Raw genomic sequence first — 503,708 nt, forward strand, 5'->3', positions numbered from 1 at the left:
CATGGAAGCATGTTTGAAGTCATAATTCATCACAGACCTTGTGAATTTATTCAACAATCCACGCAGTAAACCATTTACTCAAAGGGAGTGTTGGTTACTGAAGTACAATGGTGCAATTCCACATTGAGTATCAGCCAGGCAAGCTCAAGCCAATGCATAAACCTTTCACAACATCTTTTGCCAGCAGACAGGCTAATCAGTCATCAGGAAAATGTTACTGAACAAAAACTTAACAATGTAAATCTAAATCTGGTGCCAATGTTATTAAAGCTGGCAGTTACCAAAGCAGCAACAAAACATAGTCACACCTATGGATAATGGCTATGGAACCACAAAGTGAAAAAGGGTGTTCAAGCCATCATCTACTTGTAAAATCTCTTATAGGTTGCAAGATCTTCACAAAAGTTGGAGTGAGCTCACCATTACAACCAGATCTGCATCTGTGTTATGCACAAACTGCATTTGTATTCCACATTGATTGAGGACATGCATAGCACATAAAGGTCACTGCAGAATTGTTAAGACCAAACAACTCTTTAGGGAAAGGTATAGTTCCAGGAATTAATCTACAGTAGAACACAAGATTCAATCAATGTCAGGCAACTATGATGTCAAATTTTCATGGTGTCTGAACTACCTTCAGAAGAGGAGATATCTAATCAAATTTGAAAGATGTGTTAAAGTAATACGCTAGTGATAGTAGTGGAATACAGCTTTGCTGATATTAACTGGAGTAGTCATAGTGTGAGAGGCTTAGAGGGAGCAGAATTCCTAAAATGCATTCAGGAAAGCTTTGCAAGCCAATAGAATGCCCTACAAGAAAGGGGATAGTCCAGGACTTAATTTTATATAATGAGGGCATTTTGCAGACAGCGATTGTAACTTAGTTAGGTTCAAGATTGTTATGGGAAAGGACAACGATGGATCTGAAATCTATGTCAGAGCAGTGGGACACATTCATAAAGGAAATAGGGAAAATAATACAGGGTCAACATGTCCAGTAAAGACAAAAAGTTGGACCATGTATCCCATGAACATTGGATATCAGGGTATATGTAGAATTGGATAAAGACAAGAAGGGAGGCTTATGGCAGATACTGAGGGCTCAAAACAGCAGATGCCCTCGAGACGTACATAATGGGCAAGGGGAAATCTGAAAAAAGAAATTAGCAGAGCCATAGTGGGCATGAAAGAATAATGGTAGTAAAATAAAGTCTAAGTTATCTTACATCAAGGGGAAAGGAATAAATTGGGAAAGAATAGGATCCATTAAGTGGTAATATGTGTCTGAAGCCAGAGGATGTAGATGGAATTCTAAATGAATGTTTTGTGCCAGAGTTCACTCGTGATGGATGTCGGATTAGGAATCAGGAATGAGTATGATATACTTAAAGACATTAGCATAGGCAGGGAGGAGGTTCTGAGTGGTCTGACAGGTTTGAACTTTGATATATCTCCAGGGTCAGATGAAAAATATCCTAGACTGTTGAGTGAGGCAAAGAAATAACAGTGGTGCTAGCAATAATTTTCAATTCCTTTCTGGCCACAGCAGGACTGGAGATCAGACAATGTGGTACCATTAATTAACAAGGGAGAAGGGATAAACTGGGAAACTACTAATCTGCTTGGATTTCAGCAAGGCTTTTGAGAAGGTCCCACATAGAAGACTAATAGTGAAGGTAAGACCCCATTGGAAATTTAGCTAATTAGATCCAGAATTGACTGAGTAGAAGGAAGCCGATAGTGACGGTTGGGAGCATTTTTGCGACTGGGGTTCAGTCCAGTGGGGTTCTGCAGAGATCAGTATTGAGGCCCTTGCTGTTTGTGGTATATTTAGGTTTGAATGTGGAAAGGCTGATCAGTAAATTTGCAGAAGGCAAGAAAATTGGTGTGGTGATAAATTGTGAACAGGATAGCCTTAGAGTACAGAAGGATACAAATGGGCTGGTCAGATGGCTGATTAGTGGCAAATGGAATTTAATCAGCATAGTGTGATGTGTTTGGGCAGGACAAGAAAGGAAAAGGAATATATGATAAATGTCAAGCACCTTGGGAAGCACTGAGGATCATAGGGACCTTGGTGCACATGTCCACTAGTCCCTTAAGGCAATTGTTACAAAGTTGAAACAGTGTATGGTCATTTTAAGATAGAAAGTGTTTTTCTGAATTTAAGGTACAACAATAGAACAGCCAGTATACAGAACAGCTAAAAAAAAGGCTGTTCTAAAGCATATACATGTAACAATTAGCTGTGAAATGGGTACCTGAGTTTTGGTTACTGTTTTGACAACAATTCAAATTTAACCAATTAATTTAAATTATGCCTCGGATACCAAAGCCCAGCTGAGTTTGAATTTATTGTATGAACAACATCGAGGGTACACTGTAGTGAATATTAAAAAATGAGGGTATTTTGAAAGTTGGTCAGAACAAAGAATTGTCAGAAGGCACTATTTATCAAAAGGTACCTTTTCCAATAAAAGCAGTAAAAAAAAGATGACCCAGGGAGAATACAGCAAAATCAGAAGGACAGATTGAAGGAATTGATTCTGAAGACAAGAAGGAAGACAACATAAGAAACTGTATGGACTTTGAAAGATAAAGTTCATGTAATGTTTAATAATTGTGTTATTGGAGCAGCATTTTAATTGAGTTGGGGGTCAGATGGTGACTAGTTAAGAAAATGGGGCTTGGATTTATTAATAGTTTTTGTTTAAATGTTCACTGTTAGAATTAGGAAAATAAATATTTTTTTTTCTTTAGACAGTGGAAACCAGGGGTTTTCTTTCACTCACTCATAGTTTTCGCAGATTGTGAGGCAAGGTGAGCTTTTCCGGCTGTTTTAGTTTTAATAAGCAGAAGGTTCAACTTTCACATTGTAACAGATTGGGGGCTCGTCATTCAGGACTTGGACAGATCAGGTCTAAGATCTGGATGGATTTGAACAAATTTGAACAGATTTGCGGTTTGAAAGGTCCAAGCAGATTTAAACTCACTTGGTGATTCGTGTCCTAGATCTTTAAATAAAATTTAGGTGAGAAAAATCTGCTTAATTTCAGCCATTTCTAATTAAAAGTTGGATTAAAAGTTTTCTGGGGGTGGAAGAAGTGACTTTGGGAGTTTCACGAAAGGGAAGCAAGGAAAAAGCTGCTGCAATTGGTAGGCAAGCTGGAGCTGGAGTTGCCTATGTCTCCAAAAAAATGATGAGGTTATCACCAAAATAGCTCAACATTTAAATGTGCTGGAAAGGCCATTAGAATCTTTGGAAATACCTAAAGTTCAATTGCAGATGAAGCAGTTTGAGTTAAAGGAGAAAGAAAGGGATAGAAGATTCTCAGGGGAGCAAAGAGAAAGAGAGAGAGAAGAAAGAGAATGAGAGAGTGTCTGAACTTCAGAGGTTGCGAATTAGTCAAGAAGGTCAAGTTATTGGGATGGAGATGAAGGTAGAAGGTAGGGATGTATACAAATATGTAAAACACTGCCACATTTCGATAAGAAAAATGTTGAAGCCTTTTTTTATTTCATTTGAAAAGATTGGCTAGGCAGATGGAGAGAGAATTTATAGGTGATGCTATTTCAGACTAAGCTGGTAGCCAAGGCTAGTGAGTTATTTGCAGCACTATCAGATGAGGGGTAAAGAGATTATACGGGTTATTTTGAGTGTCTATGAATTGGTACCAGAAACATATAGATGGTGGTTCAGAAGCATAAGGAAGGAACCAGATCAGACTTATGTTGAGTTCAAAAGAATTAGTTGGCCTTAAAAATAGACAAGACATATAAGGCTCTGAGAGAGATTATTCTGCTGGAGGAGTTAAAAAACATATTTCCAGATATGTTAAGGACTTACATGGATGAACAGAAAGTTCAAGAAGTGAGAAGAGCTGCAAAGATGGCAGATGAATATGCATTGTTGCATACGGTCAAATTTAGTTTCCGAAGGGGATTTCCTCCTGTGAGGGATAAAAATTGGGAGAGGGGGAAATCCATTACTACAAAAAGAAAAGAAGACCACCCTGGAAATAGTTTACTACAGGTAGAAAAATAATCCCAAGAGGGTGAAAAGGAGGTAAAAGGCCTCAGGTGTTTGCACTGCGGTAAGGTGGGACACATAAAGTACCAATGCAGGTCTTTGAAGAAAGGCACTGTGGGAAAAGATGTGGTAAAAGAGACTAAACCAATGGAATTAGTGGGAGTAGTAAAGGAAACCCCAAGAAAAGTCAAGGAGTTGCAAAAGAGTGCACAGTGTAACCAAAGCCTGGGTATGGAGTTAGTGCCTGAACTCCAAAAAGACTTCACCTCTGTGGGTAAAGTTTACTCAGGGAGAAAAGGGGGAGAAGGAAAAGAAATTACAATTTTAGAGTTGTGGGATCTGGTCAGTCTCTAATACTAAGAGGTGAAAGTATTTGCACTCTTTTTGACATGTTACCCGAGAGGGTGATAATTTGTGGAATACATGGACAGAAATTCAACTTTTCCCCTGTGTAAGATCAGGTTGGAGAGTCAAATGAAGACTGAGAAAGTAACAGTGGGAGTGATTGACAAAGTTTCAGTTCCAGAAATAGAGTTTGTCCTTGGAAATGACCTAACAGGATCCAAGGTGGGAATGACATCTCTTGTGGTGGAAAAGCTGAAGGAAAACCAGATTTTTCCAGATTTTGTAATTAGAAGATCCCACTATCTTAAGTTACAACAAGAAGGAAAAATTAAAGAGAAAGATGAAGAAGTTGAGGTTCAGTTCGCTGACACCCTTTTGATGTAGTGGTACAGAAAAATCCTGAACAGATAGAGGGTCAGGCAGGGATGCTTAGGCCAGAAAGGCTAATGGACTTACAACAGAAAGATGAGACAATAAAAGATCTATATCATGATTCATACTCAGAAAAGGAATCAGAATGCATTCTTGAGGGTTATTATTTTAAGGATGGAATCCTAAAATGAAATGGAGATCATGGCAGATTCATGCAGAGGATAAATGGGCAGAAGTGCACCAGATTGTGTTGTTAGTAGGATAAAGACAGGAAGTATTGCAGGTAGCACATGAATTACCTGTAGGAGTAATCTAGCTGTAAGAAAGACACAGGCTTAGGTACGTAAGTCCTTCTATCGGCCTGGACTTGCATAAGAATGTGGTTGAATTTTGTCATACCTGTAAAATGTGCCAGAAGATGCGGATTTTGACGCGCCTCAAAATAAGTTAAATAACAAGGAAGTCCTTGAAGAATGGGATGGGTTAGTGAGTTATCTGTCTTAGGAGCAATGAACTGAGTTGAAAGGCTTGTTGCAGCAGTATGAGGACATATGTAGGAATAAAATGGGGAGGACTAATACTGTTGTGTATGAGGTGGAAATAGGGAATGCAGTTCTGATAAAACAACACCCCTACATGTTTAATCCTCTCAAAGCCGTACAGGTGCAGAAGGAAGTGGATGCAATGCTTAACAAAGACATCATCGAACTGAGTCAGAGTGAGTGGAGTTCGCTGATCGTGTTAGTTCCCAAACCTGACAGGACTCAATGATTTTGTGTGGACTAGTGGAAGTTTAATGCCGTAACTAAATTGGACTCCTATCCAGCACCAAGATTGAAGGACTGTGTTGAGAAGTTGGACAAGCCACTTATATCACAAAGTTGGACTTACTGCATGGTTATTTGCAGGTAGATTTATCAGAAAAAGTGAAAGAGGTTTCTGCGTTTGTAACCCCAAATGGGCTATATCAATTCAAAGTTGAATTTGAAAAGAAGGACGCACCAGCCACATTCCAAAGACTCATGAACAGAGTTGTGGCAGGACTTAATAATTGTACCATCTATGTTGATGATGTAGTGATCTTTAGCTATTCATGGAAAAATCAAATGGTCCAGTTGGCAAACCTCTTTGAATGATTAAGAGAAGTACAATAGGTAACAAACGTAAAGAAAACAGAATGCATGAAGGCAGAGGTGACCTTTTTGGGACATAACGTCAGACATGGAAGGATGGCTCCTAGGAATGTGAAGACGAAGCCATTGAGGAATTTCAATGACCATTCTCGAAGAAAGAGATGTTTTGATTTTTGGGACTGAGCGAATTCTACTGGAAATTTGTACCCAACTTCAGCAGCACAGTGGCATCACTGATGGATTTACTAAAGAAGAACACAAAGTTTCAGTAGACAGAACAATGCCAGGAGGCATTTGGGAACTTAAAAGCCATGTTAACCACCGCACCAGTTTTAGCTAACCCTTTAAGTTGCGATTGATGCTAGTGATATAAGAGTTGGAGCTGCATTGATGCAGGAAGATGATGATGAAATTGAATGGCTAATTGGTCACTTTTCAAAGAAACTCCATATACACCAGAGAAAATACTTCACCATTGAAAAAGAGCAATTGAGTTTGGAACTGGTCTTACAACATTTTAATGTTTACGGAATGAATAATGTTTCGGAGATGATCGTGTACATGGATCACAACCTTCTCACATTTTTGGAAAGAGTTAAAGACAAAAATATGAGACAATTTCGATGGATTCTTTGAAGTCAAATAATCCCTACAGTGTGGAAACAGGTCATTGGGCCCAACAAGTCCACACCGACCCTCTGAAGAGTAACCCATGAAAACCAATCCACTCCCCTATTACTCTACATTTGCCCCTGACTAATGCATCTAATCTACACATCCCTGAACACAATGAGCAACTTAGCATGGCCAATTCACCTAACCTGTACATCTTTGGATTGTGGGAAGAAACCGGAGTACCTGGAGGAAACCCACGCAGATATGGGGAGAATGTGCAAACTCCACACAGACAGTGGAGCCCGAGGCTATTACAGACTTTTAATTTATGAACTGTACATGCTTCGGGTCTAAAAATATTATTGCAGATGCGTTATCGCCGTTTTAAAAGAAAAGGTGTAGATAAGATTGGACTGTATTGATTCCAATGATATATATGTATGCAGAATTAAAATAAGAGGTATAACTTAGATTAATGACATATACATTTCATAATAATGGTATTACGATGTAGAGAGAAAAATGAAAAAAATGTAGCCATCTTTTCATTATGATGGTTCATTTGTTTTTCTTAAGGTGTTACAAAGTCAAAAAAGAGTGTATGGTCACTTTAAGATAGTAAGTGTTTTTCTGAGTTTAGGGTACAGCAACAGCTGACAGTATACAGAACAGCTAAGAAAAGGGCTGTTCCAAGATAGATACAGGTAATAATTGACAGTTCAATGTATTCCTGAGTTTTGGTTACTGTTTTGACAACAATTCAAATTAACCAATTAATTTAAATTATGCCAAGGATACCAGAGCCCAGTTGAGGTTGAATTTATTATATTGACAACATCAAACCAATCGGAAGGTATGATGTTGGGAATATAAAAAAGAGGGCATTTTGAAAATTGGTCAGAGCAAACTGCCATCCGAAGAAATAAACATCATGCTCGCAAAGAATTCTGAGAAGGCACTATTTATCAAAAGGTACCTTTTCCAATAAAAGCAGTAAAAAAATAAGAAGACAACCCAGGAAGAATATAGCAAATCGGAAGGACAGAATGAAGAAATTGATATGGAAGACCAAACGGAAGACAACATAAGAAACTGTATGGACTTTGAAAGATTAAGTTAATGTTATGTTTAATAATTGTGTTATTGGAGTAGTATTTTAATACAGTTGGAGGTCAGATAGTGACTTGTGAACAAAACGGGGCTTGGATTTATTAATAGTTTTTTGTTTAGTGTTCACTGTTAGAGTTAGGAAAATAAATTGTTTTTTCTTTAAACAATGGAAATCAGGGGTTTTCTTTCACTCACTCACACTTTTAAGAGATTACAAGATATGGTGAGTTTTTCTGGGCATTTTAGTTTTAATTAGCAGAAGGATTCGATCTTCACATCATAACACAACAGAATAGGTAGCGAAAGTGGTTAAGACTGCAAATGGTATATTTACCTTTATTATTTGAGGCATAGAGTTTAGAAGCCGAGAGACTATACTGGAACAGTATAAAAAGTTGGTTCAGCCACAACTAGAGTACAAATGGTGGTGGGAATCTGAAACTTGCTGCCTGTAAAGGTAGAAACAGAAATCCTTATACCAATTAAGGGATATTTTAATGTGAACTTAAAGTGAACAAGGCAAACCAGGCATGGTCAGGTGTTCACAGGTCCAAAACTGGCCATGACATCACAGCCAGACAAATTGAGCCTGACAGAAAATTGACCAAACTAACTTAAACAGCATAACTATAGGCTATAGGGAACAGTGAAAACCAAGGACAAAGAAATCACAAAGTTTAAAATTACGTTTACAACGTTTGAATTTTATGTATTGGAGAAGTATCAATCAGACTTTCTGGCAACTTGCCTTTCAGCCAGTGCCTGTACTTTACACCTCCCACATGGCAACAGTGAAAGGTGTTGGCACAACCTCATTGAACACTTTGAACCCAGCTCTTGACCCCATTGGCCAAAGGACACAGAATGTTCTGAACATTCTGGGGTGAGGGGCAAGTAAAAGCATAAAGCTGGAAGTCACCCACTCAGCGAAGATTCAAGCAAAACTTGTGGCAGAAGACCTTGTAGCAATTCAAGAAGACCTGGGAGAAGATCTGCCCTGACCTGCAAGACCCACCTTCATGGGAGAGAGCCAACCCTATGTCAGAGAGGAAGGAGATTCCAGCTGCCCAGCTTAATCACATGGATCATTGTGGGTAATATTCTTTCTCAGATGGATAGAACTGTATAAAGAGGAAATTTTTTTTGATTAGATTAGATTCCCTACAGTGTGGAAACAGGCCCTTTAGCCCAACAAGTCCCACATGGACCCTCCGAAGAGTAATCCACTCAGATCCGTTTTCCTCTGACTAATGCACCTAACACTATGGGCAAATTAGCATGGCTAATTCACCTAACCTGCACATCTTTGGACTGTGGGAGGAAATCAGAGCACCTGGAGGAAACCCATGCAAACACGGGGAGAATGTGCAAACTCCACACAGCCAGTTGCCTGATGCTGGAATTGAACCCCATTCCCTGGCATGGTGAGGAAGCAGTGCTAACCACTGAGCCACCATGCCACCCATTGAGCCATCATACCACCCATAATATTGTGTGAATTTGAGAAATGCTCACATGGGGTTTTTAATATTTTGTTAATAAAATGAATTGAACCACAACCTGTATTCTGTGTCTCTTTCTCACTGACAAGAACCCTTGGGTAAAGTGTTTTTAACACATAAACCAGTTGAAGTGCCCAAAGCACAGACAACAAAGGCTATGGGACAAGACTGGAAAATGGGATTAGAATATGTAGGTGGTTGCTTTTGACCGGCACAGGCCAAGGGGATGTTTTCAGTGCTATAGACCTCTATGACTCTCGGATTGTGGACAGAAGTTAACATTGATTTCACAGTTGCACACCGGTGAGCTTCGGGTTTTCACTGATGAGTACTGCAAATTCCCAGTCACTGGAATCAAAAACTCTCAGCCCAAAGTTCCACCAGATTTTCATTTTGTTTGGAGTCTCACAAACATTATGATAGGACAAAGGACCTTCATTCAATGGAGATGAGTTCAGTAAATCTTCAAATTACCTGACAATATATAAAAGAAACATATATATGTATAATATATATACTAGCAGAGGGATACCAGAAGAAAATAAGAATATCCACGGTTGAATTTTATGGTTTTCTTTGGCAGAGTGTGAATCAAGTCACATTGTATGGAGCAATTCTCCCCATGAGGCTGAGCAAATATCTTACTAAACTTGGTGTATTAATTGGACTGGCTGAAGACTGGCAAACTTCAAGGGAGGCTGAAATCTAGGTGAAGATTGTTTTGAATGCTTCAGTCTTGTCTTTTGCACTCATGTGCTGCACTCCCCCATCATTGAGGATAGAAATATTTATGGAGCATCTTCCTCCTTACTTATTTAATTGTCTACCAAGATTCAGAAATGCATGTAGCAGAACTGCAGAGTTCAGATCTGAACTGTTGGTTGTGGGCTCACTGAGCTCTGCTTATTCCATGCTGCTTCTGCTGTTTGTCATCCAAGCAGTTCTATGCTGTAGTTTCACCAGGTTGCCACTTTATGTTTAAGTAGAACTGATGCCATTCCTGGCATGCCCTCCTGCACTCTTCACTGATCCCTTGGATTGGTGATAATGGTAGACTGGGATTATGTTGGACCATGAGGTTGCAGGCTGTGATTGAGGAACCTCGATTATATGAAAGATGTAGGCGGGGTGTATTATGTTCAGTTAATCAAATTCCGGATAATCGAATGCCAGATAACATAGTTTAGCCAAGCATCGGGATCTTGCGATCTTGCCAGATAACCGGATATTCGGATAATTGAATGCCAGATAATCGAGGTGCCTCTGTACTATTATGCTATGGATGTCCGACAGAACCTCCTTGATACTCAATTTGGAGTTGTTCAATTTGTTTCAAAATCTATTCCATTTAGCCTGATGCCAATGCCACCCAAAATGATTGAGGGTACTCTCAATGTGAAGATGGAATTCATTTCCACTGGCAGTCACTCAATGTTTGGATACTTCTAATTTCTCTTTAAAAATAAACTGCTTCTGTCTTTGTCTTCCTGTGTCACAGGACACATTTTTGTTCGGCAACAGACCATTTTTCTCTCTCTTCCACCTTAATTTTCTCGAGCATTGAGCTATTCACCTTGAGGCTCTTTAAATGCTGCATATAAATGAGTGTACTGTGGTTATACCTATGGTGAGTTACTGCAGTATATTTATTGAGACATTTTGTTAATACTTCATATCGTAGTGAATTAATTTCTGCAATTATCCTCGCGATGCCATGCCATAACTTCAGTTGAAAAACAACAATGCTACCCGTGGATATTCATTCCATAATACTGCAATTATGTCTCAGAATAAAGGTTCCACAAGTCTAATCATAAGGACTTTAGGTAGCCAGAATTATCTGGCTATCTGAAATTTGTAGCAGTTCAAAATGTTTACCAGTAGTATTCTAAAAGAAAAATCCATCTGTTTATATATCATTAACAAGAACAATCCAAATAAATCACATCAGTTTAGTGCATCTAACAAAAGTCTAAAAGGTCTTTTAGAGATTTGGGGCTCAATGTATTGAGTCAAGGCCTTGAGTTAAAGAAGGTCCCTCCAAGAATATTCATGATATATTGCTGCCTGGTATGGGAGGCCATTTAAGTATCTCAATACTAGACAAGAGAATAAGTTACTAAAAGGTGAAAAGTTGAAGTCCTGTTGACTATGAAGAAATTTAACATCACAACGTGTCTTTGTGAGTTTCCTGAGGGTGCTCCGGTTTCCTCCCACAATCCAAAGATTTGCAGGTTGGGTGAATTGGCCATGCTAAATTGCTCAGTGTTCAGGGATGTGCAGGTCAGGTAGTTTAGTCAGGGGTAAATTTAGAGCAATAGGGAATGGGTATGGGTCTGAGTGGGTTACTCTTCGGACGGTTGTTGTGGACTTCCACACTGTAGGGATTCAATTCTAGTCTACGAATGTCTCCAAATGCATTCCTCAGTTATTTAGTATTATGGACTCTGCTGATGGAAATGATGGACAAGTTGTGAAATTTGGCTTGATAGACCACAAGTTTTACTTTTGCAATTTGTTTACTATGGCAGTCAATTCACATGAAGTTGTCAATGTACTTTCAACTAAAAAACATCTAAGTTTATTTCACACAGATGAAAAAGCACTAACTATATTACAACATGACAACAACAACAAGTCTTATTACAAATATCAGAAATAGAAAATTTAACCTTTTGTCCCTGTAATATCAAACATCAGTGGAGGGTCACCCTATTTCCATTTTAGAGTTCCTTGGTCCGTGGGCAAGGCTGTATTTGCTTGCTTTCTGGGTAAGTGTCCACATTTACTTGATGCTATCTTCTTGAGTTAACGTTTTAGTTGGGAATCTTAAACAAATTGCTGCCACAACTCATTTACACCTAATATGCTTTCCTTAAATAAGTGCATTCAAAAGCCTTGTAGGATGTCTTCCTTCCTTCTATATCCAGAGCTTTTTTCTCACTAACCTCTAAGCCACTCAGGATTTAACTATGCTGCTGACATCACAAGCTTATTTTGTCTCTGAATGTCTCTGAAAGAAATGTGCACAGTCACTATATTTTGGATGGTTATGATTTTTCTTTAAAAATAACATATCTTGTTTACCTGTGTCATAGGACACGCGTTTATTAGGCAACAGCTTATTTTTTCTTTCTCTTCTACCCTTATTTTCTGAAGCACTGATCTATTCACCCCAAGGCTCTTTAAAAGCCTCTTTTAACTGCTTGTAAACACAATTTCCAGACAATGTGGCATATGTCAGAACTAATCTAAAACTGAACTAAAATTGTGTCCTTCCCTTCTTAGCCTACATAGCATAGAAATATAAATCAAACTTAAAGTCATACATGTTTTTGTCTATATGCGATCAGAGTTTCCAAATAATATGAATGATATATATCATGAACACTCATTACATGAGGTAGGGCTTTGTAAAGGTAAAAAGACAGATGACAAATGTTTAAGATGCAAGAGATCCCAAACTGATCAGTACATTGCAATTGCTTCTCCTCCCTGAGAATGCCTCAATTGCCATAAGGTTCTATCCCAAATTGTCTGCTGCTTTGGACCAGGCCAGACCCCCTCAAAACATTTCAAGAAGGCAGCCTGGACCCTAACTTTTCTAGTTGTTTGAAGCAGGTGTAGAGTGGATATTCCAGGAGTGATGCAGCTGGCCCAACCACTCAGTTCCAAACAAAACAGAATTTATTTATACACAAACAAAAGCAAACTGAATTTAGAATAATGTAATTTATCTGAAAACCCAATCGACTCTATCATAAGTTAATGATGCTGTTTCAAACACCTATAATGTCTCCATAAACAACCCTTTGACCATAAAAGGTAAAGTCAAACACAGGGTCTTACAAGAGAGATGTCAGAGAGAGAGAGGATCAGCACAGAAATATTTCTGTGGGTCCAACAGCTTCTCAAAACCTGACTGCTGGCTAAAACCAAACCAAACCCTGAACTGGGAGAACTGGCCACTCCTTTTTCATTGTACAAGGGACGTAAAAGCATTCTCAAGTCAGACAAATCAGAACCTCTGACTTTACAACCCCTCTGAAAAAATCCAGGGACAACATAACCTGGATTAAAGGAACAGCATTGTCACATCCCTTTCTCTTGATTGTGGCTTGCCACTTATATTCTCCTCAAATATGAAAACAGTTTCCATTCCAATACTAACAATGCCCAACTCCACCCGTTTTCCTCCACCATCTCTGCTCCATTAGACATCTGATAATAATTTTGGCTCAAGCTTTGAAACTCTTATCAACGAATTTGATCATTTGACTTTGGCTGGAGTTGTCTACTAAACCTTTCAAAACAATTGCTTGGATTTTTGCTGTCATCTTCACTCAGGTCCCAACTGTTAAACAAATGTTAGCCATTTCTCTGTTCTCCACATAAGGACATAGCTGATATTTTCTGTTTTGCTCGTACTTTATAGAAAGATACTGAATGCCATTAGACAAAAGCTTGTATTGCAATAATTCATCAGTCCGGAATAAGAAAAGGATTGTGCTTTCCTCTCAGTGGCATATGTTTTCTGCCATACTGACAATCTGACTGCCTAGCAATCTGTTTCATCAGTCTGCCAGTAAAAAATATATAATTTGTGACTTTAAGCAGACATACTCTAAGACTGGGACACCATGAGCTTATTTCACTGAAGATGTTTGCATGCCATTGTATGGGGTGTGATAGATTTTCTTTTAAATATTCTGAAGCTGTGTGGAAATACATTCAAGTAGAGAAATTGTGCTCCTGAATTAATTGTGTGATTAATGACCCAAGAGCTAGCTCACAACAACAGTTGTGATCAGTCTGAAGAGTTGACATTCCACACGGTTCATTTGTCAAAATAATATTCACAGGAAACAGGATTAAACCTTTGATTTTCTCAGCCAAACCAAATTAGCAGACAATTAATCTGTTGTCAGTCCAAACAACCCCAATGACATAAATCTGTTTGCCTTTCCACTCTGATCGTTAATGAGCCCCTGTTCTTTACCCCTGCTCTTTCAGTTTGTGACAGTACTGCTTTGTAGAATTGAATGAGTTGCATGAAGTTTTTGACTAGTCTGACCATAATTAACACATTTCAGGTCTCCCACAGCCCCTTGAAGCTGATTATTCGACAACTTACTACTGGATTAGTGGTGCTGGAAGAGCACAGCAGCTCAGGCAGCATCCAACGAGCAGCGAAATCGACGTTTTGGGCAAAAGCCCTTCATCAGGAATAAAGGCAGTGAGCCTGAAGCGTGGAGAGATAAGCTAGAGGAGGGTGGGGGTGGGGAGAGAGTAGCATAGAGTACAATGGGTAAGTGGGGGAGGAGATGAAGGTGATAGGTCAAGGAGGAGAGGGTGGAGTGGATAGGTGGAAAAGAAGATAGGCAGGTCGGACAAGTCCGGACAAGTCAAGGAGACAGTTACTGAGCTGGAAGTTTGAAACTAGGATGAGGTGGGGGAAGGGGAAATGAGGAAGCTGTTGAAGTCCACATTGATGCCCTGGGGTTGAAGTGTTCCGAGGCGGAAGATGAGGCGTTATTCCTCCAGGCTGTCTGGTGGTGAGGGAGCGGCGGTGAAGGAGGCCCAGGACCTCCATGTCCTCGGCAGAGTGGGAGGAGGAGTTGAAATGTTGAGCCACGGGGCAGTTTGGTTGATTGGTGCGGGTGTCTCAGAGATGTTCCATAAAGCGCTCTGCTAGGAGGCGCCCAGTCTCCCCAATGTAGAGGAGACCACATCGGGAGCAACGGATACAATAAATGATATTAGTGGATGTGCAGGTGAAACTTTGATGGATGTGGAAGGCTCCTTTAGGGCCTTGGATAGAGGTGAGGGAGGAGGTGTGGGCACAGGTTTTACAGTTCCTGCGGTGGCAGGGGAAAGTGCCAGAATGGGAGGGTGGGTCGTAGAGAGGTGTGGACCTGACCAGGTAGTCACAGAGGGAACGGTCTTTGCGGAAGGCGGAAAGGGGTGGGGAGGGAAATATATCCCTGGTGGTGGGGTCATTTTGGAGGTGGCGGAAATGTCGGTGGATGATTTGGTTGATGTGAAGGTTTGTAGGGTGGAAGGTTAGCACCAGGGGCGTTCTGTCCTTGTTACGGTTGGAGGGGTGGGGTCTGAGGGCGGAGGTGCGGGATGTGGACGAGATGCGTTGGAGGGCATCTTTAACCACGTGGAAAGGGAAATTGCGGTCTCTAAAGAAGGAAGCCATCTGGTGTGTTCTATGGTGGAACTGGTCCTCCTGGGAGCAGATACGGCGGAGGCGGAGAAATTGGGAATACGGGATGGCATTTTTGCAAGAGATAGGGTGGGAAGAGGTGTATTCCAGGTAGCTATGGGAGTCGGTGGGTTTGTAAAAAATGTCAGTGTCAAGTCGGTTGTCACTAATGGAGATGGAGAGGTCCAGGAAGGGGAGGGAGGTGTCAGAGATGGTCCAGGTAAATTTAAGGCACCACTCCCCACCTCTTCCTCCACTACATTGATGACTGCATTGGCGCCACCTCGTGCTCCCGCGAGGAGGTTGAGCAATTCATCAACTTCATCAACACATTCCACCCTGACCTTAAATTTACCTGGACCATCTCCCTTACCACCAGACAGCCTGGAGGAAGAACGCCTCATCTTCCGCCTCGGAACACTTCAAACCCAGGGCATCAATGTGGACTTCAACAGCTTCCTCATTTCCCCTTCCCCCACCTCATCCTAGTTTCAAACTTCCAGCTCAGTAACTGTCTCCTTGACTTGTCCGGACTTGTCCAACCTGCCTATTTTCTTTTCCACCTATCCACTCCACCCTCTCCTCCTTGACCTATCACCTTCATCTCCTCCCCCACTTACCCATTGTACTCTATGCTACTCTCTCCCCACCCCCACCCTCCTCTAGCTTATCTCTCCACGCTTCAGGCTCACTGCCTTTATTCCTGATGAAGGGCTTTTGCCCGAAACGTCGATTTCGCTGCTCGTTAGATGCTGCCTGAACTGCTGTGCTCTTCCAGCACCACTAATCCAGTATTTGGTTTTCAACATCTGCAGTCATTGTTTTTACCTTATTCGACAACTTAGTTCAGTTGTTTCGGAACATATAGATTTCCTCATGTGTTCTAAGAACAATCATGATGGATCTTAAAAATTATTATTTATTTACGCAGGGGATGAGGGCATCACTGGTTAGGCCAGCATTTATTGCCTATCCCTTCAACACATTGCTGTTGGTCTGGAGTCCCAGTTAGGCCAGACCAGGTAAGCAGATGGCAACTGCGTTCCCTAAAGGACATTAATAAATGAGATGGACTTTTCTAACAATTGACAATGGATTCATGGTTATCATTAAATTCTTAATTTCTGATTTTAATAGAATTCAAACTCAATTATGGCCCCCCAGAACAATAGCTGGGAATCTGGATTAATAGTCCAGCATCAATACCATTAAACAATCTCCTCCCAGGTTTGGAAAATTTGTTACTACAGGGTGAAAACATAAAAGATTTAAAGATAAATTCTATCTTGATGTTCTAATTAATTATATGTGCAGATTTAATGTCAGAAACTTATAACTTCAGGAGAGCTTTGGGAAATATTTGGAGGGAAATTAAAGTAAGTACAGAGTGGTATGGTATAATGCGTGTTTCATCAATGAGAATTGGCTATAACACAACTGATGAATTGTGGACAGTGTTTGGATAGCACAAACTTCCTACTGAATGAATATAACGGTTTTCTATTAGTGATCTTCTTCAGTGTATTTTCTATAGCGGTTTCCCAGAGTGCAATTTTCTCCAGCACAGGGTTGCATAGGAATGTAACTGCCCGTTCTAGCAAAATGACCTGTACAGTTTCTTACTTTTCTTCTGAGGTCCATACAAATGAAGAAATCCTCAAAATTTCTTTGTCGCATAACATTTTTCAGTAAGCATTAAAGATTTGGCGCTGTCAAGGTTACATGATACAAATCAAATACAGTTCAAAGTTCACAAAATAATTCAGAACTCAGATAGGGGAATGAATGTTTAGTTGTAAAGCAACTAGTAAAATGTCTTCATGAATTTAGAACTTTATGAGTAAACTTCATGAATTTAGAAGCATAACTGTAACAATCTATAATAAGACTTATAATATGCATAATATAATCAAAGCAAGTTGAAAATTGAATGGAAAATCAAAAATCGATACAAGTATGTTCAGTGTGTGAAGGGGAGGAGCCTATGGATTCTGATGATGTCTGTTTGAAAACTGGAATCAATACTCATGCATTGATACATTTTACTGGAATAGATGGCCTGATGCTGATAATATATAAACTGGTCCTAGGATATTAAGCAACCTAACGGTATTTTGGAAGCTTATGTTGGAAGACATCATGGAATTTTCTACTCATCAAATGGTATGGTTTAGGGCAGGAAATGTGGAAAAATATGCAAAAATGAAAACATCAGAACATTGTTGCCAAGAAAAAAATTATGATTTCTCCCACAGTCAGTCAGGAGGTTTGGCAATAACGGTAGGGGGCATATCATAGAATTCCCCTCCACAGCGTAGAAGCAGGCCGTTCGGTCCATTGGATCCATACTGACTCTCCGAAGAGAATTCCACCCAGACCCAACCCCTCTGCATTTCTCATGGCTAATCCACCTAGCCTGCACATCCCTGGATATTATGGGCAATTTGTCATGGCCGATCCACCTGACCTGCATATCTTTTAGACTGTGGAAGGAAACCGGAGCACCTGGAGGAAACCCCCGCAGAGACGGAGAGTAAGTGCAAACTCCACACAGACAGTCGTCTGAGGGTGGAATTGAACACAGGTCCCTAACTCTCTGAGGCAGGGTCACTGAGGTAACAGTTACAATGAAAGGGGCAATTCAAGAGAAAAGAGTGAGATCTCTGAATTCACAACACGAAGAACAGGAAGCTGTGGGATGAAGGTTTTTCACAAGTTCCAATTAACAGATGTTCAGCTTATCATACAAATTGGGTCAGCAAGTGTAGGGTTCGAGGGGAAGGTACATATTAGTACCAGTAAATCATAAAAAAAGGACAGGCAGAGACAGGTAAATGACACAATGGTACTAATGAGCTGATGTGTGTTTATTTCAATGCAAGGAGTATTATAAGTAAGGCAGATGAGCTTAGAACCTGGATCAGAACAAGGGACTATGATGTTGTGGCCATTACAAAGACTCAGTTGAGAAAGGAACAGGACTGCCTGCTCAATGTTCCAGGGTTTCATTGTTTTAGACGAGATAGAAAGGAATATAAAAGAGCTGGAGGAATTGCATTGCTAATCAGGGAGAATGTTACATCTGCACTTAGAGAGGACATACTGGAGGGCTCATCAGTGAGGCAATATGGATAGAGCACAAAAATAAGATATGTGTAATCTCTCAGATAGGATTATAACATAGCGCACCCAAGAGCCACTGAGACATTGATGAACAAATATATAGACAGATTATGGAAAAATGCAATAAAAACAGAGTTGCCATAGTGGGTGAATTAACTTCCCTAGTAGTGACTGGAACTCCTTTAGAACAAGAGGGTTAGATGGGGCAGAGTTTGTTAAGTGCATCCAAGAGGGTTTCTTGAAACAGTATGTGCAGAGTCCAACTAGAGGAGGGGCCATACTAGACCTTGTACTGGCTAATGAGCTTGACCAGGTGAACAGCTTTTCAGTGGAAGAGCATTTTGGAAACAGTGATCGCAACTCCTTAAGTTTTTAGACAGCTAGGAATAAGAATAATTCAGGACATTGTGGCAAGGTACTAGATTGGGGAAGGGCAAATTACATCAGTATTAGGCAGGAGCTGGGGAGTGTTAATTGGGAGGAGCTGTTATCAGGCAATTCCACATTTGACATGTGGAAATGGTTTAAAGGCCTGCTGATGTGTGTTTGGAACCGGCATGTTCCAGTCAGGAGAAAGGACAAGAATGGCAAGGTAGGGGATCTTTGGATAATGAGGGAGGTTGTGAATTTAGTCAGAAGGAAAAAAGACAGAAAAAAAAAGGAAGCTAAAATTGGACAGGGCCATGAGGAATATTAAGAAAGCAGGAAAGAACTCAAGCAGGGAATTAGGAGAGCGAGAAGGAGCCAAGAAGGGTACATAGGATTAAACAGAATCCCAAGGCATTCTATAGATACATTAATATCAAGAGGATAACTAGGGAGAAGGTAGGACCACTCAAGGATAAAGCAAGGAACTTGTGCTTGGAGGCAGTGGATGTGAGTGAAATCTTAAATGAGGACTTTGCATCACTATTCACCCAAGAGAAGGACATGGAGGATAGTGAGAGTTATGTGGTGCATGCTAATATGCTAGGGCATTTTGCAATCAAGAAAGAAGTGGTGTTGAGTCTTTTGAAGAGCATTATGGTGGATAAGTCCCCCGGGCTGATGGTATCTACCCCAGGATATTGAAAGAGGCAAAACAGGAGATTGCTGGAGCCTTGACCAAGATCTTTATATCTTCATTAGCCACTGGAGAGGTCCCAGAGGACTGGTGAGTAGCTAATGTTGTTCCTGAGTTCAAAAAAGGAAATACGGATAATCCAGGAAACTGGCAAGTCTCACATCAATGATTGGGAAGCTATTGGAGAAAACTCTTAAAAATAGGATTTATGTTTATCTGGGAAAGCATGGCCTAATTAGGGACAGTCAGCATGGCTTTGTGCAGGGCAGGTCATGTCTTACTAAATTGATTGAATGTTTCAAGGTGTGACAAAGGTGATTGATGAGGATAGAATAGTGAATGTTGTCTACATGGATTTTAGTAAGGCTTTCGACAATGTCCCTCATGGTAGGCTCATCTAAAAGATTCATGGCCTCCACTGTGACTTGGCCACGTGGATTCAGAATTGTCTTGTCCATAGAAGGCAGAGGGTAGTGGTGGAAGGATATTTTTCAGGCTGTAGGTCTGTGAATAATAGTGTTCTGCAGGGATCTATACTGGGTACTCTGCAGTTTATTTAAAAGGCATCTGGATGGGTATACAAATAGGAGGGGTTTGGAGAGATTGGGGCCAAATGCTGGCCCATGCTAGATCTATCTAGAAAAGGTTAGCACTGCTGCCTCACAATGCCATAAATGACTTGAATGAAAATGTAGATGGCTGGGTTGGTAAGTTTGCAGACAATACAAAGAACAGTGGATCGTGGACAGCATAGAAGGTTGTCAAATGATACAGTGGGATATAGATCAATTGTAGTTATGGGCTAAGAAATGCCCGATGGAGTTTACTCCAGGTAAGTGTGAGGTGCTGCACTTTGGGAGATCAAATATCAAGTAAAAGTAAACAGCTAAAGGCAGGATCCTGAATGGCACTGATGTACAGAGAGATGTTGGGATTCAAGTCCACAGCTCCATGTAAATGGCCATGCAAGTAGGTAGGGTGGTAAAGAAGGCATATGGCATGCTTGCCTTTATTGGACATGGAATTGAGCACAAGAGTCAGGATGTCATGTTGCAGCTTTAAAAGACTTTGGTTAGGCGACATTTAGAGTATTGTGTTCAATTCTGGTTGCCATATTGCAGGAAGAATGTGGAGGTTTTGGGTGAGGCTGCAGAAGAGGGTATAAGCTATAAGGAGAGGTCAGACAACTTGTTTTCTCAGGACAGGTGGAGGCTGAATGGAGATTTGATTGAAGTCGATAAAATTATGAGATGCATAGATAGGGCTGATGGTAAGAATCTTTTTCCAGGAGTTGAAATGTCTAACATTAGGGGGCATGCATTTAAAACGAGAAGAGCTAAGTTCAAAGGAGATGCGAAGGGCATATATTTCACACAGAGAGTGGTAGGAGTCAGGGGTGATGGAGGAGGCAGATACAAAAGGGACGTTCAAGAGACTTTTAGATAAGCACGTGAATATGTAAGGAACGGAATGATTTGGACCAAGGACAGGCAGAAGGTATTAGTTTAATTTGGCATCATGTTGGGCTCAAAATTGTGGGCTGAAGGGCCCATTCCTGTGCTGTACAGTTCTGTGCTCTAATAATGTGGGATATTAATTCCATTGCAGATTATGCCACGTATGTTTACTGCATGTCCTAATAACTAATGGATTGCTTTAAAAAGCACATCCCTCTGGCAGTTTACAACCGTCAGAATACCAGTTTGCACTCTACCAGTTTGTGCTTGCATAAACTCCGAACATAATGTCCAACACTAAATGTGAGTCCATTGTTCTGTCCCAATGAATGCAAGACAAAAAGCTTAAACCGCACGTTTGTTTTTCAGCAATAGTAGGTAGACTCTAAACACAGTAATTTCTAGAATAATTAAAACAGTTATGCCTCAATGCCAAGAGAGCTTGGAGTGCAGTTTCACAGTTCCGTGAACGTGGAGTCACATGTAGATAGGATAGTGGAGAAGGCGTTTGGTATCCTTGCCTTTATTGGTCAGTGCATTGAGTACAGGAGTTGGGAGGTCATGTTGCAGGTGTACAGGACATTGGTTAGGCCATTTTTGGAATACTGTGTGCAGTTCTGGTCTCCCTGCTATAGGAATGATGCTGTGAAACTTGAAAGGGTTCAGAAAAGATTTATAAGGATGTTGCCATTGTTGGAGAGTTTGAGCTATAGGGAGAGGCTGAATATGCTGGGGCTATTTTCCCTAGAGTGTCAGAGGCTCAGGTGTGCCCTTATAGAGGTTTATAAAAATCATGAGAAGCTTTGAGAGGGTAAATAGACAAGGTCTTTTTCATGGGATATGGCAAGTCCAAAACTAGAGGGCATAGGTTTAAGATGAGAGGGGAAAGATTTAAAAGGGACTTAAGGGATAACATTTTCACGCAAAGGGTGGTGCGTGTGTGGAATGAGCTGCCAGAGGAAGTGGTGGAGACTGGTACAATTGCAACATTTAAAAGGCATCTGGATGGGTATACAAATAGGAGGGGTTTGGAGAGATTTGGGCCAAATGCTGGCCCATGCTAGATTTATCTAGAAAAGGTTAGCACTGCTGCCTCACAATGCCAGGGACCTGGGTTCAATTCCCACCTCGGGCAACTGCCTGTGTGGAGTTTGCACGTGTCTGCATGGGTTTCCTCCAGGTGCTCCGGTTTCCTCCCACAGTCCAAAGATGTGCGGGTCAGGTGAATTGGCTATGCTAAATTGCCCGTAGTGTTAGGTGCAGGGGTACATGTAGGGGAATGGGTCTGGGTGGGTTGCATCGGAGGGTCACTGTAGGGAATCCAATCTAATCTAATCTAATGTTCTATATATGTTCTATAATCTGGTTGGCATTGATGAGTTGGACTGAAGGGCCTATTTCTGTGCTGTATAACTCTATGACTCTATCTAAAGGCCATTTCTAATGATGGTTGACATGTAAACAGTAACTCAATCTATCTCCTTCATGACCATCTGCACATTTCCAGAATTATCTGCGTATAGTTCCAAATTTCATGTGGTAAATTTTACAGCTCATGGGACATACCAAAAGTAAAATCAGCTGGAAATGTACTTATTCCATTATATGGGACAATGAAGTGTGATTGGGATAGACTATGTAAAAGTGGGACTTCCACCCTTGGGAGATGCCAGCCAAACGGATTGGTTGGTACCTCCATTATCCCAAGCTGAGTAGTGGGTGCTGCTGGGGGTGAAGAAAGAAACATGAATAGAATCATAAATGATATAGAAACATTAGTAGATTTAGATTAGATTAGATTAGATTACTTAGATTACTTACAGTGTGGAAACAGGCCCTTCGGCCCAACAAGTCCACACCGCCCCGCCGAAGCACAACCCACCCATATCCCTACATCTACCCCTTGCAAGGAACCTAGTGCCCAGTGAGGTAAGAGAAGGTTTGGCCATTCAGTTTCAGTTGGGTGGCATAGAAGATAGGTGGCCCCTTGGGGTGGGGGTGGGGGGGTGGTCTGGTAATGCCTGTTGTGCAGGTCACACACCACAAACTCCCCACTTCTCACCCTGAATGTAGTGCCTTCCTCACTTCCCACTTTTGCTCAGGTAGCCCATAAAGTTTCACTGCATACATCAACCACAGCGTGCCATTTGCAGTATATTATCCTGGTCAATATGCTTGTTAGCAAGCCATCAGTTGTGGCTCAGTTGGGGATACTCTCACTCCGTGTCACAAAGCTCCAGGTTCTAAGGCCCACTCCATAGCCTGAGCAAAAAAAAGTCAAAACTTAAACTCCAGCACAATACAAGGGGACTGCTGTACAGTCAGAATACCATATTTCAGACGAAACATTAAATTGAGATCCCTGCTAGCGGATGTTAGAAGTCTACAGCACAATTTCAAGGAAAAGCAGGGGAGTAAACCGATTTCGCCAGGATAGATATTCCAGAGAAGTATTAGCAAAAGATGCTGAATTAAAACCAAATATGAAAACTTCATATTTAGAATAGAACAGTACAAAGAAAATATTAACACAATGTTGACTCTCTCAACTCTATTATAAGTATTTTTAATCAATCTGTTCAGGCATGTTATCATGCACTTCACAAACAGGACAGACCTGAAACCAGGTTTTTAGCCCAGAAGCCCAGGGTGGCACGGTGGCACAGTGGTTAGCACTGCTACCTCACAGCGCCAGGGACCTGGGTTCAATTCCCGCTTCAGGCGACTGACTGTGTGGAGTTTGCATGTTCTCCCCGTGTCTGTGTGGGTTTCCTCCGGGTGCTCCGGTTTCCTCCCACAGTCCAAAGATGTGCAGGTTAGGTGAATTGGCCATGCTAAATTGCCCGTAGTGTTAGGTAAGGGGTAGATGTAGGGGTATGGGTGGGTTGCGCTTCGGTGGGGTGGTGTGGACTTGTTGGGCCAAAGGGCCTGTTTCCACACTGTAAGTAATCTAATCTAATTTAAAAAGAAAAGTAGGGGTACTACTATTGTGCCACTAGAGCCTTTTATCTATATACTTTATTAGTATGCTATTTATACTGTGTATTATTTGCCGATTAATGGGGTAGCAATTGCTCAACTTATTGATACTCAAAACATGGGAAGGTGAACCATGAAACTACCTCCATAAGTATACGCTTGTATGTACTGCATATTTAATTATAAATATGGCTACTGTACACTTGGCATGTTTCTGTAGAAATGATCAGGATATAATTTGAGCTTATTGAAATGCACAAATCAGCTGTTGTATTTTCCAACTCTACAATATAGCTCTTCTTCAAGTGTACTTTGTTGGCTGTAAACCATTTTCAAATGTTCTAAGCTCATGAAAGGTGCTATAAAAAACCCACTCTTTTTCTTCCATTTACTATTAAAGAAAAAGCACATATAACCGATGTCAGACACTGGTGAATCTTTACTTTTGATTGGCCAGATCAGCTCAGTAGTTAGCCTCTCAGCACCAGGGACCCATGTTCGGTTCCACCCTCGAGCAACTGTCAGTGTGGAGTTTGGACATTCTCCCTGTGTGGGTTTCCTCTTGTAGTCCAAAGATGTGCAAGTTAGGTAGATTGGCTATGCTAACTTGCCCACAGTATCCAGAAGTGTGTAGGCCAAGTAGATTAGCCATGGGAAAAGCAAGTTTGCAGGATAGGGTGGGTCTGGGAGAGCTGCTCTTTGAAGGATTAGTGTGGACTCAAGGGGCCAATTGGTCCGCTTCCACACTGTAGGATTCTATGATTCTAGATGTGTAAAAATCCAAAACTATAGAAATTTACGAAGTTTCTACTTGCCGCTTGAAGACTGACTGTACTCACCTAACATCTTAGAACTTTTGTGTCTACTGACAACAGCCAAAGATCAGGTACTCAAAGCCAGTGTAACCATACTGCTGAAATTTAACATCAGCTTTGCCATCACAAAATGGTGGTTAAACTGTGCACCAGCATGCTCTCCATTAACCACAGCATTGTAGCTCCAAGCATGTTTCAAATTCTAGCAATTAACTGCTGCATGTATTTATAGGTTAAATTATAACTAATTTCTTTGCACGGTGGCACGGTGGCACAGTGGCACAGTGGTTAGCACTGCTGCCTCACAGCGCCAGAGACCTGGGTTCAATTCCTGCCTCAGGCGACTGACTGTGTGGAGTTTGCACATTCTCCCCGTGTCTGCGTGGGTTTCCTCCGGGTGCTCCGGTTTCCTCCCACAGTCCAAAGATGCACAGGTTAGGTGAATTGGCCATGCTAAATTGCCCGTAGTGTTAGGTAAGGGGTAGATGTAGGGGTATGGGTGGGTTGCGCTTCGGCGGGGCGGTGTGGACTTGTTGGGCCGAAGGGCCTGTTTCCACACTGTAAGTAATCTAATCTAACCTCACTTTTTATTGCATATTTTTTATTGGGTTTTATTTACATTTTTAAAATTAAATTGGCTATCCCCCAATAAAAAAGGAACAAACTTTCATGACAACACTTTCAAAATTGCAGATTGTAATCCTATTTGTGGTCACGAGATTTCCTCTTCTGAGATTGAGCTCCAGGTGGATTCTGGTCCCGCCCATGCTGTTTGTCTCTCACTTTTGTGATTTCTTCTTCTGAGATCATTCACAATTATTGCCCAGAGGGCCACACTGTATGTTGGCTTGGGCTCAGGATGGCATTTGGCCTGTTAAGACTGCTGAACCTTCCTATTGCCTAGCACTGCTTTGCTAACCTACAAAATGGCCAACATATGTGTGCGATTACAGCCTCATTGAAGTGAGTGTATGGGGGTAGGAGCAGATTTCTGTGTGTGTGTGTGTGTGTGTGTGTGTATACACGTGCACGCACATGCCAATTACAGTGTTGAGGGGTTATGAAGTGGAACTGGAATCTTCAGGAGAAAACTAAAACTTTACTCAGCTTGTCTCGGACGAACATCAATAATGTGGTGTAACACCAAGAAATGGGCTGCAGTGGTTCAAGGCGGCATATCACTACAACCATCTCCAGGACAAATTAAGATGGGCAATAAAGCTGATCCTGCCAGAAAAGTCCACATTGCTGAACGAATAATAAAATCAAAGACTAATGTAAATGAAAACATTACTAGTATCTACTGCTTCCTAGCCAATGTCCATGAGCTGAAGTGTCTCAGATGAAGTAATGGACTGGTGAGTACATACAATAACATTTTTATAAATTACTTCAAAAACACTTTCACGTTTATAATGTTGATCTACAAAACTTAATGGTTATATACTTAAGATTATTATTTTGCTTTCTTGGTGTTTTGTTATTGTGTGCTTGGAGTCACATTCGAAGTAGTTTGGCATGCACCTTTCTGAAAGAAAGATTTTGAGAGTGCGTGCAGGCTGAGGTTCAAGCATGGAATGGTCAGTTTGGATCTGAAATCTGAAAGTCCCACAACAATCATGTATTGAAGCAGAACTTCAAAGCTTTTAGTTTATTAGCATTTTGGGCACAAAAATAGAAATAATATTGACAGGAGTATGCAAATTCACTACCACAATACAATTCTTTAATTCATAGTCTGAAAATCAAAATTACATCATTTCATTATTCATGACAAGCTAACAATTCACTGTACAGAGTGTCAACATTGTATGGTAATGTTGACAATAAATTTGAATACAGTGACAGCCAGCTTTTACGTTTTACATAATCCACAGCAAGGTGCAACTTATATTCTTTTAGCAGCAGATGGATACATTTCAAGACAGATCAATTCTACTTAACAATAACAATATAATTATCAATATTTGAATGTTATAGCTAAAGCAGCATATTTCTCATCAAACGATCCTGGAACACTGTCTGACACAACTAAAACAAAAGTTGGGGAATTAAATAGACATCATTTGAAGTTTGAACAGACAAGGCTATTTTCAACTTCTCCACAAATTAAGTGACCTCAAAAGATCATTGGTACATATCTTGAGAACAATCTGTGCATACAGACAAACACGATCAAGGTAAGTAGTGAAAAATAAAATTGCATACAAAATCAGCCATGCAACTGCATCCAGAGAAAATAAAAACAGTGGAGGATTCTATCCTGACTTGTACAAATGCACTTGAAGTCAATACTAAATAATAGAGTTGAATTTTCCAGTGTTACCAGCAGTATATTTATTATTAATTTAGCCAATATGCCTGAGTGAGCTAGCTCTTACTCAGAGCAGACTATTTTAACCCTGACTTTTTTTAATTGGTTATAGAATATCAGACTTATTTTCCAGCCTCTTTGGTGATTTATAACTTAAAGAAAGAAGTCTCTCTTTGGGATGTCAGAATCAGAGAGTTGCTCCTCTTGTGTACTTGGGTCAAAGTATTGGGTGTCAAAGTCAGCTGTTTCATTTAGATCAATTTCTTGCTCATCACTACTCTCAGCACTGTAATCAATCTCTTCAAGGCAACGTGGCTCATCTTCATCAAGAACTTGAGTGGTAGGACTGCAGATAGAAAACATGTTTAAAATAAAAGGTTCAATAAAGTTTAGTAGAAAGGCACTACCTTGCACCAAAACAAATTATCGTATTTGCAGGATTTAGATGTAGTCATTGATATTTTAATATTAAAAAGCAAATATTTAAGATCTGACTAACCTCCTGATAATTTTTACAAACAATAGATTCTAATCATCAACGCATAAATGCACATATACACACAAAAGTCCAAAATACACAGTAAAATGTCAAAAGAGGGCTGGAATTTTAAAGAAATAAGAACTGAAATTGCTGAAAAAAACAGCAGGTCTGGCAGCATCTGTGGAGAGAAATCAGAGTTAATGTTTCAGGTCCAGTGACCCTTTTTCAGAACATGGTCCAGACCTCAAAACATTCATTCTAACTTTTCTCCACAGCTACTGCCAGATGTGCTGAGTTTTTCCAGCAATTTCTGTTTTTGTATCCAATTTTCAGCAACCACATTTCTTTCTGCCTTTACCTGGAATTTTAAAGGCTGTGGAGGACACGAAGATGTAAATACCTGCAATTTTCCACTGCTGCCTGGTGTGTTAATTTCCTGGCATTTTTAACTAGTGGAATTGATTGAGGGCTTTATATGGTGAAGAAAGTGACAGCTAGCCACTGCTTGCAAGTTATCTAAAAGGCAGAAGCTGGCCGAAAATAGGTGGTTTTCTGGCAGCTACTGAGGGCCTTGTACTCCATCTGACAAACTGACATCCCCGAAAGCCACAACTGTTTCTTTTTTCTCATAGGATGTAGGTGTCGCTGGCAAGGCCTGCATTTGTTATCTATTCCTAACTGAACTTGAACGGACTGGCTCACTAGGCCACTTCAGAGGACATTTAAGAATCAACCACATTGCTATGAGCTTGCAGTCACATGTAGGCCAGTCCAGGTAAGGATGGCAAATTTAAAGGTCATTAAATGAGCCAGATGGAGTTGTCAAAAAATAAATGTTAAATGTCATTCTTACTTTTACTGTGACTACCTTTATAATCTAGATTCATCATCATTTGTGAAATAAGTCCTTCTAAATGATTACAACCTGGTAATTGTGGCTTCTTTGTAAGTTTTCTTTAAAAGTCTTTGAAGTGTACCCTCTTTTGCACGTAATGTCCACAATTTTGGGTTCTGACACTGCAGAAGCTAATCTCAGTGCTGGCACGTTTCCTGTTGGCTCACTGGGCCCAGGAGCCCATTCTGTCACCCTTCACTGGATTGTGTCCAATAAGACCCCACTCAATTAGTTGCCTTTCAAAAATTTGTGCCATGGTACCATAATTAGCATTTCCATATTTCCAAACTCAAACATAGCCATAGGGCTTTGGACTGAAAACTTAGCTCAATCTCTGAACCAATTACTGAGTCACAAACGATCCTTTGTTCTTGAGTAAGTGATGCTTATTATAGGGGGAATTCTGTAAACATGGGACTCCAGGTTGTCGTTCCATGGTGTCAAATGTTTTATCTTTCATTTCTATCCATTTATTTGCAGCATCAAATACTTTATAACATTTCTTTGGACATTTCAGATTCCAAGGTATTCAGATCTCTTTCTATAATGGTGCAAATTGAAACAAATAGACCAGATTCTTCAGGTTTCCTTATTGGACAAAAAATATTGTAGAAGATCAGAACATTTTGGTCAATAGGAAATTGAAGGCAACAACACCCTAAAATGTTCAGAAAAGTGTACTGTGTGCTATTTTCTGTACAGTTACAATGTTCCAAAATAAAAATGCTGATCATTATTTTTAAAAGGCTGAAACCTGAGCCTTGGTAAAAGCATGTACTGGAACTGGGAAATAAGACTTGTTTTACCCTGCAGAATAAGATATCATATACATGATGGGACAATTTGTTAAGTATATTGAGAGATGAGCATAGTTAGGGCATAATTCAATCCTTTTTTTTAAAAGTGCAGTGTTCACATGACATTTCATAACGATTCAGGAGATAAATAATTGATAGTGGAATAGGATTTTGGCTGTATAACTGATTTCAACAACAGTGCTACAAAAAAATCCATATGCCCAAAGAAAGAAATAACCATCTGGGCAGTCATGGTGATGAAAGCCTGTGTTTTTTGAGCATGTGCAAGTGGTGAGAATTGCAGCTCATACTGGAAAACTATGATATGCACAGTCCATGCGACTCTCGGTTCATTAATTGCATGAGCATTATTTTGATGTTAGCAGTACATTTCTCAATGATAACAACCATTGCAATCTGGAAACTCTGGGGCTAAAGTCTAACCAATGGAAATGTTTAGAGACTGTGAATAAGAATTGTGAGCATCACTGTTTCCACATAAAAGAAATGAAATAATTTCTGTTTAATAGCTGTGGCATTTTTTTAAAAAGAGAAAAGAATTTATTCACTGGAGTATTCAAAAGTCATAATAATAGATAGGAAGTGTGAATCACTTGAAAACTTTTTAAACACACATTTAGCTTGAAACCTATTCACAAATGGTAACAGATCCTCTATTTCAAATGAGATAAAAAGTGTTTCTGCCATCTCTAGCGATGTTGGGAAACAAATGGGGAACTGATCAGCCTAGCTGTTTGGATGTTTATATACAAATGCTTGAGCAGCAGGAATTATCCCAAATATGAAAGCGTGGGATTCTACAGCATCAGGAGACAAAGCCATTATAAGGTCCCTTCAGTTTGATGTGGATCTGTAACATAAACCCATACCATATTAGAATTGGACAGTTCAGTGATTAATGCTGCAATACAAATTGGTGGCATGTGGAAATATCAATCCCAGGTGTAGGAGTTGGGATGTGGTGTTGGGTGGGGAGGCTGGTGCACATTGTGGTGAAGGTCTGGAACAGATAGAAGGCAATTCACTGCAAGTAAGGAAGAGAGTTATTACTCTGCACAGTAAAGCACAGCAATACTGATGAAAACCTAAAAGTGAGCTACTTTTGTGGTAAAGCACGAAAAAAAGAACATTATAGAGAGATGAGGGGACAGACAGAAGGATTCAGGAGAAAATTAAAACCTTCTCACGCTTTATGATTAGATGTTTAATTATTTAAAATGAAGGTCAAAAACTTGTTATCTGCTTCTTACTGGTGATAAAAGCAGCTTCTTTTGTAACATATAAAAGATAAATATCACACAGAAGCTGTACAGAAAATAGTCAGTTTCTCATTATTTAGTCAAAGAATCAAATTAGGGCAAAGGTAACTTTCTTTATGGTTCCAGCCACAGAAACTCAAATGTAATTTTGTTCAAATAACATCTGATTTTCTCAGCCTACTGTTAGACAGGGTGATATTCAGTGCAAATACATATCTCCAAATACAATCTTGGCACTAATGTCAAGGATATTCACAACAAAGACTGCAGCTTCAAATTTTAGCTTCCACTATCTCATACTGACAAAACTCAATTTTCTTTTATGCGTCTCCAAGGCACCAAGGTAATTCAGGAGCCTGTAATGATTCAGAGGCTTTCTAATTGGTTCCTCCAGTAAAGTGCTAAAACACTTCTTCAAAGGGACTTAAAGTGATTATCAACCATTAGTGAAAACGTAGAGGTTTGAAAGACAAGGCTCCTGTCAAGTCGCCCAGAGGTCCTTGGGATAGTTACAAAAATAAAAACAAGCGAGAATCCCACCCCTAGTTTCATAAGTCTCTCCAGGGAACAGCTGAAGATATTGCTTGACAGTACTAAGTGCTTTTTAATATTTCATTAGGCAAGTACAGTAGTTCAAAATTCAGCACAAGTCTGCATTAAGGCCTACATCTTCTCAGATTTTCAGTATAATCAAATGAAACCAGATTCTTATTAATTTGCTACTTTTCTAGGACAGCAATATGGAGAGCTCTGCCTCTCTCATGAAAAGCTGAAGACTTTTATTTTAAAATGCAGTTCTGGATCTTGCTTCAGTGAGAGAGAATCAGAGTCAAAGATGTAACATTCTTTTTGGATATTTACCTTAAGATACCTTTTGTCCATTCTTAACTGCTTTGAAAGATTGTGAAAAAAAATGTGATATCAGTTGGTTACACAGAACATAAGTGGCTGCTGGTCACTGAAGTTCTGAACTTTGACCTGCTAACTACATGGGCACAGGTGCACCTCTTAATGGAGATACATGTTTAAAGTGGGAGTCAGATTTCATTACATTGAATGGAGTCCCAAGGTTGCTGAAAAAAAACTCAAAAAAGTTGAAATGAAACTGAGGTTGTGTGAATTGCCCAACCACAAATGGTTCTTCACTCCATCTGTAATCTTTCCAGATTCATTACTCCTTGAAGGTTGCCAATGGAATTGAAATTTAATTTTCACTCTTAAATGACAATGCGTTTTAAATTACAAACATTTTGAAATTATATTTCTGCATAATTTTTTAAAGTGTCACATTAAATTTCAAATCTTAAGATTTTTACATATACCATATTCACATGAGAAGAAACATGTTGTTTCTGCCTTGTGGAAGCACACAATTGAACTAATAATAGACTTTTATAATATGTATCTGCCTTTTTTTGTAAAAATGCTGTGACCTTTGATACTTGGACACAAACAACCCACATGCAGTTAATTACTTGTGATTAACCAATTTTTTCTCATGCCTTATTATTTAATGAATGCGTTACTAGAAAAAAAGCAACAAACCAAAACAAACCTGAGCAAATATAAAACGACAGATCAAATTGTTTTAATGCACATTCTTAGGCAGAATACTTGGTAACAATGCTTTGATTTCTTTCCTGAAATTGCACAGCTCCATTGCTGCCAAGTATACAAGTGACCAGCATATTATTCTAATACAATGGTTGCTCCATGAAAAAATAAGTAATTAAAAAAAAGAACATAGGGAACTTATTCAAAGCATGGTGTACTTATCAAACAGCAGGGGAAACTACAATTCAACCACACAAAATAAATATCGAAGTCTGTTTCCCCCACATCATATAGAGCTGGGGAAAGGAAAAATAGGCAATTGCCTCAACTGATTCTCTTATTACTGGAGAATAAAGCTGTTGTGCTTTTAAGTCTTTTTAGGAAGCAGTCTGCAACTAAATTAATTTTTAAAAACTTTTATTTATGTTAAAGGCAGCTCAAAGTTGAATCACAGAAACTGAGTGAAAATGTAGCTCTCCAGCTGTTCATCATTTCTGACTTGGACAGAACTTCTTTTGTTAAAATTCATGACTTTATACTTAATTGAATTGTATACATGTTGTATTTTGGCACAATAATATTGAGAGAACATGCCTGCATAAGAAAGAAACTTTCTTAAATAGACTTGGCAAGGCAGCAGTCAACAAAGTAGCAGGATTGTAATAATTAGAAGGCATCGGGTGGAATTCTGCCAGTCCCTGAATGATTTAGGCAATGGTGAATCAGTTGGGAAAATATGATCGATTTGACAAATGTTAAATCTTGATGTTGAGAAACAAACACCCAAATTTCCACCCAAGATTTGAAAGGCATGAAGGAAGTCTCATTAGTGAGCAATAAAAAGGCTATTTTTGGATGCATTAAACATCTAATTTTTCCCAATTCTCATCTCATTGACATGCAGTTTGCTATACTCGTACACGGTAGAAAAAAACTAGGAAGGCGGCAAGACTCAATGTGAGAGTCTGAGTGTTTACCTGGAAGCTCCAGCCTGCCGCATACACCACTGGGTCTCCAACTTGGCTAGTATTCCCCAGCATCTCAGACACATTTCTAACTCACTTAGAATCGAGTTCTCCATTTCAATGCTGCACTTTGGAGCATACTGATACCTTTCATTGCAATGTTGCTGCCAGGCCATTTTGCACATAAGGACAGGCATCCATCCATGAATTGAAGCAGGTTGCACTTCAAAGATCTTAATACTCACTCATTTTGCAACTATTTGGATGCTGACAGTATCTTTATTATTCCTTGCCTTGCCTTTTTTTCCTTTGTCCCTCATTCAGAATTTAAAGGCTTGGAGTAAATCTGTCTGGTCTTGCTGTTAGTGCAGACACAAAGCTAGATAGCTTGATCTGGCTGTGAGCAATGGTTAGTCAAGGAGAAGGACAGGTTACTGAATGGCACCAACAATGTCACACCCACAGCATGTTCCTGTATGTTATGCAGCAAACACACAGTTTGAACTTCAACAAATTAGCGCATTTCAAAGTCTAAAAGGTGTAGTTATTAGTCATGTCAGTCTGTATGGTTAATAGAATTAAACAGATACCCATCATGGATTAAAGACATTTATTATCACATAATTCTGTATGGGATCTCATGCATTCACCCCAGGACACCTACAATGTCAAATCTAAATCTTGGGCACAGGCACTCTTCACTATATCATTCAACATTAGACATGAATCCTTCTAATGGCTGTAATGTCATTTTGAGCTGTACAGATTTTCCTTAGATACAAATGCTGCAATCACCTCCCAAGGTTTCATGGCCTGTAGGAGTTGTGAGCTTCACACTTTGGACCATAAGCAAATCACACATTTATCCAGTATGTTTCTTGGATAGGATGTGGGTTGAGAGTGTGGGAAGAGGTTATTATCATCACTACATATACATTCTCAAACTGGATGTGTGCCAAAGGACTTCAGTAGCATACATCTGAATCAGATCAACAATATGCGCAAGGTGCACGCAGCAGCATTTCATTGGCCTCTTGTTCGAGGCCTGCTTGTTCCAATGTTTATATGACAATTTTTAAAAGTTATCTATGTGCGCTGTGACTGCTGAATGATACATTACTGCTTTGAGGAGCTGCTTTGTTTCTCATATAGCCCATACAGATATATTGGAACCATCCCCAATGGGTCCAGGCACAGAAGCTGTGATTATCTCACTGGCTCCCTGCATTATGCATCCAGAGGAATGGATGAGAAACACATGGACTAGCCATCTCCAATGCAGAGTTTCTAGCCACAGGCACCCTCATAATGAGGTGAGGATGTGGGAGAGCTGCAATTCCTCATCTCCCATGGAATGCCATGCAGGTGAGAGAGGTCGCAGAGGCACTATACTTGGTCCAAGAGTTGGTGGTCAGAATACAATGTTGTGATGTTCCAAAATGCAACACAACACCTTTTTCTGCTGGGGCCAAGTGCCAAAAGATGTCTCTTCTATGTCAGATTTCTACGCAGTTCGCTTCAATACCATACGGTTAGAGGATTTTTTGCACTAGACAATTGGAAGATACGACATGGTTACATAATGGATGATGAGGATCTGCGAGAACCATAGCATTCTATTAAATAAGAAATTGAGAATGTTCTTCAGAAGGAACAGCACCTTCATTATCCTACACTGCAGCAACAGCCAAAGCAACACAGGCATGTTAACGTCATTCAGCCAAATTGAGTTGCTTTAAATAATTTTTCAGCGACTGTAAATGTTTTTACACAGTGGAAGCCAGCAGCCTCTGTGTAAACCCATTTGCAAGCATGGTTTACCACTTTGATCTTTTTATGTTTTTCTTGTTGATCAATAAAAATAGGCTTACAACCTGATGAAAGTCTTCAAAGTAGTATGAGTGGTTTCATACTGCTTTGGGCCATATAGGAAGGATAATGATTGTGCACAGAGTGTCTGAACAAGAGTATAGCCTCTGTATCTTTTTTTTTGTGATTGTCACCAAAGTAACAGTGGCTGACAAAGCTGATTATGAAAAGTGAAAATATATTTCCAAATATGATATTGCATTTACAATGAAGTTTCTCAAATGCCACCTACGTTTCCTCAGATGATTTCATTTTTCCTTTATTTCTCAACGCCCAGGTGCATCTTGGGTTCACAGGGAAGTTGGAGGGACCGTGTCCTATAGTCCAACCTTTTGGCCTGAAGAGTTTTTGGGTGGGTGGCCCTGAGGGTGTTTGTGGCTAGATGGCCCAGACATATTAACAGTGTTCCATCTTGAAGGTTCACACTACTTGGTTTGAACTCCCACGGGTTTGGGGTTTACAGGTAGGGTGAGGGTTGAGATGATTGCTTCCAGAGTGTCCTTGGATGAAGCTGCTAGAGACCTGCATGTGGTTTATCTTTCAGCTGGGTACCTACTAGCACTGTACTATCTCCTTTTGAAAAAGGGGCAGAGTGAGGTCAAGATCCTTTGTTCTCCCTATCCTCTTGTCATTAATGCTGAGCACCAATGAGTGTGTTGGACCCTAATCTCTATGGCAGCAGCCAACCTGGCTAGGCATCATGATACAGACAGCATTGGGGTATTCCTCCAATCTTTGAATCAGTTTGCCTATTGCTTCTGAAAATCCTGCCTGCTATCTCTGTTTCTGCTTGACAATCGAATTAAGTTATTAATGACTGATACCTCTTTTGTGTATGGTTGAGTAGGTGCTTGGACACTGGCAATCCTCAGAGTACCAGGGTGCCAGCTGAAGAGATATGCCAGTGGTGTGCTCACCAGAATGTGCTCCCCACTCTAATTTACCTAAAATACCAATTCAAGTGTCATCATCTGAGCAGGAGCACAGTGCCGGAGACAGAATTGCTGGCTCTTCCTTTCAGGAATCTGTGACTTCTTTCTCAGACATGTAGGAGGAGATGATATCTTAAGGGGCTGATCTCTTCATGGCAAACACTGCTGGTGCCTGTAGAGGACAAGTGAGAGAATGAGTTGTGAAAAATGGGTAGAAGCTCAAGCCTGTTAAGAACATGTTCACATTGGCGATAATTGGAGAGCAGCACAGTAATGAGCAATTAATCTTATTGAATTGCCAGGACATGGAGGTCTTAACATCACAACACGGTTCTCATACAGGTCGACGAAACAAATGTCATTCATTCCCATCACCCGTGTCGGCTTTCTCTACCCTGTTGCAGGCAATGTTTTTTCCTGGAATGAGACAAAGGGAGGAATTGAGTGAAATTAAAGAGGCTGGCACAGTTGTTAGTGCTGCTGCAGGGAGGGGCAACAGAGACGGCACGCAGAGTTTGCAGTTAGGGTGGATGAGAATGATTGACAGAGATGTTGTATGCAATACTGTGAGTAGCAGACAAAAAACCTTAGTGGGAGATGGTGCAGTAGAAGAGAGTGAGGTTGCAAAGAGAAGATGGTGGCACTTACCATTGTGGAATGCAGGTCATTAGCCTTCTTTCTGCATTGTTGAGCATTCTTCCCGACTTGGACACCACACTGACCTTGTTGGCAAATTTGTATCAGTTGGCTGTGGTGTCCTGAGGAAAGACAGCCCTCCTCTCCAGCACCACATCCACCAGGACTTCCAGGTCACGTTTAGCTAATCATGGTGCTCATGTGCTTCTGTTGGCTATCCCCAGGATAATTCTTTCCACAGTGCAACTGTGAATGGCTCTTGTGGTGATTGACCTAGTGCTTAGTTGGGATTTAAATATGGCGGCTATGATACAATTCCCAGAAGGTCCTGACAGTAATCAGTACTTCTGCTGGTGAGTTCAAAATAGAGAAAGAACAGCATCATGGAGATGTGGTGGATACTTAATCAGGTAAGCAGTTGAGAATCAAAAGTGATAATTTGCTTGAGAAACTCTCCATGAAATTCCCCAAAATTGACATATAGTTAATTTTTGGTAAAATTGAGCCCATGATAATACATGGCTTCAAGATAGAACCATCAAATCTTAACTATTAACTAGAACAGTGTAATGACATTTAAAAGTATTTACGTCTGGAGACAGTATTCTTTCATGAAAAAGGGTATTCCTACAACATTGCTTGTCATAAAATGGAATTAACATTTAATGTCCAATTAATATCAGCACTTAAATGTGTTTTAAAAGAATTTGCAGAGCTCTTTCATCTACGAGAAAGGAAACTTAAAATATTTATCTACTACACAATTAGAAATTGTGCATTACATTTGTCACAGATTTACTAGTTCCACTTGCTATTATGCAGGTTCTAATTTGCATTTATTCCAGATTATTGTTTAAAGTATGCTGTCGGAGGTTATTTACAAAGAATTAGCTTTGAAATTGAACCAAAAAAAAAAGCTGGCTCCACCAGCTGTAAAAGTAGAAATGTAATGTGAACTTGTTCTTGGATGCTACCACAGAACAGGCCCTCACAGCTCGGCAGCAAGCTGTTTTTCATCTACGGTGAACCTAATAGAAGGAAAACACTAAAGGTGGACTGTAAAACTGGTGCTGCTCCTGCCCAAGATCAATTTCATTTTCCACCAATCTAAAAGAATTGATGAACATATATTCTGCCTGTAGGACTTAGGCTAGGTTTAGCTCATGAAAGACGATGTGCTCTTAATAGAACCTCATGACTTACTGCCCATTCATAATGATGAATAGAAAAATCAGGCGGGTCCCTTAGAGAATCTGTAAGTCCACCTCTTATGTTCCTCCATGTACTGTGGCCAAACAATTAACACATACAGTAGAGGTAGAAGAACTGAATTAGAAGTCCAGAGGATCTGGAGACATGAGTTCTAAACCCATTACAACAGCTGAGGAGAAATCAAAATAAAATTTATAAGTCGTGAACTTAAAAAAATTGTCAGTCTTAGATGTCATGAAATTATCCAATTGTTATAAAAACCCATTTAATTCACTAATATCTTTCAGGAAGAAATCTGTCATGGTAACTTACACATGACTCCAGCCTCACAGAACTGTGGTCAACTGCCCTCTGCAGTGGTTCAGCAAGTCACATACTTGTACCAAGTTACCACTGTGAGTGTACCAAAAGCACATGTTTTTGGAAGTGGTTCAGGAAGGCTGCTCACAATTCCATCTTGTCAAAAACAATTCCAGATGGAACAAAATACATCCTTTTTTTAGCTACACACAAATTCCAAGAATGAATATAACTAGTGTATTTAGACAAACATTTGTACAATATGTTATGTTAACACAGCTGGCTGTAACATACTTGAATGAGGATGTTCCAAATTCAAGTCCAGGTCTGTGCAGGCTTAGGTGACCTCTGAGTGGTGTGGGAAACTGACCTAACAATTGGTCTAACCGTATCTGTGCCAGACGGTTGGAAAAAACTAGCTTCAACTCGCATTTCTAATATTCTTTTTCAAAGATAGAATTGGAATCAGTTGTAACCCTACCAAGATTTAATATTCTACTGGTACTCACTGGCTTTTGTTGCGCACTGGTAATGTCTCTACCTCTGAGCCAGGAAGCTGGGGTTCAAGTCCCACCTATTCCAGCAGTGCTATAACATCTCTAAACAAGTTGATTAGAAATACTTACTCACTGCCTGAGGTCACACAAGAACAATGACCATTTGGGCAAGCTATTAGATAGGTACTAACATCTCTTGCAGCCATACTTTAGATCTGATAAGTTGTTAAAAATTGGAAGAAATAAGTACACTTCTTAAATTTCACCAAGAAAGAATAATAACTGGTGCAAATTAATTAATGACTATTTTGAAAGAATCTGCACTAGAATTTTGAATGAGTAGAATTTCAGCTTTCCGCCACGACAGAAGACAGGCATTAGTCTATAGACTTCCTAATTTTCAATGAAATCAATGATAAGGAAAGTGGATGATTTCTTTAATGGGCAGTGTATTTGTATCATCCATTGGGAAGTCTTCTAGGTATTCTGGAGAATATTTTTTTTATCTTTATTGCTATCTTATTATCTTTATATAAGGGTGTTTACTTTTACAATTACTGTTGCAACAGTTCTTGAACTGTAATATATCCTTCCTAGGGAGGTAATGGGAACTAATTGGATGAGTTGGCCCTGCCAAGATACTCACTCCTTTGTACCATGTCACTAATTAATTTCTGGGTGACAAAGTTCATAGGTAACCTTCTCAACACAACACTAATTAAGGTCCTCAAGTTGTCAATTAATGGCCACTTGAGGATCCCAGCTCAACACCTCCTGAAGATGAGGTTTTGATGCATGAATCAACCTGGCAGTTCTTGCAATATGGTCCAAACATAGCGTACTGCTGTACTCTTCACAACTGGAGCAGGCAAACAGGGATGTGATGGATACTCAAGAGTGGCAGCAGTCTTTACAGAACATCACCTTCAGCATGATATAGCTTAAGCAGCATTAACTGACACCTGTTCCCCATAGATGGGAGTTGGGTAATGTCATCATTTATTGACTGCAAATTTGTTGTTGCTTGAAAGGCAAGCAGCCTCCATGTTTTCCCAGTAGCTTTTGCTTCTTCTTTTCTTCACTTTCCCCGTTGTTCAATAGAGGTTTTCTAAATAGCATCTACATTGAACAATGGAAAGATGTTGTGCGCTGCTGGGTATTTGGGAAAAAAAGGTTCAGACAGAGTTCTAACATGGTGTGGCACTATGGATGGATAGCTTCATTAGCTTCTTTTTTGCATGCAGTTACTATGACAGTCAATCAGATGAGTAATGGTTTAAAGTAGCAATATGTTTCCGAATGTGAGATTCTAGTTGCAATAAGTGTCACCACACCCTCGGAAGCTTTTCAGTTTTGATTTCCTCCCATTAAGTGTACATGAAGGGATTTAATGGCAGTAATTGCTGGATTTTAATTATGGTGGCAGCATTAGGAATGCCAAAAGGTCATTGCAATAGTGAGTAGGTGAATATAGGTTAGCTCAAATGCAGTGCCCTGGGAGCAGCAGAGAATTGCATGAGATAATTCATGAGAGTTCACAGACAGAAATCCTCCAAGAAACTAAGACTTTGCCAATTTTTGAAAAAAATTTAGTCCTCTCAGAGAACTAGAAACAGGAAATAAATTACCTTCAGAACTTATGTCAAAAAAGCAAATTGAAGATTAGGATATGTATATAAGCTGAAGGTAGAAGTTAAATTATTCTTAAAAGATTGTTTTCAAAACAAATTGTAACAGTTAGTTTAACAGAGTATGAAATAATTTATCAGAACTCCAGAAGTATAATGACTTTCAGGGTCAATTTGGTCATTCAAATGTTATTAATGACATCTCTGTAAAAAGCCCAGTTACACCTGATGGAAGACAGTGTAACATTTAATGACATTTCAACAGGAATATAGGAAGGGCAAACATGAAGTCCTTCATCAATTGAGTCATTGCTGGCTCTGGAGATGTTGTGGGGAATTGGGGGATTGGGGCAATGATGTGGTGTAGGTTTTGGGAACAGTACAGCCTTTGGTGTATGTTGCAGGAATTTCTGGGATCTGATAGTAGCCTTACTATCCACTGATCTTTTTTTATTTACAAAAAAATGACCCCTGGGCAAAGATCTGTAGAGTGTTAAAATGGCCTTTATTAATTAGCTATAGCTATTGACACCAGAGACTCTAAAAATGATACACTGGTGACTCAAGAAAAAGGATTACAGAGGCAGTTATACTCTTGGATTCAGACACAAGAAATTAACATATACCACCAATTAAGAGGCATATAGTTAGCTAAATCAAATCACTACTATAGATTAGGTTTACATCATACATAGATTTTGAGTACAATTATCTTGTCACTACACAGGTATGCCTAGCTGACTGTAATATACAGTTAATGTAAAGGCACTTAGGTAGACTGAGTGTCAGACTAAATTCGATTTGTTACTCAGAATTTGTGTGTTACTCTGCACGTGCCCGACATCCTGAATAGCTGAGAGACACTAAAGAGCTGGGTGCTGTCCTAGGAATGGGCAAACCTGGATGTTATTAGCTGTCCATTGAAAAGAAACTCTGAAAAGCTATGAGAATGTTATGATTTCAGGACGAGACGATTTGTAGAAATGCACCTTGCTGATGATAATTGTACCTGTGAAACAGACAGGAAACGATTGTTAGATGGAATATCTGTGTGTATCAGGGGCAGCATACCCTGGAACTTGTAGCTACATGATGCCATACACGCTGAAGGAGAATGCTTGTGCTTGTGTTAGATTTATCTTTGTTGTATCAACTATTCAAAACTATGTGTAACATTTTGTTTGAAACATTGTTTGTCAGTTATTTCATGGCCATTTTTCATTGCTTCTGTTCCATGTTAAAGTAAAAGCTACAAGAAACTGAATTTAGTTAATAATTTCTTCATTTTGAGAGGGGTTGTTCATTGAGTAAATATCATCATTTTGACTTGATGGTTCCTTGATTACATATCAGATTCTGGGAATTAACCCAAAGACTGAACATGAGTACAATTAAGCTATCAGTCCATGGATTAGTTTATTTAATTGTAATAAATTAATTGGAATTCTCTGACAATTAAGCAAATAAGTGTCCATGTTTGCTTTTGCTATATTGCATTGGGAAAAAGATGAGTACATTGAGGTTGCAGGAGACAATCTGTTGTTGACACTTGAAATGGTTGAGAAAAGACTATTTTCAGAGCATGCAGGGACTATTCTAAGATCAGATGTTAAGCTACAGCAGAATATTATTCAATCCCAACTCTGCAAATATCACTTTTCACATCAGTGCAAAAAACAGCACTTATTCAGGAACAACCTGCTCACTGACACTCAATTGGGTCCTACCAAGGCCACTCAGATCTCATTATAGCCTTGGTCCAAACATGACAAAGGAGCTGAACTCCAAAAGTGAAGTGGAAGTGACTCCATTAACATCAAAGCTGCATTTGACTAAGTGTAGCATCAGGGAGCCGGAACAAAACTGAAGTCAATGGGAATCAAGAGGAAAACTCTTTGCTAGTCATATAGAAAGGAAGATTGTTGCATTTGCTAGGCATAACTCATCGCAGTCCTAGGACATCTCTGTATGAGCTTCTGATAATAGTGCCCTGAGCCCAACCGTATGCAACTTCTTTATCAACGACCCTCCCACCATCAGAAGGTCAGAATAAGGCTACGTATAATTGCACAATATCCAGCACTACTGGTAACTCCTTTGATAATGAAGAATTCCATGCCCATGTGCAGCAAAACTTGAACAATATTTAGGCTTAGCTAACTGTGCCAGGCAATGAACATACTGAACGAGAGAATCTAACCATTGCCTCATGACATTGAGCAAAGTTACCAGAGCTGAATTCCTCACTACCAACATCCTGTGGGCTAACCATTAATCAAAAGCTGAATTGGACAATTATATAAATATTGCAGTTGCAGAGCAGGTCAGAGGTAAGGAATTCCGCAGGCTGAAACTTATCTCCTGCTTCCCAAAAGCCTGTCCACTATCTACAAAGCACAAGTCAAGGGATTGATGGAATAATTTCCACATTCTTGGATGAGTGTAGCACAACAATATTCAAAGTTGAATCATATCCTGCACAAAGCAGTCTATTTGATCAACATTTTGTCCACCACCTGCAAGATTCACTGTTTCCACCATCAATGCACAGTCACAGCAGTTTGTAACATTTACAAAATGCACCTACAGCAACTCATCAAGACTTCTACAACACCTTCCAGACCCATAACTTTTACCATTTAAAAGAACAAGGTCAGAAGATGCATGGGAACACCACCACTTGAAAAATCCCCTCTAAGTCACCAAACATTCCAATTTCAAACTATATTGCTATCTCTTTATTACTGTTTGGTGAAAATCCTTAAACTCCCTCCTTAGTAGCACTGTGGGTGTACCTGCACTATATGGACTGCCGTGGTTCAAGAATTAGATGAGCAATAAATGCTGACCTACCTTGTGATATTCACATGTTGGGAACAAAAAAAATAAGAATTGGCTATGCACCTGAGAGGCTGCGGAAGAAACGACTGGTTCTGTTAGTGAGAAAGTATAACTGGCCAATATTGAAGAAGAAATACTACTAAGACTGACTGACATAGAAAGTCATCATTGGTAAGAGTTGAAAGGAGAAGGAAAGAGATAAAGAGAGAGAGAGAGAAACGGAAAAACTTGAAATGAAGCATGAGTTATAATTACACAAGCTTGAATTCATGGGGATAATGAGGCTGACTCAGGAGAACGTTCCTCTTATTTAGGGAGAAACTTTCAATTAGTACCTAATTTTGTGAGGACTAAGTGAAGACGTATGTTGCATTCTTCGAGAAAATGGCCGAAAGAATAGTGGAATATATTCCTATAAAGCGTGTTGGTAGGGAAAGCTTTGTAAGTATATAGGTTGATAAAGATGGAGCAGAACTTCAATAACCTTAGAGAGTTGATGTCAATGGAGGAATTCAAATTTAATGTCTCTTTGTAGCTGGTGCCTCACTTGAAAGACAAGTTTGTAAAATAAAGAAGCCTTGCTAATGGCAGATAATTAAGAGTTAACTCACAAAATGATCAGACTCCATTCTGGAACACTCACAAAGTGGAATGAAAAGGATATTGATTATAAGAAAAGGTCAGGGCCTGCTAAGACAGAAAGAAAAGATTAAAAAAAACTGAAACTCTTCTTGGATTAATAGAAGCAAAGGTTGCGAGCACAGCTTTTGTTCAAGAAGGACAACCAGCCACTTTTGTCACAAAAAAGGGAGAGTAGAGGCTGAATATTGAAAGTTAAATAAACAAACCTGTTGCACATGCCCGGTTCAAGGTATTTCCCAAAGTGGCGAGGGTCCTCACCAGTGAACTGAATGACATGTAAGGAGATCCTACATCATTTAGTGAGAGAATGAATCAGGTAATAGAAAGCTATAGAGATTTTTCATTCAAGAGTAAAGTTTCCCTATATCCATTTGCTGAGACAGGCAAATTAATTATTATCAGGATTACCAATTGCTGACGCTGGCAAGTGACATTAAACTATATCCAAAACATTTGTAGAAGGTTACTGATTTGGAATACTGATGCCAATTCATGAACTGTCCCTTTCTATAAAGTTGATTTAAAACGTGGTCTAGTAACTGGCACTGTTATGGTGGTTTTCTCCCTACTTTACCACTCAAAGGTGTTGATTTCTAGTCATGAAACAACACAACTTAGAGATAGATTATTGCTGTCTTCAGCACTTGCAAGAAAGCTCCCTGAGGCTGCTGAAACTGAAATTGTACAGGAAAAGTCAAGTAATTTAAAATAGTTAAAGAACGCCAGTTAACGTTAAAGTGACCAAACAAAAATCAGTTACTCACCCTCCTAACTTAAAAATTACATTGAAGCATTAGAGTTAAAAGGAAAATTAATGTCAGTTGGAGACAATGTAAAGTCACACGAATTAAAAAATATTTAGGGGCGGCACGGTGGCACAGTAGTTAGCACAGCTGCGTCACAGCGCTAGAGATCCAGGTTCAATTCCCGCCTCAGGCAACTGTCTGTGTGTAGTTTGCACATTCTCCTCGTGTCTGCGTGGGTTTCCTCCCACAGTCCAAAATCGCACAGGTTAGGTGAATTGGCCATGCTAAATTGCCCGTAGTGTCAGGTGAAAGGGTAACTGTAGGGGGTTGCCCTTTGGAGGGTTGGTGTGGACTTGTTGGGCCGAAGGCCCTGTTTCCACACTAAGTAATCCAATCTAATCTAAAAATGCATTAAAAGTAAACAAGGTGAGAAAGAGCAGCTAGCAACTATACACACAACTAATGATGAGAAAGGGGGGAAAACTTGCTTTGAAGGAGAGTGAAAAAGCTGAATCCAGTGTGCAAGTTGGGCCTTCAAAAGGAAGAGTCAAATACTTATAGAAAGGACTTGGACAAGGCTCAAATGCAATCGGAGAAAACCAAGAAGAAATCATGAAAATTTGTGAACCGAATGAAAAAAGATTATTAAGCTTGCTTGGCAGAAAATCAACATAACATGGATGAAAGTTTTCAAAGTAGCTAAAAATAGATTTTAATCAATCGAAGAATAATTGAGCAACAGGGGACAGTGTTAAACATGAAGTTCCTGAAAAAAGAAAGAAAGATTAAATCATGGAGAAGAATGTCAACTTATAATTAATCTTAAATTTAAGCAACATGGGTGGATACAATTCAGATTCTGGTTAGTTGAAAGACATTTTCCAAACGTGGACAGTAAAAAAATGGAAATTAGGATTTAAAACTTGAACAGAAAGATTCAAAGAGCAATGCTGACAGTTTAATGGCTAACTTTAATGAATAATGAAGAACAATAGTGAATCCTGTGACTAAGAATCACTATAGCAGGGAATTTCACCCTGGATTCCAATTTGTAGCCTCCAGTAGCTGACTTTTAAACATCCTCCAAAATGGTAGAACAAGCCACTTAGTACAAAATGAGATAAAAGGAATGAAACTTGATGGTAGCACCCAGCTTAACTAAGGCATGGAGAACAACAGTGGCATGCACAGCCATGATGACCTTGCAAAGTTCAACTTAACAGCTAGTGATTTATGCCAAAATTGGGAGAGCTGGCCCACAGAATAGTCAAGCAATAGTCTGACATTATTTGTAGTCATGATTCCATGAAAATGGCAAAGTCCCAAAAATCACCACCATCCCATCAACAGGCACAGCACAGGTGGTGACGCAAAGCTGAGTTGCGAGGACAATCCTCAACACTGACTCTGGACTCCAGGAAGTCTCATGGCATCAGGTCAAACATGGGCAAGGAAATTTCCTGCTGATTACTACTTATCACAATCTACCTCCCTCAGCTGATGAATCAGTTCTCCAACACGTTGAACACGACATGTAGGTCACACTGATGGTGACAATAGTACAGAATATACTTTGGGCAGGGAACTTGAATGCCCATCACACCAGTCCTATGGGACATAGTTGCTAAACTGGGTTGCAGTAAATGCTGAGGGAACTATCAAGAGTGAAAAACCAATTTGGCTCTGTCCTCATCAATCTACCTGTAGGAAATATATCTGTAGATGACAGTATTGGTGGGAGTGACCATCATACAGACTTTGCAGAGACTTCTTATTGTGGATACTTTCCGTTGTGCTGTGTGTTTCTATTACTGAACTGGATTAAACAGATTTCAAACAAATACAGAATCTCAAGAACAGGCATCCGAGAATCGCAATTGGCCAACACATGTAGTTGAGTTGTATTTAAGCACAATATGTAACCTCACGATGTGTAATACCCATCACTTTAGGCGGAAGTGAGGACTGCAGATGCTGGAGATTAGAGTAGAGAGTGTGGTGCTGGATAGCGGTGAGGAAGAATCCGAGGAGCAGGAGAATCGACGTGAAAAGCCCTTCATCAGGAATGTGGCTTGTAGGTTGGGGGGCTGAGAGATAAATGGGAGGGGGGTGGGGTTGGGGGATAGGTAGATGAAGGTGATAGGTCAGAGAGGAGGGTTGAGCGGATAGATGGGAAAGGTGATGGACAGGTCAAGAGGGCGGTGCCAAGGTGGAAGTCTGGGACTGGGATAATGTCGGGGGAGGGGAAATGAGGAAACTGGTGAAATCCACATAGGACCTTGCAACCACACAGGATCAAAGGCAGAATTTGAGGCATTCTTCCTCCAGGCAAAGGGTGGTTAGGGTTTGGCGATGGAAGAGGCCCAGGACCTGCATGTCTTGGCTGAGTGGGAGTTGAAGTTTTCAGCCATGGGGCTGTCAGGTTGGTTGGTGTGAGCTTCCCAGAGATGTTTTCTGAAACAATCCGCAAGTTGGCGTCCTGTCTCCCTGATGTAGAGGACAGAACATCAAGTGCAACAGATACAGTAGATGACATTGGTGGAGATACAGGTAAATTTCTGTCAGATGTGGAAGGATCCTTTGGGGCCTTGGATAGCGGTGAGGGAGGAGGTGCGGGTGTAGGTTTGGCACTTCCTGCGGTGACAGGGGAAGTTGCTGGGAGTGGGGTGTGGGCTGGTGGGCGGTGTGGATCTGACCATGGAACCAACCCTGGGAAGTTCTAAACTTTACAGTCTAGGCTAATCCAGTTGTGAATGGTGATGAACAGTTAAAAATTCACTGGGAAGGTGGTTCAACAAATATCCACAGAGTCTGAGGAGCTTAGCACAGCTTGCAGACAGTAAGATTGAAGCATTTACAAGCAATTTCAGATAAAATGCCAAGTGGATGATCCATCTTCACTTTCTTTTGAGGTCCTCAGCATGACAGAGCCAGGATTCAGCCAATCTGATTTACTACGTGATATCAAGAAATGGCTGAAGGTAAATGTATACTGTACAACATTCAAGCAAAAGTAGTGAAATTCGGTGCTGCAGAAGTAGCTGTGTCCCGAGACAAGCTTTTTCAGTACCATTACAACACTGGCATCTACTAGGCAATATGGAAAATTTCCAGGTACCTACTGTTCACATAAAGCAGGAGAAATTTAACCTGGCCAATTTCTACACATTTCAGTCTACTCTGAGCGATCAAAGTGATGGAAGATATTGTTGACAGTGTTATCATGACATTTACTTCTGCCAAGGCCACTCATCTCCTAACCTCATTATAGCCTTGGTTCAAACATGAACAAAAGAGCTGAACTCTTCAGGAAATATTATCTTCACTGTCCTTAGGCAGCATTTGACTAAATATTGCATCAGGAAGACATGGCAAAACTGGAATTTATGGAAATTAGGGGAAAGTTGTCAATGACTGGAGTCATACAAAGGAAGAAGGTTGCGATTGTTGAATATCAGTCATCTCATCCCCAGGACATCACTAGAGAAGTGCCTCAGAGTAGTGTCCTAAATTTGGCCATCTCCAGGTGCTTCAATTGCATCCCCTCTATGTTTACACATTGTTCAGTATCATTCATGACTCCTGGATACTGAAGCAGTCTGTATTTGGTTAGCAAGATCTGGACAACATTACAGCTTGGGTTGACCAGTAGCAGGTAACATTCATGTCAACTAAATGATAGGTAACGCTTATCACCAAAATGAGATGCCTTAACATTCAATGGCATCATATTACTGAATTCCCCCATTAGGAACAGCCTAGGGATTAGCATTGACCAGGGGTTGAATCAGATCAACCATATCATGGCAGCAGGAGCAGGTTAGTGGTTCACTATTCAGTGGTGAATTCACTTCCTGACTCCTCAAAACCTGCTACCATCAACAAATCTGAAGTGTGGTGGAATACTCACCAATTGCTTGAATGAGTTCAGCTTCAACAACAACCATTCAGAACAACAACAAACTGCAGCAGTTTAAAAAAGCAGTAAACCATCACCATAGGCAATTAGGAATGGGCAATAAATGCTCATCTAATCAGCAATGCCCACTCCCTTTGAATGAATTAAACAAAACCTAGATGCCAGCAACGTTGTTCTTGACAAAGTTAACCAGACCAAATAAATTGTAAAAATTCAGATCCGATCACAAATCTTAATACACGGTCGTTATTGGAAAAAGTCCATGACAGATTTTCTTAAAAAAGGTAGCATGAAAAGTACAAAACCAAGAACCAAGTCTGGGGGGGATTTGCTGCACCAACTTACACTTCTGCCTATAACAACAGAATTGCGGATGCCCCAGCAAAGTAAAAACTGAAAGTGATGGTAAAAAATGTAGAATTACATATTTCAGGCAAGTTGGTGTGGAGTGCAGCTCTTCCATCACTGGCTCCCTTTCAACATTGAGGGCATCCCCTCACAAGGTATGTCTTTTGCAGATACTCTCACACCCCCAGATTTTTCCACCAATGGCCTCTCCATACCAGAGCCTCAGCTCTCTTCCCCATCCAGAGATCCTCGACACTTACTGAAATCCTAAGACTTAGACACTAAGGATTGCTCGAAATACCAGTCTTCCCACTGCAACCTTGGCTAAATAGCAAATGTGCAAAAAACCTCAGACGACCATTATGTAAAGCCAGAGAAAATCAAATAGAACTTTGAGTGGCTTTTATTGATCAATCTTCAAAGAAATATTTTCGAAGCATGATTTGAGCTGTAAGATGAACATAGATATCTGTCCATCACTGCTGACCCAATTCCAATCTATTGACCAGCTAGCCATAATTCACAACTTCCAAACTGTCAGGTAGCACTGTTATTTGCTTTTGTCTAATGCTAATTACACAGAAAAATGAGAGAAAATACAGATTTTTAATTTTTTCCAGTACTGAAATCATCCACTTGAGAATGCCTAAATATAAAAACTAAAAACAAAATCAAATACAATCATTATATAATTCTGAAGTAATAATAGACAGTGTTGAAGGAGGGAATGGACAATGACTGTACCCAGTATCCTTCTCTACTCTTTTACACCGGCTACTCAAAAAAAATGCAACTTGAGCAAACTGTCTGAAATTTAAACTTGTTTTCATGTCTATTTCAACAGTTTACCAATCAAGTTCAGATTGCCACAGATAAAAAAATGCTCCCAATACATTCTCTAAAACTCAAAAAGTGTTGCAGCTGTCCAGCCAGAAAAAAGAACCTTCTACTGAGTATTTACTAGGTACATAGGAACAGGAGTAGACTATTCAGCTCCTCGTACCTGTTCCACTATTCAGAAGTCACAGTTATCTGTGGCCTAACTATATATATGAGCCTTTGGCTTTCCTGAACAAAATTTTATCTATCTCAGATTTCAAACTAACAACTGATCTAATATCTACTGTTATTTGAGGATGAGAGTTTGAAACCTCTACCATCCTATGTGAGTAGAAATGCTTCCTAATACCTCTCCTAATGGTTTGCCCTAATTTCTAGACTGTGACTCATAGTTCTAGAATCACCAACCAGTTTATCTTTATTTACTCTTCATTTCCTGTTAATATCTTGAAGGCTTCGATCAGATCACTCCTTAACCTTTGAAAATTGAGCGAAAAATGCCTAATTTGTATAATCTCTCCTCATATCCTCTTAACTCCTAAAGTCCAGCTATCATTCTTGGAAATTCACTCCAAGGCCAGATTAGATTTCTGAAATTTAATGTACAAAAACAAATACAGTAACTTTCAGCACAACTGATTTAAAAAAAAAGGACTCTGAACAATTCCAGTCTCATCAAGAATTCAAAACCTATAAAATTAATCAAAACACTGTGAATACCTGGCTTAGCTTTAATAGCAGCAAAGATAACTTAAATTCTAGCATTAGGATGAAGAATTCCATGGAATTCTTTTTGGGATCCAGGATATTAGATGGTAAGATTTGATATGAGAGATTATTTTCAAATTAACTGACTAAACATCTTCCCTATATTCGTTTTTTAAAGTTTGACAGGAGACTGGTCACTTCAATTGTATTCTATATTTCCAACAGTATTCAATTATATTCTGTACCTCCCTCACTATTGCTACCTGCTGAAGTTCCGTTACAATCCTAACCTTCATACTTTTACACTGAATGCCTCTGTTCATAATCTTAACAATCCCATATGATGTTTTAAAAACCTTTACAATCTGCCCTCCCATCTGTCCACTAGGACTCTCTCTTCCTGGACTCCCTTTAAATTTGTATCATTCATATTGCCTCACTCACATGAAATTAATAATTTTACCTACATTATACTTTAACTGCCATTTGCCCATCCATTCCACAAGCCTTTGTTCTCTTGAAGTCTGTCAATTTCCTTCTCTTTACTATGCTCCCAAATTTTGCACAATTTGTATGCTTTGAATACAATGACTTCCAGTGTGGTCCACACTATTACCTCAACTCTATTTCAGGGGACTTGCTTAGCAGACTGAAGAGCTGGCAAGACCCTCATTTGGGAAAGAACTGCCACATTAAGTGCTGATCTGAAAAGTAACTGGGCAACAGTGAGCTTTCACCAAGTTCAAAGACATCTGTGGGCAAAAGTCACACTCTTGCACGTCCACTGAGAGCAGGAAGAGAATCAGAGGCAGTAGTTTTGTATGATAGCTACTGCCAGTAACTCAAGGCACAAGATTATCAATTAACCCTAGTGAGTGATGGCAAGAGTGAGTGGTGGTTGTGTGCAGAAGCAGAATTGGGAGGGGTTTGACAAATAGAAGCTAATTAGAGGTACTGTGCTTCAGCCTATGGTGCTGCAACAGACTCTAGCAAGGAATTTCTGGTGCTCAGAAGTAGTAAATCGCCCTCAGTAAAAGGTCAGTGGGCAGTAAGAAGAAAACAAAGTCCCGAAGTTCTGAACAAAGTCATGTGCAACTAACGACTGAAATCCAAAAGCAGTATGAAGAGCTCAGGCATGCTCAGGATCTAATGTTTTCACCACAGATATTGTTGGTTGGTTGACTGGGAAGAAATCCTGTAAAACCAAGTCATTAAGATTATCATGATTGAAGGGAGAAAGCATTTGTTGAAGAGCACTTTTTTGGTGTTAACCATATCTGAGGACCTCGAATAGAGTAAAACTACTAGTGACAATGATTCAAGGACCAAATCCAGTGAGATATTGTGTGCGTCACAAACAAGATGAAAGATTTTTGAGACTACATATGGTGTCAAATGCTGGGAGTGATCCTGAGAATTATGAGAGAATTATTTTTGTTGTATCAAACCTCAAAACTGACCTTATTTCTATTGAAGCAGTAGTCCCGCAAGCCTGCTCCACAATTCCATATGATCATGACTGATTTCATCTCAATCTCAAGCCTACTCTCCTGTAAATCTCTCTATCTCCCCCTAAAATGTCCTCCATATCCTGGCATTCACCACATTCTGGGGCAGTGAACTCCACAGATTCATGGCTCATTGAGAGATGTTATTACTCCTCATCTCGCTCTTAAATTTGCAAATCCTTATCCTAAACCTGCGAACTCTCATTCTCACACAAAAGGAAACATCCTCTCTACACCTTCTTTACCATAATCGCCTTTAGCAACTCATATACTTCAATGAGATCTCCTCTCATTCTTCTTAACTCCGGAGAGTACTGGCCTAAACTATTCAATCTCTCTTCATAAGATAAAACGCTCACCTTGGGAATCAATCTAGTGAACTTCCTCTGAACTACCTCCAATACAACTACATCCCTCCTCAAGTAAGGTGACAACAACTGTATGCATTACTCCATTTCAGTAATGCCTTGTATAGTTGCAGCAACATTTCCCTACTTTTAAACTCTATTTGTTTAGCAACAAATTCCAATATTCTATTTGCCTCCTTTATCACCTAGTCTTCTGTGGTTCATATATGATGACACCAAAAGTTCCCTTCACTGAAACATTCTAAAGTTTGTCTCCATTTCTATTCTGCGGACCAAAATGATAATTTGATGGTTATCCATGTTAAATCTATAAGCCAAATTTTGGCACTAACCAAATTGCAAATTTCTTATTTCTTTATTATAATTTATAATTTATCTTCCCACCTATTTTAGTGTCATCTGCAAATTTGACTTTGCCACCTTCTATCTTTGCAACCAAGTCATTAACAAAGGTTATAAACAGAATTGGGGCTGAGGCCAAACTCCGTGGCATCCCACGAGTGACATCTTGCTGAACAGAAAAAGATCCTTTTATCCTAAATCTCTACTGTTAGTTAGCCAAGCGATCTATCTACGCTAATAAATTATCCCAAACCCCATGTGAAGTGGCCTTATATATTTAGCTTTAGTGCAGCATCTTGTTAAATGCTTTCTGGAAGCCCAGATATACTACAAATGCAGGATTCACATTATTCACCTTGCTTGGTATATCTTCGAAGAACACTAGCAAATTAGTCAAACACAATTTACTCTTCATTAAACCAAGATGATGCTGATGGATTGTGTTTTGACTTTCCAAGTTATTAGTGTATCTGCCATTTGTGCTCCTCACCATTAACTCCCCAGATTCATCCTCCAAGGGACCAACATTCACTTTAGCTGTTCTCTTCCCTTTTATATGCTTATGGAAGCATTTGAAATTGATTTTTGTATTTTGTGCTCAGTTTCTTTCATAACTAACCTTTCCTGTTTTTATAACTTTTTAGTAACCTTTTATTGGTTTCTAGAAGCTTTCCAAATTTCCAGCCTGTCAATGACCTTTATATTATGGTATGATTTTCTTTTTGTCTTTATGTTAACTTTAACTTCCTTGCTTAGCCATGGATGCTTCCCCTCCCTGCCCCTTGCAATCTTTCTTCCTTTCCAGAGTGTATTTTAATTGGGAGCAATTGAATACACCCTTAAACATCTATCACTGCTCATCAACTGTCCTATCTTTTAGTTTTTCCACCAGTCCACTTCAGGCAAATCTTTGCTCGTACCTATGTAATTATCTTTGTTTGTTTAACTCCAGAAAATGAGTGTGGGACTCCAGTTTCTTGTCCTCAAATGAAATTTGAAATTCAAACATGCTATGATCACTCTTCCCTAAAGGATCCTTTAATGTGAGATCATAGTATGTAAATGCCATTTATCTATTAAGACATGCTTATTTTGACATTGGTTTTCAGTTTGAATATTACAGTAAAAGTTTTGAAAAATAAAATTTTGCATATTAGTTCCTTATGTCCAGGTTGTTTCACAATTCCTTTCCTTTCAGGCTGTTAGCCTCTATGGGGAATCACATCACCATTAAAAGTAATAGAAGCAAACATAATTGTTACATATTAAGATCAAGAAATTATAATAAGAGACTCAAGAATTTTAATTCTGATGTTCAGCTATTATTGTTTATTTCTTTAAGCAAGCAAATCTATATATTTCTACTGTTTGGAAATAAAAAACTATTCACAAGATAATTGTGGCTGCTTCTGAATCGGAATCTCAGCTTCCATATTTGAGAGCGCACAGGACGTGGCTGCCCATGGCAGTGAACGACAATGGGAGAATATTTAAGAACTGGTTTGTGGATAAAGGAAATGCTTCTGACTCTCAGCCAGCTAAGATGATATGGTTTCTTCAGCTAATTTTGACCACCTCCCCATCTACAGAGTAACATGGCTGACAGACTATTAGACAGCTCAAGAGGAGGGGAATTTTGTTTTTCGTTTGTTATATTTCAAATTGCAGAATACGGATTTGACTCCCTTTGGAGAATTTAAAACTGAAACCAGTGGAGGCACTCACAGTCACTTTGTCAGTTAGGGGTTAGAGGAGTCTTTCTAATGGAGCTGAATGAAAACGTTTCTTCTCCAGGGTGGGCGAATGGATCAATGGCAGGTCTGAAGATATTTGTGGGGAATGTGGAGCATCCATGGTAGTTAACAAAACATATACCAAAACATACACCTTTAGTCAAACACTCTATGGCTCTTCACAAAAGAAGAGAGCAACTGTGGAGGCGTGAGTGGTAGGAGACAGGGCAAGAATTAGAGGCAAAGAATGTGGGTATGAGGGTAGGAAGAGACATAGGAAAGCGGATGGGTGCTAGAATGGAGAGTTTCCAAATTACAAGAATAGCAATTAAAGCCTTTCTTACTGACAGAGCGGAAATGTGGATAAGACATTAGAAAAATCAGAATTTGAAATCTGGATAATAGATGGGGAAGAGATACAATTGTGCAATGTTGCATAGGAATTTATAGGAAAGGACAGCACTTCTCAACCAATAAACTAGTAATGTTGAGTTGTTTGGAATATAAAAGCACCGTTGTGCTACTGAGACTTTATAAAGCTCTGGTTAGGCCCCATTTGGAGTACTGTGTCCAGTTTTGGTCCCCACACCTCAGGAAGGACATACTGGCACTGGAGCGTGTCCAGCGGAGATTCACACGGATGATCCCTGGAATGGTAGGTCTAACATACGAGGAACGGCTGAGGATCCTGGGATTGTATTCATTGGAGTTTAGAAGATTAAGGGGAGATCTATTAGAAATTTTCAAGATAATACATGGCTTGGAAAGGGTGGACACTAGGACCCATGGACACAGCCTTAGAATTAGAGGGGGTAAATTCAGAACAGAAATGTGGAAACATTTCTTCAGCCAGAGAGTGGTGGGCCTGTGGAATTCATTGCTGCAGAGTGCAGTGGAAGCTGGGACGCTAAATGTCTTCAAGGCACAGATTGATAAACTCTTGATGTCACAAGGAATTAAGGGCTACGGGGAAAATGTGGGTAAGTGGAGTTGAAATGCCCATCAGCCATGATTGAATGGTGGAGTGGACTCGATGGGTTGAATAGCTTTACTTCTACTCCTGTGTCTTATGGTCTTATGCTTTAAGGTTGATGAGAACAGGATTGAAAGATAATATGGAATACGATTATATAGGCATTACAGTTCTAGATTAAATTAATTTACTCTAAAGAGGAAATTAAGTGTAGTGAAGTGTGGTGATAAGAAATGACTAGTAAGGTTTTTGTGATGGACTAGACTTAGGGTTTTGACACTCAGCTCATGATTAAAATCTCAATAATGTACAGGGACACAGCAATCATGTATTTGATTGTTATAATTTGAAGTCAATAATTATAATTAATTAAAGTTTCGAGAATCAGTTAACATTCATTTGCCTGGTTTTCATTTATATTGTACTCTAAAACTGTACAGAACCAATTCAGGACTAAACCAAAGACTCGTTAATGGCAAAGGAAGTTCTCAGGTCATTTTCTGTACAAGTAACTCTTGCTGCTTGTTTTTGTAATTTGGAATCCATCTAATTAAAAAAATTGCATCATTTTGTAATAAAGTCAAGTTACTATTTCTTTACTAACTATAGATTCACAATCCAGTGATGAAAGGTATTAAACTGACAATTTGTTTCACAGAATAAATATTAAAGCAGGGAGTCAATGGCTAGGGTTGGCAAGTTGGAAGCAGTTAAAGCTAACTGTTTTTGCACCGAAGATAGATTCTTTCACGTCAAGGCTGTGTTTTTGCAGTTGGAATAGAAAATCATATGTTGTACCCTCTAGTGTTTCAGGGGAAAAAAAAAGCTACGCCTTGGGAAAGTTTTATTACAGTAGAAAATTCCAAACACAACAAGCTAAGATTTTATTGAAATTATTGGACATTTTGAATTCCTGTTTCAAACTTATCAATTTTAGACTTTTCATCTGGAAATTTGGAAGACATATAGAAGTGAGCTCAAGCAATATGACTGAGTGAATTTTAATGCTTTTGGGAATACAATCTGAAAATAAATAAAACAACTCCAAAATATATGATCGATCAACGTTATTGCATGATTAATCTTGGAGATATTTTTCAAAACAGAAGAAAGTTGAAAATTCAAGCGATAAAGGCAAAATACTGCACATTCTGGAAATCTGAAACAAATTCTGAAGAACAGTCATTCCCGGATATTCCCTCTTTAGAGATGCTGTCAGTCCCACTGGGATTCTTCAACGTTCTCCATATTTGTTTGAAAATTCATGGTTTTGGCATAAAAAATTAGCTAGACACTTCAGAAAAAGCAAAATGCTGCATTGTTGGAAGTACTTCATCAAACCTTCTGCTCCAGCTATTGAGATGGACATTAAAAGCTCCATAATATTATTTGAAATGTACAGCTTTGTCACCGTGCCCCTGTCTGTCACTTCTCCCTCAACTGGAACCAGAGAACAGACATAATGATTTCATTGCTATTGGTTCGATATTGCCAATTACAGCTGCTGTTCTGGATTACATTATAAGTCACTCCACCTAATAATACACAACATTAAAAAAAATTGCTGGAGAAACTTAGTTGGTCTGGCAGAATCTGTGAAGAGAAAGCAGAGTTAATGTTTCAGGTCTATTGACCTTTCTTCAGAACACTTCTTTGGGTCACTGGAACCAAATAGATAACTCTGATTACTCTTCACAGCTGCTGCCAAACCTGCTGAATTTCTCCAGCAATTTATATTTTTGTTACAGATTTCCAGCATTCACAGTTCTTTGTTTTAACTTAACATTCTATTTAAAGTGTGTACTCATTCAGATTAAAATGTTTAGCTATTTAAAATATTCTGCTCATGCACATAAAATAAATGTTTCTTCATAAATATCTTGATACAATTTATATACACGTGTTTCTGATATCGTTCAATAGCAAAGCAATAAATGCCTAGACAAAGCTAAAAGAAACTTGGTAATTTACATAATTTCTGGTGAAACTTTAGCAGTGGACAAAAGAAAGGCTTAAAATCTAAATCCATTTTATATTCAAAATAAAAAAAAATCACTTCCTTCTCCAAAATGTTAGTACATCATTGTTAATCCTATTGTTGAAACAGAGAGAAATGCTTTTTGATTCAGTCTGCTACGTCTAGAAATGCCACATTTAAAAATGAGTTGCGACCTTAAAAGGGACCAAGGCCATTGCACTGATGCTCATCTTAGGCCATTGCACTGATGCTCATCTTAACCAATCTCTCTGGTCAATACTTCAATGCTGAAGCACTGATTGACATTTCTTTAAATAAGATCACTGGTTACCATTTAAGGTGATGAAGCACTTTGCCAAGCTCAATAAATATTGATTATATTGTTCTTAACAGTTTTGAAATATCTGAATTGCAAATGATCACTTTATCAAGTTGGCTGAATGGTGTTTGACCACTGCTGCACAAACTGCAACATGAAAGCCCCTTAGTGCTATATCAATGGCAATCCCAACTCAATCTAATTGCGGATTAATTAATATTGTTGTGTCATCTATTTTAGATTAAGCTCCAGAGAGAGAGATACAGACCAAGGAAATTACACAACACAGAAGTAATATCTTCAAATATCAAGCAATAATTCCAACATTATAATGTTCTATGACATGATGTAATTTTCCTTAAAATAGTTCTAAGAATTGTGTGTCCACTCGGTAGGTTGCTTATCCTATCATGAAGTTAACTACTTTATGTTCTTAGAAAGTCAAGGTTTAGACTACCTGTTTTATGCTTTTTGTTAAGTGCTTGTCGAAATCAAAAATCTACCATAACTTGCTTTATTTAACTAAACCACACTGTCCCAATAACTGCAGTAAAATAGTATTTGTTCTCCTGATCTCTGCTTTACTCTTGATGAAGAGGACTTCAGAAAAACTCCCAATACGATTGGAGTCCATTTATTCATAGGGGTCAGGAAATACTGCTATTAGGAACATTGAAAAATTTGGCTAACTGACCACGTTACTTTTAAAGTTGTAATGCATTAAAAAACTAAAGCAGAACAAAATAACTAGAATTTTACAGAACCCCATTGGCAAGTTGCTAGCAGGAGTGCCCATAAAACTCTATGTCTGTCTTTCACAGTATGTACTAACTTAGAACTTATTTTGCATTGGCCTTGCCTCAAGTGAGATCCTAATTAACAGGGAATAATAGCAACTGGACAAACTTTTTAAGCCAGAAGGAGGTGGTTAAGGGTGGGGTGGTGGTAATGACAATGATGCAGATGATGAGGTGGCCTCATATATAAGATGGGGTGGTAGACAGATCCTTTTCCAATCAGGACCTACCTCCAAGTCTTGGCCGTTCCCTCCCAAGTATCTGGGTACATGCAATGTTGTTGCCAATCCCATCACCTCCTTCTCCTTCCAGGGCTTTCACTCCTGGCCCGATCAAAGTTCCTTGAGATGTACATGAATCCTGGCACTTTGTTTTTGGAGCATGATGCAGTTTCAACAGGGACTACCAGTCCCAATACTGCTGCTGGAATGACAAACTGCCCTCTATGGCGAAATGTCACTTCAGATGATTTGGAAAGCCTACCTTCCCTCATCAACACTCTACAGAACATTAAAAGGCTGCAAGGCCATTTTAGTAGTGGGAGTGCATTCACCCCAGACTTTATTGGCGCTAGGGCCAAAATTTCCAACAAGTGAAAAATGCTGCCCATTGGCTGTGCTGACAAAGGTCATGCTGTAAGTTATGTTGAGATAAGCAGTTTTCTTCTATAAATGGTACAAGTTAAAATTGACTTCTTTGAACAAGATATTTAGTCAACCTTTTATGTTGAAAGTTAATACTGAATTCCTGCCATCTATAGCTGATTCCCTCTAAGTCTTATTGGAAGTGCTGAATCTGACATCTTATACAAAACCCACAATACAGATGGAAAGCTTACATGAAGGAGAAACATCACCAAATTGAGTTGTTTTATTTGATTTATGGTTCTTTGAATTGCAGATGTTTCTATGGTAACATCAATACACATACCAAAATTCTTGACAGGCATGTAAACTAAAACCAGACAAGCTGGCCAGTAATTGAGTGGGTAGAGACATAAAGAGAGAGATTGTTGATTGACCCGCATACCGTTTTTTTCCCACTGTCAGCTATAAAGTGTTGTTAAATGCAGTACCATTGCAAATTAACAGACTATTCTGAAGCAGAAGATCCCCTTGACAGATACATTTTTTCATGCTATTATGAAAACTGCAGGCTAACCATTAATTCATAGTTGAATAACATAGGGACACAGGGACAGGAGTAGGCCATTTAACCCCTTTAGCCTGTTCCACCATTCACTAAGATCATTTCTGATCTGTGGCCTAACTCCATACACTTGTTTTTGGCCCATATCCCTCAAGAACTTTATTTAACAAAACAAAAGCGCTCTCAAATTTAAAATTAACAATTGATTTAACAAATCTGAATAAAATCTATAATAGATTATATTAGTATCAATTTTATCTCAAAAAACCTACTTCATGACATTATTTGCAATGCCCATATATGAATGAACTAGTATAAACAATTCATTGAGAGGGCATGAATAAATGCAGTGTGGAGTTTTGCATCCTCATTAAATTATTATAGCAATATGATGGAGGAAGGTTAAGTGGAGTTGAAATTTTACAATAGCCAAAGTCTGAACAGTTAAATGTACTGTATCTATACTAGAACGATTATTTTATCTCCCAATTATTTGCATTCAGTCACAAAATGTTACCTTGAAGACCTTTTTAATTATAGTAAATGTGGAAAACAAACATTACATAAAAATCCCAGAAATGTAGAAATGTAACAAAACTCCCAAAAGAAAAACATGATTTCTTTAATTTAGCAAACATACAGCTCCAACTTGAACAACTAAACATTAAAATAAAATGTTAATTTAGCTCTATGATGGTATCTGACAAATATTTCAGCATGTGTTAATGAACATCTAAGATATAAACACAGAACTTTACATTGATGGAAATGATTTTGCTCAATAATTTACAGGAGCTATGATAATAAGTTAAACACTAAATTAATTAATTAGTAACAGATGTAGAAGTGAAAGCTTTTCAAGATACTCGAACAAATGTTTCATAATTCACTGGTGACAATAGCATGTCAAAAGAAAGAATAGTATGGAAACAAATGTTGCATGTGAGAGATTCTTAGATTCTATTTCTTTTTGTAATTTTTTCAAAGTCAAACGGGAAGCAAACACGATGCGACAAAGAGTTTCCTTGAAAATGGACATAATTCTATACTACTTCATCCAGCATCAAATGTTCAACTAGATTTTTATTTTTCTTAGCAGTGCCATTTTCAATGAGATTCAGTGCAGGTGGTCTACCATGGCCTATTCCAACTTTTCTCACAATCACCTACACTTCATTTCACTATTTATGCACCGGCCTTTAACATCAAGCCCATGCAATCATCTGGTGGAAGAGGCGGAAGTGATCTCTGTTGCTGAGGCAATGTAGTGATCACATCACTGACAACATATTTAAGTCACAGCTCTGCACACTTCAGACACTGCAAACCAGCAACTGTCCATAATACTGTAGTATTCGAACATCAAGAACTTAGGGATTCTGGTAGATGGACTGGTGGAGAGGAGGGCCATCCTCTACCCTGCAGACTGGCAAAGGACTCCATTCATGAAGATCAGATAGTGGTATGTGTCAGTGCTGTTTCTCAGACAAAAACAATCAACAGTACAGGTACTAGGTAAATGGTGGGTAAGTGCCACCATCTTCGGTCAGCTACTCCACACTCACTCTAACTCTGTTGCTGTGCAGTAAGATCACCAGGGCTGTTGGTCTACAACATTTACTAACCCTTGCAGTATCTCCATTCGATGGTGCTCACCCGTCTCATCATCTAAAACCATGAATGCTTTCTGCCTTTTGTGCTTCTAAATCACTTACAGGAGTCTCACTCAATCCCTCCTTTTGTTTCATTGCAGGAGAAACTTTCACATATCCGGGCCTACATGGCACAGATGTACAAGGACGTGCTGCTGACATTCAGCACCTACCCTCGCTGAAAAAAATCATGGACACTTCAACTCATCCTCATCAACCTTCCTGCCACAGATACATTTTCCATGACAGAATCAGTGGGAGTGACCAATGCACTGTCCTTGTGGAGATCAAGTTCCGTCTTCACACTGAAGATGTACTCCATTGGGTTGTATGCCACTAACACCATGCTAAATGGTATTGACTTCAAACAGTGTCGAGAGTTTGGTGCTGGAAAAGCACAGCTGGTCAGGCAGCATCAGGAATCCATGAAGGGCTTATGCCTGAAACGTCAACTGTCCTGCTCCTTGGATGTAGCCTGACCTGCTTGTGCTTTTCTAGATCAAACTCTCGACTCTGATCTCCAGCATCTGCAGTCCTCACTTTCTCCTAGTTGATTTCAAACAGTCTAGCAACTCAAGACTAGGTATCTCTGAGGCATTGTGGGTCATCAGTTGTAGCAGAACAGTATTCTGTAAGCTCATAGCCTGCTCTATCCCCCACTTGACCCTCCTCCTCCCACCCCCACATTCTACCACTACCATCACAGAAAAGTATCAAACCTGGTACAACAAAGAGTGCAGGAGGGCATGCCAGGAACAGCAACAGGCATGTCTAAAAATGAGCTGTTAACCTTGTGAAACCATAATACAACTATTTGCAGGGGCCTTTGCAAGAAAAAATTACAGGAATATCATGTGGATGATCTATCTCAGCCTCCTCTCAAGGTACACACCATCACAGATGCCAGTCTTCAGCCAATTTGATTCATTCATGTGTTATCAAAACCTGACTGAAGACACTAAATATTATGGATCCAGACAACATTCCAAAAATAACAATGAAGATGTATGCTCCAGAATGTGCCACACCTCTAATCAAACTGTTCCAATACAGTTACAACACTGACATCTATCCTACAAATGTAGAAAATTGCCCACATATATCCTGTACTGAAAATGTGTTGCTGGAAAAGCGTAGCAGGTCAGGCAGCATCCAAAGAACAGGAGAATCGACATTTTGGGCATAAGCCCTTCTTCAGGAATCCTGAAGAAGGGCTTATGCCTGAAGCATCGATTCTCCTGTTCCTTGGATGCTGCCTGACCTGCTGCGCTTTTCCAGCAACACATTTTCAGCTCTGATCTCCAGCATCTGCAGTCCTCACTTTCTCCACTTTATCCTGTATACAAACACCAGGACAAATTCAACCCACCCAATTACCTCTCCATCAGTCTACTTTTGATCATCAGTAAAGTGATGGAAGGTGTCATTCATAGTACTATCAAGCACCTGCTCAGCAGTAATCTGCTCACTGATGCCCAGCTTGGGTTCTGCCATAACCAGTCAGTACAGCCTCAGTACTGACCTCAGTACAGCCTTGGTTCAGACATAAGCAAAAGAGCCGAATTCCACAGATTAGATGAGAGTTACTGCCCTTGACATCAAGGAGCCTCAGCAAAAGTGGAGTTAATAGGAATTGGGGAAGACTCTTCGCTGGTTTGGAGTCGTACCTGGCATAGAAAATGGTTGTGCTTGTTGGAATCTGTAATCTCGGCTCCAGGACATCTCTGCAGGAGTTCCTCATGGTAGTGTCCTGGGCCTAACCCATCTTCAGCTGCTTCATCAATGACCCTCCCTTCATCAAAAAGGTCAGAAGTGGGGATGTTCACTGATTATTACACAATGTTTAACACCTTGCACAATGTTCAACACCATTCACAACTCCTTAAATACTGAATATGTCCATGTACAAATGCAGCAAGACCTGGATCTAATCATCACCCAAATGACATTCAATGGCATTACAATCATTGAACCACGACCAACCCCAGCCCCACTACTCCCTTCCCACTCCCTTTTGTGAACACCATAGGGTTACAACTGATCAGAGACTGAACTGGGCTAGTTGTACAAATACTGTGATTACAAGAGCAGGCCACAGGCTTTGAAACCCGCAGAGAGTAATCCCCAAAGCATCTACAAAGTTCATGTCAGGAGTATGATGGAATACTCCCCACTTACGTGGATGACTGCAGCTTCAATACACTCAAGAAGCTTGATACAATCCAGGACTAAACAGCTTGCCTTTTTTGGCACCACATCACAAATACCCACTCCCTCCACCCAGTGATGTTCAGTAGTTAGTGTGCACTACTTACAAGATGCACAACAAAAATTCACCAAGTTTCCATAGACAGCACCCTCTAAACCCATGCATTTTTCCAACTTTTGCATCATTGCTCACTCTACTCAAGGATTGGGAATATTCATTTTAGTCATTTTTAAATTAGTAATAAGAAAGTGAGCTAATGCCCACAGTTGGGAGTTTGCAGGTATAAGGATTCAAAAGAATTGCAAACGAGCTAGAATCTATTTGCATGGCAAAACAGTTATGCTACTTTGCAATTTGCAGGTCAACCATATGCAATCTGGTTTAAAACATTAATCCAATCTTGCAAATTCATTAATTAAAACCTATCAAGTCTTAATCAGTTTTCAATCATTCACATCATTGCCAACAATTGGAACACTGGCACCATTTCTTCCAATACACTTGAAACCTTACGGATGTTTCTCATCTTTCTAAAGAGGGCTGGTTAGTTATTTTCTGCTCACAGAAAACAACAACCAGCACTATATGGCCATTTCTGAAAATGATTTTGGCAAGTTTTTATTTACAGGATTTTATCATTTCCATAACTTCAGTAGAGAAAAGAAAATCCTTTTAGAGTCATAGAGATATACAGCATGGAAACAGACCCTTCGGTCCAACCTGTCCCTGCCGACCAGATATCCCAACCCAATCTAGCCCCACCTGCCAGCACCAGGCCCTTTTTTAGTCAGCTCTTTTCTCATTATATTTGGTTTTGTTGTTTTGCCATTCATCTCGTTTCCTGTTTAATTAACTGAGAGTTTGATGTGCTGTCTGAGAGTATAGGAGAGCAATACATTAAAAATCTAATGCAAAAAGAGCATTTTTCTATTAGAACAATGAATTAGATGTAACTGAGAAATAATTGCATTATTTTGTACTGCTAATGACTTGAACCTAACTTTAAATAACATAAATCAGTTGCAAGTCAACTGGCCCCTAAATTTAATTCCCCTCGGTGAGATAGTTCGTCTACTTCATTGCATGGCAGAGTACAAGAAAAAATTTACGAAACATCAAGATTTAATGTACTATCACTTTGGGATAAACATTTGAATTTGGTCAAGAACACAAAATCAAAATCAAAGCTCTTTAGGGATGATAATGTCAGAATACATTGGGTGAAAGTATGGCTAGTTTAACCATTTTAGAACTATTATGCAGAATCTCAGAAACATCCTACTTCTCCTTATTAAGGACTGGTAGCTTATACTTATAGAAACCCAAGTTTGTCCTGGTATAGCTAACAATTTCAGCGAGAGGCTCAAATTAGCTCACTAATTTAATTATAGATATTAATTATTCAATTAGTTAATGCTTGCGATGTTTTGAATTTATAAATGACCGCAGTAATAGGATGAGGACTCATAATTTGCCTTTTCTTGAAAAATAAGATCAGTTAATACTGGAAATAACCAGTGGGTCACACAGTATCTGTGGAGAGAGAAACAGAGCAGAATTATTTTTTCAGGTAGTTGGGATGTATGGTTGTGGCTGTACAGGACGTTGGTGAGGCTACTTTTGGGTGCTGAGTACAATTCTGGTTGCCCTGCTACAAGAAAGATATTATTAAATTGGAGAGGGTTCAGAAAAGATTTACAAGGATGTTGCCAGGATGGGAGGGTTTGAGTTATAAGGAGAGGCTGGATTGGCTAGGACTTTTTTGCCTGGAGCATAGGAGGCTGAGGAGTGACCTTATAGAGGTCTATAACACCAAGCACGACATAGATAAGGTGGATAGCAAAGGTCTTTTCCCTAGGGTAGAGGTGTCGAAATCTAGAGGATATAATTTTAAGGTGAGAGGTGAAGAATTAGAAGGTTCCTAAAGGGAAACCTTTTTGACAGAAAGGGTGATTTGTGCATGGAATTAACTGACAGAGTAAGTAGTAGAGGTGAGTACAACTACAATATTTAAAATACATTTGAACAGGCACATGGAAAAGAAAGATTGTTAGGAATATGGGCCAAACTCAAGCAAATAGGACTAGTTTAGTTTGGGAAACCTGATTGGCTTGGACAAATTGGAGGGAAGGGTATGTTTCCATGCTGAATGACTCATGACTCTAACTACAAAGTTTACTATATACATATGAAAAGTGAGGGGACACTGGAAACTTTAACTGTAATTCATTTGTAATAAGCGTTTCTTAAATCAAATGCAATTATTTCTGTCTGCAGAGTAAAATGAATATTGTCTGAAGTCTGGTGGATCACCACTTGAGAGTGTCACCCAGTTTCAGACAATTCTAGATTGTATGAATTCCAGTACATTTCCTTCATACAAACATCCGATGGCAAGCTTGTCTCTTATAGTGTTCACAGCCATGATAGCTGAGATTTAAATCTCTTGACTTTGCTAATACACTTATATTCTTTCAATTCTTCACTCACAAGAAGTAAACAATTCAAAAGGCTACCTCAATTAACCCAGTTATTACTAGGTTCACTGACTTTCTTTAACCCTATAAAATCAATCTCAAAATCCTTATTTTTAAACATCTCCAAGGTTTTGTCTCATACTCACTTAACCTGCCCATATCCTCTTTGTTTTACTCCTGGCTACATTTTCAGCCTCTACTGCTCCTCTCTCTCAAAATTTCTCCACTTATTCTGATTACAAAAATATTATAGACATGTTTTCAACCTTGTTTCAGCAATTCCTATTCCCATTTTTCCTTTTTTTTCTAATTCTGCTGGCTGTCTATTTAATTTTCCAACATATAAAACACTTGGTATATCTTTGCAATATAATGGATATGATCTACATGGAAGTTTTACTTTTCTTTAAAATACAACATAACAAATTAAAAATCTGGTTTTCCCACACAGGAAGCACATTGATCATCATGATGAACTTCATCTTCCACTTAACCTGCTGTGGTAAAGTTCTGAATCAATATATTCCAATCCCCAAAGGTAATCAAGCCAAGAGAAAGTGTGTACTTATTCTCACATCTCTATTACTAGCCAGCTGTTCACTAGAGCCAACATCTCTCCACTTCATTGCAGCAGTATAGAAACTAGCATATCTAGTGAAGTATTTAATTTTAGACATTGTCTTTTTATACACTTTAATTCACAGTATTCACACAGATTCTGATGCAGTGCTTCATTGCATATGTTCTTTTTAACCATCAAGAAAGCATTTGTCGTGTGTTTAATACAAAAATGCACCAGGAGACAAGGGTTTACTTTTGGGCTGGATTTTCCCACTTTCAACTAGAGTGTTTCATCAAGTCAGATTTAAGGCATCTGGTCTGCTGTGGCTTGAAGCACCTTTTCTCATTCAACTGTCGCTCTTCACTTCAATAATACATCCAAGCTCTCCGGTACCCTTCTCATAGAATCATATTGCAGGAGAAAAGGAAGTACTTTCCACTGCTGTAACTATCTGGCATCCATGCAAATTACACTATATTTAAAGCACAAGTACACACCACTTCGACATTAAAGCCAGTTGCTGATCTTCCTTCCGTGATGCTTGACCATTGTCACTGAGGACAAAGCAGAGAAAGTGAAGTCAGCACAAACACTGAATGCTGGAGAAACTCAGCAGGTCTGGCAACATCTGTGGACAGAGAAGAATAATATTGAGTTAACATCGAGTCTGGTATGACTCTTCGTCAGAGAAAACAACTCACAGATGGTGGGTAGGGGAGGATGGTGTCTATGAAGTATGCAGGGACATTGAGAAGATGAAGTTTGGTGAAGGCCAGGACAAGCAATCGATGAGCCTCCAGGTACCCATTTTGACTTTCGTGTCAGGAACTGGCATTAGTTTATTGGGGAAGGAGGGGAGAACTTAACAGGTACAGTTATGAGCGAGTTGGGCTAAAAGTGAAATGCAAAAGGATGGAATAAGTTAATTCCCTCTGACTGGTGAGATTCTGAGGTTTCCATTTTGGAAAAAATAGAACATTTTTTCCTTGTTGTTGAGATTCCAATTGTTTCATTCTCTGTCTATTTGTTGATGCAGTACCAGGGAGCGGAAAATTCCATCCTTAATTCCTGATCTTAACTGAACTTGTGTCGTCTGTTCCATATTCAATCTAGTCTTTTTCCATCTAAATTATCTCCAAAATGACACAACTTCTTAGAAGTATACCTAAAATATTAAAGTTGAACTTAACAATTTTAATTTAATTTCAGCTGGACCTTTATTTCCTCCATGTCCTTATTCAAATTAGATTCTAACTAACTCCTGAGTTTACCGGTAAACTTAAAAATCCTGTCAGATTTAGTTAACACAAGGAATGATAGGCAGGAGTAATTCCATCTAAGCCAGTACATTGTACCACAAGGTGCCAGAACATACAGTACATTTCCAGGTATTGGTCCCATTAAAAAATGTATGATCCTACTATTGCCGGGAAGGAGAGGCAAACTGAACAGAACGGGAAAATTAGTACACTGGTCCAATTGGAGCTGCTCCTATGCAAGCATCTCAACAAGTATAGTTTATCAAATTACCCAATGCCGTCGAACAACTCAGTGTTTTAATTGTGAGCCCAATAAAACATGAAGAATTCAAATTTAGATTACTACTTGCGCTGATCCTGCCTTGACATATGAAGATTCGGTCAGGGGAATATTAATTGTTCATAGGGTGCATTCTAAGAACTATTAACTGTGAAAACGTAATTTTAAATGGTATAAATTTCAACAGTTATTTACTGACAACCTCTATTTTCTAGACATATTGTCAAATTTTCTTCATCTTCATTGTATTTTTAGTTTTCTTTCAAATAATTTTACACCTGTTCACTAGTATTTAGAGATAAGTTTATAAGTTAGCTCGCTGAGCTTGAAGGTTTGTTTTCTGACGTTTCGTTACCATATTAGATAACATCATCAGTGAGAGTCTCTGGTGAAGCGCTGGTGGTATGTCCTGTTTCTCTATTTATAGGTCTTGGTTTCTTAAGATGGGTGATGTCCTTTCCGGTTTTTTTTTCAAGGGAAGGTAGATGGGATCTAAGTCGATGTGTTTATTGATGAAGTTCTGGTTAGAATGCCATGCCTCTAAGATTTCTCGTGCATGTCTTTGTTTTGCCTGTCCGAGAATGTGTGTGTTGTCCCAGTTAAAGTGGTGTCCTTCTTTGTCTGTACGTATGGAAACTAGTGAGAGTGGGTTTTGTCTTTTGGTGGTCAGTTGGTGTTCATGTATCCTGGCGCCAAGTTTCCTGCTAGTTTGTCCGAATATGGTGATGAAATGTCTGAAAACAAACCTTCAATCGCAGCAAGCTAACTTACCATCAACCTGAGCCACAAATCTTCTCAAAAATCACTAGTATTTAGAGATTTCTGTGAAAGGACCTCTAAACCTCCATTCTGCCGAAGTTTCGAGCAATCTTGTTAATCATGTAGAAGATACCCTGATCAGTTTTAAGTCCAAAATAGATGACCTAATTCCATATGACAGCTTTCACTTAATCAATCAATAGTTCTTTGCAACTTTCTGCTGATTTTTACACTACGTCTGAATTTAGTGTTGTCTGCAAACATAGATATATGGCTGTTAATCCTTCATCTACATTTTGATAAATGTAGTGAAAAGTTGAGTTCCAGACAGTATAAATTCCTACCAATTGCAGGACATAAATTATTCCTGTTCTGTGTCTGCCTCCTAATGTATTCTCCATCCATGTCAATAGGTTGCCTTTTTTTCTATATCTTGCAATTTTTATGTTTGAATGCATTTAGGAGAGAAAAGTATTTGATAACTACTGACTTATGAGTGCATAATTGTTTTTTAAGTAGAGACCTTCTATTTTAGTTATCTTAGCTCTGCTATGTGGCCAGTTGCCTGTGCATTCATGTTACATTGAGGGACAAATACCAATACATTACTGAATTAGAAATTTTAAGTAGCCTAGGACAAATCGAGTACAATATTTTCTTTTTAACACAATGAGGTACAGCTATGATGTGTGTCTGGACAGTAGGAATACGGATCGACTTTCTACACTTGAAGAGATGGTAAAATTGAACAAAACTTCATTTAAAAGCCTTCATCCCAAAAAGGCAGTATGAAATACTGTGCCTAAAATAGGGTACAGTGCATTTAATTTTACATACATTCAAATAGAAAACTACAAACTATATCTCAAAGATTTACTCTTATTAACGTGTCCTAGATAAAGGACAATTTAGGTTGAAGATTAAGTTATTGCACTTGTTTTATTAAAGGAAAGTGACTTTGCACATTATATGTGCTAACACAATCATAGAATGTTTCAACTTGGTCGGCTAATTGGCCCATTGTGTACACGCCAACTTTATGTAACCCTCTCTCTTGTAGCACTGCAAATTTATTTTCTTTGGATAAGTGTCCATTACTCGTGTTGAAATTTTCTGATGAAGTTGCTAAATGTTAAAAAAAAATTCTCATTCACTATGAACATTTAACAATACAATTCGGTTATCTTAAGAAGTCTGTATCTACCTTGCCCAGAATCTGTAAAAACATACTTCTAAATGATTAGAGTTAGAACAGCCTCTTCTAAACATAATTCCCATTATAATGTAATCATTTCAAGGGCAACAAGGGACAGGCAATAAATGCTGGCCAGCCAGTGACATCCACAACCCACAAAAAAAGAATAAATAACAAAAAATATAATCTCCAATCTTATTGATTTATTTAACTTTGGTGTGGGAGGGATGAAAGGAAGAGGAAGGAAAAGTCAGCTAGGGCATATCCCCTTGTCCCCTACTGTACAAATATCAAAAAAGATTTTGCAATCATCAAAGTGAATATATTCCTTTTCTTCATCTGAAGGGGCAACAAATGAGACAGGTGAGACATAGTGGCAATATCAGGGAGCTAATAATCATAAGGTCAAGGACAGCACTCTGAGGATGAGTTCAAAGCCCACCATGGTAGCTTGTAAAATGTGAATTAAATTAATAAATATGGATTAAAAAAATAAGTCTAATGGAGACCATAAAATCATTGTTGATTGTCATAAAGCCATTTTATAGTCCTTTAGAGAAGGAAATCTGTTTTCCTTACCTGATTTGACTTATAAGTGACTCCAGTCACACAAATGTGGCTGACTCTTAACTATCCACTGAAGTGGTTTAGTAAGTCATTATGTATGGAACTACTACCGAATCCATATAAAGAAAACATCACTATTCCTCGGTATGGGCTGTTTCAATGACAGGGCAGACCCACTGGAAGTAGAGGTTACAGGTGGCATATGGTTGTTCGGGAGCTGCCCTCAGAATGCTCAAAATTGACTTTGGACCCCACGAAGTCTTACGATATCAAGTCAAATGTGGACAAGAAATTCTCTTGCTAATTACCACCTACCAGCCCTCCTTGGCTACTGAATCAATACTCCATATTAAATAACGCTTGGAATTAGCTCTGAAGGTGGGCACAGAATGTACTCTAGGTGGGGGATTTCAAAGCCCGATACCAAGCGTGGTTCGGTAGCACCATTACTGACCAAGTCCTATAGGATATAGCTGCTCAGAGAGTCGTAGGGCTTTATTGTTTGGAGATTGGGCTGAAGGATCTCTTTCAAGGCTGTAAAACTGTGTGACCAAAAGTTGAGGGAACTAACAAAAAGGAAAAACCTACTTGATCTCCTCACAATCTTCCTGTTACAAATGGATCGGTCTATGACATTATCAATGGGAATGTCACTACACAGTGTTCGTGAAGCCAAAGTCTCATCTTCGTGCGGAGGATACCCACTATTGTATTGTGTAGCTCTCTCACTATAGTAAATGGTTAGATTTCAAACATGTCTGGCAACACATAACTAGGCATTCAGGAGACTCAATGGGTTATCATCAGCAGCAAGAATTGTACTCAACAATAAACCGTAAATACATAGTCCAGCATATCCCCACCCTACTAATACCATCAAACCAGGGGATCACCATGTTTCGATAAAGCATTCAGGAGGCATGCTAGGAATAGCACCAGCATACTTAAATATGAGGTATCAACCTGGTGAAGCTACAACACAGGGCTACTTGCATGCCAGCTGAAACAGCATGCAGAGCTAATTGATCCCACAATCAATACATCAAATCTAAGGTCTGCACATTCAGTGTTGAGAGTTAAACAGCATAAATACTAAGCTCCATAAATATCCTCATCCTCAATGATGGAGGCAACATCATCAGTACAAAACACATAGCTGGAGCTTTTGTATCCATTTTTAACTAGAATTATCAATTAACTAAATGGCACACCTTGTCGTTTCTTACCATGAACCAGAAACTGAAATGGACCAGCTCTATCAATGCTGTTACGACAAGCACAGATCCGAGGTGAGAAATCTTGTTGTGGGTAATTCATTTCCTGTCTTTCAATACCATCTACACTTGTCAGGATAGATGCAGCTTCAACAACATTCAAGAAGCTTGACACTAAGAGCAAAAAACAGCCCACCTGGTGGGCACCCATTCACCATCTTCAATATTAACTCCTTCTATCACTGACAGACAGCAGCTGCTGTGCACTTTCTACAATATGCACCTGAGCTACTCAACAAGCTCCTTCTACAGAACATTCCAAACACATAACATCTACCACCGAGTATGCCAGGGACAGCTGATGCATAGGAACAGCAATGTCAACAAGTTCCTCTCCAAGTCAAATAACATCCTGATTTGGAACTATTTTGATGCAACTTCATTGAGTCAAAATCCTGAAACTCCATTCCTAACAGCACTTTGGATGTACCTACAATCCAAAGGACTGGAGCAGTTCTCAAAGGCAGCTCAACCCCACATCCTTAAGGGCAATTAGAAACAGACAAAATAGCCAGTGGCCATCATATCTCAGGTTTGGATAAAGACAAAGATGATACTCTGAAGCAAAAAAAATACACTGTTCTCTACTTTGATGGGTAGCACAAGGGTCAGGTTGAAAATCTGCTCATACTGAAAGGAATGAAAGGTTGTCTGATTCATTTGTTCAATCCCACATAATTGAAAAACAGCAAAAATACAACAAGTAGAATTGGGCTGATTCTTTCCTTATTAAGGAGAGTTTGGAACTCTTCAGCGCTATGCAGCGAATCAGTTCAATAACAATGCATCATTGGAGTTGCTGCTTGGACTTTATAGCTGTACATATTTAGAAAGAGGCATGTAACAACCTTTATCTTAAATTTTCCCAGTTGTCTATCATCAGCTAAAGAGTAACATAGGGAAAAAGCTTACGATATATACACGCCTTAGCAAAGTGCCTGGACCAGCAGGTGTCTAAGTTATTCTGTACAGAACAAAATAAATCAAATTAATTTAATGCAAATAAAGCACATTCTCAAGTCAAAAAATGAATACCAATCATTGTACAGAAATGGGAGTTGGCAATGAATTAGTACATTAAAAATTACATAATTCTCCACAAATTTCCCAGTGATAATGAAATATATTTAACTATACCACTAAAATAACAGCTGTCAATGGACAGGATTAAAGAAACTGACTGTGCAATTGAGGGAGGCTTCATGTGGAGAAATAGATGAGAAAGAAAATCTTTTAAAAATATACTGTTCAATTGGCTTCCAAATTCTTAAAAAGGACAGAATCTAATGATCAATAATATAAATAGGAAGTGCGGAAGAAACACAGTAGGTCTTGCAGCATCTGTGGATAGAGAAACAAAATTATCTTTTGAGTCTTCCTTGGAACTCAAGGGGCTGAAACTAACTAACCCTTCACTCATATTCTAATTCAAAATGGTGACCAATTTATTTGTATAAAACAGTTGAAAAAGAAAATGGAATGACAGTGTTCAGAGTTCTTCTCTCTGTTGGACCTCTTCTGACAGTTCAGTAGCTAAATACACCATGCAGTGATTAGACTTGGATTTGATCCTTCATCTGGGTCGAAATTGTGGAGTTGCTAAATTGGCCTCAAAGTCTATACAGCAGAAACAAATAAATTCACAAAATGCTCTCACTTTATCTAAATGCCAATGTTTGAGTGAATTATTATTTGGATCTTAGGCAAAAGCAAATGACATCTCAGCTGTCAAGTTATCCTATGTTTAATAGCGTATCATTTTTTTAAAAAATGGAACGTGGCTGTCACTTGCTGGCCAGCATCTATTGCCTGTTCTTAGTAGAGAAGATTGTGATGAGCTGCCTGCTTGAACCATTGCAGTTCAAATGCTGTAGGTTGATCCACAATGCCCTTTAGGGAGGAAATTCCACGACTTTGACCCAGTGACACAGAAAAAAAAGTGATATATTTCCAACTCAGGATGGTGAGTATCTTGGTGAGGAACTTGCAGATGGTAGTGTTCCCATGTATATGCTGTTGCCCTTGTCCTTCTCGAGGGAAGTAGTCATGGGTTAGGAAGGCATGAGCTAAGAATCTTTGGTGAATACCTGCAGTGCATCTTGTATATAGCACACACTGCCGCTGGTACACATTGGTGATGGAGAGAGTGAATATTTCTGGATGTGGTGCCAATCAAGAAGGCTCAAATTGTCCTGGATAATGTCAAGCTTCTTGAGTGGTATTGGAGCAGCACCCATCCAGGAAAGTGAGAAGTATTCCATCACACTCTTGCCACTTGTGGCTTGCTGATGATGGACACGCTTTCGGGAGTCAGGAGGTGAGTTACTCGCCATAGTAGTCCTGGCCTGTGACCTGTGCTTATTGCCACTGTGTTTATGCTGTGAGTGCAGTTGAGCTTCTCGTCAATGGTAACCCCCAGGATGGTTGATAGAGGGGAAATCAGTGATGGTAACACTACTGAATGTCAAGGGGCAATGGTTTGATAATCTCTTATTGGAGAAGGTCATTGCCTGGTATTCCTACAGAGTGATTGTTACTTGCTACTTGTCAGCCCAAACCTTGATGTACTTGAACATGGACTGCTTCAGTAACTGAGGAGTTGTGAATGGTGTTGAACATCATGCAATTATTGGCGAACATCCCCACTTCTAAGCTCATGATGGAGGAAAAGTCATTGATGAAGCAGTTAACGATGGTTAGTTATAGACACTACCCTGAAGACACATGCAGCGAAGCTGAAGCTCAGGTGACTGACATTGAACAACCATAATCCATCTTATGTGCCAACTATGACTCCAGCCGGCAGAGAGTTTGCCCCTTGATATCCACTGATTTCAGGTTGCTGGGCTCCTTGATGCCAGATTTGGTCAAATGTGGCCTTTATGCCAAGGATTGTCACTCTCACTTCACCTCTGAAATTCAGACCTTTTGTCCATGTTTGAACCAAGGCTTTAATGAGGTCAGGAACTGAGTGGCCCTGGCAGAACCCAAATGGAGTATCATCTTGTCTTGGAATTAAAGCAAGCCAATTAGAGCAATGGACTCAAAATACCCCAGTGCCGGTTACGCCAAATGTCACTGAATTTTTAAATTCTAACTTGTTTTTTATATACATTTCATGCTCAGATCTTGTGGTAATTAAATTGCCTCTGAGTATGAAGCTCAAAGATTCAAGTCTCTTATGGACCAGGCCAGACTCCCTCAAAACATTTCAAGAAGGTAGGCCAGACTGTAACTTTTTAGTTGTTTTGAGCAAGCGTAGAGTGGATACTCCAAGAGCAATGCAGCTGGGCAAACCCCTCAGTTTTAAATAAAACAGAATTTATTTACAGAGTACCAAAGGAAACACGAAGAAAAGCGAACAGAATACAGAATAACTTAACTATCTTTAACTTTATCACAACTTAGTGATGCTGTTCCAAATATTTGCAACATCCCCAGAAATACCCCTTGGTTTAAAAGGTAAAATCAAACACAGGGTCTTACGAGAGAGAGAGAGAGAGAGAGAGAGAGATGGCAGAGAGATTCAGTATGGAACACCTTCTTCCGTGTAGCTGTTTCGTTTACTAGCAACCTCAAAAAACTGACTCCTTGCTCTGAACAGCCAGATTGCTAAAACCCAAACCAGAGTAATGCTGAGCTGGAAGAGCTGGCCACTCCCCTTTCACTGTATAAATGCTTGTTTAAAAACTTAAAAGCTTCTTCAAGTAGATAAATCCAGACATTTCAGAATCTATGAAATTACAAGCCCTGTGATCAAAAACCAAGGACAACCTAACCTTGTTGAAGGAGCAGCATCATCACACATCCTACTCCAGGACTTAATGGCCAAGGAAGACGAATTCATAATGGGGACAGGCAACTGGTAAATCTTGCCAACATATGTTTATGGCAGGCAGTAACAGAGTAAATATTTTTGTCAGCCATGTAATGGAAAGAAATCAAATGTGCTAACATGACTATCCATAACCTAGGCTATAATTTGAATATAGAAGACTGTGACAACACTGTAACTTGGGCCCCTCTTTTGGAGATGTGGTGGATATTGTTTGGCTCAGTTGGACATATAGCCTGTGTTAATCACACTGGTGTCACAAACCAGGTTCAATCCCTGTTCCATCTGGGATTTATTCAAGACCAGTCCCCTTGCCCTCCCCAGAGTAGACATCTTGGTACAGTGCTTTGGCCCTGCCTTCAAACAGAGAATTCAAAAAGAATACATATTATAGGAAATAAGTTTAGCTGCTATCAGCAAAGATTCACAGAGCCATTAGGAATCCCTGTAAAGAAATGTGGCTGTATTGAAGGGTTATTGAGCAAAGGAGTTGTTTTCCTATAGATAATAGCTTCAAGAATTTGAAAGGATTATTTTTTGTAAAAGCATGAAAACAATTTGCAATGCCTAACCACAGAACTCTAAGTACAGATTCGTGCTTTCCTACAAGAGTTAACAAGATCCCTGATAAGGAACACACCTGATAACACCATATTGTTTTCTGCATTGTCAGGCAAGATAGAGTATAGGACCAGATAAAATGAGTTTAAACTGATAATACTAGACAACTCGTAGCTGGAATTGTTATATCCTGGAACCATGTTATATTCTGAAAATGTAAAACCTTGATGAATGAAAAGTTGACTACAACAAGTCCAGAATTTCCTAGAATCAATGAGGCTCATAGCATACATTGTAATTATAATTATATAAATATGCTTAAAATCAGAATTTCTACTTAAAATAATGGTTGAAACAAAAATAGAACATACTATTGCTATAGATATTAGTTATGTAGCCCAAACTATGTTATAAATATTGTGCACACATTGGATTTTCAGATTTCCTGAACTTACTGAGACAGTTAGGGTCATAGAGATATACAGCATGGAAATAGATCCTTTGGTCCAACTTGTCCATTACAACCAGATATCCTAAATTAATCTAGTCCCATTTGCCAGCATTTGGCCCATATTCCTCTAAACCCTTCCTATTACCACACCCACCCATATACCCTTTAAATGCTGTAATTGTACCAGCCTCCACCACTTCCTCTGGCAGCTCATTCCATACACGCACTACCCTTTGTGTGAAAAAGTTGTCCTTAGGACTCTTTTGAATCTTTTCCCTTTCACCCAAAATCTGTGCCCTCTAATTCTGGATTTCCCCCACTTCAGGAAAAAGACCTTGTCAATTTACCCTATCCAGGTCTCTCATGATTTTATAAACCTCTATAAGATCACCGCTCAGCCTCTGAAACTCCAGGAAAAACAGACCCAGCCTATTCAGCCTCTCCCTATACCTCAAACCCTCCAACCCCAGAAACATCCTCGTAAATCTTTATCTCACAAGATGAAGACTTGATTGCTGATGCTCAGTAAAGCCAATTTTCTACCTAACTGGGATAGACATCTTGTTAAATAAGTATTCATCCTCTGGAAATTAATTAAATGCTACCTTATTAACTGATGGTTATCCTACCTAAAATATTTTACTGTAATAATAATTAAAATTTTAAACTAATTCTCCATTAAAAACAAGATATGATTTTCTCTTTTTCATAGAATTTATTTAACATTGTGATTACTACTTCCACCTGACCTGAATTGTATGCCTCATTCTTTAAAATTTATATTGCTTCATGTAGAACATAGAATATTACAGTGCAGTACAGATCCTTCGGCCCTCAATGTTGCGCCGACATGTGGAACCAATTTGAAGCCCATCTAACCTACACTATTCCATTCTTGTCCACATGCCTATCCAATGACCATTTAAATGCCCTTAAAGTTGGTGAGCCTATCACTGTTGCAGGCAGTGTATCCCACGCCCCTACTACTCTGAGTAAAGGAACTACCTCTGACACCTGTCCTATATCTATCACCCCTCAATTTAAAGCTGTGCCCCCTCATGCTAGCCATTGTCATCTGAGGAAAACGTTCTCACTGTTGAACCTATTTAGCCCTCTGATTATCTTAGGTGTCTCAAATAAGTCTCCTCTCAAACTTCTTCTCTCTAACCAAAACAGTCTCAAGCCGCTCAGACCTTCCCTCCATACTAGGCAACATCCTAGTAAATCTCCTCTGAACCTTTTCCAGATATTCCATATCCTTCCTATAATGCGGTGACTAGAACTGTATGCAATACTCCCAAATATGGCTGCACCAGAGTTTTGTACAGCTGCAGCATGATCTCATGGTTCCGAAACTCAATTCCTCTACCAATATTTGTCTTCTCTGCAGGTGACTTGAAAGCCCACCATGTACTCCATGGTGAAGAGTACATTATTAAGGGAGTTGGCCCGACCGTAGTATCCTGGATAATATAATGCTTTATACATATTAAAAAGACAGTCAACAGGATGCTAATATATTAGATGGCTCCTGTCCTTTGGCCAGAGATTGATACACCCACTACATCTATTTAGTGTCTTTAGGATCAATTTCTCAATCTAAAGTTGAGCGGAATCATGACAGTTACTTCTAATCTGGGATTGACTCAAACAGGGGTGAAGATCATAATCTACTATGCATATACTTATATGTACTTGTCTAGTATGCAACGTAGACATAATATTATGCAATAATAAAGTAATTATGGAAAGAATCAGTACACTCTGGCACGAGGTAATGACATTGAACAGAAGAAAGTGATCTGAAAAGTCACTTGTAACTTAAATCCAAACTGACCTTAATTATCAGAATGTTTAAAAAAAACTTAATTCTATTTAGAAACATAAGAGAGCACAATGTGAGAGTAAGTAGCATACTTGCAATTATGTCCAATGGCAATCAGACTATTGTGAAAGCAGTCCATTCCCAAAGTAAAAAAATGACAAAATTGAAAATTAGGATTCTAATATACGAACCAAACAAATTATTTAAAGGGAATAATTAACAATAAGCCAAATTCAAATAAGATTGTTTAAACTGAAAATATTCAGACAGGATTTCAGGTAAATGATTAAATTGCATCATTAAATTTTCTAATTCAAAAAGACTGAAAATATTTTCTGGACTTCTAGCTTAGCCACTGGTTTAGAAGAATCTCAGGATCACAATTTTATTTTTAAAATATTCTTAAAAAATGTACCAATTTTAGATTTATTCAAATATACTCAGCCTTCCAGAAAATTAAGTGAGATCCTACCTGGTGACATTGCATCTGGTGTCAATCAAATCATTATCCACATCCAGGAGGCCAGGGGGAAATCTACATTCCACAGATGACAGCCTCTTCAAGCGTAAAAGGCCAAGGCAGAATTTAGCTCCCATCTCTTCTAGCTCTCTTGTCCCCATCTGTTGGCCCTTTCAAACAAAATACATGGAATGAATACACGGAGCTTATAGTTTTTATGAAGGTATACTACAGCTAGTGTGAGACTTGGCATTCACTTACTTAATATTTTATTGATATCTTTTGACCTTTCTTGCATTTCTATGTCACATTCACAGATTCTTGCACACTTCAGAAATTCTACGCACCCCTCCCCTGAAGCTGTGTGGGTAGGGCTTGTAATAGTGGGTGGTTTGCTACTGCTTTCCTCCTATCCCACTCCCAACCTGTCTCCTTTATTACATTAGGTGTGTAAGACATTAAGCAGCATGCTCCCTCCCACTTCAGGCATGTGAAAGTCCTTACATAGCCAATTAATGGCCTCAGCCACCATAACACATTTAGTAATTTGCAACCCTTCCCCGTAAAATCCATTCCTATGTGATTAAACGTAATCAGGTTAGATATTCTTCTTCTAACTTTGGCTGGGAATAATTAGTACACTATAACTTCCTAACAGGCTTAATTTTAAAAAGTGTGACCATGTAGATGTGCATTACTGGGTAAAATTTTGAAAAGAAGAAAAAAATCCAGGTGCATCCTAGACTCTAAAAACAGCTCTCATCAAAAGACATACACTGCAGAAGACTCTGGTGCATGGAACGTAAGATTAAAGAAAGCAGCTGCCTTTGAGTATTGGTGACTAGTAAAATTAATTATAATGAGCAAAGTAGTGATTTCATTTCTGAGGTCTTTTAGCGAAATGAGATAACTTTAATACTTATATTGCCATGCCATGACTGTGATGGCATCAGCATTCCAAACAGAAGTCAGCGAGCTCCACTACTCTATATTGGAACAAAACTGGTAAGCGTGCAGTATTGTGTTGCCTGGCAACATATACAGATAAGGGAATAGGAGATGGTTGTATTTGATTCTGAAGCTTTTTTTTATGCAAGGCAATGTACCCTGGAACATTTCTTCATGGGCAACACCCAATAAAGGGTCAATAATAATAACCCAAAGTACTAACTTAGCTTTGGCAATACCAAAGCCTGTATCTTTTTTTTAAGAACCTAGGATGCAAGTTGTCATGTCCAAGATTCATGCCAGTTTTTTTGTCTCATTGATTGTTATAGGTTTCTCCCTTCCATTTATCTTTTAATGCTCTATTATTCTTTGGATGCTTTTACTGCCTTCTACCATGAAGACAATATAAAATACTTGTTCAAACTGCCATTTTCTTGTTTCCCAGTATTAATTCTTAAGCCTCATCCTTTAACATTCTAATAGGAGCTCTTATTGCCTATTTTTATGTACCTTACTAGTTTATTCTTATGTTCTAAATTTCATATTTTTTAAAGGAATTAGTCATCGAGATGTACAACACGGAAACAGACCTTTGGTCCAAATCAACCAGATATCCTAAACTAATCTAGCTCCATTTGCCAGCACTTGGCCCATATCCCGATAAACCATTCCTATTCATATACCTATCCAGATGCCTTTTAAATGTTGTATTTGTACCAACCTCCACCACATCCTCTGGCAGCTCAATCCTTACAAGCAACAACCTCTGTGTGAAAAAGTTGCTCTGTAGGTCCCTTTTATATCTTTCCCCTCTCACCCTAAACCTATGCCCTCTAATTCTGGACTCCCCGACACCAGGGAAAAAAACTTGTCTATTTACCCTAGCCATGTCCCTCATGATTTTATAAACTTCTATGAAGTCACCCCTCAGTCAGTTAGCTATGGATGGTTCTAACTTCCTGTAAAGGCTTTGTTTCTCAAGATAATATATCTTTATTGAATTATTATGAAATATATCTTAATAGATACTCTACACCCTCTTTTCAGATCATATTTCTCACTCTTCAATTGAATGTAAAATTTTATCATATTATGATCACTCTTGCATGGAGAATCCTTTACTATGAGATCTAATTAGTTTGGTTTTAATGCATATTGCCAGGTCTAAATAGCCTGTTATTTCAGTGATTTCAGAATGTATTGTTCTAAGAAGCTGTTTGAACACATATGAACTTGTCCTCAATGCTATTGTTCCCAATTTGATTTATCTAATCTACTGAAGATTAACATCATTCACAGAAACACAGAAAACTAAGAGCATAAGTCTGCCATTTGGCCCTTTGAGCCTTTTCTGACATTCAAGATGATCCTAGTTGATTATACATTTTCTTCCCACTTTCTTCCTATTTTGATGCCTTTTGTCAACTCAAGTACAGAAGGTAATGTCACTGTAAGGCTATCTCAGCTAATAAACAAGTTAGCGATGAGGGAAACATTGCCCTGAAAATCAAAAAGCAGGCCCCAAAAATCAAAAAGCAACCTTTGAGAAAATCTCAAGATGAGCTCTGAAAATTATTTTGTGTTGAAGGTGGCATTTATTGGCCATGTCTAATTGTCCTTGAGAAGATGGTGACAAGCCACTTTGTTTAACGGGTTGCAGTCTTTGAGTAAAGGTAGACTGACAGTGCTGCTAGGAAAGAAGTTCTTTGAGTTTGACAAAGTGACAGTGAAGGAATCATGATATATTTTCAAGTCAGGATGGTGTGTAGCTTGCAGAGGTAATTAGAGTGTTCCATATATCTGCTGCATTTGCCTTTCTAAGTTGTACAGGTTGCAGATTTAGAAGATGCTGTCAAGGTAGCTTTGGTGAGTTGCAGCAGTGCATCTCCTCAGTGTACTGTCACGGGCAGCTCAGTGGCTTAGTGTTTAGCACTGCTGCCTCACAGCAGCAGAGACCCAGATACGATTCTACCCTTAGGCAGCTGTCTATGTGGAGTTTGCACATTCCTCCCGTGTCTGCCGGGTATTCTGGTTTCGTTCCACAGCCTAAAGATGTGCAAGGTCGGCAGATTGGCCATGCTAAATTGCCTGTAGTGTTCAGGGTTGTGTGGGCTGGCGATAGGAGATATGGAGGGTATGAGTCTGGATGGGATACAGTTCAGTGTGGATCTGTTGGGCTGGGCGATCTATAAGGTTTCTATGATGATATGATCTTGTATATCAAGAAGACTGGCGCAAATGTGTGTCTGTAGTGGAGGGAATGATTGTGGAAGATGTAATTGGGGAAACAATCAAGTGAGCTGCTTTGCTCTGGAAGATGTCACACTTCTTGAACGATTGCAGCTGCACTTAAAAAATGAAGAGTTGAGTCTAATAGATAGTAGACAGGCTTTGGGGAATCAGGACGTGGTTACTTGCTTTTGTAATCGCTATTTAGATAGCTGGTAACTCCCAGGATATTGATGGTGGAGACTTCAGTGATGGTAATATCATAGTTAAATTCTCTCTTGTTGGGATGATCATTCCCTGGCAACTGTATGGCTGAATACTGTCCAGATTTTGCTGAGTATGGACTTGGATTGCTTTTGTATCTGAGGAGTCATGAATGTTGCTGAATATTGTTCAATCTTTGGATAACAACCACACTTCTGACCTTCAAGGGAAGGAAGTGCATTGAAGATGGTTGCGACAGTACACTGAGGAATACTTATACCATTGTACTCAGATTGGGATGATGGAATTCCAACAACCAGAATCAGCTATCTCTGTACTAATATGATTCCAAACAGCAAAGAGCTTGCACCCTATTCCTTTTGACTTCAGAGCTGCTAGGGCTCCTTGATGTCATACTCATTTAAATATCATCCTGATCCATCTTAATCTTCCATGCCAAGAATATTTCTCACTGGTCTTATCCTTTTACGAACAGGGCTTCCCCACCACAGCTTAGTTTCATAGTTTTCTTTCAAAATGTCAAGTATCCCTGAATATTCAGTTCCCACGCCCAGTCACCTCCTCAGCACATTTTTACAATGACTCAGAGATCTTTCTATTTGCCCCCTCAGTTCAAATTGCTCCAAATGCTACATGTATTCAGATACTTCAAAGTTTAAAAGAACCAAAAAGTCAATGCAGCACAACTACTTTTCAATTTGTTTCACCCTATAAATCATAAAAAAAGTCAGTCCACCTAAATTATTCTATTTACTGACCATTGTTATCACTGGATAGTTGGTGAGGTAAAATTTTGATCATTTTAATGATAACTATAGAATACACAAATAAGGTTACAGCAAGTTGGAAAGTAAAAGTAAAATCAAAAGCAAAACAAATTACAAATATTTCAGCATAAAATACAGATCTTCCTAAGCTCAGGTAAGAAACCATATTTCACATGTAATCCAATATTAGGAAGAACAGCATCACTACTTGTTTGAAAATATCTCAGGATAATTTAAACACAAGTAGACCATAATATTTAAGTGTGATCTATTTCCAAATTAATTCAAAAAAGCTTCCTTGAGAGTGGGAAAGCTCCCCAAAAAATTCTAGGTTTCCAGTAACACCTTCATGTGATGGTATGTATTGTCTTATCTGACTTTGAATTTCCTGAATGACAATCAAGCTTGCAGGATCATTTTGAACTCTGCCACATGCACAGGAATCTGAAGGTTTGCAGAAAATTAATATGGAGTTAAAACTGGACTGCTACTTTGCTGGGCAGTAAACAAGTAGCATTCAAATTAATCCTACTTTTATGGAGTACGGATGAGTTTTTCTTTTACCTTGTATTTGCCTTGATCACATCCGCAGTATGTGCTTTCCATTGTGTAGCTCCTCGTAACACCAATCTCACGCCACACAACAACCCGTGCTGTGGATTCCTTGGACTTCTCCACCACAAAACTACAGCTGCTCATGCAGAATGCTGGAGCAATTTGATTCAGTACCTTGGGCAGAGTCTAAATAGTCAAAACGACAGGAAAAATATATGTCATAAAGTTGAGTTCCACAAAACAAAATAACATTTGGACTTCATCTGCCTTCTACCATCCTTTATAGAAAAATAAACTCTATAATAAGTAGTTAAAACTGTGTATTTAAGTAGAATAAGCATGTTGAATTTCTGATAGACAAGCAGGTTACACCAATATTGTCATTGCAAGATTCTGACCAGAGCAATGTCCTTCCGCACAGAGATGGAAAACTAAAGGTGGAACTGTTGCATATCAAACTCATCCTTTACTGCTGAATAGGGATGGTTGCTCCAACTGCTAGGAGCAGGGCTCTTCTTGTTGCCTTAGCTGGAAAATGGCTACAGGGAAACTCCAGAGGAAGAAAAGGAAAGTCAAATGTTTGATCAAAAGTGTTTGTTAAAGATATTGAAAAGAAATTTGTGAAAAGAAAATTTGCAAAAATGCTGGGGTTGAAGTATGTCCAAGTCCATAATACTTTGCTTGCTTTCACATGATCTATCGTCAACAACTTTCAAGTGGAAAACACAGAAACAAGTAAAAACCAAACATTCAAATTCCAACACAATAGTAATATCCGAGAACCTTTATATAGTTATAATTCTTCACTGTAAACAGTTAGTTCTCAATAATGGCTTACCAGTTCATTAAAAACTCGCAACGCAAGTATGTTTGGTTGCATGTTTTTAAAGGAGAAAGTGAGGACTGCAGATGCTGGAGATCAGAGTTGAAAATGTGTTGCTGGAAAAGCGCAGCAGGTCAGGCAGCATCCAAGGAGCAGGAGAATCGACGTTTTGATGGATGCTGCCTGACCTGCTGCGCTTTTCCCGCAACACATTTTCAGCTCTACATGTTTTTAAAGTCAAAGTATCTTAATTAAAATATAAACATTCATGAATTTCACATAGTGGAAGTTTGGTGAAAGCAGCTTTCTTTAGTATTTTTAATTGGTTTTTCTTACTATACTCAATTCTGGTGTGTTTGATAGGATTCCATTGTGTACATACTTGGTGCTATGAAAATCTATAACCAAGAAGCACTTACTGCAAACAGGAGAGGATATTGCAGATGACTAGGTTCTGAGTGGTCTACTAGTACCAGAATTTAGTCCTCCCCATTTCACTTTCTGTGGCAGCAATTGAGGCCAAAAAAATTGAATGATTTCAAGAAGCAGTTAGATATAGTTCTTAGGGCTAAGGTGATGAAAGAGTATTGAGAAAATACGGGAATGTGGGACTGAGTTGATGATCAGCCATGATCTTAATGAATGGTTGAATGGCCTTCTCGTGCTCCTAATTTCTATGTTTCTATACTTACTAGTAATTCAGGACATAAGCAAAAAGGTTCTTGATTAAATCATGGGAGAAACATGGCGACTTGACCTACTTAATCATGGGGGAGGTCCTACTTTAGTCTCCTAGAGTTAGCAAACCACCTCTGATTTAGTTGCAGGGTGGAAGGAGCGAACACTGGATTCCCAGACTTTGCTGGCAGAATGTCAATGAGAATAATTCATGGAACAATTGACACCAATTATTTCAAACTCCACTGCAATGTAGTGATGGCTTAGGAGTCAAATGAACACTGCACAGCTTTCCCAAATATTCAGAACATTTCTCAGCAAATGCGATAGTGGTTATGCAGGGAGGGTCCTCACTATCAGACATAGGAACGGAAGGGCACTCTAAGCCATTCCTTCACTGCTCTTGCGCTATAATATCAGGCCACCACCATTCCAAACACCCCACCCTCCAATCCCATATTCATCTTTGGTCTGAGATCTTATGATGATCCTGGACGTTTGTGGTGTGCATTGCCACTCACTGACACTGTTCCTGGCTCCAAAGCATGAGGATCTTAACTGCAAGGACAGCCTAACTGTTGCTGCCCAGCAGCTAAAGGAGCATGATTCCTTTGTTGGGCTTTCCAACATAATTGATGGGGATCCCCCCATAACGTTTCTGATCAATTCACGAGGCCCCAAACAATTTGCCAGAATCGCAACCTTCATGTGAGGGCAAGAGTCCATGATCCAGGAGGAAGGCCTTCAGCAGACAGAAAATCAATATTAGCATTATCTGCTACCAAAATATAGACATTTTGACAGCCAACTGTGAAGTGTCTTAAAAATATGGAAGTTATTCAAACACAATTAATTCAAGTATTACCATATTACAGTGCTAAGCCCCCTGGTGACTCCCTAGAACCATAACTGTGTCCATAATTAAGTCAACAGAGTAGCTGCCATTGCAACATATTTTCTGTCCCAAAATGTGTAAAAATTGACAACTGGTTGAGTGCAGAAGTTGAATACAAAACCAATACAATATGTGTGCTGAATTTGGATAATTATAAAAAGGAACACACCAAAAGGAGATATTATACCTTAACAGTAATAGTATAAATAAGTGGTCATTTTTAGGCAGTACAACAAACTTACATTTTAAATTTTTTTAAAAAGTAATACTACCAATAATTCTAATTACCTGTCACTGAAAAATTTATACAGTCACATTTAGGTTGGATGGAGTGCATACTCACCCGATAGCCAAGGTCTTCCTGCAGATCACAAGAGGAAGCGCTAACATCCGTTTGCCACACTGTCTCCTTTATACTGCACCCGTACATGAACACATTTTTCTTTCGTGAGTGACCATGATAATCACAGAAGACCTATTTAAAAAGGTGATAACTGAACATTAAAAATCTTCGACTGCAGGCACCACCTCCTTATAACCTGACCTGTATTCACACTTTGACTATCAGCATTTTTCATTATAAACTAATAGGCTCACATGTAAATTGGTCACGTTATAGCTACACAATTTAATCTATTGGTAGCCAAAGTTTTCAAATACACTTTGTATGCAATTCTTATCATTTGAAAATCTTTTCTATTGAAAGGTACGTTTGTTTCATGTTTTTGGCTTCTATTTATTTTGCTATTTAGGTGCTAAGTCAATCATTTCATTATCCCCTCAAGGTCCCTACAGTACCTATCTCTCACGGTTACTGTAAACCCTTCCAAGGCAATCTTGCCACTTTGTATTGCCTGAACAATTGATTAGTGTCAGCAGCGCCAGTGGCTTCTAAGACTGTAACAGTACAAAAGTCTCCCCAGCTACTGGTTCAAAAGCACGATAATCTGGATTTCCCCTTATTCAGCATAGACAAGAGGGTAACATATTAGCTTGGAGAGAGGATGGACTGGCTGATGGAAAACAGACATCATTCATAAATATGTCTTTGTCTCCACAGGAGTCTGTGATGGAGCTTTAACATTTTACAATTTATATAAATTACTAAGAAAATGGGAACAAAGGCATGGTAGCTAAATTTACAGATGATACAAGTATAGTTAGGAAAGTATGCTGTGAAAACAACAAGGAAATGGCAGAAGGTATAGACAGGTTGAGTTAAGTGGGCAAAATATTGGCAGATAGACGATAATATGGGAAAATGTGAAAATGTTTATTTTGGCAGTAAACATAAAAACTGTATTACTTAAATGTAGAAAGACTGCAGAATTTTGAGATTCACAGGGATTTGGACGTTCTGGTGCAAGAATTACAAAATGTTACCGTGCAGCTACAGTGAATAATCAAGGCTGCTAATGAATGTTACCTTTATTATGACAGGAGTTGTATGTAAAAGTAAGGATGCTATGCTTCAGTTATTCAGGGTATTTGTGAGACCACATTGTGAATATTGTGTGCAATTTTGTTCTCCTTGTTTAAAGATAGATGTAAGTATATTGAAGGCAGTTGAGGAGGCTGATATCTGAAATGACTGGATTGTTTCAGGAGGAAAGATTAAACAGGCTGGGCTTGTTTCCACTAGAGTTTAGGAGAGTGAGGGATGACTTGATTAAATTGCATAAGGTCCTGATAAGTTGGATGTAGAAAGGATGTTTCTTGTTGTAAGTCAGTCCAAAACTAAGGGCCACAATTTTAAAATGAAGGATTGTTCTTTCAAAATTGGAGTTTTTTTTCTCTCAGAGGGTTGTGAGACTTTAGGACTCTATATCCTTTTGCCATTTCCTTGCCGTTTTCACAACATACTTTCCTACCTATAATTGTATCATTGGTAAATTTAGCTACCATGCCTTTGTTCCTGTGAGTTAGAAGGCAATGGAGGTGGGGTCATGAATATTTTGAAGACTGTTGCATAGAAACTTGTCAGATAGGGGAATGGTTATTGGAGTATATACAGAGATGTGAAATCAGAAACACAAATTGATCATTCATGACCTTACCAAGTGTGAACAGGGTTGAGGGGTCAATCAATCTACTTCTATTCCTATTTTTCATTTTCTTTTTTTTAAACTTAGAGCCCATTTTCTGACATGATTCTCCATCCATTCTTGACGTTGGTTTCTTTCCCACCAAACCGAGACTTCTTTTGTACCAGCAGTATAGTATGCCAGTCTGGGATCCTCATGACCCATTCAATCACACCGCCAAATAGCCTGTTCACATTTTGAAGTATGTTATATATATTAAAGGAGATGTTGTGGCATGTTCATACTGAACCCCAGGATGATGTTCTGGGGTCATGAGTTCAAATTCCAACATGGTAGATGGTGACATTTGAATTCAATAAAATCTGAAATTAAAAGCTAGAGTAATGGCAATCATGCAACTGCCGCTGATTATCATGAAAACCCATCTAGTTCTTTTGGGGGAAGGAGATCTATCATCCTTACCTGGTCAGCCTACACGGTAATCAATGTGGGTCACTCTTAAGTGCCTTCAAGAAAATTAGGGATGATCAATAAATGAAAAACAAAAACCCATCAAGTCAATTTAAATTTAACCATTTTTATATCAATAACTTTACAAAACATACACTCTTAAAAAGACCAAGCACTACTTCTGAGGCCAAACCTCAAAGTCAGAAGTAGAATGTTCGCTGGTGATGACACAATTCTTACAACAATTTGTAACACCTCATGAGACTGTCTGAGCCAGAACAATGTTCAGACTTGGCGGGAGAAGTGGAAAGTGATATCTGCCCCACACGCTGTCGTACAATGACCATCTCCAACAAAAGATAAACTAACACTCTCTCATTAGAATTCAACAATATTACCATTGCTAAATCCACAACCATCAACGTTCTCAGGATTAATGTTGACTAAAAACTTAACTAGGCCAGAAGTAAAAGTTATGGCTATGACAGGAGATCAGAGACTGGGAGTTGTGTGGTGAATAACACAATCTCAAACTCCCAAAGCCTGTCCTCCACTTACAAGGCATATATCAGAAGCAGTATGGAATATTCTCCATTTGCTTTCGAAGAAAAGCAGCCAGTTTGAAAGACATTCCATTCACCATTTGATTACCCACTCTTTTTAATACTAGCATAAAGTGGCAGTAGTGTACATGAAATGAACTGCATAAACTTGTAAGACTCGGTCAAAGGCACATTCCGAACCCTCAACTCTCACCACAGAGAAGGACAAGTGCAGCAAAACTATGTCAGATCACCACCTCAGCTTTCCTTCAGACCAGACCATCCTGACCTGAAGTTGTACCAGCATCCTTCAATAATGCTAGATCACAAATCTGGAAATCTCCCACATCGCACCTTTGGTATATCTACAATACGTAGACTGCAGCAGTTGATGATGTCTCAGCACCACCATCTCAAGGGTAATTAGGAAAAGGCAGCAAATACTGGCCCAGCAGCAATGTTCACATGCTATGAACAATTTTTTTAAAAAGGTGTTAATACAAATAAAATGTTTTCTTCTTTTCACAACAATTATCACTATTAATTGAAAGGTTTGAATGTGTGTACTTCTTGTTGCAAATGATTTTGTTAAAAAAAACCTTCTGATGAGCATAAGCCCAATAAAAGATGATTTATTTCCTAGTTAATATCACTCATGCTTTATAAAGTGGTTATTTTACTTATGAGACACAATAGCCCCCTAACATCAATGAAGCATCATTAAGTATACAAATTACATTTACCACATTGCTTTCCTTCCTTTCTCACCCCACTCTCTCTACTTCCCTTACACCATAACCTACCACTTCCATTTCCTACATGTCTCTTTCTCTTCCTCAATCTCTCATCTGGCTTTCCAACTCTCCAAATACCTGATGTAAGCACAGGTGCCTAACATACATTTTTCTGTAGCTTTTCCAGATTCTGATTTATTAGATATAAAGGTAAAATGAAAGAGATGCTGAATAATTGTTGTCTGTCAATCAAGGAATGAAGTAGCTATTCGCCTTCTAATGGGAGGAAAAATGTGTTGCACCATGTGTTGCATGTTGGGTGATTAATGGCAGGAGTGAGAGTGCAGCAACCAGAGACAGGGAGTAATATGATGAAACATCTAGGAATGCATCCAGAGTTGGTAATTACCTTTTTTTTAGTTTTATCTCTCCTCATCGATCTTCATGAGAACTGACTACAAAGTGAAAAACTGTTTCCATGAGCAGCCTGATCATTAATTAAAATTACTGGCAATAAATAGAGGGAAAGTCAGATTTTTTTAAACCCAGCAGGCCTCTATGATTCAGAACACACTGTCTGAAAGAAAGGTAAAAACAAATTTAATGGCAAGCTTCAAAAAGCAATTCGATAAATATTTACGATGATATGTGGGCCATTGAGAAAGAGGGGAGATTTGAGACATTGGATTCCTCTTCCAAAGAACCAACAGAGGCAGTTTCAGTGCTGTAAAATTCTGAACCAGTTGAGAGCTTTTCTAAATATCTGACTTTCGCACTCTTTCATTCTATTCCCATAGAAGTAAATAAAGGCCAACATTCATTTAGCCTTTGTAATTATATAATGCACCTATTCATGATGTTTTTATGTTCTGTGCTGACAATGAAACCTACTTGCTATATATTTAGAGAGTGGGGAAAACAATTAATTGATTTTTATCTTTGGTGCCGTTTGGAAAGCGTTGGGAGTGTGGAACAATATGGTTTATCACTGATAATGCTCAGACTAGGTAGCACAGTGAACCAAAGCATAAAATTCCACGAATCTGCCCAAAAGCTTTTTAATTATATCAGTATGAGATTTTCTAAATCATACGTTAAACATGGCTCCTTAAACTGAAATGACTAAAGTTTTGTCTGATAGTTTACGATCATATTTACATTCTGAAATTGATGCATGTGTAATTACTTCCAACTATCAATTAACTTCAACATACATTGCTGTATTGCAGTGTCATTGTGATGCTTGGAATATTTTGTGCATAGTTTAATTAAAGTACATAGAATCTACTAATCCAAATTTCTGATTTAGACAATGAATGGTCTGGTTATTGTTTTTCAACCAGAGTATTAATTCTTAACCACTTAGTCCAAAACTGAAGAAAGGTAATATTGGTAATTCTTATGACTCACAGGAACCTGCAAACCTCATTTCATGTCACATGGGGTCCTGAACATTCAAAAATATTATTCAATCATTTTTATTCCACAAGGCCATAAGACATAGGAGCAGAAATTAGGCCATTCAGCCCATCGAGTCTGGTTTGCCATTCAATCATGGCTGATAAGTTTCTCAACCCCATTTTCTTGCTTTCTCCCCGTAACTCTTGATACCCTTGACAATCAAGAACCTAACAATCTCAGTCTTAAATATACTCAATGGCCTGACCTCTACAGCTTTCTGTGACAATGAATTCCATAGATTCACCACTCTGTAGCTAATCTCCATTCTAAATGGTGTTCCATTTACTCCAAGGCCATGCCCTCGGGTCCTAGTCGCTCCTACCAATGGAAACATCTTCCCAACATCCACTCTGTCCAGGCGATTTGGCATTCTGTAAGTTTCAATTAGATCCTCACTCATCCTTCTAAACTCTAAGTATAGAGCAGAGTCCTCAAATGTTTTCATATGTTAAGTTTCTCATTCCTGAGACCACTCTAATGAAACATCTCTGAACATGCTCCCGGGCCATTACATCCTTCCTGAGATCTGGGGCCAAAAACTGTGCACAATATTCCAAATGTAGTCTGGACCAGAGCCTTATAGCATCTCAGATATACATCCCTGCTTTTACATTTAAGTCCTCTCAAAATAAATGCCAACATGCATTTGCTTTCCTAACTACTGACTCAATCTGCAAGTTTACTGTGAGAGAATTCTGGACTAGAACTCCCAAGTCTCTCTGCACTTCAGACTTCTGAATGTTCTCCCCATTTAGAAAATAGTCCATGCCTCTATTCTTCCTGCCAAAGTGCATGACCTCACACTTTAACACGTTGTACTCCATCTGCCATTTCTTTGCCCACTCTCCTAACTTGTCCAAATCCTTTTGCATCTTCCCCACCTCCTCAATGCTACCTGCCCCTCTACCTGTCTTTGTATCATCTGTGAACTTAGCCAGAATGCCATCAGTTCATTCATCTAGATTGCTAATCTATTAAGTGAAAAGTGGTGATCCCAACTCTGAGCCTCACAGAACACCATTTGTCACTGGTTGCCATTCTGAGAAGGATCCTTGTATCCCCACTGTTTGCTTTCTACCAGACAGCGAAGCTTCTATCCATGATAGCATCTTGCCTCTCACACCATGAGTCCTTATCTCACTCAGTAGCCTCCTATGCAGAACCTTGTCAAAGGCCTTCTTGACAGCCAGATAGATTGGAATCCAGTTCTGAAGCATTTCTGTGGCTGACTGTTCTGGTGTGTTTAGCTAAGGGCATATTTATATGAAAAGACAGATCAACTAGAGTAGCTTTTCATAGAGCAAAATAGTTTCCTTCACAGTATCTGGTTTAAGTTCTGTGAAGCCCACGTTGCTAATTAAACAGAAAAAGACAATAAAAACATTTTGATTGGACCAAAGAGAAATGCATTTCATTTATGATTACATTTCTTATGAGCATATGCAACTTGTTTTTTCAAGTTTCCCTTTGCTAGATATTAGATCCATTGGCTCTCCTTGCTCTAACTTGCTCATTACTTCCTCAAAGAATTCTACCACATTTATCAGGAATGACCTCCCCTTGATGAAACCATGCTGACTTTGTCCTATTTTACTATATACTTGCAAGTATCCAGAAATCTCATCCCTCACAATGGCTTCCTATATCTTACCTTCCCTGACTCTAGCGATTCCTGAAAGATCACCACTAACATCTCCACTACCTCTTCAATTATCTCCCTTAGAATTCTGGGGTGTAGTCCATCTGGTCCAGGCGATTAATCCACCTTCAAGTCATCCAGTTTTTCTAGCACCTTCTCTTTGGTGAATGGCCAGCATACTCCGCTCTGTCCTCAGACTTTCTTTAATGTTTGGAGTAGCTCTGCTCCCACCCCCCCACCAACCCCCGTCTCTTGAATTTTTGGAATATTCATGGGACGTCATCGAACAACAAATTAATCTACTTGATTTTTCCACTGCAATTCCAAAATTACATCGGTTATGGGTAAGTTATGAAAAGCTCTTGTACTAGAATCAAACAGCTCCTCAAACAGGGTTAGCAAGCTCAAAACAAAGGCAGATTTTTTTAGCAGAGTTTTGAAAATAAAAGCTTCATGTTTTAACTACTTTGTGCTTATTCATTAAAATAGATGATTGACTGCTCTACCAAAACACCAAAGAACTCTGGATGCTGGAAATCAGAAACAAAACAGAAATTGTAGGACAAACACAGCACATCTGACAGCATTTCAGGAGAGAAAGTAGAGTTAATGTTTTGAAAAGCTTTTCAAGTTTCCCTGCTAGGTATTGCTGACTGCAAGATTACAGAAAGCACTGGCTGCCAGCTATGTCAATTCCACCCTACCATCTACCTAAAGAGTAAAAACAGTGACGAGGTAATTTGACCAGGTAGAAAGACAATTAATATGAAAATGAGGTAAAAACAATGACTGCAGATGCTGGAAAGCAAATACTGGATTAGTGGTGCTGGAAGAGCACAGCAGTTCAGGCAGCATCCAACGAGCAGCGAAATCAACGTTTCGGGCAAAAGCCTCCTGATGAAGGGCTTTTGCCCAAAACGTCAATTTCGCTGCTCGTTGGATGCTGCCTGAACTGCTGTGCTCTTCCAGTACCACTAATCCAGTAATTAATATGAAAAGGCTGTTATCAGTACTTATAAAAAGAAAAATTAAAAATCTAACATTAAAAAGGATCATGAACAAGCATTTCATCACTATAAGGTAAATAACTCATTCCCGTACAAACACAGATGTGCTTAAGATGTCCATTTTTAAAGCCTCAAAATCGAATTATCAATAAAGGTTACTCATTTCTGTCAGTGCCTTTTTCAGATGATCAACATTAAAATATAAAAATGTTTAGAGGGATGATAATGTCTTATCTCAACAGCATAGAGACTTCTTCAATTAAATGGTCAACATGGATTTTACATTTAGTTAGCAAAGATGTCACATTCTGGCACAGATACAAAATCATAAAATGCTCAGTACCTCCGAGGTGTAGCCTGGATTTCATTTTGATCTGCAGAATTCGCTCAACAGACAATTAAACTCTCAGTCATCCTATATGATATTGTTTGCACTGGACACTGGAACCTGAGCAGGATAAGCCTCTAAATTTATCACCTCTGTGGTTGCATATTTTACTTATTAAAACAAACATGTTTCATGGAAGAATGTGGAAAATGTGTCCATTTTGATTCAATATTCTTACAAGTGTGTTCATTTTCTGTTATCATATTTTCTGTGCAAAATTGCATTACATTGTTTGACAACTTGACACCAATTCTCACCTAAAGTAGTCAGTGAGAACAGATGCAGTTGGTCAATCACACAACTTATACCCCTTACAATTTTACAATTAATTGACTTTAATGTAGCCAAACATTGGATGGGATGTAAATGTAGCAACCATTCTTATTTTGATACATCAGATAAATATCAAGGCTCTAGTTAACCCCTTGTGATAATTTATTATACCTGTAATAACAAATATTTTACTTCAAAAAAGTGACACTAACATGTATAAAAACCAAACTGGAAACAGGGAGTAAGGCAAGACAGCATTTGTGACAAATGTGACAAGTTCACGGTTTGGTACTGACTTTCAACAGTACCATCTTATACTGATAAAGAACAAGGTCTAAAATGCCAACTTGTCACTTTCCTCAATGAACACTACTGAATTTGCTGCCTATAGCATTTTCTGTTTATATTATTATAACATAAGGAAACCTCCTACTGATTACCACATACGATCCTTCCTCAGCTGATGAATCAGTACTCCTCTATTTGAGCAACAGTTGGAGGGAGCACTGAAGGTGGCAAGGGTGAAAAACGTACACCGGGTGGGGGATTTCAATGACTACACCAAGAGTGGCTCAGCAGCAACATTACTAATCGAGCTGGTCAAGTCCTAAAGGACATCGTTGTTAGACTGGGTCTGTGGCAGGTGATGAGGGAACCACCAAAAAGGAAAAACATTCTTACCTCATCTGCAGATGCATCTGTCCATGACAGTAAGAGTCACAGTCCTTATGAAGATGGAGTCCTGCCTTCACATTGAGAATATGCTTTGTCGTGTTGTGTGGCACTATCCCTGTGCTAAATGGAACAGATTTTGAACTGATCTAGCAACTAATTACTGGACATCTATGAGGCACTGTGGGCTATCAACAGCAGAACTGTATTTCAGCACCATCCTCAACCTCATGGCCCGGCATATACTCCACTCTGCCACTGCCATCACGCCAAGGGGTCAACCTGGGTTCAATGGAGAGTGCAGGAGGGCATGACAGAAGCAGCACAGGCATATCTAAAAATGAGGTGTGAACCTGATGAAGCTACCAAGCAGGACTACCTGCATGCCAAACAGCATAAGTAAGTGATAGAGATAGCGATCCCACAGCCAACAGATCAGATCTAAGCTGTGTAGTCCTACCACATCCAGTCATGAATAATAGTGGACAATTAAACAACTCAATGGAGGTGTAGAAGTCTGTACAAATAGCCTCATCCTCAATGATGGAACCACCCAACGCATCAGTGAGAATAGTTATGGCTGAAGCATATGCCAGTCAGAAATGCCAAGTGGCCATCCATTTCGGACTCCTTCAGTGGTCTCCACATATAACATTCTTCAGCTAACTTGATTCACTCCACATGATGTCAAGAAAAGGTCGGAGGAACTGGATACTGCAAATGCTATGGGCTCTGCAACATTCTGGCAATAATATTGAAGACTTGGGTTTCAGAACTTATTGCTCCCCTAGCCAAGTACTTTCAATGCAGTTACAACACTAGCATCTACCTAAATGTGGAAAATTGCTCAGGTGTGTCCTGCACATAAAGCAAGACAAATCCAACATGACTAATTACTACCCCATTGGTCTACTTTCGATCATCAGTAAAGCGATGGATATTGTCATCGACAGTGCAATCAAACAGCGCCTGCTCAGCAATAACCTGCTCAGTTTGGGTTCTGCCAGGGCCGTTCAGCTCCTGACTTCATTACAGTCTTGGTTGAAACATGGACAGAAGAACTGAATGCGACAGTCCTTGGCATCAAATCTGCATTTGACCAATTGTGGAATCAAGGAGCCCTAGCAAGACTGGAATCAATGGGTAATTGTGAGGAAAAATGCTCCATTGGTCAGTGTCATACCTGGCATAGAGGAAGACGATTGTACTGTTGGAGGTCAGTTAGCTCAGTCCAAGACATCATTAGGGTAGTTTCCTATGCCTAACCATCTTCAGCTGCTTCATCTATGACTTTCTATCAAAGGTCAGAGGTGGGGATGCTTGCGAATGCTTGCACAATGTTCAGCACCTTTCATGCCTCCTCAAGATATCGAAGCAATCCAAACTCAAATACAACAAGATCTGAACAATATCTAGGCTTGGGCAGATAAATAGACAGAGAGGAGGCTGGAAGAACATAGCAAGCCAGACAGCATCAGAAGGTGGAGAAATCGACGTTTTGGATGTAAACCTTTTTCAGGACCAAGTAGCAAGGCTAACAAGTGGCAAGTAAAATTCACACCACACAACTGCAATGACCATCTCCAATAAGAGACAATTTAACCACTGCCCCTTGACATTCAATGATGTTGCCACATAAACACAAAGGCTACAAGAACACATCAGCAGCTAGGTATACTGTGGTGAGTAATTCACCTCCTGATTCCCCAAAGCCTGTCCATCATTTGCAAGGCACAAGTTAGGAGTTTGATGGAAAACTCCCCACTTGCCTGGATGGATGCAGTTCCAACAACACTCAAGAAGCTTGGACACCATCCAGGTCAGAGCAACATGCTTAATAGGCACCACATCCACAAACATCCACTTTCTCCACTACTGGCATTAGTTTGATTAGCAGCAATGTGTACTATCTACAAGGTGTACTGCAGACAAAAACCAAAGATCTTTACACAGCACCTTGCGAACTCATGACCACTAACATCTAGAAGAACAAGGAAAACAGATACATGGGAACACCATCACCTGTAAGTACTCCTTCAAGCCACTCATCATCCTGACTGGGAAATATATTGCTGTTCTTTCACTGCAGCTGGGTCAAAATTCTGGAATTCCCTCCTCAGGAGTATTGTGGGTCAACCTATAGCACATTGATTGCAGCAGTTCAAGATGGCAGCTCACCACCGCTTTCTAAAGGGTCACAAGATACAGGCAATAAATGTTGGCCAATGATACCCAAGTTAAACAAGTGAATTTTATTTTTAAAAAGGCACTTTTTGCTACTTTGGAGCAGAGAATAGCACCTTCATTCGCTTCGTGACACTACCCAGTTGCCTAGCCTTCAAACCCAGAACTCTAACTACCTTTTCCTCTCTTGCCCTCCACTTAATTCAATTTTTTAAACAATATAATTGTTTTTGGTCTATCTTGTCCTTGGCATTTCTTCCTCACCTTCACAGATGTCCTGCCTACTACCTAATTTATTTTGGCCACAAAGAAGATTGCCCACTGATCTTAATAGAACATGGTTAATCAAGAAGATAAAGTCATGGAAACAAGACTAGGAATGCTGCAGATGCTGAAAAGCAAAAACGGCCCAGGATTCAAGTAGGCATTCCAGTTGGGCAACTCTGACCTATATAGTAAATTCAGGTATGACCTTCACAAAGTCATGCCAAGAAGCAATACAAAACTAAGTTTGAGACCCCGACTAACCAGACGGATATTTGCCGTTTGTGACAAGGCTGATGTAACATAATAGGCTACAAGACGAAGTCAAGCAGAATCGCAGACAATAGTACATCCCTAGCCAATGAGTTCAATGCAATCTACACTGGCTTTGAAGAGAAGGGCAATGTGACAATGTCACCTGTTGCAATAGCCTCAGATGCACCAGTACCCTCAGACACAGATGTCAGATTAGTCTTCTTAACGGTAAACTCATGTAAACCAACCAGCCTGGATGGAATCCCCAGCACTCAGATCCTGCACGGACCAGTTGGTGGGAATGTTCGCAGACATCTTCAACCACTTTTTACTATGATTTGAAGCCTCCAACTTCTTCAAGAATACCCCCAGTATCAAAGAAAAATCATGCAGCATGCCTCAATAACTCTCTTTGATATCCATAATTATGAAGCGCTTTGAGATTCTGGTCATGGCTCAGATTAACCTCAGACTCCTACACTGCCTAAGCTTCCTTGCAATTCACCTGCTGATGCAACAGATTCATGGCAGACACCATCTCCCGAGCCCTACATTCATCCCTGGAACGTCTGGACAACAAGGAAACCTATATCAGCCTCCTACCTATTGACTACAACTCCACCTTCAACACCATAATTCCAAACAAACTCATCTCCAAACTTTGGGACCTTGGTCTCTGCTCCCCCTCTGTGACTGACCAATTTCCTGAACAACAGATAGCAGTCAGTAAGGATAGGTAACAACATCTCCTCCATGATAATCCTCAATATTGGTACTCCACAAGGTTGCACACTCAGCCATACAGGTTATATATTCACAACTATGTGGCCAAATTCTGCCCCAATTCCATTTACAAATTTGCTGATGATACCACCATTGTTGGTCAGATGTCAACAACAACAACAACAAGACAGAGTACAGGTAAAAGATTGAGTGCTGAGCAGCATGGTATAAGACAACAATCTCTCCATCAATGTCAGTAAAACTAAGGAGCTGGTCATCGACTTCAGAGAGCAGAGTGAATGGGATCTTATGGGATCAATGGTGCTGAGGTGGAAATGGTCAAAACGTCAAAGTCCTGGGAGCGACGATCACCAATAATCTGTGCTCATTTACCCACATTGACACTAAAGTCAAGAAAGCACAACAATGCCTGTACTTCCTCAGGACGCTAAGTAAAGTCAGCATGTCCAGAAAGACTCCTATAAATTTTTGTAGATGTACCACAGAAAGCATCCCACCTGGATGCATCACAGCAACGTATGGCAAATACTCTTCCCAAGACCAAAAGAAACTACAGAGAGTTGTGAACACAGCCCAGTCCATCACACAAACCAGTCTCCCATCCGTTGACTCCGTCTATACTTCCCACTGCATCAGGAAAGCAACCAACATAATCAAAGACCCCTCCCACTTTGTTATACTCTCTTCCACTCTCTTCTTTCAGGCAGAAGTCAGAAGTTTGAATTCATGTACACACAAGTTCAAGAATAGCTTGTTCCCTGCTGTTATCAGACTATTGAATGGACCTCTAAAATGTAAATGTTGATCACTTCACGTTCTCGGCAGCTGTAATACTGTATCCTGCACTCTGTTCTGTTACCCTGATGCACTTGTATAGTATGATCTGCATGTAAAGCAGGTAAGACAACACTTTTTACTTGATACACATGACAGTAATAAGTCAAATCAAACTATCTTTGAGCAGAAACTGAACTGGACAGACATACACAATGATTACCAAAACAGGTCAGATGCTGGGAATCCTATAGCAAGTAGCTTGCTATAGGATTGCCTGGAAGAATGCAGCTCCAATAATACTCAAGAAGCTCAACACCATCCTGGAAAATATAGCCCACTTGGTTTGCACCCCAACCACCATCAAAAGTAGAAACATGTTGCTGAGTTGGGTGATCAGCCACAGTTATAATGAATGGCAGAACATGCTTAACAGACCAACTCCTGCTCTTACTTTCTATGTTCTCCATGTTTACCATTCATCCCCGGTGCCACTAAGATACAGTGGTAAGATTGTGTATCAGGGCAGGAGCGTGGCCAGTGGTTAGCACTGCTGCCTCACAGCGCCAATGACCTGGGTTCGATTCCACCCTCTGGTGACTGTCTGTGTGGAATTTGCACATTTTCCCTGTTGTCTGCCTAGATTCCCTCCGGGTGGTCTGCTTTCCTCCCACAGTTCAAAGGTGTGCAGGTTAGGTCGAATGGCCATGCTAAATTGCCCACAGTGTCCAGGGATGTGCAGGTTAGATGGATTAAGCATGGGAAATACAGGGTTACAGGGATGGAGTGGGGGGTTTTTGGGTCTGGGTGGGATGCTCTTCAGAGAGTTGATATGGACTTGACTGGCCAAATTGCCTGCTTCCACACTGTAGGGATTCTATGATCTACAAGGTGCACAGCAGAATCTCAACAAGGCTTAACATATAATCATAGAAAGTAGCCCATTTGGTCCTTTGAGCTTGCTCCGTCATTGAATGTGATCATGTTTGATCATTCAACTTGGTATCCTGCTTCCACCTTTTGCCCTGTATCCTTTGATCCCTTTGGCCCCAAGAATTACACCTAACTTCTTCGATGGACCTTTCTAACCCTGTAATCATTACTATGGAGAAGGGCAAATCAGTGGATGCATGGGAACACCATCACATGCGCAAGGTCCTTTCTATGCCACTCATCATTGTGACTTTGAACTATATTACCATTCCTTCAGTGTCACTGGGTAAAAATGTAGAACTTCCTCATTAACAACAGACTATACCTCCACCAGATGAACTGCTGCAGTCAGTCAAAGGTGTTGGCTTCTCTTCATTTTCTCAAAAACAATCAGGAATAGTTGTTGGCCTTGCCAGCAATAAATGTTATGACAGAATGTTTTTTTTAAAAAAGGAAATGAGATCAGAAAGAATAACAGACTCAGATACAGTGGGATTGGCACTTCAGATAGAGACAAATTTGAGTAATATACAAAAAATGTACATCTGCTGGTAAGATATTAAATTCAAACAGTCAGCACACATCATTTATCGTGTTCCAGATATCACTTTGTTACAGATACAAATTACCCTTAAAAACAAAACTTGAAAGGGTTCAGAAAAGATTTACAGGATGTTACCAGGGTTGGAGGATTTGAGCTATAGGGAGACGCTGAATAGGGTGGGGCTGTTTTCCCTGGAGTGTTGGCAGTTGATGGGTGACATTACAGAGGTTTATAAAATCATGGGGGGCATGGATAGGATAAATAGACAAAGTCTTTTCCCTGGAGTTGGGGGAGTCCAGAACTGGAGGGCACAGGCTTAGGGTGAGAAGGGAAAGATATAAAAGAGACCGGAGGAGCAACTTTTTCACGCAGAGGATGATGTGTGCATGGAATGAGCTGCCAAAGGAAGTGGTGGAGGCTGGTACAATTACAGCATTTAAAAGGCATCTGGATGAGTATATGAATAGGAAGGATTTAGAGGGATATGGGCCAAGTGCTGGCAATGGGACTAGATTAGGTTAGGATATCTGGTTGGCATGGACGAGTTGGATCTGTTTCCGTACTGTACTTCTCTTTGACTCTAATGTGCATTCAAGATACAGCCTTTAACTGAGAAGCATAAACAAATGCAATCCAACATTAATTAAACAAATTGAATTTTATACTTTCTGACATAACCTTATAACTCCAACCTACATTCTCTCTAAACTGCATGATTGCATGTGTGAACAACCACTTTGATGTGCCATACATGGCAAATAACGTCAGCACACAGACTGCAAGTGGAAAGAAAACTAGAGGGAACACTGACTGCAAACCCAACTTAGGCTATTAGTGGCAAAATACTCTTATGTTTGAAAAAGTACATAATTCAACTTCACTTAACACTGCACAATTCCTGATGAATGGCTTATGCCTGAAACGTTGATTTTCCTGCTCCTCAGATGCTGCCTGACCTGCTGTGCTTTTCCAGCATCACACTCGACTCTGATCTCCAGCATCTGCAGTCCTCACTTTCTGCACCGCACAATATCTGTTTATCCATCCGTCCATTGTGTTGTACTTTGATGAAAGCCTGGTCCTATCTCAAGTATCTCAGATGTAAACCTTAAGTCACTGATTATAGGGGACCTTTAGGCAGGCTCCCTCAACTTTCCTCATGGTTTTCATCTTCAATTTTTGGTGAGATGGAACCAAGACAAAAAAAAAATTCCAATGAGCCTCTACTGAAGGGAGGGCTGTAACTGCATTAATTAAATACAAATACTCCTGCTGGAGTATTTAGAATAAGTGTTCCATTCTCCATCTGGTGTGACTAAGTTTACCAATGAATTAGTGACCACTCTGTCTAAATAGGAGAAACCATCAGATATCTAAACAGTGTTTGGAGACCCCCATCTAGTCTTCACTTGTTTGGGCTGTCTGGAGTGAGGTTTGTAGGTTTTGACTTCTAAGTAAGAAGTGAGAATTTATAGTACTAACATTTACTCTTAAATCTACTTTTTAAATCGATAGAATCTCCCTGTACATGATCAAGTTTACACATGAGATTCCATGAATGTACCAAAGCATCTAATTAAGCATTTTACAATGGCATTTCCCCATTAAAGTCTGTCAATGTTGATGACCAAAAGTAATCATTAAAATGCTTTTGGGGGAAAAGGAATCTGCCATGATAGCAGAGTGCCTAATATTTCTATTGTACAAATCTTTCTCTTTCAATCTTTATACTTGTCCTTAAGTGTTGCTCAGATTGATGTTGAATTCTGGCCTTCACAATCTGTGGGTCTCAGTTCAGTGATAGCTGTCTCCAGGCCAGGTTACACATGAAGATTCATAAACTAAACTGGCCAGATGTGGAAAAAAAAACTATTATCAGTAATATCCACAATTCAGATAAGCGCCAGTCGAGCCAGTGAATAAAGTTGGACAAGAGAGAAAATAATAAGAGGATAATTCTGCAGCTTGACAAATAAGCAGGTTCATGTGACATTACAGATGCTTAAGAGCATACAGTTATCCAGTTCTGGCTCTGCCCATTGAAATGAGAATAGAATATATTTGTTCAAAGATGATTTTTCATCATATGCTACAGAACCAAAAATATTTTTTGTCAGGAACTGAGTTACTTTGATGATTATTGGAAATTAAACTGCATTGACTTATGCAGCTTCAGGTTGCTTGTAACTTCAGCACACCATTGTGTTCCCTAGCCAACATATCTGTCTCATGTTTGCTGCAGTGCTCCAGCAAGGCTTGGAGCAAGCTGAAAAAAAAACAGCATCTCATTGCTCGTTTGGGTACCAGCAGCCTTCAGGATGCAATATCGACTTCAATGGTTTTACAGTCTAAACATTTTCCTTTAAGTCCTTTATCCACTCACCTCATGTCTGACCCTGTCATGACATGAGCTGCTTTCAGTGTAGCCAATCCATTTTCACCTATTTACAGTTCCCATTATCAGCTTTTCATTCTTTCTGGCTTATCTTTATACATCGCTTTGACTGCGTGTCTTTCTTTCCCGCTCTCTCTCTGCATTCCATCCCCACCTATTTGCTTACTCCTTCCCCCACAAATCCTGTCATTAGGATGTAAACTACCTGCTCCCAGCTACTCATAGTTCAAAAAAAATGTCACTGGACTTGAAATGTCAACTCTGCTTTCTCTATGCAGATACCACCCAGATCTGCTGAGTTTCTCCAGCAATTCCGCTTTTTGTCTCAACTTATTCAATATTGGACTTTTGAATCTGATTGTATGGTTGGATTAATTCACCTCTTCATGCAATGAATTGGAGGGAGAGTGTCAGGGAAAGACAGGGTGATACAAAGTGGATGTAGAATGGATGGAAAAGTATATTAGCTGAAAACAAAACAAAGGGTTCAGTCAACTATTATAATTAACAGCTGCTAAAAATTTTATTTTCACAGGAGTAATGCTGTAGATTAAAATTTAAAAACTCAAGAATAGCTTCATAGTATTACAATTAATATGATTACCTCTTTATAACTGAAATCACCAATATAGAGAATCAAAAAAGAAAATAAAGTTGTCAGTAGGAAAAAGATGGTTTCAAACTAATTAGTTGCCATGTAACAATATATTTTAGAATGACATAGATGTAACTTAAGTTTTCAGTACTCATTATGTTGAAAGTTTGACTAGTTATCTTCTGGGAGGAATGAATGTTCTTGCAGCTTTCAAGATTGAATTTTTCTCTACAAAGTATCTACAAAAACTAATGCTTAAAGGCTCTTAATGCCAATTACAAAATAGACAGAAAGCCACATTCTTAATTTACATATTTTGGTGACACTCAAGCACTAGGATTGCTCCACAATCATGCTAAAATCACTTTCCATTTAATTAAGCATGTACAAAGGAAATTTGGGGAAAATATTATGAATACCAGATGATAAAAATCATCATGAGTGAACTTTCAGCTTTTAATCCACAAAACATTGCATGGAACTCTTTCTCAAAAAAAAAACAAATAGGAAAATGTCCTTTGGAATGACCAAAATCAAAATCTGACCTGTGGGTTGTGTGTGGATATTTTTGGCAGTAGTTTCAACCTAATGTTAACAACCAGCATCTTAAATCTGTTTTGCCATCCACTGAAGTTTGAAGATTAATTGATTTGCAATAAGTAAAACTAATGGTTACCCTTAAATTCTCTTGATAAAATATTCCCCAGAAAGAATCCAATCCCATTTAACAATAATAAATTAAATTTATACGATATTTCTAAGACAAGAAAGAGTCTCAAGCCACTTCATAGGAACATTACAAAATAAAGTATGTCATAGAGCCACAAAAGGTGATATTACCATCAGATGACCATAAGCTTGGTCAAAGAACTAGGTTTTCAGAAACATCTTGAATTAGTGAAGTGAGGTAGAAAAGTAGCAATGTGTAGGGAAGAAATTCCAAAGATTGGGACCTCAGCAAATGAAGACACTGGGCATCAGTGGTGGAGCCATTATTATTGGAAACGCAGGAGATGCCAAAATTAGCTATTGGCACCTGTACAAGCACCTCCAACATATAATGCCCTGAATATGCCACGTTAAAAGTGGATCTATAAAGAAAGGTTAAAGAATTAGGTTTTAAGGAGGATCTTAGAAGTAGAATGCAAACATTTATGGAGGAAATTTCAGAACATAGTGTCTAGGTAACTGAAATCACATCCGGCAGTGGCAGAGTATTAAAGGAGGACTTTATTTCTGCACAGTTATTTTATTACCTTTCCATAAAAATATGGGTGTTCTCTCTTACAACTGCACACACACACTGTATTTCTGGTGCCCAAGTGAGCTAATGACCACCGGTTCAGAAAAAGGAAATGTTTTTCAATGCATTAACAGTAATTAACTATACTTTGTAAACCTTACTCTTGAATCACTTGAACTCAACTCAGAGCTTCTGTACAAAGAAATACATTACAGAATGCAAGCAGTCACCTCAGATTTCAATTAATTGAGCCATGAAACTAGGCTCCAAAACAAAAATGAGCCCTCTGCACTTTGCCTGTCCAAGTTTTCAGTTCTTCGATTCTTACAAAAAAGATTATAATTGCATTTTTTTGCATCTCTGACAACAATTGACATCATTTAAAAAAAAAAATTAGTGATATGATCTCAGCTGCTGCCAATACTTGATATGTCAGATTTCAGAGTGAAACCTGGCTTGACAGACCAGAAGTTTTATTTTGTAGTTGGTTACTGCGGCAGTTATTCACTGAACATCTTCACAGAAGAGGGTCAACATTAATTACACACGAAAGAGAAAAAAAACAAAAAGCTATATAAAAGACAATTTGAAAAGATCTTATCATAAACAGCAAAAATAAAAAGTTGACTCCTTTTCCAGTAAGATCAGTCAGTGAAATATCACTCCAATCTTTAATTTCTTACTCAATTGATGACATCACTAACATTTTCTTTGGGCCATTTTTACAATACTCACCAGATATGATTCTCTCCATCTCCTGCAGAGACACAGGCTAAGTTACTGACGTTTCTCACCAAACTTTTCCAGTTACTTTAACTACGCTTAGGTTGCCAGATAGTAGGACTACTACTCGTGTGCATCTTCTATTTTGAGCTGAAACTGCTTCTGTCATCTTGTCCCTCTTCTTTTGTGTCATAAAAGCTCCATTTAGTAAACACTAGCAATTATCTCACCAGGTAGCTTCAGTCATACATTCATAGAGATGTACAGCACGGAACCAGACTCTTCAGTCCAGCTCATCCATGCCGATCAGATACCCTAAATTAATCTAGTCCCATTTGCCAGCACTTGGCCAATCTCCCTCCTCATTCATGTATCCATCCAGGTGCCTTTTAAATATTGTAATTGTACCAGCCTCTACCACTTCCTCTAGCAACTCATTCCATATAGCACCACCCTCTGAGTGAAAAGGTTGCCCCTTACATCACTTTTAAATCTCACCCTAAACTTATGCCCTTTAGTTCTGGACTCCCCCATCCCAAGGAAAATACCATACCTATTTAGCATATCCATGCCCTTCATGATTTTATAAACCTCTGTACGGTCACCCTTCAGCCTCCGATGCTCCAGGAAAAATAGCCTCAGCCTATTCAGCCACTCCGTTTTGCTCAAACCCTCTAACCCTGGCAACATCCTTGTAAATATTTTCTGAATCCTTTCAAGTTTCACAACATCCTTCCTGTAGGAGAGAGACCAGATTTGCCCATGATATTCCAAAAGTGACCTCACTAACATTCTGTACAGTCACAACATGACCTCCCAATTTCCATACTCAATGCTCTGACCAATAAAGGAAAGCATACCACTTACTTGTTTGATAATTTAGTATAAGTCACATGACTTTTTGGAAATATTGTTGACTTACTGCTAAAATAAATCAGGAAGATGGTATATCTGGCCCTTAAAAAATAGCAGTCTCCTTCACAGAACTGAAAATCAAAATTACAGTTACTTCTACATTAGAACTCAAGCTCTCAAATAAGACATCAGAAACCTTTATCACCACAACTACAGAATATCAGATATACCATCTTCCTGATGTTAAATACTGATTTAGTTAAGCAACTGTGAACAAACAAGTTTCTTTATCTGCCTGTATGGAGTCAGACAAATAATCTTTCCTGGAAATCAATAAGCTATTCAAGATTGAACAAATCATTTACAAACTTAATTCCAGATCCTATAAATGCAATTATGTATCTCACCAATATTCCTTCAACCCACTGTGAACATTGCCGTGGAAGTCTATATTGATGGAGCATATAAACATTCTTGGAAAGAACCTCAGTTCGGACAAGCAAGCTAAGGACTGCATTAAAGTTAAAGATATGAGCAATGTTTACAATATTTAATACTGTATGAAGAAGGTCACTCAGGTTCTCTATCAGTCACAGTAATCAGTCGGAGAAGGAAGAATAAGAGAGGAGGTAGCCTAGCCAGTCCCCTTCTATGCAGATTTCTGTGAATAACTCATTTGAATGCAATATCACCAACCATAATCCCAACTGCACATTTTTCAGCCTGTCCTGATAGCATCAGCTTGGTTACAAAGCTAAAATTAAAGTGACAATAAAAGAAACATTCCAAACTCAATTTGAGATAATCCCCCATGCTATACTGCATACAGAAATAACTAGATCATCCTTACTATCCGACTGCTTAGCATAGTGCTTCAACAGAGTGTCACCCCAGTGGTTGTAGCACAACTGATGAAATGCAAGTGACTTTTGGTCAAGAAGACTGCAATAGCATGAACAAACCATCTCAAAGAGCTCTGAACCTATAAAAGTGGCTATAGATTGCACCATTCTGCTTAGGCTGATTAATTTGACAGGCAACAGTCAGGGAACTGGGGGACAGACAGAGGTGGCATGATGGATGTTGTTTTTCTGAGAGATGAAAGAGTATTGAATTTATAGCTGCCAAATTCATTGATGATGTGATATAAAGTTAGGTAACAAAAGCAAATGATAAAGAAGATATAAAGGGTTTGCAAAGGGATGTGGATTGCTTAAGTGAAGGGCAAAGGTTACATCACTGGAGAACAATATGGGAAAATTAGAGTCTGTCCATTTTAGTTGGAAGACTCTAACATAGCTTTGACTCTAAAGCAGCTCTAATATAAAGTACCTCTCACCTTAAAGTGTTTCTGACTCTAAGGCAGCCCTCACCCTAACAATGGTCTAACTCTTATATAGCTATGATGTGGAGGGTGTAGGTGTTGGACTGGGGTGAACAAAGTCAGTAGTTGCATGACACCAGGCTATAGACCAACAGGTTTTTTGAAATCATAAGCTTTCTGAATGCTGCTCCTTCACAAGGTAAAGTCTTCAGCCTTCACTTGATGAAGGAGCAGTGTTCCAAGAGAGTGTGGTCTTCAATAAACCCGTTGGACTACAACCTGGTGTCTTATACAGCTGGCTGCTGTTTAAACATCTGCAAGCCCCAGGATGATCATCAAGTGATACATGTTTCCTAAAATCAGAGCAGAACGTGCCATTGCTGTGTGGACCAGCAGCACACCTGTATCCATGAGGCTGCCACCAGAGAATTGGGTTCAGCTGACTGCCATCAACCCATGTCAGATTCACAAGAACATGAGAAACAGAAGGAGGAATAGGCTGTCGAGCCCCTCAGGCTTGTTATGCCATTCAGTAAGATCATGGCTGAGCTTTTCATGGACTCAGCTCAATTTATCATCTTGCTCACCATAACCCTTAATTCCTTTATTGTTCAAAAGTCTCTCTCTTTGCCTAAAAAACATTCAACAAGGAATTTCTTACAATTTGTGGGCCCACTGCTGGATATAGTGACACTAATTGTAAATACAGCAGCCTCTCGGTGAGTTCTGAGAGTTAACATTGATGAAGGTAAAAAGAATATGCAAGCATTTAAAAAGACAATATTACTAAAAAATATTTTGTCCCAGTGGATGAGTATTTTGCTGATTATATGGTAAAGTTGAACTGAGACAGAATCTAACTCTGTTCATAACTGGAATTAAAGAGCAGTTGTATTTCTACAGGAATTCTTTGTTTATTCCTGAAAACTGCAACATTAAAAGAAACGACTTTAAGTGAAGCATAGTTTCCATAGGAATTAACGTGAAAGCTAAAGTTTAAGTTCCTGCACACATGCTTTGCTCTGAAGAAACAATGAAAAGATTGAAACACAATACCATAAGTGTGCAATAGTGTGGGTTCATAACTGAAGTAACTTACAAAGTAAATCAATAAATATAAAATAAACAATGTATGGATGCTTACTTCAAGGCCTTACAGCAAAAAGCAACTTTAAAATATCAAGTTACAGTCATTGTCGTACAGCATAGAAACAGGCTCTTCAAGTTGAAATGATGTACACTCATAAAAGCTTATATTCATTAAGTAACAAAATATATTTTAAAAGTATGATAAATACAATAAAATGTAATTGCCATAAAATATTAAAATTACATTCGTCTGATGATTGTTTAACCGACCAGGCTCCATCTAGTGGCAAGCACTAGTCGGTACAGGCAGAACCACCTGTACTAAACATCATCTGTCACTGGATGGAGCCAGGATTTCATTCCAAGTTAATTCAGTTCAGGAGCCAGCAGAGAAAGGCATACTGAAGACAACATTAAGAACTTTAAGCAGACATTAGGTAAGAAAGACTGGTGGCAGGAGCAGCATCCAGAGGAAGACTAGGAGACAGAGTTCAGGGAGTGGAAGCATTGAATTTGAATTTATTTATTGAATTTATTGTCACGTGTACCGAGGCACAGTGAAAAGCTTTGTCTAAATTGAAACTCTAAACTTGAAACAAAAACATTGTCTGTGTTTTATTAACAACAATGAAGTGAAGCATTAAGAAAATCAATTTTATGGAGGTGCTGTACTTACAAGAGGACTACGTTGTATACTGGCCAAGTACTGCAGCAAGCCCTTGGTGTGGTAAATTGTAGGATGGAGTTCAGGATTTGGGGTTAACCACTGCCGATTAAGATCTTCGCCACTTAAGGAGCAGCGGTGACTACAAAACAGAATATATAGAAAAATTAATTAGTAAGACTTTCAAGCTAATTCTTTTTTTAAACCTAATATTTCAAATAGAAACAAAATGAAACACCTATTCAGGTTTATATGTTCCATTCCTTGTTCATGACTGAATGTCTCCTTAGATGTGAGATTTTTCTGTTTCTTTTCATTAGGATTACTTACAGTGTGGAAATAGGCCCTTCGGCCCAATAAGTCCACACCGACCCTCCGAACAGCAACCCACCCAGACCCATTCCCCTACATTTACTCCTTCATCTAACACAATGGGCAATTTAGCATGGCCAATTCACCTAACCTGCACATCTTTAGATTGTGGGAGGAAACTGGAGCACCCGGAGGAAACCCATGAAGACACGGGAAAAATGTGCAAACTTCTCACAGACAGTTGCCCGAGGTGGGATTTGAACCCAGGTCTCTGGCGCTGTGAGGCAGCAGTGCTAATCATTGTGCCACCGTGCCACCCGAAACCAGTCTTCCCATTCAATGACACATCTCTGAGACCCCACATTCATTGTCACTTCGATGCCTTTATTGCTAATTCTATCAAAGTTTGAGAGCCACGCCCTCTTGTGTCACAGTGGTAGTGTGCCCACTGCTGAGATGACAGGCCTAGGTTCACGCCTGCTCCAGAGGTGTGTAATAACATCGCTAGGGACCTGGGTTTGATTCTGGTCTTGGGTGAGTATGTGCAGAATTTGCACATTCTCCCCAGTATCTGCGAGGTTTCTGCCAGGAGCCCTGGTTTTCTCCCACAGTCCAATGATGTGCAGGTTAGGTTGACTGGCTATGCTAAATTGCCCATACTGTGCAGGCTAGGTTGATTCGCCATGGGAAGTGCAAGGTTATGGGATAGGGTGAGGGCTTGAGTTTGAGTGAGATGCTGTTGGAGGGGGTGGGCATGTGAAAGCCCGATGGGCTAAAAGGTCTTTTTCTGCACTATAGACATTCTATGAAAAAGTATCTATTGTACAGAATTACGAGGGCAACATGACCTCTTGGCAACAATGAGAGTTTTGGTCAGTTAAGGTCAGACAGGGAATTTCACAGATTTTACTGTCTTCAAGTTGGCCTGCATTTTCATTTGTGTATTTTTTGCCTCTGCCATAAGATAAAATGGTTTTGGGTGTGGTATATGTATTGCAATTGAAAATGTATTGCCTATTCATCAATGTTCACTGATATACATGTATACTTGTACAATTTTGGGTGTATAAAATGACAGGAGGCCAGAATAGTAGTACTCAGGGTGCTTTAACAATTAGCAAAGATAACGTATACTGACAACTTGTTTCAGTCATGTCAATGAAGCATATTTATCCACTGACTGAAAATTGTTAATTCAAATATGAGCATACATGATGAGGTTCAGTCGTGAAGGTTTGAATCAATAGCAGCAATTGTAGCACAGATGCTCTCTTTTCGATGTTTCTTTATTCTAGAAGATCTTGCTCAATCATTTATGATTAGTAACTGAAAAGTAACTGTCAACTGTGATGCATTTCTGTATAAACATAATATAGAACAGTTTAATGTACACAGACTTGCCTCACCTTCCATTAATTACTCCGTCTGGGTTCAGCATGGGGACAATTTTGAAAATATAAGAATCCCGCAAATTTTGAGCTGCCAAGCTGTTGCTCATTAAAAACTCCAGAGTTCCCTTCATCACCCAACTGGAATTACTTTCTCCAGGATGGACACGAGAGGTTAAGAAAATGTACGGTCGATTTCCTGTAGAAATTATTTTTATAGGAGTTATTTTATATATAAAATTGCAGCTTCACATAGTGATAATCGTATAAGGATAGTAATGTCAAGATAAGTGTAAGAAGGGCTGTTGCAATTAGCCACAGCATTCCTAAATTATTTAGTGAAATTTAACCTAAGTCTCAGCCCTAACTGCCAGCCTGTGGTCTCCAGTAGAATCACAAAATTATACAACACAGAAAAAAGGCCTTTTGTTCCATATTTAATATACTGGACCTGGTTTTGGCAACTGAGCCTGGCCAGGTGAATTAAGTTTCAGTGGGGGGTGCATTTCGGGAGCAGTGACCATAACACCGTGAATTTTAAGATACTCATGAATAGGGATAACACCAGTCCTCGAATGAAGATGTTAAACTGGGGGAAGGTGATCTACAACAACATTAGGCAGGAACTGGAGAATTTTGATTGGAGGCAGCTGTTTGAGGGTAAATCTAGATCAGATATGTGGGAGTACTTCATTATGAAGTTGACAAGAGTTCAGGTGCAGTACTTTCTTGAATGGCTGCAGTTCATGACATGTAGGTACATCCACAGCTACTAATTACCTTAGTCTTTGCCTGATTATTACACTCATTGCAAAAGGAAATCAGATCTTCTTACCACACACAGCCCTGACATTTTCTACACACATCAATTAAACATCTCCTCAGATGTCTTCTGTACCAAAGAAAACAACCTATTCTGTAGGATACGTATGGAAAATTATGTGAACCTTGGATGACAAGAGATGTTATGATCTTGGCCAAAAGAAAAAAGAAGCACGTGTTAGGTTTCAGAGGATGGGAACTGATGAAGCCCTTGAAAGATATAAGTAGGAAAGAACTTAAACAAGGAATTAGAAGGGCTAAAAGGGATCATGAAAAATCATTAGTAAATAAAATTAAGGAGAATCCCAAGGCTTTTTATACATATATAAAAATACAGATTTAAAAAAAAAATTCATTCATGGGATGCTGGTTAGGCCAACATTTCTGTTGCACTGGAAAAGATGGTGGTGAGCTGCAGTCTTGAACGTCTGTAGACCATAGGGTATAGGGAGAACCACAGTGCTATTTGGAAGAGAGTGAGCAGATCTTGAAGCAGTGACAGCAAAGGAATTATTATTTTCCAAGTCAGGATGACGTGTGACTCGGAGGGGATGGGCAGATGGTGGTGATCCCATGCATCTGCTGTCCTTCTCCTTCCAGATGGTAGATGTTGCAGGTTTGGATGGTGCTGTCAAAGCAGCTTTGGTTAGTTAATGCAGTGCATCTTGTAGATAACATACACTGCTATCACTGTGCATTAGTCATGAAGGGAATGAATGCTGAAGTGGTGGATGGGGTGGTAATTAAATGGTTGTTTTGTCCTGAATAGTGTCAAGGTTTTTGAATGTTGTTGAAGCCATACCCATCCAGGCACTTGTGATTTCTGCCTTGTAGATGATGAATAGGAATTAGGGAGACCAGAAGTGAGTTACATGCCACAGAAGTCCTAGCCTCTGGCCTGCTGCTCTATTGACAGTATTTACATGGCTGGTCAAATGCATAAACATAACATAACCCCATTACACATAAACCCAGGATTTTGATCATGGGGGGTAAGCAATGATAATGCAATTGACTATCAAGGGGAAATCACTAAGCTCTCTCTTTTTGTCCATGTCTTGGTGCATAATGATACAGATTACTTCAGCATCTGAGATATCGCAAATCATACGAAGTACTTTTTAAATGTGATTAAGTTTTCTAGCTCTATCACCCTTTCAGCTGTTAAATTCCAAACATCCCAACACACCTTTGAAAAAAAACACAAAGAATTAATCTTCACCTAATTGTTTTTATTCTTTCTTGGGATGTTCACATTGCTAGCTTGCCCCACATTTGTTATGCATCCCTGATTGTTTGAGAAGGTAGAGGTGAGGTACTTTCTTGAACAGCTACAGTCCATGACATGTAGGTACATCCACAGTGCTACCAATTACCTTAGTCTATACCTGATTATTAAACTCTTTGCAAAGGGAAATCAATCCTTCCTGCCACACATAGCTTTGACATTTTCTGTACACATCAACTAAACTTCTCCTCAGATGTCCTCTAGTCCAAAGAAAACAACCTATTCTCTACTAATTGCCTCACAGCTAGGATTGAAATTCAAGAAGGGTTAGGGAAGGACAAACTTAACATAACTGCTATTGTTTGGGTGCTCAAAGTTCCCAGGTCTGAATGATTTGCATCCTTGGATCTTAAAATAAAGTGCATGCATTAAATACATTGGTTATAATTTTCAAAGAATCATTAAATTCTGGAAGAATTCCAGTAGATTGGAAAAGAAGAATTGTATCATCTTTATTCAAGCAAGGAAGGAGACAGAAAGCAGGAAATTGTTGGACAGATATCCTAACAACTGTCATTTGAAAGGTGTTAGAATCTATTAAGGAAATTGTAACAGGATACTTAGAAGATTACAGCATGAGCATACAGAGTCATTGTGACTTTGTGAAAGGAAAATAATATCTATTAGAGGATTTTGGCAAAGTAATATTACATTGCATAGAGTGCACACTAGGTGATGACATGTACTTGGATTTCCAAAAGGCATTTGATACAGGTATCACATTGAAAAGTGCTACAAAGGATAAGAGCACAGTGTGTACAGGCTGACATATTTTCATGATCAGAGATTGGTTAGCCAGCAGGAAGCAGAGAGTCAAGATAAATATGTCTTTTCAAATTTGCAAGCTAGAGTACTATAGGGATCAATCAATGCTGGGGCCTCAATGATTCACAATTCATATCAATGATATGGATGACGGTACCAAACACATGGATAATTATAATAGGCAATGGCAAGAAGATATGTCGTACAGTAAGTCATCAAGAGGAGGCAGAGTTTGTAAAGGGACATGGAGAGGTTAAGTAGGTGTACAAAAATTTGGCAGAGTATAACCTGGGTAAATGTAAACTTCTCTACATTGGGGAGACAGGCCACCTACTTGCGGAACGTTTCAGAGAACACCTCTGGGACACCCGCACCAACCAACCCAACCGCCCTGTGGCTCAACACTTCAACTCCCCCTCCCACTCCATCAAGGACATGCAGGTCCTTGGACTCCTCCATCGCCAGACCATGGCAACACGACGCCTGGAGGAAGAGCGCTTCTGCCTAGGAACCCTCCAACCACAAGGGATGAATACAGATTTCTCCAGCTTCCTCATTTCCCCTCACCCCACCTTATCTCAGTCCCAACCCTCGGACTCAGCACCGCCTTCTTGACCTGCAATCTTCTTCCCGACCTCTCCACCCCCACCTCCACTCCGGCCTATCACCCTCACCTTAACCTCCTTCCACCTATCGCATTCCCAATGCCCCTCCCTCAAGTCCCTCCTCCCTATCTTTTACCTTAGCATGTTTGGAACACCCTCCTCATTCCTGAAGAAGGACTTATGCCCGAAACGTCGATTCTCCTTCTCCTTTGATGCTGCCTGACCTGCTGTGCTTTTCCAGCAACACATTTTTCAGCTCTGATCTCCAGCATCTGCAGTCCTCACTTTCTCCTAAATGTAAACTTCTCCATTTTGACAGAAAGAATAGAAAAGCAGTATACCATTTAAATTAAGTCAGACTCCAGGTGCTACAGCTAGCCCTGGGGGTCCTGGTATATGAATCATAAAGTTGACATGCAGGAACTGATTCAGGCAACAAATGGTGTTGTAAAAGGGATGTAATATAAAAGTAGGAAAGTTTTGCTATAGTTTTACAAACATTGGTAGACCATATCTATGTGCAGATTTGTAAAAAAATATATAACTGCACTGGAGTATGTAGTACAGTGGTTGCTTTGCGCCAGGAGATCTGGATTGAAGTCCCACCTGTTGCAGAAGTGTGTAATAACATCTACAATCAGGCTGATTGGAGAAAATAAAGATGGTTCTAGGGATAAAGAACCTATCATACGATGCAAGATTGAACAGGTGAGATCTATGATTTTGTGGTGGGAAAGTCATTTAGTTGTGTGTGACAGCATTTCATGATATATAAAAAAAAGAACAGTGAAAGGTAGGGTGGCAGTGGTAGTGTTTCCACCTTGAGTCAGGAGGCCTATGTTTGAATCCTCTCAATCCTCCAGCCATTTTTATCTCTCAAAGGATCATTAAAATGTGGAATTCTCTTTCTCACAACGTTGTGGAGACGGGGCCTTTAAATTTATTCAAGGCTGAGCTAGATGGATTTCTAATAAACAAGGGAATCAAAGGTCATGGAGTACAGACAGGAAACTAGAGCTGAGCTAGCAACCATGTCAGCCATTGTTTTACAGAACAAGCTCCAATCACTAAATTGAATATAGGAAAAGGAATATGCTATGTTCCTATGTTCTCCAGTTCTGCAATATGCTTGCCAATATGCTCATAACCCTGTCTAGTACAATCAATCCTTCCTGGAATGAGGGTGTTCAGAAGTGTGCACACTATTGTAGCTGAGGCATAACCAAAGTTTTATATAGTTCAAGTGTAAGATTCTGTTCTTATGTTATATCTGAACTCAAAGGGAAGCTTTGGACGCGCCTTCTTAACTTGCTTCTCTTCCTGCATTTCTGTTTTCAGCTATCTGTGGAAAATGTACTCCGAGATTCTTTTGGTCATCTATACTTCTCAGTAGCCTACAATTTACTTACATTCGTTTGCCGCATTTGTTCTGTTCTAATGCATTGCCTTGCATTTTTCAGAATGAAATCCATTCACCACTTTTATGGTGACTTCACAAGTCACAAGGATATCTTCTTATAGTAAAGATCTTTTCCTCATAAACACATATACAACTTGCATATCATCAGAAAACTCAATAATGCCTACCCTCAGGACCCCATGAGAAATAGCTCTGCAGTCAGTAAACATCTATCAACCAGTTGTTTCCTGTCACTAAGCCAATTTTGGATCAAATCTGGCATTATCCTTTTGGAGCCCATGGGTTTTTAACTTTCTGACAAGTCCAGTTATGTTGGACCACATCAGACACCTTACTAACTACATCACCAATGACGCCTCCTTCAAACCTCGTTAGAAAATTCAATTAAATTAGTCAGATATGATGTTCTCTTAATAAATCCATTCTGACATCCTTAATTAACTAATGTTTTCTAAATGACAATTAATAGGCTAGCCTGGCAGATCTGTAATTATAGTGCTCACTCTGTATCTTTGCTAAACAACATCACATAACAGTCCATATGATATTCTTTTTTCATTTCTCTTCATGTTCTGGGTGCATTTCACCCAGACATAGAAAGTTATCTACTTTTAAAAATGACTAACCACTTCATATTTGCCCAATGTTCATTCATCCCCTCCAATATTTTGTACTCCTTTTAAATTAAGACATCAGTATTGTTCCCACTCATTTGTGAAGATAGAAACAATACATTTGTTAAGTACAACACCCACATCTGCTTCCACAGAAATTATTGTTTTAGTCTCTAATTGTTTCTACACTTTCCTTAGTAATCTTCTTGTTCTTTTTGCACTTGGGTTTCCCTTTATTTTACTTGCAAATGCCAAAGTAGTTACTATAAATTTTCTAATGGACATTTGAGCTTTCTCAAGCATTTGTCATTAAAACAGGAACATTTACTGTTTATTTCATATTTTGGTAAATTTTGTTACAAGTTTAAGGTCATGAGTCATTCATAAATGGAAATAATGCATAAACCATTAAATTCGATCACAGGAAGACACAATAACACTCTGTAAAGGCTTTTTACATAACCTCCATTTAGTTAATTTGCTATGTTGGATAAGATTGTAAAGGTAAATACTTGCTACTTTTTTTTCACATTTACTAGCTTTTCTTCCACCATTTAATCAAGCTTGTAGAATAAGCAGAAAACAAAATTCAAAGATTATATATTCAGAAATTGCCCCACATCTCCTCTACATGTACGTTCAATACTAAATAGATATCAATCTTGCATGGATACAAAATTGGTTTCATATTCATAAACAACGATATATAGACAGACAAAGTAAGGGCATGGGTCTTGTTCTCATCCTTCTAGGCAGAACAGTATGGCAGTTGGAGAAGAGACAAAAATGTGCAACAAGGCAACAAAGGTAACCTGGGAGATTAAAATTAGAAACTATTAACTTTGGATGTAGGTTTGCTCGCTGAGCTGGCAGGTTCGTTTTCAGACGTTTTATCACCATAAGTAACATAATCAGTCAGCCTCCGGATGAAGCATTGGTGGTATGGCCCACTTCCTATTTAAGCGTATGGGTTTCCTTGGGTCGGTTACATCATTTTCTGTGGTGAGATAATTTCCTTTTTTTTCTCAGGGGGTGGTAAATCGGATCCAAGTCAATGTGTTTGTTGTTCCAACCAGAACTCTATTAACAAACACATTGACTTGGATCCGATTTACCACCCCCTGAGAAAAAGAACTGGAAATGACATCACCACAGGAAATGATGTCACCAACCCAAGGAAACCTAAACCCATAAATAGAAAGCGGGCCATACCTACAGGTATATCTTCCAGAGGCCATTGATGATGTTACCTAGTATGGTGACAAAACGTCTGAAAATGAACCTTCCAGCTCAGTGAGCAAACCTACAACCAGAACCTCAACCTGAGCTCCAAATGTTCTCAAAACTTGCTCATTATTAAGCTTCTGTACTTGGTTTAAATTCAAAACCAATAAATCACATTAAGGCTGATAACTAAATGTTCATTTTGTTGGAAAAGCATGACTCAGTGTGGAAGCAAGTTCTAAGCTTCTATTCCTAACCTATGCCAAGTTTGATCATTTCTTGAGGGGCCATAGGGCTATTCAAATTGGCCTTAACTGCTCTAAATTGAAGAAAATAAACACTGGCCTGGAACTGGTGGTTGTAATGACTTCAAAATTATCATCATTACAATGTAAAACTGACAAGTGACATCCACACAATTTATTAAAAGTAGAAGTATGGAACTTGCTATAATAGGAATTATATAAGTCTGCAGATGGAATAATTAGACATCACAACTATGTCATCAACTTCAACTATTTAGAAATTATGTTTACTGGAAACACCAATGTCAATCATGAACTTAGTTCAATCAAAAGTAACTTAAATTTTACCAAGTCATAGTTATTGTTAAGCAACCTCTTAGACCCTGAAAAGCAAATTTTTCATCAGTTACGTTAAAAAGTTTAGTTTCAATAGCTTTTTTGTTCTAAACTTTATATTTCTGTCTTAATTCTATTTGTATGTCAACATTTTTATTTCACTTTGTGTACGATAATTTAAATGTGATTTATATTTCCTGCTTTTTGTTTTCTTTGCCATCTATGAGAATTCTTCCATCCAACGGATTAGAACATGCACAAGTCAGGCTGAAAATTGATGACAGCCACAGATTCCCCCATTCAAACTGCCAAATTATATAAATAAAGACAAACAGAAAACCTATATCTGTAACTTGCTAAGCCATTTACAAGGTCAGTGGTGATCTGTATCTTCATCACTGACTGCAAAACTGAGGCCAATCGACAGACTTCCCATAAACGAATACTATGCAGCGATCAATCCTAAAACATGTGGGCACAAAGTGACAATATTCTTTTATGAACAATGAACAAACAGCATGACACCAACTACTGTCTACTCAACACAATACATATCACTTGGCTGAGGTGCTTAAAAGTGCTTTGGAGTTGTATTTTATATTTATTTGGAAGACCAAGAGGAAATACAAGGTTTACACTACTGAAAAATACAGACACGTGCAAAAGAATAGTGGACATACTTGTCCATATATTGTTTTTCAGACAATTATTAAAGAGTAATTAGAGGTTAGACTCTCAATGTATTCATGGTACCAGTAAATGAACTACAATGTTAAACTCAGATGAAAACATCAAGGTACTTACTAAACTGGTACAGACTTTCCCAGGACTTGGACTCTGGCACAGAAGTAATGGTCAGGACAGGGCAAGGGTTGCCTCCTAAAGTTTCACAGATCGAATCTTGCCGAAAATAAATCAGCTGAGGATCATGCAGTGACTCCAGTTTTTGGATGTGCATCTTTATAAAAAGAAGGGAATAAAATATTTATAGTCCTGTTACTCCTGGGATTTATATTTACATCCTGAATTTTACTTTCATATTGTTGTCTTTATGTTCATCAAGATTGGAAATTGACATCTGTGAATAGGTTTGAAGAATATAATTTGACCATTCTTTAACAAAAAGACTGAACAATTTTAGAAGGAGCCACAAGTATGGTAATACATGTCTTGGTTGCTTTGATCTAGAACACTAATCTATGCCTTATGTTGAGACACCAACTTTAAAACTATTACTTATTAAAAAGAGAGATGAACTTGCATTTATATTGTGCCTTTCATATCTGCAGCTCATTTCCAAGTGTTTTATAGCCAAGTAGTACTTTTAAAGCATATCCATGGATGTAAAGCAGAAAAAGATAAATATGCACACTATAAAAAGCCCATTTCAGTTCATGTACCAGATTGTACAGCAAATTTCTGCAAGTTCAACTTCAATAGTATACCCTATGTTTAAATATTGCATTTCTTATCCTTTATCCAAGAATTCTTTACTTCTATCTAACAATCTATCGATAACTCTTATTGTCCGATACTATGTACATGCAGGCTGCCTCACAAAGGAGAATTTTGCACACACTAATATGAGCCTATTACTAACATGCTGAAGCATGGAGTACAAAGATTGGGATTTGTGCTTCCGCATCACAAAATATTCCTGATTAACAATGCCTACATATGATGTAAACCTGAGTACTTGGAGACCTTCAGTCCCACAAAGGGCATCAGTCAATCTCCTGGATTTGAAATTTACAAACCCTATAAGAAAGGTTCAACATAGTGGCAGCAATTGGTTCAGTTCTCTACAAATTGAGGAAAAATGTTGTAAATTTGCTACATATTTTCTGTGTCTACTGTCTTCAAAGAGGTTTGCTTGTGTCTCACAGTCTGTTGGGCTTATATCCTTCAGTGGAAACTGCTCAAGTTGGAAAACTTTTAGACAGAGGGACACAATCAGTACGGATCATGATCCAGTAATCAGCTACTAGATCAGCATATCTATCAAGGGTTATGTTTTTTTAAAATTACAATTAGAGACAAAGAAGTAAAGAACAAAACTTCAAATAATTAAAATCAAAACATTTGTGAATATCATTTAATTCTGATAAACGTCCAACTGATTTATCCAAAAAATACACACTTGGATGAAATCATATCAGAAATGAAATAATATTGAAAGTTGAATTAAACAACTGCACTTTAAACAAGCATATTTATTTAGACAATAATATAATTGTTTGTGTAAGATTATTAGCTAAATGAAGCTTAAAGGAAGTAAAAGCTTTTTTCGAGTGAATTATTCATTTTGATTATCAAGATTTAAAAACAGATTTAAATAATGACACTTGCAATAAAACAGGAATTATAATTTGCATTATTTATAGAATTTGGCTATAAATATGATGTTTCAAGGCAAAAGAAATATGCAGTACTGTATGTCTTGTCACTCACTAGGTTATTTTATTCCATCTCCATTCAATGTAAGTTAAAAATCAAATTAGGACTTGAGTAGTCAATTATTTGAGAAAACTCAAAAGGCATTGAACGTTTTTTTAAAAAAAAAGCTGAGGTTCTCAATTATATAAGATCTTTCAGCAAAATGCAATTCAAAACACAAGTTCTATAACGAAGCCATCAGCTTAACATATATTCAATATGAAAATCTATCCGCACCTAAAGCAACTTGTGGTATTTCTAAGAGATTTCAGGATGCACCTTCTTAACTAGACATGAATGTAAATAAAGAGTTCTGAGTTAAAGCAACCACATGCTCCATAATAGGCAATTAATTGCTATGTTACACATTTCAACTGATTAAAAATTATAATTCTGTAATAATACCTGCAAGGTAGAGTATGTATATGGATAGTGGTAAGCAAAATAGCACACATCATCTTTATGGGCAAAGTTCATTGTAAATGTCAGCGTGTAATAAGATTTTCCTTTTTGACCCCCAGCTGCTATTGAACTTCTGGAAAAATGATTCCTACAAAGAAAGGCATAAATGTATTAAAATCGTTTTTAAACCACATAGTTGGCCATTTAAGTTGCTCTTTTCGAAGCACCAATGGTACAAAGATCACTGAACATTACTACTAATGAAACTATATGTCATTATTATTTAACATGGTATGATAACCAATGTATGGTGAAAAGAATCATACAGTCATGTCAAATGGAAAGCAGACTTCCTATGCTGGAAATTTAATACAAAAATGGAAACTACTGGGTGTTTTCAGTAGGTCAGGCAACACCTGTGAAGGGAGAAACAGTTAACAATTCATCTCATTAAAAGTAATTGACCTGAAAAGTTAACAAGATTAAGAGGAGACCAATGTTAATACTATATGAGAGAAAAGTGCTGATTGGTTGGGAAGTAGATTCTGATTGGTTGAGGCATTGCCGTAGAGAATGTGCCGATTCATGGTGACTGAAAATTACGTTCCAAGCTTTGTTTATAGTCTTAAATAGCCAGGTTGACTGAGTTAGCAATGCATTATGCTCAGAAAAGAATCAGAGAATGGCTGTAATGTATTTTGAATAATGCATACAAATAACAGAAAGTGAGAACTGCAGATGCTGGAGATCAGAGTCAAGAGTGTGGTCCTGGAAAAGCACAGCAGGTCAGGCAACATCTGAGGAGCAGGAAAATTGACGTTTCGGGCATAAGCCCTTCAACAGAAATCCTGCCGTACTTTTCCAGCACCACACTCTCGACAATGCATACAAAATGTTCTTTTTGTGCACAAAGAACATGAAAATATGTGATAACATACTTAGCTTCCTGTACATGCATGTGTACAAAAATAGAAAATACTGGGTGTTGGGTCCAACTGATAATCTTAAATTGATTGTCAACATAATTATTTGCATTTTCTGGATTATTTCGAAAATGTCCTCCAAACATGGAATCACATAGTGCTGGACAACGTGTGAGTTTTGCAAGCACACGCCTTGCTTGTTTGGAACAGCTATCATTTTTGAACCTGAAAGGTGTACATTCTATTTCAATTATGTAATGTGATTAATCACATAACATAAAGTGTGACATATCTCTCAGCGCTGAGCAACAGGTTAAGCTAACTGTTCTACTCTGTTATGGTACAATACAACAAAAGTGTGTTTGTCACTAACAAGATGCTGCTGTCAAGCCAAAAAGACATTCTACCTACCACACCAAATGAATAGTGCAGGAGAGTCTGATAGTGGTTATATAGGTAATATGTCTGAAAAAAACTGGTAAATCATTTCAGCTGTTCCCAACAAGCAAGTTACTGATGGTATCCAGCTAGCCCATGCTCACAATACACGCTTCTGGACAGTACTGTCAAAGGAGCTTTGATGCATGGCTACATTGCATTTTACAGATGGTACACACTGGTGCCACCTCACATCAGTGAGTGTTTGTGAAAGTGTGCAAGTGAATGTTTAAGTGGTGGATAAGGTACTATGCAAAAACGTTAGGTTGCCCTAAATGATTGTCCTAAACTAATTCAGAGTTGTTGGAGCTGCAATGAAACAGGCAAGTGGAGAATATTCCAACTCACTCCTGACCTGTGCCTTGTAGACAATGGACAGGCTTAGCAGTGTTAAGAGGTAAGTTACTTGCCACAAACTTCCTAGGCTCTGATCCACTCTGTCTACAGTATATGGCTAGTCCATTTTAGTTTCTGGTCAATGAATCCCCAGAGATATTGGTAGTGGGAGATGGTCAGTGATGTTCATGTCATTAATGGTTATCCAGATCTTGCTGCAAATGGGCACAGACTTCTTCAGTATCCTCTCCATGGGTCTGTGCATGTCAAATGGCATGCCAACACTGTTCACCAGCATTGATTTCCAGATTTGGAGGTTTTGTCATGCACAGACCTCGGAAGTGTGTGCAGAAGAAAATAAATCTGAAGGAACACAACTTGGACTATTAAGATTGATCTCCAACAACCACAGCTATCCTTCTTTGTGCTAGAAATCACACAACACCTGATGTTGTGTGAGTTTTAGCTTTGTACACCCCAGTCCAACACCGGCATCTCCAAATCTTTGTGCTAGGTTTGCTTCCAACAAGCGTAGAACATTGCACTGACCCCACCAACTCAATTTCTGCATCGCATCCTTGCTGTCACATTCAAACACTGCCTTGATGTCAAAGACAGTCATTCTCACCTCACATCTGGAGTTCAGTTTTTTTGCCCACGTTTAGATCAAGCTGTAATGTGATCAGAAACTAAGTAGTCCTGGCAGAACCCAACTGACTATCAAGGAGCAGGTTATTGCTGAGCAAATGCCACTTGATAGTATGTTGACAATCCCTTCTATCATTTTGCTGATGAAAGGTTAGAGCTATTTTTGCTTCAACTTCCTAGATCTAGTTGGTTAGAGTTAATAAACATGCAGAGGTACTGTTTCACAACTGTACTTTATTATTGATCATAAGCTAGTGGAAAAGACAGGAATAACTGTAAAATGAGAGATGGAAAATCGACAGATTATCTATAATATGGGGCTTTGATTATTCTAATATGCTAACACTGTCCTAATCCATAAAGGACAGAAAGGGTCAAATTCTTTGAAGGGATCATAAGAGTTTAAGAAACTGATCAGCAAGCCATACAGGACTCTGGGCTTTATAAATAAAGGCAGAAAAGAACAAAACAAGGAGGTTATGATGAACTGTTAGGAAACACTTATCTGGCCTCAATTGGAATACAGTGTCAAATTTCCTTTCCAAGGGAAAGGATAATTGCCTTTGCAGGAATTTATATTTCACTAAAAAGATACTTGTACTGTTGAGAACTTGCCCGAACGTAATGTCTCATTTTAGGGGATACTTGATATGCTAATGGAGCAACTTCACAAAACAGAAAATTGCAGGTGAACTGTATAACAATAATAAATGTTCTTTGCAGTCATTTTATGAAGTTGTTTGTAAAAACAAAACAAACAGCTCATAGCAGAACACCATAACTTTGACTAAAGATAAATCAAATAGAAAGACCGGTAATTTCAGATGAATGGTTGAAAATTTGGAAATGCTAACTTGTTTCCTGTTGCTTGATCTGGAATGTTTCTAATACTTTCTGATTGTTTTATTTTTAGATTCTCCTAAATGTCAGAATTAAAGTTATCTTCATTGTTGTAATTTTACCAACCAGAATATAAGCACTTACCATAAAGAATAAGTAATAGCTGTGTAAATTAACAGTCATTGTCAGCAATCAATGAAACAACAGAGGGCAGTTAACACCTACCCGCAAGTGTTTGTGCAATTTACCAAAATCAAAGAAGAGTAAAAAGCAAAAAGAGTAACCTGATGAGGGCTGTCTTGTGGTGCAGTGGCAGTGTCCTTATCCCTGAACCAATGGTTCAAGTTTCACCTGCTCCAAGGGTGTAAAATAACAGCTCTGAACAGGTTGATTAGAAAAATAGTCTAAATTTAAAAGAAAACTGTTTAGGACCCATTTGTTGCACAGTAGTAGAGTCCCAATCTCTGGACCAGGAGACCTAGGTTAAGGTCCCACCTGCTCCAGAGGTATGTCATAACACCTTTAAACAGGTTGATTAGAAAAATACGTTGAATTTTTAAGAAGGTGAGCTTTTGAATTAGCGCAGAATGTGGACCACGCCTAAACAGCTAGCAAGATCAAAACTGGATTTTTTTTGAAAGATGCTTGAATATGCATCAGTCACATGCCAAGTCACATCAAGGAGGTATCAATACATTTCATTTGATAACCATATAAACTTGACACTACTACTGGAATTTGAGTGCAACAACTAAGCACAATGGTCATTAATGCTATCAGGAAAGACAGTAATCACAGCAAATTGTGAATATCAGTTTTTAGAAAAAGATCCTGGCAGAAGAACAAGTTCATCTAAATGGCTTTTCTCCAGGGCAGAACTGGGTGTCACGAGGGGTCATAATTTTAAGGTGATTGGGGAAAGGTATAGGAGAGATGTCAGAGGTAGGTTCTTTACGCAGAGAGTGGTGTGTGCGTGGAATGCACTGCCAGCGGTTGTAGTAAAGTCAGAGACATTAGGGACATTTAAGCGACTGTTGGACAAGCACATGGATGGCAGTAAATTGAGGGGGCTGTAGGTTAGATTAACATAAATGCTCGATTAGATAACATAAATGCTCAGTACAACATTGTGGGCCAAACGGCCTGTATTGTGCTGTACTGTTCTATGTTCCATTTAATCCTGCAATGCCTTTGCTGAATTGATTATTCTGCAATACATAACTTAATTCTCGTGCCTCCAGTATCATTTAACATGTACCAAAATATGTTTGCCTGCAAAGAAAAGGTCCAGCTGTTTGCAATTTTGTTTGAAAATTCACATACTCTTACATGAGGATAAAACTTCACTCTCCTTCTAGAAGGAAAACAAGATACAAGATTTAATGTGCTCTCAGAGGGGCTTTGGTGCACTCCCACCAGTGCACAATCTGGTACAGGACTTATCAATCAGACCAGCAGACTAACCAGTCAACAGCCTGTGATGATTACAGAAACCTGGTTCAAGTAAGGGCAAAACTGGATGATAAATATTCCTGGATTCAAGATATTCAGAAAAGATAGGAAAGGAAGGAGGGGTGGCATAAGCTGGAAGAACAGCACCTCATTTTCCACTTGGGAACTCCATAGCTTCAGTGGACTCAATATCAAGCTCAACAATTTTGAGGGCTTGAAGCACCTTCTCCCATGTCCTCACTCCAACTCCCACATAACAGGCCTTGTTATCACATGATCTGCTGTTATACACTACCCACTGTCTCCATTAGTAGTGATTCATACTCCTAGCCTAATCGTTACCCACTCCTTTGTCTGTCCAACTGTTTTTCCTCTCCCTTTCGGTTCTATTGCCACCTATAGTTTACTCCTTTCCCACTCCCACCCCAATCTCCTGCATAAAAAAATACACCCTTCCCCAGCTACTAATTCTGAAGTAGTGTCACCGGATCAAAAACAAAAACTGATTTCTCTCCACAGATGTTGCTGACATTTTCCAGCAATTTCTGTTTTTGTTTCAGGATAGAATTAATAGTTACATGGGAAGAGAGGGATTGATTAGGAAGACAGAGCACAGATTTCTAAAAGGGAAATAATGTTCAACTAATAATTTATACAGCACAAGAACAGCGTGTTAATTGGTTGGACTATGATTGGTATGAAGACACAACCGGGACTATTAACTGTCTCAGTTAATTTAACATCAAATGTGTTGACTTTGACTGATCCAATGAAGATGGGCAGGGATTGGGTATCTTCTTAGCTCTTTTCTCACTGGAAGAAGTGTAATCTGTGGACATGTTTGTTTTATCTACAAAGAACAGGATGTGTGCATAAATATAATATTCAGCATATGCGGAATTGGTTTAGGCAATTTTCTTAGTGGAGTCAGGACTAATTGGAAACGGTTTTCCTATTGCAGATTTGAACTTAATCAATTAACTAAGACTTAACAGATTCTACTACAGCCCCATGCACCCTCTTCTCATGCTGTACTCTTTTGTTGTTTAACTACTTTCTTGCATTTCAGTTATGATGAATACAATTCAAAATATTTTAATCTATATCTATCTTGTGAATGTTAACAGAGGCCACAATTTCTGACAAAAATTAGGAAAATCTGAGATTGTAAAACTATCAAACCTCCCAACAGCCAACAGTAAGTGTATCAATAATTATATAACAAAGCAATTGTCTCTAACAGTAGAATGAATGCTGGGAAAATTATTGCAAGAAGCAAGTGAAGCTGAAGTATGGCAAATTACAATTCTCTTAACAATCAACAATTTCAATGTTGTGGCAATATAAAAACTCAAACTACATTTAATTACTTTTTATGCACAGTGCAGTAAGAAAAGTAGAAAATTACATGAAAAATCAGATTGTTATTCTACAAAAGTACAGCACATACTTGTAATAACAGATATCTGTGCCAGCTCGAATCCACTGCGGTCTTCCTAGCATGGCTTCTTGGACAGAATACATTATGGGATGCATACCTTCAAAAAGAAAATAAAGTTTTAAAATTTTCTTGTTCATGTAAAAAGATTAATAAAATAAATATTATTAATAAACTGCTTATTCATCAGGTACGTTTCACAACTGCAACAGTGCAGAATTTATCCTCTATTCTTTATTCATTCATCATGTTATTAAGACCTTTATTTTACTGACAAAAAAATTCAAGGAAAGAAAATTGCAGTGTACTAACAAATAATACATTTAAAGTTTTTAAAAATGCTAGTGCATTTCTATCACACACAGCATACGTGACTGATTTGCCACTGTGATAATGAAAGTGGCTGTAGACAACTGCCATGGGTAGGAGTTGGGAGCCGGGGTGAGGGGGCAAGAAGGATTTAAGATTGAATCTGCACGGTAAATCCTGCAGTCAATGACAATTAATATCAAACTATTGGCTGATTTACACTATTACATATTGTGACATTGCAATAGAGCAGGACAGGACTAAGTATTATACAGGATGGTAGTATCGGCAGACTTAAATCTGCACACTTTCTAGTATCAGTGAGACTAGGTTGATTTGGTCATGATGACCACTCATAGAATGTCTGAATTCTGTCGACCTAAAGAGGCATGCTAAATAAAAGGGCCAGAATTCTGTTCCTTAAAGACTTTGGCATGTATTTTATGGATGCATGCGTGCACCTCAAGTGGGCAAAGTTGGTTAAAGGATTCTGGGTAATCCAAGATGGAGGACAAGAAACATTGTGGCTGCAAGAGCTGCTCTTTTTTTGAGGTATTTGAGATGTTGGAGGTGACTTCCTCAAATTCCAGGAATAGCAATTACTGTTTTACATGCTATTGCATTGTTTTGAAACTTTGGGGAGAAAAGATCAAAACAACAGCACTTTTAAAAGGAGGAGGACAGACAAAAGGCAGCAACTACATGGTCAGTGAGGGGGGAAGAGAGAGAGAGAGAATGAAACCTACACTGCTAACTGACACACAGTTGTATCTGCACAGTTACTGACTTTGCTGTCTGCTGCTCTGGACATCAGAGTGCATCTAGGAAAAATTAACAAACAAGCAAAATTCACAGCAGAGCTTGGAGGCACCTGTGTGGGACAGCTCACAGCATAGGAACAGATAAGTGCATAGTTCCTAAGTGCAGCCTTGCTGCAAGTCTACAGTAGTGAGTAGAGTGGGTTCTTTCTTGATTACATGTTTTATTGAGATCTGTCTCATGAGTATATTTTTAAAATATAAACCATAAGTACTAAATTATCTGCAGGAAGTGTCTTTGGTTGGGAATCCTTTCAGATTGCATGAATCAGTTGGAGCGCCAGTTAGAGGCAATGAGGAATTTACAACAGCTATGGGGTGTGATGGATGGCAGTTATAGGAAAGGAGAAAAGCCGCAGATACAGTCAGGTAGATAGGTTAACTCCAGGAAAAGGTAGGAAGGGTAAGCAGGTAGTGTAGGAGTTTTCTGTGGCTATAGCCATTTCAAATGACTATACTGTTTTGGAAAATGTAGGGGGTGATGGACTCTCAGGGGTATACAGTACAAAGAGGCAAGTTTCTGCTATCGAGACTGACTCTATGTAATGAGGGGTACGTTGGGTTCCAAGCGATTGACTGTTATAGGGAACTCTCTAGTCAGAGGCACAGACAGACATTTCTGTGGCCAGCAGTGAACAATCAGGATGATATGTTACCTCCATGGTGCCAGGATCAAGGATATCTCAGAGAGGGTACAGAATGTTCTCAAAGGAGAGCTGGACCAGCAGGAGGTCATAGTACACATAGGAACTAATGACACAGGAAGGGAAAAGGATGAGATTCTGAAGGCAGGAATTTAAAAAGGAGTCCCTTGAGTGTAGTAATATCTGAATTACTCCTAGTAGTGTGGGTAGGGATAGGAGGATACAGCAGATGAATGCATGGCTGAGGAGCTGGTGCAGGGGAGGAGGGTTCACATTTTTGGATCATTGGAATTTCTTCTGGGATAGAAGTGACTTGTACAAGATGGACGGATTTCACCTGAATTGGAGGGGGACTAATATACTGCCAGTGAGATTTGCTCGAGCTGCTCAGGAGGATTTAAGCTAGTAAAGTTGGTGAGGGGAGACCCAGGGAAATAGTGAGGAAAGAGATCAATCTGAGATTGGTACATTGGGAAAAGAAGCGAGTCAAACAGTCAGGGCAGGCAGGAACAAAGCAGAGGCCAAGGTAGGACTGATAAATAACAGGGAAGGCAGATGAACTCAGGGCATGGTTAGGAACATGGGACTGGGATATAGCAATTACAGAAACATGGCTCAGCGATGGACAGGACTGGCAGTTTAATGTTCCAGGATACAAATGCTATAGGAAGGATAGAAAGGGAGCAAGTAAGGAGGGGGAGTGGCATTTTTGATAAGGGATAGCATTATCCCTGTACCCAGGAAGGATACTCCTGGGGATACATCCAGGCAAGTTATTTGGGTGAAACTGAGAAATAAGAAAGGGATGATCACCTTACTGAAATTGTATTATAGACCCCCCAATAGTTAGCAGGAAATTGAAAAAAATTTGGAAGGGGATTTCAGTTATTCTAAGAATAATAGGGTGGTTATGGCAGGGGATTTTAACCTTCCAAAAATAGACTGGGACTGCTATAGTGTTAAAGGTTTAGATGGAGAGGAATTTGTTAAATGTGTACAAGAAAATTTTCTGATTCAGGATGTGGATGTACCTACTAGAGAAGGTGCAAAACTTGACCTACTCTTGGGAAATAAGACAGGGCAAGTGACTGAGGTGTCAGTGAGGAAAATCTTGGCCAACGACCATAATTGTGATGGAAAAGGATAGACCAGATATAAAAATTGAAGTTCTAAAGTGGAGGAAGGCTAATTTGATGGTTTTAGGCAAGAACTTTCAAAAGCTGATGGGGGTAAATGTTCACAGGTAAAGGGATGGCTGGAAAATGGGAAGCCTTCAAAAATGAGATAATGAGAGTCCAGAGGCAGTATATTCCTGTTAGAGTAAAAGGAAAGGCTGGTAGGTGTAGGAAAGCTGGATGACTTGAGAAATTGAAGTTTTTGATTAGATTAGATTAGATTAATCTAATCTAATCTAATCCTAATCTAATCAAATTGAAGTTTTGGTTAAGAAAAAGGAAGCATATGTGAGGTATAGACAGCAGAGATTGAATGCATCCTTAGACGAGTATAAAAGTGGTAGGAGTACACTTAAGGGGGAATTCAGGACGGCGAAAAGGGGACATGAGCTAGCTTTGGTAAATAAGATTAAGGAGAATCCAAAGGAATTTTATAAATCCATTAAGGACAAAAAGGTAACTAGGAAGAGAAGAGGCCCCCTCAAAGATCAGCAAGGCAGCCTATGTGTGGAGACTCAGGAGATGAGGAAGATACTAATTGAGTATTTTGCATCAGTGTTTACTGTGGAGAAGGACATGGGAGGTATAGAATGTGGGGAAATAGATAGTGACGTCTTGAAAAATGTCCATATTACAGAGGAGATGCTGGATGTCTTAAAACGCACAGAAGTGGATAAATCCCCAGGACCTGATCAGGAGTACCTAGAATTCTGTGGGAAGCTAGGGAACTGATTGCTGGGCACTTTGCTGAGATATTCGTATCATCGATAGTCACAGGGGAGGTGCTGGAACCTGGAGGTTGGCTAACGTCGTGCCACTATTTGGGAAAGGTGGTAAGGAGAAGTCAGGGATCTATAGACCAGTGAGCTGGACATTGGTGGTAGGCAAGTTGTTGGAGGGAATTCTGAGGGACAGGATTAACATGTATTTGGAAAGGCAAGGACTGATTAGGGATAGTCAACATGGCTTTGTGCATGGGAAATCATGTCTTACCAACATGATTGAGCTTTTTGAAGATGTAACGAAGAGGATTGATGAGGGCAGAGTGGGATATGTGATGTGTATGGACTTCAGTAAGGTGTTCGACAAGGTACCTCAAGGGAGACTGATTAGCAAAGTTAGATATCATAGAATACAGGGAGAACTATCCATTTGGATACAGAACTGGCTTGAAGGTAGAAGACAGAGGGTAGTGATGGAGGGTTGTTTTCAGACTGGAGGCTTGTGACCAGTGGTGTGCCACAAGGATTGGTGTTGGGTCCACTGCATTTATATAAATTATTTGGATGTGAACATAGGAGGTATAGTTAGTAAGTTTGCAGATGAGAATAAAATTGGAGGTGTCAGTGGACAATGATGAAGGTTACCTCAGAGTACAATGGGATCTTGATCAGATGGGTCAATGGGCTGAGGAGTGGCAGATGGGGTTTAATTTAAATAAATGTAAAGTGCTGCATTTTGGAAAAGCAAATCTTAGCAGGACTTGTACACTTAATGGTAAGGTCCTCGGGAGTGTTGCTGAACAAAGAGACCTTGGAGTGCAGGTTCAAAGTGCCTTGGAAGTAGAATCACAGGGAGATAGGATAGTGAAGGAGATATTTGGTATGCTTTCCTTTATTACAGGACATTGGTTAGGCCACTGTTGGAATATTGCATGCAATTCTGGTCTCCTTCCTATCGGAAAGATGTTGTGAAACTTGAAAGTATACAGAAAAGATTTACAAGGATGTTGCCAGGGTTGGAGGATTTGAGCTACAGGGAGAGGCTGGACATGCTGGGGCTGTTTTCCCTGTAGTGTTGAAGACTGAGGGGTGACCTTATAGAAGTTTACAAAATTATGACAGAAATGGATAGGGTAAATAGGCAAAGTCTTTTCCCTGGGTCGGGGAGTCCAGAACTAGAGGGCATAGGTTTAGGGTGAGAGGGGAAAGATATAAAAGGGATCTAAGGGGCAATGTTTTCACACAGAGGGAGGTATGTGTATGGAATGAGCTGCCAGAGGAAGTGGTGGAGGCTGGTACAATTACAGCATTGAAAAGGCATCTGGATGGGTATATGAATAGGAAGGATTTGGAGGGTTATGAGTCAAGTGCTGGCAAATGGGACTAAATTAGATTAGGATATCTGGTCGGCACGGACGAGTTCGACCGAAGGATCTGTTTCCGTTCTGTACATCTCTATGGCTCTGACGAACTTCCACCCCTTAGTTGGAGGAAATTCCATCCTTGAGATCTTCCAGCCAACCTGTTTGTCTAATAACTTCATCAGTCTTGGCAGTACCAGCGTTCAATAAGGGAGTTGGCACAATGGAGGGCATGAAAGTGGAAACTATTGGAAGTGACTACTCTCTGCTAAAAACACACTGAGTGGAGCTGCACAAAATCCTACTCTCAGTCAATGCTGGTGAATAAAGTTATGTTATGAAGCTCCAGTTGTAGAGTGTAGCCCTGTGTGGTATATGTGGATTGGAAAGTGGGGAATCCCATCTCATGATAGCTGATTTCTGTCATATTCTTCAAATGATTTCAGAATGCTGTGAAAAGAAAACTGGACTTTCTTTCTCTTAGTAAACCTCACGGGCTTCCAGTATTTTGGTGTCTTTCAGATTCACAACACAGTATTAGCTCCATTATTTAAACAGGATTTGAAACTTAAAAGAACTGGAAAAGCCAATTGATCATATTCTCCCAAATTCTGATTCAAAGCGATTACTTATAAGGCCTTCGTTAAGAAATAAAATTATTCAGAGTCAAGTTACAAATAGCTTTAATACAAAGTCATACCACTTGTATAGCATTTGGCACTACCAACTATTTAAAGGCAAATAAATCCTAAGCACGATGATCTGACCAATGAATATAGCCTTCTATCAACCATGATAAATTGTTTCAGATCCCCTGGCACAGATATTTCTGGGTAGCAGTTACTAACAGTACATCTAGGTAATTTAAAATGGCAAATTGTGATCTGAATTTTCAAATTCACTTCAATTTTAAGAAATTATAGATACTACTTCAGATCTTTACATAACATTTAAAACTAATTAGTGAAAGCAAGAGAATGGAATTTGTACTGCCTGTCTCAACACTAGAAGGAATATTACTTCAGTCACCCTGCATATGTTCAACAAATCACGATAAATCAAATTGTGAGCTTCAGCTCTTGGACAAGCACAATTTTAGTTTTCTATCAGTAATTCACAGCATTATTTTAACTATAGTTAGTTTAACAAGAACTGATTACTTAAAATAATCATTTCCAATATAACAATACCACAAAAAGACAGCATACAATTAGAGTCTGTTAGCCTACAAGGCCTTCAAATAACCTGCTCTGTCATGCATGCTGCCCTAGCTTCCAATTCAACTGTGACCTGATGCTCTCTGGAGGCAACATCCTTTCAGCAGTACAGTATATTCAATGAGGTAGTTCATCATAACTTATCACTATAGTTTCCAGCACTATTCCCATTTACGTTTAGTAATGAAAACTTCACATTTAAGCCAGAGGAAAAGAAATGTGTTAACTAAGACTTTCATCTTTGGTGGAGAAAGCTGATATTTTAAGGAAGTAAAGCAAATGTCAGGACTCTTCCTCATGCTGCTTTGGTAGACAAACTGCAGTGCAGAGGCACAGAAAAATGCTGCTGCTCCTGCCACACCACCTTCCACAACCCCCCCCCACTCCCTCCCAAACCATGGTAAGGCATTATAAACTATTTTAACTTGTGTTTTGTTTATTATGGTGTTATCTTTTTAGCACATACAATACAAGCTACAAAGAATCACACGGACAATCATCCAAAAGTTGAATATCTCAATAATACCATTTCAGACATTTAGGAAGAATGCTGATGAATCAGGTTGAGCTTCAGCAAATTATCTGACCAGAGATTAGATGAAGAAATCACCAATATAAAGCTACATTATAATATTCTCATTCATGAGAATAAATAGCTGTCCATTCAAAGGTTGTTTTACCCCTTCCCCGTAGTTCAAGTTGGACTGATGTACCACTATGAAATGGGACATCTCATGTCACAGCAGTGGTTTTAAATAACATGTTGAAATATATATTAGTGGATTGACATATCTGCCTCGATGGCCTTTAGGGATTTGCTTTAAATTGAATAGTGTAAAATTTGAAAATGATTCACCTACTGGTAATCCAACTGTAAAATATTATTTATTTGTTGAATGAATGATTAATAGCAATACGGATAAAATAAATACTTTCAAATAACTAGGTCAGGTTTGTCTCATTTTAAGTTTTATTTTAACAAGGGAATAATTTAATCTTCTCAACAAACTTGCTACATGAGGAAATCTTATACCTGAATTCCATGTACAGTTACAGTTTTGGTACTTATGCAAAGTTTAGTTCAATTCACTTATGTCAAAGTTGTAAATACAAAACAAAATATCTACAGATGCCAGAAATTTGAAATAATAGGAAACATAGCAAGTCTGGCAGTCTCTGTGGAGAGAACAGATGAGTTAATATTCCAAATGTAACTCTTGTCATAAATAAAAGAAAGTTGCAGCATATTAAAGAAAGCAAAAAAGGAAAGATGGCGAGATATGACAAAGACACATAAAGGTAGTAGGATGGTGAGTAAAACACAGAAATGAGAAATCAAAATAGGTAAATCAATTACAGCACAGTCACAGACTGGACAACACTGCCTTCGTTTGCAATTTGGAAGATCAATTTAATTAGATGCCGTCTTCTGTTCTTTCTAAATAGCCTTGCAATTTTTTCCATTTCAAGTATGCATCTAATTTCCTTTCAAACTATTATCAAATGTATTGTTGTGACATTCTTCAGCACTGCATAATAAATCATCAGATGTCACTGCATGCAGTATTTATTTTACTTGATGTCATTTTTGGTTATTTTGCCAATTATCTTCAATCTGTGTCATTTGCTTACTTACAATTTTGCCACTGGAAACAGTTACTCCCTTCTTAACCTGTCAAAATTTTAATGATTTTAACACTTTAGCCAAATCTCTCCTGGTTTCTGCTCCAGGAAATATAATCCTACTGCACAAGATATAAGACGCCTAAGATGTTGGTATCGCTCCATTAAAATCTTCTCTGTAGCTTCGCCAATGCTTTGACATCGTTCTTAAAGTGCATGATGCAGAGTTAGACAGATTAAACTAGCCAGGACCTAAACAGTGTTTTATAACTTCCTCACTTTTCACAAAGTATAGGATCTCAAATGTCTTCCGAACAACTTTCTCAACTTGTCCTACCATGTTCAAAGACTTATCTGCATTTACACCAAGTATCTCTGTTCTTGTACCTCCTTTAAAATTGGATCTCTTAGCCGACATTAATTTTCATAGGAAGAAAATCAATCAGGTCACTAAATTACAATTATGTCATACACATACTGATTTCATCACTCTATGTCTTTTGTATGTCTACTTCTATCCACCTCATTGTTTCCTTCATTTCTGAGTTTCATGTCATCTGGAATCTTTGTAAAGGCGACTTGGATTCACAAACACAGATTAATAAAAAAAAACTAAAACGCTCAGCTATCGCAATACGGAATCCAATTTAAAATGCAAACATTTTGTTCGTGACCTGAGTTCCAAGCAGCCACTGTTCATTTACTACCAAGGACATCAGTTTTGCTAATAAATGTATTAAGTGCTCCTTTATCAAACACCTTTGCAGAGTTGGCACACACACATCAAGCAGACTACTCTCATGCATTCTTTTACATCACCAAATAACTGACTTCAGTTCAACAAACACAGTTTAATCTTTAAATAATCCATGCCAGCTTTCATTTACTGGGTCTGTTTTTTTCTCAATTGGTTAGCACTGTTGCTGCACAGTGCTAGGGACTCAGGTTTGATTCCATCCTTGGACGTCTGTCTGTGCGGAGTTTGCACATTCTCCCAAGGTCTCCTCCAGGCCCTCTGATGTGCAAATTAGGTGCACTGGTTATTTCTAAATTGTCCATTGTGTCCAGGGATGTGTAGGTTGGTGGATTATATAAAGGGAAATACAGGGTTACTGGTAAAGGGAGCTGGCTTTGAGTGGGATGCTCTTCGGAGGGTTGGTGTGGACTGAATGGCCTTCCACACTGTAGGGATTCTATGACTGGCTTATAGTTGCCACATTTATCCTTTTTTTTGCAATCTTCCACTCCTCTTGCATGAAGGAAATGTGGTAGATTGTAGTCTAATTTATTACCACTCCTATTTCCCTCAGGTATTTTTGATATATTCCACTGGGATATCACTGGATGATCGCTTTCTACTTTGACCGCTGTTGACCTTTTCTTTACTTTTTAAAAAAATCTTATTCCATATCCCACATCCTCTTCCCTTTATTGGTAGCATACTCTTCTTTAGTGAATACAAATGTGAAGTATTCATCAAATTCCAGCCATGTTCTCTGGAACAACAAGATCATCTCTTCTACGGTCTTAGTTCTATGCCATCTATTACCTATTTACTAGTTATACATTAATAAGGGATCATGTGCTATCTTTTATATGATTCACCGATCTCTTCTCAAATGCTTTCTTTTTCTCATTTCCTTTTTCAGCTCTTATCTGTACTTTCTGTATTCAATTTAGGACTCTACTGTATTAAAACCCTGATATTTATCACAAACCTCCTTTTTTTTCTGTTTCATTTAATTCTATATCTTCAGTAATCCAGAGAAACCTAACTTTTGATGGCTTTCCTTTACCGCGTGGGAATGTGTATGCTTGTACACAGACCAATTCTTCTGAAAGCCTCCCAATGGTCATTCACTGTTTAACTTGTAAATCTTTGCAATCCACTTAGGCCAAATCCCTTTTCAACTTACAACATTAGCTCTCTTCCAACTCAACATACTTACTTTTGACTTTCTTTTGTCCTTCTTTGTAATTACTTGAAATCTAAAGTATATAAATGATTTTAGCTTCATAAGACAATACAATAGGAATCAAAATAGGAGAAATTAAAGATATTTACAATACACAAGGAATTGTCAATAGCTGTGAGGTAGAGTGAGGTAGGGCAGGGCAAAATGAAACCATGTAAAACCAGCAATGCAGAGTATGTTCAAGCAGAACGGGAACCAGGAAGATGAAAAAGGCATGGGTCAAAAAATAAAAGAATCAGAGTGCAGACAGCAGTGATCCAGAGTGTTGACTCCATCTCTCTTTTATGTAAAAAACTGAGAAAACTATTAAAAACTAACATTGTCTTCTGTCATAGACTGCCAGAATCTGTTCCCTTTTTCTTCTATGTCTGCCACATAAGTATATAGAGCACATGCAGATGTGTTCTGCTCTTTTTAATTTTTTTTTCATTTGTAACTTGCTCAAGAACTGACAATGGGTTACACCTCAAATGTTAACTTATCTGTTCTCTCCACAGATGCTGACTAACCTGCTGAGTATTTCCAGAAATTTATTGTACTTTGACTATTCCTCACATCAGACACATAGGACATTTTTGTCTCATTGTCGAAGGGGCATCATAAGATCTTTCTAGAAAAATCAGTAATCAAAATCTTAATATTTTTGTAGTAGTGAATAATTGAATTACTTATATACCATTACATTTGCTAGGAAAATGAGTAATCTTAAGTGTGATCTGCTATTGATACATTTTGCAGAAGCCAATGAAAGAAAGCTACTTAGAAATTAAATCAACTTGTGATTCAGGTTCATATTGCACCCTTAAGTATCCCTTCAAGTGTATATAACTGAATAGCATGTTCTAGCTGTTTAAAAATAAAACTATGTAATTATCTTAATTGACCTTAACCAGAAACACACCCATGTATTTTAGAGAACTTGTTGATGTTTAATGTTCAGCATATGAGATTGATTGAGTACGTCTTGAAAGTAGAACCCTCACCAAAGCCATTGCAAGAAGACTGTAATAAGCAAAAATGTTACTGAGGTTCTATAAATGTACTTATAAAAAGATTATTGCATTTTAAGCAGGAGAGGATCTTTGAATCAGAATAACTTCTCCACCACACTCTAAACTCATCCATTAAATCTGCTTGGAGTGTAGCTGACCAAATTATCAGTCTTAGACTTGTGAAAGAATAAAAAAATTCATATAATCTATTCCTGAGTGATTTGGCTACAAATCTAGACAAAGGCATTTGCTGAGAATAATTTTGGGAAATGAATGTCAGGATTTCTGTTATGGTTATCCAACTGTGTGGAGTCCCAAGCACAACTGAGGGCCTTGGGGTGCTGCTAAGTATTAGTATTTGACTCCTCAGTACATCATCAAAAGCTTGGAGGTTCATTCATTACTATTTCCAGGGAAATGCTGGAGGTGATTGGAATCACAGGTACAGCAGGTTCAGGTATCAACTGACGTTTAAATGGCAGCAGTGTGTCATAACATCTTGAGCAATTTGATTAGGAAACATCTATAAAAAGTCACAATCACTGTAACTACAGAAGCTAACATTCAACAGATTTTCTACACCTTCATATTTGGGTTGAAAGACCTACCTAAATTTCCAAATGTTTTCTTCCGAAACGCTGTTATATTATTTATATATATATATATATATATAAAAAAAAGCAATTTCTCTTTCATGCTAGATTTTTCCACACTCTGTTCATTAGAAATGTGTATTTATGAATCACACAGATCATTTGTGTTACTTATACATTCTGCATCTTTGCTGTAAGCTGTCAGTGACAGCGTGCCTTCAACTATCTGCTTGTAAAATTATTAAATTCTTCCAGTGAAAAACATCTTTTCCTACTAAAAAATGTCTAATGACTGAATGTCAGCCTAGCAATTATGCTTTCCAAGTATTTACTTTAGACCTATGCTGAATATCTTCTACTATCTGAGTGATAATATTTGGAACAATTAATCAAGCGGTTTGAAATTCACATCTTCCAAGGTATAGTCAAGCAAGTCCAGATTATGTCATAGTTGTGTGGTATAGATGAAACGTAAGCATAGTGATTCCAAAATGGTGGATCACAACTCTCAGTTAGGTTGCCAGCTGAAATTTTGAGGGTGTGAGATCTGAGTCAGCCCTGGTTGACATGAAACTCCAACTGAGTGCTAATACTTGTATGGCCCCTTTAATCTCAGTATTTTTTTTAAAAGGTTAGCGTGACATAACTGGCCAAACCTTGAGACTTGAATCCTGACCTTACAAATCAAATATTACGGGTGGTTGCTTTTAACTCAAAAACTCTGTCGGTTAAACAGCTCCCTACTCCTCTGCTCTCATGGCTTTTGCAGCCACCTTACCTACATACCCACTAACCACATCTCATCTACATCACTGTCACAGGTCTTCACCCACAACCACATTGTCATAGCTCTCTCGCCCTGTTCCTTACTGTCACCACTACAATGTCACAAGTGTCCCACTATCGGAGACGTCTTATCTAACCTCCTCCCAAATTATTCCCATAGGTATGGGCATTAAGTCCATTCTCAAGCACCAAAATGGGGTCAGAGCAGTAAAAACACTTAAGTACAGTGTTCGTAACACTGAACATGCACGTCTAACCTTACGTAAAGTCCTTAATCTTTTCACAATTACTTAATCTAGTATCACCTCTGTGCGTGTGTAAGCTGTATTCATGGTCATTGCACAGTAAAATGCAGTGTCTCCAAGGCACATTTGGTGAAATCAAAAAGGTCTAGAAAAACAAGTAAAACTATTTTCCTTAAATTGACATTGTCGACAACTTGTTTCATGATGCATTGACAGAAATTGACCTAGCAGCTAGCTAGGTCCATCCCGAACTGCAGCCTTCTTGAAATGCTCAGTACAACTGAGTGGTTTGCTAATCCATTTCAGAGGGTAGTTAAGGGTCAACAACATTGTTGTTAAGCTGGAATCACATGTAAGCCAGACCAGGGAAGGATGGCAGTATCCTTCTCTAAAGGACATCAGTGAATGAGATGGATTTACATGGAACATAGAAAAATACAGCGCAGTACAGGCCCTTTGGCCCTCGATGTTCCGCCGATCCAAGCCCACCTAACCTACACTAGCCCACTATCCTCCATATGTCTACCAATGCCTGTTTAAATGCCCATAAAGAGGGAGAGTCCACCACTGCTACTGGCAGGGCATTCCATGAACTCACGACTCGCTGAGTAAAGAATCTACCCCTAACATCTGTCCAATACCTATCACCCCTTAATTTAAAGCTATGCCCCCTCGTAATAGCTGACTCCATACGTGGAAAAAGGTTCTCATGGTCAATCCTATCTAAACCCTTAATCATCTTGTACACCTCTATCAAGTCACCCCTAAACCTTCTTTTCTCCAATGAAAACAGCCCCAAGTGCCTCAGCCTTTCCTCATACGATCTTCCTCCCATACCAGGCAACATCCTGGTAAACCTCCTCTGCACCCGTTCCAGTGCCTACACATCCTTCCTATAGTATGGCGACCAAAACTGCACACAATACTCCAGATGTGGCCGCACCAGAGTCTTATACAACTGCAACATGACCTCAGGACTCCGGAACTCAATTCCTCTACCAATAAAAGCCAGTACGCCATATGCCCTCTTCACAGCACTATTTAACTGGGTGGCAACTTTCAGAGATCTGTGTACATGGACACCAAGATCCCTCTGCTCATCCACACTACCAAGTATCTGACCATTAGCCCAGTACCCCATCTTCTTGTTACTCTTACCAAAGTGAATCACTTCACACTTACCTACATTGAACTCCATTTGCCACCTTTCTGCCCAGCTCTGCAGCTTATCTATATCCCGCTGTAACCTGCCCCATCCTTCCTCACTGTCAACAACTCCACCGACTTTCGTATCATCCGCAAACTTGCTCACCCAACGTCCTAGCCCCTCCTCCAGGTCATTTATAAAAATGACAAACAGCAATGGTCCCAAAACAGATCCTTGCTGAACACCGCTAGTAACTGCACTCCAAGATGAACCTTTACCATCAACTACTACCCTCTGTCTTCTTCCAGCCAGCCAATTCCTAATCCAAACCTCCAACTCGCCCTCAATGCCATACCTCTGTATTTTTTGCAGTAGCCTACCATGGGGAACCTTATCAAATGCCTTACTAAAATCCATATAAACCACATCTACCGTTTTACCCTCATCCACCTCCTTGGTCACCTTCTCAAAGAATTCAATAAGGTTTGTGAGGCATGACCTGCCCTTCACAAAACCATGCTGACTATCCTTGATCACATTATTCCTATCCAGATGTTCATAAATCCTATCCCTTGCAATTCTCTCTAAGACTTTGCCCACAACAGAAGTGAGACTCACCGGCCTATAGTTACTAGGGTTATCCCTATTCCCCTTCTTGAACAAGGGAACCACATTTGCTATCCTCCAGTCTTCTGGCACTATTCCTGTAGACAACGAGGACATAAAAATCAAGGCCAATGGCTCTGCAATCTCCTCCCTTGCTTCCCAGAGAATCCTAGGATAAATGCCATCAGGCCCAGGGGACTTATCTATTTTCACCCTTTCCAGAATTTCCAGCACCTCTTCCCTACATACCTCAAAGCCATCCATTCTAATTAATTGTGACTCAATATTCACATCGGCAACAATGTCCTGTTCCTGAGTGAATACCGACGAAAAGTATTCATTCAGTGTCTCCCCAATCTCTTCAGCCTCTGCACACAACTTCCCACTACTATCCTTGACTGGACCTATTCCTACCCTAGTCATTCTTTTATTCCTGACATACCTATAGAAAGCCTTTGGGTTTTCCCATATCCTACCAACTAAGGACTTTTCATGTCCCCTCCTTGCTGCTCTTAGCTCTCTCTTCAGATCCTTCCTGGCTACCTTATAACTCTCAATCGCCCCAAGTGAACTTTCACGCCTCATCTTTACATAGGCCGCCCTCTTCCCTTTAACAAGGGATTCCAATTCCTTATTAAACCATGGCTCCCTCACACGACCCTTTCCTCCCTGCCTGACAGGTACATACTTATCAAGGACACTCAATAGTTGCTCCTTGAACAAGCTCCACATATCGAGTGCACCCTTCTCTTGAAGCCTACTTTTCCAAGCCACGCATCCTAAGTCATGCCTCACCGCATCATAATTTCCCTGCCACCAGCTATAACTCTTGCCCTGCAATGCACACTTATCCCTCTCCAACACTAGAGTAAAAGTCACCGAATTGTGGTCACCTTCCCCAAAGTGCTCACCTACCTCCAATTCTAACACCTGGCCTGGTTCGTTACCCAGAACCAAATCCAGTATGGCCTCTCCTCTTGTTGGCCTATCTACATATTGTGTCAGGAAACCCTCCTGCACACATTGGACAAACACCGACCCATCTAATGAATTCGAGCTATAGCTTTCCCAGTCAATATCTGGAAAGTTAAAGACCCCCATAACAACCACCCTATTACTTTCACTCTTCTCCTGAATCATCCTCGCAATCCTTTCTTCTACGTCTCTAGGACTATTAGGAGGCCTGTAGAAAACTCCTAACAGGGTGACCTCACCTTTCCTATTCCTAACCTCAGCCCAAACTACCTCAGATGGCGAGTCTTCATCCATTGTCCTTTCCACTGCTGTAATACTATCTTTGACAAGCAATGCCACACCTCCCCCTCTTTTACCCTACTAAAACATTTAAACCCTGGAACCTGCAACAGCCAATCCTGTCCCTGTTCTACCCATGTCTCCGTAATAGCCACAACATCGAAATCCCAGGTACCAACCCACACTGCAAGTTCACCTACCTTATTTCGTATACTTCTTGCATTGAAGTATACACACTTCAAGCCACTTTCCTGTTTACAGGCACCCTCCTTTGAGACTGATGCCATGTTCCTAACCTCCCTACATTCCAGGTCCTGCACCCTAAAGCTACAGTCTAGGTTCCCATGCCCCTGCAGAGTTAGTATAAACCCCCCCAAAGAGCACTATCAAACCTCCCCCCAAGGATACTGGTGCCCCTCAGGTTCAGGTGTAGACCATCCTGTTTATAGAGGTCCCACAATTGACAGTAAGATTTGATGGTTACTATTGGGCTATCTTTTAAATTCCAAATATGTTAATTGAATTCAAATTGAACCATTTGCCATGGTGGGATTCATGCCCGTGCCTTGAGAACATAAGCCAGTGTCTTTGGATTACGAGTCAGCTAACAATGCCACTAACACTTGCACCTCCCCATAAATTGAAAGATTTAATGCAACCACTTCAACATTTAAATCATTTTTTTGGATTTCAATACATATTTCACCAACTGCTCTTGTTGCCAGTAAAGCTCCTGTTATTAACTCCTGTTTGAATTTTCCAAACTTAATTTTTGTCAAATGAATGAGAAACTGTACTCTATGTAACAATTAATATACAGTTAATCTCATCAAAATTATGTGATCTTAAGAATTATGGATTGGAAAAAATAAGTTTATAATGTGGCTGATATTGAAAATCTAACAAGAATTCTTATAATTATCACATAATAATATTAGGGTTATCGCTGGTCATAATATAAATTTCTAATATTTGCGATCATACAAATGCTACTACTGGGCATTGGAACAAAAGGATATTGTTCAAATATGACATGTCTGCATTTTGCTGAATAATTGAGGAGACTGAAATAGTGATAAGAATAAGATAGTGAAATGTTAAAAAAAAAGCTTACCATAGTTAAATTGACTATTGGACTTTTCACAGTTGATAATGTTGAATCGATAAGGAACAGCATTTCGCATTCCACTCACTTCAAAGTAAAACCATTGGTGGTGGTGATTGCTGTTTATGTCAGAATTAAGGATGAGGTCATATTCAAACCTAGAAAAAGTAATTGGGATTTAGAAAATCACAGATTACGGATGACAATGTTTGTCTATGTAGCACTCCTGATATTACAAAAAGATACCAAGGAGTAATTTACACGACATGGAGCCAAATAAAGAGATATTTCGACAGATGACCAAGAGTTAAGTGAAGGAGATAGTTTTAGTTTGGAGAGGGAAAGTTGGATAACCAGGCAGAGTGTTTAGGGAGGGAAGTCTAAAGCCTGACAGGACTGTGAAAGCATAAATTTATTAGGGAAGATCATGCCTGACTAACTGGATTGAATTTATTGATCAGCTAACACGAAGAACTGATGAGATTAGCAGTTTTTAAGAGGTTTGTAAGGATTTTAGCAAGGTCATTGACATGGTCCCACATGAGAGACCAGTCAAGAAAGTAAAGGTCCATGGGATCCAAGGGTAAATGGTAAATTGGATCAAAAACATTTCTGTAGGAAGAAGCAAAGAGGTTGAGGGATATTCTTGTGATTAGAAGGTTGCTTCCAGTGAGGATAAGGAGGATCATGTTGCAGGTCCTTTTTTTTTGTTGTGGTATATATTGTTATGAAGATGTACAGGTAGTGTACTTCAAAGGAGTTGAAAAGTTAGCAAGGACAAAGCAGACTGTCCAGAACAAGGTAACAATGTAACCCTTGGTTGAAACAGCTGGCAGCAGCTGTGTTGCTATGGAACAAAAACAAATTCAAATTTGGCCAATAAGGTTGAATTATGCCCCAAGATATCAGAACCCAATCATATTGGAATTGAGTATTCTGACAATATTAAAACTAATGAAATGATCTGATGTTTTGGGGTATAAAACTGGACATTTTGAACAGCTAGAGAGAGAGCTGCCTAAAGACCAACTAATGTAGACTGCTAGCTCAAGAGCTCTCTGAGAGGTACCTGTTTGTGGAAACAGTTTGCACAGCAGAACTTCGAACCCAACCTGGAGAGAATCTGCAGAGGAATATCTACAAAGGAGACTTGACAAAGCTAACCCATTTTGAAACGTGATTTTTCTATTGTAAATGTTAATTGGGATTTTGTATTGGACTAGTAGGCGGCACGGTGGCACAGTGGTTAGTACTGCTGCCTCACAGTGCCAGAGACCCGGGATCAATTCCTGCCTCAGGCGACTGTCTGTGTGGAGTTTGCACATTCCCGACACCCCCCACCCCCGCCTGCGTGGGTTTCCTCCGGGTGTTCTGGTTTCCTCCCACAGTCCAAAAATGTGCAGGTTAGGTGAATTGGCCATGATAAATTGCCCGTAGTGTTCGGTGCAAGGGTAAATATCGGGGAATGGGTCTGGGTGGGTGCGCCTCAGCGGGTCGGTGTGGACTTGTTGGGCCGAAAGGCCTGTTTCCACACTAAGTAATCTAATCTAGTATTGTAGAGTGGGAGGTAAAACATAAGTTAAGAGGAAGGAGTTGTAAATAGTTGTTGGGCTTAATATTCTCTGTTGGACTTAAAGAATAAAAGTTGTTAATTTTTACTTCAAATAGTCACCTCTGGGATAGTTCTTTGCCTCTTGAATTTTAACAGATACAGCATGGGGTGAATCTTTTCTATGTTACCAGTTTAAATTAGCAGAAGGGTTTACCCCATGCCATAACAGTTTGGGGGCTTTTGTTCACGATTTGAACATGTTTAGATAGATCCAGTCTGAGATTTGGACTTGTTTGATTCGATTTGGCGTATGAGAAAACCCAGTAGATTTTAATAGGTTAGTGTGCTAGATCTTTAAATAAAATGTAGGTGAGACAATTTGTTTAATTTCGGTGACTTGTGGTTAGTTACATTACAAGCGAGACAAATGGCCCTTAAAATTGCAAAAGAGGTTCTGGGGTTTGAAGATGATTCTCAAATTTGCCAAGAAAGTTTAGAAGGAAAGAGAAAGGCCATACTTTTAGAATTAGCAAAGAAGTTATATTTGGGTTTTACCATGGACAGAAGTAAAGCTGAAATCGTAAGGGAATTACTTGAACACTTAGATGCGTCAGAGAAATAGATAAGTGCTTGTTAACCATAATGAATATGGCTACCAGATTTCCAGAGGCAATTCCATTATTGAGAATTAAAGACAAAAAGGGTAGTAGAGGAGTTAGTAGTTTTCTTCACATTGTATGGGCTACCCAGAGAGATTCAGTCGGACAAGGGTCAAATTTTACTGCTAGGCTCTTTAAGGAGGTTATGGATAGCTTAGGTATACAGCACTTTAAATCCAGTGTATATCATCCTGAATCCCAGGGAGCTTTAGAAAGGTGGCATCAGAGCTTGGAGATCATGTTGAGAGCATACTGTCAGGATTATCCAAATGATTGGGATAAAGGTATCCCACTTGTATTTTTTGCCATCAGAGGTGCCCCAAACAAATCTACTCAGGTCACTCCCTTCGAGTTAATATTTGGGCATGAAGTAAGAGGCCATTTGAAATTAATTATAAAACAATTGACAGGACCAAAGTCAGATTAGATTATGTATCGGAGGTGAGGGAGAGACTAAATCAAGTCAGTGAGTTAGCAAAATAGCACCTAAAGACGGTACAGCATAGAATGAAGTGGGTTACAGATAAAAGCTCTGAGACTCCGATGTTTACCCGAGGGGATGACATGTTAATATTGTTACCAGTGATAGGAGATCCTTTCAAAGCCAGGTTTAGTGGTCTCTATCAAATTAAGAAAAAATTGAGACAAGTGAACTATCTAGTAATGATGCCAGATAGACAAAAACGGTATTGGGTACATTAAATCCAGATAGTGTGGATTTTGATGTGCCTCAAAATATGTTAAAAAATAAAGAAGTCCTTGCGGAGTAGGACAGGTTAATAACTGAGGAGCAGGAGAATCGACCTTTCGGGCAAGAGTCCTTCATCAGGAAGAGCTCTCCTTTTCCTTGGATGCTGCCTAAACTGATGTGCTTTTCCAGCACCACACTCTAGACTCTAATCTCCAGCATCTGCAGTCCTCACTCACTTGCAGGTCAGTAAACTATCTGTCTCAGGTGCATAGAACACAGTTGAAAGATTCGTCACTGCAGTATAACGACACATGTAAGAATCAGATGGGGAAGACTAATGCTATTGTACATGAAGTCGATGTAGGGAATACTGCTCCAATAAAACAACACCCCTATCAGGTAGGTAAAAACAATGACTGCAGATGCTGGAAACCAGATTCTGGATTAGTGGTGCTGGAAGAGCACAGCAGTTCAGGCAGCATCCAAGTAGCTTCGAAATCGACGTTTCGGGCAAAAGCCCTTCATCAGGAATAAAGGCAGTGAGCCTGAAGCGTGTCCTTTCAAAGCCAGACAAGTCCAGAAGGAGGTAGAGGCCACACTCAATGAGGATATCATCGAACCAAGCCAGAGCGAGAGGAGTTCATCAATCGTCTTATTTCCCCAAAGCGGACGTGACTCAATTATTCTGCATGGATTATTGTGGATTCTACGTTACAAAATCAGGCTCATATCCAATTCAGAGATTGGAGGACTGTATCATCAAAGTCAAGATAAGCCAGTTACATCACTAAAGTTGGACTTACTGCATGGTTACTGGCAGGAACCTTTATCAGAGACAGTGAAAGAAATTTCTGCGTTTGTAACCCCAAATGGGCTATATCAGTTTAAAGTGATGCCCTTTGGAATGAAGAACGCACCTGCCATATTCCAAAGACTCATGAACAGAGGTGTGGCTGGGTTAACAAACTGTGCAGTCTATTTGGATGATGTAGTGATCTTTAGTGAGTCCTGGAAAGATCACATAGAACAGTTGGCAGTGCTCTTTGAATGACTACAAGAAGCAAAACTGGAAATAAACTTAAACAAAACTGAATTCGCAAAAGCAGAGGTGACGTTCTTGGGACATCATATCAGTCATGGAAGATTGGCCCCAGGGAACGCAAAGGCGAAGGTCATTGAGGAATTTCAATGACCAACCTCAAAGAAAGAGTTGCTTCGATTCTTGGGACTAAGCAGGTTCTATCAGGAGTTTATTCCAAACTTCAGCAGTGTAGTGGTGCCGTCAACTGATTTGCTGAAGAAGAACACAAAGTTTTGGTGGACAGAACTGTGCCAGGAGGCATTCGACCATTTGAAAGCAATAGTAACCACTGTACCAGTTTTAGCTACACCAAACTTTTCAAAGCCTTTTACAGTTGCCATCGATGCTAGTGACATTAGAGTCGGAGCTATACTGCGACAGGAGGATGATGATGAGATTGAACTGCCAGTTGGTTACTTTTCGAAAAAAACTCAACATCCACCAGAGGAAATACTCCACAATCGAAAAAGAACTATTGAGTTTGGTACTGGCCTTACAGAATTTTAACGTGTATGTCACAAACAATGTGTCAGAGACGGTTGTGTACACGGATCACAATTCTCTTATATTCTTGGAATGCTTTAAAGACAAGAAAATGCAACTACTTCATTGGAGTCTTAAACTACAGACTTCTAATTTACATATCGTACATGCCGCAGATGCGGTATCGCGGATTTAACTGATAAAGTATAGATAAGTATAACATTGAATGGGGATATTAATCTTATGTGGGAACAAGTTAATATGAACTTAGATTAAAGTCGTATATACATGTCAGGATATTGTGGTTAAGGAAGAGAGAAAAAAATGAAGCCATCTTTTCGTTATGATGGTTCTTTTTTTTAAGGGGGAGGTGTTATGAAGGTGTAGAGGTACTGTACCTTAAAGAGGCTTGAAAAGCTAGCAAGGACAAAACAAAGAGTCCGGAACAAGGTAACAATGTAACACTTGGTCGAAACTGCTCGCAGCAGCTATGTTACTATGGAACAAAAACAAATTCAAATTCGGCCAGTTTGAATTATGCCCCAAGATACCAGAATTGAATTAAATTTGAATTTAGTATGTTGACAATATTAAAACTAATGAAATGATCCAATGTTTTGGAGTATAAAACTGGACATTTTGAACAGCTAGAGAGAGAACTGCTAGAAGACCAACAAATGTAGGCTGCTACTCAAGAGCTCTCGAAGAGGTACCTGTCTGTGGAAGAAGTTTGCACAGCAGAACATCGAACCCGACCTGGAGAGAACCTACAGAGGAAAATCTACAAAGGAGACTCAACAAAGCAGACCGGTTTTGAAATGTGATACTTTTTTTGTAAATCTTAATTAGGATTTTGTATCGGACTAGTATTGTAGAGTGGGGTGTTAAAAAATAGGTTTAAGAGAAAGGAATTGTAAATAGTTGTTGGTTTTACTTTTCTTTAAGTCCAACAGAGAATAAAGTTGTTAATTTTTACTTCAAATAGTGACCTCTGGAATAGTTCTTTGCCTCTCGAATTTTAACATTACAGCACAGGATGAATCTTTTCTGTGTTGCTGGCTTAAATTAGCAGAGGGATTTACCCTGTGTTGTAATGATATATACGTAAATGATTATGACTTTAATTTAGGAAGTATGATTAATAATTATGCAGATAATATAAAGATCGGTTATGTGATTAGAAAACTGGAGACTTCACTAAGGAACAGAGACACAAATATCAGGCCAAAAATGAAGTAACTAGAAGAAACAAAAGGTGACAACAAGGCCAGATTCTGCAGAAAGCAAATGCTGTATGAAAACTGCTGGCATTTTAAATACCTCCCCACTCAGAAGTGGGGTTTCACATTTCTTAATATTGCGACTACAGTCATGGCAGACACCAGTATCAATCTCATGGTAACCTAATAATTTAGGAGCAATGATTTAACAGAAGGCTCATCTTACTATGTGGGCACAAGAAGTAAAGTAATAATTTTGGCCAATAACATCCTAAGAACAAATTTTTGAATAGTTGCTGATGAGAAATGCTGTTAGAGAATTGTACGACCATAAAATATCAATTTAAAATTTCAAAGGAAAGTTTTGTGAACCTGATGTGCTTATCATGCACACAATAAATACATGGTCTTTGAAAAAAGATACTGGTGAAAATCCTACTTGGGCTGACAACAGAAGAAACACTCATTGTAAAGCAGCCCAGGCAATGTGTTTTTCTGGAGCAGAGTTATCTATCCTTTCTGCATTTGGCAGGGGGAGGTGGCACACGTGAATTTTGCTCCCAATTCAGGAGCCATTGAGCAAATTTCAGAAAGAGAAGATTTTCGACAATGGTAAACATACATTTCAGTAAAAGAAAATTCCAAAGCAATAAGTTAGATAGTAAGTACTTATAAAAAAACCTGTTACACTATTAAAATTATATCAATTAATTGTTTAAATGTTAACAAGCTTATTTACTATATAAAATGTGTTAAGTTTACTAAATAACAGTTAGCAAATGAAAAAAAAACAATGCATTTGCCTTTAAGAATAAACAGGGGTTTCTTGATTTTCAAGGCAGCAACAAACTTATCCGGTGACTGATCACTTCATCCAATTCACAACTATTGGAATTAATTCCTGCTAAGCTTGTTGCATCTGACGTGACACTGCTGTATCATGCTGAAGATGATGTTCCATCTATTCAATGTTCTCAATTTTCTTCTCAAAAGGCAACTGCCACTCTTAGCTTTTCAGCATCCACCACATCCTCTTTTTGCATCATGCAGAGTATAGCATGGAAGGATAAGCAGCACAATGTACCCTGTACGGATCCAAGCATTGGAACCTGATCTTCAGATGGCTTGCTTTATGATGGTCCTTGTGGAATAAATGTATCTACATTTGATGTCATATAGAGGATTGTATAACAGAGTCATTGGCCATGTTACAGAGTACAGCTCTGGTCTATTAGCAGTTCATCCTTGTTAGGCATCTGGCACTTGACATGAAGCAGGAGTCTGAGACTTCTGGGATATAGACAGCTTCCAGTATAATTGATACAGATCTCCATGATATGGTACTGATGATCACAGATGTAATAGACCAGACCATACTCGATCAAAATATTTTAAGAAAGTAGCCTATACACGAACGTTTTCTTACTTTAAAGTTGGATGTGAAGTGCTGTGTTCCAGATGTGATACAAATGGTCAAACTATTTAATGTTAAGTAAAACACAATTTATTTAAATACCATAGTTAAAATACAAACAAAAGAAAGAGGAATTTAGAATAACTTAACTATTATAAAACCTAACCGAATAATGGATACTGTACCTCCTGCTAATTAACTGTTCCGATATAGTAGCATCCCATAAACCTACCCCTTGGCAAAGAGGTAAATTCAGACACTGATTTTTTCCATGCAGTTCTCCAATCCAGGAGGAAACAATATAGAGATATTTCAGAGAATGTAGCAGCTAAAAATCATTCATTAAAGTTCCAATTCTTCTGGGATCCCAAACAGCTTCTGACTACTAAAGCTAACAAAACAAAAACTGGAAGCCTGGTCTGGGAGAACTGCCTACTCCCCTTCCATTGTTATACCTGCTTTTAAAAACAAATCTAAAGGTTTCCTAGGTTATTTACTTAAGCTGTTTTCAGTCGCCACTTCGTCATCTCTGCCTTTTTAACCTCGCCTCAAAAAAACCCAGAACAAAATAACCTTTTTAAAGTGACAGCATTATCACACAGGTGACTTGTAGATTTGCAGAATGGAAGCATTTTCTTTTGATAAAGTCAGACATGCTATGGTGTGGTTCTCTCAATGTGTGTGAACAGTCTATGGTATAGTCATTTTTTTGTGGCAAAGCCTGCTGCCTGGGCAACAGTACTGACCAGGTAACCATGTCATAGGGAAAATGAGATGTAACGGTGTGATCTGACATAAACTGCAATGATAACAAGCCTTGATACATTTGTGGTTGAGGATTGAGGGATCCCACACAAGTCCCAATGACCGTTGGAAATAGCCAGTTGCATAAACATTTAGTGCAACTCTCGCCTGGATGACCATTGAGACAGAATGGCCACCCATCCTTTAGGGTTGCAAGTCATGCTCCAGCAGATGACAGTTCTGTGATGATATTCCGGGACATCCTCCTCTGTACAAACACTGCCTCTCATTCATCTGGAGGAAATGGCATTAGAGACAATAGACTCGAGGTCTCTTGTACCTCTTCACATCCTGTGAGGACCATCTGCAGCAACTTCTTTATGTGGAAACTGTTTGTTTGATATATGCCAGAGGTTATTACTCATCCTGGATTTGCTGGCACATTTGCAGCTCCTCAATTTCTCTGTGCCTTCACTGCATCATAGCACCACGACAATAAGCCCTGATGTGGTGAATCCATTAGATTCACTGAACCTGCATGAGGAGTTTCAAGAACAGAACAGGTTCTTAATGTAAACAATCAGCATTCACATCATACACAAATGACAGTTTAGCATAGTTCATAGCAAAGTGGGACAAAGAAGGGCCATGGAATCCATTTACATTAACCTTTGACATCGTGAACCTTATTCTGATGTTTGCAGCTCAAGCCATGCCATGCAAATACAAAGGTGCTAGCAAGTGTGGTACAATGATTCAAACTTTTCCCTTCATCTCTTCAGTAGCAAACTACAACCAATTTTCATTACCTCTATTTCCAATCCAATCCAAATCCTGGACCATAAGCTTCCAAACTTTGTTAACATTCACTGGCATAGTGTGCTGTAAATAGAGTCCTTCTAAAAACGTATATACACCCCAATTTACTTGACTTTCAGACTAAGGTCAATTGAAAGCACGTCTAGTTTCTGTACTAAACAAGGATTATTACTGATTACAACTAATTAGACCATACTCCAAGTAAAGAGATATAAGCTATTGGCACATAACACTATTAACTAAAAGTCTAATCCCCCTATAAACTTCCCTTGCACAGAGACAGATAATTGGGGAAAACAGATTGTTGGAAGAGGTACAAAAAGTGGAAGATCAGTTCAGTGCTCTTTCGTTGCTGGTTCTGAAGTTGAGAGGATCCTTCTTTGGCTGGTTGGAACTGTTGTTGTTCCGATGTTATTCTCTGGCTGCTTTTACTGGTGTGTAAGAAATACACATTATAGAGTCATAGAGATGTACAGTATGGAAACAGACCCTTCGGTCCAACCCGTCCATGCCGACCAGATAACCCAACCCAATCTAGTCCCACCTGCCAGCACCCGGCCCATATCCCTCCAAACCCTTCCTATTCATTTACCCATCCAAATGCCTCTTACATGTTGCAATTGTACCAGCCTCCACCACATCCTCTGGCAGCTCATTCCATACACCTACCACCCTCTGTGTGAAAAAGTTGCCCCTTAGGTCTCTTTCATATCTTTCCCCTCTCAACCTAAACCTATGCCCTCTAGTTCTGGACTCCCTGACCCCACGGAAAAGACTTTGTCTATTTATCCTATCCATGCCCCTCATAATTTTGTAAACCTCTATAAGGTCACCCCCCCAGCCTCCGACGCTCCAGGGAAAACAGCCCCAGCCTGTTCAGCCTCTCCAATCATGGCAACATCTTTGTAAATCTTTTCTGAACCCTTTCAAGTTTCACAACATCTTTCCGATAGGAAGGAGACCAGAATTGCACGCAATATTCCAACAGTGGCCTAACCAATGTCCTGTACAGCTGCAACATGACCTCCCAACTCCTGTACTCAATGCTCTGACCAATAAAGGAGAGCATATCAAATGCCTTCTTCACTATCCTATCTACCTGCGACTCCACTTTCAAAGAGCTATGAACCTGCACTCCAAGGTCTCTTTGTTCAGCAACACTCCCTAGGACCTTACCATTTAGTGTATAAGTCCTGCTAAGATTTGCTTTCCCAAAATGCAGCACCTCGCATTTATCTGAATTAAACTCCATCTTCCACTTCTCAGCCCATTGGCCCAGATCCTGTTGTAATCTGAGGAACCCTCTTCGCTGTCCACTACACCTCCAATTTTGGTGTCATCTGCAAACTTACTAACTGTACTTCTTATGCTTGCATCCAAATCATTTATGTAAATGACAAAATGTAGAGTGCCCAGCACCAATCCTTGTGGCATTACACTGGTCACAGGCCTCCAGTCTGAAAAACAACCCTCACCACCACCCTCTGTCTTCTACCTTTGAGCCAGTTCTGTATCCAAATGGCTAATTCTCCCTGTGTTCCATGAGATCTAACCTTGCTAATCAGTCTCCCATGAGGAACCTTGTGAACGCCTTACTGAAGTCCATATAGATCACATCTACTGCTCTGCCCTCATCAATGTTCTTTGTTACTTCTTTGACTATCCTGAATCAGTCCTTGCCTTTCCAAATACATGTACATCCTGTCCCTCAGAATTCCCTCCAACAACTTGCCCACCACCGAGGTCAGGCTCATCGGTCTATAGTTCCCTGGCTTGTCTTTACCGCCCTTCTTAAACAGTGGCATCACGTTTGCCAACCTCCAGTCTTCCCGCACCTCACCTGTGACTATCGATGATACAAATATTTCAGCAAGAGGCCCAGCAATCACTCCTCTAGCTGCCCACAGAGTTCTCGGATACACCTGATCAGGTCCTGGGGATTTATCCACTTTTAACCATTTCAAGACATCCAGCACTTCCTCCTCTGTAATCTGGATATTTTGCAACATGTCACCATCTATTTCCCTACAGTCTATATCTTCCATACTGGTTCACTTGGAAAATGTCTCTGGATTTATCAATTCAAAAGTCATAGCCTACAGTAACAGGAAAGTTACTAGTTTTCCTTAGGTTTCAATGGAGTTTTTGCAAAGAGTTGACAGCTTCTGGGCTGGAAGACAGGCACAGCTCTTTCTCTCTAACCTGTTTCAAGCTCCAAGCTGTTGAGACACCCAAGAACCAATGACACAGCTGTTTGCAAGCAAATGATCTTTGTCATCAATAACTGTCACTAGTTCACAGACCAATCAACTTCTTGTTGCCAACAGGAATGACTTCAGTACATACTCTTGGCTCCAGGTCATCTGCGATTTGAATGTCAAGCACTGCTTGTTCAAACAGTTGGCTACAATGCCTGCTTTGGGTATCAGGTTACTTGCTTTAACAGCTGCAGCCAGTAAAATTCTCTCTCATTTCAGTCCACAGTTTATAAACCCACCAAAATAAAACCACATGGTCCTTCCACCACCATCATCTTCCTTGCTGCCAATTGCCAGTCACTGTTTTCCACCACATAACTATTATCATAGTCACATATGTCATGTTGTTGCTAATGCCATTTAGAGTTATAGGCCCACAGTTCAATGGTCCTGGAGGGACTCTGCACAATTTAAAGATGGTGAGCAGATCTGGATGTTCAAATCCAAAATGCATTTCTGACTAATCCTATTTTCGCACCAAGGAGAAAGGGGGCAGTTTATGATCGTCACAGAAGGGAAACCTGAATGCAGCATGGGCCTCTTGAACTTGGAGCTGAGTTCTAACAGACCACATTTTTGGTGTCGCAAAAGCCGGTGTGAGAGACACAAATATTTAGAGTAGAGGTAAATGCTCTTGAAGAATGGATAGAGTCTGCAGATATGAAGTGACTTAAATCACCAATCTTTTAAAAATTAAGAGAAAGAATATATTGTTGCGCACAAAGTACAATAAATTATTCAAACTTCAGGAAATTTCAGCTTAGTCAAATGATAATTTTTGTAAAGACATGCTGTCAATCTTACTTTCTGATCTGAATGGCTTTTCGAAGATTTCCAGATTCAAATTGTGAATTGAATCTTAATGTTTCTCCATCTTCTGGTACTGGATAGCTAAGTGAGATAAGGATATAAAAATGCATTGAATAAACGTATGAGACAACATTATACATGAACATTAGACAGTGGAACTAAAGTTGACTACAGACAGCAAACTCACCTTAGAAAATCAAGATCATATACAATTTTGTCAATAATGTCATTTGCATGGATCAGTCTCTCAATATCTTGGAATATTTTTGCTCTGTGATAGAAAAAATGTTAATTGAACACATAGTAAATTGCAGTGAAGAACGATGAAACAGATATTATTTTACAAAGTTGCACAGTGCTGACATTAAACTAGCTATTCCATAAACCTAACAAGAGTAAAGCAAGTAAAATTTTATAAAACGTATCTGCCAAATCTTTTGAAAAAAATTCACAAATCAAATTTAGCGGTATTATATGGAGTGTAAATATAGCTCTATATTTTAGTAGACTAGAACCCTTTCCTATACTTAATAACTAAACTAGTTGATAATGGCTACCAAAATAGGCTAAATTTATATAACAAAGGCAGTGTAATACAATTTCATGCTATGAACATTATATATAGTTTTTTTAAAGCTCATGCAATGTTGTAACATAGTATATTTATTCTAATTATTTTCTGATTTAAATGTTAAGATGGTTTCGTACATTATGAATTATCTTTTAAGGTATTCATAGGGTATTGAAATTTTTTTTTACACTTTCCATGTTAAAATACATATCAGATAAATACACAAAAATTCAGTAACATATAATCATACATGTGGTTAATGAAAATATGAATCTGCTTTCCTTACGCTCTCTCATTTTTATCATCAAAAAGTTTACAAAACTCAGGCTTGGCATACCAAAGCACAATGTTACCATTCATTATTTTTTGCAAATTTTTCAATTCTGGTGTTGCCTCTATCTTCCATTGAAATTTCTCTTTTTTTTGTCATGCAATATCACCATCCTACTCACCTTTGTACACCGTAGGGTCTTTCTATAAGATATTCCTTGAATGGAGGTGGAATGTGTCCAAAATAATCAGGATATGCTACTTCATTGTATTCAGGTACAGATTTAGTCTTTTTAACAACTTCAACATAAAGGTCAGAGTCATGAAGTGGTTGCAAAACACCAGGCTCCGGTAATTCAGAAATTCCTGGCTCTTCAGAGCTTATAGAGGACTCATCCTCTGCATCAGTGTCAATACCAGAACAGCACAACTGACCCAGCTGAGAACCAACCTGCTGCCAAGACGGAGGCTGGCCAAATGGTGAAGTAAATAATGACTTTCCACAACCAGAGAGCTGTTGACAAGTTTTGCTACAGGTATCCCCCAGTGTCAAAAGGCTGGGCTTACTCTCAATTCCATTCATGTGCCTCGAGTTCCAACACTTAACATCATTAGAAGCATTTTTACAATGCAAGGACATACCATCCAAGCCCTTAGCAATTTCACTGTTCAAACATTGTGTAGTAGTATGGCCATTTTGTTTATAATACTGCGAGTTTACACTATTTTTACTCTGCTCTTTGTTTTGCAGATCTAAAAGTATCGGTAGCTTATGGTCCTGTGCAACTCTGCGATAAACATTAGGTAGAATCTGCTGGCTTTCCGGTGTATTACTTTCCTTAACAGAAACTTTAATCACTTTGCTTGTTGATAGTGTCTCTTCTCCTGCTGTAGGCACAATAATGGGTCCTGGCTGCTGAATATCAGCCCTTGATACACTGGCATGGTTTTTTCCAGAAAGGTTATATGCCTAGAATAAAGGAAGCAGAAATAAACTAAAAATAAATATTGTGGTTATGGCTTGGACAAGTTTATCAATATAAAATTCCAGACCATGCTAGAATAATGTTTGAGGCAATGCGTTCTTCAAACTATTGTAGTTCACTATTTCATTTTATATATAAATGATCAAAATGTTAAAAGCTGCGAACCCAGATTTATCAATAACAATGTTTAGAGTTATTAGAGTAGCCAGCTCTAGAAAAGTACTTTGAAAAGTATTTTGTTCATTTCAGAGTTCAACCTGGATAAATAATTATATTATGGAAAATCTTTCAATTGGTTTTTTACACTGTTGCAAATTTACTCATTCTCCCTCATGTCTTGAAGACAACAAGTCTTTGCTGGAGTATAGTTCCACTGGTGCTACAGGCATTGCTGCCATGGATAGGGAAAGGTTTGTTGGAATGAGGAGTGGGCTTGGATGTCACAGAATTTCTGAGTTACGATCGAGCCTTCCACTATCACCTGATGAAGGAGCGTCGCTCCGAAAGCTAGTGTGTTTCCAATTAAACCTGTTGGACTATAACCTGGCGTTGTGTGATTTTTAAAATTTTATAGGTTTTTATGAGAACAATCCCTCATTCTTTTAAACTCTAGTGGATACAATACCAACCCCTCCAATCTCAGGAGCAGTCTTGTGACATTCTTAAAATAGGATGGTGGTTTCAAAATGTGCTCCTAAGAAGGGAAGGATACATATTGAATGAGGTTACGCTAGAGTGAGGAGATAGTGTTAGTCCCAGTGCACAGATGCTTGGATAAAACCATGAAGAGATTATTTAAAGAAGAGTACATTTAAGCTCAAGAATAGGATAGCTCCAGGCAGGCAGTATCTGCATTTCTAGTCTAAAAATTCAACTTACAAGTAGCTTAAACTTAATAAGGCATTAGATACAGGGACTCTGGTGTGACAGTATTGAAGAAATGTTATTTTTGGAGGTATTGTACCAGCAATATGTTGTGGGTAGTGCACAAAAGCTGTTGTTTTCTTTAAATTTATAAAGGAGTGTTTTGAGTTTAATGGGATAATATTTTAATATATGTTTAAAAACCTATCAATTTGTAATATAAGTAAATAGGTTGATTTAGTTTATTTTAATTTCTTTTGTTGATAAACTTCCATTAATCAGTTAAAGCAAAATTTGCAGCATGTGTGCTAATGTTTCAGTGACTGATCACTTAATTAAAACCAAAATATATCAAAATATGATTGATCAAACCAGGTTCCTAACTGGGATCAGACATTGCTGGTAATAACATCAGCTGAAGTCATAGCAATACTTTTAAACAAGATATTTTTGTTCTTCCAGATCTTTGAGATAGTGAAGTAGAAAAAGAAATAACAGATTTAAAAGCAAAAGAAGGATAAACAAAGAGGTACTCCCTCTGGCATGGACCTTAAGTAAGTATTAGTAAAGTCAAACACTTGGCTTCACATCTGTAATGATTCCATTAAAACAAGTTAGTAAGTAGACCATGTCGAAACCTGAATCTCTTCATGTTATATTCAGCAGCCTTCTGAAATGCCCCAAAATTTTGTTGGCCACAAACAATTTAAAATAAGAGATTTGGTCTTATTATCTGAGAAAATATTCCCTGGCTATGGAGGGAATGCAACTAAGATTTACCAAACTGATTCCTGGGAATGGCATTTCTGATGAAAGGGTAAATGCAGAAATTATATTACTGATGACCGGGGAGTGCAGACCTGGAGTGACTAAGGATACAGGATAAGCCATTTAGGACTGAGGTGAGGAGAAATTTCTTTATCTGCAGAGTGGTGAACCTTCTGTAGCAGAGAGCCTCTGCAATAGAAAGTAGTATGAGGCCAAAGCATTGAATGTTTTCACGAAGGACTTAGGTATACAGAGAGTATGGGGAGAAAGCAGAAATAGGGTACTGAGTTGGATGATCATATATGATCACATTGAATTATTGAGCAGACTCAAAGGCTGAATGGCCTACTCTTATTTGGTTTGTTGCTGTACTCAATAACTACAGGTCCCAATTTGTGCTTTTTATGTATCCACGTTGGAAAGATCATGCACCAGGACAGGCCAGGGCAGGGCAAAAAAGACAAAGGGAATACACAATCAATGGTAGGACTCTGAGAAGCACAGAGTATCATAGGGTCCTTGGTACGCTTTACGTTGGCCTCTTAAGGTATCAGAGCAGGTGGATAAAGTGGTTAAGGAGGCAAATGGTATACTTGCCTTTATTAGTCGAGGCACAGAGTTTAAGAGCAGGAACTGTACAAAACGTTGGTTAGGCCACCACTACATTATTGCGTGCAGTTCTGGATTTCATATTATCAAAGGGCTGTGACAGCACTAGAGAGGATATAGAAGAGATTTACCAGGATGTTGCCTTTGCTGGAGAGTTTCAATTATGGAGAGAGATTGGACAGACTGCAGTTGTTTTCCTTAAAAGCGACAATTGAAAGGAGACACCATTGAAATGTATTAAATTATGAGGTGTATAGATAGGGTCGACAAGAAGAAACATTGGAGGGATCAATGCTTAGGTAGCATAAATTTAAGCTAAGGGGCAGAAAGTTTAGAGGAGATGCAAGGAAAAATGTTTTAATTCAGAGGACGGTGGGAATCTCATAATTACTGCCTGTAAGTATTTTGATGTGTGTGTGGAATGCCAAGGTGTATAAGGTTATGGCCAACAGGGATTAGAATAGTTCAGTGGGTGTTTGTAAATAGGCAGATGCAAGGGACCAAAAAGCTTTTTTGTGCTGTAGAACTCTATGACTCTACAGTATTATTTTACTGCATTCAGTCAGTTCTGCTATAATGCCCATTCCGTCAACACAAAGTGGCTATAATGCAATTGAAGAATTTAGACCATTATTTGTAGAATGCAAACTTTCCTTAGATGTATTGGTTATAATGTGATTCTAGTCCTATTGGTTTAAATAGTGCTGCTATTTCACGATTTTTTATAACACGGATTGCACAGGAATGGAACTATCGTTTCAAATCAGAACAGACCGTATATAACTTTTGAGTTATTTTCGTTGAATTAGTTCATCTCAAATCTCTCTGCATGGTTGTTATAGCCAGACTTGCTCAGATTTAAAGCAATTATTATTTCATATTTATCTGATCATCGTTTCTAATTTTGGTTTCAGAATTAAAGTCTTGTGTCCATGTTTAGACGAAAGCTACAACAAATTGAAACTGATGACTAGAGAGTGATATAGTAGCTGACTCCTTCCATCATCTTTGGATGAGTGGGTGCAAGCTCATAAGACAGTACTATCCAGATTTGATTCGCTATCTTTTGCGGACAAGATGAGCAATTTTCTACATTATCCAGTAGATGCTAATATTCCAGTGCAACACAGCAGGTAGCCAGGAATTGGCTAGTTTTGGAGCACAGAGCTTTACCACACATCTGGGATGGCATCAGGGTCTGTGATCCTAGTTATGTTCAAGGATTTAGAGATAGGGGGGACCAGCAAGTCAATTGTTGTCAATTTTTAGCTGTTTCTTTTCTCTATTGAGGTCTTTTCACTGCCACTCCTAAGCTACAAATCTCATTCATGAGACAGACACAATGAAAATGTGCCATATTCACCAAACGGTAGATGGCAGACCTGGTAGCAAAAATAGTCAGTTTCCATTATATTGCTAGCAACAAATAGAGAATTATGCATCAGGAGCCAGCAATACAATTGGTCACTGATATTAATATGAAGTTACTTTTTATATGCCTGACTCAGGCACTCAAAAACTCTTGAAATGTGTCTCTCTCAATAGCTGAAAAAGCAAACCGGGCATTGTTTGTTAGAAACAACTCAAGAAACCTGTCAAAATGGATTATTTTGACTTTAGTTTTCAGATATGTTTGGCAGCTTTACCCTCAGTTTATGCCATCTATGTGAAACCAATGTTTCAAGATGTGCAAGGATGGTATAGATCTCACACAGTGTACAATAAAAGAATTCAAAATGCTGCATAGCAGCTCGAGTTGAAAAATGTGGCGCTCAAAAAGCACAGCAGGCAGCATCAGAGGAGCAGTAGAATTGATGTTTTGGGCATAAGCCCTTCATCAGGAATGTTTGGGGGGACAGAGGGGGCTGAGAGATAAATAGGAGAGTAGGGGTGGCTTGGAAGGCGATAGGTGAATGCAGATGGGGGGGGGGGGGGGGGTGACTGTGATAGGTCGGCGGGGAAGTTAGAGTAGGTAGGTGGGAAGATAAACAGGTAGGACAGGTCAAGGGAGCAGTGCTGAGTTGAGGGACTGGATCTGGAATGAGGTGGGGGGAGGGGAGATTTGGAAACCAGTGAAGTCGATGTTGAAGCTGTGTAGTCGAACGGTCCCAAAGCGGAAGATGAGGTATTCTTCCTCCATTTGTCAGGTGTCTTAGATTTGGCGTTGGAGGCGGCACAGGACTTGCCTGTCCTTGGGGGGAGTGGGAGAGGGAGTTGATGTGGTCAGCCACAGGGGAATGGGGTTTTGAGTGTGTGCGTCCCAGAGATGTTCCTAAAATGCTCGGCGAATTGGCACCCTATCTCCCTGATGTACAGGAGACCACATCGAGAGCAACGGATGCAGTATGAGGTGGCTAGATATGCAGAAAAATCTCTGCTGGATGTGAAAAGACCCTATGGGGCCTTGGCTGGATGTGAGGAGGGGAGGTGTGGCATAGGTTTTACACCACATTTAGTGGCAAGAGAAGGTGCTGGGTGTGGATGATGGGTTGGTGGGGGGTGTGGACCTAATGAGGAAGTCACTGAGGGAATGGTCTCTGCCAGGTATATCAATATGCATGCCTTCTCAAACATTCTACAGTATTGGAATCATCCCTGTTGACTTTTCATATCTCTCTTTTAGTGTAAAACATAGCACAGCACTATTTTACTAAACAGATTTTACAGATACAGAACTTGGTTTTGACAACACCAAGGAGAAAGCAAACAAATGCCAAACGATGCAATGCTACACAATTCTGAAGTGCCTCATATGTAAGTGTACAAAGCAGAATGGATTTTTTATTCTTACCTGAAAGTCTTCTGTAAGCTCTGGGAAAAACTGGTTGTATACTTCCAGTTCTTCTATTGGTCGCCCCAATTCATGAACAGGCTTCAACTTGTTAATATCAGTTTCAATATCATCATTCTGCATGAGGGAAAACTTTATTTTAAAATGTTTTATTGTTTATTATCAGAGCTCCAACATGACTGGAAAATGTTTTGTCATCAGAATGAAACAGTTAATTTTATGCTGATTGTCATATTCTTCCCATACATGTAAATACACATTCTATTTATTAAGTTTGGAAAATTTTACTGAACATATTACATTTTTTACAAACATATTCTGAAAAGTAAAACAAAATGTTTCATAACTTACACACAGCAAGTTTTCAAACTTTATAAATAGCACTCAAAGCCTGTGATCAGGATCAACAGAAAAAAAAAAATCAAATTCCAGATGAATGCAAGCCATGAATTCACTTTGGAACTTTCCAAACTGCCCCTCAGAAAGTTAATTAACAAAAATTTTCTACTATCTTCTAAATAAAGAAAAGGTTGTCTTGAATAGTATAGATAATAAATTGGGATATATTGAGATTTTCTTTTTAATAATAAAAAAATTCTGCTTTTACATAATTATCTAGTGAAGCAACAACTTGGATCGGTGGTGAGTGCTGTTGCCTCACAGTGCCAGGGACCCGGGTTTGATTCCACTCTTGGGCAACTGTCTGTGTGGAGTTTATCTCCTTGTTTGCACGGGTTTCCTTTGACTGCTCTGGTTTCCACCTACAGTCCAAAAATGGACAGGTTAGGTGGATTGGCCATGCTAAATTGCCCAGTGTCCAGGGATATGCAGGCTAGGTGGATTAGCCATGGGAAATGTGGAGTTACAGGGATGGTATGGGTCTAGGTGGGATGCTCTTCAGAGAGTCGTGGTGGATTTTAATGGACTTAATGGCCTGCTTCCATGCTGTGAGAGTCTATTATTCTGTGAACCTAGAAACCCTACTTCAGTCTGGACTTAGCCACACAAGAAATGAAAAGGGATATGAGTGTCCTGTATGCATTGTGGAATATTCAGTGGCCAGGATTGAGAAATTTAAACTAAATATTCTCATAATAGACTTCTGTTAATCAAAGTGCCAGATCAAATTGTTCTGGTGTCCAAGGAATTAATAATTCTGAAAAATGTATACTGCGCTAATAAAGTTTTCAATGGAATCAAGAAGTGAAAATCAGAATCAGGCCTAGATGTTTCAAGGATTAACAGTGACGGTTCAGATAATCAAGAGAGAGTGAGGACTGCAGATGCTGGAGATCAGAATCGAAAAGTGTGGTGCTGGAAAATGCACAGCAGGTCAGGCAGCATCCAAGGAGCAGGAGAATCAATATTTTGAGCATAAGCCCTTCATCAGTTCCAATAATCAGCAGACTAAGATAGAAGAAAGGTAGAAAATGTATTTACATAAACAAAGTTACAGGAAATGCGTCAGAGCCAGGAAACTATTTCATGCTTTGGTCTATGAAAAATGCATACCATAGTTCAGGGAGATACATCTATGACTTCAGATGAAGTCATTAGGTCAAGTGAACAGGACAGGATATTCACTGTTAACGTGGCAGCAAGAAGCTTATGAAAGTAGTCACCGATTAGTGTCCCAAAGAGAATGGAGATAGTGACTAGCCTAATAGGAAGGTTAGTGGGAATATCCCGAAAGTAGGAATATATGAGCAGGTTAGGGAAACAGAGAATGCAAAGTCACATTAATGGCTATACTTTACAGGGTGAAACTCACAGAAAATCTGGGATTGGTATAAACAAACAAGTCAGTTGATTTATACAAGAAGATCAAAGCCAGATTTTTTTCTGGGACAAGGACAACTGACACAAGGATACCTTTTGGCTATCTAAATATAGCAAGGATCAAGAGACTGTCATCAATCACAGAAATAGTTGCTCGACATCACTTAATCCTAATGAGAGATCAGCGTAGGACAAGGAGACTGGATTATGCATTATAATAGATAATAGAAGATATTAGGACTGTGCCAAAAATACATCATCGTAAAATTCACAATATTCAGACAACAGGACTGGTCAATCAAAATGGGGGTGAAAAAGGATTGGATTTAAAGAGCAAAAGGAAACCTGGTTTTCAGGATATTAGCAGGGAAAGGCAGGGTAGATAAACCATAGTCACCACCGCAGGAGTTACCTGTAAGATGGTTCCAGCTGCAGATTCTACAAAATGTAAAGTTTGAAAAAAAAAGAAACCAAAATATCGCATCACACGGCAAGTCATAAATTGATTGGGTGATGAACATTGCTGATGCTTTGACTGAGGTCAAATAACAATCAGTTTATTAATATTTAATACTTTAAACATTGTTAACAAGTGGGGAGTTGTTCAGTTTCATACATCTATATGTAAGATTTATAAAGTATAAGTAGGGTTATTCACAAGGTTTATTATCATGGACAAAACTTTGTGAGCACTGATAAAGTTTGTTACTTGTAGTGAGATTGATTAGCTGCAACAAAGTTATTAGTTAATAATTTTTTTAAAATTGCAGTGAAGCTCCTTGCTCAAATATGCGTATCCTGTGCAATGTATAAACAGTAGGGTGCTTTCCATGTCCTAGATAAGCAATTGTGTAAGAAATGTCATCAGCTGCAGCAGTTTGAGATCCAGGTTTTAGACCTGGCTCCCATTTGGAGTACTATGAGCAGATGTGGGCACCACACTCTAGGAATGACATTTTAGCCCTGGAGGGAATTCCACGCAGGTTTTCAAGATGAAACTTAGACTTAAGAGGTTAAGTTATGGGAAAAGATTAGACAAATTAGCCCTTTATTCTCAAGAATTTAGAGGGTTAAAAAGTTATCTAATCAAGGTTTTTATGATATTAATAGGGAAAGACAGGGTAGGTAAACTATTTCCACTGGTTGAAGACTCTAGTACCAGGGGCATGGCCCAAGAATTAGGACCAGGTAATTCAGGAGGGACGTAAGAAAGCATTTCTATATGCAAAGAGTCATATAGGTTTCTGACTCTGTTCCTCAAACAGCCATTGATGCTAAATCAATTGTTAAGTTTAAATCTGAGATAGAATGAATTTTATTGAGCAAGGGTATTAATGGAAATGGACCCAAGGCAGGCATTGGAGTTGGCAACAGATCAGCCACGACCTTACTGAATGGTAAAGCAGGTTCTAGAGGCTGAATGGCCTACTTCAGTTCCTATGAACCTACATAGTCATCTCATAGTCCAAAGGTACACAGGGAGGCAAGGAATGGGTGATCACCAGACAGTTTAAAGGACACAGGAAGGTAGTGTAGAAAATACTCTGAGTTAATCTCACTTTCTAACAGAAAAGGAGATAAAGACTGATTAAGGTCATGGCTCATTTGGGCAGTGTCACCAGAGTCAACTTCATGATGCCAAAGGTGGCCTAGCAATACAGTGAGGTACAAAGACTGATAGAACAACAGTTATTGGAGATTTCTTAGTTAGGGGAGCAGATAGATGTTTTTGCAGTCATTGATGTGAACCAAGGATGGTAACTTACTTTTCTGGTGCAAAAGTCAAAAAGGTCACCAAGTGGCAGCAGAGAATTCTGGAGAGGGAAGCGGAACAGCCAGAAATCATGGTCCATACAGTTAGCAAGGGCAGAGGTAGAAAAAAGGATTACATCGTCTGAGTAGTATTTGAGTAGTTAGAAAATTGATTAAAAAGCAGGAAGTTAAAAAGTCGTAATTTTCAGATTACTGCCAGGGAAATGGTAGCTAGGTAATACAAAGTCCCTCATGGTAGGCTGGTCTAGAAGATTAAGTCACATGGAATCCATGGTGAGTTGGCAAGTTGGGTATAAAATTGACTTGGTCAGAAAAGACAGAGGGTAGTTGTGGAGAGGTGTTTTTCTGTGACCAAATGGTATTGCACAAGCATCAATGCTAGGATGTCTGCAGTTTGCAATATATATAAATGATGTGGATGAAAATGTTCATGGTTTGATTAGTTAGTTTATAAACAACATGGAGGTTGGTGGAGTTGTGGTTAGCAAGGAAGGTCATAATAGGATACTGCATGATATAGATCAGTTGGAAAGTTTGGGCAGGGAAATGGCAGATAGTGTTTCATCTGGACAAATGTGAGGTGATACATTTTGGGAGGTCAAATGCATGAGGAAAGTATACAATAAATAGCAGGACCTTTAGGAGCATTGATATATGGAGAGATCTTGGGGTCCAAGCACTTGGCATACTTGCCTTTAACAGTTGGGGCACTGAATATAAAGTTGACAAATCATGTTTAAGGTCACTTTTGTTGGGCACATTTGCAGTATTATGTGCAGTTCTGGTTACCATACTATAGGAAGGATGTGGAGGCTTTGGAGACGGTGCAAGGCAGGTTTACCTAGATATTGTCTGGATTGGAGTATATTAACTATTAGGACAGGTTAAACAACTTGAGATTGTTTTCACTACAGCATCAGGGGCTGAGGGACGACCTGACAGAAGTATATAAATTTATGAGAAGCATGGATAGGATGGATAATTAAGAGTCTGTTTTCCAGGGTGGAAGTGTGAAATGCTAAGGACAAAAGTTTAAAGGAAATGTGCAAGGGTATATTTTTTTCCACAGAAAGTGGTAAGTACCTGGAACATGCTGCCAGGTGAGGTGTAGAAGCATATATGTTAGTAAAGTTTAACAGGCATTTAGACAGACACATGGAAAGGCAGGGAATAGATGAATTCGGACCATGTGTAGGCAGATAGAGTCATTAGAGATGTACAGCACAGAAACAGACCCTTGATCCAACTCATCCATGCCGACCAGATATCCCAAATTAATCTCATCCCATTTGCCTGCATTTGGCCCATATCCCTCTAAACCCTTCCAGATATTGTAATTGTACCAGCCTCCACCATGTCCTCAGGCAGCTCATTCCATATACATGACCTCTGCATGAAAATATTGCCCCTTAGGTCCTTCTTAAATTTTTCCCCTCTTACTCTAAACCTATGCCCTTTAGTTCTGGACTCCTCCACCCCAGGGAAAAGACCTTGTCTATTCACCCTATCCATGCCCTTCATGATTTTATAAACCTCTATAAGGTCACCCCTCAGCCTCCGACTCACCACAGAAAACAGCCCCAGCCTATTCAGCCTCTCCCTATAGCTGAAACTCTTCAAACCTGAGCAACATCCTTGTACATCTTTTCTGAACATCACAACAGTAGCTAACCATTGGTTATGAAGAACCTTGGGATGTTCTGAGGTTGCGAAAGAGGTGACAAAAATGCACGTTTTTTTTTGACCCCGCATTAAATAGCCAGAGATACATGAAGCTGAAAAAAGTCTCTCTCCAACTTATACCACGTCTGAGGTCTGCACACTCTCTCAAGTCCAGAATGATTACTGAAGATTACTCATAAAACCTCTCACTAGTTCATAGGAAAGGCAACACTTCCATTTGTATAGCAGCTGCAGAAGTCCTGACTCAAAGCACAGCATGTTCCCACTGGCAACAACGAGATGAATGAGCAACTCTCTCTTTTGGTGATTAGATTAGATTATTTACAGTGTGGAAACAGGTCCTTCGGCGCAACTCACCCAGACCCATTCCCTACATTTCACCCCTTCACCTACCGCTACAGGCAATTTAGCATAGCCAATTCACCTAACCTGCATAATTTTGGACTGTGGGAGGAAACCGGAGCACCCGGAGGAAACCCACGCAGACACGGGGAGAATGTGCAAACTCCACACAGTCAGTCGCCTGAGGGGGGAATTGAACCTGGATCTCTGGTGCTGTGAGGCAACAGTGCTAACCACTGTGCCACCGTGCCGCCCGTTGGTGATGTTGGTTGAAGGATCAATACTGGTTCCGAGACACTGTTGGAAGATCAGCGCTGAGGGAGCGAGTGCTGTCAGAGGGTCAGCGCTGAGGGAGCGCTGCACTGTTGGCTGGATTAGTGCTGATGGAGAGCTGCACTGTTGAGGGTCAATGCTGAGGGAGCAGGCACTGTCTGAGAGACGTTAGTAGAGGATGCCACATTGTCGGAAGGTCAGCATCGTGGGAGTGCTACCCTGTTGGTGAGTTGGCACTGAGGGAACACTACCCCTTTTCAGCATCAGTTATGAAGGACGGCTGCACTGTTGGAGTAGCCTTCTTAATGGATGAGGCATGAAATAAAAGATTCACTTGCCCTCTCAGGTGAACATTCAAGATTCCATGGCACTATTTGGAAGCAGAGCTGGGAATGGGAGCTCATCCAATGTCCTTGGGATTAGTTTAGAATGGCATCATGGTCAGCACAGACATGGTGGGCCAAAAGATGGTGAAATTTGAGTGCAATTTTTCTTTTATAAAGGTAGCCTAATGGTGACATGTAACCACTGTTGATTGCCATAAAAACCCATTGGTTCACTAATGATCTGGCTTATGTGTTACTTCAGTCCATATACAAAGTGGTTGACTGTACACTGCCTTCAGAGACTTTTTCTTCACAAATGAGGGGAATAAGGCAGGCATCATAGCTGAAGAGGACGAACACGAAATATTCGATTTGATCAAGATATGGAAACAGGAAGTGTTGAGGGAATTACCATCTTTTAAAATGAATAATCAGCACGCTTGGATGAAATGTTCCTCAGACTGTTGAAAGACATTTGGAAAGAAATAGTAAGTGCTCTGATCATCATTCTCCTACCCTTACTGGTTGCTGATATAGTGCTGGAGGGTGGGAGGACTGCCAAAATTATTGCTTGCTTCATAAACTGAGCAGGAGATAGAACAATTTCAGGCCATTCAGTGTAAATCTTAGTGGTAGAGAAATTATTGGAATCAATTCTGAGAGAGAATAAACAGTCACTTTGAAAGGAAGGGACTCATCAAGGACAGTCACCATGGATCTTGTTCGGTGAAGATTGAGTCTGACTAATATGACATTTTTGAGGTGGAGAAAGTACGGACTGCAGTTGCTGGAGAGTCAGAGTTGAGAAGTGTGGCACTGGAAAAACACAGCCAGTCAAGCAGCATCCAATGAGCAGGACAGTTGGAGTTTCGACATAAGTCCTTCATTGTGAAGGACTTATGCCCGAAACTTCGACTCTCCTGCTCGTTGGATGCTGTCTGACCTGTTGTGCTTTTCCAGCGCCACACTTTTTGATTTTTGAGGTGGACGCAAGAAGACTGATGAGGGAGTCCGGGTGATGTGGTCTACAAGAACTTTAGCAACGACGAGATTCCACGTGCATGTAGTAAGCTGGATACAAAAAGAAAATCAGCTCTGTGACAGGAAACAAAAGGTAATGGCTGACAGGTTTTTTTGCAACTGGATGGCAGTTTACTGTGGAGTTCGATGGGTTTCATCCAAGGTCCCCTGCTTTTTCCAATAAGAAAGAACGACTTGGATTCAAGTGTCAGAGGTTTGATTGTGAATTTTGCAGCCAATGCAAAAAAAAATTGGTCTCGTGGTTGATAAAGTGGACAATGTACATCAATAAATTAGTAAGGTGGGTAGAGAAGTTGTAAATATTAGGGCATGCATTATGGGAGAACAAAGCAAAGAAAATACAATAAATACAAGGATACAGAAATGCGTCCAGGAAGTAAGATACCTCAGCAGGAAAATCTCCCTGAAGTTAGTTGGACTGGTTGATAAGGTGTTTAAGAAGTCATATGGAATGCTACCCTTTAATAGGCAGGGCAGAGAATGTAAGATCAAAAAGGTTATACTGGAACTATATACCACAACTGCGTGTAGTTGTGGTCATCTCATTGCAAAAATAATATAATTGCACTGGAAGGTACAGATGTTGCAAATGCAAAGCAGAGTCACCACTTGCATCGGCTAAGGTCCCATCTTCTGTACCTCACCCCTCAGCCTAATAACTCTCACATTAAACCACCTGTGGTGTCTCTCTAATGAAAGCCCCATGGTCCTCTGGGACTACAACAAGTCTTCCTTACAGATGTTTACAAAGATGTTGCTAAATGTGGAAATTATACCTTTGAACAAATACTGGATAGGTTTGGGTTATTTCCAATGTCTTCATCCAGAATTTAGGAGGTAACTGAAACTCACTGTTTGAAAAGGTAGCAGAGGAAGAAGCCCTCATTTCATACAAAAATTAAATGGATAAGCACTTGATGTCTTGTAAACTCCAGAGATACAGACCGAGTGCTGGAAAATGGATTAGACTGGGTGGTTCATGTTTAGCAGACACTGATATGAAGGGCAGAATAGCCTCCTTCACTGTCATAAATGTATCTACATTGTCTAAATATCCCAAGTTAAGCCATTTGCCAGAATGTGGGGAGATGACATGGAAGTGACAATATGTGAAGTCAGGATAGACATGATCAGTCACATTGCTTTCTTTTATGCTGTAATGATTATTCAAAGAGGCAATAGTCACATTAAATTTACTTTCTAAATAGTGATGAAACTTGACAGACTAGGTGCTAATGACAAAATTGCAGGAATCAAAAACATTGTTGATCCAAATGATGGAAATGAACATGGTATAAATCGTAAGATGTATGACATTGAGCAAACCTGGAGGAATTGTCTTTTTGGGAGAAATAATCACAAAAGTTTGGGAATCATTATACAGTGTATAGGAAAGCTATGACATTTTTCAAATATTTTTGACTCTTCATTGGCTCACTAATTATCTTTTTCAATAATTATTTTATTTCCTGTAGTGTACATTTCTGATGAAAGTTGCATATCCAATAGATTACAACTTCCAATTTATTTCACCACTTTTTTTTCCCATCAAATCTGATACATCTTGAAGGTAGTTTTCTTTTTACTTGGTATTGATCTAAAATTCATGTAATTTGGAAACAAAATGAGTCTGGCACCTTCTTGTTTTCATCTTTTTCTTCATCTTCATTTTCATTGTCTGTTTCTATTTCAGTGTCATCGGTGTCATCACTTTCATCTACAACATCATCAACTAAAACAAAAGAAGTTTAAAAATGTCTGCAAAATCTAAACAACAATGCAGAGGTTTGTTAAGTAAAATTCAATCAAGCACATCGGTTACTTAGAATGTGTAATAATCAAAAAGAGCTAAAGTAGTGACTAATAGTTAGTACACTGCAATTAGCATATCATTAGATAGTTCACTGCAATTAGCCTATCATTTTTTATAAATGTAGGGCTTTTTCCTCATAATTGTGACAAATGTGTAACCAATAGATTAGAATGGCTGTTTGTCCAATGCATAGTCTAACTAACCTTAGCATATTACTTCTGCTCCATGCCATCCTCTAGTTCTATTTTTCATCAAGGAACTTGATCCTTTTAGTTGTCAATATAACTAAAAGTTTTGTGGTCATTCTCAAATTTACCATTTTAAATCACAAAAAACTTTTAAAACTACATTTCACAACACTATGCACAAAAATTACATTTGTTGTTACTCAATAGGTTTGTTTTCTGTATTACCTTATTATTACTTTGCTATATATTTGTCAACTGTTAAATGTTAAATGATTATAAATTAAAATAATTGCTATATTTATTACTATTTGCCAATCAAACAGGTTTGGAGCTTTCATTACTTTTGCAAGGAATCCACACACATTTCCAAGAAGTTCAACTAGGAAAAGGATATTCAATTTTATCAACAATACTGTATAAACAAACTATGCTAAATTATCCCAGTCCCTGTGAATCCCAATTTTTTTTTCTAATCAAGATGGAGTTACTCTAACATACAGAATTGACAGTAAAAATGAATGTCATTAAAATTTATTTTTGAGGATTTCAATCTTCGTTCCAAAAGTGTTAGGAAAGAGCTGCATTTTGAAAGGAGAGCAATTTATTAATAACTAAAGGTACATTACTTTTTGATTATTAATATACTTGAGAACAAGATCCCGAAGATGTACTCAGTTTGGCTTACAAATGACACAGTTGACCCGAAGCACTCTCTAAAGTGGCCTGGAAAACTGTAAAATAAATACTACAAACGCAAAGCTCACAACTTTCTGACATTAGTATAATGACAAGTGCTTCACTGATTGACACTGTTAAAAGTCGTGTTAAGTCTTTCTTCTCAGCAAAGACAGGATAGTCAACTAAATGTGATTTTGCCAACATTATACACATTCCAAGAATAACATCACAAATAGGCATTTGGTAGTACTGAATTTGAGTATTGCTTAAATAAATGCACATTTAGTCAAAGCATCAAGGCAATTTGCAAGAAGTATTGAAGTAAATAGAAAAAAAATTATACTGCTTGAGTGAGTGAGGGTTGATTAGTTGGTAAGTGGATGCTCTTTAATAGAGGTGTTGCCATGGAGAATGCACCAATCAGATGGTAACTGACTATTAACTGCCAAGCTTTGTTTAAATTTTAAACTAGGCAGATGTCATTGATTTCTAAGGGCATTGCCTTGATCAATGAACCAGAAAACTGCTGCCATCTAGTTTGTTGAATTATAACAGGCACCATGTTTTTCCTATCTGCAAAGATCAGGGGCCTGTGCATGAATATTTGTAGCCTCCAGTAAGTGCAAGTGCACCACACCCATGAGCCTGACGAACAAACTAATTTGGTTGTCAGAGTAATTGCTTGTACACAGGATTGTTCAATAAGCATTTTCTAATATTGTACGTCATGTTTTAAGTTTTGCAAACACAGCCTGCCTGGTTGCAAGCTGTACCTTGATAACAGCAAGATGAAAAGCTTTAATAAAATGTGTATTTTCTCAGACAAAGTGTACCCTATCAGTCGCATCCCATGTTTGTCTCCTGAGGAGGTCATTACAGTTTCTCACTGTGGTATGTCGGAACTGGCAATTGATCAGTTGAGCATTGTACTCTGTTCTCATGACGGCATCCACAGCAAGAAACCGAGAGGGGGCCCTTCATTGTCCAGTACTTCCCGGAAGTGGAGAAACTTGGCCATGTTCTTCGCAGCCTGCAACACATTATCGGTGAGGATGACCACCTCACCAAGACCTTCCCTACCCCCCACTTCTTGCCTTTAAACAACCACCAAATCTTAAACAGACCATTGTTCACAGAAAACCACACAGCCTTCAGCACAACATCAACCACAACACCGTACAACTCTGCAAGACATGTCAGAGTGTCAATATGGATACCACCATTACATGTGGGGACACCACCCACCATGTATGTGGCAGGTACTCATGTGATTCAGCCAATGTTGCCTATCTCAAATACTGCAGGCAAGGAGGTCCCAAAGCATGGTACATTGGTGAGATCAAGCAGACACTACCACAACAGATGAATGGACACCGTACAACAATTGCCAGATGAGGATATTCCCTCCCGGTCAGGAAAGACTTATGCAGTCAGGGACATTCAGCCTCAGATCTTTGGGTAACTGTCCTCCAAGGCATTCTTTGGGATATGCAACAACACAGAATAGCTGAGCAGAGGCTGATAGTCAAGTTTGGTACCCATGAGGACGGCCTCAACTGGGACCTCGGGTTCATGTCACATTATAGGTGACCCCACTACACTATCTTTTATAAATACACACACACGTGATAAATTTGTATTTGCAGATACATTCTATTTTTGCTCAAAAAGCACCCGATCTGCAGGCAGTCAATGTAGAGGGTCAATCCATATAACACTTTGTAAATTCCTATTTTGGAAATAGAACCAGTTTGACTCAAGATTGGGATACAGACAGACTCTAACCTCATACCTTTAATACATTGTCTGAGCTGAGATGTCACCATTTTTTATATAAGTTATCTCGAGAATGTGACTTAAAAAGAGAGTTCTGGGATTTACATATTAATGAACCAAAACCTGCAACCCATTCTAAAAGATGAAAGACTTAACAGAAATCTGGGTTTGTTCAATACATCATATTAATTACATGACACTGTGATCTTTTGCTATAAATTCTGCGTCTTATGATCCTGCTCCATAGCTACCTGATGTAGGAGCAGCGGTCTGAAAGCTGGTACTTTCAAATAAACTCGGAGGACTATAACCTAGCGTTGTGAGATTTTTAACTCTTTTCTCAGAAAGACACAGTAATTAGCACTGTGCAGCTTTCTGGAACTACTGCATCAATAGTAAATAAATAAAGTGTCAAAACATAAAATATGCATATGTAAAAACAAAATTTACAAAAGCATTCATTCCTTAAGTTAATTTTCCACAAATCGATTACTTGTGTAAATAAAACCACAAAACACAAGTACTGTCCATGATAAGTACTCTTACCATAAAAACAAAATACTATGGATGCTTCAAATCTGAACTGAAAACAGAAGCTACAAGAAAAACCTAGCTGGTCAGACAGCATCTGTGAAGAAAGAAAGCATTAACATTCGCACCTGAATTATTAACTACTTCCTTCCCCACAGATGCAGCCTTATTAATGAATACTTTTTGCATTTTCTATTCATTAATAAGGCTGAAAATTTTAAAATTTGTTTTCAGATCTCTTGGATTGATTGGGAATTTGAATTCATGACAAATGTTACAAGTTAAAAATGGGGATAAAGAAAGGAAAGGCATTACATAATAGCAGTTCGGGGACACATATGGTTAGGTCCTCCAAATAACTAGTTATCAATCTCACAATGCTGATAAAGGAAGGGCGGAGCAGAAAAACAAAAGGGCAGAAAATCCTGTGGTGCTTGTAATACAGCGATAGAAAAGGATTGGGAGATGGATAGAACAAGTATCGGTATAATTTGATCTCTTGGTTAAGGAAGATATGATCTGAGAAAGGAAAACAAGTATGAAACATTATAAATACAAAACATTTGATTGAGTTCTGGAGAATCCTAGCCTTCACTTCGTGTTTTGGAAACTCCTAGAACTGAGTGAACTGCCCAAGTATCTGATCATTTTTTTCCAAATGCTGATCTGATAATAGATTCTTGACCCTCATAAATTTCTGGTATTAATCAGGCATGTTATTCCCTCAATTCAACTGTCATAATTATCTTAACAAAAATACATTAATTTAGGCATAGTTAATTCTGCCTAAACTGTTCTTGATGCAATTACCTAATGTGATGGCTTTTTGTTCCTATACATCTTTGAAAGAGCTGTCTTCTTGCTCTACATCTTTCTTTTGGACCAGTGGATGAGGTGGTGGGAAAAGTAACTGATAGTCATCAAACATTTTAGCAAAGAACCATCTGGTTGACTCAATCATAGAGTCATAGAGAGAATACCATGTTATTTACACTGTCAGAAATCATATGATGCACATCAACGTTGAAAACTATATATATCAAACTGAGTTGTGTCCCATCAGGAACACTGTAGACAGTTCTTGACACTTTCACAAGACCTTGGAGAGGATGCTGAGAAGATGACCAAAGATTTCAGTTGCATGGACAGTCTAAACAAAATGGAGGAGTTCTTCTTCTAGCAGAGAAAGTGCAAGGGAGATTTGATGGAAATGTAAAATATTATGAATAAATAAGGCAAAGCTATGTCCAACCACAGAATGATCAATTACCAATCACAAAGACTTAAGGTAATTGGCAAAAAGAAGCAGAGGCAAATGTGAAGAGAAACAAAATGTTGTCATTTAGAATGCTTGATTGGAAAGAATAATGAAAATGAGATTCAATAATAACCTCCAAAAACAAACTGGATAAATACTTGGAGAAAATGTTATGAGGCTCTGGGAAAAGAGCAGGGCATGGAACTAAATGGATAGTTGTTTTTCAAACAGCTAACAGAGGAGGGAGGAACCATACAGTCTCCTTTAAAGCTGTAAATTCTATCAGAAATCCAAACAATGTGGGAGAATGAGGATTTAATGCAAATTAGTATTAGTGAGGAGATTGTATTGAAGAAATTAATGAGACTAAAAGCTAGGTTCCCAGAAAGAGGTAGCTATGCAGATTGTGGGTGAACTGGTAATCATCCTCCAAAGTTTAATGGAGCCAGTTGATTGGATGATAGCAAATATCGACTATTTAGGGAGAATCACAAGAGCATTTGAATATGGTAGTAGTAAAGTCTTGATTCAATTGCACATATCCTTGGTTAGACTTCACCTTGGGTATTATATGCACTTTTGATCTCTTTACCTTATGAGGGATTTAATTGACATGGACAAAAGGCATCAAAGTTTCACCAGCATGTTATGGGGACGATAGGACTGTCCTTTGGAGAGAGATTGGGTAAACCGAGGCTGTATTATCTGGAACTTTTAAGAGTGAGACGGGATTTTACTAAAACCTATGTTATACTTTAAAGAGATAGACAGGTAGGTGACACATTTTTTTCTTGGTTAGGGTAATTGAAAAGAGTAATTCCAAATATTATGATTGTACAAGGTAATGGTTTTGGAAGCATTGATATTGAAGTTGTGATAAATTCTGCCCAATTTGATAATATTTCTCAGTCTTGGGTGGAGAATCATGCATGAGAGCTCAATGGGTCAGAAGTGACAGGCACTTGCTAATCTAAAATAGGCATGATTAACTAATCAATGCAACTTAAAACGATTGCTATCATGCAATAACTATCTGGGAATTTGTGTTGCAGATGTTTCGTCCCCTGTCTCGGTGACACCCTCAGTGCTTGGGAGCCTCCTGTGAAATGCTTCTGTGATATTTCTTCCGGCATTTATAGTGATTTGTACCTGCTGCTTCCGGTTGTCAGTTCCAGCTGTCCGCTGCAGTAGCCAGTATATTGGGTCCAGGTCGATGTGCTTATTGATTGAATCTGTGAATGAGTGCCATGCCTCTTGGAATTCCCTGGCTGTTCTCTGTTTGGCTTGTCCTAGAATAGTAGTGTTGTCCCAGTCGAACTCATGTTGCTTGTCATCGGAGTGTGTGGCTACTAAGGACAGCTGGTCATGCCGTTTCGTGGCTAGTTGGTATTCATGGATGCGGACCGTTAGCTATCTTCCTGTTTGTCCTATGTAGTGTTTTGTGCAGTCCTTGCATGGGATTTTGTACACTACATTGGTTTTGCTCATGCTGGGTATCGGGTCCTTCGTCCTGGTGAGTTGTTGTCGGAGAGTGGCTGTTGGTTTGTGTGCTGTTATGAGTCCTAGTGGTCACAGTAGTCTGGCTGTCAGTTCGGAAATGCTCCTGATGTATGGTAGTGTGGCTAGTCATTTGGGTTGTGGCATGTCCTCATTCCATTGTCTTTCCCTTAGGCATCTGTTGATGAAATTGCGGGGGTATCCGTTTTTGGCGAATATATTGTTCTTCTTCCTCTTTTTGCAGTTCTGGTGTACTGCAGTGTGTTGTGGCCCTTTTGAACAGTGTCTTGATGCAACTTCTTTTGTGTGTGTGTTGGGGTGGTTGCTTTCGTAGTTTAGGACTTGGTCTGTGTGTGGCTTTCCTGAATACCTTTGTGGGAGACACTACATAGGATAAACAGGAAGACAGCTAATGGTCTGCATCCATGAACACCAACTAGCCACGAAACGACACGACCAGCTATCCTTAGTAGCCACACACACAGACGACAAGCAACATGAATTTGACTGGGTCAACACTACTATTATAGGACAAGCCAAACAGAGGAACAGCCAGGGAATTCCTAGAGGCATGGCACTCATCCACAGATTCTATCAACAAACATCGACCTGGACCCAATATACCAACCACTGCAGTGGACAGCTGGAACTGACAACCGGAAGCAGCAGGTACAAATCACTATAAATGCCGGAGGAAACATCACAGAAGCGCTTCACAGGAGGCTCCCAAGCACTGAGGATGTCACCTAGACAAGGGACGAAACGTCTGCAACACAAATTCCCAATTCGGTGAACAGAACCACAACAACTCGCACCCGAGCTACAAATCTTCTCCCAAACTTTGAGTAAACGATCTGTTGTATCATAAAATAAGTGCCTCTTCTTGCTATGACTCACCATCTATCCTCTGTCTCGAATAATTGAACAGGCCCTTAGAAACAGCACAGAGGATTAGAATCATAGAATCCCTACAGTACGGAGCAGGCCATTCAGATCATCGAATCCACACTAACCCTCTGAACAGCATCCTACCTAATCCCACCCTCACTACCTGATCCCTGTAAACCTCCATTACCCAAAGCTAATTCACCGAGCCTTCACATACCTGGATAGTATGGGCAATTTAGTATTAGATTGAAGCAACTGAGATTGGAGACAGAGGTATACTTTGACGACCCATATTATTTAATTCCAAATATGGGATGCATTTCTGTGGAATCAGCGTAACACAGATGCCTATAGGTATGCAGAAGAATACATATTTACAACAAAATTGTTTGTCTGAGTCCGAGATTAAGTTTGCTCTAGAAGTACAAAAATATGGTAATTTCAGAAACAATTCTCTTAACCTGTTCATATCTTGGTGAATATTGGTAGTTTTGACCAAAACCAATGACGAAGTACACCAGTAACTTGGATAACTATTATTTGTCGTATTATTTGTCCAGATTGAGCCAAATGTTCATTTGTGGAAGGAATACAACTTTGACCAATTTATAGGTTTGTCTCCACCTTATTTTCAATATGCATCATGCATTCAAATTCACTTATTTAATATACTAGCTGCTCACTTTCCTTTTTGTTTTGGAAAAGACTGTTAAAAGTTCTCAAAAACTTACCTTCAGGAGGTAAATTATACAGCTGAGCTACAGGGCCACTTGTTGGGATTACTGGTAACTGGAAGTGGTATACACTTTTGATAGTTGGAATGGGAAGCCGATTTTTAGGGAAGCATTTTCTCATGATGAGACTAGAGATATTGACCAGAGGATCCAGGGTTCTCACCGAAAGGCAATCCTGAAAACGAAAAAAGTGAAGATGATAATTGCAGTCTACAGATTCTATATCACAGTTCTCTTTAAAGAATTGCAATATTTGAAATTTATATATGCATGGAAAACTCAGCAAAGATTTTTTCAATATTCTTGCTAAACAGGCGAGCAAAAACATTATTCAAAAAGATTAAACTTAGACAATGTTGTGGAAACACTTCTATTATTGGTATTGTTTGAGGAATCGTGTTTGCAGAATTATCGTTTGAGGAATCATGTCTGATGGATTGTGAAAATCATCTGAGGTAGTGAGGAGATATCTGGACATTCATTTTGTTGCAAGGAAGCAACTGAAATTGGGACACTTGCTTCTTAAAAAAAAGAACATTTTTAAAAAAGTCATATGTCTTGAGTTCAATTGAGGTATAGTCTTAAAAAAAAGAGACAAGACTTCCAGCTTAGGCTTCCCTAGCATTCTGAAGTACCTACATGAGGTTATTGTTTGAGACCTTTAAAGCCAAAGTAGTTGCTCTCCCACAAAGCCCTCTATAAGATTTCATTTTAACATCCTAAACGAATCTGAAGAGATTCCAGAGGATCAACAGCACATGCCAGTAACCAATTTACTCAAAGGTGTTTGCTCCCCCAAAGTTAATCTCTGGAGAGAACATTTCCAACTTTTTGTGTGTGCGCATGAACACGTGCATGTGCTGGTATTACTTCAATGGTAAATACTTAAATCTTTTAAACAAAAGATGAACATATATATTGATATGAACATCCATACATTTGAACATAAAAATGTGGAGCAGAAGTAGGTCACTCAAGCCATTCACCACTGAATACAATCATGGATCATCTGGATAATTCCACAATCCATATTCCAGAGAGCCCTTGATTTTTTTTGCCTAAGAGGAAAAAAAATCTTCTCTTATCATAGAATCATAGAGATCTACTGCACAGAAAAAAGTTGCCTGTGCCAGTCAAAATCAAATACCTAAATATTCAAATTCCATTTTCCCGCGCTTGACCCCATGCCTTGTGTGCCTTGACATTGAAAGTGCACATCTAAATACTGCTTAAATGTTCGAATGGTTTCTACCTGTATCATCCTGAAAGGCAGCGAGTTCCAGATTCCCACCACCCTCTGCGTGAAGATGATTTTTCTCACATCTCCTCTAAATCTGCATGTTATCTTAAATCTATGCTCCCTGATCACTGATCAAGGAGAAAAAAACTTCTGTCTACTTATCTATGTCCCTTAATCATGAACCCTCTCAATCCCCTCTGCTTTAAGGAAAACAACCTCAGTCTGTCCAATCGCTCTTCATAACTAAAACTCTCCAGCTCAGGCAACATCCTAGTAAATCTCCTCCATACTCTTTCCAATGTTATTATGTTTTTCTCTTAATGTGGATTCCAGAACTGCACACAATACTCCAGTTGTGACCTAACAACATTTTATACCATCCAGCATCTCCCTGCTCTATACCTTAGCAAATAAAGGCAAGTATCCAATATGCCCTCTTTACCACTTTATCCATCTGTCCTGGTTTCTTAAGGTAACGGTGTATATGCACACTTTGGTCTCTCTCGCCTTGTTAGTGCTGCTCACGTGCACCAGTTTACATTTATTCTGGATTGAGCTCAATCTCTCATTCATCAGCCCATCTGACCAGTCCATCGATATCCTCCTGTAATCTAAGGCTATCTTCCTCACTACTTACCATCCACCAATTTTTGTATCAACCATCTGCCTGAAATTCAAGTCTAAATCATTTATGTAAATCATGAATGCCAAGTGCCCCAACAATGACCCCTGTGGCACTCTGCAGGACACACTTTCAGTCAGAAATCGCCATGCTCTCCTTCCTGCCATTCAACGAACCGTGGACCCAATTTCCAAGTTTCCATAGATCTTTGCTAAGACTATTCCATGCCAGTCATCATAAAAAAAATCTCACTGACATCAAAACATTGTCCTCATCGACACACCTGGTCACCTCTACAAAAACTTCAATCAAGTTAGTTGGACGTGACCTTCCCGTGAGAAATCCCATGCCGACTGTTGTTGATTAATCTCTGCCTCTCCGTGCAGATTTATTCTGTCTATCACAACTACTTCCAACAGTTTCCCAACCACTGAGCTTAGACTGACTGGCCTGTAGTTTCCTGGTTTATTCCTTGTCCTCTTCTTGAAAAATGGTACCACATTTGCTGTCCTCCAGTTCTCTGCCAACTCTGTGGCCAGAGAGGAAAATTATTGCCAGCACCCCTATTATTTCGTCCTTCCCTCACTCAACAGTTGGGATACATTTCATCTAGCCCTGGAAATTTATCTATGTTTAGGTCTGCCAGACTACTGAAAAAGCTCTCTTTGACAATGTATATCAAAGATCTTCTCCCTGATTTCTTTACCCACATCACTCCTTTCACTAGTAAATACTGACATAAAGTATTAACGTAGAACATTATGTACGTCCTAAGTCTCCATGCACAACTTACCATTCTTTTCCATAATTCTCTTACCTTTTATCCATAATGTACTTGGAATATAACTGAGGTTTGTTTTCATGTCACTACTTGCAAAATGCTCCTCTACTGATATAAGCGCTATTTGCTAGGCTTAATTAGCTAAAATAACAGTCCAAGACCACTGGCCTGTGACACACTGACTTAAAAAGCTCTCTTGGATGCATTTTAAGAATTCTGCTCTCTCTAAACCTTTCACACTATGACTATCCCAATTAATGTTGGGAAAAGATAAAATTCACTATTACAATCTTATTACTCTTTGAGAATTGTTTATGTATCTGCTCTTCTATTTTTTTCTTTGGTTTTAGAGAAAAAACCCCAGCAGATACTGGAATCCAGCATAGACAGGCAGGAGGCTGGCGGAACACAGTAAGCCAGACAGCGTCAGGAGGTGCAGAAGCTGACATCTCAGGTGTAACCCTTCTTCAGAACTGGGGGTGGGTGTGGGAGGAGCTGCAGATAAAAGGAGAGACGGGAACAGGGTGTTGAAGTGGGGATAGGTGAAAACAGGTCGAGAGTATGACCTGCTGGAAAAGCGCAGCAGGTCAGGCAGCATCCAAGGAACAGGAGAATCCACGTTTCGGGCATAAGCCCTTCTTCAGGAATGCTTATGCCTGAAACGTCGATCCTCCTGTTGCTTGGATGCTGCCTGACCTGCTGCGCTTTTCCAGCAACACATTTTCAGCTCTGATCTCCAGCATCTGCAGTCCTCACTTTCTCGTCGAGGGTATGACCTGGTTGGTCAATGCGAGGAATGAATCCAGTTCGTGGCAGGCAGCAGTGGAAGGGAGGTTATTTGAAATTGAAGAACTCAGTGTCGAGTCCTCTAGGCTGTCCAGGTGGAAGAGAAGGTGTTGCACCTCCAATAGGAACTGTAGTTTGTCTTGGCATCAGAGGCGGCCAAGGATGATAATGTCGGAAAGGGAGTGGTTGGGGAAATTGAAATGGGCGGTGATTGGGAGGTCCGGTCAGTCCCTGCATACCTGGCTGTGATGCTCAGTGAACTGTTCCTTAAGTTTACGTTCAGTCTCCCCAATGTAGGGAACACTACATCAAAAGCACCTGATGCAGAAAACTAGGTCAGAAGAGAGGCAGGTGAACCTTTGTCTTACCTGAAAGGACTGTCTGTGGCCCTGGATGGAGGTGAAGGGGGTGGTGTACTGACAGGTTTTGCCTCTTTTCTGGTTGCAAGGGAAGGTACTTGGGGGTTTGGTGGTGGGGGCGGCGTAAACCAAGGACTGTCGTAAGGAACAGTCCTTGCCGAAGGCAGCGAAGGATGGGGAGAGGAAGATGTTCTTGGTGGTGGGGTCTATTTGGAGTTGGCGGAAGTGTTTGAGGATGATGCGTTGGATGCAGGATGGTGGGGTGGTAGGTGAGGACAAGGGGGACTCTGTCTTTATTGCGTGGGGGGTCAATTAGAGTGGTGGAACGGGGTATGACAGTGGTGCGGTGGAGGGCTGTCTGGATGACAGAGGAAGGAAAAGCACGTTGTTCAAAATAGGTGGACATCTGGTCCCCACACTCAACAACTTTTCCTTTAACTCCTCCCATTTCTTCCAAATCAAGGCGGTGGCCACGGGCACTCGGATGGGCCCCAGCCATGCTTGTCTCTTTGTTGGCTATATCAAACAGTCCCTCTTCTGCACCTACACAAGCACTACCCCAACTCTTCCACCATTACATCGTTGACTGCATCAGTTCAGTGTCCTTCACCGAGGCTGAACTGGAGCAGTTCATCAAAGTCACCCACAACTTCCACCCTGCCCTCAAATTCACTTGGTCCATCTCCCTCCCTTTCTAAACCTCACCATTTCCATCTCCAGAGACAGTCTCCAGACCCACGTCTACTATAAACCCACAGACTCCGATAACTACCTGCACTACACCTCCTACCACCCAGTTTCCTGCAAGAACTCCATTCAATTCTCTCAATTCCTCTACCTCTGTCGCAACTGCTTGGACGAAGAGACATTCCACTCGCGAGCATCCCAGATATCCACCTATTTTGAACAATGTACCTTTCCTCCCTCCATCATCCAGACAGCCCTCTGCCGGACCACCTCCATTCCCGTTCCGCTCTAAACCCCCACCAATGCAATAAAGAAGGAATCCCCCTTGTCCTCAAATGCCACCCCACCAGTCTCCGCTTGAATGCACCATCCTTAAACACTTCCGCCAACTCCAAATAGACCCCACCACCAAGAACATCTTCCCCTCCCATCCCTCTCTGCCTTTCGCAAGGACTGTTCTCTCTGACAGTCTTTGGTTCATGCCACGCTCACCACCAACTCCCAGGTACCTTCCCTGCAACCAGAAAAGGTGCAAAACCTGCCAGTACACCACCCCCTCACCTCCATCCAGGGCTCCAAACAGTCCTTCCAGGTGAGACAAAGGTTCACCTGCCTCTCTTCCAACCTAGTTTACTGCGTCAGGTGCTCCAGATGTGGTCTTCTCTACGTTGGGAAGACAGAATGTAAACTCAGGGAACGCTTCACCGAGCATCACAGCAGGGTCTGCAGGGGCTGACCGGACCCCCAGACCAGACTCATTACTCCCATTGACTAACCAGTTCGTACCTTCTACCCGTTTTCACCTATCCTCACTTCATCACCCTGTCCCTGCCTCCCCCTTTATCTACAGCTCCCACCACACCCACCCCCAGTCCTGAAGAAGGGTTACACACGAAATATTGACTTCTGCACCTCCTGACGCTGCCTGGCTTGTTCTTCCAGCCTCCTGCCTATTTACTTCTATTTTTCATTGACCATTGGGGGAATCCAAAGTATACTCCCAGCAATGTGATTGCTCTTTTTGGTTTTAGTTTTTAAGTTTTATCTTTATGAATTAATTTGATGAACTTCATACATCCTGTAAAATTTGTAAAAATATACTAGTTATAAATTCGGACTATTAAACTGTTAGATTAGGTCTTGCAACTCAGGACCACAACTGAAATTGACCTAGGTCTTACAATTACAATTTAAGTGAATCCCAAAATCTTGGGATTATGTCCACATAATTATTTAAAAGTTAAAAACCAATTAAGATATTTACTTGAGAGGAATTATATAAGACTTTCATCCCTTCAGCATCCACGAAAGCTTTCCTGCCCAACTTGATACTTGTGATATTCTTGATGCAGGTTAAAATCCCTTTGCGGATAAGCACATGCCGATGCCTTGAGTCATGTCTATGCCAATCAATATAAATTGTGAGAAGAACAGGAAGGTATCCCCTATCCACTGCTCTCCTGGCATTGGTTTCTATAATAAAAGATACATACACATTTTAAAATAAATAATAGGTATACTTCATGATTTACCACTATTACAGATTAAAGGGGAAGAAAAGGTGTGAGAACCAAAAGTCAAAAAACTTTGCAAACTTTTTGGGAGAAGAAAGAGCTATACATATTATTTTTATTCCAGTTTTTTTTGTCATGGTTTGGTGCAAGTGAAATTTACCAGGATGTTGCCAGGTATGGAAGGTTTGAGTTATAAATAAAGGCTGGATAGGCTGAGACATTTTTCACTGGAGTGTAGGAGGTTGAGACGTTTATAAAATCAAGAGGGCTATAGATAGGGTTAATGGTAGGTATCTTTTGCCTCGGATGAGGGATTTCAAGACTAGGGAGCATATTTTTAAGGTGAGAAAAAAGAGATTTTAAAAAAACAGGAGGGATTTTTTTTTGAAACAGTGTGTGAAATGAACTTACTGAGGAAGTTGTGGATGCAGGCACAGTTACAATGTTTAAAATATACTTAGATAAGTACATAAATAGGAAAGTTTTAGAGCGATATGGGCCAGGAGCAGACAGGTGGAACTAGCTTAGTTTGGGATTATATTCAGCATGGACTGGTTGGACTAAAAAGTTAGTTGCCATGCTTTATAATTCTATGACCATTTCATAGGACATTTAAGGATCATTGCTGAGAGTCTGGAATCACATGCAGCTAAGAGCATGTAAGCACTGTAAGTTTCTTTTCTAAACAATATGAATTTAATGCAATACGATAGTTTTGTGGCAACCAGCAGAGAGATTTTAACCCTCACATTCAATTATATTTAAATATTTTCTCCTCCTAGTGGGAATTTGACATCTCTGGATTGGACCAGTGCTCCAGACTATTGGGGTAATAAAATTATTAGAATGTTTTAAGTCATATTTTTGAGGAGCTAAATTGAATTTTTGTATAGTAGCTTTTTGAACTGATATTAAGTGCATTCACTAAACTCCAACAACCAAAAAGCCTTTCATCTATGTCATGCTTTTCACAAATATAGTGTGACGATATTATGGCTTTAAGAGGTTTATGATGCCCTATGTTTTTCATGGAGAAAGGTTGAGACAAAGATGTCGAGCATCCTCCTCCAAAGCCAATGAAGTAAACGGTTTGTGAGGCCTTGAGGCTTTTTTTTTTAAACAAGTTGGAACAATAGAAGCAGCCTGAATGGGTAGGGTCAGGCTCCTACAGAACCAGGATTATTGTTAGTTTTCGACTTCATTGGCAGTTGGTGGTGTCTTGTAGCTGGATAAGGGAGCTCTTATCCCTTCTTGTGCTAGAATTGCATGTGAGACAATCTATTTTACTGAATTTGCCTTTACCAACGGCATGGTTATGGGATGATACTACATTGGAACACTTAATTAGTATTAGGTAATACATATATAATTTTAAGTATTTCAATAGAGTTATAGTTAAGTCAATTCTTTTATTTTACTTTTGTCTGTATTTTAATTATAGCTTATAAATAAAGCATGTTTTGTTTCAAGCCGGGTTGTTTGACCAATCGAGTTGCATCAAGAACACAACATCTTACACTTACCTTTAAAATAAGAAAATGTTAGACTCCAAACTATCTTAATATATTTTGAGGGGGCTTGAATATATTTCGAGGGGACTTGACCTAGTCCATACAATAGGGTATTCCGGACTGCTTTACAATTAATAAATTACTTTTAAAATATACTAAATGTCACAATAGAAAATGCTGCAGCTAGGTTCTCACAAATGACAGCATGATAATCTGTTTTAGTGATATCAGTTGAGGATTAAATATTGGTCAGGAAACCATGCTCTTCTTCAAAAAAGTGCATGAGATAATTTACATTCACTTGATGAAGAAATTCACTGAAATAAATCTGGAATAAAAAGCTTGTCACTGCGCTAGTGACCTCAAAACTATCGGATTGACTTAAATATTAAACTTTTTCATGAATGTCCTTCAGTGTGTTAAAGGCATAATGGTTATAAAAGTGAGTGGAGATGGTTTAGGTTCTATACCACTTAAGTCTCAATCTAAGCTACATCAACTGAAAATGGCAATGATGTGAAGAATTAAAATATGTGAATAAAATCAAAAAGTGGGATCAGGTTTAATTATGAAGCTCACTCACGAGATGAATTTTCACATAGGCATTTAGACCAAACAGCATTTAACACGGTAGATTTATGCCCCTGCATAAGAAGGGAAGGGAAAAAAAGGAAGCAATCTCAAAAACAAATTTTAAAGAGGAAAGAGAATTTCTTTCCTTAATGATCAACACTAGTGGATCGATAGATAGATAAAAACACTTACTGCTCTTCAGCAATGCTGCCAGTGTGTCCAATGAGACTCTATAACACAAAAAAAATTTGATGCATTTCATTAACCCTTGCGACAGAAAACAAATATAAGTTTCCTTCTCGGATTATAAATTTAACTGATAGAGAGGCAACAGATAAAATTTTGTTTTTAATCCACTTGTGGGACATGGGTATTTTTGGCTGTGCCTGCATTTACTGCCTGTCACAGTTACACACAAAAGGATGGTGATCAGCTGCTTTATTGAACCACTGCAATCTACATTACAGAATAAGGAGTTTTTTTTAACAACTTTAAAACCTGATAAAGAGTGTAACATTGAATGAAGGCTACAGTATATGAGGTAGAGGTCCTGCAGCCTTCGTGATTCTGCCCAGATGAAGTCCAGGGCAGGAACATTCACGAACAGTACTAGTTGAGCCCTGTAAGCAGTCAATCAAGCCAAAATGAACAGCTTCATCTCAATACCACTGATATTCTTCCAAGTGACTTGTAGGGCAGTCACTATATGGTAAGCCTAAAAGCAAATCCTATTGAACTGGCTTGCAGGCTTCTGGGAGGATCCCAAATTCAATGGCAATCAGCACTTGATTGGAGGATCAGATATCAAGGTGAGAAAAGAAAGATACCTTAAAACTATTATAAGCAAGGGAAAAAGACAAAGAGACAGAAAGGAAAAGAGCAAGAAACAGAAGGCTAGCTTAAAAAGCTGGGGAAAAAAGGATGCCTTTGATCCTGACGAATAAACAGAGGAGGCAAGATCTGAATTCATTCCAAGACCCAACAAGGAGCTGTTAAATTTGTGCAAGCCCTTCCAAAGTTTCATTGAAGGATCAAAGACAGTTTTAAAATTTCTTTTAAAAAGATAGCTAAACAGATGGAATGGCCAGAAGAAAATTGCACATTACTCACGCAAAGCAGACTGACGAGCAAGAAATGAGGTTTATGCTAGGCTTTTTGAGCAAGGGTCTATAGATAATGAGGTAGCAGAAAAAGGTTTTCTGCTTGAATAAATCCAGACCCCAACACTTAAGGTAGAAATTTAAAAACCTTTGGAAAAAGTCTAAACAGAGTTATATTGAATTTGAGCATGTAAAGCAAAGTATGTTTGACTGCTGGATGAGGGGATTAAAGATACTACATTTGAGATCCTTAGGGAAATAATCCTCTTGACAGAATTTAAAAATCCACTACTTCCAATCATGAGAACCGGGGTTACAAAAACAAGGCAGACAACTGATGATTACCAGTTTCAAACTCTTTTTTTCCAATCATCTTCACGTAAGCCAAGAAGAATAGAAGTAAGGCAAATGAGAGGGAGGAAAATAGCCAAGGACAAGGACAGACCGTTTGGAATGCCCTGGGATCTCAAGCTCAGATCAAGAAGAAAAGGTGCCGAGAGTGGTCAACATGTCAGAGAGCCTAAATGTTTACATTGCCCACTTCTGTGGGCTTCGGGGTAAAGCAACAGGATTAATCATGGTGAGGGAGGTAGACAAGTTATCCAACAACTGCAGGGAAATCTTGCCAAAAAGAAAAATAACTCTTTATCTCGTAAATGAGGCATGTAAATCAACAACTCACTTTGGGATACAAGAGCCACAGAAAGTCTTTTGCCGTGCAAAATGTGTGATGATTCCACCAGTGAGCATGGAAGGCCAGGGTTTTAGTTAACGGTAGAGTGTAAACCTACTCTTTCTGTTTGGGTGTATCTGGAGTTTGGTCTATTATCTAGTTTTGTAACTGTAGAGGTTACCCATGGTTTACTTATGGATGGAATTGACTTACTTCTGATGATTGATTTGGCCACAGTAAAGGTAGTACCTTTTACAATAGTGATGGAATGTCTAAATGAAGTCAAGGAGACAGACTATTTGCTGATAACGTTCCAGGAAATTTCCCTTCCTGTGCAGTGATCCATGTAATGGTTCAACAAGTTCCATTGGTGGAGGTCAATCTGGCATCACAGACAGCTATCCAGACATTTTCTGGGCGATCTGGATAACCTGAAGGAAATGTTCAGTCAGGCTTCTCAGATCAGGACTTAATAAGCCACTCCAGAGTTAAGTAAAATAGTACAATGGGCTCAAAGCAAGGGTGAAGCAGGACAAATTCAAGCATGTTATGTCATTAGAAACAGGATTCAAGTCATAGAGCTGTACAGCATGAAAACAGATCTTTCAGTTCAACTCATCCATGCTGACAAGGTATCTTAAATAAATCTAGTCCCATTTACTAGCATTTGGCCCATATCCCTCTAAACCCTTCCTACACATATACCCATCCAAATGCCTTTTAAATGTTACCAGCCTCCTCCACTCCCTCTAGCAGCTCATTCCATACATATCCCACCCTTTGCGTGAAGAAGTTGTCCCTTAGGTATCTTTTAAACCTTTTGCCTCTCACCTTAAATATTTGCCTTCTAATTTTGGACTCTGCTACCCTGGGGAAAAGACCCTGTCTATTTACCCTATCTATGCACCTCATGATTTTATAAACTTCTATAAGGTCACCACTAAAGATTCAACGTTCCAGAGAAAATAGCCCCAGCCTATTCAGCCTTTTGCTGTGAAAGTGGAGAGCTCCACATGGACCTGCTGACAAACAGTGGACAGTAGCTCACTAAATAGTGGTGTTATGCAAATATTGTCAGGAGATGCTCAGGATAGCCTGTGAATTTCCTACGGCAAGGCCTGTAGGATCTGATGACTCAAGCATATTACTAGCCAAGACTTCACAAAGGCATAGTGCAGTTGCATAAAATTAGCCAGATTGGGAAAAATCACAGCCTGCAATCCAATTGCCACCTCTAATTCCCAAACCAGTTTTTATGGAGCCATTTAATAGGGTGCTGGCAGACCGCCTTCGACCAAAAATAAAAACGGGACAACTGTATATCATTACCATTTGAGGTATAGTTACTTGGTTCCCCAGAGGCCATATTCTTGAGAAAAATTTCTGCCAAGATACAGGTAGAGAAGTTAACCCAGTTTTTCTCTGGATCTGGATAAATGATGTAGATCCAATCGGATAAGGTTCCAACATTATGTCAACAATGTTTTAAGAAGTTATGAAGGGTCTGGGTGTAAAATAATTAAAGTCATTTGTACAATATTGAAGGACAGAAGGGGTTTAGAACAATCCTATCAAATCTTGAAAATGAGGATCAGAATATACTGTCACATACATGCCCATGACTGGGAGAAAGACTGGAATTTATTTTGTTTGCTATCTGGTTTCACCAAACGAGCACACTGGTTTTAGTCCTTTTGAATTAATTTATGGACATGAGATGAGAAGTCATCTGAAGCTAATAAAAAGAAAGTTTTTAAGAACAGAGAAACAAGTATTTTGCATAGATTATATAGCCATGTTCTGGGACTGACTCAAGAACTTTTCCCAAGTTCCACAACCATGAGGAAATGGGCTAACAACGATACCAATACCCAAACATTTCAACCAAGGAATAATATGCTAGTACTGTAGGCTTTACAATGTTAACCACTAAAAACTCAAAACAGTGGTCTATTAAGGGAAATCAAAACAACTGACAACGTTAATTAAAAATAAAGAAATGCGGATACTGAAGATTTAAAACAAAACCAGTATTCTGAAGATGGGTCACTGGACTTGAAATGTTAACTCCACAGATACTGCTAGACCTGCTGAGTTTTTCCAGCAATTTCTGTTTTTGACAAAGTAAATTATTTGACTGATGCCCCAGAATGCCAGAAAGAGAATCCGCTATGTTACCTCCAATATGATGAATTAACATCGTGTCAGAAGAATGAGCCACAGATGGGTAGTAAGGACAGTGCCGGATAAAAAGAGAAAGTAGGATAAAGCAGGAGGAGGTCCGGACAACTCCAAAACAGTGCCACTTATCATTTTATTACCTAACATGGAGGGAGGTAAGACACCATGATTTTATATTCAGAGGCAAGGCAATGAGGAGACCCATTAAGGCTAATTGTAGAATTTAAGACAGTTTGTAAAGACAAACCAGATAGGCAACCTTGGCAATACTTCTTGTGGATGTGTGAGAATCCTCTACTATGGAATATGCTCAACATGTTCGAGAGACACAGGCTCAAGTGAAAGCAAAAATCCAACACATACTGGAATAATGCCTAATTCAACCCACTCAAGGCAGCTGGATTCCTCAGTACTGTTAATGCCTTACTGTCGGAATGAAAGATTTGGTTGAACAAAAAAGTTAATATAGCAACAAAGCCAAGTTCCAACGCAATTCCTCATTTAGAAGATTGTACTTACAGCATTGGCAGAGCCAGACTTCTAACCAAAGTAGACTTATTTTCAAAAGATACTGGCTGGTTCCTTAAACATCTGGGAATGACCTTTATCAAACCAAACAATCTTTTCTGATGCCAAATAATATCGCTTGGGTTAAAAAAAATCCGCTTTCTAAAGATTAATGAAGTAACAGCATGTATTCCCAAGTTGAGTTTCCTCTGATAATGTGCTGTTATACAGTGGCATGTGGATGAATCACTTGGAACAATTAAAAGCTCTGTTTAGAAAATTACAGTTAGCTGTTTCAGTAACAAACCTTACCAAAAATGAGTCTGCAGAAACACATGTAATTTCTCTAGACATATAGTAGGGCAAGGACAAGTGCTATCATGAAGAGCAAAGGTACAATCATTTGAGGAGTTTCCTGCCCAAGACTAAAAGGGAAGTTATAAGGTTTCTTGGGATATGCTGGCATAGTACAAATGGCACTGGACTGGTAATCCTCAACCCAGGCTAATGTTCCAGGAAAATGGATTTCAATCCCACAAGGGCAGATGGTAAAATTTGATTTCAAGAAGAAAAACTGGAAATAAAAACTTAAAAACAGGTGACTACTTCACAATGTTCATCATGGAGAGTAGCTGAATGGCACTTGGTGAAGGAACCAACTAGAAAGCCACATACATCTGACTGAGACAATTTCAAGTCATACACTATCTTGATTTGGAACTATACTGCCGTTATTTCACTGTCATTGGGTCAAAATCCTGCAACTTCCTTTCTAACAGTGCTACATCAAGATGTCCCTACATACTCAGGACTGCAGCGATTCAAGATGGTAACACACTACCACCTTCACCAGGGCAATTATCCAATAATGCTGGTCCAGCCAGTGAATCCCATGAATGGAGGAAAAGAAATAAAACCATTCCATTGATCAATTTACCAGAAAAGAAAATCAGAGTGGTCCAGGGTGGAGAAAATAATCTTTTTAAAGCTTGAAAAAAATTTGATGTACATGCCCGCAATAGTTACAAGGACAAGTGTATATTGGTCATAACACCTAAGTCTTTATGAAAAAAAAACTAAAAATCAGACTGCTAATCTATTTCAATGGAATTTACTACTTGTACTGTCATTTAAAATGTTTCCATTTTGCAGGGGAAGCATATTTAAATGCTGCTGTTTTGTCTATATTTTGATTTCTATACTTCAATCTGTTCATTAACCAGCTTTGCAACTTGGCTGAATAAATCTTCTTTTCTAAAAATCAATAAGCTTGCTGTTTATTAAAGATACCGAGTTAATTAATCTTCTTATTGTGAATGCAATATAGAGAAAGTATACATCTGGCCAGGTCAGTAACTGGGCAAATCATTTAAATAAATGCTGTGACCAGTGCAGCAGTAGGAGTAGAGAGAAACAGTGCAATCCTCGAACCTCAGTTACAGAGTCAGAGATATACAGCATAGCAACAGACCCTTCGGTCCAACTTGCCATGCCAATCAGATATTCTAAATACATCTAGTCACATTTTCCAGCATTTGGTCTATATCCCTCTCAACCCTTCTTAATAACTTAAAAGGCATCTGGAAGGGTAAATGTTGCAATTCTACCACCCTCTGCAACTTCCTCTGGCAGTTCATTCCATATACGCACGACTCTCTGCGTGAAAAAGATGTCCCTTGGATCCCTTTTAAATCTTTACCCTCTCACCTCAAATCTATGATCTTTAGTTTTGGACTCCCCCACCCCGTGGAAAAGACCTTGTCTATTTACCCCATCCATGCCCCTCATGGTTTTATTCTATTATTGTTAAAAAGAGTGGTACATGAATTCAGCAGAGCACTGATTAATGCATCAGCTTAATTTCACACTTTTGAGGTGCAATGTTCTGCAGAAAACATCAGATTGCAGAATGAACCTAAATTATACCATTTATGACACCCATTTCAGCACATCAGTAAACCATTAACACACTTCCAGTTGTCAAATAGCCAATGAACATGCAGGCAAAATATCTTTCTGCCAAACAAGTTCTGTAATAGTTGCATCAAATATCTAATGTCACAGAATAATGAAAGCTGCATTTTTAAAATAGTTGCATCGGAGTATGGGCTGCATGTGCAAATGGATTTAGGCAGTCCTTCTTGAACAGTAACTTAATTCTATGTGTGTCAGAGAGCAGGGAACCCCTGGACTGTTTAAGGAAAAAATTGCCTATGCTTTGGTATCTTCATATCTAATTTATTGTAACAACATTTTACTTTCTGAAACTGGTCACTAATTTTGACGAATATATTTACTTGGATCCTAAATCTCTTTGCTTTTCTCTATTGCTGGATTCTTGCAATTTTAAAAAGGTACTGATACATCTTTTTTTGGGCCTAAATTCAAAAATTAATACTTTTTCAATGCATCTCCAGCATGACAGAGAAAATCTTCATCTAAAATCAACAAAAGAGTGCTTTTAAAGTCTATTAAAGAAAACAAAACAAATATGGCACATTAAACATTACTTCTTGATTTATTCATGCTTTCCATCGATTCTTATACTACTTACTTTATAAGACTTGTGTTCTTCCTGTTAAAAGGACCAATAATCTTGAACATAAGTTCCACAACACCATTTTTACCCAAGGACACAGCATTGACAGCTAAAAAAAATGTGGAAAATTAAATTGAACATAGTATAGCCATTAAAACCAAAGTAAATTCTAGCGAATTTAAAAAATCAAATAAGTATGATTAACTTACAGGGCATTTTAATGGATTTTAGAATAAATTTCAATACCTTCTAACCAATTTTGATTGTACTATATTGAAGCTAAGATGCTTTTACATTTATGACTGCATTTAATCTGAGCCATGTCTGAATACAAATCGCAATGGGCAAATATTGTGATAGCCCATTACCTTATCCAATCCAATGAAATATACCAATTTTCAACATTTTTAACAGATACTTATCCCCCTTTCCTTGATATGTCGATATCATTTTCGATAGATATAGGTAATTTGTGGCATTCAGTCAGTCCATGAAAAGTTCAGAGACATGAATGTTGTTTGAATATGCAGCTACAACAATACTTTTCATACGTTACTTACAGTTACTGGAATAAACCCGCAGCAGTTGCAGACAAGGTAAAATCAGCTTGGAGTTTTGGAGGTTTTGTTTCACTAAACTTAGAGTTATGCCCAAAGCTCCATTAATCCTGGCTTTGACTCCAAACTTTTTGTCTATTCAAAGAAACAAAGAGAAACAATAGTGTACCAAGGATTTAAGTAAATTTCACACCTCCTTTTAAAGATTAACAGAAAATAGGATTTCGAACTGATCTTTTAACTAAATACCAAGTAGTGCTGTGACATACTAATCATTCCAATGCATGAGGCTTTCTTTGAATTAAGGTTTCAGATGTCAGAGGACAATATCATTTATTAGACTTTATAACCTGATACTTATAACAGGTAAGAATTACATGGAATAAAGTCCCTTACGTGATTACATAGAAGTTTCACCAGTCTATGCTGGCACTTAAGCATCACTCAATCCTCAGCCATTTTTCATCTAATTCTATCTGCAAAACTCTCTACTCACAACTCCCAATCTATCTAGTTTGTCTTAAATTATCAATATTATTTGTCCCAGCAACTCTCTGATAATGAGTTTTATATTCACACTGTTATCTGGGTAAAAAGTTCTTCTAAATTGTGCATCTGATTTCCTGTTGTATTACAGAAAGCTTCCAGTTTGCCCATGCTGTTCCTTTATTAGAAGAAAACATGTTTAAAAACCCAGGTTCTAATCATATTTGGAACTTCCAGTCCTCTCAGTCCTGGGTCTTGGATCACCATGGAAACAGAAATACAGGCATAGAAAAAAAATTGTGCTAATGCTAAAGCAGGTTCCAGCCCCTATGCTGGACTATACTTGCTGCACCTGTTTCTGGAGTACTAATCAGGAGACTTGGGACATGTAAAAGGATCAGGTGAAAAACATGTGAGAATGAAGGAGCCATGCCTTTTACCAAAAGGGCAACTATGAGTAACAACAGTTGCTATTTGTAAACTGATGTATAAAAACTGTAATGTATCATGTTTCATCAAAGCTAAGTAAATTCATAACCATCACTAGTGGCCTTTGAAACATTACAGATACATTCATCAGGATTTGAAATTTCTTACAAACAGTACTCTGTATAACCAAGGTTCAACATACGTTTAACATAACTTCCTAAATTTTAATTTATGAAGGGATTAAACTAAACACTCATGTTTAATTCCCTTGTAGTCTATCTGGCTATATTTATTGATTTGTGACAAAAACAGAAATTACTGGAAAGGCTCAGCAAGTCTGCCAGCATCTGTGGAGAGAAATCAATTAACGTTTCCTCCCTCAGAACTGACAAAATTGTAGTTGTGAAGGATAACACATGGATCCAGCAAATCAAAGCATGGCACTTTGCAAATTTGAATTCATTTTTTAAAACCTGGAAATAAAATATGTTGTTAGGGAAAGTACACGTCAAACTACTGCATTGTCATCAAAAACCTATTTGGTTGACTAACGCTCTTCAGGAAAGGTAATTGGCTATTATCATCTGGTCTGGCCTTGGTCAGCCATGCCTCATAATACTCACATCTCTGAGTTAGAAGATTTTACATCCAAGTCCCATTCTAGACACTGCAGTACAAAAGATCTAGACTAACAGTCCTTTGGGTTAATTATTCAATCAGATCCCTTGTACTTTTTGAGGGTGGTCAAAGAGAATTTTGCTTTGATCTAAAATTTTTCTCCTCCCTTTTATTACTGTCCCAGGAAAATAGGTAGCTACACTTGAATGTGCAGGGGTAGAATGTGCGGACAGCAGGAAGTTCAGGGTTTATAGTGAATGGAGGCCACACCTTGCCAGGACAGGAAAGGTTTGATTGACAAAATTTATATTTTCTTATCCATTCTTGTATGATTTTATGTATGTTCTTTTCTAAAGGAATTTATTTCCCTTATGTATACAGGTATCAGATTATTTGTGACAGTGCATACTGAAAAAAAGATTGAATTATGGAAGCTTCATATAGTAGTGTACCTGCCAACCATCTTCAATAAGACAGAACAGAACCATATTAAGAAAGAGAACGGCACTGCAAAACAAAATGACTAAGCTAACAAATAGCAGAGAAACCAACACGACAGACACCTGGGTTAGAAACATTTCCCACAGAAAGCTTACAGACACAGAAAAAGCTGTACTATCCAAAAGGACTCAACTACAACCACAGGGACGCAAAAACAACAGACTTCCTAGCTGCACTGGAATGTACGCTCAGAACTAATGGACTAATCGAAGAGACACAGCAAACAGTCAGACAAACTATTGTACCCTTTCTAACAAAGACAAACAAACAACCTCAACACCAAAGAGAGAGAAACCCTAAAAACAGTCGAAAATGACAAGAACAAAATCATAGTACCAGCAGACAAGGGCAGGATGATAGTTATCATGGACAAACCAAATACATTCAGAAAGCAGGGAAACTACTTGCAGATACTGACACCTACCTACAGAGGGAGTGTGACCTCACACCACAGCTAACCAACAAAATGAACAATACACTACGGAACATTCAAAAAAATAGACTAATAACCAGGATTGACCAATAAAAGGATGAAACCAGAAAGTAACAACACCCCAAGATTTTATGGATTACCCAAAGTACACAAACCAGACATTCCACTCAGACCCTTTGTGGCACACCCAGAAATGCCATTGCAAAATAACTTCAATAAAAACTAAAAACATTTTATTAGGGGATCCAAACACTCCATACAATTATCACAAGAATTCCTAGACAACATCAAGAACATTATCATATACAAGGATGAAGCAATGGTCTTATTTGATGCAATGGCAGTGTTCACTTCAACTGACAAAACTCTAGCCAACCTTCTGGACAAGCAGAACAGACAGCACGACGGGGAACCTATCAACAAGGACTGCATACTCAAACTACTAGACCTGTGCATGACGACACACTTCACATTCAACAACTAAATATATGAATAGATCAATGGAACACCAATGGGCTCACCCATCTCTGGGCTCATAGCAGCAGCAGTAATGCAAAGATTGGAACAAACAGCCCTACCACAAATCCAGCCCAAATTCAGATATGTCAATAACACTTTTGTTATCATTAAGAGAACAGAAATTGAGAACACATATCTGATAATCAACACCGTTCTCAAAGGGATTAGATTTATGAGAGAGAAGGAAACCAACAATGAACTCCCATTCCTGGATGTGATGGTACAAAGAACACAAAACTGAGTGTGCCACGAAAGTGTACAAAAAAACCACACACACCGACCAGGTCCTGAATTACAACAGCAACTACCCAAACACACACAAGAGCAACTGCATTAGGACCCTGCTAAAAAGGGCTACAACACACTGCAGCACTCCCAACCTACAAAGGGAAGGAGATGACCTCTACAGAGTATTCGCCAAGAACGTATATCTCCGCAACTTCATCCACAGATGCTAACAGACAAACAATGCAACTTGGACATGCCATGACCTAACTCACTAGCCACACTACCTTACATAAAAATATCTCGGGACTGACAGCCAGAGTTCTCCGACCACTCGGGTTCATGACAACCAATGAACCGACAGCCACACTCAGACAACAACTCACCAGGAGAAAAAATCTTATACCATTATGTGCAAGACTAACATAATTTACAGGATTCCATGCAAAGACTGCACAAAACACTATATAGGGCAAACAGGCAGATAATTAGCAGTCCGCATCCACAAACGCCAACTAGCCACTAAATGTCACGACCCGGCTGTCCCTAGTAGCCATACACACAGATGACGAGTGCCACAGAACGATTATATGACAAGCTAAATACAGGACAGCCAGAAAGTTTCTAGAAGCATGGCACTCAGCCACACACTCCATCATCAGCACATTGACCTAGACCAAATATACCGGTCAGTACAACAAACAACTGGAACCGGCAACCAGAAGCAGCAGAAACGGAACGAAATAAATTCCAGAAGACACAGCACAGCAGCACTTCACAGGAGGCTCCAAAGCACTGAAGATGTTACCTAGACGGGGGACGAAATATCAGCAATTTAACTTCCAGCTTGGCGAACATACCCACAACCACAACAACTAGTACCCGTGCTACAAATCTTTACACAAACCTTGACCATCTTCAGTATAAACATAGCAAAAGTCATTGGATATCAGGAAGCAGTAAGAATCCCAACTAATCTTTCTTTACTAATCAAGATATGATAAGGACAAATATAAATCCAATCAACCAAGATATAGAACATAGTAAGGATTGAACATAAGGCCTTCTAGTTCTTTTTTGTTCAACTACTAATCACTTTCAAAAGCCAAGTCATATAAGGCCTGGCAATACATGTTAATTCAATTATGTCTTATTTGTTAATCTCCTTTAATCCTGCGATTTGCACACATAATTTATGGTATCAATAAGCAGACCATATCATCCACTGACATCATGTGTAAAGATGACATAATTGAAAGTGATTCAAATTGCAAAATCAATATTAAATTTTCTACGACATCATATTTCACCGAATTATTAAAATGTGCTATAGACACGCTGACCTGAATATAAGAACTTCAACATACTATTTGTATTTTAATGATTGTTTGCAAATTCTTTGAAAAATATGTTGAATAATTAGAACTGAAATGCATGATTAAAATTTTATCAGCTTCATGAAACAGGGAATACATTTTGTGATGGCCCATTAGAATTTCTATGATAAAACATTTTATGTGAGGTGGAGTCATTTTAAAAACAAGCGTTTGATTTCTGGGAACAGAAACGCTATGCTCCAGTCAACAATCATGGAACCCGAATGCCTGGGAGATGACCATTAGAGGGAAAAAAAAACATTAAAAAGTCAACCATAGGGTGAAAGCAAAGTATTAATGGATGCTGGAAATCTGAAATAAAAAGGAAAGTGCTGGAGTAACTCAGCAGATCTGGCAGATCTCAAGAGAGAAAGTTTATATTTCAAGTCCAATGTGACTCTTCTTTAGTCCTGAAGAAGGTTCTTTCTTGTTAACTGACGAACTCTATTATCAGTGAATTAAATTTCTGTCAAAGGAGCTAAGGAGAGAGAAAGAGTTTCAGAGACAAAATTCCACAGTTAAAAATTATCAGAATCAGGAGAGTTCCAATGAGCGGTTGCTACACTTACAATACCAGAGACACCTATGTTGAACTGAAATAAAAACAGAAAGTGCTTGAGAAACTCTGAAGAAGTCACATTGTACTCAAAATATTTTTCTCTCCTCAGATGCTCCTGGACCAGACGAACCTTTCCAGCAAGTTATGTTTCACTTTAGATTTCCAGTATCTGCAGTACTTAGCTTTTATGTTGAACAAAGAGTTGGCAACCTTAGGGCATGTGGAGAAGTGAAGGGATAACCTTGCAGGGCATAAACAGGTGACACAAGAAATCTTAGCCTGCATATAAATCACTGACACAGTACCGAAGCCAAGAGTTTTGATTTATATCTGCTAAATTTTGATAAGTGTTAAACATGGTCCTTCCATCAAAGGGATTCAATGAGGGTTCTGATTGGGGATAGGAATGATCAGCTAAAATCTATCTTGTCTTTGCGGGTGGCCCCAGCCACTCTCTCCTCCCACATCCCAACATTGCTTACTCCTGGCCTAGACAGCTTTGAGATAATTTAACTCTTGCAACTGTTCTTCCTCCAGAAGCCATGGCCTCTTTTTTTTGGCACTGCTGAGCACAAGAACTGCTAGCCTCTGATTGATCGGCAGCACTCAGTGAGCAAAAGCTCTACCCTCAGTGTCTTGATTCCAAAGGAAGGCCTACCAGTGGCTTCACCATCGCCTCGCTGGTTTGTCATTCAGGCCTTTCCTTAAAGAGGCAAACAGATCCCCTCTCAGTCCTCCAGCTGGCAGTTCCAGCCATTATGTCAGATTTTATTAATATCAGGTTTCCACAAGTGTCTAGTATTTAGACAAAGATTTTACAATTTGGAGAGACTGTACTCAGTAGTCACAATCATTTGTGCTAAAGTATCTTCCTTGCAATCTTCCTTTCTGCTAGCTTGCCATTTCAGAGTGATTAAGAGTCAATTTAACTGCATGTCAGCTTGGCAGTATAATTAGAACTCAGTTAGCCCAACTCTCAGGAATGAAAAATTAAACTTGTAATGTTTGGAAGGAGTAGTGCTGCAAATGTGATGCTTCTCATTAAACTAAAGCCTGCCAGTTCAGCCTAGCATTATTCAAAAAGCAGAAGAGCTGCCTTTATGCCCTGGCCTCTGAAATGGATAAACTGGTCATTTGCTTATTGCTGTTTGTGCAATCATGCTTTGAGCAAATTAGCTACTCCATTTGCTTACATATGAACAATGATTACTCATCAATACAACCAATTCATTCAACACTAAATCATGCTGAAAATGTGCAAAGTGCTAGATAAATACAATTACTTCCATTTCATGTAGCATTTTTTAAGATTTGTGTTGCTTTCGCACTGAGTAGAGTTGATAGATTCTTTTCTTGAAAAGACCTAGTAAATAAGTTGGCTTTTCCTGACAGTCAGGCAGCTTTCATGGTCATTCGTTCTGGTGCAAGCTCACAAAGAGGTTTATTTGGTACATAATATTTGTATACAATTTAACAACTTGCTATGGTGTGAATTTCATCCATGACTTCCAAGTTACCACCATTCCTGTACCAAGAACACAGGGGTAAATTTTTATCTTAACCATTTGTTGTCCAGCTGCTGAGCCTGATAACATTCTGTTAAAATCAATTGAATAAAATTGTTCAAATTTTACAACAGTTTATGGCTTCACTAGATTATTAGCTATTGGATGAAGACAAGATTTTATCCTGCAGCTACCAAACCAAATTGAAGAGAAGCCATGAAGGTTTGGCAATGGTGTCAAATTAAATACAGCTACATGGCACAGTATGAACCAAATGGAACTAAAACCATGGGCAACCGTGGTTTGGAAAATATTTTCTGATGCTAAGGCATAGAGTCAGAGATATACAGCATGGAAATGAATGGCTGAGGGTCCTGGCATTGTATTCATTAGAGTTTAGAAGGTTGAGAGGAGATCTAATAGAAACTTAGAAGATAATGCATGGCTTAGAAAGGGTGGACACTGGGGAGTTGTTTCCTTTAGGCAGGGAGACGAGGACCCGTGGGCACAGCCTTAGAATTAGAGGGGGTCAATTTAGAATACAAATGAGGAGAAGTTTCTTCAGCCAGAGAGGGGTGGGCCTGTAGAATTCATTGCCATGGAGCACAGTGGAGGCCAGGACATTAAATGTCTTCAAGGTAGAGATTGATAAATTCTTGATCTCGCAAGAAATTAAGGGCTACAAGGAGAGTGCAGGTAAGTGGAGTTGAAATACCCATCAGCCATGATTGAAGGGCAGAGTGGACTCAGTGGGCTGAATCACCTCACTTCCACTCCAATGTCTTATGGAAATGGACCTTTTGATCCAACTTGTCCATGCCAATCAGAAATCCTAAATAAATCTAGCCACATTTGCAAGCATTTGGTCCATATCCCTTTAAATCCTTCCTATTCATAACTCATCCATATGCCTTGTAAATGTTGCAATTGTACCAGCCTACACCACTCCCTCTGGCAGCTCATTCCATACACGCACAACCAACTACGTGAAGAAGTTGCCCCTTAGGTCCCTTTTAAATGTTTCCCCTCTCACCTTAAACCTATGCTCTTTAGTTTTGGACTCCCCCACCCCGGGGAAAGGACCTTGTCTATTAACCCCATCCATGCCCCTCATGGTTTTATTCTATTATTGTTAAACAGAGTGGTACATGAATTCAGCAGAGCTGATTAATGCATCAGCTTAATTTTACACTTCTGAGGTGCAATGTTCTGCAGAAAACATGACTTGGAACCAGTTCCCAGGTTTCAAATTATATCAGATTGCAGAATGAACCTAAATAATACCATCCATTTCAGCACATCAGTGAACCATTAACACACTTTCAGTTGTCTAATAACCAATGAACATGCAGCCAAAATATTATTCTGTCAAGCAAGTTCTGTAATAGTAGCATCAAATATCTAATGTCACAGTGAAATGAAAGGTGCGATTTTAAAATAGTGGCATATGGGTATTGATTGCATTTGTAAATGGATTTAGGCAGTCCTTCGAGAACAATAACCTCATCCAGTATGTGTCAGAGAGCAGGGATCCCCTGGAGTGTTCATGGAAAATTGTCTATGCTTGGGTATTTTCACATTTAATTTAACGTAAAAAGAAAAGATCACCTTTTGGTCCAATCTTCGCAAGAATAGAATGCAACTGTATCATAACTTCTTCATTTGGAGGAGAATCTTTACTGGCACTAAACAGCAACTGAAGTAGAATCTGGCTTCCTCCTTTGGAAACCAAAACACCACACCTGCGTCCTCCTCCTAGAAGAAAAATCAGACTTTGTTTTCATTTTGTATAATTCAACATATTTGCAAATATACCACTGTGGCAATGTCTTTTTGTGCACCAAGTGAAACTGGTTCTTGAATCATTGGTCTAGGTGGTTTGAAAATTCCTTTTCACAGAATGAAAATTGCCAATAATATTGCACAGAAATCACAAGAGGCATAATATATCATTACAATATTTAAAATATGGAGTATTCTAGAAATAAGCATCTTGGAGGTTTAATTCTAATTTTTGTCACCAATAAGTTAAATGTTCATCAACAATATTTAGTTCAATTATCCAATTATCTAGCACTCCAGAACATTTACAATTTACAAATAGTAAACAGAATTTACATTTTGTGAAAGAAAACAGTGATCTAAATGAAATAAATTTTCTTAGAATAACGCTCAAATGAACAGTGTACTATAATGGAGCTTGAAACTGGAGATCAGCTCAAATCTGCCAAAAACATGGCAATGTTGTGTAAAGCAGTCATATCTGTATAGTAGGGTCTTGGTAAACATGCAAAAATTGGGGCTTGTTATGAACTTGGATATCCAACTAACTAGAATAAGAAGTTACCTTGAGGCACTTATGCAACAGATATAAATAACTACAGCTTACACCTCATGGGCTTCTTCTCTGTAAAGTAGGAACATTGGGCTGAATCTTACGTTTTCCTGGCTAAGTCCAGATGTGTCAAGCCTTTTGAAGGGATTTCCGCAGTGTGGCCAAGCAAGACTATTTTGTTCTCACTTGTCTCACCAAATTCACCTCATTAATTTCCTATCTTGCCCCTATGTGTCTATCATAGCTAATTCTGGCCTCCTTTTGCCATGCACCACTCCCATAACAACTTGTCACTCAGAAAATATCCAAAACATTGGCATCCCCTGCATCCATGCCAACTTTGAAAGGCCATCGTGCACCCGGACAAGCATTGACAATTCAGCATTGCCCTTCACTGGCAACATCAAAACACAGCAACCACAGCATATATCCAGCATGTTAACACTGTCTCGCATATACAACCCCATTCTTTCAATCCAGTTGCTGTTTAACCATTACACCACACATTTTCCATGTCCTAGTTACATTCCTCCGAACACTAAGTCAGCAATACCAGTTCCCCAAAACTCACTGGAGACCTGCATCTTCCCATTGTCCAGCAGGGGAACATCACTCACAAGGAAACAATCTGATAATTCCAAACATTAGCTTTTATGGATAGACATGAAAAGCAAACACAAACAAACCTAGCTTCAGTACCCACAACAATGCAAACCAGATTTCAGCATCATGGCCAATTTTAGACTATTTTAGAGTCCATGATAGTCTGCTATCCACACCTGCAGCTGATTTCCTCAGTCCTCTTAACAATTTGTCAAGTTTACCAATATCAGATACTAAATAAATAGTTTGCATCTACCTGAACCAAGGAGGAAAATGCTGCTCAAGTCTTTGTAAAACAGGTGATGGTTCACCACATCTATAATTATCTTCCCTGCCTCCTAAACCCCGGCATTCCACCTTAATAATGGCCACACTGGTGTTCACCACCCCTAACACCAAGCCCTGCAGCCCACCATGTCCTCCACTGCACCCATTCACATGGAAATTCCCCACATCACTGTTCCTATTCCCACCTATTCAAATGCACTCCCCAGCCTTGATACTTACCCTCTTTTGGCAGTGATCCCCCACCAATGCAACAGGTCCCACCCTGAACAATCGACAGATGGCTGCAAGGATTCATTTACCTCCCAGACCTCTGATTAGCTTTGATGAACCACCCTTGTGACTGATCTACTTTAAGCGAAGCCAGCCATTCTAATGCCTCCTTTTCATTTTTTAACCCATTCAGTATCTGAACTAAACAAAATTTGAAACTGTTCTGAAGGGTCAATAAAACCCAATATTTTAACCCTGATTTCTCTCAACAATGCTGCCAGACACGCTGAGCTTCTCCAGCAATTTCAGTTTTTATTTGTTTCAAATTGCCAGCATAAACAGTCCTTTGTTTTATTTCAGTAATGTGAATTCTCTCTTCTTTCACCACGACTTGATCAGCATCTTCTTCCTAACTTATTTTTTCTAATTTTTTTAAACTACTTTTTTCCTCTGTTGTAACCAAGAATTGTACACAGATACTTGTCCCTAAGTTGGCGCCATAAGAGGCAGCCATTGTAAAAGCTCTTCATTCTTCCATGGAGTACATGTGACAATAAAGGGTATTCTGTTCTATTCCTAGAGCCAAAGCATTTATTTTATATCTGATGTGGGTCAACTTGACAAATTGATGAAAGAACTCAGGCAATCCTGTTACAGCCATTTATTTCATATGTACAGAGTAGAAGCCTTAACACGGCATAGTGTAAAGCTCACTCTGATAGGTTACAAAGCAGGGTAAAAACAAATTACTGCAGATGCTGGTCAGGTCCACGCCCCCCCTACAACCCACCCTCCCATCCTGGCACCTTCCCCCACCACTGCAGGAATTGCAAAACCTGCGCTCACATCTCCTCCCTCACCTCCATCCAAGACCCTAAAGGAGCCTTCCACATCCAAAGTTTTACTTGCACATCCACTAATATCGTTTATCGTATCCATTGCTCCCGATGCAGTCTCCTCTATATTGGGGAGACTGGACGCCTCCTAGCAGAGCGCTTTAGGGAACATCTCCGGGACACCCGCACCAATCAACCACACCGCCCTGTGGCCCAACATTTCAACTCCCCCTCCCACTCTGCCGAGGATATGGAGGTCCTGGGCCTCCTTCACCGCCGGTCCCTCACCACCAGACGCCTGGAGGAAGAACGCCTCATCTTTCGCCACGGAACACTTCAACCCCAGGGCATCAATGTGGACTTTAACAGTTTCCTCATTTCCCCTTCTCCCACCTCACCCCAGTTCCAAACTTCCAGCTCAGCACTGTCCCCATGACTTGTCCTAACTGCCTATCTTCTTTTCCACCTATCCACTCCACCCTCCCTCCCCCTGACCTATCACTTTCATCCCCTCCCCCACTCACCTATTGTACTCTATGCTACTTTCTCCCTACCCCCACCCTCCTCTCATTTATCTCTCCACCCTTCAGGCTCTCTGCCTGTATTCCTGATGAAGGGCTTTTGCCTGAAACGTCGATTTAACTGCTCCTCAGATGCTGCCTGAACTGCTGTACTTTTCCAGCACCACTCTAATCTAGGTTACAAAACATCTTCAGGCTTTAATAGAACAAACAACTGTGGATGCTGGAAATTTGAAACAAAAACAGAAATTGCTGGGGAACTCAGCAGGTCTGACAGCATCTGTGGAGAAAATGAAGAGTCTGTTTTCTCTCCACAGATGCTGCCAGACCTGCTGAGTTTCTCCAGCAATTTGTCTTTGTTACCTTCAAGTTTTAAGCAGATTACAGCATGCATGTTATAATGCCCACAGTTTAATGTCCATGTTCTCACCTTATCTTTGTTTTACATAGAGATTCATGGGTATTGTCTGTACTCTGACCGAAAGCTTCTGATGGTGTGACTTCTACACAACTAACCCTACAGTGTGAATGTTACTTGTTTCTCTGTACATTTGTACTTCCCATTTACTTTTACAATACAACTGAAAACGTAACCATTAACTAACTGAAACTAAATCAACCCCTTCAGCAGCCTAGCTATATCCTCCGCTCTATGTGCAAATCTTAGTCATAACAACCTACAATATTGGAGACATTATATTGGCATGGATAGAGGACTGGCTAAGGGCTAGAAATCAGCAAGTGGCAATCAGTTGTACTTTTTCAGGTTGGTAACCTGTGACCACAGGGATCTGTACTGGGACTGCAATTGTTTACAATATCTATCAGTAATGTGAAGGAAACAAATGTACTCCAGCTAAATTTGCAGACAAAAAAAAAATGGAAAGGTATGTTGCAAGACAGCACAAACAGTTTACAGAGATATTGAAAAGGTAAGTAAATACACAAAAAGTTGGTTAATGGTGTTAATAGCATGGAAGAATATGAAGCTGTTCATTCTGTAAGGGAAAACAGAAGAGCAGAATATTATTTAAATAGAAAAACTGCAGAAAGCTACAACACAAAGGCATTTGGGGCACTTGTACAAAAACACAAAGTTAGCACACAAGTGGAGCAGGTAATCAGGATGAATGATAGAAAGTTGGCTCTTATTTCAAGGTGGTTGGAACATGAGAGTAGGGAAATCTTTCTGTAACTGTACAAAGTGCTGCTGAGACAATATCTGGAGTACGATGAGCAATTTTGATCCTCTTATTTTAGGAACAATATTATCTCATTGGAGGCAGTTCGGAGACCGTTCACTAGGACGATCCTTGGTATGGAGGGATTGCCTTATGAGCGAAACAGATTGACAATTAACTCATTGGAATTTAGAAGAATGAGAGACTGCTCATTGAATCATATAGGATTCTTAAGGAGTTCAACACTAATAAACTTGAGACATGAATAAATAAACATTCACCAGCTACTTAGCAGTTAGCTGCTCCCTTTGTGCTGGCATCAGTTTAATTTATAGGCAGTTAACATAAATGTTTTTATCCATCTAAACACTTTTGATTTTAATTTATTGCTACTATCATGTTAATGTTATCCACTAGGGCTGATTAAATGAACAATAATAATAATGACATGATAAATTATCAAATTAGCTTTAGATTTTTATACGAATTAATTGATCAAATCAGTTATAAAATAAATTAGAAGCTTACAACTAGACTCATCAACACGACTTCTTACACTGTACCTTCAGTATGCAAATTCTTTCTTATCCTGTTCAGAATCACCATTCCATCACGGTGCTTCTCCTCCCTTTTGTGCTGTTACTTTCTCAGGGCTCACAGTTCAAGTCAAAGTGGTGCAATCATAGGGATTCTTTGACTGTTTAAATCCAGATCATATTTTGCTTGGATTGACAAGGTTTACTGTCTGGATGTGAAGTATGCATTGGTGATGACACAGTGGTAATGTTATCAGTAACCGAGAGGGTCAGGCTCATGTCCTTGGGACAGGGGCTCAGGGTGGAATTTGATCTCCGGTAGTGTGGCCGAGCAGTTGAGGGCGCTGGAGTAAGGTTCAGTCTCTTTGGAGGTATGGGCTGAAATCACACTGCTACCAAATTGCTCTGATGAACAAGTAGCAACACTGATTTTGAGGGTCCTTGTGGTATAGTAGTAGTGTCCCTATCCCCATACCAGGAGGCTCAGGATAAAAGTCCAACCTGCTCCAGAGGTGTGTAACAGCATCTCTGAACAGGGTGAACTATATATAAAGCTTAAATATCTTCTTTAGTTACTGCTCTATTTTACTGAAAATGTGTTGCTGGAAAAGCGCAGCAGGTCAGGCAGCATCCAAAGAACAGGAGAATTGACGTTTCGGGCATAAGCCCTTCTTCAGGAAAGCCCTTCTTCCTGAAGAAGGGCTGATGCCCGAAACGTCGATTCTCCTGCTCCTTGGATGCTGCCTGACCTGCTGCGCTTTTCCAGCAACACATTTTCAGCTCTGATCTCCAGCATCTGCAGTCCTCACTTTCTCCCTGCTCTCTATTTTACTGGTCACTTGGGTACCTAAGGAGCATCACTTTGGTTACCAGCATTATGGTACAACCTAGATCACATTGTTGTACCTTTGTTGGCTTGTACTGAAAAGGACAATCTGGGACATGACCCTCTGGAGGATCATTGCATGCTACTAACACTTAAGGCTTTGAAGGAACCTGAAAAATAAACATAGAAACCCAGACAAGCCTATTTAAATAATCATGTTTAAATCATTAGCACTAATCCACCCTAACCTGTAGACTGAAAATGTTTAATGAAAAATGCCTCTTGCCAATGAAAGAATTGAGAAGTCAAGTTGTGACCTTCTCAAGAACAACTGACATAACAGCATAAGTACTTAGCTCGATCATAAACTAGGAAGACGATACCCCTTGTGCCATTGCTACAAGCAAAATTATGACGACATTTGGTTTCCAAAGAACCGACCAAATCAAGTTATACTCCTGAAGCACTTTTCACTACATCAGATTCATTTCCACATAAATTAGAGAGTGTAATAGTTGAACATTTCTGACCTAACAATAATCTTTGAGTTTTAGAAGAATAAATCTATAGAAAATTGTCAATTTTATCAAACAATGAAGAGTGTGATTAAATTAGGTGGACCAAGAACAGAACTAAAACCGGCATTACTTCATTTAGTTACTCCAATGTATAAAGGCAATATAACTGGTACCATATTAAAAACATTTCACTTATGCTGAAATGCTAATTGTCAATCAAAAAAATACAAAGCTTTTAAATATTCTTTGATATGCCACTATCAATTTTGATATATCAATCCAATTCAATGTGTTGATTATCCTACAACTCCAAGTAAAAAGGATTGATACTTCAGTAATCTTTCAATATACTTATATGTATGTTTTGTACATTCTACACCCTCTGTTTTTGTTAGTCTGTGATGTCGATTCTGAGATGTAAGCATGGTAAAAACTGTAGACAGTCATTTGTGCAATGCAAGCATCATCTAGTTAGCACTGCTGCATCATAGCACCAGGGACCCGGGTTCAATTCCTGCCTCGGGTGGCTCTGTGGGGAGTTTGCACATTCTCCCAGTGTCTGTGCGTTTTTCCACCTGGTGCTCTGGTTTCCTCCCACAATCCAAAGATGTGCAGTTCAGGTGAGTTGGCCATGCTAAATTGCCCATAGTGTTCAGGGATGTGTAGGTTACTTGCATTAGTCAGGGGTAAATGTAGAGTAATAGAGTAGGGGAATGGGTCTGGGTCTGGGTGGGTTACTCTTTTAGAGGGTTGGTGTGGACTTGTTGGGCCAAATGGTCTGTTTCCACATTGTAGGGATTCTGTGATTCTATGATGAAGCAATAGCCATTAAAGCAAAGAACTCACAACAATCAAAAAGCTCTTTCCAACCTTTTTTCAAACCATTTTACTACCAAATGCAACAAAAAACTACACAACCAATTTAAATATCTATATCTTATGCACAAGCTTTAATTATTCAAGTTCTTCAAACACATCAAAAATACAATTAACTACATTTGTTTGGCTGGCAGACATTGTACTTAACAATGTTGCTTAAAGTAATCATTAATGGAAAGATCCAGTGGTATCTTCCTCTGCAATTATTACAGTAATAGGAAAGAAGTACAGTTCACAAATGTTTGAAGATTTATTCTAGCAATTATTTTTAAATTTTCCTCCCTACCCTCCAAACTTTCAAAATCTTAACTAAAACATTAAATCAGGGGCAGGAGAAACTGCATCTAAATAAAAAAAAATTCTCTTCAAACTTACCCACTGAAACCAGTTCATTAATTATGTTGAGGATATTCAGCGTAGTCTGTAGATCATGAGTGTTCTGAAAGAAGACAGATTTTTTTTCTTCACCAGCAGTCAAAGGAACCTTACTGTGCATGAGTGTTTTCAGTCTTTTAAACGAATTAGTGTAAAAATGCTACAAAAGCCCAACACACCACAGTCATGACATCATTTTATTTTGCTGCAGTGTCCCCTCAGGAAAGCACCAATTTCACATATAAAAGAGGAACTTAAATTTTTATGTTATGATTTACCTTTACAATGCAGAGAACTGCTCAGAATCACCCACATGACAGCTTCTGTGATTGTAGTCATGATTTGGAGATGCCAGTGTTGGACTGGGGTGTACAAAGTTAATCACCTGATGAAGGAGCGTCGCTCCGAAAGCTAGTGTGCTTCCAATTAAACCTGTTGGACTATAACCTGGTGTTGTGTGATTTTTAAATCTGTGATTGTAGTTAACTTTCAAAAACTGAAGATCTACTTGGTTGCACCAATGTTAACTGATTATGTTTATTAATTTACTCCTTTGTGCAGCAAACAAAGATATTTAAACAAAAGTAATTTCAAAGGCATTGAGAACGTAAATAAGTAAATTGACAATAGCTAGGATAAGTGCACCATAGTAAATGATGTAGTGGTCGTTTTTCTACCTTTGGGCCAGGAGCCTGGGTTCAAGACCCACCTGCTTTAGAGGGGAGGCATAACATGTCTGAACATATTGATTAATAATGTTTAAACTTTGTAATTGTGATACAATTTACCCTGCAACAACCATACTTTGCATTTTAAAAAAATTGAAAGGCATTGATATTAACAGATTCTGAGCAGATCTGAATGACAGCAAATAATCAAAAAAAATTATGTTCCCTCTAAATTTAAAATACTGAAATATTAAGTGCAAAGTAAGTCTCTGAAGTGCCATAAAACTCTGAGGCTAGTTTTCCAAGATGAACTCCGAGTCCATTGCTGAGATCCACTGCCATCAGCTTCAATTCCAGCTAAAGATCATGTGCATTGAGAGTCTGGATTCATATTTCAGTTAGATTTTTAGCATTCTTTACTTTCACAACAAAATTTCTAAGATAGAATAACAACCAATTCTAAATGATTCAAAGTGCACCTAAGGTTGTATAAGCTTCTTACATATCACAATTTAGATGAATTTACAACTATTCATTTCTCAGAGGAAAAATTACAGGATGATTGAGAAAGAGCAGGAGAGTAGGATTAATTAAATGGCTCAACTAAAGAGGCAGTACAGTTATACCTCACCTAGATAGCATGCTGGAAATCAAGTTCCAGTATGCCCAGAGTCAAGACAAAAAATCACCAATTTACTTGTTTTAGACCCAGGTTTTCTTCAGGCACAAACTGCATTTTGTCACTGCAGAGAAATGACCAGTACCTTCCTTTTCAGAGGTCCAAAGCCTTCTGACCAAACAGTCACACCCACAAGTTGTTCATCTACTTTGGGAGCTAATCACATAGTTGCTGGCCAGCAAAAGGCTGTTGTCACTGAAAATTGGACTCCATTCCACAGACCAATTAGCCACCCTTGACAAATCTTTGTACACACCTCTGACTCTTGCCTTCCCTGCTGCTTGATTAAACAGCAGTGTAAATGGCACTTACAATGAGTGTTGGTAACTTATTTTTAAAAAAGTATAATCATCTTTTCAGCAATCTTTGATTTCTAAAACCGTTTTCTTTTTTGCCATTTCAGTTCACAATCACAAACCAGAAAAGTAAAAAAGAAGTTTTTTTTTTAGCAGACACAATGGGCCAAGAGGTTTCTTTTTGCACTGTATCATTCTATGATTATAGCTTCATTGGGTTTATATTTGATGTGTATCTCAAAACTCACGACAGTTTGGAATCTAAAATATCAATAAGCCTTTTAGTTTATTAGTGTGATGAGGTGCATTCTAAAACAGCCATATTATTATACTTATTTTGGGTATTTCAGGAGTTAGACAATTGTGGCTAGAAACCCCGTTCAACAATCCCAATTTATTTGTCTAGTCTAGGTTGACATGTCACTACAGTGGGAACTCCATATTGCCAAAGTGCGCATTGTTTCAATGAGGCAGTGACAAACACCTTCACTATCTGTTTCATTGTTTCGTTAACATTAAGGATCCTCTTGGCAACATCTGAAGAACTTCCTGATGAAGGGCTTATGCCCGAAACATCGATTCTCCTGCTCCTCGGATGCTGCCTGACATACTGTGCATTTCCAGCACCACACTCTCAACTCTGATCTCCAGCATCTGCAGTCCTCATTTTCTCCAACATCTGAAGAAGAGTATGTTCTCCCAGTCACAATGTTTCCTTCAGAAGACACCAAATCCACAGAAAAGAAAATTGTCTACCATATCAAGTTACAAATAGTGTGGATACCCATGCAAGTCATGTAAAGGAGTGACACTATATGATAGGGCTGAGCAAAGCACAAAGCCACATACACAAATAATAACTTATACTGCACCTTTGTCATAACGAAATGTCACAAGACACTTCATAGGAGCATCATAAAACAAAATATTACTTTAAGTCACAAAAGAAATATTGGGTCAAATGACCCACTCCTGACATAGGACTCAAAAAGACAAATGAGTACTCAATGAATGGCAGACTTGATGGGCCAAAGGACCTCTTCTGAACTGTATGTTTCTATGACCAAAAGCTTGGTAAGAGATCTAGATTTTAAGAGTGCCATAGTGAAGGAATGAGAGATACAGGGCTGAAGAGATATACAGAGGGAATTCCAGATCTTGGGGCAAAAGGAACCGAAGGTACGGCCACCAACGGTGGTCGTGTCATGAAGAGACGAAATTAGAGGAGCACAAATGGGCGGTGGAAATCACAAAGAGTACGATATAGGAAAATGTAGTTGTGGATATATTTGAATACAAGGATGAGAATTTTAAACTCAAGACTTCACTTGACCTGGAACCAATATAGATCATAAGCACAGGGTGCTAGCAGAATGGAAGTCGTAATAAGTTAAGGTATGATAAGCAAAGTACTGGATGACCTCAAGCTAATGGAGGGTAGAATGTGGGAGACTAGCTGACAGTGGTGGGATGGATGAGGACTGGATGAGGTGGCAGATAACAAAAACATGTGTGATGGTTTCAGCAGATGAGGTATGTTATAAATGATATCAAGTGATATTACTGAGATGGGATGAAAGAAGTCATACAGTCAAAAGCTGTACGGCACAGAAACAGACCCTTCAGTCCAACTTGTCCATGCTGACCAGATATCCTAATCTAATCTAGTTCCATTTGCCAGCATGTGGCCCACACCCTCTAAATCTTTCTTCTTGTGCATATACCATCCAAGTGTCTTTTAAATGCCATAATTGCACCAGCCTCCACCACTTTCTCTTGCAGCTCATTCCATAAACGCACCACCCTGTGTGAAAAAGTTTCCCCTTAGGTCCCTTTTATGTCTTTCCCCTCTTATCCTAAACCTATGCACTCTCATTCTGGACTCCCCTGGCCCAGGGAAAAGACATTGTCTATTTACTCTATCCATGCCCCTCATGATTTTATAAACTTCTATAAGGTCACTTCTCAGCCTCCGACACTCCAGGGAAAACTGCCCAAGCCTATTCAGCTTCTCCCTATAGCTCAAATCCTCTCACCCTGGCAACATCCTTGTAAATCTTTTCTGAACCTTTTCAAGTTTACAACATCCTTCCGATAGGAAGAACACCAGAATTACATGCAATATTTCAAAAGTGGCCTAACCTATGTCCTGTACAGCTGCAACATGATGTCAACACTCAAAATTCTGACCAGTAAGTCCTCAAGATGGCACTGCAAAGCAGTACAATAAAGAAAGTTTTCAACGTTTTAAAATGCCTGTGGAATAAAAATGACTTTTAAGATTTTGTAACAGTTGTAAAATCAACTTTCTTGAAGAAGAAATATTGGTCAATGTCAACTGGCAACCTTTCACCTGGAAGCATTACCAACAGGAAGAAGTTGAGGAAAAGATGTGATTTGGTCTAAAACAGAAAAGACGTTACTATTGTAAAGTAGTTAGGCTGACTCAAGGGAACAGTTGGCCAGTAAAGAAATGCATACACACAAAAAATACCATGAAACAGAAAGGCAGCGACACTAAATTGTCTTGCTGAAAATGGTCACCATGAAAGTTTGAGGTGAAAAATCTTGTCTAATAGAACTCCTGATCTACCCTGTCTGCATAAAGAACAGCACATTGTCTGCAGGGAGTGTTGCAGGTGCCTGTTGCTCTGAAAAGGTGCATCTTTGGTGTATCCACCATTTAAAGTGAATTTTACATTTTATTCAAAGAACAATTTTTCTGTTAATCATTTGAGGTTCGTTTAATAAATGATGGGATTTTGGTATATCATTTCCCTACAGTGATCATAACACCACAAATAGGATGTCAGTAGCTCATCTCAGATTCAAATATAACTCCAGTGTTGTGGACAGACTTGTTTAACCTCAGATAGCTGCAGGCTAAGGAATACAGTCACTAGTCATGAAACAATATGGAGAGTTGTCAAAAAAAAATTAATTTAGTTTTTCAATAATTAATTGGAAGAAATTTCTGCTGAACTAGAAATTTGCAGAAGTGTTGCAGAAGTCATCTGATAATTTGGCAACAGTGGACAAATCAAGAAGTAAAATTGGACGGCTTCATTGCACATTTGAAATCCACTGCCACATCTTCAGGTGATGCTGCTGAAGGTGTAGATTTGAGGTGAGAAATAGGAAGGAACCAGCATTTAATTCTTGGGGGACCAAAGTAGTGGGGGACCAGCTGGAACAAAAGGTCACTGAAAGTGACACTCTGGATATAATTTGATAAATAACAATGGACTTGAATAATAGCAGTCCAGCATAATTATATGACAGTGGAAAGAAGTTACAGAAGAATGGGGCAGTTAACAGTAGCAAAGCTTGCAGATTGGTTGAGAAGGATGGAGAGGAAAGGTTTACCATTGTCAAAGTCACATTAGGTATTCATTTGAAAGTTTGGAAAGAGCGGTTTTGGTAGTGGTAGGAACAGAAACTCCAAACATAGAGTTCAGCTATCTGAGATTAAACCAGTCTGTTCACAACATGCAGTTACATTCAGGAAAGATAGTAAGGGACTTAGGAAAAGAAAGAAATAGGATAGCAGCAGGCCATTTAACCTTTTGAACCTGCTACACCCTAATAAAATCATAGCTAGTCTGAATGTGGCCTTAGCTCCCTCCTGACACCCATAATTCTCAACTCCCATGTCAATCAAAAATATAACTCAGCCTTAAATATATTCAATGACTGTTCACTGGGGCAGATAATTCTGAACACTAACAACCCTCTAGAAGAAGTTGCCTCAGAAAAATCTGTCTTAAATAGGAGATCCCCTTTTATCAAACTATGCCCCTTTATTTCTAGATTGCCCTCAACATCTTTCCTGTCAAGCCTACTTGGAATATTCCGTTACAGTAATATCACCTCTCAATCGTTTAAAATCCAATGAGTATAGGCACATATGGCTCAACATTTCCTTACGAGACAACTCCTTCATGCTATGTATCAGCCTGATGAATCTTTTCTGAAACATGCAAGTACGTTACATAAGAAAGACACCAAAACTGTTCAGAGGATCAATTCGTAGTCTCACTAATGTCCAATGAAGGCAGAGATAGAATTTCCTACTTTTACACTCATAAAAGGCTCACATTCAACTTGTATTCCTACATGGGCTAATCTTTTGTGATTTAAGTACAAGAACATCCAGGTGCCTCCATCCGGCAGTATTTTGCAAGATCTCTCCACTTTAATACTTTTTTATTCCTCTTGCCAAATTGTATATTTTTCCCCACATTACCTTCCACCTGCCAAGTATTTGCCCGCTCACTCATATCCTCCTATTAATTTGTTTTCTTATCTATCTTTGCATCATCAGCATATTTTGTTAGAATGGTCTGTCCTTTCGAGGTCATTAATATAGATTTGAGGCCCTAATCTGATCCCTGACCATTCTACAAGTTTATTAAATTGTTGAGTGATTTCCAAATTCTAAAGACTTTTTGAAGATTACAAACAATGCATCCTCTAAATGCAGCATTTCTTTTAAAACTGTAAGGAATCAGATCAAAGGGTCTTAAATCCCATTTCTTTTTCCTTTGGAGATCAAAAAGTTCTTCCCTCCTTCTTACATTTCAATGTTCTAGTATTCTTCTGATGATTTTCATGAACGCTCTAGTTCAATCAATGTTCAATGTCACCACAAAGTTTTAGTTTTCATGGGATGTGGGCTGAGATGCTATCGCTATTGCCATGATTACTTTAGCAACTATCTTCCCCAATTCTGTGTGTTTCTAGCCATAGGTCCTGTGGTATGGAACCTTTGGCCCTGAGGCAGTTTGGCTTACTACAGAATGCTAGGAGATAGTGAAGACCGGAGATGCTGGAGAAGTCAGAGCCGATAAAGTGTGGTGCTAGAAAAAGCACAGCAAGTCAGGCAGCATCTGTGAAGCAACAGAATCGACATTGCAGGCATAACCCTTCATCAGTCCTGCTAAATGTCTGATGAAGGGTTATGCAGGAATCGTTGATTCTCTTGCTTCACAGATGCGGCCTGACCTGCTGTGCTTTTTCCAGCGCCACACTTTATCAACTCTTGCTACAGAATTCTACCCACTTGGACCATTTTTTAAAACAGATATTGTTTGAGAGCATCTTCTAAATATTGACACTGAGGTGCCTTACCCAATTTAATTACTTTTTGGGGTAGGGAGGTATGTAAGGGCTCAACAGATGCCAATGCCTTTGGAGTCCTCACGCAAGAGGTAAAAGCCTGTGCGCCTCTAGGCTGACTTCTTCAGAGGTCCATTATATCCCACTATCCCTTTCCAACTTGTGCTTTGCTGTTCAATTTCCAGAACACCTAGTTTATCGTCCAAAATTGTTTGGTCCTGATGTCTCATTCAGTCACTTAAATCCTGTCTTTGGCATTGAGCACCTGCTCTCTTAACAACTGACTCAGGCTGAACATTCAGGACACCAAGCTAAGTTAGTGTTTCGCGTTCAGAGGACCCAGTAGTCACTCTTATCCAAGAACACCAAGAGATACCAAAGGTCGTTTGAGCCCTTTAGAACCCATCAGACATTTCCACCAATAGGTTATAAATGAACTAACCCAGGTATCCCAAAACACCCAGAACAGTCAAATCACAGATGGATAAATGGATAGTTAGAAATTTGTAATTTGTATTTGTGAAAATACAGTAAAATGTGGAAAAGTCACCACAAAAAACAGCGCCATATAATTACATAAACAATATGTTAAGAAAATGAGATTTTTTTAAAACAAGTATCATTTTTTGCTCATTTCACAGCCTTCTGGTTTCACAAACTGGCCACTGCCAAAGTTCGGGGTCTGCCCAACTACTGAGGATGGGGGCTGCCACAATTGCAATTGAAGACTTCTCCAAATTCCAAGGGACTGGGTCCTATCCATCTGCCAAGGATTGGAGAGCTGTCCAACTGTAGACCGGGGGCCTATTGAAACAGTCCAAGGAAACTGCCTCACCTCAGCAGCAGAAAGAAGAAAAGACAAAGTTGATTTAAAAAGGTGAATGTAAGAAATATTAACAATTAATTTAAAAAAGCAAGGATGTGGCTGGTCAGCTGAAAGGGAGTGCGCAGCCAGGAGCCCGAACACTACCTAATCTGCTGTCTCCACCATCTTGCTATCAAAACAAAATACAAGTTGTTACCAATGCAACCTGTTATAACTTTATTAAGGAACAAGTTACATACTAATTTTGATCTTTAATACTAATGCTAAGACTTTAATACTAACAATGGTATTCCTAATCCTGCCCAAATCTCTTAGTCATTACAAAACTTCCCAGAGTCTCGTGCAACTTTAGTCTGGTTCACAAAGTCATTGCTCTCTTTCTCTTTCACTCTGGCGATCCATCAGTCTTTGCCTTTGCTACATCAGTCGTTGCTTCTTCATTGCCAGAAAGTAAAAGAGATTGATCTGCAGGTAAGCCCTGTTTTAATACATATTTTGATGGTTTTCTGGCCAATCAGGGAGATTGGTGTAGTTTTTGAAACATTGACAACTGTTTGGATGGCTCACTAATGTTTGTTTCTTTGTGCAGCAGAGATTGGGTGCCTTTCTGTTGGGCTTCTGGTTGAAAATTGCATTTCTCCTTTGATGGATTGAACTGTTGATGAGATGTGACCTTTTATACAATGCTAACCTCATTTGTACCTAGCTGCTGTGTTTGTATTGTGTCTAGTTTAATCGCTTTTCATTTTGCCGAGCATTACTTGGTTAATGTATCCCATTTCCAGCATCCCTTGCTGTTTAGCCAAGTTAACAATCTACTTGGGGTTTAGCAGCCATATGATTTCTACAGTTCCACACAATGGTCTTCTCTAATAATGGAGACTCTAACCATTGCTCCTTGACATTTAAAGGCATTATGTGAATCCCCTAACAACATCATTCTGGGGATTACCATTGGTGTGTGAGGAATTTAACCCAACTGAGGTCGACCATAACACAAGGTGTGACTCTTAGTAAGGATCTGGGAAAAGGAAGTCAAGGAACAGGACAGATAAAGAAAACAGTCCGCACAAGTATGGTTTAGCTGACCTCCAGCCTGGATGGATGGGGTTGGGGTGGGGGGCTAAATAGGAGACAAAGGAACAATGTCTTTCAGATGAGTACCAATCTTCACTGGCCCATGTACCAATCTTCTGCTTGACTACACAGGACCTCTACCTACCTATCCAAGGGTATTCAAATATGTTCTGGTTATCACTGATACCTTTACCAAATGGATTGAAGTGCTCTCCACATGCACAAGCATGGCAAAGATCATGGCTAAGATCTTAGTGCAACAGGTTTTCATAAGGTGGGGCCTTCACCGTGATGCTGAGTCTGAACAGGGCATCCACTTCACCGGACAAGTCATGCAAAAACTTATGATGCTCTTCAGCATCAACCAAATGTTTCACATCTCTACCATCGCAAATCCAGAGGTATCATTGAGCTCATTAATTGAACCCTTAAAGGCCTACTTAGAAAAACTGAGTAAAGGAGCAGTACCACATGGGATACTGTACTACCCCTTGGCCTCATGACTGCAAGGAACTCTGTTTCAAGGTCCACAGTGTTTACTACAGCTCCTGATCACAAGGTAACACAAGAGGCATCAAGCCTCTACTAGGTTTGGATCTATCAGAACACAAAATAGACACATACACCCATGAATTTACTACCCCCACAGTGCTGGAAAACATAAAAGCTGCATGAATAGTCGCAGCAACAAAAATTGGGACAAAACATAAACAGAGTCAGGCTTATTTCAACAGCAAAGACCCCCCAAGGTAGGGCAACAGGTTATGCTCCAAGTCTGTCAGCCTGACTCCTTCCGAGCCCCCAGGCTTTCAGAACCCCACACTATCATGGATAAAGTTAACTCCTAGGGATATAAACTTTTGTAGCACCACATAAACCAAATGAAGCCCTATATTCCTCAAAATAACTCCCACTTTCACACCCTATGTGGGAAGTGGAGTCTGATACAAGCTGAGAGTTGGACAGCACCAGTAACCCCAAGGCCGCAACTGTGGATCCATCCTTGTACACCACTATTGATAAAGAGTCCAATGCCAATTTCTTTTTGATCTACACATTGGTCTCCTCTTCTAGAGGCAACACAGGCACAAAATACAAAACAGATTAAAAGAATACATCAAAGGAAGACAACTACCCTACCCCAACACTAGTGACTATCTCCGATGAAAATGCAGACTGACTGGGCCCTGGCACAATGGACCCACCCACAACCCCAACTCAACTGTTACTATTCACTGAACCCCAACATCATCTGCCATCTATGTTGATAAGAGGAGGCTGTGACAGGAATGAATGACAATTTGACAATTGAGTAATGTTACTTAAAATATGAGTCAGGTGTTGAACAGTAATACTGACAGCAACTACTCTTGATCTCTTTTAGGAAGCATGATGGAGAAAACACTCCAAGGCAAGAATGAGGTCTACTCGAAGCCTTTTATTTCTGCATGATTAAGTATTGTTGCTTTACATAACATTGTTGCATAGGCTAATAGGAAACCAAGGTATCTAGGATACCTATGGGACAATCCCACCTGATGCTGTGGTGTATATGGATAAGATCCTTTGGGTTCACCCTGTGTAATTGGGTAATTTTGGATCTGATAATCAACTTATAGTGTTCAGAAAACCCAATGGAATTTCCACACTTTGTTACATGAGTGTAGGGATCACAGATGATTGGTGGAAACTTTTGAAAACAGGTGCATGGAAGTGGAATGCCTAGCACACAGCCCGGCCAAAGGATTTGAGTTCGGCCAAAGATGCCGTAGGAGGCGCCACCCAGGAGCATTTCTAAAATATTAAATTAAAAACAGACCCAAGGCCAGCAGTAAAGGTCTTTCCCCAATCTGGCTCACAAGCCTCCCAGGTCCACATAACGGACTGGTGATTAAACACACAGACAAAATTTTGTTCGACAATATCCACCGCAACTTCATGCCAATAACAATAGATATACCACAGCCCCAGGATCCAGCACAGAAATGGTGTGCCCTTCCCCATTTTCCCCATTGAAGACTATACTCATACTTAACTTGCATGACAATGGGATGAGGGACATGAGAATATGAGGGCAAACCTCACCTCGTAACTAATGAGAAAAGTAGGGAACTCCTTAATGATCTAGCTCCAGCACACGGGGCAGGAGTGTCAAAGTTATGATCTTTGATTTAGCCAATATAGACAAAAGACTCAGGATCTTGATCCAATTATTCAAACAAACCTTGGAGGAATTAAACAAGAACATAGAGGAAACAACAGGATAATTGACAAGAACTGGGCTAGCCACTACCTAGTGATCATATTCAAAGGTCATGCAGGTGACAAAATCTGACTTGTTTAGCGTCTATGGAAACTGGCTGATTGAACAACTGAGGGAAGACCTCACACAAGCTAGCCAGTGAAAGTCCCATTCTGGATCAGTGATAAACAGCTGGAACATCTGGTCCAAGGAAAAAGGTATGTCAACATTGCTGCCAACTAAGGCAGTTAACCAAGGAGTGGTTCAAAGACAGCTGCAATGGCACTCTCAGCGAGATCAGAGGCTTGGTGCTAGGAATCCCAATCATTCCGAGTAATACAGTGGAGTTGAGAACTTGTGGAGTCAAAAATATGAGCATTATAAAGAAAGAAATGCGGATGGGATATCATGGTACTCTTTCATATTCTATAAAAACAAGGGGCACACTGATAGGGACAATAAAAATGAACACAAACAAATGGACTATACCATCCTATGTCTATACTGTGTATGTTGTAATGAACAGGCTATGTATGGTTTAAAACAAGTATTGATTTGAACTACACTTTGGAGGCTATAGGAGTGTGAGGACAGACATCAAGAGTGTCTCATATGGGGTAGGGAAGGGGGTAAATACTGTGTCACCACTTCAATCAAGAAATACCAAAGTGGGGGTTCAACCTGTTATATCATTGATACACTTTTAGTACTAAATCTCACATTCCCACACAGATAGGCCTAACAGAACCAACATCTACTAAAGGCAAGTGATATTCATAAATGCTAGTGACAAATTAAGTTAATCTCTTGGTAAATATGTTGAAAATATGACACAAATATAAAGCTTCTCCCAGAGAAGTTGGACCAAGTCCAAATGCAGTAAATGAGGGCCAAAACCACAATACAAAACACAAAAGAGTTAAAAGATCTGATAGATGAGATTAAACCCACAACTGGTACAATAATGTTAGGAACGGAGCCTCAAATACACACATTCATCCGTGGACTTTTCTCCTTTCACATTTAGCTGTAGTCTTAATTGCACTTACTTTGGCATACCTCACTGGGCAGTTAAAATTGCCAACTGGAAAAGAGATATCCTAACAGATGGATATGCTCACTATCAGAAATGCATACACACACCTGCATGGGTGTGTATGATAGAAGGATCTCCCAGAATTATTATTATTACAACCCTCACTTCTATTGCTCTTGTTCCTGGATTTTGTATGTTGTAACACAATGTCTACGATTTTGAGGCTCTCAAATTCTTTAAGGGTTGTCACAATGAATTGTTTATTCCTCTCTCAGGCTGTGTATGTAATCAAATCACTTATCAAACGTACAGTGATAGGCTTGTTCAATATATACAATAGCTTTCATAGAACATAGAACAGTACAGCACAGAACAGACCCTTCAGCCCATGATGTTGTGCCGACCATTGATCCTCATATAAGGCAAACCTAATGTACGAACCCTCAAATTTCTATGACCATATGCATGTCCAGCAGTTTCTTAAATATTCCCAATGACCTTGCTTCCACACCTGCTGCTGGCAATGCATTCCATGCTCCCACAACTCTCTGCGTAAAGAACCCGCCTCTGACATCCCCTCTATACTTGCCACCAAACAGCTTAAAACTATGACCCCTCATTTTAACAATGTCTGCCCTGGGAAAAAGTCTCTGGCTATCAACTCTACCCATGCCTCTCATTATTATCTTGTACACCTCAATTAGATCCCCTCTCTTCCTTCTTTTTTCCAATGAGAAAAGTCCGAGCTCAGTCAACCTCTCTCCGTAAGATAAGCCCTCCATTCCAGGCAGCTTCCTGGTAAACCTCCTCTGAACCCTCTCCAAAGCATCCACATTTTTCCTATAATAGGGTGACCAAAACTGGACGCAGTATTCCAAGTGCGGTCTAACGAAAGTTTTGTAGAGCTGCAACAAGATCTCACAACTCTTAAACTCAATCCCCCTGTTAATGAAAGCCAAAACACCATATGCTTTCTTAACAACCCTGTCTACTTGGGTGGCAATTTTAAGGGATCTATGCACCTGCACACCAAGATCCTGCTGTTCCTCCACACTGCCAAGAATCCTGTCTTTAATCCTATACTCAAATTTCAAGTTCGACCTTCCAAAATGCATCACTTTGCATTTATCCAGGTTGAACTCCATCTGCCACCTCTCAGCCCATCTCTGCATTCTGTCAATGTCACGCTGCAGCCTACAACAGTCCTCTATACCGTCAATGACACATCCACCTTTGTGTCATCTGCAAACTTGCTGACCCATCCTTCAATCTCCTTATCCAAGTCATTAATAAAAATTACAAAGAGTAGAGGCCCCAAGAACAGAGCCCTGTAGAACACCATTCACCACTGACTTCCAGGCAGAATACTTTCCTTCCACTACAACTCGCTGTCTTCTGTCGACCCGCCAATTCTGTATCCAGACAGCTAAATTTCCCTGTATCCCATTCCTCCTGGCCTTCTGAACAAGCCTACCATGGGGAACCTTATCAAATTCATAATGACACATTGCCTCCCCTCCCTAATAAGAACTAAAATTAATCTTTTGAAGTTAGGTTTAAACTATATCTGCATGAGGTTTTCTGTTCAGAAAGGTTGAAGAATGTAGCAGCCTCATTGCTGCTAAAACACAAGTAGATTGCCAACTTGGCCAATCAGCAAGGGATACTGGGTATGGGACACATTGACAAAGTAAAGCTCTGCAAATTGTAAACCCATAAGTTAAACAGTACAAACACAGCAGCCAGGTGCTAATGGCATCAGCATAGTGTAAAAGGATACATCTCATCAACTGTTGAACCAAAAGGTGATTGCATATTTTCAATCATAAACAAGACAGAAAGGTACCCAGCCTCTGCTACACAAAGAAACAAACATTAGCAAGCCATCTGAACAATGGACAATGTTTCACACCATTAAGCCAAGCTCTGTGATTAGCCAGAACTAAAGCAAGTTCCAGAAAACCATCCAAATTAACAACATAAAAAACAGGGCTTTCCTGCAGATCAATCTCTTGGACTTTCTGGTGACGAAGAAGCAGAGACCATGTGGCAAAGGCAAAGGCCAACTGAATCTCTGGAGTGAAAGAGAAAAGTGACACTGTGAACCCAACTAAAGTTACAAGAGACTCTGGGAAGTATTGCAACAACTAAGGGGATTGGACAGGATTAATAATAGTATTGCTAGGATTAGAGTCTTACTATTACTTTTTTCTTAATAAAGGTGCAATTGCTTGAATTGGTACCAGCTTGTACTTATAGAGATTTCACCATTCTGGTGTTATGGGACACCTGGGTAAATTCATTTATAGTCTGGCACACTGACCTCTACACCACTGAAGCCAAATGCCAACTCAAGGACTCCTCTTCCTACCGCCCCCTCGACCATAACTCCACCCCCATCACCAAACCATCATCGCCCAGACCATACAGAACCTCATCACCTCAGGAGATCTCCCACCCACAGCTTCCAACCTCAGTCTGGGAACCCCATACTGCCTGGTTCTACCTCCTTCCTAAGATCCACAAGCCTGACCACCCTGGCCGGCCCATTGTCTCAGCATGCTCCTGCCCCACTGAACTCATCTCTACCTACCTCGACACTGCCCTATCCCCCCTAGTCCAGGAACTCCCCGCATATGTTCGAGACACCACCCACGCCCTCCACCTCCTCCAAGACTTCCGTTTCCCTGGCCCCCGAAGCCTCATCTTCACCATGGATATCCAATCCCTCTACACCTCCATCCGCCATGACCAGGGCCTCCAAGCCCTCCGTTTTTTCCTCTCCAGACGTTCCGAACAGTACCCTTCCACCGACACTCTCATTCATTTGGCCGAACTGGTCCTCACTCTTAACAATTTCTCCTTTGAATCCTCCCACTTCCTCCAGACCAAAGGGGTAGCCATGGGCACACGTATGGGCCCCAGCTATGCCTGTCTTTTTGTTGGCTACGTAGAACAGTCGAACTTCTGTAATTACACCGGCACCACTCCCCACCTCTTCCTCCGCTACAGTGATGACGGCATTGGCGCCACCTCATGTTCCCGCGAGGAGGTTGAGCAATTCATCAACTTCACCAACACATTCCACCCTGACCTTAAATTTACCTGGACTATCTCTGACACCTCGCTCCCCTTCCTGGACCTCCTCATCTCCATTAATGACGACCGACTTGACACTGACATTTTTTTACAAACCCACCGACTCCCACAGCTATCTGGATTACACCTCTTCCCACTCTACCTCTTGCAAAAATGCCATCCCGTATTCCCAATTACTCCGCCTCCACCGTATCTGTTCCCAGGAGGACCAGTTCCACCCCAGAACACACCAGATGGCCTCCTTCTTTAGAGACCACAATTTTCCTGCCCACATGGTTAAAGATGCCCTCCAACGCATCTCGTCCACATCCCGCACCTCCGCCCTCAGACCCACCCCTCCATTCATAACAAGGCCAGAACGCTCCTGATGCTCACCTTCCACCCTACCAACCTTCACATAAACCAAATCATCCGCTGACATTTCCGCCACCTCCAAAAAGACCCCACCACCAGGAATACATTTCCCTCCCCACCCCTTTCCGTCTTCTGCAAAGACCATTCCCTCTGTGACTACCTGGTAAGGTCCACGCCACCCTACAACCCACCCTCCAATCCTGGCGCCTTCCCCTGCCACCGCAGGAACTGCAAAACCTGCACCCACACCTCCTTCCTCACCTCCATCCAAGGCCCGAAAGGAGCCTTTCACATCCATCAAAGTTTTACCTGCACATCCACTAATATCATTTATTGTATCCGTTGCCCCCGATGCGGTCTCCTCTACATTGGGGAGACTGGACACCTCCTAGCAGAGCGCTTTAGGGAACATCTCCGGGACACCTGCACCAATCAACCACACCACCCTGTGGCCCAACATTTCAACTCACCCTCCCACTCTGCCGAGGACATGGAGATCCTGGGCCTCCTTCACCGCCGCTCTCTCGCCACCAGATGCCTAGGGGAAGAATGCCTCATCTTCCTCCTCAGAACACTTCAACCCCAGGGCATCAATGTGGACTTCAACAGTTTCCTCATTTCCGCTTCCCCCACCCTAGTTCCAAATGTCCAGCTCAGCACTGTCCCCATGACTTGTCCTACCTGCCTATCTTCTTTTCCACCTATCCACTCCACCCTCCCCCCGCCCTATCACCTTCATCCCCTCCCCCACTCACCCATTGTACTCTATGCTACTTTCTCCCCACCCCCACCCTCCTCTAACATATCTCTCCACGCTTCAGGCTCACTGCCTTTATTCCTGATGAAACTTCCTTTATTCCTTTTGCCCGAAACTTCGATTTTACTGCTCCTCAGATGCTGCCTGAACTGCTGTGCTCTTCCAACACCACTAATCCAGAATCTGGTTTCCAGCATCTGCAGTCATTATTTTTACCTAAATTCATTTATAACCTATTGGTCAAAATATCTGACAGCTCTCAAAGGGCTCGGACAACAATGTGAATATTATTTGCCACTTCTCAGTCCAAATCTGTATATTATCCGGGTCTGAGAGACATTGGACCAACTTACTTCCATATTTGAAGTATTTCCATGAGTAATTCCTAGTCTTGCTCTTTAGAAGAGCACAGTTTATAATGCCTATTCATCTTTTTTCATCTTTGATTAGATTAGATTACTTACAGTGTAGAAACAGGCCCTTCGGCCCAACTAGTCCACACCAACCCTCTGAAGAAAAACCCACCCAGACCCATTCCCCTACATTTACTTCTTCACCTAACACTACAGGCAATTTAGCATGGCCAATTCACCTCACCTGCTCATCTTTGGACTCTGGGAGGAAACCGGAGCACCTGGAGGAAACCCACGCAGACACGGGGAGAATGTGCAAACTCCATACAGTTGCTCGAGGTGGGAATTGAACCCAGGTCTCTGGCGCTGTGAGGCAACAGTGCTCACCACTGTGCCACTGTGCTGCCCACGGTTAACGTCTTTTTATACATTTCATACTAATTATCCCATATACTCCATCATCCCCCTCGAATTTTTTTTAAAAGCAAACAACAATGCGATTTAAGATGAAGAAGACTCCTTTGGAGGAGAAAGAGGACAGGAGACAGGAGTTTGCATGGATGACTGGGTCAAGGATTTCTTCCCCCCCCCCCCCCACAGATGAGTAACAACAGCATATGTAAAGAAGAAGGGGACAATACCTAAAGATAGAGAATCACTTAAAATATTGGCTTACATGGAAGCCCAGATGGATGATCAGTAGTCTAGTCGGAATATTATCAAGAAAACAGGAGGTGGATCTAATGGACAAAATGAGTTCATCACAGAATCCCTTTAGTGTGCAGGCAGGCTATTCAGTCCATAGAGTCCAAACTGATCCTCTGAAGAGTATCCCACTCAGACCCGACCACCACCGCCCCCCCCACCCCACTTTAAAACCAAACCCCAATAATCTTTCAGTTCCATGGCTTATTCACCTAGACACAATGGGCAATTTAGCAAGGCCAATCTACCTAAACTGCACATTTGTGTGATTGTGAGGGGAAACTAGAGCACCTGGAGGAAATCCATGGCGATAATGTACAAATTCTACACAGACAGTCACCTGAGGGTGAAATCAAACCCAGGTTCTTAGCTCTTTGGAACAGCAATGCTAACCACTGAGGCACCATGCCATTCAGTAAGAGGACAAGGAGAAACAAGAGAGTGTTGGGCTAAGTTAAGGAGGAGCAGAGAATATGTATCATTAGGTTTCTCGTGATCAAAAGACAAAATATATACAGTGAGAGCAGGATGTAAAATGCTAGAGAGAAAGGTTTTCAATGTATATACTGGGTCGGGGCGACCCAGTAAAGATCAGCAAGGCTTAGAATGTTAAGTATAATTGGACCCAGAAGGAGGAGCGAATGCAAGTGACTGAACTTTGAGAAAGCTAGAATTTACAAGTGAGTGACAGAAGGCCATCAAAGAAAGCAGTATATTAAATAAGTCTGGAGATGATAATGGAATGTATAAAGGTCCTTCAAAAGGGTTCAAGGAAAGACTGGAGACAGGCATTGTTGAATGTGAAGCTCACTTCAATGGAGACTGAATCTCAAGGTTGCACAGCTCTGTTCAATTTGAGTGAATAGTCATCAGGTGAATGAAAAATGATAAGAATCAATGGAAAGACTCAAAAACAACGATTTCAATTTCCCCAATGTTCAGCTGCCAGAAGACTTTACTCACCCGGAATTCAGTGTCAAACAAAGAGTCTAACTGTACCAACAGAGTTATGGGACTGAGAAATGGCAAAAATGTAGACATACAACTGTGTATGGAAGCTGACCCCATACACTGGAGATGATGTCATATAAGGCACCACAGAGACAATGGGCGCCAAAGATAAAGCCTTTAACAATGATACAGATGAGAGAAGCCATTTCGGGAGATTCACTGGTTACAAGATACAGGGGTCAAACAATGACAAAGTAGTGCTATGGGACTTGATTACACACTGAGGCAAGCTTCCAGCATTCTATCATAATTGTTGGGGCAAGTCCACCCCTGTTTGGCCAGCTTACCTTAATTACTCTCAGGTGAAACTTTTGGCCTCATCCAATAGGGTATTCCATTTTAACCAGCTATCATTTCTTCAGCTTGGCAGATCCACCAGCAGAAGAGGCCACTGCCAAATCAGGAAGAACAAATCTGGATGCTCCTGACACATGCTAAGTTTAAAATCTTGCTGGGATGAGGTTGGAAACAATTGCCCATTTAAGAGCCTCAAACTGGACTGCTGCAGGGAGGTACACCAAAATACACAGTGTCCCAGGCCGTTGGGACTGAAAACCTGGGACACTGACCTGCACATCATTGGAGTGTGGGAGGAAACTGGAGCACTCGGAGGAAACTCACGCATACATGGGGAGAACGTGCAAACTCCACACAGACAATCGCCCGAGGCTGGAATTGAACCTGGGACCCTGGTGCTGAGAGACAGCAGTGCTAACCACTGAGCCACCGTGCCATATAATTACAAATCCAAAGGTCAAATAAGTTTCTGCATTCTTTGCGATATAAGTTAAAAATATTAAATATAATTAAGCTTTGGTAACTTTGTTGCAAAGATTTTTTTTCTGAAGCAGCCCCACACACCACCCTGAATCTAATAAGCCAGAAAGCTTTTCAGAGGCAAAGTGTAAATGTTGGGAACCAAATCTGTCCCAGTTCAGAATATGAAAGGCTAAAATTTCCATGCTGCTCTCCTTTTATCATGCCATACTTTCAGAAGAAATCCCAAAGAACTGTTTTGTATGACCAGGGTTACCTTTGTTCTTACACTAAAGCTATAACAAGACATTCCGGCTGAGATCCAATTTTACATTTTTTTTAAGAATCAGATTTTAATCTTTCCTGTAGCAGTGAGCTGTGGTTTAAGTGCACAGTTGCAACATCACGCATAGATTGTTTATTCATTCACAGAATAAAAGTTTTGCTGGCAAAGCCAGCAGTTCTTTATTCCTTCATAGGATTCGGGGGGGCATAGAATCACAGAGTCACAGAGATATACAGCATGGAAACAGACCCTTCTGTCCAACTCATCCATGCTGTCCAGATATCCCAGCCCAATCTACTCCCACTTGGCAGCACCTGGCCCATATCCCTCTAAACCCTTCCTATTCATATACCCAGCCAGATGCCTTTTAAATGTTGTAATTGTACCAGACTCCACCACTTTCTCTGGCAGCCCATTCCACACATGCACCACCCCCTGCGTGAAAAGGTTGCCCCTTAGGTCTCTTTTATATCTTTCCCCTCTCACTCTAAACTTATGCCCTCTAGTTCTGGACTCCCCCACCCCAGGAAAAGACTTTGTCTATTTACCCTTTGATTTTATAAACCTCTATAAAGTCATCCCTCAGTTTCCAATGCTCCAGGGAAAACAGCCCCAGTCTATTCAACCTCTTCCTATAGCTCAAATCCTCCAACCCTTACAACATCCCTGTAAATCTTTTCTTAACCTTTTTATGTTCCACAACATCCTTCCGATAGAAAGGAGAACAGAATTGCACCCAATATTCCAAAAGTGGTCTAATCAATGTCCTGTACAGCTGCAGCATGACTCCCAACTCCTATACTCAATGGTCTGACCAATAAAGTCTCAGAGATGTACAGCAGAGAAACAGACCCTTTGGTCCAGCTCATCCATGCCAACCAGATATCGTATATAAATCCAGTCCCATTTACCAGCATTTGGCCCAGATCCCTCTAAACCCTTCTTATTTATATACCCATCCAGATGCCTTTTAAATGTTGCAATCGTACCAGCTCCACCACTTCCTCTGGCAGCTCATTCCATACACTCACTACCCTCTGCGTGAAAAAGCTGCCCATTAGGTCCCTTTTAAATCTTTCCTCTCTGATCATAAACCTATGTCCTCTAGTTTTGGACTCCATTACCCTGGGGAAAAGACCTTGCCTATATACCCTATCCATATCCCTCATGATTTTGTAAACCTCTATGAGGTCATCCCTTAAGCCTCTGGTGCTCCAGCCTAGTCCCCCCTTTCCCTATAGCTCAAGTCCTCCAACCCTGGCAACATTAGGGGCGGCACAGTGGTTAACACTGCTGCCTCACAGCGCCAGAGAGCCGGGTTCAATTCCCATCTCAGTCAACTGCTGTGTGGAGTTGCACATTCTTCACATGTCTGCGTGGGTTTCCTCCGGTTGCTCTGGTTTCCTCCCACAGTCCAAAAATGTGCAGGTTAGGTGAATTGGCCATACTAAATTGCCCGTAGTGTTAGGTGAAGGGGTAAATGTAGGGGAATGAGTCTGGGTGGGTTGTTCTTTGGAGGGCTGGCGTGGACTTGTTGGGCCGAAGGGCCTGTTTTCACACTAAGTAATCTAATCTAATCTAATTAAATCACTGGAAAGACCAGTATTTGTTGTCTAGTCCCAAATGCCCTTAAACAGAGTAGCTTGCTGAGCTATTGCAGAAGGCAGATCAGAATTAACCACATTGCTATGGGTCCAGAGTCACATGTAGGTCAGATCAGTTAAGGATGGCAGATTTCCTTCCCTAATAGACATTAGAGAACCAGTTTTATTTTCCACAACAACTGATGATAACTTAATAGTTACCTGTGTTGAAGTAAGCTATTAATTTCAGATTTTTTTCATTGAAGTTACATTTCACCAGCTGACATTGTGGTATTGAACCCATACTGCTACAGTATTAGCATCGGCCTCTGGATTACTTGTCCAGTGACATTACAACTAGAACAACATCTCCACTTATATTCCAGCCATAATTGCCTTCGAAATGATTGTGTTCTTAAATTGTTGCAATCCATTTTATGTAGGTATGTTTACAATGCTATTAGACAGAAAGTTTCAGCAATTTGACTCAATGACAATGAAGAAAGATCCATTTAATTTCAAGTCGAAATGGGTCTGTGACTTAGGAAGAGATCTTTCAGGTGAAATGTGAAGGTGCTCCATCTATACAGAGTATTTCTGGCCTCCCCGCAAAGGCGGACACATATTTTGCTAATTTAGTCGGCCAACCTGAGACGGAGGGGACTCATTTGGGCGATTGGTCACCATCCCTATTGAATGGCATGGTAGCTCAGTCATTAGCACTGCTGCCTCACAGCGCCAGGGACCCGGTTCGATTCCAGCCACAGGTGACTGTCTGTATGGAGTTTGCATATTCTCCCCATGTCTGCGTGGGTTCCTTCTGGGTGCTCTGGCTTCCACCCACAATCCATGTGCAGGTTAGGACTGGCCATGCTAAATTGCCCATAGTATTCAGGGATGTGTAGGTTAGGTGCATTAGCTGGGGGTAAATGTAGAGTAATAGGTTCGGGGAAATGGGTCTGGGTGAGTTACTCTTCAAAGGATCAGTGTGGACTTGTTGGGCTGAAGAGCCTGTTTCCACACTGTAGGGATTCAATGATTCTTTCTGCCCCCCTTGTTCTTCTCGTAGGTAGAAGTAATGAGTTTGGAAAGTACTGTCAAAGGAGGCCTGGAAAGTTATTGCTATGCATCATGTAGATTTTGTACATTGTTGCTGCTGTGAACCTGTGATGGAGGGAGTAAATATTTTAAAAGTGTTGGATGGGGTGCTGAGCAAACATTGACCTGGTGTATCCAGGCTTCGTGACAGATTTTGGATGTGCAAATCATCCAGTGTAGTATATGGTATATAGTTTATAGTATAGTGGATAGTTTATGATTCCTGATGAAGGGCTCCGATCCAAAATGTTGATTTTCCTGCTCCTCGGATGTTGACTGATCTGTTGTGCTTTTCCAGCAACACACTCTCAACTCTGATCACTAGCATCTGCAGACCTCACTGTCTCCTAATATATGATCACACTCTTGACTTGTGCCGAGTAGATGATGCACAGGTTTTGAGGAGTCAAAAAATGAATTACATGTAACAGAACTTCCAGCTTCTTGCCTGTTCTTTTAGTTGCAGTGTTATATGGCTGATCCAGTTAAATCCCTAGCTAACAGTAATCCCCAGGATGTGATTGCTGGGAAATTTAATGATGTGGAGGTGCCAGTGTTGGACTGAGGTGGATAAAGTTAAAAATCATAGAACACCAGGTTATAGACCAACCAGTTTATTTGGAAGTACAAGCTTTCGGAGCTAGTTGCCTGACAATGAAACAGCGCTCTGAAAACTTGTACTTCCAAATAACCATTTGGACTATAATCTGATGTTGTGGGAAATTTAATGGTATTCAATGCCAACAGAGTTCAATTTTAGATTCTCTCTTGTTAGAGATGGCGACTGCCTGGCACTAGTTAAGCCAAGTCTGAAATGTTGCTGAGGTCCTGCTGCTACGTAAACATAGCCTGCTTCAGTACTTGAGGACTTATGAACTGTGCTAACATTTATGCAATCATTAATGAACCTCCCCACTTCTGACATCATGATGAAGCAGCAAAAAAAAAAAGGTTCAGCTGTGGCAAAATACCCTGAGGAGCTACTGTAGTGTTGCCCGTGGGTTGACATAAGTGCCTCTAACAGGAGCAACCATTTCTTCGTACTAGCTTTGGCTCCAGCCAGGAGACATATTTCTTCTGATTGCCAATGATTGCAATGTTGATTAAATGGCATTTCAGTTGTCACAGGCAGTAGCTCACACAACAACTCTGATATTCAACTTTTTTGGATCTGTTTGAAGCAAGGGTGTAATGAGGCCAAGAACCAAACAAATGTAATGGATTCCAAACTCAGCATCAATCAGCAAGTTGCTGGAGTAAGTACTGTAATGTTAAAAGATTAAATGGGAATATCAGCTGGACATTAACTTAATATTAAAGGGTTACACTGCACAGAGTGAACATTCTGGAAGTGGGTGGGGATGACAGTCATGCAGGAATGTGGATGACTCCCACTCCAATTAGACAGTCATTTACTACTACTCCCCTACTATTATCAAATTAAAATATCATTAAATCTCCTCCATTTAGAAATGCTTTCTAGCCATTCCCTGAAGCTAGGTAGATCACACCTATATTACCTTGGGGAATCACTGAGTCAGGAAATCATCTGCATAATGACTCCCCAGGATTAGGGCATTCACATTTGTATTATCTCCGAGGATGATCTCATCCTACCATTGTACCTGGGGTAACATGAGACCATGAGGGAGTGGCTGGGGTTGTCTTGAGTGGCACGTGACTATGGGGAGTGGCCAGAGTATCTGTAAGCATTGTTAATTGAACCTGTATAAAGGGGATCTGTTTTCTTTGTTCAGGGCCTTTTTGACTTGACTTAGAATGGTCGGTCAAAGGGGTCACCTAGCTTGTACAAGCTTGAATAAACTTTAACTGTTTGCAGAAGTTGGTGTGTGCGAATTGCATTGTGAAACCTGGGGAAAAGAACCTAACAGCACTATTTGATAGTAATGTCAAAAATACCTTCCGTTGCCCAGTTATGTTTTAAATGAACCAGCCATAGCTGGGAAATGTTCCACATTGTTGGAAGAATGCCAGTGTTATAACTGTTGTGGAGCAGCTTAGAGTGTGCCACCAGCTCTGGAGCTACTGAATCTTCAGTATTGTCGCTGGGATACAAACTGATTTGGGATTCTCAATGAAGTGTGTTGCATCAATGTATCACAGCTTGTTCAAATTACAATGAATCTTTGAATTTATTAGGCAGCTCCAGTTGTCAGATAAATTCTCAAGGATCACCACTATGCCTGAGAAATAGCCCATGAAAATAAAATGCATGAACACCTGGAGGGAAGCATGGAAGTTAGTTATTCCTATAAACGTCAGTCACACTTCATAAAAAGAGGATTGTTCTGGACAAGTGCCAAAGAACCATCCAACTGTGATGATAAAGAAATCTTGAAAACTTGTGTTCTTTACTACTTCATTTCTAGTTTGTGGTAAAGAAAATAATGATTATAATCATTTGAAAGATTAGGTGCAACTGGCACCTGTAACTGGAAAAAAAAACGGAGTGTTTGGGCAACCAATTTTCAGTGGATCAAGGAACAAAATAGCTGCACTTATTATACATTATACAATTAAATACTCCCTTAGAGAACCTGAATGATGGTTCAACTGGGACTTTGCTGAACTTTCCAGGAACAATTAAAGTAACTGCTGTGTAATGCACAGCTTTCCCTGGTATGTGGCAGATGGTCATCAGTTAGCTTTGCATAATTAAACAGAAGGAGAAAGTGAGGACTGCAGATGCTGGGGATCAGAGCTTAAAAATGTGTTGCTGGAAAAGCGCAGCAGGTCAGGCAGCATCAAAGGAGAAGGAGAATCGACGTTTCAGGCATAAGCCCTTCTTCAGCAATGAGGAGGGTGTGCCAAGCAGGCTAAGATAAAAGGTAGGGAGGGGGGACTTGGGGGAGGGTCGTTGGGAATGCGATAGGTGGAAGGAGGTTAAGGGGAGGGTGATAGGCCAGAGAGGGGGTGAGGGCGGAGAGGTCGGGAAGAAGGTTGCAGGTCAAGAAGGCGGTGCTGAGTCTGAGGGTTGGGACTGAGAAAAGGTGGGGGGGGGGGGGGGGAAATGAGGAAGCTGGAGAAATCTGTATTCATTCCTTGTGGTTGGAGGGTTCCTAGGCAGAAGATGAGTCACTCTTCCTCCAGGCGTCGTGTTGCCATGGCCTGGCGATGGAGGAGGCCAAGGACCTGCATTTCCTTGGCAGAGTGGGAGGGGGAATTAATGTGTTCAGCCACAGGGCGGTTGGGTTGGTTGGAGCGGGTGTCCCAGAGGTGTTCTCTGAAACGTTCCGCAAATAGACGGCCTGTCTCCCCATCCCAGCTCCAGCCCCACACTAGGTCCTAGCTACCAGCCTTGCCATATTTTCACCATCCCTCCAGACCTCCCCCTCTCTGAGGATGAAAGATCAGTCCTCAGCAGAGGCCTCACCTTCATCCCCCAACACTCCCGGATTAACGAATTCAACACACGGCGAGACGTCAAACAATTCTTCTGCCACCTTCGCCTCTGCGCCTACTTCTCCAACCAGGACTCCCGCCCACCCTCTGATGACCCCTTCTCCCGCCTCCAATACACCCCATCCACCTGGACACCCCGTGCTGGCCTCTTACCTGCCCTCAATCTCTTCATAGCCAACTGCCGCCGTGACATTGACTGCCTCAACCTCTCCACCCCTCTCATCCACTCCAACCTCTCACCCTCGAAACGTGCAGCCTTCCACTCGCTCCACTCCAACCCCAACCTCACTATCAAACCGGCAGACAAGGGAGGCGCGGTAGTAGTTTGGCGCACCGATCTTTATATTGCTGAGGCTAAACGGCAGCTCACAGACACCTCCTCCTACTGCCCCCTTGACTATGACCCCACCTCCCACCACCAAACCATCATCTCCCAGACCATCCATAACCTCATCTCCTCAGGGGATCTCCCATCCACCGCCTCCAATCTCATAGTCCCACAACCCGTACCGCACGTTTTACCTCCTGCCTAAAATCCACAAACCTGACTGCCCCGGCCGACCCATGGTCTCAGCCTGCTCCTGCCCCACCGAACTCATTTCGGCATACCTTGACACGGTCCTATCCCCCTTAGTCCAAGAACTCCCCACCTACGTTCGGGACACCACTCATGCCCTCCACCTCCTCCATGATTTTCGCTTCCCTGGTCCCCAACGCCTTATCTTCACCATGGACATCCAGTCCCTGTACACCTCCATCCCCCATCACGAAGGCCTCAAAGCCCTCCGCTTCTTCTTTTCCCACCGAACCAACCAGTACCCTTCCACGGACACTCTCCTTCGACTGACTGAACTGGTCCTCACCCTGAACAACTTCTCTTTCCAATCCTCCCACTTCCTCCAAACCAAAGGAGTAGCCATGGGCACCCGCATGGGCCCTAGCTATGCCTGCCTCTTCATTGTATATTTGGAACAGTCCATCTTCCGCAGCTACGCTGGCACCACACCCGACCTTTTCCTCCGCGACATCGATGACTGTATCGGCACTATCTCGTGCTCCCACGAGGAGGTTGAACAGTTCATCCACTTTACCAACACCTTCCACCCAGACCTCAAGTTTACCTGGACCATCTCAGACTCCTCCCTCCCCTTCCTAGACCTCTCCATTTCTATCTCAGGCGACCGACTCAACACGGACGTATACTATAAACCGACTGACTCCCACAGCTACCTAGATTACACCTCTTCCCACCCTGCCCCCTGTAAAAATGCCATCCCATATTCCCAATTCCTTTACCTTCGCCGCATCTGCTCCCAGGAGGACCAATTCCAATACCGAACAACCCAGATGGCCTCCTTCTTCAAAGACCCCAATTTCCCCTCAGACGTGGTTAACTATGCTCTCCACCACATCTCCTCCACTTCCTGCTCCTCCGCGCTTGAACCCCTCCTCTCCAATCGCCACCAGGATAGAACCCCACTAGTCCTCACCTACCACCCCACCAACCTCCATATACATCGGATCATCCTTCGTCATTTCCACCACCTCCAAACAGACCCCACCACCAAGGATATATTTCCCTCCCCATCGCTATCAGCGTTCCGGAAAGACCCTCCCTCGTCAGATCCACACCCCGCACCAACCCAACCTCCACTCCCGGCACCTTCCCCTGCAACCGCAAGAAATGCAAAACTTGCGCCCAAACCTCCCCTCTCACTTCCCTCCAAGGTCCCATGGGATCCTTCAATATCAATCAGAAATTCACCTGCACCTCCACACACATCATTTACTGCATCCGCTGCACCCGATGTGGCCTCCTATACACTGGGGAGACAGGACGCCTACTTGCGGAACGTTTCAGAGAACACCTCTGGGACACCCGCACCAACCAACCCAACCGCTCTGTGGCTCAACACTTTAACTCCCCCTCCCACTCCGCCAAGGTCATGCAGGTCCTTGGCCTCCTCCATTGCCAGGCCATGGCAACACGATGCCTGGAGGAAGAGTGACTCATCTTCCGCCTAGGAACCCTCCAACCACAAGGGATGAATACAGATTTCTCCAGCTTCCTCATTTCCCCATCCCCCACCTTTCCTCAGTCCCAACCCTCAGACTCAGCACCGCCTTCTTGACCTGCAATCTTCTTCCCGACCTTTCCGCCTCCAACCCCTCTCCGGCCTATCACCCTCACCTTAACCTCCTTCCACCTATCGCATTCCCAACGCCCCTCCTCCAAGTCCCCCCTCCCTACCTTTTATCTTAGCCTGCTTGGCACACCCTTTTCATTCCTGAAGAAGGGCTTATGCCCGAAACGTCGATTCTCCTTCCCCTTTGATGCTGCCTGACCTGCTGCGCTTTTCCAGCAACACAAAAATTAAACAGAAGTCATCTTACGAGCAAATTGATGCATTTTCAGACTCCTAGAAAAGTGCTCTGCTCCAAATGCAATAACTTAAAGAACACCCTTTGAGTTTCCCTTGCAAGTAAAATGCATGACAAAGTGTATGTTAAATGGCACCAACTGAACGAGTGGCAGTTGTATTATTTTACAAATCTTTATCCAAATTTGTTAGGATTAGTACATTTTTCCACAAGCAAAATTAAAATTTTTCTTTTGAAAACCTCCAAAACATGATTTAAACAGAGGGTAATCTTGCATGCTGAAAAATATCACTGGAATGTGTACATTTCGGTAGGATGCATGTAAAGAAATGACTTCCAAACTGAACTGTTGCATCCTTTCAGCAAAATAAATTGTACGATCTCAAACCTTAACCATTGTTTTTGGAAAAAATAACAAGAAAAGAAGATTTTACCTCAAGTGTTGACAATATTATTTCCATTCCTGATGAACCTTTGGCTGTTATATCTTTTTTCATTCTTTCTGAAAATTCAAATCAATCATTAAATAATGTTAAGTATTTACCACTAAAACTGGCAAAAGCAATACCTGGTATTTAATTTATGATATAAATAAACTACTGTGCATGTAACTAGAAATTAGTTTGTGTAAAATATACCATATATGAATTATTTTGTGCAGCAATTTATTGTTGGTAGTTGACTTAACTTGAAGAAACCATTCTTCATTTAATGAAATATCACCACCAGAAACAAATTAAAATCCCAAAAGCAGACACTACAGTTTTGCATAAACTCAGTAACAAAAATTCTGCTGTGAATAAATTACAGTTCTTTAAACAAGACTATACTTTAGATTCCTAAGGATTATTGTCAACTCAAGTTGGATTGATCATGTTAAAGATCATAAATTAAGAAATTTGAAAACCATCACAGTTGCTAATCAAAATAAACACAGGTTTTACAGAACAAGTAAAAATGAGGGGATTAATACTTATTGTTGTTCTGGAATAAATTGGGTGCAACTTCTGGTAATCACATAGATGCAATCAAGTGAGAAAATGTAGAAGTTGCTGTGCAATTTATCCAAATGATGCACACACCGAGGCACCCTCACAAACATACTTGGCTTCAAAGGTATGAATTTGTGGAACTTAATAGATAGCCATAACAGAGAAAATAGGGCTTGTGTATTCAAGCACAGATAAACTTTTGATTACATAGTAAGTCCTAAATGCTGCACAAATAAACTTTAAGAGCACAGAAATGTAATTTCAAGTCTGGTGTCTCATTTCCTCAGAATGCAAAAGATTTTTTTTAATTTAAAGAGGTTATCCCCATCTCTTACACATTTCTCCATATTTGTTTCCTTGTTTCACTTCTCATACACAATTTTACATTGATATAGGAATTTAATCCAACACTTCCTTGTTTCCACCCTACATAACTCTTGGACTTCTTCAATGATTACCTGGAAAATATATAGTTCCTTGCTGCCAGGGTGGCATGTTTACTCACTGGCTAGCATTGCTGACTCAAAGTGCCAAGGACCCGGGTTTGATTCCAGCCTCAGGTGACTGTGCGGAGTTTACACATTCTCCCCATACTTGTGTGGGTTTCCTCCGGTGCTCCAGTTTCCTTCCACAGTCCAAAAATGTGCAGGTTAGGTGGATCGGCGATGCTAAATTGCCCAGTGTCGAGGGATGTTCAAGCTAGGTGGATTAGCCATGGGAAATGCAGGGTTACAGAGATAAGAGTACGGGGGTGGGACGCTCTTCAGAGGGTCAGTCGGGACTCAATGGGCTGAATGGCCTGCTTCCACACTGTGGGGATTCTGTGAATCTTGAAAGAGATCCGCTATTTCCTAAAGAAGGCATCAGACTGTTTCAAATTTGAAATGACCATAGCAAGTCATCACGTCTGATTCGTGTTTGCATGGTTTCAAGGTTGTCACCAGGACTGGAAAAATGCAGATAAGAAAAAAGGTTGGATAGGCTGGAGTTGTACTTCTTGGAAGAGAGGTGGCTTAGTGCAGATTTGATTGACATATTCAAAACTATGAGGACTATGATGCTGGGAATAATGCTGCTATGGTGCACGATTAACTTGTTTGGTCTGTTTTGAGCATCCCTGTGCCTTTCCATTCATTTTTGCGTGTCTATGTGAATGTAATAAGAGGTTTTCTAGAAGATAATGGGGTGATGTAGATGAGCCAGTCCTGTTGGCTTTGTTTTCGAATTATGTATAAAGGATTATTATCATAATCAATTTTTAACAGACTTCAGAATTCAAAGCCTGACTCTACAGTACAGTTGATAAAAACAACTTTCAATTTTTAAACCTTTCTGGACCCTGAGTTGCTCTGTCCCACAACTTGGCAACAAATAGGATACACTGATGCCTCCTGTTAAAAAACTTTCACTCAGGCAGCAGATGCCAGAGGGTGAGTATTGTTTACCTTGTGCCACCCAATGTCTAGCAAGGTCTGACCAATCACTTAATATCACTGATAACTGAGAGTTAAGCTAGGGAACTACAGCACTCTATGGAGATAATTCCAGAATCAAGCATCACATTTTCTATTTTTTCAGAAAAGCCCCACAAACACCAAAAGGAAAGCCTTCTCAGTTACAGAGAGCAATCCTAGATCCCCTATTAGCTCTCCTGCATTCTAAAACCTCAAGGACCCCAAGAGTAAACTTGTAAAACACAGCCTAAAACTCTTTTTGATAGCTTTGAGAAATATGCCTGGCAGCCAACGTGGTTATGCCAGAGTTGGCTCTTGGAATCTTTTAACTGAAAAATCCATGACATTGGCTGTTGCTCAGACTGCAGTGGACACTGACATTGCATCTGCTAACTTTGTGTTTGAATGTCGAGAGAATAAATGTATAATGTGTTCTCATCTTCCTGAACATGTTATACCAAATGAAATAGAATTCATTTCTTTCTCTGACTGCCAGAGGAATGTCCTACCCAGAAAGCACAGAGAATAATCCTAAATTAGTTTCCTCTAAAATTACATTCTCTAATTTAAATTTTCTTAAAAATCGATACTTTGCTGGATTTACAACATAGCTATTAATGACATGATGTCAGTTGACCAGAATTTCAAATAAGTTCTAATCAGCAATAAACAGGAGTCAGAAGGTTATGCCATCCTCCTAGAATGTCACACTCTTTGCATTGTATAGATTTTCCAATAAGGCCAAAACTAAGGAATGGCAAATGACATGCCTATGCTAGTAAGTTTGGAACAAAGGAAGAGTTATTAGAAATCCCTCTGTCTAAGAGTATGCTAACAATACCACAGTAATCTGCTACAAGACAGCAGTTATTGAGCATATGTATCAAAACCATCTGACTGAGAATTCTCAACCAGGAGCCCTGGTCACATGACAGAAACTGCTGTTTTTTGAAGTTTTACGTATACAGCTTTGATTTCTTTCCTTAGTCTGCTTTTTACATCAGGGAAGAAAACAGCAAAAGGAGTCCCAAATGCAATTGGGATGCAACTGATGTCTGGAAACAGTCCTGTATTTCACATGTTAAGTTTCCTAACTGAGAACTACATTGCTGTGCATTCAGCTACAATGCCCCTGCATCTAGCTTTCCATGAAAAGCATTCTATTACACCTACCAACTGCAATAGGTCATTGAAGGATTCAGAAGAAGGGTCACTAGACTTGAAACATTAACTTTGTTTTCTCTCCATAGAAGCTGCCAGACCTGCTGAGTTTCTCCAGCAATTTCTGTTTTTGCTTGCTTCAGATCTCTATCACAGTTCTTTATTTTACCAGAAAGGTACTTGGACTTCAAACATTAAATTATTAGCAAAAGAAGAACAGGCCTTTCACCACTGAGCCTCCCTCGCCATTCAACATAATCATGGCTGATCATCCAACTCAGTACCCTGTTCCCATTCTTGCTTCATATCTCTTTATCTCTTTTGACCTAAGAACTAAACCTATAGTCTTCCTGAAAGTCCCCAATGTGTTGCCTCAATGGCTTCCTGTGGCAGAGAGTTTCACAGGCTCCCCACTCACTGAGGGAAGAGATTTCATCTCAGCTTTGTCCTAAATGCCCAGTTTCTTTCTCCTTGGACAATGACCTCTGGTTCTGGTTTATTACCAATATGATCATGGCTGATCAAATACTTTCAGTCATGCCTTTCACCCATACCATCCCCATAATCCTGTATAACAATGGTAATCATAAATCCATCAATCTCAAAATATACTCAATAGCGGAGTTTCCACAGCGCTTTCAGGCAGAGAATTCCAAAGATTCACAACCCTCTGAGTAAAATATTTTTCTTCATCTTGGACCTAAGTTGCACTCCCCTCATTTTCAAGTGGTGCCCCCTGGTTCTAGATTCACCACCCAGGGAAGCATCTTATCTGAACTTACACTGTCTATCATTTGAGTTTTTTGTAGGTTTCAATGAGATCACCTGCACATATGCACCAGGACATGACAGGTTTCAGCAAACATCCATGCATGCACTGCTGACATCACAAGTCACCACAGTTGGTGCAGCGATGTTAGCAAATGCACAAACTGCCCTACCTTTATGAATCATGAACTTTTTTTTGGAAGAATTCCACTTGCTGCACTTGTTGGCTTTGCCAAGAACAAAATGGATGGCATGAAAAACCAGCTGTGCTGATTTTGGGGTGAGGCACGGGCAGCAGCACAGTTGGTTTTTCATGCCATCTACTTTGTTCTTGGCAAAGCGAACTTTTTGTCAGTTGGCTATTGGCCTTGCTCCATCACTGAGCAGTGATGTCATATCACAACTCAGTGCCTGCTGATTGCTCCACCTGGTGATGGTGTTCAATATAATCATTAAAGAAGCAGGTGAATCAACATTTTGGGCATAAGCCCTTCATGACGAAAGGCTTATGCCTGAAACATAGATTCTCCTGCTCCTCACATGCTGCCTGACCTGCTGTTCTTTTCCAGCACCACACTCTCAACTTTGATCTCCAGTATCTACAATCCTCATTTTCTCCTTCCCAATAATCATGTCTAGACAGTAACTATTTCTGCTGGATGGGAGTCTGGGACTATAGGCCAGAGGTCAAGCATGATTTTGTGGAAGGCCGGAACTGTCTGGAGGGAGCTAAATGACCTAATCTATTGCGTAGCTGCTTACAAAAGGGGTTCCTAATTAAATTGACCAAATTAGCAATTTCCAACAATCTGAATGTACTGGAAATTTGTATTACAGGATTTGTTAATGGGCTGGAGAGCAAGGGAGAATGCAAATACTCTCAGTATATAATCCCTCACTTGCTAGGTGAGAAGTATATTTTTACGATAAGATTGTTCTTGATCACCTCCATGAAGAAATGTTAAAGAGCGCCCAGCACTTCTCAATCTCAAATCGCTTTCAAATGCTCTTCAAAAATATGCACAAAATGACAATAATGCTGGCATCCATTGGCTCAGTTATAGGCATAAGGAAAATGTAAACAGATGAAACTATTAATTCAACAACTTCACTGTTCATAAAGCTAAATTTTAAAACATACTTTTGTGATCATTCACAGAAGCAGTTATATTAACATGTAATTTGTTTGAGTAACTCCATGTATGGAAATAAAGAGTATTCAAAATATTAATAAAACATAGGAAAGGCACAAAATTCTCTGTGTTATATATTCAAAACTAGAAGACTTTCAATACTAATGTTAGGGATTCATTCTTCATACAAGTGAACGTATTAAATACTATTGACTGCTCATAGTAGAAATGTGCTCAGTTAGAAAATAAATATCTGCAGAAAATAAATATCTTCAAAACAAATCTGCAGATTTTGCTGGAGACTGGTCAGCCAGATCTATCAAGGAAAAAGAGTTAATGTGTCTGCAGCCTCTGTCAAAATGATTGAAAGATTCAATCTGAATCCATATCGGTTCCCTCCATCAATGCTACCTGGCCTGCTGGGTGTTTCAGATTTCCCACAAGTGTAGTATTTTTTTTATTGCTTTTTATCTTTTGAGCAGTCAATTCACTCAAAGTCAGTGGAAAAAAAAATATTAAATAGATTCCGAGAAAATCATTTTCACATCTTTCAACTGCTCCAGGTCATTCCAATTGTTTTTTTCTGATGTTATCATCATGCACATGGCCAATTAACCAAATGGAGCAGTATATTCAACAGGTATTTAATTAAATTTTCACAGTCCTAAATTCAAAACTGATAGAACACACTCATAAATTAAATGAAATTACTACATTACCAAGTATTACTAAGATAACTATTGCTATGTACTCACTAAATTAATTCCAAAACAGAATCCTACCTGACTCTTGTAGAACTGAGAAAGGGAATGCTGCCGGACAAAACATAAACAAATTAAAAATCTGAACGATCAAAGCCAATTTGAATTAAGATTTTCAGTGCAGAGACAACTGAATTAACGTATGTTTCATAAATTTGGGCACGAAACTGGTAGAGACCTTGCTCTATACTTTTCTCTCAACAGATAAGATTAAGGAAAAAAAGTCATCTATTTAATTTGAACCTCTATTCATTAACCATCACTCTCCAAATTCCACTTGATTTTTAATAGTTATTTTACAATTAATAGTGAAAATAATAAACAAACTCTGTCATAAGGAGGAATATGAAATTGCTTAAAGTAACCTTAACACCCTAAATAAGTTAGTTGTCTTTAGTTAACATTCATCTTTCCTGCTACAAATGTTGGGCCTGTTATAATAACAAAACACTATAACTTCCACAGCCAGGTGGAAATGATTTATTTTGTTACTCTCTTACAGGATGCTGGCATCACCAACAAGGCTAGCAATTCCCTACCTGTCCAGGAACTGATTGACTCTTTGAAATTGACCAGTAAACCAATCGTACAGTCTAGACCAAATAAGGATGACAGATGTTCCTTCCTTGAAGGACATTGGTGAACTAGGTATGGTTTTACAGCAAGTGACAATGATTTCATGATTATTATTATTATACTTTTTAAAAATTTGATAATCATCAATTGAATTCAAATTCCATCATCTTGCAAGGCAGGATTCAAACCTGGGATGCAAGGGAAGAGATTGCCGAGCCTTTGGCATTGATCTTCAAATCATCATTGTCTACAGGAATAGTGCCTGAGGACTGGAGGATAGCAAATGTGGTTCCCTTGTTTAAAAAGGGTAGCAGAGACAACCCTGTGAGTCTCACTTCAGTTGTTGGTAAAGGTTATAAGAGATAGGATTTATAACCATCTAGATAAGAATAATCTGATCAGGGACAGTCAGCACGGTTTTGTGAAGGGTAGGTTGTGCCTAACGAATCTTGAGTTTTTTTGACAAAGTGACCAAACAGGTAGATGAGAGTAAACAGGTTGATGTGGTGTATGTGAATTTCAGCAAGGCATTTGATAAGGTTCCCCACAGTAGGCTACCATACAAAATGCGGAGGAATGGGATTGTAGGAGACATAGCAGTTTGGATCAATAATTGGCTTGTTGAAAGAAAACAGAGGGCTGTAGTTGATGGGACATGTTCATCTTGGTGTCCAGTTACTAGCGGCGTACCGCAAGGGTTGGTGTTGGGTCCACTGCTGTTCGTCATTTTTATAAATGACCTGGGTGAGGCCTTAGAAGGGTGGGTAATTAAATTTGCGGACAACACTAAGGTCGGTGGAGTTGTGGATAGTGACGAAGGATGTAGTAGGTTGCAGAGAGACATAGGAGAAAGTGAGGACTGCAGATGCTGGAGATCAGAGCTGAAAATGTGTTGCTGGAAAAGCGCAGCAGGTCAGGCAGCATCCAAGGAGCAGGAGAATCGACGTTTCGGGCATAAGCCCTTCCTGAAGAAGGGCTCATGCCTGAAACGTCGATTCTCCTGCTCCTTGGATGCTGCCTGACCTGCTGCGCTTTTCCAGCAACACATTTTCAGCTGCAGAGAGACATAGGTAGGATGCAGAGCTGGGCTGAGAGGTGGCAAATGGAGTTTAATGTGGACAAGTGTGAGGTGATACACTTTGGATTGAGTAATCGCAATGCAAAGTACTGGGCTAATGGTAAGATTCTTGGGAATGCATGTGAGCAGAGAGATCTCAGTGTCCATGTACAAAGATTCCTGAAAGTTGCCACCCAGATTGATAGAGTAGTTAAGAAGGCATACAGCTTTTTGGCCTTTATTAACAGATGGATTGAGTTCCAGAACCAGGAGCTTATGCTGCAGCTGTACAAAGCTCTGCTACGACCACACTTGGAGTATTATGTACAATTCTGGTCACCACATTATAAAAAGGATGTGGGAGCTTTGGAAAGGGTGCAGAGGAGATTTACTAGGATGTTGCCTGGTATGGAAGGAATGTCTTATGAGGAAAGGCAGAGGGCCTTGAGGCTGTTCTTGTTAGAGAGAAGAAGGTTGAGAGGTGACTTAATAGAGACATACAAGATAATCAGAGGGTTAGATAGAGTGGACAGGGAGAGCCTTTTTCCAAGTATGGGGACGGCAAACACAAGGGGACACAACTTTAAAGTTAGGGGAGATAGGTATAAGACAGATGTCAGAGGTAGTTTCTTTACTCAGAGTAGTAAGGGTATGGAATGCTTTGCCTGCAATGGTAGCAGATTTGCAAAGTTTAAGTGCATTTAAGTCGTCATTGGACAGGGATATGGACGTACATGGAATAGTGTAGGTGGGATGGGCTTCAGATTAGTATGACAGGGCGGCGCAACATCGAGGGCCGAAGGGCCTGTACTGCACTGTAATGTTCTACGTTCTATGTTCCTGAGCATTAGCCCAAGTCTCTGAATTACTAGACCAATGACAACATCATTGTACCAATGTCTCTGTAGATCAAGCATTAAAATCCATGGACTATATTTACTACCCCTTTACTACCATGAAGCTTAAAAGGCACAGTTTCCTTGGACCATTGAGACGATTGAGAGATCGGAGGGTAAAATCTCAATATGATAACGATAGTCTTGGAGCACTTTGAATGAAAAGGAATGCCTGTTAATTGTAAAAGCAATTATAAAACTTTGTTTTTCCTCATTTTCATTCTGACATTTATCATAGAACTTCATATCAGTTCAGATCCAAGGCCAAGATCAACAACCCAGGACCCAAAATAACTGGCTTTATGCCTAAATTTTGCAAATTGGTTAGATGGAAAATAATATTAGACCTATGTGATATCTTCATCCAAATGGCTTCTACACATTTTCATCAGATTGCATTTGCAGACATCATTGGGACAAGCATTAGTGATAAAGTAAAGGCTGCATTGCCTTATATAATAATTAACAAACTGCAAATGCTCCTAGCTAACTAATGTATGGATGGGTTCCCTTTACTATTTAACTTAGATGCGAAAGCTTCATCGAGTGCCTTCTCCAAATCATCGCCCCAAACATAGAGAGATGTGAACAGTTAGATGCTTTTCTAAAAATATTCCAGAAAATTGTTTTGAGTGATGGATAGAAGTTATCAAAATTTTAAGGTACTCATGGTGCCTAAAATAATGGCAGAGTTGAGTATCATTAATATACAAGTGAATACTGGATTAGTGGTGCTGGAAGAGCACAGCAGTTCAGGTAGCATCCAACGAGCAGCGAAATCAACGTTTTGGGCAAAAGCCCTTCATCAGGAATAATATACAAGTGAAGCTGACTCTATGCTTCAAGAGGAGGAGGAACATGTGGTTGACAAAGAAGGGGAGTTGAAAAAAGATTCTTAGTGGACTATGCAGGAAACAGAATAGATCAGGAAAGGGAAAAAAAAAAGCACTGCTAAAAGATACCTTGATATATTTGAGAAAATAGGATTGAATGATAAAACATCTGCCACAGAGTTGGTCTTCAATTGTTAATAGTTTGTTATTTGGCACATTGAAGATCTAAGAAAACTAAGAATGGACTATGTACTATGGGACACAGTCATTAAGGATTTCACACATTAATTTTTCAGAGAGATAGGAATGCATGTGCCTACAATATTCAAAACCCTAATTGCAAGTTTAGAGAGGGAGACTAAAGAAAACATTAGGGAGGAGAATGATGACAAACTGCACTGAAAGATAGAATATACAAACATACAAATCAGATGCCTGCTCCACCATTCAACAAGAATACAGCTGATCTGATTACTCAACATTCTGGCTTATTCTCAATACCTTTCACCCTTTTGCTGGTTATGGATTTACTTGCCCATGCCTTAAAAATATTAATAGTCTTTATTTTTAGCACTATTTGAGGAACAGAATTCCAAAGACTCTCAATCCTCTGAGAAAAAGATTCTCCTAGTATGTGGCTTATATGAGCAACTCCATTCCTCTCAGCAGAAAGGCCTGGTTCTAGATTCTCCCACAATGGGAAAGACACAAGGTCAAGACCCTCTTAGGATCATGTGTTTCAATCAAGTCACTTCATAGACTTGTCAACTTCAATGCATACACTCCTAAACAGGTGAACCTTCTCTCACAAGACAATCCTTCCATTCCATTATTAGTTTATTAATCCTTCTTTAAACTACATCCTTAAAAGTAGGATGTATAAGTAAAGACAGCAATTTAGAATATCATTAAGAGGTTAGAGATTTAGGAGGTAACAAGATGGGTTGCCATGATGTCCTTGATGGAGCAGGTAGTATTGTGAAAGAGGAACAGCAGAGTGATAGGGGAAGTTCAAGTTCAGTGAGTAAACATTTAGTGAAATGTTTAGAGTAGTTAGATAGAAAAAGTAGCAGCTGAAGCATCTATATGAGTAGTTTTAATTAGAGCTGATGCATTTATGACCTGTTCATACCTGGTAATGGAGTCGAGGTTGGAACTGTTGGACAAAGAGAAAGTTTGCTTTGAAGAAAAGAGCCTGGAGGATAATTCAAAGATAGTAGTGGTCAACCCAGAGTCAAATAGGACAATAATAATGCACCAAATGGATAGAAGTTCAGTCATCATTTTTCAGTTCAAGAATCCAGCATAAAGTAATCTCATCAGAATGAAATCAGGATCTAAAACAATTGCTCTCTTATACTTCTTGGCATTCTCAGCACTAATTGGTATCAGTCCCTGTGCTTTACATTAACTGGTAGCAAAATTGATGCTACAAAATGTAAAATTTTATATTCTGTTGGAAGTAGCACCTGTTAGATGATGCAGAAGCAATGGGCATTGGCAGTGAGCACACCATGCGCTGCACCCAACAATGTGGACCAGATTCAATCACCTTCTTGAGTTGTCTGTCCAAAGATTAGATCAACCCACAGCACCATGACTTCCATCATAGGTAGGGCAAGAAGGCAATTCCCCAACCCACCCCAGCAAAAGTGGGGAACAAATCTCCTGTTTTTGGCATTGATCTGATTCACACTGACCGTCCTGCGAATTGAATCAACTGGCTCCCAAGTAGTCCAAATTACGATGATAACATACAGTTAGATATGCAAGTTGCAGTCTTGAGGTATGGACAATGATGGTAAAGGCTCCAATTTCATTCCATCACATTGTTGATGAGGAACCCCTGTCAGCCTTACTGTCTGCTAATTGTTTAAGTTGGGATCCAGTATTTAGGAAGGACAGACAAAAAAGGAAAAGGTGGTGGAGTGGCATTGGTTAAAGAAGAAATTAACACAACAGTGAGAAAGAATGTTAGCTCTGACAATATGGAACCTGTATGGGTAGAGTGGAGAAATACCAATGGGCAAAAAACATTAGTGGGTGTCATATATAGACCCCTAAACTGCTGTAGTGATGTTGGAAATGGCATTAAACAGGAAATTAAACATGCATGCGTGATTTTAATCTGCACATAGATTGGGAAAATCAACATTAGTCACAATGCCATAGAGGAGGAATTCCTGAAGTGTACTTGGGATGGTTTTCTTGGATTAGATTACTTACAGTGTGGAAACAGGCCCTCCAGCCCACCAACTCCACTCCGACCCTCCAAAGAGTAACCCACCCACACCCAGTTCCCTCTGACTAATGCACCTAATAATACCTATGGGCAATTTAGCATGGCCAATTCACCTGACCTGCACATCCTTGGACTGTGGGAGGAAACCGGAGCACCTGGAGGAAACCCACACAGATACGGGGAGAATGTGCAAACTCCACACAGACAGTTGCCCTGAGACGGGAATTGAACCCAGGTCTCTGGTGCTGTGAGGTAGCAGTGCTAACCACTGTGCCACTGTGCTTGTGGAGGAACCAACTAGACAGTAGGCCATCTTAGGCTGGGTAGCATGTACGAGAAAGGAATCATTGCCAATCTAGCTGTGCAAGACCCCTTGGGAATGAGCAACTAAAACATTGCAGAATTTTTTTTATCAAGATGGAGAGTGAGGCAGTTGATTCAGAGACTAGAATATTGATTCTTAATAAAGGGAACTATGAAGATATGAAGCATGATTTGGCCTTGATAGATTGGGGAGAGTTACTTAAAGGGATGACTGTGGAGAGGCAATAGCAAGCATTCAAGGAAGGCATGGGGGAACTGCAACAACTGTTTACTCCTGTCTAGCACTAAAGCAAAATGGGTAAGAAAGTCGATCCATGGCTTACAAAGGAAGAGTTAGTGTCTGATCCAAGGAAGAAGCATACAGATTGGCCAAGAAAAATAACATGTCTGAGGATTGTGGAAAATTCTCAAATCCATTATATTTGGACTTTGTAACGGAGCACTGTGAAAACAGTGGCACGATCAGGTAGAGTCAGGTAGGGGTTTATGAAGGGTAAATCATGTTTGACAAATCTGTTGGAATTCTATGAAGATGTAACTATTAGAGTTGACAAGGGGGAGCCTGTCAACGTGGTATATTTGGGCTTTTGGAAAGCATTTGACAAAGTCCCGCATAAGAGATTATTGGGCAAGGATAAAGCACATGGGATTGGGGAAAGTGTATTGAGATGGATAGTTGGCAGAAAGGAAAGAGTAGAAATTAATGAGTCCTTTTCAAATTGGCAGGCAATTATAGTGAAGTGTTACAGGGATTGGTGCGGGGACCCCAGCTAGGATCATATTAATGATTTGGATGAGGGAACAAAATGTAACATCTCAAAGTTTGCAGATCATATCAAGTTGAGTGGGAGGGTGAACTGTGATGAGGAGGCAGCGATCCTTCTGCATGATCTGGACAGGTTGGGTGAGTAAGCAAATCAATGGCAGATGCAATATAATTTGGATAAATGTGAGATTATTCACTTTGGAAGCAAAAACTTGAAGGCAGATTACTATCTGAATGGCTGCAAATTGGCAGACGGGTGTGTGCAGCGGGATCTGGGTGTCCTTGTGCAGCAGGCGGTAAAGAATATAAGTGGTATGTTGGCCTTCATTGCGAGAGTTTTCAAGTACAGGAGCAGGGACATGTTGTTGCAGTCACACAGAGGTTTGATGAGGCCACACCTAGATTACTATGAGCAGTTTTGGTCTCATTTTCTGAGAAAGGATGCACTTGCTCTCGAGGGAGTGCAACAAAAGGTTTACCAGGCTGATTCTGGGACTGACGTATGAGGAGAGATTGACTAGGTTGGGATTGTTTTCGCTGGAGTTCAGATGAATGAGGGAGATCTCATAGAGTCTAATAAAATTCTACTTGACAACCACCTGATGAAGGAGCAGAACTCCAAAAGCCTGTTGGACTATAACCTGGTGTTGTGTGATTTTTCATTTTGTACATGTCAGTCCAACACTGGCACCCCCGAATCAACAAAATTCTAACAGGACGAGATAGAGTAGATGCAGAGAGAATGTTCCTGATGGTGGGTGTGTCCAGAACTAGGGGTCACGTCTGAGGATACGGGATAGACCATTTAGGGCGGAGATGAGGAGACATTTCTTCACCCAAAGAGTGATGAGCCTGTGGAATTCATCACCACAAGAAGTAGTTGATGCCAAAACACTAAATGCATTCAATAAGTGGCTAGATATAGCACTTGGAGCAAATGGGATCAAAGGTTATGGGGAGAAAGCAGGATAAGGCTATTGAATTGGATGATCAACTATGATTGTGATGAAAGGCAGAGCACGCTCCAAGGGCTGAATGGCCTCCTCCTGCTCCTATGTTTCTATGAAAGAATTTATAAGTTAAAACTCAATCTGTTTGGCCAAGTTATAAACACACCTTCCTTGGCGAACAATCCTGGTGTGGGACTTCTGGTTCAGAGGAAAAAAACACAATCATTGTGACACAAAACCTCCTTCAAATCCAATAATCGACTCATTACTATCAATGTCAGAATAATGGAGCGAAAATACTCATCAAAATATAAGAAATATGGATATATAATAAATAAGAGGAGTATGCTATTTCTCCTATCCAGCCTGCTCTCCCATTCAACTAGAAATTATAAATTTCCAACCTTCCCGAACAATCCCATATGCCTTTATTTCTGGAGTACAAAAAAATCTATTGTCCTCCGTCTTAAATATTATCAAATACTAAGCATACACGGCTCTCCGAAGCAGAAAATTCCTACTGGATATAGATTTGCTCGCTGAGCTGGAAAATCCAGAACCTCAACCTGAGCTACAAATCCTCTCAAAACTCATTAAGAGAATCCCTACCCTTATTTTAGTGACCAAATCTGTCTGTTTGAGTGTCAATGTTAGATTCACATTCAAGTCTGAACATGCAGATTGAAAACCGTCTTCAGGAGTTTGAGTACAATGATCAAGGCTAACACTCCAGTACTGAGGATGTCCTGTGCCACCAGAGGTTGCTTTCAAAAGAAGCATTCAGGTAAATTCCCATCTATCTGCTTGGTTGGATATTCAAGATTCTACGGCACCATTATAAAGAAGAGCAGGGAAGTCATCCTCAGTATCCTATCCAATAATTATTGCTTAAGCAACATCATCAAATTACCAACTAGGAGAAAGTGAGGACAGCAGATACTGGAGATCAGAGTCGGGTATGTGGTGCTGGAAAAGCACAGGTCAGGCAGAGTCCGAGGAACAGGAGAATTGATGTTTCGGGCAAGAGCCCTTCATCAGGAATGATGTGGCGCGAAGAGCTCTTGCCCAAACATCAATTATCCTGCTCCTCAGACGCTACCTGATCTGCTGTGCTTTTCCATCGCTGCTTATTATCACATCGCTGCTCGTGGAAGTTCACTGTACACTGGCTGCTGCAGTTCTTACTTTACAATAGTAATTGCACTTCAGGAGTACTGTATTGTCACTAAAGTGCTTTGAGACATCTGGCATTCATGAAACATGCCATATAAATGCAAGCGTCCTTCTTCACTTTCTCATCCAGTCCTAAACAGCCAATCCATTTACCAAGCTCCTTACAAATTTTATGACAGATCATTTCTCATTCTTATAAAGTCTTGAAAACACAGGCCAATCCCTGCACCACAAGAACCAGTCTATTGAACCTTCACTGGGTACTCTCCAGAGCACATATGTCCTTCCTTTAGTAAGGAGACCAAAAGTGCAGACATGACTCCAGGTCTGACCTCAGCAGTAGCCCTGAATAAGTCTAGCAAGAATTATTTGTTTTTGTTTTCTAAATCCTTTGTTACAAAAACTAACAAGATATTTAGCTTCCCAATTGCATGTAAACTTCTTGTGATACATGTAGAAAGACACCAAGGTTTCTCTGAATATAGAAACATTCAAAATAGGAGCAGAAGTTAAATATTCTGTCCCTTGCACCTGCTTCAGCATTGAATAAGACAAAAACTTTTCATTTGTTTGAGTTTTGAATTTTACATTCCTACCTACCCACAATAACATTTGATTCCCTGGACTAACAATAATCAATCTGCCTTAAAAGTATATACAGAGGAACCTCGATCATCCAAAGGAGACGGGTGGGGAGTATTTCATTCGAGACAAAAACAATGACTGCAGACGCTGAAAACCAGATTCTGGATTAGTGGTGCTGGAAGAGCACAGCAGTTCAGGCAGCATCTGAGGAGCTTCGAAATCGACGTTTCGGGCAAAAGCCCTTCATCAGGAATCATTTCATTCAGTTAATCGAATTCCGGATAATCAAATACCAGATAACATAGTTTAGCCAAGCATCGGGACCTTGTGATCTTGCCAGACAATCCAAAATTCGGATAATTGAATGCCAGATTATTGAGTTCCTCTGTAATGATCTCACTTCTACTGCTCTCTGAAACAACATTCCAAAGTCACACAACCTAGAAAAACAATTCTCCTCATCTGTGTCCTAAAATTACAACCCATAATTTGAAAATTGTGCCCTCTAGTTCTAAATTCACCCACATGTTCACCTTGACAAGACAATTCAGGGTCTATATATTTCAACTAAGTCACACCTCATTCTTCCAAACTCCAGAGGAAACAAGCCCAACCTGTCCAACTTATTTTCATAAAACAACCTACTAATTTCAGGTATTAATCTAGCAATTTCCTCTGAACCAGTACCAACCTATTTACATCCTTCCTTAAATAAGGAGACCAAAACTGCGCAATGTTCATAGTATATCAGAAATATAGCATATGACTTTTACTTTCAATTTCTTCAAATAAAGGATAGCATCCCATTAGCCTTCTTAATCATGTGCTATACCTGCATACTAACATTTTGTGACTCGAGCATTAGAGTAACCAGACCCCTATGCACCTCAGATTTCTAGAGATGAGCTCTGTTTAAGTAACATTGGCTTTTTCAATCTTCCTGCCGAAATGAACAACTGCACATTTTCCCACATCTGCCACTTTTCCCTCTGTGACTCCCTCGTTAAGTCCACGACACCCCCCATCAACCCACCCTCCATTCCTGGCACCTTTCCTTGCCGCCACAAGTGATGTAAAAGCTGAGCCCACATCTCCCCCCTCACTTCCATCCTTGGCTTCAAAAGATCTTTTCACATTCAGCAGATATTTTCCTACACATCCAAACACCTCATTGACTGTATTCCTTGCTCTTGATGTGGTTTCTTCTACTGCAGAACGTTTCATAGCACATCTCTGGGACACATGCACCAAACAACCCCAATGCCCTGTGATTGACCACCTCAACTCCCCCTCCCTCTCCGCTAAGGACATGCAAGTCCTAGATCTCCTCCATCATCAAATCCAAGCAACCCAAAGACTGGATGAAGAACACCTCATCTTCCACCTTGGGATCCTTCAACCACAAGCCATCAACATCGAACTTCACCAGTTTCCTTATCTCCCCTCCCTCCTCCTCAACCCAGATCCAACCCTCCAACTTGGCATCGCCTTCTTGAACTGTTGTACCTGTCCTTCTTCCTTCCCACCTATCCATTCCACCCTCCCCTCCGACTTATCACTATCACCCCCCCACCTGCATCTGCCTATCACTTTCCCAGCTACCTTCCCCTGAGCCCCACCCCTACCCTCCTATTTATCTCTCATACCCCTCCCCCCCTCCACATTCCTGATGAAGGGATTATGCCCGAAACGTGACTCTCCTGCTGCTTGGATGCTGCCTGACCAGCTGTGCTTTTCCAGCGCCACACTCTTTGACTCTGATCTCCAGTCGTCACTTTCTCAAAGTTATAGATGTAAACAGTAAAAGCTTGAGGGCCCAGTATAAATCCCCAGACTCCATTAATCACATCCTACCAATGAAAAAACCTTATAGGTATACTGTTTTCTGCTGGACAGACAATCATTTCTCCAAACTAGTATGTCACCACAATATCATGAAATGTTATTATACTGTAATAAGCTTTGATGTGGTAGCTAATCAAATGCCTATAGAAATCCAAATATAGTATATCTACAGCACATCTTACTCCTTCAAAGAATTCCAATAAATAGGTTAAACATGATTTTCTTTTGATGAAACCATGTTGACTACTCACTATGACTTTGGAATTTGATAAGTGCACAGCTTTAACTTCTAACATTGTTCTCAAGACAAACATCAAGTTTATTGATCTATAGGATCCTGTCTTCTGCTTCTCTCCCTTTTCGAATAGAGGGGTTATATTTGTTACTGTCCTGTTTGATGGAATCTTTCTTAGCTCTTAAGAATTTTAGAAAATTATCACCAACACATCTACTGCCTCATTGGCCAGCATTTTTAAGACCCTAAGATTAAGACCTCAAGAGTTGAAAGCTCACAGCTACCGCAGTTTGCTTGGTACCACTTCCCTTGTTTGCAATTACAGTCTGTTCTTCTGTACCTACACCTCCTGATTTACAACTACTATTAGAATTTTTGTATCGACTATACTGAAGAAAAATATTCATTTCATTGATCATTTCCTTTGTATCTTCTATTAATTCCCCATTACTGTTTACATCAATAACTTTGACCAACACATATTTTACTTTTTTACATTTTCACATGCCTGTAGAAAGTCTTGCTATCCATTTTCACATTTGTAATTAGCTTTCTAATCATAATCTAATTTCTGTGACTATTAATTCTAACTCAGATTATTGCTCTTTGAAGATTCTTCAGCACTGACATTATACAGACTGGTTTGCAATCACTGAGCTTATCCTGATACCCTTTTTTGAACATCAGCGGAATGTTTGCAGTTCCTCAGTCCTCTGCCACCTTCCTCAAGCCTAAGATTACGGTTAATGTCTGCAATTTCCACTCTTACTTGAACTGGTATCATTGGATTCTTTTCAACCAGTGCAGATTCTTTGTCAACTTTAAGTATGGTGTATCCAGTACCTCCTCCTTATAGAGTTAGAACTCTCCTAATGATTGAATTTGCTCTTCTGAATTTCATGATTTGGAAGTGCAGGTGTTGGACTGGGGTGGACAAAGTTAAAAATCATGCAAGGTTTATTTGGAAGTACAAGCTTTCGGAGCAGTGCTCCTTCATCTGGTAGCTAGACTGATGTTGTGTGATTTTTCTGAATTTCACCCAAGTTATTAATATAGATTGTAAACAGTTAAGCTCAAATACCTATCTTTGTGGTACACTCCAAGTGACAATCCAAATATTTATTCTTATTCGGCTTTCCACCCAATATTAAATTGTCAATCTGTGCATTATCCTGAATATAGTGAATCCTTATTCAGTCAAATAACCTGTGAGGAATCTCAAGATGTGTAGCCAAACCTCTCGGATTCTCAAACTATCCAATACTGTGGGCGGCACGGTGGCACAGTGGTTAGCACTGCTGCCTCACAGCGCCAGAGACCCGGGTTCAATTCCCGACTCAGGAGACTAACTGTGTGGAGTTTGCATGTTCTCCCCGTGTCTGCGTGGGTTTCCTCCGGGTGCTCCGGTTTCCTCCCACAGTCCAAAGATGTTCAGGTCAGGTGAATTGGCCATGCTAAATTGCCCATAGGGTTAGGTCAGGGGTAAATGTAGGGGTATGGGTGGGTTGCGCTTCGGCGGGTCGGTGTGGACTTGTTGGGCCGAAGGGCCTGTTTCCACACTGTAATGGAATCTAATCTAATCTAATCTACTCACTGCTAACTTCAAATGGTATCAAAGATTATCTTCAACACTTTAGTATAACTCCTGCAAAAGTTACAATCCTTCAGCTTTGAGCCCTGAATAAGGCCTGAATGAGAGCAGCAGCAATTGAGCTACACTTAATTGACACAACTCAGGGGCGGGTTTATGAGGCCAGAGAAGTTCTTATGCCTGATTGCTATACACTAATTGGGCGGCACTGTTGCCTCACAGCGCCAGAGACCCTGGGGAAGTGACCTTGCCCACATACCCTATCCATATCCCTCACGATTTTATACACCCCTATGAAGTCACCCCTTAAGCCTCTGGTGCTCCAGCGTAGTCCCCCCTTTCCCTATAGCTCAAGCCCTTCAACCTTGGCAACATTAGGGGCGGCACAGTGGTTAACACTGCTGCCTCACAGCACCAGAGACCCAGGTTCAATTCCCGCCTCAGGCGACTGACTGTGTGGAGTTTGCATATTTTCCCAGTGTCTGCGTGGATTTCCTCCGGGCGCTCTTGTTTCTGCCCACAGTTCAAAAATGTGCCGGTGAGGTGAATTGGCCAGGCTAAATTGCCCCTAGTGTTAGGTGAAGGGATAATATGTAGGGAATGGGTCTGGGTGAGTTGCACTTCAGCGGGTCGGTGTGGACTTGTTGGTCCAAAGGGCCTGTTTCCACACTAAGTAATCTAATCTAAATCTAAATTTTAAAAAAAATCCATACTTGTTAGCAGGAGCAATGAAAAATGAAAAAGCCTTCAATGCTGGTTGCCTTGACGCTGAGTTAAATGATATTTATGTCATCTATGAAATCATTCCCTGCCAAGAACTGGCAACTTCAGGAAGGAAGAAAAATATCCATACTGTGTAGGCAATAGGAACTGAACTTGCTTGATCATTCAGTGGCCTATCTACACCCCAGGGTCTCTGGCGCAGTGATCAAGTACCTGCTGTTGGAAAGCAAATACTACAAACAAGTCAAAGAAAATAACTAACAGAAAATGAAATGGATGACAAGTTGCCAACTATAATGAAATTAACCGAATTACTATGGGAATAGGTACTTATTTTGGACTAAAAGATTAAAGATAATAAATAAGACTAGAAGAGGACATCATGAGCAAAGCAAATATTCTCTTCTTGGGCAGTCTCTCTGGATCAAAGATGACTTGCTTTTACTCTGGTTTGAAAGATTCTACAATAGCTGATAAGTTCAATGCATGGATCATGCCTAGAAGGTGCTGCTTGAAGAGTTAGACAGATGATTTGTTGGCAGGAAGGTGCTTCTATTTCACTATTGGATGTTCCTGAAAACTTCGATGTTTCCAGTGACTGCTAGCATGAGACTTCTTCATTTTGGTCAGTCACATGCTGGGTCCTCTCGTGACTTGTTAGCAAAGTCTGGCCTCTTCAGGGATGCCTTTGAGGGCAGCCCAGTGGATGTCCATTAGCTTTGTTGGAGTTCCGAGTAGAAGAGTCGCATCAGGATTCTGGTATGATACACAAAGAACATACCATGCCAGAGTAACTCGTCTTGAGCAGTATGAAATCACTGACATCACTATGGGAAAGCTAATAGATACAGTTCATAATTTTTTCCAAAATTGAATTTGGACTTAATTCCATAATAAAATGGAAAATGCAAATAAGAAAAATACATTTTTTCTAAATTTTCCAACATCTTTAATGTAAATATTTGGTTGGTAGCTCATGCAGAAATACAACTAACCTAAGTTAAATCAAGGTATGCTTCTCATTCAAAGCAAAGATGATTATGTTGATGCAAAGACAACTCAACATCCTTAATGTAATACTTCACATTAATTGCTTAGCTACCAGTTCCTTGGTATACTACATAATTTTCTAACATACTTGATTCAGTTATAAACACTGAGATACAGCATTTTAAAAAATAAACATTCTTTATATTACTGAAAATTCAACTCTTAATCTTAGTTTAATGCTTACGTTCCTGTGGAATATACCCATGGTTAACGTAGCTAGCACCAGAAGTGTACTTTCTGACCAAAGAGCTGGCCATCTCTGCAGTACTCTATCAAATTAATTATGTACACGCATATTACCAGCAGGCACTGGAACATTTATTCAAGTCACTGATGACAAATCAGGGCTCAGAGAACTCAATAGCTTGCCAGAGGTTTTTTTTTAGATCATATGGGCCGTCGACTCAACAAATTTTATTTCCAACATATATCGATATTGTCATTATGCCAAATGAACTTAAAACGAAAGTACAGGGATAATTTAATCTCTCTCTCTGACACGCGCATTCGATATTTGATATTCCAATTAACAGTTAAGAGTTTGGTGTTCCTTTGATGTACCTTATTCAGTATAAGCAGCTTCGCAACTTTGTCAAACAGGAAAGGGAAGAGTAAATTTGAAAAGAGTCTGTACAAAACATTAAAGATAAAGACTAAATTACAAAATTTACCCATCTCTCCCTGAACTCCAATTAGACTTTTCCCCCTGCCACAGTAGCAAAGCACCTCTTATAGTCAAAACTCCTATCCTAAATGAGTACGGTAAATTACTTGTCCTCATCAGCCTCTCTGAAGCCTTGGCATTATTGATCTCACCGTTTTCCTTCAACACATCTCCAGTAATTTCCAGCTGGTGCAATCTCACTCATCTGGTTCCCTTCTTAGTTATTGAAACATTACTGGAGGATCACCTTCTATGGCTTTTTTTCCTACTATTTTAGAGTTATATCCATTGTCCTTCACTTGTCTATACTTTGCCTCCTGTTTCTAATATGTGGCCACTCTTCAGCAAGTCTACAGGTAGAGCAGGTAATAAGAAGGGCAAATGGAATTTTAGCATTTGTTGCTTAGGGAATGGAGTATAAAAGTATGGAAATGTTGTTGCAAGTATCCAAGGCATTTGTGACACTATATCTGGAGATCAGATACTAAATGGCAGCGTAAGCTTGAATTGTCTATTCCTATTCCTAGCTCATATCATTCCAAAACAATGTTATTTTTCCTTACCAGTTCTATCACATTACCACCTCTCTTGCCCTCTCTACTGTATCATATCTGATCCAGAGAGCAGCTCTTAAACCCATGCTTTTACTGTTAATACGGCTGCCTGCTTCCATCTCTGCAATTTCACTCATCTCCACATGCCTCTGCTGTTCTGCTACTGAAAACCGCACTCACTCCTTTGTCAGCTTATGACTTGACTATTTTATTGCACTTACAGCTGGTCTCCCTCCATCAACTTAAGATCACTTAAAGTTCCACTGCCCGTGTCCTAAACTGCACCAAATCTGTTCACCCATCACTCCTGTGCATGCTGACACTGCTTCTGGTTAAACAAAGCTTTAGTTTTAAAATTCTTATCATTCTTTCAAAATGTTTCCATGTATTTGCTCCCCTCTAGCTCTGTAATCTCTTACAGCCCTTGAATCCTCAGATACCCACACTCATTTAACTCTAACCTCTAAATATCCTCAATTTAATCATTCCACCAATGATAGCCACGCCTTTGCTGTCCAGGCCCTAAGCTCTGGAATTTGCTCCTAAACTGCTCTTCTTCTCTCCTTCACTTAAATTCTTTAAGTCACTCCATAAAATCAAACTTTTTGCACCATAAGATGTTAGGAGCACAAACCGAGCTATGGAGGGGCCCACTTGTGGCACAGTGGAAGCGCCCTTACCCCTGGACCAGGAGGCCAAAGCTCAAGTCACACCTGCTCCAGAGATGTGTAATAATATTTCTGACCAGACTGATGATTTACATTGCCCATTATGGGCTTTGCTTGTAAATACTTGATTGGTTACACAGGGTATTACTGTTGGCAGTTAAAACAAAAAAAAAGGAGTAAGAAGTTTCGAAGTGATTTTGGTGTTGGGAATCACTTCATTATGCTTAATAGCACTTCGGAGTATAAAAAGAAAATTAAAAGTCTCAGCCCCATTCCTCCTCCAACTCCACGTTGATTTAGCTCCTTCCGTCTCTCCCTACCTATTCTCATTTTGATGGTTTGCATTGCCCATAATTGGCTTTGCTTGTAAATATTTAATTGGTTACATGAATGATTACTAATTAGCAGTTAGAGACTTCTAGTTAGTACTTAGGGAAAAAAAGTCAGAGAAATTTTGGTGATAGAAAAGTTGCTCAGTTGTGCGTGATAGAACATCCGTATGTAAGAAAATAAAGCAAATCAATCTTGTGAGATACAGTGCCTTATTTCTCCCTCCAATTCTATTTTGATTTAGTCCCTGCCTGCTCTCCCTACAACCTCCTCACCTTTGACGGTTCACATTGCCCAAATGGACTTTGCCTGTAAATTTGTAACTGGCGGTGGTTAATAGCTAAAAATACAAACAATTATACAGAGACTTGAAGGGAAAACCATTCAGTTGTATGTGATAGCACTTTCGAATAGAAGAAAAAAAATAAAGCAGACCCAGAAGGCTCTTGTGGTGCAGTGGTCATGTCCTTACATCTAAGCCAGAAAACCTGGGTTCAAGTCCCATCTGCTCCAGAAGTGTGTCATGACATTTCTAATAAGGCAAGTTAATTAATTTAAAGTCAATAGGAGTAGAGAAAAATATATTCTATTTGAAATTCTATCGAATGCAAAAAAAAAGTTATGCTTTCTAGAGAACTAGGACATTGCTACAAGAATTACTCAGGGTAGTGTATTTGGCCAACTATCCTCAGCTGCTTCACCAATGACCTTCCATCCAGATGAAAAATAGGGATATTCAATGGTGATCACAATATTGCTCACTCACAACACCTCAAATAATAAATATTCCACAACCACAGGTAGGTAAAGATCAGTCGCAAACAAAACATGTCTGCCACTGACCATCTCCAAAGAGAGCGCGTGTAACCACTACACCCTAACATCCAATGGCATTATTACCCCTGCGTGTTTGACAATTAACATCTTGGAAATGAGCAGATACTGTTAACCAGAGACTTAATTGCACCACATAATCACTATGGTTGCAAGAGCAGACCAAAGTTGAAAGTCTACAGTAAATAACTAATTGTCTGACTCTCAAAAACAAGGCATAAGGGTCCAAATGAGCAGAGTCCCAGGAATACTCTAGAAATTTGACACCATCCAAGAAAAAGTAGTTCACTTAGTTGCCTTATCACTTTGAGCATTCCTTCCTTCCACCACTGGTGAGCCATGGTAGTAGTGTATACCATCTACGTAATATACTGCAGCAGCAGGCCCTCAATATTTGATATATGTTCTACAAATTCATCAAGAGAAAGAGGATTACTGGAAAAGTTCAGCAGATAAACACCAAAACAGTATCTTGTGTACAGAGGCAGAAGACTTGGGCATGGTTCTTAATTAATACTTTACAACTATCTTGACAAAACAGGCATCAATACAGACACTATGATTAAGGAGTGTGAAAATTGGACAGCATAAACAGTGAGAAGAGAGATATTAAGGGATTGAGCATTTTTAACGTAGCTACATCACCAAACCCAGGAGAAATATATCCAGTCTGCCAACAGGAAAAAGGGAGGAAACAGTGAAGACAAATCATTTTCCAATCCTCCCATGATGGTACTAGAGTACTCCTAAAAATGCACGGTTATTTGGAAGGGAGGGAGAAACCACTGTATTCATTCCCACATTGTTGAAAAACATTGAAAAAGTTATAAATTATTTTTTGGAAACTACTAACTTATCAAGACCTGGTAATGTGTATTTGTCAAGGAAAGTTAACCTTGTATTACGTTGATTGAGCTTTAAGAAGAAACCATGTTTGATGTCATCTACATTAATTTTACAAAACTTGGCAAACTTCCATGTACAGATTGGTGAGAAACTAAGAGCCCTTTGGAATCAAGGGCAAGCTGTGTTCAAAATTAGATCTAAATTTGACTCAGTGGAAGAATGCAAAGGGGGATGGCTGATGGATGGTTTTTGTGCCTAGAAGGTATGTTTCCAGAAGGATTGCAGAGTTCAGTTGTCGGTTCCTTGTTTCTCCGGCAGAGATCAAATGATTTAACTTAGATGTCGGAGAGATTGATAAGTTTGCAGATGATGCAAGATTGATTCTGTGATTTTAGACAACCACCTGATGAAGGAGCGGTGCTCTGAAAGCTAGTGTGCTTCCAATTAAACCTGTTGGACTATAACCTGGTGTTGTGTGATTTTTAAACTTGATTCTGTGATTAGTGGTGAGGAAGAAAGCTGTACTGTAGATTTCCAGAATCTAACAGTAGACCAGTTAGGAGAACATAAGGATGAACACTGAAATTCAATCCAGCAATACGAGGTAATGAATTTGCTGAGGGCAAATAGGACAAAAGAATGTAAAGCAATTTGTAGAAAACTGGGGAGTGAACAAACAGAATAACCTTGAAAAGCATGTCCACAGATTCCTGAAGGTAGCAGGATTAATGAATTAAGGCAAAACAGTACTTTCCTTTGTTAGTCAAGACATAAAATAAAAGAGCGAGGAAGTTTGTTACAACTGTACATTACTAGTTATGGCACAGCTACAGTGTGGTGTGCAGTTCTGGGAACTGCATTGCAGGAAGGATACAACTGCAGGAGAGAGCATACAGAGGAGTTTATTAAACTATTGCCAGGAATGGAGAATCGTAGCAATGAGATAAGCCTGGCTGAGAGGCTGAGAAGAGATTTAGTTAAGGTGCATAAAATTAAGAAGAATCTATTTTCGTTAGCAAAGAGATTAATAACTAGGACAACAGATACAAATTAACTGACAGAAGGACTAAAGGAAAGTTGTGCAAAAAGAAAATTTAGAACATGGGGAGGTGGGGGAATCTTGAATTCAGTACTTGGTAGAGACAGAGACCATTGCTGCAGTAAAAGAAAAACTTGGAAAAGCAGGTGAAGCTTTGTAAGCTACAGGGCTACAGACCAGAACATGAAAAATATGGATGGACAGTTCTGTCTTAGCTGGTACAGACAGAATACAATGAATAGACTGCTTCAATTTGTAATATTTTTCCACATTTCTATGTTTCCAAACCCATGACAGCTACTGCCTAGAATAACATGGGCAGCAGGTGCACTGGAACCTCACCATCTGCAAGTTGCCCTCTAAGTCGCACACCACCTTGTCTTGGAAATATATCGCTGCTCCTTTGCTGAAACTAGGTCAAAGCTAGAATTCAGTCCATAATATCTCCAAAAGAACAGCAGAGGTTCAATAAATCTTCCAAGAGATATCAGGGATGGGCACTGTTCTTTACCTGAGACACCAGCATGTCATGAACGAATAAACAACAATATAGATAGATGATAACTAATCAGAGGGCAGAGCCAAAGTTAAACCCCTGAAGGAACAGAAGTAATCTCATGGGGGCAGAAACAGAAACCAATGTAGATGATTTGTTGGCTACCGTCAGATAAGAATGGATCTAGGCAAGTGACATCCTACCCAAGTAAATGAAGAATGCAGTGGTGTTGGAACAGGATAACATAATCAACTGTGTCAAAAGCTACAGAGAAGTCAACAAGAACAAGAAATAATAGTTTGTCACACACATAGCATGGGCGGGGCGGGGGGAGGCGTTTGCAATTGAAATTACATCTTATATGTAATTTTTATAATATTTCATGTTCTTCGGTTAAGTTCATTCAAAATTATTCCTGAGTCCAAAACTCCAGAGCATTGGTTTAAGATGAGAGGGCAAAGATTTAAAAGGGATCTAAGAGGCAACTTTTTCACAGAGCGGGGTAGTGTACATATAGAATGAGGTGCCAGAGGACGTGGTGGAAGCTGGTACGTTTACAACATTTAAAAGGCATCTGGATGGGTATATGAATAGGAAGGCCAAGTGCTGGCAAGTGGGACTAGATTAGGTTAGGATATCTGGTCGGCATGGACGAGTTGGACTGAAGGATCTGTTTCCGTGCTGTACATCTCTATGGCATGGATGAGTTGGCTCACAGGGTCTCTTCCCATATTATGTATCTCTATGACTCTAATTAGATATAAACCAAACCAAACTTCTGTTTTGCAAAGAAGAGTTTCTGAAATTCCCCTTTTTAAAAAAAGGAATTTCTGAAATTACTTTTTTTTGTCCATCCTTAATTGCCCAGAGGGCAGTTAAGGGTTAATAACATGGTAGCAGTGAGTGCTATTCCAGGCAGTGATGCCCAAATCCCTTGAATGAATAAAAAAGGTAATTTCAAAAATTATTTTATAAAAATGCATTGATCTGGTTTAGACCATTTATCATAATATCCTTTTACTAAAGACATACTTAGAGTCTCTGATCAGTTCTATAATTTCCTGAAAATCCTTTTGTAATTTAAGGAGATCTTCATTTTCTGCATCAGTAACACAGCTTCTATCTGAAGTTGTGCCTTGTAATGATAGTTGGAGCTGTACAGCATAGAAACAGACCTTTGATCCGATTGTGCCGACCAGATATCCTAAATTTAATCTAGCACAATTTGCCAGCATTCAGCCCATATCCTTCTAAACCCTACCTCCTCCTATGCTCGTCCAGATGCTTTTGTAAATGTTGTCATTTTACCTGCCTCCACCACTTCCTCTGGCAGTTCATTCCATACACATACCATCCTCTGCATGAAAATGATGCCGCTTACGTGGCTTTTAAATCTTTACCCTCTCGCCTTAAACCTATATGTCTTCTAGTTTTGGACTCCCCTCACCTGGGAAAGAGACCACGGCTGTTCACCCCATCCATGCCTCTCATGATTTTATAAACTTCTATAAAGGTCACCCAGAACTTCCAATGCTCCAGAGAAAATAGCCTCAACCTATTCAACCTCCCCCTATAGCTCCAACTCTGGTAACATCCTTGTAAATCTTTTCTGAACCTTTTCAAGTTTCACAACATCCTTCCTATAACAGGGAGACCAAAATTGAACACAGTATTGTAAAATCAATTCATAGCTAACTGAAGGGCTAAAAAACAACTTCTAAACAGTTTTGATTGCATTAAAGTATACAAATTAATTCAGAAGTTGCAATAATTCATTTAATTTTAATAACGAAAAATTTAACTGTGAAAGAGATATCAAAAGCCAAGTACTCTGTACTGTAACTGAGCAGTACCTATGAAATGTGTAGATATGGAACCCATATTCAGTTATCTCAACTGCATTAAGTGAGGTTTTGCAGCATTTACTCATGTGAATATACCCTGTATTCCCTGAACATATTTTAACTTCTAAATTTAAAATTCTGAAAATCTTCAGAACTAATTCAATAAAATTTCATGATTAACAGAGCAACTAAGAGAGATTTCAGACTTACCAGCACGGATCTGAGCCTGAGCATTCCATGAGACATCGGTGACAATACTTGTTATACATTTTAAAAACTGTAAATTTAAAACATGCCTCCTTTTGGAAACACAAGAACCAAACTTAACATTTAAGAATTATACATCTGCCCAATATTGACATGACTAATAAATGATCGTTTTGTGGTTTCTATATTTCAGATTAAAGTGACAACTTCTGATATTAGGAGTAGTACAGAATAGAAAGATCACGATTTCTAATTTGCCTTACTTGAGATGGTGATAGCTTAGCACTTGGATACCTGAAAGTTACCCGACACTTGTCAGTTAAACCTGAATAAAGTTACGACATGGGGTAGATTCTCCTGCTTAATTTAAAACCAGCAACACACAAAAACATTTATCCCGTGGAGTAATCTGCAAAAATCAAGTGGCCAAGAAATATCTAAAGTAAAAATTAACAACTGTTTTTCATAAAGTATAACAGGGAATAACTAACTAACTAACCACTACTTACAATTTCTTTCTCTGACCTATCTTTTACCTTCCCTTCTATAATACTAGCCCGATAAAACTCCCAATTAAGATTTACAAAACAACACTTCTTATCTCAAAACTAGGCAGCTGTAGGTTCTTGTATTTGGATCGTCCTGTGTCTTTTTTTCTCCTTGTTAGGAATTTCTGCATCACAGGTTACTGATCGAAAAGGTACTTTTAAGAGAGATGTTTCTTCAAGCAGTCTGGTGCAGGTTAGGCTTGGCAGTTCTCCTCTGAACTATTCAATTTTCCCCCGGTCTTATACCCCAGAGCATTGGATTGTGTCACTGGCTATTAAGATTGTCAATATACTCAATTTAAACTTGATTGCAAATTGGTAAATTTATTGGGGTATAATTTAAACTGATTGGCCGAAATGGAGTTTGTTTTTGTCTCCAGGCAACGAACTACTCTTGTTCAACCCAGCGTTACACATATTGTTGCCTAATTGAGAACACTTGGCGTTGGCTCCAGTAGTTCTGCTGCTTTTAACTCTCTTAAAGAACACCCACAACCTTCATAACACCTCCCCTTAAAAAAAAATGAACCATCATAATGAAAAGATGGCTTCATTTTTTTGTACCTTTTAAACACATTACTCTCACATACCAATAATGTTAATATAAGTTCACCTTAACTTTTTCCCATATACCTATACAACATTAAACAAAGACAAATCTCATCTAAACTCTATCAGTTAAAGCTGCAATAACGCATCTGTGATTACATTCTTCTGACCTGTAACGTATGATTTTTAAAGTTAAAATCTGTAACATAAGACTCCAACGAAATAGCCTCATATTCTTGTCTTTAAAACATTCTAAGAACGTAAGCGGATTATGGTCAGTGTCTCCAACAATTGTTCGTGACAGACACATTTAAATTCTCTAAGGCCAGTACCAAATTAAATAGTTCCTTTTTGATTGTGGAGTATTTCCTCTGGTGGATGTTGATATTCTTCGAAAAGTAACCAACCGGCAGTTCAAACCCATCCTTATTTTCCAAGAGTAGTTCAGCTCCAACTCCAATGTCACGAGCATCGATTGTACCTTTAACAGGTTTTGAAATGTTTGGTGTAGCTAAAACTGGTTTGGTGGTTAATATCGATTTCAAATAGTCGAATGTTTCCTGGCATGGTTCTGTCCACTGAAACTTTGTGGTCTTCTTCAGCAAATCGGTTAACGGTGCCACTACACTGCTGAAGTTTGGAACAAACTTCTGGTGGAATCTGCCGAGTCCTCAGAATTGAAGCACCCTTTCTTTGAGGTTGGTTGTGGAAATTCTTCGATGGCCTTCATCTTTGCGTTCCATGGGGTCAAGCTTCCGTATTATGCCCCAAGAACGTCACCTCTGCTTTCGTAAATTCAGTTTTATTTAAGTTTATCACCAGTTTTGCTTCTCATAGTCATTCAAAGAGCTCTGCCAACTGTACCATGTGATCTTTCCAGGACTTAGTCAAGATCACTACATCGTCCAAATAGACTGCACTGTTTGTTAACCAGCTACAACTCTGTTCATAAGTCTTTGGAATGTGGCGGGTGCGTTCTTCATTCCAAAGGGCATCACTTTAAACTGATAAAGCCCATTTGGAGTTACAAATGCAGAAATTTCTTTCACAGTCTCTGATAAAGGTATCTGCCAGTAACCACGCATTAAGTCCAACTTGGTGATGTAACTGGCTTGTCCAACTTTCTCGATACAGTCCTCCGATCTAGCAATTGGATACGAGTCCGATTTTGTAACAGCGATGACTTTCCGAAAATTCATAAGAATCGTCGAGTCCCGTACGGTTTGGGAATTAAGATGATCAGCGAATTCGATTCGCTCTGGCTTGGTTCGATGATGTCCTCATCGAGCATGACTTCCACCACCATCTGGACTTGTGTGGCTTTAAGAGGATTACACAGATAGGGGTTTTGTTTTATCGGAGCAGTATTCCCTATGTCTACTTCATGTACAATAGCATTAGTTCTCCCGATCTGATCCATACATATGTCTTTGTATTGTAATAACAAATCTTTCAAGTCTGTTCTATGCTCCTGAGACAGATAGCTTACTAATCTATTCCACTCCTCAAGGACTTCTTCATTTTTAAATCTATTTTGAGGCACCTCAAAATCTATATCATCTGGATTTGATTCCTCACTCTGCGTGGCAGTAACTAACACCTGTTTCTCCAGTTCTTTCTCTCTAGTGTAATACAGTTTCAGCATGTTCACATGACATACCCAATACCATTTTTTTCCTATCTGACGTCTTTACCACATAGTTCAGCTGACTCAACGTTTTCTCAATTTGATAGGGATTACTAAACCTGGCTTTGAAAAGATCTCCTATCATTGGTAATGGTACTAACATGTTATCCCCTCGGGAAAACGTCAGAGTCTTAAAGAGTTTTTATCTGCCACCTGCTTCATTCTACACCGTGCCCTCTTTAGGTGCTGTTTAGCTAACTCATCCACTCGATTTAATCTCTCCCTCATCTCCGATACATAATCTAATCATGAGGTCTCCGACTTTGGTTCTGTCAATTTTTCTTCAATTAATTTTAAAAAGGGCCTCTCACTTCATGACCATGAATATTAACTCAAAGACAGTAAACTGAGGAGATTCGTTTGGGACATCTTTATTGGCATACCTTTATCCCAATTATTCGGGTAATCCTGACAGTATGCTCTCAACATGGTCTTCAAGGTCTGATGCCTCCTTTCTAAAGCTCCCTGAGATTCAGGATGATACACACTGGAATTCAAGTGCTGTTTACTTAAGATGTTTTAGCCCCCTTAAACAGCCTAGCAGGAAAATTTGACCCTTGGTCCAGCTGAATCTCTCTGGGTAGTCCATACCACGTGAAGAAAGCTACTAACTCTTCTACCACTCTTTTTGCCTTGATACTCCATTAATGGAATTGCCTCTGGAAATCTGGTAGCCACATCCATTATGGTTAACAAGTACTGGCTCCCGTTTTTAGTTCTCGGGAAGGGACCTACACAATTAATTATAACCCACATGAAAGGTACTTCAAATGCAAGAATTGGCAACAAAGGTGCTGGTTTTTCTTACCATCTGTGGCTTACATACCATTTGACATGTATGACACGTACGGCAAAAGTTAACTACAACTTTGTGCATTCCAGCCAATAAAAATGTTTTCGTACCTTAGCCTGAGTCCTTCGTACCCCTAGGTGACCTCCTACAGGTAGTTCATGTGCTACCCATAACACTTCCTGTCTGTATGCTACCGGCAACACAATCTGGTGCACTTCAGCCCATTTCTCCTCTGCACTAACCTACTGTGGTCTCCATTTCCATTTTAAGATTCTATCTTTTAGATAATAACCCTCCGAAATATTCTCTGCCTCCTTTTCAGAGTACACATCCATATATATATCTTTTATCGTCTTGTCTTGCTGTTGCAAGTCCTTTAGCCTTTCAGGACTAAACACTTCTGTCTGACCGTCTGCCTGTTCAGGTTTTTCCTGCACCATTACATCAAACAGGGTATGTGCTAACTGAACCTCAACTTCTTCATTTTTCTCTTTAGTTGTCACTTTGTGCTGTGATTTATGATAGTGGGATCTGGTTACCACATCATCTGGGAAAATACCAGGATATTTCTGTTTTAACTCCTCAGTTTCTGGTTTTCCATGGGCTTTTCCACAAGGGGTGTCACTTCCACCTTGGATCCTACCAAATCATTCCAAAGAACAAACTGAATTCCTGGAACTGACCCTCTGTCAATCACTCCCACTGTAACTTCCCCATTCTTAAGTTGGCATTCCAACCTAATCTTACGTAGGGGAATGCTAAATTTCTGTCCATCTATCCCACAAATTACCATACTCTTGGGTAACAGATCAGAAAGAGTGCATATTCACTCATCCCTTACGATCAGCGACTGGTTATATCCTGTATCTCTCAAAATTATAACTTCTTGTCCTTCTCTCACTGTTCTTTCTGAGTAAACTTTATCCACTGAGGTGAATTCTTTGTGGAAATCAGGTACTAACTCCATGCCCAGCCTCTGCCTAGGCTGTGCACTCTCATGTAGCTCATCGGCTGTTCTTGGGGCCTCTTTTACTACCTTTACTAATACCACCAGCTTAGCTTCTTTTACCACATCTTTTCCCAGTGCCTTTCTTTAAATGACCAGCACTGTGACTTTACATGTCCTATTTTACCACAGTGGAAACACCTGAAGCCTTTCACCTCCTTTGCACCATCTTGGGCTTCTTTTTTATCCTGTGGTAAATTCCAATTAGTGCTCTCTACTCTGAGTTTCGTAGTGCAAGTCCTCCCTTTCTCCCAATTTCTATCCCTCACAGGACAAAATTGTGGCCAGAAGTTTGTCTTATGCACCAGCATGTACTCATCTAGTACATGCTGGTGCATAAGACAAGCTGCCCTTCTCACTTGTTGAACTTTCTGTTCTTCCACGTGAATTCTCTGGAAGTGAGTTTTTAAACGCCTCCAGCAGATTAATCTCTCTTAGAGCCGCAACTGTCCTATCGATTTCAAAGCATACACCCATCAATTAAAGTGACTATGTTTAACTCTTTCAAACTCAACATAATTCTAACCTGGTTCCTTCTTTGTGTTCCTGAACTGCTGTCTGTATCTTTTGGTACCAATTCAGAAGCACTTAAAGTAGCCCGTTTAACCTCTTCATAGTCTCTTGACACCTTATCTGACAATGACCTCATCTGGCAAATAACTCACTAGCTCTGCCTACCAATTTAGTCTGAACTAGCATTACCCATAAATCCATCTGCCAATTTTTCAAATGAAATAAAGAAGGCTTCAACATCTTTCTCATCAAAATGTGGCAGAGTTTTGACATACTTATTACTACCTTCTCTTTCACTCTCCATCCTGTTAACTTGACTTTGCTGTCTAAGTTGCAACTTCAAGTTCAAATTCTCTCTCTCTTTCTCTCTGTTCCTCTCTCCCTTTCTTCTCTCTCTTTGCTCAGCCAAGAACCTTCTCTCTCTTTTTCCTCAATAGTAATTTAAGTTTTTCTATCTCTACTGCACTTGCCTGTTTCTCTAACACACCTAAGTGTTTGACTAACCCCTTTACAATTTCAGCTTTACTTTTGTCCTTGATTAAACCCAAATCTAACGTTTTTGCTAATTCTAAACATTTGGCCCTTTTCTTTGCTTCTAAACTTTCTTGGCAAATTTGAGAATCATCTTCAAATCCCAGAACCTCTTTAGAATTTTAAGAGCCAGTTTTCTCTCGCTTAATTTAATCAACTGCAAGTCACCAAAATTAAACAAATTGTCTCACCTGCAGTTTATTTCAAGATCTAGGACACTAAACTGCAAGTGTTTAGATCTGCTGGGATTTTTTGTACTCCCAAATCTATTCAAATCTGTCTAAACCAGGTCAAATCACGGACCCAAGTCCCCAAACTGTTAGGACACAGGGTAAACTCTCCTGCTTAAAACCAGCAACACAGAAAAGCATTTATCCCTTGCAGTCATCTGTAAAAATCAAGTAGCCAAGAACTATTTAAAGTAAAAATTAATAACTGTATTTCTTAAACTATAACAGAGAATAACTAACTAACCACTACTTACAATTTCTTTCTCTAACCCATCTTTTCCCTTCCCTTTTATAATACCAGTCTGATAAAACTCCCAATTAATATTTACAAACCAACACTTCTCATCTCAAAACCAGGCAGCTGTCGGTTCCTAACTTTGGATCTTCCTGCGTCTTCTTTTCTCCTTGTTAGGAATTTCTGCATCACAGGTTATTGATCGAAAAGGTACTTTTTACAGAGTTGTTTTTTCAAGCAGTCTGGTACATGTTGAGCTTGGCAGTTCTCCTCTCAACTGTTCAATTTTCCCCCAGTCTTATACCCCAGAGCATCAGATTGTATCATTGGCTTTTAAGATAGTCAATATACTCAATTCAAACTTGATTGGAAATTGGTATTTTTAATCGGGGTACAATTTAAACTGATTGGCCAAATTTGAAATGGTTTTTGTCTCCAGGCACCGAACTACTCAAGTTGTTCAACCCAGTGTTACATACATTGTTGCCTTACTGAGAACACTTGGTGCTGTGCCTGGTAGCTGCTTTTAAAGGTACACTCACATCTTCATAACAATACTACCTGGACTCAGCTGAAAAATAGCATGTGTTATTTCATTTTGGAGTTCTGAACAATATTAAATACTATGGAACTGCTAGATAACAAGCCTAATTAAGAAATAGGAGAAGGCATATGGCATGTTAGGCCTGAAGTTTGATCTCAACTCTATATCTTTTGATTTCATTCGATTCTAAGAATCAATCACACCTTGAACACACTCATTGACCAAGCATCCACAGATCTCTGGATTATTATACACCTAACCTTATAATGATCATTGACAAAATACATGCCAACAATTTGGAGTTTGTCACTAGAAACAAATGTAAAGTTTGACACTAAAGCTGGAGGCACTGTCAATTACTCGAATGTCCTCAAACACCTGTACTCCATTAATTTTCTTGCCATTTTTTCATTGAGCCACTTGGCCAAACTTATTCCTCCCTTTCCCTTTGCTCCATGCTTAATACTTCACCAATCCTATTCACCTACTATTACCCCAAGAAATTGAGTAGTCAGAGGCTCTTCATAGACAAACTGTTTCACTTCTCCGCTCCCATCTATATTTGTTTCTCAAAAAAGATTTGATTGCTTCCAAAATTCAATTTACTAAATAGCAAACTAAACTGATGAAAGATTGCCTATTGAGCCTAACCTTCTATGAATACAAATGCTGGAAATGAAAACATCCTACGTTCAGCACCTTGTGTGTTACAGTGGCAATCTCTTTAGCTTTGGGCCATGAGGCCTGAGTCCAAGTGCCACTTGCTCCAGGAATATGTCAAAACAAATTTTTTAAAAATCGCACAAATCCACCATTTCCCCAAATAGAAGGACAAAGGCAGCATGTGCACAGGAACACCATCACTAACAAGTTATCTTCCAAGCAACACACCATCCTGACTTGGACATAAACTTGCTAGGTTTAAATCGTGAAACTCCCCGACAGTACTGTGTTAGTATCTACACCCAAAGACGCAGTGATTTAAGGCAGCTATATTCTCTAGGGCATTTTTTAAAAAATTCATTTGTGGGATGTGGACATTTCTGGTCATTATTGCCTGTCTCTAGTCACCATTGAGAAGGTGGTGGTGTGCTGCAGTCCATCTGCTGTAGGTTGACCCATTTTGCCATTAGGGAGGGAATTCCAGGATTTTGACCCATTATAGCTGGCAATAAATGTTGGTACAGCCAGTGATACCCATATCCCATGAAAGAATACAAAGAGACAAAGTAGCATCTAGATTTTTTAACACTCAACAACATTTAAATGGCATAAAAACTTGGATTCAAAATTCAACAGACATTTGTGAGACTCCTCTTTCCGCTACAAGGAGTGCAAACAATACTTTCCAGATCGGAGCTGAATTTCCCTGGTTTCATTCACTTTTCAACTTAACATAGTTAGATTTACAGGATACAAAACAAAGCCCTACAGGCATTTAGTCAGTATACTATAATTCTTCATTCAACCCCTTGTAAAGAAGAAAGGACATACGTACAGACTATTTTTGAGAATAGTATAGAACTCTTAAAGAATAAATTGGCACAGTATTAATTTCCGATCTTCAAACAAAAAAACCACAGTAGCCCGTACTGACGCAAAACAAAGGTTACAACAAAAGGTACATGTACACGGGTTCCAAAATTGATAGCAGGGAATCTTCTGGTACCTTGTATAGAAATAAAAGGTACAAAAGTGTTTAGTAAAGGTCAGAAGTCAGACAACACCAGGTTATAGTCTAACAGATTATTTTAAATCACAAGCTTTCAGAGCATAGCTCCTTCATCGGGTGAATGCTGGCAAATGATCTTCAGTATGAGGTAAACTAAAAAGTAAACTCAAGCCAAAATAATGGAAAAAGGTTAGCTGACTACTATAACATTTTGGGTACCTGCTCTGTATTTGTTGCGTAGAAGGATGAAGTAAGTGACTGAAAAAGGGTAAACAACCAGCCCATTGAAATAAAACGTATGAACGAGTACTTGGAGACAGAAGGCAGTCCTTGTCAGGAACGATTTGGAGATGTCAGTGTTGGACTGGGGTGTACAAAGTTAAAAATCACAACACCAGGTTATAGTCCAACAGGTTTAACTGGAAGCACTAGCTTTTGGAGTGCCACTTCTTCCTCAGGTGCCTGATGAAGGAGCAGCGCTCCGAAAGCTAGTGCTTCCAATTAAACCTGTTGGACTATTACCTGGTGTTGTGTGATTTTTAACCTTGTCAGGAACAGCCACCTTCTTCAGAGAGAACAAGACCAGCAAAGATGGAAGAACATCACATTCCCTGGTACAGTGTGGAATGCTGCTATCATTGTATCATCTGTTTTCTTTATATAGTGAAATTTTTGTTGTGTGGAACTCACTGGGAACAGCTGGCAAATAAAAAAATGGCAGTAGTCAGAGATTTATTGCAACAACAACAGTAGGAAATGTGGAAAAAAATGTGCACAAAATTATGTGGGAATTCTTCTGAATTTCATAAAAAAGAACTGGTGTTTGTAGACAACAAAGACACGTCATATAAAGTGTAGTAGAGGAAGGAACAACTAAATTGCCATTAATAGCAAGGAAAACAATAGGTGGCATAAAAACAAATATTGCTCTACACTTGTCACGTTGAGTTCCTTTTAACAATTCAGGCATTATTGCCTGAAGAAATCCAACGTAGTACAAATCAGGAAAAGATAAATTCATAGCTTTAAAACTGGACTATCACCCTTAATGATGCCTCCAGAGCTGTCAAAAACTTTAAAGTGCAGATGATTTGAGACCATTGGAGGGGGAACTCAGGGATCCCATTTGGTGCAGCATTCCAGTTGCTATTGTGCCAGATAACACAAATGTTATTGGAACTATTGAAAAGTCATTTAAATTTAAATAATTCATATATAACCATAATAACAGAGGCAACATTCTGGAGACAGGAAGGACATGCAGACATGACAAATACAGCCTATTATGCAATTGTTAATTCATTAGTTTTTTTATAAAGTTTGTTTATTTTGGCAATCTGAGTGAAGATTTCTGTGAAAAACTACAACAAAAAAAAGCCAATGGTCTGTCACCACTTACAAAGTATTGGAAAATCTTTAAACCCATCCTTGACTATTGCAAATACTCATCAGGAACCTTAAATTGAAAATATTGTGCCCTTATATGAAGGATAACACACATTGATTAAGTCTATTTTGTTTTGTTATTTCTGTATACTTATTGACCTTAGTACTTATTACAGGACATTAAATTATTTAATTGATAAAAGGAAGACAGTTCAGTTAAACTTAAAGAGGCCTGGTGCTCAGAACAGCCAGTTATAATTACAAACATGTAAATGAGGTTAAACACTTACCTCATTGTATACCTCAAAATTAGATTCCCTTGAGGATTCACTGAAAACATTACCAGAGTGGCTGGATAGTGGAAATATTTCCTAACTACACCCAAAAATTACCACCTTTCTGTGCAATGCCAAACTAGAAACTCAAAAAGGTAACACAAAGTAAAGACATTTGCTATTAAGTGACTAAGATCAGCTTTCTTCCACATTTCCTCATCTACAGAGTAATTGTGATGGATGTGCCTGCTTTTCATTAAGGTAAACGAAAACAAAAACATTAAAGATAAATTAAACATAGGTTAAGCTTGACCAACCATTAAAACAAATATAAAGACCTTACAAAATTACCTTGAGTCTGAACCAAATGAAGAAGCTTGGCAGTGATGTGACGGCCATTTTCCACATCTTGCAAGGTCAATTCCAAGTTGATCTTCTCCAGCTGGCCAAGGAGACCAAGGATACGGGTGTTCCTGAGAATAATGCAAAATACTTAATTGAAAATTACCAAAAATACACTGCATTCTACAGGCCTCAAAATTCATTCAGATAGCTGAAATTCTATCTCCTTCACATTAAGAAACCTAAAAATCAGCACAAACACAAATAATGGGCCCTACTTTATTTATGCAAAACATTCAATTTTGAATGGATTAAAATCAGGTCTAACAATACATTTCAAATGATGATTGAAAATATTTACAATTTTAGAATGCTGCATTGTTTAGTTGCTACTAGGAGATTTTAAAAATATATATATGCTTTTGAATTTAGCTTGCAGTTTTCAGTAGCAGACTTCACGTGCAAAGCACCAAGGAGTCTCTTTCATAAGGACTAAGAGCAACAGTAGGCAATTCAGTGCCTCAAGCCTGCTCAGTCATATGATACAATCATGGCTAATCTCACCTTGGCCTCAACTCCACTTTCCTGCCTACTCTCCATCATGCTTCAACCCATAACTAATTAAAAATCTGTCTATCTGCTCCTTAAATTTACTCAACTTCCCAATATCCACCACATTCTGTGGTAGTGAATTGCTCAGATTTACAAGCCTTTGAGACAAATAATTTCTCATCACTGCTTTAAATCCCTGATCCTCTTGCTCTGACCTCTTTTTCAAGATTGCCCACAGGAGGAAACATCCTCTCTATGTCTCTTCTGTCAATCCCCTTTACCATCTTATATATCTCAATTAGATTTGCATTCATTCCACTAACCTCTGGAGAGTATAGATTGCTCAATCTCTCACCATAACACAACCAAGGATCTCTCAACTTCATCCCTCTTCAAGCAAAATTGGACACAATACTCCAGTGCGGTCTCACTCCAACCTTGTACAGTTGAAGCAACACTTCCCTGCTTTTATATACTATGCTTTCAGCTGTAAGCACCAAAATTCCATTTACCTTCCTTATTACTTACTTTACCTGCAGATTAGTTTTCTGCAATTCATGTAAAGGACATCCAGATCCCTCTGCACTGAAGTACTCTGAAGTTTCTCTTTACTTCATAACAAGCTGCCTTTCTATTCCTCCAACCAAAATGGATAATCTCACACTTTCCACATTAAACTTGACCTGCTAAATTTTGGCCCATTCACCTAACCTGTCCACATCCATTTGTAAATTTCTTATTTCTTGACTGCAACTTCCTTTCCCACTTACTTTCGGGTCATCTGCAAATTTGGCTACAGTACCTTCTATCTCTGTATCCAAGTCAATACTAGAAATTGTAAATACTTGGAGTTTGAGGACTGAACCCTGTTGAATTCCATTAGTTACATCTTGCCAACCACAATGGCCCAACACTGATTTCTGTTGGTTAGCCAATCCTCTATCCAAGTTAATAAATTATCCCTAATCTCATGTAATCTTACTTTGTGTATTAACCTTTTGTGTGGCACCTTATAAAAGCCTTCTGGAAATCCTGATATATTATACCTAGAGAATCCTCATTATCCATATTGCTTATTACGTCTTCAAAGAAGTCTAGGAGATTTGTCAAACATGATTTACCCCTCATAAAACCATGCTGACTCCAATGTGTTGTATTTTGACTTTCCAAATGTCCTGTTATTACTTCCTTAACAACAACTTCTAACAGTTTCTCAATGACATACGTTAAACTAACAGGTCTGTAGATTTCTATTTTCTACATCTTGCCTTTTTTTCAATAAGGGTGTTATATGCGCATTTTTCCAATTCACTGGAACCTTTCCCACATCCAGGGATGGTTCTACTATCTCTGTTGCCACTTCCTTTAAGACCCTAGGATGTTGGCCATCAGACCATGGGGACTCGTCTGTCTTCATACCATGGCAACAAATTCAGAACCTCTTAGACGTTCATGCTTACAAAACACTATTTATTTGCAATTTTACTGTACATCTCATCATGTCCAGGGCTCTCATCCTCCATTATCCGACAGTATTGTTGTTATCCAATTACACAGGAATCATTAACTGGTTGTTTCCTAAAACAAACATAACTAAGCAGGAGTAATCCAAGTATTGTATTTCTAAAAAATAGCAAACACCAATGGAAATTAAAGCCACAAATCTGCTGTGACATCATAAAAGGGACAGTTACATCACAAAGCACCTTCAGCTGTTTATTTTGGGTTATAAGAAAATAATAATTTCAGTTTATAGTTTGGTTCCTTAAGTCTGCAGCATATAGAAAAAAAGTTCATGAGCAGCAATCATCTACGAGGCTGATGTGGTAATATATCAGAAATTCCCTTGAATCATTTCAAAACATTTTAGAGGTGATACAAAAGTTACTTGATGGATTAAATAAACTAGGGAAAATCATTGGATGGGATTAGCCTACTGAATATTTTCTTCCTCTATGCTGCCTCAGCGCCAAAGACCCGGGTTCAATTCCTGCCTCAGGCGACTCTGTGTGGAGTTTGCACATTCTCCCAGTGTCTGCTTGGGTTTCCTCCGGGTGCTCCGGTTTCCTCCCACAATCCAAAAAAATGTGCAGGTTAGGTGAATTGGCCATGCTAAATTGCCCATAGTCTTAGGTGAAGGGGTAAATGTAGGTGAATGGGTCTGGGTGGGTTACGCTTCGGCAGGTCGGTGTGGACTTGTTGGGCCGAAGGGCCTGTTTCCACACTGTAAGTAATCTTATCTAATCTAATCTAATCATCATACGATGCTCTGTTCATGTGAAATTGTCCATGTGGCTCACAAGTAATTTTTGTCATGATCCATATAAATCTGACTTTTAAAAAAATTATTAGAACACAAAAACATAACAAGTAGGATCTGTACTGGGCCATTTTGTTCTTCAAGACTCCTGGTCATTCAGCAAGATGACAGCAAGGTTTTTTCCTCCATAACTCCATCTTGATGCTGCAATTCCCCTAGCACAAAAACTACTGGCCCCTCTCATGCAAATTGCTCTCATCAGCAATCACTTACTAACAAATATGATTGTCCACTTGGGAAATTCAGTTTCATTGATCACAGGTTCTGTGCACCTTTGCTCAATAACCTGATCCTAAGAGCTGCAACTCCAACCACACACGTGGCAGCTGTTTCTGAGAGCGAAAGGTGGACCTGGGCTTTGATTCTAGATTCAAAGATTGCAGATAGACGAGCCTGCTGGATGCAGTTTCCCAGCCAGGTCAGTAATAGAAGACTATTTTTAGGGCACATTTTCTGAACCTTCTTTCTCATGCTGGGTGAGCAAAGTGGATCCTGAAGAGGGCTGTTCAGTCATGAAGAAAAGTGCCAAAATACTCTCCTGTTCATCTTCCAACAATGAAACACTGTCAAACTGCAATGCTGACGAGCCATTCCAGAGCTAGGGTCTGGGCAATTTGCAATGGGCAATAAATCCTGTCCTAGTCAGTGACACAGATACACAAAGGAAGAAAGAAGATCACTCACCCAGGCCCAGGAGGTTTGCTAGTTTTTGCTTAAGGTATTTAGGGAAGAAACATTCACTGATGGCTCACCTGAATCACTCCCAATCCCCACACACACACTCACCACTACTCCAATGGCCAGAACCTTGCCCCCACTCACTCGTGAACCATTCAGCAGCAAAGAAGAGAAATTTCCTCGATGTGGAGGAACAATGTCTTGCAAACTTGTCCAGAGATACTTGACATTTTTTTTGTAAGGGTCATCAGGCCACCAAGGAGCTATTGTGGACCACGCTGTAACCGATGGATAACCTGTTGGACAAGCTATTGTTTTAAATTAATTCTGTGATAAATAATCCATAGCAATGCTTTCTGATGTTCGTTTTTTTCTTAAATTTATCCAAAATTGTATGTATTTTATTTTCTGAGCTGTGGCCCTTACCCTTCATTATTTTGATTCCATCTTGCATTTCAATGCATTTCCTCCTTTTTCATTTAGTCTATTTCTTCTAAAAGTTAAGTATCCTGGAATATTTAATTCACAAAGAAATAATTCCACAGACGCCAGTATCCAGTCACCAAGTCACCCTTTATTTGCATGTGGAGAGCCCTTGTCACTGGTCCAACTTCCTCAGAGCAAACAGGATGTCTGACACTCCTGTTCTTTTCTTTGTCTAAGACATACCTGACTCCAACGGTGAATAGAGTCCCTGATATTGCTGTTTTTTTTAAATAAAGTCCCCCACACTACCACTGTACCAAAAGGGGACCCGGCAGTAGTGCTTATAATTTCCTCAAATCACCTACAGCTGTGTGTATGTTTGTACAGTGCCACAGTAAACACAATAATCATTATGCAAAGATTTTACTTCCCACCACCATGAAAATGTCCATGTGGCAACTGAAACATCAGATAGCAAAGCTTGATAAGGGCAATGTTTAAGTCAGAAAGTGAAATTGGGGGTTGTAGGGAGAGGAGGAGGAGACTAATAAAAATAGAGTTGGGACAGGACATGATTGGTCTTATCCGTCAGCGAGGGCACCCTGATCAGGGCTGAAAAACTGGTTCATTGAGGGAACACCTATTAAACGAGGTCCACCTGGCTGACCTTGATACAATCACTACATCCGTCCACCTGAGTTTGAGGACAAAAGTCAGTTGTTTTTCCTGTCCTCCTCCTGGGCCATTTTAGCATGGGGTCAGGTTCCTCCAACTCCACCTCTGACACGGAGGGGGGGCATGTAACACATAGTATCTTGCCTCTTGCACCCAGAGCGTCTCTGAAGAAATTCATTCACTTCTTCACGCGGCAAAGATGTCAACTTGATGACATTCAGCACGTCCATCTCAAACTTGGAAATATCTACAAAGCTGATCAGGGAGGAGGAATCCACGGGTTCTAGAACAGTCAAAAAGGCTGTCGAGGAGCTGGGCACATTTCGCTTCTGCACCACTTGAGAGTTTGCAGCATTCATATGGTCCACATGCTTGTTCAGGAATGTCGCACCTACCTGAACTTTAAACCTGGATCTGACTTTACGTCAACTATGTCTGTCTCTTATCTATGCAGGGCCACTCTCTTGGTCCCGACAAGAAACCTCATCCCCTGAAGTAAACTGTCTCTTTCGCTTCGCGGAGTCTTGTGTCTGCATTGGTGTTCCTGATACGGTTTCACCCTAATATGCCATCCTCTATTGGGATCTTGTCTCTCACAGTCCAAAGAGTCCAAAATTCTGATTGTGACAGGACTTCGGTTTGCTCCATCACAACCAACTTTTGCCAAAACCAGATCTTTCTGCGTCCAAAGTCTGACATTGTCAGCTGGAAATGAAAAGTGAAAATCATTACGGATTCTTCCAGTGGCAGGACCACCAGCAGTGATTCTGCGAGAAGGAGGAGGCTGAATGCATCAGCATTTGCTACTAGGCCTCCCAGACCATAAGACAAAAGGAACAGAAACTGGCCATTCAGCCCATTGAGTGTGCTGCCATTCAAGCACAGCTGATACCACTTTCTCCCTGTAACCCTTGATCCCCTTGAAACTCAAGAACCTATTTATCTCATTCTTAAGTATACTCAATGACCTGGCCTCCACAGCATTCTGTGGCAATGAATTCCATAGATTCACCACTCTCTGGCTGAAGACATTGTGGTCCCAATATAGCCTTGCGGAACACCACTTGTCAGCAGCTGCCATCCTGAGAAGCACCCTTTTGTCCTCACTCTATTTTTCTGTCAGACAGCAAAGCTTCTATCCTTGCTAGTTCCTTGCCTCTGACACCATGGGTCCTTATCTTACTCTTAATTTGCTGAAGGCAAAATTGGGCAACATTAGAGGTAATGTTGGCAACAGAATCAAGTTTCAACACGATCTTGATAAATTAGGTGAATTAAGCAAAGCAATTGCAAATGGATTTTAATGAAAGCAAGTATGAGGTTATCTATGTCAGACTGGAAAATGAAGAAAAAAGGGTATTTTTGTTTCAGAAGGCACAAAAGTTTAATATAATGGAGGTCCAATATGATTTGATGGTTCAGGTGCACAGCTGTTTAAAATGCCATTAACAGATACAGAAAATAATCAAGAAAGCTAACAGAATGTCTTTCATATCTAAAAGGCTGGACTACAAGGATGCAGATGCAATGCTGCAGTTATACAAAATCCTAGTTAGGCCCCACTTAAGAGTACTGAGAGCAGATCTGGGCAAGACACCTGAGAAAAGATATTTGGCACTGGTGGGAGTTCCATGCAGGTTTACAAGGATGATACCTAGACTTCTGGGGTTAAGTTATGAGGAGAGATGAGACAACTTAGGCCTTTGTTCTCTAGAATTTAGATGGTTAAGGAATGATCTAATTGAGGTTTTCAGGATATTAAAAGGAAAAGACAGAGTACATAAAGATAAACTATTTCCACTGGTTGAAGACTGGAACCAGTTTCAGAATTAGGGCCAGGCCATTCAAGAGAGGTGTTAGAAACAACATTTTCACACAAAGAGCAGTACAGATTTAGAATTCTCTTCCCCAAACACTGGTCGATGCTAATTCAATTTGTGAGTTTAAATCTAAAAAAGGCAATTGTTTTCAATTAAGTAAGGATATCAAAGGATATGGGCCCAATGTAGGTATATGGGGTTAGGGCAGAGATCAGCAATGATCTTACAGAATGGTGAAGCAAGCTGTAAGGACTGAATGGCCTAGTCTTTTTCCTCCTTAACTATGTCCCTATAGAACTCTGGCAATGAAACAGTTGAGCAAAATACATGTGCGCAATATTACATAGCATCATTAAATAAAACAAATACAACACTGACTGCACTACAAAATTATTTCACTACCCATGAAGTGCTTTGGGTCATCCAGCATGTTGTGAAAAGTATTTTACAAACGCAAACAATTTTTCTGCTCAAAAAACTGAACGGCCTGAAGGTGGATAAATCACCTGATAGACTACATGTTGGAATTCTAAGGGAGACAGCTAAAGTAATAGTGGAGGCACTGGTGGTGATCTTTCAGGAATGACGAGAGTCAGGGAGGGTCCTAAAGGACTGGAAAATTGCTAATGTCACATCCCTGTTTAAAAAGGGAGAAGGCAAAAGACAGAAAATTACAGATCGATTAGCCGAACCTTGGTTGTGGGTAAAATACTGGAATCCATTGTGAGGGATGAGATTTCTGAATACTTGGAAATGTATGGTAAAACAGGGCAAAAATCAGCGTGGTTTCATCCAGGGGATGTCATGCCTGACAAATCTGCTAGAATTCTTTTAGGTTAGACCAAAGAGAGCCAATGAATGTTATCTATCTGGACCTCAATAAGGCCTCTGACAAGGTTCTGCACAGGAGACTACTTAGTATTGGCTATCTGGCAGAAGGAAGAGAGTGGGGACAAAAGGGGCCTTCTCAGATTGGCAGCTGGTGACAAGTGGTGTTCTGCAAGGCTCACAGTTGGTACCACAATTTTTCACTTTAAACATTAACAATCAAGATGAAGGAACTGAGGGCATTCTGGCTAAGTCTGCAGACAATACAAAGATAGGTAGAGGGACAGGTAGCATTGAGGAGGCGAGGAGGCCGCAGAAGGATTTGGACAGGTTAGGAGAGTGGGCAAAGAATTGGCAGATGGAATACAACGTGGGAAAGTGTGAAGTCATGCACTTTGGTAGGAAGAACAGAGGCATGGACTATTTTTGAAATGGGGAGAAAATTCAGAAGTTGAAGTGTAAAGAGACTTGGGAGTTCTAGTCCAGGATTCTCTCAAGTTCAACTTGCAGATTGAATCAGTAGTTAGGAAGGCAAATGCAATGATGGCATCTCTTTTGAGAGGACTTGAATATAATAGCAGGGATATACTACTGAGGCACTATAAGGGTCTGGTCAGACCACATTTAAAGTACTGCGTGCAGTTTTGTGCCCCATATTTCAGTGTCATCCGGTTTCTCTGTGCCCATATCAGTCGAAGCAAAATGCTCAGAAAAACAGTAGAGTTTTATCTTCTTCATCTTTATTCTGAGCCCTGGAGGGAGAGAAAACGATCGCCCATCTGCACAGGGACATGAGTTCTCGGTCCACCCTCTTGAACAACAGTTTCTTAATGAATTCTATAGACAATTTGCAGGGAGGATCATCCAGATAAGGCAAAATACATATTGACTGGATGCCTGTTGCAATCAGCGAGTGTCAATAACAAAGATTAAACCATCTGCTGTGACACAATGAATGTTCTTAACCTTAACTGGCTTCACATAATGATTACTTTTCATCTTGTGAAACAGATCTGACATACGGAATACTTCCAATATTGCTAAATGGCTCTACATAATAAATGCTTTTCCAACTTGTTAACCCAGTACCCATGCTTCCAGCACCCCATTGTTAACTGCAAGATCTCATCCGATCTGAGTCATGCTCAGCTGAACCTTTTGTTTGGCACAAGTCAGAACTTGACTCTTTTCCTACCTGCTAATACCCTATAGAATTTCTGATCAGGAAGGCTATACTGCCCTGGAGCGTGTTCAGAGGAGGTTCACAAAAATAGTCCCAGGAATGAAAGGCTTAACATATAAGGAATGTCTGAGGAATCTGGATGTATGCTCAATGGAGTTGAGAAGGATGAGGGGGGATCTCATAGAGCCATATGTACAGATGTACAGCATGGAAACAGACCCTTCGGTCCAACTTCTCCATGCTGACCAGATATCCCAAACCAATCTAGTCCCACTTGCCAACACCTGTCCCATGTCCAGCCAAACCCTTCCTATTCACATATCCATCCAGATGCCTTTTAAATGTTACAATTGTACTAGCCTCCACCACTTTCTCTGGCAGCCCATTCCACACATGCACCATCCTCCCTGTGAAAAAGTTTCCCTTGAGGTCTCTTTTATATCTTTTCCCCTCTCACCCTAAACCTATGCCCTCTAGTTCTGGCCTCCTTCACCCCAGGGAAGACACTTTCTCTATTTTCCCTATCCATGCCCCTTATGGTTTTATAAAACTCTATAAGGTCACCCCCCCAGCCTCTGACGCTCCAGGGAAAACAGCCCCAGCCTATTCAACCTCTCCCTATAGCTCAAGTCCTCCAATCCTGGCAACATCCTTGTAAATCTTTTCTGAACCCTTTCAAGTTTCACAACATCCTTCCAACAGGAAGGAGACCAGAATGGCACACAATATTCCAAAAGTGGCATAACCAATGTCCTGTACAGTCTCAACATCACCTCCCAACTCCTGCACTCAATACTTTGACACACAAAGGAAAGGATACAAAATGCCTTCTTCACAACCACATCCACCCGTGACTCTACTTTCGAGGAACCTGCACTCCAAGGTCTCTTTGTTCAGCAACACTCCCTAGGACCTTACCATTCAGTGCACTGGTCCTGCCCTGACTTGCCTTTCTAAAATGTAGCACCTCACATTTATCTAAATTAATCTCCATCTGTCTCTCCTTAGCCCATTGGCCCATCTGATCAAGATCCCACTGTAATCTGGAGGTAACCTTATTCGCTGTCCACTACACCTCCAATTTTGGTGTCATCTGCAAACTTACGAACTATATCTCTCATGCTCACATCCAAATTATTTACATAACTGATGAAAAGTAATCGATTCACAACTGATCCTTGTGGCACTCCACTGGTCACAGGCCTCCAGTCTGAAAAACAACCCTTCACCTGTCTTCTACCTTTGAGCCAGTTCTGTATCCAAATGACAAGTTCTCCCTGTATTCCATGAGATCTAACCTCCCTAACCAGTCTCTCAAAGGGAACCTTCTCGAACACCTTACTGAATTAATATTTATATTAATTCGGGATAGTCAACATGGCTTTGTGCGTGGGAAATCATGTCTCACAAACTTGATTGAGATTTTTGAAGAAGTAACAAAGAGGATTGATGCGGGCAGAGTAGTAGATGTGATCTATATAGACTTCAGTAAGGCGTTCGACAAGGTTCCTCATGGGAGACTGATTAGCAAGGTTAGATCTCATGGAATACAGGGAGAACTAGCCATTTGGATACAGAACAAGCTCAAAAGGTAGAAGACAGAGGGTGGTGGTAGAGGGTTGTTTTTCAGACTGGAGGCCTGTGACCAGTGGAGTGCCACAAGGATCGGTGCTGGGTCCTCTACTTTTTGTCATTTACATAAATGATGTGGATGTGAGCATAAGAGATACAGTTAGTAAGTTTGCAGATGGCAACAAAATTGGAGGTGTAGTGGACAGCAAAGAGGGTTACCTCAGGTTACAAGAGGATCTGGACCAGATCTGCCAATGGGCTGAAAAGTAGGAAATGGAGTTAAATTCAGATAAATGCGAGGTGCTGCATTTTGGGAAAGCAAATCTTAGCAGGACTTATACACTTTATGGTAAGGTCCTAGGGAGTGTTGCTGAACAAAGAGACCTTGGACTGCAGGTTCATAGCTCCCTGAAAGTGGAGTCGCAGGTAAATAGGATAGTGAAGAAGGCGTTTGGTATGCATTTCTTTCTTGGTCAGAGTATTGAGTACAGGAGTTGGGAGGTCATGTTGCTGCTGTACAGGACATTGGTTAGGCCACTGTAGGAATATTGCATGCAATTCTGGTCTCCTTCCTAATGGAAAGATGTTGTGAAACTTGAAAGGGTTCAGTAAAGATTTACAAGGATGTTGCCAGGGTTGGAGGATTTGAGCTATAGGGAGAGGCTGAACAGGCTGGGACTGTTTTCCCTGGAGCGTCAGAGGCTGGGGGGTGATCTTATAGAGGTTTACAAAATTATGAGGGGCATGGATAGGATAAATAGACAAAGTCTTTTCCCTGGGGTTGGGGACTCCAGAATTAGAGGGCATAGGTTTAGGGTGAGAGGGGAAAGATATAAAAGAGACCTATGGGGCAACTTTTTCATGCAGAGGGTGGTACATGTATGAAATGAGCTGCCAGAGGATGTGGTGGAGGCTGGTACAATTGCAACATTTAAGAAGCATTTGAATGGGTATATGAATAGGAAGGGTTTGGAGGGATATGGGCCAGATGCTTGTAGGTGGGAATAGATTGGGTTGGGATATCTGGTCAGCATAGACAGGTTGGACCGAAGGGTCTGTTTCCATGCTGTACATCTCTATGACTCCATGACTCTACTCGTTTGGTATCTCCACCATCTCCTGCAATTCCACACAAAGGCTGCCTTACTGATCTTTGAGGGGCCCTATTCTCTCCCTGATTACCCTATTGTACTCAATGTATTTGTAAAATCTCTTTGGATTCTCACTAACCCTATTTGCCAAAGCTATCTCATGTCCTCCTTTCGCCCTCCTGACTTCCCTCTTCATTATACTCCTATGCCTTTATACTCTAAGGATTCACTCGATCTCTCCTGTCTATACCTAACAAACGCTTCCATCTTTTTCTAAACCAAACCCTCAATTTCTTTCGTCATCCAGCATTCCCTATACCTACCAGCCTTTCCTTTCACCCTAACAAGAATAGACTGTCTCTGGACTCTCATTATCTCACTTCTGAAGGCTTCCCATTTCCTAGCCGTCCCTTTACCTGCAAACAGCTGCTGCCAGTCAGCTTTTCAAAGTTCTTGCCTAATACCGTCAAAATTGGCCTTTTAGATCTGGTCTGTCCTTTTTCATCACTATTTTAAAACTAACAGAATTATGGCCGTTGGCCCCAAAGTGCTCCTCCGCTGACATCTCAGTCACCTGCCCTGCCTTACTTCCCAAAAGTAGGTCAAGTTTAGCACCTTCTCTAGTAGGTACATCCACTTTCTGAATCAGAAAATTTTCTTTTACACACTTCAATTCCTCTCCATCTAAACCATTAACACTATGGCAGTCCCAGTCTATGTGTGGAAAGTTCAATTCCCCTTCCATAAGCACCTATTAGTCCTATAGATAGCTGAGATCTCCTGACAAATTTGTTTCTCAATTTCCCACTGACTATTAGGGGGTCTAAAATACAATCCCAATAAGGTGATCATCCCTTTCTTATTTCTCAGTTCCACCCAAATAACTTCCTTGGATGTATTTCCAAGAATATCCTTCCTTAGTACAGCTGTAATGCTATCCCTTATCAAAAACGCCACTCCCCCTCCTCTCTTGCGTCTCTTCCTGTAGCATTTGTATCCTGGAACATTAAGCTGTCAGTCCTGTCCATCCCTGAGCCATGTTTCTGTAATTACTACGATACCTCAATCCCATGTTCCTAAACATACCCCGAGTTTATCGGAGTTCCCTGTTAGGCTGCTTGCATTGAAATAAATGCAGTTGAATTTATCAGTCATATCTTGTTCTCCACTGTGTCCCTGCCTGCTCTGACTGTTTGACTCGCCTTTGTTCTCAACTGTACAAGTCTCAGATTGATCTCTTTCCTCACTATTTCCCTGGATCCAACCCTCCCCCAATATTAGTTTAAATCCTCCCGAGCTGCTCTAGCAAATCTCCCTGCCAGTATATTAGTCCCCTTCCAATTTAGGTGCAATGCGTCCTTCTTGTACAGGTAACTTCTATGCAGAAGAAATTGCAATCGTCCAAAAGTGTGAATCTCCCATACACAGCTCCTCAGCCATGCATTCATCTGCACTATCCTCCAACTCCTACCCTCACTAGCTCGTAGCACCGGGAGTAATCCAGACAGTCCTACTCGAGGACCTCCTTTTTATATTCCTGCCTAACTCTATATTATCCCTTCAGAATCTCATCATTTTCCCTTCCTATGTCATTGGTTGCAATGTGTAAAATGACGTCCTGCTGGGCCCGGTCCCCCCAGTGAACATTCGGCACGGTCTCAGACATCCTTGATCCTGGCACCAGAGAGGCAACACACCATTCTGAGTTTTCACTGCTGGCCACAGAAATGTTTTTCTGTGCCTCGGACTAGATAGTCCCCTAACACAATCAATCTCTTGGAACCCAACATACCCCTCATTACATTAGAGCCAGTCTCAATGCCAGAAACTTGGCTGCTGTGCTACGCTCCCCTGAGAAACCATCACCCCCTACATTTTCCACAGAGAATACTTGTTTGAAATGGGAATAGCCACAGAAGACTCCAGCACTACCTGCCTTGCTCCCTTACATTTCCTGGAGGTAACCCATTTATGTGACTGTATCTGTGACTTTTCTCCCTTCCTATAACTCCCTTCCATCACACGACTTGCTCCTGTAAATTCCTCACTGTCTCTAACTGTTGCTCCAACCGATTCATTCGATCTGATTGGATTATCAACTCAGTATTTTTTGCAGCTATAATCCTCAGTAACATGTAAACACTCCCTGAACATCCACATTCGACAAGAAGAGCATATCACTCTACTAAGGGCCATTTTTGCTTCTTCCAATCTGCAGACCCAGAAAATAGCACCGTCTTATTCCACTACAAAACACTGCTCCAGGCCAACTTAATACTTATGGCTTATATTTTGAAGTTTAATCAAGAGACATATCTCAGTAAAACATATAATCAAGAAAGAACTCACTCTACTCACCACTGCACTCTTACAGCAAGGCCACATTTAAAACTAGGCAACTTATCTGTTGCTGTGCTGTGACTTCTCCCAAACAGGTTCCTCGAAGATCAGTTGTGAATTTCACTGTTTGTTGATTTTCCTCCACACACTCTGATACCCAGTGAGATATGAATTCAAACAGCAAAGGCAGTAAATGCAAAGGTTCACTGCTGTGTTAGTTAGCAGTGTGGGTTTCTTTCTCTCTCTCTCTCTCTCTCTCCTGTACTGACCTCACCATGTGCTGTCTTTATTTATTCCTCTCCCTTTTAAAAGTGCCACTGTTTTGACTATTTTTTCTCCAACGTTCCGAAACAATGCAACAGCTGCTCCTGGAATTCAAGGAAATCACCTCCAACACCTAAAATATCTCAAAAAAGGAGTAGCCGGTTACAACTGAAAATTTTTCCCAACCTTCATCTTGGATAGCCAGAACCTAATTGAAACTTACAGAATAGTGAATGGCCTGGACAGGGTACGTGTTGGGAAGATGTTTTCATTGGTAGGAGAGACTGGGACCTAAGAGCACAGCCTTAGAGTAAAGGGAAGACCTTTTAGAACTGAGAGAAGGAGAAACTTCTTCAGCCAGTATATGGTGAATCTATGGAATTCATTGCCACAGAAGGCTGTGGAGGCCAGGTCATTGAGTATATTTAAGACTGACATGGATGGATTCTTGATTGTCGAGGGGATTAAGGGGTACGGGGAGAACATGGGAGAATGAGGTTGAGAAACTTATCAGCCATGCTTGAATGGCAAAGCAGACCCAATGGGCTGAATGGCCTAATTTTTGCTCCTCTGTTTTATGGCCTTACTACCTATAAAAATATTTATATTAATCGGAAAATCATTTATTAAAAAATTCCACAGTTTGAGTATTCTCTGAGGATACAGAGAATATTCTCCCTGCATCTGTGTTTTAAATGGGCAACATCTTATTCAGAGATTATGCTAACTAGTCCCAGTTTTTTCTACAAGAGTCCAAGACTTTAGGGACAAGGTACTGGGCTGACTCAAAGGCAAAGAGTGGCGATAAAGTGGTTTTTACCTGGACAGCAGCTGGTGACTAATGGAATTCAACAGGGGTCAGTGCGAGACTACAACTACTCACATTATACTTTGTCCGATCTGGCCTGTGGATGACACAAAGATAGATAGAGGTACAAGCAGTGTTCAAGAGATGAGGAGGCTGCAGAAGGACTTGGACAAACTAGGAAAAAGGGCAAAGAAGTGGCAGATGGAATACAAATGTGGGACATTATGAGGTTATGCACTTTGGTTGGAAAAGATGTATAAACTATTTTCCACATGGGGAACAGCTTCAGAAATCTAAAACATAAAGGGACTTAGGCATCTTAGTTCAGAATTCACTTAATGAAGGTAACATGCAGGTTCACTTGGCAGTTGTTATGTTTGCATCCATTTCAAGAGGGCTAGAATGCAAGGTGTATTTTAGGAATGTACTGCTGGTTAGACCACATTTGGAATATTGGGATCAGTTTTGAGCTCGATATCTAAGGAAGGATGTGGTGGTGTTAGAGGGGGTCTAAAGAAGGTTCACCAGAATGATCTGAAGGGTGAAGGAATCTATGGAAGTTACTGCCAGAGAAGGCTGTGGAGGACAAGTCATTAAGTGCACTTAAACCAGAAATAGACTGGGTCTTGATTCATAAGGGGATCAAAGGTTACGGATAGAAGGCAGGAGTATGGAGTTGAGAAATACTTCAGCCATGATCAAATGGCAGAGCAGACTCGGTGGGCCAAATAGCTTAATTTTGTGCCTAAACCTTAGCCTTACCTTGATGGGTAACAACTTCTCAGCATGGACCCTGTCAAGCCCTTTACAAATCAACTCTCATTCTTCCAAAGTTCATGGAATACAGGTCCAATCTACTCAAACTTTCCTCATGAGAAAATCCCTTCATATCAGAATTACCTATTGAAACTTCTCTGGACGGCTTCCTATATCAGTCTATCTTTGCTTATACAAGAGTCCCAACACTCTTCAAAGTTCTTCAGCTGTGTTCTATCCAGGCACTTGTATACTTTTAGGATGATTTTCTCATTTTTAAACTCTGCTCCCTTTGAATTAAAGGCCATTATTCTATTAAATTTGCCGATTAACTGCTGAACTTGGATGAACTAGGATCCACAAAATTGATCTGTGCTACAGTTTTCTACAGACTATTTCTATTTAAATAATAATAGCTTTGGTATTCTTCTTGCCAAAGTGCATTACTTCAAATTTTCTAGTGCATTCACTTCTATCATCCAAGCCACAAAGACAGATTGTAAATAATTGTGCACCAACACTGATCCCTATGGCACCCATGAGTTTCACATTGCCACCCTGAAAATGCCCCTTTTTCTCAATTCTGTCTGCTAATTATTAGCCAATACACTATGCATGCTGATATACTTCCTCCAATATTTGGGCACTTAGAGAGTCATAAAGTCATAGAGATGTACAGCATGGAAACAGACCCTTCGGTCCAACCCGTCCATGCGGACCAGATATCCCAATCCAATCTAGTCCCACCTGCCAGCACCCGGCCCATATTCCTCCAAACCCTTCATATTCATATACCCATCCAAATGCCTCTTAAATGTTGCAATTGTACCAGCCTCCACCACATCATCTGGCAGCTCATTCCATACACGTACCACCCTCTGCGTGAAAAAGTTGCCCTTTAGGTCTCTTTTAAATCTTTCCCCTCTCACCCTAAACCTATGCCCTCTAATTCTGGAGTCCCCGACCCCAGGGAAAAGATTTTGTCTATTTATCCTATCCATATCCCTCAATTTTGTAAACCTCTATAAGGTCACCCCTCAGCCTCCGATGCTCCAGGGAAAATAGCCCCAGCTTGTTCAGCCTCTCCCTATAGCTCAAATCCTCCAACCCTGACAACATCCTTGTAAATATCTTTTCTGAACCCTTTCAAGTTTCACAACATCTTTTCGATAGAAAGGAGACCAGAATTGCACACAATATTCCAACAGTGGCCTAACCAATATCCTGTTACAGACCCAACATGACCTCCCAACTCCTGTACTCAATACTCTGACCAATAAAGGAACGCATACCAAACGCCTTCTTCACTATCCTATTTACCTGCGACTCCACTTTCAAGGAGTTATGAACCTGCAGTCCAAGGTCTCTTTGTTCAGCAACACTCCCTCGGACCTTACCATTAAGTGTATAAGCTCTGCTAAGATTAAGTAGCCTTCCACATGGTAGGGTGGCAAATACTTTTGGAAATCCATATACAGAGGAACCTCGAATTTCCAGACAAGATGGGTGGGCAGTATTTTGTTTGGATAATTGATTATTCATTAACTGATTCAATTCCTCTCCTCTGTGGCTTGGAGTTTTCTGAAGTTTCCTTTTTCTTTGCTCTGCCTGCTTTGCTCCCTTTCTCTGTCTCAGGGTTTGCTTCTGAGCAGATGCACACTTGTGTGTAAAGGGACCTGCAGCACTGCTGAAGCCTCCCATGCTACCCTTCCACCTCCAACCCCATCAGTTCAATTGGATTGACACAGCTAGCACTTGCTATGTCTTCTCCCCATTCAGGAGACTAGGCATCAGCACACTGTGCGTGAGCCTCTGCCCCCCCAACCCAGTCCGCAACATCCCCACCTCCCCACCATCCACCCCAGCTGCCTCACAAACTAGTCTGCGCCCCCTGCCCACGTCCAACCTGACCACCCTGCTCCCCATGCCCCCCCATCCCCTGTCAGCTCCCCCCTCCCTCCTCCTGGGCAGCCAGACTGGACACCAACAGCAAGACTCTGCTGCCTTTTGTGGTTATCTGTGGAAGAGGGGTTTAGAGCACACACCTGTGTAGAGCTCCAGGGAAAGTGGGAGGAGAGAGAGAGCAAGAGAGACAGCAAGAGAGAGTGAGCAAGATAGTGAGCACGGTCAGTCAGTGATTTGGGCTGGGCTCCCATCCATGTCCAGCACTGTTCTCGGCAGCATTTCAGTAAGCCAGGTTCATTATTAATCATTGTAAACAAAAGACGTGATCAGTGTTGGAAACACTTCTTTGATGTAAATGTTTCTATCAGGACCTTGAGATTTTCTTCGGATAATCCGAAATTCGGATAATCAAGGTTCCTCTGTATACTACACCTACTGATTCCCTTTATCTAATGCACTTGTTTCCTCTTCAAAGAGCTCTAAACGACTTGACTGGCACTACTGCCCCTTTATGAAGCCATGCCAAGTCTGCTCAATACCATTACATACTTCTAAATTCTCTACTATTCCATCCTCTATAACAGAATTTAAACTATTTCCAATGACAGATGCTAACCTGTCCTATAGTTACCATCTCATTATCTCCCTTCATTTTTGAATAAAGATGTTGAATAAATTGGCTGTTTTCTAATCATCTGGACTTTCTAATCATCCAAACCTAAGGTTACCCTAGGAAGATGACATTATTTTTAAAATATGGAACATTTCATGAACTTGCATGTCATCCTTGCACAGGTGCCATGCCAGCCTTCGCATTTTAGTATTTGTGCTGCCAAAGCAAGTGAGGATTCCTACCAGTATATCCAGTATCTTCTTTTAAACTCTGAGCATGCAACCTGCCAAGTCTTGGGATCTTATTGCCTTTTAGTCCCATTAGTTTCCCTAATACTTTTTTTCCTCTCATGATAATTATTGTATTTATTTCCTTCCTCCTCTCCCCCTTGATTATTTAGTATTTTTGGTATTTTTGGATAAGTGTTTTCCAATTTAAAGACTGATGTAAAGTGTTTATTCAACTCCTCTGCCATTCCCTAATTCCCTACTCTAGATTTATCCAGCCTTATTCTCGAGAATAAGAGGAGGCTTGGGCCTCTCTCTCCTTATTTACGTATGAAAAGATGATCCTCCAGTCTTGACTTCATTAATTTTTAGGTGCTCTTCCACTGGCTTTTAAAATTCAAATGTTGAGGGCACAAAACGCAAACAACAATTCTTAGCTTCAAATAATCTCTTCAGAGTTCAACCCAAACACTTCTGGTCTGGAAATTTCAAAGAATACATGGCAGAGGTAAGCTATTCCTAACTTTACAGAACGAATTCCTCACTCCAAGAAAATCATGCATCCAACTTCAACCTGGATATCTGGAAACTGAAACCAAAGGGTTTCCAAGCTACAGGAAGTTACTTTCCCCTGAAACAAAAGAAAATTCAAACCCTAATCCTTCCAACTAAAAGCAGCCTAATGCTCTTTAATGTTTATGCTATCTGCTCGTAAATCTCTCCAAATGCAAGTAAGTTCGTCTTACCACTTTATTATATGTTTTAAAAACAAAATGGCACGAGAAAGCCAGAAAAGTTCATCTTAGCCCCTGTATACACATAGACCAAAAACTCACATGCTACTTGACTTCTGCAAAATACACACAAAAACCAAACCCTGAAATAAATTATATGAAAATATATAAAAACATACATCTTACATCATAATAGCACAGCTAGTGGTTTTCTGCAATGGTAACTGCAAGACCCACCAGAATAAGTGCTCCTTAACCATGAATGGTGTGTGCTCTCCCTCCCTTTCTGCTCTCCAATCATGATTGTAATTCTGGAAGAGTAACAGGATAGGAGGGAAGAATCGGTACTTGCAGGAAGTCGAGTAATAGACAGAAAGAGAGAGATCACTGACTGGAGGTTCCACCTGGCCTCTCCTGTGCTCACTGCTCCCGCAAGTTAACATGGCATAATGAAAAAGTGGTTTTAGCATTGCTGCCTCACAGCTTCAAAGACCCAGATTTGATTCTAGCCTCGAGCAACTTTGTGTGTGTACAGTTTGCATATTCTCTCCATGTCTGTGTGGGTTGTGTGGGGACGTGGTGGGCCAAATTGTATTTCCATTCTAGTTAGTACTACGAGCTGGGTTATAGGTAAAAATAGCTCTGAAGTTTTATTTCAAATATAATCTGAAGGTGACTTTTTGTATTATGGGTTTACAATGAGTTGAAACGTACTTTACTTAGAGATTTAATTTTTATGTAAAGTAAGGGCGGCACGGTGGCACAGTGGTTAGCACTGCTGCCTCACAGCGCCAGAGACCAGGGTTCAATTCCCACCTCAGGCGACTCTCTGTGTGGAGTTTGCACATTCTCCCCGTGTCTGCGTGGGTTTCCTCCGGGTGCTCCGGTTTCCTCCCACACTCCAAAGATGTGCAGGTCAGGTGAATTGGCCATGCTAAATTGCCCGTAGTGTTAGGTAAGGGGTAGATGTAGATGTAGGGGTATGGGTGGGTTGCGCTTCGGCGGGGCGGTGTGGACTTGTTGGGCCGAAGGGCCTGTTTCCACACTAAGTAATCTAATCTAATCTAATGAATTTTATAAAAAAACAGGGCACTTGCATTGTGTTTTTTTTTGTTGGTGGTTTGATCAAATCAACTTCTTGTAGGGAGAGCTAAAGTTATGCAAAAGACCTTCCAGATAAGGAGCAAAAGTCACTATGTCACTCCTAATAGGAGATATCAGATCAAAAGAGCCCTTGAACTGCCTACTCTTTGCCTTGGCTAAGCAAGATGTCAAAAGAAGTCAGAATGAAAAGCAAGAGAAAACCACATCCTTTAAGTATATTTAAAAACATTTTTATTGAATGTGCAAATAAATTTCTCCAAGTTCATGCTACAATAGCTAGATTTCAGACTTGTTCACAAGTCGCTGTCAAGAGTTGTTGTCAAGTTTGTTAACGAAATACTGTATTTTCTCCTACCCACAACAGAAATTTAAATTCTCTGATAGTTTTGAGTAAATAAATTACTGAATAAGTATCTCTTTATTTCAACACATTAGTTTCTACTCCACTCAAACTAATTCTTTGTGTCAGCTGTAGTACAATAGGTTGGACATTCTCCTCAAGTGAGAAGATTGTGCATTTGTGACATTCGAGACTCTAGAACTGCTTGAGAATAAATCTGGGCTGACAAATCAATGTTGTGCGGAAGGAATGCTACACTGTCAAAGGTGTCTTTTTAAAACGAAACATTAAACTGAGATCCATTGTCCTTGCATGTGGACATTTATAGATCCCATAGCAGGTGAAGCAGTGGCATAATAGCCGTATCATTGGACTAATAATCCAGAACCCTAGGGTAAGATTCTGGGACTATAGATTCAAATGCCACCATGGCATATGGTGAAATTTAATAAAAATTTGGATGACTTTCAGGTTTACAAAATCATGAGGGGCATGGATAGAATAAATAGACAAAGTCTTTTCCCTGGAGTGCTGGATTCCAGAATTCGAGGGCATAGGTTTAGGGTGAGAGAGGAAAGATATAAAAGACACGTAAGGGGCAACTTTTTCACGCAAAGGGTGATACGTGTATGGAATGAGCTGCCAGAGGAAGTGGTGGAGGCTAGTACAATTGCAACATTTAAAAGGCATTTGGATAGGTATACGAATAGGAAGGGTTGGGAGGGATATGGGCCGGGTGCTGGCAGGTGGGACTAGATTGGGTTTGGATATCTGGTCGGCATGGACGGGTTGGACCGAAAGATCTGTTTCCATATTGTACATCTCTATGACTCTATGACTCAAAATGGCCTTTATCTGCAAAGCAGGGATTCTATATTTCTAAGTCACAACTCTGCAGTCATTTTGCGCTTCCACTGACAGGTAAGCTGTTGTACTCTTTTAGCTCCATATAATGGACTAGACCTAAAGTCAATAGATTGATTTAATTTGGTGAATTCTGAAACACCAATGTGTGAAGTACACAATAATGACATCATAATAACTATATGTTGATCTGAAATATAAATTTCAATTGACCCAATATCCAATGTCAGTGAATCATAGAATTCCTACAGGATGGAAGTAGGCCATTTGGCCCACCAAATCTACATTGGCTTTCGGAAGAGCATTCAACCCTGACAACTCTAACACCCTACATTTCCCACTGGTAATCCACATAGCCTGTTCATCCATAGATACTACAGGCAATTTAGCTTTGTCAATCCACTTAACCTGCACACATTTGCACTGTGAGAGGAAACCAGACGAAGTGCAGACATGGGAAGAATAGCCAAACTCCATAGAGACAGTCGCTCAAGGGTGGAATTAAACCTGGGTCACTGGCACTGTGAGGCAGCAGTCCGGGTTTAAGCAAACCTTCTTCATAATTATGTTCTATGCCCTAGTATCGGGATCTGCTGATTTAGCCCTCAGAACTGGATATGATACTCTCGACAGGATCTGATCAAGATCTATAATTGTACCATTTCTATGGAGGTTCTTTTTATTCTAAATTCAGGAGTTAGAGTCAAAGAGATGCACAGCATGGAAACAGACCCTCGTCCATGCCAGCCAGATATCCCAACCTAATCTAGTCACATTTGCCAGCACTTGGCCGATATCCCTCTAAACCCTTCCAATTCACATACCCATCCAGATGCATTTTAAAAGACTTTACATGTTTTAAAAGGTTTTTTTTAAATTAACAAAAACAAGTTGTGTTTTCATTTTGGAGAGTTTAACACATGGTCGGCACTGCAGAAAATCTTTTACTTCAAGAAATTTATTGAAGAAGAGTCATTTTTATTTCAGTTAATCAGTGAAGTTTTTATTTTATTTAAGTTTGATGTCTGATATATATTTTTTAACTTTTTCCATTTCAACATTATTATCTATAGGTAAAAGTGCAATGTTCAAAGATTAAATTGGAATATCTCTCTGGACATTAATGTAATATTAAAGGATTAAACTGCACTGACGGAACATTCTGGTAGTAGGCAGGGATGAAATTCATGCAGGAATGCCAATGATTCCCACTCCATTTAGACAGTCATTTGATACTACTCCCTTACTATTATCAAATTAAACAGTCATTCAGTGCCTTCCATTCAGAAATGCTTTCATAGCTATCCCCCAAAGCTCGGTATGTCGCACCTGCATTGTCTTGGGGATCGTCTGCATAATGATTCCCCAAAATTAGGGCATTTACATGATCTGAGGATGATCGCATCCTACCATTGTATCTGGGGAAACGTGACTGTGAGGGAGTGGCTGGGGGTTGTCTGGAATGGCATGAGACAGTGAGGGAGTGGCCAGAGTATCTGTGAGCATGACCAACTGACCTGTATAAAAGGGAGATGTTTTCTTTGTTCGGGGCCTCTTTGTCTCTACTTCACATGTCTGTGAAGAGGGTCAAAGGGGTCACCTAGCTTGTACAAATATAAATAAACTATAACTGTTTGCAGAAGTTGGTGTGCGCGAATGGCATCTCATGTACGAAACCTCGGGTAAAGAACCCAACTTATGGTGGCAGCCGTGGGAGTCCAATGTACCCGGAGCTTCCAGGTGGACTGAATCCTCGATCATCTGAGTGTTGGTTGAGTAAAACGGATGGGCCCACAAGGTAAGTTTCACCTTGATCTCTCTGGCTAAACTCAGTCACCCCTCATTTCCTGGAACTCGGTTTTGACAGGATCTCTTCAGAAGGTCGGTGTGGACTTCTTGGGCCAAAAGGCCTGATTCCATACTGTGAATCCCAGAATGTTGTGGGAAGTAAGGGAGGAAATTGCAAGAGCCCTTGCAGAAATATTTCATCATCTATAACTATGGTGGAGTTGCCTGATGACTGGAGGATGGATAATGTCATAGCTTTATTTAAGAAGGATTGTAAGGAGGAACTGAGGAACTAGACTGGAGTCTGACTTCGGTTATGGGTAAATTGTTGGACGTGATTATAAAAGATTGGATTTATGGATATTGTTACCAAGTCAAAAGAGTGTATATTCACTTTAGAAAGTGTCTTCTGAATTTTAAAGTAAATTTTAAATACACCCACAATAAGAGACGGGCTGTTCCAAAATAGATAAATGTAGCAAATGACTATTAAATAGATACCTGAATTTTGGTTTTGACAATAATTCAAATTTAATCAATTAATTTAAATTATGCCCAGGATACTAAAACTTAATTGAGATTGGTCCGATATTGTCAATGCAATAAATTCAATGAGTGGGAATAACTCTGGAGCTATTTAAAAAAAGCGAACATTTTGAAAATTGATTAGAGCAACAAAATACAGAGGCATGGGATTAAGGGTGATTTAGCGGTTTAGATCAGAAATTGGCTAGCTGAAAGAAGACAAAGGGTGGTGGTTGATGGGAAATGTTCGTCCTGCAGTTCAGTTACTAGTGGTGTACCACAAGGATCTGTTTTGGGCCCACTGCTGTTTGTCATTTTTATAAATGACCGAGATGAGGGCGTAGAAAGATGGGTTAGTAAATTTGAGGGTGCCCTAAGGTTGGTGGAGTGGAGGACAGTACTGAAGGATGTTGCAGGTTACAGAGGGACATAGACAAGCTGCAGCGTTGGGCTGGGAGATGGCAAATGGAGTTTAATGCAGAAAAGCGTGAGGTGATTCACTTTGGAAGGAGCAACAGGAATAAAGAGTATTGGGCTAATGGTGAGATTCTTGGAAGTGTGGATGAGCAGAGAGACCTCACTGTCTATGTAAATAGATCCCTAAAAATTGCCACCCAAGTTGATAGGGTTGTTAAGAAGGCATATGGTGTATTAGCTTTTATTTGTAGAGGGATTGATTTTTGGACCCACAAGGTCATACAGAGTTGTATAAAACTCTGGTGAGGCCGCAGTTAGAGTATTGCATACAGTTCTAGTCTCAGCATTATAGGAAGGATGTGGAAGCTTTGGAAATGGTTCAGAGGAGATTTAATAGGATGTTGACTGGGATGGAGGGAAGGTCTTATGAAGAAAGGCTGAGGGGCTTGAAGCTGTTTTCATTAGAGAGAAGAAGGTTGAGAGGTGACTTAATTAAGATAACCAAAGGTTTCGATAGGATGGACAGTGACAGCCTTTTTCCTCAGATGGTGATGGCTAGCATGATAGATTTAAATTGAGGGATGACAGAAATAGGACAGATGTCAGAGATAATTTCTCTACTCAAAGAGTAGCAGGGTTGTGGAATGCACTGCCTGCAACAGTAGTAGACCTGCCAACTTTAAGGGCATTTAAATGGTCATTGGATAAACATATGGATAAAAGTGGAACAGTGTCAGATGATAGGCTTCAGATTGGTTCCACAGGTCAGTGCAATATCGAGGGCTAAAGGGCCTGTACTGCACTGTAATGTTCTATGTTCGATGTTCTATTTCAGTCCATCAAAGGGAGCCTCTGGACATATTGCACTTGAATTTCGAGAAGTATTTGATAAGGTATTTGACAGAGGTTTTCACAGGAAATACAGGCCCATGTTGTGTGAGGTAACACATTAGCCTGAATTGAGAAAGAAATAAAGAACTGCAGGTGCTAGATATCAGAGACAAAAACAGAAGTTACTGGGAAAAAAAACTCTACATCAGGAGAAAAGGCAGAGATAACATTTCCGGTTCAGTAACCCTTCTCCAAAACAGATAGTAACTAGAAAAAAGTTTGATATATATGCTGAAGATGGGGTGGAGTGAAGGGCAGAGACTAAACAATAGGTGGAGAAAGAGAGAGAAAAAGGCAAAGGAATGGAAGAATGGGGGCCATTAGTAGCTGACAATGGGTTGTTTATGATACCAGCCCATCTAATGATAGGGCCTGGTATGAGAGGGTTTGGGTAAGGACACGGGAGGTGGTGTTGAGGCCCTAAATTTATTGAACTTCATATTCAGGCCAGAAGGCTGCAGGCACAAAGTGAAAATTGAGATGTTATTCTTCCAGCTTGTGCTGAACTTCACTGGAGTACCATTGGAAACCTAAGACAGAGATGTTAGCCTGTACACATGATGCTGAGTTGAAGTGGTAGGCAACAGGAAACTCAGGCTCATGTCTGTGGACAGAATGTAGTCATCCAGTCTGCTTTTTATTTCCCTAAAGTACAGGAGACTACACTGTGGGCGAATACTGTTAGTGTTTTGATCCCTCTTAACCAGCAGACTGTATAAATAATGATTGTTTGCTTCATTCATTGCATAAATCTCAAGAAGAAAATGGACTCAAACAGGTTCAGGGACAACAGTGGCAGAGTGATAATTGACTACAAATACAACAAGTATCTCCACACATGATACTATTTTTGAATTTGCTCATATTGCTGTAAATTCTGTGGATCCCACTGGTAATCCAATTTGAAACACTTCTGAGCCATATACAATACTGTAAAAGGTTGAAGATTTGTTCAGAATCAAGGTCAGTTTTGTAAAATCACCTGCTATATTCTATTGTATGATTGTTTACGTTTACTGCTTTGAGCCTTGACAATATTCTCCACCACGGAGGCTCCCCGTCTTCATTCCTGACAAAGGGCTTTTGCCCGAAATGTCGATTATCCTGCTCCTCAGATGGTGCATGACCTGCTGTGCTTTTCCAGCACCACTCTTATCTAGACTCTGATCTCCAGCATTTGCAGTGCTCACTTTTGCCTAAGATTCATCCAAAGATGATCATCTCAAGCTAGTACCAATTATTACATCAATGTAAAACTGTTTCTCTTTTAAAGTACATTCTTCTAAGCAAAATTGTTCATTTGTTGCCAAGCAGGGGTAAATTAGGAGCAATGTCGTACTACAGGCCCATTACCACTAAGCTATGGAATTTATACACTTTCCAAAATAATTCAATATAAATCTTTATACAGTAACATAAATTGGAACTTTAGAACTTTGAGTCTCTAACCTTTAACATGATTATGCTTTATCTTTTGCGTCAACTCTAGCTAGTCATATTATCCCTGTAGTCAATAATGCCCCAGAATCCATCAACCATTATCATGAACGGAGAGTGTGTATAGGGTATAAGCAGGTAGGGAAAGAGTTAAGTTCTGAGTTTTGTGAAATAAAAGGTTCAACTTAGCATGACTCAGATCAGATAAGAACTTGCAGTTAACAATGGGGTGCTGAGGCATGGGTAACAAGGTGGAAAAGCATTCATTATGTACAGCTATTTAACAAGATGAGGTAGCATTCAGAAGGTGAGGTCAGTTTAACAAAGTAAACAGTATTCATTACGTGAAGCCAGTTATTCATTGTGTAACAGCAGATGGCTTAATTTTTAGTATTGACACTTGCTGATTGGAACAGTCACCCAATCAATATGCATGTTGCCTTATCTGGATGCTCCTCCCTGTAAAATGACCATATAGCTAATTGAGAAACTGCTGTTCCAGAGAAGACTGAACTCATATCCCTGTGCACACAGGCGATCATTCTCTCTTCCTCCAGGGCCCAGAATAAAGGTTGATAGATTTGCTGCCTCACAGCACTAGGGACATGGGTTCAATTCCCGCCTCAGGCAACTGTCTGTGTGGAGTTTGCATATACTCCCTGTTTCTGGGTGGGTTTCCTCCGGGTGCTCCGGTTTTCCCCCACAGTCCAATATGTGCAGGTCAGTTGAATTAGCCATAGTGTTAGGTGCATTACTCAGGGGTAAAGGTAGGGGAATGGGTCTGGGTGGCTTGCTCTTCGAGGGTCGGTGTGGACTCATTGGGCCAAAGGGCCTGTTTCCACACTGTGGGGAACCTAATCTAATTTAATCACGAAGGAGGTAAAACTACACTGTGTCTTTGAGCACTTTGCTTTGACTTGGGAGGGGGGGGCGGAATAAGACGACAGAATTACTAGATTATTGAAAATCCATGATTCTATCAAGTAGGGAATTCTCAAGATATTTTGGAATGTTCTTTGCATGTTGAAATTTTTCTTCATCTCAGCCTTGAATAAATATCAAAAGAATCACAGATTTCTTATAGTGCAGAAAGAGGCTATACGGCCCAGCAAGTCCACACTGACTCTCGAAATAACATCCCAACTAGACCCACCCCTCTTATTCTATACCTGTAACCGTGCATTTCCCATGGCTAATTCGCCTAGCCTGCATATCCATGGACACTACAAGCAATTTAGCACAGCTAATCCAACTAACCTGTACATCTTTGGACTGTAGGTAGAAGCTAGAGCACTGCAAAGAAAACCATGCAGACACACTGAGAACACAAGGAGAATGTGCAAACTCTACACAGACAGCTTCATAAGAGTGGTATCGAACCAGGTCCCTGGACAATGAGGCAGCTTTGCTTACCACTGAGCCAATTGGATTAGAAAGAATTATATTGTTACCCAGATTAAAATTTAGCAAGGAATGAGGGTAAGGTTAGCTTATGTGCACTGGAAATGTGTTCAGCAGAAATGATGATTGACCAGCAATGGCAGACATTTAAGAAAGTAGTTCATGAATCACAATAATCAAATATACCAACGGGAAGGAGGATTCTAGAAAAGGGTTAAAACAGGCAATGGCTAACAAAGGAAGTCAAGGATAGTATCGAATTGAAAGAAAAACACATACAAAGTTCAATGTTTGTGGTAAGCCAGAGAATGAACAATGACAATCACTTAAAGAAAAGGTACCATGGAAATGAATGGGGCTAAACAGAGTTAAGTCCTCTGGACCTCATGGGTTGCATCTTAGGTCATTAAAGACAACAGCTATAGAGATAGTTAATGCATTAGTAGTAATTTGCCAGCAATCCTTAAGATTCTAGAAAATGATTTGGATGTGAGCATAAGAGGTATAGTTGGTAAGTTTGCAGATGACACCAAAATTGGAGGTGTAGTGGACAGCGGAGAATGTTACCTCAGATTACAACAAACTCTTGATCAGATGAGCCAATGGGCTGAGAAGTGGCAAATGGAGTTAGATAAATGTGAAGTGCTGCATTTTGGGAAAGCAAATCTTAGCAGGACTTATACACTTAATGGTGAGGTCCTAGGTCCTACTGGCTAAAGAGACCTTGGAGTGCAGCTCCTTGAAAGGTAGGAAAGGAAGGAAAGACTACTTCATAAAAGCACATTAAATTAGAAGTACAAATTACTGTGTTCTTGGACAGATTTTTAATCACAGGTAAATAGGATAGTGAAGAAGGCGTTTGGTACGCTTTCCTTTTTTAGGTCAGCGTATTGAGTACAGGAGTTGGGAGGTCATATTGCGGCTGTACAGGACATTGGTTAGGCCACTGTTGGAATATTGCGTGCAATTCTGGTCTCCTTCCTATCGGAAAGATGTTATGAAACCTGAAAGGGTTCAGAAAAGATTTATAAGGATGTTGTCAGAGTTGGAGGATCTGAGCTACAGGGGGAAGCTGAACAGGCTGGCGCTGTTTTCCCTGGAGCGTTGGAGGCTGAGGGGTGACCTTATAGAAGTTTACAAAATTATGAGGGGCATGGATAGGGTAAATCGACAAAATCTTTTCCCTGGGGTGGGGGGCGTGGGTTTAGGGTGAAGAGGAGAAAGATATAAAAAAGACCCAAAGGACAACGTTTTCACGCAGAGGGTGGTACGCATATGGAATGAGCTGTCAGAGAAAGTGGTGGAGGCTAGTACAATTACAACATTTAAAAGACATCTGGATGGGCATATGAATAGGAAGGATTTGGAGGGATATGGGCCGAGTGCTGGCAGGTGGGACTAGATTGGGTTGGGATACCTGGTTGGCATGGACAAGTTGGACCGAAGGATGTGTTTCTGTGCTGAACATCTCTCGGACTCTAAAAGTATGAGAGGGTTAGAAGACTGCCAGCGTAAAACCCTTATTCAAACATGAAGGGAGACAATAATCAGATAATTGGAGGCTAGCCACCTTAACATTTGTGATTCAGATTGTGCTTGTGCGTTTTAAACAATAAAATATTAGAGCATTTAGAAATATGTTTATGTAAATCATACTAAATGATCATGGCTTCACGAAGAGGAAGTCATGCCTGACAAATTGGTCAGAATTATTTGAGGTAAAAAGCAGAATACATAGAGAGGAACCAGTTCATGTAATATTTGCAATTCCAAAAGGTGTTCAATAAGATACTACATGTAAGGCTATTTAATAAAGCCAAAGTCCCATGTTTGGGAGGTAGTATATTGACATGGATACAAATTGGCTGACTAAAAGAAAACAGAGTTGGGATAAGGAAGGCATTTTCAGGAAGCCAACCTGAAACTTTGGAATGCCACAAGATTAGTGCTGGGGCCACGATTATTTACAAAATATATATCAATTACTTGGATGAGGGGAGTGCATGTTCTTCGCCAAGTTTGTGGATGAAACAAAAATAGGTGGGGAGACAAGCAGTGAGGACACTGCAAACAATCTTCAGAGGGGTTTAGACCGGAAGAATAGAACACCTGTCTATTAAATGGAGAAAGAATGCAAAAAGCTACAAAAGAGCGCTTTGGCGGTCATTAAGCATGTATTGCTAAAATGTAACATGCAGGTTCAGCCAATAATAATATGCAAGGCAAATAGAATTTGGCTTTTATTTCAAAGGGAATGAAGTAAACAAGTTACAAAATAAACATATTGCTAAAACTATACAGGGCAATAGTCAGCCTAAAACTGGAAGCGTTTTGGGCTCCAAGAATGAGGAGCATCCTTACTGAAACATTTAATACTGTAAAGGGTTTGACAGTTTAGATTCCATGATGTTGTGGGAGAGTCTAGGACCAGACGTTATAATCGGAGTAAGGGGCTGCCTACTTCAGACAGAGGTGAGGATGAATTTCTGCTCTTGGAGGGGAATAAATCTGTGGTATTTTTTATTGCAGTACGCTCCTGAGGTTGTGTTGTTACCCATGTTCAACTCCGAGGAATTTCACTTCTAGGTTAATTATGGGGAAATAACAAAAAAATGGAGTTGAAAATGATCAGATCAACCATGGTCTCACTGAATGGCATTGCAGACTTGATGGGCCAATTGGCTGACTTGTGTTCCTATGTTTATGATTTTATGAAGATCATATGTTAAATAGTGTGCAATTTTGATCTTATTTAAGAAAGAATTTAAGTGCATTAGAGGAAGCTCAAACAAAGTATAATGAATTAATATCTGGACTGAGGAGTCTTATGAAAATAAATTGAACATGCTGGGCTTGTTTTCACAGGAGGCTTGAAGAATAAGGGGTGATTTGACAGAAGTATATATGATCCTGAAAAATCCCCACAAGGTGGATGTGGAAAGGATGTTTCCTCTTATGGACGAATCCAGAACTTGAGGGTACTGACTGAAAATTAGTGGTCACCTTATCAGGGTCAAACAGAGCATTCTTTTTTTTCTCAGAGTGTCATATTTGACTTGGGAACTCTTTGTCTTAGAAGGTAGTAAAAGCAGTATCATCAAGTTTTTAATAAGGCAGAGGAAAATTAGTTCCCTTGCTAACTATAATCTGAGGTTATCAATGGTAGATGAGAAGTAGAATTCAAAAAAGAATTGATTTGTGAAGCAAGCTCAAAAAGGATCAAACTGGACTAATTCTGCTCTTATTTTGTATGCTCATACCTTCTCCCTGCAGAGGGCAGGTCCCTGCTTGTATCAATTTGAGTGAGCATTATTGAACTAAATTATGAGCCCAATAATTATGGTGATTTGATTGTTCATGGGACTGTTCAGCAAGTACTACCCAATCATGGAATCAAATCTCAATTACATTGAGCACAAACAGCTCCCAAAACTTGAAAGGAACCTTAGAATATTAGAATTTACGTAATACAATAAATTCTGACTGTCATCGCCCACAAACTAGGTTTTCAATATCTGGTAGTGGCAAGTAGTAGGTCATGAATAATTCAGCTCATCTTTTTTGACGAGACCAAGAGCTTAGTGGATAGCCGATTATCAATGGATACAGTAAGAATTGCAGATGTTGAAGAGTCAGAGTGGATAAATAGTTGAGCTGGAAAAGCACAGCAAGTCAAGCAGCATCAGGAGAGGAAGGGAATTGATATTTCAAGTCAAGACCTGTCATCAGGATTGGGGGAGGGTAAGGGGGCTGCAAAATAAAGAGGGAGGGAGGGGTTGGGCTGAAAGAAAAATTGGGTGGGATGGTGATAGATGGGTGCAGTTAGCAGCTGACTAGGGTAAGTCAGTGGGAAGGAAGGATAAAATGGATAGATGAGAAGGAAGACAACAGATAGGGTCAGGTTAAGGGGCAGGGTGGAGAGGGAGGGCTGGACCTGGGATGAGGTGGAGGGGGTGGGGAGATTTGGAAGATGGTGAATTCTGTGCACAGGTCATATGGTTGCAGGCTCACGTGGCAGAAGATGAGGTGTTCCTCCTCTAGTACATGTTGCTTCGTGTTGACGGTGGAAGCGGCCAAGGTGGACATGTCGTCGGGCGAGTGGGAAAGGAAGTTGAAATCGATGGAAACCGTAAGGTGTGGTTGATTGGTGGGTACAGACCATAAATATTTCCTGAACCGATTCCCAAGTTTGCACTTCGTCTCTTCGATTGTAAGATACCCTGCAAGGACTGTGAAACACACTACATAGGACAAAGAGGAACAAAACTGACTATATGAGTGCACGGACATCAGATCGCCACAACCGGTACTCTCTCATTTCCAAATACACAGACAATGAAGGATATGTATTCAACTGGGACAATGTAGCCATCTTAGCACAGGCTAGAGACACGCAAGAGAATTCGTTCAGTTCTGGTTGGAGTGCCAGGCTTCAATCAATAAACACATTGAACTGAACCCCATATACAACCCACTCAGATATAGAACCAGAAGTACCAAAAAACGGCGACACACAAATACCAGGCTGGACAGACCACCAACACCGTATCGAAGACACACCGATGATGTCACTCGCAACACGACGAAACGTCTGCAGAAAACCAGACCAGCTCGATGAACAAATCTACGACCTCATCTACAACCCCAGCCACAAATCTTCGCAAAAATTCAATAGATTATTCTTTAGAATCTAATTATGTGAAGCAAATGTGACCAAGGTGAGGTACAGATCGACCATGCTTTTCACTTGAGACGTTAATTGGACTAATTGTGTTGCCATAATTATAACATTAGTAAGCTTTGTGTATTTCGATCGGATGATGTGTGCAATCAACCTTTAACCTATAGCTTGAATGACAAGAACAAAGCTAGTTGTTATTACGTCATTAAAATTATCAGTCTGCTTTCTCATCTACTCACCCTTTTTCTGTTGACACTTTGACTTTATTCATTTTGGATAAAATTCCTCTTTCACTTTGCCATTTCAAACAATCTGAAATTCAAACATATATATATATAAAATTAACATACAAATGTTGTTAATAATGTTTTAAAGCTTTCCTTAAAATGTTTAAAACTTTTTTTAAGACAAGTATTAAGACAAGCGCTTCACAGGAGGCTCCCAAGCACTGAGGATGTCACCTAGACAGGGGACGAAATGTTTGCAACACAAATTCCCAGCTCAGCGAACAGAACCACAACAACGAGCACCCGAGCTACAAATCTTCTCCCAAACTTTGAACAAGTATTATGCTGGCAAGTGCTCTCCTGTTCTATTTTTCACTGCCTGGATTCCAGAAGGTAAAACTGACAGCTGGTTTCCAAATCACTATACTTGGTGTTACTTAGGGTAAAGAGCCAGAAGATTGTGGTCCACACTGCGACCAACAGCACAGGTAGAAAGAGGATTGAGGTCCTGAAAGTAGAATTTAGGGATCTAGTCAAGTGCCTGAAAAGTACAACACAAAGGTATGGGTACAGTGGCTCAGTGATTAGCATTGCTGTCTCACAGCACCAGAGATCTGGGTTCAACTCCCACCTCGTGTGACTGCGCAAACTCCACACAGACATTCTCCCAGTGTCTGCTTGGGTTTCCTCTGTGTGCTCCAGTTTCCTCCCACAACCCAAAGATGTGGGTCAAGTGAATTGGCCATGCTAAATTGCCCATTGTATTAGGCACATTAGTCAATGGGAAATGGGTCTGGGTGGGTTACTTTTCAAAGAGTCAGTGTGGACTTGTTGGGCCAAATGGCCTGTTTTTACACTGTATGGAATCTAATCTAAAGCCTTAATCTCTAATGCTCCAAGTATCAAATGCTACAAAGCACAGAAACAGGATTTCTGAGTAAATGAACAGATGGCTGAAAAACCAGTGCAGGAGGAAGTTCTGGAGAATTGAGACTAGTTCTCCGGCAAGTGAGATTTGTACAAAGAGGATGAGCTACACTTTAGCAGGATTGAAACTAACCTTGCAGAGAGGTTTGGTGGTGATGTTCAGAAGATAGAATTATTAGAGGGAATCAGAATGGAAGAAACTAAGCTCATTATGGGAAATAGAAAACCTGTAAAAGAAAGAGGAAAGCAGCAGAAACAAGGTCCAGAGTCAACAAAGAATAAAATTACATATGTAATGTTAAAAAGGCAGAATTAAAAACAGTCAAAATGCAAAGAGCACTTCCAACTTGATAGATGAATTGATGGTGCTTGTACAAGTAAAATGATTAGATTAGATTACTTACAGTGTGGAAACAGGCCCTTCGGCCCAACAAGTCCACACCGCCCCGCCGAAGCGTAACCCACCCATACCCCTACAGCGACATCTACCCCTTACCTAACACTACGGGCAATTTAGCATAGCCAATTCACCTGACCTGCACATCTTTGGACTGTGGGAGGAAACCGGAGCACCCGGAGGAAACCCACGCAGACACGGGGAGAACGTGCAAACTCCACACAGTCAGTCGCCTGAGGCAGGAATTGAACACGGGTCTCTGGCGCTGTGAGGCAGCAGTGCTAACCACTGTGCCACCGTGCCGCCCACAACATGGTTTAATGGTTGTAGGTGAGCAAGACTGGTAACGGTCTGCATCGGACAGTACTGGAACTGGTATCCTAGGGGGTGCTTTTGCTAACATTGTTGGGAGGGTTTAAACTAATGTGGCAGATGGGTGGGAACCAAATAAGGAGGTTAGTGGACAGTAAGGAGGTGGTAAATAAAGCCTGTAAGGAACTAGATAAGGAAGTCAGTGTGACTAAGGGAAAGAGTAGGCAGGGAGCAGCTGATGAATGCAAAGAGACAGGTGATCTGAGGTGCATTTGCTTTAATGCAAGAAGTGTAGTAGGTCAGGCAGAAAAACTTAGGACTTGGATTAGTACCTAGGAGTGTGTGTTACTGCTATTACTGAGTCTTGGTTGAGGGAAGGGCATGATTGGCAACTAGATATCTCAGGATAAAAGGTGCTTCCAGCAGATTGAGAGAGGTAAATGAAGTGGAGGAATTGCATTACTGGTCAGATAAGATATCGCAGCTAAGTTGAAGGAGGGCACTATGGAGGACTCGAGCAGTGAGGCAATATGGGCAGAGCTGAGAAATAGGAAGGGTGTGGTTACAATGTGCAGAACATGTCCTTATGCATAAGTCACTGAAAATTGGCATGCAAGCACAACAAACAATGTGAAAGGTAAAAAGTATGTTAATCTTTATCGCAAGAGGATTTGAATACAAGAGCAAAACTTCCTCAGGTTGAACTAAACACTGGTCAGACTGCACATAGAATATGTGCACAGTTAAGGAAGGATATACTTGCAACAGAGGGAGTATAGTGAAGATTCATCAGACCGATCCTGGCTCTGAACAAGGATTGAAAAAACTGGGCCTATATTCAGTTTAGAAAGTTTAAACACAATATCAAGATACATACAAAATTCTGAATAGGATAGACAGATAGGCAATTGGCTGTGGGATCTAGAACAGGGAAAAAAATATCAGAATAAAAGACAAGTTATTTAGGACTGTTATGAAAAGGGACTTCTTGAGTTAGAGGGTGGTGACCCTTTGGAATTTTCTACCTGAGGCAGTGGAAGCTCAATCACGAAGGAAATTCAAGATATAATCATATATTTCTTGTAATACAGAAGAACCTCGATTGTCTGGCATTCAATTATCCGAATATCAGATTAACAAGCAAGATTGCAAGGTCCTGATGCTTGGCTAAACTATTCATCCGGCATTCGATTATCCATAATTCGATTAACTGAACAATACACTCCCTGCCTGTGTCCTTCAGATAATCTGTAAAGACATCCAAGAGTATATGGACAATGTGGGCCTACTGTGTGATCTAGAATATGGAGCAGGCAGGAGGGGGGGTAAGAAGCCTTTTCCTGCTTGTATACCTCCACTTTTATAACTGTTCATAACCCATGGTGTGTTGCATCCTTGGTGCCAGGATCAAGGATATCTGAGAGAGGGTGCAGAATGTTCTCAAAGGAGAGAGGAACCAGCAGGATGAATGAGTGGCTGACGAGCTGGTGCATGAGAGAAGGGTTCACATTTTTAGATCATTGGAAGCTCTTCTGGGGTAGAGGTGATCTGTCCAAGAAGGACGCATTGCACCCGAATTGGAAGAGGACTAATATACTGGCAGGGAGATTTGCTAGTGTTGCTCGGGAGGATTTAAACTCGTAAGGTGTGGGGGTGGTGGGACCCAGGGTGATATTGCAAAAAGAGATCAATCGGAGACTGGGACAGTTGAGAAAAGAAGTGAGTCAAACAGTCAGGGCAGACAGGGGGAAGCAGTGAACAAGGTAGGACTGATAAATTCACCTGCTTTTACTTCAATGCAAGATACCTAACAGGGAAGGCAGATGAACTCAGGGCATGGTTAGGAACATGGGACTTAGATATCATGGCAATTACAGAACAAAGAACAAAGAAAATTACAGCACAGGAACAGTCCCTTTGGCCATCCAAGCCGGCACTGATCCAGATCCTCTATCTAAACCTATTTTCCAAGGATCTGTATGCCTCTGTTCACTGCCTATTCTTGTATCTGTTCAGACACATCTGAAATGATGCTATCGTGCCTGCCTCTATCAACTCCACTGGCAATGCATTCCAGGCACCCACCACCCTCTGCGTAAAGAGCTTTCCACGCATAGTTTCCTTTCCCCACTCACTTTGAAATCGTGACCCCTAGTCTCCCACTCTGGAAAAAAAGCTTCTTCCTATCCATCCTGTCTATACCTCTCATGATTTCGTAGACCTCAATCAGGTCCCCCCTCAACCTCCATCTTTCTAACAAAAATAACCCTAATCTACTCAACCACTCTTATAGCTGGTGCCCTCCATACCAGGCAACATCCTGGTGAACATCCTCTGCACCCTCTCCAAAGCATCCACATCCTTCTGGTAATGTGGCCACCATAACTGAATGCAGTATTCCAAATGTGGCCGAATTAAAGTCTTATACAACTGTAACATGACCTGTCAACTCTTGTACTCAATACTCCGTTCAATGAAGGCAAGTGTGCCGTATGCCTTCTTGACCACTCTATTGACCTGCATTGCTACCTTCAGAGTACAATGGACCTGATCAATTTTCCCCAGGATTTTCCATTTACTGCAGTTTGCTCTTGAATTGGATCTTCTAAAATGCAAAGATATCTGTTAAAGCCCCAGCTATTTCCTCTCTCGCTTCTCTCAGTAACCTGGGACAGATTCCATCTGGACCTCGGGAACCTGTCAACCTTAATACTTTTTAGAATATCCAACATTTCCTCCCTCCTAATTCTGACTTGACCCACAGTAATCAAACATCTATCCCTAACCTCAACATCTGCAAGTTCCTCTCCTTGGTGAATACTGATGCAAAGTACTCATTAGGAATCTCACCCATTTTCTTCCTTTGTCCTGGAGGGGTGCTAACCCTCTTGCACCTTATATATGAATAAAAGGCTTTGGGATTTTCCTTAACCCTATTTACTAAAGGTATTTCATGACCCTTTTTAGCCCCCTTAATTCCTTGTTTCAGTTTGATCCTACTTTCCCTATATTCTTCTAAAGCTTCACTATATTCAGTCGCCTCGACCTTATGTATGCTTCTTTTTCCTCTTAGCTCGTCTCAAAATTTCATCTGTCATCCATGGTACATAATCTTGCCCTTTCTATCCCTCATTTTCACAGGATAATGTCTGCCCTGCACTCTAATCAACCTTTCTTTAAAAGCTTCCCACATATCAAATGGAGATTTACTCTCAACAGCTGCCCCCAATTCACATTCCTCGGCTCCTGCCAAATTTTGGTATAGTTGGCCTTCCCCCAGTTTAGCACTCATGCTTTAGGACCACTCCCGTCTTTGCCCACAAGTATTCTAAAACTGAAGGAATTGTGATCACTATTCCCAAAGTAATCCCCTACTGAAACCTCAACCACCTGGCCGGGCTTATTGTCCAACACCAGGTCCAGGTCCTTCCTGAGTTGGACTATTTACATACTGCTCTAGAAAACCCTGCCGGATGTTCTTTACAAATTCAGCTCCATCTAAGCCTCTAAAACTAAGCGAATCCCAGTCAATGTTGGGAAAGTTAAAATCTCCCAACACCACCACCTTTTTCTCTGACATCTTTCCACAATCTGTCTACATATTTGTACCTCTATCTCACGCTTGCTGTGTGAGGCCTGTAGTACATCCCCAACATTGTTACCGCACCCTTCCTATTTCTGAGCTCTACCCATATTGCCTCACTGCTCGAGTTCTCCATAGTGCCCTCCTTCAGCACAGCTGTGATATCTTCTCTGACCAGTAATGCAACTCCTCCACCCCTTTCACCTGCCTCTCTATCCCACCTGAAGCACGGATATCCTAGGATACTTAGTTGCCAACCATGCCCTTCCCTCAACCAGGTCTGAGTAATAGCAATAACATCATATTCCCAGGTACTAATCCAAGCCCTAAGTTCATCTGCCTTACCTACTACACTTCTTCCGTTAAAACAAATGCACATCAGACCACCAGTCCCTTTGCACTCATCATCTGCTCCCTGCCTATTCTTCCCCTTTGTCATGCTGACTTTATTATGTAGTTTCTGACAGGCTTTAGTTACTACCTTCTTACTGTCCACTAACCACCTCATTTGGTTCCCATCCCCCTGCCACATTAGTTTAAACCCTCTCCAACAGTGTTAGCAAAACCACCCCCGAGGACATTGGTTCCAGTCCAGCCCAGGTAGAGACTGTCTGATTTGTAATAGTCCCACCTCCATCAGAACTAGTCCCAATATCCTAAAAATCTTAACCCCTCCTTCCTGCACCAATCTCTCATACCACACATTCATCCTGCCTATTCTTTTATTTCTACTCAGACTAGCACATGGCACTGGTAGCAATCCTAAGATTACTACCTCTTTTAGAAGGATTAAGTACTTTTGTCCCCCTCATAGAATCCTTGTTAAAATACTTAACATACAAAGCTATGAATATCCATTAGCTGATAGAAATCTTCAGTCATTTTCTTGCCCAACACACCATTTAAGCTTTCCTTCTGCTCTCAATGTCAATTACAGCCAAACGCACCTTATAACAAATTGCTGCACAAATTAGCAGGTATCAGTGTTCTAGATCAGCCTCCACACCAAAATCGATCAAGCTTGGAACTATAGGGGCTCAATCTAGTCAAGTATACAGTAGTATGCACTCCATTAGTCACTGGACTGAGTAGGAATACTTATCAGGTAAGAAAGACTAAGCCTTCATTTTAAACAAACCCAATTTAACCAAATTGAGTTTGCAATTGGCATTAAACTGAATTCTACAGTTTAAAATTCAGCAGTTTCTAGCTTAAGCAGATTTTTTTTGGTCAGATGTTCCAGTGAAACAGCAGCCTTGTAAAGAAATAACAAAATGAGATTTTCATTAAATGATTCCACTCAACGTCTTAAGCTGGGAGTGGATAGCCAGTTTCTGGTACACAGTGATGCCAATAGCTGAGGTTACCACGAAGGAGTCTCCTTCTCAATCTATCCCTTCACCTCAGGCATGGTGACTTTCTGGTTAAACCACCATTAGTTGTCTTTTTCTAATCAGAGTGCAGCCGTATGGTTTTGTAAGACAATGGCAACTTTACCTTAAGCTGTATTGGAAGAGCATAAATTCAGCTCGTAAACTCAGTTCAAACTAGGACCGAGTGTGTGTGTATGTTCATTCAAAGTTTGTTGTGTATAAACCTACTATGTACTAAATGTGGATCGTAGTTAGCATTAAACAAAATCTACATTTTAAATTCTGTACTTTCCAGACTTTGAGAGTTATATTTTCAAGGGTTCCAGTTTAATTATGAGTTTAGATCAGAATGGTGCTGGAAAAGCACAGCAGGTCAGGCAGCATCCAAGAAACAGTCTCTATTCCTGATGAAGGGCTTTTGCCTGAAATGCTGATTTTCCTGCTCGAATGCTGCCTGACCTGCTGTGCTTTTCCAGCACCATTCTGATCTAAACTCTGGTTTCCAGCATCTGCAGTCCTCACTTTTGCCCAGTTTAATTATGAGGCAGGTGAAACTGGATTCCTCATTAAATAACGCACACATGCTCCCAACACAAAAGGTCTAAGTAGCCAACTTACATAGAACAATACAGCACAGCAAAAGGCCCTTCGGCCCATGATGTCATTGTTAACACTGATGCTATTCTTAACTAATCCCACCTGCCTGTACATGGTCCATATCCTTCTACACTCTGCCAGCTTATGTATCTAAAGGCCTCTTAAACATTGCTACCATATTTGCTTCTACCACGGACATAGAACATTACAGCACAGTATAGGCCCTTTAGCCCTTGATGTTGTACCGACCTGTGGAACCAATCTGAAGCCCATCTATCCTACACTATTCCATTTTGATCCATAAGTTTATCCAATGACCATTTAAATGCCCTTAAAATTGGCAAGTCTACTATTGGTGCAGGCAGTGTGTTCCATTCCCCTACAACTCTGAGTAAATGACACCCTTCAATTTAAAGTTATGTCCCCTCGTGCTCACCATCGCTGTCCGAGAAAAAAGGCTCTCCCTGTTCACCCTATCTGACCTTCTGATTATCTTATATGTCTCAATTAAGTCACCTCTCAACCTTCTCTCTAACGAAAACAGCCTCAAGTCTCTCAGCCTTTCATTGTAACGCCTGACCTCCATGCTAGGCAACATCCTAATAAAGCTCCTCTGAACTCTTTCCAAAGTTTCTACATCCTTCCTATAATGCAGTGACCAGAACTGTACACAATACTCCCAAGTGTGGCCACACCAGAGTTAGTAGAACTTATCATTTGAATGCAACCTACGAAGAGTTCTGGAGTGAAGCAAAGGAAGGAAAGAGGTGTTTGGCTGCTCTTGCCTAAAGAAAGTGATTCGTGAATATTTATAGTCTTTTAAGTACAAGTAAGACTGTGACTTTATGTTTCTGTCCAGAGGCTTCTTTTCCCTCTCTTTCTCCTAAAAATAGCTTTTCAGCATTGTGTTGATTCTGATATTGAAAATATTTACAATAAATGTAAAGACCATGGTTACTAGAGTACTTAATTAATTAAATCAAATACGATTGTGATGACAGGACAAGTGATGTGTTGCAGCATACAGGAGATTGGCACAGATCTGGTAGAAACCCTGAACCTGCGTTGCTTCAATCATCTGACTATCTTGTATTTCATTTGGAAGTCAAAGGTGGACCAGGTCCGAAGGGATACCATGTATAAAGCGCTGGACAAAAAGGGAAAGAACATACTCAACACCACCTTTGTGTGTGGCTACATCAAGCTGTGAGTAGACCCTTGGTACACAAACACCAAGTGTCACTACTTTGAGGTTCTTCCTGTACCCAGTGTTCCAAAGGGTAGGGGTGGCCTCATTAGTGCAGATTGCTCGAATTTGTTGGACCATCCCATATAACATGTCCTTCGTGGAGAAAAACACCTTTGACCACAAGTCCATCAGGCAGTGGTCAGTATGTAGTGTCCTTGAGACCCTGTGAGAAAAAGAAAGGGTTAATCCTTTTGGGTAGTTCCCTGAGCAGATGGTCTCAGTCATTTGGCAGAATGCTTCATTACCAGAACTTTCCAAAAAGCACCAAAACATCTCTTAGCTGGTGGTGAGAAGGGCCCTATCTTTGAGATCCGTCATGCATGTCCAGACCAAACAACTGTATCTCTCTCCAAAGGCATTATCCACAAAGAGATGTGTGACAAGCTCGCCCAATTTCCCCACCCCACCCCAATACCTGTGCCTTTGCAAAGGAAATCTGGAGAGGATTGTAGTAGTTTTTGGTGAGGCCCGTCCCAAGCAGCTCAGTGACGCAGGGGTCTGTGCTCTACAGTCTGTTTCCCAGCTTGCACACCGAGAAAAACATCTGCTGTGCTTGGATGACCATCAACTCAGTAAATGGCACTCTTTGGTCTGCCCGAAGGTTGCTGGTCTTCCAGTTGAAAGAGTTGGCCCTGTCCGTGTGTAGCAGACTGGCACATTACAAGGTCCGGGAATACGTGCTGAGGGCCCAGTGCAGCTTGGAGCAGCTGCGGCCATGGCACAGTGGGAAAAGACCACTATCTAAGGTCTTCCTGCCAAAGTACGACCGGCGTCCATTCAGTTATCAAACCCACCTGATGCCTTAGATACATTTATATAGTTCCCTGTACCTAATAAAATTGAGAAATGCCATTAGATTAGTTACAGCTATCAAGGGTCAAACCCCAGTGTTTTTTTCTCTGTGCGCAAAACCTTTGGCTATGAACTGCTTTAATAAATGTGTTTGTACATAAAGATTCCTCCTTTTGAATAAAATATATTTTTCGAAAAAAAAAAGTAGCTACTAGACACCAAGATGAGTCAAAGCAAAGTAAGTGTTTAGAGAATGGGCAAATTCTGATCTGCATCACATCAGGAAGGGAAAAACAACAGATGAAAGTTCTGCTGAAAGAATTTGAACAGTAAGGTGTTAAATTAAAGAGCAGAAACATGGGGCAGTGGCACAACTACTGGACAAAAAGGAGTTATTTATAATGGAAACATGCTGGGAGTAATATCCAGGCAAATAAATAAATCCAGGGGTGGGGGTGAATGAATGAGAAGAAAAGTATGTAGCCTCACAAATCAACAGGAAATGGCTGCATTGCAGATCACCTAGTTAGACCATGATACTCAGTGGGATGGGAAGGGCTAGCATGCACAAACAGAAAAACAACAGAAATAATGATTAAAAAGGAGCAAATACAATGGTAGAGAGGTAAAATTACTGGCTCTACATAAATGCACATAGTATTCTAAAAAAAATCAATAAACAAAGGGCACAAATAGAGGTCAATGGGAATGATCTTATAACCATTTTGGAGAGAGAGCTACAAGAAGATCAAAGCTGGGAACTAAATATTCAGTGGTCTGCAACTTTTTGAAAGAACATGCAGGAAGGAAAGAGTGACTGGGAAGATTTGTTAGAGTGAATCACTTTCGATCAGAAGATGCAGAGTCCATCTGGATGAAGTTAAGAAATAAGAGGAGAAGATGACACTGGTGGAAGTAGTATGTAAGCTGTCGCACAGTTATACAACACTGTACGCCAATGAATAAATCAGAAAATAATGAGGGCATATAAAAAAAGGCAGTACATTAAATCAGGATAAAGTCAATCTTTATGAAAATATAGAAGACCAATTGGAATTCATAGACTGTATTCAGGACAGTTTGCTCAAACAATATGTTGTAGATCTAACTAGGGATCAAATAATTTTGGATCTGGTAATGTGTGATCAGGCAGGTTTAGCAAATGATCTCAGACTAAAAGATCCCCCAGAAAACAAGTGCTATAACATGGCAGAATTTAGCATTCAGTTTGAGAGTAAGAAACTTAGAGTGGAAACAACTGACCTAAATTAAAGGAATTACATAGGGATGATGGCAGAGCTGGCTGGAATGGCTTGGGAAAGAAATTTAATTAAAAAACATGGTTGCTGAACAGGGAAGAATTTAAGGAAATAATTCAATAGTCACAATAAAGCTATTTTCCAGTGGGAAAGAAGGATTCTTGGAAACCCACCCAACAAAAGCACACATTGAGGTTTTGGTTAAGAAAAAGAAGGAAGCGAAGATTAGATATAGACAGGATACAGAAGTGCAAAACCTGCGCCTACACTTCCCGCCTCACCTCCGTCCAAGGCCCCAGAGGATCCTTGCACATTCAACAGAAATTTACCTGTACTTCCAGACACACTATCCACATTGCACCAGATGTAGTCTCTATGTCAGGGAGACAGGCCGCCAACTTGCAGATTGTTTCAAAAAACATCTCTGGGACACCTGCACCAACCAACCCCACCAACTCCGTGGCTGAACACTTTAACTGCCCCTCCCAAATGCAGGTCATGGGCCTCCTCCATCGCCAAAACCTTACCACCTGATGTCTGGAAGAAGAACGCCTCATGCTCTGCCTTGAAACCCTACAACCACACGGGATCAATGTGGATTTTACCAGTTTCCTCATTTCCCTGCCCCCCCCACCCCACATTACTCCAGTCCCAAGCCTCCAACTCAGCACCACCCCCTTGACAGGTCCTACCTATCCACCATTTCTACCCTCCCCTCCGACTTACCACTTCCACCTTCACCTATGTATCTATCACATTCCCAGCTACCTCCCCCCTCCCACCCCCCCCACCCCCCCCCCCCCGCCACCACCACTTATCTCTCAGCGCCCCCCTCCCCCTGCCCTGGCCCATAAGCCTCATTCCTGATGAAGAGTTTACACCAAAAACATCAATCCTCCTGCTCCTTGGATGCTGCCTGACCAGCTGTACTTTTGCAGCATGATACTCCTGAGTCAGATATAGACAGGAGAGATCAAATGAATCCTTAGAAGAGTAGAAAGGCAGTAGGAGTACAGTTCAGAGGGAAATGAGGAGGGCAAAAAGGGAACATGAGATATCTTTGGCAAATAGGGTTAAGGAGAATCCAAAGGGATTTTATAAATATATTCAGAACAAAAGGATAAATAGGGAGAGAATTGGGCCCTGCAAAGATTAGGAAGACAGTCTATGTGAGGAACTGGAGGAGCTAGGGATATACTAAATGTGTATTTTGCAACAGTGATTACTGTGAAGATATAGAAGTGGGAATATAGATGGTGACATCTTGAAAAATGTCCATACTACAGAGGTGGTGGTGCTGGGTGTCTTGAAATGCATAAAAGTACGTAAATCTCCAGAACCTTATCAGGTATACCCCAGAACTCCATGGGATATGGGGAAGTGATTGCGGAGTCCTTTGCGGAGATATTTGTATCATTGATAGTCACAGGGGAGGTGCCGGAAAACTGCAAGTTGGCCAAAATGGTGTCACTATTTAAGAAAGGGGGTAAGGAAAAGCCAGGCATCTCTAGACTGGTGAGCCTGACATCAGTGGTGTGCAGATTGTTGGAGAGAAACCTGAGGGACAAGGTTGACATGTATTTGCAAAGGCAAGGACTAATTAGGGATAGTCAGCATGGCTTTGCGCGTGGGAACACATGTCTCATGAACATGATTGAACTTTTTGAAGAGGTAACAAAGAGGATTGATGAGGGGAGAGCTGTGGATGTGATCTATATAGACTTCAGTAAAGCTTTTGACAAGGTTCCTCATGAGACTGTTTAGCAAGGTTAGATCTCATGGAATACAGGGAGAACTAGCCATTTGTATATAGAACTGGCTTGAACATAAAAGTCAGAGGGTGGTGGTGGAGGGTTGCTTTTCAGACTGGAAGCCTGTGACCAACGGTGTGCCACAAGGGTTGGTGCTGGGTCAACTACTTTCCATCATTATATAAATGATTTGGACGTGAACACAGGAGGTATAGTTAATTTTTGTTTGCAGATGACACCAAAATTAGAGATGTAGTGAACAATGAAGAAGGTTACCTCAGAGTACAACATGATTTTGATCAGATTGGCCAATGGTTTGAGGAATGGCAGATGGAGTTTAATTTAGATAAATACAAAGTACTGCATTTTGGGAAAGCAAATCAGAGCAGGACTTATACACTTAATGGTAAGGTCCTGGGGAGACCTTGGAGTGCAGGATCATTGTTCCTTGAAAGTGGAGCCGCAGGTAGATAAGCCAGTGAAGAAGCTGTCTTGTATGCTTTTCTTTATTGGTCACAGCATGGAGTATAGAAGTTGGGAGGTCATGTTACGGCTGTACATGACACTGGTTAGGCTACTTTTGGAATATTGCATGCAATTTTGGTCTACTTCCTATCGGAAGGATGTTGTGAAACTTGAAAGGGTTCAGAAAAGATTTTCAAGGATGTTGCCAGGGTTGGAGGATCTGAGCTACCGGGAGAAGTTGTACAGACTGGGACTGTTTTCCCTGGAGCGGAGGCTGATGGGATGACCTTATAGAAGTTTATAAAATCATGAGGGGCACGGATAAGAGAAATAGACATTCCCCTGGGGTAGGGGAGTCTATTTAGAAGGCACCTGGATGTGTATATCAAATCGAAATAGTTTGGAGGGACATGGCCCAAATGCTGGCAAATGGGACTAGATAAAGTTAGGATTTTTGGTCGGCATGGATGAATTGGACCAAAGTGTCTGTTTCTATACTGGACATCTCTATGACTCTAGTCCCAGATTCAACAGAGGTCTTTTGGTCTATGTGGCTCAACAGATTGTTCAGCTTGCTGATTCATAAGTAAATTAATAAATTTAGAATGTAGCTCATTTCTATATCTGATTTGACACAGAACGGAAATCAGAAATTGAAATAGTCAGTGCCAACATCACCAGGAACGTCATATTTCAATCAGATACAGATTGTTGATATTTATGATAGCACTGTTCTTAAAAACAACCTGAGGAAGAAGGATCTTAAACTCAAAGTAGCCCGACATAGTCTCTTGAAAGAGATTTATGTTGATTTTAATCTTCCCAGACAGCAGTTTGAAGGCTTATCGTGGTCCCCTCTTCAGTATTTATTGCAAGAAGAAAAGGGAAACATTATTTTATTGTAATGAAACATTTCAGTCTAGCAGCTTGCAAACAAGGAACTAGAATTAATCGCATCTTTTGGGTATGAGGTAATCTCAGTCAGCAGAGGAGGGGACAAGTGGCATCAGGATTGGGAATATTGTTCAAGATTCAAATTCAAATCAATCACTCATTCTCTCCTCTGTCAATGCGAGCAAAGGAACAAACGAGGATTAGGTTTTACTGTTATGCCTTCCACAGCTAAATAGCCTGCTAAGCACCTTGGGACTTGTGACGTTAAAAGACATGATTGAACTACAAACTGGTGCTCTCTTGATTCATGCATTAAAAGTGGCCAGCAGTAGACAGTCCCAAGATTAATGAATGCAACCTGCAGCAAACTCTTTCTCTGCTCCCTTGCTCACAACATGCAGATAAGATTGATTCAGGATTCTTTACAACAACTGACATGTGGTAAGGAAACATTGATCCAATTTTAGAAAAAAAATGAAGATTTAATTTCTCTTGGCAAGCTACTTGGTTTAATTTTTTTTATCATGGCAATAAAGTGTTTCCTCTTTCTCCTTGCAGCAAGTGATTTGAGGATAAGATTGCAATAGGACCTTAAATCTGAATAAAGGGAAAATAGAAATCAGGATAAAACCTCTTCACACAATCAATGAAAAGGATATCTCCATTTCAGCTACTCAATCCTCAGGTTATTCTTAAGAAACATACATCTATCAGTATTAACATAAACTAACATCTTCATCCTAATTTCCTCACAGGGTTTCCCAAATAATTAATATGGATTTCTTTAAAAGTATACAGACACAAAAGGGAAAAGGAGACTGTTTAATTCCATAAATTACTCAAATACAACAATAAATTAATAAGGATGTGAAAAGTTTCTAACGAATGGAGACTGTGTTGGTTGATTTTTGGATTACACACAAAGAATTTGAGGCAGTGTTGGATTATATAAAACAGAAATGGACTTCCAGTCTTCACAATTGTTTAAATGGAGACTCAACCTGGACATAAAAATGTTCCTCCCTCATTTAGTTACTTAGTTAACCTGGCACTACTGTTCGTTGTTATTTCTTTTCAGCACTTCTGCAGTTTGTCTAGTAACATAGTCAAAAGAACTCCACATTCTGTATAAAATAACATGAAAGGCAGACTTTTTTTGGAGGGGGGGGGTGAGCACATGATGATGGTAGGAGTGATTCTGCAAACACAACATTTTATTTCCTTGTCCTTCTTTTTAAAAGGAATACAACATGCTCAAAATATTGGCTGAGAAAATATGCTTCAAACTGGAAACAGATCATATTATGTGTGACTGCTACTTCAATTGGAAGATGAACTGGGACTGCCATAATGTTAAGGGCTTGGATGAAGAGTAATTTGTTCAGTGTGTACAAGAAAATTTTCCAATTCAGTATGTGGATGTGGTTAGAGAAGGTGCAAAACTTGACCTAGTCTAGGGAAATAAGGCAGGTTAGGTGACTGAGGGGTCAGTGGGGGAGCATTTTGGGGCCAGCAACCACAATTCTATTAGTTTTAAAATAGTAATAGAAAAGAATAGACTGGAACTAAAAGTTAAAGTTCTAAATTGGAGGAAGGCCAATTTTGACAGAAGGAGGCAAAAACTTTCAAAAGTTGATTGGGGGCAGACATTCGCAGGTAAAGGGACAGTTGGAAAATGGGAAATCTTCAAAAATGAGGTAACTAGAGTCCAGAAACAGCAGGTTCCCATTAGGGTGAAAGGCAAGCCTGGTAGGGGTAGGAAATGCTGGATGGCTAGACAATTTGAGGTTTTGGTCAAGAAAAAGAGGGAAGCATATGTTAAATATAGACTGCAGAAAACAAGTGAATCCCTAGAAGGCTGTAAAGGCAGTGGGAGTATACTCAAGAGGGAAATCAGGGTTAGGGAGAATCCAAAGGGATTCTACAAATACACTAAGGGCAAAAGATTAATTAGGTGAGAATAGGGCCCCTTAAAGATCAGCAAGGCTATCTATACGTGCAACCGCAAGAGATGGGGGATATACTAACCGACTATTTTGCATCAATGTTTACTGTAGAGAAACATATGGAAGATAGAGAACATGGGGAAATAAATAGCAACATCTTGAAAAATGTCCATATTACAGAGATGGTGGTGCGGGAGGTCTTAAAATGAATCAAGTTGGATAAATCCCCAGGACCTCATCAGGTGTACCCTTGAACTCTGTTGGAAGTGATGGAAGTGATTGTTGGGCCTGTTGCTGAGATGTTTGTATCACCAACAGCGACAGGTAAAGTGCTGGAAGATTAGAGATTGGTTATCGTGGTGCCATTACTTAAGAAAGGTGGTAGGGAAATCCAGTGAACTATAGACCGGTGAGCCTGACATTGGTGGTGTGCAGGCTGTTAGAGGGAATCCTGACGGACAGGAATTACATGTATTTGGAAAGGCAAGGATTGATTAGGGATGGTCAACATGGCTTTGTGCGTGAGAAATCCTCTCTCACTAACCTAATTGAGTTTTTTGAAGAAGAAACAAAGAGGGCAGAGCAGTGGATGTGCTCTATATGCATTTCAGTAACACATTCAACAAGGTTCCTCATGGTACACTGGTTAGCAAGAATAGATCACATGGAATATAGGGATGACTAGCCATTTGGATACATAATTGACATGAAGGTCAATGACAGAGGATGGTAGTGGAGGGTTGCTTTTCAGACTGGAGGCCTGTGACCAATGGTGTGCCCCAAGGATCACTGGGTCCACTACTTTTTCTCATTTATATCAAGGATTTAGATGTGAATATTGGACGTCTGATTAGTCAGTTTGCAGATGACACCAAAATTGATGGTGTAGTAGACAGTGGAAAAAAGGTTTCCTCTGAGTACAAAGCAACCTTGATCAGATGGAGTATAATTTAGATAAATGTGAGGTGCTACTTTTGGAAAGGCAAATCAGAGCAGCACTTATACAATTAATGGTAAACTCCTGGGGAGTGTTGCTGAACAAAGAAACCTTGGAGTGCAGGTTCATAGTTTCTTGAAAGTGGAGTTGCAGGTAGACAGGATGGTGAAGAAGGTGATTGGTATGCTTGCCTTCATTGGTCAGTGCGCTGAGCATAGGAGTTGGGAGGTCATGTTGCGGCTGCACAGGACATTGCGAAAGTGAGTACTGCAGATGCTGGAGATCAAAGTCAACATTAGAGGGTGCTGGAAAAACACAGCAGGTAAGGCAGCATTTGATGAGGAGGAAAAAAAAAAAAAATCGACCTTTCAGGCAAATTCCTGATGAAGGGCTTTTGCCCGAAATGTCAATTTTTCTGCTCAACAAATGCTACTTGACTTGCTGTGCTTTTCCAGCACACCACTCTAATCTTGACTCTGTACAGGACATTGGTTTGGCCACTTTTGGAATACCATGTGCAATTCTGGTTTCCCTCCTATAGGAAGGATATTGTAAAACTTGAAAGGTTTCAGAAAAAAGATTTACAAGAGTGTTGCCAGTGTCGGAGAGATTGAGCTATTGGGAGAGGCTGAATAGGCTGGAGCTACACTTCCTGGAGCTTCAGAGGCTGAGGGTTGACCTTATAGAAGTCTACAAAGTCATGAGGGGCAAGGATAGGGTGAATTGACAAGGACTTTTCCCTGGGGTGGGGGGAATGCAGAACTGGAGGACATAGGTTTAAGGTAGAGGGGAAAGATTTAAAAAGGGACCTAAGGGGCAACTTTTTCACACAGAGGGTGGAACATTTATAGAATAAGCTGCCACAGGAGATAGTGGAGGCAGGCACAATTAGAACTTTTAAAAGGCATCTGGATGTGTACACGAGTAGGATGAGTTTAGAAGGATATGGACCAAATGCTGGCAAATGGGACTAGATTTATTCAGAATATCTGATTGGCGTGGATAAGTTGAACTGAAGGGTCCATTTTCATACTATACATTTCTATGACTCTATGAAAGTTTCCAGCAGTGATATGGTAGTGGCATTTTAGCGACTGTTAGTTTATGAAAGATGACTTATATTTAATGAAATTCTTGTGCTTAAAGAAAAGTATGCTCACAAACTGAATATATTACCTTGGCTAATAGTCAGAGCAGCACTATTACTTCAAAATATTTTAGCTCGGCCAAAGTATTCTGATTGCACAATAAATGGTCTCACATAACTAAGCTATCTGTAAGAATAATAGGGTAGTTACGGTAGGGGATTTTAACTTTCCAAACATCGACTGGGACTGCCACAGTGCTAAAGGTTTAGATGGAGAGGAATTTCTTAAGTGTGTACAAGACAATTTCCTGATTCAGTATTGGATGTACCTACTAGAGAAGGTGCAAAACTTGACCTACTCTTGGGAAATAAGGCAGGGTGGGTGACTGAGGTATCAATGGGGGGAAGCACTTTGGGGCCAGCGACCATAATTCTATTAGTTTTTTAAAAAATTATGGAAAAGGATAGACCAGATATAAAAGTTGAACTCCTAAGTTGGAGAAAGGCCAATTTTGACAGTATTATGCAAGAATTTTCATAAGCTGATTGGAGGCAGATGTTCACAGTTAAAGGGATGGCTGGAAAATGGGAAGCCTTCAGAAACGAGATAACAAGAATCCAGAGAAAGTATATTCTTGTCAGGGTGAAAGGAAAGGCTGGTAGATCTTGGGAATGCTGGATGACTAAAGAAATTGAGAGTTTTGTTAAGAAAAAGGAGGAAGCATATGTCAGGTATAGACAGGATAGATCAAGTGAATCCTTAGAAGAGTATAAAGGAAGTAGGAGTATACTTAAGAGGGAAATCAGGAGGGCAAAATGGGGACATGAGATAGCTTTGGCAAATAGAATTAAGGAGAATCCAAAGGGTTTTTACAAATATATTAAGGACAAGAGGGTAACTAGGGAGAGAATAGGGCCCTCAAAGATCAGCAAGGCAGCTTTTGTGTGGCACCACAGAAAATGGGGGAGATACTAAATGAATATCTTGCATCAGTATTTACTGTGTAAAAGGATATGGAAGATATAGACTGTAGGGAAATAGATGGTAATATCTTGCAAAATGTCCAGATTACAGAGGAGGAAGTGCTGGATGTCTTGAAATTGTTATAAGTGGATAAATCCCCAGGACCTGATCAGGTGTACCTGAGAACTCTGTGGGAAGCTAGAGAAGTGATTGCTGGGCCTCTTGCTGAGATATTTGTATCATCGATAGTCACAGGTGCGGTGCCGGAATTCTGGAGGTTGGCAAACGTGGTGCCACTGTTTAAGAAGGGTGGTAAAGACAAGCCAGGAAAGTATAGACCGGTGAGCCTGACCTCGGTGGTGGGCAAGTTGTTGGAGGGAACCCTGAGGGACAGGATGTACATGTATTTGGAAAGGCAAGGACTGATTCGGGATAGTCAACATGGCTTTGTGCGTGGGAAATCATGTCTCACAAACTTGATTGAGTTTTTTGAAGAAGTAACAAAGAAGATTGATGAGGGCAGAGCAGTAGATGTGATCTATATGGACTTCAGTAAGGCATTCACAAGGTTCCTCATGGGAGACTGGTTAGCAAGGTTAGATCTCATGGAACACAGGGAGAATTAGCCATTTGGATACAGAACTGGCTCAAAGGTAGAAGACAGATGGTGGTGGTGGAGGGTTGTTTTTCAGACTGGAGGCCTGTGACCAGTGGAGTGCCACAAGGATTGGTGCTGGGCCCTCTATATTCGGTCATTTACATAAATGATTTGGATGCAAGCATAAGAGGTACAGTTAGTAAGTTTGCAGATGACACCAAAATTGGAGGTGTAGTAGACAGCGAAGAGGGTTACCTCAGATTACAACAGGATCTGGATCAGATGGGTCAATGGGCTGAGAAGTGGCAGATGGAGTTTAATTCAGATAAATGTGAGGTGCTGCATTTTGGGAAAGCAAATCTTAGCGGGACTTATATACTTAATAGTAAGGTCCTAGGGAGTGTTGCTGAACAAAGAGACCTTGGAGTGCAGGTTCATAACTCCTTGAAAGTGGAGTTGCAGGTAAATAGGATAGTGAAGAAGGCGTTTGGTATGCTTTCCTTTATTGGTCAGAGTATTGAGTATAGGAGTTGGGAGGTCATTTTGCGGCTGTACAGGACATTGGTTAGGCCACTGTTGGAATATTGCGTGCAATTCTGGTCTCCTTCCTATCGGAAAGATGTTGTGAAACTTGAAAGGGTTCAGAAAAGATTTACAAGGATGTTGCCAGGGTTGGAGGATCTGAGCTACAGGGGGAGGCTGAACAGGCTGGGGCTGTTTTCCCTGGAGCGTCGGAGGTTGAGGGGTGACCTTATAGAGGTTTACAAAATTATGAGGGGCATGGATAGGATAAATAGACAAAGTCTTTTCCCTGGGGTGGGGGATTCCAGAACTAGAGGGCATAGGTTTAGGGTGAAAGGGGAAAGGTATAAAAGAGACCTAAGGGGCTACTTTTTCACGCAGAGGGTGGTACGTGTATGGAATGAGCTGCCAGAGGATGTGGTGGAGGCTGGTACAATTGCAACATTGAAGAGGCATTTGGACAGGTATATGAATAGGAAGGGTTTGGAGGGATATGGGCCGGGCGCTGGCAGGTGGGACTAGATTGGGTTGGGATATCTGGTCGGCTTGGACGAGTTGGACCGAAGGGTCTGTTTCCGTGCTGTACATCTCTATGACTATGACACAGAAACCTCCTTTTGGCCATAAGTCAAATCAAAACAAAGCAAAGTTGAAAATCACACAACACCAGGTTATAGTCCAACAGGTTTTATCGGAAGCACTAGCTTTTGGAGCACTGCTCCTTCATCGGGTGGTTGTCCACCTGGTGTTGTGTGATTTTTAATTTTGTACACCCCAGTCCAACACCAGCATCTCCAAATCAAAACAAAGCAAATGTATGCAAGTGAACTTTTATTGTATTCTTGGGAGAAATTCATGAACATACTGCATTAATTCAACAAATTTGATTCAAATACAGATGTCAATTTTGATTTTCCTGCATTTGTTTTCTGATCATCTTTATCTTACAATATCTGAGAGATTACAAGAAGCGCGACACCACATTCAACAGGATAAATACAAAGGTTTTGTTCAATTCTTGGTCTCCTATACAATATTGATGTGTACATATTCAATTATGCTCTTCCTGCTTTCAGGCACAAGCACAAAAGAACAATCTGGTTTAAAAGGCTGAAGAGCTAATAGACTATAATTGTGTGCTTAGTTCATGTAAGCATTTACTTGCATCAATCATGGTATGTTTACAGGGAAAACTTAACTTGTTGAGTGAGCATGATCACATTTGTGATGAATGATATGCTCATCATTTCAACCAGAAAGCAATCTAATTAATTATTCATCTATCACAACAAAATCTTGCACCATTAAAACATAATGCTTTTTTTTAAATTACAAGGGATAGGAGTTACAATAATTTAGAGCATAATCACTGCTTCGTATTATTTTAACATTTTAAAACTTTGAACATCAACACTGTCAATCTCTTGTTTCTCAATACGAACCACTGAGTGATCATGCCACTCCCTAAGGCCAGGTGCTAACTGCCTCATTGCTTACACCTTCAATGAATCTGCTTTGTTACAAGAATACTACACAGACTTGGTGCCATCAGCTCTGTCGGAGGCCAGAGGCACAGTGTGACAAGCACATTTGAAAATTTGAAGGTTCAAAATCACATCGAGATCTCCAGATATGGAGAGTAGGGTCTTCCTGTCCCCTGTTTGATGCTACTATTAGACACAGGCCACAGAATCTTTGAAAAGAGAGTAAAAATGTGGTTAAAAGGAGTAACCTGGAGGATCAGATCACTCTGCCTTTTGGACCTTCTTCAATGGTGTCTATAGTGAGCACCTTCAACTGGCATCCGAGCTACGCACCCTCAGCAATATGACCTGAAGACCAGAACCAGCCAGAGACAAGAGCAGCCCAAATCGATGACCGCAAATTCCAAAACAGCCAATCCTCAAAGACCAAAGAATAGCCTGTCCCAGCTTTGCTAAGTGGTTTTCATCAGTCTTCTCAGACAAATAGTTCAAATACAGTGATAGGGATCGGAAGATAGGGTGTAGCGAATTCTAGGAAGCATGTGTCAGAAATAAATGGTGGGTATAGATTTGAATCTAGATTAGATTCCTGATGAAGGGCTTTTACCTGAAATGTCGATTTTCCTACTCCTCGGATTCTGCCTGACCTGCTGTGCTTTTCCAGCACCACTCTAGATTCTGATTTCCAGTATCTGCAGTCCTCACTTTTGCCTGGGTGTAGATTTGAGCCTTGTAACTTAGAAATTTAAGACTGTTTACTGAAGAGTCTGTGAAGACATTGATCGAGTATAATAGAGTTTAATTACAGTAGGATCTGTTAAATATTGTCCTTCCTTGATAACGTGTTCAAAAAAATTGTGTTATACCTTCCCCTGACTCTTGACCCTTGTGTTTATCTCACCACATAAAAAGGGTTACTGCAACTGGTCAAGGTTAGTCAGGGTACATTTATCCACCTTTCACTTGACAATACGAGATTCCCATAAATTATTCTATTGCATAACAAATAAATATCCTATATAATTCAGTTTATGTAACAGTCTAGAAAGCATCAGCCAAAAAATGAGAAATCACAATCCTATTTGATGCTGTTGAAAGAGAGATGGGTCTACCAGTGAAAAGGCAAAGGGAAATTGATCACCTCAACCTGAGCTACAAGAATATGTAATCTGCAAAAGAAAATCATGAATTCCAAAAAACATTAATATTTTCCACGCAGGTCCACATTTTCCTCACATTTGAAAACAAAATTAATGAGAACTCAGCCCTCTCTATATCCCATGTTTCAGCTGTTTGAGAGTGAATCATCAAGTTTGCTTTCAATAATGTGTTATGAGAACTAAACTATATGATTCAAAAAAAAGTCTGATATGATCAGCTAGTTTTCACCTTGAAGAGATCTCTGAAGCTTTCTGCAAGTAGGCAGTGCAGGTGTCCCAGACATCTCCATCTCCATCCCCACCCCCGGTGGCAGATCACTTCAACTCCCCCTTCCACTCTGTCAAGGACATGCACATCCTGGGCATCCTCCATTGGCATACCCTAACCACCCAACACCTGGAGGCAGAACGCCCCACCTTTCACCTTGGAACCCTCCAACCATACGGCATCAATGTGGACTTCACCAGTTTCCTCATATCTCCTACCACCACCTTATCCCAATTCCAACCTTCCAACTTAACACCACCCTCTTGAGCTGTTCTACCTGTCCACCTTCCTTGCTACCTATCCGCTCCACTTTCCTCTCCGACATATCACCATTACCCCCACCTCCATCTACTTATCGCACTCTCAGCTACCTTCCCCTATCCCACCTCTCATTTATCTCTCCACCCCCCTCAGCTCACAAGTCTCATTCCTGATGAAGAAAAAAAATTGTTAAACATGTCGTCAGAAAAAATTACTGCAGAACACGAGTTCTGCACTTAAGAGCTACAAAATCAAAGGTTCATTGGAGGCCACATAACACAGTTGCTAAGGATTTGATTAATGCAAACAATGGTTGTTTTAAATCCTTTTTTTCAGGCAACTATCATTGCAAAGACTGAGGAAAACATGGTAACTTGCATTCACAGCAACATAAAGATATTTGTAATTCTTACACACCTCTGCAGCAGATAAGACTTGAACCCTTCCTGACTAAGAGGTAGGGACATCATCACTGCACCACAAGGGCGCAAGTGTGGTGCTGGAAAATCACAGCAGGTCAGGCAGCATCTGAGGAGCAGGAGAATCAACATTTCAGGCATAAGCCCTTCATCAGGAATGAGGCTTGCGGGCTGGGGGCGGGGGGGGTTACTGAGAGTGCAATAGGTAGATGATGGTGAGGGAGGAGATGATAGGTGAGACAGGAGGGTGGAGCAGATAGATGGGAATGGCAGGTAAAAAGGGCGGTACCGAGTTCAAGGCTTGGGACTGGGATAATGTGGGGGCAGGGGCATCAGGAAACTGTTGAAAAATCACATTGATCCTGTGGGTGCGCAACCACCAACCCCACTGCCCTGTGATGAAGACTTCAACTCCTCCTCCCCCTCCGTCAAGGGCATGCAGGTCCTGGGCTTCCTCCATCGCCAAACCCTTTCCACCCAATGCCTGAAGGAAGAACTTGGAGCCCTGCAACCAAGTTATTCTCCTACTCCTTGGATACTGCCTTATCTGCTGTGCTTTTCCAACACAATTTCAGACCAGTGTCTGCAGGAAAGCAACACACAGACCAGATGCCTAACTACAGAAGCAATCATCCCTACACACACAGATGGAGCTACATCAGGACATTATTTCAATGGGCCCCAACAAACTGCAGCACCCAGGAACTACGAACAGCAGAAGAAAAATATCTATTAAGCATATTCAAGAAGAACGGGTACCTAATAAACACAGTCCAACGATTTCTCAACATCAAATCCAAACAAGCAGACACAACTCGCCCAGAAACTCTAGCCACATTACCATACATTAAAGACATCTCTGAAATGACTTCTAGACTACTCAGACCCCTTGGCTCACAAACCGACTAGCACACTTAAACAGTGGCTGATGAACCAAAAGGACCCTGTACAAACAGCCAGCCAAACTAATGGCATTTACAAAATACCATTCAAGACTGTAACAAACATTACATCAGACAGACAGGCAGAAAACTAGCCACCAGGATAAATGAACACCAACTAGCCACAAAGGACATGACCCATTATCACTAGTATCCTTATATACAGATAAAGAAGGATACCATTTCAACTGGGACAACACATCCATCCTAGGACAGGCTAAACAGAGTCACACTGGGGGATTCCTAGAGGCCTGGCATTCTAACTGGGACTCCATCAATTAACATATCGATTTGGACCCCATTTCCCATTCCCTGTCAAAAAGAACTGGAAACGATATCACCCATCTTAAGAGAGACCAAGACACACAAATAAAAACTAGAACATAACTCCAGCACTTCACCAGACGCTCACTGATGATGTTATCTAGTATGGAGACGAAACGTCTGAAAATAAACTTTTCAGCTCAGTGAGCAAACATACAACCCGACTGTCTCCTATTTAGCAAGCAATGTTCTATTTAGTTTAATAAAAGCAAAATACTGAAACATACACAGAAAATACTGGAGAAACTCAGCAGATCCAATAGCCTCTATGGAGAGAGAAGAAGAGTTAATGTTTCAAATCCATTACAACTTTTGTCAGAACTGAAAAGAGTTGGAAAAAATATTTTTAATATCTTTTGACGGCAGTAGAGGAGCAGCAAGAGGAACAGATAGCGTGGGGCCTAGTTCCAAGGACAAACTGTTGTTAATTGTGATGAAAGTGAGATATGGATAGAAAATATATGTCGGTTAAAATGTGAGAAGGGGAAAATGGGTTCTCTCTGTTGAGAAAAAAAAAGATAGCAATACAAGGGTGCTGGAATTGTACGGTTGCTAATGTTAAAAAAATTAGGAGCATTGATATGGCCAAGTTCTGAAGTAGAGAAATTCAATATTAAATCCTAGAGGCTGTTTTTAGATTGTTTGTTGTCATAAATATCTCAAAATTTTAAAACCTTGTTGTATAGAATTATACAATCTGTGCAGGGTGAAAACAGGCCATTCAGCCCATCAAGCCCATACCTACCCTCCAAACAGTATCCCACCCAGATCCACATCTCTACCCTATAATCCTGCATTTTCTATGTCTAATCCACCTAGCCTGCACATCTTTGGTATAATCCTTCCCAGTCACTGTACATACTCTGTTAAAAATATTCACCTGCTCAGGGATTGTAACATTTTTAACAAGTACTATAATGCAAGTAGAAACTTTCCACATCATGTAGAACAATTTAAGGACCTTCTATTATATTTTGAATATGGAAACCAGCATTTTTCAAATAAATTTACAAAGGCAATTGGGGTAAAATAGAAACAGCCTTTCTCTTCAAACTAATGAAGACTGAACCTTGCAAGACAAATTCCCAGCTCAGTGAACAGAACCACAACAACGAGCACCTGAGCTACAAATCTTCTCCCAAACTTTGAACACCTACGGGCGAGAGACGCTAAGACAAGCCAGGAAATGGGAATCCTGTGCCAACCGCCTAAGCACCACATACGAATGCAAGACAAATTCCCAGCTCGGCGAATAGAACCACAACGAGACTGAACCTAGTTGGGCTTGAGTCATTATCAAGTAACAATTTTTTGAATGACAGCAGATTCAAGACAAAATGCTTTTTATTTATATGGGGTCTGGCTGGATCAGCATTTATTGCTCATTGACAAGGTGGTGATGGTGAACAGCATTCTGCACTTCATCCTTTCTAACAGTTGGTTGATCTGAATGGCTTGCTAGGCATTGCACAGAATCAACCACATTGCAGGAGTCACATGTAGGCCAGACTAGGTAAGGATGTTAGTTTCCTTCCCTAAAGGCAAATGGGTTTTATGCCAATTAATAATGATTTCATGACCATGGTAAGGCTTTTGATTCCAGATTTGTTTTGCATTTGCATCCCAGCATTTGCTGTGGTGTGGATTTGAACTCAGTCCATTACCAGGATCTCTAGTTTACTAGTCCAGCAACAATATCTGTAAACCATTACCGCCCTATCATTAGATACATTCCTTACAACTATCATCTATACATTTACAGTTAAAAAGCCGAAGATGTTATGATCCCTGTTAAGATCAATAAGATATTTGAATTCAGAGTGACTGGAAGATTACAACAGACCCATGTCAGATGCCATATCACTTGCCCTTCACTCCTCCCTAGACATCTTGACACCAAGAACAACTACGTAAGAATCCTACTCATTGGCTACAGTTCAGCTTTCAATACGGTTTTCCCCTCGAGACTGATTACTAAACTTAGTGATCTCAGACTAAGCCCCATCCTCTGCAACTGGATCCTCAGTTTCCTGACCTACAGGCCACAGTCAGTGAAGACTGGGGACAATATTTCGTCCTAACACACAACACTGGAGTCCCCCAGGGACACATACTCAGACCCCTACTGTACTCACTGTATACCCAGGACTGCGTCACCAAATACCAGACTAATGCCATTTACAAGTTCACTGATGACACCACCATAGTCAGTCGAATCTCAGATGGCAACGAAACAGACCTGGAAGAATGGTGCACTGAGAACAACCTAGCTCTCAATGCCAGCAAAAACCAAGGAATTCATTATTGACTTTCAGCAGGATGTTACTCATGCATCCCCCCACACATATTAACAGCACAGAGGTGGAACAAGTGGAGAGTGTCAAGCTCCTGGGACTGGTCAGCTACAACAAGCTTCATGTGGATGCACTGGTTACAAAGACCCAATAACATCTCCTCTTCCTCAGGCAGCTGAGGAAATTTGGCATGACAGCGAACACCCTTGCAAACATTTACAGGTGCACCATCAAAAGTATGGTACGGCAACTGTACTTTTCAAGATCGGATTCTGTTATAGAGAGTGGTGAACTCGGCCCGGACAATCACAAAGGCCAACCTCCCGTCTACAGAATCCATCTACCAGGCCCGCTGTCAAGGAAAGGCCGCCAGCATTCTCAAAAGATCCATCGCACCCTGGCAATATTTTTCTACAATCTCTACCATTCGAGAGAAGGTACAGAAGCCTGAACACATGCACCAGCTGGTTTTGCAACAGTTTCTACCCTACGGTTGTTAGAATACTGAATGGACTCACAAACGCTTAACATTCGCTTGGACCTGTGTTTCTGTTCTTGCCGTTGTTTACCCATTATTTACTATCTATGCTACTTAACTATGTGATCTGCCTGTATTATCATTGTGCCTTGGTACATGTGACAATAAATTCAATTCAATTCAATTCAGATTATAAATTGTATCCCAAGTAACTACCATACAGTATTCTTTCAGGAATTTCAAAATATATATTTAAAGCTGAGTTTGGAAGAGTGCACTTTCAAAGCCATACCTTATTCCCACTACTGCATTAACCACAACATAAATTTATAATGTTTACCCAGTTAGCAATGCAGCCAATTAGTTTTAGAATAAATATATCCATCAACATGGTATCTTCAATAAACAAAATAATTAAAGTGAAAATAAGACTTACTTGGCAATAATGAAAGCTAATTAACATACTGTTTGAAAAATCAGTATAAATATTTACCCTTCTTAATGCTTCAAAACACACATACACACAAAAACACCAATAGGGGAAGAAGTGGACGGGGAGAAAATGGATTGCTTTCTTTGTAGGGATTCACTCTGGAGGAAAGAAGATTTTAACCAAGGGTGGTTAAAGATGAAAAGGATAAGGTGTGGGATTTGCAGATGGCTGTCATTTGGACATTCTGGCACATGTAGAAAGTGTCACCAAACATAGGCAATTACAATCCCCTAAATTTTGTTTATTCTTCTGGGGGAGCGTGCAAAGTCCATGATGCCAGTGGCTTCCAAAATCAGAAGTCAATGCTGGGAAATGCGTAGACCTTTGGAGCAACTGCCTGGCCATGCAGCATAGAGGGAATGTTGCCTTGAGAGGTTTGCAAACTCAGATCCCTTTGGAAACACATAATTAAGTATTCTTCCCAGTATTCCTCAAGAGGACAACCAGGTTTCACTCTGGATTCACAAAAAGGACTTTTCCACAATCAGGTCAGCTAAGCCAAAAAGCTCCTTTTCTTCAGCAGGCTGGTCATCAACAATACCTCAAGTAGAAATCGAAACCAGGCATATGGTCTCCAATGAACAAACAGTTGTTACAAGACATGCAACTACCAAGAAATGCTATGGAAACAAATGTTCCAATGTCCTTTCGTTGACCGCTTTCTAAAATATCTGCAATCCTACAAAGTCAGATCCACAAAATTTATTCAATATGAAGCCTTCATTAAAGCATCAACTTTAATTAGGTAACTGCAAGCATGTTCATCAGAATAACAAGCATTAAACTATAAGTGTGTCTTCAAACTCAATCACAATTTCACTACGACTAACTTTTATTCAGATACCTTTGTTGTGGAAAATACACTGCAGACCTTTTTCAATATCCTCAGCTCAGTTTCTGGAATCCATACTTGATGAACTGTTTACCATATTGCATTGCTGAAGGCCTATGAAAGACTTTCATCTAAAAGTCAATATCGTATTTCATTCATTGCAAGCCACATTATACAGAAGGTTTTTTACCTCTTGTAAACTGATCGTGTTTTAATTGCTTTCTAAGTGTATCATCCATGTCTTTCTGTTCTGTGTAGTTCGGTTACATGAAAACAAAGAAATGGAAGGTTATGCTTATAGGGTTACATGAAGAGGAGAAGATACAGGCTTGATTGAAGTATAATTACTCATTGGGCTGGGTCAGTCAAATGAGCTGTTCATGTGCTATAGCTTCCATACAAATCTAGATTTAGAAGTAATTGCCTTGTGGAGAAGAAAACACAATGTTTACGCCACACAATCTCCAACACTCCATGCTTACTTAAAGACCATCCAGTAATTATTTTGCACACTAGCTTCAGTCAAAAGAGATACAGCCTGTATAGGGAAGCTGCCTTTTTTGCTTGGTACTTTGCATGTAGACTTCATGCTAATCATTCAGAACAAATCTAAATATTCACCTATTAAAAATATGTTTCATAAAATAATATTATGGTAATTACTTTTAGTGTCTTATAACCATTAAGTGGATGCAAGTGCAAACAACTGCTGAAAAGTAAGAATTCTCAACCTTTCCTGCAAACGTAATATCCGAGTAACCAGAATTCTCAGCAAACATTCAATATTGGGATGACAGAGGCGTTTCATTAAATTTTGAATCGAGGACTTCAACTGTTACATTACAATATATAATAAATTGGAGATGCTGTTTTAAGTGGCAATCACAATACTGACAATGGCAGGAGAGTATATCCAATCCAGTCTCCTTGAGCATCAACTGAAGAATTTACCATATTTACCGGAAATAGCTCCAGCTTGCAGTACTGTGGTTTAAAGCATTCAATACACGTTCAAATATTTTGAATGTGAAACGTGAAAAGAATGTTAAGTTAGCATTTTCGTTACGAGTTAAATCATACTGATTCTAATAAAATCACATAATTAACAAAGCGCCCAAGGATCTCAGCGTTTACTATAGCAACTGCAGTGTGCCAAGGCTTCGGCAAGTGAGGGGGCACTAGTCAAATGGAAAGATGGGCCTGTCACTGACCGCCAATCACCATCTACTTTTATTCCATAGACCTTAACGTTCCATCATACACTGGAATTTGCTATCTTCAATATTTTAAGCTTACAATGTACCAATCGACAGTTTAAATAAAACAAGCAGAAGAGCGTTCGTACGTCCCTTTAAACTCATACCGTATAATGGTGGCAGATTGTTGCTTGCTTTGTTCCGTGTGTATGTCGAGAACACAGGTGTAGGAGAAAGCAGCATACGCAACGAAACGCCGCTGTTTTGGATACAAACTGCTCGAACGTCTCGCAGCACCTACTCTGAGAATACGGACGTCGCCGTGCGCCTGCATCAGCCACTGAGACACACCCCTGCAAAACTGGACCATTTATCCAAAGCTCTCCGTGCTTTCTGTTTGGACAGCGACTCTTATTTTATCTATTTAAAACGCAATTTTTAAAGTTGTTCCAGTCTGAAAATTCAATATCGACGTAGTATACGTTGCAATGATTGTTTGTTTCGAAACTATTGTAAATAGTATTTTTGACATTTCGGAACAGTTCTCTATTTATCAAGGATATCTCACACGTCACGTCCACAATGTTGTTCTGTTTTACAACAGGATACTAACTGGGTATTTTACATTCACGAATACGATTTGAATCGCAAATACAAGTTTTTTTAAGTTTCGCTTCCTGCCCTATTGGAACCATAAATAATCCGTTAACGTGTTACTGCATTGAGAGTACTTCTGAAGCTAAGATTGCAGTGCCAGTCAAGTATCTACTTCGAGATGACAACTGGAAGACCTTCCTTCACTCAGCTATTTTCCATATCCCACCCAAAGCCAGGTAATGCCTTATTAGAATTGAAGCTTACTCTTCGAGATAGTCACGTTGTTTTGTACAAATATTGCAGCTAACATCCAATATACTTTTTGAAGTTCTCTCTGAGCTGTTGCAGAATTGGAGTGCAGTACTGAGTGATGTGGTATCCACCGTACTAATAGATGTCGGAATCGTGGGGGATTAGCTTCCATATAAATTAACTATATAAACATAATTTCCACTTAAAAAGTTAAAAAAAATTAACTTACATTCCAATAAAACTGAACACTTCGAGTTTTTCTTATGTCTTGTTTTCTTTTTCTCAAAAACATTATTCAAAGTACATGTGGGTAGTAAAAGCGTGCCTCTTCGTCCCACACTACAGTTGGTCTTTGACCAAGCTTGGCATTATGATTCTTTAGCTCATGGTTCTCTTCCAATCACTCTGTGTGCCTATTTTTTTACGATTTTCAGCTTCCTGCTTTGGCCACTACACTGATGTTCTTGTATTTCCTATTTCCTCTTTTAAATGCTCCAACATTTCTCACGTTAATAGTTTGCAGTACAACATTCTCCAAACTGTCAAATACTGTTAAGCTGCATAGCTCAGTCCTGGTACGCTTTTTTAAAAATTTCTTCTTTTTAAAACACGGGCTGATGATATTTTGACCAAAAAATCTCTTCTACTGTCAAGGTTGCATCTCTTAACAGGATGTGGGCATTGGTGGCTAAGCCAATATTTATTACCTATCCCTAAATGTCTTGAGAACAGTTACGATTGAACCATATTATTGTGAATCTGGATTTGAAACAGATACATTTCTCCAACAATTCACAGAATTCACATTCACGATTCAATAGTTTTGTCATCACCATGACACCGGGTCTTAATTTCAGATTTTATTGAATTCAAACTTCACAATCTGCCATGATGGAATTTGTAACCATGTTTCTCTTCCATAAGCTCCTTTCCAGCATGCACATTATGTTGTGTTCAGCCTTCATTCTATCCAGGACAGCAACTTTATTCTCTAACTTTTCCGCGTGAGTGCTTTAAGTTTATGGAAATCTTCTTCAATTACCTGAACTTTCCAAACTATTTATTTTTCCATTTCTATCAAGAGTTTTGTCTTTCAATATTGGCCTCGTGAATTTCATTATCTAAGTGTGACCTATTCATTTGGATTTTAATGTTACATTTCACAACATTGGAATTTACTCATTCTAGCTGACACTCTCGGCATTTTGCTTCCATCCATCTCTGGGAGGTTCCACCTTCATACTTTCCCTTTGGTAATTAACGTAGGGGTGAATCACTGACACCTTCACAGAATGTCAGTGATAAGGAACTTAAAATTTTCAAAGTATCTCACTACCTTTAGGGTAGCACAGTGGCTCAGTGGTGAGCATTGTAGCCGGGAACCCGGATTCTATTCCACCACGGGGCAACTGTCTGTGTGGAGATTGCACATTCCACATGTCTGCTTTGTTTTTCTCCAGGTGCTCTGGTTTCCTCCCCAAGTCTAAAGTAGGAGGAAGTTTTTTTTGCACACAAAGATGTGCAGGTTAGGTGAACTGGCCATGCTAAATTCCTCATATTGTCCAGGAATGTGCAGGCTGGCTGGATTAGCCATGGGAAATGCAGCATTACAGGGAGAGGGGAGGGGTCAAGGGTCTGGGTGGAATGCTTTTTGCAGGGTCAGTGTGGACTCAGTGCCAAATGGCCTGCTTCCACAATGGAGGGAATCAATGACGACCCCTTTAAAATACAGCTGGACCAGTACTGCTTCAAATTCGAGGGCATCTAACTTTGAATATCCAATGACACTTCCTTCATCTCATGATTTACGGAATTCACAACTGTTCAATTTCAAGGTAGCAGGACCACTTGTTCAGTGATGGAGACCATTCAGTTGACATCTTTTCATTTGTGACTCCTCCAAATTTAGGTCATTCCTAATTGTCGAATCTGTTCTACTAGTTACTGCAAGCATAACTTGCCTGATTGCAAAGCATTTTTCAGGAGGTATCCATTTCCTTTCAAAGTGTCAGGAAAGATCTTGTGGTGCAGCTTGAACAGGATGATGGTACTCTGTACTCCAATATCAAATTTCAGATTTATGGTGGGGGCATATTTCTCATTTTCTTTTTGATCTGAATGGTTGAGAGATTTTTTTTCCCCAGTCTGGGAACTGTCACTCCAGACATTTTGTACACTTGAGTGGTTCACATATCTATTGTATCCTCAAACTCATAATTATCGTCCTGGGTTTGAAAGGTTTGGCTTTGTTATCTTCTCATTTTCACTATTTCTCTGTCTTTAACAACTTCTTTGTTATCCTCTTTATTCTGCACATCTTTTCCCAGTGACCAAGCTTTCCACAAGCTCTGCAGTTTTATTTGTATATGGGACATTGTCTTCTCTGTGAACTTAAAATTTCATGTGCATCTCTCACCATCTGATGTGCATTATTGTGTTACTGTTTTACTGCAGGTACAACATGTAACAAAACAGCTAATGAAATTTTATCTTTTATTCCAAGAGGAACTGAACATAAAAATAATGCTTCAGTTATACAAGGCATTGGGCAGATTCATCTCAAATACTTTGTGCAATATCGATCTCATTCAAGGAAGGATAAAAAGACATTGGAGGTGGTTCAGAGGTCAGCTATGAGAGTAATTTGATTAGATTAGATTAGATTCCCTACAGTGCGGAAACAGGCCCTTCGGCCCAACAAGTCCACACCGACCCTCCGAAGAGTAACCCACCCAGACCCACTCACCTACCAATGCACTTATTACTATGGGCAACTTAGCATGGCCAATTCACCAAACCTGCACATCTTTGGTCTGTGGGAGGAAACTGGAGCACAGGGAGGAAACCCATGCAGACACAGGGAGAAGATGCAAACTCCACGCAGACAGTCGCCCGAGGCTGGAATTGAACCCGGGTCTCTAGCGCTACGAGAAACATGGATTTGAATGGCTAATATTGTAAGGATAGGTTGGACAGCCTGGGCTAGCTTCCAGTGAAATTTAGAACAGTGATCGTGTTATGAAGTTGAAAGTGTGTACTGTATCTTTAAGAGAGAGAGAAAGCTGGCAAACACCTGTGATGTCACAGAGTATACTAGACAATTGAATGATGTAACATTTTGGCTGTAACCTAGATAGCTCATTGTTTTCACAGCAGTTTGAATTTGACCAATCAGTTTAAGTTATGCCCCAATATACTAAATGCCAATCAAATTTGAATTTGACTGTTTTGACATCATTGAACCAATAAGATGATCCAATGTTTTTGGGTATAAAAAGCAGGAAGTTTGAATAGTTAGCCAGAGAAAGAAGACCAGCTGCTGTTGTCAGACAGATTGTTCAAAAACCCTCTCTAAAAGGTACTGGTTTCAAATGGAACATTTTTGCAATAAAAGACCAAAGGTGACCCAGGGAGATCTACAAAGAGAAAGCTCACCACCGCTAATGACAGCTGCTGACTAGTTTTGATCATTGATTTGCTGTAAATTCAATAGGGGCTTTATTGGATCAGTAGATTATTATGGAGTGTGTGGTGTGGTTGGGTAGATAACAAATCTCTAAGAGAAAGGAGGCTTACAGTTGTAAATAGTTGTCTACTGTTCAGTTTTAGAGTTAAAGAATAAAATAATTTCTTTGTTAAATAGTGGAATTTGGATAGTTCTGTCACTCTCACTTTAACAGACTGAGGCAAGGTGAGCTTTTCTGTGTGTTTGGTTTAATTAGAAGGGTTTACTGCTGTGTAGTAAGAATTAGCAATATTTCCTCTAATTACTTTTTTTACTGTGTGGACCTCTGATATCCACATGTGGCAGCAGCTTCCAAATTAGATCTCATTACTGAGAATGACATCAACATGCTAATCATTATGCATGCAACATCCATGCAGCTGTGCAACTTAGAGGCAATGTTGGTGAATAATGACCTGATTAAAATGTTTACGATCCTGAATGGTTTTTACAAGGTGGAGATGGAAAGAATGTTTCCTCTTCTGGTTCATCTAGAACTAGAAGACACCGTTTCAAAATAAATGGTCACCCTTTCAGGACAGAGATGAAAATTCTTTTCTGTCAGAGTTCTCAGTTCGGGAAGGCAGTAGAAGCAGGATCATTGAATATTTTTTAAATGGAGACAGAGAGAGATTCTTGTTAGGCATAGGAATCCAGGGTTATCAAGAATAGAGGGGAATGTGGAATTTGAAACATAAACAGATCAACAACAATCTCATTGAATAGTCAAGTTTGTTCAAGGCACCAAATGATCTATATGTGATCCTGTTTCATAGGTTCCTATATGTTGTCATTCCTGCTGCCTTTTCCTTGACTTAACTATTTAGGTAGTCAGTATCTTCATCTGTCCACTCATGACTTTATGTACTTTGGCAGGGTAGCTTGCAATACTGTGAACATGTCCTGTACATAAAGAACACTTTGTACATTTGGTTTGCAGAGCCTGAGTGAACTGACCTGTTACTTTCTGGTCTGTTTCCTTGAATTTATATTTGCATGTTACATTTCTGAATCCTGTTAAAAGATAGTCCAGAGGGTCACTCTGTTTCCTGAGTGAAACTTTGAAACTCATTTTAGTGGGCCTGGTGGTTTGACTGTGGCTGGAGAAGCTTGCTAGATTACTCAAAAGTGTGTTTTTACTGTTGCCCTTGTGCATCTCCCAGATATTGAAAAAGATTTGAAAAGCTTCTTTTGTCACTAGTGCCTTCGACTGATTGTAACCTGCACTTTTGACTAAACCTCTCAAACCCCTCAACATCGGTCTCCCACTTCATCGTGGGCTAGCTGTGCACTAATTTCTGTCGAGGTGGCATTTTGTTTTCATGGAATTCACTCAATTGTTTTCTGTCTTAGGCACTAACTCAGATTGATTTTTCTCAATGTAATTCAGCATTTGTTTTGTTTTAATATGCTTGGGATTTGCACACAAGTAACTTATACCACCATATAATGAATTGTGGTATCCAAGATTTAAAATAATCAAAGGTTTAGAATGATATTGAAGCTGACATTGAATGTATTTCTCACAGTCCATTCGTATAAAATGAAATGTTATTGGTTTGGTAAATACACTGAACTGCAGTGATATCCTGATCTAGACTTACAAGGTTGGCTCAGTGGTGAGCACTGCTGCCTCACAGCACCAAGGACCCAGGTTCAATTCCAGTCTTGGGTGGCTGTGTGGAGTTTGCACATCTTCCATGTGTCTGCATGATTTTCCGCCAGGTGCCCCAGTTTCCTCCCACCGTCCCGATGTGCATGTTCGGTGGATTGGTCATGTTTTTAAAAAAATTGCTTCATACTGTCCAGAGATATACACGCTAGGTGGATTAGCCATGGTAAATGCAGGGTTATGGAGATAGGATGTGGGTAGGATGCTTTGGACTATTCGTGCTGACTTGATGGGCAAAATGGCTTGTACTGGCAGGAGTCCATGATATGCACACAGCAGAATAATTCCTAACCCTTCATGAATATAACATGTACTGAAATCTGACAGACTGCTGTGTACTATTTTACAAAACAAAATAGCAGATTGATGTTTTCACAAAGTTCAGTGTATTTATTTGATCCTTTCCAAAATGACTATTTGGAAATAGATGTGGAAATGATGGTAGGCCTTCATGAGTTTTTGTTTTTCTTATGGTGGTTTTGTATTTTTTCCTATGGAGAAGCTATTCCACAATATCTTTCAAAAGAAGCTTCCTGGATTTCGACTCAACAACTTGTCAAGGTTAATTTGATACCATGTTCCAAAGCCACATCTATCATTTAGAAGGATGAAGGCATGAGACCACTGTCATCGTTAATTTTTCAACTGATTCTGACTTGGACATATATTGCCATTTTTTCATTGATATTGGGTCAAAATTCAGGGACTAAAATAAACCCTAACAGAATGGTGTTTTCATAAGAAGGTAATTCACCATTTTTTTGAAAGACACCCAAGAATGGTCAACAAAGGTTGGGTTTGAAATTAATGCCCATAATGAATTTTTTTTTGAAAAGTTGCTATGAGATTGCAATGAACTGTGAACTTACTGATTTATGCTGCAGCCATGCCAAATATTTTATCAATTGCATTATTAAAGCAAATGACTAACAAAGACAGAATTAAATTGGGGATGCTGGAAGTTTTTAAGTGGTAAACTAACTCTAATGTTATCAAGGATTATTTTTGACACTTACTAGTACATACTTTGAACATCCAAAAGGTTTGCCATAAATTATTTGCACTGGAGAAACAAAGGTAACTTCAATAACTGGACACTGCTTTCAGTCAAAAATGTTCTAAAATTAATTGAAGTAAATCAAAAAGGGATTTTTAACTTTTTTTTTCTAAATTAGAAATATTTTACCAAATACTTAACTTTGCTTTTCTGAGAGATTTTGGACAACAGGTATTTACAGTAACCCATTTCTCCTCTCCATTCCAAAGACAAATCTCCTATCTTTGTACAACCCTCTTCCAGCTTTCCCTATGCTGAGCAAATGTCATTATTTGCTGTTTTAATGGAATTAGTTCCTTGGCAACCTAGACAAGTTGCCTGGTATCCTTGAAGCTTAATATAATTTTATTAAATTAAAATTTACTTAATTTAATGAACAAATTGCAAAGACTAACTGGTGGCAAACTGGCAGTTCAAATTATGCCAGCTGATGGAATGTATTGATTTAATTCTGGAATTGAAAGCCAGTCCCAGTAAAGGTAATCATGAGATTAAGTTCAATTGATGTAAAAGAACCATTTCATTTATGTCCTTTAGGTAAGGAAATCTGCTATCCTCATCTGATCCAGTATACATATGATTCCAGGCTCTCAACATTATGGCAAGTTCTTACCTGTCTTATTAAATGTCAAAGAAGCCATTCAGTTCATGGGCAAATTGGGATGGCTTTGTCAATGACACCCACATCCCAATATTTTGTTTTTAAACCTCCAGAGTTCATTCAAAGTATTCAGAATATAAGTGATATACAAGAATGGTCACAAAATACTGTGAAAGTAAAATTATGAAACTCAAGGATCAAGTGAATTTGTTTCCATTTCCCCACTGGTGACTCAACTCAGATAATAAATTAATTTTCATGTGAGACTATACTGCACTCTTATGGTTCTCTTATTTTAATATGTATATTTTTCCTGTTTAATGTTCCATATTTATCACTACAATGGATTAAAAAGTCCTTCACATTGCTTTATTCTTTCTACATCATTAAGCACTTGTGCTCCTTCAGCATCCTGTTTTCCCCATTTATTGCCTCACTTCTCTCTTTCTGCCCATGAATACAGTGCCTTTAACATGGGAAGTATTCTTAAGGCACCTGAAACGTGCAACAAAAACAGCTACTGAGCCAAAGGAGGAAATATTGGGAATTATGACCAAAAATCTTTCAAGAAGAAATGACATTGAGACCTTGGGTAGAGAGGTGGAATGAACTTGGGAGGAAAGTTTAGATTTTAAACACATAGACAACTGAAGATAGGCACTACTGAATGCAACCAGGGAAATAAATGAATGCACAAAAGACCAGAGTCAGAGAATCCAAGCAGTCTATGGATCAAGGAGGGAAGTGATTCTAGCACAAGGAGTAATAGAGGGAAATAAAAGATTAAGATTGGGTAAGAAGAGCACCAGGGCAAGGTCAATGTGGATCATATGGAAGCACTGGAGTAATGATATTATTGCTGAACTTGTAATAACCAGATAATACTCTGGGGATTGCAGGTTCAAATCCTACGATGGCAGATAAAAGTTTAACTTTTATTTAAAAGCCATGTGCAACTCTAGAGTTTTCTATTGTTATAAAAATCCATTTGGTTCACGAAAGGAAATCTGCTATCATTACCTGGACAGGCCTACAGGTGACTCCAGATCCACAGCAATAATAAGCTTCCCTCCAAAATGACTTAGATCTGTTACAATGGAGTAGTTTACTGTGAAAAAATAACAAATGACTGAAACCAGTCATCCTCTGGCATCAACTTATGCACCACAGCAACAAGGGAAATTCAGCATGGTTCACCCAACAAAGTCTCTCCTCACTGACGTGTGGAGGCTAGTGGTAGAACTGTCTCTCAAATTAATTGAGGAACAGCCTGACATAGTCTGAGGTATGATTCCATTAGTGTAACTATGTCCCAGACACCACTATCAAAATCCTATGCCTTGTCCCAATGGCAGGACAGACTCAACATTGACTCCCCATGAAATCTCATGGCATAGAGTCAAAAATGGTCAAGGAAACCTCCTGCTGATTACCATCTCTTCCATTTGACCCACCACCCATCCAAATTCCCCTCATCCCACCTAATCCCCACCACCCAAATGCCAGACTTCAGCTAATTCACTTCACTCTAAGTGATATCAAAAAAGGGCTGAAGGCACTAGATACTGCAATGGCTACAGGCCCTGAAAATATTTCATCAACAGCACTGAAGCATATGCCATGTCCCTAGCCAAGCCATTACTGCACAGCTACAACATTAGCATCTACCTGGAAACGTTGAAATTTACCCAGGTATGTGCTGAACATAGAACACAGGACAAATCCAACTGAACCAATTTATTCTCTCAGTCTACTCTGAATTATCAGTAAAATAGTGGAATGGGTCAACAACAGTGCTAACAAGTTCGTGTTCCGCCAAAGCCACTTGGCTCCTGACATCATTCTAACTTTGGTCCAAACAAATGAATGAAATAACTGAATTCCAAAAATAGTGAGGATTACAAGGCCCGGATTGATCAAATTACTTAATGCCTACTAGAAAGATAAAAATTAATATTCCCTTGTAAACATTATGGGTTACAGAGAGCAACAATTTTTTTAAAGTACGTAAAGCAACCTCAAAAGATTGAGGATCAGCTGTGAGTGAGCTAATAACCAGAAGATGTAAATTTGAGATCATTACCAAGAAACTGCAAATACAAGGTTGCAATTTTCTTTTTGAAAAAGGAATTTATACTAGCATGAAATGTATCATCAGGAGTCACATTTAAAATGGAATCTGTAACAAATGAAGAATTACTCAAAGAACATTTAGAGAAACAGTATGAAGAGAATGGAAAAAATTTTTTTATTCCCATAGTATTCTTAAACTTCCTTTTTAAAAAAGGACATTTTCTACTTAGTTATTTGAATACGTATACATACTCAATTTCTTGAGAGCAACAAAATACACTGTGTTGAACTTTGACTCCAGGAATTATAAATGTAGTGAACAATTCATGATGGCTCAGTGGTTAGCACTTCTGCCTCTCAGCGCCAGAAACCCAGGTTCCAGTCTAGCATTAGGTGACTGCCATCGTGGTTTTTGCGTGTTCTCACAGTGCATAAAAGTGAGACAATTAATGTTGTGCACCATCTTCCTCATTTCATTTGAAAAATGAGCTTAAAAAAAAAATCGAAAATGTATGATACCAATTTACAAGTGGAGGTGATGGGTCGAGGAGTATTATTGCTGGACTGTTAACCCAGAGGCGCAAGTAATGTTCTGAAGATCAGGGTTCAAATCCCACCCATGCAGACGGTGGAATTTGAATTAAATTTTTAAAATTTGGGATTAAAGAGTTTGGATTCATAGCAATCATTACTCTCGATTGTCAGAAAAACCCATCTTGTTCACTAATGTCCTTTTAGGGAGGGAAACTGCCATTCTTAACTGGTCTGGCCTCCACGTGACTCCAGACCAACAGCAACATGGTTGACTCTTAACTGCCCTCATGGCAATTAGATGTGGGAAATAAACGCTGGCCAAGTCAGTGATGCCCACATCTCACGAATGAGTAAGAAAAAATTCAACAAGTGAAATGTCACTATTGAAAACACAGCTACATTTTAATATGCCTTAACATTGGAAAGCATGTTCTGATACAAATCGCACCATGCTTCAGCATCTAATAATCATTCTGTTAACACTTGATATCCAGTCAATTGTATGTCTGTGCTAATTGGCATGTTAACTTCCCAGTTATTTCGCAAACATTTGCTTTAACTTAGAGTCATAGCGATGTAAGCATGGAAACAGACCCTTCGGTCCAACTCGTCCAAGCCAACCAGATATCCCAATTTAGTCTCACCTGTCAGCACCTGGCCCATATCCCTCAAACCCTTCCTATTCATATACCCATTCGGATGCCTTTTAAATGTTGTAATTAAACCAGCCTCCACCACTTCCTCTGCCAGCTCATTCCATACATTCACCCTCTGCGTGAAAACATTGCCCCTTAGGTCTCTCTTATATCTTTCCCATCTCACTCTAAACCTATGCCCTCGAGTTCTGGACTCCCCCACCCCAGAGAAGAGATTTTGTCTATTTATCCTATCCATGGGAGGCTGCTGAGTAAGGTGAGGGCCTATGGTGTTCGAGGTGAGCTACTGGCATGGATTGAGGATTGGCTGTCTGACAGAAGGCAAAGAGTTGGGATAAAAGGTTCTTTTTCAGAATGGCAGCCGGTGACAAGTGGTATCCCACAGGGTTCAGTGTTGGGGCCGCAGCTGTTCACGTTATATATTAATGGTCTGGATGAAGGGACTGGAAGCATTCTAGTGAAGTTTGCCAATTGATATGAAGTTAGGTGGACAGGCAGGTAGTACTGAGGAAGTGGGGAGGCTGCAGGAGGATCTAGACAGTTTGGGAGAGTGGTCCAGGAAATGACTGACAAAATTCAACATGAGCAAATGTGAGGTCTTGCACTTTGGAAAAAAGAATACAAGCATGGACTACTTTCTAAATGGTGAGAAAATTAATAAAGCCAAAGTACAAAGGGATCTGGGAGTGCTAGTCAAGGATTACCTAAAGGTAAACATGCAGGTTGAATCCGTGATTAAGAAAGTGAATGCAATGTTGTCATTTATCTCGAGAGTTGGAATATAAAAGCACCATTGTGCTACTGAGACTTTATAAAGCTCTGGTTAGGCCCCATTTGGAGTACTGTGTACAGTTTTGGGCCCCACACCTCAGGAGGGGCATACTGGCACTGGAGCGTGTCCAGCGGAGATTCACATGGATGATCCCTGGAATGGTAGGTCTAACATACGAGGAACAGCTGAGGATCCTGGGTTTGTATTCATTGGAGTTTAGAAGGTTAAGGGGAGATCTAATAGAAACTTACAAGTTGACTTGGAAAGGGTGGACGATAAGAAATTGTTTCCATTCGGCGAGGAGACTAGGACCCGTGGGCACAGCCTTAGAATTAGAGGGGGTAAATTCAGAACAGAAATGCGGAGACATTTCTTCAGCCAGAGAGTGGTGGGCCTGTGAAATTCATTGCCACGGAGAGCAGTGGAAGCTGGGACGCTAAATGTCTTCAAGGGCTGAGATTGATAAATTCTTGATGTCACAAGGAATTAAGGGCTACGGGGAGAATGCTGGTAAATGGAGTTGAAATGCCCATCAGCCATGATTAAATGGCAGAGTGGATTCAATGGGCCAAATGGCCTTACTTCCACTCCTCCTATGTCTTATGGTCTTAAGCCCCTCATGATTTTATAAACCTCAACGTCACCCCTTAGCTTCCGACACTCCAGGGAAAACAGCCCCAGTCAATTCAACCTTTCCCTATACCTCAAACCCTCCAATCCAGGCAACATCCTTGTAAATCTTTTCTGAACCCTTTCAAGTTTCACAACATCATTCCGATAGAAAGGAGACCAGATTTGCACGTAATATTCCAAAAGAGGCCTAACCAATGTCTTACACCGAAGCAACATGACCTCCCAATTCCCGTACTCAATACTCTAACCAATAAAGGAAAGCATACCAAATGCCTTCTTCACCATCTCATCTATATGCGACTCCACTTTTAAGGAGCTGCACTCCAAAGTCTCTTTGTTTAGCGACACTCCCCAGGACCTTAGCATTAAGTGTATAAGTCCCGCTAAGATTTGCTTTCCCAAAATGCAGCACCTCACATTTATCTCAATTACTCCATCTGCCACTTCTCAGTCCATTGGCCCATCTGATCAAAGTCCTGTTGTAACCTAAAGTAACCTTCTTCGCTGTACACTACACCTCCAATTTTGGTGTCATCTGCAAACTTACTAATTATAACTCTTATGCTCACATCCAAATCATTTATACAAATGACAAAAAGTAGTGGACCCAGCACTGATCCTTGTGGCACTCCACTGGTCACAGGCCTCCAGTCTGAAAAACAACTCTCCACAACCGCCTTTGAGCCAGTTCTATATTCAAATGGCTATTTCTCCCTCTATTTCATGAGATCTAACTTTGCTAACCAGTATCCCATGGGGAACCTTGTTGAACACCTTACTGAAGTCCATATAGATCGCGTCCACCGCTCTGCCCTCATCAATCCTCTGTTACTTTTACAAAAAACTCAATCAAGTTTGTGAGACATGATTTCCCACGCACAAAGCCATGTTGTCTATCCCAAAGAGTCCTTGCCTTTCCAAATACATGTACAACCTGTCCCTCAGGATTCACTCCAACAACTTGCTCACCACCGATGCCAGGCTCAATGGTCTATAGTTCCTGGCGTGCCCTTACCACTTTTCTTAAGTAGTGGCATTACGTTAGCTAACCTCCAGTCTTCCGGCACCTCACCTGTGAATATCGATGATACAAATATCTCAGCAAGCGACCCAGCAATCACCTCCCTCGATTCCCACAGAGTTCTAGGGTACACCTGATCATGTCCTGGGGATTTATCCACTTTTATGCGTATCAAGATGTCCAGCACTTCCTCCTCTGTAATATGGACATTTTTCAAGATGTCACCACCTACTTCCCTACATTCTATTCCTTCCATGTCCTTCTCCGCAGTAAACACTGATGCAAAATACTCATTTAGTATCTCCCCCATCTCCTGCAGCTCCACACAAAGGCTGCCTTGCTGATCTTTGAGGGGCCCTATTCTCTCCTGAGTTACCCTTTTGTCCTTAATGTGTTTGTAAACACATTGATTCTCTTTAATTCTATTTAGATTGTCTTTAACTCTATTTTCCAAAGCTATCTCATGTCCCCTTTTTGCCCTCCTGATTTTCCTCTTAAGTATACTCCTACTGCCTTTATACTCTTCTAAGGACTCATTTGACCTAGCTTGTCTATACCTTACATATGCTCCCTTCTTTTTCTTAACCAAACCCTCAACTTCTTTATTCTCTAGCATTCCTTACACCAACAGCCTTTCCTTTCACCCTTACAGAAATATACTGTCTCTGGACTCACGTTATCTCATTTCTGAAGGCTTCCCATTTTCCAGCTGTCCCTTTACCTGCGAACATCTGCCCCCAATCAGCTTTTGAAAGATCTTACCTAATATCATCAGAATTAGCATTCCTCCAATTTAGAACTTCAACTTTTAGATCTGGTCTATCCTTTTCAATCACTATTTTGAATCTATGGTCGCTGGCCCCAAAGTGCTCACCCACTGACCTCTCAGTCACCTGCCCTGCCTTATTTCCCAAGAGTAGGTCAAGTTTTGCACCTTGTCTAGTAGGTACATCCACATACTGAATCAGAAAAATTTATTTTACACACTTAACAAATTCTTCTCCATCTAAACCCTTAACACTATGGCAGTCTATGGATGTATTTCCGGGAATATCCTCCCTCAATAAGGTGTAATGCTATCCCTTATCAAAAATGCCACTTCCTCTCCTCTCTTGCCTCCCTTTCTGTCCTTCCTGTTGCATTTGTATCCTAGAATATTAAGTTGCCAGTCATGTCCATCCCTGTAATTGCTGATATCCCAGTCCATTTTCTTAACTATGCCCCGAGTTCATCTGCCTTCCCTGTTCGGCCTCTTGCATTGAAATAAATGCAGTTTAATTTATCAATCCTACCTCGTTCTCTGCTTTGTTCCTGCTTGCACTGACTGTTTGACTCGCTTCTTTTCTCAACTGCACCAGTCTCAGATTGATCTCTTTCCTCACTATCTCCCTGGATCCCACCTCACCAAATCACCCTCCCACCCCCCACCGTCACCTTAATAGTGTAAATCCTCCCGAGCAGATCTAGCAAATCTTCCTGCCAGTATGTTACTGTAGTCCCCTTTCTATTCAGGTGCAATCCATCCTTCTTTTTCAGGTCACTTCTTCCCAGAAGCGATTCCACTAATCCAAAAATATGAATCTTCCCATACGCCAGCTCCTCAGCCACGCATTTATTTGCTCTATCCTTCGATTCCTACCCTCACTATTCAGATATTACTACTCTGGAGGACCTCCTTATTAGATTCCTGCCTATACTCTCTATATTCTCCCTTCAGAATCTCATCTTCTTCCCTTCCTATGTCGTTGGTTCCGATGTGTACGATGACCTCCTGCTGGGCCCTCTCCCCTCTTGAGAACACTCTGCACCCTCTCTGAAACATCCTTGATCCTGGCACCAGGGAGGCAACACACCATTCTGATTTTTCGCTGCTGGCCACAAATGTCTATCTGTACCTTGGACTAGAGAGTCCCATAACACAATAAATCTCTTGGAACCTGACTTACCCCTCATTGCACTACAGCCAGTCTCAATATCAGAAACCTGGCTGTTCATGCTACATTCCCCTGAGAATCCATCACCCCCTACATTTTCCAAACAGCATACTTGTTTGAAATGGGGATAGCCACAGAAGATTCCTGCACTACTTGCCTACCTCTCTTATCTTTCCTGGAGTTAACCCATCAATGTGACTGTATCTGCAACTTTTTCCCTTCCAATAACTACCATCCATCTCATCCCCTTGCTTATGTAAATTCCTCACTGCTTCTAAATGACTCTCCAACCGATCCATTAGATCTGATAGGATTCGCAACCAGCAGCATTTATTGCAGATATAATCCTCAGTAACACGTAAACTTTCCCTAATCTCCCACATCCTACAAGAAGAGCATTTCACTCTACTGAAGGCCATTTTTGCTTCGTCCAATCTACAGACCCAGAAAATAGAACTGTCTTATTCCTCTAAAAAACACTGCTCCAGGCCAACTTAATACTTATGGCTTGTATTTATAAGTTTAATCAAGAGACGTATCTCAATAAAACATCAATCAAGAAAGAACCAACGCAACTCTCCACTGCAGACTTTCTGTAGGCCACACCTAAAAATATTCACTTCTCTGATTCTGCGCTGTGACTTCTCCCAAACAGGTTCTTCCAAGATTAGTTGTGAATTTCACTGTTGGTTTATTTTCCCAGATGCACTCCGATGTCCAGCGAGACATGAATTCAAACAGCAAAGGCAGTAACTGCAGAGGTTCACCGCTGCGTCGGTTAGCAGTATGAGTTCTCTCTCTCTCTCTCTCTCTCTTGCACTGACATGACCATGTGCTGCCTTTGTCTGTTCCTTTTTAAAAGTGCTGAAAAGTTCCAAAACAATGCAACAGCATAGAAAACAGTAATTGCTGTTTGAGGAAATCGCCTCCAACACCTAAAATACCTCAAAGGAGCAGCCTGTTACAGCCAGAAATTTTTCCTGTCCTCCATCGTGGACTACCCAGAATCCAGTTCCTTTGACTTCTAACAATCCAGATAATATCCTAATACTTATGAGCTGTGTAAAAAGCGTCAAGTGCAAACCACCAATCTTTCATTATCACCTGAAGTTCAAGGAAAAGGTCTTTCATGCAGATGTTTTTGTAACAACAGGCGAGCAACTGAAAGTAACAGTATTAGTTAATACAATGTGAAATCTACATTGTTGTATGATTCTTACCGTAATATTTTCATTCTTTAAAGTACTGATGTTGAAACAAATCAAAACAATTAAACAGCCAGTTAACAGCAGGCAGAAGTAAATTTGTAAGACTCAGTTTTACCAAACCTTTGTGACTTAAATTTCATTTGCACTTCTATTGTGGGCGGCACAGTGGTTAGCACTGCTGCCTCACAGCGCCAGAGACCCGGGTTCAATTCCCGCCTCAGGCGACTGACTGTATGGAGTTTGCACGTTCTCCCTGTGTTTGCATGGGTTTCCTCCGGGTGCTCCGGTTTCCTCCCACAGTCCAAAGATGTGCACGTCAGGTGAATTGGCCATGCTAAATTGCCCGTAGTGTTAGGTAAAGGGATAAATGTACAAGAATGGGTGGGTTACACTTCGGCGGGTCGGTGTGGACTTGTTGGGCCGAAGGGCCTGTTTCCACACTAAGTAATCTAATCTAATCTAATCTAAATTTGTAAAAACAAAAACAAACAACAACAATTTAGTAGTGAAACTGAAAAGTGCTCAATTACATTGAGACAAACAAGATTACAACTGATCAACTGAAGATAAATTATTCAACATGTATTAAATATGCGAGCTTAACATTTGCCCAAAAAGACCACGTGAAAATTATTCTCACCAATACTGTGATAGGCAGATAACACTGTTGGAGCCTCAGGCCACATATAAAACTTACATTTTAATATTCATCCCTTTCAATTTTCTCAAGATGCTGATACCAACAGAGTTTGTGACCTGATTTAGGAGTAATTGACCAAAACAATTCTGAAGGAACCTTTCAAACTGAAATCCAATTCCTAAGATCCTCAGCAAAGATGTGAAGGGTCACACATCAGTTACAACTTTTAGATGCCTTCTCAAAAGATATAATCAATTTTTGACCCCCACAAAAATGCTGGAATAATGCAGAAATAGGAAGAAACTCCCTGACTCTTAATTGCAGTAAAATCACCACAGAGAAAGAGGCCCATTGGGGCCACTTTCTCCTTTAAAGATAGATGACTGGTAGTGGTTTAGCTGGAGGATCACCACACTTCAGATGAAGAATGAGCTTGAGAACGTGCTGACCTCCGCCAGTACGGGAATTGAATCCGTAATGTTGGCATCTCTCTGCATCACAACCCAGCTGTCTAACCAATTGAGCTAAACATGATTATTGTACAGTGGAAGACACAAAATTGGCTTTAAATATTTTGACTACATTCAGTACCATGCTTATGCAAATGACAAAAATCAAGCAAAGCCTTTTGAAACCAACTGAGGGAGGCAATATCTTCACAGCTGAGAAAACAACTGTAAATAGATTCCAATAAAGAGTCATTCACTCTTACTTCACTCTTCACTATCCAAGCAACATTGGAAATTATGACTTAAGCAGTAAACAAACTACATTGATATTGCAGTAAAGAATGCCTCATCCTGTTTCCGATAATATGTTATAGAGACTCAAACAAGAGAAAGCACCCCAACATATTAGATTTTTAAGTGCAACTTCACTGGTTCTTCCTGTGAAATGTATATCTTATATAGAAGTACTCATAAAACTGAAATATTAACTTTCACAGCTTTCAATAACCTTGGATTTCTAACTAACCAAACCTGGTGTACGTTTCACAAACTGAAGTTTTACAGAGATAACTGAAATTTCCCTGAACTGTTCTGCACTCCTTCCGAGGACGGAAACTATATTTGCCTCTGGCCCCAATCAGATCTTCCTTGAACTGCGCTAAAAGATTTCATTTTCTGGGTCTAAGCAAAAATCAAATTTTGACTATCCCAAACCAAAATCATACTAACAGCCTTCAATGTTTACACTCCCGTCATAAACTACCACTGTAAAAACAATTTTCCACTGACATTAAAGGGTGGTCCTTGTCGCATATTGGATTAAGTTTCATTTCTGGTCTGGCCTAATGATTATTTTTAAAAATACCTTCGAAAAAGTAACCAACCACATTTATAACCATGTTTAAAATCTCTACATAAATAAAAATCAAATACCTCTCTTGGTAATTTTAAATAAATACAATTTCCAAAATAATTAAAAGATCCCATAACACCACTGGTGTTTTGGCAGTTTCAAAAGCGTTTTTTAAAAGAAATCCTACTTTTAAAATAGTGGTACCAAAACAAAGTTTTGTATGCATGTTGTGAAAAGGTCTGGCAATCAAACCTTTGAGACTTTAGGTACAACAAGAGTTAAACTTCACATTTTATTTGCTCATTTTTATCATCATCTTAATAAGGCCCCTTGTTACGTCTTGCTAATTCGGTCTTTCTTCAAGTCTCTTTCAGTCTGTATGTCAAAACTATCCACCCATCCAACTATTCTCCTCTTCTGTTTTTACTTTTAATTCCTCCTTCGACTGAGCCAAGGCAAGGTGGTCAAGTATTTATTTCCAATGTCCATAATTGACTAAATTTCTCTCTCCAACTAGATATAGCAAACTTTTAGATTCATTTACCCGAATTCTTGGACCAATCCATTATATCATCTCGCTGATTCTGAATGCCCTTTACCATACTCAGATTTCAAGACCTGACATTTTCCACTCATGTGCTTTTTTCAGGATAAAACAGTAGTTGTACTGGATGTTTTTCAGATTCATGCTGATGTTTTTGGACTTCCAGGACCCATATTAAATAATGGATCATGCCTCTTTCTATAGTTAATATAACCTGGATTTAGTATTTATCCTCAAGCCAACATACTGGGCAATTTTATCATAATTCTTCCACTCTTGACATTTGTACTGCCATTTAAGCCATAACATTTTTGGTTGCCTTAGATCCATCAGTTAGTCTGACATTAATGGTAAAGAATTTTTTGGGAAAAATTCTGAAGGACAAGATTGACCAATATTTGCAAAGGCAAGAATTGATCAGATATAGTCAGCACCAATTTGTCAGAGGGATGTCCAGTCTGACTAATGTAATTGAGCTTTTTTCCTTTCAAAAGGTGATTGAATATATTGTTGAGAGTAGTGCAGTTGATGTGGTTTACATGGCCTTACTGAAGTCCATTGACAAGGTCCCACATGGAAGGTCGGTTCAAACACTTTGTTTTTGGGTAAAACAATCTTAAAATAACCAGTGAGAAAAAAAGATTTTTCGATGTATGAACATTCTTCATCTATCCAATACATAACCCGAATACTAAAATCAAATTACACAATGAAATTAACTCAAACATGTTGGTTTTTCCCATAAACAGTGTAATTTACTCATTTATTTCTTGGTTCTTTTTTATGGCTTTTCCAATGCAAACCGTATTGAAATCCAATGCACGGTTTCCAGCAAAAGATACAAAGTTACTGGTCACACAAGGAAACAGTTTTTTTTTAAAGTCCACAATGAAAAGATCCAGGATTTAGAAACATTTTCTGCACTTGACTATGTGTATGAACTGTTTCTGCTCATTTTGAAACTTTGTTTCAAATAAAATCCAAAAATAGACATGAATATGTGGAGGTTTAACATATTATAAACAGAAGATACATATTATGTACCTCAAAGGGTACTCACTGTAACAATCTAGTTCCTGGAGGTAGCTCAAATGCTATAATACACCCCTGGATTCATGTTTAAAAAGAATAATTGGCCAAAATTAAATCCCATTATTTGAAACGCACTAATATCAATTTCAAAGTTCACATAATGAAATAAAATTGCATGTTTAGTCGTTTATTTAATTAAACAGTTAAAAATCTTTAAGTTATAAAATCTTGACTTGGATATGCCATAACGATTCAGTTCATTTCTTCTCAAGGGAATCGCGATGCCATCAGAACCTTACAACGAATTACATGTTTTCTCTTACAGCAGACTGAGGAAGCTGTACGAGGAGTCTCTGGCTGCTCCCAATTTCCAAAGACAGCAGTTGCTTTGGAAATCTGGGATTAAGTATACAGATGTCATGTCCTGCTTGAATGTATAGTGCCTCTCAATGCAATACATGTTAATTTTTCTATGCTACCATTGCTTTCTTTGCCTCCAATTTGATTATATAAGATAATCTATCAAGTGCCCTCTTTCTATGTTGAAAGAGGCAAGTTCTGGATGTAGGTTTGCTAACTGAGCTGCAAGGTTTGTTTTCAGACATTTCGTCACCATACTAGGTCACATCTTCAGTCAGCCTCCAGATGATAGCCCACTTTCTATTTATATGTTTGGGTTTCCTTGGGTTACCCAAGGAAGGCTCACTGAGGATGTTACCTAGTATGGTGACAAAACATCTGAAAAACAAACCTTCCAGCTTAGTGAGCAAACCTACATCCAGAACCTCAAACTGAGCCACAAATCTTGTTAAAAAGACAAAGTTCTTCATTCATTTTTTTTCTTCTAACTCCAGGCCTTTGTCACCAGCAATCATAGTTCCTCCCTGTGCAGTCCTCAACATCTTTCTTACATTTGACAAATTGACGTTTACTTTGGATTGTAAAATGGAAATAATCACACAGCAGTATAGTACAAGAAGAAATAAAAGAAAGCTTATTACTGGAAGGATACAGAGAAAATTTCAGATTCTATCAGAACCAAACAGATCTCCACCCTTCAGGCACTCTGCCTGTATTCCTGATGAAGGACTTTTGCCTGAAACGTTGATTTTCCTGCTCCTCTGATGTTGCCTGAACTGCTGTGCTTTTCCAGCACCACTCTAATGCAGAATCTGGTTTCCAGCATCTGCAGTCATTGTATTTACCTCATTCTCTGTAAGGTATAATTCCGTGGATATGCTTGACTAGTCTGTGAGACAGCTCTCCAAATTTTGGAACTAGCCCTCAGCTATTAGTAAAGAGAACATTGCAGGGTTGACAGAGCTGTTTCTGCTGTTGTCTTTTCCAGTGCCAGCATCAATGCCAGACGGTCTGCCTGGTCTCATTTCTTTGTTGAGACTGTAGCAATTGTTATTACAGAGTGGCTTGTTAGGCCATTTCAGAGGGCATTTGAGAATCATCCACATTGCTATGCAGCTGGGGTCACATGTTGCCCGGATAAGGTGGGGATGGTAAATTTCCTTCCCAGAAGGACATTAGTAAGCATTGTACAGATTAATTGTGCTGAGGTAGAAGATCAGCCATAACCTCACTAAATAGTGGTCTGGGTTCAAAGCACTGACTGGTCTACTCCTGCACCTCTTTTTTTTTTTATATATATACTTTCATGTCAGGTGAACATGATAACCATTACACTACACAACACTGTGATGCTTATAAGTCTAGGAGTTATTGAAAGACAAATGTTTCAATCATGGATTCTGAAAGCAGTGTTTGAACTTCACGTTGAAATTCCACATACAATAATAAGTACAACATTTTTACCATTCAGCCTCCAGAGCTGGGTAGGAGTACCCAGAACCATATTATCTACCAACTGAGCTAGCCATGCTCTATACAGTGTTGGTTTAATGTCTCAATCTTTTTCACCCAAGTTTGTGGTGTTTCAGCTTGTGAAGTATGTTATCATGGGACTTGAAAGATGGCAAGAAATGGATGTAGGTTTGCTCGCTGAGCTGGAAGGTTTGTTTTGAGACATTTCATCACCATACTATGTAACATAATCAGTGAGCCTCTGGTGAAGCACTGGTGGTATAGTCCGCTTTTTATTTGTGTTTAGGTTTCCTTGGGTTGGTGACATCATTTCCTGTGGTGGTGTCATTTCCTGTTCTTTTTCTCAGTAGGTGACAAATGGGATACAAGTCAGTGTTTGCTGATAGAGTTCTGGTTGGAGTGCCATGCTTCTAGGAATTCTCATTAATATCTTTACATACAGATGAGGAAGGACACCACTTCGACTGGGAAAAACACATTTATCCTAGGGCAAGCCAAACAGAGACACGCACGAGAATTCCTAGAAGCATGGCATTCCAACCGGAACTCTATTGACAATCACCATTGACTTGGATCCCATCAACAAAACATTATCAACAAAATATTCTTGTTTAGATTTACCGCTCATCTAGCTTGTGTATAATTTCTGCTTCCACAGGAAGCACCAACATAGCAGATACTGTATTCCACGAGCCTTCAAGTTTGACAAGAATGAATGGCTTTCCTGGGGGTGAAAAATGTCATTTAGAGTGACTGATGTAATTTCTTGCATTTTCCTTCAGATTTGCAGCCTAATAAAGGCCATGACATCAGTGACTCTTGATGGGCAGAAACTGCATTGAAACTCAGGAAGGAGTTCCACTGGGGGAGATGATCGAAGAATCTTTGCAATGATCCTCCCTGTGCAAGACAGGGAGCGTAGGGAGTGTAGTTCGCCAATTATGACTTGTCTCCTTTCTTGAATACAGTTTTGATGACAGTGATCTTCAGATTTCTTGTTGTTATGCACTAATCTTCCAAAATGAAGGACACAAGATTGTGCAGTCATGCCAGGAGTTTCAGAATTTTAGCAGGGATGCCATCAACCCAAGGAATTTTCAAAGAGACAAAAAAAACTGCAGATAATGGAACCCAAAGTGGACAACAGAAGGCTGGAAGAATACAGCAAGCCAGGCAGCATCAGGAGCTAGAGAAGTCAACATTTCGGATTGAGACCCTTCATCAGGACTTGAGGGAGGCAGAGAATTTCTTCAAAGTGGCAGGCATCCTTTGAAGAGACTTCGCAGTGGTATAAATTTGGTTAAAGACAAAAAAAACTGCAGATGTTGGAATCCAAAGTAGACAAATAGGAGGCTGGAAGAACCACACAGCAAGCCAGAGCACATCAGGAGCTGAAGAAATTGATGTTTTGGCTTGATACCATTCATCAGGTCTGTTCTTTAGCTGTCGGATGGCTTTTGTTTTTCAAAAAAGAAAGCATCTTACAGTTCTGAAAAAGTCATGCCAGACTCAAATCATTAACTGTGTTTCTCTCTCCACACATGCTGCCATACCTGGTGAGTTTCTCCAGCATTCTCAGTATTTGTTTCAACTTTGTCTTTTTAGCAACCAATCAGTGGCTTTAACTGTTGATGCACTCTTAAGTTTGTACTCTCTGTTCCTTCCAGACATATTCTGGTAATCATTACCCACTTGCTAACCTGCCTTATTATCTTATTATTTCCCTCCAATTTATCACATCTCCTCTCATTTGATCCCTTTCTCCTACTTAGTTTAAAGCCCTCTCTACCATCATGGTTATATCACTCACTAAAAAAACTGGTCCCAGCCCAAATCAGGCACAGACCATCCCACGGATACAGATTCCAGTTTACACAGTAACGCATAAATTGAACCCCACTTTTCCCACACTAGTGTTGAGCCATATACTAATCTCTCCAGTTTTATTTATCCTTATTTACCAGATGCCAAGTTGCTCATAGCCCAGGCACAAGTCAGGAGTGGATGAGTACAACTCCAACCACATTCAAGAAACGAGACCCCATCCAGGACAAAACAGCTCACTTGATTGGCACCAGATGCACAAGCATTCACTCCTTCCAATCAGGAGTAGTGTGTACTTATCTACAAGAAGCACTGCAGAAATTCAGCAAAGATCTTTAGACACCATCTTCCAACCACATGGCTACTTTCATCTAGAAGAACGTGGACAGCAGATTCATAGCAACACCACCACCTGCAAATTCCCCTCCAAGCCACTCCCCATCCCAACTTGGAAATATATCAACATTCCTTCACTGTTGCCGGGTCAAAATCCTGCGATCCCCTCCTGAAGGGCATTGTGGGTCTATCCGTAGCATAGGAACTGCAGCAGTTCAAGGAGGCATTTCACTACCACTTTCTCAAGGACATATGAGGGACGAGTAATAAGTGCTGGCCAGCAAGTAACACACGTCCCAAAGGCAAATAAATATATAGAAATACGGCAAGTAACTTTGTACATAAAATTGAACTCTTGGAAAAATAATTTATAGCAATATAAACAGGTTTAATATCTTTCACAAGGCAGGTTGTAAGGTACGTATTAAATTCCGCATCTGATCATATGCAATACTGGACGCAATCTAACCCGTGCATCACCAACACAAATCCAATTCGATTGCCCTACATTGGATAGATTATTGATCGTACAACAATGAAGAGTTATGGGGATAGGGCAGGAAAGTGAACGAGACGAATGTTGGATCGACCATGATTCTACTAAATGGCGGCTCAGGCTCGAGGGGCCAAACGGCCTTCTTTTATTTCTTATTTATGGCCTTACTAAACGACGATCCTGTCCTCAATATTAAAAACATAATTCCGAAGACCATCCTTCATAGATTGCACAGATATTAATGCAAAGCGCAAGAGTAAAAGTAATTCATCCACGGAATACATTTAGTGCAATTCTCTGATCGATCAGGAATCAGAGATACAAAAGGCCAGAAACCAAGAGCAAACAAAAGCTTTCCTTTTCTAATGGCTGAATAACTATAAAATAATGGCCCACAATGCTGACCAACTTTACGATCTATAACAATGCAAAATAAAATTAACTCTTTTTATCTCCACGGATGCAACCAGAACTGGTCTTTACCAGCACTTTGTTTTTGTCACTGCCCCCAAGGTGGGCACTCCTAGACTGTGAATATACTAAAAACTGGTATGCGCAGCTAAAGTGGATTTAGAATTTAAAATAAGAACAAAGATGCAAAGTGGTAAACAATGACAGCGTCCAATCGCAAAGTGTCTACAAAAAATTATTTTAATGCCAAGTTGCCAGCATCAACAGATGGAAACCCTCGTTCGTGAAACGTTCACTGAATAAGAAACTCAACAACGTTAATCAGCATGCATGTGAATGAAACTCAGGATCCACTGCACAAGGAGAAGGTTGGACAATCCCAATGTTCTAACATTTAGTATCTATGGAAATACTGGTCATCAGCTCACTCAGCGATGTAGCTTGATGTTGCCAACACACTTACTTTCATTGGCAGGGAAGCGCCTTACAAGTTGTTAAAGGCGCTTTACACTCGTAGTCTCTTTCTCTCCTGCTGATCTCGATGGATGAGTAATGTTCTCACAGACTCCATTAACGCCCAGGTAAAGACTGTGGTAGTAATTAAAGCCATCAACCATCTGGCTTTTCCAGTTCTCCCTTCCCTCTTCTCCCCGCTGCAGGGGAGAATTCAGTTACAGGAAATGGTCAAATTCACATCCCGCAGCTCGAGACAGTCCTCGCGACAGTTCTCAGCCGACCCTCCGCCGTCACTGGGGCTGATGGGATTTGTAGTTCCGGAGGGTCCGTCCAGATATGGTATGGATGCTGTTCTCTTCCCTGTCGGGACTACAGTTCCCGAAAAGCGAAGTGCGGCGGTCGCCGTACGGCGAAAGGAGTGGGATGAACTCAAAGTATGGTTTTCGCTAACCTGGTCACGGTGATGTACTGACGGCTGCTTCACTCTCGAGGTAAGGGGAAAGGATGAAACGCCGTAATCAGTAGTCATTCGGTTAGACATGCTTCGACCCGCGTACCTCAAAAAAATCATGCAAGGAAATTTGAGCAGTTGGTGACATTTTCATGCATTTTCAATTTTACACGTAAGGCCTCTGCAATGGAGTAGTGATTGTATAAGCGTGATTTAAATAAGGCCATTAAATATAGGAACAGATGTTTCTCAACCCCATTCTCTTGCCTTCTCCTTATAATCTTTGATTCCCTAACTAATCGAAAACTTTGCTATCTCTGTCTTAAACACATTCAATGATTTTCTCTCCATAACCTTCTGCGACAATGAGATTCACAGATTCACCACTTTCTGGCTGAAGAAATTACACCTCAACTCAGTTCAAATGGCCATTCCTTCACTCTGAGGCTGTGCCCTCGGCTCACAATTTCTCCAGACGCAGAAACGTTTTCTTCATGTACACTTTATCCGGGCTCGTCAGTATTTTATAAGCTCACACCCCCATCCTTCTAACTCCATCGAGTACATATTCAGAGTCCTCCACCACTTCTCATAGTAACAAGCCCTTCACCTCCACGGCCATTCTTGTAAGCTTCCTCTAGCGTGGAGGGGACCCAACATTTCCTTCCTTAGATACAAGACTCAAAACTGCTCACAATATTCCAAATGCAGACTGACCACAGCCTGAGTAGTACATCTTGCTCATGTATTCTAGTCCTCTTGAAATGAATGGTAACATCTAAATTTCCTACCTAACTGCCAACTGAACCTGCATGTTAAACTTAAGATACTCCTGAACGAGATTTCTGAAGCTTGCCCTATTTAGAAAATAGAGAGATAAAAACAATGACTGCAGCTGTTGGAAACCAGATTCTGGATTAGTGGTGCTGGAAGAGCACAGCAGTTCAGGCAGCATCCAAGGAGCTGCGAAATCGACGTTTCGGGCAAAAGCCCTTCATCAGGAATAAAGGCAGTGAGCCTGAAGCGTGGAGACATAAGCTAGAGGAGGGTGGGGGTGGGGAGAAAGTAGCATAGAGTACAGTGGGGGGGGGGGGGGGGAGGGGATGAAGGTGATAGGTCAGGGAGGAGAGGGTGGAGTGGATAGGTGGAAAAGAAGATAGGCAGGTAGGACAAGTCCGGACAAGTCATGGGGACAGTGCTGAGCTGGAAGTTTGGAACTAGGGTGAGGTGGGGGAAGGCGAAATGAGGAAACTGTTGAAGTCCACATTGATGCCCTGGGGTTGAAGTGTTCCGAGGCGGAAGATGAGGCGTTCTTCCTCTAGGCGTCTGGTGGTGAGGGAGCAGCGGTGAAGGAGGCCCAGGACCTCCATGTCCTCGGCAGTGTGGGAGGGGGAGTTGAAATGTTGGGCCACGGGGCAGTGTGGTTGATTGGTGCTGGTGTCCCGGAGATGTTCCCTAAAGCGCTCTGCTAGGAGGCGCCCATTCTCCCCAATGTAGGGGAGACCGCATCGGGAGCAACGGATACAATAAATGATATTAGTGGACATGCAAGTAAAACTTTGGATGTGGAAGGCTCCTTTAGGGCCTTGGATAGAGGTGAGGGAGGAGGTGTGGCCACAGGTTTTACAGTTTCTGTGGTGGCAGGGGAAAGTGCCAGGATGGGAGGGTGGTTTGTAGGGGGGGTGTGGACCTGACCAGGTAGTCGCGGAGGGAACGGTCTTTGCGGAAGGCGGAAAGGGGTGGGGAGGGAAATATATCCCTGGTGGTGGGGTCTGTTTGGAGGTGGCGGAAATGTCGGCGAATGATTTGGCTTATGCGAAGGTTGGTAGGGTGGAAAGTGAGCACCAGGGGCGTTCTGTCCTTGTTACGGTTGGAGGGGTGGAGTCTGAGGGCGGAGGAGCAGGATGTAGACGAGATGCGTTGGAGGGTATCTTTAACCACGTGGGAAGGGAAATTGCGGTCTCGAAAGGAGGAGGCCATCTGGTGTGTTCTGTGAACCCCACCCCTCCAACCGTAACAAGGACAGAACGCCCCTGGTGCTCACTTTCCACCCTACCAACCTTCGCATAAACCAAATCATCCGCCGACATTTCTGCCACCTCCAAACAGACCCCACCACCAGGGATATATTTCCCTCCCCACGCCTTTCCGCCTTCCGCAAAGACCGTTCCCTCCGCGACTACCTGGTCAGGTCCACACCCCCCCCCCCTACAAACCACCCTCCCATCCTGGCACTTTCCCCTGCCACCACAGAAACTGTAAAACCTGTAGCCACACCTCCTCCCTCACCTCTATCTAAGGCCCTAAAGGAGCCTTCCACATCCAAAGTTTTACTTGCACGTCCACTAATATCATTTATTGTATCCGTTGCTCCCGATGCGGTCTCCCCTACATTGGGGAGAATAGGCGCCTCCTAGCAGAGCGCTTTAGGGAACATCTCCGGGACACCAGCACCAATTAACCACATCGCCCTGTGGCCCAACATTTCAACTCCCCTCCCACTCTGCCGAAGACATGGAGGTCCTGGGCCTCCTTCGCCGCTGCTCCCTCACCACCAGACGCCTGGAGGAAGAACGCCTCATCTTCCGCCTCGGAACACTTCAACGCCAGGGCATCAATGTGGACTTCAACAGTTTCCTCATTTCCCCTTCCCCCACCTCACCCTAGTTCCAAACTTCCAGCTCAGCACTGTCCCCATGACTTGTCCGGACTTGTCCTACCTGCCTATCTTCTTTTCCACCTATCAACTCCACCCTCCCCTCCCTGACCTATCACCTTCATCCCCTCACCCACTGTACTCTATGCTACTTTCTCCCCACCCCCACCCTCCTCTAGCTTATCTCTCCACGCTTTAGGCTCACTGCCTTTATTCCTGATGAAGGGCTTTTGCCCGAAACGTCAATTTCGAAGCTCCTTGGATGCTGCCTGAACCCCGATTTAGAAAGTGAATAAACTCTCACTTTCCCACATTATATTCCATCTGCCACTTCATTGCCCACTCTCTTAGCCTGTCCAAATCCTTCAGTAGCCTCCCTGCTTCCTACTTGTCCCCCACCCAACCTATTTTTGTGTAATCTGCAAACTGAGCAACAATGCCGTCAGTTCCTCCTTCCAGATCCAGAATGTATATTGTGATTACTTATGGTTCCAACACCGACCCGTGTGGAACTCCACATGTCACTGGCTACCATCCTGAAATAAACCCTTTATCTACATTCTCTGCTCTCTGCTCTGTCCATGTCAGTACCTTGCTTCTAACACCATGAGCTGTTGTAGGAGAGTCTTCTTTGCCAAAGATAGAGGATAATATCATTGCACCAAAAAAGCTCCACTATAGATGTTACTATATATGAATTTTTCAGACCAAATTTGTTTAAAGTGTCATTGTCATTCTGCAAGATTCGAACACGAGTTTATAAATAATACATTTAGTATGGATTGCTTAACAGACAGGTTAGGAATAAACAAATCACTTCTGGCATGGCAAGTTGTAACTGGCAATGTTTTTAAGTGTTAAATGTATATTATCTGTTGTATTATAATGCTTAAGGTTCGGGATAAGTGACTCCCTCACAAACTGGCTTTTTTAAAGAGAATATTAATTGCTAAATGGTGAGATGAGATGTCATTGCTCATCCTGATACTATTATTATAGTCTGGACTCTGGAAGAGGAAAAAAGTAATAGAATCCAGGGAAGACAACATTTTTAATTTGATTTGTTGCAGACTTTATTGGGAGAAGGGAAAAACAAGGGCCGTTAATGGTCACAAGTTCTGCAGTGGGGAGGGAGTGGGAAGCCATCTTCGTCTGTTGGCAGTATGTGCTTGTTGCATTTTCATGAAGCCTGTTACGTAGAGGTGGTGGGGAGAAAAGAAGGAGGAGATTGAAAGATTGCAAAATGTGCCTGTCCACTCCCCATTATCTGGTTTGAGGCACACAGAACTATGTGGGTGAAATCTTTTTTCTCATTGTGGTGGTGTTGGGCTGGGCAAGTGTGATTTCAGGTGTGCTGGATGAAGACATCTCCTCCCCCTATCATGAAGATCAGAGATAATTTTGAGAAATTGCATCCTTCCAGCTTATCAATTCTCTTTCTGCCTAGCAAAAGACCTATGTACCACATGTCTTAACATTTTCTATTTTACTAGAATGTTGTGTCTACTGCTGTAATTAATAAAATGACAGTATTTTCTCCATAATCGTTGATACTGTCCCTGGAGGTCTCAGGAAAACTGTTGAAAGCCTTTGTTACTACTGAGCGCTATAGTGAAGTCAAATCTTTGTGTCGAGTCTTCCAGTCAGCAGGAACCATAAAAATGTCGTCTGCAGGAGAGTCTAATCTATCTTATATGGTTTGATCTCTGTAGTTACCATGGTCACCAAAGCATCTTTGGATGAAGACGACATTGGCTGGGGGCTTGGCATCTCAGAAAAGATGGAAAAAAGTAATGCAAACTGGGTTGACATCACCAAGCAATTCAAAGATTGCTGTAAAGGTAAATTTTTCAATATTTTGAGCAATTTTCTTAATATCATGTAAAGCTGGTAGAAGCAAGGTCCTTGAATATTTTTATGGCAGAGGTTGCTAGATTCTTGTTAAGAAAGAGGTGAAAGATTATCAGAAGTAGGTGGGAATGTGCATTTGAGGTTGTAATCTGGTCAGCCACAATCCTGTTGAATGATAGTGTAGGCTTAAGGGGTTGAATGGACGAGATCTGCTCCTAATTTGTTTGTAAATTGAGAGTGTCCTGTAATCCACGAAGTGAGTAAATATATTGGGTTTTTTTCCCAACAGCAGAACTTCTTCCGAATTTATACTTATGTCTTTGCCTGTTCTTTTTGTCATCCAAAAACTTATTTTTTGGGTGTCTTTGGAATGTGAGCATCACTAACAAGATGAACAGTAATTAGTCATTATTAATAGTCCTCAAAGTGATGGTGAACCACACTGCCTTTTACCTCTACAATCTGTAAATACACCAAACTGTTTCAGATTTTGACCTAACAACAGTTAAGGAATCGCAATAGTTCCATATCCAAATGATTTGCAACTTGGGGAGAAAGTTGCAGCGATAATGTTCCCGAATGTTTGTTGTCCTTGTCCTTCAAATTAGTTGATAACAGTGGATGCTTATCAGTTCAAGGATATGCCTACACAGGATTGTGGCTATCTGCCGTGGCTGCAAGTAACTGATAAGTCACACGTATAAGTGATAAGTCATAATGCACACATCTTTGGACGTCTGGAGCAGAACATGCCATGAGATAGTGGGATCTAGGGTGCAAAATTTGCTTCTTTTCTTTCCTTCTCTGCAGCTGTTGTGTTTCCATCAATTGTGTGTTTATATCAAAGCATGATGAAGTTTGATAGACAAGTTTTTGCAGTTTTAAATGTTTGGCAGCGAACTCCTTCCAGCCATTAATATCAATGCTGCAGCACTTAAGGGAGAGCTTCAGAATGTCATTGAAGTGTTTCCTTTGTGTTCCCCTGTAATGATGGCTATTTGAGAGTCAGATCTGTAACTAAAACACTGTTACCTTGAAGGCTATGGATCAGTTGCGTAAAAGTGTTCAGCTGATGCAAACATGATGAGCTGAATGGCCTCTTTCTGTGCTGTAATTTTTTTTTATATAGTTCTGGAATACAATGAATAGATATTTATCAGCCATCTGGGCACTCTGCCCCATCCATCATAGTTGTAGGAGTTCCTCAAGGTAGTATCCCAGCCCTAATCATCTTCAGCTCATTCGTCAATTCTCTCCATTGTAAGGATGAAAGTGAGTACGTTTGCTAATGAGTTCACATGTTTTCTCCATATTTATCAAGAAGCGGACACAGAGTCATAGTCATAGAGTCATAGAGATGTACAGCATGGAAACAGACCCTTCGGTCCAACCCGTCCATGCCGACCAGATATCCCAACCCAATCTAGTCCCACCTGCCAGCACCCGGCCCATTTCCCTCCAAACCCTTCCTATTCATATACCCATCCAAATGCCTTTTAAATGTTGCAATTGTACCAGCCTCCACCACATTCTCTGGCAGCTCATTCCATGCACGTACCACCCTCTGAGTGAAAAAGTCGCCCTTAGGTCCCTTTTATATCTTTCCCCTCTCAACCTAAACCTATGCCCTCTAGTTCTGGACTCCCCGACCCCAGGAAAAAGACTGTGTCTATTTCACCTATCCATGCCCCTCATAATTTTGTAAACCTCTATAAGGTCACCCCTCAGCCTCCGACGCTCCAGGGAAAATGGCCCCAGCCTGTTCAGCCTCTCCCTGTAGCTCAAATCCTCCAACCCTGGCAACATCCTTGTAAATCATTTCTGAACCCTTTCAAGTTTCACAACATCTACTTGTGTGGTATGCATGGCCATATAGTTGTTAGAAAAACACATCAGAGTCTAATGATTCTGTGGCATGTAACCCACCTCCTATCTCTCAACACCTGTCCACTGTCGACAAAGCACAAATCAGGAGTGATGTGGAATACTCACCACTTGCCTAGATGGATGCAGCTCTAACAACACTCAAGAAGCTTGACACCATTGAGGAGAATGCAGCTTGCTTGATTGCCACCCCATCCACCACCACCTTCAACATCCACAGCCTTCACCAACACACAGTAGTAGCAATATATATCATTGACAAGATGTGCTGCAGTACCTCACCAAGGTTCCTTTAGCAGGACCTTACGGATGCACCATCTCTCACCTAGGAGAAATAAAGATTAGTCATATAGGTCCCCTTTCATTCCGAAGCAGGTGAAATTTTCATCAAGAAACAAGGAAATAGCAGCAAAACTGAATACGTAATTTTAGTTTTGTCTTCACAAAAGATGGTATACTTAACCTTCTGAAATGTTAGGGAACGAAGTGTCAAGTAAGAGGGCAGAATTGCAGGAAATCAGTATTAATAAGAAAATGATTCTGGGGAGATTAATGGGTTAAAGGAAGATAAATCACAAATGGGGTTAAAGGCTGATAATCTACATCCAGAGTACTAAAGAAAGTGACCCTGGAACCATTGGATGCATTGGTGGCCATATTCCAAAATTCTATAGACAATGGAATAGTTCCTACAGATTGAAAGAAAGTAAGTGTAATTCAAAAAAATGAGAGAATAATAAAGAATTACAGACCGGTTAGCCTAACATTAGTTACAGGGAAAATGCTAGTCTTTTCTAAAAGACATGATAAATTGCATTTGGAAAGCGTTAAAGGGATTGGACAAAGCCAACATAGATTTACAAAAGGCGATTCATGTTTAACAAGTCAACTAGAGATTTTGAGGAAGTAACAAGTAGAAAAGATAAAGTAAAGACCAGTGAATGTCATAGAGTCAGATGTGGGTGAAATTATAATCAATGAAAAAGGAAACAGCAGAAGAACTGAATGTATAACTTAGTTTTGTCTTCACAAAAGATGGTACACGTAACCTCCCTGTACAGCATGGAAGCAGAGCCTTCGATCCAACTCATCCATGCCAACCAAATATCTTAAAATAATCTCGTCCCATTTGCCAGCATTTGGCCCATATCATTCTAAACCCTTCCTATTCCTATACCAATCCTGATGCCTTTTAAATGTTGTAATTGTATCAGACTCCAAAACTTCCTCTGGCAACTCATTCCATACATGCACACGTGAAAAAGTTGTCCCTTAGGTCCCCTCTAAATCTTTCCCCTCTCCCTTTCAGCCTATGTCCTCTAATTTTGGACTCCACTACCCTGGGGAAAAGACCTTGGCTATTCACCCTATCCATACCCTTTATGATTTTATAAACCTCTATAAGGTCACCCCTCAGCCTCTGACACTCCAGGGAAAACAGCCCCAGCCTTTTCAGCCTCTCCCCATAGCTCAAACCCCCCCAACCCTGACAACAAATCTTTTCTAAACCCTTTCAAGTTTCACAACATCCTTCCTATAGCAGGTAGACCAGACTTTGGTTAGCCCATTTTTGGCATACTGTATCAATGTCCTGTACAGCTGTAATACAACCTCCCAACTCCTAGTCAATGCACTGACCAATAAAGGGAAAGCATACCAAATGCTGCCTTCACTATCCTGATTACCTACAATTCCACCAGGAGCTATGAACCCATTAAGTGTATACGTCCTGCCCTGATTTGCCTTTCCAAAATGCAGCACTGCACATTTCTCTATATTAAACTCTAACATGCCCTCCTTGGCCCATTTGATGAGGTCCCATTGTACTGTGAGGTAACCTCCTTGGCTATCCACAACACCTCCAATTTTGGTGTCATTTGCAAACTTACTAACCATACCACCTCTGTTCACATCCAAATCATTAACATAAATGACAAAAAGCAGTGGACCCAGCACCAATCGTTGGGGCATGCTGCTGGTCACAGGCCTCCAGTCTGAAAATCAACCCTCCATCACTACCCCCTGTCTTCTACCTTTGAGCGAGTTCTGTATCAAAATGGCTAGTTCTCCCTGTGATCTAACCTTGCCAACCAGTCTACCATGCCGAATCTTGTCAAACATCTTCCTGAAGTCAAGATAGATCGCGTCCACCTCTCTGCGTTCATCAATCCAACAAAGTTACAAATCACACAACACCAGGTTATAGTCCAACAGGTTTAATTGGAAGCACTAGCTTTCGGAGTCCCGCTCCTTCATCAAGTGGTTGTGGCGGCGCTCTGAAAGCTAGTGCTTCCAATTAAACCTGGTGTTGTGTGATTTGTAGCTTTGTGCGCCCCAGTCCAACATCGGCATCTCCAATTCATCAATCCTGTTTGCTTCGTCCTCAAAAAACTCAACCAAGTGAGTGAGACAAGATTTCCTATGCACAAAGCTATGTTGATTATCCCTAATCAGTGCTTGCCTTTCCAAATACATGTAAATCCTGATTTGTAAATGCGTGTCCTTCAGGATCCCCTCCAACAACTTGCCCACCACTGATGTTAGGCTCATTGGTCTATAGTTACCACCTTTCTTAAATAGTGGCATTATGTTAGCCAACCTCCATACTTCAGGACCCTCATCTATGGCTATTGATGATGCAAATATCTCAGCAAGGGACCCAGCAATCACTTCCCTAGCTTCCCACAGGGCTTTAGGGCACACCTGATTAGGTCCTGGGGATTTATCCACCTTTATGCGTTTCAAGACATCCAGCACTACCACCTCTGTAATATGGACATTTTTCAAGATGTCACTGTTTATTTCCTCAAGTTCCCTGGCCACCACATCCTTCTCCACAGTAAACATTGATGCTAAATACTCATTCTGTATCTCCCCAGTCTCCTGCAGTTCCACACATAGGCAGCCTTGCCGATCTTTAAAAGGCTCTGTTCTCTCCCTAGTTAATCTTTTGTCCTGAATGAATTTGTAAAATCCCTTTGGATTCTCCTTAACCTTATTTGGGAAAGCAGTCTCATGTCCCCTTTTTGCTCTCCTGATTTTCATTTTAATTATACTCCCACTGTCTTTATATTCTTCCAGTGATTCACTTGATCCCTGCTGTATATACCTGACATATGCTTCCATCTTTTTCTTAACCAAAACCTCAATTTCTCAAGCCATCTAGCATTCCCTACACCTACCAGCCTTGTCCTTCATCCTAACAGGAACCTAGTGTTTCTGGACTCTAGTTATCTCATTTTTGAAGGCTTCCCACTTTCCAGCCACCCTTTTACCTGTAAATATCCATTCCAAGTCAACGTTTGAACGTTCTTGCCTAAGACCATGAAAGTTGGCCTACCTCTAGTTAAGAACTTTAAATTATAGATCCAGTCTGTTCTTTTCCTTCACTATCAGTGGCCCCAAAGTGTGCCTCACTGATACCTCAGCTACCTGCCCTGCCTTATTCCCCAAGAGTAGGTCAAGTTTTGCTCCTTTTCTAGAAGCTACATCCACATACTTAATCAGAAACCTTTCTTGTACACACTTAACAAATTCCTCTCCATCCAAGCCCTTCACAATATGGAAGTCCCAGTGTATGTTTAGAAAGTTAAAATCCCTTACCATTTCCACCCTATTATTCTTACAGATAACTGAGATCTCCTTTTAAATTTGCTTCTCAATTTCCTACTGACTACTAGTGGACCCTATAGTCTAATCCCAATAAGGTGATCATCCCTTTCATATTTCTGCATTCCACCCAAATAACTTCACAGGATGTACACCCAGGAATATCCTCCCTAAGTGCAGCATAATGTTGTCCCTAATCAAAAATGCCACAGCTCTTCATCTACCCACAAGAGATTCTAATGATCCAAAAACCCTTCTCCCCTGCACCAGGTCTTCAGCCATGCATTCATCTGCTGTAACCTCCTACTCCTCCTACTCTCACTAGCTTGTGGTGCCAGGAGTAATCCAGGCATTATTACCATGAGGACTTTTTTTTTAACAAAGGGTGATACAAATATGGAATGAGCTGCCTGTAGAAGTGTTTGAGGTGGATATGTTAACCACATTTAAAAGGCATTTGGACAAATACATGGATAGGAAAGGTTTAGAAGGATCTGGCGAAAGTGAGGATTGCAGATGCTGCAGATTGGAGTCGAGAGTGTAGTGCTGAAAAAGCACAACAGGTCAGGCAGCAGCCAAGGAACAGGAGAATCGACATTTCGGGCAAAAGCCCTTCATCAGGAATGAGGCTGGGAGCCTCTGGGTGGTGAGATAAATGGAAGGCAGGTAAAGCTATTGGAGAAGGTAGCTGAGAGTGCGATAAGTACATGAAGGTGTGGATAATGGTGATAAGTTGGAGAGGAGGGTGGAGCAGGTAGTTGGGAAGGAAGATGGACAGGTAGGACAGGTCATGAGGGTGGTGCCAAGTTGGAAGGTTGGAACTGGGATAAGGTAGGGGGAAGAGAAAGGAAGAAACTGGTGAAGTCCACATTGCCATGTGGTTGGAGATGGCAAGGTGAAAGATGAGGCATTCTTTCTCCAGGTGTTGGGTGGTTAGGGAGTCACGATTATAGAGCCTAGGACCTGCATGTCCTTGGCGGAAGTGGGAGGGTGAGTTGAAGTGTTCAGCCACGGGTGGTGGGGTTGATTGGTACAGGTATCCCAGAAATGTTCTCTGAAGCGCTCTGTGAGTAGGCGACCTGTCTCCCCAATGTAGAGGAGATCACATCGGGAGCAACGGATACAGCAAATGACATGTGGAAGTGCAGGTAAAACTTTGATGAATGTGGAAGGCTACTTTGAGGCCTTGGCCAGAGGTGTGGGGGGAGATGTGGGCACAGGTTTTGCAATTCCTGCGGTGGCAGGGGAAGGTGCGGGGAGGGGAGGGTGGGTTGGTGGGAGTCGTGGGCTTGACAAGGGAATCGCAGAGGGAAAATAGATAGGGGTGGGAGGGAAATATATATCTGATGGTGGGGTCAGTTTGTAGGTGGTGAAAATGGCAGAGGATGATGCAGTGTATACAGAGGTTGATGGGTCAAGGCGGCGGCGGGGGGGGGGTGGTCTGTCCTTGTTGCAGTTGGAGGGGTGGGGTTCAAGGGTGGAGGTGCAGAAGTGGATGAGATGTGCTGGAAGGTATCATCAACCATGTGGAAGGAAATTGTGCCCTTAAAAGAAGGAGGCCATTTGGTGTGTACTGTGGTGGAACTGGTCCTTCTGGGAGCAGATGTGGCAGAGGCGGAGGAATTGGGAATAAGGGATAGCATTTTTAAAGGAGGCAGGGTGAGAGGAGGTGTAGTCCAGGTAGCTGTGGGAGTCGGTGGGTTTGTAGAAGATGTCAGTGTTGAGTTGGTGATCGTTGATGGAGAGATCCAGGAAGGGGAGAGAGGTGTCCGAGATGGTTCAGGTGAAGTAGAGGTCAAGGTGAAATGTGTTGGTGAAGTTGATGAACTGTTCAACCACCATGGGGAGCACGAGGTGACGCTAATACAGTCATCAATGTAGCGGAAGAAAAGGTGAGGAATGGTGCTGGTGTAACTACTGAAGAATAACTGTTCCATGTAACCAACAAAGATACAGGTATAGCTGGGGCCAATGTAGCTGCTCATGGCTCCCCATTTCGTCTGCAGGAAGTGGGAGGATTCAAAGGAGAAATTGTGGGTGAGGACCACTTCGGCCAAATGAATGAGTGTCAATGGTGGGGACGTTGAGAGAGGAAGAAACTGGAGGGGTGTTGGACGGTGAAAGGTTGGCAAGGGGTGGAGGGTGCATGGGAGTCTTGGTAGCAGAAGTAAGCCTGGAGGCAGCAGAAGAAGTGTTCGCTGTCACAACACACATTGAATTCATTGATCTGGGAGCGAAGGATGATGGAAGGAAGGCCTTTGCTGAGGACTGATCATTCATCCCCAGTGAGGGGGAGGTCTAGGGGAATGGTGAAAATTCGTCAGGGCTGAGAGCTGGGACCTGGTGTAGGGTTGGAGCTGGGAATGGGGGTGGAGACTGTAACTGGAGTGGTAGTCGAGGGAGCAGGGGTGACATCAATTCTGGAAGTGACACTTACTTGGGGAGGGTGTGGAGGTGGTGTCTGTGGGATCCGCAGGAGGGCATGTCATAGACAATTCTGTCGGCGGTGCTCAGTGAATGGCATCAGTGGGGGCGGAAGTGGTTGTGACAGTGGCAGCTGGGATATGGGCCAAATGCAGGGAAATGGGGTTAACATGGATGGACGTGTTGGTCGGCATGGACCAGTTTGGACCAAAGGACCTGTCTCCATGCTGTAGGACTGACTCTATGACCTACCTTTTAAATTCCTGCCCAATCTCCTATGTTCTCTCCTCAAAACCTCACAGCTTTCTCTCCCTATGTCACTAGTTCCAATGTGTGCATGATCTCCTGCTGGTCGCGCTCCCCTTTGAGAATATTCTGCATCCTCTCCAAGATATACTTGATCCTTAAACCAGGGAAGCAACGCACCAGTCTGTCTCTTTGTCGGCCTTAGAAACGTCTGTCTGTGCCTCTGACTAGAGAGTGCCCTATCACAATTGATCACCTGGAACCTGACGTAGCCCTCCTTATATTAGAGTCTTGGTACCAGAAACCTGGCTGTCAGTGCTACATTCCTCTGAGAGTCCCACCTCCTGCATTTTTCAGAACAGCTTACTTGTTTGAGATGGGGATAGCCACAGGAGACACCTACACTACCTGCCAACTGCCATCCATCACGCCCCTAAGCTCCTGTAACTTCCTCATTGATGCTCCAACCGGTCCATGCAATCCTATAGAATTCATCACCAAACATATTTCCTACAGACATAGTCATCAGTAACATTGAAATTCTCCCTAATCTCCCACATCCAACAGGAAGAGCACTTCACTCTACTAAAGGCTATCTTTGCACCTTCGCAATCTACAAACCCAGAAAATAGGACAGTCTTACTGCTTTAAAAACACTGCTGTAGGATAACTTAGTACCAATGTTTTATATTTTTTAAAGTTTAGTCAAGAAATAAATTTCAACATAACGTGTAATCAAAAAAGAATCCACTCTTCTCACTGTTGTAGATTTACAAAAAAAGCAGTATGGTTCCACTTTTTAAGAAAAAAGCCACTTGGCTGTTCCCCTGCTTTGAGCTCCCCACATAGGTTTCTCCAAGGTCAGCTGTGAGTTTCACTTTATTTTTCTTAGAACCAACTCCAATTTCCAGAGATATTTGAAACTAAACAGCAGAAGCATTCAGCTGTGAAGGTTCACTGCATGATCAGACAGCTGTGCAGGTTTGAGAGCATGGTGCTGGAAAAGCACAGCAGGTCAGGCAGCATCCGAGGAGCAGGAGAATCAATGTTTCGAACAGAAGCCCTTCATCAGGAAGGAGGCTTGTGAGTCGGGGACTGAGAGATATTTCTTATGAGAGATATCTATGTTTAGGTTTCAAGTACAAAGGATTTAATGTTTGAAGTTAAACTGTTCACCTTTATTGAATCTGCAATTCACTCTCCCCAAGGTCTCGAGTAGAATTGTCCAGAAATATTCTTGTAACAAATGTATATTGCACTGAGTATGCTTTCGTGCTACAAGCTTGTTGTTAGGAATGTTAACATTGTAAATTGTAACTCTGGTGTTCAAAATTGTACTGATACTGATGTAGATTGAGAAAACATCCAACAGGACATCTCATACTGCTTTATTCTAGTAACATGACAGACCCACCCTGATTGTGGTTTTCACAGTGGTGATACTGATGCAAAGTAAAAAGAGTCTGCATGTTCACTCCAGTAAATGTTGCAAAATAAAATTCAGATTTTGAATAGTTGAAATTATATTTGTAATAACAAGAGAATTCTTACATTTTACGTTAACACTTTACATCTTATAGTGAACTACTTCAGCAAAAATATTAATTTAATCTATTTGTATTATTTTAGAACTTAAATTGGGTGAACTACTACATGACAAACTGTAAGTATGGCAACACTTTTTAATTCAGTAGTAACAATTTATTTTGGTTACAAGTGAAAATGGAACTTTTCAGTTAATCTTACATAATAGAGTGGAAGGGGCAGGGATCAACCTTCTTTACTTCCCAACAAATGCAATTGCATTATTAAATTAATTTAACTGATTAAGCTGCTTTTGAAATTATTTAAAATCTATTTCATTGGTGATCTTTCTAGTACATTAAAGTTTACAGCATAATTTGTTGATAGCAAATGGTATGAAAATTGTAATTCAAGATGCATTTGAAATGTTTTCTTCAGTTTTGGCCTGTTTGAAGCCATGTCAGCAATTGAGATGATGGATCCAAAGATGGATGCAGGAATGATTGGAAACCAGGTTAATCGTAAGGTACTCAACCTGGAACAAGCGATCAAGGTTTGGCACTCTATTTCAAAACTAGACTTTTGTGACTGCGTTAATGTAATTCTCAAACTTGGTACTTGCTGTTAACTCTGCAAAGTGCACTTTCTGTCCCCACCCCCAAATTTTTTCCTCACAAGCATTCAAAAAAAAATTGGTGAATATTTCTTATTCATAACAAGTTGTGGCTGTTTCACAAAATCTGGTTGTTTATCTGAATGAAAAGAAACGTACATTTGAAACTCGAGTAATTATGTGATTTTTTAATCTAGCAGTTACCCATTGACCAGAACATTAGATTTGTTGAAGGACAGGAAATAGTTGCACAACAGAGGAAAGGTTCAGGGATCAAGTATTTTTATATTATAAGGTATTAAGGTGAGAAGTTTCATTAGTTTGCATTTTTGGATTGTGCACTTATAATTTAGGGTAAAATGTAAGAATAAAAGGGGTAATGTGTCCTAGTCCAGATTCTAATTGGAAGCAAGTCTGGGTGGCTTAATTAATAAATACTTTCAGGAGGAGCCTAGCTTGTTTTTCTACAATGAAGGTGCAAGATGTTTAAATTTCTAGACTATGATGAAAGCAGATATAATGACAATAGCCAGACTAAGAGTAGATACGGGCAGCAAGTCTCTGTAACAGTGCTTTCAGTGTTTAAACCCACTTTAACCCATTTTGAGGCTTGAAATTGGCATTTCCTAATCTGTGAGAACTGTAGGATGGGATTTAAAGGGGTCATGCAACTGTTAACACTTGGTTTGAGCTCCACAGCAGCTTTTGCTTTGGAGCGCGCGACACCATCTTGACCCAAAATCTGAGAAGCCCTACTTCATAGAGTAGGAGTGCAGGTGGGAACCAGAATCCATAAGCATTTTAAACTAAACTGTAAGATTTGCCTAGCTTGAGTCAAAGGGAGGATTTCTATGAAAGCCCCTCACTGAAATATAGTCTTCATATTATAGATTGCCAGGCTAGTAAAGGAAAAGAACAGAAGTAAATCCACAAGAGCTAAGAATTCCTGACTGGTTCCAGGAGAATAAAGTGTCCACTTGACTGACAAAAGTAAAATATAACCATAGCTGGAGATTTTTGTCCATTTGAAATATTAAATAGAGTATCAAGTGATGAAATAATGTTGAGTGAATGGTTTACTTTCTTTATTATGGTAAAAATCTTAAAACCTGAAACATTGTCAGCTCTACAGTTCATTCAAAGTTTGTATTTTTTCAAACCGACAGGTCACTATAGAATTATTATCATTGGAATGGAAAAGTTTAACTTTCCAAGTTTTGTTTTCTTGTAAAGTTTGAATTCTGTTAACATTGAAGTGTATTTCTTTATGATACTTTACGAAAAGAGAAACAAATAAAAGTTAATTTGCTAATTTGTTGTTGACAATTCCGGTGTAAAGAAACATAGGTAAGGTGAGAATAGAAGCTGATATTACATTTCATATAGTATCATTATTACAGGTTTCACATTCATTACAGGTTTCATTGTCAATCCTAGTTGCCTTGAGTTTAGTATAATGGGGTGACTTTCAAGGTTGTTCCGCAAGGATCTGTTTTGGGACCATTGCTGTTTGTCATTTTTACAAATGACCTGGAGGAGGGGCTAGAAGGTTGGGTGAGCAAGTTTGCGGATGATACGAAAGTCGGTGGAGTTGTTGACAGTGAGGAAGGATGTGGCAGGTTACAGCGGGATATAGATAAGCTGCAGAGCTAGGCAGAAAGGTGGCAAATGGAGTTCAATGTGGGTAAGTGTGAGGTGATTCACTTTGGTATGAGTAACAAAAAGATGGGGTACTGGGCTAATGGTCAGATACTTGGTAGTGTGGATGAGAGAGGTATCTTGGTGTCCATGTACACAGATCTTTGAAAGTTGCCACCCAGGTAAATAGTGCGGTGAAGAAGGCATATGGCGTACTGGCTTTTATTGGTAGAGGGATTGAGTTCCGGAGTCCTGAGGTCATGTTGCAGTTGTATAAGACTCTGGTGCTGCCGCATCTGGAGTATTGTGTGCAGTTTTGGTCGCCATACTATAGGAAGGATGTGGAGGCACTGGAACGGGTGCAGAGGAGGTTTACCAGGATGTTGCCTGGTATGGGAGGAAGATCGTATGAGGAAAGGGGCACTTGGGGCTGTTTTCATTGGAGAAAAGAAGGTTTAGGGGTGACTTGATAGAGGTGTACAAGATGATTAGGGGTTTAGATAGGATTGACCATGAGAACCTTTTTCCACGAATGGAGTCAGCTATTACGAGGGGGCATAGCTTTCAATTAAGGGGTGGTAGGTATAGGGCAGATGTTAGGGGTAGATTCTTTACTCAGCGAGTAGTGAGTTCATGGAATGCCCTGCCAGTAGCAGTGGTGGACTCTCCCTCTTTATGGGCATTTAAACGGGCATTGGATAGGCATATGGAGGATAGTGGGCTAGTGTAGATTAGGTGGGCTTGGATCGGCGCAACATCGAGGGCCAAAGGGCCTGTACAGCGCTGCATTTTTCTATGTTGCTTCAGAGGAGCTGAACAGGATAAGGATGGCTGGCTGGCTTTCTTTCCTAAATGACATTAATGATCTATGAAGTTTTAATGACAATCCCAAAAGCTACATGGTAATTTATTTACTGTTGCAACTTCTTTTAATTGTCAGAGTTTTTTCCAACCAAATTCAAATTCTTAACCTGCTGTCGTGCTAATTTATTTCACTTCTTTTGAATTAGTTGTCCATATCTCTGAATTGCCCACTATACTGTCTTTACCTAATGTATGCAAGAATCTTTTTTTCAAATTGCCTTTGGAGAGTAGTGATTTGATGATACTCACAAATTTTGCAGAAAGCAGTGTTAAATCTGATGAACAACACAAATCATTGATGCTCTTACATTAGTCGAGAGATACTCCAACCGGTTACAGCCTTTCCTGTTTAGTATTTTAGAAAAAGCTTCTATATCTCAAACCTACCTCCAGATGCAAACTTGCCCAGTTTCAAAGACAGTTGAAATGTGGGCAGACAACTAAATTACCGATAGGATTTGCATTATAAGAAGTTGAAAGAAGTATACATTCTCATTATATTTAATTATACTAGGTTAGAATCTAACTTGCTGAGGTGAGCATTTAAAGTTGAGTGCTTTGACACCAAATTCTTGGATACAGGTGTCTCGCTGACAAACCTCTTCAATCAAACAGAACACGGAAGAACTTGTCTCCAATCACACTCGCACCACAATCAGTTCTGCAGTTTAGCCACTACCAATGTGCATCTGGTTTGTTTGTCCCTCCTAATACTGGTCCTCTAAAACTTGCCTGTTCCTACAACCTGACTGCAAGTTGGAGTCCTAGCCAATTCAATCAGGCTGACCTCTCGGCAGCAGCAAATCAGTGACACTAATTTTAAAATCTCACATTGTAGATTTCCCACACCTTTCTGACTACCTGCCTTGTGGAGGTCAAGTAAGTAAAATAAAAATACCCGCCTCAGGATTTTCTGTCCCTCCAACAGATTTGAAGTCTAAAGTTACTTATTCACTGTTAATAGTCTCCACAGCACTGTTATAGAATTGAGTAAATAGTGGATGTAATTTAGACAACATTTATATGAAGCTGAATGTTGGTCAGTTCAGAAATATTTAGAATTTGGAAGTTGAAATCTGTGAGAACATCTGAAGAGCCTCAGACTGAACTAATTATAAATGGATGAGTTTAAAACTACTGCAATTTAGCATGATATCCCTTGTAGATGTCTGTACTCCTTAATATTATCTTTTTATCTTACTGAAGGATGAAGCAATTACAATCAAGGGTCTAACCTTGCCTGAATTAATAGGTATAACGGATACATGCTTCTGTTGTTTGGTAAGCTTGATATATTTTTAGTTTCAAGACATTAAGAAATCATAGAACTTTGGAAAGTATTTAGCACACCTGTTCAATGTTTAGCCATCAGAGGCACCTACTTGAACTATCCATTTCATTTTCAAAGAAATTTACTGAGGTTTGTTTTTGAAAAATACGATCATATTGCTCTCTGGAAATAATTTTTCTAACCTTTCGCTTAATGTTTGACATTGTTTTTATCTTAAATTTGTGTCCACTGCTTTCTTGCTGACAGTTGAAAAGTTAAGTTTAACTGTGTTCCTTCTTAATCTTTATGATCTCCATTTTATCATTCTTTTAATGTTTTTGTTCTAATGGACAAAGCCTGACTTTGTGTCTTCATGACCTTAGTAAAAGACTTGTTAATCTTAGCTGCATATTTGTCAGTGTTTTCTATGTCTTTCTTTTGTATTTGATACAACGAGATTTGACACTAAATCAAGTTTTTTGATTACCTTTTTATCGCCTAATTTATTTGTACTGTCATCTTTATTAAATTGAGTAATTACACACCAAGATTACTCCATTTTATAATCTCATCATTAAGGTATATTCCCGATCTTGTTATTGCAAAATGTATTAATTTCCGATTTTCTCCATAAAACTGATTTTGCCATCTGTCATCCTGCTAACCATGTAGTCATTCAGCTTTTAGGAATTTTCCTTGTGATTTCACCAATTTAGCAATGGTAGAAAATTTAAAATTGTGTCTCCTCAGTTCCCATATTTCTTTTTTCATATGAATAAATAAATAAAAGACATAATAACACAAACACAATCTCTGTGGCAATCTCATATTTTCAATCTGGAAGATTTCTTTGGCACTAGCCATCTGACCTTGAGCCACATGCTGCATCCATACGGTGTTATTTTTGTCAGAAGTTTTTGTTGAATTCCATTCAATGCTTTGCGTTGTTATTCAATATGCACATATATATGTGTTTGCAATCCAATAAAGAAATAATATGTTGGTTTAAAGTGAGGGAAGAAAGATCTCAGGGTTCACCTGATGTAAATCATGTTTTTTTAAATATATGGACCATGTTATCATGATCTTCGTATTATTCTTGGTTGCTTACAGAAGCCCTCAGGAATTCTCATTAATTTTATGTCTGACTGCATTAAAACCTGAAGTTTGCCTTTCAGTTTTTAACTTCAATCAGCCAAAAGGCAAGGGACTATATTGAATAGAAGATTTCTACAAACTAGTGTGGGAATCATTTGAAAGTGAAGAAACAATAGTGAATGTCGGAGAATAGAATCATACACCAAAAGATATATAGAATTAAAAGTTGAATAATAAAGACTGACCTAGAAGTCAAGAGAGTAACTTGAAAAAAAAGTTGCTATCCATCTTGTTTGCATTTCTTTCTTGGTTTACAGTGATAACTCAACTGAATTATTTGGCTCATTTAGAAACTTCCTTTAATAAATTGAACTGGTAAAATTGAACAAAATTTCATGAAAGTTACAATTTAAGTAATCCATCCTAAATTAGATAAGTATCAAGGTTTTTATGAAACTGAAGAATCCTATTAAAAGTCTAATTAGGTAAAGTAAAGTTTAAAAACCTGTAGTGCTTTGCATTTTCAGGCATATCTTTTAAATAGCCAAACTACAAATAGATTCTCTCCGTATCCAATGACGAAGTAATAGATTTAAAGCAGTTTGTGAAAGGATTGTAAATTGCCACCACAATGGTTCGAATTATCATTCATATTTTTAATAGTACTTCACTATTTTTATATTTTAAAGCAGTTGAAATCAAACTCCAAAAAGGATCAAGCTTATTTTATTATTCTGTATATATTTTGTACTTACAAATCAATTTCTTGAACTGTCTATTTGCTTACTAAATATTGAATAATTTGAATTGTTCTCATCATATAAACCAATAATTCATGCATTTGATTTTTCTTGTGTATGCAGGAAATGTTTCAAATACAAAACAGTTTTATATTGTCATATGTAAATATAATTTGGAATTGGAATCTTAACTCCATAGTTTCTTCTCACAGATAACATGGCTGGAAGGGCATTCTTTGGCCCAGACAGTCTTCACGTGTCTTTATGTTCATAATCCAGACTTAATTGAGGATTCTGCTATGAAAGCTTTTGCTCTGGGCATCCTAAAGATCTGTGACATTGCCAGAGAAAAAGTCAACAAAGCAGCTGTTTTTGAAGAGGTATGTGCAAGGATTAAGCAAGACCAAAATTTATGAATGGTAAATCTTTAAAATAAGTTATTGAAGAAATGTTAATCCAGATTTGTGCCAGGATCATTTTTATTTATGTTCCAAGCAAGAGAAATTGACTTTTTATAAAGCCAAAATGTTGCAAATTTGGAAACGTTAAATAAGAGTAGAAAATACTGCAAATGCACAGCAGTTCAGATGGTATTTGTGGGGACAGAAGCCAATCTAATGTTTGATGATCTTTGATTAGAGGTGGGGCAATAAAAGTTGGAGTAGATATTAAACTAGCAAAAGGGGGAAGGTAAAGAAATATCAGAACTTACTTTCACAGTCTTGTCTTGTTCAGCAACAATCTCCAGTTGCAATTTATTCCATGTGAATCACAGAATTGTTACACATGCATTCAAGCCATCATGGCTGCACCATTTCTATTACCTGGTGCCAATCTCCTGCCTTTTTCCCATATTCCTCACACCATTTCGAAACAAATAATAAATCAATGCCCTCTTGAATGCCTTACTTGAACCTGTCTCCTCCATATTTCCAGACAGTGCATTCCATACCCTAACTACTCAGTGTGAAAAAGCTTTTTTCTGACATGACCCTTTCTTACTTTTGTACATACTTTAAACATATACCCCTCCATTCTTCTTTCTTTTATAAGTGGGAACAGATTCTACCTATCTACTCGCTTATGATTTTGAAAACATCTATTAAATCTCATTTCTGTCTTTTACTGTCCAAGGAGAACAATTCCAACTTTATCAATCTATCTTTGGAACTGAATTCTCTCAGTCCTGGAACCATTCTTGAAAATTACTTCTGCACTGTTGCTAATGCATTCACATCTTTCCTATAATATGGCACCCACAACTACCCACAATACCCTAGCTGCCATCCGACAAATATACTACTTCTTAAACTGTAACCCCCTACCCCTACCCCCACCCCCACCCCTAGTTCTGGACTTCCAGTCATTGGAAACATCCTTCCTGCACTTACCCATCTCGTTCTGTTCAAATTTTATAGATTTCAATGAGATCCATCCTCCCTGTTCTAAACATAGTCCTAACTAATCTAGTGTTTCTCAGACATCAGTCCTGCCATTCCAAGGAATCAATTGTAATGCAGTGTAAATTTCTACTTTCTTTTGGAATTCAGTGTTCTTGCATCTATTCAGATGAATGCAAGTTAAAAATTTTAACATTATTCCGATTCAGTACTATCAAGTGACGTAGGTTCCCAGTCTTCATGAGTGGGGGTGGGGTGGAGCTAGATTAAATCACTTCAAATTATATGCGAGTAGGCAGTCAGACATGTCACCGTACTTCTCATTACTAAACGTCCAGTTGAAAATGCAACTCAGTGTTGGGCATGTTCAGATCCCATTATTTGAGGTCAGAGGTGCCTGTGATTAAATGATACTAACATTGCAGTTGTACTTAAGGATCTAAAGTCAGTAGTTCAGCCTTTGAATGTGTGATTCAACAATCCATCCAAATCATGTCTGCACCAAAGAAAGTAAGTAGATGGTTGCTTAAGGAAAAACCTTCACAAGGATTGAAAAAATGCATGTTACCCTACTTAATATTTTTTTTTAGATTACTTACAGTGTGGAAACAGGCCCTTCGGCCCAACAAGTCCACACCAACCCGCCGAAGCATATACCACCCAGACCCATACTCTTACATTTACCCCTTCACCTAACACTACGGACAATTTAGCACGGTCAATTCACCTAACTTGCACATTTTTGGATTGTGGGAGGAAACCAGAGCACCCGGAGGAAACCCACGCAGACGCTGGGAGAATGTGCAAACTCCACACAGAGTCGCCTGAGGCGGGAATTGAACCCGGGTCTCTGGCACTGAGAGGCAGCAGTGCTAACCACTGTGCCACCATGCCGCCCACATGTGGTTTTATGTGGTTTTATTGTCAAATTATGGGATTGGTGTTAATACACTGTCATTAACTGTCCAAAAATGCTGAATATCCATAAGTGAATTCCCAGTTGCATATTGGGGAGTACCAGTACTCCTGCATACCACCTACAAAAAAATTATTTTAATTATGTGGGCGGCATGGTGGCCACAGTGGTTAGCACTGTTGCCTCACAGCGCCAGAGACCCGAGTTCAATTCCCGCCTCAGGTGACTGACTGTGTGGATTTTGCACGTTCTCCCCCTGTCTGCGTGGGTTTCCTCCGGGTGCTTCGGTTTCCTCCCACAGTCCAAAGATGTGCAGGTCAGGTGAATTGGCCATGCTAAATTGCCCGTAGTGTTAGGTAAGGGGTAGATGTAGGGGTATGGGTGGGTTGGACTTCGGCGGGTTGGTGTGGACTTGTTGGGCTGAAGAGCCTGTTTCCACACTGTAATCTAATCTAATCTAATCTTATGTTTACTTAACACTTAAGATTCTGCAGCACTGTTCTCCAGACTCTCTTTAAAAATACCTGAAAACTGTTCAAATCTCTTGAAAGAAAGCAGAATTTGTTGCTAATCATTTGCCAGCAATAAAATCTATTGGTAACTTCCAGTTTTAATTTGTCTTTGTTTATTTATTCCATTGCAAATAAGTAAATGGAGATGCACAACCCCATGTGGAAGGAATATACTTAGATATTGTACAAAATGTATTACTTGTCAATCATTAGCTTTTTATTTTCATTGGTATTTTCAGGAGGATTTTCAATCGATGACTTATGGCTTCAAAATGGCCAATAATGTCACAGATCTGAGAGTCACAGGTAACCATATGTAGTTTAATGAAACAATTGGCATAATTTGTTGAAAGCAAAAAACTGTGGATGCTAGAAAATAGAAATAAAAACAAAGTACAAGAAATACTCAGCATGTCTGGCATCATGTATTGCTGAAATAGTTAGCGTTTTGAGTAAATGTAACTGTGTTCAAAATTGGAAGATGGTGATGAATTTTATGCCATAGGAATGGGGAATCAGAAAAGAGCAAAAGGGAAATGTATAGAGGTTGGGAGTGACCAAATCGAAAATTCAAATTCATACTAAAATTCATACAATACATCAAAAATTTGATTCATTCCAAGTGATAATTTGATTCAGCCTGTGTAATATCAAAAAAATGGTTGGAGACACAGGAGACTGCAAAGGCTATGGGCCATAACAACATTCTGGCAATAGTACTGAAGATTTGTGCTCCAGAATGTGCTGTTCCCTAACCAAACAATTCCAGTACAGTTACAACACTATCTACCTGACCAATGTGAAAAACTGCCCAGGACAAATCCAACTTGGCCAATCAGTCTACTCTTGGTCATCAGTAAAATGATGGAAGGTGTCATCAACAGAGCTATCAAGCAGCATCTGTTCAGCAATAACCTGCTCAGTGACGCCAAGTTTGAATTCTGCCAGGGCACTCAACTCCTGACTTCATTACAGCCTTGGTTCAAGCATGAACAAAAGAGCTGAATTCCACAGGTGAGGTGACAGCCTTTGACATCAAGGCTGCATTCGACTATGTGCAGTATCAAGGAGTCCTAGCAAAACCGGAATCAGTGGGTCTCGGGGGACTCCACTGATTGGAGTCATCCCAAGCACATAAAGAAGATGCGGGTTGTAGTTGCAGATCAGTCATCTCAGCTCCAGGACACCTCTGCAGGAATTCCTCATGAGAGCATCGGAGGACCAACCATCTTCAGCTGCTTCATTAATAACCTTACCTCTATCATAAGGTCAGAAGCAGAATAATCCCTGATGACTGCATAATGCTCAGCACCATTCATAGGGATGTACAGAAACAGATCCTTCAGTCCAACTCCTCAATGCCAACATTTGGCCCATATCCCTCTGAGCCCTCCCTATTCATATACCCATCCAGATGCCTTTTAAATGCTGTAATTGTACCAACCTCTGCCATTTCCTCTGACAGTTCATTCCATGTATGCACCACCTCCTGCATGATAATGCTGCTCATTTGGTGCCTTTTAAATGGTTCCCCTCTCACCTTAAACCTATGCCTTCTAGTTTTGGATTCCCCCACCCCTGTGCATACTCCTTGTGATTTTAGTAACCTCTCAGGAACATAGCCCAAGCCTGCGCCTATTGCTCAACCCTTCCAACCCTAGCAACATCCTTGTAAATTTTTTTTAACCCTTTTGAGTTTCACAACATCCTACCTGTAGCAGGGAGACCAGAATTGCACTTAATACTCTAAAAGTGGCCTAACCAATACCCATTTGAGATTGAGATATTGAAGCAGTCCATGTTCAAATGTAACAAAATTTAGACAATATCCAGGCTTGAGCTGACAAGTGGCAAATAACATTTGTGCCACACAAAGGCTATGACCATTTCCCATAAGACAACCTAACCAACGGCTCTTGCGACTCAATGATATTACTGTCATTGAATTCCTTACTATCAACATTCCGGGGTTTACCATTGACCAGAAATTCAACTGTACTGACCACAAACATAGTGGCTACAAGTGCAGGTAAGAGACTAGGAATACTGTGGCAAGTAACACACCTCCTAACTCCCCAAAGCCTGTCCACTATCGACAAGACATAAATCAGGAGTGTGATGGAATATTTCCCACTTGCCTGGATGGCTGCAGCTTCAGCAACATTTAAAAGGCTTGACACCATCCAGGACAAAGCCGCCTGCTTCAATTGGCTTAATGTCACAAGCATCCAGTCCCTCCACCACCGATACTCGATAGTAGCAATGTATGCTATCTATAAGATGCACTGCAGAAATTCATCAAAGATCCTTAGACAGCACCTTCCAAACTGACAACCACTTCCATCTAAAAGGACAAGGTCAGCAGTTATGTGGGGACACATCAGCTTCCAAGTTCCTCTTCAAGCCACTCACCATCCTGACTTGGAAACATATTGCCATTCCTTCACTGTCACTGGGTCAAAATCTTGGAATTCCCTCCAAACAGCATTGTGGGTCAACCCACAGCAGGTGAACTGCGGCAGTACAGGACGACAGCTAACCACCATCTTCTCAAGGGCAGCTAGAGATGGGCAATAAACACTGGCTAGCCAGCGACATCCACATGCCACAAATGAATGAGAAAAAAAGCAGGTTAACATTTAGAATAAAAGCTCCTAAAGCTGTGAGTGGGAAGAATAAGTAAGTGAAATAGGTGATAAAAGTAGGTCATTCAACCCGCCAACCCTGTTCTGCCAGTCATTAAAGTCATAGCTGATCTGAAGTGGCACTAAATCCACTTTGTCTACCCCTATAATTCTTGACTTCCTTGTATGTCAAAAATCTGTCTAACTCAGCCTTGCATGTATTCAAAGTCCTGAGCTTCACTGCGTGCTGATGTAAACAGTTCCAAAGATTAGCAACCCTTGTTCCTTCTCATCTCCATATTGAATGAAAGGCTACTTATCTTGAAACTGTCTCTCCACGTTCTGGCCTCTCCCATAAAAATAGCCACTCAGTATCTTCTCTGTCAAGACTCCAGAATCTTGTGTTTGAATAAGGTTACTACCATCCTTGCAACTCCAGTGAGTATAGCCCAACTTACTCAGCTTAAGACAACCATTCATTCCTGGAGTCAAACTATCAAAACTTCTCAGATCTATATCCGATCTCCACTTTACAAGGACCAAAATTGTACGTGGTATTTTAGGGACAGTCTACCAATCCTTTGTACAGTTTTAGCAAGATTTCGCTGCTTTCATATTCCATGCCCCATGTAGTAAACATTGCAATAATCATCCTAATTAACCACTATACCTACATGCTGGCTTTGAATAATTCATGCATGAGGAGACTTTTTGTATTCACTTGTATAGCTCTGTTTCTGACTACAGACCAAAGCTGAAGTCTAATTAAAGGGTATGACTGGCTCCTGATTAGAGTTCAAGTAACTTTCTCCCTTTCTGCCTCAGTATCAAAGCTCAGACTGCAGTTGATCAACTGAGTGGAGTTTTCTTGAGCTGCAGTGCTGATGTGGGTTACAATGGGGTGCTCTAGGTCCCATGTACTACAGCTGAAATGTATCAAACTCTGCCCTGCCATCTTTATTTGTCAAAATAGGGTTTCAAGTTTATAAATATCACTATTTTTAGTTATTTTAAGTAAGTTATGTTAACTTGGTATGTTATTTATATCTGAAAATGTATTGCTGAAAAAACGCAGCAGGTCAGGCAGCATCCAAGGAGCAGGAGAATCAACGTTTCAGGCATGAGCCCTTCTTCAGGAATCTCCATGTTATTATATCTCCCCAATTTAAAGGAAGTACACGCTTAAAACTCACCTCAATCATCTACCTGCGCGCTTGATTTACTGCCACAGGACTTACCCGGACCCTCTTTCGAACCACTCTTTTGAACCACTCTTTTCTGTAAAAGATTAGAATTTCACCTCTATCTTACTAAGTCAAATCTGTGTCAAAGTTGTACATTGTTGAGCATTCTAACTCCATGTATTGGTGAAGCTGTCCTGTATTTATCCTAGCTGCAATTCCAAAGATCTGAGTCAGGCTCTGTTTGCGAGAGACTAGTTCTAATCAGCCTATTAATTAAATAACCTGGAGCTGCTATCAGCGAGTACCTTATTTACCCATGACTAAGACTGAAAGAAACTACAAGTCAAGGCTAAAATTTTATTAAATGTGAATTCTTTTGGAGTTATAAGAAATAATTGTCATGAATTTATCCTGACTTAGAAATGAAACCACTGTTTACATGATAGTCATTAATTCAATTGTGATAATTAACATTGAGACACAAACAAATGTTTACAGTCAATAATTCTGATTTAATAGTGGAGAGCTAAATGTTGCATTGGTAAACGCTCATCTAAAATGCCTCTTTGTTCGATGTGCAATTACTGTTTCTGTGCCATAATTTGTATGACTGAATCCAAAAGATCTGTTGAACTACAGGCATCTGTTGAACCATTAATTATTCTGCTATTTCTATTAAACTCTATTTCCAGGCATGTTAAAAGATGTAGAAGATGATTTACAAAGAAGAGTGAAGGTACTATGTTCATGCAGTAGGCTAAGAAGTTTCAATGAAAGTTCAGCATTTATATGCAACATAATTTATAGCTTATTGCCAAGCTTTTGGTATACTGTAACATAACAAAATATTTGTATTCTGATTGTCCAGTTGCTCGAGTATATGCAGGTATTCTGAGTGGTTCTTTCTTTACTGCAAATCTAATTGCAAAGTTTGTTTCTCTGTGTTGCACTCTAAGAATAATGTGTTTATTCCCCCATCTCCTCCAAACAGAGCACCAGAAGTCGGCAGGGAGAAGAACGCAATCCAGAGGTTGAACTTGAAGTAAGAATTCATCTCTTTGAAGTGTATTGTTTGTGGTTTTGTGATGATCGTATGGAAGTCCTCCTATAAAGGAGAAGTTAAAAATCTCACAACATCAGGTTATAGTCCAACAGGTTTATTTGGAACGCTACCTTTCATAGCGCTGCTCCTTCATCAGGTGCTTGTGGAATATAAGACACAGAATTTAAAGCTAAAGTTTGCAGTGTGATGCAATTGAAATTATACTTTGAAAAAGACCTGAATTGTTTGTTAAGTCTCTCATCTTTTCGATTGACCACATTGGTTTCAGTTCTTTCCTATGCAAATCCCAGAACCTTTTTTTAAAAGTTACATTCTCAAGTGAGCTTTAACAATAGGTTCCATGTCATCTCAGATAATGCATTGACAATGTGAGGTGCTCTGTGAGGCTGTCAGTGCCCCAATGTTCAGACTGATTCTATTTCTAAAAAGTGGATTTACAGAATCTTAGAATGGATTCATGCAGCTTTTGAGCAAAATAAAACGTACTTGCAGAATTATAATGTGTGAGCATATGAGAGAGAGCTTCTGCATGCGTGTGTGTGTGTGTGTGTGTGTGTGAGAGAGAGAGTGTGTCGTGCAGTGGGGTCACCTGTAGTGTGGCGTGAACCCAAAGTCCTGGTTGAGGCCATCCCCATGGGTACCAAACTTGGCTATCAGCCTGTGCTCAGCCACTTTGCGTTGTTGCCTATCCCAAAGTCCGCCTTGGAAGATGTCCACCCGAAGGTCCGAGGTCGAATGTCTCTGACCCCTTTACACTCACACATACATGTACTCTCTCACAGACACACATACCCCTCCACACACGCACGCACGCACACGCACACGCACACGCACGCACGCACACACAAGTTTGTGGGGTAAATTTGTACTTGCAGAATTATATTTTGTTTTGCTCAAAAACTGCATGAATCCATGTATGATGCTGCAAATCCCTTCTTTAAAAACAGAATCAGTCTGAACAATGGGGCACAGACAGCCTCACACAGGGCACCTCACCTTCCATGCGTTATCTGAAATGACATGGCACCTATTGTTAAAGTTCACTTGAGAATGTAACTTTCTTTAAAATGTTCTGGGATTTACACATGAAGGAATTGAAATCAACAGTCATTCTAAAAGATGAGACACTTAACAAAACAGTCTAGATCTTTTTCAATATATAATTTCAGTTGCTTCACATTGTAAACTTTTGCTATAAATTCTGTGTCTTATGATCTTATATTCCACAACCACCTGATGAAGGAGCATCACTCCAAAAGCTAGTGCTTCCAAATAAACCTGTTGGACTATAACCTGGTATTGTATGATTTTTAACATTGGTCACCTTTTTAACACCTCAGTCCAACATCGGCACCTTCAAAGTATAAAGGAGAAATATCCATCTAGCAAAAGGGCAGGGAATATCAGATGCTGTGGTTACACTAGCTGACACAAGTAATTCTTGATTGTATACTGAGAGGCTCATCCACATAGACCACCCACCCTGCCTACTATGTTTCAGGAAGCATGATTTACTATGGCCAGTCTCCCCTTTTTCCTCATCCTCATTCTCTCTCTTCACCTTAAGCACACATTCCACATACTAGTGAGATCACAGCTAATGTACTTCCATGCACCGAGTTGAAAAATCTAGCACTGTAGATTTTATATGAATCATTGTATGATTCTAGTCAGTTTCCCAGATTTTGTAGTAAATAGCTTTAGAAAGAATGGTTTATACTAGAACATCCAATTGGGAATATAATTTGTTTCATTCTTTTACATGAAAAGAGGAAGGATGGAATTGAAACCTGTTTTGGCTTCAGTTAAAAGTTGTGATTTAAGTATTTCTGTTATAAATTACTTGGAAATTCTAATATGACTACTACTTATGTTTCAGCATCAACAATGTACAGCAGTTTTCAGTAGGATAAAATTTACTCGGTTATTATTGACAACCCTGATCGCTTTTACAAAGAAAGAGGTGAGACAGATTATTTGTGGGAGCTTTTCAACATAATCAACGCAAAAAAAAAACTTTTTTCTAGAATCATTTTCATAAATTGAACCTGCTGATGAGCAGGGGATCTACTGAAGTTAACATACAAGTTTGCATCACTTTACAGGATTTCTATCTGTTGGCATGTTGATAGAGACCTTTTTCAAAAGGGTGCTGGTACTTGATTGAAAACACAAAACCTTAGAAGTGATGTATTTCTATTATTGTGTCATCATCCTATTATTGATAGCCACAGGTGAGATGTTGGAAGAATGGAGATTGGCTAACATAATGCCATTATTTAAGAAAGATGGGAAGGAAAAGACAGGGAACTATAGACTGGTGAGCCTGACATCAGTAGTGGGCAACTTGTTGGAGGGAATCTTGAGAGATGGAAAGTATTTGGAAAGATGATGACATATTAGGGATAGTCAATATAGCTTTCTGTGTGGGAAATCTTGTCTCACTAACTTGATTAAGTTTTTTGAAGTCAGAAGTCAGACGATATCAGGTTATAGTCCAACGGCTTATTTGAAATCACAAGGGGATGCAGTCCCTTCATCAGGTGCAGTGAGAGAGAAGAGCTCACAGCCACAACTTATAGGCAGAGAGATCAGGGACAGAGAAATCAAAAGATCATGCAACTAGTGTGAGTGGAGGGTCAGATAATAAGCTTCTGCAGGTGACCAAAAGCGTCAGACAGTGAGAGTCAAGTGTCACAACTGAATAACCAGTAAAGGGATGACCTATAATCCGATTAAGTGAGGCAGAGAGCTAATTACAAAAATTAAAAATAAGGTGTTGCTGGAGTCAAACTAAATGACTGGAATAACATGTTAGGTATAAGAGTGGCATGCCGAGGGTCTAACCAAAACAATAAGCAATTCAAAACTGTACAAACTAATTAAGGTAGAGAGATCATGACAATTTGTCAAGGTTCCATACCCATGAAGACTGCTTCAGCTGTGATCTTGGGTTCAGGTCACGCTATATGTGACCCCATCATATTGTTCTGTATCTGTTAAAATCTTCTTTACTGTCCTGTTTTGAAACCATCACCTTATCCAGCCCAGTACAAAACTGGCACCTCCACATTGAGTTTTTTGAAGAAGCAACAAAAGAGAATTGATTAGGGCAGAGTAGTTGATATGATCCATATGGACTTCAGTAAGGCATTCAACAAGGTTTCTCATGGTAGACTAGTTAGCAAGGTTAGATCACATGGAATACAGGGAGAACCAGCCATTTTGATATAAAACTAGCTCAAAGGTAGGAGACAGAGGATGGTGGTGGGGGGTTGCTTTTCAGACTGGAGGCCTGTGACCAGCAGTGTGCCACAAGGATCGGTGCTGCTTTTAGTCATTTATAGAAATTATTTGGACGTGAACATAGGAGGTATGGTTAGTAGATTTGCAAATGACACCAAAATTGGAGGCACAGTGGACAGTGAAGAACACTGGGCTTTAACCTTAGAGTACAATAGGACCTTGATCAGATGGGCCAATGGGCCAAGAAATGGCAGATGGAGTTTAATTTAAATAAATGTGAGGTGCTGTATTTTGGAAAAACAAATCCGGGCAGGATGTATACACCTTTAATGGTAAGGTCCTGGGTGTGTTGCTGAGGAGAGACCTTTAGGTGTAGGTTTAAGTTCCATGCAAGTGGAATTGCAGGTAGACAGGATAGTGAAGAAGGCATTTAGTAAGCTTGCCTTTATTGGTGAGTGCACTGAGTACAGGATTCGGGAGGTCATGTGGCTGTCTGCAACATTGGTTAGGCCACTTTTGGAATACTGCATTCAATTGTGGTCCTCCTACTCGAAAGGATGTTGTGGCACTTGTAAAACTTTCCTGAACCCTTTCAAGGATGTTGCTAGGGTTGGAGGGTTTGTATTATAGGGAGTGGCTGAAAAAGCTGAGATTATTTTCCCTGGAGCATTGGAGGCTGAGTGGTGACCTTATAGAAGTTTAAAAAATCAGGGCCATAGGGTGAATAGACAAGGTTTTTTTCCCCCCCCGGTTGGGGAGTCCAAAACTAGAGGGCACAGGTTTAGTGTGAGAGGAAAAAGATTTAAAAGGAACTTAAGAGGCACCCTTCTCTCACAAATGGTGAAGCGTGTGTGGAATGAGCTGCCAAGAAGGTGGTGGAGGTTGGCACATTTGCAACATTTAACTGGCATTGGGATGGTATATGAATAGGAAGAATTTAGGGGATATGGGTCAAATGCTAGAAAATGGGAGTAGATTAATTTAGGATATTTGTTCGGCATGGTCAAGTTGGACCAAAAGGTCTGTTTCCATGCTGTACAGCTTTGACCCTAATAGTTAGGCTTGCTGAGTTTCTCTGTGATTCTCTGTTTGTTTCAGATTTGCAGTATCCATAGTATTTTTATTGAGCGTTGTCAGTCAAGCTGGGGATCAAGTTTTTCATTTGTCTAACAGTTGTCTGGGCTCTCAGCCATGCATTATTATATATTCTTAGTTGTAAGCCCAGACAACCATTAGTCTCTTGAAACACATTTGCATTACAAATGGTTGGAAACATGAGTGCTTCTAAGGCAACAGGACACCTGGACCTTGGTGAATGGTAGGACCAATAGCTTATCTGCAAACTAATTAAATTTGAGGATCGAGAAAGAAATTTAATAACCGGGAAGGGAATAATATGGATTCCAGTTCAATCTGATACAGAAAAACATTGAAGGAAATAAATAAAAAGAAAGGTAGGGGAAATTAAAAAAAAATTTCATTTGTCCTATTAAAAATCTCCAATGGCATCCCAGTTGAAACAATATGCAATTTAAAATGTTCATTTTCAACCAATGAGAAGTTGATTGGCCATAAGTAAAGCTACATTAATGGCTAAAGCCATGGAGTGCAGATCAGTGTATTTTCAGCTCCCACTGAACATTTTGCTGGACCTGGTTTTTCATGGTGCTTCTCAGCCTGTCCATAGACACAGCAATGCACATGCATATAATACAAAGTTTTAAAATCCCATTATACCAGGTTATAGTCAGATAGCTTTATTTGGAAGTACACATTTTCAGAGCGTTGCTTCTTTGTCAGCTAGATAGTGGAGTAGGACCATAGGACACAATTTATAGCAGAAGATCAGAGTGTCATACACTGATGCGATATATTGAACAAATCTAGATTGCTGTTAAATCTTTCATCTTTTAGAATGGTTTGCAAGTTTTGATTCGTGAGTACGGAAATCCCAGAACTTCATTCAAGTCACATTCCCTAGATGACTTAAGGCTTATTAAAAAAAGGTGACATCTCAGTTCAGACATAACATTGAAGGTGTGAGGTGAGCGTCTGTATATATTCCAATCTTGAGTCAGACTGGTTTTGTTTCCAAGGTAGGAATTTATAAAATGTCACATAGATTATAAAAAATATTGACTACCTACAGATTTTGTGTGTTTTGAACAAAATAGAATGTATCTGCAAATACAATTCTGCAAATGCAAATTCACCCTATAGACTTACATGTGTGTGCACACGCATGTGAGGGGGTGTGTGTGTGTGTGTGTGTGTGTGTGTATGTATTTGTGTGCTTGATAGTTTGTGTATGATTGAGTATCTACCTGAGAGGGTGTGCATCTGTGTCTGCATATGTGAGATTGTGTGTATGAGAGAGAGTATGTAAGAGTGTGTGTGAGTGAGAGAGTCAGTAGTGTAGTGGGGTCACCTGCAGGGTGACATGAACTTAAGGTCCCAGTTGAGGCCATCCTCATGGGTAACGATCTTCGCGGTAGCCTCTGCATTGTTGTGTCTCCTGAAGTCTGCCTTGGAGGATGGTCGTCCAAAGATCCGAGACCAACTGTCCCTGACAGAAGAAGTGTCCCCCGCCTGGGAGTGAACATCTCTGTCTGGCGATCCTTGCATAGCATCATTCATCCGTTGTCGTAGCAGCTGTTTGATCTCGCCAATGTACCATTGCCTGCAGTGTATCAGATAGACAATGTTGGCTGACTCACATGAGTATCTGCCGCGTACATAGTGGTATCCATGTCAACACTGACATGTTGTGCAGTGGTTGTCACTGACAGGGTTGTACGGTGTTATGGTGGTTGTTGTCCTGAAGGCTGGGCAGTTTGCTGCGAACAATGGTCTTTTTATGGTTTGGTAGTTGTTTTAAAGGTGGGAGGGGGAGGTATATGGTTTGGCGAGGTGCTCATCCTCATCGATAATGTGTTGCAGGCTGTGAAGAACAGGGAGTAGTTTCTGTGCTCCTGGGAAGTATTGGACAAGTACTGAAAGTACTGGACTACCCTATTGGCCGTATCCCATGTCTGTCTTCTGAGGAGGTCATTATGGTTCTCGCTGTGGCATGTCGGAACTGTGCGATTGATGAGTTGAGCATCATATCCTGGTCTTACGAGGGTGTCCTCCTCATCTGAACAGATCCTATGTATGAGTAGGGCTGTTTTAATATGTTTTGGGTGTAACCCAGAGAAGTGCTGCATTGTGAGGTTATCTGTGGGTTTGCGGTAGGTGCAAGTGCCCATCCTTGATGATGATGATGCATGTGTCCACGAATGCGACAGATACTAAAAAGTAGTCCATGGAAAGTCTGATGGTGGAATGAAACCTGTTGATATCACTGTGTAATTATTTCAGTGACTCCTCTCCATGGGTCCAGAGAAAGAAAATATCATCAATATATCTGGTATACAGTGCTGGTTGGAGGTCCTGTGCAGTAAAGAAGTCTTGTTCGAACCTGTGCATGAAAATGTTGGCATGTTGAGCTGCAAGATTGGACCCCATGGCTGTTCCATGTGTCTGGATAAAGAACTGATGAGTTGTAGGATGGTGCCGCATTTGGTGAAGAGTACTGAGGTTGTTGCAGTGATGCCATCGTCATGGGGGATGCTGGTGTAGAGTGCCAAAAAGTCCATTGTGACAAGGAATGTTCCTGGTTCGACTAGTCCATGGGTGCTGAATTTCTGTAAGAAATCTGTAGTGAAGCTGAGGATCCTCTGTTACAGTGGGTTTCAAGGTGCCCTTGACATAGCTAGAGAGGTTCACACAGGGTTCCATTCCTGTCCAGGTATCTTCAGAAGGCAGTAGAAGTCCCCTACCGAGAAGTATTTGGGTTGAGAGTGCATAGGGAACTCTGAAGGACTGGATCCAAAGTATTGATCAATGTGTTTAGTTTACGGGTGTGTTCTTTGGTCAGGTCACTCGGTAGTTGCCTGTAGTGTTTCTGATGGTTCAGTTGTCGGTACACTTCCTTGCAGTAGTCCGTTCTATTCTGAATGATGATGGCTCCTCCTCTGTCTGCTGGTATAATGACAATGCTGCGATTGGTTTTGAGAGCATGGGTTGCATTGCATTGTGGTTGGGTGACGTTTTGTTCTACCTTGAGTGCAGCTGATGAATCTGGCATTTACACATTTCCTGATGGATTGAGCAAGGAAATGTACTGACAGCTGAACAACCAGGAATACTGCAGGCAACTACCCACCGATCCAACCAAAGAACACACTGTGAACTAAACAGGAGTCACTGAAACAACTGCATAGTGATATCAACAAGTTTCATCCCATCATCAGACTTACTAAGGACTACTCATCAGTACCTGTCTCATTCTTGGACACATGATCTCCATCAAGAACAGGCATCTCAGTACTTCATTCTACCACAAACCCATACATAACCTCACAATGCTGCACTTCTCTAGCTTTCACCCTAAACATGTTAAAACAGCCATCCCCTATGGACAAGGCCTGTGGATATACAGGATCTGTTTCAAATGTGGAAGAATACAGTGGATACCTGAAGGTGCTGAAGGATGCCCTCGTAAGACCAGGATACAATGCTCAAATCATCGATTACCAGTTCTGACGTGCCACAGCGAGAAACCGTGATGACCTCCTCAGGAGACAGACACGGGATAAGACTGATAGGGTACCCTTTGGTGTCCAGTACTTTCAGGAGCAGAGAAACTGTGCCCTGTTCTTCACAGCCGACAGGATGTTGTCGATGAGGATTAGCATCTCGTCAAAACCTTCCCTATACTTCCCCTTCTTGCCTTTAAACAGCCGCCAAAACTTAAACAGACCAATGTTTGCAGCAAACTGCCCAGCCTTCAGGACAGCATCTACCACAACATCATACAACCCTGACATGGCAACCAGTGCAATACGTGTCAGATTGTTGATTTGGATACTGCCATTACATGTGGGGGGACACCCACCATATATGCGGCAGGTACTCACGTGACTCAGCCAGCGTTGTCAATCTGATGCACTGCAGGTACATTGATGAGACCAAGCAGATGCTACAACAACAGTCTCTCCCAGTCTTTCCCTTCTTTCTCTCTCTCTCACTCACTCACTCACTCACTCACTCACTCACACACATGTAAGTCTATGGGGCAAATTTGCAGATACATTCTCTTCTCTTCAAAAAGCACACAATCTGTCGACTAGCAATATGTTCCAAGTCACATTTTATAAATTCCTACTTTGGAAATAAAACCAGTCTAACTATTAGTGATGAGGGATATCCTCCTTCTATAGGCCTTCAAAAGATGTCCCAACACTGCTCGTAGCCAGCCCAGATAGAAGCCTAGGTGTCATTTCACACACCAAGTGAAATGCTGAATACTCCTGGAAGATGGTTAATGACCTCCTTTAATCCACAACAGTGAATACCACAATTTTCTCCCTGGTTCCTCACTAACCCTGCTACTTCACAGTAATGTCACTAAGATGGACAGATGACAAGTCTGGAATATATACAGACTCTCATCTCATGCCTTTAATGTCTTGTTTGAGCTGAGATGTCACTTTTGTTTTGTAAAACCTTAAGTTATCTCTGGAATGTGACTTGAAAGAAGTTCTAGGATTTCCATGTTAGTGAATCGAAACCTGCAACACATTCTAAAAAATGAAAGACTTAGTAGCAATCTAGGTTTGTTCAATATATCACATCAGTATATGACACTGTGATCTTTTGCTCTAAATTCTGTATCCTATGGTCCTACTCCACTTCCTGATGAAGGAGCAGTGCTCCAAAAGCTTCTCCTTCCAAATAAACCTGTTGGACTATGACCTGGTATTGTGTGATTTTTAACATTGTTCACCGCATGTGTGCTTGTATTGACACCATGGGAGGTCCCCTCCTGCCTGAAGTAGAGCAAATATCTGGTCTCTGGCTGTCATCTGAGTGCTAGAGACCTTGGACACTACTTTCTTGACTGGATACAGAGACATGCCAGTCATATGTCTGCCAGATTGTGCTGCCAAATCTAAAGTAGATAGAGAACTCAGTTAGGTAAAAATATCTGAGCTGGTGGAATGTGTGGGAGAAAGGCTTATTGGTGCGATCTCTGAGTGATCTGTGGCCTTTTCTTCAGAAGTGGCAGACGAAGTGATGGCCTGAGTATCTGACCTTTTGGGATGACTTCTGTGTGGATGCTGCAAGTGCCTTCATAAGAGAAGGTAGCCATTAGTAGTGCAATTGGGTTTTAGGCTGAAGCATCTTGAGAGTAAGTTCTCAGTGTTGGTAATGGATGTACAGCACAGCACAATGAAGCTGACTGGGTTGTCTTGACCTGGAAGTCTGTCTCTCCACATGAACAATCTCTGTCCTCCCTAGCTATCTGAAGGGTCACCTTAATCGGTATATCAGCCACATTTGCTGACAGTTGTTACACACTCTGCCCAATAATGAGACATTTTCTCTTGCAGTGAGATCAGATGAGGAATTGAGTGTGAAAGTGAATGAAACAACTGCTCATAATTTTGCAGAGGCTGTGGTTAGGTGTCCCAAATGATTGAGTAGAAAGTGCAGAGGGCACTAAGGTTTAATAGTTTAGGATCACAAGATGGGTGAGACCTATTGAGTGCCGATAACTGCATACAATGGTGAGACTTGTCATCTGTCCATCTTAGTGACATTACTGTGTAGTAGCAGAGTTAGTGAGGAACCAGGGAGAAAATTGTGGTACTCACTGTTGTGGATTAAAGGAGGTCATTAACCATCTTCCAGGAGTATTCAGCATTTCACTTGGTGTGTGAAATGACACCTAGGCTTCTATCTGGGCTGGCTACGAGCAGTGTTGGGACTTTGAAGACCTATAGAAGGAGGATATCCATCATCACTAAACACCCCCTTCACCAGCATCTCCAGGTTCCTTTCTCCAAAGCAGCATGCCGACATCCCTTTCTGTGACATCTTGACACCAAAAATAATGGAGCAGCAAACTAAGAAGGACAGTTCCCAGCTTCTATCATTTAAAGTATTATACAGCTGATGTTTAAATGTGTCCATGGTGCAAGCCCCTGGCAGCAGTGAGCATTTCAGCCTTTGCAGCATTGAATGAATGGGTGCTGTCGACCCTGATGCATAATTAATAAGGTGAGCAATGCAAGATTATGGGAGGAAATTCATTATGGGCCATGGTGGGAAACCCTCCATGAAGTTTGCTGGAAATAACATTTGACTAAAGAATGAAAAAATTCAGCTCAGTATATATGCAAATAGTCTTCAATACAACTAAAGTGGAATGTGGTGGCCTACATATTAAACTCAATATGAATATAATAGATGGGCATCATATTTAAATGTGTATGGTGGAATAAGTATGTTTCCTTTTCAGTGTCTCGTCAATTAAAACTAGAGGCTAATTGTCATGCAAAAATTGTATGTTTCACAAACTCCTCATGAAATTCATTGACGAATTTTATCTTCTGTGTGGAATTTATTCTAGTGTGCATGCTTACTATAAAGTAATCTCGTAAGTATATAGACACTGCTGTAATATAGGGATTACAAAAATTAATTTGCTTTCAGCAAATTCCCTCAAACAACAGTCTGGTAACTATCTGTTCTTTTGCAATGTTGTTTGAAGGACACATTCCATGTATACTCATGTAAAAGTCAATTTTAAACTTTTTGTTAGCATTAAATTTATGGGGTTGATTATTACATGGATACTACTTTTGAGGGACTAAACTTCATGCTACAGTTCAAAATACCATATTATTAGCAGAAGCCCAATTGATCTCTAAACAAGTAAAGAAAAAAATACACAATGAATTATGGTGATTCCATAAGTGCAACAAGAGAACTGACCTCAGCTGAGCTGCATTCAAAGGAAGGTTGTCACCTGACTCTGACCTGATGTATCTTAAGCGTTTTTGCCAAATTTTTCCATTTCCCTCCCTTGTTTTAGTTTCAATCTAACATTTTAAGCATTTATTTCTGATTTTTTAAAAAATGTTATCAGACATTTGATTCTCATACAATCTCACCGATCATTGTAGCCATAAGAAATTGTCAACAGCTGCACAATAATTCGACAGCAATAAATGCATATAGCCCTATCTTTTTTTTGGAAATGGTGTGATAAACCTTTTATCGTACTAATTATAGTGCTCATTTGATAATGAACTTAAGAAATCTGTAGCCTAACATTGGTGTGAATTGTACTTCAAAACACAATAGCACAAAAAAATCATTTACTCATCATAACATTTGTGTGCAGGACAGTACCTTGACTCTCAAATGTTGATTTGTTATCTGTGAAGAACTAAAATCGATTTTTACATGAGAAAATTCCATGATTTGTTTGGCCAAAAATAGGGGGTTGGCGTTTACATGAGATCAACTTTTACTTGAGTATATACAGTATTGGTCAGGACACTGGATAACTCCCCTGCTCCTGTTCAAGTAGTGCAATTGGATCTTTTACATCTGCCAGGTAGACTGAATATGTCCTTGGCTTGCATCATATCAGAAAGACGGCACCTCCTGTAGTGCAACACTCACTCACTTCTACCCTAGGGTATCTGTGTTCAAGCCCTGTAGTTAGACTTCAAGTTAGAAATCTATGATTCAGAGAGAATAGATTGATCAAAATGTTGCCAGGACTGGAGAGTTTGAGTGATAGGGAAAGGCTGAATAGGCTATGGCTATTTTCTGTGGAGCATTGAAGGCTGATGGATAAACAGAGAAGTTTATAAAATCATGAAGGGCATAGAATGAAGAGCCAAGATCTTTTCCCCTGGGCAGGGGAGTCCAAAAGAAGCTGGCATGGGTTTAAGGTGAAAAGGGAAAGGTTTGAAACAGATCTAAGGAAGGACATTTTCATGCATGTTTGGAATGAGCTGCCAGAGAAAATGGTGGAGGCTGGTGCAGTTACAACATTTGAAAGGCATCTGGAGGAATATGGGCCAAATGCTGGCAAATGGGACTAGGTTAATTTAGAATCTCTGGTCAGCATGAACGAGTTGGACCGAAGGATCTGTTTCCATGCTGTTCATTTCTATCACTCTATGACTGTATCAATCTTATTTCAGAATACATTTATTGAGAAACTTTCTGCACAAGTCTTGCAAATTCTTAAAACTAATAGGAGGACCAGGATTAAGATGTTGCTTACGTGAAGCAAACAGTTGAGTGGTGTAAATCAGTCAAGTTCTAGAAAATCACATTTTTGCATATCTCTTCCCTTTAATATGCTGGCTGATTTGAACACTAATAAGAGTTGTCAAATTTCGATCCATTGATATAATACTGCCCCTGCCACTTAGTGGGCACATTTGTATGCACGTGATTTAACCTTAGTACATAAAGGCCTAAGTAGCATTATAGCATCAATACAAAAGAGTTTTCTCTGCATTTCTTTCTAATAAATTGGATGGGCAACAGTTGATAAAATATCTTATGATATTGCATAATTGTTTTCTTTTTTGTTGACCTTGTGTTCTTCCTGATTTTCTCCATGCAGCCAATTGACTGCAATGTACTACTCACATGAGTCTACATTTTTCCCCATCCAATCTTTGTAGAATAGCCTTCAAAAAGCATTTCCTTGTGGTTGCTGTGATGCACAGCACTGTTAGTAATATTTATTTTTGTAGATAAGAACAGGGAAGTGTGAGACTTTATACCTTGATTCTCAGCTCAATCAAAGAAAGATGGTTTCCCTTGGCTGAATCTAGGAAATGGGGACTCCTTCACCCACTAAGGTTGTGTATAATTTCACAGATCGAAATATGGTGGAAGGCTGCCACCATCAAAGCTTTGTTTTGATGCACTGCATGGAGTAAGTGTTGGAAAGATCAGTGACATTTATAATGATGAAGAAAGTTTAAAACTGAAGTCTAATGCAGTACCTTGCTTTTCTAGATGAGTGCAATAAGTGAAGCCCAGAAGCTTATAACTCAAGCTGCTGATCTTCTACCTGCTATACAAAACTCGATCCACCATGGCATTCAGGCCCAAAATGATACTACAAAAGGAGGTACAAAATAATATTTTCTACATTTTAGTTATTTCACAGATTCCTTGAAACTGGGATTTAGTGCAGAGGCAGTTATCCTGCCCATTGGCTGGAATACTAGGTACAAATCCACCCCCATTGGCCCAAAAGCTTAGACTGAATTTTACATAATTTGACAATTAGTTGCTTGAGGTTGTGATTTCCAGCCCTCTGAAACATGATATTCTGCCTCCAAGAACTGCCATCCAGTCAGACACCTGACAATTCTTCAATCCCAGCAATGCGACTGGGAACAGTGATCACTGCTAGGCATGCAGTTGACCTCAGACCAGGAGTGTCACTGGATGCTTGGAGTTTGAGATGTGTGTGGTCGGGTAAGTGTAATGGAGAAACTGGAGGAGTTACGGTTTTATATTTCTCGTTCCTTTTCTTTTAGTTTCGAGAGCCTAGAATTTTGGAAAGGGCTGTTTTGATGCTTCTGTCCTGGTAGTGCATAATTTTTAGATTAGAATTCTGTTATCCACTGGTGTCAGCAAACTCTATCACTAAAATCGAGGATTTAAAGCTTGGACCTTCCTAGTTTGGTGTATGATGATTATAACCAAGGCTATAAGAAGTTGGAACAGGAGTAGGCAATTTAGCTCCTCAAGCCTGCTGTGTATCATGGCTGGTACGATATTCCTCACATCCACTTCCTTGCTCTTTCCCCATTACCCTGATTCTCCTACTGATCAAAAATCTATCTGTCTCAGCCTTAAATATATACAAGCTGTCTACCCCACATCTCTCTTTGGCAAGGAATTACAAGGATTCTCAACTCCTGAGAGATGAAATTCTTCCTCATCTCTATATTGAATAGGCACCCCTTAATTCTAAGGCTATGCTGACTGGTTCTAGAATGAAGAGAAGCATCCTCTCAGCATTTATCCCGTCAAACTCCTTAAGAATCCTGTCTGTTTCAGTGAGATCATCTCTCAATCTTCAAAATTCTAATGAGTCCCAACCTTTTAGCATTTGCTCATAAGACAATTACTTCACACTGTGGATCATCCTAGTGAACATTCTGCAAACTCTCTCCAATGAAATAACATCTTTCATTAAGCAAGGGAACCAAAACTAGCTTTGTGTTTCATGCCCAAATACCCTAAGTCCCTTTTGTGTTGCAAGTTTCTGCAATGTTTCTGCATTCTGTTCTTTTGTTTTTCCTTCTAAAATGACCAAGTTTATGTTTTCCCATCTTAAACTCCATTTGCCACCTTTTTGCTCACTCACTTAATCTATCATTATCTCTCTGCAAACTGTAACTTTCACTTTGCAATCTGCCTTTCCACCTACTTTTGTGTCTGCAGTTTGTGGCTACAGTATATTCGTCTCCTTCTTCTTAGTATATAATATATATTGTAAACAGTTGCAGTCCAATACTGATCCTTGTGGAACCCCAGTGGTCACAGGTCACGAACTTATGAAAGTACCCCTTATTCCCAATTGCTGATTCTTACCAAATAGACAGTACTCTATCCATGCCAATATACTGCCTCCAACACTAGGTTATTATGACTTAAATCTTTGTGAAGTACTTTGCCAAACATCTTCTGGAAGTCCAAATACAACATATCTACTGGTTTCCCTCCTATCCAGTGTGGGTAAAACTTCTTTGAAAACCTAATAAATTCGTCAGACAATTTCCCTTTCATGAAAATTCCAATTTTCCAAATATTCTGCTATTAATTCCTTAATAATTGATTCCAATATTTTTCCAGCAAAAGAGATGTTAGGCTCATCGGCCTGCAATTACTAACGTTTGCCTCCCATTTAGAAAAGGGGTGTCATATTTTCTAATTAATTCTTGATCATCCAAGCATCGATCTATTCTCAAATGCTCTTGTTTTCTTTCTTATTAATAGTGCTACCCTACCAACTTTCCCATCCCTTCTGCGTTTCTGAAAGGTCAAATATCTCTGAATCTTGGGTTTCCAGTTTTGATCTCCTTGTAACCATGTTCCCATAATGGCAATGAGATCACATTAACCTTGATTTGTACTCTCAGTTTGTCAACCTTATTCCAAATGCTTCATGCATTAAGATACAAAGATACCTTTAAATTTGTTCTCTCATCAAATTTTTGCATACTTTCACGGTTCCTCGGTGTACGATCACATTCACGCATTCTGTCCCTTTCAATTTCTTGTAGCAATCTGCTCCCACTAATGATCCATCACTTTGATTTTCTAGTTTTCCATGCTTCTGAACCCAGTAACTATTTCATTTAAAGCCCTATCTACTGTCATGCTATGCCAGATCTCTTTGATCCTGTCCTGTAAAAACAGCTCCCTCCTTTCTGAATGACTGGCACCAATGCCTCATGAACTCAGACCCATTTCTCCCATACCAATTATTTGAGCCATGAGTTTGCATCTTTTATAATCTGGTTGACCCTGTGCCAGTTAGCTTGAGGCTGAGGCAGTAATCTGGAGATTATTACCTTTTTTATTCTGCTTTTTAATTTAGCCCCTAGCTGCTCATACTCCCTCTGCAGAACCTCTTTCCTTGTTCCACCTATGTCATTTGGACCTATGCAACCACAACAGCTGGATCTTACCCCCTCCTCTCCCCTACTCCAAGGTCCTCTGCAGACCAGATGAGAGATCCTGAGCCTGTACACCAGGCAGTCAACATAGCCTTTAGGATTCTAAATCCTGGCCACAGAGTACAGTGTCTGTTGTCCTGACTACTGTATACTATCCTCAAATACAATTTCATTTCTGTTTTCTCTCCCTTCTTGAATGATCCCTGCACCACAGTGCTATGATCAGTTTGCTTCTTGCAGCCCCTTCTTCTTCGATACAAAGAGCAAGAATCTTAAACTTATTAGATAATCTCAAGAGCTGAGGGTCCTTCAGAACTATTCCCTCGATCCATTGATCTGCCTCACTCATAGTCACACCCTCCTATCTCTGACAACTGACCAAATTCAAGGTACTTGATCTAAGAAGTGTGACTGCTCCCTGAACTGTCAGTGTTTAATCCTCAGACTCCAGCTCATCAGTTCTGAGACGGAGTTCCTTAGCCAACTAGATTCGGTACAGATGTAATCACTGTGAACCATAATGGAGTCCACCAGCTCCTACAACATTCAGGCACAACACATCTGGCCCCGCATCTCTATTTACTTGGTTCTTACTTTGGTTTGTTAAAGTTTCCTATCTGAAGTGGATGGGCTGATTAATGTGACCTGTTTTTAGTGTTTTTAAAACTGTAATTGTATGTTTTTAAGAAATAAATACTGAAGCAAAAACAATAACTTTGCACTTTTGATAGATCATCCTATAATGATGGGATTTGAACCACTGGTCAATCAGCGCTTGTTACCTCCAACATTTCCTCGCTATGCAAAAATTATAAAACGAGAGGATATGGTCAATTATTTTGCTAAACTTATAGAGCGAATAAAAATGGTTTGTGAAGTTGTCAACTTGACAAACCTGCACAATATTTTGGTAAGTTGAAGACTTACGTATAGTTTTCTAAAACATCTGTTAACTATTTGGATGATTCTCAGGGAGAAATTGATTTTGAAATATAAAACATCCTTTGAAACAGAAGTTGTATTTATATCACCAATTTTTAGCAACACAGAAAAGCATCTTTTCAATGTAATGCCCATGTTGTTCTGGAAACAAAGACCGATGCAAGCAAACTCTAATGTCGAGTACACCGTGCAATTGCCGAAACCCAACACCTTGGGGGCTTGGGGAAATTAGTGATCATATCTTGGGGGCACTGTGTATCACGGAGATGTTGGATGTATTAGAATGCATGAAGGTGAATAAATCTCCTGGTCCTGACCAAATACTCAAGATTCTGAGATAAGATATGCATGCATTTGGAAAGACTGGGCTTGATTAGGAATAGTCAGCATGGCTTTGTGCGTGGGAGATTATGCCTCACAAATTTGTTAGAGTTCTTTGATGAAGTGACCAGGAAGATTGTTGAAGGCAGGGTGGTAGACATCTTTATGGATTTTAGTAAGGCCTTTAATAAGCTTCCACATGGGAGGCTGCTTCGGAAGATTAGATTACATGGAATCCAGGGGAAGCTGACAAATTGGATACAAAATTGGCTTGATGGAATGAAGCAGATGGTAATAGTGGAAGGATGCTTGTCGGACTGGAAGCCTGTGACTAGTGGAGCGCGTCAGAAGTCAGTCCTGGGTCCATTGCTGTTTGTTATTTATGTCAATGATTTGGATGAGAATGTACAGGCGCATGATTTCTATGTTGGCAGATGACACTAAAAGGTGTTATCGTGGACAGTGAGGAAGGTTATCAGAAATTGCAGCAGGACCTTGATCAGCTGGAGAAGTGGACTGAGAATTGGCAAATGGAGTTTCATATGGATTAGTGTAAGGTGTTGCATTTTGGAAAGTCAAATCAAGTTAGGTGTTTCATGGTGAATGGTAGGGCCTTAAAGAGTGTAATGGATAAGAGGGACCTTGGGATTCAAGTGCATGGTTCTCTGAAAGTGGAGTCACAGGTAGACAGGGCATGAAGAAGCCTTTTGGCACACTGCCTTTCATCAGTCTGATTATTGAGTACAGAAGTTGGGAAGTTATGTTGCAGTTGTACAGGATATTGGTGAGGCCGCACTTGGAATATTGTGTTCAGTTTTAGTCACCTTGCCATAGGAAGGATGTTATTAATCTGAAAAGATTGCAGAAGAAATTTGCAAGGATGTTGCCAGGACTCAAGGGTCTGAGTTATAGGGAGAGATTGAACAAACTAGGACTTTTTTCTTTAGAGAGTAGGAGACTGAGGGCGGCACAGTGGTTAGCACTGCTGCCTCACAGCACCAGGAGCCCAGGTTTGAATCCTGCTTTGGGTAACTGTCTGTCTGTGTGGTGTTTGCACATTCTCCCCGTGTCTGCATGGGTTTCCTCTCTCAGTCCAAAGATGTGCAGGTTGGGTAAATTGGCCATGCTAAATTGCCCAGTGTTAGGTGCATTAGTCAGAGGGAAATGGGTCTGGGTGGGTTACCCTTCGGAGGGTTGATGATGGACTTGGGGGCCGAATGGCCTGTTTTCATACTGTAGATAATACAATCTAGATGTATAAGATCCTGAGAGGCGTGGTTCGGGTAAATGCACTCAATCTTTTTCCCAGGGTTGAGGAGTCAAGGACTAGAGGACATCAGTTTAAGGTGAGAGGGGAAAGAATAAAAGGGAACCTATGGGGCAACATTTTTTACACAGGGTGGTATGCATATGGAATAAGCTGCCAGCGGAAATGGTTGAGGCAGGTACGTTAGCAGCATTTAAAAGGCATTTGGATAAATTGTTGGAAAAGAAAAGTTTCCAAGGATATAGGCAAGTGCAGGGAAATGTGGTTAGCATTGATGGACATTTTGGTTGGCATGGACTAGTTTGGGCCAAATGGCCTGTCTCTGAGCCCTTGACTCTCTGACTTGCAGTTTCATACCAAATTAAAATTGTTTCTCCCTTTTGAATCAAGAAACAAAAAAACGCTCAGCTAATTCATCTATAGTCATTTTCTTGTATTCAATGAAAAGCAAATTTGCAGGAAATCTTTAGTATTTATTTTTAGCTGTGCAGTTTAAAAACAATTATTATGAGATACTTATTTTTCTTTTGTTTTCCTTCGTCCTCACTCCCAGTTGCTTGTAGATCTTTTATGAAACTTTATTTTATAGTATAAACCCAGTGCTGTTTTTTCTTTCACTGTGTCTAAGTTTTTTTTAAGAGAGTGCCACCCTTCCTCTTTCAGTTGGCAGAGTAGCCACAGCTACCATCAGTGGTATAATTGTGGTTAACTGTGAAAAGGTGAACTTTTTAGTTATTGTTCAAAAAACGTGATATGTGAATAGCACTGGTTCGGCCATACTTGCATGCTATTCTTAATTACTGCAAGAGCCCTTCTCTTTGAAGAGCCATGGTCTTAATAGTCATTGTCCTCCCATTACGGTGTTAGATAGGAAAATCTAGGATACTGATCCAGTGATGACAGTTCCATGGTATGGGCACATGCAGCGACAGAGAGAGTTATCAAAGTTAATTTTTGATCTTTGGAGCCATGACATCAATCAGAGTGACCCTTTTTCTGTAATCTTTGAGTATTGGCTTGTACATTTGTTCAGATAGCAACACAATTGTTGAATGGAACAAAAAAGTTAAAACATTGAAAATGCTGGAATTTACTTTTCATCTTTGTAAGTGCTAAATGACCTACAAATTATTTTTAACTTTTGTGAGATTGAACAGTTTTGACTTTAATAATGAAAGAAAACAGTTTGTCAAGGGTTGAGTGGACACTTTTTCAGTTGAGGATTCTACGAAACGTTATGGCCATCTGTACAATAAGCGTTTTATAGAGAAATTCTCTTACAAACAAAGTTGTTTTTAACAATATGTCTGAGTGTTTCAAGATTATTTTCCCATCTCAAAATATTTGAAATTTGTCTCATCAAAATATTTTTGAAGTGTTTTTAAAACTTTTATTTTATAGGACTTTTTCTGTGAATTTAGTGAACAGTCACCTTGTGTGCTCTCTAGGTCTTTGTTACAGGTACGTAAACATTTACACATTTTATACAATGTTCAAAAGACTGCACTTCCATTGTGTTTACATGTTTATTTATATTTGCACGTTAAATACTATAAATACTATAGTGTGAGATTCAAAGTTATCTGCTTTTGCTGTGTTTATGATCTGAATATCCCAAACAATTTACATATATTATTGATACAAAAATTATCCTGATTAGCAAATAGTTTCCATTTATAACAAATATTTTTGTTGGCAGGCAACTTTCTTGGTCGATAACAAAAAGGTGTTTGGTACACATCTGATGCAGGATATGATAAAAGATGCTTTGAGATACTTTGTTAGTCCTCCTGTGCTTTCAGCTAAGTGAGTAAATAAACTATTGTGCTCCTTCAAGAGCAATTAATTTTTGCATTTGCTGATCTGAGCTCCATGTTAAGTACAAACATTGCTGCTAATCATTTTCAGTAGAGCCATTTTAATGCAATTTGCAGTTTGAATTAAAATGCTAGAAATAAACTATAGTATAAGCTGGACACCATTACTAAGTTGGTTCCATTCTTTGTTGTGTAATCATAACTAGGAATCGCTTGAATGGTTTCTCTTCCTGCATAAACTTCTGCAATTTAAACATTGGGAAGACCAAAATGTTGCTTTTGGTGCTGATTTCAAACTCCATTTCCCAAACCATTGGTGTCATCCCTTTCCCAAGCAAGATTCTGAGAATAAACCAGTCTTGCTGCAACCTTAATGCTGTTTTTGACCCCAGCATAAGTTTCTGACCATGTATTGATGTCAGCGCTAAGATTCTTTTTCCCCCCCATATCATCATACTGTCTGAATTCCCCTCTGTCTCGTCTCAGCTCAGCTCAGCTGCTGCTAAAATTTTCATTCATCTTTTAACATTTCTACATTTGACCGTTCCAGTGATAATGGCCAGTTGCCCATATTCTCCTGCCTATAAACTTAAGGTCACCCAATAATCTGGCTGCATTTTTATGCTAACAATCCTGTTCCCCTGTCTATCACGCAATGTTTTGATTAAAATTCTTGTTTTAAAATCCTTCTGTGATCTCACTCCTCCCTTTCTTTGTATTCTCCTCCAGCCCCAACCCACGTATATCTGAACTCATTCCACCTCTTGAACTTCCCTGATACAGTTACTCAATGTATTCAGTTCAGTTGTCCAGGATCAATTTTTGAAGATTCCTCCTTACATCTCTCTGCCTCTCTACCTTGCTTTCCTCTGTTTAAAGTGCTCTTTAAAACCTACCTCTTTGACCATGCTTAAAGCTTCCTGATTGAATCATCTTGTGTATTATGTCTAATTTTGTACTTCGTACACTTTGGCTGGTCAGGGTGTTTCATTTGAATAGAAATGAATAACCATCTAACTTAAATGAAAACAGAAAATGCTGTTAATTTGTCAGCATCTGTAAAGGGAAGATTTTAAGCCTAAGCTGTGGGGAAAAAAAAGTCCTTTCTGTATATTCTTGTCTTGCAAAAATAAATAAATATTATGGGCCTAATTTTTCAAATGTTGGTTAATTTCAGATGTTGTCTTTACAATAATCATCAAGCTAAGGATTATATAGACTCATTTGTCACTCACTGTGTTCGGGTAAGTAAACTACCTTATTTGGTGCATAATCTTTAACCTGTTTCAAAGGGTAGCAATTCTGTTACTTTAAAAGAAAAGTTTCTGGGTTCTTATTTTTTATTAAATTCAACAGGAATACTTTCTGCTGGTGCTATTGCTATTTTCCAATCCTTTCTCTCTTTACTCTTCGATCTAACCTTTTTTCTCATGGCAGATGATTCCATGGATATTTTTGGCCTTAGATCTCTCATGGAAAAAACATTCATCTTATGAGTCTAGAGAATTAACATCAATGGAGCTGTTTGACTCTATGGATGTGGGATTGGGTGTGTCTATATGTATCAGGATAGCTGTACCTAATTCCATAATCTGATCAATCTAATCTTACTGGGGGCTCTCTTGTGGTGTAGAATTAGTGTCTCTACCCCTACACTGAGAGACCCGAGTTCAAGTCCCACTTGCTCCAGAGATGTGTGATAACATCTCTGAACAGATTGATTAGAGTCATAAAGTAATATAACACAGAAAGACCATATAACCATTCGTTCCAACTCGTCCATGCCAACCAGATATCCTAAACTTGATCTAGTCCCATTGACCAGTGGTTGGCCTATGTCCCACTAAATTCTTCCTCTTCGTATCCCATCCAGATGCTACAGGTAACTCTCATATAACGCTTGTTTATTAGATACAATTTGTCTGTAACGCAACTTCTGAGTTTCCAACCTTTTTATAAAGTGAACTCCTGTTCGCTGTTACGCGATTCTCATCCCCGGTACTAGGTGTTGTGCGTGGAGGACTAGACTGCACGTGGAATCACATGATCAGTTGACCCTTGCGCTTTCTTGTGAAGAGCTTTGTGTAAGGTATTGTGAAATGTTTGTGCTAGTGTACTTGGAAAAGCATGGTGAAAATGTCTCTACAGCCTGAGGACAAGAAGCTGGAAGCAATCTGATAATTTAAAAACTTAAGAGTGAAAGTTCACTGAAAAGGACAGTGTTGAGGAGCAGTTGGAAAGTTGGCTTTGTTGTTTGTATTAAGAGCTTTTTTTTCTCTCTTTTAAAAAAAAATATGTTTAGATGTTAAAGAATATCTGCAGACTCATGTGAATCTGTTTCAGTAACTAATCACAATGGTAATCAAGTGCAAAAAAAAAATACCAGTCGGGGCTTGGACATGGTCAGAGCCAGGAAACTCTGCACATAGTAGGTGAGAGAGAGAAAGGTGGGTGGCATGCTATTTCTTTTTGTGATGTGTAGAGATATCCTGAGGGTGTGAGTAGGCTGTGCAGAAGAGATTCAGGGTTAATCAGGATCAGATGTTAATGAGGATGAGAGTGAGTGGGAAAGGTGTTGCTAGAAATGATGGGTCCAGTAGCAGAGAGAGAGAATGTGAGGTATCAACGAGAAGATGGTGGCATTTTCACTGGCAGAGTGGAGAATGACATTGATCTTCCAACATTCTGTGCATTCCTAGAGATGGTTGAGACTGTACTGGCCTGGATGGCAACCCTGGTCCAGGTTGGTGTGGTTCCAGGAGAATGATGTCCTCTGTTGGCCTGGGAGAATAAAACATTCTACCTTTGCATCACGCCATCCTCATCAGCAGCATCTCCATGTCCCAGCCGACAAAGAGAGGCACCAATTTTCCATTAATTATTTCAGACATTCCTGATGACTGGTTTATGCCCGAAATGTCAATTTCCCCTGCTCCTCAGATGCTGCCTGACCTGCAGTGCTTTTCCTGCACCACACTCTCAACTCTGATCTCCAGCACCTGCAGTCCTCACTTTCTCCGAACCAATTTTCCATTGTCTGCCAAGGGCCAATATCAGGAACCATGCAGGGCACTTCCAGACTGATAGCTTTTGTCTAGGTGCATGATATCTTTTTAAAGATGGTGCTGCACCACGGATGTTAGTCAATTCCAGGATATACAGGAAGTGTTGAGTTGTTTTGGAAATGGTACATAGTATGATGGTGCTGAAATGTGAGAGAGGTGCACCAAATCAGGTGGGTTTTGTAAAATAAGGTGATAGATATCCTCAAGCATCACAATGTGAAACCCTCCAAGAAACTTGGCAAAACTTATACTTGGCAAAAGAAATTAAGATTCAGCCCTTTCATTCTGGGATCTGACTTGTGCAGTGTTACCATTGGATGGGGTCAGAAGATTGGCTAGAATGTAGTGCAGCCAGCAGTTATAGATGCCAATCGAGAGTAATCAATTGAAGATTCTGATGAATTGCACGACAGTATACAGTACCTTACAACAGCTCAAAATTTACTTAGGTTTGTGTTAGGTTAACTACTATTGTTGTTTAGATTTTTACTGGTATTTTTTTGGTGGTGCACCCCAACCCTGTTTTTTTTCCCCCAAAGGTCCCATTATTTCTATTGCATAATTTTCTATAACATGGCATTACACAGGAAAGCAACTAAGGCATTAGAGGAGAATTAGCTGTATTTAAATGTTGTAATTCTCTCCGTCTCCACCATTTCCTCTGGCAGCTTGTTTCAAATGCGCAGGCCCTCTGCATGAAAAAGTTGCCCCTTCAGTCCCTTTTAAACTTCTCTGTCTCACCTTAAACCCTATGCCCTTTTGTTTTGGACTCCCCTACCCTGGTCCTTGGCTACTCACCCTACCCATGCCCCTGATGATTTTATAAACCTCTATATAAAGTCACCCCTCAGCCTTTGACACTGCAGGATAAAATGCTCCAGCCTATTCGACCTCAAACCTTCCAGTCCCAGCAACATCGTTGCAAATCTTTTCTGAAACCTTTCTAGTTATATACATATCTACAACATATTTCCTATAGCAGGGAGACCAGAATTGAACTCCGTATTCTAGAAGTGGCCTAACCAATGCCCTGTACAGCTACAACATGACATCCCAACCACTATACTAAATGCACTGAGCAATGAAGGCAAACATGCCAAACTCCTCCGGCACTTTTGTATATCTGCAACTCCACATTCAAGGAACTATGCACCTTACACCCCTTTGTTTGGCAACCCTCCCTAGGTAAAAACAATGACTGCAGATGCTGGAAACCAGATTCTGGATTAGTGGTGCTGGAAGAGCACAGCAGTTCAGGCAGCATCCAAGGAGCTTCAAAATCGACATTTCGGGCAAAAGCCCTTCATCAGGAATAAACCCTCCCTAGGGCCTTACCAATAACTGTATAAGTTCTATCCTGATTTGCCTTACCAAAATGTAATACCTCACTTTTATCTAAATTAAACTCCATCTGCCACTCCTGGGCCCATTGGCCATTTGATCAACATCATGTTGTATTCTGAGGTGACCTTCTGCACTGTTCACTACACCTCTAATTTTTATATCATCTGTAAACTTACTAACCATACCATCTATTTTCACATCCAAATCATTTATATAAATGATAAAAAGCAATGGACCTAGCACCAATTCTTGCAAAACACCCTGGGACCACAGGCCCCCACCACCACTCTGTCTCCTATCTTGAAGCCAACTTTATATCCAGTTGGCTTCCTCTTCCTGGATTCCATGTGATCTCACCTTGCCAACCAGTCTACCATGTGGAACCTTGTCAAACCTCTTGAAGTCCATTCTGTCGTCTTCAAAGAACTCATTCAAGTTAATGAGACGTGGTTTCCCACACACCAAGACATAGTAACTCTTCCTATTCAGTGCTTGCCTTTCTAAATGTATGTAAATCCTGTCCCTCAGAATCCCCTCCAACAACTTGCCCACCACAGGCATAACACTCACCAGTCTACAGATCCTTGAATGTTCCTTACCACTTTTATTAAATAATGGCACCACGTTAGCCAACCTCCAGTCTTCCGGCACCTCACCTTTGACTATTGATGATACAGCTATCTTGGAAAAAGTCCCAGCAATCTCTTCCCTAGCTTCCCACAGAGTTCTAGTGAACACCTGGTCAAGTCTTGGGGATTTATCCACCTTTTTATGCGTTTTAAGATGTCCAACACCACTCCCTCTATAATATGGACAGTTTTCAAGATGTCACTTTATTTTTCCCCAAGTTCTCTACTTCCACATCCTTCTCTACAGTAAATACTGACACACAAAATATTAATTTAATTTCTCATGCATCTTCTGTAATTCCATACATAGACCGCCTGTTGATCTCTAAGGGATCCCTGTTCTCTCCTAGTTATTCTTGGTCTTAATGTATTTATAGAATCTCTTTTTGGATTTTTCTCAGCCTTTATTTAGCAAAACTATGTCAGGTTCCCATTTTGCCCTCCTGATTTCCTCCTTATGTATACTCCTTCTGCCCTTGTACTCCTCTCTGGATTCACTTGATCCCAGCTTATATATATACCGGGCATATGCCTCCTTTTTCTTGAAAAGAGCCTCAATTTCTCTCGTTACCTAGCATTCCCTACACCTGCCAGCCCTTTCCTTTCATACTAACATGAACATATTGTCTCTGAATTCTTGTTATTTCATGCTTAAAGGTCTCTCACTTCCCAATTGTCCCTTTACCTGTGAAAAGCCTTCCAAGTCAACTTTTGAAAGTTCTTGCCTAATCCCAACAAAATTGGCCTTTCTCTAATTCAGAGCTGAAAATGTGTTGCTGGAAAAGCGCAGCAGGTCAGGCAGCATCCAAGGAAGTGACGTTTCGGGCATAAGCCCTTCTCCTGTTCCTTGGATGCTGCCTGACCTGCTGCGCTTTTCCAGCAACACACTTTCAGCTCTGATCTCCAGTATCTGCAGTCCTCACTTTCTCCTTTCTCTAATTCAGAACTTGTAACTTTTCGATCAGGTCTGTCCTTTTCCATAACTATTTAAAATCAATAGAATTATTGCTGGCCCCCAAAGTGTACTCCCACTGGCAGTTCAGTCACTTGCCGTGCCTTATTCCCCAAGAGAAAGTCAAGTTTTGTTCCTTTCCTAGTAGGTACATCCATATACTGAATAAGATGTTCTTGTTTGCTTAACAAATTCCTCTCCATCCAAGCTCTTAACACTATGACAGTCCCAGTCTATGTTTGGAAGTATCCTATCATTCTTACACATATCTGAGATTTCCTTACATATTTTGCTTCTCAATCTTCTGCTGACTTTGCAGGGGGCTATATTACAATCCCAAAAATGTGATCATCACTGCCCTATTTCTCAGTTACACGGACTATAACTTCACGGGGTGTTCTCCCAGGAATATCCTCCCCATCTACTGCTATAACTAGAAAAGCCAATCGCCCTCCTCTCTTGCTCCCCTTTTTATTCTTCCTATAGCATTTATACCCTTGAATATTAAGCTGCCAATCCTTCCCCTCCCTGAGCCACAGTTCTATAATAGGTATGATATCCCAGTTCTGAGTTCCCAAATTTTGAGTTCATTTGCCTTACCTGTTAGGCCTCTTAAATTGAAATAAATGCAGTTTAATGTTTTGGTTTTATCTCATTCCCTGCCTTGCTCTTGCCAGCCTTAACTATTTAACTTGCACCTCTTCACTACTGTACCAGCCTCGGAATTATCTCTTTTGTCACTAACTCTTTGGGTGTCCAGAAATGTTTGTAATTGCACAGTCAGTCACAGAATTGTGGAATCCCTACAGTGTGGAAGTAGGCCATTGAGCCCACACTGACCCGCTGAAAAGTATCCCACCCAGACTCAGCCTATAGCTAATCCACCTCATCTGTACATTCCTACCTACAATGGGCAAGTTAGCATGGCCAGTCCACCTAACCAGCATATCTTTGGACTGTGGGAGGAAACCAGAGCACCTGAGGAAACCCACATAGACACAAGAAGAATGTCCAAACTCCACACAGTCGCCTGAGGCTGGAATTGAATCTGGTTCCCTAGCGTGGTGCTGCAGCAGTGCTAACCACTGAGCTATCGTGCTGCCACAGACAGCTGTGAAGGTTCACTGCTTGTTTCTATGGTGTGTTCTTTTTGACTTCTGGAGCCATTCTTTGACTTCTCTGCATGGTGGCTCTCCTAGGAAAATAGATTAATGTAAAGAATTAACCTTTCTACTGAAACTTGGCTGCAATTATTGCATGAATCAGACATGAAAGTTGGGGCAGTTCTAGTCTGCATGCTCATAACTAAATTTATCTCCGTCATGGAACTACCCTGCAACATGATAAGATTTTAAGAGTCTGGAACAAATATTGGCATTTGGCAATTTCTTGTTGTCAGTATTTGTTTTAAAAGAAGCAATTAAAACATTGCTACCTTTGCAGCAAAACATTTTTTTTGCTATAGAAGCAGTGCAGATAAAATACAGGCCCTATCTGAAAGTGCAAAAGAATGTTAAAATTAAATTGTCAAACATCTCACCAACAAAAACTTGGCCTCTTCAGTTAAGCAGTCTGTATATTCTTTTCACATAAAAGCATTATTAAACCACACTTTACGTGCAGCACTTTCACATATGAGTATTATGTATCATAATTTAGGGTAGGTTAAGTAACTACCTAGAGTCCAGGAGGGTATTGCAGGCATCTGTCTATTTCAGAGAGAGAATTTGTTTTCCACTTAAGAGGTATTATTTCATTATTAAGAATAGGGCAGGGGAGGATTCTGTGGATTGAACCCACATTGATTTGGTTAACCTGTACCACACACTAACCATCTAGCCAACTGAGCTAATTAGTGAATATAAAGTATTAACGGTTTACATATATCTCAGTTGTTAAGGTTTCAGAAGTTGAAAAATATTATGTGTATGTGACACTGACAGTCATGGTGCAAGATTTGTAAGATTTAAACTTCTAAATTAACTTATCATTGATTTATTTCTGCTAGCCATTTTGTAGTTTGATCCAGATTCATGGACACAACAGAGCTCGCCAGAGAGATAAACTTGGCCACAGCCTAGAGGAATTTGCCACTCTTCAGGATGAGGTATTTTCCTTGAACTATGAAATACAAGTAGGAAGTAACTTGTATTTCTATGATACCGTCCATAACCTCAGGACATTCCAAGTCTTTTTTGAAATGTAATGTAACGTAGTAGCAAACCATTGTTCTCATCAATGAGGAAAATGATCTGATTATCTGCTTTGAGATGTTCATTAAGAGGTAAATTTGTCAAGACACCAGAAAAACTTCCTGTCTTGTTCAAGAAAAGTGTCATACTCTTTTATGATTGCCTAAGAGTTACATTGGAATCTTGGTTTAGTGTCTTACCCAACATGGAGACTAGGTGTATTTACATGCTTTCACTTGCAGTTGTAATTAATAACAGGATGGTACTTCTTCCGGATGGATTTCTTCTCCAGCTTGACAATAAATTATTTTGTTATGATCCCCATGGTGAGTGTTACCAAATTATCTTCAATGAAAAAGTTACCAACAAGATTGTTAGTTGTTTTATTTTTTGTATCTTTTTAATGAATCAGCTAACACAAATTAAACATGAATTAAAAGATAAAAAATACTTCAAACAAATATTGTAAATGCCGCTTTAAATAGATGAACAAAGAGACATTTTTTGCAATTGCAAGCATTCATCACTTCTCACACGTGTGGCACTAAATGGCTACACAATACCACACAGGCTATCCTTTATTCATGCAGGCATTGGAACCTTGCAATCTTGCCAAATAATCCGATATTTGGATATTCAAATGCCGGATAATCGAGGTTCCTCTATAAATTGGCTTGTCATACAAAACCACTCCATTTTGTTTCACTCCCAAAAATTATGTTTTACATATACTTTGCATTGTAATATGTGCAACCAAAGGTTAAACACTTATTTAGTAGTCAGCCTCTGTTTTCTCCCTGCAAGTAGATATTTTATTAATCAGTACTTTACAATTGGCATAGGAGATCAATCACAATATGGACTGTGTTGCAAATGTGCAAGGGAGCTTAAGACACACCAGTCTTTGAGTCAGAAGCAAATGATATTTCAAAATGATGATTACCCAAGCCAACATGTCATTTTTATAATTGGCAAATATGTTAACCCACATTTTTGGAGGAATTTTTCAAGGCTTCAGAATCCCTTTAGAATTAATGCAAAACTTTTAAAGCCCTTGTCATACATTTATAAAGCCAGTTACAGATTCTGGATCAGAATCATCACAATTTATGTACATCAGTCAACAAATGAATAAAGCCTCAAAAAAAACTTGATTTTTTTTTCAAATAAACATAAGCAGTGTTCTTAAATTCCATAAAAATCTTGTACAGGGTACATCATCTGTTAAATATATCACAGAATTGTTACAAAACTGAGGCCAACCACTCTGCCTGTCTTCTGTGCTCTGGTTGTGTGACCATTTTTGATTTATTTTCAAGTGTGTGGTGCTGGAAAAGCACAGCAGGTCAGGCAGCATCGAAGGAGCAGAATTGACGTTTGGGCATAAGCCTTTCATCAGCTTACAGCCTTCATTCTTGACTCTGAACTCAAGCACCTGCAGTCCTCACTTTTTCCATTTTTGATTTGGTGTCAAACTCCCTGCCTTTTCCTCATAACTCTGTACATTGGATGATTTTTCAAATAGAAGCAACGTCCTTGTGAATGTTTTAATTGAACCTACTTGCATCACACCCTCAGGTAGTGCTTTCCAAACCTGAACCACTTACTGTGTAAAAATGTATTCTGTCACTCTGCATTTGCTTCTTTTTGCTAAATGCTGTAAATCTGTGCTCTGATACTCGATCCATTTGTAAATCTGAGTAATTTCTCCCGATACACTGTTCAGACCTTCATGATCTTGAAAACTTCAACCAAATTTCCACTGAGCCTTCATGTCCCCAAAGAACCGACTCATTTTATGTCATTTTATAAAAATGCAAAGTTTGTAAATTAGAGGTACAGTATTTCAGCGAAGCTGCAATCCCTGTATAAATCTGCACTTGAAAAGAAGTAGAAGGCAGGGAGTTGGTATTGTGGTGTGTATCGTTTCCTGTTGGAAGTATGGAATCAGTGAATTTACATTTATGTGAATAATATAACAAAATGCTACTGTTCTAGTACTTTTTTGTTATGTGAAATCATTTCGAGTTGCGTGGAGTCGTAGAGATGTACAGCACTTTTGGTCCTTTTGGTCCAACTCATCCATGCTGACCAGATATCCTAAACTAATCTAGTCTCATTTGCCAGCACTTGGCCCATATCCCCCTCAACTCTTCCTATTCATATACCAATCCAGATGCTTTTTCAAAGTTGCAATTGTACCAGCTTCCACCAATTCCCTTGGCAGCACATTCCATACATGCACCACCCTCTGCATGAAAAAGCCATCCTTTAAGTCCCTTTCAAATTTTTCCCCCTCATTCTAAACCTGTGCCCTCTAGTTCTGAACTCCTCCACGACAGCGAAAAGACCTTGTCTATTCACCCTATCAATACTCCTAATGATTTTATAAACCTCTATAAGGTCACCCCTCAGCCTCCAACACTCCAGGAAAAATAGCCTCAGTCTCTTCAGCCTCTCCCTGTAGCTCAAACTCTCCAACCTTGGCAACATCCTTGTAGATCTTTTCTGAACCCTTTCATGTTTCACAGCATCTTTCTGATAGGAGGGAGACCAGAATTGTGCAGAATAAGTGGCCTAACCAATGTCCTGTACAGCCACAACGTGACCTCCCAACGCCAATACTCTATGCTCTGACCAATAAAGGAAAGCATGCCTTCTTCACTATCCTATCAACCTGCAACTCCACCTTCAAGGAACTATGAACCTGCACTTCAAGGCCTCTTTGTTCAGCAACACTCTCCAGGACCTATTAATTTTGATTTCAATTCTTGTGATAATAACAATATCAATGTTCAAAGGAGAGTCTTAAATCCAAATTTTAAAATAATGTTCTGACCTTCAAAATGAACATTAGGAGCAAAGATTGAAGAATTCAAGGTACAGTAAAAGATTCAAAATCTTCCAAGAGTAGGAAAGGATGGAAGGAAAAGATTTCTTTAATCCAAGACAGACAGAAAATCAAAAGGATAAGTGGCAGGTGTTTATAATTTTGTATGAAACTATATTTGATAGCTATTTTTAGTTGATCTAACATCCTGGCACTTAAGTAATCTGTCACAAAAAAAACAGTTCCATAGAGATTCTTAATTTGTCTAAACTGACCAGCAATCGCCAATAATATGGTAACTGGAGCCCAATCTTTGCATGGCACGGTTAACTAAACAAAAGATTATATCGTTATTGAATGCTATGATTGCAATAACTTTTTTTTTTGTGTGGGGTGGTGGTATATGAGAGAGAAAGAGAAAGGGAGGGAGTAACCGATGGATGGGAATTCTTCAAAGCCATAATGTGAAGATTACATTTCAAACACTAGTGTGTTTAAGGGACAATGGTTCAGCAAAAAAAGCTTAACTTTGTATATACTCCTGCTTGCAGGCTGAAAAGGTTGATGCAGCACTCCATAGCATGTTATTGAAGCAGGAACCACAGAGGCAGCATCTGGCATGCTTAGGCACATGGATCCTCTATCATAACCTTCGGATTATGATCCAGTACCTGTTGAGCGGCTTCGAATTGGAACTCTATAGCATGCATGAATTCTATTACGTCTACTGGTATGAAAACCTAACCAATTTGTAGCATTCAAAGTTCTAGCTAATACTATCTTTTGGGCATCTGTGTTTGGAAGAGACTCAGACTGAATTTCGGCTCATAAACTATAATTTGAATCATGACTACCTCATCTTATTTAGTTATGAACAGTCTATGCAACTACAAATGTTGAATTTTCACATTTAAGAAATAGCTCGTTCTATTTCATTAGTCTTATAACTGTATTGCTACTATTTATATATAAGTAGAAGTGTAATACATCTCTGATTTAAATATTTTCCACATGTGACTACTGAGAAGGTAGAAAGTAGAATAGAAGTAGAAAGGGAATTATAGAATGGTCGTAACACAGAAGGACTCTATTTGGCAGCTATGTAGCTATCTACAAAATAAACTCAGCTAGTTCCATACCCATGCCTTTTCTCCATATGCACTGCTGATAATTTCTTCTTAGATATTTTACGCATTCCCTAACAACAAATCATGCTGCAAGAAGATCAATTCCAGTTCTGTTCACACATAACCTATCTAGCCTAGACAGATCCCTATCCCACAGATTCAGTTCCAGTAACCAAGGAATATAAAGCCTTCCTTCCAAAACATCTCTGCAGTCTACGTATTCATCTTCTTTACTCTTTTTTTTTGTACCCACAAGGATATTGCCCTGCGAATATAATGGAGTTTACTACATTTTTTAAGGATCAGCTTGCTATTTCTGTCCTTTATTCCCTAGAATCTGTCTGCAGGCCCTCATTCCTCCTCCTAACTATATCACCAATAAGGACCATGATCAGTCGGGGCTGTTTATCTGCTTTCTTCACCCTCCTTTCAGCAAGCTCTGTAGCTGCTCATTAACATCCTTGACTTTGACACAGGGGAGGCATCGTACTATATAATGCTGTAGACTTGATTCTGCTGCAGTCCCCAGAGTAAGTTTCCATCACCAGCATCCAAAGTTGAATACCAGATTGAGAGTAAGGCAGACTCTGTGAATCCCTACACTAGCAGCAAAATCATCCTTGGCTGAATATTTCTCATCCCATTAACTGCAGGGTGACTGCACTGATAAACTGCTTTCCATGAAACATTCAGCAGTGAGGCCAGCCACTGATTTTAAGTCTTCCAAACGTTCTGCTCATTGCAATCTCTTTGAAGTCATTCAACTGCAAATTTCAACATAATTCACTCTTCATTTTATTCTGTTTTATGTAAAAATAGACTAGTTCTGCACAGTTCATTTTAAATAAATAGCTAAGTTTATGACAATTGACAATGAATAATAGACAATAGACAATAGATGCAGGAGTAGGCCATTCAGCCCTTCGAGCCTGCACCGCCATTCAATATGATCATGGCTGATCATTCCCAATCAGTATCCTGTTCCAGCCTTATCTCCATAACCCTTGACTCCACTATCTTTAAGAGCTCTATCCAATTCTTTCTTAAATGAATAGTTGAGAATAATTTGCTGAATGAAGTGCTCTGAAATATGCCATATTCCTTGAAAGAGCTGGATTAAAACCTTCAAATTAAGAAAAAAGTAAATATCCCACAATTTTTTGACAATCTGTCTGCAGGCCCTCATTCCTCCTCCTAACTATAATTCACATTGACCTTTGCATTGGTAAGCCACATCCATAAAATGTGAATACATCTGTCAGTTATAACACTTCATCCAGGATGCCAACTTGACATTTTGTAATTTTTTTTTCATTTTCCCATCTTTGACTGGGCCAACTCATATTAAATTGTACTAATCTGAAAGGTGAGCAAAGATTATTTAAAAAGCAAGCCTGCTTCAGCTCATTTTGTTCAATTTTAACTTTTAATACAATAATGTCAACTGCATCCTAACTAGCATGTTTAGTGAAAATTACTTGCCTTTTTGCATAGTTCCCTAAAGTTTCCAGAAGGTGTTCCCATAGCCCTCATAATTGCGTTTTGGTGTCCCCTGCTTTGTAGGTATCTTTCAGAGTTCCTATATGCTTGGCTGATATCAACACTGAGCCGTGCTGACTCCTCTCAAATGGCAGAGGAGCGAATTGTAGAGGAACAACAGAAAGGCCGCAGCAGCAAAAAGACAAAAAAGAAAAAGAAAGGTAGAGACTAATGTTGTCTAAAGCTCTGATTCAGATTTTCTGTGAGGACAGTAATATTATCAATACTCATTTATTACTTCACTCAAACTTGCAACATTTCTGGAATGCTGCAGAAATGTTTCTCTGGAGACAACCCTGGTCTGCAGTCAATGGAAACCACTGCAACTGATGAGAATTCATAATCTTAACGCTGTTATCCTCACTAAAGCCTATGGCAAGTTTTTTTGAATGATGTGAAACAGGGTTTCTAACGGCTGTAACTTTTATAATCAATGCGAAATACCTTCAGTAACCCCCAAACTATTTACGGAATTTCAACATTTTTTTTTCATCATGACAAAGTTTGATATATTTCATAAGATCTTCACTTCTATCTAAATCTAATTGTCATCATTTACTGCATTACTTGAAAATTGCTATGAAAAATCAAGTATTTTCAATCTTTTTAATTTCCTACCTAGTTGTAAATATTTCAGTGTTACTGGCCACTTACCTGCCTGCTGACATCACTCCTCCTGCTGTCACGATCAATTTTGACATGATTCCAGATCCAAATTGCCACCGGAAGGGGGGAAGGCACGTGACAGTAGTCACTCAATCTTATGAACAATTTTCTGTAAGGTAAAATATAAGCATCCTTTCTTCTCCACTGACTGCAGATGCAGGCCTTTGTTGCAGACAGTACTATAATGGGCTAATGCAATGGTAGGCTGACACTTAATGTAGGTATCCTTTTTGTCAGTTTAGGAACTTCCTTTCTAACAGCACTATAATATACATACACTAAATGGAATGCAGTAATTCAAGATTGGCTGACCAAAACCTTCAAGGGAAATTAGGAATAGGCAAAAAATGCTTGACTTGTTATTGACATTCACATCCGTGAAAGAAAAATTTAAAAGCAGACCCTATGCCAATTTATGCCATAATGTTTAAAGAAATTTGCAACAATCTTTGTTTAAGTGGATTCTAAAAGTATTGCAGAATTGAATTATTTTTCAGCCTTTTGAGGAAAAAAAAAGAAACTGTATTTCTTTATCTTAAATACAGTTCGACCTCTGAGCAAAGAAATCACCTTGAGCCAGGCTTATCATAATATGTGTGCTGGAATGTATAAGGTGAGGATGTTTTTGCTTTTAAGAATGTTGATAAACTGTAATATAGCTATCTCTTACTACGTAAGGGAGATCAGAGAAGCTGTGAACTTCACAACAGACAGAAGGAAGAATAATCTTTCAAACAGAAACTGTAAATCCTGTAACCACAAAAAGAGGAAAATGTTAATCACCACATTCCTCTGCCACACACCCCCAACACCCCATACCCCATTAAATGCTCCAACTATAACATTCTCTGGTCTTTCAACTATGTACAGACATTTTGTTTAATCTGTTAAAACATTGTTTAATCTGAGGCTTCTATTTTATTTAAACCTGATGTACAATAATATTTATCCACTCTTGCTTATAGTGCTAATTTTCTGTGAGTTAACATATCCATTTGTTTGCCATGTTCTGTTGATTGCAATTATCAGCCAATTTCCTATTGTTTTATTGCTGTTAGGGAACGTATGAATGTAGGAAAATACCAATGAGACACTAAAGACTTATAAAAGTAATCAGTTTTGAGTGAATAATCTGGAACACATGCAAATCATTAAAAGGTGAATTTACAAAGCTACTTGTTTTTACTCCCTCCCTCCTTCATAGTTGTCACGTATAATCTTAAATAAAGAACTAAAGAGATTAAAAACACAAAAATGCATATCTCATGATAACATAAAGATACGTAGCAAGAGGTTTTGTAACTTGTACAAAGGAGTTTTTAAAGTTTTTATTGGAACACCTGGGCCTCTGCCTGCTTTTGTTTTGCACCAGAACTATTGAAGGGAGTTACAAACTACATCTGTGCTGTCTGAGTATGTGTTATTTGCACAATTTCACAGAATGCACAATATGGACATTTTATAACATTTTCAAACAAAAGTTTTCACAACTCCATTTATGACATTCCTATGCTGCTTTGTGTTTTAATGGTAACTTGAAATTCACTTGAAGAAGTTTCAATACTCAGATCAGTAGTCATTAATATTTAAACTATTGTCAGTATAATTTTTCATTAGAAAAATTTCTAAACAACTCAGGATCAGAGTTTTGGAGAAGTGTAAAACAAATTTAATCATGCTGATATGAGGTATGTTTTACTCCTTATTTATCATCATAGATTATTTATGGAGTTTTTCTAGAGGTAAATTACATTTTGAGTATATGTTAGGTGAGGCAGGAGCAGGGAAGAATCGGGCCTTCTTCCCCCAGAGGCAGACTTGAGACTAAGCTGGAGTGGCAGATAGTGAAGCTAACAACATGGAATGCTTGTCTATGTACACTGAGACATCAGCCCAGATGTTATTATGAATGTCAGGCTCTCAAACCCTCTCCAATAAACCATGCATCTCTCACCATCTTCTCCAAGTTCTCTCATACTCCTTTATCCCCCTTATCGCCCCTGTACCCCTCCATGCTCCTATGTATCATTCATCCATTAGCCAGTGTTCACAATCACTAATCTGCAGAAACATTGTATTTGCATTAGAGGTGGAAAAGGTAAACTCTAATCTAATAGATCTCACACAAAATACAATTCATTTTTGGGAAAACCAATCAAATCAACCATTATATAAGAAGTTAACCCCCCTCCACAATTCAAATTTGTTGTAAAAACCCAGATTCACTTGCTATATTTTCTAATAACCTCTTAAAACTGTCAGTCTTCTCTTGAAGTGTCTAATTCTGAAGCTTTTGAAAATCAACTGTCCATTTATAATGACCCCACGAATCAAAATATTACACGTGAAAACAATTGAGTTTGCTGCAAATGCAAAAACAGGTGACTTGTCAATCAAGAGATTTTGAGAGCAGTTGTTTGTTTTTTGTTTTCAAATTTAAAGCATTTATAGATATTTCAATCATTTGAACTCTGAAGTCCCTATATGGTGACAACTTCTGTTTTGAATGCAAAATAGCATTTTAGCAAGGGGAAACACACTCTGATCTTGGATAAAGCACAACTGTAGTACTAAACTTATTTTCATGATAGAACCAGAGGAGAACCATGTAAGCAGTTACTGCAGTGAAAACACAGCAAACCTGTAATGCAGCATTTTAACTATTGAAACTAAGAATAGCTTACTTTTTTTTCTTACAAAACCTATCTGGAGAAGAATTCAGTGAACAGGTGACACTTTTTTTGTTTCCCAGTTGAAACTGGGGGGTTCCCTTGTCTTTAGTGACTTCTCTGAGATGCACTGAGCCACATATTGTTAAGCAAGGGGCTCAAATATACTATCTGCACCCGCAATATAGCCCGAAATAATAGGAGTGTGAGATTCTGGATTCAGGACCTGCCCACCATTTTTAAGGGTTACTAAATTGGCCAACTAGGTAGTGATCTAGTCCTAAGTCTTCGACAATAACAAGCCTTATATAGTAAATGTAATATTGAAAGTAGTCCCAAAGCACTTCCCAAATGCATACATACTTTAATTTAAAGTAGTCTCTTAGTATGGTTCTGTGGTTCTATAAGAGGGAGTTAGTATGTGGAAACATAGGGAACAAGTTTCTAAACACGAGACCTAGGCAGCTAAAGGCCAATGGGAGTGAGGATGCACAAAAAGCCAAAATTGGAAGAAAGGAAAATTGGTGAGTGTTTGTCGAACTGAAGTAGATTACAAAGATGGATGTGAAGAAGGCTATATAATGATTTAAATGTTAAAGATGAGAATTTTAAACTTGAGGATTGGTGGAGCAGAAACCAATGTAAGTGGGTGACTGTTGGATGATGGGTGAACATAATCAGTCTGTCTTTGTGCCAGATACAATATGGGCAGTAGAGTTTGGATCAGCAGTTCAGCATGTGGAAAACAATAGGCTGACCAGGAAAGCATTGGTATACATTAAGCTCATAAGTGACAAAGATATAAATGAGAATTTCAGCAGCAGATGAGTTTTAATAGGATCCTCACCTCATACAGAGGTGGAATTAGACTACCTTTGTGATTATAAAGATATTAGATTATCTGAGTGTTGAATGGGACATTGTGTTTCTATACAGTCTAGTTCAGCCTAAGGAGACTGTAATCAGTGCCATGAAGAGGAAGTTCATGGTAGGGGACACAGACAATGGACTCAGTCTTCACATTGTTTAGTTAAAGTAACTTGTCTTATTTTTAATGGACAAGCTGTTGTTCAAAGCACACACAATGGAGCTATTGAAAGAGATGATGAAGAGGTAGAGTTAGGTGTGATGAGTGTGCATTTGAAAACTTAAGCCCTTTGTGCTAGAGCAGGTGTGATGATGGTGAAAGGATACGTGATGCTGTCCAGAGATCATTGTCCAGTTGAGGAAGAGATGCCATTGCTGGCAATCATCTCAATCATCTTGTTGAAAATATATATATTTGAATAGAGCTAAATGAGGACAACACTGCCCAAAGGTCATTCCAGAGACTCCAAAACACCCATAAAACCTCAATGGATGACTAAACCTCCTCATTGCAAGAGGTGTTGCTTCTCCAGCTGTAGATTCTGTGTCTCCATGATTGGAGGATCTTCCCAAAGAAGATTCCCTCATTTCCACTCTTGCTGCTCTTCCAGAGACAGACTCTGTGTGGTTAGAAGGAGAAATCCTGTGAGTGGACAAGCTAGAGGAGTTATTCTGGCTGATCATTGGGCTACCATGCAGGAGAGTTTCCGGAGGATGGAGCAGGCATGCAATGGGTTGAGTTCCAGTTGGAAACAAGGCCAGCTATTGGCATGGCATGGGGAGCAGAACCCACATGTCAGCTTTTTGACTCAATTTGATTTTTTGTAGTCACATACCCAGGTACAGTGAAAAGCTTTTTTTTGCGAGCAGAACAGACATATCATAGTAAGCAAGGACATAGATTGATAAATTCTTGATGTCACAAGGAATTAAGGGCTGTGGGGAGAATGCGGGTAAGTGGAGTTGAAGTGCCCATCAGCCATGATTGAATGGTGGAGTGGACTCTATGGGCCGAATGGCCTTACTGCCACTCCTATGTCTTATGTTCTTATACCGATCATAGTGTGCTTAGACAAGGGTGAGGCATACAAGTTTATGGCTGCACAGGAGGCGCACAAAGCAAGCTGGAATGGAACAAGGGAGCAGAGCCCATATATGAGCTAGGGTGATGGCAGCAGGGAGTGAGCAACAGGGGACAGGCCATGCTGGTTGATCAACTTATTACTGGGTAGGTACCATAGACTTAGAATCATAGAGATGTACGGCATAGAAACAGACCCTTTAGTCCAAACCATCCATGCCAACCAGATATCCCAACCCAATCTCATCCCACCTGCCAACACCCAGCCCATATCCCTCCAAACCCTTCCTGTTCATATACCCATCCAAATGCCTCTTAAATGTTGCAATTGTACCAGCCTCCACCACTACTTCTGGCAGCTCATTCCATACACTTACCACCCGCTGCGTGAAAGAGTTGCCCCTTAGGTCTCTTTTATGTCTTTCCTCTCTCATCCTCAACTTATGCCCTCTAGTTCTGGACTCCCTGACCCCAGGGAAAAGGCTTTGTCTATTTACCCCGCATAAATAATGACACCTGGAAAATCTGTACTACTGGTGCATAATATTTGCCTAAGGTATGTGTTTAACTATTTCACAAATGCATTAAAAATAATACATACGAAATAGAGGTAGAAGTAGATCATTTAGTACCTCAAGCATTGTCTGCAATTCAGTAAGGTCGTGGCTAATCTGTTCGTGTTTCAAATTTCACATTCCCATCTATCCTCTAAGCTTTGTTTTGCTTGCCTAACAAGGATCTGTTCTCCTCATGCTTAAAAATATTTAATAACCCCACCTAATCACCATCTGAGGCAGCATTTTCAAGTCACAAGACCCTCCAAGAGAAAGACCCACTCTTCATTTCTGTTCTAAAAGGGCAACACTTATTTGCTCTGCTGTGAATCACAAGAGGAAGTATCAACCTTGTTAAGAATATTCAGGATTTATATTCTTCAAGAGAGCAATTCTACTCTTCTAAATTGCAGAGGAAACAAATCCAGGGTGTCCAACTTATCCTAATTAGATAACTCACTCATTTTAGATATCAACCTAGTAAATCTCCTCTGAATGCCTACAATATATTTACATCCTTCCTCCCTTGTTTCTTTACTTTTATGTTCTATTCCTCTCAATTAAAGAGTAATATTCCATTAGTTATCTTGACTATGTGCTGTTCCTGCAGGGTAACATTTTGTAATTTATGTGTGAGAACAGAGATCCCTCTGCACCTCAGAATTCTGTAAATCTTTCTCCCTTTAATCAATACTAAGCTTTTCATTCATTCTGATACACCATCTGCCAAACATTTTCTCCACTCACTCAATTTATTTATACCCATCTGCCGCCTCCTTTTGTCTTTCTCTCGCCATACTTTCCTGATGTTGCTGGGGATAAATTATTTTGATGGCTGAAAGCTGAATGGTCAAGGAGAAACTGAGAGGAAATATGAAATAAATAGACAATGGAACAATTGGTAATTACCAGTAGTTTAAAGTTTTATGTAATAATATACAGAATCAATTTTCATAGTACTCATTAAAATTCCAGAATACAATATATTAAGGCAGAATTGGACTTAATCACTATAAATCAATGAACCTGAAAAATGTGCACTCTTACATTACATCCTACTGCTCTAAATCAGTGTACAAGGTGTAATCTATTCACAGAGCAACACCATGGGAGATTCCTAATATACAGAAGTAATTATTACATTTAATACAAATGTAATTATTCATTGTTTTCACAAGAGTATAACAGAGTGGTTTGCAAAAATGTTTTGTATTTGATACAAATAATTTGACAATGTTTTTCTGTGAATATAATCATTCAGAACTCTGAAGATAACTTATGTTTCAAGTCAGCACACTTTTTAGGCATATCTTCCCCATTTTTATTTATGTGTGGTACAGACTATGATAGCCTTTGATATGGATGGAAAAGTGAGAAAGCCGAAATTTGAACTGGATAGCGAACAGGTCCGATACGAGCATAGATTTGCCCCTTTCAACAGTGTTCTCACTCCTCCACCTGTGCATTACCTACAGTTTAAGGTGAGTAGCAAGAGTACATCTTCATGCATATTATCCAATTCATTAACATTTTAATCCTCCATGTGCAAAATGTTTTTGATTCTGAGGTTCTGACATTTTCGCCACCATCCGAGACTTAACTCTCTATTAGGAGAAAGCAGTTGAGAGTGTGGTGCTGCAAAAACACAGGTCAGGCAGCATCTGAGGAGCAGGAGAGTTGATGTTTCAGGCATAAGCCCTTCATCAGGAATCCTGCTCCTTGGATGCTTCCTGACATGCTATGCCTTTCTAGTGTCACACTTACCTATTAGGGAATTATGTCTAAAGATGTCCTCTCTGCCTCCTCAAAAAGAGACACTATGAGCAGCAACTCAAGTTACCTCATTTGATGCACTTTTTTTGTTCTCTTCCTCTCCCTCTTAAATTAGTTTCTAACTGACATGCTGAGCCAGAAGTTATCAACTTATTTCCCAGTTTATCTATCTGACTCCTGCCACTGTGAACTCGTTAACAAATAAACTTTCACACCCACTCTATACAACAGCCTCCAGAATACCTGTTTACTATGTTCTTCCCATTTGTGAGCAGCAAGCAGTTAGAAAGGCCTTCACAGGAAGAGGGTTTCACTGCAGGAGCAAAGAAGTCTTACCTCACTTAGTCAGGCATTTGTGAGACCACACACCCAGAGTACTTGTGTAGTTTTCATCTCCTTACTTAAGAAAAAAGCATACCAGGAATTGGTTCACCAGACTAATTCCTGAAATGGTAGTTTTGTTGTATAAGAAAAGTTTAGGTTGATTGGGCCTGAATTTACTGGAGTTTTGAAGAATGAGGGGGGATTTGATTGAAATATATAAAATTCTTCCAAGTTCGTCAGACTCGGTGCAAGAATAATGCTTTCCCTGGCTGGGGAAATCTAGAACAAGGCACCACGGTCTCGGGATATGTCATAGGCCATTTCAAACTTAAATGAGAGATTTCTTCAGAAGCAAGTGAACCTGCGGAATTCTCTACCACAGAAGGCTGTTTTAGCAAAGTCACTGAATACATTTACAACAGAAAAAGAGTGATTTATAGGACCTAACGGTGTTGAAGGGTGTGAGGAGAGAGCAGAGTATGATGTTGAGATTGAGGATCAGCCATGATCATGTTGAATGGCAGAGCATGTTCAGTGGCCTGTTCCTGTTCCTGTTCCTATTTTTGTGTCTTATATTTCAGAGCATATTGTGGATGATTACATTGATTACCAAGGTTTTAACTTAAGTCTGTTTGAGTGGTGATGATACTTTCCCTTATTTAAAGGCTCCTGGTCTGGCTATATTTGTAGCCACTTCCCAACTCAAGACCGTGGTGGTGTTGTGGTTCTTACCAGACTTGGGTCTTTTCCACTTCCTTCACAGGAATTCTTCATTTGAGCATCTCATTTTGTTCTTCACTCTCATTCAGAGTTATTGTCCATTCATGTAACATTAAGTTTCCGTTAGTGATACCATTACTATTGTCCTATCTTACTCGCTGCGTTGAACAATTTCTTATCCTCATTTCATAATATCATGCTCCCTCTCCTCTTAAAGTTCACTGCTCCATTATGTTATCTAGTTCCGCCCCTCCTATTCCATTTAAACAATCAACCAATATTGAAAACCTCTCAGTATTTTGTAAGAAGATCTCCCCCCTCATCCTTCTAAACTCCAAGTACAGACCCAAAGTTCAAAGTCTGTGAGAAGATTTGTAGCTCGGGTGCTCGTTGTTGTGGTTCTGTTCGCCGAGCTGGGAATTTGTGTTGCAGACGTTTCGTCCCCTGTCTAGGTGACATCTTCAGTGCTTGGGAGCCTCCTGTGAAGCGCTTCTGTGATCTTTCCTCCGGCATTTGTAGTGGTAGTCCCTCCGGCACTACAAATGCCGGAGGAAAGATCACAGAAGCGCTTCACAGGAGGCTCCCAAGCACTGAGGATGTCACCTAGACAGGGGACGAAACGTCTGCAACACAACAGACCCAAAGTCCTTAACTGTTGCCTAAATGACAAGCTGTTCATTCCTAGGATCATTCTTGTGAACCTCATCTGGACCCCTCCAATGTCAGGCTTACGGGTCTATAGTTCCCTGCCTTCTCCTTACCACCTTTCTTAAATAATTGTACCACGTTAGCCAACCTCTAGTCTTCCAGCACCTCACCTAGGACTATTGATGATACAAATATCACAGCAGGGCACCCTGCGATCACTTTCCTAGCTTCCCACAGTGTTCTAGGATACACCTGATCAGGTCCTGAGAATTTATTCACCTTTATGCATTTTAAGACATTCAGCACCACCACCTCTTAATATAGACATTTTAAAGATGTCACTGTCTATTTCCCCACCTTCTATATCTTCCATGTCCTTCTTCTCAATAAACACTGATGCAAGATACTCATTAAATATCTCCCCTATCTCCTGCGGTTCCACACACAGGCCGCCTTGCTGCTCTTTATGGGATCCTATTTTCTCCCTAGTTACCCTTTTATCCTTAATGTATTTATAAAATCCTTTTGGATTCTCCTTAAACGTATTTGCCAAAGCTGGCTTTCCTGATTTCTCTCTTAAGTATACTCCTACTGCCTTTATACTCTTCTAATGATTCGCTTGATCTTTGCTGTCTATACCTGACATATCCTTCTTTCTTTTTCTTGACCAAAACCTCAATTTCTCTCATCATCCAGCATTCCCTACATCTACCAGCCTTGCCTTTTACCCGAACAGGAACATACTGTCTCTGCCTTATTTCCCAAGAGTAGGTCACGTTTTGCACCACATACTGAATCAGAAAATTTTCTTGTATACACTTAACAAATTCATTTCCATCTAAGCCCTTAACACCATGGCAGTCCCAGTCTATATTTGGAAAGTTAAAATCCCCTACCATAACCACCCTATTACTCTTTCAGATAACTGAGATCTCCTTACAAACTTGTATCTCAATTTCCCGCTGACTACTGGGAGATCGATAGTACAATCCCAATATGGTGATCATCCCTTTCTTATGTCTCAGTTCCACCCAAATAACTTCCCTGGATGTATTCCCAGGACTATCCTCCCTAAGTTCAACATTCTTGTGAACCTCATCTGGACCCCTCCAAGGTGACAACAGACCCAAAGTCCTTAACTGTTGCCTAAATGACAAGCTGTTCATTCCTAGGATCATTCTTGTGAACCTCATCTGGACCCCTCCAAGGTGAGCACATCCTTCCCTAGATACAGGGCCCAAAAATACCCATAATATTCCAAATGTAGTCTGATGAGAGCCTTATGCAGCCTCAACAGTACATCCCTGCTCTTGTATTCTAGCCCTTTCAAAATGAATGTTTATATTGCATTTACCTTCCTAACTACCAACTGAACCTGCATGTTAACCTTACGATTATCCTGAACTATGACTCCCTTTATATTTCAAGATTTGTGAAGTCTTTGCCCATTTAGGAAATAATCAACGTCACAGTGCATAGCCTGAAACTTTTCCCCCATTGTATTCCATCTGGCACGACCTTACGCACACTCTTAGCCTGTCCCAGTCCTTCTGCAACCTCCCTGCCTCAACACTACCTGTCCCTCCACCTATCTTTGTCATCTCCAAACTCAGCAATACTGCCCTCAGTTCCTTTGTCCAGAGTCATTAATGTATAATGTAAATAGTCATGATCCCAACACTGACCCCAGCAGAATTCTACCGGTCACTGGCTGCCATCCGAAAAAGACCCCTTTATCCCCACGCTCTGCCTTCTGCCAGTCAACTGATCCTCTAACTATGCAAGTACCCTGCCCCTACACTATAGGCTCTTATCGTATTCAGCAGCCAAATCCAAATAGATTACATCCACTGGCTCTCCTCCTAACTTGCTCATTACCACCTCAAAGAATTTTAAGAGATTTGTCAGGCATGATCTCCCCTTGATAAAGCCATGCTGACTCAGCCCTATTTTACAATGCACTTCCAAGTTTTCCACAATCTCAGCTACAATAATGGACTCTTAAAATCTTACCAACTATCAAGGTCAGTCGAACTGGGCTATAGTTTCCTGTCTTCTGTCTCACTTTTTAATCAGCGGTGTTACCTTATACTAGCTATTTTTACAGCCATTTGGGATCTTCACTGACTCCACTGATTCCTGAAAGGTGACTACCAATGTCTCCCCCACAATCTCCTCAGCTGTCTTTCAGAACCCTGGGATATAGTCCATTTGTTCTAAGCAATTTATGCATCTTCTCCTTAGTGATGGCCACTACACACAACTCTGTCTTATGAAACATTTTAACAAGCTTCAAGCAGTGGTCCTATATCCAAAGATTGCAGCCGTTCAAGAAGGAATCCCACCACCTTTGCCATTGCATTTAGAAACGGGCAGTGAATGCTGGTATGCTATATTAATGAACTTTTTTTAAAAAATTATATTTCTCAACTTTAGAGTATTTTTATGTTTTGTTATCAACCAGGAAATGTCTGACCTCAACAAGTACACTCCCCCTCCTCAATCTTCCGACTTGTACATAGCTGCTAGTAAGCACTTCCAACAGGCAAAGATGATACTGGAAAACATCCCAAACCCAGATAATGAGGTACTGTGTACTTACTGCAGAATATATTTACACATGAAATATAACTGATGCTTGGCAACAACAGTTTTACATTTTGTATGTTGGATTTCTAGAGCATTAAGTGTATATCCAATTGTCTCTATTTAAAAATCTTATTTTAATTTCATCTATCAGCATAGTATCACCTACATTCATATGCCCCTTTTCTTGGGTTGAATTTGCTAATTATCTTTTCTAGCTTGTCTATAATTTGTTCCCCCATGGCATGGAATTTGTTTTTCAGGTAAATAGAATTTTGAAAGTTGCAAAGCCTAATATTGTGGTGATGAAGCTGCTTGCAGGAGGCCACAAGAAAGAGTCTAAGGTAAATCTTAGATCTGGAGATATGGCGGTCACATTTGTTTGCAGAAATAAATGCAGGAACACAAAGATTAATACATATTTATATACCTGAATAGGATACCTATAAGAAACATTATTCCTAAATATTAATACTTTGTCTTTTCAACATAAAGCATCACCCAGGCAAATCCTAGCTTTAATCTGTGTTTGACTGTGCTGAACTACCTAATCCAAGTAGGGATAACAGTTGCAATATTAACAATTGATGTCACCCATGGACTATGAGAAGTATCAGTCAGGGCCTTACACCTGATCATTGAGTAAACACTGATGGAAGTTGAAAAATATGCATAAGTTTAGTCTCTGCTTGATACCCCCAAGTCAAATATTTTAAGACCAGGTGGGGTTCCTGAAACATGCCCAGGTACATTTAACACAGTTGACTACCAAGGTTCACACCATCATCTGATGAGACAGAAGAGTATCAAAATGAACTTAATTATCACTGCATCTGGGATCTTAAATATACAGTTTGTAATTCACTCGGAACCAGGAACTATACACAAAGAATGAACAGGTCAAACTCTGAACAGGAACACTTTGTTTTTCAATGCTCATATCTCCACAGCCTGTACGAGACTGAGCCCTCAGCTCCACCCATGCAATTGACCTGACCGGCTCTCTTAAATGGGCAGCATCCCAATTACATGCATAACAATGGTGACAAATGTATTCCATCTACAAGATGAACAGCAGCAACTCATCAAAATTCTTAGTCATTGAGATGTATGGCAACGAAACAGACCCTTCCATCTACCCATCCATGCCAACTAGATAACCAAAATAAATCTAGTCCTGTTTGCCAACTTTTGGCCCATATCCCTCTAAACCCTTCCTATTCATATCCTCATCCCGATGCCTTTTAAATGTTGTAATTGTCCCAGCCTCCACCACTTCTGGCAGTTCATTCCATGCACACACCAACCCTCAATGTGAAAAAGTTGACTCTTTGGTCCCTTTTAAATCTTCCCTTTCTCACCATAAACCTATGTTGTCTAGTTTTGGACTCGCCCAACCTGATGAAAAGACCTGGTCTATTCACCCTAACCATACCCCTCAATTTTTTAAACCTTAATAACATAACCAATCAGCCTCCAATACTCCAGGAAAAATAGTCACAGCTTATTCAGCCTCTTCTTATGGCTAAAACCCTCCAACCCAGGCAACATCCTTGAAAAGGTTCAGAAAAGATTTACAAGTTTCATAACATTCTCCCTGCAGCGGGGAGACCAGAATTGCACGCCATATTCCAAATGTGACCTAACCAATGTCCTGAAGCCTTCAAGAATGAGGTAACAAGAGTCCAGAAACAGTATATTTCTGTTAGGGTGAAATGCAAGGCTGATGGTGTAGGGAACACTGGATGACTGGAGCAACTGAGGTTTTGGTCAAGAATTAGAAGGAAGCATATGTCAAGTATAGACAGCAGAGATCGAATGAACCCTTAGAGTAGAAAGGCAGTAGAAGCATACTTAAGAGGGAAATGAGGAGGGGAAAAAGGTGACATGAGAAAGCTTAAGCATATAGAGTTAAGGAGAATCCAAAGGATTTTTACAAACACATTAAGCATAAAAGGATAACTATGGAGAGAATAGGGCCCCTCAACGATTAGCAAGTCCACCTATGTGTGGAACCACAAGAGATGGGGTGATACTAAACGAATATTTTGCATCCGTGTTTACAGTGGTGAAGGATATGGCAAATAGAGAACGTGGGGAAATAAATAGCAATATCTTGAGAAATATCTATTTTATACTGGAGGAAGTGCTAGATGTCTTAAAACACAAAGGTGGATAGATCCCCACGACCTGATCAGATATACCCTAGAACTCTATGGGAAGCTGGGGAAGTGATTGAGTCCCTTGCTGAGTTATTTGTATCATCAATTGCCACAGTTGAGGTGCCAAAAGATTGGAGGTAGGCTAATGATGTGCCATTATTTAAGAAAGGTGGTAAGGAAAAGCCAGGGAACTATAGACCAGTGAGCCTGACATCGGTGGTGGGCAATTTGTTGGAAGGAATCCTGAGGAATAGGATTTACGTGCATTAGGAATAGTCAACATGGCTTTGTGCATGGGAAATCATACCTCACTAACTTGTTTTTTGAAGAAGTAACAAAGAAGTTTCATGAGGACATGATCTATATTCCATACTTGCAACCTCTAACACCTAGAAGGACAAAGACAGCAGATGTATAACCACCATCTGCAAGTTCTCCTCCAAGCCACAGTTCATCTTGACCTGAAGTTATATCATTGCTCTTTTACTGTTGCTGGGTCACAATCCTGAAGCTTATTTCCTAACAGCACCATGATATTGGACTGCAGCAGATCATCAGACTGATTTGATTGTTTAACAGCACCTTCAAGAGTCATTAGAGATGAGCAATAAAGTGCCTGCAATATCCACTTCCAGTGAATGAATCTAGTGATCTATATGGACTGCAGTACGGTGTGCAACAAGGTTCCCCATGGGAGACTGGTTAGCAAGGTTAGATCTCATGGAATACAGGGAGAACTCGCCATTTGGATACAGAACTGGCTCAAAGGTAGGAGACCGAGGGTGGTGGTGAAGGGTTGCTTTTCAGACTGGAGGCCTGTGACTAGTGGTGTGCCACAAGGATCGATGCTGGGTCCACTACTTTTTGTCATGTGTATAAATGATTTGAATGTGAACATAGGAGGAACAGTTAATGAGTTTGCAGATGACACCAAAATTGGAGGTGTAGTGGACAGCAAAAATGGTTACCTTAGAACAACAGGTCTTGATCAGATGGGCCAATGGAGTAAGGAGTGGCAAATGGAGTTTAACTTAGATAAATGTGAGGTGCTACATTTTGGAAAAGCAACTCAGACTTAATGGTAAGGTCCAAGGGAGTGTTGCTGAACAAAGGGACCTTGGAGTGCAGGTCCATAGCTCCTTGAAAGTAGAGTCACCGGTAGATAGGATAGTGAAGACGATATTTGGTACGCTTTCCTTTATTGGTCAGAGCACTGAGTATAGGAGTTGGGAGGTCATGTCATGGCTATACAGGACATTGGTGAGGCTATGTTTGGAATATTGCATGTAATTCTGGTCTCTGGATGGGTAAATGAATAGGAAGGGTTTGGAGGGATATGGACTAAGTGCTGGTAAATAGGTTAGGATATCTGGTCAGCTACCGAAAGGTCTGTGCTTTACATCTCTGAATATGAATTTAAACTATGATCCATTATCGTGTAATTAGAATATTTCACTTTTATCTCAATTTAAAAACTTGATTCTTTATGCAAATAAGTTTTCAATGCTAGTGGCTATTAAATTTAGTTTGTTTTCATGGCTCAGAAGTGCATTTCATATGAAGAGGCAAAAGTTACACAGTCCTAGAATTGTTGCAGTGTTTTTGTTATCTGAATTAGATTACTCCGTGTAGATGGAAGAAACTGGGAGAACATGTTCTTTTTGAGATTGGTCATCCTGGAATGAAGCATATGGGCCAATTGTTAAAGTATATAACAGGCAGGAGGCAGATGGATATTCTGATCCTAGCCTAGCCTGTGATATTTAAACAGTGAGAAATCTTTGGTATCCAAAGAAACTAGTTGCCCTTGTTCATAGGTCACTGAAAACAGGTGCAAACAGGCTGTTACTGGGTTGGGAGAGACTGCCTTATGAGAAGTTAAGCAGATCTTTGCTGGAGCACCTTGCTGCAGGGCTGTCCTCAGAACATTAACACTCTTATTTTACAATTATACAGTTTTGTTTAATTGTAGATTCCTTGTTTTTTTTTGTAACTTTCCTCATGCCTTTTACTCTTATGCAGTATGTACAAAGGATTTAAATCTATGGTTGTAATTGAGAGTTTAAAAATCAATAATTTGGAATCTTAAACAATGTCTATTTTCCATAGCCTTGCAATTTTAGTCTTTAGGATGGTGAGGATGGCAGTGGTAGAGAGACAATGCCCAAGGACTGTAGATAAGGTTGGAGGATCAGCAAGCTGAAGAGATCAAGCGGACTGTAGGTTAATTTGTGCGAGGTCGAATGACCAATACATTGAACACACTGGAAGGAAGTTAAAATATCTTCTATAGCTGCATCTTCAGACTCTTGTACAATAATGGCTTTTGAAATGCAAAGTAATTTTTAAATTTAATTTCAGGTTCCTCCAGAATTTGATTTTTCTGTTCACAAATACTTTCCAGTCGTCAAGTTAATTTAACTCCAGTGGAAATAATGGCAATGGACACAGTTCAAGACTTGATGCTAGAAAAGGGTCTACATAAAATTGAGCCTTTGCACATCAACGGCAATGCTAAATTTATGCTGTACTGTATTTAGTGACCAGAATAAAAAAATATAATTTTTAAAATTTGTTTTGTTGCTAATAATTGATGAATGCTAAGTTCTCCATTCAGCACAACCATTCTACATGTTTATGGCTGGAACATTTTTACAATGAGTTTCTGTTTGTTAGGCCAGCATAACTCTTTCTCCTTTCCCCTAAGTAAATGAGGACAAGCTATAGAAGATATTTCTAAACAATCTAGTTAGAGATGGTTTTCCACAACTCAAGCAGATGACAGTCGAACCAGGGTTCAGAGGTCAAGATATACCACAAGATCACAAGCCTACTCAAGCTGTGAAAACATGTCAATTACTGAAGGCATCTGTCTTAGATGGGCTGGACCTGAAATAAGAAGTCCACTAATAAGAATCAGCCCAAAATTACAACAGTCAAGTTAGGTGTTACAATCTTTAGTTCTATTAACTTTTAAAATAACTGACAACTACACCATGTCACAATTTAAAGTGAACAGACTTTTTAAAATAAATAAAAGAGCAAAATACTTTCCATTAAATTGACAGTATAGTTTGTTTAGAGCAGGAGTCTTTGTAGAGATCTAACTTTTAAGGATTTAATAGGCTTAAGAGCCTCTGTGCTGTATGATTCTATACAACCCAGCAAGAATTCCTTGCATTACAAAATCTTTAAAGCTTCATTCAGTTCTTTTCTGGGAACAATTCAATTCAAAAAGGGTGTCACTGCTTTCCAGATTCACTGATTTCTTTTGATCATTCCAGCTATTCTTTGCCATACAATATTTTATTTGTCATCTTCCTTTGTATTTTGGTTTAAAAGTAATCCTCCAAATTCTTTACTAACCTAATGACTGTGGATTCCACAACTTCAGCACAGATTTCCCTGCAACTCATACACAGTAGTTTAAAACATTGTTGGTTTCCTGCTAGGATTTCAAACTGCAAATAATCTCAGCACTTCTTGAACTCCATCTGCAACAAAATAAACTATCTTTGAGGGTATTTCTGTAAATTACCTTTCAGCTAAACAAATCAAATTCTATAGAATCCTGAAACTATGGCTGCCAGTGCATCCACTATTTCTAGGCTTCTTCCTTAAGCACCCTGGAGATGTAAATTATCAGGCCCTGGTGATTGATCAGCCTTTTAAGTCCATCAATTGCCCCAACACCATTGCCCTACTAATATTGATTTCTTTCAGGTCCTCCCTCTCACTAGATCCTGTGTATCCCAACACTTGGGATGTTATTTGTAGTCCTCCTTTATGAAGGCAAAAACCTAAATATATATTTAATTAGACTGCAACTCTGTTCCCCATGATAACTTCCCCGGTTCCTGACTCTAATGGACATTTGTCTTCATCATTTCTTTTCTCTTTGATTATAAAAGCATCTATAGATATACAATATGTATGTTCCCTGTGAGCTTACACTCATACTCTATTTACAGGGTGGCACAGTGGTTAGCAGCGCCAAAGACCTGGGTTCAATTCCTGCCTCAGGCAACTGTCTGTGTGGAGTTTGCACATTCTCCTGTGTCTGCGTGGGTTTCTTACAGGTGCTATTTCCTCCCACAGTCCAAAACTGTGCAGGTTAGATGAATTGGCTATGCTAAATTGCCTGTAGTGTTAGATGAAGGGGTAAATGTAGGGGAATGGGTCTGGGTGGGTTGCTCTTTGGAGGGTTGGTGTGGACTTGTTGGGCCTAAGGGCCTGTTTCCACACTAAGTAATCCAATCTCAGTCCAGAGGTTAGTTATGGTCCACATTTAGCAGCAGCCACTAACTGACAACAGTCCCTCTTCAGTCAATTAAGGACTACATAAAACTTCAGATTTAGCCATTTGGTTGAAGCACACACTGTTTGTCATACAAGTTGATGACATATACAGTCGACAATGCTGTACAACATGTCTTTGCTTTAAGAAACAAGGTGAGCTGGTCCTGTTAATTTATGCATGAAATAGAAATGTACTAAAAAGACAGGTAGGCAGTGATACTGTGAACGTCCAAGTAAATAAAGTTAGCCTGTGCACAGTAACATGCCAGGAACATTACAATGTCAGGATCAGTGAGCTGCAAAGTATAGCAGTGACGTGCTGGTATCTTCAGAGTTTGTAAATGATTCAACTACAATAATGTAATGAGACTGATGTTTTGCCACTGACATCCATGGACAGACCGGAGACAATTGCTGTCCACAGACAGCGTCATATGACATTAGCGAATGAAGTTGACACAGAACCCCGTAGAAGCAATAGGCCAGAACATCCATCATGTACCTGCTGACTTATGTCAGGAGCTTGTGCCATCTAGTTTCTCACCAGTGTTTTGTAGAATTGGAAAATGCATGTAGGAAAGATCCTCACTGCTTACCAGTGAGATTCACAAGCTGTTGAAACTTTAAGGGGACAAATTTTATTTTCTGAAATTCAAAGGATCAAATCACTTCATTCTCACTATTCACCTACAGCTAGGTTGATTCAACTGTAGTTAACTTGTTTGAATTATTTACTTCAGAATTACTCAGTTCAAAATTAGTTCTTAAAACTCTCACCTCACCATGAAACTGAGCATCAGGGAACACATTAACCCCTTTGCAAATGCTACTCAATGGTACGACAGATGGCTCCTTCCAATTTCTGCTGATTACCACACTATTAGTCTTCTATCAATTTATTAGCCAGATTTGATTTGTCCTGCTTTTTGTGCACAAAGCTAGGCAATTTTCTACATTGGTATTTATCTGACATGCATTTATCTGACAGTGTTCCGCTGGATTAAACAGTTTAGCGAAGCAACATAGCAAGTTCTTGGAGTACAGTCTTCAATACCATTGCCAGAATGTTGTCAGGGCCCACAGCCTTTGCTGTATCCAGTGTCAAATGGACCATAGATCTGTACCTAATGAAAATAGCGAGGAAGTGGATTCTTTCAACTCTCAAACAATAGTGACCACAAATTCTTGTAACCCCTCACATTTTTTATCATCCATTTTCAATTGCTTTATCAATAAGCTTCCCTCCATCAACAGGTCAGATTTGAGGATGTTTGCCAAGGATTTGTATAATGTTCAACATCATTCACAATTCCTCAAATACTGAAGCAGCCCATGTTCAAATGCAACAATACCTGGACAATATTCAGGCTTGGGCTGACAAGTGACAAGTAAACTTTTGCCACACAAACACCAGGCAATCACCATCTCCATGAAGAGACAATCTAGTTGCCACCCCTTGACATTCAATATTACAATCAGAGTAATAACATCCTTATAATTGACCAGAAACTCAAGTGGACACATCATAGAAGCAGTGGCTAAATGAGCAGATTAGAGGCTAGGAATATTGCAATAACTGACTCACCTCCTGACCCCCAAGCCTGTCCACCATCTACAAGATACAAGTCCGGAATGCGATGGAATACTCCCCACTTGCCTGAATGGGTGCAGCTCCAACATCACAAAACATCCAAGACAAAGCAACTTGATTTGGATCGCATCCACTCTCTGTAGTAGCAGTGTAAGAAATTCAAAAGATCTTGATAGCATCTTCCAAACCCACAACTACTTCCAACTAGAAGGACAAGGACAGCAGATATCTGGAAACACCATTACCTGCAATTTCTTCTCCGAGCCACTCATTATCCTGACTTGGAAATATGTTGCTGGTTCAAAATCCTGGAATTCTCTCTCCAAAGGTATTGTGGGCCAACTACAGTATGTTGAACTCAGCAATTTAAGAAAGCAGTTCACCACCACCTTCTCAAAGGCAACTAAAGATGGGCAGTAAATGCTGGCCAGAAAGCGATGCTCACATCCCACAAGTTATATTTTAACGTGTACAAATCTGAAAGCTACATTTAAAAATGTATTTGCCACTAATTCCATTGTAGCTGTGCCTGCTTTGCCAGACGTATTGTGATAACTCAAAGTATATAATTTCTACAGTAGTTACAGCTCTGGAGAAGTGCCAAACTTCTGTGGAATTGAATTAACAGAACAGCATAATGATGATACTTGTACTCATTTAGGACAGCAGACCTTACAGCAGGTAAAACATTTAACTTTTTTCAAGAAAGATAGGCTGGTAAGAGTGTCATTCGGGGTCTTTTAATATTCGTAGTACCTATTCTGTTGACATTTGTTTAACATTTGAATGATTTTCATTCAAATGTTATGCTAATGAAAAGTCCCACCAATAAATTATTTCCCAGAGAATATCTCAATTGGCTGCCTATACATGAATGATAAATGACAGGTGTGCAGAGCACATTTATTTCTGGAAAAATCAGATTACTTATGGAAGGAAACTGTAGCTAAATGAGATAGTGGCACTTCAACTCATGTTATTGAGCTTAATTCGCACATTTGAGATTTATTGATTTTCCATAAACAGGCAAAGCAGTGTATGTATTCTGCAGAATTTAGAGTAATCCCAATGGTGGTCATCAACTGGACTGTCACTGCAGACAAACATAACTACAGTCGTTTTTCAATTATATATTAGGTGCTGAAGATTTTTTCACCTACAGACATTTATTAGTTTACTTCTCTGGTTTGAGAACTACATGCATCTCGGAAAGACAGAACTTTCCTGGTTCCTTCTCATTTGATTATGCTTCGCACCAAATAAGATAAGTCCATTTCAATGGATTTTAAAATTAGAGTTAACAGCTTTAAAATTTATTTTTAAATGTGTAATGCTCAAATGAAACGTAAAAACATAATTAAATCTGTAAGTTATTTATTAACATCAAAACCAAACCAAATTTGAATACAATTCCAAATGCCCAAAAACATTTCAAATATAAATATCTGGAATTTAATTAAATACAAGGCAATAAGATTGTTCACACATTTTGGTAATACAACTATGAATGAGGTTTTGAAAAACTAATCCACAATCAACTCTAGAAAAAAAATTCTTACTGGTAACTTCCAAACAAACTGCAGGATAAAGTACCATACTACTCAGGTCATGACATGGAGTTGCCAGTGTTGGACTGGGGTGTACAAAGTTAAAAATAGTCACCTGAAGGAGCAGCACTCCAAAAGCTAGTGCTTCCAAATAAACCTGTTGGACTATAACCTGGTGTTAAGGGATTCTTAACTTTGTACATACTACTTAGGGAGGACCTACAAAATCAACAGCTATGCAATTTATCATGTAATGCTATTGAAAGCTGAAAATAAGGTAACTTTAGTCTCGGCCACTAATTTATTTTTAAAAAATGGAAACATGACCAATGAGAGAAGAATGAAAATTTTGTTACCATCAAATAGAATTAACAACAACCCAATTTGCAAATAACTTCTATTAGCACAGTAGCAAGCTTCACCAAGTAAACATTTATTGACAGAACAGTAAAGCCAACATCATTTTAATGACTTCTCATAACTTCAGGAACTTTTTAAAAAAAGCCATGTCATTCCCATGCTCAAAGGCACCAAATCTAAGTGAGAGGAGGTTCCTTCCTGCCCTTCTTTTGTAACACAGCAATAGATTTCCCAAGTAGAAAATACACTTTAAATAAAAATACAAAGGGAAAAATAAAATTGTTTCATCAGGATAAAGTTACCAAGCTAATTTCAAAATTTAAATGAGAAAAATGTATGAACGGAAACATGAATACATTGTTTTAAAACAAAGACACATAACTGATTGCCCTTGTTGAGATAGCTAAAACAAAAAATAATGGAATATAATCTGCTTCTTTGGTAAAAGAATTTGGCCCAACAGGTAAATCTTATTCAAGTAGTGTTTTAATTTTAGACGATGGAAAATTCATCTTTCAGTGGAAAGAAAGAGGAATGTGCACCCCAACCTCAGAATCCTCATACCCTGATATTGCAGTGAAGCAGATTAAACAGCTATAATGAGTGAAAGCAGCTTGAACTCAGTTTTCAACTGTCACTTCAAGATGCCAACACTGAATATTTTTTGCAAAAATTCAATTATATTTACTGTAAGCTTGTAATGGGGACAGCTAAAATTTTCATATCTTAGTAATTTAAAAAGCTATCCAACCAAGAAAAAAAAATGTCAATAGTTTTTTTTCTGCAAACATCCAACAGTAGGAGGTGCACTTCACAACAAAAATACACGTAAAGATTGGCCATATCTTATAAGTATTTCAGAACCTTTTTTAAACAATGGACCTATCCTTGAAATCTACTTCACCAACAGATTAAAAAATAATTCTCTAAGATTTATAATTGATGATATATTTAAAATAGAAATTCTTTAATTCTACATTGAAATAGATTCCTATTATAATGGACTTGATACTTGTAAGCAAATAAAAAGGTGCTAATATCTAAATTACGAAACCATATTATACCAGTATTTTGATAATGAATGTAATAAGGTTTAGAGCATCAAATTTCAATATTGGTCTGCTCAAACATTCACCAAGAGTCTGAATTACTCTCAAACAACTGCTTAAAAGGTTTATTACTAAATTTTGTTCAAAACCATAAAATCTCCTACACTCTTGACTTCCGAACTATTTATAGAACGCCCACTGCATATGATCAGTTCCAGTTCATTTTATTTTGATTTGAAGCCCCTATCATTTGTAAAGAAATGAGTTCAAGCATCGTCAACCAAAAATGTGCAAGGTCAAAGAGATAAAGTCAGTTAACCATTTTCACAAGGTTTTCTTCACAACATTGATCCCAAGTTATTATTTTCAGTTTTAAGAATTCTGTTCACAGCTTCTTCACTGTGTCTTTCTAAATATTCAAAAATTTTTTAAAAAGTGTTAGTATCATTATTTAGAACTATAAACAAACAATCATGTTGACAGCCAAGTCAAAATTAAAGGGAGACTTTTGTAAATTAAATTCCAATTTGTATTACAATGTCTGGTAATGGGTACACTTTGAAGGTCATCATTTAGCTTTCAGAAGACAAAGTCTATTATTACGCAGTTCATACCATACACATTGATTGATTTTCAGCACCTGAAGGAATTATTTAACCTTATACTAGATGTACAAAGCTACACAGTCCTGCATCTTTAACCAAGCTATACATGCTTCTAGCTAACTGCTAGTGTGCATTTCAGTACTTTTAAAGAAGAAACAGGAACATAGTGGAAATGAAGCAAAGAGGCAAACACACAGAATCCAGAGCATTTTAACATAGAACAATACAGCGCAGAACAGGCCCTTCAGCCCTTGATGTTGCACCAACCTGTGAACTATTCTCAGCTCATCCCCCTACACTATCCCATCATCCATCCATGTGCTTATCCAAGGATTGTTTAAACCTCCCTAATGTGGCTGAGTTAACTACATTGGCAGGTAGGGCATTCCATGCCCTTACTACTCTACAGTAAAGAACCTGCCTCTGACATCTGTCTTAAATCTATCATCCCTCAATTTGTAGTTATGCCCCCTCGTACAAGCTGACGTCACCATCCTCAGAAAAAGACTTTCACTGTCTACCCTATCTAATCCTCTGATCATCTTGTATGTCTCTATCAAATCCCCTCTTAGCCTTCTTTCCAATGAGAACAGACCCAAGTCTCTCAGCCTTTCCTCATAAGACCTTCCCTTCAGACCAGGCAACATTCTGGTAAATCTCCTCTGCACCTTTTCCAATGCTTCCAGATCCTTCCCGAAATATGGCGACCAGAACTGTACACAATATTCCAAGTGTAACCGCACTAGCGTTTTGCATAGTTGCAGCAAAGTATTGCGGCTCTGGAACTCAATCCCTTTACCAAATGAAACTTAACACACTATATGCCTTCTTAACAGCACTATCAACCTGGGTGGCAATTTTCAGGGACCTATGTACATGGACTGCAAGATCCCTCTGCACTACCAAGAATCTTTCCATTGACCCAGTACTCTGCCTTCCTGTTATTCTTCCCAAAGTGCATCACCTCACATTTAGCTGCATTGAACTCCATTTGCCACCTCTCAGCCCAATTCTGCAGTTTAGCAAAGCCCGCTACAACCTGTAACATTTTTCCAAACTGTCCACTACTCCCACCAACTTTAGCGTTATCTGCAAATTTACTAATCCATCCACCTATGCCTGCTTCTAAGTAGTTTATAAAAATGCCAAACAGTAATCCCAAAACAGATCCTTGTGGCACACCACTAGTAACCAGACTCCAGGCTGAATAATTCCACTTGCTGCCTTCTTTCAGAAAACCAGTTTCTAATCCAAACTGCTAAATCACCCTTAATCCCATGCCTCTGCATTTTCTCCAACAGCCTACTGTGTGGAACCTTATGAAAAGGCTTTACTAGAGATACTGAAAAGATATTATATCTCCAAGGTTTTGCTAGTGCATGAACAGTCAAGCAATTATGTTTTGTTTCATTGGATTGGATCCACAATCTCAGTCTGGAAGAAACTGTGCACTTCAGAAGGTTGTGGCATCTGAACAAAATAATCATGTTGGCATTAATCATGAATCTGTGTTAGTGGAAATGTAGTACTTAAAGTTGTACCAATCAATGGCATGACAGAGGAACCTCGATTATCCGACATTCAATTATCCGAATATTGAATTATCCAGCAAGATCGCAAGGTCCCAATGCTTGGCTAAACTACATTATCCAGCATTTAATGATCTGAAATTCAGTTAATTGAATGAAATACTCCCTGCCTGTGTCCTTCGGATAATTGAGATTCCTCTGCAACTGACAAAACTAATATTAGAAAATATTAATTTGTACAAAGGAAAAGCGAGGACACCAGTTGGAGGCTTAGGATAACTGGAAACTTAAGAAACCAATTCTGAAATCAGAAATCAGTGTACTGATTGTGAAAATCCAAGAAAAGAGGCAAAATATTAAAAAGTATGCTATATAAAGACATTTTATACACTAGCCAGAAAATGAACTTTCTATCAGCATCATGAATGTTTCTGGTACATAACAAGAGTACAAAGGTCACTAGTGACAGGAGAACAAGGTGCAATACCAAGACAAGAACAATATTAACAATAAAGAATTGCCTAGGAGAAGGCATGAGGTTCCTACCTAACTCAAGATTTTTATAGTAAGTTAAAGTTAACCCACTTTGTTATTCCATTTTCAACATTAGTTAACAGGGCCTTAGTCACCTTTAGCAGTTTTGTTATAAATTTTCACACAGTATCTGACATGGAGTCTCGTGACCCAACTGGTTCATTATGAATCAGTCTTTTTGACCCTTCTAGCACATGGCAGCTCACAGTTCAAAAGGGCTACTCCTGCTGCTTTTTGCTATGCTTCCCAATGGCTGCTAACACCATCTCACTGCAAACCACAAATCTGTGGCTTTTATCCCTCCTTCACCTTCTCAGGTGTTGGTGGCATTCCTTTTCGCTGCCTCTCCAGCTTATGACATCCCCTGTGTCGAAGCTGCTCATCCTACCTCATCATTCATTTCTCAACCCCCACTCCCACTCACTAAGGGCTCAGGAGACAGGAAGCAAGAGGCTCACTGTGAGGAAAGCTAAGAGAATGGAAAGATCGGCATGCAGAGTCAGCAACTGGGAAACAAATAGGGTGGTGAGAGGAAGGATAACAGAGTGGGAAGACGTGGTGCTGGCAGATGATGTGGGGGATTGGCAGCAAGCAGGAGGCAATTAGAAAAAAGGATAGCATATTTTGTTTATATTTTAAGTACATTTTATTTAAAATGTTGTTTTATTTACCAATATTGGAATTTAGCAATGTAAAATCCTTTAATTTACAAAACTTCATTTTCTAATATGGTGATACAGAACCTAAATACAGTTTTTGCATTGCTTTTAATAGGAAAAGTTAATTGCCTAAAAAGTTGTTTCATTTAGAACTTGCACTTCTAGAATGTAACTACAACTTTAAAATTAGGATTTGCTGTATGTAAACATACTGATCCTGATGAAGGGCTTTTGCCCGAAACATCAATTTTCCTGCTCCTCGGATGCTACCTGAACCACTGTGCACCACTTTAATCTAGAATCTGGTTTCCAGCATCTACAGCCCTTGTTTTTACCTGTATATAAACATTATAGAAGGAGGGTTTTTTTTTACTTTTCTTCAAAATAAAAATACTTAACTAGACACCTGTTAACTCATTTGCAAGTTCTGCTTCTTTGTCATTCTCAAATTCTGCAACATTGCCCTCATCTCCATTATAATCCGCAGTTTCTTTCTCTTTCGATGTATTCACCAGCTCTTCTTGATTCTGATACTCATCATCTGCAGTTTTGGAGGGAGGGGGGAAAAAGAAAATGCAAGTAAAGTTTAGCAATCAAGGAGATTAAAAATAAAACTGACAATATTCCTGATGTAATAAATGAACTGTGACAATTAGAACTCCACTAACCAGTGGAATTGGATTGGGTTTGTACAGAGATTCCATTTTTATATTGGCAAATGGTTATAAATACACCATTTCAAAACACAAACACATCAGCCACAATCTTACTGTATAACAAAGCAGGCTCAAGGGTTACTCTTTCTGCTATTTGTTCTCAGGAACTGCAACTAAGTCCCAATGGGCCAGTAACTATAATGATCTAGGAGATCAGTACTTAGAAATATAGCAACGAGCAGGTCTGGCCGCCTCAAGCTTGGCTAGTCTAGCAGCCAGAGTGTCTATTCCTAGAGTTAAGATTTAAGAACTCAAAAAATAGATGGACTCAGTCATTCAGCCTCTTCTGACTGCTCTACAATTCAATAAAATCATGTTCCCAATTCCAATTCCTTACTAGTCATCTGAAACTTTAAGTTCACTAGTAAATTATGTCCAATAACTCCAAAGGTTAACAGCCAAAGGAAAAATTTTCCTCATTTCAATCTTAAGGGGACAGATTCTCACATTTAATGTCTCATGTAATGGATAATGTAATTCACCCAAAGTAATAAAGTGGCAGTCTAGGTTAGGCACCCGAGTCCATCATAGGACTTCGACCCACAACTTTCAAGTAGTTTACAGATTTAAAAAGGAGCATTCACTTCAACCTACTTTCAGTAAATGACTGTCATTTACTCATCATTGCAACTCTACCCTGGCAGTTACAAATGCAAAATTATAGTATACTGAACCTGCATTTCTTCTGGATTCTAAATTTTCATAGCCAAGCCTTGTTCGATTTTTATCTTCAACCACGCCTGCAAAACAATCACACATTAACTCAGTTTTGATGGTTCTTGATAAATGGAAATATTAGGGAAGAGATCTTTTTGTGGTCAGGCTACACAATGGGTCATGTGGGAACCAGCCATTCTGTTTTTTTTCCCCAAGGTGGACAGTAGTGCGAAGTTGTGCTTGTAGTCTAAGGAGATAGGTGAGGCGCTTAATGAATATTTTTTGTCAGTACTCACACAGGAAAAAGATAATATTATCAAGGAGAATATTGAGATACAGGCTATTAGACTAGGTAGGATTAAGTTTGATAAGGAGGTGTTAGCAATTCTATAAAGGGTGAAAATATACAAGTCCCATGGGCCGGATGGGATTTATCCTAGGATTCTCTGGGAAGGTAGGGAGGAGTGCGCAAAACCTTAGGCTGTGATCTTTATGTCATCGTTGTCTACAGGAATAGTGCCAGAAGACTGGAGGATAGCAAATGTTGTCCCCTTGTTTAAGAAGGGGCGTAGAGACAATCCTAGTAGAACATAGAAAAATACAGCGCAGTACAGGCCCTTTGGCCCTCGATGTTGCGCCAATCCAAGCCCACCTAACCTACACTAGCTCACTATCCTCCATATGCCTATCCAATGCCCGTTTAAATGCCCATAAAGAGGGAGAGTCCACCACTGCTACTGGCAGGGCATTCCATGAACTCACTACTCGCTGAGTAAAGAATCTACCCCTAACATCTGTCCTATACTTACCACCCCTTAATTTAAAGCTATGCCCCCTCGTAATAGCTGACTCCATACGTGGCAAAAGGTTCTCATGGTCAACCCTATCTAAACCCCTAATCATCTTGTACACCTCTATCAAGTCACCCCTAAACCTTCTTTTCTCCAATGAAAACAGCCCCAAGTGCCTCAGCCTTTCCTCATACGATCTCCCTCCCATACCAGGCAACATCCTGGTAAACCTCCTCTGCACCCGTTCGTGCCTCCACATCCTTCCTATAGTATGGCGACCAAAACTGCACACAATACTCCAGATGCGGCAGCACCAGAGTCTTATACAACTGCAACATGACCTCAGGACTCCGGAACTCAATTCCTCTACCAATAAAAGCCAGTACGCCATATGCCCTCTTCACAGCACTATTTACCTGGGTGGCAACTTTCAGAGATCTGTGTACATGGACACCAAGATCTCTCTGCTCATCCACACTACCAAGTATCCGACCATTAGCCCAGTACCCCATCTTTTTGTTACTCTTACCAAAGTGAATCACTTCACACTTACCTACATTGAACTCCATTTGCCACCTTTCTGCCCAGCTCTGCAGCTTATCTATATCCCGCTGTAACCTGCCCCATCCTTCCTCACTGTCAACAACTCCACCGACTTTCGTATCATCCGCAAACTTGCTCACCCAACCTTCTAACCCTTCTTCCAGGTCATTTATAAAAATGACAAACAGCAATGGTCCCAAAACAGATCCTTGCTGAACACCGCTAGTAACTGCACTCCAAGATGAACCTTTACCATCAACTACTACCCTCTGTCTTCTTCCAGCCAGCCAATTCCTAATCCAAACCTCCAACTCGCCCTCAATGCCATACCTCCATATTTTTTGCAGTAGCCTACCATGGGGAACCTTATCAAACGCCTTACTAAAATCCATACACACCACATCTACCGCTTTACCCTCATCCACCTCCTTGGTCACCTTCTCAAAGAATTCAATAAGGTTTGTGAGGCACGACCTGCCCTTCACAAAACCATGCTGACTATCTTTGATCACATTATTCCTATCCAGATGTTCATAAATCCTATCCCTTACAATTCTCTCTAAGACTTTGCCCACAACAGAAATTAGACTCACCAGCCTATAGTTACTAGGGTTATCCCTACTCCCCTTCTTGAACAAGGGAACCACATTTGCTATCCTCCAGTCTTCTGGCACTATTCCTGTAGACAACGAGGACATAAAAATCAAGGCCAATGGCTCTGCAATCTCCTCCCTTGCTTCCCAGAGAATCCTAGGATAAATGCCATCAGGCCCAGGGGACTTATCTATTTTCACCCTTTCCAGAATTTCCAACTCCTCTTCCCTACATACCTCAAAGCCATCCATTCTAATTAATTGTGACTCAATATTCACATCGGCAACAATGTCCTGTTCCTGAGTGAATACCGACGAAAAGTATTCATTCAGTGTCTCCCCAATCTCTTCAGCCTCCACACGCAACTTCCCACTACTATCCTTGACTGGACCTATTCCTACCCTAGTCATTCTTTTATTCCTGACATACCTATAGAAAGCCTTTGGGTTTTCCCTAATCCTACCAACTAAGGACTTTTCATGTCCCCTCTTTACTGCTCTTAGCTCTCTTTAGATCCTTCCTGGCTACCTTATAACTCTCAATCACCCCAATTGAACCTTCACGCCTCATCTTTACATAGGCCGCCCTCGTCCCTTTAACAAGGGATTCCAATTCCTTATTAAGCCACGGCTCCCTCACACGACCCTTTCCTCCCTGCCTGACAGTTACATACTTATCAAGGACACAATAGTTGCTCCTTGAACAAGCTCCACATATCGATTGCACCCTTCCCGTGAAGCCTACTTTTCCAAGCCACGCATCCTAAGTCATGTCTCACCGCATCATAATTTCCCTGCCCCCAGCTATAACTCTAGCCCTGCAGTGCACACTTATCCCTCTCCATCACTAGAGTAAAAGTCACTGAATTGTGGTCACTGTACCTAAAGTGCTCACCTACCTCCAATTCTAACACCTGGCCTGGTTTGTTACCCAGAACAAAATCCAGTATGGTCTCACCTCTTGTTGGCCTGTCTACATATTGTGTTAGGAAACCCTCCTGCACACATTGGACAAACACCGACCCATCTAACATACTCGAGCTATAGCTTTCCCAGTCAATATCTGGAAAGTTAAAGTCCCCCATAACAACCACCCTATTACTTTCACTCTTCTCCTGAATCATCCTCGCAATCCTTTCTTCTACGTCTCTAGGACTATTAGGAGGCCTGTAGAAAACTCCTAATCAGTGAGCATTACTTCGGTTGTGCGTAAAGTGTTGGAAAGAATTTTGAGAGATAGGATTTATCATCTAGAAAATAATAATTTGATTAGAGATAGTCAACACGGTTTTGTGAAGGGTAGGTCGGGCCTCACAGTTCTTTGAGAAGCTGACCAAACTGGTGGAGGAGAGTAAAGCGGTTTATGTGGTGTATATGGATTTCAGTAAAGTGTTTGATAAGGTTCCCCACGGTATTGCAGAAAATAGAGGCATGTGATTGAGGGTGATTTAGCAGTTTGGATCAGAAATTGGCCAGTTGCAAGACGACAAAGGGTGGTGGTTGATGGGAAATGTTCATCTTGGAGCTCAGTTACTAGTGGTCTGTTTGTCATTTTTATAAATGACCTTGATGAGGGCATTAAAGGATGGATTATTAAATTTGCGAATGACACTAAGGACAGTGGGAGTTGCGGAAGGATTTTGCAAGTTGCAGAGAGACATAAATAAGCTACACTGAGGGGTGACAAATGGAGTTTAATGCAGAAAAGTATGAGGTGATTCACTTTGGAGGGAGTAACAGGAATACACAGTACTGGGCCAATGGTAAGATCATTGGTAATGTGGATGAGCAGAGAGATCCTAAAATGATGCCACTCAGGTTGACTGGAGAAAGTGAGGACAGCAGATGCTGGAGATCAGAGTTGAAGAGTGTGGTGCTGGAAAAACGCAGCCAGTCAGGCAGTATCCAAGGAGCAGAAGCATCCTAATGAAGGGCTAATGCTCAAAAGTCAATTCGCCTGCTCCTCAGATGCTGCCTAACCAACTGTACTGTTCCAGCACCACATTCTTCAACCAAGGTTGATAGGGTTGTTAAGAAGGCAGAAGGTGTGTTAGCTTTTATCGGTAGATGTGGTCATATTGCGGCCGTACAAAACTCTGGTGTGTACATTATATGAAGTACTGGAAAGGGTGCAGAAGAGATTTACCAGGATACGGCCTGGTACGGAGGAAGGTCTTATGAGGAAAGACTGGAACCTGTTTTTGTTAGGGAGAAGCTCAAGAGTTGACTGAATAGAGACATACAAGATGATCAGAGGATTGCATAGGGTGGTCAGAGAGATCCTTTTTCCTCAGATGGTGATGGCTAGCACGAGGAGACAGCTTTAAATTGAGGGGTGATAGATATAGGACAGATGTCAGACGTAGGTTCTTTGCTCAGTTGCAAGGGAATGGAACGCCCTGCTTACAACAGTATTAGACTCGCCAAAATTAAAGCCATTTAAATGGTCATTGGATAAACTTATTGATGATAATGCAAAAAGTGTAGCCTGGTTTCACAGGTTGGTGCAACATCGAGGGCCGAATGGCCTGTACTGTGTTGTAATGTTCTGTGTTCTATATTCTATCATTAAATTTAGAGATTCCACTCCTTATTCTTGTCAAAAACAGAATGGTTCACACTTGCTGCTACAATAATATCAAAAAGCCAAAGCATAAATAAATGGCGTAAGAGTTGTATCTGCTAGCACAAATGCATTTTTAAAACTGTCATTATTATATTCAAAACAATACAGAATATTTCAGCCACAAGGGAAAAACAAAACAGCAAAACAGAATGCATTGAATCCACTGTTCTGTCTTAAAAAAATGAAAAACTTTGAGCTGGATTTTTAAAACATTTTAAAGCCAAATAAACGTCAATAGAAAAACTACACTTCCAGATGTTCATAATTAAATGAACGAAAGGTACATTCAATGTGTGCATTTTAGAATTCATACCTGTATCTAGTAACTTATTTGCAATTTCTTGAGCAAACTTTCTCGACATTGCATCATGTTCAAATTCACTTATCGTTTCTTGATGTTCAACTTTATTTATTTTCTCAACTTCGATCAGATCTGTGGGGTCATTGCTTTGTCTTGAAAACAGTTGTGCTTTATCTGATGGTTCAATGGTAGCTTGTCTTCCTGTATGTTTGTATTCAGTCTGCTGGACAGGGATTTGAAAATTTGTAATTCATTTAGATGTTTAGAAATGAATTACCAACTTTAAAAACTGCCATATTCTATTTAGTTTAAAATATTTTTGCGTTGTTAGGGAGAGGCCAGAGGAAAAAGGAGGAAGAAAAAAATTTGGGTTTGTGATGCTTGCGTTATTAGATTTATAAAACTGACCCTACTGTTCCTATAAACCAAATGAATTATTTCAACCATGTGCTCTAAACTGTCAATCCTCTTCCAAACACGAGTATCACCATTGTGTATTTCTGGTTAAAGGAAGCTATGCAACAATGACATGCACTCCAAAAATTGCACACTGATGATAGAACTGAAATAATCTGAAATGCAGGGATATTTGTTCTAGAAATAACATGGTGGTATGAATAACAGGCAATATAAATGGAACTGTCAGAAAGACACATTGAGGTTTAGACAGTTCAGAATTTGAGTATTTTTGAAAAAATCATTTTGTACAAACTTTTCATTATGCACTCACGTAGACATTTCACAAGAATACAAATTCAAGGTGAATATCAACAGTTATACTGCATGAGAGAAAAAAGTGCAGACTGGTTGACAAACTGATAAGTACAGGTGTTGCCATGGAGAATGCATCTGTCAATGCTGATTGACAATTAACAGCCAGGTTTTGTTAACTTTTCAACCAACCAGGCTAACTCAGATTAGGCAATGTATTGCCATAAGAAATAATACAACAGTTACCAGTCGGTCGATTGTTCGAGTTGAAACAACTGCATTGTGTCAACCTGCCTGGTTTAAAATTTTGTTCAGCGCATTGGTCTGAGAAATGAACCAGTGAATGACTACCATCTACTTTGCTGAGTAGAAACAAATGACTGTTCCGTCTGCAAAGAACAGACCCTGTGTATTAATATATATAGTTCTCAGTACACGGGGGGGCACCACATTAAACCCTACCAACAATTTGTGCACATGCACTATAGTTGTTTCAATTAAACAAAATACTTAACATTCATTTACTGATTTATTTCTTACAGCATTCCTTGCTTAATCGGAGTCAACCTGGCTGGTTTAAAAGTTAAAAAGTCTAGCTTTTAACTGTAAAGTATTATTACTAGGTACATTTACCATGGGAAAACCTCTACCAGAGTCCACTGTCAACCAATTAACACTCCTATCATGCAGTGTAAATGTTGGTTTGCCCCTTAAATATGTATTCTTATGAAGTGCCTGCTTGAGTGCAAGATGAAAACATCTTGATAAAAGATGACATTTTTTCAAGCAATACAAACATAACCCTATCTTCAGTGTCTATAAATTTGGGCAAAAGCAAGTACAAACGTTAGTTAAGCTAGGGCACTGCAAATGCTGTTTGGACCTCAGCTGGAGTGACAAGTATGTACTGAATTTTTGGGACCCCACTTTGGAAAGGTCTTGGACCAGGAAGAAAGATTTACTAGAATAATCATAGAATTGAAGAAACAAGAGGAGCTGGGATTGCTTTCTTTAGAATACAAAATAGGATAGGTTGTGAACTGATGGGAAGAAATTATTCTCCAGTTAGCCAATGGAAATATAGATTTAAGATAATTTCCTCAAGATTAGGAATGTATTGCCTGGAAGGTGACAGAAGTACATTCAATAATTACTTTTAAAGGGGAAAGAGAAAAAGGACTTGCAAAGGGAACAGCTGCAGGCCAATGGAAAAAAAGACAGGGATGTAGAATTGAGGTAAAAACAATGACTGCAGATGCTGGAAACCAGATTCTGGATTAGTGGTGCTGGAAGAGCACAGCAGTTCAGGCAGCATCGGCAGGTTTATCATGGCTAATCCAACCTAATGTGAACATCTTTGGACTGTGGGAGGACCTGGCAGAAACCCATAGAGAGAACATATAAACTCCACACAGTCACCCAAAGCTGGGTAGCATTGGATAGCTCTTCCAAAAAAACAGGACTGTACAAGCTAGAGGGCTTCAATAAAATGGAAGTTTCACATGCCTTCAATATCTACTACCTCTATCAGCAGGAGTTGTTTCTTCTATTGCTACCATGGCTATGCACCGGTCAGTTGGTGGCGGTACTGGTTTACATTTAATCATTGTTTATGCCATTGACCAAGCACTAACCTCCTCACTTGCTGCCTCCTCTTTGCCAGACACTCCTGAGCTCTAGCAATTTTCTATCCTTTAAAATACATCTGTCTTCCTAAAATAAAATTGTTTTAATCAAATTGAGCATCTAATTATTATTACATGTGTTGTGATCTTCCCTAAAGATTACTTCAAAGAACAAAATTTGTGCTTCCAGTTAGCAGCTGAAAGAGTGACTTGTCAAGACTTTTTTTAGTGTAAGAAAAGCCCACTTCTTTTAGTAGGCAACTTTATAAACTATAAAGAGTAACATTCTCCTTGTTTGTTAGTACAGATCGCAGTTCTCATGGAATTATATAGATTATAGTAGCAATGCATATTAGCTTCTGGCTCATATGTACTTACAGCACAATTGAAACAAAGAAAACTGCCTTGCATAGTGTACTATCAGACATTCCCAAGAAAGGTCAGCGAATTAGCATTTCTACACAGATGAAACAGAGTTGCAGAAGAAGCCACTTTTGAACTCAGTTTACCTGCTTTCTTGCAAATCAATGAATACCTCAGACAGGCAGACAAAGGAGTGATGTGAATTTGCTAGCTACCTTTGCCAGATCATAGAATCAAGGTGTGTCTCTACTCAAAGAGGGTCAAATGCAACCTTCCATAGACATTAGATTTGTTCCAGCATGGCCAGGGTCAAGAAGAATCATCAAAAACAGGTTTTGCTGCTGGTAGATGATTTAATGTAGTCTGCAAAATCTGAGGAAACGGTCTGGGGATAGTCATTTAAAGTTACCACTAAGCAGAATGGTGATACAGAAGGGCATTGTAAGCCAAGAGCTAATATGCATTGTTACTACAACCTATGCAATTCCATGAGAACTGCGATCTGTACTAACAAGGAGAATGTTACTCTCGATTGTTAACAAAGTTGCCTACTAAAAGAAGTGGGCTTTTCTTACACTAAAAAAGTCTTGACAAGTCACTCTTTCAGCTGCTAACTGGAAGCACAAATTTTGTTCTTTAAAGTAATCTTTAGGGAAGATCACAACACATGTAATAATAATTAGATGCTCAATTTGATTAAAACAATTTTATTTTAGGAAGGCAGGTGTATTTAAAAGGATATAAAATTGCTTAGCTTTCTGTGTTAAACTGTTAACTTTTGTAACTGAGTCTTGTGCAGACAGCTCTGAACAAACATGCTCTCTGTTTCAAATGTGCTACCCTAGATTGTCAAATCTGTTAATACAGGAAGACATAGGGTCAACAATTTCTATCAATATGAAAACTTCAACGTTCGCTAACTATATTGCAATAGGTCATCAATTGCAGTCCTGTGACTACAAATAGGAATAGTAACAAACCCTAGACAGGCAATATTTTGCAGCCACAGGACACAAAATATAGCAGGAACAGGTTTGCTAAAGGCTAAAATTAAAGGTAAGTGGGTCACAAATGCATGTCACTCATGCATACCTTTGCACCCACCTTTTCTAAATGCCACAATCTCTGAGCAATTATTTCAAAAGGTAGTTCATTGCTCTGTGTGAACACTTTTGCTACTTTTTAAATTCATTGTAAGTTTCTTAGAATTCTCTTTTTGACACATCTGTTTTGCACATGACTTGTCACTTTCTGGGTTCTGCACTATTTCTAGTATCAGCTATATTAAGCCACTGCAAAGTTCTATCACCAAGCAGTTGATCTGAAAGTTCCAATTCCAACAAATATATTTGAGACTAAAGAATAGAGTGCACTACATAAAGAAAAGAGACCACATCCAAAGCTTTGGTTTGAAAACAGACTATAAATAGATTGTGTTTTTACCAATAACTTGCTTTGATTGGTTGATTCAGCATTTCTGTTTTCAGGTTGAAACTTTGTAGTCTCCGCAAGCCTCTTGTTTAATTCCTTAATTTGTTCTTCATACAGCTCTTTCTGATCATTTATTTGGTTACTGCACTGAGTACTGAATAGTCAAATAAAAATAAATCAACAATTCATTTATTTTGCTTAAAATGGTCACTTAATTTGCTCACCGACTTATGTCACAACACTGAGTAATTAAAATCCAAAGTTCCAAATCTGTGCAAAAATACTACATAGATTCAGTACACCAAAAATATTCACCACAGCTATCATCAATACAGAAGAAGTTAAAATTTCAAGTTGGTGTAAGTTTCTCAAAACTGGGGCAAGTTGGGAATGTAGAAGGTTTTTAAATAATTCACATGGAGTACGCGAGAGAAAAAAAAGACCAGTTGCAATATAATAGAAGATAAGATGCATCACATGCCAAAAATGTGGGGGTGGGGGGTGAGATTAGGGCAAAATAAGGAAAGAATTAACCAGCTGGCACTCCTCTTGACTTAAAAGAAATGGTTGAGGATTGATCAAATACAGATATTTAAAATTATGATGGATTTTGATAAAAAATACTTCCTCTTATGAGGAACAGCATAACTAAAGACACTTATACATGATAATCATCTATAAATCCAATAAGGAATTTTAAAGAACAGTAAGAAATCAGAACTTACTACAACAGAATGGTTGGAATAAATAGTATAGGCATGCTTAAAAGAAACTGTGCAAGTGTAAGAGGGAGAAGGAAATATATACAGTGGCAGATTTAGATTAAAAAAGATGGGAGGAAAGGCTCAAATGGACATCAACATCAGCACTGACTAGCTGGGCTGTGTCACCCATCTGAGCTTTATATCCTACATAATCCCAAACATGTAACTAGGATTAATCCCATAATTCAATGAAAGTAAATTGGGAGATAATTTTCATAATTTCCATTTATTATAGATTTATTAGCTTAATAGGCACAACAAATGACAAGCAGTAAGCTAATGAAATCTGCCAATGGCAAAGCTAATCAATTTTCCAGCTACTTTTTATGAAGCATATTTGCATGGTTAATCAAATTAAAAAAGACAAGTTATTTCTGCCCCTACATCACAAGAGTACAAAATTAACTGTATTAATGAATTTCTGTACAAGTACTGAAGAGTTCACATACTTACACATCATACGTTAATTTTTTTTGCAGTTCCTGCAACTTTTGACTTAAATGGCTATATCCTTTTTGCAGCTCCTGAAATTGTTCTGAAGTAAAAAGGAAGCATCTATCAAAATACAGTCAGCGAATCAAAGTATCATTAGACTCCAAACAGATTTCTACTTAAATTCCTCAATGGAATCAGAAACATAATATGAACAATTGTCTTTTTTTAAAAACATCTAAACATGGCTTGGCTAGAAACATCTTGTGTTCTGACTTTGTGAAGCTCAAGCTGTTTTAATTCCATTTCACTTTGTTTTCCTTTATTCTCTTTCCAATAAAAGCCTATTTCTCTCTTTATTTCAATTTGTTCAATCTCTTAGCTTTTCCACTTGTTTTTCCCCCTTTATATTTTTCTCCTCTTTCTTCCAATTAGCACTTCATTTCTAACTGAACTTCACAGCAATCTCCTCTTTCTATCCTCAGTGCCTCCACGCATTCATTTCTAACAAATCACACATTTCTTTTAAATTCAAGTACATTTTATATGATCGCAGCTAATGATAATACTAGACAAGTCAAATTCCAGAGTGAAATCTGGTTTGATACATTATTTTCTTTACAATGGAGGTCACTGAATATATTCACAAGATGCTACCAATGTACTTTTCAGAAATGAACATAAAAGGTATATTGTACAAAACGAAAGGACTCTTACGTTATACAAAAACTATTAGAAAAATCTCATTGCAAATATCAGAAAGATTCATCTCTTTTACCTCAACATTACCGTTGCATATACTCAAATCTTAGTAAAAAGCTATCCCATTGGCATGCCAAAACTTCTTGTTCAGTTGCATGGCTGCTGTTGGTTTGCATTCAAAAAATCTGAGCTTTCACTTAATGCTATTTTCTTCAGTTAATGTCTGTCCCTAAGATCCTTTAAACAAACTGCTAAATTGGCTCACTAACTACTTAGCATGTGTTCCTTAAACAAGTATTCAACAGCCATTTAGGTGGCCATCCTTTTCAACACCGCCAAAGCCTTCTGCTTCTGGAGACTTCTTCCCAGTCTTCTCAGCAACTCAGGACATCTCCTCAGTTTTGGCAATTGCCAATAACAACACCTCTATTACACTGGACCTCTTTCCTCTGAATGAATCTGCTTTTGGAGCCATCTCTCTCCAAAACTGTAAACTCTAAAATTTAAGTCAGTAAAAACCTTCACAATTATCTCCCTGGGTAGCAAGCTGCTGGCCATTTAACTAAAAATCACAAGACTTGTAAATTTTTAACTCAAATGTACTCAATGCTCAAAATGACCTGGTCACCCATTTTAAAAAAAGTCAGGTTCAAACAGAATTGGAACACAAAATCCATTTTTTCTCTACTATAGAATCTAAGTTCTCAAATAATAATACTTTAATAATTATTATGCAAGTTCATAAAACTGAACTAACAGAGTGGGTGTGGACTCTCATCATTTTGCAACATCAGCATCTGATTGAAGGAGTGAGCATACAACTTAAACAGCCCATATATTCCTGCTTCATTCCTTGCCCCACATTTTTTTTTATTCATTTGTTGGACGAGTCAATTGCTGGATAACCAGCGTTTATTGCCTGTCCCTAGTTGCCCTTGAGAAGGTGGTTGTGAACCTAGTGTCATAGAGGTCTACAGCATGGAAACAGACCCTTCAGCTCAACTTGCCCATGCTGTCAGATTTCACAATTAAAACTAGTCCCATTTGTCGATGTTTGGTCAATATCCCACCATACCTATCCCTTCTACTTGCCTGTCTAAGTGTTGCTTAAATGACAAAATTGCTTCTACCACAACCTCTGGTAGCCTGTTCCAACACACAAACAAATTGTACCCCATACCCTTTTGTGCATCTGCCCTCTCACATTAAACCTTGTCCAACTTCCCTACCATGTGAAAAGGTTGTTGGCTATCTACTTTATCTATGCCAGTGATCATTTTATAGACCTCTATAAAAGGTCAATTTTCTGTCTCCTACACTCCAGAAAAAATTGCCCCAAACTATCCAAACCTCTCCTTATAAACCAAACCTTCCAGTCCAAATAGCATTCTTTTAAATCTTTTACACACTTAGTTTAATTATATCCTTTTGATAGCAGGGCAACCAGAAATGCAGGGTGTACTCCAAATGTGGCTTCACTAAAGTCTTGTAAGCTGCAACAAGACATCCCAACTCCTATACTCGCTGACCAATGAAAGAAAGCAAGCAGGAAGCCTTCTTCACCATCCTGTCTACCTGTGACTCCACTTTCAAGGTGCAATGAGCCTGTACCCCTTGATCTCTTCATTCCTTAACACTCCCCAGAGCCCCAGCATTGACTATGGAAGTGCTGCCCTGGTTTGACCCACTTACATGCAACACTTTGATTTTATTTAAATTAAACACTATCTGCCATTCTTCACCCCATTGATCAACTTCATCTTGATCTCACTGCATTCCCAGTTAACCTTTACTGTCCAGTGTACTATCAATCTTGGTGTCATCCACAAACTTACTAACCATACCTCCTAAATTCTCATTTAAATTGTTTAAAAGAAAATTACAAATAACAGTGGACCCAGCACCAATCCCTGGGGCACACTGCTGGTCACAGGCCTCTGGTCTGAAAACCAATCCTGTACCACTACAGTCTTCTACCGTCAAGCCAATTTTGTAACCGTCCTTGGATCCGGAGAGATTTAATCTCACTCAACAACCCACCATGCAATATCTTGTTAAAGACATTGCTAAAGTTCATGTAGACAATATCACACTGCCTTCATCTACTTCTTGATCATCCCTTTTGAACCTCTGCTGGCCATTTGCGATGATGATGTCAGTGAATGCCATGGGGTGAGAGAGTTAGATTGTCTCTTGCTGGAGATGGTCGTTACCTGAAATGTGAGTGGCACAATTGTTACTTGCCTCTTGCGTGCCCTAACTTCAATATGTCTTAATGCAGCAACACCTGAACAATATATTGTTTCAGTATATCAGGAGTTGTGTACAATGTTCGGCACCAGTGACCATCCCTATTTTCAACCTTATCACAGTTGGAAGCAGCTGAAGATGATTAAGCAAAAGGACACTACCTTGCTAACTCCATCAGAGATATCCTGGCACTTATATAACAAACCTCCAGCAATCATAACCATCTTTTGTGCCAGATATGAGTCCAACCAGCAAACAGATTTTCTACAATTCTCAATGCCTCCAGTTTTGTTAAACTCCTTGATGCCACATTCAGTCAAATGTGGTTCTGATATCAACAGCAGTCACTCTGATCTCTTGGCCATGTTTCAACTAAAGCTTTAATTAGATCAGGAGCTGAGACACCCTGGCAGAACGCAAACTGAGTGTCAATGAGCAAATAATTGCTAAGCCAGGGCTGCTTGATAGCACTGTTGGTGACACTGTCCATCAAAGCTGCTCATCTAAAACAAATACTGAAATGCCACCGCCTGCAGAATGTTCTGCTTACATATGTCAACAGCTGATACTGCTACTTAAAGGAAAAATGCAATCCTGAATACTATAATGAATGAAAAACATCTTTACCTTGCAGTGTTTGTATAATTCTTGTGCTACTTGTAATGTTTCTATTCAGAGCTTCCTTTAAATGCAAAACAAACATCGATATAAAAACAGTTAGGAATCTGAACATTGTATTTGCATTGACAAATCTATTCATTTTGGTTTTTTTTCCATTTGTAATCTATAAACATTCAAACAAATTACAAAACTATTATTGTAGTATTTAAAACAAAGTCTAATTATTTGGTCTTCCTGTGTACCACCAAATAGAGCTCTGCGCTGGAAATTCTAACATTGATGATAGCAAAATTAATATTTGCTTCCTTCATTTCCTCAAAGCTACCTCAATTTCAGTTCCAGGTGTAGGCCTCCAATCAATCAATAACATTCACTTTGCTACATTTACTCAAGGGAAGGTAACCTCCCATGTAATGCAAAACTAAATTCTACAGCTCTGTAGCTATCCAGTTACTGAGCTTCTGAATGTAGTATATCTACAGTTAAGTAGGATCATCTGCAAGTATGAAACTGTACTAATTTCATATGTGAGCACATAAATGTTAGATTACAAGAAAACGGAGCAGACTCAGTATGTTGACAAAATTTGCCTACGTACAAGAGTAGCAAGTTAGGAGTGTTTGCCATGGATGAATACTGATTGAGCTTTCAGTAGTGGCATAATGAAACCACTAATACTAACATTCCTAGGAGCACTAGGAAATTGCAACTCATGATATTAAACCAGTGTGCATCAAATCTATACATTAATATAGTTATAGCTTTAATAATTGAATTCTTTTTCCACTTCCATCTCAGAAATTTGGTTTTGCATTTCTAACAAGCTGGTTGTGAGAACAGTTCCTGCCTTTTTAACTGTACATGCAAGCCGTTCATCTTGCTTTATACTGTATTAATACCACTAGTATAAGGGCAAAGTCAGAAGCAAATGTTACACAGCGAATTCTCACTTAGTGTAGTTGCAGTAACGAAAACCCCAACTTTAGATTAAACAACTTTAAGTGAATCATCAGTTCCTATAAGAATCAATAGAATTAGATTTTTTCAAATACTTCTTGCCTTGAAAAGCCAATATACAAGCTGAAATGCTGTACAATACTTGCATAGCAGTGCGCATTCAATGCTGAAATAGCAAGCAAAATAAAGTTACTAAATATAAAAGAAATACCTTACAAATTCAAAAGAAACTATGACAGGGCTATGGAACTAGTTGGATAGCTATTTTAAAAGAATCGAACTAGATGTGATTATCAAATGACTTCCTTCTGTGCTGCATATTCTATGATCATAGGCTGTGATGAAGCTCCTGAAACTGATCTTCCTGACAATCTCTCTGCACTCCACAGTAAGTCTTTGCCACATTTCCTATCTCAGGTTCAGAAACATTATCCAAGTTCTTTCATCTGCAGATGTAGAAATAAATGCATGAGTTTTAAAAAAATATTTTTGTAACCTATCAATCACGAGATGCTGAAATATATCTTTTTTAGATTACTTACGGTGTGGAAACAGGCCCTTTGGCCCAACAAGTCCACACTGACCCTCCAAAGGGCAACCCACCCAGACCCATTCCCATACATTTATCCCTTTACCTAACACTACAGGCAATTTAGCACAGCCAATTCACCTAACCTGCACAATTTTGGACCATGGGAGGAAAGCGGAGCACACCCACGCAGACACGGGGAGAATGTGCAAACTCCACACAGACAGCTGCCCGAGACGGGAATTGAACCCGGGTCTCTGGCACTGTGAGGCAGCAGTGCTAACCACTGTGCCACCATGCCGCCCACATCTTCACATCTGACCAGAAATCTCCTCAAAAGGTAAAGGTACTTCATCTTTCTTTAGCATTAACCACACTAACTGCTTTATTCTGGTGATCTGGCTGCCATCTTTGTTGCAAATGCACAACCAGAGACACCAATCTTATGTATTGTCTCACTGCAACAAGTCAAATATACATAAGATCACTAAGAGACACATTACCATCTTTGGTTCTATTTTCATGAGCCAAATTCAAATTTCTACCCACAGCAAGAGCTATAGAAACTAAGCAATTTTCAAAAAAATCTAAAGTATTAATCCATTTGTAATGCACAAATATTGATTTTGCTACTGAACTGCAAACTCAAGTCATTTCCAAATATTTTTTGTAACTCCATACCAGTTAGCAACCACACTACGAATGCCTCCCTTAACAATCCCCTAAAAATACTTAACTATATTTTTTATAAAGTGCTTTTCACTATGTCAGGATGTGCTAAAATTAAGTATTCTGAAGTATAATCACTGCTGCAACATAGGAAACAGTGCAACAAATTGGTGAAAAGAACAAGTAGAAGCAAGATAAAATGATAGATATAATACTGAAGCAAAGGGACCAGACAGCATATGTGGCAAATTGTTGATAATAACAGAACAGACTGTATAAAAGAGGTCACAAAAACATTCTGGGCCCCTGGTACTCACCTTCACCTGACGAAGGAGCAGCACTCCAAAAACTTGTGATGTCAAATAAACCTGTTGAACTTTAACCTGGTGTCGCATGACTTCTAACCTTATAAAGAGAGGCACAGTGCTTCTTTCCAAAAGCAAAGATATGATGAACCTTTAAAAAAATGTTTCAACTCAACTAGAGTATTATGTCAGATTCTAAGGACTACATTTGTAAAGAACGTAAAGACTCTATAGAGGCTGCAGACTGCAAGAATGGTTCCTTGGACGAGGATCTTGAATTACAAGATAGACTGGAGAAGTTTACGCTGGTCTGCTCAGAGAACAGACATTTGACAGAGGTGCTCAAAATCACAACGGTCTGAAGAGAGAAAACTACCACTGGCAGAACAGTTGAGAACCAGATGACATTAAGTTAGAGTGAATGCTAAATAACCAGTTAGTGGCTATGAGGATAGACAGTGAGTGGTTAGGATCCGGAATACACTGCTTGAGCATGCTGCGCCAGCGAATACAAAAATAAACTGGATTAACAAAACTGGGCACTGGCCCTAGTAGAGAACCATCATGGACAAGGCTAGCAAAGCGATTGTTATGCTGTCACCATTCAATAATCTTCTATTTGTGTATAAAAAGCTTCCACAAATGTATCATTAGAACACTCAGATAATTGGTTTATTGCTGAAGGACAAATATTAACTCGAAGCTATTGGAGCTTCTTTGTTTATCTTCAAAATAGTACTGTGGAATCTTATAATGCCACCTCAAGTAGCAGTTGCAGCCTCGATCCCATCCAAAAGGGAGTACCACCAATACTCCATCAGTATTACAAAGGAGCACAATGATATTCAAGTCTCTAGATGTAGAATTCAATCCACAATGCTTTCTGACTTAGACGCAACAGTACATCAACTGAGACATGGCTGCTGACAGAGTGCAATTCCAACAGACACTAATGCACAAGCAAAATACTTTGGATGAAGACTTAAATAACAACAAAAGCTGGAACATTCAGTAGAGGTCAGATAGCAAGTCTGGAGGGAAACAGAGTTAAAGTTCCAGGCCAAAGAGTGAGCCACTAAAAATACCATGGCGAGGTGATGATCTAGTGGTATTAATCCAGAGATCCAGATAATGTTCTGGGTACCCAGGTACAAATACCACCAGATGGTAGACGGTAGAATTTGAATTTAAGAAAAAAAAGAAATCTGGAATTAAGAGTTTAATGATGACCACAAAACCATTGTCAATTGGTGGAAAAATATGTCCTTTAGGAAAGGAAACTGTTATCTTTACCTGATCTGGCCTACATGTGACTCCAAACCTACAACAATGTGGCTGACTCTCAATTGTCCTTTGACCAAATAGGGCTGGGCAATGAAAGCTGCCGAGCCAGTGACTCCCTCATCCCATGAATGAAAAAAAATTATATATAGTCATTATTGCATTATTGTTCATTAAAGTTTGCTATGTGAAAATTGGATGCCACGTTCCTAAACTACAACAGTTACTACATTTTGAAATTACCTCATTAGCAACGTTGTGTTTTTTGGAAAGTCCTGCAGTTCTTAAAAAAGGTGTTATATAATTTTTTCTAACCTGATTAAGTATTAAGACAGTATATAATAGACCTTGAGAACAAACAACAAAAAAAGAAAACAAATTATAGAGAACGTGCTAGAGAAACAACCAGTTTAGTAGCATCTATAGAGAGAAGCTTGAGTCTGGTATCATGAGTCATTCCCGACTTGAAATGTTAACTGTATTTCTCTCCACTGTTGTTGCCAGTTTCTCCACTATTGCTTGATTCAGAATTCTAACATCAAAATATTTTGTTTTTATACAGTCAAAGCATCATACAGCATGGAAACAGACTTTTCAGTCCAACCAGTCCATGTTGAACATAATGGCAAATTAAACTAGTTCCACCTACCTGCTCCATATCCCTCCAAACCTTTCCTATTCATGTAATTATCCAAATTTCTTCTATATTGTAATTATGCTCATATTCACCACTTACTCAGGAGGTTCATTCCACACGTGAACCACCCGGTGTAAAAAAATCTGCTCATGTCTTTTTTTTAAAACTAATCTCTCTCCTCTCACCTTAATGTGCCATGTGGTCTTGAAAACCCCAACCTTAGAGAAATGACACCTACCACTAACCCTATCTGTATCCCTCATGATTTTATAAACTTCGATAAAGATCACCTCTCAACTTCCTACATTCCAGTGAAAACACACTCCCGGCCTACCCATCCTTTCTTTATAACTCAAACCTTCCATACCCAGCAACATCCTATAAAATCTCCTCTGAAGTCTCCTCTCCAGCTCAATAACATCCTTCCTATAACTGGGCAACCAGAACTGAACACAGTACTCCAGCAAAGGAAAGTTTTAAAATAAAAGTGCCCTCAAGAGTTCAAGACATTTATAACCATATTACCAGTGACCTGGACAAGCTAATCTGACAGTCAGTGAAAGGCAATTCACTCAGTACTTTCAGGCTGTATTGGTTCAGCTGCTTCCTTGGTAACACCACAGGTGGATTCATGGGGGAGGGGAGTGGTCATTATGAGCTCAGGAGACGTCCAAGCAGCAGTCAATGATTCTCAAAACTGAGTAAATGTTTTTTTTAATTTATAGAGAAGAACCATGATTAAATCCCACATAAACGAGGCCATTTTGAGGCCGTATGCCATAGAAGAGGTCAAATGTCAAGAAAGGTCACACACAGATGCACATTAGGCACCTTTTTCAGATTTGAAAAGAGACTTTGTCAGTTTCAGGTGCAGGCTAGACAGGAGCCTTTCATTATGTGATGAACTACATTCTTTAGATGCAAAATGAGCACATGCTTAGCATAGCAAACACTTGAACCCAACTTTAAAGGGGATGGCATCAATTAATTTCTAGGTCAATGAGTGACGAATACATTTTAATTAGTATACAGCAATAAAAATAATGCTCTCTTTTGGAAGGGTTGCCACTACCCTTTAGAAATTCTGTGCAAAGAGAGCAGCAGAGTAAGATGTTCCAGTCGGAGTTCCTCTGCTCATCAGTCCCTCTTCTTTTCTCTTTCTCCTTTTTGCTGCAGTTTTTCATCCCCACGCACTCGACCACCAACTTTTAACTTTTTAAACTACCCTCCCTAGGGGGAATGGAGATCAGAATGGAAAACAAGTCATGGCTGGAACCCAGAGCAGGAGCAGACTAAGCCCAGGCCAACCTGGGAGGAAAGTGGCGGAAGTGAGCAGTGGGCCAGAGCCCAGAGTGAGAGCAGAACAAGTTCAGCTGGAAGCCCAGAAGGGGAAGCAGAGAGCGCGTGGGCTGAGTCCCGGAAGAGAGTCGCAGCTGGAACCCGGAGCAGAACCAACCTGGGGGTGGGGGGAAACGAGTCCTGGAGGCAAAACAGAGACATAGGCTATTGCAATAACAACATTTAAAGCTTCTTGACCTACATATCCTGTATTTAAGATGGCACGGAGAGGTGACATCCCAAACCTTTCACTGGACTCATTTGAGTGCATGTGGCAAAAATGAATATCCCCAGGGAAAAGGCCTAAAACAATTTTCTCATTTACAGGCCTTAATTAAATTTTAAAAATGCCCTGTAAAAGAATGGCATTTCACAAACTAAGATTAGAAGATACCAGTGCATCGGTGACACCGAAAAAGAACAAAAACTTTGGTTAGTATAAAATGGTTCAGTTATTATCTAGCCATTTAATGGTTAGATAATATAACCTGCAGAAAAAGACAACACAAATCAAGTCATAGTGTTAGAATCACCTGTGATTGCAACAGCCAGGATCCAAATGGTTAGCTCCTGAATAAACCACACAAGGTAAAAGGATGAATGCAAGTGTACCAATACCAAAATAATAGTATGTAATATCACCAGAAGAAATAACATTAGTTTTCAAGAGGTAGAGGCACAGAATACCAGGTAATTGAAAAATTTACACCAACACTCTGCTAATCTAACTGCCATGCATCAAAAGATAAAGATCAGCACGAACGTAAATTTTCACTTCTTGGGGAAATATTTATATACCACAGAAACTGTGGACCTCAGAAGCAGTAGAAGCAAATGAATCTTGGTACTACTGCTGGAAGTATTGAATTTTTAAATTCACTTACCGTTATGTGGGCGTCACTGATGAGGCAAGCATTTATGACCCAGCTAAACTGCTCTTGAAAAGGTGTGCACAGCTGCCTGTTGAACAATTGTAATCTAATATCCAGGGAGGTGCAAGATTTTGACTAAGCAATATTGAAGTAACAATACAGCTCAGCGTGGGGCTTTTTACTTACTTTAAATTACTTACTTACTTAGTGTGGAAACAGGCCCTTTGGCCCAACAAGTCCACACCGACCCTCTGAAAAGCAACCCACCCAGACCCATTCCCAGACATTTACCCCTTCACCTAACACTACAGGCAATTTAACATGGCCATCTTAAATTCACCTAACCTGCACATTTTTATATTGTGGGAGGAAACTGGAGCACCCGGAGGAAACCCATGCAGACACAGGGAGGATGTGCAAACTCCACACTGACAGTTGCCTGAGGCGGTAATTGAACCCGGGTCTCTGGCGCTGTGAGGCAGCAGTGCTAACCACTGTGCCACCGTGCCACCCGGGGCTGAGAAGGAACTTGTAGGTATTGCGACCCCCATGTAGCTGCTGGTTAGTAGAATACACAAATCAGGAATAAGGCACTCAGCACCAAGAGCTTATTCTGCTATTTAATAAGACCATTGCTGATCTGTTTGGAACCTCAAATCCATGCCCTCATTTACCCTGATAACTTCAGCCCATTGCTGAACAAAAAAAAATCTGTGCCTTAAAAACATGCAAAAAACTCTGCTTCCACCACCTTCTCAAGAAGAGTTCCAAAGACTCAACCCTGGCAGACAAAAAAGTATTAACCCAAAATGAAAGGTGCACCAGTTAGTTAATGACTGACAGTTAACTGCTGTTCCAGACATTGGTATGGTATGACATTTGGAATACTATGTACAATTCTGGTCGCCTTGCTAAAGGAAGACCATTATTACACTTGAAAGGGTGCAAGAAAGATTTACAAGGATGTAACCAAGATTGGAGGGCTTGAATTATCAAGAGAGGCTGGAACTTTTTTTTTCCCCCTGGAGTGCAGGAGGCTGAGAGATAATTTTATAAACCACTATAAGGTTATGAGAGGCGAATAGCAAAGATCTTTTCCCCAGGAGAGGGGAGTCCAAAACCAGAAGGCATAGGTTTTAGGAGAGGGAGGAAAGATTTAAAAGGGACCTGAAGGCAATGTTTTCACACAGAGGATAGTGCATATATGAACTGAACTGCCATGGGAAGTGGTAGAGGCAAATACGATTATGACACTTGGATAGGATAGATTTAGAGGGATATAGGCCAAACGCAGAGAAATGGGACTAGTTAGGAAACCTGGTCAGCATGGATGAGTTGGGTTGAAGGGTCTGTCTCTGTGCTGTATGATTCTATGACTATACATTTTAATGCAGGCAGCTAGAATCTGATTAAGGCATTGCCCTAAGAAAAGAACATCACTTTTGTTGAACTGAAACCGGTATTGTGTACATGCTCATTACGTCTGTAACAAAGAAGGCCCTGTGCATTCATAAGTAGTTTCCTGTGCTATGTAAGTGCACCACACTGCGAACTTGATTGACAATCCTAAGTTACTTCACCCTGAGTGTATCTCAAATGATTGAGCAACAGGTGAAGCTAGCTGTTATTATGCAGTAGCAACTCAAGTTGTTTTCATCACTAACAGAATGTCACCATCAAGCCCAAAGGACTGTCACCCAAGTGATAATGAATACCATGAATTTCAATGCTGGTGTGAAGCTAAAAACGCAAGCAATTTGTACAGCGAAACGTACAGATTTAAGAATCGTATCAAACAGCTATTCCTTAAACAGAGAAGTCTCGAGAAACTCAGCAGGTCTGGCAGAATCTGAAGGGAGAAAGAGAGAATGACTCTTCTCCAGAATTACATAGCCCTTTGGCACCAAACAGAATGCTAACTGTGCCCACCCAGCCTTTTACTTACAAAACTGAAAACACTATAGCCAACACCAGAAGTGATTGTGACTGAACAAAATTTGGTAAGTAATCCTGGGTGCACAAAGAATTACACTGACAACCATTTTAAGATTGTTTCATAGTGCAGAACTATTATTTTAAATGATTACTTCCTCCAATCATAACATAGCATTACAAAGGGCAGTGTTCCAGATTTATAAAACATTTTCTATTTAATGCATGCCCACGTGTCCTAAAACACTTTACAGCCGATAAGTACTTTGGTTAAACATCATTGCAACGAGGTTGCAGGCTCACATGCTATTGTCAAAAGAGCCTCGGTGAGTTGTAGATGTTAAATATTTGCCAATTTGATAAACTTTCCAAATAAATTTGCCAATTTATCAATGTAGGAGGAATTGGATAGTGAAGGTATAAGATTTGCCAATCAAGCAAGCTATTTTGTTCCTGGATGGTGTTAAACTCCTTGAGTGTCATTGGAGCTCTAGTCATCCATGGAACTCAATCACACCCCTGGCTTGGGCTTTGCAGGAATGAGGAAGTGAGTTACTCACTACAGAGTTCCCAGCCTCTGACCTTCACTTTTAGCCACTGTATTTATAATCACTGGTCTAGTTCTATTCTTGGAAGATGGCAACCCAAGAATATTGATACTGGGGTATTCAACAATGGCGATGCCGTTAACTTTCAAGGACAAATGACTGAATTCACTCTTTTTTGAAAATGACCAGAGGGAAAAGGTTGAGATTCTGAAGGGAGGTTACAGACAGTTAGGCAGGAATTTAAAAAGGAGGTCTTCAAGAGTAGTAATATCTGGATTACTCCTAGTGCTACAAGCTAGCGAGGGCAGGAATAGGAGGATAGAGCAGTTAAATGCATGGCTGAGGAGCTGGTGTATGGGAAAAGGATTCACATTTTTCAACCATTGGAATCTCCTTTGGGTAGAAGTGACCTGTACAAGAAGGACAGATTGCACCTAAATTAGAAGGGGACTAATATACTGGCAGAGACATTTGCTAGAACTGCTCAGGAGGATTTAAACTAGTAAGGTCAGGTGTGGGACCCAGGGAGATAGTAAGGAAAGAGATCAATCTGAGACTGGTACAGTTGAGAACAGAAGTGAGTCAAACAGTCAGGGCAGGCAGGGGCAAGGTAGGACTAATAAATTAACCTGCATTTATTTCAATGCAAGGTGAAGGCAGATGAACTCAGGGCATGGTGAGGAACATGAGACTGGGATATCATAGCAATTACAGAAACATGGCTCAGGGACAGACAGCACTGGCAGCTTAATGTTCCAGGACACAAATGCTACAGGAAGGATAGAAAGAGGCAAGAGAGGAGGGGGAGTAGCATTTTTAATAAAGGATAGCATTATAGCTATTAGGGAAGATATTCCCAGAAATACATCCAGGGAAGTTACTTGGGTGCAATTGAGAAATAAGAAAGGGATGATCACCTTATTGGGATTGTATTATAGACCCCCTAATAGTCAGAGGGAAATTGAGAAACAAGTTTGTGAGGAGATTTTCGTTATCTATAAGAATAATAGGGTGGTTACGGTAGGGGATTTTAACTTTCCAAAAATAGACTGGGACTGCCATTGTGTTAAGGGTTTAGATGGAGAGGAATTTGTTAAGACAATTTTCTGATTCAGTACGTGGAGGTACCTACCAGAGAAGGTGCAAAACTTGACCTACTCTTGGAAAATATGGCAGGGCAGGTGACTGAGGTGTCAATGGGGGAGCACTTTGGGGGCAGCGACCATAATTCTATTAGATTTAAGATAGTGATGGAAAAGGGTAGACCAGACCTAAAAGTTGAAGTTCTAAATTGGAGAAAGGCCAATTTTGACGGCATTAGGCAAGAATTTTCGAAAGCTAATTGGGGGCAGATATTCGCAGGTAAAGGGATGACTGGAAAATGGGAAGCCTTCAGAAATGAGATAAGAATCCAGAGAAAGTATATTCCTGTTAGGGTGAAAGGAAAGGCTGGTAGGTACAGGGAATGCTGGATGAGTAAAGAAATTGAGGGCTTGGTTAAGAAAAACAAGGAAGCATATATCAGGTATAGACAGGATAGATCGAGTGAATCCTTAGAAGAGTATAAAGGCAGTAGGAGTATACTCAAGAGGGAAATCAGGAGGGCAAAATGGAGACATGAGATGGCTTTGGTAAATAGAATTAAGGAGAATCCAAAGAGTTTTTACAAATACATTAAGGACAAAAGGGTAACTCGGGACAGATAGGGCCCCTCGAAGATCAGCAAGGCGGCCTTTGTGTGGAGCCGCAGAAAGTGGGGGAGATACTAAATGAGTATCTTGCATCAGTATTTACTGTAGAAAAGGACATGGAAAATATAGAATTTAGGGAAATGGATGGTGACATCTTGAAAAGTGTCCATATTACAGAGGAAGTAGTGCTGGATATCATGAAATGCATAAAGGTGTACCTGATCAGGTGTACCCTAGAGCTCTGTGGGAAGCTATGGAAGGGATTGCTGGGTGTGGGAAAAGATTTGCTAAACCACGATATACTCACAAAAGCAATATTGGCCAAACTGTATCAGAACACCCAGAATTCCCAAGCAGCTCACAAACTGAATCAGACAGCACGCAGACAAGGGAATACACTTTAAGCTCCCAAGGACATGACAGAGTACCACAGATATCTCAAAGGCCTGAGGGTAGTTTCACAACCCAGCAATACCAAAGCCACACAAAGAGCAGGACAGACAGACAGGCACCAGCAAGGACATGCTCCAGGAACAGGACAATGGAAGCACCTCACCACTTCAGAGGAGATATTAACACCTACTTGTGAAGAGGAATGGAACCATTGTTGCTGTCAGGATGTTGCATTATGTGAAGGAACAGGACATTCATCCATTAAACTGTTTTCCAATTAGCATCCTTGCAACTAAATTACTCCATTTCCAGAAACATTGTAGTTTTCCATTTCTTAATCAGTGTCATTGTGCAGCATTCCTATAAAACTGGTCTCATCCTCAGATCTGGGAAGAGAAAGTTCTGTGTCAGCCTAGTCAATTTCTCTTCCAGCCATATGGCTTGCAATGAACTGTTTGCCAATTTCACTTCCAGCTGTGTTTTGTGATCTCTAACCTATTGGGCAAATTTCTCTGACACTGGGCTTCTTACTGAGATATTTCTATCATCCATAGTCACAGGTGAGGTGCCGGAAGACTGGAGGTTGGCTAACGTGGTGCCATTATTTAAGAAGGGCGGTAAAGACAAGCCTGGGAACTACAGACCGGTGAGCCTGACCACGATGGTGGGCAAGTTATTGGATGGAAACCGGAGGGACAGGAGGTACACGTATTTGGAAAGGCAAGGACTTATTACAGATAGTCAACATGGCTTTGTGCATGGGAAATCATGTCTCATGAACTTAATTGAGTTTTTTGAAGAAGTAACAAAGAGAATTGATGAGGGGAGAGCAGTAGATGCGATCTATACGGACTTCAGTAAGGTGTTTGACAAGGTTCCCCACGGGAGACCGGTTAGATCTCACAAAATACAGGGAGAACTAGCCAATTGGATACAGAACTGGTTCAAAAGGTAGAAGACAGAGGGTGGTGGTGGTAGAGGGTTGTTTTTCAGACTGGAGGCCTGTAACCAGTGGAGTGCCACAAGGATCGGTGCTGAGTCCACTGCTTTTCGTTATTTATATAAATGATTTGGATGTGAGCATAAGATGTATAGTTAGTAACTTTGCGAATGACACCAAAATTGGAGGTGTAGTGGACAGCGAAGGTTACCTCACATTACAACAGGATCTTCATCACATGGGCCTTTGGCTGAGAAGTGGCAAATGAGTTTAATTCAGATAAATGCGAGATGCTGCATTTTGGGAAAGCAAATCTTAGCAGGACTTATACACTTAAAGGTAAGGTCCTAGACAGTGTTGCTGAACAAAGAGACCTTGGAGTGCAGGTTCATAGCTCCTTGAAAGTGGAGTCGCAGGTAGATAGGATAGTGAAGATGGTGTTTGGTATGCTTTCCTTTATTGAGCATTGAGTACAGGAGTTGGGAGGTAATGTTGCAGCTGTACAGGACATTGGTTAGGCCACTGTTGGAATATTGCGTGCAATTCTGGTCTCCTTCCTATCAGAAAGATGTTGTGAAACTTGAAAGGGTTCAGAAAAGAATTAAAAGATGCTGCCAAGGTAGGAGGGTTTGAACTATAGGGAGAGGATGAACAGGCTGGGGCTATTTTCCCTGGAGCATCGGAGGCTGAGGGGTGACCTTAGAGGTTTACTAAATTATACAGGGCATGGATAGGATAAATAGACAAAGCCTTTTCCCTGGGGTTGGGGAGTCCAGAACTAGAGGGCTTTAGGTTTAGGGTGAGAGGGGAAAGATATAAAAGGGACCTAAGGGGCAACTTTTTCACAGAGTGGTACATGTAGGGAATGAGCTGCCAGAGGAAGTGGTGGAGGCTGGTACAATTGCAACATTTAAAAAATATCTGGATGGTTATTTGAATAGGATATGAGCCGGGTGCTGACTCTCTGGTCGGCATGGACAGTTTGGTCTGAATGGTCTGTTTCCGTGCTGTACATCTCTATGACTGCCGCATATGGCACAAATGGTCCTGATCATTTATCAGGCTAAACCCAAAGATAAATTCGGAACTCCAAAAATGTGCAGGTTAGGTGGATTGACAATACTAAATGGTCTTGTAACGTCCAAGGTTATGTTGACTCGAAGGATTAGCCTTGGCGCGGTTACAGTAAAAAGCTGGATCTAGTTGATATGATCGCCGGTGGGTCGTTGATAGCCTATATCTGCGCTTTAGGGATTCTATTCTACAAACTCGAGGTGGAGGCCTCGCCAAAATTTTGCCCAACTTAACCAGAATATTCTCACTTTGTATTCCAACGCCTTTGTTCGAAACATTTTTTTTAAAATGTCCAATAACTTTTAAAACAACTGCCCTGGGATTCCATTCTACTTGCACTCCTTTCAGGAACATGCCCCTCCACCCTCAGCGATGTTACTTTACCTTCTCCTCGTTGCAGATCCTGGATTCTGTCTGGACCTGTTGGCGGTGCAGAAGTGCGAGCTGACCCACTTCGTCCTTGTGGCCCTCCAGTTGGCTCTGCAGCTGGAGCTGGAGCTGATGCTTCTGTAGCTCCATCGTGCTGAGGTCGACGGCCGTGCGCCGGACCTTGGCTTCGAGTGCGGCCACTCGCGCCCGCAGCTCGGCGCTGCGCGAGCTCGACACCCAGTAACTGAGCGCGAGGAAAGCCAGGCACGCGCCCAGCGCCAGCAGCAGAAAGAGCAACGGCGGGGAGCGCGCGCCGCGCCGCCCGCTCCCGAGGCCCAGCATCAGTCCAACCGCCAGTGGCAGACGGCACGAGACGGGGGGGGGAAGAGGGAGACGATTCAAGTTAGATTGTCGGGATACTCAAAGCAACGAAGTATTTTGTCAAATTAAATACCCAACGTGGCGAACCGTCATCGGCCTCTATAGATCGCCAAAGCGTGTTCAGGCCGAAAAACAGAGGAGGAAACGGACACTGAGTGCGGAACCGGAGCCGAAGGCAAGCACCTGCCAGCTGATGGCTCCACCCCAACTGCCGTCATCGCCCCGTCAGCGTGGTGAGTGCCTCCCTGAGGAGGGGCGGATCCCAGCAGCGGGCAATTAAACCGTCAGTGGAAATTTACAATATCGACACAAAAACAAACAAAACAAAACCAAGGACGGAATGCCTTTTAATGTTCTTTTATCACGGGCTAAATGATCCCTGATTATTTAATCTTCCAAGGCAAGTTTACGTCATGGGGGAAGACTGTTGTTTTCAAGCAGAATGACCAAATGTGCAGACAGTTTTTTTGGGAGGAACAAATGACTGATGATGCTGGGATCTGTATTGACCAGCAACAAATGCTGGAGATCACAACGAGTCAGGCAGCAACCAAGTCATCAAACTTGAAACGTTAGCTTGCTGTCTCTTCCATGGGTGCTGCCTGACCCGCTGTGATCTCCAGCATTTGTTCGTTTCAGTTTACAAGAAGGTTGGCTCATCTTTTCGCATGGGAATGGGGATTTGGAAGGAAGGTATGGAACATTTCAAAGTCATGATTTGGAGATGCCGGTGTTGGACTGGGGTGAACAAAGTTTAAAAAAAAATCACACAACACCAAGCTATATTCCAACATTTCAAAGTTTCTCTTCCTCGGAGTCTAGTCAGCAAAGTTTAGAAAGATAGGGGTTGCCACAACAGAAAACATGAACTTCAGCAAAAATAAAATCCATATTTAAATTGCAAACATTAATTGTAAATTAATAACTAATATAAATTAACATTTAAAATAGGACAAACAGTAAAGTTTAATAATAAAACCTTTCCCATTAAGAAGCAAAGGTGGAGAAAGAGGAAAAGAATCACTCACAATTCATGATCACCAGAGAAGGGGTGATGACAGGGAACGAGCCAAGGACATGATTTAACTAATGCTGATCTTGGTGAGAGATATTCGGAGCTGGTCACGACAAAATTCACATGAAAGTGAGAGTCAGAAGTGAGTTGATTTTCAGCCTGGGGTTTGTTTTCTTAGCTGAAAATGTGTTGCTGGAAAAGCGCAGCAGGTGAGGCAGCACCCAAGGAGCAGCAGAATCGACGTTTCGGGCATGAGCCCTTCTTCAGGAATAAGGAGAGTGTGCCAAGCAGGCTAAGATAAAAGGTAGGGAGGAGGGACTTGGGGGAGGGGTGTTGAAAATGCGATAGGTGGAAGGAGGTTAAGGTGAGGGTAATAGGCCGGAGTGGGGGTGGGGACAGAGAGGTCAGGAAGAAGATTGCAGGTTAGGAAGGTGGTGCTGAGTTCGAAGGTTGGGACTAAGATAAGGTGGGGGGAGGGGAAATGAGGAAACTGGAGAAATCTGAGTTCGTCCGTTGTGGTAGAGGGTTCCTAGGCAGAAGAGGAGGCGCTCTTCCTCCAGCCATCGTGTTGCTATGGTCTGGCGATGGAGGAGTCCAAGGACCTGCATGTCCTTGGTGGAGTGGAAGGGGGAGTTGAAATGTTGAGCCACGGGGTGGTTGGGTTTTTTGGTCCGGGTGTCCCAGAGGTGTTCTCTGAAACGTTTCGCAAGTAAGCAGCCTGTCTCCCCAATATAGAGGAGGCCACATTGGATGCAGTGGATGCAATAAATGATGTGTGTGGAGGTACAGGTGAATTTGTGGCGGACATGGAAGGATCCCTTGGGGCCCTGGAGGGAAGTAAGAGGGGAGGTGTGGCTGCAAGTTTTGCATTTCTTGTGGTTGCAGGGGAAGGTGCCAGGAGTGGAGGTTGGGTTGGTTGGGGGTGTGGACCTGACAAGGGAGTCACGGAGTGAGTGGTCTTTTCGGAACGCTGATAGCGGAGGGGAGGGAAATATATCCCTGGTGGTGGGGTCCGTTTGGAGGTGGCGGAAATGACGACGGATGATATGATGCATATGGAGGTTGGTGGGGTGGTAGGTGAGGACCAGTGGGGTTCTGTCCTGGTGGCAATTGGAGGGACGGGGCTCAAGGGCGGAGGAGCGGGAAGTGGAGGAGTTGCGGTGGAGAGCATCGTCGATCATGTCTGGGGGGAAATTGTGGTCTTTAAAGAAGGAGGCCATCTGGGTTGTTCGGTATTGGAACTGGTCCTCCTGGGACCAGATACGGCGGAGACGAAGGAATTGGGAATATGGGATGACGTTTTTACAGGGGGCAGGGTGGGAGGAGATGTAGTCTAGGTAGCTGTGGGAGTCGGTCGGTTTATTGTAAATGTCCGTGTTGATTCGGTCATCCGAGATAGAAATGGAGAGGTCTAGGAAGAGGAGGGAGGAGTCTGAGATGGTCCAGGTAAATTTGAGGTCGGGGTGGAATGTGTTGGTAAAGTGGATGAACTGTTCAGCCTCCTCGTGGTAGCACGAGGCAGCGCCGATACAGTCATCGATGTAGCGGAGGAAAAGGTGGGGTGTGGTGCCAGTGTAGCTGCGGAAGATGGACTGTTCCACATATCCTACGTAGAGGCAGGCATAGCTGGGGCCCATGCAGGTGCCCATGGCTACTCCTTTGGTTTGGAGAAAGTGGGAGGATTGGAAAGAGAAGTTGTTCAGAGTGAGGACCAGTTCAGTCAGTCGAAGGAGGGTGTCAGTGGAAGGGTAATGGTTGGTACCGGGGGAAAGGAAGAAGCGGAGGGCTTTGAGTCCTTCGTGATGGGGGATGGAGGTGTACAGGGACTGGATGTCCATGGTGAAGATAAGGCATTGGGGACCGGGGAAGCGAAAATCATGGAGGAGGTGGAGGGCGTGAGTGGTGTCCCGAACGTAGATGGGGAGTTTTTGGACTAAGGGGGACAGGACCATGTCGAGGTATGCAGAGATGAGTTCGGTGGGGCAGGAGCAGGCAGAGACAATGGGTCGGCCGGGGCAGTCAGGTTTGTGGATTTTGGGCAGGAGGTAGAAACGGGCGGTGCAGGGTTGTGGGACTTTGAGGTTGGAGGCGGTGGATGGGAGATCCCCTGAGGTGATGAGGTTATGGATGGTCTGGGAGATGATGGTTTGGTGGTGGGAGGTGGGATCATGGTCAAGGGGGCAGTAGGAGGAGGTGTCCATGAGCTGGCGTTTAGCCTCAGCGGTGTAAAGGTCGGTGCGCCAAACTACTACCGCGCCTCCCTTGTCTGCCGGTTTGATAGTGAGGTTGGGGCTGGAATGGAGGGAGTGGAGGGCTGCACGTTCCGAGGGTGAGAGGTTGGAGTGGGTGAGAGGGGTGGAGAGGTTGAGGCGGTTAATGTCGCAGCGGCATTTGGCTATGAAGAGGGCAGGTAAGAGGCCAGCACGGGGTGTCCAGGTGGATGAAGTGTATTGGAGGCGGTAGAAGGGGTCGTCAGAAGGTGGGCGAGAATCCTGGTTGAAGAAGTAGGCGCGGAGGCGAAGGCACGGAAGAATTGTTTGATGTCTTGCCGCGTGTTGAACTTGTTAATCCGAGAGCGTAGGGGAAATGAAGGTGAGGCCTCTGCCAAGGACTGATCTTTCATCCTCAGAGAGGGGTAGTTCTGGAGGGATTTTGAAAACACGGCAGGGCTGGGAGCTCGGAGTGTGGGGCTGGAGCTGGGAGTGGGGGTGGGGTTAGGCGTGGGGGGCAGGAATCAGGGTGGGGACGGAGATCAGGCGGGGCGGGGTTAGGCGTGCGAATGGAGATCGGCATGGGGGCGGGGTTAGGCGTGGTGACGGAGATCGGCGTGGGGGCGGAGACAAATGCGGCGTGGTCGTTGTGCAGGTGAGTGATGTCACTGGAGGCGGAAATGGCTGTGGAGACAGCAGAAATAGTGTTGTTCCCGATAGCCATGGACCCCACGGAGGCGGCGAATCTGTTGGCGATGGTCTTCCTGGCGATCGCGGAGGCTGCAAGGTCGGTGGGGGTGGAAGTGACGTCATGGTTCGCAGCGGCGGTTGCTGCCACGGGCGCTGCAGCAGCTGTGTGGTTAATGGCGCAGAGTGATTTCGGAGGCCATAGATTCTGGAACAGTTGAGGAACCCAGAGCGTGGGGGTAAGTACATGAAAGTTTTTGGTACTTACTGTCTTTAATTTACAATATGGCTAGGAAGAACTGTTTGTTTAGTGTATGGATTCTTCTGTGGATGAAAAGCAGTAGAGGTCCTTTGCAGGTCTGTGAGAGTGTTGTCCTGAGCTGGGGTAGGGCTAATTGCAAGGAATGTAGGTAGCTGCGCATGGCTGCAAGCGTGGAGCGGAGGATCCGGAGGGAGGTCTGTTGCTGGAGGCTTTGGATTTGTTATAGGTACTGGTTGGGTCCAAATTTTGTTGGTCTGAACGTAGTCCGGAGTCCGTGCGGGGTCAGTCGGTTCCGTTGGCAGGTGCTGAGGAAAGAGATGTGGCTCTGGTAGCGAGTCTGTTTGAGAACGTGGCTGAAGAGCTTCTGGGCAGAGGAGATGACCTGGGGTGTGCAGTGAGAGAGGGACTCACTGAAATCCTTGTAGAGGGAGGAAGAGAGCTCCTTCAAGGAAGGCATCCTTGCAAGAGGATTCGCAGTAGGTTAAAATCTTCTAGGAGAAAGTGAGGACTGCAGATGCTGGAGATCAGAGCTGAAAATGTGTTGCTGGAAAAGCGTAGCAGGTCAGGCAGCATCCAAGGAGCAGAAGAATCGACGTTTCGGGCATGAGCCCTTCTTCAGGAATAAGGAGAGTGTGCCAAGCAGGCACATTCTCCTCATTCCTCACTCTCCCCAACGCCTTATCTTCACCATGGACATCCAGTCCCTGTACACCTCCATCTCCCATCACGAATGACTCAAAGCCCTCAGTCTCAACCCTCAAACTCAGCACCACCTTCCTAACCTGCAATCTTCTTCCTGACCTCTCCGCCCCCACCCCCACTCCGCCTATTATCCTCACCTTAACCTCCTTCCACCTATCGCATTTCCAACCCCCCCCCCCCCCCCCCCCCCCCAAGTCCCTCCTCCCTACCTTTTATCTTAGCCTGCTTGGCACAGTTCTCATTCCTGAAGAAGGGCTCATGCCCGAAACGTCGATTCTCCTGCTCCTTGGATGCTGCCTGACCTGCTGCGCTTTTCCAGCAACACATTTTCAGCTTTAATCTCCAGCATCTGCAGTCCTCACTTTCTCCTAGAAGGTTTGTTTTCTTACCCCGTCACTCCGTCTGACTCTGCCCCCTTTAACTTAAAGAAAATAATCCATGGGGTTTTGAGCGCGAAAAATGACCACTATTACTATTACCCCACCAGCAAACTTTCTGCGTTGAAATTGAAGTGATTTTTTTTTCTCCTTGAAGCGACATAAATGTAGTTTGGTAAAAAAGCGATCACTGCCCAGTTCAGAAAGAATAGTTCCCCCTCTGCCATCCGACTCTCATTGCCTTCTCCTTGTGGTGCGACTCTTATCTCCCTCCAGACCCGGGATCTCCCTGAAAGTTCCTATTCCCTCACCCGGCCTGCAGAGTGACCATTCTGGCTCTCGATGATCCTCCAATCACACACTGGTTCTCTCACGGAATTGCTGCAGATCGACTTACTGGTACGTCGGTAGCTACTCCGGTCAGCTGTAGGCCCTTGCAAAGTTTTTCACTTGTATTTGCATCAAATAAAACATAAACAAATTGAGAAAAAATAAACTTCCACTTCTTTTCTCGTTTGTGTTCATTCCCATGTAAGGTTATGTCATTATTAATGATGGGAACCCAATGAATGAATGGCAAATTTAGCTATCATGAGTATGTGTGGATTCGTGCGCAGGAGGTGCCTCCGGCTGGAACACACGAACTCCGGATTCTGGAACTTCAGAGCAGCTCGGAGCACTACAGTGCATTCATGAGACTGTGGTTGGACGATAATACATTTCACGATGTAGCTAAAGGAAGTTCGGGTAGAGAGTGAATGGGTGACCATCAAACAGAAAAAGGAAACCAGGCCTGTATTGAGAGAATCCCTTGAGTGTTTATCATTTGCAAACTTTTTTAGCCTTGAAAATGGTAAGAGTGACCACTGTAAGTGTGGGGAGGTCTGGCTGCTAGGCCTGGGAAAAATAAATATCAAGGGTAATTCCTTACTGAGAGCAGTGGAAAAACACTTTTGCAGCTGTAGACATTACTCCAGAATAGGCAAAAGTGAGGACTGCAGATGCTGGGGATTAGAGTGGAGAGTGTGGTGCTGGAAAAGCACAACAGATCAGGCAGCATCCGAGGAGCTGGAGAATCAACATTTCGGGCAAAAGTCCTTCAGAAATTCCAGGTGAAGGGCTTTTGCCAGAAACGCCGATTCTCCTGCTCCTCGAATGCTGCCTGACCTGCTGTGCTTTTCTAACCAGACTCATTACTCCAGGATAGTATGTAACTCATGCGTGCCATGGTCAAATATGTCATGGGCATTTTGAAGGGACAGCATGAACAGTCAGAATTCATGGTTCATGACGCAGAGAGGAAGAGGAGTTAGGTCTTACAAGTGGGAAAACAAAATTTCAAAGGAAGTAATTTTCAGATTACTCTTTGCATTATACCATTGCGAGAAGACATGTAGAAGGATAGAGCAGATGAATGTGGGGCTTGAGAGATGGTGAGAAGGCAAGGCTTTACTTTCCTGATGCATTGGGACTGTTTCTGGTGGAAATGGGAGCAGTACAAGTTGGCCAGGTTATATCTGCATAGGAAAAGGACCAACATCCAGGTAGGGAGGGATGCTAATTCTGTTGAAGTGGATTTAAACTAACTTGGCAGGTAACACGTACTTTGTAGTGGAGAATGCTAAGATGAAATTGTAAGTTAAAATGTTAGAGAATCTGGAAGGCAGATGAAACATAGGCTAGATAAGTGGGATATATTTTACTGTAAATAGAAAAAGGTAGATGAACTGAGGGCACTGATAGGCACATGGGAGTATGATGTCATAGCTATGACTGAATGGCAATGCAATATTCCTGGTTATAGGGTATTCAGATGAGATAGGGAGGGAATACAAAGAGGAGTGGGTCACAATATTGACCACAGAATCAGTAATAGCAGTGAAGAGAAGTATATAGGATGATTATAAAGGAGGGCATGGGACAGAAGTAAAAAACACAACAGGGGAAAACACACTGTCAGATCTGTACTGTCAGACCAGTCAGGGAGAGGTAGTGGACCAAACGTAGAGAATTTTAACTATCCAAAGATTAGCTGGTTTAGTGTGAAAGCTGGGGAACAATCAAAATTCTTAAACTGCGTCCAAGAGAACCTTTGTACCTGGTATGTAGAAAGCCCAATAAGGGAGGGGAAGTTCTGGACCTAATATTTGGAAATGAGCCCAGGCAGGTGGAAGATCTATCAGTCAAGGAGCATTTTGGAGATAGTGACCATAACTCAGGGGAAACTTAAAATGGAAATTAGGAAAGCTAAGAGAATGCAATAATTGGCAGATAGCATATAGAAAAACCAAGAGTGTTTTTATCTTGCAGAAACCAAGAGGGCAGGAGTCCGACCCATAGAAACTATAAAGTTAATCTGTGTTTGGAACCAGAGACATGGATGCAGTTCATAATTAACACTTTGCGTCAGTCTTCTCAATGGAAAAGAATGATGCAGATATAGACAGCAAGGTGAAATATTAGATGAAATTATCATAGAAAGGAGTCTACATATTAGCAACATTAGCAGCCTTAAAAGTGGACAGATCTAGAGGCTTGGATGCAATATCCCCTATGCTGTTGAGGGACGAGAGATATCAGAGGCCTTGGCAATAATTTACAATTCTCTCTGGCAACAGGTAAGGTGCCAGAGGACTGACAATGTTCCATTATTTAAAAAGGGACGATAGGATAGACAAATAAATTACAGGCCAGTTAGTCTAACGTCTGTGGTGGGGAATTTATTAGGGACAATTTTGAGGGATAGATTATATCTCCAGTTCCAGAGAAGAATCATATTATACTTGAAACATTAACTCTGTTTCTCTCTCCACAGGTTCTGCCAGACTTGTTGAATTTTTCCAGCACTTACTGTTTTTAATTTCATAATATATCTGCACTTGGATAGACTGGGGATAGTCAGGATGGATTTGTTCAGAACAATTCATGTTTGACAAATTGAACTGAACTTTTTGAGAAGGTTACCATATTGGTAAGAAACATAGTAGGGTCACATGATGTAGAATTTGTGTGGATAGAATCGAGGAACTGCAAAAGTTAAAACAAAAAGTTGAAGTTATGTACAGGCCTTCGAAGAGTAGTCAGGTGCTGGGGTGCAAGATACACCAGGAGATAGAAACGATGTGTAGGAAAGGCAAAATTACAGTGATCATTAAGGATTTCAATATGCAGGTGAACTGGGAAAATCAGGTAGTGGTGGATTGCAAGGAAAGGAATTTGTGGAATGTTGACGAAATGGCTTTTTGAAGCAGCTTGTGATGGAGCTCACTAGGGAACAGGCAATACTGGACTTAGTGTTGTGCAATAAGGCAGACTTGTTAAAGGTGCTTAAGGTTAAGGAACCCTTAGGATGGCAGTGGTAATAATATTATTGAATTTACTCTGCAACTTGAGAGGGAGAAGATAGAATCGGTGGTAACGGTATTGCAGCTAAATAAAGGCAACTTTAGAGGCACAAGGGAGGAGCTGGGTAGAATTGAGAGGGAGAGGAGCCTAGAAGGGAAGAGAGTGGAACATCAATGGTAGGAGTTTCTGGGAATAATTTAAGAGACACAGTAGAGATTCATCCCAAGGTAAAAAGAAGCATGGTACAGGGAGGATGAGGCAAATGTGGCTGACGAGGGAAGTCAGGGATAGCATAAAAGAAAAACAGAAAGCATATAATCTGGCAAAAGGCAGTAAAAAACAGAGAATTGGGAAGCTTACAAAAACCAACAGAGGGCAACAAAGAAAAAAAATTAAGGAATGTGAAGATTAGACATGAGGGTAGTAATATAAAGTAAGTAATATAAGGGAAGACTATAAGAGTTTCTTTTCATATGTGAAGGGCAAAAGTGGACATTGGACCACCAGAAAATGATGCTGGAGAGATAGTCTTGGAGAACAAGGAAATGGCTGAGGAACTGAATGACTACTTTGCTACAGTCTTTACAGTGGAAGACGTGAGTAATATCCCAAAAATTGAAGAGAGTGAGGTGGCAGAGCTGAGTATGGTGGCCATCACCAAGGAGAAGGTACTGGAAAAATTGAAGGTGGATAAATGGACCAGATGGACTATACCCCAGAGTTCTAAGCTGAAGAGATAGTGGAGGTATTAGTGGTGATCTTTCAGGAATCACTAGAATCAGGGAATCACTAGAATCAGGGAGGGTCCCAGAGGACTGGAAAATCACCAGTGTGACACCCCTGTTTAAAAAGGGGGTAAGGCCAAGGATGGAGAATTACGGACTGATTGACCTAATCTCGGTTGTGGCTAAGATCCTGGAATCCATTGTGAGGATTGAGATTTCTGAATACTTGCAAGTGAATGGTAAAATAGGGCAAAGTCAGTATGGTTTCATCAAGGGGAGGTCATACTGACAAATCTGCTAGAATTCTTTGTGGAAGTAACAAGCAGGTTAGACCAAGGAGAGCCAATGGATTATATCCACCTGGACTTCAAGAAGGCCTTTAACAAAGTGCCACACAGGAGACTACTGAGTAAGATAAGGGCTCATGGAATTAGAGGCAAGGTGCTAGCATGGATAGAAAATTGGCTATCCAACAGAAAGCAACGAGTGGGAATAAATGGGTCCTTCTCAGGATGGCAGCCTGTGACAAGTGGTGTTCTGCAAGTATCAGTGTTGGGACCACAACATTTCACTTTATACATTAACGATCTAGATGAAGGAACTGAGGGAATTCTGGCTAAGTTTGCAGATGATACAAAGATAGGTAGAGGGACAGGTAGCATTGAGGAGGCGGGAGCCTGTCGAAGAATTTGAAAAGGTTAGGAGAGTGGGCAAAGAAGTGGCAGATGGAGTACAATGTGGGAGCATGTGAGGTCATGCACTTTGGCCACAAGAATAAATGGGGAGAAAATTCAAAAGTCTGAAGTGCAAAGAGACTTGGGACTTCTAGTCCAGGATTCTCTCAAGGTAAACCTGCAAGTTAAGTCAATAGTTAGGAAGGCAAATGCAATAATGGCATTTATTTTGAATGGACTTGAATATAAAAGCAGGGATGTTAGTAACGCTTATAATTTATTGGGAGAGGGTCCCTTGGATGAGACTGAATGGCTCTGTAAAGTATGGGAGAGGGAATTGGACGTTGTGATATCTTCTGAAATATGGGAGGATGCCTGGGAAAATGCAAGAAGGATCTTGATTCGCAACAGAACCCATGCCTTGTAATTGAAGATTCTCCACAAGGTCCATTTGTCCCAGACCACCTCGCTAAATTTAAAGCAGGAGCATCTCCAATATGTCCTAAATGTAAAGTGTGCGTGGGCATGCTTACTCATTGTCTTTGGTCCTGCCACAGACTGCAGGCATACTGGAGTGCTGTGATAGGCAAAATAGAGAAGGCCTTGGGTACAGAGGTGGAAGTGGACCCAGTATCTCTTCTTCTTGGCTTTGTTAATTCACTTTCATTGGATGCACACAAAAAAAAGGCTTTTCAGTATCCTCATTTTTTTGTGCAAGAAAAAACATTCTATTAGGGTGGGTGTCAGAAAATCTCTCGGGGCTGGCGTAGTCATGGAACACATCCCTTTGGACTTTCTTACGAGTATGGTGCACCATAAAACTGAGAATTTCTATAAGGCGTGGTGGCCCTTTTTGGACTACCATGGTACAGATTTGTCCATCATACTAATAAGAGCCTTTATATTGCCTTGGCAATTCTACGTAATGAATCTGGTATCCACAGGGGAGGAACTACGAACGAATATGTATGAATATATGAATACATATAAACTTAAGCAATCAATGATCAAGAGTGAGCTGGCTTATGTTCATTATTATTATTATTATTACTATTGTTAAGATTTTCCTTTTTTTAGCTTAGTTATTAGTTTTTATTTATTTATCTATGTAATTAGTTGGTTTGTTTTTTAACATTGGTTTAAATTGTTTGGTTTTGTATTTGTTGTAATATTCATAAGAAATTTTTTTTTTAATAAAAATATATTACAAAAAAAAGCAGGGTTGTACTTCTGAGGCTTTGGTCAGACCACATTTGGAGTATTGCGCCCAGTTTTGGGTGCCATATCTCAGGAAGGATGTACTGGCCTTGGAGCATGTTCAGAGGATGTTCACGAGAATGGTCCCAAGAACGAAAAGCTTAACATATGAGGAATGTTTGAGGACTCTGGGTCTGTACCTGATGGAGGTTAGAAGGATGAGAGGGGATCTACTTGAAAATTACAGAATACTGAATGGCCTGGACAGAGTAGATGTTGGGAAGATGTTTCCATTGGCAGGAAAGACTAGGACCCAAGGGCACAGCCTTAGAGTAAAGGGAAGGCCTTTTAGAATGGAGATAAGGAGAAACGTTTTCATCCAGAGAGTGGTGAATCTATGGAATTCATTTCTACAGAAGGCTGTGGAGGCCAGGTCATTGAGTATATTTAAGACTGAGGTAGATAGGTTTGAGTATCACGGGATCAAGAGTTACAGGGATAAAGCGGGAGTTTGAGGTTGAGAAACCTATCAGCCATGATTGAATGGCAGAGCAGATTCGATGGGCTGAATGGCCTAATTTCTGTTCCTACGTCTTTTGGTCTTATGGTCTGTGATGTGAAGATAGAAAGAATGGTTACTAAGTTTGCATATGACACCAAAATTTATGGTATTATAGCGAAGAAGGTTCCCTCAGAGTACAAGAAGACTTTAATCAGATGGGCTGAGGAGTTGCAGATGGAATTTAATTTAAATAAATGTGAGGCATTTCATTTTGGTAAGGGAAACCAAGGTATGACATTTTTAGTTAATGGTAGGGCCCTGGGGAGTGGTGCTGAATAAAGAAACCTTGGTGTACAGGTGCATAGTTCCTTGAAAGTAGTCACAGGATGGTGAAAAGTCACACTTGCCTTCGTTCATTAATGCACTGAGTATAAGAATTGGGATTCCATGTTGCGATTGTGCATGACATTGGTGAGGCCACTTATAGAATACTGCATTGAATTCTGGTCACCCTGCAATAGGAAAGATGTCGTTAAACTTTAAAATGTTCAGAAAACATTTACAAGGATGTTGCTGGGATTGAAAGGTTTGAGTTATAGGGAGAGGCTGAATAGGCTGGGGCTATTTTCCCTGGAGCATTGGATGCTGCGGGGTGACCTCATAAAATCATGAGGGTAATGGGTAGGACGAAAAACCAAGGTCTTTTCACAGGGTAGGGGAGTCCAAAACCTGAGTACATATGTTTGAGGTGAGAGAGGAAAGATTAAAAGGGACCAGTGAGGTAACCTTTTCACACAGAGGATGGTGCATGTATGGAATGAGCTGCCAGATGAAATGGTAGAAGCTATTACAATTACTACATTTAAAACGCATCTGGAGGACTACATGAATAGGAACAGTTTAGAGGAGTATGAGCCAAATGCTGTCAAAATGGTGGCAGGGTGGCTCAGTGGTGAGCATTGCTGCCTCACAGCATCAGGGACCTGGGTTCAATTTCCTGCCTCAGGTAACTGTCTGTGTGGAGTTTGCACATTCTCCCTGTATCTGCATGGGTTTCCTCCAGGTGCTCCAGTTTCCTCCCAGAGTCCAAAGATGTGCAGGTCAGGTGAATTGGCTATGCTAAATTGCCCATAGTGTTAGGTGCATTAGTCAGGGGGAAATACAGGGTGTGGGTGGGTTACTCTTCGGAGGGTTCAGTATAGACTTAAGACCATAAGACATAGGAGTGGAAGTAAGGCCATTCGGCCCATCGAGTCCACTCCGCCATTCAATCATGGCTGATGCGCATTTCAGCTCCACTTGCCAGCGTTCTCCCCGTAGCCCTTAATTCCTCTAGACAACAAGAACCTATCAATCTCGGCCTTGAAGACATTTAGCGTCCCGGCTTCCACTGCACTCCGTGGCAATGAATTCCACAGGCCCACCACTCTCTGGCTGAAGAAATGTCTCCGCATTTCCGTTCTGAAATGACCCCCTCTAATTCTAAGGCTGTGTCCACGGGTCCTAGTCTCCTCGCCTAACAGAAACAATTTTCTAGCATCCACCTTTTCAAAGCCATGTATTATTTTGTACGTCTCTATTAGATCTCCCCTTAATCTTCTAAACTCCAACGAATACAACCCCAGTATCCTCAGCCGTTCCTCATATGCTAGACCTGTCATTCCAGGGATCATCCGTGTGAATCTCCGCTGGACACGTTCCAGTGCCAGTATGTCCTTCCTGAGGTGTGGGGACCAAAACTGGACACAGTACTCCAAATGGGGCCTAACCAGAGCTTTATAAAGTCTTAGTAGTACATCTCTGCTTTTATATTCCAACCCTCTTGAGATAAGAGACAACATTGCATTCGCTTTCTTAATCACAGACTCAACCTGCATGTTTACCTTTAGAGAATCCTCGACTAGCACTCCCAGATCCCTTTGTGCTTTGGCTTTATTAAGTTTCTCACCATTTAGAAAGTAGTCCATTCCTATATTCTTTTTGCCAAAGTGCAAGACCTCGCACTTGCTCACGTTAAATTCCATCAGCCATTTCCTGGACCACTCTCCCAACCTGTCTAGATCCTTCTGTAGCCTCCCCACTTCCTCAGTACTACCTGCCTGTCTACCTAACTTTGTATCGTCGGCAAACTTCGCTAGAATGCCCCCGGTTCCCTCATCCAAATCATTAATATATAATGCGAACAGCTGTGGCCCCAGCACCGAACCCTGCGGGACACCGCTCGTCACCGGCTGCCATTCTGAAAAAGAACCTTTTATCCCAACTCTCTGCCTTCTGTTAGATAGCCAATCCTCAATCCATCCCAGCAGCTCACCTCGAACACCATGGGCCCTCACCTTGCTCAGCAGTCTCCCGTGTGGCACCTTATCAAAGGCCTTTTGAAAGTCCAGATAGACCACATCCACTGGGTTCCCCTGGTCTAACCTACTTGTTACCTCTTCAAAAAATTCCAACAGGTTTGTCAGGCATGACCTCCCTTTACTAAATCCATGTTGACTTGTTCTAATCAGACTCTGCTCTTCCAAGAATTTAGAAACCTCATCCTTAATGATGGATTCTAGAATTTTACCAACAACCGAGGTTAAGCTGATTGGCTTGTTGGGCTGAAGGGCCTGTTTCCATACTGTAGGGAATCTAATCTAATCAAATAGGACTAGATTAATTTAGAATATTGGTCAGTGTGGACACGTTGGACCAAGAGATCTGTTTCCATGCTGTATAACTCTGTGGTTTATAATGAGTGTAATGGAGTTGATCTGGTCTACATGGAATTTGATAAGGTTCCTCTGATCAAGAAAGTCAGAACCTATAGGATCCAAGGCAGAGTTGAATCCAAAAATTGGTTGAGAGGCAGAAATCAAGGGTAGAGGGATGTTTCTGTGATGAGTGGAGTCCCACAGCATTCAGTGCTGGGGCTCTTGCTATTTGTTGAGTGCATTAAAGCTTTAGACTTAAATACAAAGGTTGCATCAGTGATGAGAAGGGTTGCCTTAAACCACAGGAGATCTCAACAACCATGGAGATACAGGGAATGGAATTTATCCTTGAAAGAGGTGAGGTAGTGTACTTGGGGAGAGTTCACAAGGTAAGGGATTACACAACGAACAATAGGTCCCTAGAAAGTACTGAACGTCAGAGGGACCTTAACGTGCATATCCACAGATCCCTGAACATAACAAGGCAGGTAAATAAGTTCATTGAGAAGGCATTTGATATATTTATCTTTATTAACCAAGGCATAGAATACAAAAGCAGGAAGGTCATGCTGAATAGTGCAGTTTTGGTGACCACATTATACAAAAGCTGTAATTGCACTAGAGATAGGGCAGAGGAGATTTACCAAGATTCAGAGTGCCTGGAGTAAAGTGTTTTACTACAAACTGACTGACTCCCACAGCTACCTAGATTACATCTCCTCCCACCCTGCCCCCTGTAAAAACGCCATCCCATACTCCCAATTCCTTCGCCTCCGCCGCTTCTGCTCCCAGGAGGACCAATTTCATGACCAAACAACCCAAATATCCTCCTTCTTCAAAGACCGCAATTTCCCCTCCGACGTGGTCAAAGATGCTCTCCACCGCATCTCCTCCACTTCCCGTACCTCCACCCTTGAACCCCGCCCCTCCAATCGCCACCAGGACAGAACCCCACTGGTCCTCACCTTCCACCCCACCAACCTCCGGATACATCGTAACATCGTATCATCCTTCATCATTTCCGCCACCTCCAAACAGACTCCACCACCAGGGATATATTTCCCTCCCCACCCCTAACAGTGTTCCGGAGAGACCATTCCCTCCGCGACTCCTTTATCAGGTCCACACCCCCCACCAACCCAACCTCCACTTCTGGCACCTTCCCCTGCAACCACAAGAAGTGCAAGACTTGCACCCACACCTCCCCCCTCACCTCCCTCCAAGGCCCCAATGAATCCTTCCATATCCGTCACAAATTCACCTAAACCTCCACACACATCATTTACTGTATCCGTTGCACCCGATGTGGTCTCCTCTACATTGGGGAGACAGGCCGCCTACTTGCGGAACGTTTCAGAGAACACCTCTGGGACACCCGCACCAACCGACCCAACTGCCCCGTAGCTGAACACTTTAACTCCCCCTCCCATTCTGCCAAGGACACGCAAGTCCTTGGCCTCCTCCATCGCCAGACTCTGACCACACGACACCTGGAGGAAGAGCACCTCATCTTCCGCCTAGGAACCCTCCAACCACACGGGATGAATGTAGATTTCTCCAGCTTCCTCATTTCCTCTCCCCCCACCTTATCTCAGTCCCAACCCCAGGATTCAGCACCGCCTTCTTGACCTGCAATGTTCTTCCTGACCTCTCCGCCCCCACCCCCTCTCTGACCTATCACCCTCACCCTCACCTCCTCCCACCTATTATATTCCCAGCGCCCCTCCCCCAAATTCCCTCCCCCTACCCTTTATCTCAGCCTGCTTGGCACACCAGCCTCATTCCTGAAGAAGGGCTTATGCCCGAAACGTCGATTCTGCTGCTCCTCGGATGCTGCCTGGCCTGCTGTGTTTTTCCAGCACCACATTTTTCAACCCTGGTCTCCAGCATCTGCAGTCCTCACTTTCCCCTGGGGTAAAGTGTCTAAGCTACAAAGAAAGATCAGACAGATTTTTTTTTTCCTTGTGTAATGAAGGTTAAAAAGGCACATGATAGAGCTGGATAAGGTTATGAGCGGCATGGAATGGTTGGATCTGAAGGCACTCTTTCTGTTAGTAGATCGTTCAATAATGGTGGGGTGGGTGGGAGGGAGGATGGCATAGATTTTGGCTAAGACATAGAAGGCTAAGAAGAGTTGAGAATCTTTCATTCAGAGGGTAGTATAAGTCTGGAACTCACTATCTGAAAGTGTGGTTGAGTCAAAAGCCGTAACATTTAAACAATATTTAGATATTTGCTTGTGTTGCCATAGCCTCCAGGGCTGTTGGTCAAAAGTTGGAAAATAATTTAATGTTGTCAGATCTTTGTGGATGGCATGATTACAATAGACCAAATGGCTTGTTTCTATGCTGTAATTGTCTATGATCTACAAAGCAAACATTCGACCATATTCATTTTTTTAAATTCACTTGTGGCACATGGGCGTCTCTGGCTGGACTAGCATTCATTGCCTGTCCCTAGCTGCCCTTGAGAAATCCATAAATTGTAGGTACAACTGCAATGCCATTAGAGAGGCAATTCCAGAATTTTGACCCAGCGATAGTGAAAGAACAGCGATGACAGGATGGTAAGTGGCTCAAAGTGGAAGTTCCAGGTGGTGGTGTTCCCATGTGTCTGCTGTCCTTGTCCTTCTAGATGGAAGTGTTTGTGTGTTTAGAAGGTGCTGTCGAAGGATCTTTGGTGAATTTCTGCAATGCATTTTGTAGGTAGCACACATTGCTACTACTGAGCGTTGTTGGTGGAGGAAGTGGATATTTGTGGATGTGGTACCAATCAAATGGGTTGCTTTGTCCTGGATGGTGTCAAGATTTTTGAGTGTTCATGCTGCACTTATCCAGGCAACTAGGGAAATTCCTTTCCATTCCTGACTTGAGCCTTGTCAAGCTTTGAGGAGTTAGGTGAGTTACTCACTGTCTCTGAACAGCTCTTGTAACCGTTGTATTAAATGAGTTTCTGGTCAATGGTAACCCCCAGGATGTTGATTGTAGGGGATTTAGTGGTGGTAGCACCATTGAATGTCAACAGATGGTGGTTAGATTGTCTCTTATAGAAGATGGTCATTGCCTGGCATTTGTGTGGCACAAACATTACTTGCTCTGTTAAATCAAATGTAGGTTAGGCACTGCAACCATGTAACAACACAATCCTCTCCTCAAGCTAGTGGTGATGAGCAGTTTTCTACTTTGGGCTTGTCCATTGAAAATTGATGTAAAATAATAAATAAAAAAGGTAATGCCAGGAAAGAAAAGAAAAACAAAAATGTCCTCGGTGCCAAAGGTTTGCCAATATACAAAATATATGTGGTTTGAAAAGCTAACCTTAGTACAGAATATATCTGTTGATCCAACATACTTTCATTACTGAAGGTAACCAAGTAAAAGTCAGGTACCTTTACCAAGTCACTATTCTTTTATGTGTGAACATGGCTGCCAAGTAGTGATTATGAAGGGCTTTTGCCTGAAACGTCGATTCTCCTGCTCCTCGGATGCTGCCTGACCTTCTATGCTTTTCCAGCACCACACTCAACTCTAATTTCCAGCATCTGCAGTCCTCACTTTCGCCTAGTAATTGTCTATTCCCCTATCTGGGTATCACTATCAACAATCTTCATTATCTTGAGGTCCACACAAGTTCACTTTTCTTGAGGGGAAATGGGGTTTTGATCAGATGCATAAACTCTCTTGGTGCTTTTCGTAAGTGCTGAATATAGCTTGTCAATGCCTTTTGGAGTTCCTCGCGATTATTACGTTTAATATATGACTCAATGTAGTTTAAAAAGTGCATTTTGACATAAGCGAGTTTCATCCTGTATATTTCATTCCCCCCTAAGAAGCTGAATTCATTACTGTCTGGCTGGCAGGTCACTTGATTATTTGATTCAACCAGTTTACACAAGATGTCATACTTCCTTCTGATTTTCCATTTATCTCTCAGGGCGAATGTATCTTCTCTTGGGAAATAGTTGAAGTTGCATAAGCAGTATGGCATGACAAAACTGAAGAACCTTTGTTTAAATTACACCATTGTATTGACTCCTTTCTTTCTGTCACACTACATATGTAATTAGAAACTAGACTCACTCAGAGAACATGACCCATTTTATTTTGAGACATTATAAACAGTAATAAAATATATCTGCCTTGATATGTTTTGCTATGTTAAATAAATGCCCATTACCTTTCTGTGCACAACAGAGGCTTTTTGATAAGGGATAATGTTATAGCTGTACTTAGGATATTTCTGGGAATGTGTCCAAGCACGTCATTTGGGTGGAACTGAGAAATAAGAAATGGTGAGCACCTTATTCGGATTGTACTATAGACCCCCACCCCCAATATTCAGTGGGAAATTGAGAAACAATAGGCTGGTTATGGTAGGTGATTTTAACTTTCCAGACATAGACTGGGAGTGCCATAATGTTAATGTTTAGATGGAGAGGACTATGTTAAGTGTGTACAAGAAAATGTTTTGATTCAGTATGTGGATGTACCTGCTGGAGAAGATGCAAAACATGACCTACTCTTGGGAAATAAGGCAGGGCGAGTGACTGAGATGTCAGTGGGGGAGCACTTTGGGACCGGTGACCACAATTCTATTAGTTTTAAAATAGTGATGGAAAAGTTCTAAATTGGAGGAAGGCCAATTTTGATGATATTAGCCAAGAATTTTCAAAAGTTGAATGGGGGCAGATGTTCGCAGGTAAAAGGGATAGCTGGAAAATGAGAAGTCTTCAAATTGAGATAACAGGAGCCCAGAGATAGTATGTTCCTATTAAGGTGAAAGGCAAGACTGGTAGGTGAAGGGAATGCTGGATGACTAGAGAAGTTGAGGTTTTGGTCAAGAAAAAGAAGGAAGCATATTTCAGATATAGACAGCAGAGATCAAGTGAATCCTTAGAAGAGTATAAATGCAGTAAGTGTATACTTATGAGGGAAATCAGGAGGGCAAAAAGGGGACATGAGATAAAGGAGAATCCAAAGGAATATTATAATTACATTAAGGACAAAGGGTAACTAGGGAGAGAATAAAGCTCCTCAAAGATCAGCAATGCAGCCTATGTGTGGAACCACAGGAGATGGGGGAGATAATAAATGAGTATTTTGCATCAGTGTTTACTGTGGAGAAGGACATAGAAGATACAGAGTGTGGGGAAATAGATGATGACATCTTGAAAAAGTCCATACTACAGAGGAGGAAGTGTTGGATGTCTTAAAATGCATAAAGGTGGATAAATCCCAAAGACCTCATCAGGTGTACCCTAGAACTTGTGGGAAGCTAGGGAAGTGATTGCTCGGCCCCTTGCTGAGATATTTGTATCATTGAAAGTCACAGGTGAGGTGCCAGAAGACTGAAGGTTGGCTAACGTGGTGCCACTACTTAAGAAAGTGGTAAGGAAAAGCCAAGGAACTATACACTGGTGAGCCTGATATCGGTGATGGGTAAGTTGTTAGAGGGAATCCTGAGGGACAGGATCTGCATGTCTTTGGAAAAGCAAGGATGGATTGGGATTGTCAAGATGGCCTTAGGCATGGGATATCATGTCTGACTAACTTGATTGGGTTTTTTGAAGAAATGACAAAGAGGGTGACGAGGGCAGAGGTGTGGATGTGATCTATAGGGAGTTCAGTAAGGCATTCAACAAAGTTCCTCATAATAGACTGGTTAGCAAGATTAGATCACACGGAACAGAGGATGAACCAGCTATTTGGATACAGAACTGGTTTGAAGATAGAAGACAGAGGGTGGTGGTGGAGGGTTGCTTTTCAGACTGGAGGCCTGTGACCAACGGTGTGCCACATGGATTGGTGCTGGGTCCACTGCTTCTCATCATTTATTAAATGATTTGGATGTGAACATAAAAGGTATGATTTGTAAGTTTGCAGGTGACACCAAAATTGAAGGTGCAGTGGACAGCGAAGAAGGTTACCTCAGAATACAACAGGTTCTTAGTCAGAGATGGGCCAATGGACTGTGGAGTGGCAGATGGAGATTAATTTAGATAACTGTGAGGTGCTGCATTTTAGAAGGGCAAATCAGGGCATGTCCTATGCACTGAATGGTCAGGACCTAGGGAGTGTTGCTGAACAAAGAGAATGCAGGTTCATAGCTCCTCAAAAATAGAGTCGCAGGTGGATATGGTAGTGAAGAAGGCATTTGGTATGCTTTCCTTTGTTAGTCAAAGTATTGAGTACAGGAGTTGGGAGGTCATGTTGAGGTTGTTCAGGACATTGGTTAGGCCATTTTTGGAATATTGTGTGCAATTCTGGACTCCTTCCTATCGGAAGGATGTTGTGAAATTTGAAAGGATTCAGAAAAGATTTACAAGGATGTTGCCAGAATTGGAGGAATTGAGCTATAGGGAGAGGCTGAACAAGCTGGGGCTGTTTTCCCTGGACCGTCGGAGGCTGAGGGGTGACCTTATAGAGGTGTATAAAACCATGAGGGACATGGATAGGGAAACAGACAAAGTCTCTTCCCTGGGGTGGGGATGGCCAGAACTAGAGACCATAGGTTTAGGATGAGAGAGGAAAGATATAAAACAGACCTCACGATCAACCTTTTCACCCAGAGGGTGGTGCATGTGTGGGATGGGCTGCCAGAGGTAGTGGTGGAGGCTAGTACAACTGCAATATTTAAAAGGCATCTGGATGGGTATAGG

At 40.2% G+C, this 503,708-nt stretch overlaps 3 protein-coding genes and 1 pseudogene across 15 annotated transcripts; 1 reads left to right on the forward strand and 3 right to left on the reverse strand.

Moving 5' to 3' along the window:
• Positions 1 to 26,394: 26,394 nt before the first annotated feature.
• agtpbp1 (ATP/GTP binding carboxypeptidase 1) lies at positions 26,395 to 365,224 on the reverse strand. 8 transcript variants are annotated; one of them, XM_072585860.1, is made up of 29 exons: positions 365,000 to 365,224; positions 309,813 to 309,885; positions 277,343 to 277,464; positions 249,189 to 249,251; positions 244,716 to 244,745; positions 238,860 to 238,927; positions 210,677 to 210,740; positions 203,177 to 203,323; positions 194,921 to 195,052; positions 194,376 to 194,469; positions 187,553 to 187,590; positions 185,027 to 185,235; positions 179,285 to 179,462; positions 171,562 to 171,656; positions 162,708 to 162,824; positions 156,872 to 157,659; positions 156,036 to 156,119; positions 155,843 to 155,929; positions 144,127 to 144,275; positions 127,557 to 127,644; positions 121,473 to 121,617; positions 119,436 to 119,589; positions 111,331 to 111,511; positions 109,625 to 109,754; positions 86,159 to 86,290; positions 83,429 to 83,605; positions 78,708 to 78,865; positions 78,328 to 78,354; positions 26,395 to 27,418 (listed from the first exon to the last, which is right to left on the reverse strand). In XM_072585860.1, the coding sequence occupies exons 2-29, from the start codon at positions 309,842 to 309,844 to the stop codon at positions 27,226 to 27,228; spliced, it is 3,882 nt and encodes a 1,293-aa protein (XP_072441961.1). In that variant the 5' UTR covers positions 309,845 to 309,885; positions 365,000 to 365,224; the 3' UTR covers positions 26,395 to 27,225. The 8 variants fall into 8 exon arrangements, with proteins under 8 accessions (XP_072441961.1, XP_072441924.1, XP_072441943.1 ...); XM_072585823.1 differs by lacking the exon at positions 365,000 to 365,224 and adding an exon at positions 339,771 to 339,893; XM_072585842.1 differs by lacking the exons at positions 249,189 to 249,251; positions 365,000 to 365,224 and adding an exon at positions 339,771 to 339,893.
• LOC140453555 (U6 spliceosomal RNA) lies at positions 295,302 to 295,392 on the reverse strand (annotated as a pseudogene).
• Positions 363,837 to 444,014, forward strand: naa35 (N-alpha-acetyltransferase 35, NatC auxiliary subunit). 2 transcript variants are annotated; one of them, XM_072585864.1, is made up of 23 exons: positions 363,837 to 363,931; positions 369,812 to 369,940; positions 379,743 to 379,776; positions 380,076 to 380,190; positions 383,959 to 384,033; positions 386,073 to 386,240; positions 388,928 to 388,994; positions 393,189 to 393,232; positions 393,488 to 393,538; positions 395,439 to 395,522; positions 406,688 to 406,802; positions 410,100 to 410,278; positions 413,300 to 413,359; positions 413,598 to 413,704; positions 414,893 to 414,959; positions 421,714 to 421,812; positions 425,279 to 425,457; positions 427,418 to 427,554; positions 428,605 to 428,672; positions 434,571 to 434,711; positions 439,160 to 439,282; positions 439,545 to 439,625; positions 443,805 to 444,014. In XM_072585864.1, the coding sequence occupies exons 2-23, from the start codon at positions 369,817 to 369,819 to the stop codon at positions 443,862 to 443,864; spliced, it is 2,178 nt and encodes a 725-aa protein (XP_072441965.1). In that variant the 5' UTR covers positions 363,837 to 363,931; positions 369,812 to 369,816; the 3' UTR covers positions 443,865 to 444,014. The 2 variants fall into 2 exon arrangements, with proteins under 2 accessions (XP_072441965.1, XP_072441964.1); XM_072585863.1 differs by lacking the exon at positions 363,837 to 363,931 and adding an exon at positions 365,387 to 365,483.
• A 4,676-nt stretch (positions 444,015 to 448,690) lies between these two features.
• On the reverse strand, positions 448,691 to 482,619 carry golm1 (golgi membrane protein 1). Of its 5 annotated transcripts, none has more exons than XM_072585866.1 (8): positions 482,293 to 482,619; positions 468,749 to 468,803; positions 465,191 to 465,272; positions 463,986 to 464,127; positions 459,856 to 460,063; positions 455,007 to 455,072; positions 454,023 to 454,157; positions 448,691 to 450,698 (listed from the first exon to the last, which is right to left on the reverse strand). In XM_072585866.1, exons 1-8 carry the CDS (start codon positions 482,617 to 482,619, stop codon positions 450,628 to 450,630), a joined length of 1,086 nt encoding a protein of 361 aa, XP_072441967.1. In that variant the 3' UTR covers positions 448,691 to 450,627. The 5 variants fall into 5 exon arrangements, with proteins under 5 accessions (XP_072441967.1, XP_072441966.1, XP_072441970.1 ...); XM_072585865.1 differs by having other exon boundaries at positions 459,856 to 460,066; XM_072585869.1 differs by having other exon boundaries at positions 454,016 to 454,157; positions 459,856 to 460,066.
• Between the last annotated feature and the right edge of the window lie 21,089 nt (positions 482,620 to 503,708).

The sequence above is a fragment of the Chiloscyllium punctatum genome, chromosome 2, assembly GCF_047496795.1.
Source record: "Chiloscyllium punctatum isolate Juve2018m chromosome 2, sChiPun1.3, whole genome shotgun sequence".
In the NCBI taxonomy this organism is placed as follows: domain Eukaryota; kingdom Metazoa; phylum Chordata; class Chondrichthyes; order Orectolobiformes; family Hemiscylliidae; genus Chiloscyllium; species Chiloscyllium punctatum.

Coding starts and splice junctions, on each gene's coding strand:
- agtpbp1 (XM_072585823.1), bottom strand. CDS start 339,846: ATGCTGCTTTCTCCTACACCTGTGTTCTCGACATACACACGGAACAAA. Junction 249,252..277,342: donor TCATTTGGTTCAGACTCAAG/GTAATTTTGTAA, acceptor ATTATCCTCCAG/GCTCTTTTCTTCAAAGCAAA. Junction 83,606..86,158: donor AGGAAGACCTTGGCTATCGG/GTGAGTATGCAC, acceptor TTGACTATTTAG/ACTCTGCCCAAGGTACTGAA.
- naa35 (XM_072585864.1), top strand. CDS start 369,817: ATGGTCACCAAAGCATCTTTGGATGAAGACGACATTGGCTGGGGGCTT. Junction 395,523..406,687: donor TCGCTTTTACAAAGAAAGAG/GTGAGACAGATT, acceptor TTGCTTTTCTAG/ATGAGTGCAATAAGTGAAGC. Junction 434,712..439,159: donor TGCATTACCTACAGTTTAAG/GTGAGTAGCAAG, acceptor GTTATCAACCAG/GAAATGTCTGACCTCAACAA.
- golm1 (XM_072585865.1), bottom strand. CDS start 482,619: ATGCTGGGCCTCGGGAGCGGGCGGCGCGGCGCGCGCTCCCCGCCGTTG. Junction 454,158..455,006: donor AGAATCCAGAAGAAATGCAG/GTTCAGTATACT, acceptor CCAAAACTGCAG/ATGATGAGTATCAGAATCAA. Junction 450,699..454,022: donor ACTTGCAAATGAGTTAACAG/GTGTCTAGTTAA, acceptor TTGAATATTTAG/AAAGACACAGTGAAGAAGCT.